The sequence below is a fragment of the Pleurodeles waltl genome, chromosome 1_1 (assembly GCF_031143425.1).
Source record: "Pleurodeles waltl isolate 20211129_DDA chromosome 1_1, aPleWal1.hap1.20221129, whole genome shotgun sequence".
In the NCBI taxonomy this organism is placed as follows: domain Eukaryota; kingdom Metazoa; phylum Chordata; class Amphibia; order Caudata; family Salamandridae; genus Pleurodeles; species Pleurodeles waltl.
The window spans coordinates 659704777-660281492 of record NC_090436.1 but is presented as its reverse complement, the minus strand read 5'-3'; the positions used below and the strand labels follow the sequence as shown (position 1 = coordinate 660281492).

Here is a 576716-nt window from a genome sequence, read left to right as displayed (position 1 = left end):
TGTCCAAGTAGGGACCATAATTATAGTCAGGGTAAGTCAGATACACAACCTAAATTAACCTGTGCTCGCCCTCTGGTAGCTTTGCACAGAGCAGGCAAGCTTAACTTGGAAGGCAATGTGTAAAGTATTTGTGCAACATTTAATTACAATAACACAGTGAAAGACACCAGAAAAAGACTCCCCACCAGGTTACAATAATAGACAATATTTATCTAATTAAAACACAACCAAAATGACAAAAATCCAATCAGTAGAAGTTGAAATATTAATTTTTAAAGATTAAATGTGAAGACAGTGCTTAGAGGTCTATAGTGGTAAAAATCTATGCCTACTGAGATGGAGGGTAGGCCGACTACAGAAACCACGCAGGGTCCACTGAACAGTACCTTTGTTGGAGCACTGCGTCAATGGCGAAGACATGATGTGTCAATATTTCTGCTGCAGTCTGGGAGATGCATTGCTTTTTGAAGTTTGTAGCTGCAGAACCCACTTCTGAGGCCCAGGACTGGGGGGGGGCACTTCAGGCAAGGGTAACACTCACAGATGGCAGATGCCAACAGTACCAGGGAAGTTGCAAGCAGTCTTTGATGTCCCTGAGACTGCAGAAGAGCAAGGGCAAGCCAGTAAGCCCTTGAAGACTCCTGGGTTCAACAATGTAGAGGGAAAGTACAGTCCCTCTCACTGCAGGACAGAAGCAGAAGCCAGCAGGCCAACACAGCAGAGCAAACAGCAAGGTGGCCATCCCTCCTACAGCACAGCACACAGCAGCAGTAGGCCAACACAGCAATGCAGTTGCAAAGTGGCAGTCCCTCCTGGCAGCAAAGCAGCCCTTTCTCATGGCAGAGTGTCCTTGGTTCCAGTAGAGATCTGATTTGGTGGGGATTGGGTCCGGTATTTATACTTTGGTGCCCTGGTTCTGGAATGTGGGAGAAACTTCCAGGCCTTCCTTTGAAGACCACAAGGTCTCTGTCCTGCCCTTCCTGGCTTCAGACACTCTGCAGGGAGTTATACAGCCCTTTGTGTGAGGAAAGGCACAGCCCTATTCATGAGTAGGTGAGGCAGTGCTAAGCTCTGCCCCGTCTTCCCCTCATCAAGCCAGTTAATGGCCCATCAGCCTGGTGATGGGCAATCAGGATGCAAATGTCACACCCAACCTCCCTTTGTGTGTGACTGTCTAGCAGAAAAGCACAAAGCCCAGCTGTCAACAACTGGGGACGTGTATTTAGAAACAGGCAGAGACACAGTATTGTTAATGTAAGAAAATGCCAACTTTCTAAAAGTGGCATTTTCAGACTTACAATTTAAAATCCAACTTCCCCATAAGTTGTGATTTTAAATTGTGAGTCCAGGAACACCAAACACCACATTTCCATTTTTTCTCAATTGGAAATTACACTTAAAATGTGTTTTAAAGTAATCTCAATGTTATCCTATTAGAGAGATAGGCCTTGCAATAGTGAAAAAACAAATTATGGAGTTTTTCACTATCTGGACATGTTAAACTTAAAAGTACATGCCCAACTTTTTGAATATACTGCACCCTTCCCGTGGGGCAAACCAGGGCCTACCTAAGGAGTGAGTTGCACGTAATAAAAAGGAAGGTTTGGGCGTGTCAAGTGGGTACACTTGGCAGGTTGAAATGGCAGTTTAAAACAAACTGCACACTTAGGCTCTGTAATGGCAAGTCTGAAACATGTTTGAAAGGCTACTTTAGATGGTGGCACAGTCAGTGCTACAGGCCCACTAGCTACATTTAATTTGCTGGCCCTGGCCACAAATAGAGCACTTTAATAGGGACCTACAATTAAATTTAATATGCCAATTGTGGAGAAGCCAGTGTTACCATGTGTAGAGTACAAGGCACCTGCACTTTAGCACTGGTCAGCAGTGGTAAAATGCCCACAATCCTAAAAGTCAGCAAAAATGAATCAGAAAAACAAGGATGAGGAAAGTAAAACCTCTGGAAAGGACACTGCAGAAAAGTCCATTGCCAACATTGTGCCTCTACATCACTTAAACGGCCTGACGCCCTTCCTTCAATGCTCATGAGTTCCCGAAGTACCCCATGTAAAAGGACTTGATTATCACCACCCAAAGTGTTGATGAGAAGAGCTGTGTTCATACCCTCTGTCTCAGCAGCTGTCCTTGTGAATATCACAGATGACATGGCTCTTGAGTACTGATGGTCTGATGTGGTGCGTTCTATCTCCAATCCAGTCAACATCTCTACTGCAGTAGTCCAAGAATCCCTAGGACATGATTTGATCCCTGGTGAGTGGATCCACATCAAGAAACACGTTCACATGTTCTGCCTGGATGAACACTGATATAGACCCTACCAGGTGATCCTAATTACAAACACTGCTGTCAAGTGTGGTGGTCCTTCAAATTGAGTACACACCTCCCACACCAAGAGGGCAAGATACAAAGGGGACAAAGCAGAGCAAATATCTGGCAGTTCCTCGAATTGCCCTAGGTTAGAGATATCCAAGGCTTTGGAGGAGGACGAGGAGGATCGGGCTGGAGATCCCTCATCTCTGTCAAATAAACAGCTTGCAAAACCAGAGAGTGATGGGGATGCTGTTATTCTATCAGCCACTGTTATACCGACAATGGGATTGAGGATATCTATTCACCAGGACAGTGAGAATTCAAGGAAAGCGGAGACTAATCTACCACAGCAATTTTCCAGAGGAATGGAAGCTGAACTGGGAGGCTCCACCTCAGGGAGTGAATTGGCCCCATCAGAGCCAGAAATCCTGAGCACTTCTAAGGAATGTTGGCCAAGAACAACTACTCCTAGCAAACGACTGTTGACACCTACGACGAGACCAGAGATAATTAGGTAAGATAGTGTATAACTAGAAGATCAGGAGTAATTGGATCAGATTGACATTCGTGATCTTAACTTGGAGTCAACCAATACTAAGTGACCTAAGAAGGAAAGAAAGGTGAATCCATACTACTAGGGTCCAGACTGGACATACCTCACCAAAATCAAGTTTGAGACAGATGACTGTCTGCGAGACTCAGATGAACCTCCTTGAGACTAAAAGATTTATGACGACAAAGATCCTGCACGCCAACAACTAACAAAACTTCAAAAAGATGAATAGGGAGCAAGGGTAATGGTTAGAGGACGACAACTCTGTAGGCCTCCAGCTGACGCAGAATAAAAAAATCCTGGTAAATTTCAAGATAGGGTAAAGACAATAGGATAGCAACTAGAGGACTAAGGCCCTTATTTATACTTTTTTAGCGCCGCATTTGCGCCGCTTTTTGACGCAAAAACGGCGCAAACTTACAAAATACAATTGTATTTTGTAAGTTTGCGCCGCTTTTGCATCAAAAAGCGGCGCAAATGCAGCACAAAAAAAAGTATAAATATGGGCCTAATTCTTTATCAAAGGTTCCATGATCTGATTGAAGGTGAATATGGTGCAGTCACACTGCAAAAATTATATTTGTACGTTTGGCAGTTGTCACTTCAGTTTCTTTGTTTGGGTGGCTGTTGGATGTTAATTTGCTCTACCAAATATTTTCTGTTCCAAATATATTGCCCCTATAACCAGACCTCCTTTGCCCAAGAGTAAGGTTCAACATCTCCCACAGCATGAGAATGTATATAGCTATAATATGTATTATCAGATGTTGTCTGAGTATGTAAAGGTCATGGAGGTTGAGGATTGCTTCATTTGTTCCTATCTTTCTACTTCGGGGGCTAAGGAAGCAGTTTACTTTTACCTACAGCTGCCATACTCTTTTTCTTGTTTTGTTGCCTTTAACCTCTTTCACCACCAGAATACAATTAAACTGTTTTATTCTGATTTTGATTATTCTGTAGAGAATGTACCTGTTTGTCAGTGGAGAAGTGTGTTTCTATGGGCTTTTAAACACATTTCTCGCTCTCACAAGGGTCAAAATCAAGGCATCAGCTTGAGTTTATGATGAAATACTTTACCCCGTGCATAACATGAGCACTACTAAAAGAGAGCTTGCAGGATGTAACCTTCAAGATGAGAGGATATTTGTGCATGAATTGTATGAAAGGATAAGAATAGATGAAGAAAGAGGAGAAGGAAAGATGAGCAGAGCACAATATTAGGAAAGGTAAGGAGATCTTAAAGGAACCGCCCACTAGACTAAGGATTGAAGTCACTAAGAAAAGAGCACTGTAAATGACACAACAGTCAGAGAGAAATGAGACAGTTAAGAGGTTGGGATGGAGTGAGTGTGAACAGAATTATTTATTGAAAGAGAACAGTCTTTCTAATCTAGCTGTCAGCATTAAGTGTATGTGTTAAACCAGTTTATTTCCAACTACCACACAATTGGGTGGGCAACTGCTATTCCGCATCAGTTTTCCCCCAGATCTATCATACTAATGAGTTTGATTTTCCTCTTGAGAAATATATTAGGTGAAGTAAGCAAAGTTTTAAGCAGATTCTTAGTGATATTTTCAGAGCACTTATGTCCTCTATCGGAGTAGCACTAAATGATGTAAAGATTACAAAACTGTCTACTTTAGTTGATTGACTTACAACTAATTCCATAGGTAATTAAGGATTGCTTACAATGAGAACTATGATTATGCAAAATCACTTTGCTCTGGATTTACTCCTTGCGAAGGAAGGCAAAGTCATTCATGCTTGCGAATGCTGTGTATACATTCCTCTCATAGATAAGCAGATTGGCAGCTATATTACTAACATTACAAAAAAGTATGAATCAACTAAACTGGAAGAAACCGATACCTGGGAAGGAGAAGAATGGGGAGGGGATTTGTTAAGAAAGGAAAGTGGCTGGGGGGGCGTGGCCTGCTGAGCAGCGTGATGGTCGCTCTTTGAGTGTGCTCCGCCGGCCGGATTGAAATCCTTTAATGATCCTTAACATTGGGGCGAGCCCAAACTGCCAAAACCTGTATTAATGTGTGGAGGATGATGCGATGCAGATGGCGACATGTGTATTGTTTTATTTTATTGCCTGCGTGGACTTGGGGGATAGTGCGGCCTGAAAGCGGAACCGGCGGCGTCGTCTGACGGAACTTCTGGTGGAGGAGCCTGGGCTTGGGCTGGGAGCGTGTGCCGGCGGCGGGACCAGAGCGGTGGCGAAGCAGGGGCGCGGAAGGTCCCGGCATTGTCGGGCTGCCCGGGGATCTCGCCGGAGCTGTGGAGCTGGAGCGGCCCCGGGCTGCCTGGGAGGTAGGCTTGCGGAGCCGCGCTGCTGGCGATGGCTCTAGGCGCGGGACGCGCTAGAGAGTGCAGACGACGCCTTCAAGATTAAGGACCCCAGATGGCGGCAAGAAGGGTGAAATTTGGACTGCGCTCCGACGAGCGGAGACGCTGGGCCTGCGGAGGGGGTCGATGAGGTGGACATTAGAGGTGGCGACTGCCATTTTGGGGCCAAAAGTGCTGAAAACAGAATGAGGTGGCGCGGGGACTGGAGAGGAGCTGAGCACCGGCACGGAATCCCATAAATGCCGAGGGCGCCCGGTGGAGGAGTTGGGAGCGTTTGAAAAGGTGGAAGTGTTTGATCTACCCTGAGCCATGAATAGAGCGCTCCGAAGATGCAGAGGTGAGGCGCCTGGGGGCATGTGAGCAGACACAACTGGGCAAAAGTGGAAAGTTGTTAGAAGGGACAGGGGCTGCGAGGACCTGTCCGATTGCCTCGTGTGTGCGGTGGTGCGAACGTGGGGTCCCCATTCCGTCGACCTGCACTGGTGAACGGCATAATGGACATTGGCTTGCACCCTGGCAACAGTTTGGGTTAGTTGCGGAGAGTCAATTTAAAGGAGCCCAGCGTAGGTACAAGCGGCGACACAGTGACTTGTTAAAACAAAATCGGTCAGCGCGGGCGCGGCGAAGGAGGCAGGAGTGCCTAACTGTGGCTACGAGGGAACGGAGGTGGCTGTGAGACTCAGCTAAAAACTAGTGGCAGTATTGGGTGGATCTCTCGCTGCCATGGGAAAGCACGATGCTAAACAGCCGAAGCTGAACTTTGATCATAAGCGCTCCACGCGCCAGGGAGAGTTGGAGCAGGGGCCCCAGGCGGCAGGGGAGCGCGACCTGGCCGCAGACGACCAGGGCGAAGATTTGCGCACGTTGATGCTTGAGATGCGCTCCAGCCTCCGTAATATAGATACTAAACTAGACAATCTCGCCAGTCAGTTAGACTCTGTAAAAACCCAGGTGGCCACACACGAGACGAGGTTGGACACGCTGGAGACCCGCCAGTCAGAATGTCATGAGTTTCAAGTAGAAACAAGGGACCAGCTCCTGCACATGGACAAATTATTAGGAATAATCCATGCAAAGAATGAGGACTTGGAGGCACGGTCCCGGCGCAATAATCTACGCATCATAGGAATTCCGGAGACCACTGCCATAAATAAAATGGAGACATATACCACTGAACTCCTACGCGAACTGTTTGAACCCAGCCTCTCGGCTGTGTTTGCAGTGGAGAGGGCACATAGGTCGTTGGGTCAGAAGCCCCCCGTGGGTGCGCCGCCCCGACCCATAATTGCGAGAATCCTGAACTACCAAGACAGAGATTTGATCCTTAAGATGGCAAGAGAGAGAGGATCCATCACACACAAAGGAAATAACATCTCCTTCTACCCTGACTTCACCCCAGCGGTCCAGGCTGCCCGCCGAGAGTTTCTGCCTGCAAAGCGGCTTCTTCTGCAGGCGCAGGTCCCGTACTCTCTCCTCTACCCGGCTAAATTGAAAGTGTCCTTGGAGGGGTCTGCCCACATATTCACTGATGCAAAGGAGGCGTTGAAATTCGCTAAACATGTGGGGCGCAAATCCGCACAACGCTCCAGGGACACTGTGAGGTCAGAGGACAGCAGGCTCTGCGACAATGAGTAAACGTCGATCCTACTTAATATCCCCTGTGGGGAACTGCTCCTAGTTAAAAGTGGCTTCTACCCGCTAGAGATGGAGACGCACTTGTGTTGCTTGTTGTTCAATTTTGTCATCTGCTATTCTAGATAGATTTGATTACTAGGTTTTGTGCGGGGAGGATCCCCTGCAGATCTTCCCGCCACCCCGTTTCATACGGGGGAGAAGCCGGCATTGCCACACCCCCTCGGGAATGTTCCCTTGCTTATTAAAATGTCTCTTTGGGGATAGGAATGGGAAGGTTAATCTACGACCCGGTTGGGGGGTTGGAGTGGGTGGGGGGAGGCTGGTTGGGGCTGTTAGCTTGTTGTTTATTGCCAATATCTATTATATGCTACCTGTGCGGTGTCCTGAACGTACAGCCTGGTTATTGTCAACATGTCTTACTAAACTTTACAAGATGTTTGTGAGAAATGCCAAGAACGGATAAAACCCTGAACTGTCTCACCTGGAATGTTAGGGGGCTCAACGACCACAGGAAGACTAGGTTGGTACATGCATATTTGGTGCGGCATAAGGTGGATGTCTGCCTGTTGCAGGAAACGCACTTGAACACCGCCCCTGCCCAAAGACTGCGTCACACTAGATGGGGTCATGTTTATTCAGCTATTTACTCCAACTATGCCCGAGGGGTGGCGATACTCATAAGACGCGGGCTGGACTGGCGTGAGGGTGCAGTTCAATGTGACCCAGAGGGGAGATATGTTTGGGTTCAGGGTATTGTGTGCGGTGTTTCGGTTGTATTTGTGGCTGTGTATGGGCCTAACGCAGATTCTCCAGGGTTCTTCCATAAGCTCTGGGGCAGGTGAAAACCACTGGATGCGATACAATTGTATGGGGAGGTGATTTCAATGCCGTACTTGATGACAATGTAGATAGAAAGGAGGCAGCTCGCACATTGAATCCGTTGGCGGGTTCCGCCCTACGAGAGATAATGCTGATGGCGCGCTGGTTGATGTATGGCGAGGTAGACACGGGGACCTGAGGGAGGGCACCTGTATATCGTCCTATAGAGGCGCGTGGTCCCGTCTTGACTTCTGGCTTGTGTCGCGAGATGTTGCACTGTGGACGTCGCAGGTAGAGCACATGCCTCGTACGCTGTCTGACCATGCGCCCTGTATGTTGAGGTTGCTGCTCCCCGGGGGTCCTTCCCCGGCATTCTCTTGGCGACTCCCACCCCAGGCACTACTTGATGTCGCATTCAGGGAGGAGATACGGACCGACATTGCGGACTACTTTGAGCGTAATGCGGGGTCAGTGGACACGGAGGCGACTCTGTGGGAGGCCTTCAAGGTCGTTATTAGAGGCCAATGTATAGCCCGGCAGGCGGTGGTATTGAAGGCAATACGGAGCACTCTGGTAGCACTTGAAGCCGATATAAAACGACTCGAACGCACTTTCTTGGAGGATGGGGAGTCAGAGGCGGCGGGGCTGTTGAAAACTAAATTACTGGAATATGAAGAGGAGGCATTGAGGGAGGTCAAGTTTCTGGGGAAATATGCCGAGGCGAGGCGATACGGCGAAGGAGGGAGACCGGGGAAGGTACTAGCAAATATGGTTAGACCGCCGCGTCACGCGACATATATTCATGAGCTGCACACAACTGATGGCGAACTGTTTCATGACAAGGAGAACATTGTAGGAGCATTCTCCAAGTTCTATTCTCGTTTATACACTAACACTCAAGATGAATGTCCGGAAGGGCTTATATCCTATCTAGATTCCATTGCATTGGTATGGCTCAATAATAACCACAGAGAATATATGGACCTTCCAATAGACGCCGGTGATGTGGCACAAGTTATCAGGAGCCTGCCGCCTGATAAGGCGCCGGGACCTGATGGGCTTACAACAGCCTTTTATAAGGCATACATAGATGAGCTGTCTCCCTGGTTGCTGGCTGTGTACGAGGAGGCCCTGGAGAGAGGGGTGTTACCTGCCACTATGCGCGAAGCAATGATTATCACGCTGTTGAAGCCGGATAAACCTGCTGACGATCTAAACTCATATAGGCCCTTATCTCTGATTAATGTAGATGTGAAAATCTTGCCCAAACTACTTGCGAATCGAGTGCAGCCAATGCTGTCGATCGTCGCACTCCCAGACCAATCCGGTTTTATACCAGGAAGGGCGACCTCCCACAACCTGCGAACAATCTTCGCTACATTACATTACCTGCACCCCGAAGTTAAAGCTGCCGCGGTATTTTTAGATGCAACTAAGGCCTTTGACACTATTGAATGGCCATATTTATTCCATATACTAAAAAGGATGGGTTTCAGTGCGCTGCTGCTTAGAACAATTTGCCTGCTTTACACTTTACCTACAGCCAGAGTGCGGGTGAATGGTCTGGTATGTGCACCGTTCCCTGTCTTGCGTGGTACTAGGCAGGGTTGTCCTCTCTCCCCGCTGCTATTTGCCATAGCTATGGAGCCGCTGGCAGCGAGGATTAGGCAACATCATACTGCAAGAGGTATAGGATTCAGCTCTAGAAACCTTCTAATATCACTATACGCGGATGATGTGACCCTCTATCTTACAAATCCTGCGGACAACTTGGATCCCATCCTGCGGGAATTTGTTCGCTTTGAGGGGTTCGCGGGCATCTCCATCAACTGGTCTAAATCGGCAATCTTTCCCCTCACGGACGGCACTGCGGAGGTGCGCACTGAATACCCCCTGCGCTGGGAGGCGGAAAAAGTCAAATATCTGGGGATTTGGATAAGCCGGGACCTTCAGGAGATTTGGGGCCTCAACTTTGGCAGGGCTATGGTGTGGCTGAGCGAGAAAGTGAAATCATGGGCCTCCCTGCCCCTATCACTAACTGGGCGGATCGCGTTGACAAAGATGATAGTGTTACCCAAATTCCTTTATCTGTTCGTAAATATACCTATACCGCTTACAGCACACTTCTTTGCCACTCTGAGGTCATACCTGGTTGAGCTGGTGTGGGCGGGTGGACAGGCCAGGGTAGCGTGGGACACGTTGGCGCTGCCACTGCGGCAGGGAGGTTTGGGGGCCCCAGATATAAAACTGTATGCCCTCTGTGCTCAGGCTCAGTTCCTACATTTTTGGACCCACCCTGTCCCTTTCCAGCCTCACGTGGCGGTGGAGCATGATATGGTGGTGCCCATTCCACTTGGAGTGGCGATATGCGCTAAAGCAAGGCGCCCTAGAGAAGATGTAGATACGGCTAGGATGCTGCAGTGGGTATGGGAGGAGTTGCGTAGGAGGGCCGGAGTCCCGCTGTTGTATGCTCCATCGCTGCCTCTGCTGCATAACCCGATGCTGCCTTGTGTGGCTGATGGAACAGCTGGCCACCTGATTGACAAGATGAATCTCCGCACCTTTGCTGACCTTTTTCCCAATGGCAAGTTTATGCCCCCCGCGCCGGAGGACGGGGGTGAGGTGCCCTTTTCCAAATTATTCCTGTACCATAAACTACGTGCGGCGTGCCGGACACTGTGCGAGGGGTTCCCTGACTCGCCGCCGATCTTTACAGCTTTGGAGGCGGTGGTGGGTTCCCCTTCTCCCCGTAAACTAGTAACTCGAATTTATCGCCATATGCAAAACATGACACCAGAGGTAGCGCCTAAATCTATGCTGTACTGGAACGAGGAGCTGCAGCCTGAGATTTCTGGGGAGCAGTGGGAGTTCTGCTGTGGGCAGCTTGCTGAGCTTTCGCCAAATTACAAGCTGCATTTAATACATTTTAAATACCTACATAGGTTCTACAGAACCCCCATCAGCCTGAAAAGGATGAGGCTTAGAGAGACGGATGAATGCTGGCGATGTGGGTCGGCCTTGGCCTCTTTTTTACATATAGCGTGGTCCTGCCCGAGGTTGAAGGATTATTGGTCTCAGGTTTTTGTATCGGTAAACCAGATAGTGGGCCGCTCGGATGTCCCTTCCCCTCTGCTTGGGCTACTAGGATATGTCAGAGACACTCCGCCAGAAATGCGCAGGCTGCATGCATTACTTTTGCTGTTTGCTAAGAGACGGGTGGCGATTCATTGGGGTAGGCCGAGGGTGCCCGCGGTGAGGGATTGGCTGGCGGATGTAACTTACGGGCATACACAGCTAACCACATTCTGGGAGTTAATGCCAGCTGCATCTAGACCCCGCGACATCTGGGATCCGTTTGTGAGCTGGGCCCGGGAAAAACAGAGCCAGGAATAAGAAGGAGATACCATGAGCGAATGTTCCCTGGGAGGGGGGTGTCGATGGGGCTATATCACACTCCTCGCTTATCACATCATGGAGGAAATGACTTTAACACTTGCATGACCCTAACCGATACCCCTGTTTTATTTTGCAGCCTCCCTCTTTAGGCACTAAGGTAGAATGGTATGACCCTTTTGAGCCCCTGTGCCCAGTTTAGGTGCTTACAATCTCAATTGATATGACATGTTGACTATGGTAATATGTTTCTTTTTATAGGACACCTAATTGCATATTATATGTAACACACTAACGATGATAACTGGCAAGTTTGTTTGTTGTATTTACTATAATGTAAAATGCTTAATAAAAAAATAAAAATAAAAAAAAAGAAAGGAAAGTGGCTGGGTAGTGTAGGGAGGGGGCTTTTGAAGTTGCTATTAACCCATCTTTTGATCATACTAATGAGAATTGCATGCATGCTCATCTTCTTGAAATTTTGCAAAGGAATTTCATCAATGAAGGGAATGAATTGTGCATATAAGAAGCTGTCAGCAACGAGAGGAAGAAAGCAGAAGAGACTCGATATCAAGGTTGAAGAAATGAAAAGCGAGTTTTACACCCAGAAGGATCCAGGAGAGACTAAGCAGAAGAATCCAAAGTTGATGAATGATGTGCTGTAATGATTCCATTTCTAAATACACTTGTCTAGTTTTCACTTGAGTAAGAAGAAAATGTTCTCATAGTACTTTCAAATTGTACTGAATCAGGGATGGTTCTTTCTGTCCCAGGCCATGTTAACAATGTATTAGCTTATCTGTACATCTAAGACTGTGAAAATGGTTGAATCTCAATGAACCATGTTGAGGAAATCTTCAAATGTTTTTTGTAGTAAAATGCTTCTTCTAGGATGTTTCCTATTGGTCCAATCCCTGAGAATCATGTATTCCCACAGGACATATGAACTTCTTTGTCTAAGGCTCCATATAAGACTGTGGATTTTGCAAGCAAGAGAGACCCCTTACTCCCTATCTAAGAAGGCAAATCTATGCCAGAATCCATTTAGAACTGTACTGAGCTGAAGGCGAATCCATACCAGTTTTCACTTAGAACGATACTGAGTTCTTCGTATTTATGATGTATATGCGTTGCTGCTAATTTTGCTCATGGCACCTTTTCTTATTTTGACAATTAATACTTATATGAAGCCTTGAAAAGAGAACCTTTGCCTGTCATTCTCATGAGAATGTTTCTGCGTCATTGCACAAGTCCTTCCAATTAAAACAGATGGTTCCAGTCAGTGAGCACCAAAGTCCGTATCAGGACTACATTGCTCCTGGCAACACAAGTTAGACTTTGATACAGATTTCCGGGCTGATACATCCATATCAGCATCTTAATTAACATGTGAGGAAAGATTGTGATTCTAGTTACTACATGTTCTATCTTGTAGTTCTTTTCTTTCTTTTGTAATATCTTCTTATTTCAGAAAAGCATGATCCAGAAGGGATAATAGGAAAAACCATGAAATAAAAGTGAGACCAGAAGAATCTGATTTCATAGACCTGCAACAAGGATGTAATGTTAAAGATCTATGTGAGGAGAAAGTAGCAACTTGGACAAGTGACACAAGAAATGTCTCTCAGTTCGTATTTCTGCCTTTCTGTGATGAAGTAACAGTGCCCTACTGTGCTGATCATGCAAATGATCATATGATGTTTGTATTGGACACTTTTGAATGCCACTGTATTTGTGATATTGTGATGTTAATTTAATTTTCTTATGATTTAATTATGTTGCATTGTTTGTGGAAAATGTTATGTGGTTCTTCTGTAAAATGTCACTTTCAAAATATTACAATAACAGGCTATCACGGACTATTCATATATATATATATATATATATATATATATATATACATATATATATATATATATATACACACACGATTTCCTACTTTTTCATAGGCCTCTCAAAGACAGAGAACGGAAACCTTTCAGGGGTAGGATGGGGGGTGAAACCATTTGGAAGTTATTACAAGTAATCAGATGCATATACCCAGAGTAAATATGAGGAATGTGAAATAACTAGGATTGATTTATGGTTTTGTGGTATTATTTTGATTGATATTGATACATTAGTTTTGGGCTTCTAGGAACCACAAAATAATTTCTTGGTGCTGAGAAATGCCTGCCCACAACAACCGCCAAAGCGGAGCTCAAGAAATGACTAGCTCTTTGCACTACAACAGCGACCGTCCGCGACGCCTGACCTGCTGCTCATGCCCCTTGCCAAGCTTGTTCATGTTTCTTGCCCTGACCTGTGCCCTCAGGGCAGCTGTGGGTGTAGTGGACATTGGAATGTCAAATTTACTATTCTAACTCTAGTCCTGGAATATTCGGGGAAAGAGCAACCTTCCCCCAAATATTCCAGGAGGCTTAATATCAATTCTAACTCCAATCCTCGAATATTTTGGACAAAGGTATGAATTTCCCAAGTTTGTTTTAGGAAGGGTTGAAAAGAACTAATTTGGATAGCAGAAAGTGCTGCCCTGTGCGCACAGCTCAGGGCAAAAATCTAGGAAAAACCCCTAACAACGTGAATAGCAGCTCCTTGTGTGGTCTTGAGAAAGTGGACTAACATACTCACTCTATCTGACCCATGCTTCAAGACGGTTGGTCTGAACTTGTGACTTTTACCTGGTCCAGATTGACCAAATAACCACAATTGGCCCTCAGTGCTTTTTGACGCTGTTTTTCACTAAAACTTTAAAAACTCACATCTTTGGTTCCAATTACTAGATTTTTGTCATTTTGGTGTAATTTTGTTTTTTTACATGTTATACTATTTTTCTAATTTGGCTTGCATTCTGGCTTTATTACTATTTTGGTACTGCATAAGTAATTTACATATTGCCCTAAGTTAAGCCTGTCTGCTCTGTAAAGGGGCGTAGAGATCAGTTTTATTTAATGAGGGTTCACCCTGACAATGGTCATTATTTTTCCTTGAGGTGGGTAGTCACCCCCTCAAGTAATAATACAATGTTTTAGAGTGATCACCTGGAGACCTATTTATGGTTAGTTGGAATTATGAAATAATACAATGCTAAGACATGTTGCCTATTGGAAGTTGATGTATAGGATGTATGCACGATGCAAAAATGTTACTGTTAACTGTATGCTAACAATGTTCACATGTCTTCAATGTCCATACATCTGTTTATTTTGATAAAAACGAATAACGTTTTATTTACAAAAACAGAAGCAGGTTTCCTCAGCATCTGTTTATTTTGATAAAAACGAATAACGTTTTATTTACAAAAACAGAAGCAGGTTTCCTCAGCAGAGCCACAGATAAAATAAGGAGCTTAAACAATTAAAGAAGTGAGAACAAAAAGATAAAAGCCCTCATTAAATGCATATTATAAAAAATAGAAAGCCAAAATAAATATATATATATATATATATATATATATATATATATATATAGTTTAAATGCTGACCTTTACTTTGGAAATGTGACATAGGCACACGTTTGTGTTCTCATTATGAATAAACCAGTTTGTGGAGCAGGGATCCTGGAGGGGATGGGCTGTCCGGGGGGCCGGAGACTCAAGAAACAGAGGACCCCCTGTTCACATATGGTTACTGGGACAGCGAAACACTATTGATAGACATTAGAACCCTAGTCTACCTTATTATTTCAATATTTTAAGAACTTCCTATTTGTAAACATCTACGGCTCAGAGGATTTCAATTTATTGTTCCCTTATACTTTATTATTCAGTACAAAAATATTCATTCTTCATTACATCATATTTTTTTTCCATTCTTCGATATAACCCTACTCTTTTTGTCGCAGGTTACAATGAAAACAACATAACAGTTTGTCAGAACATACATCTCATCCATATTCATACGCGCTACATACATTTCTTTCATCTGATTCATTAATTAAACAGTTTAAAACAAATTCATTTCTGTAACTTCCCAGATCTTGATGATTTGCTAAAATATCTCTCATGTTATTTCCCATATCAGAAAACCCAACTGCATTTCTTTGTGCATTCATCAAATATGTTGTTACTTTCTTTACACATTATTCAATTCTGATCATGCATATCATTTATTGATTGTATTCAACAGCTGTGGCAAACATGTTATGTTTTCAACGTGTGTTTCAGGCGTGAGACACCTTCATCAGGATCACCACATTTCATCAAGACCCCAAAAACACGTTTCTAGAACCTGTGGAAACATAATGTTACATCCTACTGAGCCGTAAATTCAAAACTATAAACATAGACTACAACATAATACACTCAAACAGGAAAAACCACTGACTTAGTTAACACTCCACCTGAGGGGTGACACCTTATTACATTTCAAGGGCCACCACACCGAAAGACCACCACCAAAGTATTCACCATGTCTGAGCTATATATTTTTTTTACAGTGAGTCACATTTAACCAACACCAGGTACAGAAGCTCCCCCAAAGTGAGTCAAAAATAAATAATTATAATGTACCGGTTAACCCTTCTCAAAAAAGTATTTGAAGAGAGTCAATCTGTATAGCGATCCTAAAGAAGCTGGCGCCAAATTCGTTTTACCTAAAGAGCATGGAATGGGTTGAACAACATTGAAATGTGTAAAACTGAGTTGACTACCGAGCAAGTAGACAGCCTTGTGCATATTTGCTCTACCTGAAATGCTTGTTCGATTTGTCTGGGAGTGGAGGAATGTGCTTTCATAAGGCGTGTTAATACAATCTTGTCCTTTTGCAGTTAGTTACTTCCTTTAACAGAGGTTAATCCTGTTTCATTTTAAAGCTAAACTAATAAAATATATGAATTAATAGTTGATCTAAAATTCTCACTGCATTCCCAAGGTCTACCTGAATGGCAAGACGGTCCTATAGAGTCTCCAAACTATACCTGATGACAGAAACATAGCTCTACATGTTAAGCATCCTCCTGCACCTGACGTGTACGTTTAAGGACACTCACAGTATTGGTCCACAATTACACATCTACCAGTCCCCAGCCAAGGGAGGAAAGGGTCCTGCAAAGATGCCTGGGTCTGAATCGGTTTGACGCTGGGAGTTACACATCTAACACACCTTGAACAGGGTAAGGAACAAATTCTGTAAATTTAACTGATGCTGAATGAGGGCTCCCCATCTGTATTGACCCATTCACCTGGGGTTTGCGCCATCTGAATACACTTGGCACCAATAGTTAGGGGCACCAAAACCCTCCGTTCGGGTAAAAAGGCCAATTTACACAAATATCGACGGATCCCCCTTACCTTTCTGAATGCGGGAAGGCTCATGTACAGACCCTAATCTCAATCCTTGGGTTCGCACTGCGGTGACCTGAGCCTGCCATGGGTTGATGGGAGTGTTTGTAGCTCTCCCTATTGTGCAGGGTTGTGGTGGTGGGGGTCAGTTTCCGATTTCACAGACGTTCTGAGCCCCAGCAGCTCTATATTCAGTTCTGTAGCTAATGTTTCAGAGGCTGGAATTACTAGGACCCAGTAATTCCAGGTGTGGATCCCTTGAAGGATACGGCTCGAGGCCACTAGTAAAGGTGGCCTTAGGGAAACCCTCAAAACAATTGTAAAGCCAATTCACAACAAGAGAGAGTATGAGGGAGCGAGGGGAAAAGCAAAGGAAGAACACAACCGTACTCAGCTCCCAAAATCACTACAAAATCACAACAGAGAGTACGGGGTTCTTTAAATGTAACGAGGGATGAATCAATGGTGTATCAATTGCAACACCAGATCCCTTGTGATCCTCTATTAGAGGTGAGGTATCAGTTAATAAGGTGCTGTGGAGAGTCTGGGGGACACGGTGGGGAGTTTCTTTACGGACTAGGTGGTCTCACACACTATATAATGTCATGCTTCATCATATGACCACCTAGCCCCACCCAGGTAGGACAGTGCCACCTGGGCGGACTCAACCTCACTGCTAAAGGAACAGGAGGGAGTGTGTAAATTAATTCTGGTTCTGAAAATAGAGGGATCCAGCTAAACTAAGGAATAAAAACACCTAAACAGATACCTGTGTAATTATTTAATAAAGGTTCTGTTTGATGTGGTTAAAAAAGTGGAGATTGGGACACCTCTGTGAGAACAAGGACTCACAGGGTAACCTATCTAGGAGGAAGGAGCCGACATGTTTCTGCCCTCAGTAATGAGCTCAGGAAAGTCTCGGGGCATTCATCAGGGCAAAGGATCCCTGCTACTCATGCTCAGTGTATGAATAAGTGCTGTGAAATTTATAAAAATTTATATAGAGGGGGGCCTACCTTGCCCGGGAGCTACCTGGGAGGGGGCCTGATGAAGATAAAACAGACCGAGAATAACACTGTGACACAGCAATACACAGCAAACCACAGCTCACGTTAAGCAGAAAATCATGCAGTAGACAGAATTACTGGGTGCACAAGGCATACATCATATAATAAATGGGCAACAAATCACAACTAAGTGGAGGACAATAAAACGGGGATGGAAAGTAAGAACTTCTTACCCTGTCCCTAAAGGCTATTGCCCTCTGATGTCCTGGAGAGGGAGTGCCCCCTTATTTGTCAGACACTAAGGTTCAGGAGAGGGAGAGAGGGGGAAAAAACACAGGTGAGGATAACAATATACAGGAAAAAAGGAAGGAAGCGGCCTCTAGGAATGCAGAGGCAAGGCCCCTTGGTGAAAGGACACCTACTTGGATCCAAAACGCAGAAGGCGACTCACCCCGAGAGGAGAAGAAGACCAAGGGAAGATAGCTGGAAAAAGAAGAAGGAAGAAAAAGGGAAGTAAGAGCAGTGGAGAGAAGAGAATGGAAGAAAGAATAAGGAAAAAAGGGGAGAGGGAGGTACAGGGGAGACAAGGAAAATTACTAGGCTAAAGAAGAGAGAAAGAAGAAAAGGGGAGAAAAACAGAAGAGAAGTTAGAGAAAGAAAACACTGAACAGAGGTGTCCCAATCTCCACTTTTTTAACCACATCAAACAGAACCTTTATTAAATAATTACACAGGTATCTGTTTAGGTGTTTTTATTCCTTAGTTTAGCTGGATCCCTCTATTTCAGAACCAGAATTAATTTACATACTCCCTCCTGTTCCTTTAACAGTGAGGTCGAGTCCACCCAGGTGGCACTGTCCTACCTGGGTGGGGCTAGGTGGTCATATGATGAAGCATGACACTATATAGTGTGTGAGACCACCTAGTCCGTAAAGAAAACTCCCCACCGTGTCCCCCAGACTCTCCACAGCACCTTATTAACTGATACCTCACCTCTAATAGAGGATCACAAGGGATCTGGTGTTGCAATTGATACACCATTGATTCATCCCTCGTTCCATTTAAAGAACCCCGTACTCTCTGTTGTGATTTTGTAGTGATTTTGGGAGCTGAGTACGGTTGTGTTCTTCCTTTGCCTTTCCCCTCGCTCCCTCATACTCTCTTGTTGTGAATTGATAGTAGAGCAGCCTCTAGGCTGCGCGAGTCTCCTCTCCCTTTTTGAGCACTCCTGGCTCACCTCGCCCCTAGTACAGTACTAAGGTTCTACCGATCCAAGAAACCCAACCCCCCCTCCCCTTTCTCCTCCGCCCCACGCACATTTCCCGCAGCAAGATGGCTGAAGGCCTTTTCTTTAATGATGAGGAAGTATCAGCAATCCTCGCAGCCCCCTCTCTCCTTGGGGACACAGCTCTATCCAAGAGTCTGTCCCAATTGGGAGACTGGGACACTCTAGTGGAGTTAAAACGCTCACAGATCAAAACCATCCTACACGGAGCTGTCCTAACGGAATACCTCCGTAGTAACACGGCACTGAACGGGCTACTGGTTACCAATGAACCACGTATATTTCTAGACGACCTTGAGTTTAGGAAAAGATTGGGCCCTTATAGCGTGGAAATTTACACGCGATTGGCTTATACTAATCATAAAAACAGCCACTAGGTTATCCGAAGCGCTCTTGATTCAAATCAAAACCAGCGAAAATAATTTGAAGTCAGGTTTGAGCATCCTCTCCTTTAAAAAGAAACTGGAGGAGGTGAACAGGAATATGAACGAATACAAAGAATACCTGACCCAGCAAAAAATAGCAAAATTTCAAAAAGACCTGAACCGGTTCTCCTTAGAAAGAGTATACCCCTACACCAAACCCGATTACGTAGCGAAAACCTCCAATAACACGTCTGAGACATCCTAAGGCAGCAATACCAGCTCAGACAATGAGAGCGACTCCTCAGGGAACACACGGCAACGCCGCGGACGACGTGGGCAATGCCGGGGTAGATGAAACTACCCACCTATGCCACCCCCTTGCCCTCTGTATTTCAACCAGCGATGGGGCTGGCCTAACCAATATGGGCCTCCTACGCAATACCAAGCATCCTTCCTGCAGCACCCTGCCCAATGGTCCTTCCCTGACCCTCCGCCTCCTTTTTTAGACAGAGGCCACAGGAGGGGAAAAGGGAGAAGGAAAGAAGTGCAGTGGCGCCCAAAAGAGGACACCATGGAGAACCTGACGCACAGAGAAGCCACCCCAGGGACAAGCAAGACGCAATAAAAAAAAGATTCAGACAATAAGATCAACATCATAAATCTGAGCAACCGGATACTGAGTGAATCGGAAACCCGAGCATTAAGTAAAGGTCTCAATGTTGTACCTACCCCACAAATTGATCTGTTCAAAACCAGAACCGAATTAGCGGGTCTGTTCCATAAGATTCGCCTCAAAAACCTTCTTCCTTGGCAAAGAGTATGAGACCCCCGAACAGAACACAGGACTGCATCCTAAGTCTGTCTTTTGTCCAACAGCAGGACAAATGCCTCCTGAGGTCTTGGCATTCGAGAAATCAGTGTCCCTCAAGATTAATGGGCTCACAAAGACATCTAACAGAGTATTCCACAACATGAGTAAGAATGAACTCGAGGCCCTTACATATCTGACATCCGACCCCAGCATCATTATAAAACCAGCCGATAAAGGCGGAGCAACCGTGATTCTCCCACAAACGATGTACAGAGAGGAGTGTAAACGACTCTTGGGTAACACCAAACACTACAAACATCTTGCCCGTGACCCCACCCCTGATATCCAAGAAGAAATCTCCTTCTTGGTAGCTAAAGGTATGGAGAACAATTGGCTCACTGAACACGAGGGAGCCTTCCTAATACAGACTAACCCTAAGATCCCTTATTTCTACATGCTGCCAAAGGTACATAAAGAAAAGATTCCCCCACCTGGCAGACCTATAGTATCCAGGATAGGCTCAGCATTAGAGCCACTGTCGAAGTTTGTTGATTTCTTCTTGCAACCACTAGTGAGAAGAATCCCTACTTACCTCAAGGACACCACCGATGTCCTATTACTACTGGAATCCATATCTTTTTACAAAACTAAGGAACTCCTGATTACTCTAGACGTGGAATCTCTATATACTAACATCCCCCAGGAGGCCACACTGGGAGTAATCAGTAACCTGTTAGAAACAAGTATGGGTGAATCTAGAACCCCACCTGAATTCATACTGGACCTTGCGCACCTTGCACTTACGAGGAACTATTTCAAGTTTGAAGATAGCTTCTTCTTACAAACGCAAGGGACTTCAATGGGCAGTACCTCCCCCCCCCCAGTTTGGCATGCCTATACGTCGACAACTTCGAGAGACTTGTGGTCCTCCATGATGACAACCCTTACCGAGACCAGATAAAACTCTGGAAGCGGTATGTTGATGACGTCCTGATGGTGTGGACATGAAGTGAGGAAAAGGCCCTTGCTTTTGCTGTCTGGCTCAATGCGGCCAACCCCTTCCTCACTTTCACCATGACCATAGGTGGTAACAAACTACCTTTTCTTGACCTTCTCATCCATGAACATGAAGGTGGCTTGGCAACAGAAGTATACTATAAACCCATGGACCGCAAAAATCTGCTTCAATACCAGAGCTTTCATCCACGTGCTCTGAAGGATAACCTCCCCGTGGGACAGTTCCTATGACTGAGACGGAACTGCTCGTCTGTAGCTGATTACCGCAAACATGCTGACAAACTAGCCACCAAATTACAAACAAAGGACCATCCTACACACCTGGTCAATAGGGCGCGCAAAAGAGCACGCAACAACAACAGGGACCAGCTACTGCAGCCCCGGGCAGTTAAACCAGACCTTGAGAAGATTGTGTGTGTCACTACTTTTAGCCCCTTATCCAATAAGATTCAGAAGATTATTAAAGATGACTGGAAGATTCTCACATCAGGTGGCTTACCCTTCAACCCGCCTCTACATGCTTACAAGAGAGCAACTAACATACGTGACATAGTGGTCCACACTAGACCTAAAGAAAAGCCCCATTCCAGACAGACTACGCTCTGGCATATTCCTCCTACAGTAGGCCACTACCCCTGTGGTAATTGCAGTGTGTGTCGCCTAACCAGTAAGTCCACTACCATCAACCTCGACCTCAAAACCCCATGGGTACAAAAATCCCTTACGAACTGTAATAGCAAGAATGTGGTTTATCTAACCAAATGTCCCTGCCTACTCAAATACGTGGGGATGACCACCAGAAAGATCAGCACTAGGATCTGTGAACACAGAAGCACGATCCTGGTTCTCTCTCCAATATTAGACCATCCACTGGTAGTCTACCAAACCTAATCGGTCTTCCTGCCTCCCTTGCCTCCTCCCTCTGCTCTGACTTTCTGTGCCCTTCTGTGTCCCGCACCCATCCACCTCCCACGCACATTTCACCTCTTTCTCCTTGTCCTTTACTTCCCCCTCTACCCTCATTCTTTTCTTCCTCCTATCCCTCTTGTCTCCCTTGGAGTCCTCCCTCCTTCCTTCCCGCCTTCCTTCCCTCTTTCCCCTCTTTCTATCCCTTTTTTCTGCCTACAGCCCACTTTTCTTTTCCCTCCACCCTACCGTGCCTCCATTCCCTTTTCCCGCCTTTCTGTCATCTCTCTTTCTACTTTTAACCGCTCCCTCCCACCCTTCGTTCCTGTCTTCTTCTGTTTTTCTTTCTTTCCGCCTTTTTTTCTCTCCGTTTTTTCTCCCGTCCTTTCTTCCTTTTTTCTCTTTATTTCCTGATAACCCCTCCCTCCCCTTCCTACTTTTCTCCTCTTTGCAGCCCCCGCCGCCCCCCTTCGGCATCCCTTCTTTCCTCTCTTCTCTCTCTTTGACCTCTCAGCCCCTCTCCTCTAGGCTGCAGAAGGCCGGGCACACAGTCCTCCGGCCTTTCCCACCGACTGCCGGGGAACTACGTCTCCCGGCTGCCCCCGCGGCGACCGCATCACTCCCTGATGCCGTCCCCACACCAGGGCGGTTCCCACGAGCCGGCCAACCGGTGTGGTTTCTCCACTGACCTCCGCAACCTTTTCCGGGTCCCACGTCTCCCGGACATTGGGGCACGGGGAATACAACGAGTCGGAAGCCGCACTTCCGGGTTCTACACCCAATCCACGCCCGGACCTCGGGCAGCGGCGGTGATTGCCTCCACCTGATTGTAATTTTCTTAGGCAATTACCATTATATTAACCTGCCTCTCCCAGGCCACTCCATTCAAGCGATCCTGAGAGAGGACAATACAGGCGTACAGTGAGCACCCACCTTTGATGCAGTGAGTGATCCGCCCTCCTCTGGACAACACAGATAAGATGCCAAAAATGTTTCCTCTCCTCCCTTATTTTTTCCCTTTTTTCTTTCTCTAACTTCTCTTCTGTTTTTCTCCCCTTTTCTTCTTTCTCTCTTCTTTAGCCTAGTAATTTTCCTTGTCTCCCCTGTACCCCCCCCTTTTTTCCTTATTCTTTCTTCCATTCTCTTCTCTCCACTGCTCTTTCTTCCCTTTTTCTTCTTTCTTCTTTTTCCAGCTATCTTCCCTTGGTCTTCTTCTCCTCTCTGGGTGAGTCGCCTTCCGCGTTTCGGATCCAAGTAGGTGTCCTTTCACCAAGGGGCCTTGTCTCTGCATTCCTAGAGGCCGCTTCCTTCCTTTTTTCCTGTCTGTTGTTATCCTCACCTGTGTTTTTTTCCCCTCTCTCCCTTTTCTGAACCTTAGTGTCTGACAAATAAGGGAGCACTCCCTCTCCAGGACATCAGAGGCCAATAGCCTTTAGGGACAGGGTAAGAAGTTCTTACTTTCCGTCCCCGTTTTATTGTCCTCCACTTAGTTGTGATTTGTTGCCCATATATTATATGATGCATGCCTTGTGCACACAGTAATTCTGTCTACTGCATGATTTTCTGCTTCATGTGTGCTGTGTATTGCTGTGTCACAGTGTTATTCTCATTGTCGGTCTGTTTTATCTCCATCAGGCCCCCTCCCAGGTAGCTCCAGGGCAAGGTAGGCCCCCCTCTATATATATTTTTATACATTTCACAGCACTTATTCATACACTGAGCATGAGTAGCGGGGATCCTTCACCCTGATGAATGCCCGAGACTTTTCTGAGCTCATTACTGAGGGCAGAAACATGTAGGTTCCTTCCTCCTAGATAGGTGACCCTGTGAGTCCTTGTTCTCACAGAGGTGTCCCAATCTCCACTTTTTTAACCACATCAAACAGAACCTTTATTAAATAATTACACAGGTATCTGTTTAGGTGTTTTTATTCCTTAGTTTAGCTGGATCTCTCTATTTCCAAAACCAGAATTAATTTACGCACTCCCTCCTGTTCCTTTAACAGTGAGGTTGAGTCCGCCCAGGTGGCACTGTCCTACATGGGTGGGGCTAGGTGGTCATATGATGAAGCATGACACTATATAGTGTGTGAGACCACCTAGTCTGTAAAGGAAACTCCCCACCGTGTCCCCCAGACTCTCCACAGCACCTTATTAACTGATACCTCACCTCTAATAGAGGATCACAAGGGATCTGGTGTTGCAATTGATACACCATTGATTCATCCCTCGTTACATTTAAAGAACCCAGTACTCTCTGTTGTGATTTTGGGGGTGGTTTTGTGACTCGGGCCGGTTTTGCCGCAGTGCTGTGAACACCGCCCCCAAAACAGCAGCAACCTTGCGCTTGCACACCCCCTATGAGGTCTGTGCGTGTTACCTTTGCATGCACAGTTTTAAGACCACTGTGCGCACAAAGCTACTCCAAGGGGGTTGGTCAGAAAAAGTTGCCAGGCCTGCTTTGGGTTCCCAGTCTGGCCATGTGTTGGAAAATAGGTTATTGATAGGGCAGGTAGGTACCTACACCTAGCAACAAGCCACCAACCTCCACAAAAGTACAGTTAGGTCTCAGTAAATTAATCCCAGCTCTACCCTTGGTAGCTTAGCATCGAGCGTCAAGGCTTAACTTAGGAGACAAAGTGTAAAGCATTCAAATATCACACAACAGTAATTAAATAAAACACAGGAAACAGTTTAAAAATCCAAAACCAATTTATAAAAATAGCTTATATTTTTATCTTTAAAATGACACAAAAACGATTAAAATCGGTTCAGGGGAACCGGAGATATGAATTTTTAAAGTATTATTATTTTCTAGCGCTCAGAAACGAAAAGCGCCAATCGGGTCATCTGGTTGCACCAGGACCGGGGCAAAGTCAAACTTTCAGGCCGACCGCGATGGAGCCCTGCTCGGCTACAAGTCGCGGGAGGCCTCGGTCAAAAAGTTACCTTCTGACTTAGTCTCTTTTTCGATGTTTTTCTTCCCCGGGACGAACCTGCCAGTTGGATCCGACCTCCTGGAGCCCTTGTCCGGATACGCGAAGTCGGTTTCCTCGGTGGTGATTTTTACCTTCGGACTTAGTCGTTTTTTCGAGATGAAAATCCTTCGACCGGGGTAAACCTGGATCTTGATCCGACGTCCGTGGAGCCCTTCTCGGATACGATGGCTGGAAGGTCCCGGTCAACTTTTTACGTTCGGACTTAGTCTTTTTTTCGGATGTTTTTCTTGACCGGGACGAACCACGAAGTCAGGCCGGGTCGCGGTTGAGGCAAGCCGGCCAGAATTTCCGCGTCGAGTCGGTCACTTTATGGAGCTTTTTTCTAAAATTTCTCCAATCTTTTCCAAACTTCTGGGGCTTCACCCAGATGTTCTTTTAAGGTTCTTTTGGGGTCCACAGCTCACCCCAAGGGTCCAGAAGTTCTGTGATGGTCCTTGGGAAGTGCGGACTTCAACTCCCAGAGTGCACCTGGCGCAGACTCCTTTTTGGCCACTGGACAGTGGTCAGCTGGTCACTTTTTCAGGAGTTGGTGCAGGGGACTCTGGTTAGCAATTTTTCACCTGTAGCAAACAGGGAGTCCCTCCTTGAACCAGTGGAAGCCAGGCAAAGTCCTTCTTGTGGTGAAGCCCAAGTGTGCAGCTGGTGCAGTCTTTCTGAGTGCAGGGTCCAGGTGCAGGCCAGGGGTCCAGCAGGGCAGTCCTTCTTCTCCTTGTAGTTCTTTCTTCTTGAAATTTGGTGGGGATCTGAGGCGTGGGTGCAGGTCTGCCAGTTTTATCCTTGCTCCTGGGTGAAAAGCAGGGGGGCCCTGGTCCTCCAATCAGGGACAGGGTCGTCCCCCTGTGATGACCACTTCCTGGGAAGTGTGGCAAAAATCCATCCCAGAAGGCAATAGTCTCTAAAAATCCAAAATGGATGAATCTGATTTTTGGAGGAGAGATCTGGCTGAGCCCACCCACTGGTGTGGCTAAAAATCATAAACACACCCCTCTCCTGCCCTCTCCTAATCTAATCAAGGGGGCACCTAGCTGTCTGGGGTTGCAGGATGTGGGGGTGTTGCTGGGTGCTCCAGATGTCCTTCTCTGCCTTTGAAGACCAGTTTGGCAGCCCTCCCCCTTCCTGCTTCCCCATCTGCTGAGGGGAGATTCTCTCCCCCAAGCACATTCCTTTGTGTGAAGTCAGGCCACTTCACACCTCATTAAAGTAGCCTGGCAGAAGCTGCTGCAGGCTGGCCAATCAGAGCACAGCAGCAAAAACAATGCAGAGCTGAAATTGGCAACTTTTTAGGTAAAGTCTAAACTTTTTACCTGCACTAGTTATATTAAATCCAACAACTGGAAGTTGTGGGATTTATTATAACAATCAATTTGATACCAAATTCTTGGTATGTAACATTTAAGGAGACTTTAAAATTTAAAATAAAGTCTGCCCATTCTAGCCTATGAAGGCCATTTACTTCAATGAGGGAAAAACGAATTTGGCTGTTTTTACCTCACCAGGGCTTATAAATCTATTTTTATAAAGTCCCTGCTTATAGTTACATGGCACCCAGCCCTAGGGGCACATAGGGCCCACCTTAGGGGTGACTTATATGTAAAAATAAGGTAGTTTAAGACTTTGGAAGTACCTTTAATTCCAAAGTCGAATTTGCATATAACTTTAATTTAAAAGCAGCCAGCAAGGCAGGCTTGCTTTTAAAATGACACTGGGCACCTCAGCAATGCACCTAGGTGTGCACCACCTATGCTGTGGTCCCTAAACCTACATGCCCTACCATATACTAGGGACTTATAGGTAGGTTAACTTAGCCAATTATAATTAGCCTAATTTGCATATCCATTTTACACAGAGCACAGGCCCTGGGACTGGTTAGCAGTACCCAGGGCACCATCAGAGTCAGGAAAACACCAGCATAAAGTGGAAAATGGGGGCAAAAAGTTAGGGGGCCTCTGCAATCAGCCCCAGTTTCTCACACAACCCCCCCCCAGCCCACACGCCCAGGAGACTCAGCCCAACCCTGGGAGAGTCTTCCTGGCTTGTTAGGCGAGGAAGACAGTGAAGAAAACTGGCTGTCCCTTTGCAGGGCCTACTCTGCCTTATATCCTCCTGTCAGGGTCACTCCCTCTGGGTAGTGAAGCCATCCCAACAGTAAAAGGACCCAACCCAAACTGAAACTTCCCTCTAGGGGGGTCTTCCTCCTCTCTCTCTGCCAACTTGGGTAGTGAGGTGCCCACCTCCCCTACTCCTAACTTTGCTAGGGCAAGACCTAGCTTACCCAAAGAAGTCACCCAACACTTGAGCAGCCCCACCATGACCAATAGGGTCAGGGGGCCTACTTTGCTATTGGCCTTGGGGTCTGCCTCCCAGGCCAAGTACAGTGCTGCCAGGAAGGCTAGCACCCAGCAGAGGCCACTGACAGCTGTCAGTACCCAGAACCACACCCTAAGCTCTCCACTGACAGGTGGCTGAGCTGCTTTAGGGGCATCTTTGGGGTCCTGGCACCCCTCTTGCTGTCTAGAGTGGGGGGCTACCACCTCCTGTGGCAGACACCCTCCTTCCACTCTCCCTTCTGTCAGTGCAGGGGCAACACCTTGCATCTGGACAGCTGCCTGACTACTCAGGACTTCCTTGGGGTCAGGTGAGGCCTCACCAGTGCCAACTCTGGGCTCCCCCCCTACTGGGGCAGAAGGCCTTTGGCTCCCTGGAACTCTCTTTAAGAGTGGCCTACCCTTCCTTTTCTTCTTTCCTTTTCTTGGGGACCCCTGTCTCCTAACTGTAGGGACTGACTCCCCAGGACTTTGGGTTGGGGGGGCGCCCTGGGCGACCACCCCATCTGTGACCAGACTCACCTCTGGGAGGTCATTGCCCAGGATACAATCTAGGGGAAGGTCAGCACTGACTACCACCCTAATCCAGTCAAGGATACCCTCCCTCTCTAGGGGCACTATGGCTACAGGTTTGGAGGTGACCTCCCCTGTGGCTATCCTGACTTTCCTTGTCTTTCCTGGGACATACATGTCTGGGGTCACTAACCGGTCACTCACTACAGTGTGACTGGCACAGGTGTCTCTCAGGCCAGTGGTAGGGATCCCATTCACTTGAATGTGGTGGAAGTGCCTACTCCCACCCTCAGGGATCACCAGCTTACCATCTGGTCCTGTCTCCCAGCACAATGCTAGGAGGACTTCATCATCTGAGGAATCCTCCTCTATGGCTACACTGGACAGCCCAGTGCTAACCACTTTCTTTGGACAGGCTGCATCTCCTCTGAAGTGACCTGTCTGCTGACAGTCAAAGCAAGCCCTACTGTCCAAGAGCTTTTTTAACCCTGGGTCTCCCTGTCTCTGCATGTCAGATTGGGAGTGGGATTTACTCTCCTCCTTCTTAGGGTTCTGGGGTACAGAGGGAGTCTCTTTGGTGGGCTTACCACCTCCCTCCTTAGGTTTTTGGGGACCTGTCCCCCCCTTCTTGGAGTCTCCCCCCTGGGACTTGACAACCACCCTGGTTCTCAACCACTCATCAGCTGCCTCCCCTAGCTCTCTAGGGTTGGTCAGCTTAGAGTCCACTAGATGCTGGCGTAACCTTTCTTGGATACAATTGGTCAAGATGTGCTCTCTCATGATCAGATTGTATAACCCCTCATAAGTATTTACTTTGTTGCCAATAATCCAGCCCTCTAGTGCCTTTAGTGAGGTGTCCACAAAGTCAACCCAAGACTGGGTACTGACCTTCTGGGTGTCCCTGAACTTCATTCTATATTGCTCTGGGGTCAGACCAAACTTCTTGACTAAGCACCTCTTCATACTAGGGTATGAATCTGCCTCCTCCCCCCTTAAGGTCAGAAGCCTATCCCTCCCTGAGTTGGGGACCAACTCCCACAAAAGGGAACCCCAGTATTGAGGCCTAACCCTTCTCATTTGGAGTGCCCTCTCAAAGGCCCCTAGCCACTTATCTATGTCATCCCCCTCTACATAAGCAGGAACCACCCCCTTGGGTAATCTGGGGCAAACTCCCCCACCCATGGACACCTCAGCTTCTTTATCGCTGCTTCCATCTTTTTTTTCTTTGCTTGCCCACTTTTTCTTTTCTAGGGCAAGCTTATCTGCTTCCAAAGCTATGTAGGCTAGCTGGGCTTCCAGCTCTCTTTCCCTGATGGATGGGTTCTCTCCTCCTGAAAGGACCCTCTTCCTACCACTAGCTTTGGGTCTGCCCCTAGTGACTGTATCCAGTGAGGACCGTTCCTCCTCTTCCTCACTTGGGGTCTGATGCCTTCCCTCCCCTGAGTGGTTAGAGTTAGCATCTTCCTCTTTTTCTTCCTCCACTGGAGCTTCCTCTGTCTCTACCTCTTGGGCCTCAGCCCATGCTGTCAGGGATGTGATCAGGATTTGCTTCCTGAGATCAGTGGTTGCAGGCAACCCTCTTTCAATACACAACCCCCTAAGCTGGACTACGGTCAGTGTGGGTAGGCTAGCCAGATCAAGCTCCATGGTTCCCTAGTTTTGTGTCACCAAAAACTTTTTGCAAAAATTGGAAACAAGAATTTAGAAAAATTACAAAAATTCAATAATTGAAATTAATCCAAATTAATTTTTTTTAAAAATTAAAATTAAAAATTAAAAACAATTTTTGCACTAGGACAATTTAAAGGATTTTTAATTTGTTTTATCTAAAACTGTAACGTGATATTGAACACAAGTACAGGATCCCGTCGCTGCTTCCAATTATGTTGGAAAATAGGTTATTGATAGGGCAGGTAGGTACCTACACCTAGCAACAAGCCACCAACCTCCACAAAAGTACAGTTAGGTCTCAGTAAATTAATCCCAGCTCTACCCTTGGTAGCTTAGCATCGAGCGTCAAGGCTTAACTTAGGAGACAAAGTGTAAAGCATTCAAATATCACACAACAGTAATTAAATAAAACACAGGAAACAGTTTAAAAATCCAAAACCAATTTATAAAAATAGCTTATATTTTTATCTTTAAAATGACACAAAAACGATTAAAATCGGTTCAGGGGAACCGGAGATATGAATTTTTAAAGTATTATTATTTTCTAGCGCTCAGAAACGAAAAGCGCCAATCGGGTCATCTGGTTGCACCAGGACCGGGGCAAAGTCAAACTTTCAGGCCGACCGCGATGGAGCCCTGCTCGGCTACAAGTCGCGGGAGGCCTCGGTCAAAAAGTTACCTTCTGACTTAGTCTCTTTTTTGATGTTTTTCTTCCCCGGGACGAACCTGCCAGTTGGATCCGACCTCCTGGAGCCCTTGTCCGGATACGCGAAGTCGGTTTCCTCGGTGGTGATTTTTACCTTCGGACTTAGTCGTTTTTTCGAGATGAAAATCCTTCGACCGGGGTAAACCTGGATCTTGATCCGACGTCCGTGGAGCCCTTCTCGGATACGATGGCTGGAAGGTCCCGGTCAACTTTTTACGTTCGGACTTAGTCTTTTTTTCGGATGTTTTTCTTGACCGGGACGAACCACGAAGTCAGGCCGGGTCGCGGTTGAGGCAAGCCGGCTAGAATTTCCGCGTCGAGTCGGTCACTTTATGGAGCTTTTTTCTAAAATTTCTCCAATCTTTTCCAAACTTCTGGGGCTTCACCCAGATGTTCTTTTAAGGTTCTTTTGGGGTCCACAGCTCACCCCAAGGGTCCAGAAGTTCTGTGATGGTCCTTGGGAAGTGCGGACTTCAACTCCCAGAGTGCACCTGGCGCAGACTCCTTTTTGGCCACTGGACAGTGGTCAGCTGGTCACTTTTTCAGGAGTTGGTGCAGGGGACTCTGGTTAGCAATTTTTCACCTGTAGCAAACAGGGAGTCCCTCCTTGAACCAGTGGAAGCCAGGCAAAGTCCTTCTTGTGGTGAAGCCCAAGTGTGCAGCTGGTGCAGTCTTTCTGAGTGCAGGGTCCAGGTGCAGGCCAGGGGTCCAGCAGGGCAGTCCTTCTTCTCCTTGTAGTTCTTTCTTCTTGAAATTTGGTGGGGATCTGAGGCGTGGGTGCAGGTCTGCCAGTTTTATCCTTGCTCCTGGGTGAAAAGCAGGGGGGCCCTGGTCCTCCAATCAGGGACAGGGTCGTCCCCCTGTGATGACCACTTCCTGGGAAGTGTGGCAAAAATCCATCCCAGAAGGCAATAGTCTCTAAAAATCCAAAATGGATGAATCTGATTTTTGGAGGAGAGATCTGGCTGAGCCCACCCACTGGTGTGGCTAAAAATCATAAACACACCCCTCTCCTGCCCTCTCCTAATCTAATCAAGGGGGCACCTAGCTGTCTGGGGTTGCAGGATGTGGGGGTGTTGCTGGGTGCTCCAGATGTCCTTCTCTGCCTTTGAAGACCAGTTTGGCAGCCCTCCCCCTTCCTGCTTCCCCATCTGCTGAGGGGAGATTCTCTCCCCCAAGCACATTCCTTTGTGTGAAGTCAGGCCACTTCACACCTCATTAAAGTAGCCTGGCAGAAGCTGCTGCAGGCTGGCCAATCAGAGCACAGCAGCAAAAACAATGCAGAGCTGAAATTGGCAACTTTTTAGGTAAAGTCTAAACTTTTTACCTGCACTAGTTATATTAAATCCAACAACTGGAAGTTGTGGGATTTATTATAACAATCAATTTGATACCAAATTCTTGGTATGTAACATTTAAGGAGACTTTAAAATTTAAAATAAAGTCTGCCCATTCTAGCCTATGAAGGCCATTTACTTCAATGAGGGAAAAACGAATTTGGCTGTTTTTACCTCACCAGGGCTTATAAATCTATTTTTATAAAGTCCCTGCTTATAGTTACATGGCACCCAGCCCTAGGGGCACATAGGGCACACCTTAGGGGTGACTTATATGTAAAAATAAGGTAGTTTAAGACTTTGGAAGTACCTTTAATTCCAAAGTCGAATTTGCATATAACTTTAATTTAAAAGCAGCCAGCAAGGCAGGCTTGCTTTTAAAATGACACTGGGCACCTCAGCAATGCACCTAGGTGTGCACCACCTATGCTGTGGTCCCTAAACCTACATGCCCTACCATATACTAGGGACTTATAGGTAGGTTAACTTAGCCAATTATAATTAGCCTAATTTGCATATCCATTTTACACAGAGCACAGGCCCTGGGACTGGTTAGCAGTACCCAGGGCACCATCAGAGTCAGGAAAACACCAGCATAAAGTGGAAAATGGGGGCAAAAAGTTAGGGGGCCTCTGCAATCAGCCCCAGTTTCTCACACCATGCAGATCAAACAAAGCTAATGGTCATTAAATATTCAAAAACCTTTAAACTTGGAATCAAGACTAGGACTAAGTACTCCAATGAGTGTGAAAGAAATCCGGGGATGGGATCAAATGGTGAATATCTCAAATTTAATCATCCAGAAAGTTCTCAAATTAACAATTGACTGGTGTGAGGGAAACCGAAAAGATTTACTAATAGATTATTGGAAGGTGGTGGATCCAACATATAATCCCTTTGTAACCGGGAGAGTAGTTATCCAGTAAAAGCTGTAAATAAAACTGCAGGGTTGTAATCGCCGGTGACAAACCCATGTTATGACCTACTTCTTTTTTTCCATTCTGGCAAACCTGCTGTTTTCATGATCAGGTGACAGATGTCACTGACCCCAAGAAAGGTGCTGTACATTATATTGGTATGTTGTTCATAAATAGAGTGGTGACTCGATTACTTGGTAGGAGGCACCCAAAGGGCCACTCAGTATGGGTGGCTACCACCCCATGACACTCCTAATGTTTGGTGGCAGCTGTTTATTCAAGTGGGGTACATGCCTTTTTTCTGCATCCCACTGGGAGGATTGCCTACTGACCCTTCCTTGTAAATCTGTGATGTATGTAAATACCGGGCCCCACAGCTTGTTAGTTTGAGCCAGTGGTGATGGGCCTCACTGTTCCTTATTGTTTGGGGACCACATCACTTAAATATTGGTCCCTCCCAGTAGCCCCAATTATCGATGAGTAGCACTACTAATTATAGTTCTATTATTCAACTGGCTGCTTTAGTGACTGACATGAGGGCATTGCACTATACTTGTGGCACATTTAGAAACTGCAATCTAGTGATTAAAAAATGTAGCAGAATTCTCAAACTATAGGACCATGAATATATAATGTGACAATAACAGTACATGCTGGGCGTATTAAGTGCACTTGTGTCAGACACAACCAAAGTAGCACTTAGGTCATAAATTATGGAAGCACCAATTCATTTTCACCCTGCGCCACTGAAGGAGGTAAGCCATAACAGAGGCTCTTATTTATTTGTTTTACAAATTAGGCACTGCTGGGCCCCTGATTGTACGTAGTGTGCCTAGGAATGCTTGGATGCATGTGAGGTGAGATATTCCAGTGTTGGGGGCTTCACTGGATGTATGTACTCCCTAAGTATTATTTGTCTGGCTTTGAAGTCACATCCTCTGAATAGGAGAATGAAGGATCTTTTATGCTCACTGGACCTCAATCAGGCCAGCTCCAGGAGCAAAAACAGAGGTCTGACAAGTAAGAATGGACACCCTTTTCAGGGAGATTGGCTACCTGTCCCTCCACTACATCCTGTGTCTTGTGCTGCTGGGTAGAGAAAACCTTCACAGCAGCACCTGATGGGCTAGTAGGTAGTCTAGATAGCAATACATCTGGGTGTAATGGCTGTCCAGTGGTTATGTGCCACTTGATAGAAAAAAGCACTTGCTATGAATAGTTCCCTAATAAAGTTTGGGTTGACCTTGAACCTGAGTACACAGTTGGGTGTGGTCTAACTGCTCCTACACCTAATGTATGGTGGCCCCCTTAACTTATTCAGTGTTCACCTTATACGTCATGGATCTCTGCCCGCTGTTGTGTAGATGAATGCTTAGACCAGAGTCAGGATCTTGGCTACTTTGTTTTGATGGGTAAGCACTGTATCATTAATACTGGGGAAATACTTTACTGATGTTTCTGTCAGGCAGACCAGATCCTCAGGGTCTGCGCACGTTCCCAACATGTCCACCACTAGACAGCTCCAAAGCTCCAATAGATATATTACAGAGCCTGAGAGAGTCCAAGTGGGGAAAAAGGGGATTAGGTAGGGAACAGCTGGGAAGGAGACGTGTAGGAAGCAAGAGGTTAAACAACACAATGTCAAAATGTAATCACATTGACTTTCAATAGACTATGGTTCTAAGAGTTATTATACTGTAATCATGGATAACCTGAGAAATGACTATAACTAGACCTCAAGAAATCTAGGTACCTGGAAAAATCAAGAATGGGTTAATACAATGTTTCATATGAACTTATCAGGAAATATCACATACTGTCTAGAATACAAGAACCTTCTTCAATAACGTTTCAGAATAAACATTGCATTTTTACATGAGGACAAAGGCTATCTGAAACATTCCCTGGAAACAACAGGAACTGTATTAGGAACTTAATATGCACAAAGAGTGTTGCACTTTGAATTAAGCGTTTCAAAGAAATCCAAAAGCTCAGGATAAATGAGTGAACCTCAACAAACACACACACCAAAGTTTTCAATGTCATGAAATGATCGCGCACACTGCTGATCTAAAAGCCAAGCGTTTTATGCCAGGGTTGAATCGTGCACTCTGCCAAGTCAAACAAGAATATGCAAGAATATGCAAATGCCAAGAAATGATCATGCACACTGTTGCCGATCTGAATGCCAAGGTTTACATGTTAGAAATGAATCGCGCACTCTGCCGATTCGAACAAGAATATGCAAAAGCCATGAAATGATCGCGCACACTGTTGCCGATCTGAATGCCAAGGTTTACATTTTAGAAATGAATCGCGCTCTCTGCCAATTCCAACAAGAATATGCAAATGCCATGAAATAATCGCACACACTGTTGCCGATCTGAATGCAAAAGTTTACATGTTAGAAATGAATTGTGCGCTCTGCCGATTCGAACAAGAATATGCAAATGCCATTAAATGATCGCGCACACTGTTGCCGTTCTGAATGCCAAGGTTTACATGTTAGAAATGAATTGCGCACTCTACCGATTCGAACAAGAATATGCAAATGCCATGAAATCAGAAAGAGAGTTTCACAACTAGGCCCAAAACTCGAATGTCTTTGAGAACAGGGGTCGGGCCCAGCCCGACCTACGCCTTACCGCCCTGCTCAAGGATCTCCAATATAATGAGGGCAGGTCTGGAATATCAAGGTAGGTCTCCGGAATAGAAGCTCAGGAAGTTGCTGCTGCTCTGCACCGGGACCTCTGACCAGTAAGCACATGGAGCTGGGCTGGCTGCCTTATATAGAGTCAAGCCCAGCCCACAACCACACCCAGTCATGCTGCAGGGAAAGCTTCTAGAAGGTCCTAGAAAGGGACCACACCCTAACACACTCAGTAAGCCTGCAGCAATACCTTGCAAATGAACAGTTATTGCAAACATCATTAATAGTGCTTTTCAAGGTTAAACTCTGCAGTGCAAAAGGTTAACATACTGCATATAAACACAATGCAAGACTGGGGCCCATAGTTATACTTTTTTAATGCCGCAGTTGCGTCTTTTTTTGGCGCAAAAGCAGCACAAACTTACAAAATACAATTGTATTTTGTAAGTTTGCGCCGCTTTTGCATAAAAAAATGACGCAAATGCAGCGCTAAAAAAGTTTAAATATGGGCCTGGGTTTTTTCATTTTTGTCACCTGTAGAGCGCGCACTATCCTGATGTTGACAGTTTCACCTGAAGGAGAGGAGCAGGTAGAATGTACTGGAAGTAGGAAACTGGCCTTATTCAACCCGCATCCAAGTCCAGCAGAGCTGTGAAGAGGACTGAGCCTGTAGAGATCATAAGCCTGTAATCAGTGCCCAACACACCTAAGATTTCCTGTGACAAGTACCCTAATTGTACTGGGAGAGCTACTGTGCCTGATCCTCATCACTGCCTCTGTTGGACCTCTCTTCAATGTGCAACCATGTTCCCTCACCCCTGCCCTGCTGCGTGCAGCTCCTTTGTGTAATAATGCTTATCGGTGTGAGGCCTATGTGCCTGCACATCTACTTTACTGTATATGACTGTGGCTTCAGCAGGATCCTGTGGTGCTGGAACTGGTGATGCTGCAGGTGCACCCCCAGGTGACCTGAAAGGAGATCAACAGAACAATAAGTTATTGTACAATATATCTTTGCTGCAAGGGTCACAATTATCGAAAGAAGAAAAGTAACTGTTCCTACAAACTACAACTTATTTTGTCATTATGCAGATCGGTGTTTACACTTTTCTTTCTGTAAAGTAAGTGCGATTTTTAAAGTGATATTATTGACAATCATACTTTAGTTGAGGAAAGTTAGAAATGTCTTAGTTGAACTCTTGCTGTAGGCCAATCCTACAACAAGTTGCAACTGTCTGCCCAACCCTCCCGTCTCACAAGCACAACCTCACCGAAAACCCAAACAGTAGAAGGTGATTCCCTGCAGCCTTTAAACATGGACTCAGGAGTGCAACATCTCAGGGAAGTGATGGTTAAACTGAGATTACCCTTTTCTAACATGAGCAACAAGCCTCAGTTACACACAGGCAAAGAAGGAGATGCAGTAAAGTTTTCAATAGGTTTTATTAACAAAACTGAATTTCACCTGTAAAATTCATTGGCTGTATTGATTAGTATAATGAACAATGCAAGAAACAAAATTGTAAAAATGTGAGTTGTGAATATAAAGATTGCCACCATTTTGCAATAACAAAAGACGTAAAATAGGTCCTAATACCCTAGCATGGATAACCTAATCTCTAACCTAAAGAGAGCTAAGTGTGATAAACCTAATCTGCCACTAGCATGAGAAGAGCCCCTCAACCCCTGCTACCTTGGAATGAGGTCTATAGATCAGACTCCGTAGGGACACGAAGGCTGGGTCAGCATCCAGGCGACATGTAGCATAGATAGCGTTGATGGCATATGGTAGGAATCCCTCTGATCACCTTGTCTGTATGTGATGTATTTATACAGATCTTGTAGGACTCCTGATGCTGGTATGTTCCCAAACAATAGATAAGAAGGCATGCTTGGACCGGCAATTATATAAACAATTCTTTCCAAAGTATATTATGTTCCCGTCACACGTAAGTGGGAAAGGGATGTGATGTGAATACCTACATATCTCACTTGTCTTTGATGCTGATAGCGACGCCTTCAGACAGTGGCACTGATAACGTGAAATCAAAACATCTTCCTAATTCCATAGCATCCATTTTGGAAGAAATAATTAAATTAATGCACTAAAACCAAGCATGCTAAGTAGGTTAAAACTCTCTAGGTGACGTGGGCACAGGCCTGAAAGCCAGAAGGCTAAGCTATCTCCTGATTCCCAATAAAAACTAAATAGGATCCACTACAGAAAAGAGGGGTCTACAGATGTGTAGAAGAAGTAACCTATTAGACATTAAAAAATTATTTGCTATTTCACTTTCTAAATCAGTTACAAAAATTTGAAACTATTTGACCAGCATTGGAAGTACACAGGAGGTGTATTTCCTCTCCTGACAGAAGAACTCTAGTAGTGCCTTAGAACATTACAACAAATTGTCTTTACCTAGAAGTAAACAAGGCAAAGAAAACGTTTTAAATTTGATTGTGTTGTAGCATTAGAAGTTAACACTCTCCATTATTTTAATTTCACTGGCTAGCACTCCCACTCAGAAGATTATTCCAGCATCACAGTTCTGATGATTTTGTAAAGTCCCTGTGCCTGCACTTCTGAATGTGTGTGCCCCCTTCTGAAGCAGTGTTGATGTCAACATGCAGTCTTGGTACCTCCACTCCTACTGTTGCTGTTTGTGTTTTTGCAACATTGTTATCAGTGTGAAGCCTGTTAGTGCATCTGACCTTATTTGGTTAATTGACATTAATTTATAAGGGGGCGCGTTTGTAGGTCGATTAACCTTTTGACTGCACTTGGAGCTAGTTCCCACCACAAGACCTGATCATGAAACAAATCAATAGCAATACCAATCAATAACATCAATAATCTTGAGAGTCAATAATTTCCACACACCATAACCTCTTGGCCATGAATAACCACACCTTTATGTAAAAGTTAAAATGTTTATTCCCCTATATTAACAATGCTAATATCACATAACTTTGGAGGTCATTACAACATTGGCGGTAAAAGGCGCTTACCGCCGTGCAGAAGACCGCCAACACACTGCCGCAGCCGCGGAATTCCGCCACGGTCCTTATGACCCACAGGTTGGAATCTGCCAAAATTTAGACACCCACACAAGTCCGCCACACCAAAGGTCAGTGATAAACTGGCGAAACCAAAACCTCCACTGTCACACAAACAGGAATACGCCCACACTATCACGACCCATGAATCCACACGGCGGTCTTTCAACCGCGGTATTCCATTGGCAGTACACACTGCCGTGCTCAAAATACACACACTCTTACAAAACACATCCACATTGGACAATTCCAAATATATACACCTGATACACATACACACACCACTCGCACACACCCAATACAATATAAAACACACACCCACATTACCCACAAACCCCTCTGACAACTGCAACTGAAGGCCACAGAGTGACACCACCATCTACAAACGAGCATCCACAGGCACTCAACACCATCACCTACATAACATCCACGCACCTCACAAAACACACCACTAAATATCACCCCACACATCACAACACACACCAACCCACACATCACCCACGCCACCCAATGGCACGGCAAAGACACCCCAGGTTCTCTGAGGAGGAGCTCAGGGTCATGGTGGAGGAAATCATCCGGGTAGAGACACAGCTATTCGGATCACAGGTGCAGCACAACTCCATAGCTAGGAAGATGGAGCTATGGCGAAGAATCGTGGACAGGGTCAACGCAGTGGGACAGCACCCAAGAAATGGGGATGACATCAGGAAGAGGTGGAATGACCTACGGGGGAAGGTGCGTTCCGTGGTCTCAAGAAACCACATCGTGGTACAGAGGACTGACGGCGGACCCCCACCTCCTCCCAAACAACTAACAACATGGGAGGAGTAGGTCTTGGCTATTCTGCATCCTGAGGGCCTCGCAGGAGTAGCTGGAGGAATGGACTCTGGTAAGTCAAATCTTTACTATATCCCCCACCCTACCTGCATGCCATCACATACCCCCACCCTCGTCCTCACCCCCATCGCTCTTACTCCTCACAAATGTCCCAATATCACAAACCACCTATCCCAACACCAAGCCCTGCATGCAACACCAAAGCATGGACATCATCACCAAACCATGTCCACTACAGATACCCATAGACCCCCCCTAAACCATCATCACACAAGGTCCCACACAGGAATGCAAGCACTAGGGTACAAGGTCAACCACCCATTGCACACACAGATGCAATAATCATGCTTTTACATCCCTGCCGGACCCCTACCCAACGTCACCGGACAGAGGGTACAGACATGTTCACACAACCCACATAAGAGGCCCACAGTGATGACAGCAGCTCTGTCCAACTGGATATAAACGACCAGCCCGGCCCATCTGGGACCTCGGAACAGTCGGTTCCCCTCACACAGTCACAGGCCACCACAGAGCTTCCCCCATCTGGAAACACCAGCACAGCACCCACCCAGCGGGCCCATACCTCTGTCCCCAGGACACGTCAAGCAGCAGTGTGTCCACCACTACAGGGAACCCAGGCTAACCCACCACTCCAACAACAACAGGGACCTTGGGGAAGTGGCAGTGGGCACACCGTTCAGGGGACAGAGGCCCAGGAAAACAGGGGAACTGGGAGGGCTGCTGTGCGACAGGGGGAGGACAGGCCCAGGGAACCCACTCTCCATGAGGCCCTCTCCAACATCATGGGAGGCTACCATTATTCCCAGGAGACGATGGCAACGGTACTGGCCAAGTTTCAGGAGACCCAGCGGCTGCAGAGGAACAGTATTTGGGCTTCAGGGAGGATCTCAAATCCATCAATTCCACCCTGTGCACCATTGTAGGGGTGCTGAAGGAAGTCCTCAACACCAGGAGGGACACTGTGGCACAACAAGGGGCACCTGACACTAGCCTGGATGATGAACTGCCCACCACCTCCTCCGGTGCTAGTGGACAGGAGGCACCGCCACAGGACCACCACACCAGCACCCCACCCCCAGCAGAGGGAGAACCACCCCGCAAACGGTCCCTGAGATCCAGGACAAAGACAGAGAACGATGCCAAGACCCCCGCCAAGAAATAAGACCACCCTGATTGTCATCCCTTTGTCCCACCTTGTCACCCTGTCCATACTCAGACTGCCCCAGCTCCACTTCCTATGCCCCTTTGGACAATGCACCTGTGAGACTAATAGCTTGGACTCTGCCATGGACATTCCTCCACCATCACCCCTCACCATTTTACAACCCCCTCCAATATTGAGCACTTAAATAAACACCCTTAAAGCACAAAACAATCTGGAGTCTGTCTGTGATTTCGAATTAGTGTATTAGCAATTACAGTGACAAAATGCTCTTTCAAATGTAATGTCAACATACCTATGTCACACAGCTCTAGTCCAGGAGGAAACAAAGCAGATGTCACACAGTGGGACCCACATCTGTGAAATCGTAAGGGAAAGTGACAACTCAGTGACCATACACTGGGTGAAAAGGACAGACAGTAGAGAGGTAGTAGTTTTAAAGTACATGTAGCAGGCAGGTTTGTCTTCCTACCTGTGTCTCACTGGAAGTATTGCAGGATCACTGAGTTCCTGTTGTCGATGTCCTCTTCTTCTGCTTCCTCGTCTTCACTGTCCACAGGCTCCACAGCTGCCACATCACCTCCACCTGGACCATCCTCCAGCAGAAAAGGCACCTGTCGTCGCAAAGCCAAGTTGTGAAGCATACAGCAGGCCACGATGATCTGGCACACCTTCTTTGGTGAGTAGAATAGGGATCCACCTGTCATATGGAGGCACCGTAACCTGGCCTTCAGGAGGCCGAAGGTCCGCTCTATAACCCTCCTAGTTCGCCCATCGGCCTCATTGTAGCGTTCCTCTGCCCTTGTCCTGGGATTCCTCACTGGGGTCAGTAGCCATGACAGGCTGGGGTAACCAGAATCACCTGCAAATGGCGAGGCACTAACTCCTAGGGACATCCCCAGAACCAGACAACTATTCCCACTGATTTGGGTCCAGGTGCAACATGGGAGATGTACTGGTCTGCCAAACACACCATTTGCACATTCATCGAATGGTAACTCTTCCGGTTTCTGTACACCTGTTCACTCCTGCGGGGGGGCGGACCAAGGCCACATGTGTCCCATCAATGGCACCTATGATGCTAGGGATATGTACCAGGGCATAGAAGTCACCTTTCATTGTAGGCAAATCCTCCACCTGAAGTAAAACGATGTAGCTCCGCATGTGTTTCAGCAGGGCAGACAACACTCTGGACAACACGTTGGAAAACATAGGCTGGGACATCCCTGATGATATGGCCACTGTTGTTTTGAAAAGACCCACTTGCTAGGAAATGGATTACTGACAGCACCTGCACTTGAGGGGTGATTCCTGTGGGATGGCGGACAGCTGACATCAGGTCTGGCTCCAACTGGGCACACAGTTCCTGGATTGTGGCACGATCAAGCCTGTAGGGGATGATCACATGTTTTTCCTCCATTGTCGACAGGTCCACCAGCGGTCTGTACACCGGAGGATGCCGCCATTTCCTCACATGCCCCAACGGACGGTGCCTATGGAGGAGAACAGCGAGCACAGAGTCAACCAACTCTGAGGTACGTAAAGACAGCTTCCTCTGAAAACTATTCATAAACCGAATTTTGCCTGTATGAGTGTTTAGCCAAGGCCTAGGTATGTGTGACGCAGTCCAAAATAAAGCCATGTGGGCCCCTGAAATGGCGGCTGCCTGACCTGTAAAGTGGGACAATGGGATATGAGGTAACTGCGCTGGCGTTGTACACCGTCGCGGTAGGCGGTCGAAGACCGCTGCACAATTCTGCATTGGTTAACACTGGACCCTATGGGTCCCAGGAGCCAATGACTATGTACGCCGACGGTGACGGTACGCGCCGCCGCGGACGTGACTGCCATTTTCTCACTTTTCAATCACTCGATACCTGATCTTCAACAGGAGAGGACCTACACTGCAAGTGCTGCTTTGACCTCAGTCTGGAAGAGACAATGGCTCGTGCATCTGGGGAAAGGGCCCCTGCCTTCAGCACGGAGGAGTTGGAGAAACTCGTGGATGGGGTCCTCCCCAGTACACACTACTCTACGGTCCTCCAGAGAAACAGGTAAGTACACCGTTACCATGCTGTATGGGCAATGCCTGTGTGGAGTGGGGTGGATGAAAGATAGGGTGGGGAGAATGAGGCGTGCATGAAACGACGGTGAGTGCATGTGCCACATGGCAAGAGTAGGCATGCGGGCCAATGACTGTGATGGTGCAGTTGGTAATTACTTCTCTTTTTCCCCTGTACAATTCCTGTTGGTCAGCGCCCACCAGAAGAAGGATATTTGGTGTGCCATCGCCAAGGAACTCCATACACTGAGGGTCTACCACAGATGGAGCACCCACTGCCGGAGAAGATGGGAGGACATTTGCTGCTGGAGCAAGAAGACGGCGGAGGCCCAGCTGGGGATGGCCTCCCACCATGACCCCCCTGATATTCAGGATCCTGGTGGTGGCGTACCCGGAGTTGGATGGGCACTTGAGGGCATCACAGCAGCAACAAGGGGGTGAGTACACTCTCATTCAGCTGATTCAGCACGCATTGGAGGTGTCTGGGTAGGGGAGGTGGGCTATGGGTTCCACTAGGCCAGGGCGAGTTAGCTAGTTAAGTCCCCTTTTTCAGGCAGTCCATGTGGCACCCCACCCCACCTGGGTACAGTGCCAACTACACCTAGTCAGGCTCCTGTGACATCCATGTGTGCAGAAATCGGCCATAGCCTTGTAAGCCATGTCCCAGGGATTGAATAGTGGACCCCAAGTGCGCAGCGTAGTGCAGGGGGCTTCTGTGTCTGTCGTGTCCGCCAACGGTAGCGGTATTGCATGCACTCAACATGTCTTTCTTCTTTCTCCCCCCCCTTTTTGTGGTCTCCCTGTTGTTGTGTGCATTAGCATCATCAGGCGCAGGAGCAGTGGCACCGGAGCAGGAGGGAGCTGCATCCCACATGGCCCTGGAGGGTGACACTACAGACTCTGAATTCACCAGTGGAACGGAGGGCGAGGGGAGCTCCACGGCGGGGACAGGAGCTGACACCAGCGATACAGACTCCTCCTCTGATGGGAGCTCCCTTCCGGTGGTGGCCCCATCTGTGCCCCCTGCATCTACAGGTACAGCCGCCACCTGCCCCTACCAGCACCGCCCTCCCAGCAGCCCCTCAGCCTTTGCCCTGTGCCCGCTCACCCAGGAGGGTGGGCATCACCTTTGCCCCAGGCACCTCAGCCCCTGCCCCTGTCACCCCTGCTGCCCTCAGTGAGGAGGCCATTGACCTACTCAGGTCCCTCACTGTTGGGCAGTCTACCATTTTGAATGCCATCCAGGGTGTAGAGAGGCAGTTGCAACAAACCAAGGCATTCCTGGAGGGCATTCATTCTGGTGAGGCAGCCCTTCAGCGAGCTTTTCAGACTCTGGCCTCAGCACTGATGGCAGCCATTGTTCCTGTCTCTAGCCTCCCCCCTCCAACTTCCTCCACCCAGACCCACACCCCTGTACCTCAGCCTATCCCAAGCACACCATCAGACCAGCATGCACACACCTCAACACACAAAGGAAGCTCTGGCAAACATAAGCACCACACATCCCACAGGCACTCACGCAAGCATCATACACATGCAGACACACCAACATCCACTGCCTCCACTGTGTCCCCCTCCTCCTCGTCTCCCTCCTCCCTCCCTGTCTCATCTCCACTCACACCTGCATGCACTGCATCTTCAGCCACTACGTCCATCACCAGCACACCCACCACCTCGCTCACGTGCAGTCACCACCCCCCACTACCATTCACACATCCCCTGTGTCCTCTCCCAGTGTGTCTGTGAAGCCACCTCCCCAGGTACACAAACGCAGCCACACACCCACCCAACAGTCATCCACCTCACGACAGCCTCCAGCCCATGCACCTTCACCCAAAGTCAGCAAACGTACACCTCCTTCGACCACAACCTCTTCCTCCACTCCTAAACCCCCTCCAGCTACCCGTCCCAGTGTTCCTAAGAAACTTTTCCTGTCAAACCTTGACCTCTTTCTCTCACCACCCCCAGCCCATCAGTCTCCTAGGGTCCGACTCTCCAGCTCCCAACCTGGCACCTCAGCCACAACATCGGCGGGACCAGTGGTGCCAGTAGTCACCGGATTATGGAGTGCGCCAGGCAGCAGGGCAGGTAGTGTTGCAAGGAGCCACAGCACAGACAGTCCCCCACCTGTCAAGCATCAAAAGTTGGCCAGTGCCCGGCGGGAGAGGGGAAAGACACCAGCCACCAAAGCCGTCCCAGGGGTACAGTTGAGATTGTGGAGACAGCTGCAACATCATCCAAGGTGGGGAAGGGACACAAGAAAACCGGCAAGTCTGCAGCACAGCGGACAAGACCGCCATCAGCCCGCTGCTCAGGAGGCGACCGCCAGCAGCCACACTGCCCCAGACAGGACTGCCAGCAGCTGCCCCGCTGCTCAGGAGGCGACCGCCAGCAGCCACACTGCCCCAGACAGGACCGCCAGCAGCAGCCCCGCTGCCCAGGAGGTGACCGCCAGCAGCCCCACTGCCGCAGACAGGACCCCCAGCATCTGAACTGCTGCCAAGGACACCGCCGCCACAAGCACCGCTGCCAAGGACACTGCCGCCACAAGCACCGCAGGCCCATGAGTGCAAAAAGCTCTGACGCTACTGAGGCCGCCACGAGCAGGTTGAAGCACTCTGGGCACAATGCCCCCTCCAGAACCAGTGGAGTTTGTCATCCACTACCTCAGTCCTTGGCAGGATGAAGCACTCTGGGCACAAGGCCTCCTCCACAACCAGTGGAGAGATACATCCACTACCTCAGTCCTTGGCAGGATGAAGCACTCTAGACACAAGGCGCCCTCCAGAACCAGTGGAGGTTGTCATCCAGTACCTCAGTCCTTGGCAGGATGAAGCACTCTGGGCACAAGGCCTCCTCCAGAACCAGTGGAGATTGACATCCACTTGAGAGACTGTGGCTTTGCACTCCCCAGGATTGAACAGTGGGCAACCCACACACTGTAGAGACTTGAGAGACTGTGGCTTTGTACTCCCCAGGATTGAACAGTGGGCAAACCACCTACTGTAGAGACTATGGGGGTTATTCTAACTTTGGAGGAGGTGTTAATCCGTCCCAAAAGTGACGGAAAAGTGACGGATTTACCACCAGCCGTATTACGAGTCCATTATATCCTATGGAACTCGTAATACGGCTGGTGGTATATCCGTCACTTTACCGTCACTTTTGGGACGGATTAACACTCCTCCAAAGTTAGAATAACCCCCTATGGCTTTGCACTCCCCATGATATAGCAGTGGGCAAACCACCCACTGTAGAGACTTGAGAGACTGTGGCTTTGCACTCCCCAGGATTGAACAGTGGGCAACCCACCCACTGGAGAGACTGTGGCTTTGCACTCCCCAGGATATAGCAGTGGGCAAACCACCCACTGTAGAGACTTGAGAGACTGTGGCTTTGAACTCCCCAGGATTGAACAGTGGGCATGGGGACCCCTCGTGGATTTGGCGTTGTGCACTCAACCGGCTGAGGTGCCCCCCTCTTCCCTTCCCCCTGAGGTGCCTGTTTTACTTCTATCTGATGCCCCTGCAGTGTTCTCTCCGTCTTGTTCGGGTATCTTGTGTGGGCCTCGCCCATGCCTTTTGGGCCCAGTGAGCCATGGACTATAATGGTGGACTCCCTTGGACTTGTGTTCTTGGTGTATATAATTGTATATAGTATAAATGTATATATTTGTAAATATTGTTGATGTATGTAATTGAATATATCACAATTTTTCGACTCTTTTCCTTTTGTCCTTGCATTCTTCGAGGGGGGGTTGAGGGGTGTAACTGTGATGTATCAATATGTATTAGCATGTGTGTTGTAGTGGGTGAGGGTGGGGGTGTTGCATGTTTTGTGTGTGTGTCACTCTCTTTTCCCTCCACCCTCCCCTGTGTCGTAGGTGCAGTACTCACCGTTGTCTTTGCCGCCGGCGTTCGTGCTCCTGGTAGAGGAGCAGGAAGATAAAGGCTGGCAGAATCTGGAGCTCGGGTTCCATGGCGTCCTGGTTCCTTGTGGGGTGTGTAGAGGTGAGCGTTTTCCCTTCGAAGTCCTGTTTCCGCTGTGGTTTTGTTCGCTGTGAATCCGCCCCGGAAAAGGTGGCGGATTGGTGGGTTGTAATACTGTGGGCGGTACATTGTCTCCCGCCAGTCTGTTGGCGGTTACCGCCGCAGTGTTTGTTTGTACCGCCGTGGCGGTCGGAGTGTTAAAGTGGCTGTCTATGTTGGCGGTTTCCGCCACGGTCGTAATTCCATTTTTTTTTACCACAGGCATGTTGGCGGTCTTACCGCCGCTTTAACACCGACCGCCACGGTTGTAATGACCACATTAGTCTCAAAATCAAATGGTAAGAATACAGAAACAATACTGTCTGCCCAAATCGCCTAAGGAATCGCAGTTTAATCAAGGCTTGGACCACTACGCATTCTAACATTACAGTATAAATCAATAACAAGAATAGCTGGGCAAACAAAATGTTATACATTTAGATTCAGCAAAGAAAATACAACAACTGTTGTTAATATTTAGCGAGCATCATCAGTGAGTTTCCTAACTAACCTTCAGATTAGAATAGCATGTTTGGGCTTCATGAAAAACAATTTAGTCAACACAAATTTGGAAAACATCTAACTTTGGTTCTGTCAAAATTAGCAGTTGGTACCTAGGGACAAAAGCAAATAGACATAATCAAGAACATCATCTTATACATTGCCTCAGTATGGTTCAGCAAGCTATGACAGTCTACGTCAACTGGACATCACTTAAGTCTGCAAGGCATCAGCATTCAGCATTAAAGCTCAGGAAAGCAAAGTCTTCTTGCAGTTCGGAAAGAATAATATCTGAACACTCAAAAGAAAATGGCGTATCTCCTCTCGGGGCAGTCTGGCTAAGTTAGATTTCCTAAAACTACTTCCCACATTGCTATTGGTCAAAGTATTGTACGTTTACGTTTAGTCCAATGTAAGTAGAACCTTAAATCTAAGAATTTACTAGGCCACTGTTCACATATCGATGATTGGCTCCTCTTCTTGTGTTCCTGTTGTTGGGCTCGTCAGGTAACGAATTTGTAGCAGCTTATACTCCAGTCAGTGCATCCACTGTCTGCTCCTGGGAAGGTCATCTTTACACACACTAAGGCCCATATTTCTACTTTTTTAGCGCTGCATTTGCGCCACTTTTTGACGCAAACACGGCGCAAACTTACAAAATACAATTGTATTTTGCAAGTTTGCACCACTTTTGTGTTAAAACATGCTGCAAATGTGGAGCTAAAAAAGTATAAATATGGGGGTAAGTTATACAATGTATCCCTAGCTAGTTCAGCATATTCTAGCAAGCAGTTCTCATGGGAAAGAATTCTAGCTACTAACACTCTGCCCATAGAATGGAAAATTACAATTTAATTCTCTAAGCAGCCATTTTATCAGTTGTCTAAGCAATACATCTTGACATGAGGCTGTACAACTAGGCCCAAGACCTCGCTAAATTAAGGCCTACAATTAATGAAGCAACTACATAATACATAACCATTAATATGACATACTACAACATAATCTAAACATGAGCTCAACATTTTACATTAATAAGCTGTTAATAAGCACACTTTGTGATTATTGGTGGTCACTCAAATAGGCAAATTTTCAAATGTGTGTATTATTTTTCTATGTTAACTCATTTTCTCGGCAGATTCAATACGCAGAATACATGAATATACATTCATAGAAATTCAGCGTTAACAATCCCTCCTCTGATGACTAAATATGTGATAACATCTACACCTTACCACACAAATTTTTGGCTTCAGCTACAATTTGTCATCTCTATCCCTTTTAATCTTTGTTCCTTCTTTGAATTTTCCCTAAACAAATTTATCCTTTTCATTTCTTCCCTCCTCTGATAATTTTTCAATTTCCTTGATTTAATCACATGAGACAGTTTACATATGCCTCATGCTCCAATTAGGCAAATCACAATAATCAATATCCCTTGTATTATTTTCATTACTATCCCTTTCCCAAGGCCAATTTCCCATTGAAACAAATCCCTTGCCAACTGCTTCCCAAACACCTGGTTCTTTCAATTCTTTCAAATCAGTACTATCGTTAGTGAGATTAGTACGTAAACTTCTAATTTCTTTGCTATTATCAGGAATATATGAGCAGTAATGCTTCGAATTAAGCATTTTGCTAACTCTGACATGTTTTGCTAAAAGAATGTCTAAAGCAAGGTGGTTCTGAAGAGTCATAGATCTTAGCGCAGGCATTTCTGTATCATTAGGATCATGGCTCCTAAAAAATGTATCAGCATGTTATCCACAACAGTAGACAACTTTTGAATCTTTATAGTATAGAAGTCAGAACACCTACCACCTAAGGAATCATTGCTCCAAATATATCTCCGACTATACCAGAAGGAGACTCTCTCTTTTGTTTAATGCGATGTAATTCAGTCATTTTCAGTAATCTTTTCAAGTCCTCAAGTTGGAATATCTTTGGGAAAACTATCCCCAAGTAACATATGCCATACCATCCTCTTGGAAGATACTAATAAGCATTTGGCCCACAGATGTAATATATACCAGGAATCGCTGGATCCTGTCCATTCAACATAAATTTCCATTTAGTCTGAAACAAAAACATGTCTACATTCACTTGTTCCCACAAACAACGTATCAGTACCAGATTTAGGCCTATATATACAAAGCTTTTCTATGTGTTGCGCATCTAACGCTAACTTCCCTTGTGTTTTTATTTTCTATAAGCATAATCATTTCTAAAAGTCCTTTTCTAATTTTCCTTTAATGCCTCTCTCTTGTCATCTGTCTAATCGAAGAAGCTCTTTTCTAGTGGTGTAAGCAAGCATGTCAGGTTATTCTTGTGAGTATATGATGTGCCAGAAGTTAATGTAGGCTCAAAAAATCCTCTCACTAATTCTATATTGTTCTGCTTAGCTACTGTACTCAAGTACTTATTTATGGGGACAAATGAAAACACAACATTGAGGTTAGAACAGAAATACTGAAAGTATTCCTGGTTATAGAATCTTGTTAGTAACAGACTACAACTTATCCGATAGGTGAGGGGCAAACTATGATAGGTAACTCCTTCTTCGATTGATGAAGGAATCTGTGTGCACACATAATCTCTCACATCCACAGTTTCAACATACTCACTCAATAAGAGATAGAAGACATTAGCAGAAAGTTCCCCTTGTGCATTGTCTCCGTGAAGATACTTCTCATCTAACCTGAACTCTCTTTCTGTTAATGCAGTAGTCGTCGCTAAAGCTGGAGTATGGTTGGCTTTTCTCTTGTAAAGAATAGTCATTCCCACAATCAATATCAAGCACAATCCCACACACACAATTGCCAAACCAATACTCATTTACAGCATCTATTCTTCCTACTCTGCTGGCTAAGGCTACTCATTATCTGTAAAGAATCAGAAAGTAGAAGAGATAAATAGTAATTATGCAGCAAAAAATCAAAAACAAAATCTTCAATCTTCTTTCAGCTATTATATACAGCTTTCAGTCTCACTTCCAGGACCCTTTGTCAAAATCGGTAAGATTGTCAAAAAATTGGTTTAGCAGCTTGTCAAATCAGGTTATCTGTCAAATCAAGTTTACAAAAGTCTTTTCCACTTACTTTCAATAGTCTCTTTTCTTTGTATCTTTCTCAATTTCTATTTTTAACAGTTCAGTTTATTAATTTCCTTCAGGTGCCAAAATATTGAGCTGGAATGTCTTGATCAAAACAAAAAGACAAAAATTCTGTTTGCCATTCACTTGATGTTACATACGCCCTTTCAGGACCCGCTTGCGTATTCTCTTTCTTTTCAACTTTCGATCTCCATTCAGTTCCCCTTCACTCAGATCTTCTCTTCTTGTCGTGTCTACTTCTTTCTCAATTGTTGTCACGCCAGTTACTTCCTTTCTCTTTGCTCGTGACTCTGGCCATGTACCACTTTTTAGTGGCCCCTTGGTTAATTTTCTTTTCTGTGTTTTGACCTTGAAACTTCTTCTTGCTCTGCAGGAGTTTCTCTCGACAGACCTGCAACTAGTTCAGGAGTCCGACCACATTGGCTTTGATCCGCCTCAACTCCTTCCCCCTCAGGATCTTCAGTTTGCTGTACTTGTCGCTCAAAATCGTCTACTTCTGGTAGAGCCCTCCTCGGACTAGACTCTCCTGCTCCCACCATTGAGATGGGCTCACTGTCACTCTCCTGTAGGGCTTCTCTTTCGTCTCTCACAGGAGTGACTGAACCGTTCTCAATGTGCTCAGATCAAGTCTCAGTTCCTCTTTTTTCTCATCCTGGCTCTGAGGTTGGTCTGGTCATTGTTGGTACTCTCAGCAACTCCTTTTCATTGTCCAGGGGACGCGCATGGCTTACATGGATCCAGTTTGGAACTCCAGCGCACTTCACAGCTCTGGTAGTGATCAAGGGCCTTTCCACTGAGGCTCCAAACACGTCTTCCCCACGTGTTCTCTGATCACAAGCCATCACAACCAAGTCACCAGCTCTCAAGTTGTGTCCTTCACCTTGAGACAATTGCAGTGTGGTGGCTTCCACCTGATGAGAGAAAGAGCAAACCACATCAGCCAGACCCTTGCAGTAGTCCAACACCATATCATCTGTTATGTTCACAAGAGCATTTTCAGGAACTGCTGGCAACCTCATTGCTCTACCCATGGTGATCTCATGCGGTGACAATCCTGTCTTCCTGTTCGGTGTGTTTCTCATTGTCATCAGAACTAACGGTAGTGCGTCGGGCCATTTCAGATTCGTGGACTCCCACATTTTCGCTATTCTTGATTTCAAGGTACCATTCATCTGTTCCACAAGTCCTAATGCTTCAGGGCGGTAACTTCAATGCAACTTCTGCTCAATGTTAAAGGCTGCACATAGTAATTTAACTACTTCATTGTTGAAGTGACTTTTTCTATCTGATTCTAAAGAGATCGGAAACCCAAAACCTGGTATCAATTCCCTAAGCAGTAATTTCGCTACTGTGAGGCTGTCATTTCTTCATGTAGGTTAAGCTTCAATTCAGTGATTAAAGATGCAGACAATAACCAAGACATATATCAATCCTCCACACACAGGCTTCTCAATAAACTCCATGTGCATTCTACTGAATGGACCTATTGCTCTCCCAATGTGGCTTAAATTGACCACTGTCCTTTTACCCACGTTCATTTGTTGAAAAATGACGCAACGTTGGCAAACTGCTTCAGCAACCTGTCTAAGTTTCGTATTGAACCAATTCTGTTTGAACAGTCGAATCATGGCATCCCTCCCAACATGCGCTTGACCATGATAATACGTAGCAATTTGAGTCAACAAACTGTTCGGTAAAACCAATTGACCCTCTTCTGAAACCCATAGTTCATCCTGTCGCTGTACACATTTTATTTTGACCCGTGAGCGTTTTTCCTTCCTGTCGACATTATTTTGCAATGTTCTCAGCTCTTCCAACGTATCTAAAACATGTAAGTCATAAATTGGACATGTCTTATCTTCGTCAGGTAACAATTCCCACTTATCCTTAAATGATATACAGTTCAATGTGCAAAGTCTTGTGACTTGATCTGCATATCCATTTCCCATTGACACAAAATCTTGCAATTTCAGATCTGCATTACATTTCCCACAGCAATCTTTTCAGGCATTTCGATAGCTTGCAACAACTCTTGAGTTCTCTCACCATTTCTTACTGGTGAACCAGAAGAGGTCAGGAAACCACTCTGTGACCACAACTGGCCAAAATCGTGCACTATTCCTAATCCATACCGGCTCTCCGTATCAATGTTAACTTTAAGCTGAGCCGAAACATGACATGCTCTAATAAGGGCTACCAGTTACGCCACTTGTGCAGAGTATACTCCTCGAAGCCAAGATGCTTCAAGTATACCAGACATGGTGCACACAGCATATTCTGCTCTCAGTATTCCTGTATTGTCCCTTAGGCAGGAACCATCAACAAAGACAATTTGGTCATTTTCTTCCAAGCGGGTACCTCTAATATCAGGTCTCGGTTTTGTGCATAGATCAGTTACTTCAAGACAATCTTGCTCAATATCCTCAATTGTTAAATTTCAACATTTTCATTTTCATTTGGAAGTAATGTTGCCGGGTTAAGCACTGTACATCTTTTCAATGACACATTAGGTGACCCTAAGATGCTTGTCTCATAGCGAGTCAATCTGGCACCTGTCAGGTATTGCGTTTTAGTTCTTGTAAGTAAAACTTCAATGGAGTGAGGGACCATAATAGTCAGGGTACGTCCAATCACAATGCCTTCACACTGTGCGAGGCTCTGTCCAAATGCTGCAACTGCACGCAAACAGCCTGGTAAAGCTGCTGCAACTGTGTCCAAATTAGCTGAAAAATATGCTACTAGGGGGTTTACACCTCCATGGACCCGAGTCAAGACAGACAAAGAACATCCATCACGCTCATGCCAAAACAACGTGAAGGGCTTAGTGTAGTCAGGCATTCCCAAAGCCGCAGCTTTTCACAAACCCTCTATCAATTCAGAAAATGCTTTTATACAAACCTGGTCTAACACTAGAGAATCAGTGACTTCTTTCTGAGTCAGCTTCTGCAATGGCTTTAAAATGACTGAATCATTTGGAATCCATTGTCGCCAGTAGCCTACCGTCCCTAAAAACATCCTGACATCTCTCTGTGTGGCTAGGGGATTCAGCTGCAATATGGCTGTGACCCTTTCTCTGGATATTTTTCTGGTTGCCTTCTCAATCTTGTGACCCAAGTTCTTTCTGACAGTATTGCAGTTTAAGTGGGGACACTTTATGACCATTTTTCCCCAAATGGTTCAGTATTTGCACTCTTTCCTTGTCTTGGATGCAATCAACAAATCATTAATGTACTGTACCAATGTCGAATGGAACGGCACTCCCAATTACTCCAGGTTCTTTTTTAAAAGATCTGATTAAATATGGAATGTGATTCTGAAAACCCTTGAGGAATTTTACACCAACAGTAAACTCGGTCTAAACCTCATGAAGAGCTACAGAAAAGAAGGTTTGTGACAAGTCTATGACAGTGAACCATTCAGCATCACATGGAATCTGAAACAAAATCACGGCTGGATTTGGTACTATGGGACAACATTTGATCACAATGTCATTTATTTTTCTTAGATCCTGAACAATCCGAACCTTCCCACAGGGCTTTCGAAATCCCATTATCGGTGAGTAACATGGGCTGCTCAGCACTTCCTTCACGACCCCTTGATTTACAAATTCTGCAGTTATGGGCGCAACCTTCTCAATCATGTCCTGTGGCATGTGGTACTGGGGAATCTTGGAAAAAATTGCATTCGGCTTTTCCGGAACTTTAACTGGCTCAACTCCCTTTATCAAGCCAATGTCTTTCCCTGTCAAATCCCACACTCTCTCTTTAACTGTTCCGTGCAAGTCAGAAGGAAGATCCTTTACTGTAAAAACTGGAAAGAAACTAATCAGAGGGTACTCCTCATGTATTACTTCATACTCTGTATCTAGAGCTGGGTCATTCTCATCATCACTTTTCGTCCGTATCTTGATTCCATCATTTGAGCAAGTAATCGAGCATCTCGATTTACACAGCAAGTCTCTTCAAATAGGGATACTGGACTTGAATCACAGACTACGAATTTGTGTAATCTCTTAAAGTTGCCTGAACCGGTTCTGTGATTCGATTGGTCAAATACTGATTAGCTACTTAGGAGTAGGCAATCTGGGCTGTTTTTCCTAAAAGGGGCAGGTTTGGAACTTCTGCAGTTCTCACTGTAGAGCGTGTCGCTCCTGTGTCATCTAAGAAGGAAACTTCATGACCCATTACTTTTCCCTGTCACATATGGACAAATTCCTCTTCATCCGAACTCTTGCTCAACCAAGCATCATTTATTGCATTCTCACTGTGTAACGGGAATTGGTGTACTGTGTTATTACTCTGGTTAAACTTCTAACCTGTGACCTGTTGAGGAAGCATCCCCTGCTGCTGTTCCATTGGGGTTTGAGGTATTTGGATTTGCTCTCTAGGTACCATTTGAACCTGCTGTTGCACTGGCTGCAACTGTATCATCTGCACGTGGCGTTTGCACCTGCTGCATGGGTTGTAAATTTTGCATCTGATTCACATTATTATGAAAATTTGGATTAAGACCTCTCATTCTCGGTCCTTTCACATTTTTGAACAAATTGATGTCACTTGTTTGCTGAACAACACCTTCCTGCACCATTATCAGACACTCCCACTTTCAATGTCCACTTGCTCAGCAAGCGTGACAACGCAACAATCTGTTCATTCCCTGCACATCATTCTGGACCACTACAGTACCCAAATCAGGACTATGGTTTCCATTTCCCATTCCTCCGCGACCTCTACCTCTTGACTGATTTTGAAATACCACATTTCCCTGCTGTTGCTGCTGTTCTGGAAAATTTCCCTGCATCCCTTTTTGTGCTGCTCTAATCTGCATCACCATCGTCTTTCCTTTCAGCTTCCTCTATTTCAACTCAATCTTGTCACTACAATACTTTGCATACTGCAATACCTCATCAATTGGCTTTGCTTGCCAGCAAATCAAATGCCTCTTAAACATCTGGTTAATTTTGGGTCTCAATCCTTCCATAAATCTAAACACAAAATGAACCATGTCTTTTGGCTCTATCGTTTCTGTACCACTGTAATGCTTAAATGCCTGCAACAATCTTTCATAGTACGCATGTATAAATTCTTTCGCTTCCTGGGCTGTCCTATCTATTCTCTGCCAGTCAATGTTTCTGGGCGAAATTCTTGTTTTCAAGAATTCAGTCACTTTGTAGCAATATTTACCTTGGGAGATGGTGCACCTTTGGTCGGATCTCTCTCTGGTTCTTTTGCCGGCGAATCTATACTCCTTTTACACTCCATCCATAAATCAGCTGGAACAACTATCTCTAATAGAGTCTTCCAATCTTCTCACAGGCATTTTGTAAGTTTCACAAACCTGTCTGTTTGCTAGTGCCATTCTACTGGTTTCTCTCTCAACCTGGGATAATCTTTTTTAAAGGATAGAATGTCACTTCTACTCTAAGGGACATGAACAAAATTCCCTCCTGGAATCGCCCTCATTGGTAAAGTTTTTACCAGCTCCTCACCCTGCTGCACATTTGCAGTAAGATTTGCGTAATCCCTCTTCCTTTTATCTCTCTTCTTTACCCATCTGCCTTCCCACTTGTCTAATGCTCCCCATGTATGGACACTTTGGAGTAACTCCCTAAGGTGTGCCTTCATTCCTGCAGATCTCATGTGTTCAAAATCTTTTGTGTCACAATCTAAGCTGTGACTCTTCTTCAAGTGTTTTGTCTTCTCTATTTCTGCTAGCTTTTGATGCACATTGCTCACTTCCTTCATCATTTTCGGGCACATATAACTCAATTCTGCTTCAGTGTAAGATTTGAGTCTGTTAACACCCATAGTTCCTTCAATGAGCTCACCCGCTTCCATCACTAGTCTTGTATAGTTCAAGTATTCTTCAGGGTATTCAGCTTATCTAACCACTCAGTCAATTGTTTGGCAGTCAAACCTTGCAACAAAATGATGTTGGGCTAAGTATTAGGCAATGGTTGCACAACTACATTTGGAGACTGCGGTGTCAGTAATTTCAGGCTGTGACTGAGGTTCAACCCCATTTTTCGGAGGAACTCCGAATGGACTAAGGTCTAGCAATGATCTAGTTCTATCAAAGGGCTGTCCCACAGGAGAGACTATTTAAGTATTCTCATTGAGTCCTCCCCATATTGAATTCTGACTCAGGACTCCCTGTCCACTGGTACTGTTATTCTCCTGTGCAAACAACGGTATGACTGGACCAATGGTGACAGGCACAGATACAGTATCTGGGCTTGGTCTAATATTTGGGTTATGTGGGTGCCTAATTCCCGTACTCTGACTTATCAATACGGACATGTCTGTCTGTGTCCCTGTCGTAGGAGTGCACTTTGGCATTACTTGTGGCTGCACTTGAGGCAGTAAGAGTGGAGTTGGCTCTGTCTGAACCAATGTCGGTTTCGGGAAAACCTGTCCTGTTGGCACTATTAGGTTTGTGGCAGTTTCCACAATGGCTACATCAGGGTAAATCCTCAAGACATTTGGCTGTGGCATCTGATTTTGCACTACCGATGTAGTAGGCAAATTAAGACTGCTCTGCATTGGGCTCTGAGTCATGCTAGGATTAATATGTACAGGACTCGCCATTGTGTTAAGCGGTGTCAGTGCTGAAGGGTTTACACTGGTGTTCGGGCTGCTTTCTCGTGCTTCATATGGTGGGGGACAATTTCTCAATAACTGTAAAATAAACTCATCGTCATCTGACTCTTCCTCCAGTGTAAAATATCTCCTAGACTCCTTTGATCTCCGCTTCCTACTCTCGGACGGGCTTCTGTTGGTCTTCTTAGTACCTTTCCTTCCTTCTCTCTCGCTATCCTGAGTAATTGCAGGAAACAATTTAATCCCCTGTAAAGTCTCAGTTCTCCAAAATTTCTTATCTCTGTCCCATCTAGTCTCCGCTAGTGTGTTTTCTACCTTTCTCACCCTCCTATTAAATTTCTGTTGCTGTTGATGTCTGGCTACTAATTCCCAAATTGCTAATGCCTCGAACTGTGCTGGTCTCGGAGGAGGTTTCGAGTCATAAAGTACTCTCCTCAAATTCTTTAAGCTCCTCAAATGAAATGTTCCAGTGGCAGGAAATGCTACGCTCCCATCTTTCTCAGTCACTTTGCACCACTGTTTCAGCCAAAGACATGTCGCAGCACCCTTTTATTCTATCACAATGTAAGTTGGCGTACCTTCTGGCGGTGCAATATCCCCTATACCTGTTGTAATACAAGTATCTATCCTTAAAGCACTCTTTAAAGCTTTGAAAAAGTTATTTTCTGAAACCTTTATTGTATTCTAAATCATATCAGGAAGTGACACTTAATTCCAGAATCCTCTTTACCCACCTTCTCAACCAACTGCGCTTCGCGGTTGTCCGACAATCTGTGCGCGACCCTTATCATTAACCAACCTATCCCAGCGCGGCTTCAATTAAGTCACACTCACACGTACTGTGGCTGACAATGTCTTGCGGCTTGTCCTCCTAACTTCAGATTCACACTAGACTAATGCAAAATTATTATGAGCAATAAACAAAATCAAAATCCAATTTATCCATTTGCTACAGGTAGGATAACACAATCCCTTCAGGAACCTTATGGATTTTTCACTGACGGTGTTTCACTCTAGCAGCTACTCCTTCTTTCTCAGTTTCCCTAATTCGCAAGCAAAATTCGACCTGCAAATTTCACTCTCATCTATCAGTCTGTCCAAAGCACACTTTGTAATTGTTAGTGGTCACTCAGATAGAAAAATAATACACACATTTGAAAATGTGCCTATGTTAACTCATTTTCTATGTAGATTCAATACTCAGAATACATGAATATTCATTAATACAAATTCAGCATTAACAAGCCCAACAGACACACTTCAGTTCTGCTGCTTTGAATACTACAGTCCAGAATTGTCAAGAGGCCACCACCATGTAGGAGTCACCATTCCCTATCAGATGCTACTGAACTTCAAGTTCCCTCGAGCTGTGAATTACACTTCTTGCACACAGATGGAGGTTAACAGACTACACTTACTTCCCAAGAGAATATTTACCGAGCACTTTGGTAATTCAATGTGGTACACAAGAAGCTGTGTGCATAACACAGAGAACTCAGGACCTGATTTATATTTTGAAGGATGGCTGTCATTCTGCCAAGGGAACTGAATAAATTACTCCGTCGCCATGGCACCACTATCTAGGGGCTCTCTGCTTGGGGTTACCCTTTCGGGTTGATCCCTCCAGAAGAGTGATCACGGGCAGGGATCCATCCAATAAACACCTGAGGGGGGGAGAGACTCCCCCCCAATGCCAACGCCAGAGAATAAATGAAAAAAAGAAGGGCTGGGGCGAGGGTGGTCCACCGAGGCATAGAGTTGTATGTGTGTATATAGCATTTCTATAGTGCAAACCTAAACAAAAGGCAATGCAGCACTGTAGAACAATTATAGTCAATGAGGGATAGAACACATAGCTGGATTGTGCCCCACACAAAACCAGCCCCAGTAGTCTTTCTTCCCCCAGGGGGCATAAAGGTCTCTAGCCCACCAGGATTTCTATTAAAATCTGGAGTGGAGTGGAGTGGGGTGGCCTGCCCAGGCATTGGTCCAGCAATTTTGTCTGCACCCTGAGGGGCAGACTGGAAAGGTATTTCTCCAATCTGCTGCTGAAGGCCAGAAAACTCACTAGACACCAGGGAAACGTTTTAAATAAAAGAGAGAGTTGGATTGCCTGGCCAGGCATCAGGCCTTGGTCCCATCTCATAATGGTTTCTGCAGGCTTCTCAGCTCCCAACAGAGACAGACTGGGGAGGGAGTTACACCTGGTCCTGGGAAGCAGGGGGTTCAGAAAACCTATTAGACACTAAGGATACAATATAATACAAATAAAGAGGTAGGGACAACCTGCCCAAGCATCAGATTGTGTTGCCACCCCTAAATGCCCCACGGTCTTTCTGCCTTCTCCACCCAGGCATGCTTCAAAAACGAACAATGGGCTGGGGGCCAGCCCATCTGGACATCACATCGCCCTCCCACCTCTAAAGTCCCAACAGTCTTTCAGCCCTGGTCCCAGAGAATCCCCATCCCTATCGCAAGCAAGAGGAAATCTGGATTATTTTGGGCTGTTGTTTTTTGGGCGAGGAAGGGTTAAATATCAATTTCCTCTCACTATAGTGAATAACCACACTTTTAGCTAAGGTTTCAAGTCTGTAGGGCATTCCGGGCAAGAAAACGTAGTAGGATCCACACAAGTCACACCATCCTGGACTCCTCTGGTGCCTAATTTTCAGAAAAGTTTGGCTTTAGGAGGTTTCACAGAGTGGCAGCCAGGCGCTCAATGCCCATTGAGCTAAAAGGGCTTCAGCCACCTTCCCCACCCACACCATTGTGTGTCTTAGCCTGGGCTGCCGCAACTTTCAGGATATACAGAATTTTTTAACTGATGTGTGGTGGACTGTTTGGAGATGGAGCCTCAACGAGAACCTCTTACAGGGCGTTTTGAGGTTCATCCAGAGATTGAAGTGCATAATAAAAAAGTATGTAACAGTGATCTTGAGTGCAATGGGGGCAGTTTGGGGGGTTTGGGAGGAGCCCGAAAGTGGCTAAAAAGAACAAAATGTTCAGAAACTTTTTTGTTGGCCTTTCACCTTGAGGTTAACACATAAAAAACCTAACACACACATCTTAAATGCCAGTGATAATAATAAAGTTTAATTGTTTAATGCAATTACTGCAAATGAATGTGTCCGTGTGTAGCCAGAGTCACAAGTGTAGCCAGAGCCACTAAACTGAATCCTGGTTAGCGCACTGGGGAATACACAGTGGCGTGTGGATTTATACTGCAACTGAAAGCACTGTAAATATGCAAGCCATTATTTTCAAATGTTATCAAAAGCATATACTACAAGACATGCTGCAGCAAAATGTTCAAAGTTTGAGTTTGGTGGACGGAGTCGTGTCCGTTGGGATGTTTAGGACATTACCATTCTGAGGGTACTCTCCCTGCCAAATTTATAGATGACCTTTAGCTTGGCGGTCATCTCTATATGTTAAAAGAACCCTCCATCATAACGGTTCCTCCCGTTGTACTAGAGGTTTGGTGTACTGTTTCTGTCCTGTCAGTTTCACAGCCGTGCACCAAACTATTGATGTTTTTTTGTTTTTCAAAAACAAACTTATAAAGTGAGTTTGTGTTTTTTTTTTTTTAATGAATGACCCCCAACCCGTGGGAGCGTTTTCCCATCGCGTGGAGGTCATTATTGTTTTTAACAGTCCTTGTCCTGTGACAAAATATGGTGCACAGAGTAATGTTCTTTCTCCAATGGCCCCTACTCCATCAGGCCATTCCCGGAAATATTCCATCAACAGAGCTAAAAGGGACTCTCTAAATGACAAGGATGGACCGAGTGTTTAGCGATATCAATAGATTTACCGTTCCCAATAGATCACTTCACCAAATAGACATAATAGGTCATTTATTGTTTTTATTGCTTTTAATTCCCCTGGTGTCCCACTCTCTCTGCCAAATCAGCCCACATGCAAGGGTCCCATAAAGACATGGAGCCCAGCTAGGAACCGTGAGAAGTGGAATTCCTTTGTGGAATTCCATCCTGTGCAATCATACGATGCTTGGTATTCCAGCACGCGGACTTACGGAGTATGGAAACAACACTTCCGATTTTACTGGCTGGACAATCTAGCAGATAAAATCTTTACGGGGAAAATGTTGGCTGCAGTCTAGACCCCTTCTATAACCCCTTCCCAAACCTCAGACAAAGCATGGCGGAGAATTAGATGCTATCTCTTGTTAGACAACATTCTCCGCTCCGTTCAGTGCAGGGGGAAATATCTGCACTAAGTCCCACAGAAAATGGAATATCCTGCTGTATACTGCTTGGTATAACTGGCACTGTACAGTAATTCTGCATTCTATGGTGTTTAACAAGTAGTATTTGCATGGTGTTGGCGGGTTATTACCGTTTGGTAATTTCTAGGGTGGAATTTGAACCCTGCCAGTACTATGAAGCTTGTAATTCGTTCATGGTGGGCTATCTAAAGTGCCCAGGGATAGATCAACACATATGAAAGACCCAGTCATTAGTTCCCACCACATATACAAATACACAGCAGGGCTACTTCACCACAATTTAACTTCAGCAAAAGACAGAGCATAACTTCAACAAAAGCATTCCATCAGAACTTTATAGCGAGAGATGACAGTATTGTATTTTTTTAAAATCATTTTTGTAGTGCTGTCCCAATCCTTGAGAGACCCAAAACGCAGATGTAGCATAACATTGTTTTGTTTTATTATCTTAATGCTTTGAAACCATTAGTTCCATCAGGAACTATTTAAACGGAAACTGAACGAAAAATTGATACATTCTTTCATCAGGTTCTAACATGTTCTATCAATGATTCAACATAATGCCCTAGCCTCCAAAGCCTGCCTGCTTTCCTGATCCCAGGTAATTGCTGCCTTAAGCAAAGTTTATTGTGGGTGATGAAGGCCTGTTGTACTGTTAAGTTCATATGGGTTTTTCCTTTCACAGAGACTGTTCTGTGGTAGGTTGGATGAACTCTTGGGCCTTGTATTGCCTGAATCATCAAGTTTGCATCTCCCAGAGGTAGCTACTTTCTTTTTTGTGCACTTTCTGAGTCATGCCTGAGCTGTATACACACTCCATAGATTACAGGTTTTGGCTTGTGCATCCATGGCTACCTTTACATGCCTATCCTACACGCAAGAGTAAACGCTTGTTAATCACACAGTTTCAGCAATATCCACACACCAAAACACTTCAAACATAGTCCAGACTTCACTCACACACTTCTGTCATTCAATTTGAATTTAATGCTTAAGCAACTTACCTCTTACTCATTTTGTCTACAAATTCACACAGGGGCATGGAAACAAAACTTATTGCAAGCATACTCTGGTCCTGATGCGTGACATCAAAAAACTAACCATATAGGCCACACGACAAACATGGCACTTCACAGAGTAGCACCAACTTAGCTAACTTAGAATGATTGAGAAAATACACTCTCAAAGTAGGAGTTTGTTTTCTCAGAACGAAACACAGATATCCTGACATGCAGGAAACCTTATCCCTGCATTCGGGGTGAGGGTTGAGAGGGGGCAATTCCACATTTTTCCCATCTGCATTCACCATGCCATGGCTCAGTTATGTTCTCTCTCTTGTGTTGCTTTCTCTATGTAAAATTCATCCCATCTTACGCAAAATAGAGGAAGGCTGTTAAAATTCATCAATTTTACTATCTTCATATCTTTTCTGATGTTGTATGTTCAGCACATGGATTTCCTTGTTTCACTTTTTAAGTAACTATTTAACTCAACTGAACTCATATCATGCATGTATAGATTTTCAATATATTTAGTGTGTGCCCTCAGGCACTAACATCTAGGCAAGTGACAATTTTAGAAGAAATTGAACACAAATAATTGTCTGTTGCTCTTGTCTTTTGGTGAGGGAGTACTGTCATCTAAAGAATAGCTGAGGTGCATGATCCCTTAGTAACAGGCATAGAGAGTGCGGGAGGATGGGAAGAGCGCATATCACTCTATGCAGACGACATCCTGCTGTATGCTACCAGGCCACGCACCACGACAGACAGATTACTGCATGTCTTCCAGATTTTTTATTCCTATTCAGGGTATGCCATTAGTTGGGAAACATCTCTGATCTTTCCTCTGGCAGGGACAGGCCCTCCCCTTCCAGCAAGGAGTAAAGCCCAGATCGTACACCAGGGCTTCAAGTATTTGGGTATATACATTACCAGAGCAGTTGATTTTTTTTTGCGGGAAAATCTACACCACCAGCTGGAGCGCCTACGAACCAATGTGGAGCATTGGTGGAGACTTCCAGTGTCCCTAATGGGCCAGGTGATCCTCTTTAAGCTGTTGACCCTCCTGCGCCTACTGTATGTCCCGCAAAATACCCCCTATCTGGTGCCACCAGAATTATTCAGACAAGTAAATGGGGAGCTCCGTCTGCTCCTGCGGGATGGTGGGTGTACCCGTATCTCCTTGCCTAAGCTCCAGCGTGGAGTGTATGAAGGGGGATTAGCTGTACCAGACATGCAGTTATATTATTGGGCAGCTCACTTAAGTATAATAAACAAATGAGTCTTCGCAGAATGAGATGACCTGCCATATCAGGTGGATAGAGAGACCATGGGGAGTGGAGGGTACCTGTCTCTCCTTTATGGGGCAGGGGGAGGGAGCGGAGACCACAACACACTCAAACAGTGGTCCGAGTTTAAAGAGAGGCTAGCGAGCTTCTTGGCAGGGAAAACAAGCTGACCAACTGTACTCCCCTGTGGAACAGCACTGCACTGCGCGAGGTGGGGAAGTTATCGGGCTTTAGGCAATGGAGACTAATTGGAATCGAGTATCTGGGAGAAGTATGGAGAGGGAGAGTTATGGTGTCTTTTACAGACCTGGAGGGGGAGTGTGAACTATTTAACTCGGAACAGTTCTGATATATGCAACTGAAACATGCCCTGAGGAGTCATGTCCTGGAGGGGGAGCAGCTCCCAGAGTCAACACCCTTGGAGGATAGATTTTTACTGGACCCAATGCCAAGTAAAGCCATCTCATTAATTTATGTGAAATTATTTAATAATTCACCCGATATCCTACAGCACCTCCGTTCAGTATGGGAGCTTAACATAGGCCTGTTAGAGGATGATGAGTGGACAGAGACCATTCGGAGCCCCAGGGAGATTGATATTAGGGCTTGATTCAGGTTGATACAGTTGAGAGTCCTTCACAGGGCGTACTACTCAAGGACACTCTTCCATAAGCTGGAGTGGCGTGCAAACGACCTCTGTGTTAGGGGCTCGGGTATGACTGGGGACTTTTTCCATATTATATGGGAGTGTCCACGGTTGCAGGAGTTCTGGAGGGGGATTATACAAATTATGCCAAAGGTGACAGATATACGAATCCTGCTAGAACCCAGATGGGTTCTGCTGCATATCTGAGGAGAAGAAACAAGGCCTAAACACATGAAAATCTGGTTGAATGTGGTGACGCGAGTGGCAAAACGGAACATAGCGAGATTGTGGGGGGCGGTCGAGGCACCTAGGGTTCTTAAGTGGCAGAGAGATCTGGACTGGTGCCAAAGGGCCAAGAAGGTGGTCTATCAGAGTCAGGGCTGTCCCAGGAAATATGAGAAAGTATGGGCATGATGGTCGTCATTTAGAGAATCTGAGAAGTAAAAAGAGGTGGAAGGGCCCAAGGTGGGTGGAGGGGGAGAGAGGGAGTGGGGGCAGCAAACAGTTGGGAAGATGTCTGAACTGTCTTATGCAATTCTGTAGTTCATATGGTGCTAAGTGCTGAAAATAAGTATTATGGCAGAGTCCGATGTATGCATTGTGCTTTGAGCTTTGTTTCAATAAAAAGAGTTTATAAAAAAAATAGCTCAGGTGACTTAAGCCTAACTTGTGGGTAGACCGAGAAATAGATCAGCTATGTGAAGCCTGAACCTATAATTTATGTCTAACCAGAGGCTTACCTATGTTGCCTAGAGCAGACACGTATAGTAGCAGTTTCTCAAAGTGCATTATGAGACAGATGAAGCATTTGCTTTTATGTATGCCTTGGGATGTGTTTCTCCATGATGGTGTCCATGCAAAGGAAGTACACCAGCAATCCCCTTTTTTAAGCATTGCATCGGAGTGTCCAGCCTCGTCAAACTAGTGTGGTTTGGCAGCAAAATGGTTATGAAACTTTATTCTGCTGTCAAACCAAGCCTGTGCCTCTCAAAAGCAGCATAATTCTGATACTGGGTATAATGTGTTTTCATTGAAAAGCATTGCACAATGAAAACTCTACTATGTGTACTATGTGTTACAATGACAAAGTGGTAACCATGTTGTTTGCTGGGTATCTTAATTGTGCTTCATTCAAGGTTAGTTCATGTTTTGACCCAGGCCACAGTTTAGAGTATCCATTGTAGAGAATAGTCTTTCTTTTGAAAGAAATGTTTTGGAGACATTTCAAATGTTGAACTTTCATAATGCACGTTGCCCCTGCGCAATTTAACATTGATATTTTAGGGGATATGACAACTTATCTGCTGGGGGGTTTCAGATCAGAATTGAAACCATGGATGTAGTAATTATAACATATGCTATTAAGAGGCACAGTATCTGTTACTGCTGAAGTCACCTTTTGCAGGACATTGTCCATCAGCCACACATTCTATGTGTTCTGGAGTTTAGAGAAAAACGTGACATGTTAGAACACCATTTGCTGCAAAGTCATTTCAAGGCAACTACTTTTTTTGCCAGTTCTCTAGGCCGAAGGATACTTCAGAAGAGAGACCTCATTAACAAAGGTGTTAAAGTCACTAGGTTGTGTAAGAAAAGATATGTGTTCCCTAGATGATTGGCACAGATTAGATATGGGTCGGCTTTGTTAAGGGCCGTGGTATCCGTGTATTCTACCGTCTTCCTCCAGAAGGCCTCCTGTGCATCACAAACAACCCTTGTCAATGTATATTGGTGTATGCCACCAACCTAGCAAAGTGGGAATCTTTAAAAGCATTGCTTATATTGCATATATGTGGCAGTCACCCGTATGTAGCTATTGTTTGGTCGGACTTTCCATAGCAAGAGTGTTTTTTGGTTACTAATTTTGTCACAGTTTGAGAAAGTTTGACAAAACTTTCCAGAAAAAAAGTTCTTCCAGCTCAGCTACATCCTGGAAACCTTTGGGGTGACTTGGTGTAACTACATTAAGTTTTTATTTGTTGAGAAATTAAGGTTCAACGGTTAGTGATATCTTGATATCACAAGGTCAGATATTGTCTGATAGGCCATTTTAAATGGGACTAGTCATTTCTGATTGGTTGGCCACAACCTGAACAATATCTTGTAGCAGCCATTTACAGGACTCAGGGACAGGGTCCCTGTGTCCTAAAAGTTAACAAAAAAATATATTATGGGCAGGGTGAGCACACCCTGACCCCCAAAGGCCATGTGGGCAGCCTTAAAGGGACCCGCCCTTGATTGGGTGTCCACAACACTGACAGCATATTGTGTCAGCCATTACAGGACTCTTGGACATAGCCCCCATTGAAATGCGTTGCAGTGATTTTGAGGGTCACAAAAATGAGCACATATAAATGGTGGTAACAGATTTTAGTCCCAATATAAATCATTTATTGGTGGTACCATACTATTTTTAGGAATTGTACTGTATTATAAGGTTATTTTACCTTGTTTAAAATGCTGATCTTCTGCTGTGATTTGATGAACCATGTTTGAAAGAAAACTGTTTTCTTCCATGATTTTCTCATGCAGGTTATGGAAGGTGCTCCGGAAGCTAAAGCGAGAGAATATTTTCTGTAATTCACACTTCCTCAGCCATTTGAGAATAAATTCTGACATACTGAGTAAAACATGTACTCCCAACAGCAGCAGCGCTGTTTGCACTTACAATATTGCTAGTAGTTTAACCATGCGCCATAAAAATGTTACCATACTGAATTAGAATTTTCTTCCGGATGTACATCATTTATATTTAATGGATTTATACATGTATATACAGTCAGTGTGTGCTGTAATTGTTTGTGAGCCCTGTACTAATTACCTTCTTTTCTAAATCGATGGAGCAGTTTATATAGTAATTTGAGGAGCAGTGGTTGATGTCATCAGTGATGTCATCTATTACAGTATATCATGAGATGTTATCAGTGAGGTCATCAAAGATATAAGTTTACATGTAGTGTGGTGTAATGTTCGATTTAATATGTGTTGTAATAAGGAGTGCATGAGGGGTGCAAATTAGTGTCCTCACTGAACTATAACTAAAATAATTTTTAAGTATTAGCTACCACGATTTCAATATCTAACTATACTTTAACCTTTAAGTTTTTTCAGTCACAATATACATATAAATTGTGTGTGTGTGTGTTTGTGTGTGTGTGTGTGTGTGTGTGTGTACACCAAAAGTAGTTGTTCTGAATGAAAGCACACTCATAACAGGTCATTATGGAATGTAGCAAAGTCAGCAACTTATAGAGAATTCTTTAGCATTTGTATTATTTCTGGCCTTATGTTTTCAAGCATCTCTGGACACGTGTTTCTGGGTGCATCTCTTCATCAGCAGAGAACAAACATTTCCTTCCTTTTTCAAAGGCCAAATGCCTGGCTGCTCAGCAGATTTATTTGCAGGCACTCGATATCAACTGAATACCAATTCTGTCTCAATGGACCTCAAGTGAGCTGCAAAGTACATCCTGGTGAGGGTAGTCCTGCACATTTTAAAATTATATTCCAAGTGGGCTGCTGAAGCCAACAAAATAATAAAACACAGTTCATTATACCAGTGGGCAAATTCAAAGTAAGAAAATCGGTTTTGCTGCCAGTGTTCCAACCTGCTGCTCTGAAAGTGACCATCCATAAAGTCACACACAGATCTGCTCCTTCATGCAGTGGTGCTGCATTCACGGCATAATGACCTTTCGTTCAGGACAACTCTTTTTGGTAAATATATATAAATATTTATATATATATATACATACATATATACATATATATTTTTTCCTTTCCTTCAACACACACACACCCATATATATATATATATACACATATATATATACACACACATATATATATCAAAAACGAAGTTGTCCTCATGTGAAAGCGCACTCCCAACAGGTTATATATATATATATATAAAAACAGAAAAAAACAGGTGGCGGCTCAGGTTATATAAGCATTAATGATGATTATTGTAATATTCGGGGATGCCCTACGTTCAATGTAAGCACCTAACTACCCTTTTGTAAAAGTAATTAGGATGTCTTGTAGAGGCTAGCACCAACACGGACAACATCCACGGGGAGGGTGCCTCCAAGATCGAATGCCATGGTTAGACTGACATTTTCAATGCCAACGTAGCTCTGAACTAGTGTCTGCCATTCCTAGATAGCAACTTCAGCAAACACTTTTAATGTTCCCAGAAAGTTAGCAAACTAACATTAAATGTTCTCCTTTCTAAAGAGCTGTTTAATCGCTTCTCAGTGGTAAGTACATGAAGCACCACTTGAAGCATGCCTCCTGAAAACAAGATGTATCAGTTTGGTTGTAGTCACAACATTGAGGAGATGGCTCCAGAGGGATACATGCATTGCATTCGCCGAGACAATTATTTCTCTTGCTGAGTGTGAATAGGCTCTGTGTACTGTTTACATGTCAGCAAGACCTGTGAACATTCTTTGTACACATAAAACAAGAACATTGTGCAGCCCTCATAAGAAATAGATAACAAACATTTATTTTTATGATCACCATAGCTGAAAACTCTGTTGTACTAGAGGTGGGAGAGCCAGCAAGTTAACATGGAGAGCTGAGTCAGAGCTAACCAAAGGTCCTGGCCCAGGCACGCAGCAGGCCTTGAAAATATCTGGCATGTAAATCATTCAACAAACATAATGTAAAAATATGATGAAGGCTATTCAAAATCCAAAAAAGTGAATTTATTTAACACACAGAAGCATTTCACTTTAGTACATCACATTATATTACCACGTTCAGAGGGTTTTATTTAAGGTGATGGTTTTTAAACAAAGTTAGAACCATTCCTTCCCCGCCATGAAGACAATGCCATTAGTAGTATAAGAGACAAATCAGTTTGTATGCATCCTCTAATTGCATCCTAGATTTTTACTATGCATGGAGCAACATTTTAGTCTATTAAATCAGACCAGAAACAATAGGTGTATATACAGTACACCTGATGAACAGATGTATATGAAGGTGCTCTCATATGTGAAGGAGGTTTTGTGAAATAAAATATTTGCTAAGGATCACACCTTTTGCAAGTAGGGCAACAAGGAATGATCACAGATTTTCTTGTTTCATATTTTGCAGTTCAGCCCTTAGCTCATCTTCTTCTGTCTCCCATTTTACATCAAGGCTTAATGCTTTGTTTCCGATTTTTGGCACATGAGGTTAGAACATGGTGGCAGGCAGAAGCAACATGAAAGCTTTGCCTGTTTTGAGGTTTCAAGAAGACCTTGAGCTGATCCAGAGACAGGCTTTGTGCTGGAGCACGGCTTAAGCTTTCAGTGCCTCGCTTGCCTCTATGTAGCACTAAAACAATAGTTGGTTCTCTTTCTTGGGTGATGAAGTGAAGGAAAGAGAGAGAGAGGGAGACAGACTCACAAGAGTCAAAGTGCTATATGGGTCATCATGAACTTCCCCTTTTACAGAAATAGTAATAAGCAGAATATTCATTTTCGAGTATCTGTATATATGGTTTATGCCATGCTGTTTTTTCAAGATACATAGGAATGGATGTACAAAGCATTTTAACAGTCTCAAACACTTTGATTTGGAGTTTGTAACTTCAAAAATGCTATTTATAATGAACAGATCACATTTCAAGAATCTGTAAAGTTTTACTGACTCCTAAAATAGGAGTACGGTCCCATACTGATTCAGTATTTGGAACAAACATGTTGTAGGCATCACATCAAGTGTCAGATCAGTATGGCATGTATAATTGTTTTTGCAGCCGTAATCAGGTTGCAAAACATTGAAAAGCTACATAGTCCAGAGTTGGGTTTTTATCTCACAAAACAAAATTCCCCCTTGTGAATGTAAAATGAATGCTTGTCCAGGAGATCATTGCCAACTCTCAGCCAAACGTTTGAATCAAATAAAAAGTTTCAATTAAGGAAAACAGGCTACATTAAAAAAAGTTTATGTTATTTGAAGGTAATTAAAGACATGATGGTCTGCTAACCTTAAAAGGCCACTATCCCTGTATCTCTGTGATGGCCACCAATAGGAATGAGTCCCAGTTTGCTAACTTTCTCATGAATAATGATGTGGGTCACTCCAGTTTTTATTTTGGGAACAGATCTATTGGTACATAAGTTGCTTATTATAATCCTGTTTCATAGGCCCATAATGGGAAGTGTGTTAATCTAGGGTATGATTTATGTCAGAAGACTCAGAAGATACAATGCTACTATGGTATGCACATTTTGGGGCTGTTAACTTGAAAAAGCTATTTACTTCAATATTCCTTTTTTTATTTTTTTATTTTTTTTTATTATCCCAGCCTCCCCCACTACCCTTCCCCTTACACCCAGTTTGTGGAAAGTATGGGACCCCACTGTCCCTAGTGATGGAAGCGTGACTGCTCCAACCGTCCCGCCTTTGTTCATTTATACTTCATATATTAGGCCTCACAGATCCCATTATGATCACCTTAGCCCCTATATATTATTCCACGTGCCTTATTGCCCATCTCATTAGCCAGGTTCCCCCATCAAGAACCCAATCCACCCAAGAAGTCCCTTGCTTTAGCCTCGGACGTAAAATACTGGGTCTTACTGTCCATTATCACCTTTAATTTAGCAGGGTTTAACAAAATAAACCTGTGCACCCTTATTTTGAAGAGGCTGAATTAATTGGCGGAGCCTCCATCTTTTTCCAACTGTCGTATGACAAAAATCTGGCCTCACAAAAAACTCACACCCCTTGGCCTTACATCTAGAATTGGGTCGGGCACGGCCATAGACAGCCTGTCTCGCCTGAAAATTAAGAAGAGAAATTAGCATTGCCCTTGGCCTGCCACTTCCTTCTGTTGAAGATAACCCTGCCCTATTAAAGGGGAACCGGTAAGCTCTTTGAATCTCTCTGTCCCAGTCCCATTGATGCAAATCTGGAAAGGCCTCTTTAATCAGTGCCACCATAAATCCATGTGGATCAGATCCTTCAGCTCCCTCTGATATGCCTAGTACTCGCAGATTATTGCGCCTCAGTCCATCCTCTAAATCCGTCAATTTCCACTGAGTATCTTCAAGTTGCTTCTCCATAGCTTCCCGAGTCATTTTCTGGGATCCAAAGTCATCCTCTAAACGAGAAATACGGGTGTCTGCCTCCTCCATACGCGCAGTAAACTCTGAGCATGTTTTGGCTACCGGTGGATTTGAGTTTGCATCTTACGGCAAGCTAGTTGGGTTCTACGACTCAATCTTTGACTCCTCTCGGTGCTCCAAAATACTTTGATATATAGTCTCTAATGAGACAGGGTTACATTGTTTTTCAATATTATCATATAGAGTCAGATCTCCCTTAGAATAGTCCCATTGAAGACCCTTAGTATCCTGAGGTTTAGGCTAGATGTTTAATGGAACCTGAATGTTCGCTCCTCTTCCTCTGTTTCTTCCTTACCGTAGCACTCTTACCGCTCTCGTGTAGTTCTTTATCGACATTAAAGAGGACGTTTCAGAATTGGGTTCAGAGGAAATTTTATCTACTGCAAAGTCCAATTGCTCATTGCTTGACCAGCTCGAATGATCCGATAATGAAACAAATGTATCACTTTGCATCATCTCCTTATCTCGGGGTATGGTTAGCCGCACCATTTCCATTTTGCCATTATTTATTAAACTCTCATTAGCCAGGTTTACCAAATCCTCTGTTGGACTGCCGCTGTTACTGGCTTCATTGCGACCGGGGGATCGTTGTTGTTGTCGTACAGCTTCTAAATGTGTTGGTGTCATATCAGTTTGGGAATTATTCATCAGGTCCACCTGATTACCTGTGGCATAATTCTTTAATTGTGATACATCTAAATTGTGGTCTTCTGACCCCCCCGTCACTTCCTGCGAGGGTAGTCCTGCCTCAGACCCAGTCTCAATAGGCACCGATTGCTCTAACACAACCAATGAAGACATCATACCTGTTTCCTCCGGTGCTCTCTCCCTGCTTTTCTCAAAAAACCTGTCCAGCGAGGTGTTTTTAGCTTTAACACTCGTCTTTTCCCCCGAGCCATGTTTTACCTCTGTTGTTGCACCCTGCCGGGTAGTCGTACTGATCCTCATCGGCTTCCCTCATCCTGTGGAGAACGCCGCTTTCGCTCCTTTAGGAAGCATTAGTATCCCGTTGATCCTCCAACAAGCAAATACGCCGCTACAATGTATCCAGTGAGCCAGGCGCCAAAAGAAACAAAGTATCCTCGCGGTTTTGTAAGTCCGCGCCTGGTAGATTCCCACTTTGTCAAAATCAGCACACATTCCTCAAGGCAGACTCATGAAGGAAACACAGGAGGGCCGTTGCACTCAAACGGGAACAGGTCAGAGCACATTCCTCAAGGCAGACTCGCGAGGGGAACAGCGGATACGTCCTGTAGAGAACGCCACTTTCACTCCTTAGGCGGCATTAGTATCCCGTTAATTCTTCAAGAAGCAATACGCCGCTACTATGTATCCAGTCAGATGCCAACAGAAACAAAGTATCCTCGCGGTTTTAAAAGTCCGCACCTGATAGATTCCCACTTTGTCAAAATCAGCGCACATTCCTCGAGGCAGACCCACGCGAGGAACACCAGACACAGGAGAACCGCTGCACTCAGACAGGAGAAGGTCAGAGCAAACACTCACGGCCGATTCACTCGGCCGCCATCTTGCTTTCCGCCTCCCTTACTTCAATATTCCGCTGACAATGGACACTTAGTTGAATTTGAATGTTTGCCGTACCTTTCATGAATAAACTGCGGAAGAAAAATTTGAAGTCTTTATATACAACTGCATTTTGTGCAGTAGAAGCACGAGTGTGAGTGCGTGTGCGGCAGCCAAAGGCTGGAATGGTTTGTAATTGTCACCCGAACCCTGAATTGGCAATATAAAGCCATTTCACAAATGCTACCCATTATGTATTTTTATATTGAATGCTTATTTTAGGGTGCCGATCAGTTGTTTTTTGTTTTTTTACCAGGGAAATGTTTATTGGAAATAAGTGAAATGCTAAACTATACCTTTAGAATGTCTGCAGTACAAAAATAACAATTTAATTCTGCAGTTAAGGTATAACTTTAGAAAAAAATGTATCTGTAAAAAGACAGGAGTTTTTAAGCTGTTCTCTTCAAGGTGCAGAACAAATGGCACTGACTGAAACTAGAATGTTTCCTTATTGTTTACTCTTCATGAACAGATTGTTGATAAAACAATGGCCAATGGTCAGCAGCAGTGGAATTACTTGATTCTATGGCTGAGATCACTTAGCTATGGATTTACCACAATTGGCATCATTTTCAGATTAATGTGCAGATTTAAAATGTTTCTGTTCTAGCTCAGATCAAATAATAGCGCAAGAGAATGCAGCACAATTTGTTTTTTTCTTCTTACATAATATAGAAAACTCTGCAGCTTAATTTGGTGGTTCGGTGACTATCAAAAGGTTAAGAAATCCTAATGCCACAGAGACCCATGAAATGTACTCCATGTTTTAGGGGTCCCCACTAAATATTTGTTTTATAACACTTCATTATGCTATTAAAAAAAAAACACCCAAATGTGGAATTGTTGCCGCAAACCATGACTCATGTCACTTAATTGTGCTGCATATAATATGACACAGTATATCACTGATGACATTGAACGTGACGTTGATGATATAAATGACATCACCACTAATCTCACTGATGATATCACACATTTTAGATTAAGAGGTAGTGTTTAAGTTTTCCATGAAATCTTAGTTTATAGCTTGTGTTTTGTGTGCCTTTTTTAGATTTGCTAGTTTTCTATTATTACAAATGTCTTTCCTATTTTGTGCAAGTATCAGAATGCTTCTTGGAGTTTTATATATATCTTGTGAACTGTCCAATTATTAAATTTTCCATTTTTGTGTAGGGGGAATAATATAACTCTGTTGTTGACGATTTTACCCTGTTTTTTTTATAGTCTGAATCTGCAATATTTTGGTTGACAATTTATTCAGTGAGTCTATTTTTTTTTTTATTATATACGTAATATCTAAATTGTGCCCTAAAAAATTATAGCTTGCACCTTCACCATCCACTGTTAATTACTTCCAATATTACATTACTCATGACATGTTCAGTGACATCATTGATAATATCACTGCAACATCTGAAATTACATCATTTATTACAACACTGTGCATGGCGGGGCACAAGTTATAGTTACTTGAGACAAATTTAATGGGTGAATTTCAGTGGCTTCATTCATTTTCACTTAAAATGGTATGTTTTAGTTTACATTTTAACCTAACTCTAACATCCCGGACATCCCTGACATTTGTAACATCGCTGAATTTCTAAGCGTTTTTTAATGCACAGTAACATATCACAATTCCTAACTATAACATCACTTCAACTTTTTTTTTCAGTGAATATATATATTGAAAAAGATTGCTGCCCTTGTTACAAGAACTGGGGAAAGCCTCTGAAAAAGGTAGAGTACAAGATTTTAAAGTGGAGATAGAAAAGCAATTGGATATGAGGAAGACATACAGAAACGGAAAAAATGGAAGTTCCAAAGAGATAAAAATGACTACAATGGCAGGATTTTAATTTTCTCAAAAAACTTTGATCGATTGATAGACATGGAACAGAGGAATTACAACAGATGAAGACAGGATATAGTGATAACCGATTGCAGCTCAGAATTGAACCCAGATGCCAATTTAGGAGAAAACATTTGAGAACCATCAGGAAGAATTTTTTTAACAAATATCGAGTGCTGAAGATAGGAACAATGAGCACCTGTATGCAAAAAAGGAAAAGATGTAGAAGGAGAAACACAGGATGACAAAAAAAGTAAGAAACTCCATCAGAACCAACATCAAAATAAAAGGACTTAGACCAAAGAAATGACAGTGCCAGGAGACAATGATCAGGTGACTGATAGTGTAGCTGTGCAAAACATATCAAATAACAATTAACATCTGAAGAAGAGAAAAAACGCAGTCTAGGATTATCCTCTTGCCCCTCTGTGAACTTTATTTACACCCAGGCATGCATAGCTTTCCTCCAATTTGTATGGAAACTTAAACAAGTGTATGTACACACGTTGGCCCAGGCTAATCCTTCAACAAATCCTTCAACACTTAGCAGTATTGAGGGATTGTGCACTGCCTATGACCTGAGTGCAGAGAATGGCACATTACAAGAATATTGATTTAGTGGATGTGAGGAAGGAGGAGCAATTAACTGATTTATTCACTAAAATGAGTTTAGAAACCAATATACAGAGTAGGAGTGGATTAAAACTTAAGTCCAGAGCCACGCTTTTTTAAACATATGACTCCAAAGGTGTATACCACGAGTTCACACTAAAAGAATTGAAGAGATGGCGTAGACAAACCTTCTATGGAGGAAAAAAGAACGTAACTTGGTCTAAAGTGAATTGGAGCAGAATGCAGGTCATTCAAAACGATTGGTAAGTCCTAGGGAAGAGCTCACGCCAGATAGCCAGATAAGTCAACGAGAAGGCACTGAAAAGGCAAGGATGCAAAAGACTCCATTGTCTTCAAAACCCTGATAGCTCCACAACAAAACTCTCAATAAGTCCTCTGGATCTTCAGAATGGCAGCCAAGGGGCCCAAGCACCTTCCGCATACTGGAACTGTAAAACAAGCACTGGCTCATACAATCTGGAATAGCCTCCCTCTTGGCAAACTATTTATGGTAGGAAACAGTGTTGATTATACATTTTCAAGTAGTCTGCCTAGAAGCCTACTCGATGACTGTGGAGACAGCCCTAAGCTTTCCAACACTAGGAGTCCATCCCTGACACCGATACACATCCTCTCAAGTAAGAGAGCTGAGAAAGGAGGAGCTCAGAGGAGACACAACCACAGGAGGGATTCCCTCTATAGTAGACAACAACTTGGAATGACTGAGATGGGGGAAGAGACAATCAACAGATCCCCCGACCATGGGCATGTCAAATCATCCACCCCAATACTCCTCTTGCAGGAACCTAGAGCAGGACATCAGAGATAAGGCGGTGTACCAACTCCTGAACCAGTCCACCACCAGCATGCTAAGCCTGCCTTTTACCTTTCTGAACATTACATTGGAAAGACAGGAGTCCTAGGAGGACAAGAACAATTGGCATATTGAGTTTACCTATAGGTTTTGCTGACATTAACTACTGAATGCAACAATAGGTGCATCTCTGCCCAGATCAAGAGCCCCGCACTTTGTGGGCCCCTGGCAGTTCACATAGGCCTCCATGGTGATGTTGTCCAGCTGCAGAACCACTGCCCTACACAGGACACTCTCTACCAAAGCCTCAAAAGATGCAAGAACTGTGGAGAACTCTTTCCAATTAGATGAAAGTTTCTACTCCTGCTCTGCCCAGAGGTACTGAGCAGAGAGCAGTGACTCTGGGCAGAGTAGCCACCAACATCCTTGGTCAACACCATCGGCTGTGGAGCATGGAGAGAAAACCCCCTCTGTAAATGGACATGCACCAACTGCCACTCCAGTCTAGTCCTTTTTCAATCAGAAACCCTGCTGTTGTGCTCTTCGGATGTCATTTCCTACTAGCAGATACATGTGGAGCAGATTTCAGGCAACAACACTTACAAGTGAGGTCTCTAGAAGGAGACAGATAGGAAAGACCTCATACGAAACCCACAGATGGAGACCACTAACCAAAAAGAGAGAGCCACTCATCAGATTCTGCTTCACATACATCCAGATCAAGGAATATGCGGACTGCTCAGTTCAGGAGCAGAGATACTTTCCTAAATCTGTTGGCAATAAACTGCAGATTCTGGGTTCTGCATCAGCAGTGACTTTGCAGCATTTCCCGGTGTAAGAAATTGGGTTATTAGTTGATTGGTTTGAGCCCTACTCAAATTATAAGCACAATCCTTGTGAAGACGAAGCACAAAAGTTGCTAAATTAGCTTGTGCTTTTCTTTCTGGTAGCTTGGCCCAGTAAGGGTGGACATCATGTACAGTTGTTGCTGTAGTGCAGAGTGACTTGTTGCTGGGCATGCGTGTTGGTATTCATTGAGCTCAGTCACTGTCGGTGTCAAAAGCATGTTCCACTGGAGCTTCACATTGGCCGTCATTGCAAGCTATTGATTCTCGGCACAAAGAGGTTACTTTGCGGTCATAAGGAGCCCAAAACCTCCATATCTTCACTTTTTCTTCAAGGGGAATAACCACTGATGACAGCCAGGGGTTCAGAATCTGGCTGGCACCTCTTGGGGGTCAGGACTCACTCTAGCCGCAGGGCCCAGGAAGATCCAGTCAGGTCCAGTTGGTTCTGGTCAGTTGGACAGTCGCAGGGAGGCTGTGTCCCTGTGGCTCAAACAGGAGGTCAGCCAGCTGACTCTTGGAGTCCCTTCTGGAGAGCACGGGTTCAAGGCAAGTAGGCCCAATCTTCCTTCTTCAGACAGCAGGGTAGTTCCTCTTCTGAATCTTTCAGAGGTCCAGGAGTATTCTGATGAGAGGTCCTGAACGTGGCACTTTCATCCTTAGTGCCAGCTTATGGGTAGGGTGCGCCTCCTTTGTTGAACCTCCCCCCTTTCCTGGTTTTGGCTTCAAACTGTCTAGGGTAACAAAAGACAGGAAAGCCTAGGTATGCGCTACCCTGTGAAGGTCAGGAAAGCTGAGTGCAACCCTCAGGACATCATGTTCTGGAGGTAAACACTCTGCCCCACACCCAAGGCCCTTTTGTCTCCATGTCTAGCAGGAATATCTAAAACCTGACACTGGCAGAAAGCCACATTTGTTTTAGGCAGAAAATGCCAACTTACTAAAATTGGTATTTTCAGAATAGTGACTTAAAATCTAACTTCACCATTAAAGAGGATTTTAAATTACAATTCATTTGGGTGTAAACAGTATTCCTCTATTTGACCTCAAAATTAAGTTAGCACTTATTACGTGTAGTAAAATGACCAAGTGTTAGTCTAGTGGAGAGATAGCTTTACAGCAGTGAAAAACATCAGGCGTTTTCACTGCCAGAACATGTAAAACCCAGATGTCCTACTTTTTTTTTCAAATAACATGCACCCTGGCATGTGAGCTTATAGGGTCTACCTTAGGGGTCACTTCAAAGTACTAAAACGTAAGGATTAAGCCTGGCAAAAGTTTATTATGCCAGGTCAAAATCGCATTTTCAAAACTGCACTACGGGCAGACATGTTTTAAAAGGATACTCTAACAGGTGGCACAGTGAGTGGCCAGATATACTATGTTTTAGGGTGATAGTACAAGCACTTTACCACTGTTTAGCAAAAATAAAATGCACAGAGTCCTAATGCCAACAAAAACAAGTTCAGCCATACAGGGGAGCGAAGTCAAAAAGTCTGGGAGAAAACAAGCCAAGGATGTCAGGTTTAACATGTGCCTCTCCTGCTCCCCCCGAGCAGAAAGCAGGGAGAACTACCCACCCTTTTGGGATTTCTCATTACTAAGGCGGAAATACCTGGAAAGTCCATCAGCACTGGAGTGATCACTCCTGGAGTGATGACTCACTGTAAAGTCCATTCCCTCTAGGAAGAGTGACCACCTCAACAGTTTGGGATTCTTACCCTTCCATCTGCATTAGACATCTGATGGGTCTGTGGTCTGTCTGAGCCCAGACGTGAGTCCCAAACAAGTATGGTCTCAACTTCACCAGTGCCCAGAGCATTGCCAAGACTTCCCTTTGTATTGCACTCCACCTCTGTTTCCTGGGAATAGCCTCCTTTAGATGAAGGCTACAGGTTCGTCCAAGCCCTCATCATGCAGCTGTGAGAGGAGAGAAGAGCCCTGTCAGAACATCATTCAGAGAGTCTCTTGGCACGCAGGAGTTACTGGGCCCAACCGAAGGAGCTAATGCCTTTTACTCCTGATGTCCTGGGGGCCCATCCACTGTGTAACAAAGGCCCCCGCTACCCCTGAGGTGTGGGAGGGCCCTGAACTCCAGAGTGAGTCGGGGGGGGCTCCATGTACTGTGTAGGGGGCCCCCTCAAGTTTTGCTCCTCCACAGGCCCCATCTTACTATTGATCCTGCCTAACTGGGTCAAGCACCCCCTTATGTGCCTGAATCTCAGTTGAATAGCATAGCTCGAGCAGTCAAAACTCCTTCAGGGGAAGCTAAGATACAGATCAGTGAACACAACTCATAACGTGCAAGCAGTGCAATCAATAAATCCATGTCCAGTCAAATACTTGTTTTTATATAAAAATAAATATTTTAATTCTAACTCTACGCATGCAAAGTTAAACAACATAGAAAAAGCAATAACACAGTCCCCTTGAGATTGGGGCTCTAGTACTGGTCAGGCTACTCCCTGTCCTCTCCCTCTAGTGCAACATGTTTAGCATTATTACCCATTCACTGATGGTCGCATCCAGGGAATGTAAAAGAGTAGTCTGTACTCAGGAGTTCTTCCCTGTGACTCTGCTAACAAGATCAGTCACCAAAAGTTGTATAACCCCCAAGACCCCAAAGGCCCAGTTCTTGGCTTACCCGCTCGGTCAGTAAGGAACCCTTCAGCGGTGCAACGTGGTCCTGTTATGGATCGCCAAAGTCAGGCTGCGCACGATCACACATGCCAACACCTGACAGGTGCCAGTTCTCTCCCTCGAGCCATGCTACCTGCGGATTCAGACAGTCTGTGTTGTCTTGCTCCAGCCGTCACATGGTAAGTCACTTTTCCCTTGGCAGGTATGGGGGATGTCCCCTTTCTCCAACAAAGCTCCAGTGTAGTCCTGTTGATCCTCGGGTCTTCCGCTTTGCAGTCCACAGAAAACAGTTTGGTTCCACCTTGGTCACAGCAGTTTCTCGGGCGATGGCCCGGCCCCCTCCTGGCATACGGAGGCACCACTTTGGTTCTCACACATCTGATCACACTGGCTTGATGTTGGTGCCCATAGTGGCCCCACCTGGCATACAGGGCTGCCAAGGCAATCCAGCACATGAATGGGCTTTTCCCACTGTTCTTCCAAGTTCCGTTCCTGACAGCCCTTCCTGGCATTCAAGGCACCAGCTCAGTCCAGAACACACACTACAGTGCAATCGGTGCAGGGAGTGGGTTTCTCCCACCACACTCCTCAGTTCAATTTGCAGCACCCCTCTTGGCATATGGAGTCACCGATTCAGTTCAGCACATGGGCTATGGCCCAATCAGTGCGGGGATAGATTACTCACATCTTGTACAGGGAGTCCTCAGGTCAGGACTTCCTTCTAGACCTTGCTCCCTTCAATGCTCTCCTCTTCACCACAGACACACTGGTCTTGGTGAGCAGGCTGATGCTGGTGCTCCAGGGTAGGAAATCTTGGCTTCCCTGGGGGTGATGTCCCCTCACCCAGCAAGGAGAATAGCAGGCTTGAGCCCCTAGTCTTGGTCACAGGCAGAAGTCTTGCACAGCTTCCCCTCCTCACACAGCCCATCTAACTGTTCAGTAGATGACAATGTTTGGGGTCTCAGACTCCCGTACTTATAGTCTTTTTCTAGACACAAGATGTGAGTCAGTGTCTAGTCCTTTACAGTTTTTATGTTTGGGTTCTTCTTCTTTGAAATTGACGTCTCTCCCCTTTTTTCTTCCTCCTGAAGGATGTCTGTCACAGCAGGCAGGACTCTGCAGCTGATTAACCAGCAACAAAATTAATGGGAGTGACCAGAGTTCACACCTGGATGTCAGCCACATGTGTGCATCAAAAAGTTAATCCTGGGCCCTCAGCCTTTCTCTTTGATTCCCTTATCAGCCCCATCTCCCTCTTCAGGAGATCTGTTCAGGCCACTTCCCTGTGAACTGTGACTGAATCAAAGAGCCATTTGTAATGCAGAGGTACAGCCTGGCTCCCCTGTCATCCAGTGCTTGCCCCACCCACCTTAAAGGAATATAGCAATACATAAGTCTATCTGGGGGATTCCTCTACTCCTAATGTTTTCACCAGGCAGACCTGGGCTTCCCAAAATAGAACCCAAGGTCATCCATGTAATATACTACTTCAGGCACTTCTGCACTCAGTATACATCCACTGCATACTCACTGCCTTACACTGTCATCTTCATGTATTATGGAACCACCGGCATATCCACATGCAGCACACACTCAGTCTATGCACACTATTCAATACTGCAATCTCTCTGTACTGTACCAGTGTGTGTTATTTTAAAAACACACACTGCCAGCACACACATTTACAATCACTGTATCACACTTCACCCTTTTGTGTAGTGTATTTCATGCGAGCACACATGCACTCAGCACGTTTCCACCACTCATGCACTTCCACATTAACCTGATGTAGGCCAGGGGTGAGTTAAGCATACAGCAGCAGAAGTTTTAAAAAGGTGAGGGAGTGTGTAGATCTCACTCTGGTGACACAGGGATAAAAAAAAGGACCTGTTCACTACTACTGATCACTACATGGTATGCTGCCACCATCACGCTTGTGCTGCTTAACTCCTGGAGATCTGTGTTCACCTATGACAAAAAATCTGCATTAGGCATCCAGACAACATAGTTGGGCACCCAGGGCACGGGTACACATCTCTTACCATGCAGAGGACATTTCCATCCCAACAAGCCCCAATACCAAGAAATGATACATCTGCACAATGAACTCTTTGGAGAAGTCAGGTGCTTTGAGCACTGTTGCTATATACATGGCCTCCTTCAAGGTGTCAAATGTTTTCTGGCACACCTGTGTTCATATAAAAGCTTCTTGAGCTGCTTATTAGAAGTAATTTCTGTCAAGGGGGCAACAATGGCTTATTCCTTGAGAATCTCCTGTAATACCTGCCCTATCAGGCACTTACTGGCCATGATAGTCAGGCCCCCCCTTTGCAAAGGCTGAAGCACTTCCCGGGCATGGTCCAGGTGGTCATCGTAACCAGAGCTAAAGACTACAATATTGTCAAAGTAGGTGGCACTGAAGTCCTACAAAACTAGTTAGAACCCGACTGACCTACATCTGGAAGATGGCAGGTGCATTCTTTAACCCAAATTGGGTGAAGAATGAATACCTCTCTTTGCCCCCTTGGTTAAAGCAATCTGCCAGTACCCTTATGTCAAGGCAGATCTACTCAGCAACTGGTGGCATTGTCTCTCTTGTTGGAGAATCAGTGAGGGGGAGAGATTCATAACCTCTTCTGAACCATCTTGCTCTGTAGACGAGAGGAGATCTGGGAATGGTTCACCTTCTTCCTCCTCACCCCATCTGTCACAAAGAGCAAGGTGACCTCGGATCTCTCAAAGTGGGGTTTGAGGTGGTTAACATGCAGGATCCACAAAAGGTTCCTAAGGGGTCTTGAGATCCACCAGATAAATGATCTCCTCCTTGTGCTCCTTGAACTCATGGGGCCTGGTCCACTGTTCCTGCAAGGCCCGGGGTTCCACTTGCTCCATTACCCAAACCTTCTGGACAGGTTAGAATTCTATCAGAGTGGCTTTCTGGTCATGCCAGAGTTTCATAACTTTCCTGTAGGCTTCCAGGTTCTCACTGGCCTTTTACCAAAAGCACTTCATCTGAGTCTTTAGAACCAACATGCAGCTCTGGGGAGGTTTCCTGGGAGCTTGCTCCCATTCCTGCTTCACAAGGCTGAGAGGCCCACTGATGGGGTGGATATACAGAAGTTGAAAGAGACTAGTTCCTATTACCTTCTGAGGCATCTCCCTGTAAGCATGTAAGCAAACATCCAACTTGCAAGAAGACATCCAACTTGAGCCTCAAGGGCTCAGACAGGTGTAGAGAATTTATGTTACATTTGTCCCACATTGACTTAATGTACGCTGACAAGAAGTGAGTAAACCCATGCAGACAAATATCCCAATCAGTGCCTTGCCACTGTAGGTGGAGTCACTGTGCTAAGAGATATTGCCTCTGGGTACCTGCTGTCTAGGGCTGTCTTGAGGTCCAGAGGCTCCACAATATTGATGCCCACCCTTTCAAAGATGGTTCCTATGACAGGAAGAGGAATTAAGGGAGCTTTATGCTTTACACCTGACTTACCACTGGCCTGGTAGGTTGGACTGGACCAGCAAAATTAATCTAAGGTCATTCTTAACTGGAACCAATAAAAGTGATTGGACAAAACCTTGCAACAGTTTTGGCCTACCCCACATGTCCTGCCAGAGGTACAACACAACACCCCACCCTGTTTGTTGCAGTACCACAAGGTGGTGGTGTTGTCCGTAAGCACCTGTAACTGTGATTGATGGCAAGAAGGCTTTCAGTGCCAAGTGGATGACCCTCAACTCCATAAGTTTGATGTAGAACCAGGACTCCACTGATGAGAGGCCTCTGATCTCCACCTCTGTCAGATGCCCATCCCAACCCAGAAGTGATTCATTGGTCACCATTGGTCAGCTCTGGGTTGAGAAGGAGAGGGGTCTGTCACTGATCCATTTGTGGCTCAGCCATCACCACTGCAGATCTTTTACAGTCTGCTCTGAAATCTGATCATGGTCCAATAGATCCCCTTGATGGAGCAGGCACCCTCTTGATGGCCCCTTTGGACAAAAGATCTTGCACTTCCTGCAGTACAGCGGAACGATAGTCCTTCATCAGATGTTGGGGAGGGACAGTGGAAGGTGTGGAGGTGTTGAATGGAAGAGTAGGGCACAACCCTTCCGAACAATTTGCAGGACCAACCTGGTAAGAATCACTGTATTTTGCCTCTCACCAGGTGGCTGTGTTCCACTAAGTGAAAGCTAAAAGGGTTTGGCAGGTGTGGCTGCAGGAGGGGTAGTGAACTGGGCAGGCTGTTGACCGTGACAAAGAGGGGCTGGTGGGCACCACAACAGCAAACATTCTGGGTGCCATTCTGGTATTCAATTCAATTCAATTTGCTTTTTTACAGCACGCTACTCACCCATAGGGTCTCAAGACGCTGTGGGGGAGGTCCTCAAGATTCAGTTGAAGAGCCAGGCTTTAAAGTCCTTCCTGGATTGAGGTAGCGATGGCGACTGCCTGAGGTGGAGAGGCAAGGTGTTCTAGCATTTTTCAACAAGGTAGGTGAAAGATCTCCCTCCAACTGAGGACTTCCTTATGCGGGGTGCGGTGGCGCGTGACTGCTGGGAGGAGCGGAGAGGTCTGGCAGGGGAGTAAAAGGTGATGCATGGTTGAGGTAGCTGGGTCCAAGGTTCTGGAGGGCCTTGTAAGCGTGTACAAGGAGCTTGAAGTTGATGTTCTTCTCGACGGGGAGCCAGTGGAGATCTTTCAGGTGTCCTATGATGTGTTCTCGGCGGGGGATGTTCAGGATGAGTCTGGTGGAGGCGTTCTGGAATTGCTGTTGCTTGCTCAGGTTCTTCTTGGTGGTTCTGGCATAGAGGGTGTTGCCTTAGTCAAGTCTGCTTGTGATCAGGGTGTACAGTCTTACAGCAGTCACTTGGGATCCATCTGAAGATCTTCCAGAGGAGTTAGAGGGTGTGGAAACAGGTAGAGGTGATGGAGTTAACCTGTCTTGTCATGGTGAGCACTGAATCGAGGATGATGTCAAGGTTGCATGTGTAATCTGTAGTGGTGGGGGCTGCCAAGTATGGAGGGCCACCAGGAGTCATCCCATGCTGAGGAGGAGGATCCAAGGATGAGGATCTCAGTCTTGTCAGAGTTTAGCTTAAGGCAGGTCTCCTTCATCCAGGCAGCGACTGCTTCCATCCCATCTTGGAAGTTCTTTTTGGCCGTTGTGGGGATTTTAGTCAGGGAGATGATCAGCTTTGTGTCATCGGTGTAGGCAACGATTTTCAAACTGTAGTTTCTCATGATTGGGGCCATGTAGACATTGAAAAGTGTGGGATTTAACAAGGATCCTTGGGGTACTCCACAGATGGTCTCTAGGTCCTGATAAGTGTGGTGGGAGTCTGACTATCTGCGTTCAGCCTGTCTCGAAGGAGTGTATTGGCCAAAGGGCCGTGCCACTTATGCCTGCTGCGTGGAGTCTAGTGCATAGGGTGCGCTGGGACACTGTGTCGAAGGCGGCCAATAGGTCCAGTAGGATGAGTGCTGCTGTTTAGCTGCAGTCCAGGAGAGAGCGGATGTCATCTGTGGTGGCCAAAAGGGCGGCCTCGGTGCTGTGGCTAGTTCTGAATCCTGACTGGGAGAGGTCCAGGGTGTTTCTGTCCTCAATGTGTTGGCAAAGCTGAGCGCTGATTGAGTTTTCGGCGACCTTGGCTGGAAAAAGCAGCAGCAAGATGGAGCAGAAATTCTTGAGATCCATGGGGTCGGCCATGGGTTTCTTCAGGTGTGGGCAGATTTCGGCGTGCTTCCAGTCCTTGGGGAAAGTGGCCGACTCTAGGGAGCAGTTATGATCTTGCAGAGCCTGGGTGCGATAGAGGCACTGGCTTTGTTGAAGATGTAGGGGGAGGCAAGGATAAGTGAGGGCTCCGGAGTGGATGCTGCTCATGATGGAGCGAGTCTCGTTCGTCGTGAGGGGGTCCAGGCATGGAGGAACTGTGGGGCTTCAGTGGATCTGAGTTGGGGTGTGTTGGTGAGTTCGGAGAGTCTTGGGGTCCAAAGCTGCCATAGATATCCTTGATTTTCTGATGGAAGAAGGCGGCTTGTCTGTCACAGAGACCTTGGCATGGAGGGATGTTAGTGGCCTCAGCTTGTGGTTTGGCGAATTCCTTGATGACAGCAAAAATGTATTTTGTGTTGTGAGTGGTGGAGTTGATAACGGTCCTGCAGGGCAGTTTTTCTGGTGGCTCTGATGAGGCCATGGTGGGATCTTGTGGCAGATTTGAAGGCTACAAGGTCCTCCAGGGACTTGCTGTTCCTCCACCTTTTTCTCCAGTCTCCTGCAGGTGTGCCTAGAATCCTGGAGTGCGGGGTGAACCAGCTGGATTTCTTGGTGATGTGTTTCCCTGTGGTGGTTCAGAGTGGAGCTAGGGTGTTGGCGCAGTCAGCGATCAATTGGCGGAGGTTGCGTGCTGGCATCTGTTTTTTCGGGGTGGTGAGTTCCTGAGGGTGTTGATGAGTTGTCCCTCTGCGGTCTGGGTCCATTTCCTGTGGGGAGGACAGGCGGTGTAGGTGTGGTGATTCAGAAATGGATGGAGTGGTGGTCAGTCCAGTATAGTGGTGTTAAGACGTCAATGGTGACATTGCTGCTGGTGAAAAAGATGGAATCGAGTGTGTGTCTGGCGATGTCTGTTGGCGAGGTGACCAATCGCTTGAGATCAATTGTGTCAAGGTTCTCGAGTAGTGAGGAGGTGTTGTGGTCATTGATGTGGAAGTTGAGGTCTCTGAGGAGTATGTATTTGGTGGAGGAGAGCCCATGGGGACTATGAAGTCGACAATGGAGTTGATAAAGGCTGGGTGGGGTCGGGTGGTCTGAAGATGAGGGTGCCATGGATGGTGGCCTTAAGGCTGATGCGGACTTGGAAGTGGAGGTGCTCTTTGAGGGTGAGTGTTCCTATTTGTTGATTGATAGGCGGAGGGTGGTCTTGTGGGCGATGGCTCGTCTGCCACCTGGTCTGGAAGGTCGGTCTTTGAGGAGGAATTTGTACTCACTGGGGATGGAGATGGTGATTTCTGGTTCTGATGCTGTGGTTGTCCATGTCTTGGTGAGGAAGGAGATGTGTTGGTGGGTGGAGTCTATCAGGCCTCAAAGTTTCATGGCATGCTTGTGAAGGGAGTAGATGTTGAGGAGGATGCACTTGAAGCAAACTGGATGTGTGCGAAGGTTCAGCGACTAGGAGGGTCTGGCGTTTTGAGTGCAGAGGAGACATGCTGGCAGTTGAGGCAGGCAAAAGGTCAGTGGGTGCCTCTAGGGGAGGCGGGGTGGCAGGGGGGTCAAACGTCCTTGGTTCAGTGCACTCAGATTTTCAGCGTTGTATCACTGGATGTTGCAGGAACCACGGTCTGTGGCGCTGGGTAAAAACAGGAAAAATAGGATAGACAGAAAAACAGACAGCCATAGATGGTCACTAGGCCACCAGGGATGAGGCGCAGGCAGGTGCAGCCAGCAGGCTCTGTCAGGCACATACAAGTGGCAGCAGCAGCAGTGACCAGAAAGGTCAGTGGAGTCGCCCATCACTGCGCTGCGGCCACCCTTAAGAAGGGGAGGTCTGCTGGGAGGGTGGGAGATCAATTTGAGGGTGGGGCTGCGGGGCAGCAACAGCAGGGATGGAAGCACGAGAGCGGCAAAGGGGTAGAGCACCAAAAGCAGGGACGAGTGAAAAAGTGCAAAAAGAGAGAGAAACAGAAAAAAGGAGGAAAACAGGTAAACCAGGAAAAAGGGGAAAGATAAAAAAACAGATACAGATAGCCACCAGGCCACCATGCATGTGGCGCAGGCAGGTGCCGGTGGGCCTCGAACACAGAGCCAGCAGGTTCTGTCAGGCACACACAAGCAGCAGTGGCCATGCAGGAGGGAGCAACAGATGCTGGCCAGAAATGTCAGTGGAGTCGCCCCTCACTGCACAGCGGCCACCCTCACGAAGGGGAGGGATGGGGAAGGATTGGTCAGCTGGGAGGCAGGAGGGCAGGAAAGTGCTTCAAGGGTGGGGGGTGGGGCTGTGGGGGCAGCAGCGGCAGGGAGGGAATTGTGGTAGAGGCAAAGGGGCTGAGCGCCAAAAGCAGGAACAAGTGAAAAAGTGCAAAAAGGAGGAAAGAAAGAAAAACAGACAGACACAGATGGCCACTCGGCCACCAGGGAAGAGGCGCAGGCTGACTGTATGGGGTACCTCAAAGTGGGGCAGCTAAGCCTAGGAGTGTGCAGTAGCCCTGCTCTCCTTGAACCACTGGGGGGCGGAGTTTGCCCTGTCCTCAAATAGATGAGTCCCGTTGAACGGCATGTTCATGAGGGACGACTGGACCGCTTCTAAAAACCAGTGGACTACAGCCAAGTGTAATGAAAAATTGCAAAACTGGTACCAGTGGCCCTCCTGATGGAATCTGTGGTATCCAAATGACAACAAGTTGTAAACTTGGCAGCATTACATGCTGAAGGGTCTTGGTAATGACCGGTCAGAGATCATCAAGGACAACTAGGAGGACTTGACCTACCGAGTTCCAAAGGACATGAGAATAGCACCTCAGCAGGCAGCTGACATTTACCAACTTTGTGGATGAAAAGACTCTCCTCTGGAATGTCTCCACCCATTTCGACTCCCTTTCAGGGGGAGTATTCTGAAAGGTGTTAGGATTGGTTTTCCTTTCAGACACCTACACCACCAAGCTTGCACGTGAGGTGTACTGAGATAAATTGCAGGGTTGTCTGGAGCAGGGCAGTGAAGTCATGCAATTTAGCCATTGACCACCGGGCCAGAGCAATATTTGGTCCATGCCCCCAACAAGGTGTCCGTAAGAGCCTCACTAAATGGCGAGAGGGGCTCAATAAATGTGTGCCCCTGCTGAAGAACCTGCATAAGTATATTGGTCTTGACCAAGATGCAGAGCTGGAGGTCAAGGACTTTGCCCTAAACATAACCAGAGGCAGGGCCTAGAGGTGAAATGAGTCCGGTCTCATAGGAGGTATCAAGGCTACTAGTTTCCTGCAGGTTGTCATACCAATTCTTCTTGTGATAAGGTTGGTCAATCTCATCACCAGCATCACAGTCATTATTTGAACCCAGGCCGAACAGGGAATGAAGGGTGTGCTTTTGTCATTGTAAAGGCAGATCAAGTGGAGAAAATAGGGCTTCACAGCAGCTGTGCAGAACTTTGGCCAAGGTTCAATCGGTGCTGACTCAACATCAGAGAAGACAATTAGGGACTTGTCTTCCGGAGTAAGCATCAATATGCTGGAAACCAGTGTGGACTGTGGTACCAGAGGTGGAGTCAAGAATGTTGGCGGTGGCAGCCTTTTTTAAAGACTCAGAGGATCCAACTGATGCCAAGGGCAATACTCCATTAGTAACTTACATGGAGAACCTCTCAACCCCATAGGGCCTGCAGACGCACAATAGATAGTCAGCAAGCATACAAAGAATTGGCGCATGGCCCCGCAGAACTCTTTGATCTGCTTAGCAGTAATGAACAGTCTCAGAAACTCAAGTTGTGCTAAAACAAGTTATCTCTGAAGGCAAGCGACTTTGGGGGTGAGATCAAGATGTATGGTGCCACCTTGCACATTCTCAGGAGAGTATAAGATTTGGGATGGGGCAGAGTCCTGTATACATTTCTAATGTTTTTTTCTTCAACTTACCCAATTTCTAATGTTTTTTTCTTTGACTTACCCAACGATTAGGATTGCGAGGTAGTCCAAACTCTGGAATGACCCTGGCAACTTCTGGGTGTCGAACGAGACTGAACTTTTGATTTGGCCCAGTCTCATCAGAGAGTCTTCCACTACATGGCAATGTAGACTTTTGCCTCATAGTCTTGTAGGGCCTTTGGCTTCATCGATGCACAGTCATTGCAAATCTTAGATTCATGGCAAGACCCCAGGCCCCACAGGTAAATTCGGTGAGGATATATCACAGACATTTGTTTTCAACAGTCGTTACAGGGCTTAAAATCTGTTGTTTTGGGAGGTGCCATGTCCCTATCACAGTATAAAACAATTTTTCAATTAAGGTAAGGACCTCAAAGAGACAAAAGGTAGTTCTGGAACCATGTCTGGAGGCATGGGAAGAAAGGAACCCACGTCAGCACCTGGGAGTGGTGCCTTTACAAGACACGCATATTATTTCTGGAGCAGAACAGTATCAGTGCAGAGCTGCATGACAACACCTACTGGCGCATAGAGGTACTGCTAAAATGTTTACAGATCCAGTTTGATGCCTGAGAAAAAGGTAACAAATGTGCAGCTATAATTCTCTATCAGAAAAGTACTTACCATCCCCACAAATCAGCCAACCCCACACCTCCTAAGAAACAATTTACTTTAAAAAAAAAAGTAATCCCTTAACCCCTTGGGTCTGCAGGATGGCTTGAAGCCATCTGTGCACATGGTGGGTGTGTGTGGAGGACAGTCCCATGCTGTTCTCGCACACACCCATTACGGAAGTGTAGGTGATAGCCCCGTGCGCTGCTCTTAATATGGCCCCCCAGGGGTGGCAGCAGAAGCGCTTCTGCTGCCACCCCTAAACCCTTCCCCCCCAGCAATCTGATGGCATCGCCATGCACGCCACGCACCGACGTCATCAAAGCAGGCCGGGATGTGCTGGAAGCTATTTGAGAAACTGAGTCACCCGGGAATAAGGTTATGTATATGCTGGAGGCTCAGTCTATGGGGGTAAGGTTTACTTCCATCTTGTGGTGCCTTTTTTACTTTTGTTACGCCTCCTTTTGGGGGAATATCAGTGTCTTCTGATTGATATTTTGTTATCAGTCGTATTCGTGTTGTAATTTTCTTTTCTTTTTTATTGTAGAGCCAATGTTGGAGAATCCTATTTGTGGGTGCAGATTAGGTAGATCTGTATTTTGTGGAGTTGTGGTTAGTAACCAACTCATTTTGTAATCTTTTCATCTATGTATCCTTGGTCTGTTTGTATCATTTGTTTTTGACTGCTGTACTAATGTTAGAATCTTTACCTTTTTGTGTGATTGTCTTTCAAAGTAACATTGATGTGTGCAAGTTCTTTACTGCCTTGTGATATATGCAGTGTTTTTTTCTCACTCCTTCCAATGCGTGGTCTTGCGCTTGGCTGGCGGTGCGCGTGGACTGGTGCTTGGCTGGCGGTGTGCATTGACTGGCATTTGGCTGGGGGGGGTGTATGGCTGGTGGCGTGTGTGGACTAGTGATTAGCTGTAAGTGTGTGTAGACTGGCACTTGGCTGGCGATGTGGCATGTTTTGTGTGGATCCCACAAAGTTTATCTACCCAGAAGCCCTTGTAAATTTGATTCATTGACAAAAACTTTTTTTTCTCTCACATTTCTGTGTGGGTCAGTAGTGGGATAATTGGGCCTGCTCAAATTTCCTACCACACAGAGCTCACCTAGGTTTCCTGATTAAATGCTACCTTACTTGTGTGGGTGGGCCAAATGCTTCTTACAGGGAAGGCTCAAAATGTATTGTGGACACATCAAAACTATCTATTACAAAACGACCTGGTTTTGCAAGGAGGCACCTACATTTTTGGTCCTGGGTCCAAGGAAATCCACAAACCCTGGGTACCTTTGAAATCCCCAAGATATTGGAAAAAGGGACTCAATTTTGGCATGCATAGCTTATGTGGACAAAACGTTATGGAGGCCTAAACATGAACTACCCCAAAAAGGCAAAAAAAGGCTTTGTACAGAGGTGAGGGGGGAAACCCAGCAGCGAAGGAGTTAACCTAAAATGAATTTAAGAAAATTAAAACCATATATCCATATATTAAATCAAATATTAAAATTAAATCGTAAATAAAATATAAGTATTCTCTTAAATTAAATTAATAATGAAACTAATTTATCTTATAAATTAGTTAAATAATACATTTAGAATTTGATTACAAAATAAAGACTGTGCGTACACATACGCACATATATTTAATGTATACAAGTACATACACATATATAAATGTGCGTATTTGTATATAAACAGACATATATATACATATATATATATATATATATATATATATATATATATATATATATATATATATATATATAAAATCACACACACACACATTTAAAATACTAAAGGTAACTGATTTTAAAAAATGAACTTAAGTAGGGCGTTTGACCTGTAAAAACTCATTGTGGCTGAGCTCCGACCATCAAGTTCTCGCCGGACTGTTCAATGGCTGAGTTTGCGGGAATGAACAACATGCTGCAGGTGGAATGAAACCCTAGAAGACTGGTGACATGCAGTGAAGCCTGCAGAGAACAATGGAACATGGAACAGCTGAAAACACTGAAGTTAGGAACAACCCATACAACCATTCTCCAGATAGCCGCTGTCCCCCAAACTATGCACTGATAGAACTGGGGATTTGCAAACACATTTTCAAAAGAAAGGGGACCCTGGAGAGAACATGCACCTCCTACCGCAAGGCATTACTATAGCACAAGGTAGGAGGTGCTGATTCCCCCAGATACCTACACGAAGCCCTCCGGCTGCAAAGCACACCAGGCAAAAAGGCTGTGAATTACAAGGGACCTGCACCACTATAAGCAAAGTTACAAGGCCTAGAATCACCTATTGTTTTCACTGTGAGACAGCAGGCAAGCCCAATTGGAAGCGCATGGTTGCCAGGTCCCCGGGACAATGGCAATTTAATTTGCTCTACTTACATCACTCCAGGTGAAGAGGTTATGACCTGCAAGGGGACCGCACCGCTATAAGCCTGTGGCAAGTGGCAGAAAGCAGCAAGGCTCAGGATCCCCTATTGTGCTCAGCGAGAAAACAGCCAAGCCCAATTGCAATCACAGGCCCTAGAAGGATGCAGATGTAATTTGCTCTACATACACCAGCTACCTACTCGCCAAATCCTGAGACTGCCATTCTGGTGAGTGGGAAGCCAGACTGCAGGGAAGAAGAGGACACCTAGAAACAGAGAGCCGCTATAACGCTGTGAGAGCACCTACTATAACTGTCATTGACGACAACTGAATTGGTTGGGACAATTATTTCAAATTTGACTCTGCTGAGCATCTGGGATGGTTTTTGGACACCCCTGGCACCTACCCCCGCTCCCGAGTCCTTCACACACTTTAAACATGGCTACCAAGAAAGCAGCCAAGGCAACCCCCATTAACAAGACGCTGCACCCTCAGCGTTCAGACACATCCAGATAATTCTGTGCTATCAAAGCTTGCTGATATGACCAATCCTGCCTTATAGGGTCCAGAAATGAAAGGAGATATTCAAGCGCTATTGTTGGAATTCCTTAAAAGGTCACATCTTCACGCCAACACATCAACAAGATTGGAATGGAAACAAAACTACCACGTTGAAAATCTTCATTAGAATCATCCTTGACAGGGGAGTAACAACGGCCCTGATCCTCCACGATCTCTCGGCAGCGTCCGACACCGTATCCCACCAGATCCTTATCAAAAAGTTTCATCACATTGGAATCCAAGGAAACGCTCTCAAATGGAACATCTACTTCCACACCGGAAGAACCCAGATTATCCGCCTACCATGTTTCACCTCAGAACCCAAGAACATAATCTGCGGCATTGCTCAAGGTTCATCCATCTGCCATGCAATATTCACACCTACATCACCCCCTTTTCAATATCATCAGAACCCATGGAATGAACATCATATCCTATGTAAACAACACCCAGTCCAACCTCTCGCTGTCAGAAGACCCCTCCGCCAGGATGGCTATGTTACGCAGGTGCATGACGAGTGTCGCCGACTGGATGAAGGACAACTGGCTAAAACTCAACACAGACAAAACAGAAGTACTAATTTTCAGAAACAACACTTCCCCGTAGAATGACTCCTGGTGGCCCTCCAAACTAGTTCCCTCACCCACTCAGACAGACCACACCCACAACCTTGGTGTTTTCCTGGAAAGCAAGCTCACCATGAAGAGACAGATCTCTCACTCTTTGTACGCTCTATAAAATCTTCAAATGGCTCCCTGTCAACATCAGACAAACCATCACACAAGCCCTAGTCACCATCCGGCTAGATTACGGAAACGCTCTCTATGTAGGAATCACCATGCACCTCCTGAAAAGACTGCAGACCATATGGAACTCAGCGGTCAGACTCATCCATGACCTCCCCAAACTGACCCACATCACCCCCACTTCAAGAAGCTCCACTGGCTCTCGCTTCAAAGAGCTGCCAATTCAAGATGCAGATCAACACTTACACAGCCCTCCACAATCAAGGACCAGAATACATCAACCACTGCATGAACTTCCACCAACACTCCAGAAACCTATGCTTTGTCTCCCTCGCACACACCCCCATCTGCCTCACCTCAGGACCCCATCCTCCCTTCTGGAATTCAGGAAAGGACTCAAGGCCTTGCTCATTCCCCCAGACACCTGCACGAGGCTCCCCCCCTACAAGCTGCAAGATTCTCAGCACCTGGATACCCTCACCGGTCATTATCTGCACTTTATAAATCTTTTTTCATTTGATTCTTGCAACTACCTCCTATAAACAGGACATAGAGGTTGACTGCTCTGGATTCACACCATATAGAGCTGGCTGACAAAATGGATGACACTGGGAATCGTTCAAACAAGAACAACATCGGTATCAGATGCATAGCCAAAGATGTCCCTAATAGGAATCTCAAACAAATAGGGGCAAGCATTCTACAAATGGGTGCTATAGGAATTGTTTCCTGATGACATACACGTGGACCGAATAGTCTCTGCATGTCAACAAAAAATAAACTTGGCTCCAGATGTCTTAACAAGGGCTCACATTTTAAAAGACAAAGAAGCAATCTTGGCAGCGACTCAGCTGACAATTTTTAGGGGTGCAACATTACCTACGAGGTAAGTCTCTTCACTTACACTGACAAAACAAAAATACTTTAAGGACCTCACCACCTTCCTGAGACAGAAGAGTATTCCCTACAGATGGAGGTCTCTTTCACTTCATGTACAAGACTCACAGCATGGGGTTAAAGAGGTGACTGAGACAAGGGACATCTTGGGCCTAGTAGATAACAATGAAATCCTGTTTAAATGTGCATCAGTCACAAAGAGAGACGTTCAAGGAAATTACTGCACTCTCAGATTGAACAAAGCTTGCAAAGAGAGTAGGTGACTACACTGGCTGCAGGACAGAGAAGAGCGAATGGCATCAACAAAGGAGAACTAGATGTTTCTTGCCCCTTATTTGAAAGTGGCAACTGAAAAGCCCTCTTTCTGTCTCGGATGACAGTGTGTTTTTGCCTCCTTTCACCTGAACATTCTTGTCTTACCCCATACAATAGAGACACAAGTCATTTTCCCATGACCATAGGCCCAACTCAAGCTTCAATGTTGCCAGTGGCAGCTTGGTGTCACACACCGGAGCCTGACCCTCACTTATTTCAGGGTCTATAGGAAGCGGATGATCTTGGAACTAGTGGCATGTTATAATGGAAATGTTTGTTCAACTAATTAAAGTTTCATGACATTACTGTTAGTTTTCTTTTGGTTATGATGACCTATTTTCACTGTATACCAACATAACCTATAGCATGTACTGCAGATGTATGTATATTGGGGGATGCTCATTTGAGATTGAGTTGAGTAAGGCTGTTGTTGGCCCTACCGGAGGTAAAGTAGGCAGAAGTAAGTTTGAGCTTGAGAGGGAATTAGCTGAGTGCCAATAATGAAGTGACATGTAGGCTTTATCAATAATCACCATTAATGTTCAGAGCTGTGATTCATCAAGCCTTTTCATAGCAGCTAAAGATAAAAAAGGTGGACATAGCTCTACTACAAGATACTCACCTGTTGAGTTAAGGATGTACAGCATCTCCAGTCTTATTGGTTCCCATCCCAATTTCAAGCCACAAATAATACTAGTGCAAAAGGGGTGCCAATACTAATGATTCTGGATGACTTTTAAGCTAGACTTTATATGTTTGGACAAAGATGGTAGATATGTGGGACTTTGCATATAGGAAGGCATCTTTTCCTCACCATATTCTCTGTATATGCACCTAATGGAGAGAAGGAAATATTTTATGCTAACCTTCGACCTAGGGAGGCCCCCTTCTCAAAAGGGCATATGATTGTAAGCAGTGATTTCAGTGTTATTCTCTGAACTATGAAAGATAAATCTCTAAGAAACGCCCAACCGCCCCTAGTCCCTTGCTGCAAAGTATCAGAGACCTGTGTTGGTGCATGTATGGAGGCAATAACAACTTAGAAACAAAGTTCACACGTTTTACTCAGAGATACACATAGCTTATACCTTCATCAACCTTCTCCTGGTTTCCAGAAACCTGCTGCCATTGATTTTGTCAACGGAAATGGATTTCAAACTGTTGTTACACCACGCAACAACAATGTGGTTGGTCTTGGATCTGGTCATTCAGCAGATGCCCAACTTGAAGGTCGTGGTTAATGAATTAGCTAATTCTGAGATTGGCGAGAGAAAATAATCAGGGAGGCCACAGAACACTACTTTGAGGAGAATAACATGGATGTGCAGCAAAATCCATAATAAGGGGTGAGCTTATTTCCCATACATCGGTATTCGAGTGAATGGGGAAACAGAGGAAGCAAGAACTAAAGGCTGAATTGAAATGGTCAGAGGCTTTGCATAAACATAATAATTTACAAATAACATACAGAGGTAAGGTGAGGTGTGAGCTAGAACAACTTGCGGTGTGCAATGCGGTCAAAACTTCCTATATGTAAAACAACCATACTATGAAAAGGGTGATAAACCAGATAGGCTGTTGGGCTATAAGTTTAATCAGATATGAAGAAGGAATCAAATCCTATTTTACCTACCAGAGTAATGCTCACTTTACTGCTAAAGCCCAAGAAGGACCCTGTGGCCTGCTCCATTTGAATACCAATGTAAAAATACTCATGTCAATATTAATATCATGTTTCCACACTATAAGCCCCAAGCTGATTTCCCTGCTTCAATCTAGGTTCATCAGAGACTGATGTGCTAGAGATAACGTCAGAATGGCAGTTACCCGTATGGAGAGAGCAGAAAAAACAAAACATGTGATGGTCCTTCTCTCTCTAGATGCGGAGTAGGCCTTCACGCGGTTAACTGGTCCTTTATTAACACAATATTTGCCCTAAAATGAAAAGCTTAATTTTAGTAAGCTGTAAGGGGAAACATAACTTACATTGCGGTGAATGGAACGAAATGCATTTACTATGATGCATTTACAACGCATATGCGTTTACAACGCATGACTTTACCACACATGCCTTTACCATGAATATACCTTTACCACGCATGCCTTTACAACGAATTTCATTGTAAAGGCATGAATGGTAAAGGTATATGCGTGGTAAAGGTTTTAAAGGTAAGTACAGGTAATTAGTAAGTGGGTTGAATGATATATATATATATATATATATATATAATAATATGGGCATTTTTAGATTTTAGGGTGGGCATGGGTTTTGGGGTGATAAGGGCATTTTTAGGTTTTAGGATGGGCATGGGTTTTGGGGTGGTAAGGGATGTTTAGGTTTTAGGGTGGGTATGGGTTTTGGGGTGGTAAGGGGTGTTTAGGTTTTAGGGTGGGTATGGGTTTTGGGGTGGTAAGGGCATTTTTAGGTTTTGGGTGGTAAGGGGTGTTTAGTTTTTAGGGTGGGTATGGATTTTGGGGTGATAAGGGCACTTTTGGATTTTGGGGTGGGTAAGGGTTTTAGGGTGGTAAGAGCATTTTTAGGTTTTAGGGTGGGTTTGGGTTTTGGGGTGGTAAGGGCTTTTTTAGGTTTTAGGATGGGCATGGGTTTTGGGGTGGTAAGGGTATTTTTAGGTTTTAGGGTGGGTATGGTGTGGTAAGGGGAGTTTAGGTTTTAGGGTGGGTATGAGTTTTGGGATGGTAAGGGCATTTTTAGGTTTTAGGGTGGTTATGGGTTTTGGGATGGTAAGGGGTGTTTAGTTTTTAAGGTGGGTATGGGTTTTGGGTGGTAAGGGCATTTGTAGGTTTTAGGGTGGGTATGGGTTTTGGGGTGGTAAGGGTATTTTTAGGTTTTAGGTTGGATTTGAGTTTTGGGGTGGTAAGGGCATTTTTAGGTTTTAGGGTGGGTATGGGTTTTGTGGTGGTAATTTCATTTTTAGGTTTTAGGGTGGGTATGGGTTTTGCGATTGTAAGGGCATTTTTAGGTTTTAGGGTGGGTATGGGTTTTGGAGTGGTAAGGGTATTTTTAGGTTTTGGGGTGGTAAGGGGTGTTTAGTTTTTAGGGTGGGTATGGGGTTTGGGGTCGTAAGGGGTGTTTAGGTTTTAGGGTGGGTATGGGTCTTGGGATGGTAAGGTAATTTTTAGGGTTTAAGGTAGGTAGGGTTTTTGGGTGGAAAGGTGTATGTATGTGTGTGTATATATATATATATTTATATATATATAAAATGTATGTTATACTTACCTCTAGTTTTTACCGTGCATATGCCTTTACCAACTATGCCTTTGCTACAAAATTTTCATGCTAAAAGCATATGCATTGTAAAAACATTTTGTAGTACGTGCATGCGTGGTAGTGACCATGCATTGTTCTTACCGCGTTGTAAAGGCATACATTGTAAGTTCATGTGTTGTTCCATCATACAACCGCTGTAAGAGACCATAGACCAAAATCAAGGTGAATGGAGGTCATTCGTCTAGTATCCCCATTTCAAGAGGAGCACGCCAGGGATATCCCTTATCCCCTTTAATGTTCGCCCTCTAAACGGAGCCTCTTATTCATAAAGTCCAGGACAACCAGTCTATAAGTGGGATGTCAACAGTTAATCAAGAACCTAAATAGGCCCTATATGTGCACAATGCCATCTGCTTTGTAATTGATCCCATCTAACCCACTGTGAAAGAACAAACTGTCCAGTTTTGCTGTAGCCTCTGAATTTAAAATACATCTTAAACAATCATGTGGAATGGGGTTGCTGTAAACTGTGAATAAGTCTATGAGGTGTCAAGGAACCATGGTTTTTCTGCAAGCAATGGCCCATTAGATATGTATGCATACACTAACCACATAACACATCAGGTAAGTTTCTGAGCAACACCCCACTCTTGCTACAGGTTGTCTTCCTATGTAGATGGGGAAAAACATGAGAATCCCTAGTTCGGGCAGATAACATGCATCAAGGTAAATTTTGTGCCCAGTCTACTCCGCTCACCACTTCTCTCAGATTATTATTGGAATATTTGCATCAAATAACGTCCAATGTAGACTTCACCACATTACTGTCACCCACAACACCAATTACGCATAATCCAAATTTCCCATCAGGCATTAAAGATCTTAGATTTAGAGCTAGGAACAACAACAATCTGCCTTCACTGAAAGACCTCTTTTTTGATAGGGAAATCATAACAAGGTTAGAGATCAAAGCCGATTGGGGATTATGCAGAAATGAGACCTTCCGAATCACCCAACCTTTACACTGGGCATGATCCCAAGGGGTTTCCAAACTAACGAGCATGGAAAGATCACATGAAAAATGTGTTTCCAAATAAACAGACTCACAAAAATAAAATGTGGCTTCATTCAGTATTGACCTAGCTGCTAAGGACAGATACAGATATTCTGATACAAGAGAGATATAGGAGAAGATATATCTGAGGAGACTTGGAGGAGAAAATGTAAGAGAGGAGTTAAGGCATCAATTTGCGCTATTCATAAAGAAAATGCATTTAAGCTGTTAACACAATTGCCCCTTTCTCCTACATGACACGTTTGAAAGTTCTGATCTATGTTGAAAAATTTGTGGGTATGTTTAGACATGCTGGAAGAAAATTCTTTCCTACCTTAGACAAATAGTGGGAATTACAGTACTGCTAAAACCACTACTGGTTCTTTTAGGGGACCCACTGGAGAACATTATATTCCCATTAACTACCCCAACAGGCAAGCTAAGGTCACATCTCTGGTTCCCAGCCCAAGTAGATTCGCAATGTCATAGGTCTGGAAAGCAGCAGATTGTCCCTTCCCACCACTTGTGGTGGAGCAAGGGGTGGAATATGTAGGCCATGGAACATCTTTAGGCTATCCTTAATGCAGATCACATAAATTCTATGTGGTGTAGCTACTATTGGAAACTCTTGTGAAGAGAAACCGAAGGGTAGAACCAAGCTTAATTGCTGTCTCAGTATGCAAGGCAAGAGTAAACGTGATATCAGCATCATCGTCTAATGCATCTATTAAAGAAATACAACAATTCTTTACAGAGGCATCAACCAATGCTTCGCTCTTATGGGTGATTGGGGGGTGGGGGGGTGGATGGCTGGCTCAAGTGAATGTACGTAAGATAGCCGCTCATAACAGTGAGTGTAATCTGAAATTTATTGCGTACCAGAGTGCATTGACAAAAAAATAAAGATTTAAAAATAAATGTACTTGATAAGTAAAAACCTGCTAAGTAAAAGACTTTAAACCTACCCGCGATGCAGAGACCCTGATATAACTACTCCGATGTAATGACTCCTAATATAGGTCCTGTGAATAGATTGTAACATACCTTACAGATACCTCACACTTTTGGGTACTGGAAGATAAGATGTCCTGATCCGTCGTTAGTGCTGTTGGGTCTGGACACGGGGCATGTATCTCGGCATATGACAAAATGGTGAATGAATGTGTCTAATTCTAAACCAACTGAAAAGAAGAAATTATTGCGATAGATTACACATACATATATAGAAAGGAAATATTCATACGGCTTCTTCGAGCTTCTCCGTGGTATCGATTTGTGACTGGTTTCAAGAGTCAGCTGTACAAAAATCTAAATACCAGCTTCGGGTGGCTGGGGAAATAAATAACTATTTTTTTCTAGCTACTGCAACTGTCCTGGGAAACATTTTAAAAAGATGCACCTAGTTGAAAGATAATTCTTTTCGTTTTCAACTGTAAAACAATTATTAAATAGTAGGCACATTAGTGTTTCAAGAGTCAGATGTACAAACCACTAAATTCCACCTTGTGGGGAAAACTTTTATCTAGCTACTGCAACTATTCTGGGAAACACTTGATGCACCATGCTGGAAGGCACATTTTTTTATTTTCAATTGTAAAACAACTTTTAATTGACAGACACGACGCACCCATTAGGATATCAGCATACAATTACGGTGGAATGGTCACGGTTCTGCTAACATGCTTTATCAGAAAGATGTTTTGGCAAGAAATTCAGTACATACCTTTGGACTGGAAATGAAAGAACATTTGCTTTTCCTCACACTGAAGAGTTTGTTGGAAAGCCGATCTGGAACGATGAATCATGTTATACCCGACTTTCCCAGTTTATGCTTGGAAATATGAAACAACTGGTTCCCCGTTTCTAAGAATCTTACTTTGACTCTCATTATCTTCACCAGTAGTTGGAAACAATCTGTGAAAAACATTATACGTTTATAGACACAATTGTTATCAGAGAAGTCTAAGAACATATAGTTAATAAGCAACTGCCCTCAACTCAGCAAGACTAACCTGGATCTTTTTAATGACATCATTAAAATGTAGTGTATACATGTATTGGACCCCAATACTGATGAAGTGTCTTAATTTATTGGCAACAATAAGTAATATCTTATTTGGCCACCATCTAAAAGAGTGGAATTACTGGGAAATGTTAGGGGCCCTCTCTGCTATCAGCAGTGTTACAAGGTTTCACAGATCATTCAAATTTGTAACTAGAAGAAAAAAAATACATTTCAAGAGCTCTTATTACAGATAGTAAAGCTATTCTGCAGCCACGAAGACACAATTGTCCCCAAAACCAAGAATGGACTATAGATTTAACAATGATCTTTAAAAAGTAATGTGAGGAAATAATGTTCTTTATTAATATTCGAGTGTCTACGGAGAGGAGTTCAACAAGTTATATCAATAAGTGTATGTCCTTTTGCTGTATTGTGATGTGGTTTTTGTCACTTAATTTTCTTTTCGTTTTTCTCCCTTCCTTGGTGTATGTATGTGCAGGTCTTCACAGAACCAGGAAACTCATTTTGATAATTAGAGGAGGAAATTTAATTTCACCATGTTAATTTGTCCTCAGTGTTAGAATCTGTTGTAGCACAATGTTATTTGTAATACTCTCCTAATAAAATTTACCAAGGAGGGACCAAACAAGACAGTTTCTTATCATCTCTGCTTTTTGTTTACTCCCCCTAGATCATTCAGAGGTAAAGATCGAACAACCTTCACTAAATTTGCAAAATGCATTATGTTAACATGATCTGACCCCACATGATCTATCTGGAGCTCAGTGTCTCTTGGTCTTTTCTGGATAAAAAGAGAACCAGAGAGCTAATAGCCCAATCCATGACGAGAATAAACATTCAAAGTATATATTCATGTTGACTCCCATTATCTTTGGAAATGTTGCCCCTATCAGTGCTCCAGAATCTTCTAGTAGACATTGATAAAGTGTTATTTTTCTATTTTGCTGGAATTAAGTGAAGGCTCCTGACTTCACACAGCTTAGATCTAAGGTGGTCTTTGCATGCAAAGATGGAACTGTACTATAATGCTCACTAGTGATGGCAACTATTTCACCCTTGTCTCCGCACTCAAAGTCCAGACCTGTCACATTTTTTATCACTAAACATATGCTTGAGAATTGCTAAGGAAAGGACAAACATCTAATCAAGGATTCTCCATTCGTTCTCTTAAGTGCTACTTATGTTCAGTGAAAATCATCTTGAGCTACTTAAGAGCTGTAATTGTGACCACGTCAGGCAAGATTACATTAGTGACCACCATTGTAGTGAATCCTAGTTTGTTTTAATGGGATAATAGGAGTTAGCTTAGCCTTCGGCTTGCAGACTTGTGCCCCCATTACCTAGTGACTTTTAACCTACTTAGCTTGCTCTGTCGTAGCCCATGTAATTAATTAATTCATCTAAGATGGCTGCCTTGTTAATAGTTAGGCCACTTGTTATGCTTTGCATTATCAGTGCCACCGCGCTAAGGCGTCAAGATCAAGTGACAAAGACAAACAAACCGTAGGTGTTCACACTTAGGGACTTTCCCTCTCTATACTTTCAAGGGATTTGTTTATAATATTTTCCGCCCCAAGCATGTCTGTTATCTATTGTTTGGGAACACACCTACGTCAGGGGTCCTGGTAGATATGTATAAATACATTGCACTTTAGTCAGATAATCAGAGGGATTCCGACCAGAGGGCATCGCCACCATAGCTGATATCGATGCTGCAGTCATCTTGACGCTGACCCAGTCTACGTGTCCCTGCGGAGTCTGAGATAGAGACCTCATTCCAAGGTAACGAGGGTTGGGGGCTCCTCTCATGGACATGGCATTGGCAGATTAGGTTTAGCAAACCCAGCTCTCCTTTAGGTTGGTTAGGCCTATCATATTAGGGTATTAGGACATATTACACATCTTATGTCTTTAATATGCTATTGCAAGAAGGTGGGGGTCTTTGTAATAATGACTCCTGTCTTCACAATTCTGCTTCTTTCACTGTTCATTATCCTAATCATTGCAGCCCATGCAACATATCGCAGATTGCAGTTGTGTTAAATAAAAACTATTGAAACTTTACTGCATCTTCGTTATTGCCTGTGTTTGGTTGAGACATGATGTATCTGTGAGAAAGGGGTAATCTCCGTTTAACCGCGACACTCCCTGAGATATCTTATTCTTGAGTCCATGCCTAAAGGCTGCCACAAATCACCTTTTACTGTTTGTGTTTTTGGTGAGGTGCTGCTAGTGAGCCGGAAGGGTTGGATGACAGCTGCCACTTGTTGTAGGATAGGCATAGTCGCCTACAAACAAAAGTACTGTCAGCCTTAAACCAGCAGTCTTGCCCAGAGCAAGAGTCCAAACTACGACATGGCGCCACCAACGATGGTGCTTAGGCACTAATTTACGGATACCCTGACTATCACTGTCTCACAGACAACAGGTACCCTAAGTATCATTATATGGAGACGTCCGTGGTCTTTGGGAATATTCTCCTCAGCTGAAAAGGTACCACCTGATTAAGCTATAGGTTGTTCAAGCTTGAACTCATGAAAGGAATTTACTCCCCATTTGGTGTTCCGTTTTTTCTAAACAAATATGGCTAACGCCATTAACATTCCTGAAAATGCTAGACCAGCTCTAACACAACATTTAGTAGCGCTTGGCCTTGCAGAGGATGGCGGGGGTGTTACTCTTATAATAGAAGCTAATGAAGCATACCAAACAGAAACATTTTATTGTTTTGTCACCTTTCCTGAGGTAGACCAAAGAACACATATCTCTCACATAGCAAGAGCATCAGAACTGATTTGAAGGCGCCCTACCACACATATTACAAAGAGTGAGGCTAGGTCCTTTAAGTAATGACGGACCGACGTGGCCTATGTTAGCCACATACACACCTCACCCAGACATTCTAAATATGCCAATAGCAGACCTGCAAGATTTATATAATGAATTAGTGACATTATATAGACAACTGGTTCAGTTCGTAATGCGAACATTGAACACCGCACCAGCGCGTCCAGCACCGCCAGCACCTGGTGGATACCAATTGGCTACTGGGATTAATCCACAAACTATACATACTACTATGGGTAAGGAACCCAAGAACGGGAAAAAATACTGTTCTGGATTGCCCAGAAAACTAATTAGCTGGAAGCTGTGTTTCCCCATACTGGACCACAGGAAAAACACAGACTGCTCACTATGTGCTTGCCTTTGGGATGGTTCTCTCTGTGGATGACTGCGCCACATGGGGTACAGTCTTCGCTGCTATTTACACTACCACACATGGTACCCCGACACTTGCCAGTTTACCAGAGGTGTTAAAACAAATACAGAATGAGCACGGGGCTGCACCAGCCTTGGATTTGGGGATGAAGTTAATGCGTAACTTTGACGCATTTTCCTCAATAATACTCAGTAATATTAAAGGTGAAGCGGTAGCACTGGCAATACGCCAGCGTCTCTGGGAAACTCCACACTTGGAACAAGAGAGACAGCTACCAAAAATAATTTCCGACACCTATACTTGTATAGAGCGGGATAGTTTGGGAGCCAAACCAATGAAATTGGAGTTACAAGGTACCACCCTTAAGGAAGGTACAAAGCAGGCACAAGAGGGCTCTAAGAAGCGCTGGGAAAAACAAAAAGAGTTTAAAGATAGAAGAAATAAGAGAGCTGATTCTCCACACCCGGAGAACTCTGAAAGGAGATACAATCTCAGACAGATATACTGATTCACATCCCTCTCGGTTCCTTTCAGGATGCACCGGATAGACGTAGTGAGAGAGGGGCCGTCCTGATTGACGTCCTGAATACGTAAAGCAGCAGAGGTCACAATATGTCACCAGAGTCTGAAAGATCATGTGGATGCTACAGCAACTAGCGATTTTATTGCAGGTGAAACTGCGGACGGCCACGTTCTCCCACCCGACAGGGTTTATGATTTAAAAATTCAGATAGAGGGAGACGTGGAGCGCACCATTGGTGTGATATTTTGGGATGAACTTACTAGTGACATCCTATTGGCCGAAAGAGACTGGCCACCTGAACACATCCGTAAGCTCATGCATGGGGAAGATGTAATTTTGCCTTCTTTCTCTGATCTTGTTCCGGAAGCAGAAAAAGCAGTCTATGCTGCGGAATGGGCTTTAGAGCAGGCACCTTCGTTGTACCGCAATCATGTAGGTTGGGACAAGGAGTTTCCATGTCATGTTATTCCCGTTAGGTCTACACCCTAACCAGAGCCACAATATCCTATGGAACATGAAGCAAAAGCTCCGGTGAGGGAGATCCTCACCCACCTTGAGTACCAGGGAGTAATTGAGCCATGTACATCTGCAATGAACAACCCTTTATTCCCCGTTGCAAAGCCAGACCATTCCTACAGAATAATCATTGATTATAGACATTTAAATAGTCATACAAGCACATACGCTATACAAAACTCACATAGCACGCCACTAATAAACAATATAGTACGTAAAAAATATAAAACATTAGACACATCTAATAGCTTTTTCTGCCAGAACTTAGCACATGAAGGTAGGGACCTGAGTGCATTCTCATTTGGCTCTCAGAAACGCTTTTGTCGTTTACCCCAAGGCTATAAAAACAGCCCAGGGCTATTCTCAGCCCGTGTAACATCAATATTACATGATATTAATTCCGAGGTGTAATCCTACGTGGATGACATATCTCACAGAGGACGACCTCGACATTCATCTTGTAAGGGTCAATCGGATCATTTTGAGATTTGCAGACCTCGGTTACAAATTCAGCTTTAAGAAAAGTAAGATTGCCTTTCTCAGTGTATTGTTCCTGGGATATGAGCTATCAAACGAGGGGAAGAGCCTGGCCCCACACTTTCTAGAGAAATGTGCCCAGCTGCACCCTCCTAACAACCTTAAGAAACTACAGTCATTACTGGGTTTCTTTAACTTAGGCAGAACATACATTCCAGACTATGCACAACGTATCAAGCCACTTTATGTCTTGGTTCAGCCCCATTTTTCTAGCAGACACTGGACAGTTGAACACACACGCATCCTTATGGAAATGCAACAGGACATGCTAGAAGCTAAACACTTGCACACACGTGACAATAAAACAAATTTGGTCATCAGAATAATTGCTGGTGCCATTGGATTTACTTACGTCACCTTCAACGAAAGTGACACGGTACCCATAGCATATAAATCACATTTAAGCTCTAATGCAGAACTGCGTTTTGCACCTACAGAAAAGATTCTGACGGCAGTTCAGATGGTCTTAGAGGCCGTCACCAAAGCATGCGTTCCTAACGCTAAGGCATTACATCCACGTTGGATACAATGGGCAACGTCTCTGACTGCCACTGATGTTGATTACATTTTTGATCCAAAACTTCAGACACAAGAGTTTCTCCAGTACGAACAGGAGTACCCCGCTCCTCTAAATATCTTGCCACTGGACAGATACCATACTGTCATATACACTGATTGTTCAGCACAACCGGCTGTAGGTACTAAACATCAATACTCAGCCGCTTGCGCAGCCGTAAGCAGAGTGATGGAAGATGAAGTCTTCCACCCTCATAATACCTACACGCAGACCCTAGGGGACTGCACAGCTCAGCTGGCTGAAGTTGGAGCTCTTATACTAGCACTAGAACACACAGATCCAGGATGCCAGACTTCAATAGTCTGCGACTCATACTACTGCCTCCAATCATACAATGATTATCTTAGAGATTCAAAAGGGAACACCATTAAACACAAGACATTGTGGGGGAGGGTGGCTGATCTTAAGGATATTAGGTAGGTAGGAAGGTAGTACATACATTGGGCCATCAACGTGTAAGAGTACACGTTTCCGGCAACACATTGGCTGATGAAGCAGCCAAATCAGCAGTAGCTACAGCTTCTGTGGCTGCAGTGACTCGTTCACAAGTGAGATTGGATAATGAAATACTGACTGCCATGAAAGCTTCGGCTGCAGACAAGCCCCTTCCAAAGGGATACCCTACAAACTATTCTTACCAGATCAGAGCACAGAATGTTGCCTACACAACAATTCCTAGGGTTGGAGATCGAGTGATCCCCAACGAAGACCAGAGATTAGATCTAGTAAAAGCAGCGCATGAGGGTGTCGCTTCTGCACATGTTGGTATCTCGGCACAATAACACTTCTACAGAAATGCTTCTGGTGGCCTGGTCTATGCAGACGGACAAAGAAATATGTCCTTTGCTGTGACATTTGCCAGCAGATAAAGGGCTCTAATATCAAACGCCCACCGCAGACATCCCTCTTAGTGTCCAGCAGGCCATTACAGTGTGTGTACCTGGACCACTGCGGTCCACTACAGCCTGATGGTGCATACAAATATATTCTAGTCGCTGTAGATTCTTGTTCTAGATTCCTGTGGGTATGGCTGCAGCGGTCGGCTGACGCTCGAACAGTTATAAAAGACTTGGGGATCTTTATCAGTACACATGCAGTTGCAGCATTCCATTCGGACCAGGGCGCTGCTTTTGCCTCTAAGGCATTCAGGGACACAATGGGGACGAAGGGTGTTGAACTCCATTACTCCTCACCATACCTTCCAGAGGGAAATTCGGTTGTGGAGAGGCGGAACCGTGATCTAAAGCAGTCCTTAACGTCTGAAGTATTAGGTTCAGGCAGCAGTTGGCTTCATCACCTATATGGGGTCCAGAGAGCACTGAATAATCTGCCATGACGGTCCTTGGGGGGACGCACTCCTTATGAGGATCTACGTATGTCCCCGATTTTGATGTCTCTGGTTTGGTGGCAGAAGAAACACCATTTGACATAAAAAAAAGTATCACTGTCTTACAGGAGCTTCAGCAATTTCGTGATGTAAATCATCTACCAGTGCTGCCACTTTAGGAATAAGGGATTTAGCAAAAACTTTGACTGGCTGGATTCCTAAAGTTGGGGATCTGGTTCGTGAGAAGATCACTGTGAAGAAGGAATTTGGTCCATCATATAGAGCACCTCTACCGGTCTTGGGAATTCAAGGTACCAGGACTGTCATCTTACCACCACTGTCTGGTTCTCGAATGATCATATTAATTTCCATTGATGACATCAAATTACACCATATGGCCGATCCTTCACAGTAGACCAAAAGGTCCCTTGGGTGGGTCCCGATCCCCTCTCACTACCCAACTGGACATACATCTACATAGTAGGATGAACAACACTACTATGGACTATGCAACAATGTCCAACGCTGTTCCAGACACCTCCTTGACCATGGGGAGGGCGGAAAGCAAACTTCTGCTAGTTCCAGTCACCACTTCAATGACAACTTCCGTCCAAGATTTGGCTGTTTTTTACAGGAACACTTCATAGACTGATGACTACCAAGAACTTCCACATGAAGTGGACCAAAGTACAAGTAATGTATCGGCTCCTGTTTTTGCAGAGACTGGCTCTGGCTATTTCATAGATATTGATGACTTTTCTTCAGATTCATCCACTACTGTGATTGACAATGTTTCAACAAGAAGTAAGCTGTATCAGTGGCTTAAAACGAACTATTTGATCTACCCATGGAACTATTTATGGTTCTGTTTGACATTTTCAGCATTATTTTTTTGGGTTGGTTTTGTGACTGTTTTCTTTTTGCTCATAAATGGTCACTATATTCCTGAACGCTCCTCTGTTGAGCTTGTGGATGAAGTCTTAACTCCATATCATTCCTTGCATAAGGTCCGAAGAGACTTGTCCCTTGTAAATATTACAGCAATACCGATTTCTGTTGAGATTGTATGGGACAATGTTCCCTTTGATATATACGGGCCTACAGAGGTTATTCAAATACCATACATGTTCAAAATATCTATGACAGATGCAATTACACCTGATGTTGTATCTGATGATTGGGATGTCCTAACAGTTGATTCCATGCTAACTGAAATGAAGGACTATTCCGTATTTGAAAGTGATGATGTATATGAACATACAATGAATTATGAAGAAATGTTCTGTTATAACAATTGGGGACATTACTACCTACACCGTGCCACTAGACACAGGCCAGTATTAAACTATACACAGTGGGAACACTGTTCAACATCACCAGTGGGGAGCCCAAAACACTATACAGATAAATTTACGTACTTATCTGGGCATGACTCAAAAAATGTGGAGTCGTATTATTTTAAATTACCTCCAACACAAATTAGGCAAATTTTGCTAACAAACACAAAACAGATCCCTTTGTTTCCTGGCTCACAGTTGAAGGTTACGAATACTGAAGCACTATTGATTTGAAAAGTGTATGGGGAACACAAGATTGGCAGATACAGGGTAGGGAGGCTTTATTTCGAGCATGCCTGATTCCTGTGCAAATAATTTTCTTAAATGACACTATTCAGCAGACATCCTGTCTGGGCTTAGCAAAAATTATAGACATGAACACGCCCCGTATCCCCACTCCGGCAAGGTTTAAAGATTGGCAATATTTCCTTAATATCACCGGGGAAAGACTAGATGCAATAGATAAGGCTGGTACCTATAATTCTTCACTTTCCAGTCCCGGCAGGTGGTTAATATGGCCAACTGACACTAATGATTGTAAAGCATGTTTTTTTAACTCTTCAGGGTTTTTTTCAATTAACAGGCCGGACCCTCGCTTTGTATCGGGTCAACATACAGGTATAATTACACCATACAGTGTGGGTAAACTGTGCCAACAATGGGTACAGACTAACACGTTAGCCGCAGTTAAGAAACATCTGAGCACTCTTTCTGAGGATGTAGACTTGCAGGATTTTCTGCTAGGTCCTAGGAAACAGCGCTCGAAAAGTTTCCTATATGCTATGTATAATGAGATCTGGAAACTTTCACAGATAGAAGCTGCTGTGCGTTTGAGGCAATTAGATAAGGAAAACTTAGAGAAGGCTTTAGCAGTTGTCGACAACGGCATGAACACTCTGTCCAACAGGATTTATTCACTATCAAATATAGTGTTGTCTGCTATTGATATCACTCAGACAGACTTGTCCCGGTTATATCATGGACAAACACAGCTACGTTCCATTATGCAGCTGGATTGGACATTACAGATGCTGAAAAATGGCCGCATTCCATGGAAATATATTAATGGGAGTGAATTATTCACTGCTTTTAAGCTTTCCGTGGAACAACAGACAATGGCTAAAAGGGAAGCTAGTTTCACCATGCTTCATGTAGAGAAGTTAGACAAGTTGCCCTTCACGGTAGCAGAGAGTCCTTCAACTATTTTGCTCTTACATGGCATAATTAATTTACCCATTTCGACCTTTACATTTCTCAAGCTGCCTGAAACATCTTGCAGCGGGAAGGTACGAGCAACTAGGCGATAGCTATATTAAGGAAGAGTGGTAGCTGCCCTTTGATTATAAATGTCTGAACGGTGAAACAGAGGTCTTTCTTAGCGGAAGCGAATGTGAGACTACTGTTAGTCATTCAATGATATGTAAGCAGGTGTCCCTTTGCAATGCGGGGGTCGCAAACTTGACCTGTTTTCTGAAGGGTACTCCCGTCCCTTTGATTCACCCGGTATTTCATGTACTTTCCAATGGATGTTATGTGGTACTAAACGATCAAAGTTGTTGAGGCATGCGACCAGGAATTGCCTACGCAATCTCGGTCTCGAAGGTTGTTACGTGTTGCGGACATGTTTTATTCCTCCCCACACGGGAGATAAAAGTATCTGACATGTGGCCCCACATAGATACTATTAATGTGAACTATGACCAGCTGAGCATGCTAAAGGTACTATTGTTTCAAAAACAGGTCGCCTTGACATCCGCTAGACGTATGCTCTCCAGATAGCGAGATCATCGGCTGAGATGCAATCCTTATTAAATACCAACTTCCCCAAGCACTTTGGAGAACTGGTATCCAGAATATTCAATGCTTCAAGCACTACTGGAATTGTCCATTTCTTTAAGGCTGTCGGGTCTGGTTTCGTGTCCATCTTCCCGACTGTCTTCAGAGTCATCCCATCAGCCATCCATTCGCTCTTTTCAAGTGTGTTTGGTGGCTTTCCGATCATTTTGGCTTTGATTGGTGGACTACTACAGCTATTTCTTCTGATTCGCAGTGGTTGTTTCTTTCCAGCTACGCAGAGCAATGGAGCCGCTCCCGCCAACTCCGCTGTGCCGTGAACGCATGGTTCGGATCTTTGGTGCACACTTGCTGGTGGAATTGAAGCATGATTGGTCGTTGTCTTTTCGGCCCCTTCTCTGGTGCGTACAACCAGTTTTCTGCTGCGTGTGGTGCCTCTTCGAACATCTGCCTATGGTCTGTCTTGCTGTTGCACCGACATCTCCTGTGGACCAAGAACTGCTGATGTCCCCGATGAGGGTTCATACACGGTCATGCCCCTTGAGACTAAGGTTGCTCCGCGAGGCCACCTATGAGCCTTCCGTTCTAATGTCTACCATGGATGATGGCACTGCAGCGGATGACTTTACACTAGAGACTGATGCTCACTACTGCTCTGTGGATCCGTTTGCCCGCCCGGCGCTCGATTTAACATCAGATGATGTAGACTCATTTTTGAGGTCCTTGGTTGGTGACTTCGATGACACTCTTTGAGATCATGATTACAGCAAATGATTTGATGAATTGGCTTGCCATTTCCCAATTAAAATAATGCATTCAAATTGACTTTGCTTTGGCACTCTGTGCTTGTCATGGTTAACATTAACATCTCTGTATGTGTTTTAGCTTAACTGTTTTTACTCAGTTTTTAACGCATTTTAAAGAGTTTTTTAGCTAGTTTTTATGCTTTTAGCTTTTTAGTTCGGTGCAATTTTAGCGTTTGGATTCCTGTACCTTCGTCATACCTGTTATGGCAATGGGGAGGGTGTAGGGAATCCTAGTTTGTTTTAATGGGATAACAGGAGTTAGCTTAGCCTTTGGCTTGCAGCTCGTGCCCCCGTCACCTAGTGACTTTTAACCTACTTAGCTTGCTCTGTCTTAGCCCATTTAATTATTTAATTCATCTAAGATGGCTGCCTTGTTTATAGTTAGGCCACTTGTTATGCTTTGCATTATCAGTGCCACCACGCTAAGACGTCAAGATCAAATGACAAAGAAAAACAAACAGTAGGTGTTCACACTTAGGGACTTTCCCTCTCTATACTTTCGAGGGATTTGTTTATAATAATTGCCACCCCAAGCATGTCTGTTATCTATTGTTTGGGAACACATCTACGTCAGGGGTCCTGGTAGATCTGTATAAATACATCGCACTTTAGACAGATAATCAGAGGGATTCCGTCTGCCACCATCGCTGATATCAATGCTGCACGTCATCTTGACGCTGACCCAGTCTTCGTGTCCCTGCGGAGTCTGAGATAGAGACCTCATTCCAAGGTAACAAGGGTTGGGGGCTCCTCTCATGGACATGGCATTGGCAGATTAGGTTTAGCAAACCTAGCTCTCCTTTAGGTAGGAGGTTAGGCCTATCATATTAGGGTATTAGGACATATTACACATCTTATGTCGTTTATATGCTATTGCAAGATGGTGGGGGTCTTTGTAATAATGACTCTTGTCTTTACAATTCTGTTTCTTGCACTGTTCATTATCCTAATCATTGCAGCCCATACAACATATCGCAGACAGCAGTTGTGTTAAATAAAAACTATTGAAACTTTACTGCATCTTCATTATTGCCTGGGTTGAGACATGATATATCTGTGAGAAAGGGGTAATCTCCGTTTAACCACAACACTCCCTGAGATATGTTATTCTCGAGTCCATGCGTAAAGGCTGCCACAAATCACCTTTTACTGTTTGTGTTTTTGGTGAGGTGCTGCTAGTGAGCCGGAAGGGTTGGGACGACAGCTGCGACTTGTTGTAGGATAGGCATAGTCGCCTACAAACACAAATACTGTCATCCTTAAACCAGCAGTCTTCCCCAGAGCAAGAGTCCAAGCTACGACACGATATGCAAGATTAACAGCAGTGATCACCTCATTTCATTAGGTATGGTTTCCAGCAGTAATGTAAAAAAAAAAAAAAAAGGCTTTGGCAACGTGAAATGTCTCTACATGGGTAATACTTAACAGCCATAACTGCACTTCTTCTTGTACCAAGGTAATAATATTAGTAATAAGTGCACCCAACATTGCATGATTTATCACTCAAATATTAGCTTTGAATATATTTTGGAAATCCAACATTTTTTTCTCCAAACACCAGCTTATACAAATTCTGAAAATGAATTATCTCAAATATATGCTTTTTAGTTTTGTTATACATATATTAATTGAACTAAGCAAAAGCTTATAATTTAATAAGGAGAGCTACACCTGGGATGGCTACTTATAGGCAGCTGCAGAGCTACCAGTAGCTTATGAACTATTCATTGGAAAAGCATGATTTAATCCAATCATCCATTCAATTTAAACAACTGGCCTCATTAATCATATAAAATTGCACTTTTGCACCTTTGGCAAATTCAAGAAATGTGGCTTCCAGCTAGTGGGTAAGGCTATACATTGGTCTCAGTGGTCCTCCAACCATATTCTCACACTGCAGAAAATCCTTCATCATGACTATTTAAAGTCCTTCTACATGCTGAAATCTGATGTTTACTTGTAGGTTTCACAGTGCTGGAGCTATGTTCACCTACTACGTATAGTGAAAGAAACACTGTTCTCAACTGGCACACATTAACATCTAGAGACTTATCCAGCTTTTCACTCATTGTAATGGAGATGTAAATCCCAAAACTGATTTAATGCACACCCTTTGGTCTAATCTCAATCCAGTTTCCTTCTGGTATGAAATATGGAACAGCATGAGGGAGACAGGCCACTTCATTTTTCTGACATCACCAAAATTTGGTATCATACAACATGTTGGACAATGGCAATAGCACAATACATGGGATGAGATGCATCATATCATTACTAGTGGGAGCAAACTCTGAATACGGTGAAAGTGAAGATCAGCTGAATGTCCAAAACACAGTGAATGGTCTTCTGAGCTAATGTAGATGGCTTTGTATGAAAGGATTATTTAAAAGCTGCATGATCAATTACAAGTTTTACCATTTCTTGGGATTGCTACTCTGTGCCCCCGCCCATAGCAAAGTGTGATGCATAAATCTTGTACCTTTTTCAAGGACTGCCTGTTGATGTTGACAGGGATTTCTTCTCCATCGCCCGTTCTGGAATTACAAAATTCATTTGGCAAAACCGCTGAGCTTAATTATCAGACAAGCTACTGACTTTATCCAAGACAACAGAGATACTAGCCTTCCTAAAACTCACCCTTGATTATAAAGCCTTAGGTCATATCGGAATGATCACTTAAGGAGTCCGACAAACACTGGCTCCACATGGATAGAGGGGTGGTGGGATGAACAATATGGGATGTTCTGTGGAAACCCAAACATGACCCCCTGCAACGCCTACGTGAGCACCCTGACTAATACCACTTTGAAGTTTGTACGGTGGCCTAGGACCACCCAGGGGTGCATTTCGTCCCTATACTCGCTTTTGACTTCCACTACACATGTACATACCCCACCTCACACATTACACTTGGAACAAGCATTAGGGATGTCGTTCATGGATAAACAATGGCATACACTTTGGAGAGACATTCCCAGGTTTACCTGCTCAATTGGCCTGCGGGACGCCCACTATAAAATACTTTATGATTGGTACTTATACCCAGTAAAACTTCAAAAAATAATCCCTAAACACATCTGATCGCTGCTGGAGGGGATGTGGTCTTTGAGGCGACTTTAAACATATATGGTGGGATTGTCCAATAAAACCCCATTGGGCCAAAGTTCTGGAGCCGATAAAAGACATTCTAATCTACCCTATTACCACCGCCCCTCAATTTATTCTACTTGGAATACGAGATTAAATATCAAACACTGGGAGACCAGTCTATTCTATATCTTTGTCTAGGAGCAGCCAAAATGGCCCTAATGTCAGCTTGGAAGAAACCTACAGTTCCCTTGATGTCACAATGGCATGCACATCTCTGGCAAGCTCTTATAATGCAGCGTATGTCTGACAGCCTCATGGACACCAGGAAAGGTTTTGACTTCATGTGGGGACCCTTAGAGTGATTTCTCTCTTTGGGTCTTCCGCTCTTCTCCTGCCCACATGCACAAGAGCACTCCATCTTGTTCACACCTGAGACCTCTGACCTCAGCATCAATGACAGCTCCCCACGACACACTGTGTTTCCACCCCCTCTCCGATCGCCTAGACGGAGATTCCCTCCCGACAACAGGTAATCTTGCTACTCCACTCACGCAAACTAGTTATTCTTTGTTTTTTCTTTACATGAAGATGTTTCAGAGATCTAGCCATACCAGGTATTTTGAAATATTTGAATGTTCTTCATTTGAATGACAGTGTGGAAATGTGTTCAGTGTTATACAACTGTTTCTTGAGATGTAATGCAATGTAACCAGTTCACTGAGAAACTATCTTATTAGCTCCATGCCTGTACAGATGGTCCTCAATAACTGTAACATAATGCATTTTTCTACCTTTTAAAAACACAATAAAGAAAGTTTGAGAAAAAAAAGTATGATGCAAAGATACTGGAAGTCTTCCACACGACTAATGAGAACTGGTGTAATTACCTGACCCTGAATCAGTAGTCTTTATTTATGTTTTCTATACACTTTTGAATGCTATTTGGAACTGCCTGTTAAGAGGTGTACTGGGTGTGACCAGAGCATAACAAGCGTCAACATTGTGTCTCTTTAACCAACTCATCCTTCGCCACACTGTTCATGACCTTGCCTTGCATCAGCAGGGAAGGACTTGTGCCAAGGTAAATTGGCAGTATTACAATATTACGTTTCCCTTATGACTTCTCTTTGGGATTTCACGCTTTCCTTATGACTTATGCTCATATGTTGAAAAAGCTCAAAGAAGCATTGTTTAAGAAAAACTCAGCACTGTTTTAGAAGTGTACATAGAGTCAACAGTTTGGTCACCAGTTCACAGAAATCTTTCCATGCAGATTGTCAGTCATTTTATATTATTACTGATCAACTATTTGAAGGCAGCAGGACTGCCTGCTGAATGAAAGCAGAGGTAAAGTTTGAAAGTGATGTGGTTTAAAAAATGAAAGGCTGTGTTAAGTTGCACTGTCCAGATCACTTGAACTGCTAGTGAAACCCCTCTGTCTTTTAACCCATCTGCTTGGGAAAATGTGCTGTAAAAGACACCCTCTGGTCTCAATTGCCTAGCTGTTTTTTTTTTTAAGGAAAAGCACCCCCTAAATGCCTTAATAGTGATGTGGCCAGATAGTTATGCCGACCTACTTAAAGATTACAGCAGCAACTAACTACAATTAACCTTTCAACGGCTAAGAAACCTTTCTCATACAAAGAAGAATTATACTTTTGTTACTAAACAATCTATCAAAGGAAGCAAAAAGGGACCAAGTGACAGTAAGGACGGGTGTTTCAACTTTGAGCCCCATGTCTCCTACTGTCTTGGTGGTGGAACTAGACCTATAGCAGGTACCTGTTGATACTCATGACAGCGAAACATATCTCTGAATCAGTGAACATCTTGGCTTAGAGGAGATGATGGCATGTCTCAGAAGAAGAACTTGGGTTTCTTAGCCTGTTAATCTACTTCTGACCCTTGTCCTAGAAGACGCCCTTTGCTTTTAAATTTCATAGTGTGCTTCACTATATGAACAAAATTTGGATCCCCATGTTCCCGGGAGCAGGTCATCTTATCTCTTAACCATAACATGAATGGCGCTACTCCAACAGTTTTCACAACTACATGGTAGCTGTTGAGGGTCTGAAAAGCAAATGTCCTAAAAGGCCATGGAATCAAATGCTTGGCGACAATGGTAGGCCCACCACCTAACTTAGAAAACTTTATTTTGCTTACATGGGCAAAATTAGTTTGGTATTGTAGGCTCAAAATATGAAACATAGCAACCAATTATAGCCTTCCCAAAATGTAGCAATATTGGTCCCTCCAGCATCGTCAAGAGTAACAGTTCTTCCTGGACAAACCACAGGGTCTGTGCCCAACTGAGAGTTTTTGAGCAGTGATCATCAACTCAGGAGACTGGTGAAATCTAGCCAGAGTTTCAGAATATCCTTTATGAATATGTCTGAGATAGGTTCAGCCTTTATTTTACAGTTCTACTTTAAGCTATTATTAATTAGTGTGTATTTGGAGGTGGGGCCCACATTTATTATTGCAGAACTGTAGTAGACAGCAGTATATAAACGTTTAAGAGATTTTACTTTCTGTTATTCTGTGTGCAACATACAAGAAGGCCTTTCAGCATTATGTACCAATGTTTTGTATTTTGCAATTACGTCAGTCCACACAGCAACTCCTACTTGGTAGGGAACCAGCTTCAGCTCTATAAGAACACTACTTAGTACTTTATACCTCATGAAGGTACTGACAGTTACAGCTGGTGAAATTATTGTATACACAGGGTGCCTCACATCGCCCCCCATTTGTATTAGGAGGGGCATGTGGCAGGGATGCCCTTTATCTCCCCTGATTTTTGATCTTGCAGTGGAGCCGCTGGCGGCTGCACTCCGCAGGGCGGGAAACTCCTGGGGAATACCACAGGGAGATGGGAATCATGTGGTTTATTTATATGCGGATGACCTTCTAGTGTATATTAGAGATCTAGCGGATTTTTCCAGGGATATAATACCATTACTCAACGCCCATACGAAGGTCTCTGGCTTGCGAGTTAACTGGGCCAAGTTCTGTGTTTTCCCGTTGTCACCTATTGTGTCTGATCCAGGCCTCATATCTACAAGCCCCTGGCCTAGCGTGGCAATCCAGCGCATTTAGATACCTTGGCATACAGGTATATCAAGCAGAGTCTGAGCTGTTTGATGGGAATCTGACGTGTGCTGGGTCAAGCCTGCACTGTGAGATGGCATTCTGGATGACATTGCCACTGATTGTCATGGGCAGGGTAGCCCTTGTTAAGATGATAGTTTTACCTCGACTACTACGTTATTTTGTGCATCTGCCTCTATACATCCCAGCTCTCTTCTTCCGGTCCATAGAGTGGGATGTCTGTAATTTAATTAGGAATACCTCCCGCTGTAAAGTAGCCCTCTCTAGACTTTATCGCCCACTGAATCTGGGGGGCTTGTCACTGCCAATTTTGAGCACTGCTATCTGGCTGCTCAGCTACAATGGGTGGCCCATTGGTTCTCTTCGAGACAGTTGGCAGACAAGGCCACTGATCTTCCAGCGTGATCATGTCGTAAACTGAGTCATTTATTTCACCCATGTGCTAAATCCACTGGCGCCCATGTTGCTGAACCTAGCGTATCACTGCTACTGTAGATGCTGTTACCTAACAATGGGCACTAAACTCTATGCACTGTCCATTCCGCTATTAGGGACACCATGTGACACATGTATCACATCGGCTACAGAGCTAGCTGCTTGGCATGAAGTTGAAATATACACCCTAGGGGATCTCTACACGGATGGCACTCTCCATACCCCTGGCACACTGATGGAAGCCACTAGGCTGCATTCAGGTACCTTTCTTTTGTATGGCTCCCTCAAGCATGCCTTACAACGTGCATGGGGTGACCTCACAGCAGAACCCCAGGTACACTACACACTGCAGTTTCTACATGCATTTGGGGAAGGGAGACATTTAATACACTGGATAGTGGACTCTCTGCGTCTCCATACTTCTGGCCCACTTGCGGCCCTCCAAGGGCGATGGGATGGGGACGGGGGACTTTTCACAGACAAGAAATGGGCTACTATACTGGAAACCCCCAGGTATGTTCCACGCAACATGCAATTTTGACTCATTCAATATTATGTTACTCAAAGAGCCTATCTCACACCTGAAAAAATTAACATATTTTATCCGTGCAGACACAGCTTATCCACGCTGTCAGGGCTTAGGGGCAAAGTTTCTGCACATGATATGGTCGTGCCTCACTCTGAGTTACTACTGGTCTTTGATCGTAACGCACTTAATGCGTTGTGTAGACCTGTCCTTACTACGGACATGGGAGACATGCTTCCTAGGATTGTTTCCTAGGGGTAAAAAGTTGAAGGCTACATCCCGCTTTCTGGATCTAGGGTTCTTGGTGGCCAAACTCCTTATAAACCGTAAATGGTGGTCTCCTGAGCCACCGGCATACGAAGCATGGGTACGATCACTGTCTGTCTAGGCGAGAGCGAAGTGCACGGCTCTTCAGCGCAAAGACATACTGAGACTACGCAAGTATCCCCTCGCGTCACAATGGGAGCTAATGTTAATGGACCTCTGCACTCCACTGGCGCCTGCTCAACTTTGATTCCCCTGTTGTAATCGATGGATGTTTGTGACATTATGTATTCAATTCAGCATGTTGCATACCTGTATACATGAACAGATCAGATAGGCACTCCCTCCAGACTACAGGTTACTGCGCAAGATGAAAGCCATGTAGAATGGATGTGTGGGGACAACTTGCTGAGCATTTGTGAATTGTATAACAATCTTACTAATTCTGCAATGTAGGCAACATGGATATGTTTTGCCTGCGCCTTCCTCCCCACATGTTTATTGTTGTGAATTGAAGTTAACTGCAAACATGTGAGTCACATGTGCCTTAATTCTGCTATAAGCCATTTTTGAAATATAAACGTACTAAAGAAATATATATATTTTTTTTTAATGAAGGTACTGACAGTTGTTCTGAAACCGGGCAAAGAACTGTCTCCGAGTGTCTTGTAAAAGCAGATATCACTATTGAACTCAGATGCCAAATGGTTTACAGAAGTAAGGTGGCACGGCTCAAGCATCTGACAGCAGAAATAGTGTATCTTGGCCAAGATGGCTTTATTCAACAAAGGCAAAGTGGGGACATCAACAAAAAAGATTTAACTTAGTGGAGAATGCCTGCTTTACTCCTAAGAATGTCTTTGGATGCAGAAGAAAACATTCCCCAGGGTTAAATTCTGGTATCTGAAACATACCATATGCTCTCTGGGCATAGGCGCTCATTTCAGAAACTTGATTATCCCAGGTTAGCAACACCCTAAAGCTCAGAGAACACTCTCTAGGAAGGCCTTTATATATGGAGAAGAATGAGCCCGAATGGTCCCCGGCCACCGTCCTCTGTTGTGGTGCTAAGGACCAATATAGAGGGAACCCTTTCCAACAAAGAAACAGAGGAATTGGAACTAATTTCCTAATCATTTAACAGAACCACAGTAGACTTTGAAACAAGCTGGCACAAAAAAGGGACTTTTCCATCTCTCTGAACCTGTTCCCACATTTACTATTCTCGAATTATAACCCAGGGGTTTCAGAAGACAGCGTACAGAGTGTGGAAAGGATGTTTAATGGTGCGGTTAATGATTCAAAAGGGGTAGATCAAATCATCTGAAGGGATTAAAAGAGAATACAAACTACGCAAAACTGACAGGTTTTGTTACATGCAAATGAGATTGGGTCCTCATGCAGCCATAAGAGCTGCAGCTTCATGTGGACCAAGAATGTTTGAGATTTGGATCCTTGGAGTGGATTCACAGCAGACACTTGAATAAATATATCATAACAAAGCACCCAGATAAGTCAGAGCTTGATCTAGACTCTGGGGGGTGGAATTTACTCCATCAGCGCGACGGAGTAAAGTACTCCATCACCCAGGGGGAGTACCCACCTGCCAAATTTAGAGATGCTCATTGGCCCAGCATCACGGAAATTCCTGTCAATGCACTGAAAGTTTGATTGACAGCTTGGTCAACAAGACGGAGCTGTACAGCAAACTTTCTTTATTTATTTTTTAAAAAACACAAACTCCCAAACCATGATTTTGTTTTTGAAAATAAAAAAATAAAAAATTACTTCCTCAACATGGGAGTTTTCTTCCATGATGTGGGGGTAATTTTGCAGTTTTTGAGTAAGTTACCTGCAACATGTTGTGTTAGTGTGCTTCTGCTACACCCAAATGAAATCTGTTTGACAGGTGTAACCCTTTATTAATAAACACTCACATCTGAAGACTAACTTTAAATGTTGCATACAAAACAAAAATAACACAGTCGTACGTATAGGTTGAGTGCAAATATCTTTTGGTTTACTTGTAAAAGAAAATCAAAAACAAGAAGGTTTGAAAATCAATTCATTATAAAAGTTTTGCATTATGGGGTGCAGCTTCCTTCCAGCTTCATAAACCTCTGAAGTGCGAAGTGTACATTTTATAGGGCATCATAGGTTTTTACCTCCTTTTGAGGAAAAGCTAAAGAATAAATAACATTCAATTTGTGTGTCTACCGCACAATATACTGCATCTCAAACAGAAAATAACATTCGCATATTTTTTAGAACACTGCTAAATTATTTGATTTGGCATGGTGTTATAATACACTGCTGTTGACTCATCACATTAAAGGCGATGGCTTTTACAGCACTTGCATTTTACAATATGGAGCAATATTTGTCCTTAATTGGAGAACATAACTAGTGCTGAGGTAAGATTAACCAAATCTTGATTTAACACTGGAATACTGATTAATAATCTCCGCGTAAAAAACCCTGGAATGTCCTAGAGTGAAAAAAGAATAAAAGGATAATATAAAATGTATCAGAAACATGTTCTTCTAGTTTTAAGTGTAACAAATATAAAATATAGCATCGTACTAGCACATTTTTCCAGCAAAATGACCACTTTATAGGTTATAAATAGATTTATAAACAAGACTGTATGATTTATTTTTTTATATTATCTGACTTTTAATTTAATTTATTTTTCAGAATGTGAATCTCTGTTTATAGAGCCATATTTTCAATTTCATCCACTGCAACCGCTCTGTCATTAAGCAAAACACTCAAATACAATCTTGAATATTTCCATTCGAAAGGGACACCAACAAAGCGGTGGAATAAGAAGGTCAACATTTTTTTCTGAAGAATCTATTTCGAGAATTGTATCATTTTTGCAAGGTCACTCGTGCTTTCCCAAATCAGGAGTGTTCATGTACACAAATGTAATCAAAGGCAGTCTGTGTGCCTAAATGTTGTCCTCATCAAGCATTTTGTTCACACCCTCGCTGATTCTCTGCAGATGGGGCTTATAAGGTCCAAAGGGGTTGTACAAGGCCGCTAAGAACTCACAATCTGAAAAGTGGTCGAATACATGATCCACGCGACCATGTGATTTTGCAGTCAGATGGCGCTGGATGATTTGATGCAGCATGTCCCGGCACTCGTTCAACAGTTTGGACAAAACATTTCGGTCAAAGGTGTAGTCCACCTGATGAAAACTCACTACCGTCATCGCCAGCTGGTGAACTTTCCTCTTGAATAACTCCAACTGGGCAAGCTCATCCTGGTTGAACTGGTTGTTTCTGTGGAGAACTGCTAACTTGATGATGACTTTGATGAGGTCCTTTGTGATCTTCTCTGCCTCCTTTTTGCTCTGAGTGAATTCCTTGGTCACTCGGTAGAGCTCATCCAGAACATAACTGCTCGTATCGTCGATCAAGGTGGTTGCTATCGACTTGGAAGCCATTTTACCAAGTATCTTCTTCTGGACCTGCATTGCCAAATATTTTGAGTTGAAGACATCTGTGGCCACTGGAAGGGAATGTAGTAACATGGTGAGTATATTTCAGATAGTGTGATTAAATCATATCACTAAAAAGTCCCCCCCCCCCCCAAAAATAAATCGTAACGCCCACAATAAAGCTTATAACGTGAAGCATAATTATTGTAAGCAGACATCATTTTACATCCACAACAGAATGCTCTAAAAGTGTGGCAATGTTCAGTGTCATAATCTGCCCAAACTCATGGCCACATTTCTGGAACTTTAAACCCTCTGTGTACCTAAGCACAAGCATACACTGTGAATAAGGTAGGGCACAGTAAGACGTAGCGCTACAGCTGGAAGATTGATAGGGGACCATGGCTCAGAGGCCTATATATGGAACAGTGCACTAACAGCAGTAGCACGATGGTGTGTTGCACCTCCAACGCACGTTGAAGGTGGCAATGCCTCATATCCCCCCTGACCATACAGCTCAAGACCGAAGTGAAGCAGGGTTGTAGCAGATACCCTACCCAACATCATCAATTACTAGATATTCTATCTCAAGCCTGTGCACTGCTGTTCAAAATACCACGTGACCGCTCCAAGCCATCACAGAATTGCCCTGCACGTTTCTTTTATCAGTGAGGGGTAATGTTGTGCTACTGTGCTGGCGGCCTGTCTCTCTGCAGTCAAGCTGAGGATTTGGAAGTGTGTATAGTGTACATTTCTTATGTTATTATGTGTGTATAAAGGGTTTGCCCCCTTCTTTGCCTTTAATTAAAATATGATATACAAACCTGTCCACAGAACCAAATAATGTACCCTGCTGTTCCTTTAGAGAGTATCCTAACACTAAGAGCTGTTCATTTACTTGCACTCAGCTCTGCAATCACTACCAGCAGTGCAAACTAAGATACACATGATTTGCCACATATATATATATATATATATATGTATATATATATATATATATATATATTATTTTTTTTAACTCAATCCAAACCATTGGTACTGGCTGCATTTTCTGGGAACATAGCCAATGACATGTCCTTCATGCAGGTCTCAGCCTAGTCCAGTGAGAATGAAAGGCCACCTGAGCCTAAATGCAGTCTTTAATCTATGAAAATAGAAATGTGGCCCTCCTATGGCCAGTTCCTGACTATTAACAGATACAGATATTTTCATTACTATTATCTATTTATTTAGCGCACACTCATCACAGCATCTTGGCAACAGAAACTAACAAGCATTTGCAATGCAATAGGTCTCCATTTTCTTGAGTTCGAGCTATTGGCATTGTAAATTCAGAACTGGACTTTTCTTGCCACATAAATTAGTCAAACCTGCCTCATAATGTTGGCTTTTCCTGCCATGTTTTGGTGGTCACTGGCAGCTACTGACATCAGAAATCACAAGCCCTTGAGGAGAGACAAGGAGATGACTGCACTAACTCGAGTTGTGTAAACGTCTGAACAGAAATTGGGAAAAAAAAGGCTGGAAAAGTATTTTCTTTTTATGTTAACAGAATGATAAGTATTGCAAGCTTGCCTCGCATTTCAACAAAGCTTTAAGTTAACAATAGCAGAACAGCCTGAGAAGATTTATGGCCCTCGTAAAGGAGATAAGCAATGCCCTCTATGCAGATGTCAGTGAGGGGACCTGGAGAGAGACACTCCAATTTCAAGTTTCACATCATTGCTTCTAGGTTTAGCTATATTCTACAAGAAAGGGCATATTGTGGCTTTTATGAGCAGTAAACTAAATGTTTAGGCACCAGCTGATTCTTTTGTAAAATAAGATTATTTTAATGTGACATAAACATGCACAAAAATAAGCTTACTTCAAAATTAAATCAACGCACGTACGCTGGGCTGTACTGAAAGAACATTAGTTAACAGACGCTGGGCAGTGGTAAAATTACTTTTAATAAACAAAGCCTAGGAGCTACCTTTTGTTAAAGATTAAATGGTGGTGCAAATGTTCCAGGAGCCAGAGGTAAACGAGGACAGCACTGGAATAAATCCAAAACAATTGTCAGCGACATGGGAAGGAATGGAATGCTGCAATAACACGCAGGCAGCTACCAGTCTAAAACACCCATAGTCAAAAGGCAGCAACAAAGAAATAACAAAAGTAGTCCGTCAACGCAACAGATAAAGAAACCAAAGTGGATTAATACATTAGTTGGTCACTGCTCTGAAACAGAAAAAGGAGGGAGAAAAAAGGGAGAACTGCCCACTAGCAAGCAACACTTTTTAAAGGACACTGCAACCAACAAATGAAATCCCGTTAAGCCATAAGAAGTATACTAAAAGTATACACGAGGTCAAACGCTTACGCTCAACCTAAAAAGGAGCGCAAAAACACAACAGTGGAACACCCTCAAATAAAGTGAGACCTACCTAGCTCAATAGGTACAATATCTATGCACGTTTGAAGCTGTGGAAGTTTACAATATTGTGAAGACTAAATGGGAGTTAGTTCAATAGTTTAGGGCCGAGCACTCGAAAGGTTCTGACCTCCAGTTCTGACATGACCGACCCGAGGGACTTCCATTAACAGTAAACAGCAGGAACGCTAAGTCCTTCATTGTTTGTCCAGGGTGAATATGTGATGGTCCTGTCTTGTAGAAAGCCCTATGCGCCAAGCACAGTATTTTCAGCCTAATTCTATGCTTCACTGGCACCATTCTTAACTTCTCTGTGGCTTGAGACACATGGTTGCTTTTCCAGAGACCACATTCAACTGATGGCCATATTCTGATGTCAGTGCAGCTTAGTTAACTCTGGGAGTCCTATAGATACTGCAGTGCAGTAGTCAGTGTGGGCAAGCACACATGCTCCTACCAAGTTCCCATGTTGGTTTAAGGGTAATAAAGGCTTTCTAATCAATTTCAGCTGAAAGAAACCAGACGTCCAGACCTTTTCATTCTGTTGTGTAAAAATATGTTGGTTGAAAAGCACCCCCACATTTTCCACCCCTGTCGCCAGGACTGGAGGGAAGCTCAAGTCGCAGGGCCACAGGTCTTGTGTCCTGCAACCAGACTGATCTCCAATTAGTGGGATTTCACCCTCACCCCTGTTCAATTTTGTGAAGTTGGTAACCATTCCTTGTCACTAAGCAGACAGTCTCATAAATGCACTACAGAGTTAGAGGTGTACTGGTCGAATTTCAACAAGAGTTAAGTGTTATCCACACAGGACAGAGAATTAAAGCTGAACGATTGACTGAAACCACAGAGGGGCTGGATGAAAGGTTTAACTAACACTGACACGAGAGAGGAGCGCTGCAGGACTGCACAGGTCATAGAAACTTCCACAGATCGAAAAGGCAGAAGAGATATTGCTTGCTTCCTGTTTATAAGAAAAGAGGCAAAGCAGAACCGGGGGGAGCCTATCAGCTGAAAACTACCAAAACTGGATCTCAGTACTCTTTCTCACCAACTCTATCTGTGAACTTAAAAATTAATGAAGTAGGTTCTGACACTACAGCATATGATTTAACTGCTGAGTTGGCCAGAGGCTGTGTTTTCACTGAGAACCAAACTTTTCTTATTGATACCATTACAAGTAGGGCAACCTGAGTTGGCAAATTAGTACATCACCGACAGGGCTCAGGCAGCCTGAAGCTTAGGGGTAGATTAACTGAATTTGAATTGTCCTTGTAGACAGGTATGCATCTTGTGAATGTTGGTCCTAACAACAAAACAATAGTATGTGATGGGGGTTTGCCACAGGTAGCTCAAACACAGGGAAACAGAAGGGAAGGGGAGATACAGCATCAATGCTGTATTCATAGACTGAAGAGGGGAACAGTCTTGGATTGAGGCTTACAGAGAGTGTCAGGAGGTAGGGAAGTGGAAGAGCTCAGATTAGAAGGCATGGGGCTGGCGTGAAAACTCTTCATGATGCCGTCTGGTAGCTGGGTGATTATCTCTGAAAAGATTTTCCCTGACAAGATGGCTTTTCAGCTACAAGCAGAAAAGAGGCAGAGCCTAGCACATTTGGAACTGAATGGTGTGTCAGATCTTAGCAGCGATACAAGAGAACACATGGCAGCTTATCTTTTCTGCATTTTCCTGAATGTTATTGTGGTGATGCTACAGCTGCATGCTATTTGTGTTCCACAAGAGATCTTAAGCTTGGTAACTAGGTAGGGTGCCAGAGTTTTCTATCGTATAAACAGTACCAAAGATACTAAATGTGATGTGGGAGTGCAGCTGGTGCCAAAGGAATTCTCAGAAGTACTGTGTGATCCAAAAATACTTGCAGATACCTCTGAGGAGGCCTGCTGCTGCATGGAGAGGGCACTTCAGTGGAATCAGCTGGATCAAAGGGGCACCGAGAGCAGTTGTCTCCACCAAGACGGGAGAGCACAAGAGCCCACTCTGCAGAGCACAGTCATTCAAATACAGACATGATTTTGTACGTGCACAGTACACACACACACACACATATAAAAACTGAAACTGGTGCCAATGTAGAACCCTTGGACTTAACACTGTCAATGAAACAAGGAATGATCCATGAAGAGTACGCTTGATTGAACTGTAGTTTGCTGCAATCTCTGGTGATGATCATACATTCTGTTTTGGTGGGGTTCGCTTTAAGGTGGTCCTTAAACAACCAGTCATGGATTACACAAAGATTGTTCTTCAGCCAAGTAATGTCACACCCAGATGAGAATTTCTGAAAGAAATATGTATCATCTGTGGTGGAGTCCACAGTCCTCATTAGCCAGTAGGACACATAGTGCACCATATCCAGTCTGAAGCTCCACAGTGAGAGGATGGAACCTTGAGAGATGCCGCAAGAGATTGGGAGAGACTTGGATCAGGAGGAACCCATTTGGACCAGCAGCACTTGGTGCTCCAAGAAGTACTTCAAAGACTGCAAACTGCTTAAGTCAAAGTCCATCTAGACTATAAATGTGTTAGTTAAGGCTTGATAGTGGATTGTGTTTAAGGCTACAGAGAGGTCGACCAGAAAAATGAGGCAGGCATCATGGTCATAGATCACTATAACATCATCGACCACTTGGATGGCTGCTGTCTCCATACTGCAGTAGGATCTGAAACCAGCCTGGACTTGCAGAAAAGTGTTAAACTGAATTGAAGTTGCATTTATATAGCGCTTACAACCACTGAAGAGGGGTGTTGCTTAATGACATTGTGAAACAATGTCCTTTTCAGTGATCGTCACAGGAATGGCCAATGTGGTTAGCTGCCAATTTGTAAGGTCATCAGAACTGCAGGTTGAGTTTTTTCAGGAAGGGAGGATTTGTAATACCTGCATCTAGGAAGTAATGTTGGCTAGAAACATTTATGTGATGTTAGGTAAAAGCATCATGGTTTCACTGGAGATTTCCTTCCCAGGATTGTTGGATGACATTGTTTTCTGGGGCTGGAGGACAAATTAGTGGAGAACAGATTAAAGACTGCCCATATGGGTACAATGCTGGGTGGGACCTTTGTAGCTAAGGTGGTGTGAGTACACTGTAAATGGGGTATTGCCTTATATTTTTTTTCAGTGAAGAGAATGGTGATTGCTTTGCAGGCCTCGAAAAAAAAATCTACTCGCACACTCACAATAGCAAGTCACATTTTATCAGGTCGAGCTATTTTTAGGACCTACTCGCCCCTTCTGGTGAGTTGACAAAGAGCAGGCGTTTTGTTCAGTCAGAACTGAAGGAGCAAACAAGACGCTTTAAATCTTATTCTTATCTTGTCACATTTGTTCTATGTTCAGAGACAGAGGTCAAAAGTCAGCTTGTCTTCCTACAATTACTTTTCTGTCTTAATGCAGAGTTCCAGGAGTTTGTAAGGTGAACTGTTTCACCTGCTGTACAAAGAGTGCAAAATGAAAGGCTGTGGGGTGTCAGCTTTATCCTAATGCACAACATTTAAACAACCAATTTCAGTAGTTGTGAAAGCCCATTTTTTGTACCTTTATGTGACAAAACAATATATATTTTGATAGGATCAAAACAAATCAGAACACTTTACTTGATGATGTGCACATGACATATGTTTTCTGAACCCCGATTTTCACTGATTATTGTTAATACGCTATAAAGTTTTATCAGTAAAGCTGTTTTTGGACATTTATTGGAAAGCCTAAGTGCCTGTAAATGACAATGAGCTACCACATCATTCGTTGGTAATGTATTTATTCAAAGTGATTGTTTAAACAAACCGAGAAACACTCAAACTAAGAGGCAAATCCTGGATCATGTATACCCTATAGGTGGGCTAGATCCTTATTATACATGGAGCAAACGTTTACTCCATGTAATCAAACATAAGAAGTTTTTTGTATAGCAGAAATGCTGAATTCAAACATTTGAAGGTGAGCTCATATGAGAGAAGGCGACTTTGTAAAATAAAATATTTGCCTAGGTACACAAAATTTGAGACCAGTTTACAGGTCAAGTACATTCCAGCTAGGTTGAGTAGATTATGCAAGTTACTTGACCTGCAGGTCTATTAACATTTTTATGATTTTTCAAGGCCTGCTATGCACTTCTTGAGTGTTTGAGTAGAGTGATCTGGCGCTAGGTTAAGAACACCCTGAAAAATGCCATGTTGGATTTCTCGCAAACTAGTCTGGTAGTAGGTATGTTTGGCTTCTGTAATGCAATGTCTGCATGTGGCATTGATGGCTTTCAAGGCCATCAAGTTGTCTTGTACCTGTGTTCCTTACCACTTCTTCCCCAGGCTCCATATCGTGAATAAAGTTTGATCTTTATGCAGCGGATTCTTGACTGGGGGGGGGGGGAAGGCATATCCTGGCATACGGAGGTCATGTATGAATTTCAGTATTAGGGTCTTGACAATGTTAGTGCGAGTCATGGCTGCTTGAAACACCAGAGTTTGTGAACAGCATGCAGGTAAGTGCCTCATCATTATCTTTATTAGATTTAGCTTAACTCTGTGGGTGGGAAATGTTGACCGTTACATTGGGAAATATGCCGTACACATAAGAGGTAAGCCTTGACCACAGGAAATTTCAGAAGGGGCTGACATTCCCTCAGACCTTCACCTTCCTTTCATATATTGCCTCAGGAAATTATGAATACAGCACTCAATCTTCAAATACGTACCCCCAAAATGAAATGCCTGGTTTGCCATGGAGACGAAAGCAGGAGCCTGATTCTCTACAACACAGGATTTTTGAACCAACACTCCCTTCCCAATGTATGCCATGATTTAATGGTTAAACACAGGATTGAACTTTCTGTAACCCCAACAGGCTTATGTAGCAAGGCAAGATTTGAATGTCAAAACTATTGCTGCAGGAGGTCTATGCTCCAGACCCTGTTACTAGCTGATGCTACACTAAACACTACCATTAGATGTAAAGAGAGTATACTACTGTACGACGGGAACAGTGAGTCTGTGAAAAGGCTTCCGTAGCTCTTACGCAGGGGCGGTGCGATATTTTTCGTGAGTATACTCAGCTTTTTGAGGTTCAATCCCATTCCTTTACAATGGCATTGCGTCAGTGAATACCCTGTAAGGCTTCCATCGCAGAATCTGCAGTTGATTAGCAACTACTGTTACTCATCAAAAAATAGGGCTTCTCAGTTCTGCAGCAGTGTGGCTGGTTTGCCTACACTTCACTATTACTCTGCCAAAGTTGTACTCCCACTGGCTGCTGTAAACAGCCGCTGGCACAGATATTCAATGATAGGTTTAAAATGGTTTGCTTCCGTCAAATCATTATAGCTCCTACAGAATCCGTCGAAACTTACACACACTCCTGTTTGAAAAGTGTCATGTTCATTCTAGTTTTACTTCGGACTGCATTTAGCAAGTCACATGAGATTTGGACCTGGTGTAGTGGGGTTATAATAAAGTGATACAGACAATCTGGTTTGAGGACACAACATAATTAATCAAGTAAATGTGATGCATGGTGTCTGTTCACGTATTTGTTTTATTTGAAGCGCTTGGAGAATACAATACATTAATAATTGGTATGGTGAGCCTTGCCATTCTGAACATGCATCCATTTGCTGGTTTTAAAGGCAGATACTTCATTTCACTAAAAAAAAATATTTTTTCTTCATAAACCAAAGAATCAATTTTCTATTTGTAGTTTATGGTGTTGAGATAAGCTCGCTCCTAACTCCCCTATCAAATATCATGCATGATTCTGCTTCTCAGATAGAGACAATTTAAGTGTTCATGGCACGGTGAAGCATGCTGAAGGATATTTCCAGGACTCAAACTCAAAGAGGGGAGGCGTCAGACCTCACACTATTACCTACAGAAGATCAATGAGCCACAAGCAGGTCCTAACTCACCCTCATGTAGAGGCTTGTGACCTCTTTTCACTTCAATGATCCCTAAAATTGCAACATTGCACCATCGACTTCAATACAGTTACCCTCCCTGCAAACGTGCACCACTAACAGTTTCTCATTCACTTCCATGGTATCACCCTCTTAAATATCGGATTCAGACGCTAACAGGTTGAATGACATATGGGTTCCAGGGCTTTGCCCAACCGAAATGAAGGAATGTAAAGGCTGCAGTGGCAGGCAGTGTGCATGTGCTGGGCAAGGCACTGGCACTGCTGACATCAATGAGCTTTTGGTGTCCTGTGCAAAGAAAAGGGGAGCGTCGACACTCGCAAAACAACGAGCGCTTGGTGATTCTTTTTCTGGAAGCGTGATAATCAACGCCACAGAGCACAGGGACACTCAAACCACTGGGAATCCACTCAAACGAACATTCTAGAAGCACGCTTTTACAGTAAAACATTTTAAATTGGTTTTAGTCCAAAATATTTGGGTCTTTTTGTCTTGTGGGAAATATGTACATGACCAACTAGATATTTATCAAGTTAGACCTCAGCATTGTGTGTGAGAATTTAAGACGGGGGTTTCTGTGCCAGGATTAGCAAACACTGTGTTTCAATCATCACTGCTTCAAAATGGTGCAGCAACAAAAGACGTTTCCTATAACTACTGGCCACCCCACTAGTACACGATGCTATCCGAATACTGGGGTGGCTTGGACACCCCCCCCCCCCTTTTCACACTATTAGGTCTCTGTAGCTAAATATAATACCAAAAGGCATGTTCTGTTTTCAGCATTCTATGTTCTGTTATCGGCATATATGTATCGCACTTCATATTTCTGTGGCAATTAGGCCCAGAGTCTCTGGGTTCTCACGATACAGACATGAAAATGAACACAAAACCTCAGAACCATTGCCACGTACTAACTTCGCATCTCACTACTATTGATTAACCGCATGGATGCCGTCGCACCTCGCCTGAAGTACAGCCAACTGACATCAGTGTTTCGATATGCATATAGAACAAAGGTCTCTTTCCCGGAACGAATGGTGTGACTTTTTTTTGGTAATGAGTAACATATCAACGAAGTAACTAACAGGGTTATAACACCATTACTGCAGCATCATAGCAGTACTTCTCATTTTGGGTATGACAAACAGTTTGATACTTGTTTGTTGTGCAAGACACAGCCACTAAGATACATATCACCTCATTCACAACTTACTGCATGCCACGGCAACCTGCCATAGTTGATGAGAGAGGGACTTTTCGCAGATGGTGTGCCTCCTAGGCAATGACGTCTGCAGAGGTATTCATGAATAAGTCAATAAGAGCGCATTCATAACTCAAATACACATCAATATATAATCTACTTATACAATAAACTGCATGATACACTTGGGTAAGAGGACTAACAAACGGCACGGACTACTGCATAATAAACAGCAAGCCAAACCGTCTATTATACGCAACCTAATTACTAACGCACATAACTGTATTTATATAGCGCTTAATAACCCTAGTGAGGCGTTGACTCGCTCTACGGGGAGTAGCATGCTACCCCAAACCGGAAGTTATCATCAGAGCGGCATGTGAGGTTATGCAAGTGGTTGATGGAAGAAATAGACAGGCCTGAGGAAGTTCAGTATTGTTGGGTAGCATGGATATTGGTACAAGGACAGGCTATGATCGATGAATTAGGTGTAGCCAAATTGCCGAGATATAATAAAAGATTAAGACAAACAGGCAGGCGGTTTAGAGTGGACCATATTCGGAAAGAGGCGGCATATCGAGAATGGAAGGCAAAGCGAGGGCTATCCGAATGAGAGAATTAAATCGAGGTTAATTCTGGTGCCACAGAGTTTTGTGCTGCCCATCTGCAAAGCATCTCAGTGCCTCATAAGGAACAGTAGGTGCTATATAAATACCGACCATCTCTACATAAACTTAAAGTTGCTCCTTTAGCACCAACACCCGTCAGTGGTCACCACTTCCTCGTCTTCAGCCGTTAGCGCACAGACCTGCCCACAGACATACCGCCATCACCCATTCAGCCTGCAGGGCCTCAGACTCTCCTTCCAGCTTGCAGCCGGGAACTCCTGCCTTTATTAATATGGGCGAGCGCGGAGGCATCCACAGAGGTGTCCTAGATACGGCAATAATGTTAATAACTTGTTCTCTGCAGTACATAATGTTGTAGTGTTTGCTCTATGCAAGCACGGTCAATACAAGGTGGTACTCATGGTGTCCACCTTCAAAGGATGGAAGGTTCAACTGGCCTGGCCGAATAGGAACATGTGACCTGTTTTTTCGGTCTCGCCTGTGACAGCGCGTGTGTTCTCGCTCCTGAGAGAAGTTGTATTCAACAAGTGCCCCGCAGACCCCACATTGCTTAACTTCATTGTCACTCTTATTTGCTGCCTTCTAATGTACCAGCGCATGTTGGCTTCCCTTACTTTTCTTTTGGCTGGAGCACAGGACCAGTAAGCACTGCTTCAGCTTTCCTTCCGCTGATAGAGTTGTGACTGAGGTACGACTTTTATTTTTTATTTTTCCCTCATGCGGTTGTTGAACATTTTGCCATTTGTAGCTATGCCGCCCACAACTCAAAGAAGCCCTTTTCTGCTTTATAATGGGTGTTTATTATGGCAATAGAGGTTCTCTGCTTTTATCGTGACAACAGATGTTACCCGTTTCCAAATGTATTTTCATTAAGACATGGAGACTGGGCACCATTGTTTCTTCACATGATAAGATTTTTTGTCAAGTGTTATTTTTTTTTTTTTTTTCACACCTGGGGAAATTAATTGAATAACATGGGTGTTGTGCCAAGACCTAACAAGCGCTGGCAAAGCCTAGAGGTCTCACCTTTGAACATTTTGGCTCTACGATTGCCTTATGTTCATATTGTATATAATGGGAATTGCTGACTTTAGCAATGATTTGTAGTCAAGCTGTATAGCAGTGTGGCTAAAATTAATAACAAAAAAGGACTATTGTTGGACCGGACCCTTTCTACTGAGCCATTCCCCAGACTTTTTGCCTTCCTCCTAATTTTTCTGTCCCTTTTTGCTGACATCATGACTCTGGTCACTTTATCACTGCTGATCAGTGCTAAAGTGCATGTGCTCTCCCTTCTAAACTTGGTATGATTGGCTTATACCCTACTGGCACTTTTAATTTACATGTAAGTCCCCTTTACAGTGGTATCCCTATAGCCAGGGCCTGCAAAATTAAATGCTACTAGTGGGCCAGTAGCACTGCTTGTGCCACCCACAGAAGTAGCCTTTCAAACCTGTGCAGGGCCTGCATATTGAATTGTCTTACTGGGCTGAGAGAAGAGGATGCGGGGAACACCTGCATTTGTAAAGGCTATACCCTGGCCTCACGTAACGGGCTTGTTTACCCCCAACAGATGTCCGGAGCCTGTCCTGGAGGAGAGAGGAGACACTCCTGGAACCAGTTGTAAATGGTTGGAACCTCTTCTCCCCCTTATTGAAATTGCTTTGCAAAACTGAGTAGAAGTACGGGGGCTTTCCCCCATAATTTTAGGCATTAATGGACTACTGAATTGGACACAGAATGCCGCTGGAGGGACTCACTAGGAACTGCCTTGGACTGCTGCTGCTGACTTGTGACCTGCTGGGTCATTAGAAGGAACTGCCACTGTCTGCAACTCTTGTGCTGGCGTGTTTGATGGGCATTGCAGCCCTGTGCTTCCTCTTTCTGTCTCCAGGGGCTGGGTGCTGTGGCCCGTCTCCTGCATCTGCTTGCTTCTCAGCAAAGGAGCATTTTGCCCTGGATTTCTATAAGGGCCAAGAAGAGCGCTTTACTTTTTTTTTAGCAAGCACCTTGAGAGCACTTTCCTTACTTTTTTGGCCATAGCTCTTTGAGAGTGCTTCTCAGGCCAGAGGGAGCCTCACCGCCGTGATCCCAGGGGGGTTAAGAAAATCCAGAGCGCGAGGAGGAGCCAAGATGGCGGCCGGGACGGTCGCTTGATCCCAGCGCTCCGTTCCCGGCCACTTCAAGATATCCTAACAGGCGCCCCCCCAGCGGCCTGGCAGAGACGGCCGGGACGGCGGCGAGGCTGGGGAAGACCGGGGCACTCAACGCGCGCTACGAGCGCTCACCGGACCTTGTGAGGCGAGTCTGGGACTCGTCGGTCCGTGTCGGGAGCAGCGCGAGGCGAGGGGAGCTGTGGCTGCAGCCCCGGTTGATTTCACCGGGCGCGGGCGCTGTTTACCTCCCCGCCTACCCGCGACTGGGAGAGCAGGGGAGGCGCAGCTGGAGGAGGCTGGTGCATTGTAGTTCTGCTGGGCGCTCCGGGACACAGATTTGAAGAGCTCGGCGCCATTTTGGATATCGGCGGCCGGCAGGAACGAAAGCGGCGTAGGAACAGCGAGGAGGCCCGGTGGGGCAGACGTGAGGCGGCGGCGGCTCATCAGGAAGCGGGGATTCCAGGGGGGGGAAAAATAAATTTAAAAAAATAAAAAAAAAGAAAAGGGGTGAAATAAAGAAGAGGATAAATTAAAGACTGCGGTGAGGAGAGTGCCTACGAGGAGGGGAGCACCAACCTATACAGAGGAGGTAAACCTAGGGGGCGGCAATCGGCTCCCCCCCCCCCTTTTTCACTCCACCGCTCCATCCAACCTACTGGGCAAGACAGAAGCGCATTACGTGCTCCTGGGAACACAGCTTATGCACCAGAGGCAAAATGGATGGCTGGGCCAGACTGTGGATGAGTGGACTGCCCTGGACTTGCTAGCGGAGGGTCTCTGCCGCAAGTGTTCCTAGCTGCTCAAGATATATTTGCAGCACCTCGCAAGCGCCTCAACCCGGGATCTTTCCCGCGCCTCGGCGCCTCACCCGGCCGCCCAGCAACTCTACCCTCTATCTGAGGGAAACCCCTGGCATCAAGCCCTACCGCCACACAAGAAGAAGCTAGTGTTCTCCCCCAATGACAGTATCCTCTACATACCTCAACATGCCCGGTGGACAGCTCCACGGAAACGCAGAGTTAGAACATTGAACTCAACAATGACTGCAGTATTTCTCACTGAACACACAGGCCATAATTAACCAAATTGGGACTGGATGCTTCTTTGCTTTGCTGCCTAATCGCAAGCCCATCAGTGCGTAATCCCTGTGGATAGGGAGGCAATCTCATAACAGTCAAAATGGCCGGTAGAGCCAAGTCAGCCAAGAACCCAGATCGAACTACGCAAGCGATAACGCCTACGGATCAACAACTTGGACCATCCTTACAATCTCTAGAAAACACACTCCTAGCGCATTCAGCCCAGTTTGAGAAAGTATTGCAGGCAATACTGGACACTAAGACATCACTGGAGGGCAGAATTGATGCAGTTGTGCAAGACCTGAACCTCCTACGAGTGGATCATCGTAGCCTAGCCGAAAAAGTAAAAACAACTGAAGCTGAGATAGCGGAATTAACCCCAGTGGTGCAAGGGAATCAAAAACAGAATCAGCGCATGGATGAAGAGCTGAAGATACTCTGGAGAAGATCCGAGGAAATGGAGAGCAGGGCGCGCCGAAATAACGTGAGATTCCTGGGATTTCCGGAAAGTATGCGCCAACCGGAATCAGAAATTTCCCTAGAGCAGTGGCTAATTAAAGAGGTGTTAAGTGGGGCTCCATCCAAGTTTTTCTCAGTTGAAAGGGCTTACAGAGTTCCGGGCAGGCCCCCGGCCCCTGGTCAGTCCCCCAGACCACTGATCGCCAGGTTCTTAAATTACAGAGATCGGGACGCAATTTTGCAACTGTTCCGCAATAAGGGCCCGTTCAAGTATGAAGATTCGAACATCAATGCCTACCCTGACTTCACGCAGGAGGTGCAGAATCGGCGTAACTCTTTTGTTAAAATCAAGCAATGCTTACGAGAACAGAACATAAAATATGCCCTGCTCTTCCCAGCCAAGCTAAGAGTAGTGATGGAAGACCGTACCCATATATTTACCAGCACTGAGGACGCCTGGACATGGCTCCATGCCAAGGGCCTTGCACACCCCCGGGAAGACGCAGAGGAGGACGAGAAATGGGGGAGATCCACTGCAGGGACGAGATCCAAACGGCGTACCAGAGGCCAGCCAAATGTCAGGCAGGCAGCAGAGGAAAGAGCAAAAGTGCTTAAAGAGACGCCGATACACATGCAAAGCAGAAACATAACTCCCGGTGGGCGTGTGGAGCTGGAATTGGATTCAGACACAGCCAGCTCCGCATCCACGGTAACAGGAGAACTAGGTGGGCCGAAGGTCACCCCAAGATCTGCTGATGAACTATAATCTAGTGGATCAGATCCAGAGTGAACACAAGGGATGGCGATTGCAACAGGAAAATCTGCAGAGACTCCACGACACTGCCGTGCTGCGGGGATGGAGTGCTTCCAACAATATACATCTCTGATATAAACACTAAGCGAAGTGACTTGGGGCACAATCAGATGGCAAGTGGCGGGCGGGTGGGGCTAGAGGGAACGGAAACATGCCAAGGGGGGGCGCCTGAAGACATTGACAGACTTGGTCTGTGGCATGATGTGAGCCCCTTATAAGAGCCACATCTGTAAGATATGAGAATCCCACCAAGTAAATCCAACTGGATAAAAGTTATGTTACACTTTTTTAAGTTTTGTAGTCCCACTGTAGTTGTAAGTAGCATAGGGGGTTTAATTAGGGGGGTGGGGATTAGTAGTTTAGTAGAAATGCAGCGATCGGAATCACTTAATGCATTAAAGATGGATTTGCACCCGCTATATCTAAATATTAGCAGCAGAAAGGCAGAGACCAGGTGGGCCAACATTAAAACCCAGGCCCACGACATAGCAACATATCTCCTGCACCCTACAAGATGTCTTCTAGAAGTAACATGGGGAACCAGTATATTATATTAACATGGAATGTCAGGGGCCTTGGGACGCCGAACAAACGGGCTAGAGTGCATGCTCGACTTAAGAGACTAGGAGTGCATATTGCTATTTTGCAAGAGACACATATGCTTGAGGGGGATCTACGAGACATGCGCGTGAAGTGGGGGGGCCAGCTGATAGGCACAACATATTCGACCTTTGCGAGAGGGGTGCTGATTTGGATAGCAGCGGGAGTTCCATTCCTCATGTCAACACACAAGATAGACCAGGGAGGGAGGTACGTAGTAATGGAGGGCAGATTAGATGGTAGACAAATGGCTGTGGTCGGGGTATACGCCCCCAATAGTGGCATCATAGGCTTTCTCACCACTCTCACCCCAACGCTGCTGACCCACCCCATGCCCCTTGTCATTTGGGGTGGTGATTTTAATAGCACCCCAGTGGCAGCATTAGATAGAACTAGCGCCCATCAGAATGCATCAATTAACAGGAAGCTCGTAAGTCCTCTGCAAGAATGGGCAAATGTTATGGGCTTATATGATGTATGGCGGTTAGGTCATCCAGAGCAAAAAGAATATTCATTTTATTCGGTCCCACGCAATACCCACACTAGAATTGATATAATATGGGGCACCCGCGAAATGGGGGCGCTGATAACTGAATCTGAATACTTGGCAAAGACAGTCTCGGACCATGCGCCTCTGCGGGTCACCCTGAACTGGGGTAGGGCACGTCAGGTAATTCCCACTTGGAGATTCCAGGCGGAGGCTCTACAAGACCAAGCATTCGCTGCAACACTGGGGGAATCTATAGGCCAATATTGGGAAATAAATGCTATGCCTGCAACAACCCGGGCGATAGAATGGGATGCCCACAAAGTAGTGGCCCGTGGAGTATGTATGTCTACTAAGTGGGGAGTGAGACACTCCTTACAGACGGAAATTAGCAAACTCGAGAAGGAGCTGAGGATTGCGGAAAAAGCGGTAGCACGGGGGGAAATTACCAGTACTGTCCTTAAAGAAAAGCGCTTAAAATACAATGAGGCAGATAGCAGGCTCCGTTGCCACGACTATAAATATTACTTAACCAGGTTGCAAACGGAAGGAGATAGATCAAGCAGAATGCTAGCGTGGCTACTCTGCGAGGATAGACTGCAGGCTCCGATAGGGGCCATCCGGGTGAGCGCGCAAGAAATGGCTACTACACAAGCAGAAATAAACGAGGTCTTTAGGAATTACTACTCTAAGCTATACACTAAACGTACCTCGTGCACGGCTACACAACTAGAGGCCTTTCTGGCGGACTCCTTCCTTCCCCAACTACCACAACCAGACAGAGATGGAATTGAAACCCCTATAACAATAGCAGAAATAGAACTAGCCCTTGCACAGCTGCCCAGGAATAAAGCACCTGGCACTGATGGCCTCCCCTCGGAGTATTATAAAGCCTATTTACCCAGTCTGAAATCCCATCTGCTAGGCGTGTTCCAGGAGGCGTGGACTACAGAAAGCTTACCCACATCTCAAAGGGAAGCTATGATAGTGGTACTCCCTAAACAGGGTCGAGATCTCACAGATGTGAAATCCTACAGACCACTATCACTGTTAAATACAGACTGCAAAATATTAGGCAAAATATTGGCCAACAGGTTAGCCCCCCTCATGCAATTACTGATACACGCAGATCAGAGTGGCTTCATTCCCAAGCGCAACACCTTTCTGAATATTCGAAGATTGCTGGGCATAATGGGAGACACCCCCAAGAATGCGCAGGAGGAAATGTTGCTCTCACTAGACATAGAAAAGGCCTTTGATACGCTCGAGTGGGACTTTCTGTTGGCCACGATGGCCCGTATGGGAATAGGCCCTAATTATATCCGCTGGGTTCGGACATTGTACTCTAGCCCGAACGCGAGGGTGAAATCAGGCGGGGCGATCTCTGATAGTTTTCCGATTTTTAGGGGGACACGGCAGGGATGCCCCCTATCCCCGCTACTGTTTGCCATAGCAATGGAACCGTTAGCGGCAAAAGTTCGCCTCATGGAGCACGAATGGGGAATTATTAGGAATGGGTTACATCACACGATTTCACTATATGCAGATGATGCGTTGATATATATCAGGAACGGCTGTGCAGCTATCTCACCTGTAATATCTTTATTGGCGGAATTTGGAGGCCTTTCAGGCCTTGTGGTAAACTGGGAGAAGTCGTGTGTCTTTCCCCTGGTAAAAAGGGCTCCCAACAATCACGATCCCCCAGAGACAGGACATCTTAAGTGGTGCCCTACAACATTTAAATACCTAGGGATAAACATATACCATGCCACGGAAGACTTAAGAGACGGGAATCTGGGGAAGGCGCTAACATCTATAAAAGGCTCCTTACAATTCTGGAATAAGCTCCCTCTCTCGCCACCCGGCAAGGTGGCGATTGCTAATATGTTGATTCTACCTAGGCTTTTATATTACTTTGCGGCCCTACCGATAATTATTCCCAAAAGCTTCTTCAGCAATCTAAACACAGCACTGCTGCAGCTCATCTGGGGAGGCGGCAGAGCGCGAGTGGCGCTACCCACACTACAATGCCCGCTGGATAATGGTGGCCTAGGAACTCCGAATTTTGAAAAATACTATGCAGCCGCACAACTTCAATGGGTCCAATATTGGATCCACAGACCAGAGCAAGCGGAACCTATGAGCCTAGAGCCTCTGCGGAACGGGACTCCCCTTTTGAATTGGCTGTCGACGAAGCCCCCCAAAGGGGCACTGGTCAACCCATTGCTTGCAGCTGCGTACGCGTGCTGGGCCAGATATGTGCAAAAAAGAGCGGACAAGCTCCCATACTCTCCACACGTACCGCTAAACTATTTATTGGTTGGAAACGCAGCCAGAATGCAAGCTGTAAAGCTATGGAACGAAGCAGGAATACTGACCGTAGGGGATTGCTATGAAGACGGTAAATTAATGACGTTCGAGGCCCTTCAGGCCCTCACGGAGATTAATCCGGGACAGTTCCTGACATACCATGCCGTATGTCACGAAATCAGGAAAATTTGGGGAATGGGCACCTTGGAACCAGAGATCTCCCCTGTGCTTCACCAGCTTCTACAACATAGCGATCAAACAAAAACAATATCCAACCTCTATAGAATCCTCAACAAGCCCCCTGATTCACAGACAGGGAAAGCATGGGACAGATGGAATGCAGCACTCCCCACCCCGATCCCACTGGAAGACTGGCCCAAGGCCCTGTCCCACATCAGAGGTGTGTCAAGGAATCGTAGATTTAGATATACCCAATTCAATTACACGCATCAAACATATCTTTCCCCAGCTAGAATAAAGCGCATGTTCCCCGATGCAGGATCAATGTGCCCCAGATGCAGATTGCCGTCAGCACCCTTTTTCCACATGGTATGGGATTGCCCGAATATACAAACGGCCTGGGTGGAGGTGGTAGAGGAGGTATCTGGACTTACGGGACTGGCACTGATAGCAGACCCTGGGTCCTGCCTGCTGGGACTTAGGAAAAGACCAAAAAAACAAAGACATTTACATAAATTTATAGATCTGGCCTTTTTAATGTATAAAAGGTTAATAGCAATGCATTGGAAAGCCTCTATGGCTCCCGATCTGAAATCCTGGCACTCTCTAATAACACGCTGGGCGTGCACTGAATATCAAGTACTAAAAAGAATGGTGCGCGAAGGGCGACAACATACAGGATGCTCTACATGGGAGGATATGGTAACAAAGCTGGAGGCTAAAAACGATGAAAAGCCTCCTTGAATTGGGGTGCGCGTACTCGCAACAACCACAGCATACATTCCCTGCACCCCCCATCACGGAAACAGAATTTATAAGACACCCAGACAACACAGTGCACATACATCATCTCCTCCCATCTCTCTAGTAATAATCGTCTACTTAAATTATGTCACCACAGTGTTGGCGCGGCGCGGGGTGCAGTAAACCAGGGGAGCTACCCGTATACACTAATCTAGTTGATGCCCCCCCCTCAGACATTTAGGGAACCCATGCACGTAAAGTAAGGTTCACACTGGTCTCAAACGAATGCCTATATAAAATAAACAGTGGAGGATAAACCTATGGAGGGTGTAGCCAGGAATGATACTGCAAGATTAGAAGTGTTCCGTGAAGTGCATATTGGGGGGGGGGGTGTATTTGTTTCATGACTTAGATAATTAGCCATTGTTTTGATTTTTCCTGTGGCTGCAACTGAACAATTTGTATCATTTCTTGAAGAATAAAACCAATAAATATATTTAAAAAAAATAATAATAATCCAGAGCGCACAGGGCACGCTCGTGGGTTCGTAACCCAGGGGCACAGGAGCGCTGGAAGAGAGCTTCCGGGGCACCAGCAGGAACTATTCTGTGTTAAAATCACTGCTGCTGCCTGGGGAAACTGAATGGAGGGGCCTGGAAGCCCAGGAGGGCTCGGCACACGCCCCTCTGGGAGAAGGAGTCCCCACAACAGGTCAGAGCCGCTACACAGCTGCGCTGACGGCAGCAGCTCCCGGACACCGGCTGGAGCAACCCAAAAGCAATCAGGGGGGCTCTGGGTGTTCTCCCTGGAGAACCGGAGGTTGCTGGGCTGTCAAGGTTGAGGGTGTAATCCCTCTCCTTACCTGTGTCCACAGAATCCCTTGGCTCGCGAGGCAGGGAGGACATCTCAACGGAGGTCCCGTCTCGGTCAAGCCCCCTTCTTTCATTTCCCGTATTGATGAGAATAGGAGCTCCTGCGCTTTATAATGGAGACAGAAGCATATCCAACTGTGTTGTTGGCACCTCAGGAAAGATGCTGTTGGTGATATTTTAGCTGTTCTGATAATATGCGTTCCCTGAGATGTGCATTTTTGGTACTAACTACAACCCGACTATCACATGTGTTGCAGAATAATCAGGAACCCAGATGTTTACCTGACCTCTGGGTTTTTATTGTGACTGCTGCTTACTTTTGCAGAGTACTAGTAACCGGTGTAAATGTTCTGAGAATTGCTTGGGTAGCAGAGTATGACAGACATGTTATGTTTGGTCTAATGATGTTGTGTACAATACAGTTTATTTTCATATAACTTGGTGTTGTGTTTCTTTTGTGGTCTGTGTAGTGTGTCAAGTGTGTTGTGTGAAATCGCTTTACACATTGACTCCCGGTTAGGCCTGACTGCTCGTGCCAAGCTTCCAAGGGGGTGAGCAGGGGTTGTCCTAGGTGTGTCATGCCCTCGCCCTGACTAGAGTGGGTGGATTCTGCCTGGCTTAGGTGCATATGCTAGTCAACCAGAAACCCCATTTCTAACAACTATGATGCATCCAGCGCTCATGCACTTTATATAAAAAATAATTTTAGCTAAATTGCAAAGCCCCCGTGCTGCATTGCAGCATGGCTTCAAAATATTCCCAATAGCTCTCACAGACGAGACCTGTTGTCACTGCCAATATCTGATTCTGCCAATTCTTGCTTCTTTTTAGTTACCGATTCAATTCGGATTGGTACCTAAACAGGAAAAAAAGTGCCTGCGTCATTTTGTAGGCACAGAATACATGGTGCGCACACATACAAAATGACAGGAGCTGCTGTGTCAAGGATATTCTTTTTTTATCCTTTATCTGTGCTGTAAAGTATTAGGGACGCTGTTTAGCATAGCTAAAAACCATTGGCAAAGCCAATAGGCAATAAAGGCAAGAACTATTGGCTTTACCAATCCTTGTTTATACCAATGGCACGCACTCCCCATTAGGCCTCTGCTCCTACAACCTCTTAACAATGATGCACAAGTCTGATACAAATATGAGGCCCACACACAGCATCAAGCTGTATGTCCTTGATAAATGTGACCTTCTTTCGGTCATGGAGGCAAAGTGGAAATGGTGGCCTGCGTATGTACAATCAATTTTGTTTTCTATTGATGTGACATGCAAATAACACGCTCTTTCAAGTGACACTTTCTGAGAATGTGGTTTCAGAAATCTTTGTTTTAGACAGGATGGACCATATTAACAAAGCTGATACTGTGACTATTGTGCCTTATTGCAGATGTAGGCATACTTTACACATGGATTTCCATAAGAAAACCTGCGTTATCACAGACCTAATTTGCAAAGCATTCTTCTCTAAGTAAGCAAGCGTTAATCATTTAATCTAAACCTGGCCTCCCCAGACACCATTACTTTCTCCGAATATCACAACTGCATAACAACAGGCCTAGGCATAGGGGTTGGGATGCACTCCTTGACAGGCCCATAACCCAACAGTACGATTTAAAACATTTCTATATTAGCTGTTGAACTGATCTATACTTTCTTTTCCTGCTAAGGATAGTGAATACTTTCATTACAGTTCACTGTTTAGAGTGGCTACAACCACAGATCATGAGAATTCCACAAGTTCCCTGCAGGCCATATCTCATACCCTTATCCAAAAGAAGTTCTGGTCCCTGGAGTGGGGCTAGCTCACCATACATGGCATACGGTTGCTATGGCATTACTGTTAAAAAATACCACAAAACATTTTTATCCCCACCACTCATTCTTCATATCTGAACGTCTGCTAAGTGTGTTATCTCTAACCATGAACAACACATTCTTTCTGACTATAATGTACCCTGCCCCCATCTCTGAACCAACTTTGTTGATCACATTTCTGAATATTTGTCTCGCAATGTAGTGATGACAGCAAAAAAGGATATTTCAGTTATTGAGGTCATATGAAACGCAAATCTTATCATGGTTGAGAACAGTGTTGGCTCCTCCATATGGGCGGAGGAATATCGCCCATTGCCAGCAGTGGCAGCTGCAAAACCTTTTAAAGAAAACGATAATAAACCGCGTTTATTATCGTTTTCTTTAAAAGGGGCGGGCCACGGGGGTGAGTGCATGTGTGTTTGGCGGGCCGGCCAAACACACATGCGCAGTATGCTGTAGTTGCCGGGCTGGAGAGAGCCAGCACAGGCTCCCAGTCTGCCTGGGGCGCTCCCAGCCAACCCTGACACTGCTTTGGGCAGCGTCAGGACTGGCCGCAGGGCAGGCTGGGAACCTGTGCCTGCAGCAGTGATGAGGGACGGAGGAGCGTGGCGCGGCACCATGCTGAAAAGGTGTTTTTTTTTTTTATTTTTTTTTTATTTTTTAATTTAATTTAATTTTTCTGACGCTCAAGACCCTGAGCGCCTCCTCCCCTCCCCACCCCTTTTGTGCCTGAGAGCCGCTACTGGTTGATAACTCACTCATCTTTCACAATCTACATTATCACTGTGCCTAAACAACAAATTAAGGCTGACCTCCTTGCTGAGTAAAAAACAGACAACTGCCTCACTCCACTCAAAACGGAATTGTCCCCAGGGCAGCAGCAGAAAGCTCTGGGGAAACTGACAGCTCCACAGTGTTTCCTGACGCTTATAAATACCGACTGGGCTAGAACATTCTTACCTCCTCCATCAAACACTCTGGGCAACTCATTAACAACTATGCCCACAATAGCCTATGTGCGCTGAAATAAAGATGTCAGATCTTAGTTAGTGATGCAACTGAAATCAACAAAAAGTGAGACCAATTGATCAAGGTGTTATTAGAAAGGAATTGTGTTTAGAAGTCTTCTGTATGTATAGTGACCTTCGATCTACCTTAAACTGAGCAACAGGGCATCCTAAGCCTTTAAGGTCAACACAGAATATAAGCGCACCAGAGGACATGCCTTCTTGTACACGTGGGGACTGGTGGTTCATAGACATGCACATACTGAAGTACTTCAGACAGTCTGCACAGGTGAATTTTTCTCTTCGGGAATGAAGGGCTCTTGAAAATGGATGTGGATAATCTTTTGATTGACATACACCATGCAATCTCTAAACTTGTGTAATTACCCATTCCTGTACACCCATCCAACTCATCAACTAACACACTCCACAGATTTTACTCTTTCTTCTTTTTGTGGATTCACTGTTTCGCATTTAAAGCACCATGGTGTGGACCATGGATGGCATTCAGCAACACATAAAAGAAATTCCATACTGCTTTGATATATTTGCTTTATTGTCTAGACATGTTTTCATGTGCTAGACTTATGTGCGCAGTACAAACAGTGACCTTTTTATGCTTCTTGGTAATCTTCTAATTGCAATGATATTACAACAAGGTTCAGAGATATCTGGTGCTAAATGTTTGGTTATGTGGCCATCTGTACGACATGAAGGGTCGTGCCACGGGGCTTGCGGCACAGTGATGCAAGTTGGAAGGTCCATGGTGGGCTAAGGTCAAGGTGGTGGTGGGAGTGGGGCAACACAGTTTGTCACGCTGGAGTTGGGATGAGGGGAAGAGAGGCGGGTAGTAGTCATTCCTCTAATGGGAACTTTATTAAAAAAAAATTAAGATGGTGTGTGAAGTAACCGGAGCAACTCATGGGTTCTCCCATGATGGAGAAGAGCTGGGTAAAGGGAACAAAGGGGGTATTCTTTATTTGAGGGAAGCACCTCTGGCATGCGGAAACACGGAGACAGCGGATACCCTGGCTGGCTTATTTAGCATGAGTAGAGCTGAGAAGCAAAGAGGTTAGAGGGATGGACAAGGCCTGTGGTGAAGAGTAAAATCACAGTCATCTGGAAAACACCAGCGCGATAGGGAAAGTCTGCTCTAGCGCGAGGTAAGTGTTCAAAGAGTGTTATGAAGCCAAAGCGGGGAGCGCGCCTTCACAAGACTGTATTCATGTGAACAGTAAAGGCACACTAGTTATTATGTGGTTAGTGCACTGAGGCTGAGTGAAACAGAAAGCTTAAGTGCAGCATGATGCAGACTTCCTGCATGGCTTTCGGAGTCTCGCTATAAATCATTTCAACAGATTGCCTTTGAAAAACACAATCTTGGGTTTCTCTCGAGTAAAAGGGATTAAGAAAGACTAAGTTTACCGCCGACAAGCAGCATCGAGCATTTGCAGTGCAATGGGTCTCGCATGTCTCAAACAAGTTTACCTCAAACAAGCTGTCATCTTTTGACATCAGCGTCCACAAGCAAAAAAAAAAAAAAATTAGTGGAAACTGAGAAAAGATGACTTAACAAAATAAAATAAAGTTAGCCTTAAAAATAAAAGTTTGCAATTTTGTTTGTCCAGAAGGGCACGTTTTTGCCACTCACAAGCTTTCTGTTTGGGGGCACTGGAAGTTAAAATGCATAAAATAGTCCCTCGATCACGTCGGGAGCAGCGGACGGGCACTGATTAAGTTTAAATCAATTAGTGCTTGAAACCTGCTCCACACACACAAACAGAAATGATGCCAGACATGCCTTGACGAATTACAAGGCTGAGAAGAGTGCCACACAAACCAACAAATGGTGAGCGACAGCTGGGCTCCAAGACCTTTACTGAACCCAACAGTGTTTCACATGCGCTAGCACATGGACTCGCAGGCTCAACCCTAAAAAACAAGCAGCAGCAATGCCCACTGTGGTTCGTGCATGTTGACAATGTTTGCAAGCTTCTGCAACACAAAGAGTCTACATGTAGGAGTGCGAGCTTTGTTCTCCACACGCTGACCATCTTAAACCCTGGGAAGCATTCACTCCTGCACCGCTTCCATACCTGGTGTTCATAGGATGGAAGCTTGCACAGCTGCTGCCCATCCTGTACTTGTATTGCATGGGAGTGTAGTTTGGTGTACAACCTTTCACTCCTCAAAAGCATAAGCCGTTAGCACAGCTAAGGGAGCGAGGAAGCGCCTGGGGTAACAGGTGCAGCTCACGGTGTCAGCGTCCTTTGTTCTCACTAACCGGATACAGTAATACATGCCACACACAAATGTATTTCCACATGTTCATCACTAGTGCAAGGGAGACACACAAACACAGTTACCCAATACTGCAATTTTAATATTCACTTCCCTGATTGCACATTCCTACACACCAAAGTTGACACCGGCCAGTGTTCGAAATCTCAGAATGGCCTGCAAAGTCACCACACTAATGGCAGATTGTGCACTACACAAATGTCAAATAATCGTAACAGCCTCACTCACAGTAAATAAATGTAATGTGAACCCGGTGTGCAAAATATTCCATAAATTCCAGCGGTACACCAAAACGACATATTCCAATACAGTGTTTACTTTCGGCTCCTGCGGGTGCTGAGGGTCCATTTAAAGTCATAGCCACATTGCTGTTTTTTCTCCTTGAATGTAGCATATAATACTTGATTGGGCAGAACACATTCACTTTGTGTTGGTTCTTCACTCAGGAAGGAATATGGCCTTTCGAGGACGATGCCACTGGCACCACAAGACATGGAAGCAGAGGAAGGTGGAAGAGCACCAGTTCAATCGCAATCACTCCACGGTGACAATTCACCTGTGCTACTCGCACTTCCAACTCCCTGACTAACATTTGTGTGGCAATAATGGAAATGCAACAGCAGAGTGTAAGCACCATAGGAAGTCAAGCACAGTACCATATCAAGTACAGTAAAGCTGGGGCTAGAGTCCTATATCTGCCACTGGGCAGGGGTGTAATGCAGGTCCCTGCAGCGAAGGGGAGTCCCCAACCCTTCAAGGGGCCCCAAACATTCAGGATGCCCCCATTCAGCCAAAGGCCGAGTTATATCGGTGAGATAAGGGATACATGGGGGCCACTTTTCATTTTTTGTATGGGCCCCCCATAATTTTGTGTTACACTACACCCCACTGAGGGAGGAGGCATGGGCACCATGAGGTAGTAGAGCAGAGGATTGAGAAGGTAACAATCATTACTCCACAGACCAAATGCATCCTTGTCTGCATGCACTCCTAACCCCTTCCACCGTATTATAGTAAAAAAGCTGGACAAGAGATTTGAAGGTGAAAAAAATCATAAAGGGAATGAATGACAACAAAGGACTTTTGCAAGTTAAGTGGACACAGCTAAATGAAGTGGCGAGAGGAAAATAAGATCGAAGGCTACTGCAAAAGTGAGAGTATCATCTGGAGACATAGGAGCTAAACTTACCTTCCAGTTCCTATCCAAAGGGAAATTGCTGAAAAACAGCTAAAAAGACAGGTAACACTAATACACCTACATGTAGCCATTGCCCAGGAAGCCAGCCCTCACATAAATGCACTCATCCCAAGAAGACTCTCAAAGTCCGCATCACAAGAGGTACCTATCAATTTATTTCTCGGCGTAAAAGTATCTGCGCCAATATCTCCAATGTTGAAACTCCTGGGTAGCCCTCATACATGAAGCAACTAGATTACACACAGGACAGCAGGCATGATTCGGTTTTATCAAGTGCTCATTGAAAGCTCATATACTGACCCCATTGCACAATTTGATTTTATGGTCCTGACTGTCATATTGGTGGTTACGAGGGATACATGAACATTATTTACAGAGATACCCCTGTGTTGTTTGCTTAGCCGGTTCCAGGATTGTGGAAGATATTTTGGGTACAACTGACCCCATTGCGGACAAACAAAAAGCGTACTGCCCTTGGATTTGTGGGTTATGTTGGGGGGATTTGAATGAGAAATACAGACCTACCATAAGAGGGGAATTGGAAAACTCCCTGGGTACAGATGGATTATCCTTTATCAAGGAGCTAAGTGTAGTATGGCCCTTGATGTATGCAGAGATGTTCTAATGGTGTTGGGAGACTATATGATTGTCCTGAGGAAGGTGGTGAGAAAATTGTGAAGATCAGCGAAATGTGTTGATGCAATAGGAAGACTGGATCCGATGGGACTCGCTAATAATAGACTCGGAATCCATCGTATCAGTCATCTGGCATGTTGATACCATTCATGGGACAGTGACAGATGACAGACTCAGGAGGTTGTCTTTTGTTTTTATCTCCCTGTGATTTCTGTGACCCCTGTGTTATTTATTGTGGGATATCCATGTGAGGGCCACTTTTTGGCTCAGTGGGGTATTTTATTATTTTATTGTTCTATTTTACCATATAACTGTGTTCATTACTGTCTTTGGGATATCTATTTAATAAATGTGTATTTTATATATTCCTTTATTATCACTAATCATGTTAGATGAATGAATGTAGGGTGGATTGATTGTTGAAGTGAGGGGATTTCGAGAGTGTGGGTTTCCCAAGGGGAAATATATGTTTTGACAATGCTGATTTTACTCACAAAGCTGCCTCCCCAATTCAAGCACGGAGCACTTCCAACAGGAGGGATCGCCATCATAAAAAGTGTAATGCAAGCATCCATCTGCGTAAGCAAATAATGATAACTAACATGTGAGCTCTGACAACTGAACGGAGCTCATCAAATCTTTCGAAAATGGACTTTTGAAACACCAATACATTGCCTTCACATATGCTAAATCGACTACTGCAAAACTCCACAGCAAAGCAGAGAGAGAGCGACCCTCAGTCTAAAAAAAGTACAAACTTGATCCTGTCCTTGGTAGAATTCCATTGGTTTCCAGAGGAACGAAGAGGGCAATTCAGGGCCACGTAAGCAACAAGGAAGGCCATGCAGGGTTAAGGTTGTAAATATTTTTTAAAATATGACACTACACTCCTGTTAGAAATCAACATTCTGGCAAATCTAACTGAACATTCTGAGGTAGTTCAAGAACAAGTGAGAGTAGGATACAATGCGACAGGCAATGTGCTTTAGAACAAACTAGATTGCTCAATAAAGTCATATGAAAGCCATTGGCTACTTAGATGTGACTAAAGGCCTGATTAATAATTTGGCGGAGGGTGTTACTTTGTCACAAATGTGACGGATATCCCATCCCCTGTATTACAATCCAATTACAGACTATGGAGGTTGTAATACGGCAGTGGGGATATCCATCACGTTTGTAATGGAGTAACCTGTCCGCCAAATGCTAAATCAGGCCCTAAATATGTTTTTAGGTAATGGAATCTCAACAGATTCCAACATTTGTAACTGAGGGACTGGGCCCTGCTACAGCACTACCTATTGTTTTTACTGAAACTTATGATCAACAGAAACCTGGTGAAAGATCTTAGCATGCTGAAACAATCATGAAAGTGCATACTGTTGAAAAAAGTGCGCACAAATAATTTACATATAGCAGGCATGCTTATACTGACATTTATTTTGGAAATTGTTCAGAGGTGATAATTATTTAGGAAATGGCTTGACAAATTGTGCTAATAAAATAAAAACACAGGCAGGATACGTACTAAATAGATTTATCAGTTAGAAATCTAATGTAAGACTGTGAAAGATGGAAGCAGTAATTTACTGCAATGATTTACACAAACCGAAGCAAGAAAAAAGTAATATTCAAAGTTGTTCAAACAATCCCAACTGTAGTACCTGTATCCTGCTCTTGACAGATTACCCAAAAGATGAGAGAAGAAATTCCCCAAATCTTTTTTAAATCTATAAATACTTTCCTTCCAAACTTACTGTGGAAGGCTAAGAAAGTAACAAAATCATTGTCTGAGTTGAAAAAAGGTTTGGACAACAAGTTAGAGTTAAGTTTCCTCCCACATTATTCACATTATCAACCTAGATTTTTAATAGCAGAGTCAACTCCCATAGCTCTCTCCTCAGTTACCATACAAGAGAGCAATATTACCCAACCCCCAAGGCCGGGCTGGCTGGACCGGGCATCAGGTGCTTCTGTGGGAGGCTGAGAGGGGGAGGGGGCGCTTTTGGTCCAGGGGGGAAGGGGGTCTGTGTCGTAGCAGTGCAGCAGTTTTAAAAGCCCTGCATAGTTCCTTGTGTAGCCAAAAGATTTCAGGCAACAATAAAAGACCCAGGATAAATCTGGTGAATAATGTACCTGGTGGAGAGAGATCAGAGTATTGTCCACTGGAAGTTTTGACTCATCTAAGGTAGCGCATAAGGGCAATTTATGTCTGCTGCAAAGAACATATACCATGCAGATCACGGCACAGTATTATGTGCATAGCTCATTGGGAACAGATATTGTTTTGCTACTGTGCAGTTCAAAAGTTACAATCATGAGTTAGCACAATGAGCTATGAACTGCAGTCAAGAGCTGCATGCAAGCTGCAAGGTACAGGTTAGAAAGTTATGTTTTTTTTCCCTCAGTCTTTGATTATCCTAATTTTGCTAACAATGGTTTATTTGGGTAAAAATACTTTGTTATTAATAAAGTCAACCAAACCACGGTCCCCAGACCGAGCACATGCCCGTTGCAAGCAGGTATCAAAGTGGTACTCAGGGCGTTAAGTTTTCTTTTATAAGTCAAATCACATATAATTAAACAATGATGTCCAGAACAAGGATCAAACTGCTTCATTCTCGAAGTATTTCCGTACAAACCTCTCGCCAATATCTGGATATTTCAGCTATGCTCAGAATACACTTCAAAAGTACTTGGATGTGGTATCTCACTGGAATCCTTGGGCTCGCTTTGCCCTGCCCTCCTTTCTTGGCTATAAAACATGTTTGTCTTTCAAGGAAAGAGCATCTGATAACTTTTTAAAGGCCCAGACTTTCAGCCAACAAAATGATGCAAAAGCACACGGTGTTTTGTTGCTTTGTATTAGCAACTAACTCCAACTTGCTGTACAAGTGAACCACAATGTTCCCAACTTCTAGGCCTGGCAAGGTAAGTAATTTCTTACCCCATAGAACATCGACAACTTGAACATCGTAGATACCAGGAAAGGCACATAGATGGGCTGGGCCTTGACATCACCAAAACTGAAGATAATGAAAGATGGTCAGCCTGCAGGATTTTAAAAGGCCTTTCCCCCCCTTCATGTAATCATCACCTAACACGCGTGAAGTCTTTCTGGCGTTTGGAACCGAGTTTTTGCTTTGCTTCTCAGTAATGTCACTTACCAGTATTCAGTTGCCAGTATTTCATCCAGCCATTTTGACAACCAAGCTGTTTATATTGAATAAGTTTCTAGGTGTTTCTGACCAAGCTAATGCCAACTGTGACACACAATAACTTTAGCCCTATTCTTTATTTTTACGGTGATGCAGCTGATAGAAACCTATACAAGACAAAACAGGCGTCTTTCATCTTAGAAAAGAGAATGTGGAAATAGTGGGCCCATCTTTTATGGAAAATCGACATCTTAACCAAGACTACTAAAGAGGACAGCATTGTTGCCACTTTCCATCAAAAGAGGGTCAGTAGGAGGTCTGTTTGCAGGACACCAGCATGTGAGGGTACAGACTGCATTTCCAATACACGTTATTTATAGTAAACTTACTGTCTCCTACTTCACTGCATTAGATGATGCAACACCTGCAGTGCGGGGGGCACCTACCCTTCAGCCCCCCCAGATCAGTCTAAAGGCCTCTGGATATCTGCGATAATGGGTGTTTCAGAGGACCATGGCCACATTCTGCAGAAGGACTCCGATATTTTGTATTACGTCACAGGGTCGATCAAGTGCGAGACAGGGGCATGCAGAGAGGGGAAAAAGTCTCCCGCAATGTGACTGTCTGGCGGAACCACCTCCACTGTACCTTCCTCACAATTAACTGTGGTTCACAAGGATCAAACATTGTGCACTGCCTGCGCTGCCATTGGACATATGCTCGTTCCCGCCCATTCTTTCCCAACATTGCTATGTCACTGCCTGCCAACCTCCTGTCTATGTGCAAGCATTCCTTCCTTTCTGTGGGCCACAACACCCGATAACCGCCTGAGAGTGCTGCTTCAGCTCTTTCAGCATTCACACCACAGGTAGCTGCTCCCAGTCTTGCTGGAGGAGCCCTGCACTAACCCTCTCTCTGCTTCCTCAGGGAAACAAACCCACCTTCTGTGTCACTGCTACATACTGTTTTCAGACTCAGCTTTCAGCTAAATCCCTGCATTGTACTACTTAAAAAGCTATGCACAAAAGTGGTCTACAGTGAAAAAAATATATAAATATATCTCCTGCCAAAGCCTAAGAGAATATAAACATTTCATCCTAATCATGATAATCCAGCAACAACCAGTGTTTGAGCAACAGATTGCCATTAACTTGCAGCTGTTGGCTGATAAGGGCCTAGACAAGTCTCTTTAGGCGCTCGGTTAGTGCCGCTTTCACCCACTAAAATCTATAACAGTTGCTGAAAGACTGAATCACTATAAACGGCACACCAAGTGTCAAAAGTATGAGAAAATGGTGTAGCTTATGACCAGCACTTTCCTCAGAAGAAATTAGAAAAACAAGAGATCTGGTCAGGGGTACACTTCACAGTGCATATTTTCGACGAAAAATGTTGCAAAAACCTGTTCTGTCAGATGGGTCTCTTCAGTGACTGTCCATCCTTAGACCTGAGTAAAGAAATCGGCCGACGTTTCCAGATAGTCATGAAATGAAAGCCGAAAATGACAATAAATTATCCGGTCGTTCGAAGGGAGGTTTCTCAGAACTACTTACAGCCATTTCCCAGCCACAGTTGATCTAAACATCCCTTTCTGGAAGAAGAGTTTCTTCTCATTAACTTTGGGTCGAGCCCGTCCTCGAGGGGCTTGTGAAAGGTCTGGACACTCGTTTGCTCTACAATAATAAACTGCTCCTGGGCAACACTGCTTGGCTCCAGCACCGACGCACTGCGGCCTCCTGTGTAAAAGTTCTGTAAAACCCCTCAGCGGTCACCCAGGAGTTTACAATCAATTTCTCAGATTCCTTACAAAGCAAAGCGCTAGAAACCAGCTGTCACAGCGCATCTTCAACTACAAAGCAAACAAATAAAATCCCTCGTGTTCGGGCAGGCCTTAGGACTGGTATGGAGAGAGTGAGAAAGGCCATGTAGGCAATTTTTGATTTGTCAGCGGCTTTAGAGACTGTCGACTGTCTATTTCCGGAGAAACGTTTGAAAGAACCTGGAAATCAAGTTGCTGCCTAAGAGAAATATTCATTCCTGACTCACTAGTTGCATACTCATCTGGGCACGATTTACAAAAGGCAGGCAGATACGATAGTTATCTTCTCCCATGTGGTTATTCCTAGGTTTGAGACAACTTTCTGACTTTTCAGGGATTCACTAAAATTCTTTGAGTAGTCCTGCAAATCTAGGTAAATCATACATTTCTCGGAGCACTGACGAATAGTTTTGCCGCATGCAGAAATTCCACTTGTTGGAAGTTTCCACATCTTCCCACTGTAAAGGAAACCCAACGTCTACACCTAAATTTAACTAGGGGGTGATTGCTACCCATTCTTACTTTGCAATTGCACTTAACCTGACCTTGAAAAAAGAAATCTGAATGGCTTTCCAGGGCAGAAATCTACTGATAAGGTCTGTGTGAATACACAAAAAACATTATTTTGCGGGCGTGAACCTATTTTTGCGGTAGGACTTATAATGGGGATGTTCATAAACCCAGCCCTACCACTACTGACAACATTTTCTTACTTGCAAACCCAATTTTTGTCCCACAAACTGATATATTTGCACAATAGTTTTGTAAATTATGCCCAGTCACTCTTCACCTCGGTTTGTGAAAATGGGGATAACCCAATGTTCAACTACTATTTGAGAACTCTGATTATTGTATTGCACAGGTATGGTGTGAGATGCCTCATGTATGGTGGTGACACCCAACTTGGACCTAAGTCTTAAAAACAAGGTAAGAAGCTGCAACAATGAGAAACACCATAACCACTGTTTAGTGAGATCCTAAGGTGGATTCCTAAACACTGTTTAAAGCATGGGTACTTGCAAACATTTTCCCAGGGGCCAAAAAGTTTGGTCTGTGACGTGGCCGCATTGATGCCAGGGCAGTGGAGGCCGGGTGGGGTGACTAGGGGGATTGGTGGCGAGGTAGGTGTAGGGGAAGCAAAGGATATACGTCTAGTGGGTGAAATAAACAATGGGACACCAGAAAACCTGGAATGAATCCCGGCTTACCCACTTTTCCAAATTTTGTGATCCTAGGCAATTGTTTAGTATCACTTTCCCTCCTTTTTCTGCATTATCACATTTAAGATGACCTCGAAATACATGTTTTATGGTGTGCGCTGCACAAAACCTCCTTCTATGTTTGATTTAATAAACTATAATGTTGTTTATGTATGATAGGAACCCAGTCCCCCCATAAAGGGCACATACCAACCAAGTGACTTGCCTCTTTAATTTACTATTGGTGGTGTTCTCAGGGAAAGGGAAATAATTAATGTTTCCAAATTTATGTTTGAAAACTGTCACTTTAAAATGAATATATCTCAATGCACTGATAAAATAAATTGTACTAAGGCGAAAAGGTTCTGCATGTTAACTAAATACCCTTAATTAATTTGGAAGAGACTGTCTTAGTTTTACACTTATGCTGAAGATATCTTTAAAAATGAAGGCGTTTCTAAAGTTAAGTGCAGGAGTCTCTAGTTACTTCCTTTCATTAACACCAATTAAGTTTGAAATAAATGATTGTGTGTGTATTTAATATTTTTGTTAGTGCAAGTCAAGCAAACAGCTGCCCAGTGCTCCTGTTGCCCCAGGGGCCGCATGTAAAGGTCAAAGGGGCCGCATGAGGCCCGCGGGCCGTAGTTTGAGTATCCCTGGTTTAAAGCTTAGTTCCATCATGTGGGAAATCATGCTAAAACTAAATTGATGCCCCTACTGGGACACCTTTTTCTCACCATTATCAATGGAGCCATTTACAACTCATTTTAGAGTGAGCCATAATGTATGGGTTTTGGTTAATGAACACCTTCCATGAACCAGTAAATAAATGCAGTGCTGAATGTATATTTTTCCATCTTAAGCATGTGAAACACATCTTTCCTGCCCTGCCCTCCACTCATGGAGTTAAACGGATTCATGAGTTGTGTCTGCTCACCTAAATTATGGCAGTGCAATTTATCTGACTCTCAAAACTGTACAGCCAAGGTCTTGCTGAACCTTTGCAAAGTAGGACATGCTTTGGCAGGCCTCGTTCCTTGAAATGGTTAGCAGTTCAGACATACTGAAAATAAATGTCTTTGTATTGCCTATAGTGAAGATTATAATCATGGCCTGCCACTTATCAATAACACATTTGTCAGCCACATCCCTTTCATCTACTTGGCCTTCTCCCTGAAGCCTGGTATACAAATCTCCAATTCAGCTGTGCTAGGATTGATGCTAGATATGTTGTTGTGGAGGCCATACAACTACAGAATTGCCTGCACAATTCCCTTTGATTTGAACATAATCATTGTAAGTTGTTAAATGTTGGAAAATCAGCTCTTGTTAGACTGACAGCCTTAGGGTGTCTTTCCCCCAAATTTGAACCTGCCTCTCTTAATTTTCCTGATCTCAGTTTTGCTGCTTTTAAGACTCTGCACATTTGATCACTGCAGTCCAGTGCTTAAGTGTTTGTGCTCGCTTTCCTCAACATGGTAACATTGGTTCATACTCAATTGGAATATTTAATTTACCTATAAGTCCCTAGTAAAGTGCACTACATGTGCCCAGGGCCTGTAAATTAAATGCTACTAGTGGGCCTGCAGCACTGATTGCATACTTTTGCAACCTAGAGACCCAATTTCTAACAGCTTTTTTCCCAGTAGTTTCTGTCAAGCTTGCACTTTCCTGTGCTCAGGTCTATAGTGTCAATAAACCACCAGGGTGAGTTTGTGTGCTCTACATACACCCCATAACGTGTATGCACTGCAGAGCCTCAAAAGTTGTGACTGGGTAACGCTCAAAGACACATTGTTCCGTTAGCACAATAAGATTATTCCATACACCTACCAACAGACACAAAATGAACGAGCTCACTTTTCTTGGACTTTATTACTCCACTCAGGCCTCAACACAGATCTTCATCTCTTTCCCTAACTATTTCTTAAAAACAAATTGATTTCCGTTGTATTGCAGTTAAATCACAAAATATCCTAATGTTCTACCATCTGTGTTTGTATTCGCCACTCTCCATACCAAAGGCATTTTAACACTCTATAGCATTAAAACATTTAAAAAAGATGACTTGTGCTACCACCGATCAAGAACTGTCTACTGAGAAACTGCAAAAATATATTTGCCTGGAGTCTTTCAACCTGCACCGTCATCAATGAGGCTTCATCCACTTACACTTCGATTTTATTGATGCTTCTTGTTCAAACTACTGGGTCCTAATAATAGGTAAACTGCACAACTATGGATTTTAAGTGCACTAGTTTAAGCCGAGCCCCTTCAGTCTCTACTACTACTCCATTAACTCACTGTTAGTGTGCCTGTGTCAGCATGAATGGTAAGTATCCCTGGGCACAACGAGAGCTCAGAAAAAGACACCCCATCCCCACTGCATGTGTTCACCATTAAAATCCGTTCCATCTGAAAGTATGTTGGGAGTATTACAAAATACAATATTTGACGCTGTTCCCGGAGAGGACTCCAGAGAGATCACTATAGTGACTAGAATGGCGACTTATTCTGGATGTGAGGGTCCTTCTGGGATCATAGTTAATTATTGATGCTGAAGTACTCCCACAATCGTGTAGCATACCCTAGCATGTTTTTCCTTCTCAATACAGGGTAGGATAATTTAGTTCCTGCATATTTCCCCCAAAGATTATCAAGTTTTCGAAAAAATTAAACTACAGATCTCTGATCTTACATTAAGTTTTGAATTGAGGAATGATAATTAGAAGGATTCTCGGTAAAATGTTGGAGCCATCTGAAGATTCGAAGAGGCGAGGGTGGTAGAGATTTGTCCTAGAGTGTCAAACAAGAAAACATACACATTCTCACCAACACAGCGTAATGTGGGGTGAGCTACATGACCCGATCATTCTACCCAGATGCGATGTACAAGGAGCGCAAACAACTGCTCTGGTTCTAGGTGAAACTGGAAGTATTAGTCAAATAAAACTCCAATCCAGGTACCGCCTCTATCTGGCAAAATAAATAAGCAATGGCAGTGGAGGTTCTCTCCATGAACCCTGTGAAGATGAAACCAAGGACGGTCGAGCGTGAAGGTTTATGGCCCCAGCCAAGAGGCTGCATTTAGACGCAATCAGTGCTCTACATAGAGACCAAAAGGTAACAGGTATGTGGAATATTAAAACCTCAAATAAATGGTTAATAATAAATAGGGAATGGGATGGAAGTCATACAAACAAAAGAATACTTTGTGTGTATCCCCCCCATTGTGCTGTGTGACAATATTTCAGTTTTAACCGGAAAAGCAGGTTAACATTCCTCTTATGGCCTAAAGAAATCTCAACCAGCGGGGAATTCGAAGCATTTGGGGAATCCAAGAATTGCAGAAAACACATTTCGATGCAGAACATGTGCACAATTGAACCACTGAGAGCATAGTTCACGAAGAAGATCTCACCATCCCCAGCAAACCATCTTCGAATGACCTGTGGGTGAAGGCAGGGGGGGTTGTTTTTAAATGAGCACGCAAGACCAATGAATGAGGTCTTCAAGGTGTCAGTGTCGAGTGCTGACTTCAGTCCTCTTGTCAACCCATGTGGCTAAGATCATACAGGCGTCCTTCCAGTATGCACCGCCTTCCCAGGTTAATACAGTCCACAGACAGGCTTTGTCGTATGTGGCGTTTATGCAAACCAGGAAGATGTTTATGCAGTAAGGTACCCTCTCCCACATTTAATACAGATATTGCGTGTCACAGAAGAGTTACACGATCGCATGGAAGAAATAGAAGGTTCTCCAACTTTATAAGGTCGTTGTATTTCTAAGTGTGGCAATATCCTTTTAACATACAGCAGATAGCATTGTATTTCTTATAACAAGCGGCCACACCATGACCCTTCCCTTAAAAAGCCTAAATCCTCGGTCTCTTACTTTTTTTATATGGAATATATTGTATAGTTGCTAATATGTAGAGTTCATTCAGAATCAGTAATGCAAAAATCTACAGTACACTATGCAATTAGTAATATGTTGCAAAAACATAAGCAGTTTAATTTAAATCACTTTAAAACACTACTTTAATTGAGAATATGTGGTAACATGCAGCTAGATCTGCGTTTTTAAATAGTGAGCCCCATTAGGTCAATAAATACAAACCTTTCCCCAATGTTAATAACTGTCCATTTTCAGGGAAAACAGTTCGGAAGCGCTGGAAAGCTAAGACTCCCTTCCATTGCTTAAGCAGCGTTTGTACATCTGAAGTGGGACCGTTTTATCTCACTGTCTGCAGCTGGGACTGTAAAAACAATGCAGCTGTAATAGACTAATATAGGAGTGCAGCTAGGTAAGCAGTGGTGACTTCAATAAGAAAATGAGAGCCCGGTTTTTATACATAAAGTGCGCATTTCCATGCGTTAGATCACCTTTCCACAGGAATGGAGCTGCCTCCGGGTTCCCCTGCGAGTAGAGGATCGGCACTGACAAAGGACTGCCGTCCTTCCAAGAAGTGGATTGGGGGAGGGGGGTGGTCGTTCTTAAATCAATTATTTATATTTCATTGTTTGGGGATATATTACTTTTTATCAATAGAGTGATTGCTGCCACTATGATTTAAATTGCGATTATGGGGCTCTTATGAATTTTGAGTCTTTTTTGATGTGTACGTTTTATATCATGCTAAGGCTTGTTGCGGATACAATTTAATAAAATTGAATAGAACACTAATGGAGCTAGATCTACGCGTAGTTAATGACAGTTTTTAAAAGAAAAGTGTGTTGACTCCAGGTTTAGAAAGTGGGGTCGAACCTCAGCTACACATGCTGAAGATGGAAAACTGCACCCAAACATTAGCTAAAGTCAGTGACTCTAACACACTAAAAGCTACACATACATGCCCATCTGCGGCCTGGCTGGCTCGTGACATATTACACCCCTTCATAGTTATACACTGCGCCTCCTGCTCCGCGCGTATTTGAACAATCGCAACACTTTCAATGTATTATTTCACTCTCAGATGTGAGAAACTATGCAACTCAAGTTTCTGGTAATCGCCTTTTGTCGCTTTAGTGACCATGCAGCTGTCGGGAATCCCAGATATGCACTGCACATCTCATACATTTCAGCTGTCAGCCATGAGGCCAAGTTCCACACTCACACCGAGAGCTATTTCTCAACTACTTCCTGCCCCCACGGAAATCTGTTTCTTTGCACCCTCCCTTTGACCCAGAAATGCATGCACTCATCAGCAACGGACTTTTTCGTTACATTTCCTGAAACGCCTTTATCATTCATATCGGATGTGGAACCACCTTCATTGCTGCAAAGCGTGCTGCAGTCCTGAAACACAGTTACTCGGCTACCGACTAGACTAGGGACTTGTGCGGCATGGGGACCTACTTTTTTATTCTTTTGTATGCAGATTTGATGACCAGTGAAACTCGCTTCTACCAACAGTAAACAGAAAACAAACATTTGCAATTCAATAGGTCTCGCATTTGAGAGAGTTGGAGCTATTGTCGTTGTAAATGCACAATTGGACTTTTCTTGCCACATAAATTGGTCAACCCTGATTTATAATTTGGTCCTTTCCTAACACATGATTCCACTGCATATAACTAAAGCACTTCCATTTACCATCTTCCTCCATCTGCAGCAAAAAATGAAACTGTTGTCATTAGGTTGCTCATTTAACTATAATTTAGGCAACATCTGTTTTCGCAGCTTGACATTTGAGTTATCAGTAACTGATCAATGAGTAGTGACCTCAATTTTCGTACATTCCATTGCAACTGGCAATTAGAATGTTATGCCTCTTTCACATCCCTTCTTAATTGATATTAGAAATGGTTCACAAAACGCATTTTGCAATTAAGAAAGGCCTTTCTGACTCACAAAACGGGGTTAGTAAATTAAAAATAAATGCATCACATCGTAGGGTTTGCGATTGCAAAATAGTTTTCTACGGAAGGTCCAGAGTTATGCATTGGTAAGCCTAAGTCTTTAAGCACTTTAGCAGAATCTGTATAGAAAAACTTTAGGCCAAGACATATTCTCTTACAATAGAACATATTTGGGTCCACAATCACGGAGTGTATTTATCTCTGTATGGTTGATTTATGATCACATACCCATGTTCAAGATTTACGTATTATCCAGCTGGGGTTGGTAACTTCACTTGATTTACAGGTTGGTGGACAATTGCTTCGTCACTAACACTTTATCACAAGTGCATTATTAGTAGGATATCATGCATATGGATAGAGCACACTTGTAAAAAGACAGATGGTGTGATCTGCCTACCCATCCGTAATCAGGCAGAGAGTGACTAAAGCTTCCACTTCAGGACTCTTTCCCTGGTATAATTGTCAAAAGTAAGCATCCACTGAGTTTTCATCCTCCTGAGATCGATAAAATCTGCATCACTGGGAACTATAAACAATTTTTCACTGCTGCGATACTATTTGGAATTAACATGCGCTATACAAATACCCACAAAATGGTACATTTTTTAAACATGACTATCCTTATCTACTGCTGACGGACAGCCACTGCTACCCCCGCTCTCCCTTTCAGAGGCCGCCACCAGCAGTGACGTCAGCAGTGATTGGCAGCTCTGCCCTTGCCGGTTCCTTAGCAGCAGCAGCAAGGAGGGGCGGGAACGATCCCTCGCCAGAGCAGTGTTCGAGGAGGAGGCAGCTCTGCTGAGACTTGGTGTTTGCTGCTGTGGCAGACAGGCCACCTTCAACCTCCAACACCGCTTGCTGCCTCTCCAGCAAGCTCTTCCTTGGGCTCCCCTCAGAGCTGGCCTGCCTGGCTGTAGGTGCCAATGCAAAACTACCTGGCACGGTGCATACAGTGCATGCAAGAAAAGTTGTGCATGCCAACAGAAAACTACCTGTTGCAGTGCATGCAAGCAGTTCTTGAAATGGGAAAACAGAAGTGCAGGCACTCTGCATCAGAGTACCTGCTTGTTCCTGAGAAGTGCTGGTACTCTCCAATGAAAGGTATTACATTTTTCTTGAGAAGTGCAGGTATTCTCCCTCTCAAAATATAAAAAGTGCTGGGACTCAGTACTGGACAGTACCGGCCCATTTAAAGCACTGCATGCAAGGAAAAATGTGCGTGCTAACGCAAAACTACCTGGCAAGATGCATGCAACACATACAAATAAAGATTTACAAGCCTTTGCATTCATGAAGCAGTACAGAAAACGTACAAATGGAGATTCCAGAGTCAGTGTAAAATTACTAGGGCACAGCAGATATGGCACACACAAGGAAAGATGTGCAAGCCAACGTCAAACTACCTGGGGAAAAATATTTTATGCTTAATAGGAAGATGAGCATGCTGAAAATGATCGGGCTAATGTAAAACGATCTGGGAAGTAAAACTATGTGGACGCAGCACATATGGCTGGTAGGGCGCATCACCCAGCAATAGTGAGAGTATAGTCCATACAGCGCTTACCAGGAAAACACGTACGTACATAGAACCGAAAACTGCTAGAATGACAAACAAAAGCTCCTGCAATGTAAAAAACCTTACAGTTCCAGTACAAAACTGACTGCCGGGTCTACATTTCCAGTTAATAAGAACCCAAACTGGCCACAGCGGCAGTTGGGAAGCGTGCAGGTCTGCTGGACGGTGTTCATATCTGAACTTCTTGTCTCCTGAGGTCCCCAGCACAGCCCTGGACATGGAGATGAGGTGCCTTACCTCGGAACTGCAGTCCACCTCCCTCCTGTTCTCCTGGCAGTCATTCCAGCCTCAGAGCACAAAGTGAGATGGGTGATGGGGACCAGCAGACACGAATAGGAAACTCAGGGACAGGCGGGAGGTGCTGGGGGATGGCAGAGCAAACTGTGTCAAAAGAAAAAAGTAGTGTGCTTGAAACCAATTAAATGGACAGAAGTGAACTAATCCATGTAACAGGGTCAGACTGCACGGCGTAACAAAACAGCCCCAAGGCGGGACCAAACGTAAAGTGATGGGCGTAAACTGGGTGTGGTAAAGCACACAGAACAGATTACAACAGGTCAAAAAGCAGCGCTTGCACACTGCTATGCTCAACCTAAAAAGGCACAACTTGAACTAACAGCTTTGAGCAGTAGTAGTTTATTCATGATTGATTACTTAAAATCCTTACATACAAACATCCAAGCTCAGCACTTTATGAGTGCCATAAAAAGGTTTACATTTAGATAAAAAAGATATGTCCAATAAAAGTTCATTAAAAGGACAGTGATAACATTAGAAAACTGAAATCCTGAAGGAAGCAAAATTCTAGTGTTTCAGTGCACCAGGTCTGCAGTGCCGGGCCTATTTTGCTCATGTCCCATTTAACGTTTGGTAAGCTACACCGGGGGCCCAAGAAACAAAGAGAGAGGTGCTGTAGACTCAGTGTGGCAGAGCACTCCAGATTGAAGTGTTGGATAAAAACAAGCCAAACAAAGTTTTGGGATGTCCCGGGCCTGGCAGGGTCCAAAAAGAGTTGGTGGTTAGCCACTAGGCCCTGACTATGCTGCAATGACTGGGCATGTCTCACCCAGTTTGTGGATTAAAAAGTGTGGATCGTATCTTATCTGCTAGTTTCCCCAACCTGGCAAGGGATTGTGGTGAGTGAGTGGTAAAGGACAGGCCTGAGACGTCTCTGCAATGTCTGATGACATTGGCCCAGCATAGATGAAATAAGAGATGGTGACGATCACTGGTGAGTTTAGGGCACCAGCACCGCAGCAGTACAACATGGCTTTGAGCAGTTTTGGGTAATTTGTTTGGTTCTTACCTGATGAATGAAGTCTTGCAAAAACCACACAAACAATGAGAATTGCCTAGTTTGAGGGCAGATCTGGTGTTCCTCCTTGGACCCACTGTGCCTGGGAAAACCACGAGAAAAGCTGAAAATGCAATAACTTCCTGTTTCTCAGTTTGCAAGCGGAGCAAATTTGGAGGTTTTTGTAGCCCCACTTTTTTATGACAAACTAATAAAACAGGGCGATTTCCCATGTTCTGTGAAATAGTTTTCCCCACTCCTATGAGCCATCTCACTCCTTGTTGTACCGTACAGTTTGCCGAGTCAAACTAGAGGTTCAGTTGTTGGTCTCTGCTGCAGTAAAAGCAGCCAGTTAGCTTCACAATAAACTTGATATGAATACTAAGGTTCCATTACAATAGACCTTTTTTTTATTTTGGTGTAAGTAACTTCCATAGTTTAGAGTTATAAAAGAAAAAAAGCTAATTCTGCAAATTACCAACGTGTACCACTAAGCTTGTAAACTGGGATGCGAGTTTGAGGTGCATAAGTATTTTAAATTAAGACAAGTAGGAACAAAGTGATCACAGATTATCGCCTCACAATCACATGAGGTAGGTACACAAGTAACTTCAAGCTGGTTCACAAACCCTGTCATTTTTATAGTAATTACTATCACTTGCAGTTCACAACCAGAAGTTATGATTCAAGAACCAACACCCTCTATGAAGTAACCATGAACAGTAGAGGTTCGCCAGTTTCCAAACTTTAAAAAAATTGACAAAGATATAGTTGCAAAACCACAATAATTTATATACAGGGAGTGCAGAATTATTAGGCAAATGAGTATTTTGACCACATCATCCTCTTTATGCATGTTGTCTTACTCCAAGCTGTATAGGCTCGAAAGCCTACTACCAATTAAGCATATTAGGTGATGTGCATCTCTGTAATGAGAAGGGGTGTGGTCTAATGACATCAACACCCTATATCAGGTGTGCATAATTATTAGGCAACTTCCTTTCCTTTGGCAAAATGGGTCAAAAGAAGGACTTGACAGGCTCAGAAAAGTCAAAAATAGTGAGATATCTTGCAGAGGGATGCAGCACTCTTAAAATTGCAAAGCTTCTGAAGCGTGATCATCGAACAATCAAGCGTTTCATTCAAAATAGTCAACAGGGTCGCAAGAAGCGTGTGGAAAAACCAAGGCGCAAAATAACTGCCCATGAACTGAGAAAAGTCAAGCGTGCAGCTGCCACGATGCCACTTGCCACCAGTTTGGCCATATTTCAGAGCTGCAACATCACTGGAGTGCCCAAAAGCACAAGGTGTGCAATACTCAGAGACATGGCCAAGGTAAGAAAGGCTGAAAGACGACCACCACTGAACAAGACACACAAGCTGAAACGTCAAGACTGGGCCAAGAAATATCTCAAGACTGATTTTTCTAAGGTTTTATGGACTGATGAAATGAGAGTGAGTCTTGATGGGCCAGATGGATGGGCCCGTGGCTGGATTGGTAAAGGGCAGAGAGCTCCAGTCCGACTCAGACGCCAGCAAGGTGGAGGTGGAGTACTGGTTTGGGCTGGTATCATCAAAGATGAGCTTGTGGGGCCTTTTCGGGTTGAGGATGGAGTCAAGCTCAACTCCCAGTCCTACTGCCAGTTCCTGGAAGACACCTTCTTCAAGCAGTGGTACAGGAAGAAGTCTGCATCCTTCAAGAAAAACATGATTCTCATGCAGGACAATGCTCCATCACACGCGTCCAAGTACTCCACAGCGTGGCTGGCAAGAAAGGGTATAAAAGAAGGAGATCTTATGACATGGCCTCCTTGTTCACCTGATCTGAACCCCATTGAGAACCTGTGGTCCATCATCAAATGTGAGATTTACAAGGAGGGAAAACAGTACACCTCTCTGAACAGTGTCTGGGAGGCTGTGGTTGCTGCTGCACGCAATGTTGATGGTGAACAGATCAAAACACTGACAGAATCCATGGATGGTAGGCTTTTGAGTGTCCTTGCAAAGAAAGGTGGCTATATTGGTCACTGATTTGTTTTTGTTTTGTTTTTCAATGTCAGAAATGTATATTTGTGAATGTTGAGATGTTATATTGGTTTCACTGGTAATAATAAATAATTGAAATGGGTATATATTTGTTTTTTGTTAAGTTGCCTAATAATTATGCACAGTAATAGTCACCTGCACACACAGATATCCCCCTAACATAGCTAAAACTAAAAACAAACTAAAAACTACTTCCAAAAATATTCAGCTTTGATATTAATAAGTTTTTTGGGTTCATTGAGAACATGGTTGTTGTTCAATAATAAAATTAATCCTCAAAAATACAACTTGCCTAATAATTCTGCACTCCCTGTAGACGGGGAATAAAAACATTTAAAAACTTAAGTGGCTAACTGTGCTGTGCGTGTATGTACATTTCAGTAAATTTATTTTGGGGTATGTTAATGTAGAGATGATGCCAATAACCATAACTGCCCAAATTCTGTGTTTTTCCCTTTTTATGATGCCCCTTAGTTCAGGAGACATATATGTATAACATCTATGGAGACACGCAGAGTGTGATATACTAGTACAAGCTACTCATCTGCATATAAATGGTGTGCGTCATGCTGTTTTAGTGTAGTAAAGGTAAACAAATATATTTATCCAGAATACAAGGAGTCAATTCCATGCATTGAGAGACAGTCACAATGGGTAAGCCTTGTGTTGAGCCTTGAAAACATGTTTTGCCTAAGACAGTAAGCAGTGTTTTATTCATGTCAGCCACACCTGTGTAAAAGAGATGGAATTTGACCTTCACACCATAGTAATAACTATGTGAATGTACATTTATGGTATACTTGCTCTAAATACCGTTTTGGGTCACATTCATTTTCACTAGCACAGCATCAATATTGGTAGATAGACAACAAAACATTTTTTCAGGGATATTATGTTTTTCACCCTCATTGCAAAATAACGTGCCAGAAACACTAGCTCAATGACGATGTGATGAGATATTACCAGTGATGTCATCAACAAAATCTACAATGTCATCAGTGATATTGCATGAGGTCATGAACAGTGCACAGGGTTTGCAATTTTGCTTAAAAAGCTCACCTTAACTAGTTTTAGACTGTAACCATAACATCACATTAATGGACAGATTTTGTGGGGAAATTTAAGTAAGCAACCATTACTTCTCTTTCACAAGGTTTGGAGTGAAGTTATTTGCTTCTGCTACAATATACATCAGCTATGCCCTGTGCCACCCTCCCTGAATCCACAACCACTAAGCATGGCTGATTAACTGAGGGGACAACAGCTGCCATATGCACTGACTGATGGTGGAGGATGATCCTTGAGCAAGGCTAGGGACCAGATAAGGAGCACTGGTGGCTCCACTATAAGGGATCCCCCTGACCTGGACATGGCCAGTTACCTGACAATGGAGATGACAGGCTTGCATTTGGGTTTGATACCTTACCCTCTGGAAAGGCTATGCAGCACAAATGGATGGGGAGTTAGCAAGTTGAGTTTTGCTCCTGAGCCAGGCCACGAAGCAAGCTAATAACGCCCCCCTTCTCTGTTTCAGTGTTCAGCAGTCTAAGAGGTAGTAAATATTTTTCACCTTTTTCCAGTCATTATTCCATGACCAGACAAGGGCAGGGTCGATGCAGGCTCTGGTTGCAGAGATTTTCTGATTTGGCAAACTCTAAGCCAGAAGAGAGTCTATAAGAAATGGGATTATTTAGGGTTGGTGATTACCCACCTCAAGGAATAATCACACCCCTTGTTAGTGTGATCCCTCAAACTATCTAAATTGACCTGAGCTCAACCCCTTGTGTATCTATGCCACAGAGCAGACACACTTAACTTAGAGAAATGAGTAAAGTATTTATGCAGTAGTAAAACAGTAATAAAATCAAAATGTCAAACAAGAAAAAGTCCTAGACTGAATTAGAAAAATAGAGTAAAATGTTTTAAACAAAATGACACCAAAATGACAAAAATGTGGAACTGGAGATAATAGTTTTTAAAGATTTAAGGGAAAGCAGTGTCAAAAACACAAAGTGTCAATGATAGTTTATGGTCATAGTAGACCGGGATCTAGGTGCAATTTCAGGCAACCAGAGTGCAATATACACTAACCAACTTTGTCCTGGTCAAAGATTTTACTTCTGACTTAGGTCCTCATTACAACTCGTCCCGCCACCTGCCTGCCTGTGCGGGCAGAACACTGCCGGCCCTATTACAATTTCAGCGCAGGGCCAGCGGGTAGAAACAGGGTTTGCGCCCGGCGGTAAACAGGGCCTTCACATTGCAGCTGGCTCGTAATCGAGCCAGAGCAAACGTGGCGGTGCGGCGGGTGAAGCAGCACCCATCGCACATTCCACTGCCCGTAATTCTGGCAGTGGAAGGTGCGACGGGGCTGTGCATGGAGGCCCCTGCACTGCCCATGCCCCACCCCCAACATCCCCATTCCACCAGCCTTTCCATGGCAGCAGCCTGGCGGTGTCAGTGGTCCAACCGCGACGGCTCCGCTACGGTCGTAATATGGCGTTCCTCACCGCCAGCCCGAGTCTGGCGGGCAGTAGACCGCCAGACATGTAATGGGGGCCTTAGTCTTTTAAATTCCAATCCACCACAGGAAAAAAAACCAACTTCAAAAGCCCCTCAGGGCATCAGGAGAGGCACTTGGAGACTCACAAGGTGTCAGAAGCCAACAGCAAGGCCCAGTCCAGATACCTCTGGTCAGCTGGCTACTTCCAGGGAAGGTCTCTTGTATCCTTTTAGCCACAAATGAGGTCTGTCAACTGAACTCTGGAATCCACATTTTTTCTTTTACACAAGAGTGAGCATGTCCACTCTTTAGGGCACATGACAAGTCACAGACAGCAGGCCAGTCCTCTTCTGATCTCCCACAGGAACATGGAAGAGTTATGAAGTGGGTGTCTGGAGGTGCCACATTTATGCCTGGAACCAGCAAGGGGGATGGGTTGAATCCTGAGCACAGCTTAATCTATAGGGTTAAAGTTCCCGGGCCAACCGTACCCACTTTTTAGTAGTTCCTCTTTGCTTTACTACAAACAAGCTCACAATGCAATGTGTCTGGACACTTTCAAGATGGCAAAAGTCTTTGACCAAAGTAAGCTTGGGCTCTGAGGCTGGGATGTGTGTGGAGAGTGTCCTACAGTAATCCTTGTGTCCTCCCACATCTAACACTAAAATCCAGTTTGAGGCAGGCACTGTATTTAGAACTAAGCCACAGACTGACATCTGGTAGGACAAAAGCAGGGTCCCACAGTAACCAGATAGTGTTGATGAATTCCTTACCACCACACTTCAGACTTTCATACAACCTGTCTAATTGTGTTCAATTGTCTGGGAAATAGTACCAATCCATGATATATGTAGGAGTCTTGATACTTTTGCACCTTGTTACAGTTAAATTGCTTGTTTTTCTTTTAGTACATGCACAACTCTTGAAAAATAAGTACCTTTTCTTGTACACCTATTTTGTTTGTGTTACGTTGCACTACATTGTTTTGTTTTATTTATGTCAGGTCCTTTTAATAATTTTTTTAGATTTCCTCTACATGTTCATTCATTTAAGATATGCAAATAATATAAGTAAACAATTGTAGAAAATACTTTGTAAGTGACACCTTTGTTGGTCACTTACACTAGTATATACTGTACCCAAGCTCATAGGGAATTACTGGGTTGCCCTTCCTCTGTTGGCAGTCTACCAGTGGCATTTAACTTGCTGGTCCTGGGTACATTTTGAACCGTATATTAGGTACTTATATACAAGTTAAATATACCAGTTAGTATTCCAATTCAACCATGGTTAAAGGAGGAGCACAGGTACTCTACTACTGGTTAGTAGGAGTGACATGCACAGTGTTCTTAAGGGTGGAAAAAATATAGGGTCCAGCAAAACGCAAAAATTGGGGTGATCTCACAGAAAAGGTAGCCCCTAACAATTTTGCTAAAAAAGGAGCCTTTTTTCTACCACTCAAGCGTCAATTCACCAGAGTAGTGATTCTTTTCGCACCTCAAGTTTGGCAGGTAGGAAAATATTTGCATACTGTACTTTTCTTTTCCAAGGTTCGTGAATCTTGCATCATTTTTTTTATTATTTTGGGGAGTAGTTATTTTAAACCGCTCTTGAGAATGCTCGTGCTCCCAAATGGAGATCGCCGCCCCCTATGGCCCTGCTGTAGGCCAAATGTTTCTTAACAGCACAGGTTTGTGTTTTTTCTTCGTGTTTTTAGCTTCCGATATACTGGGCTGCAAATCTTAATTCACTAGCAAGCTAAGGAATGTGCTAGAATGGTTTACTTTGCAGCGTATTTATACAGCACAATCATCTTGTTTTGCTGTGGTGAGATTTATCGTAGTCACAAGCTATGGCACACCAAGCTTTATTCACTCAAATAATCCTCTTTTAGTCTGTCTTGGTATATGGAACGTATAGTCCTGCATTTGTAGCACACAAACCTGAACTCCAAGTACTACAATGATATTACTGAAGACAGGACTGGATAAGCGGCTCAGGCCTGACAGAGAACAATAATTATATCCTGCAGCTCTTAACCTTGCAGCAGTCAGGTGAGCCCATGTCATGAGTGACACCCGCAGCCAGTACTTGCTTGTCAGCCCTACTCACCTGGCATGCTGACTGTTCGGATTCCGTAGTTTTAAGCCACCAGAGTACGTCTCACAAAATGCAAAGTCTTGCCTTATACTTAAGGTGTGGTTGAGGTGTCACATGTGAAAGGACCATGGTTTAGAGAACACATTCAGGAACTTGTGGGATTATAGCATCAGTGATGCTCCATCACCTGTGATATAATTTGAGACTTTTTCTTTATTTTTACTTTTTTTTTTACTGAGGTTGCAGACTTCCTTAGTCAGCCCTTTAAGCCTCCTTTTTTAACTTGTTATACTTTTCTGCAATTTTGCACACCACCCAACTAAGGAAGACTTAAATATTTTGTTTTCAAATATGACAAAAAAAACACACCTTCCATTTTTGCCTGAGCATGGACGTGGAGCATGGTTGGATTCATTAAACAAGCATTTGCTCGAGTTAGAGCTCTTAGCATTTTAAATTCCTAACTGAACTTTTCTTGGCACATAAATTGAAAATGAAAAGCTGATTCAAAATGCCATGGCTGCCATGGGCATGAGCGCGAAGGAGACACACAAAAGAAAAAAGAAATGTGCTTGCAGTCAAACGTATTGGGAAAGTGTAATTATCTATGTAACAGGATCCATGGCTCAGGCGGTAACAAAACTGCCCCAAGGAGGGACAAACGTAAAACATTTACCAATGATAACAAAGGATTTTTAAAAGGCAAGCCCATGAATGAGTGATAGTGATGGACGTGCGGTGGGAGTGGTTAAAAGCCCACAGACATAACACAACACATCAGAGCGATTGCGTGCTCAACCTAAAAACCGGAACAAGGAGACTGTGGCTGATTAAATCCTGTTATCTTGGGCAAATTAATTTGTCCCCAGATATCAGCTCTCAAAAGATACAAAAGTGTAATTTGTACTATATCATTCGTAATGAGGTAATGCAGACTTTATGATTCTTCCCGACTGCGATGCCATCAGTCTCCAGCACGGCGACCTCATTTGTAGTATTTACCACTCGCTGGGCGTTCTAAATGTGCCAGTTTCATAAAACTTGTGCAATTCACCTCAATGTTCATTTGCAGCATTAAGAGTCACATAAACAACATTAGATACTATGGCTTTGCTTGCATCCTGAAGCATATAAGCATACAACACAAAGATTTACCCACAATAATACTTAAGGGCAAGGATAATTTTCAAAATCATATGTGATGGTAAGAAATCTTTGGGGCCCACAAATCGTTTACTTTGGTTAAGTAAAAGTTATCCAGATTGAACTTCTGACCATGGTCTATGAAGAAAGTGTACCAAGAGCCTAAAATTGTACTTCCCAGATAACTCATCAAGGCCTGGCATTCCAGCAGTTGCACCACTAATTGTGTCAACATCTGACAGGGAGGCACAGAATTATCAAAACTAGAGAACCAACCCATTATAGAGGTAAGTGAGATAACATATTTCACATACCCCAAGGTCGACTCAATGCTGGCGTTCAGGCAATGAACACGCTTATCATCACCCAGTAGTTATCAGTTTCCCAACTGTCACTGAATTGTGACCAGTCTTACAAGCACAACACATATAAGTTTCTATTTGTATTTAACCTAAATGTGTACAAGTAACTTGACATCTGAGTTTCCTCCTTTTAGCAGAGTTCCTCTAATATCTGTCTGACTACCACTTAGCACAAAATCTTCATTTCAGGAGATGTAATATAGGCACTAATGAGAACTTTTTTGTCAAGGTTATATCCAGAGTTGTGCTATATCCAGAAATAAAGAGTAAGAGAAATTCCAATTACGCATGGTATGCATGCCACTAAGCTCTTCTGGGCTGTAAATGTACTCCTGGACATACATTTTTTCCAGACAGGATTGTTGCCTTATCTAGGCGGACAACAACCAGATGGTGATTTGCAGCAATTGTACCTGTTTTCAGTTGCGGCTTGCGTGATGCTGAAGGGGCGGGCGGTGCGCAGGGGAGGGATTAAATAAAAAATTAAAACACTTGCCTGTGCCGCCACATTCACAACAGCGCTGCTCCTCTCCTCTTCTCTGCGTGCAGGCACAGGCTCCCACCCTGTTCTGCGCCAATCCAGACGCTGCTCAGAACAGCGTCAGGATTGTCTAGGAGCATCCAGCCAGGGAGCTCCTAGGCAGACTGGGAGCCTACTGTGTTGCTGGGCTGGAAAGAGCCCTGTGCGCTTGTGTGTTTGGCCGGCCTGAGACAGCCGGCCAAACATACATCCGCTCTGCACTCCCCTCATTGCTCGCCAACCCCTTGGCCCCGCTCCTTTTCCCCAAAAACAATAATAAACAAAGTGTTTTAATGGTTTTTGTGTAAAAGATTTGCAGCTGCCACTGCTGGCAGGGGGCAACGCTACTCCGCACATATGGAGGAGCCGCCCCTGCCTGGTTTGTTTGGTGATGCCTTCTATTTCCATTTGGCACATGGCCTGGTACAAGTGATCTATACAACCAAAAAAAATGAAAACATTGAGAGGAGCATCACAATAATTTCCTAAGCTAGACATACTGTAGTCAGTTTGACGAGTATAAACTTTAAATGATATGACGATTTTCAATGTATTTCCTGCAAACAGGTAAACAAAAACGGATGAAGTAGCGTGATGCATTTCAACAGAAACGATCATCTCAACTTTCTTTGGAGAAGACAACCAGGAGTTACTGCAGATAATTTGTTATAGTAAAAATATGCATTTAACAATTATTGGCCCAAAGTCTGCCAGATTTCCTCGACTTCACATTGATTTATAACCTAAACCTATTCTGAAGGTTCTCACTTGTGAACGGGTATTAGCCAATTTCTGTGCATTCTGTACAGATTGTAAACTACTCCTACCATGGTCCCAATTTCTGAACACTGAAAATATTAGGAGTTGTACAGATTGTCAAAAACATTCAGAAAAAGTAGACAGTTTCTCAGTGAACAGTGTCCAAAAGGAATCCTTAAAGGAGTCTGATTTAGATTTGTATTATTGTACACACTGGGAGAGTAGAGAAGAAAACCAGAAGAGCACTTACAGTAACAAGAAAAGCAGACAGACAGCCTGGGAATAATTAATGTGATACACGTTTAGCTGACTCCGCCACAGTGTGGCATTGTGGAATATGCGTGCTTATCATAGCAAACAAGGGGGCCGGATGCTGGACCACAGCAAGGGATACAGGACTGGGGAGGAGGTACTTTCATTTCTGAAAAAAACTCCATTGCACAGATATGGCTCTAAGTTCTCTTATGTAGCTAAACCCCCCCCACCTCCTCCGTTACAGAGAGTGGGATGTGACACCGAAAACAGATTGTGATTATCTTGAAAATGATGCCACGGAACCATCTCTAAATTTATTTTTCTGGTGCAGAAAAAAGATTCCACAGTACAAAACACACTGCTTCACCATCATATAATATTAAAAGCGAGTCTATTCATTTGTAATCACCGTAACATTCTATTTCCTACATCATCCTGAAATAGAACTCAAATACTTGGTTAATTCTCCCAGATAACCGTTCTACATGTACCTTAGAAAGGCAGATATGCGACTCTCTGTGGTCGCTCATCAAACAGAAAATGATCCAAGTAACATTCGTCCATTGTGTCAATATGGACCCCAGTGTTAGGTCATGTGCTTGAGACAATGAATGGACATGTTAATGAGCTAATGCTTCTCAACAATAATATTTTGAGGTTTTGTACGCATTGTAGATTGTGTTCCCTTATTAGCATTCCTGCATTGTTTACGTACCTCAAATAAAATAGTGGTCACTGAGAGCACCTGCAAAACCCAACAGTTTGAAGCTATCGATCATCAGAATAACCCGAAGGTCCGACAACAGAAATGCTTATGTTTGGCTTGTGGCACATGGTTGAACAAGGGAGTACAGAAGCCAGCAGGGATGCATTGAGAAAGGCTTTGATGGGGTGGTTAAATATTACACTCTTAACTTTCCCTTGCATTGCGGTGCCACACACTGCATGAAAGGCTTACATGCTGTTGGTTTGAGATGTCCGCAGGTGCTGTGTTTTGCAGTGTGGAATGGAAATATATATATATATATTGACATGGAAAAATACTGGATCTTCTTACAAATCAAAATAAGATTGCAGCATCCGTTTTTATGTTAGGACCCTTAAATCAAAGGCACTGGGAGGACAAGCCCTTAAATCACTGTCCTATTTCACTGCCTCTATAAACTCCAAAGACACCAGTCCTAACACACTGAACCCATTCCCACCGAGTGATACCACAGGACCACCCGATCAGCCCTGAATGTTCTAGATTGTTCTCTGACCTTTCTGCTGGAAATCTATTCTTAACCCACATATCAGATTCTTACCACCACATTGTCAAAATATTGTTTTCCTTAACATGCATCTATTCAACAAAATACACTTCGCTTATATTTTCTCTCTTACTCCATGCCCCTGCTAAGACATATTATTTTCTGTACTCCTAATGCTGATGGGATCTTTTGAGAAGCGCGCTGGCACCACGTGCTTCAGCTTAGTCCGTGATTTAGAAAACTTCAAAATAAAGAAATAATGAACTGGACCGTCTATAGAATGGTCAGGGTCACCACATGACTCACTGTCATTAGGACACCACTTTGCCAGTATTGGCGTTTCCTTAAAAAAAAAAAAAAAACAACAGTTTATAGGTGTGTTAGTCCTAATGACTGAAAGGAGCTAGGCCAAGACTACAGCTCCCAGAAAGCAGATGTGTTAGGTAAAAGCAAAGGCCAGTCACTGTGACATTGAGCCATCTGTAAAACCTACGAATTGTCAAAATAATTAAGTAATCCAACAGTATAGCCAGGTGATATATTTTTTACTCGTTCAAGAATTTGCCAAACTACGCTCTTTTAAGGTGTCTCGAATAAGTGAAAAAAAACAAAAAAAAACAGACGGATCTAAAATTGTGACGGCCTTCAAAACTTATAAGTAATGATTATAATCCTGTTTCTTTAAGGAGGTAATGGTTAACGGCCATGATTCAGTCACTCATGGCTACTTTATAGAAAGCAACATAATAATTGAATTCCTGGCAAGATTAATGAGTAATTGATTAAAAGCAGAAATTAAAGTTATTTAATCATTTCAAAGAATATCAAGAATAGCAACGTGGCCATTAACATTTCATGGGAAAAAAAAGCAAAATGTGTTTGCAAATTTAAAAAAAACGTTTTTTAACGTTTGAAAATGTGGAGAATTTTTAGAATAAATAAAAATTATGAAAGTTGTAAGTTCGCTCTCTGGCAGCTAACCACTTCGATGGAAACATCTGGTTTCTTGACTCCAGATCTTGACCCTGTTTAGCATTTCCCTTTTTGGGACTAATCAATTTATCGTCTTTGGGCCTACCCTAGCAGGGTATACATGAAAAAAAATAATGAGAAGATTTTGCAACCAATTACCTACTGGCAACAGTGTGGAACAATGAAAATTAAATACTACGCAAACATGCTCATTTTAAGGGGATGCAGACATCTAGATGACTCATTCTTAGAATAACACTGTGGTCTGATTGTTTGTTGCGGTATAATCCAAACCAAGTAATGTTCTTTCCAAACTGAAAAAGGATGGTGATTAATTAGATGGATTAAATCACTAATACGACAAAAAAACAAGGCTGTACCGTTTCTCACTGCTTGAAGAGCAGAACAGTCATACCGGTACAAAAACAATATCCTACACTTTTTGGCATTTTATAATTGTATATGTCCTGTAGTGTGTGCGATACAATATTGGACAATGTGGTAATATGTTTGCCTGCTGTGTACGCAGTGTTTTGTACTTAGAGCACAGTTTTTTCACAGCAAAGGCATAACTCGCTGCAGTGCAGAGAGATCTCTCCTAGGTAATGTGGTACAAATACAATGTTTGATTAATATTCTACTACATCTTGCTGGGGGAGGTAGGGAACTAACCCTAAAACCCCTCACGGCTTACTCACTTATTTGGCACAATGCAAAGTCGGAATTACAACATTTACGAAGGGTGATTTAGATTATCAGACCAGTCCTAGGTATAATGTAAGCCATTCCGTTGCTTTTCATTTGTCGTGTGTGAGTGCTCCAAGAGTCACAAGCATACAAAAGGAAATGCGTGAAGGGACACAGCCTGTGGGAACAGGACACAGAGAGACTGGAGAAGACAGTCCTGCAAAGGAGACAGAGACCTTGGCATAAGAAGACACAAAACGTCTGATGCATGATTTATGCATGGGAGTTGCTTTATAAATATTTAAGAATGATGAAAAATAATTTCAATCAGCGCCGTCTGGTATTTGTTGGGGTGTTTTTGAGTGTTTCAGGTAACATCATTTTAAACAATACTACTGGTTAAGGGATTATTTTAGTGACTCAAGGCAGGTGTGAATAGCGCATAAATGAACTAACTACAAAATCACAGGAAACTGAAAAAATTAAAATTAACTTACAAAAGCTTTAAAATAATACTAAGTTACTGTAAGTATCAATGCAACAATGGTTTCAGTTTACGTGAATAGCAAAGGAGGAAATCACAGAAAATAGTCAAATCCCATGGGACTTCGACAGAATCAAGGGCTAAGGGGCTGGGGCTTGTGGTGTGTGTCCATGTGACTATGGCGAGTGCTTTGGTCTGGGTAAAGTTTTGCATTCACATTTAGGCTTCTCAATGGAGCAAAAATTAATTAGCTCACTGTGGCTAGGCTGAATATGCCAGAGATCCACATCTTTAGGTGGACCAAGCAGGAGACCTCGGAGAAGAAATGAAACCTGAAAACAAACGTTACAGAAAGGAGATAGTACCTTCCAACAGCTAATTAAAGATGCAAGGTATCTAGATGCTGCTGTCATATTTCCTCTATCAGGTTTTTTATTTGGTTGTTTTTAGCATCAATGTCAACTAGCTGAGTCTCAACAGGGCTCCTTGGGCCTACACTGCTCTCACAGGAGCTTTCACTGAATAGGTTTGCAGACTTAAGCATTCAAAGGGATAAGTCAGTTTTACAATCTAAGGACGTTGCAGAATTCTCGAATAGATGCTGCCTGTTGGGTCTACCAGTGCTCCAATTATCCTTTTCAAATGTTTGTCATGCTCTAGTGAGAAAATTCTTGGTTGGTGGTAGACGGGCTATAGTAAAGTAATAATTCAATAATTTTCAAGAAGTCTCCAGGACTCTGTCCAAGAAGGTCTACCTGGACACAGCTTTTGGTAGATCCCAAAAGACTATGAAATTGTTACAGAATCCCTTCCAAACCTACACAAGGTGAGAACTGCAAGGACTTACCAGTGTATCTTGCCGGCATTAGTGCCTCAAGACCAGTAGCTTTGGACGCTGGCTTACATCAACAGGCTGCTGGCACGACAACAAAGGTACAGAATCAAATATGCCTCGGATTTAAACCAGGGGGGTGTATTACCCAGCTCGGTATCACAGCAGACAAGCTCTTTATAATGTTTACTTTTCGTTAGGGCTTGCCCCCCACGTAAATAGTTCCAGCATAGCATTTTAAAACTTTCTATACAATGGTTTCTAGAAATCAATTCTAATGGGTTACCGATATGCCCTATACCCTTTTCCACTACAGGGGAACATCAGTAAAAGTTGAGTGTTGACTAGCGGACAAATACACTTTAATTTGCTATTTCCTCCCTCAGCCAAAATGTCAGACAGAAAAACATCCATGCAGTCACAACAGAAACCCCTAAAAATTCAAAGGCCTTCCTGGCATCCAAGGACAGAAAATCTCAAGACTAAGTGGAGCCAAAGAGTCCATGAGTGAACCAAGTAGGCAAAATGAAAGTGCTAGGCAAAAATGTACACATCTTTCCAGAAGAGCAAGGAACATCCACTCTTATTCATCTCCTGCAGCGAGGACACAACGAAGGTCATGGACGCACGTGTCCCACAGGAGTACATTGGAATCTCTTAAATTAGTTCTCACTATTGATAATGCTGCAATATTTAATGGTTATTAGCTAACAGAGCTTGTATAAAACAATTCACTTCTAAAAACTATTCTATCATTTGAGAAATTCCACTTTCACATTTAAACCTCATACCTAAATATATAATAATTCAATATATAAGATCTGTGACATCCACCTTTCGAAACAGAGAAAAAATTAGAAATATCAATTTAGCACGTGTTGCTCTAAAGCTGGTAGTCTGGTAAAGCAACCCAGCCGTTGTGAAGCAATTGAAGAAATGTCACATGGCACCTATCTTGAGAACACGTATACAGGTAGGGACAAACAGGGTTGGCCCTGGACATTCAACTAGTGCCCTGATGTCACGCTAATCCCATGTTAACAAGGGTTGCAGTACAGAACACTGGGAAGTCGTTTTAAAATAAGAATACCAACTCTATGGCATTTTCAGCAGAGATGATTGCACATTTCAAAGGTTGAAAATGAAAATAAAATCTAAGGGAATCATAAGTGAAGACGAGCTTTCCTACAGCCAGCTGCCATCACTGTATTCACTGAGCCTCTCCTCGAGGACGCTCTACTGGTGCCTCTTCATTCCCTTTTAAATTTACAGAACTTATAAATCTTAAGGTGGAATTCCTTCCACAATCAATACAAAAAAGTTATGGATGGAATCCTTGAATTAATATCACCATTGGTGATTAGATTACTTGGGCCACATTCCAGTCCATCGTTTTTTTGTCTCCTCGTGCCATCTCAGACCTAGTCATCTAAAAACCAGTCCTGGTCCTGCTTCAATAGGAATAGTCCAGACCGAACTGTAAGGCCAGGTCCTCTCCAAAACACATGACAAGCAACCTAAGACCAGTTTCAACCGACTTAGGACTCTTGCTGAGCACAACTTGGTTATAGTGGCACAGTGTGCACGAGGCCCATGTCTGGGCATAACTTAGAGCATTACATTAAGCACACAAAAGTTGATGAGAGTAATGCTTGCAAACAGTCTAGCCATTACTCTCTGTAGCATTCCCACCCAACGTTTTTGCCCACCACATCCTGAGCTAATTGTGCCACTGGCTGAAGAGGCCCAAATAGGCCACAACAAGTGTTGGGTCTCTTGTGTTGTGGCTCGGAAAAGAACCTAACTTGGCAAATTGGGCTTGACTATTCCAACTGGAACAGAGCCAAGATGGATTTGCATATGGCTGGATCTATTGTGAGGTAGTTTGTGGGCAAAAAAATGATGGACTGGGATGCAGCCCTGAGTAATTACTACTGACTGAGATTGGTTCAAGCATTCCACCCTTCACTTATTTGACTTAGTAAATTTCTGCCACATAACTATTTTGCTCTTATGAATCTTTATTGCATTTTTAACTCTGCTTATCTCTATATTTTTGTCTTCTTCCGTTTCTTTACAGTGAATCAATATTTTAGAATTCTCTTTTTCATTTTCAGTATGATATTAAGAGACCATCCAGTGTCTAGAAAATAAATGTTTCCTCTACTTAGTCCTGAGTTGCTAACAGTCATTAGCAACAGACACTATAGAACGTACGTTTCTTCAATGAGGTTTTAACATCTGTTGTGACATAATTCTCCGGATGGCCTCTTTAAAGCTGTTTCAACTCCTATTAACACAATTTATTTTCATAAAAGGGGCTCCCTTTTCCACTTCAACTTACACTGCTACTGCCAAAGACCATTAGAAAACTGAATTATAATGCTTTCTCCTTATTTTAATTAATACATCCTGCCTGAAATGAATGTAATATTCAACTATTATTGCTCTGTCGCTGAGGTTTACTTCACTGTTTATACACCCTCCTCTGGTCACAAAGCCTCACCTGAGGCTCATCATTTTAAGGAAGGGGCGCAGAATGCCAAGAATAGCCCTTGGAAATTGGGTGTCGTGCTAGATTCATTTACAGCTAACATTACTGGAATGTGTTCCGCACTTTACTCAAAGCATATTTAGGCACCTGGATTGTAGGGGGCTGATGGACAGCAGGTGAAATAGCAGTGGCTCGTCTTAGGGGGGTTGGATACCAACAGTTAAGTCTAATGGCTTTTCTGAGTAAAGTGGGGGATGTTTTACCCGTGAGTACTCGTGGGGCTGACTTCCTCATTGCGGGCCTGCGATGCACGAGTCTTCCTCTCATTAAGGATTCTAAAGTGAATATTCAGAAAACCTAAACGATGATCTAGCTGTTGTTTTGACAAGATATAAATGACAAGCTAAAAGTCTGCCCTCCCGATAGGATGCAGCACTGAAGATTCACAGCAGAAATGTGACTGCTGAAACAAATTACAGGGCAAAGTTCTGGGGGCACAGCTTTCTGAATGTTATATGAACATAGCTTCCCCTCTGATCATTCATGAACTATATCCTTGCCGTTGACCCTGTATATTTCCCTGTTGCCTTTTGGCCGAGGTCATACTATACAATTAGAGCATACCACATGCATACAGACATGAGATCAAGTTTCTTAAAAGCATTCTTGGAGTGCCAGAGACGTTAAGCAAGGTAATTATTCATTCGGAACTGGGCTAAATTTCTTGAATGATGATACACAATTGAAACCTGGGTGTACGGCTGGATTAAGCAGGAGCCATTTGATTAATTATTGACGAGGACAAGCCAACAAGGGGATTGAAAATACCTTGGTTTAGTGAAATCAAACATCTTTCTACCCTCGGTCTTGACATCTAGTATAGGAAGCCTTAGCACCTTCCATCTGACACAAGTAAAATATTAAAAGAAGTGTATACAACCTATATATTCTCGAGAACTGGGCGCACAGTCATGCAACAATTCCACGATACAGAGATATATTCCCTACGTGCCACCGCGGGGAGAGAGACACATTTAACAATAATCCCACCACTGAAAATAGTTTTCTGACTGCTAGGCTAAGATTAAAACAACCACCATTGACATGCAGCCAAAAAAGACACGGAGAAGGGAAAATGCACTCATGCCACATGCCCTTGCTTTCTTGCAAAGGTAAGGCGATATTAGTAGATCTCTTCCTTTAATGCTTATGCTAGAGAGAATTTGGGAGCGATTTGACAAGCCCTTCAATAAAAAAAGGTAATAAAAGAATGCCAATTTCTTCAAGGTTGTTCCAAAATTGAGTCTGATCAATAATGGTGTTGGCTAGAACTTAGATCCTGCATGGTTTGCATTTAAGCCACGTGGATACTAACATAAAATTGAGGTATCCCTGGAACTGCTTGAAACTTTCTATAGTTATAGAGGAATTACAAGCTGTTCTACGGGTGGTGTTACGAATGTACTCTGTTGGGAACTGTAAAGTAACAAGGTTTTGTAATCATTGTTTCTCTAAAATGTAGATTAACTCGTAATGCTTCATTGCTCTTGGTTTATCCTCACATATGTGCAAAGCCCAATTCTGTTACAGCCTTGATTTACTGTTCATCTGCTACTACAATCAACTATAGGTGAAGAGTATTTATCATTCACATGCCACATATATTTCATGCATGCTAATCAACAGTATGGTCAGCATATCTTAATTTTCAGACATCCCACCCATGGCTAATGTTTTTTCAATCATACCATTTAGCTCGGTGCTTTTAAAGATATATTTTAAACGTTTTTTCGTTTGTTAAAATTCTGTAGGTAAAAAAAACAACTTTAACATATTGATCATTGCCTTTAGATTGGGTGGTAGCAACACGTTAGTGTCTAGTATGACAAACCCCAAATACTCAAAAGCATGCAGTATTTAAACAAGCTAATAAATACAGGGAGTGCAGAATTATTAGGCAAATGAGTATTTTGACCACATCATCCTCTTTATGCATGTTGTCTTACTCCAAGCTGTATAGGCTCGAAAGCCTACTACCAATTAAGCATATTAGGTGATGTGCATCTCTGTAATGAGAAGGGGTGTGGTCTAATGACATCAACACCCTATATCAGGTGTGCATAATTATTAGGCAACTTCCTTTCCTTTGGCAAAATGGGTCAAAAGAAGGACTTGACAGGCTCAGAAAAGTCAAAAATAGTGAGATATCTTGCAGAGGGATGCAGCACTCTTAAAATTGCAAAGCTTCTGAAGCGTGATCATCGAACAATCAAGCGTTTCATTCAAAATAGTCAACAGGGTCGCAAGAAGCGTGTGGAAAAACCAAGGCGCAAAATAACTGCCCATGAACTGAGAAAAGTCAAGCGTGCAGCTGCCACGATGCCACTTGCCACCAGTTTGGCCATATTTCAGAGCTGCAACATCACTGGAGTGCCCAAAAGCACAAGGTGTGCAATACTCAGAGACATGGCCAAGGTAAGAAAGGCTGAAAGACGACCACCACTGAACAAGACACACAAGCTGAAACGTCAAGACTGGGCCAAGAAATATCTCAAGACTGATTTTTCTAAGGTTTTATGGACTGATGAAATGAGAGTGAGTCTTGATGGGCCAGATGGATGGGCCCGTGGCTGGATTGGTAAAGGGCAGAGAGCTCCAGTCCGACTCAGACGCCAGCAAGGTGGAGGTGGAGTACTGGTTTGGGCTGGTATCATCAAAGATGAGCTTGTGGGGCCTTTTCGGGTTGAGGATGGAGTCAAGCTCAACTCCCAGTCCTACTGCCAGTTCCTGGAAGACACCTTCTTCAAGCAGTGGTACAGGAAGAAGTCTGCATCCTTCAACAAAAACATGATTTTCATGCAGGACAATGCTCCATCACACGCGTCCAAGTACTCCACAGCGTGGCTGGCAAGAAAGGGTATAAAAGAAGGAAATCTAATGACATGGCCTCCTTGTTCACCTGATCTGAACCCCATTGAGAACCTGTGGTCCATCATCAAATGTGAGATTTACAAGGAGGGAAAACAGTACACCTCTCTGAACAGTGTCTGGGAGGCTGTGGTTGCTGCTGCACGCAATGTTGATGGTGAACAGATCAAAACACTGACAGAATCCATGGATGGCAGGCTTTTGAGTGTCCTTGCAAAGAAAGGTGGCTATATTGGTCACTGATTTGTTTTTGTTTTGTTTTTGAATGTCAGAAATGTATATTTGTGAATGTTTAGATGTTATATTGGTTTCACTGGTAATAATAAATAATTGAAATGGGTATATATTTTTTTTTGTTAAGTTGCCTAATAATTATGCACAGTAATAGTCACCTGCACACACAGATATCCCCCTAACATAGCTAAAACTAAAAACAAACTAAAAACTACTTCCAAAAATATTCAGCTTTGATATTAATGAGTTTTTTGGGTTCATTGAGAACATGGTTGTTGTTCAATAATAAAATTAATCCTCAAAAATACAACTTGCCTAATAATTCTGCACTCCCTGTAGAACATTTTCAAATACATTTAGGTTGCTCATCTTGCCGATGTTGATTCCAAAATCAAAACAAAAATGTAGTTGGCACTATATGTGCTGTAGGTGCATTCTGCTTGTCCGGTAATCTAAATTGCTTGCCACCGCTGATGGCATTCAGTGGGCAGTCTGTGACCAGCATTTGGTTGAACATGCACACCATAGCAAAGTCAACTGATTATTAGTGCTTTATGGCATTATAGGTCATCACGGTTTGAAGAAATTGACAGAGAATAGATTTGCCACATATTAACATCAAAGTAAACAATCTTCTTTAAATCAGTGGCATAGCGCAAAATGATAGACTACACCCCCCCCCCCCCTGCAGAATGTGACGAGGGACCACAAAGCCTCCCCTAGCTCACATATAACCCATCGACTGTAGGGTCAACGGGGGCCCCTGTAATGGTTGGGGACTCCCTGGAGGTGTGGGGGCATCCCGGCATGGCAGGGGCCTGTGCTGCGCCCCTACTGTAGACGAGAGAGAGTAGGTACGGATTGATATCTCCTACCATGCTTTGAGGATTTTTTTCTTTACCATATTACCTCACCCATCAATCTCCACTGCTGCAGGCAGAGTATGTTTGATTGGAGGCATTATGTTTATGTTAAGTGCTACTTGGGGGCATCAACAAACACCTTATTGTGTAGTCCATATAGTCCCGAACTGGCAACAAATGCAAGCGATTGGGCCTCTCGAAAATCAACATGTCTTAACAGAACTTCAGGTAACACACACTAGTTATGTTTGAGAGTTTACACAGAGTTTTTACACTCCTGTAATATATATGCTCCAATTTACTTGTTTGCATGACGTTCTATACAAGGTATGTATATCTGGGAAAACTTTGGTGGAATGACCCAAAAGGGTTAGAACATAGTCAAAGGGGTCCCACTGGTCAGCTAATCTCTTATCAAATCGTACTTCCCAAATTCTCGTCGTTTTTGTGGTAGCCTGCTCTAATTTCTTCAATCATCTGTAACTAGGGCTAATGTTCGCCTGAGGGACTACTGAGTGACATGTGATGTAAGCCTTCTGCAACTACCGTGTCCACTTGCACTAGCTTTGAACTCAAAATGTTATTACAAAAAAGAATATCATGATGGGGAATTGGCTTTTGAAAACACGCGGGAAAATATATATATTTTTTTTAATTGAACTTTTTTGGGGGTTCTGTTTTAGAACTCAGAATAGACTCAATACAATCCATAAACAAGCATTTGCAATGCAATGGGTCTCGCATTTGCTTGAGTTAGAGCTATTGGCACTGTAAATGCATAACTGGACTTTTCTTGCCACATAAATGGTCAACCCTGCAGCATAATTTGGTCCTCTCTGCCACATAATTCCAGTGGCCCTGCATATAACTAAAGCACTTACAGTTACTGCAGACAGTTTTGCCCTGATGACCTTGAACATTTCTTAAACTGTTTCTAGTACTGTTTTCTTGTAATTATTTTTTATAAATGTGGGTGATGTGTGAGGGCTTGTTACTGACATTTTCTGAGAAATGTGTTTGTTTCATGCAGCATCCATAAAAAAAGGTTCTTTAAGACCAAAACAGGACCATAAATATGAGAAATGGGAGGGTGTCACAGAGATTATTTGCAGTAATAATAGTGAGCTGCTGCTGTGCTACAAGTATTGAAACCACACATCACTATCCCCGAATATCAGATGTAAACACATTAAGCATTGTCGGTGTCTTGGCCAAAGAGGGCGAGAAAGAGCTGGAACTGGGTCATAAATTCAAGTCTGTTATGAACAGGGGCCCCCTAAATATGTTTGGCCCAAGGCCCCCAAAATCCTTAAGATGCTCCAGGGGAGAACAAGGGCAAAAGTATAATAAATGTGGTTGCACAACTAGGGAAGTGGATTAGGCTGCAGTTGCCAGTAGCTGGGAGAATACATTTTATTAAGATGGTTCTTCTTCTGAAAAGCGTTTGTTAAAGAGTGTACGACAGACGTGGAGCTTTACATGTGGCAAAACTGAGTCATGATGGCTGAAATCTCCTCGCTGCAGTTACTAAGAAGAAGTTGGAACTAGATGGGCAGCTTTTAATCAACGTGACAAGTGCTAATCTGTGTAAATGCACTTTTTCATTCCACGCTTTCAGTGGCTGAAACATACTATTATATGGTAAGCAGGGTGCACAGAGGGGCTTAAGGGGCAGCAGAAAGATAGGAATGCGGATTTTTAGGTGTTGTAAGTGGGATAATGCACATTACTTTGTGAAATGACTGACATTTTTGAAGTCTTTACAAACAGAGTGTGTGGACATGTTTTTGCTTGTGTGTACAAGTTCCTGGTAAAAATCCTTCAGACACTTCACCATGCCCGACTGAAAGCACCTTTCCATGCCACAAAGGATGACATGGTATATATTTTAAAGCGACTTGAAGCATCTATGTGAATTCTTGGTGCTGGATGACTTCAAATCTTCCCCAAAATCACTGTGGTTATTTTGCAGTTTTATATAGCTCAAACTTGACCAGCAGGCATCAAAGCGCTTCACAGGAGCACCAATTATAATACACAAGTGCAGATTAATTTTTTTTGGGGGAGGGGGGCAGGAGCGATTAAGTGAGTTGCCTAGATTCACAGGATGTTGAACCGATGCCAATACTCAATCCTTGCTCCCCAGTTACAAAGGGAGCAGCTTTGGCACTACAACACATTTGAGACATCTGTTGACGGAGAGCGTTAATCAGAGTGGTAACGCTTTGGATAGCATGGACCAAAAGCAACAAGATTAACTAAAGCATCTGAAATGTAATCAGGAAGAACATTAATGCTTTTACACTTATAATACACTGGCTAAAAAACCTGCAACATTTATCGTTCTAAAGTGCACGAAGCAGGGAAAGGGTGCAGTACCACAGACTGTCCCTAGGTGTCGCTTGGAACCTCTTTTGGTCACATAAGGTACTACATCCTGCAATCTTGAATTCCATAACATCCCCAGTGACTTTCAGGCACTGTGCTGAAAAATGAAGAGCGGCGCCCGTTATGTAAAAAGTTTTACGCTGTGCATTCAGGTTATGAGGGAGGGGAAACAAGAGTAATATGCTGTTTGAACATAAACATAAGTATGAGGTTGGGGAATGATGAAAAGTAATTTCACGTAGTGATGTAAAGCACTTTTCCGATCGAGTTTGCGCTATGAAACTCCACTTCCTCATGTAAAGCGCTCAGACACCACAAAGAAACAGTGGCATGCCCAAAACAAGGAAGAAACAGCATACAGCCATGAAGCGTGAAGCAAAAGAAAAAAGTAGTATGCCACACTAAGCTATAAGGCCAATCGTGCAATCATCCATGTAACAGGGTCAGTCTGCAAGGCGGTAACAAAGCAGCCTCAAGGCGGGACAAACTTAAAGCATTCACCTACAAAATCAAGGGAATTTCGAAAGACAAGCCATGGAACGAATTACAGTGATGGGCATGAGATCGGCGTGGTTCAAGCCAACAGATGTAGATTACAACATGTCGAGAGACAGCGCTTGCACGCTGCCTAGGCTCAACCTAAAAAAAGGAAAATACACCACATGGTATTACAGTCCATTCCTCAATCACCAAATGAAAGCACAGTGGTAAGAAGGAACAAAATGAGACTATGAGCAAGGTAACTCGAAATTTACCAAATCACAGATTTAATGTGAACAAGTCAGGTATCTAAGAGGGTCACCTTAAGAGATGGCCTCAAGGGAAACCTGGAAGTACCGGAAGGGCTGGGCTAACAGGTCAGTATGTGGACCATATTTTTCGCCGTTTGTGGGCCTGTTTTAAGGTGTACTAGGCAGATGTTATGGTCTGGTGGGCTGAAATTTAATATAGATTTCTCTGATATTACTGTAATCATTGCCTGCAGTAAGCACAAATGCATGTAGTCGTCCGTACCTTGCAAAACATTTATGCAGCGAGCCCCTTCTGCATCGACCTGCAATCACGGGCCACCTTTTAGGTCACACATGAGCACTCTGGCCTGTTAAGATCTATTTGTAGGCTTTTAACTACACCCACCACAAGCCCAGCACTATCACTGGTTCATGGGCTTGCCTTTCAAAAATCCTTTGTCATCATTGGTAAATGCTTTACGTTTATCCCTCCTTCGAGCGGTTTTGTTTCTGCCTTGGCCATTGACCCTGTTACGTGGATAATTGCACGTTTGCCAATACGTTTGTCTGCAAGTGATATTCTTTTTCCAGTGTGTCTCTCCTTCACCCTCAGGGCAGCCGTGGCCTTTGAATCAGCTTGTTTATGTCAACTGTTTTACTTTTCAATTTATGTGGCAACAAATGTCCAGTTAGGAATTTACAACGCTAATAGCTCCAACTCGAGCAATCGAGAGACCCATTGCATTGCAAATGCTTGTTTCATTATCTGATTCCCTAAAGGAGGCTAATTTTATTTTGCTGCCTAGACCTACGTTCTGCCCACATCCGACTCCATTCTCCATTCTTGTTCTGGTGTCCGTGCATTTCATCAGGTGCGGCAGAAATCTGATTAAAAGCCTTAAAATTCATGTTATCAGTCCAATCAAAACTTGAACAAATGGTTTGCAGAGAACAAGCACAGGGTGCCAACGGAAATAAAATGTGCCTGCCTTCAGGTTTATTTCCAGATCTTCGTCATACCGAGCAAGGCCCTGTTGGCAACAGACGTGTTCTGTTAAAACTGACAGGTTCTTCCGGTTATTTCAGAAAGGACTTTAGTCTCCAATGTATTGAAATTCACCAGCAGTATAGTTTTAAGAGAATCTCCTCCGATTAAACCCGTGGCATACAGTGGCTGCTGCCCTCATATGAACCCAGAACTCGAACTTCTGAAAAGTGATCGCAAGCAGGGAAATTCCATAATATTCTAAATGTGGGACCTACAAGTAAAAAACGCAATTAAAACAAAATCTTAAAATATTTTTACAATGGGGTTATGAAGAAATAGGATTACTGCCGCACACAGATATACCTCGTCTCCTACGTACCTACGGAGAGCAGTGGTCTTCAATATTAGGTCAAAACCGGTTTCAAATGTACATTAATTGTCATACAAACCCACACATCCAAAATGTTAGAATTAAAGCTCAGTCCTTCTAAAAAAGTAACTTCTCAATGTCGACACTAAAGTGTAATTACGTTTACCTCTAAAATTCTAAGTCTATCAACCATTCATCTGTTGCTGTTGTGAGATAGGCTGGGACCCAGGGAGCAGTGTTGTAAGGGTGTGCCTGGGGTGGGGGAACGCTGGAAGGCAGTGAGCTAATGGCTGCGGTCAATTTACCTATCCTGTGCTTAATTTGTAAATAACAACGTGCTGGTGCCCAAAGCCCTCCCCTTCAACACACGGCTGCTGAACGTAAGTGTGTGAACATCGAATACTGAGGCAGCGTAAACCTAAAGCCATCTCGGGCCTCTTCAATCCAGTTAAAGCCGCTCCCAGCCCCTTCAGCTCACTCTTGCAGCTTTCTGCTTTCTCCCATTGTGACTTTTTTCGTTTTTCTCTCCCTCCGTCTTCTCAATATGTATCTTTTGCTCGCAGTAAATGCTTGAGGCACAAAAATAAGTGCCGGTTCCCCGCACCGGAAACGACAAGCACAAATTAAGCACTCTACTTATCACTGTAGTACTACAAGGTGTTAGGTGGAGTAGAACCAGAACTTCAACATTTACATTTCGCCTAAAACTATATAACTACACTATCTTATCATCAGCTGTTACAGGGCTCTGCTGTGACGCACTATAGCGATTCTATGTAATAATGGAGTGCAGTGTTCACAAGTGAGGTAATCTTCGAAAAGTATCTCCAAAGTGCCCTTCCTTTGCGATTTGACTGGCAAGGCTCTTTGTGGAAGAAATAATTCAAGCGTTCTGGGCTGGTAATTTAACAATATACACCAAGTAGGAACTAGCTTGCTGTGGGGTTCCCGAAAATCATGCGTGCCTGTATTTACTGACAGACAAGGAAGTTCATGGTCAGAAGTGTTACATGACCACCGAGATAGCCAACAACACGCGAAGGCTCGTTGCAATTACTCGATACATTTGTACTAAATCTGTCATCTCCCACAAGAAAGTGAAGCTTTCACATTTATTCTTAGTTGCTCAAAATACTAATATGCTTAAACTGCTTCCCAAGGAACTATTTTACCCATGTTTATCCACTCAGTACAAAGGCAAGGTCTCCGACTCGAAATCAGGCCTCATACAGCATGTTTGTATCACTATTGCAACACATTAAGGAGCAAGATGAAAACAGACAGAGGACAGACACTTCTTTCCAGGGACATACTAACAATTTATTAAAATCTGTCCCTATGATGTCGAGTCAGCCGAGTGAAAAGGAGGAATTCTTCATGTTGATCAAGAATCACAAGAGATACGGGACCATGCTTGTTCTACAAGACTTATTACCACAGAATGAATGACGAATCATGGCAAATATGTCAATATTGTATATATACCTGAAGCTAAGAGGTAGCTGCCTAGTATGCTGATGTTTTGTGAATACTTTATGGTGCACAGTACTGGGATGTCTGTTTGCCCTTGCAGTTAATGCTTTTCATAATACAGCTAATGTAAAACCTTTCGGTCATCATTATAACCTATTTTTGTTAGTAACTCCATGTAATTCACCCATCACCCTATGTTCACAGATCAAAACTCAGCCTAATGGATGATACCTACACAAAAACAAGCATTAATAAAGCCAACAGCTCTCGATTTTAGGGCCTATTTGCTTAGCAAATAGTGTTAGTCACGCTATGCAGTATGGTTTAAAAAGAAAAAAAAAACAGCTTATGTGCCGGGCCACATCATTTTGTAGCCGCACACCTCCAAAATGAGGCACATGCTTTTTTTTTCTTTTTGTTTGCTGAGCTGAGTGGGATTGATTACAAAAAAGTAGCACTGGTGGGAGGAAGAAACATGGCTGGGACGTGGATTCACAGACATCTGGGGAAGCAGAGGGATGCGGGTTGGTGGAAGCAACACAGAGGGCATGACTGGAGGAAAGGAACACAAAGAGCACGGATAGGCGAAGCAAACAGAGAAAGCAACAATGGAGAGAGCAAAAATTTGAACTGGTGCGAAAAAGCACTTGAGCAAAAAAAGGAATGTGGAGGGGATAACCACATAAGGGAATCATGGAGGGGCAGGGGAGATGTATACAGGCATTGAAAGGCAACACAAGTGAGTGTGATAGAAGGGGAGAATTACACCAGACAGACGGCTGGAAAACATGCACATTGTCAGATACTGCTTAAAGAAAAAAAAGAAAAAAATAGTGCATGAAAAGCGAGCAGTGGAAAGTCACATGTAATAAATTTGTACTCCAGGGAAGGAACAAACACAAGAGGAGGAAGGAAATCACACACACAGCAATGAATAGGAAGCAGCAAATGACAATGAAGCCAACCAGTGAGAAGCAATGAGCGGGCTCTAGTTTCAAGTTTATTATTTATTATGTTATGGAACTCCACTGGAGGTCCACATAAGATGATACATATTTATGAAGAACCATAGAAAAACTAAAAGGATTAAACTTTCCTAGACAGTTGGTTAAATTAATACAATGTTAAAAAAAACACTTAAAATAATTAAAACTCTAACACAAAACATTTCATTTGGCGGAATAAGGGGGGCCTGTAGTAACTCAGAAGTGGTACTAAAGAAAAAAGTGAAACAAATAAGGCGCAGCCACCTGCGGCGATGAAGCAATAAGGCCAGACAAATTGATACAACATGTTTCAAATCTTGGGCGCCGTTATGGCAAAGATTACAAATAGCAGAGGAACCAAACTTTTTAGCCTGTAAGGTATTAAGGGGAAGCAGCTCCTGTCGCATCAGGAGCCAGAATATTCTCACCTAATGGGGCATGTTCCAGATGAGGTAGGGCTGTGTAACCCTCAGCCTTAAAGTATCAGATATAATGTGAACACCCTGCCTGTGTACGCAAGCCTGGTGGTCCTGGCGGAAACTCGCCGCCCAAGCTGCATTCCAGATTGTGGATATGAGCAATGCTGGAGAGAAAGTGAAAATTAAAGAAGAATCTAATTGCAGAAGCTCTATGGCATACAGAAAATTCCTGCAGATGGTATATTTTGCTCTATGGCCGGCTAATATTTCTTTTTTTAGCAGTGACCGCAAGGAGTCATCACTGCACGTCATCAGGCTAACCATCCAGCGAATTACCGCGGCCAGACCCTGAATGAAGGAACTGCGCAAGCCCAACTCAATTCTTAATGTTGGTGCTGAGAAGGCAGAGTTTACAGATAAGAGATTCCTCAAGACACGTCCCTTGAGTTTATCGAGCTCTACGCCCACTGTAAGGTAACAATATATCTTCCAACAGGTTACGCATGCACTGTCTAGTACGTAATACCTAATAAAAATGGGCAAGTGAGGAGACATTTCCAGACCCAAACACTAGAAGGTGAGATAATGCACAGCATGTGAATCCAGAAAAGATGCATGCTGCAAGACAGGATGCTATTCAATTCTCTGAATAATTAAAAATATAAGGAAAGGTCTCACATCAGTCTAGTTGCTCAGGAACTGAAATAAATGAAATTCATATATGAATAGTGGCAAATCTACTAAAATTGGCACACTAAAACAAGAATATCTGTTCAAATTTGAATCACAATAGTAAAATACTCAATTGATAATGCTTGCCCCTAAGCATACACCAGAAGATCTTTGCGGACTTCTCACTATGGTGAAAATATGCAATTTTCAGGTTATTGATGGAAAATCCGCCTCTTGGCTCAATGATCCAAACAAGAAGCTCACTTTTGTGAGCTGTTCTCTTCAGATAAGCCTTTTTGTAGAGGTTCCCTAGATTACAATACACTTCTTCGGATCTTCAAGAATATAGGGTGATTCTACTGCACCTCTGAAACAAGACTCCCTGACCTAGAGTCAAAGCTTTTGGCACTATATATTTTGGACTGATAAAAAAAAGTAGATGGCGAATTTGATATCTTGATGCTCAAGCTGTTGACCCAGCAAAAAATCTTTGCCATCAACGGGCATTGAGGCCTTTTGGCAGAAACGGCAGAATCGCTTTGCTGAAGTGTGAAGGAGAGACCAGGTCTTAGAATGAGTTTTTGACTTTACATCATGCACATTAAAATTGTAACAGAGGAATTCGATTTTCTGTGGGAAAGGAGAATATGAAATTGTTATTTTAGGTTTAAAGTTTATCTTATATTTAAGGAGAGTCTACTTAAAACAAAAATCTGTAACCAGAGGCAAAAGATCTTGCATGGGCTCATTATCTGATGAGTACTCTTTTGTGGAAATAAGTCACTGTTTCTTTTTCCTAGCACGACTTACACAAACTTGTCTTATTTGTAGAAAATTTCTATGCAGCACACATAGGTGTAAAATTGTAACACTGAGTGAGCACGTGGATTTGTCTTCGCTGTTTGACCCCAGCACTTTCTTTTTGTGCTTCAGACAAAACGGGTTTACTTTAGGATCAGAAAAATATAATCAAAGAAAAATCGAACGAAGTGTGAAACAGTAATTTACAAAAGATGAAAAGGCAACATACCCCGCGGCAAGCAAATACAAAAGAACAAAAACACTTTAACATCCAGAAAAAAAACAAATACACCGAAAGAAAACAGCAATGGGTCCAATGAGAAGTGCATCTCGTCAAGATAGAACAAAACACCAAGCTCCCGAAACCTGAATTTGACAATAAGAAAAGCTCCAATGAGGGCAGAGGATTGTCCATTTGTTTTAGCCACTGTGAAAAACAAACATTGGCAAAGCCAACAGGTTAACTACATCGAAGTCCTGAGTAAAACATTATAAAGCTTACTGCAGCATAAAAGCAAAAAAAAAATGATTGTTTTGTGTACACAACACATCTATGAGATAAAAAAATTAAACTGTGGTTATTGAGAGTACTTTCGGAAGATGAAATAGTCCCTCACAATTTTCAGTACTTCATCAAAGGAGGTAGAACAATACACCCAACAGCGAATAGCATGAGTTGAGAGAGATACTGTAGTTGGAGTCAAAGCTCACTTTATGATATTTAAAAAAAAAAAAAAATGGTAGAATAGATCTTCAAACAGCTGAGCTGTTAAACCAGACATAAAACAGAATGTCCATACAAAGACTGTGATTGGGCTACAAAATGTTATTGCTGCAACTTTTCCAACACTTTTTTGGGGATCTAACTCTTGACACATTGGAATAATCACATGTGGCCCTATAATCCATAATATGACAGAAATAAATTGTCTTTAGAAAAACAAACTTGTGTTGAACTATATAGACTAAAACTAGTAATGTATATACTTTTTAACCAAAATACTCATAAGTACCAGCGTATAGATCTGCCATTTTAGCATACTTCAGTAAAAGCAGAGATGCCCAGCCTAGATCGATAGGGGTCATATCTATGCCATATTTTCAGGACCATCAATATCTATGTAAATAAATTCCATTAACATTTGCTGGACGCAAATATATTTTGTGTCGGTATCTTTAAAGTCTGGTATGGAATTTTCCCTCGGCGACCTAAACTGGACAACCCTGAAGCTAAGCATTAACTCTTAGGTAATCCACTGGAATGATTCAGCTGGTATCAAACAAAGGCATTACAGGAAGAGATTGCATATATTAGAATTGCACAGTGAGACGTCAATCTGTGCAGGTCCAATATTAACCTTCAACAGTACACCTCACACAGACCCCTTTGCAGCAGTGTAGCAAGGATACCATGAGTCTTGGTGCAAAGCAAAGAAATTGCCCAATTGACTGCTGGTGGGGTAGTAAAGCTCATCGTAGCTCAGTGGGCACCAGCGCCACTGCATCAATGCGCGCTTTGCGTCTACACACGTGATATTCACCCAAAATTCACATTCCAATTTTTAACTTTAATGCAGCAAACATTCGTTGGTGTCTCCATATACACACAACGCCACTGTCTCATAGCAGCAATTATGCACATACCAGGTGTTCCCACTGCTTCCTCATCAGCAGTTAAAGGCAAACGCAGTGAGTGGTGAGCACTCAACATGTAAATTCTTTAGCATATTTCTAAGCACGTTAGGTTGGAAGTTGTGAATGTCTACAGTTATACAGGAATTAAGGGGGTTATTACAACTTTGGAGGAGGTGTTAATCCGTCCCAAAAGTGACGGTAAAGTGACAGATATACCACCAGCCATATTACGAGTTCCATAGGATATAATGGACTCGTAATAAGGCTGGTGGTATTTCCGTCACTTTACCGTCACTTTTGGGACGGATTAACACCTCCTCTAAAGTTGTAATAACCCCCTAAGTGTCCAAACTACCTGTCTGCAGTGGCACAGCGAGCAGCAAAATGATGGAACGGAATACCGTCCAGGCCAATTAATCAGTGGTTTAAACTGATTTAAGTTTTGCTTTTTGAATAAAAACGCGGTACACCTTTTAGCAAACTGTTAACTATAAAACAGAGAACCACATCATGCTAATAAAGTAGTTTTTAACCAAACCAAATGTAAATCACCAAATCGGTATGCTCAAATACAAGAGGTTTAGCTCCCAGATACCACTCTGGGAGCCAGAGAAAACACGCACTTCTGATAATTAACAACACCACTTTTCGAAACGGGGTGGAAAACAATCGCTAGTTAATTTTGGGAGGTGTTTTGCAAAATGCAGTTGGTGTTTTTTTTTTTTTTTTTGCGGGGGTGGGGGGGTGATATCACAACATAGTAACCAACTCTGCTGCCCCTCAACCATGACATGTTCACCATCTGGACTTCTATAGACTTCTGCCGAATCCTGACCAACATGTGGAACAGCAGATTTGAAGTACAGGGACCCCAATATCACTGGAGTACATGGGCTGGCACTGGACACCAATGCCAAGGGGCACATGGCTCGCGGATTACCTATCTCACACACTAAGCAACCCTGTTCAACACAAGACTAAAAAAAAAAAACACACACACACACCTGAAAAAATATTCATCCGAAATGACAAGTCGTCACAGTGGATACACTCGTTAGTAGTTTCTCAGGAATACTTCACCTTGTGTTCCTGTAAGCAGTTTTAAGTGCCTTGGAAGCAGCAGCGTTTCCAAACATTAACACTAGTCATTACTTAGTTAACATTCAATCACGTCTCCACATTCGAATAATTCTCTTCAACTGACATTTTCCTACACCTCCTCTCGACCCTATTGCCTGAATACAGCATGTTCAGATCGTCCAAGAACGTACTAAAGTCTTTGTTTCTGAATTTACTTTAAGGTAAGACCCAAAAAGGACAACTTCACTGGATCATTTTGAAGTGTACGTCTCATAAAAGTTTACACTCCTAGTCCTGGCACTTACAAATACAGAATTATGGTCAAAGTTTCCTCCAGGGTGGACGTTTTACAACTGTTTTTGACGATTCAATGATGCAGTGAACTGGTTTAAAGGCTTGGAAGAAGATTACAGTGGAACAGTCTGAACTCCTATGTGCTTCCGTCCAGTTAACTCGAATAAAGCTGCTACAAAGAAGTCACGCTGACTCTCCTTATCCAAGTCCAAATTGTTGACTCCAGATGCCAAGAGCAAGTAAGTTCTGGAACCTCAAAAACATGGCTCGGCTGAGAGGATTTAAACTGCGACACGCATTCAAGCCAGAAATAACGTTCATATTTTAGAGAATGGTGCATTATGTCGGAGTAGCGCAGCTTTGGGTGATTCTGAATGCAAACTCATATTTTTTGTTATCCACTGCCTAAGCAAATATCATACATTTATATTAAACACATCAAAGAAGATGTCAGACATAATCCTGCATAGTTTATTTTAAAGCCTAGATCTTTTAGGTTCTTTGTGAATGTATTATCAGGTTGTATCTGCCGTGCAGAGAAGTAAATAATTTGCTAGTTGAATTGTGTTTGCTAAGAAATATTGATTAATCGATGCATTCTCCAACCAAAAACTGCAGTGAAAATGTGCAGATTTTAACAACCGCTTTACATATTCGAGAAGGAAATAATTAGACCTCATACCGTTGACGAACGCGCAGTGGCGATACTGCTGCTCCACGACTGTCTATATCCCTTAGTGGGAGGCATAGGTTAATTTTTTTAAGTACATTAACCAAATGCACTATACGTCTGTCAGGTTGTTTCGGTATGGACTGCGCCCCGCAGCGGAGTGCACGACGTGTGGGGAACAAGAGGTGGGTTTCCTTCACATGGCATGGCGGTGTCCTGGGATGCAGACATCTTGGGCCTCTCTGCTCGGGGAGCTGAGACATAGTGGGAGTGCAACTAGAGGTTACACCATTGCTGGTCCTTCTGGGTTAAGACAGAGAGGTGGACAAAGACGTTCGTAGCTTAGTAGCCTGGGCCTTTTACTGGCAAAGCGTAGGGTGGCCATGCGGTGGGACCGAGGCCCGTTTACCACCTTGAAAGAATGGCATGCAGATATGCTTTACTGTAACACCCAAGCAGACACTTACAACCAATTACTTCCACACAGTTTCATCCCAAAATTTACTGGGGTCCGTACCAGGCTTACTTAATCAACAAGGAAACGGGTGAACCTAACAGGGCACGTTAGGGCATCCCACCTCCTCTTATAGCCCCAATGTTGATGTGTTGCCTTATATCAAGTGACTCGTATTACCTATAATGCATCAGGAAACAGCCCGGGGATATGGTACACTGATCCATGCCTGTATCAACTATATATGCTGCGCTCTGTTCAGTTTGCTTAAGTACCAGTCACCAGAATGTAACTATGTTTTATCGTATTACATAATTATGTATGTGTGCCCGATATTTGCATGAGCTGGTATATTCACTGTCGCTTGGTTTGGACTCTAATTTATAGAAAATCATAAATAAAAAGTTTAAAAAAAATATACATCATGCGAAAAAGGTGACCAGAAGCAAACAAAATAAAGTTAGCTATTACACGATATTCACAGCAAAATCCAAAAATGTAACACATTCATTATCCACACTACTAGAAGTTGCAAGGAATTCAACTGAAGATAACTTTTCCACAAGCAAACCAATCTTTCAATTCTCTTCAAAGGACACGGAGTCACCCCCTCGAAACCAATCCACGACAATTTATACTGAGTTTAGCCAGAAAGAAATATAACAGGCTGTGGCATAGATGTGACAGTACTGAACACCAATGCCAAGTTATCATAGCTCCAAAACACATCTGTGCTGGAGGCAGTTACTAAATGGATGATCTCATGGCAGAACCACGGGCAGAAGAGTGGGAGTCCACACTTCCACAGAGCTTAATGAGCCAGGATGGAGCGGCCATAGTTAATTTGATCCCGACAACACAACCTACTGCCCCCATTTAAAAGGTCTTGGTCTTCTTGTCTTTGTGTCCACTGGGACCTTCTACAGGCCACCTTCCTCCTTCCTAACCTGTGATGCTATCAGCACTGCGCATCTATAGCCATTGTGCCACCCGTTATACGGTGTATAGTTGCAGCGTTGGCTTTGCCATCACCTATAGCCAGAGCACCAAAGGGAGGTGGAAATGTATGGCCTGGCTCGCTGTGGCCTAAAAGCCTTTAGGGGTGTGCGGAGTATCCAGTGTCTAAGACAAAGAGATCTTGTAGGGCTTGTTGTGTATCTAGCTGGAGCCCTCTGGGATGTGGCACAACCTCTGTGCTGCCAAGACCAGAGGCAATCTCCTAGCCATCACCTTCAACTGCAGCCTTTCCTTGCTGCTGTGGTCCCCAGAATTCAGCACCCCTTTATCCCCCTCCCACTGCGCTGCCTGCCTAGCGATTCCACACGTCACAGACAACAGGATGACAGGGTCAGCAAGGTATGAAATATAGCACTTTAATCTCGATCTGTGCCAAAAGCAGTGAGCTGCAGGACAGTACGCTTTGATGTTTCTATCTGTTGAATTCGGTTTCCTCTTTCAGAGATTAGAAGTTAATACCTTTTATACTGTTGCAGCATTGCCTTGAAATTCACAACCTCTATTACTTTACTCACGGTGAGCATTTTAATTTAATTCCCCCTCTTTATTTTCACAAGACTTCTTTTGATATTTAATTTTGAGCTAGTGCTCTCACCGTTGCGTTCGTCATCATTTTCGAAAATAATTATTTCTGCTAAAACACTATTATTTAAAGCACTATATAAATGTAATAGAATATACAAATAAACAAGCTGATATATTTTACTCCGTTTTCATCAACTTACTGTGGAGCGAACTGATGTATCCTGGATTATCCCTGGAGTATGTTAAAGATGAGCTAACATGCCAAAGATGCAACAGCCGTAGCCAGGGCCGGACGGGGCATTCTGTCACTGGCATTTCTTGGATGGCAGCTTTCGGTGCAGGATGGACTGGTGTAACACATGTGCCCGGTCTAGCTGTGGCCTTCTGCCGCACTCGGTATGATCTAACATTTTTGCCGGGGCTGATTTTGGTTTCGAGTCCGGCCAGGTTACATCAAGATTTTCTCTTCAGGGCAAAAGTGAGTGATTGAGGAGGAAGGTTATGGTGGGACCCTGAGATGCTCCACGGTCTGTCTTCTCAAGAGCAATCGTCCTGAAGCTGGTTCTTGCTCTTGTGGAGGAGACCAAGAGCACACTAAAGTCACAATGCACCTGAAGTAGCGCCGCATGCAGCGTATTTGGAGATGTCTACCCGCAAATAGGAATCATATGTTCTCTAGCTTAGTTTCATTATGCACTCCAAATCGGAAACGTGTCTCAAAGAATTTCCCGTTTTGCTTCTACGCAAACAGGTAGAGACTATTCTCAATAAGGGCTTTACAATTTTTAAGTCTTGAGAATTGCCATAAAAAAAATAGAGGCGAGGCTACTTTACAGTGACATGCAAAATATGGGCGGCCACTGAGGGCGCCAACTACACTGGGGCACCAGATTGCCACTGGAAGTTTGCAAGCTAGAAAAAATATTTTGCCTAGGATTCCAGACATCCTTTAGGAATTTGGTAGTAAAACTGGTCACCTGCGTCCTGACTTCTGAGCAGCTTTCTCAAAGCACACTGATGAGGAAGAAAAACGTAATTCCTCCTTCTCCATTCTACTGAGCGTGACCAGGCCTTTGACGTGGGGGTTACTGATGCTGGCTGCTGTGTGCACAACCCCAGCTCCGGAGCTTGTTAATGTGCGGCACTGTTCTGTAGAGCAGTGGTTCCCGACCTGGGGTCCACGAAGCCTCCTCAGGGGGTCCACGACTGCTCGGCAAATTAAATATTATTAACATTTCAGGTCCCCAGCTTTCAGTAATGACTCAGTGGGGGGTCCCCGGATTCCAAAAATGATTCAATGGGGGTCCCCGGAATCTAAATATGATTCAATGGGGGTCCCCTTGTTCCACTAATGATAAAGTGGGGGTCCACAGAAGTCAAAAGGTTGGGATCTACTGCTTTTGAGCACACACTCCAAACCTCTCTGGATAACAGTGAGTGAATTCAATATCTTTAACAAGGTGCCCCATTTAGCAACGTATATTGGAAAACAACTGTATTACAGTTTCGAATTAACAAATGTCCATGACAGACCAAAGCACTGGTGACGGATTGAGTAGCCGTCGGATCAGTGGCGTAGCCAGTGAGCCATGGGTACTAACTGAAGGAATTAAATGGGCCCTTGACTGCTGCTTGAGCTCTACAATACATTAACATTCGGGGGTTCAGTGGGCCCCTCGGGCCTCTGTGACACGGTGCCACTGCTCCTGCTGCACCAATGGAAGCCACGCCCGTTCGGGACAGCTGCTCTTCAGCGTGTGACGTGGTGTACAAATATCCACCATAACGTGTGTCAGACCCCCACCGGGGCGGGGCCGCCTGTGCCGCTTCCTACTGTACCGCCTGGAATGCGGGTTGCCATAGGAATGCAAGGCCCGTGTCCAAACAGCCGCAGAGGCACGGCCAGTTTTTCAGGAATATGCACCACTCTGTTCCTCACCCCCTCCACCTCTCTACCTCTCTGTGCATGTGCTTGCAAGGGGCATGGGCACGCATGCAGACCTCCCCCCGGACAGCCGGGGCGCAAGGCCCCGGTGCAGCCGCTCATCTGGTACGCATTTGCAGGGTCTGAAGTAAACCTTCATTAAGTGGCAGAAGCACACTGCTTCTGATTCATTCACCAGCGCAGGAAAACGCTCGGTTTTCTTTCACAGAATCCCCAGGGAGAGCTAAAAAGCACCACGTTCAGAGTGAAAAGTGATTCTAACGACGCGTCTGGCTCCCAAATATAAACTCCCTTCACTTCTCTCCCCTCAGACGCTCACGTGCCTGACTCGGGTTCCCCTGCATTCTCCGACGTCTTCCTTGAACTTGCCGAATTTACTCAAAAGGTCATGAAAGGAACATTTTGTTTCTCCGCCCCCACTTATTTTATAGGCCCAAATTAAGCCCGCGCCCTCACCTCTGCTCTCGTTGACTGTATGGGAACACTGTAAATAAAATGAAGAAATGAAAAAAAAAAATCACACCCAGCTGCTGAGGAACAAGTGTGTATTTATTGGAGTTAGTCCAGCGCCTCCAGACAGAGCAAAGGAACCTTCATTGCTCTGTAGAAGCCCCCCCCCCCCCCCCAACCACTACACGACCCCCCCTTATTTTCAGAGGGGCTCGGTTGGCGAAAAAACAAACAGGCGGCAGCAGTGAACTCAATACCAAAATAATTACATCTGGCTTCTGGCCGCCTGCAAGCAACGGCTTCCTCTTTCATCATATCGAGAAGGATTTTCTGTTTCACCCCAGGCCTCGCCTCTACAAAAGTTAAAAAGGCAGATAAAGTCGCAGCGCTAATTGAAGGCAGCGACCTTCTTCTCCCGAACCGCCCAGCTACTGCAGGCAGCAAGCCTCCTCTTCATTAAGTTGTTACAGGCAGCAAGCTTCTTCAGCCACCAGGCTACTGCAGGCAGAAAGCCTCGTTATTAGTTACAGGAAACACGTTTCTTCAGCCATCAATTAGAGGTTGTTACAGGCAACAAGCTTCTTCGGCCACCAGGCTACTGCCTCCTCAGGTGTTGGGTTGTTATAGGCAACAAGTATCTTTAGCTACAAGACTATTAAATGTAGCAATCAACTTCGGTCATTAGGCTGCCACAGGCAACAGGGTTCTTCAAACACCAGGCAACTAAAGTTAGCAAGCCTAAATAGTTACCGATTGTTAGAAGGAACGAAGCTTCTGCAGTCACCACCCAATATTCTCTGACTAGGAAGGTAAAGTGGGAAAGCTACTTCAGGCAGAATGATTCAATAAACACCAGGATATAGCAGGCCATAGGTTTAGACTTGTGAAGCTGTTTCAAGTAGTAATCATCGCCAGGTCACCCGGCTCGACAGGTAGCATGAGCATAGCGTCACAAGCCATAAACATCTACAGTCACAAGGCATTAGCAAGCTTACAAAGTGCCCAGGTCACTGCAGCCAGAAGGTTTCTGCGACTAGCAGGATATGTAAGTACTACGGAGGCCTGTAGCTACCAGGCTCCTGCAGGCAGAAGGCTGTTACAGGCACAGTCATCGGTGTATCCCTGGCCCTGAGGTTCTTCAGCTAAGAGGATGTTACAGACTGCAGTCATAGGACCGCTGGAGGCATCAGTGATCCATAATCACCGGCCTGTTGCTGGTCTCCAGCTTTATCCGACAGCAAGCTATTACAGGCCGCATATGTGTACATTATTTGGCGACTACAGGCACCAAGCTTACTGTCAACACACTACTACGAGCAGCGGGCAACATGCGGCTCTTGCAGGCAGCAGGCGACTAAGATCACGGGCTAAAACGGGCATTCATCTACGATCACAAGGAGATTGCCGGCTACTAGCCACCGGGAGTGAATAAACTTCTACAGGCGTCAAGCGTTAAAGGTGAGACTCTATAGGCGCAAAGGGAGCCTATGGCCCGGGCTCGCTCTTTCGTGCCATGTGGCTGCATCAACAGCAGAACCCTGAGCTCTATAGAGACACAAGCAGCGCTGTCAATGCGAGAGGCTGTCCCAGTGCCAAAAGAAAACCAAAGCTCAGCTCCAGCCCTCTCTGCCAGAGACCGTTTTTTTCTTTTTTCCTCTGAATGGTTACTCTGTAAAACGAGCTCACATCGTGCAGACATCTCTCGCCAAGCCAGGAAAGTAGAACGAAGGATGGAGATGACTCTGCTGCAACCGGAGATCACAGCCTCACCACCTACAGGAAGAAAGTTTCCACAATCCTACCTTCTTTGGATTCATCCGCCTCGGAACCCATGGTGTCAAAGCGAGCCACTGGAGACCGGAGCACAGCAGGCTTGCACTCGGAGAAGCGAGTCCGTCTGTCAGCCGGAAAGGGGAAGAGGGCTGGCCCAGAGAGAAGAAAGTTCTGCAAAAACTCCGCCGACGGCGCCGCCTGCCTGCGCCGACCCCGCCCCCCGGAGCCGCATCTGAGCTCCCGTCTGCAGAGCGGAGACCAGTCACCTCCACAGACAGCGGCCCCGCTCGCCGCGCCTGCAGCGCGCGCTACCACCGCGCGCGCAAAGCGGGGTTTTATTCACGCCACACACTTCCACTCAGAAGGGTGGAGCTTATAGGCTTATGTATGCTGCCCCGTGCATTTTATAGCTCGTGAGGTGAAAAAAAAAACATTCTATACTTTTCAGCAGCACACAGTCATTTGGTTTCCGCTCCCTATTCTACTTGGCAGAAGTCTGACATTGTTTGATAATAGTCGAGCCTTGTGTGGGTATAACAGACTAATTACATGACATTTGTATTTGCGCAACAAACACCACAAGTGGTAGCGAAAGGGCTTCACTATGATGCTCAGTGCTACCACTGGGAGGGGGGGTGGGTCCTTGTGTCACGGGAGGGTAGACCACATAATCAAATATATACAAATACAGATACCTCGAGCGATATAATTACTAATATAAGATCAAAAGGGAGCTAACTCAGTTGACCATCAGATTATTAACTGATTCATAGACAATTTTACATTAAACTTTCTATATTTTTTATTACTGAGCTTATACACAAAAAAACAGGTTGTACTTCTACGTTTTTGTGGTTGGGAACACCTTGTAGCATGCTCTGTGTTTTCACCAAGTTTTGCCTTGGGCTAGGATCCCTCCAAACATCAGTTTCTACGCCCAACAACCATAGCTGGCAAATTTCCGAAGTCCATACATGTGACTAGCTAGCCCAGTCCGGGTTTTTCTTCAAATTCAGGGTCAAGTAGAATGCTGGGAGTGGTAGTCCTGGTTTCATACTGGGATAAATAAGACTACAAAGTCTCAAAATTCTAAGAAAAACCCAGACTGGCCAAACTAGTCACAAATGGACCCAGGAAACTTAGCAGCGGTGAACATACACACATACCGACGCAGCATATCTTCAGTCTCCTTACTACATGTGGGGATCCCTGATATCAAGGGAACCTTTCCAGCAGTCGTATGAGCTACAGAGAAATAAACACAAGAAAACAGAAAGGCATTTCAACTCCCACCATGGACTGCCCAGAAGTCTGAGGGTACTTTCTAAAATACATAGCTGTCAGAACCACTTACAGAGGGCCACCGGACACGCACGGGTTACTAGGCCCAATCGTTGAGGCCTTTTGCTCCTGGTGTACCGGGCCCGACCTACTATGGATCATGAGCAACTAGGCCAAGTACCCCTTGTGCATTCGACTCTCAGTGGTAACTGTGGACGAGCAGTCAAAGGATCCCTCAGGGGAGTCTAGATACAGGTAAGTGAACACAATTCATAACTCAAAGTGCAAACAGTACAAACAATAAATCAATGTCCAGTCAAATACTTGCTTTTATAACAAAAGCAAGTATTTTATTTCTAATTCTACACAGGCAAAGGAATAACGATATGCACACACAATAACATAGGCAAATTCTTTTTTCAGCTCCCAACTAAAGCCGGGCGAGGGTGCGGTGTCCTTGGGGGTCAGTCAGAAACAGTTCTCTCGAGGTGCAGCCTCGACACACCAAACTCAGCCTCAGCCAACTGCCCAAACGTCTTGATAACATAGGTACTGGCAGCCCCTTGTGGCATACAGAACTCCTGAGGTATTTGGTAATTTGATTGCAGGCTCCTCCGGTGCAAAAGCCTCCACCATGGCCATTGCGAGTCTCAGGGCTCCTTCAACAGAAACCTTACTGGTGGCCTATCCCAGCATACGGGGTAACTGCAGTGCAGCAATACAGGCTTAGGAGCAAGACCTGCACATTGCTTAACACACAGCTAAGTCCACGGCGGCCCTCTCCTGTCATTCAGGGATTGCCAAACCAACACTGCACTCGAGCAGCAACCCAATCACAGCACAGCCATTCTCTCACACCTCGCTCAGGGAATACTATTGTCAGGGCTCCCCACTGGACCTCATTCTCTCCAACATTCTCTTCTTCCTCACAGGGCACACTGGTCTTTCAAGCAGGCAGGCGCTGGTGCTCCAGTGCAGGTGGTCTTGGCTTTCCTGGGTGATGCCCCTCGCCCAGCAGGGAGACTAGCAGGTCCTTGCCCCAAGTCCTGGTCAAAGGCAGAAGTCTTGCTGAGCATCACCTTCTCACACAGCTTGTCTGGCTACTTGGCAGATGAAAAAGTTTGGGGTCTCATTCTCCTCTTCTTATAGTACATTTCCAAACACCAAAGTGTGATTTAGAGTCTGAGTCTTCTAAGTTTTATGTTGGGGTTCTGCTTCTTTTGAAGTGTACACTTCTATTTTCGTCTTTCTCCTTGAAAGTATGTCTATCAAAGCAGACTAGACTCAGAAGTGGAGTCTTGCCTGCTGTGACAGGGGTCATGCGGGTGATCAGAGTTCACACTGAATGTCAGCCACAGTGATATGTGCTCCCAGCCCTATTCTTTATGACTCCCTTATCAAACCCATCTACATTTCTAAGTTGCGTTCAGGCCCCTTCCTTATGATCTATCACTGAATTAAAGATCGACTGTTTGAAATGTAAAGGGAATGTCCCTTCCTCCCGTGTCCCAGTCAGCTCCCAGGAATGCAGTAATACACACATCTGTTGGGGGGGGAGGGGAATAATTCCTCTTCTCATATTTTCACCATGCAAGCCTTGGAGTCCCAAAATGGAACCCAGAACCCAGGGTCCTTCATGTAATCTACCAATGCAGGCACACTTACTCAGTGTACATTCACAGCACACTTACCGTCCAGCACTGTTAGCCCCTTGCACTGTACCAATACAAGTATACATACATTCAGTCTGCATACGCAGTTCAGCATACAAGCTTTTCTATAATGTACCAGCACACACACTTACCATGTGCACGCTGCACAACACTTCACCCTTCATGTATTGTACTTCATTCAAGTGCACAAACCCCCAGCATGTTTCCATTGCGGACAGCCTTCACAGCACTACACTAGTCATGTCATATGTTCTTACCAAGCATACATACACTGAGTGCATGTACTAATCCCACATGTACTACACAGTACTGCTTTATCCATGTACTGTACCCTTCCTAGCCACACACACATCCAGCACAAAGTAACAACTTATGCGCCGCACATCACTCCACATCTACCGGTTGCAGGCCAAGGGTGAGGTAAGCACACAGAAGCAGAACTTTTAAAAAGGTGAGTGAGCCAGTAGGCCCCAGTCCAGTGATTCAGGGTAAAAAGGTCCTGTTCATTACTACTGATCACTACACAGTATGCTGTCACCACCGCACTCGTGCTGCTTAAACCTTGGTGAAGGCAATAGTGCTTTGGGTGCTCCTCCTGGTTCAACAAGACTGCAATCCATGAGACACACCTATGCCATGGTACACACACATGATCCATGTGACCTATGACACAGAAATCTTCATTAGGATTCCAGAAACAGTACAGTCGGACACTTGGGTAAAGGGGTACACATTGTTAACCATGCAGAGGACTCTTCTATCCCAACAATAGCCAATCATGTGGGATGATTAGCATGCTTTGGTGGCCCTCATCACAACCTACTAGGCATTTACAAAGTTGGCACTTTAGTATCCAAATGAAGCTAGGGCTGGCTCCCACCTCTCTTAGGAGGCTGTCTTTCCCTTCGCTAGAAGTTAAGGACTAGCAGTGTAGGGTTCTTACTTTAAGGTGGCCAAACCAGGGAATGCTTCCTCACACACTAATCATGAGAGACAACTAGCCTGGGCAGGGAGGCATGGCTGACCAACAGACTGAGGGCTAGCACCCAACTCTCTAACTAGATAAGGAACAGTCTAGCTCCATCCCACCCACAAAGTTGTTCTCCTAAGGTGACACAAACAAGCAATACCACTCTCCGAGATTGCGTAGTTCTAGGGTCTCCATGCTTCTACAACACCACCGTCACTGTGCTCTGGAATGGTGGCAACTAGACCATTTTACAGAAAAAAGGTGTGTTGCCTACCTGTTCAGCCTGTAAGGCCCCTCCAACATGAGACCCATCATGGTGGAGGGAGCACCTCTCATTCTGCCCCACTCATCCAAAGAAAAACATACCATGTTGGTAGTGAAGCCAAGCAAAGACTTGTTGCATCTCTTCCTTCACCTGAATTCCATCTCTCACACAGAAAATCGATGCTCACCCGTTTCACTGTCAACTGTCCATGTGCAGAAAACTAACCCATCAAACATTTACTGACACTCAGGCCCTGTCCAAGCATAGTTTGGATATTTCCTTCTCTCAAGGGCTAACTACAGTTTCAGCTCCTGATATGAGCACACAGCTACATCTGTGCTTCATCAACACAATGAGACCAATCACTAACGCTATTATTCCTACCTTAACTGGCATCTATAAGCCCGTCTTTATCTTTGCTACAATGCCTTCTACTTGGAAGTACTCATTAATCCGCACTGGCAAAGCAAATAAATATGGGATTAGAGTTAGCAGCATCAGCTCATTAGAACGAGACAAACAGTAGGGACCTGACAGGAGTGAAAAGAGAGCTGTGGTTGTAAAATAGTCCCTCTTGCAGTTCAATGCAAGCACCCAATTGGCGGCAGAAGGATATACTCAAACAGCCAACAGCAATAGGTAAGTAGTGAATACTCCACTGGGATGACCCAATACACAATAGTCAAAATCTCAACCCAACTGCTTAAATAGGCTGAATGAAGAAATCCAGTGGCTTTAAGGGGCAGGTCCAAAGCCTACTCTATGTATATTGTTTCTAAAACCTGTTTGGCAGCAGTGCTGTAAGAAGGCAGACTTAAAGACCTCTGCTAACCCTTCTAATCACAATCTATCACCCCATTTCTTTGCTGTTTTTCATTGCCAAGTTTATTGAGAGTGCAAGTAACAAGAAAGTCTGTCAGCTCCTGGAACATAACAATTAATTTTACCCTGCCCAAGAGAGATTCCACCCAGTTCATGGGACAGAATCAGTGTAGTCACTTCCACTGATGATCTACGCTTGACACTGGGTTTTAAGGGTAAAGCTGCCCTCATCCTCTCTCTTCAGCTTTCAACACTGTCTCTATGTCCACTACGCTGATGGTGAGGGGCAGTGCACTAGCCTGGCTCAAATCCTTTCTTTATTAACGTACCCAGGTGGTCTTGATTCTTTCTTGCCCTTTCTTGTGGTGTCCCACAGGGCTCACCTTTGATCTCTAGGCTTTTGAGGATATAGGTAGCCCGTAGTCAACAATAATTGGATCCTTTGACTTCCACTTGTTTTGTTATGCTAATGATAGTCACATTATCTTCCAACTTCACAAAAAAGTATCCACCCTAAAGTAATTTTCAAGTTTAATACAGGTAGACGCAGGGATGATTCTTAACTCACAGAGAAGATGGGGGTGATGCTGCCCTCCGTTCTGACACCGTTTCTCCAGGCAGTATGACTCCCTTAAAAATGGTAGCCAACATGATATCATTTTTGACATTGAACGTTCACTCAAAACTGAGGTGAATAGATATTCTACCACTTTTTTCAATGCACGAAGAACCTGTCAAAGATTCTTCTACTCTTCTATATTTTCCTTAAAGCTCTGATCTAAGCAGCCATCACTTCTTGATGGGATTACAGTAATTCTGTATACTTGGGCTTTCCTAAATATCTAACCACCCAGTTGTGGATCATACAAAAAGAATCGGCAAAATCCACTCTGGTCCTCTGTGAAAGAGATTGAGTCTCCAAACAAATAGCTGCATTGTATTGGATATCAGTCTCTAAAAGAAATCACATTCAAATGCCTCTGAATTTGTCATTCATGCAGCCATCCCACTGTCCCTCTTTTATTTTTTTTCAGCCCCCCCCCCTTAGACCTTTTCACAACCATTATTCAGCCTTTGTCCATCTGCTGAAAATACCCAATATAAATTTCCTGTTTTACATTTAAGACTTGGAAAACCCCCGACTCTTCATGTCCAGTTAACGAGCAGGTCTTTGGCCGACTTCAAGACTTGTTTTTTTGCACATCTAAAATCCTCAAGTACCTGGGTTAGCTTCTTGGAATTTGCAATGGTTGCATTTTTAGAAGTGCACTACTTACATTGTAATCACCTAATCCACTTACCAGACGAAAATGGATAACCCAGTTCGTCAAAATTCTTTAACTTGGGAAGTTGCTGCATCTGGAGGTTGCTAGCCTTTTGTTTTTTTGGTTCCTGCTATCATGATTGCAGTCTCAAGACTTTATCGGAGCTTGAGGTCACACATTTGACAGGTACTGGTGTTATAAGGTTTTGAAGGGCTTTGTTAGTCAAAAAGACTTACTCAGTTCTTAGAGTGGACTGCAGATTCTTTGGGTGGTGGTGTTATGGAAAGCCAAAGGTGGTGGGTTGAGTGGGACAGGTTCTGAAAGTTTAGGCCATTCCACACAAGCCATGTTGTATGTCTTCCTATATAATCATATTTGTTTTCGATAAATAGTTCTCTCCTATCCTGCTTTCTGGTTTAGGATTATGTCTGTGGTATACTCTGCTCTCCTGTTAATCCCCTTGTTTGGCATACTGCTCTTGGTTGGGGTACAGGGATCAATGAGGCGCAGGAAAGGAAGAGAATAGTAATCTCTGATTCAACATATTTTAATTTAGGTCTCCGACACACCCTGCAGCATTTGAAACCCTTATGCCAGATTTCTCTCAAAGTGTGATTATTTCATGCAGCACACCCCGATTCCACTTGGAGTTATATATTCTATTTCATACACTGGGTCATGCTTAGCTACTTGTCTAACCATTCTTTCATTTTGACTATGTTACAGTTTTATAAGATTTAGTGGAAGCTATGAGGCATTCAGCATGCATGACCAGAGGCTCCGGTAAATCACTAATCTGGGTGAACAACTGTCAATCACAGAGAGCATCCTGATGCCCTCTTATCTTATGGTCCATTGTGACTGAGGGCCTAAAAACAGGAGCCGTCGGTTCCACGTTGAAATTCATTGAAGCCTTCAAACATGGCACAGTTAGGCTGTTACAAGAATATAGACAGCAAATCTTAGAGTAGCAAATCATACAGTTTAACCCAGACTTCGTTACACAAGCTCTATGACTACTTTGTCAACTGAATCTGAGCTGAACATAAGTCACATTGGCATTGATCTCCTGTTTCCTTGCAAGAAGATGTCTTTAAATCCTGACTGAAGCCATGGCAACTTTATTAATAAACATGTCCAATTTAAGTGATTGGTAAGGCAACCAGTGATGATATTGATTATATTATTTGTGATGTCTACTGTGACATCATGTGCAAGTTCATTTGTTATAGTTTAGTAGCGAACCAAAATTGGTGAATTTCAGTGTTTTTAGAGTGAGTCATAAATATAACTTGTCTTCAACTTAAGGTCCTTAAGGAAATTTGTATTTAAAAAAATCATTTCTAAGTACTAAACCACAACTCTCCTTTAACAAAGATTTTTTGAGCGAATATTACACAATTGTCATAACAAATGTTGCACGCAAGGGAAACTGGATTTCTGAGCAGCTTTTTTTCGGTGGCTCATCCCAAAATAACTTCTTATGGGAGATAAAGTCGAGAACTCACATTCTGAGACCTCTGCTGAGGCCTTCCCCCTTTGCCTAGTTGCATGAAACTTGAAAGAATTCCTTGTAACAATCAGTAGCATTACAGACCCTTCTCAATATACAAAACTGTAGTGAGATACCATGTAACAATAAGAGATAATGTAGTATAGTACATCCATGGCATGTCATTTATAATGGAACAGTACTGATTTTATGTATGAGTTAGTGGAATATCATGTGATGTGGCCAGTGACGGCATAGATGTGATGCATGATAGCGTGTGTGAGATTCCAGTAAGGGAATTTACTCAGCTACGTCTCTAAGCTTTCCAATGATTATTTCCATACGCTGTGGCGATTGAAAAAACAATCTTCTCTCTACCTACTACCTGTAGGAAGAGATCACTCAATCTCTTGTTATGTCTCGGATGAACTATGGCAACAAAGTGAACTTTTGTGTATTTAGACTACTGCGTTTGTGAACCATTTGCAGATAGCAACGCACACAAATGAACATGGAAAACACTGGCTGTTCCAAGAGCATTTCGGTGCCCCAGCCTTTTTGTACTGTTGCATGACAGTCGTGGACATCATTTCGAATACAATCTTGCCATGGGAGCAAGGTGGGGTCCTCCCCAGGGAGAGATGGGATGATCCCCCAGAAGGGGAAAATACCCCTTTTCTTTCTGATTTCAAAACAATCTGTGGGAAACAATGTTTTTTTCTGTGTAAACCAAGACATTATTGTAGCACTGTAGGGGTTCCAGGGCTTTGCACTGGTAGCAGTATGCACTGCACACAGGGCCATGCCCTCTCACCATCACGTATTGGTTTCATGTTGGCAGTTTCCGCAGCCATAGCACAGTGTGTCAGGACACTCCTTGGAGTAACAGCGCGCTATATAAGTGCCCTTTCACTTATTGGAAAACATTTTTTAAGTTGTTTATGACTCCCCCCTTGTATGTCAAATCTGCATACAGATATTCAAAAACAAAAATGTGCATTTAAGTGTGATTTTGGAAAATCGTTTGTAAATTAATCAAGGGAGGAAAAAGTTGTAATGTGGTCGGAGCTGGCCGCATTTTTAATTTTTGTAGAGAATGGATTATCATGGAGGATGCAAAAATGGTGAGGGCTATCTATGTTCAGTGGATACTGGGGGCAATGGAATGACTGCATGCTGTGGTTGAAGTAAACGTCATGTAACCGAAGGCTGTTCCCAGCAAGCAGTAGTGACAGGGAGCTGAAAGACACATCACGTGCCCAGTCCACACTGATCACAGTGAAAACACTGTCCAATGTGTAGGGTTACTGGTGCCCAGGAGGCACCAGGGACTGCACACTAGGCCCAGTAACTATTGTGGCAGCGCTTAAGGCCCGAGTTTGACAGAAGGACATGCTCTATGCCACTACATGCTTGCCTCAGACAAATTACATACTTGCTATGGTGGGGCAAGTGAATGCACGGTTTGCCAAAGTGGTGGAGAGCTGTGTAGGGTGGTCACAGATCATGAGCTGTGCTCTCAGCCCAATGGATTTGGCTGAAAGCCAGTATTTGTTGCCTTTGAGGGCAGGCATACTGGGCATCAGGTATGGTAGCAGGCCACGTCCTGTGGCTTCTGTAGAAGGCAGCCAAGCGAACATTTGCCCAAAAACGTACAACTTGCAAACCTACCCCTCTGACATGCATTCATTACTCTGACGCCCTGTGGTGGGGGATAGTATTCAGAGCACTGTGCCTTGGCCATGTGCATCATCATCTCGGAGCAAGGACAGTGGATGGAGGGCACGGCCTGCATGGTACATTTAAAGGTCATGCTCTGCTCTCAGAGCCAGTTGTGCTCGGGCAGTGCAGTGACCTCTCAGACAAGAGCACTGGGTTCAGACATAGACTAAAGCATAAGATCTGCTGAAGGGGCAATCTGGAATGAAGAGCTGCTGGCTGGATTCAGATTTCAATCATCTAAGATATTACTGGTGCTGTCACCAGTGGGGCTATTTTGACTAATATTTTCCGACTAAATATGTCTATGTAGAAACATTCATTTTCACAACTTACATTAAAAAATGATCTAGTTAAAAGAGGTAGATAAATAACCGCGAAACTGAACAGTTATCAGCATCACTTCCACCATAATGCCCCCAGCCCATACTCATGCTTCTCTGCGTTTGCTAGTGTAGACACACCTTTACAGTGTTTTCACATATTTTTTTATTCTTATCTCAAAACCATTCCTTAATTTAAGTAATCTGTAAATGTAGGGGCTTTGCAATTATATACGTATGTAAACCTACAGGAAGGACTGCATGCCCTATTACTGAGTTCAGTAAATGAAAACTTCCAGCTCTGAGCTCCCCTTGACGACAACCTTTATTTAAAACCTGGAGGATTAGTGTTCATTTCTCGAAATCAGCTCGACTTTTAATACACTATTGTGCCATCGGATTACCTGTGATTTCTACCTAGACTTTTACACATTTTATATTTAAAGATACAGCCAAACACTTAACAGAATTACAACAAATGTACAAAGAAAAGGTAGAAGACAACGGCCGGTCTTTCTGGATGAAGTTTGTTGGCACTTCATTTGTTCTCGAGTTGGCTCTTTCTAAATATTCAAGATGGGAATTGTGTTTGACAAATCTGCGTGGATTTTCTAAATCCAAATAAAATTGAAATACCATTTTCTTGAACTTTAGTACAGATTGATCACAACAAAACATTTTTAGCAAAGTAAATAAACGACTTGTCACCAGTAAAATAGTTACAACTAGAGTTTCAGAGTAACGACTGTGGCTTTGTTTTATACACTATTATGGGAGATGCATTTTTTGAATGTGGGAGGGGTCTATATCTCAAGAGAGGCAAGGCCTCTAGTATTTCAGGGTGGCCCTTCTCCTCCCTCAATTATAGTATTAAATAGCACACCTTTACCGCGGTTCTGCATATATGGCTACTACCGTTCAGTTTTTTTTCATGTGCAGAAATTAAGAAAGTAACATATATAGCACGAGCACAAGATGTTAAATCCAGCCAGTGAGACAGAATCTCTTAAATAGGTGTTGTGAGTAAGGACTCATTTTTTTCCTATGTAAACAAATTGAAACATGGATCTGTAAGTCAGTAAGTACTGAAGTTCCATGTTAGTATGTACTATGGTAAAAATACGGAATTTGACACTGCACTATAGAAATAAGTCTGAGTATACTCGGTTTAAATTACACGTTTTATTGGGCACATACATTTGCAGTGATATGGGATGAACTATATGTTTATAGATTTATGTCTCGGACTGTCTCCCAGAATCTATACTAGTCAGATAAATTACAGCTCAGATTATCATGATCACTACATCTTCCTTTGTAGAACTCAGACAGAGCTCATCATTCAAGCACTTGGTGAGTCTGGCCACAGAAACAACTAAAGAGACAGAATGGTGTCTTTTCAACGATCCTTGAATGGACATTGCAATAGTCCATGGAAGAAGCTGGCGCGCTACAGTAGAACTGAGAGCAAGAGCAAGAGCAAGGAGAGGCATCAAATTCTGCGATGCCCTATAAATGCCTGTGCAAAGGAGGAAGCAGAACCAAACTGAAATCGCACTTTCTGTTCTGCTTTTGTAGTAAACAGTCTCTTGAAGTGAAAAAGCCCCATAGACAGACATCATGATTTGCAATTTATAGTGTGAATGGCAAAGGGCAACCGGATGCCTTGTTTTTAACTCCTCTTTCCTTAAAATGTAGGTTACTCAGCCATCAGATGTCACTAATGCACAACTCACTATATAAGTGCCATACTTCCCTGACTGATTGATTGAGACGGTGATCTCAAGTATGAGGCCTTCAAAGAGGCTTGCTCCGTGAGAAGAATATTCCTTTACAGTCAGAACTTCAATGAGGGAACCCGTCACCTTGTCCCCTTAATTATGTGCTGTCTTGATAGGCCATTTTCAGATGAAGGAACAGTTTACAGGTAACCATTCAGGTTTCAAAGCAATAAGGCGATCTTGGCCATGAGTACTCTTTGGGATGGAGAAGCCATGGTTAAGCTTTTGGGTCCCTCTTTCATTGGCAGTTCAGTTACATAAATCTGTTAATATTTTGTAAAGCTTTGCTTCCAAATGTTCTCATAACCTGCCTCTTGCACAGCCTTCAAGTATAATGCAAACTACACATTTCTAACACAACCTGTCTTCACATTTTGGAGGTATTGGGAACTTGCAGGGCGCTTTTGAACCTCATTTAAACATAGTATCTTAACTCTAACTCTCGCCCAATGTAGGAGCAAGTTAGGAGTTTGGCGTCCTTGTCACCAAGGACGTGCCCCCAACAAAGATTTCCCAGCAACTTCCTTAAAAATTAATCCGTGCCAATGCCACTTTGCAACAGATGGTTTAAAAGTGCAGACGCGTTATTGGAATGACAGAGCTGGAACTTAGCTCCACTAAAGGAGCTCCAACTAGTCAATCCCTCGAAGGCTGACAGGGAGCTAAGTTGTCCCTTCCCAGAGTCAAGGATACTACTACCTCTGCCTGTGACGCAACACGTCTTGCTGAGCCAAGCAGTGTGACGCCGCAATGTGAACAGTGCTCATGTTTACATGTTAAGCTATGTTTTATTACAGCATTACACTTCGTTTAATTAAACAGGTTAGCTGCCAACTGCAGGGTTATAATTTGAAGATCCTTTCTACTGCACTTTTAAATGCAACAACCAGTAACCTCTAACAGCACTGTAATTCAACATGGGCACGAGGAAAGCGAAAAATACGTATTTGCAGGTTTCATCAGTTTTTATCAACTCCTCCTACTGTATTACACCTCTGCTGATCAAAGCTGAAGAAAATGACCGTGTTGGCCTTTAGCAAACCAAGTGCAGGAAAGGAAGACATCATCACGGATGCAGAAGCACTGAGTCTCAGGGGATGTGAGGGGTCCACTGCACTCCAATTGAGCATATGTTTTACTACACTACTAGCCAGTGACTTAACACATAATGATGGGGTCTCCCTGCACAATGTGGCGATGGGCTCCGGTAGATGTACGTAATGTATGCTAAAGTATGTAGCAGTCTCTCATATGTCACATATATTCATAGGCCGTGGGCTGCAAGGGGGTCCTCTGAATGGTGTTGGTGCCATAGGTTCTGCGTCACATTCCTACTGCCAGCGGGCCTTGCTTGCATTAGGGCTCCAGTGAACCGTCACTGCAGGGCATGACGACGAAATCGAGTTTAAACACAGTTTGTGTCAAACTGAGAAGTGGTTTCCTTGCTAAAGGAGGGGGAAATATATTTTCTTTATCTAGCGACTTCTTGTCAAGTATACTTTAAATGATGTTATGTATGACTGGAATGTACCAATCGACACAGGATACGTCAGCAGCTGCGACCTCAAGATATCAAGAACTATGTTCGGAATTTCGATTATAAAAATGGCTCGTGGTGAACATGGCTAAAATAAGAGTTTATTACATTGTCGTTACATGTATCCTGTCTCACATCTACAGGTGTTTTTAAATGGCGATATTGCAAATAAGTAGGTATTTAAGAAGGAAGATGAGATGGGGTTTGAAGCTATGATTATATGTGTGTAAAATAGAAGGAACAACGGGGGAGGGAACTGCACCGAATTCCTTACAAGCAGGATAGAAGCTTAAAGGGATATCACTCGTATGAGACCACAGAAAGCGGACCGTGGGACGATGTGGCGATGGCAGGTGTATAATGCTCGACACACATAAGGTGCCCACTGAACGCTCCCAGGTGGAGATTGTGATGATTCTGTGAAGAATGACCCCACGAAGTATTAACACTGGAGCACGCAGGGACGGGCGGGTACAGCTGCATTTGAAAGCGCTGCAGGGACGTTATAAACCGTGAAGGAAAAAAGCCGTAAAAGTGCAGACGCATTACTGCACGCTTTAGCATACATTACGTACATCTGCAAACAGTACACACATTATTATCATACATTATAATGCATCTTGTGAAAATATACACAACGTCACCAGAGTGTCGGTAAAAATGTGTCGCCTCACTAACAGTCTACTTTGTTTTTGGCAGCATATTACTGTATGTGACTTTGGTGTCTGTTGGTTTTACAGAGGGTAGCAAGTGTTTACCGCCTGCTTTCCCAGGGTGGTTTTATTAAGTGATACATTAGTTTTTTGGGGTAGTTGGACAGCTTTAGACTTGTCAAACTTACCATATAGGTTATATTTATGGGTATACTAGGATATTCCGTGGGATAGTAGTAGAACTGTGGAAAACGAGATGCGGTAATTTCTGGTGGTAACTCGCAAATCTTGAATCACCATTGCACTGTAAAAGAAGGTCACGGGGGTGGGGTTAAGCCCCTTTTATTGCTCATATTTTCTTCCATGCTTAAAGCACCAAGGACCCTTTAATGCCACGCGCTTACAAGAGAGCCGGATGTGAGCGCGTCATTCCACGGCGCATTCTTATCGGACGTAACGTGAATTGTGGAGGGGAGGTCAGCAATGCGCAAGGCTGCGGGTTCATCTGAAGGATAGTCATCTGACGTGCACACTGGGCCACCCTTCGCGGGGCACAAAGCCACACATTCACTCACTCGGCTGGAAATACAGACTGCCTCAGCTTCTATCAGTAATAGGCCTGGCCCGCGAATGCCCTTACGTTTCACTAACAGGACACCACTTGCTAATCCTGTTTCTACAGATATACCCATCTAGTCACAGGCTTCAAGATTCCCAGTTCCAAGCGCGAGTAGTTCATCCAGTCTTTTTTTTTTATTGCATTGTTTGATATACTGTCCTTTCCATTCGGTTATACAATCATAACTACAAGGTTCCAAACACCAGGAAATTCATGGAGAAAACTGGACTGGATTAGTTACTATGTGCAGAGCTTTAAATGGGCCGGTACTGAGTACCGGCACTTTTTTATTTTAAGAGAAAGAGTACCGGCACATCTCAAGAAAAACGTAATACTTTCAATTGGAGAGTACCGGCACTTCTCAGAAACAAGCAGCTACCAACACTTTAATTTTTCCATTTCAGGCACTGACTATGGGGAAACTTGAGAACTCTGTTGCTGCCACGGGGTGTCCTATCAGTCCCCAACCCACCTCTGGCCTCGGCGTGGACTCAGCCTCGGAATGCATGCGCCTTCAGGGGGTCCGGGAAGTCAGAACAGCCCACATGATGGCCAGCTCATGTCAATCCTAGATATGCACAATCCTCTGAAATCAACCCCCACACTATAAAATAAATAAAAAAAACAACACATTTTTTCTCTTTGTAATTTTAAATAGCACGAACTTGGCCTCAGGGTATCAGAGAAACAAACGTTACACAGTTTTAAGCACACGGATAATCCCGATAATCACATGATGGTGATCTTGAGGCTGGGATTCCAATCTAGTTCCCCAGTTCCTATGTTGGCAGCTCTGGCCACTTGGCCACATCTCCTCCTCAAATACTTAAAGGGCACTGCTAACTATCTGCGAGGGAGGCCCCGACGGGCATGGAGGGGGCAGTCAGCATGGAATGGATTCGGCCTCATGTCAAGCATTTGGGAATGCCAGAGGGGCTTAGAATACTGTCTAGTACAATATCCCAGATTGCTAAATTTCCCACCTCAGAGCAAGGCTGAGACGATGCGGGGTCTGTCCCCAGACTCCAGGGGAAAGGCCATGTGAGTCAGCATTGTTCCAGATCGCGCACTGGGGTTCGAAGCACCTACGCCTGCAAGTACCTCCAGAAATGGGAAGCAGCCTTTATTACAAGGCTAAACAATGGGAGGCCTTCACAACCAAGGCTTTATAACAAAAATGTAATTACAATGGATGCTTTTTACAACAAAAAAAGTGGTCAGTGTAAGTATAATACAGTTAAGTAGAAAGACACACATATATATACACTGAAAACAAAGGTTACATGGATGTTATAGTTAGGAATCTGAATTTGAAAAAATTTAGAAATTCACTTAATAACATTATAGTTAGGCTCACATTTTAAATGTACAAAACAATAGAAATTCACCTGTTAGAGTTATCTCAAGTAACTATAACTCGTGCCCTTAGGTAACTATAACTTGCGCCCCTGCCACGCAGTTTTTTTGTCAAAAATGTTACTGCAAATATTACACTGATATTAATGATGTTATTAAAGATGTCATGAGTGCCGTAATTTGTGGGATAATTAGCAGTGCATGGCAAGGGCGCAAGTTATAGTTACCTTAGGTCACAAGTTATAGTTACTTGAGATAACTCTAGCTATTACAGGTGAAGTTCGATGGTTTTGTACATTTAAAATGTGAGTCTAATTCAACGACCCTGTAATCTTTGTTTTTTTTTATGGGGTGGAGGAACTGGTGTTCTTCAGTTGCTGGCCTGAGGACCCCAAGGGCTGCTGCTGCTGCCTCTGTAGGTGAGGCCCATCAGTTCAACCAGTTTTCCAATTCCGTTGCAGTATTCTCAGAGGGTGAGCCCTGAGTCAGTGCACTTTGAGGTGTCTGCACACCCTAGTCTACTAGAACCTGGGGCCTGCCACATTCACCAAACATCGGTGCTCTTCTGCACACACCATTATCTCTGCATATGCATCATTGTACCGATGCTGAAGCATCAAACCAAGACCACAAATGTTCATCTAATTTGACCTGTGAAGCGGTATGAAAGATGAAGAGCATTTTTTTACTAGAAGGAAACCCATTAATCAGTTTTGCTTCCCAAAATACTCGTTTTCGTAGAGATTCGGGTAATCAATTTTTTCCATTTATGCCCAGGCAAATTTGAGCTTCTCAGCTGCAGTACCCCCTGGAAGCACACCCACAACACCACCAAGCATACACCAAAGAGCTTATAACTCAGGAAAGGGAAAACTACGTAGAATTTCAATTGCGGATTGTAAATAGTTGCCTAATCATTATAATAGCTGCTGAATATCTGTCGGCCTCTTCTCCCTGTGGTAGTGAGATATTTTGACTTAACCCACCAGGATAGAGAATCCTATCCTGGCCCTTGTCAGACTGACCTATACCGTGCTCCGGGTGCAATCCCTTATAGGGCCCTTTATTTTGACATAGGAGGATTCAGGACAAGGGCTCCTATTTGACGAAGCATCTTGATCGAGTTAGGCCCACTGCCAGACATGACAAGCATGAAGAAGTTACTCTCCATGATTTTTAATCTCCACAGATGCTATTCCATGAGTCTTTTCCATAAGAATGACAGCTCATTTAGGGCCTGAGGGCAAATCCCAGCGAGTCCCACACCCTACTGGGCTTGTTCATAGTACCACTGTCACACCCACACCTAAGCTGCAAAGAAATGCAGAAGCAGCTAAATGCCAGTGGGCATGGTGGGTGGGGTGGCCGTCTCTTCACGTAATTAATGCATTAAGTGAGAACCAGAGTTGCAAGGATGAATGGTGCAACTTTCGATCAGTGCAGTTACTCAATATTCTGACTATTGGTGACTCAATGAATCAACTTTGGCGTCATGTTTCCAAAGTGAAAAAAAGACACGGAAAGTGTCAATGTGCCACCCCCTCGGGCGGGCTCAGTTTCCGTTGTCCTCGCTTGCACTTACTGCTAGTCCTTCCTGAGGAATTACTGTTTCACTCAGCCTGCCAGCTGCACTAGGACAGGAGATATGCTGAAAAGACATGACAAATGCTGGAATGACACTAATCTTTATTGACGACTTCTTGGGTTCTTACAATTCTGTGCTCCATGATTCCATTAATCTCACCTATGTGGCCACTTGCCTACGATTTTAAGAAATGGTGCAGCACCAATTTAATTCTAACAGTCTGTCCGGAGACTCGGATAACTTTACCAGAGAAACAGTATCTTAAGCTTACTTATATGGTCCTCACCACCACTAGGGTAACCTGGTCTTCGTGTGTGGGTGTTCTGGATTCTGATATATTGGTTGTTGGAGGAGCATATTTTTTTAGATGTTTTCTCAAGGTTAATAGGGCTATATAAAAAGGGAAAACCTGGACCAAAGAAAATTCTTAGACATTTTTCTTTGGATCAAGCATAGAACTTCCACCAGATGTTCGTTAAGGTTTAGGTCCTAGAAAGAGAATGATAATTATTAGAGTTCATTTTTTTACCCAGGTTCCAACTATATTTATCGGGGAGTGCTGGTAGGCAGATCAACGAAAGCACGAGTATCAAGCTGAAGCAATCAGTACTTGGCCATGCTCCATCTGAAAGAAGAGGAAGTAAAGCCAGCAGGTGCTCACCAATTGAAAGGCAGCAAATAAGGGTGACAATGAAGCCAACACATATTAAGCAATGGGCAGGCTGCAAGCCCCTTGTTGTATATAATATCTCTTGCAAGCGAGAGCTCATGCAGCATGTGTGCTGTGGCACGCGAGGCCTAAAATGAGTAGACTTAAACTTGGCAGCATTAGTAGCTCTGAAATATCATATTAGCGACTCAACTCAAAACTTTGGAAGTATCCAAACAGAAAATGTTAAGAGAATACATTCTATTCCTATCGGTCTAAAAACTGGTGCAGGTTGCACATTCTTGTATATTCCAGTCAACTGTGACCTACTTGTCTTCAACAGAATTGATAGCATTATCAATTTGAATTGCTTTAGCCACAAACCAGATTAGAGATACATCTGAAAGAAAGCCAATACAAGTGTGTCCATTATAACAGGACAGCATATTTCCAACCCTGTCCACAAAATAAACCCCGAGGTAATAGATGAATGCACCAGAATATTTCTGCTCAAGGCTTAGTTTTACAAATGCAACAAAGCTTGCAAAACACCAACAGTGAGTGAAATGTCATGAAAATATTTTTTGGGGTTGTTTTTAACAACAAGTCTCATTTGTGTTAATTTCTTTTACCCCTATTTTAATAATTATGTCAACTTTAACTTTCTGAAGTAGGCTATTTTTCCATAAATGTCACAACAGCAAGTTGTGCAGATCCCAAGCATAAAAATGCTCACAGATTTCAATTTATTTGTATTCATTTATTTGTTTGTGTTTCGTAAAGCGCCGCATCACAGGCAACTTCGGAGTGCTGGAAGTGCAAGACAAACTTAAGAAAGTTCCTTGACTTGAGAAGTGCAGTTTAAGTCCGAATCTAAAATGAGCCCTAGGTTTCAGACCTGCCAGCATGATGGGAATTCTAAACTGGTGAGCCATTTAAAAGGAAACTGCTCTGAGAATAGTTCTCCCTCGAGAAGCAATAAGTACTATTATTTTCCATTTGTTCAAAGAGATGTAACTTTTCTTAATCCAGAACTAGATATGGACTAGGCATTCTGCAACGGCTGGGTGCTCATCACTAAATTCATTTGCATATAGATACCCTCTGCATTAATCTGGAATTTTACCTGATTTTAGTGAAATACTTGCACCAAAGTAAGCAGGCAGATATTGAAGAGGAGCAGGGAGAAGGTTAATTCTTGTTACATTCTGCATTGCAGTTTACAAGAGGATTAGGAAGAAGACCCTATTCATAGTAGTTGACTTGGGTTATTAAGAAACAAGTGAATTCAACTAAGGGCAATCAAGTGTAGATACAAACTCTGCTCAATAGTATGGTGAAACTGACCATGCCAAATGCTGCTAATAAATCAAGGACCTCTTGCTATTTCTGAACTTTTCCAGACATGATAACGCTAAAGTGTGAACACAGATAATGTTCGTAAAAAGTAGAATCAGTTGTCTGATGTGTTGAAGCGTGCCTTCAACACATAAACAGGACTTGCAGCAAGGGCCTGGAGTCCCGCAATAACAAACTAACACCAGGAGTGCAAAACTGTGGACATTATATTTTGAGGTGTGTTATCATGGTGTGTTAGAGAAGGTGATCCTCTGTTGCCTTCTTCTGTGATCATATGGTGTGGTTCTTTCGCAAATTCATAGTGTTGTATCAGTGAAGGACACCAAGGGAATTGTAGAGCAGTTGTTCAGTACTTGAGAATCATATGCTGCAAGTTTCTAGTCAGCAGAGTACACCAGGATGTTTATGTAGTGACAAGACTTGCGATCCCTGTTGATCAATATTTTGTTTCTAGGTGAAGATAGGGTACTAACTGGCAAGTTGCGATGAGTAGAAGCTAAACTACAAGCGTCCAGTTTAGCACAGAGTATGTACCAGGACAGATATATGTACATGCATATGTTATTTCTAGATCACTGTCACTTAGCACTGAGAGCAGGAAGCCAAAGATGAAAGTGAATGTGAAGTTGCATACACATAGAGAGCTACAACTAATAGTATTAAAGACAAAGAGGAAGCAATGGTGTTCGAGCTCTTATACATTTCTGAAATGGAAAGTGAAGCATGTTTAAAGATTAAAAAGTACATAGAAGATGGTTGACCAGGAATAAAAAAAAATAGGTGTCGATCTACTATCCTTGAATAATGTTCTGGAAAAGGCAGCAACAGAGAATAATGGCATATGGATGCAAGGTGAAAAATGATTTATTCAATTGGGTTATAGTGAAGGGCAGTCCAAATATAAATTAAATTGTGGCATTTCAGAAACAAAGAGGAGGTACTGTTTGACTTGCATGTAACATGATAGTAAAGGGGTTCCAATTGAAGTAACTAAAAGGAAGGCTAAGAGATTCAAGAAAGAAAAAAGGAAAATGGAAAGCAAAAGGAAAAAAGCGTGCAATGGTGGATATTAATGTACGTCGTAGAATCCACACTGCAAGATCAGTAGTTTCTGGTAAAGGTAAAATGAATTGGTAAAATCCATTGAAGGTGATTGAGGAGTTGTGTAGCATTGTAAGAATGAAGCGTGGAAGGGTATGGAATTTCAGTAATGGTTTAATAACTAGAGGGGTAACTGAGAAAAGCATGTGAACAGCAATGCACTCACGGTTCTAGAAGAACAGGATGAACAAAAGTAAAGACATTAGGAAAAGAAGGATGACAGGATTTAGAATAGTGACATCATAGCAAGACCAATGAGGAGAGAAGAGTTGCAAGGTAGTTTGATGGAAACACCTTCAACAATGGGACTGTAGGGAGATGATTCAGAAGACAATGGGCCTGATTACGACCTAGGCAGATGGGATACTGCGTCACAAACGTGACGGATATCCTGCCCACTGTTTTACAAGTTCCACAGGATATAATGGAACTTGTAATACAGCGGGCGGGATATTCGTAGCATTTCTGATGGAGTATCCCATCCACTAAGGTCATAATCAGGCCCAATGTGTTCTGGCTAGAGCGACTACATAGGGAATTACTAGCAGTGAAGTTCTTTTAGCTTCTTAGTGGAAAAGGTTAATGTATAATTTGTAGTCGATTCTGAATAATGATCAGCTGATTAGATGTTTTGGTTGTGCCATTTGTGTGTGTGTGTGGTGAAGGTAGATATCTTAGAGTATAGGATGAGAAATGGTGCGTGTGAGTCTTTTGCAAAAATAACTAGAAGAAATAAAATATGTAGTCACCTGAACATAGCTGTCAGATGCTTACAATAAAAAATAAATTAAAAACATTCACTGATGTGGCCATTTTACTAGTGATATTTTTAAATAACAAGCATTGCATTTGTATCATACATTTTATTATTATTTGTGTATTTAACAAGAATAAATTCCTACCTAACCAAGTACGCAAATTGGACTCTGCCTTAAAGTTAAACACTCCATGACAGCATTTTTAAAAGGAGACAGAAAATAAATCATCATTTACCTGGCACTCCAAATGCAGGAAAAGTAGCTAGCATGTGACGTTAATTTATAAGATAAAACACACTTTGAAGCTGAAGATAAAGAAACTATTTTTTAATACATGTAAACAATGCGCTCAGACTTTGTGCATTCACGATAGTCAAGGGAGCCAATTAGCAAAGAGGGATGACCCAACCCTGTATGCTGTAGTGGGCAGAAGCAAAATGTGAATGACACTTTACAAGACCGATGGATGAAGGACACTAAGGGGGTCATTAGGACCCCGACAGTCGGTGGTAAGTACTGCCAACAGGCTGGCGGTACTTACCGCCATATTATGGCATTGTACCACTCCGACCACCACGGCGATAACAGCCGCCGGGCTGGAGATATTCATCTCCAGCCCGTGGTCGTCACTGTTCCGCCTGCGGGATTATGACCCCCCTATCGCCATAGTTTTCGTGGCTTCCTTAACGCCACAAAAACCATGGAGGTAAGCACTATCAGTGACAGGGAATTCCTTCTCTGTCACTGATAGGGGTCTTCCCCCTCCAGTTAGCCCCCCCAGCTCCCCACCCCTCCACGCCCCCCAGCTCCCCACCCCTCAATACCCCCCTACATTAACCCCCCTTCTCAGACACACACATGCATACACACACCCATTCCCACATACATCCATGCATGCATACATCCATCCACACACACACATCCCCACACACTTTCAAACATACACCCAGACACACATTCACATCACACAACATACACACACTCACACCTCCATAAATGCACACATGCATTCAACACGCAACACACACCTGCATTCACGGAACACACACACACACAACACCCCCCACATCCCTCCCATGTCAGAGACCTGACTTACCTGGATCCAGGAGGTCTTCCAGCAGGAGACGGGACGCTGCTGTAGAACACCGCCAGGCCGTATTATTTTTCATAATATGGCTGGCGGCAGTCTACTGGCGTGGCGCTGCTGCTGGCAGCGGCACCACCTTACCGCCATCTTCCGGCATGGCCACAGACGGATTTCCACCATTCTTGTGGTGGAAATCCATCTGTAGTCATAACATGGCGGATGGCTGGTAGCCACGGCAACAGTCATTTGGCGGCCGTCGCCGCGGCGGTATGCGTTTTGTACCGCCAATGTCATAATGAGGGCCTAAGAGTTACTCACTGTATGTATGTTAGGTATTTTTTGTTGATGGTGGGGAAAGAATAGTCTGATATGAAAACTAAACTAGCCTCAAAGGCCAATCCAATAAAAATATACATATATATATATACATATACATATATATATATATATATATATATATATATATATATATATTTATTAATTACCTAATGGCGATTGCCACTAGGTAGCTATAGTTGGACCATGTGTCCATAGAAAAAGCTTTTTTTGACTTGCCTATAGCTTTGGCGTCATTTGATGGATCTTCACAAAATTTTCCCAAAAAAGTGTGCTGGTGATTCTTGTTGCATATTGGGAGGTTTGGGGTGCTCTGTCACAGAGGGGCCGAGGAAAAGAGGGATTGGGTAAAAAAAAAGTGCATTTCCCATGTTAATTCCCATAGGACTACAGCCCAAACCACTGCACGTAAATACACCAAATTTGGCAAAAAGCTAGCTGTGAGTACGCAGATTGTGCTTTTAATTATTTGAAGTACATTCGTGAGTAGTTTTTGAGATATTAAAGGGAAAATAAATTAGTATATCTGAAGTTGCGACGTTTTTGCGACGATCGCGACTTATTTGCAAATGCATGTGCCAACAGGAATGCTGTGATTGGCTGAACATAACCTGAGTAGAAAGTTGCAGCCCCCATTTTAAGGAATGGGACAAGGTCCCCAGGGCTGAAAATTGAAATGAAGTGTCATAAGGTGTCAGGGTGGAGTTAGCCTGACCCCTGGCCTGTAATACATGTCATTGTAGGTCAAATTAGGACAATGTTTTTATTCAATTCCATGCAATAATTGTGAATATGCTGTGACGCGCAGCGCAATCCCCTGTGCAACATTGCGTCAAATTCATGAATACTGGTGCCAAAAAAAAAATATATTGAAAAAGTTATTAATACTCAAATTCGTTCATTCATAGATGCAGGCAGGACTCTTGCACCCATTCACTCACCCAGTCAGAGTCTCACAGACCCACTGTAACCCTCTCGCGCCCATTCCCAGACCCACTCAGACACTGATGCACCCACTCTCAGAGCCTCATACACCCACTCAGATACTAATGCACTCAGTCACAGACCAACTCAGAATGTCATGCACCCACTCACAGACTGAGTCTGAAGTTGACACACCCACTCATAGACCCACTCAGATTCTGATGCAACCAATAACAGACCCACTCAGAGCCTCATGCGCCCACTTACAGACCCAGTCAGACAATGATTTGACCACTTCCACTTCTGTCTTTGACATATGTTGGAATATACTAAGACAGTGTGATGGAAAAGTGTCATCATTTGTGCAAAGTATTCTTCACTAGGATTTCCAGTCAGTGTGCCCAGGTCATTACCACCACAGTGCACAATCATGAGATCAGGGAGTTGGTCATTTCTAATGCTTTAAACCAAAGGGAGCAAGTAAAAGCACCTTAACCCTCTCTGGCCAATCCAATTAATGCCCACATCGGCAAACCTAAGTTCCTATAAATACCACTCTGTCTAGCAGCCTCCCTACCCCAAAAAACACAGCTGTGTCAAAGAGTCCACACTCTAACCATTTTGAAGAGAAGCAGCAGTAGCAGACAGAAGAAGGCCGGGGTGAATAAGGTAGTATTTGAAATGGAAGGCAGTTAACATGGAGGTGTGCTTCAGGTTGAAAAAGAGTTTTTGATTGGATGTTGTGAATGTGGTAGTGAATAAAATTAGGTAGTCACTTGAAAGGATTACTAAATTGGTCTATGATTGGGTCTCGTAAAAATAAATTGTAATACAGTCTTGAATATGCTTTTGAATCTGTGCAGTAAACCACACCTTCTACAGCTCATTTTGTAACCAGTATGCCCCTTCTAAAGTGTTCTGTGAACTTGTGACCGACTAGTTGTAGTGAGTTGCTTTGAAGACTCTGCTAAGAGTCTATTAGGGGAAGGGTGTTAAAGAGAGACTTCTGTCGTTCTAAAAATGAAGTGTTTGTGCTTATTATTATTTAATAAGGGTTTAATTTCCTAGAGAGGGTTTGCTAATAAAGTGTGCTATACTCTCAACGTCATAAAACTACCAAGTTAAATATGTTTTTGGACATCCGTTTTTTTTCTGCAAATAAGTTGTGATAATTGCGAGCAACTTGCGATTATGGATAAAAAGACTTCCATAACGGGCTTCTTTAGGAAAGTGCATGGAAGGATTAAGGCATACTAACCATTCAGAAGTGGGCTTAGAAACATAAAATATGAAAGGTATGTTTTTTTGTCACATCTGCAGTATCACACAGTGCAAAGTTGGATAGTTTGCCATTTATGGTTGCTAATTGTAAGGGTGCTGACATATTCTTATGCTTAGTATTCACAATTCCTGAGATTACGGAATCTATCTAATAACAGCAAATAGAGTATTTGACCAACAAATTAAATTTTTAGGTATGCAAATTACATTTAATGAGCAACAAATATTTGAAAGATATATTTCGACGTAAGATTGTTCAAACAGACTCCGAAATATACAGTACCACATTCAAAGTAGCTGAGATGACCTATGAGAGGTAGTGTGAGTGGTTTTATAAATTTAGTAACAGGTAAGTAACACACACTTTTTCTAAGGTGCAGAATAGATGTGTATGAAGTTGGTTTACAATATGTTGTCAAGGAACTGTACATTTTAAACGTGCTGTTTTACTGCATGCTCTAATTGGTAGAAAAAAGGTGCACGCTAAGTCTTAAATTTAAACTGCACAATATATTACCAGATATGACAGCTTTACATATGTATATACAATGTGCTGCTCAGAAAGAATGTATTTCTAAGAATTGTGGGTCATGTAGTCCTATTTTTTCCATTTTAAAATAGGACTACAATACTCAGAATTGAAAGGGAATTCACTACAGGTATAAGTGCAGCATTAAATGTATAAGTTGACAGGTGTGTGTTAGACATCTGTTAGGGTAGGTATCGATAAATTATAAGGTAGTTTTCTATCGGCTTAGATGATTGGATGTTCTTTAAAGTAGTACTGAGTGCGATGTGTAGTACGATTGTTAGCTTTAGTTAAACATGCAGTCTGTAAACATAGCTCAGGTCTGCTAGTGCAGATGGTGTTTATGGTCTTACACTGCCAGCTTGTCATGTCATGCACAACCTATTTGTGAGGTATCAAATATATGTTTTAGTAGGTATTACTCATTTGAGATATACTGTAAATATCATATAAAGTATGGTGCTTTGTGCTAAAAACATGAGAGATCTGTTTTTTAGATGAATACGGTATTCATATATGTGCAGGCCCCTATGCCAAGTACTGTTTGAAGTATGCCACCCAGAAAGTAAGTGAGATATAAGCTGATAAAAAAAGATACAGCGTTAATGAGACTTAGTCCAACGGCTACAGCAAGATTAATACATTCAGGCATGAACTCAAAAACTCCTTATTTATGCAGCACTATGAAAGGCAATTGCAGATACACTGGCATACCTCTGTATTATGTAACTGAGGTACTGAAGTTTTTGTTTACCCACTTACATACTCAGTTACAGAGCCACACAGTTACTAAAACAGGCAGTCTCATACTGGCACATGTACTAACACATCTCACGTGACTACTTAAGGGGGACCGCTGCATTCACTCACATATATAGGCAAGTGCTGACACAATCTTGTCATGTATACAAATACTGCTTTAATCATGGATGAGGCCCACAAGTGCAGAGCTTGTGTGGGCTCTGTGACTTGTCACTGATATTGGTCTTTAAAACCTCTTTGTCAAGTCTCAAACTCATGTATTAGTGCAAATATCTTACTTGTGTGATATCCTGTTGCTATGTCATGAAGCATATTGCACTGTGCGTAAGTTATGAAGACATGTACTCTTCAGTTTTAAAAAGTTACTAATGCAGTCACAGACCATTCAGCCTAGCACTATAGAGAGTATTCTACTCACCAAGGAACTGTCATTCATGTTTCCAAAGAATGTATCCTCTGTCTAAGCCACTGACAGAGAGACAGGGAGACTTGTACATTCACTCACATACTCAGAAAGTACTTATATGTGCAGCACTATAAAAGGTAATTGCAGACGTACTCACATACCCCTGTATTCCCTAACACAGGCACTGAGGTATTTGTTCAGCCACTTACACATATATTTACAGAGTTATACAGGTATTAAAACAGGCAGTCACATACCAGCAGAAGTACTAAAACATCTGATATCGCTACTACAGGTAGACATGTACATTCACTCATATATGCATATATGTGTGTGTGTGTGTGTGTGTGTATATATATATATGCATATATACTGTATATATATATACACACACACACGCGCGCTGACACAATATTTTACGGTATCCAGACAAATACTGCTTTAATCAGGAGTGAGGCCTGCTAGTGCAGAGATTGGGTGTGCTCTGTCACTGGCTACTGAAACGGACCTGAAAAAACAGTTTGTCAAGTCTTAAACCCACGTTTATTAGAAATACCCCACCTCTGAGATATGGTGTAGCTATGCCTGCTTTGTGCTTAATTGATTGAAAGATCTCATTTGCAGTTTTAGAAACGTACTCATGCACTTGCAGACCCATAAACCAAGCACTAAATATAGCATTCTGCTCACCAAGTAACTGACATTTATGTTTCCAAAAAATGGATCCTATGTCTCACCAGTCACAGAGTGACATCAAGACTTTTACATTCACTCACATACTCAGAAAATAGTTATTTATGCAGCACTATCAAAGGCAATTGCAGACACACTCACATCCCCGTATTCCCTAACACAGGCACTAAAGTATTTGTTCAGTCACTTATGTACACATATACAGAGCCATACAGGTACTAAAAGAGGCGCTCATATACAAGCAGACGTACAGAAACGTGTCTGGACACTACTACAGGTGGACACCTATATTCACTGAGACATATAAGCAAGTACTGACAAATATTTTCGTGTGCTTAGACAAATGCTGCTCGAATCAATCATGGACTTGCTCTGTCACTGTCTAACTAAAGTTGTCCTGTAAAATCCCTTAGTCAAGTCTTGAACTCACGTTATAGTACAAATGCCTCACCTCTGTGATATGCCCTTGGTATGCCATCAACCATAGTGCATTCTACTTAAGTGGTTAAGAAATCCATTTTTCAGTTTTAGAAACTTACTCATGCGCTTGCAGACCCCTAAGTCACGCACTACATATAGCATACCACTCACCAAGCAACTGGCATTCATGCTTCCAAAGCATCAATCTTGTGTCTCAGACAGTGACAGAGAGATTTCTACATTCACTCACAAACTGAGAAAGTGCTTATATATGTAGCACCATCAAAGGCAATTGCAGACACTCACATGCCGTCAAGCGACTGACATTTATGTTTTCAAAGCATGGATCCTGTGTTTCAGCCAGTCACCGAGAGACCAAGACTTCACTCGCATTCTGAAAACGTACTTTTATATGCAGAACTATCAAAGGCGATTGCAGACACAATCACATAACCCTGTATTCCCTAACACAGGCACTAAGGTATTTGTTCAGCCAGTTATGTACACATTTACAGGCATACAGGTACTAAAACAGACACTCTTATATAGGAAGATGTAATGAAACGTCTCTGGGAATTACTAAAGGTAGACACCCACATTCACTAAGATATGTAGGCAAGTACTGCACTAAAACTGGCACTCACATAATGACAGATTTACTGAAACATCTTATAGCACTATTAAACAGCTACATTCACTGAGCTATACTGGCAAGTGTTGCCAGAATCTTTCGTGTACAGCCACAAATACTTCTTTACTCATGGGTGAGGTGTAGTAGTGGGGAGACTGTGTGAACTTTGTCACTGCCTATTTGAAACAGGCCTCCAAAACTGCCTTGTCAAGATAAACAGCCATTAATATAAACTTTATAATTAATAAAACTATGGTATTAATATTCTAATAATACAACTGTTTATATTGACATTAAGTAACTAAAATGTTTAGAGTAAAAGTATATCATTAAAACAAAAATCTACTGTTTGCTTGTTTTCAGATATTAGTTTCATCTCAACTACGCATACTTACAATACTGTTAAAAAGTCAGAGAAGAAAGACACAGAGACAACAATACTATCTCCTCACAACTGAGAAACAAAATGGGCAAACTGCAGAAAAAGCAGGGAGGGAAAAAAGAACTGCTGGTAAGAGAGTACACACTTCTTAAAAAAGTATATAGGCAACTTGAAAGACAGCAAAATGGAGTACACAAGAAACAAAGTATGACATCAACTAAGAAAGGAGTAAACGTACATGATAAGAAAAATAAAAACATCCTACAATGAAACACAGGCGTTTACCTTGAACGCAGCACTAGTTCTAGGAAATTACAGTTAGAATGTTTCGTAGCAGAGTAATTCAGAACCTAATGAGACATATGAAGAAGTAAGTATAAAAGAAGGAGAGAAACTGTTGCACAAAAGGAACATGTTGAGGAAGTGGCTGGTAAGGCCTTTACTCTGAAAATGAAGCTGTTTATTCCGATTCTAAACAGAATCAAAGGAGAAAAAGTCAAAAGATTGGTGAACAGAACTTACATTTGCAAAGTTTTCAGTAATGAATGGAGACGTAGTTCTAATACTTAGCCTTTCATTAATGAAGAGAGCTACTTATAAGCGAACACATTGGTGCATGCAGTTGATGAATCTGGACGATGTGGTTCTCCTATTGAAAAAGAGGTAGTGGTACCTAGAAATGTAGAGGAAGTCATAGCTGAAGAGGCAGAGGGAAGGCGTAGAGAAGCCCCTGTATATAAGTGGAGCTGTACCATTATTTGTAGTGTTCAACAGCAATTAATTGACGTTCTGAGGAACTGTCTACGTATCTTTCCATGCAAAAGTCCTAGGAAAATGTTTTTAATTTTGCAATGATTAGATACATGCAAAGTAAGAAAAAATACAAACCTACAGGGACATTCACTAGCATGTCTATCAAGGAAAGTGTGCCAATCATTTTAGAATGTTAGCAGTACAACCACTCTCAAATGCGAACTTTAGTGTGGAGGCTTTACCATGTGAAGACTCCTGCACTATTTATAGAACAAATGATAGAGCTTTCTCTTTTGCACAGTACAGTGGTTGTGGTAGAAAAGTTTTGTGATGATGTACAGATACGTTTCTTTGCTCCTTGTAGGAGGCTAGCCCTCTATGTAGTGTGCAAAGCTAGGCACACTGTGCAGTGTGTCCAGGCAACCAGATGTTGATTTACAGAGGTAAAAACTAGACCACCTAATGCTCTAATTTTTATGTTAGCTTGGTCGAGCAGTTATATATATCTTGGAGCATTTGTTCTACTCACAGTATCAATAAATGAGAACACAAACTCAAAAGAGTAACTCGAGACCAATTTACAAAAATACTTCAGATTTTTATAAAAACTTTAGGACTAAGACCATTAAAATTGGGTAAGTACTTTTTAAATCATGAATTTCTAAAGTTTTAATAAAAATAGTATTTTGTGCGTAATTACGCACCATAGGAATCAATGGGCAAAATACTTTGAAAATGCATTAAAAAAAATCAGGCAATGCATTTACCAATGTCTCCTTTTGCAGGTGTGTCGAGGTCGTTGGTAGGCACTACATACCAGCTGGAGAAGTTTGTGCAGCTTCCGGTTTTGGCTGTAACAGCTGTAGAAAGTCACTGGAGTTGGTGCCAGGTGACTGCAGAGTACCACTTGGAAAAGCGCTGCATAGGTGGACTTAAGGGTACGTCCACAGGGTCCGCTTGAAGTGCTGAGGTCGCAAGGGGTAGAGGACTTTTAAGGCACAGTTGGATCTTTGGTGCAGGGCACAGGGTGGCCAGGTGTAGTGTGAACCGGTGAGCCAGGAGCTGTGCGCAAAGGTACCCTTGGAAGAAGGAGGTAGCTCTCTTCGAGGGTTGCTTGCAGGTCAGCACTCTGGTGGAAGGTCCTGGTGGTTTCTAAAGTCCCTCGACTGGGGCTTCCCCCTGGTCCTTTTACAGTCCGGAATGGACTGTCCTCCTTGGTATCCGATGTGAGGTGACCAGTACCTAGGGCTATTACATGGTTTGGCCACTGGAGGGCGAAGTGCCACCAAATCAGGCAGACTTGCAGGATTTGTCCTCATGGTCTGTTGGGTGGAGTTTGATCTGGCTGTAGCATCCAGGTCATTGGTCAGTACCCGGTCAGTGAAGTGGCCTTCACTGGGTCTTTGGTTCCTTTTTGCAGTAAACTGATACCTTTATTCTGTAGTGAGAGCTTTCATGACTTTTGAAGAGAGGAGGTCTTCTGAGGTTAGTAGAGACTGTCAAATGTCCAAGCAACCTCTCAGAGGCGACTGTTGAGTCCTGGGTGCAGCAGGCAGTATTTGGCACCTTTTCTTGGTGCACCAGGACTTTAGTTCTCCAGCCTTGGGTCTTCTTTGTTGCTGGTGTTCTTATGCCCTTGGAAACTGATTTCTTGGTCTAGAGATGCCCACTAAATATTGCATTTAGTAGGTGTTTTAGGGGGTACCTAGTAGTGACCAATGGGTCATCTACCTTAGGGTGGCTACACCAACTAAGTGATTACTTATTGTGGGCAGAGGTCACTTCCCTACACCTGATTGGCTATTTTATCTCCATGCAAGATGGAGGAAAATGAAATGGAGGGGTCACCTTGCATGCAACACCTTAAGGGTGGTGCAAGCTGGGGATGACCACTCCTTGTGTCCTTTGTGCGGTTTCCTGCCGTTGCTCCCGCCAAAAGTGGGGTTTGCAATGGGGCAGCCATATGTTGCTAGCAGCAGGCTTGGGAGTCGAGTTTCAAGGGCGGGAAGCCATTTACAGCTCACTAGCAGGGCAGTGCAAATTTCTGAGAGAGGGGATGTTGCACCTCCACCCAGGTAGGTCTTTGATCTGGGACCCAGAGAGCAGAATCTCTCATTGCAGGGTTCCAGAACCTTGTCTGGTGGTGGCAGGCTGGTTGTGCCCGGCAGGGTGGTTAGCTTTTGTAGTGGGGGCATTTTGTAATAAATCCAATACTGGTACCAGTTTGAGTTTAACTGACTGTTTGATACCAAACAACCTAGGTTTCAGAGTAGCCATCATGTAGCTGTGAAACTCATACTGACCAGTGCTCAGCACATGTATTGAATGGCTGCTCTGTTCACCTACTATGTCCCAGGTTTGGCAAGGACCACAGTAGGGGCATATTACTCATGCATCTATGCCCACACATACAATATAGTGTACCGTGCCTTAGGGCTTGAAGGCCTGCAGAGGGGTGACCTATTTATAGTGCATGCAGTGGGTAGGGGACAGGGCACACAGGCTATGTGCCATGTCAAGTTTGTCTTTCAGGATTGCATCAGAACACTCAGCCAACAACAGCATTGCTGGGTGCTTCTGGACGCATGGCCCTATAGCGTGGCACAATATGTGCAGCTGCTTCAGGGGCCTACCCAGAGTACCCCATGCCCTGAGTACCTAAGTACCATTTACTAGGGACTTATAGTGGCAGCAAAAGGTGTTACCAATTATGCCAAATACATCACAACAGTTTTAGGAGAAAAGATCTGGCCCAGGGGACCTGATTAGCAGGGGCCCTGGGCACTAACAACTTTGAGATTACATCAAATATCAGGCAAAAAGTGGGTCTAACAATGACTAAAGAGGCCTTTTCTTACACTGACACAGCCTGTCACTTATGTATACAATGACTCATTCTCACTGAGCCACCCATACAGTCACTCACTCACTGATACAGTCACTAACACACCCACTCACCCACACACCCACTCACTCACCTGTACAGCCACTCATCAATGCAGACACTAACACACCCACTGACTTACTAATACGGCTACTCACACATCCACTCACTGTCCCATTAAGTTATTGACACATGCACTCACTTCTGCATAAAGCCACTGATACATCCACTCACTCACCCATACACTCAGACTTACCTACTCACTTATTAATCTAGTCACAAACACACTCCACCACTCACCCATACAATTACTCACACACCGACTCACAGGTAGAGCCATCCACATATCCACATACCCACTCACTCAACCAATACAGTGACTCACAAACACATTCACCTATACAGATACTTACACATCCACTCACTCACCCACAGACCCACTGACACACCCACGTACACATTCATACAACCACTTACACTCACTGGAAGATGTCATCAGTGATGCCGTTTGAGATGTCATCAGTGATGTCACTGACCATGTCATGAGTGATGTAACATGTGGGGTCATAAGCAATGCATTACGGGAAAGCAAGTTATAGTTAGCGGAGGTAACTAGAACTGCTTAATTTCACTGGTTTTGTATGTGTAAAAATTCAGCCTAACCATTACGTCCCTGTACCTTTGTTTGTTTTTCAGTGAATATATAACAGTAGCAAAGAGAAGAGATTGGTAAACCCACATAGTCACAGGGCGGTGGCAACAGTGTTTTTCAGGTATGAACATAACATGTTGCTGCTCTTTAAACACTGAATTGCTAGTGGTACCCTTATGTGCAGGAAGGAACAACATTTCTGTTGTACTCCAAAGGTTTTGCTAATTTAACCTTTCTTTGGTTTATGCTGCTCGCATCTAAAACTGTTTTGTGGAACAGATGTGCAATGAATCTTCACTGAACCAAAAGTGAAAGGCGAAGTCTTTTCTGTGGCTATTAAAACTGACAAAGCCCCATTAACGCTCAAGCACAGTTGGCACGATAGTTCTTCCAGGACAGCTTCAGCTGCCGACTTCTTTGTGACACCTGCTGGCCACAAGTTTTAATCTCCGCGGGATCACACCGTGCGTTATTCTTCAGAGACTTCAAAATCCAGTACCATGCAAGCAGCTTATAGAAACACCGCTGATCTACAATGCTTCGAAAATGAAAAAATGATATGGCAAGAGTTATACGAAGCATTATTTATTATCAAAACCTGTCACTAGCACCATTTTGCAGGTTAATTAAATACAATTCAGTGAGAATTGCTGTGTAAATGCCAATTTTATTTAATTAAAATAAAAGTGTATCAAGTAAACAGAAACATCAGTTGCACCATCTGATCAAAACTATTTTAGTGCATTAATAATCCGCACAATTCACATAACACTCATGTAAACGTTAATGAGGGGACAGAAGGCTTTCAGTGAGTAAATAACTATTCTGAGGGTCCATCACTAAGAGTACATCCGGTACATAAATAATTAACTTTCTTCATTTGCTGGGTTTCCTATGGGGGCAGGTTAGAAGAAGGGTGGCACGGGGGGCGAACTATCAAAGTCTTCTGGTAAAAGAATATTGAGTTTCAGGACATCACCAACTGTGTTTGCAATTGAAAGAGTATTTAATTCAGGTTCAGTGACTGAGAAATCCTGTTGATAGCACAGGCGCTAGCTGACATAGAATAGGAGACCTAATTTTGTTTTCTGCTAGCAAGTGACATTTGAAAAGGAAGGGCTAGAAAACCCAGACAGTACTGGGCCAGCCCCAGAGGGCAACCCCAAGTGAGGAATGAAAGTAATGGGTGTATTATCTTAAGGTATCTTCCTTTATTGTTCCCTTTAGTTGGGTATTCTTTTTTCTAATCTTAGTAGTCAGAAAGAAACGGTTGAGAAAAGGAAAAATAAAGACAAGGGGGGGAAGGAAAAAAATAAATAAAATCTCAGGAATTCCTTTCGCATCCTTGAGTCTTTCCAAAGTTCTATGTTCATGTTCTCGGTTATGTCTCTTCCTGGGTTCTCCTAATTCTTCTTCTGTGTTTTACTGTATCCTTTTTTCTCTTCTTTTTCTTTTAATAGTCTTACTTTTTTCTTTTCAGGCGCGTCTGGGACCTCTTGGATGTCACTCCGGCACGTGGAAGAAAACACAAGACATGGCAAAGAAGGTAAGTGGGGCGGGAAAGTTCTTGATCTGTACTTCTTAGCATAAAGGGAAAAAGGTGAGGGGATAAGTGAAAAAATTGTGCACTCTAGTTTCCCCTTATTTATTTTCAGTTTCCAAGTGGCTTAGTGTGAGGGTGGAAGAAAAAGCCAAACAAAAGAAGGAGAAGTGAAAATAAATAGTTTTATCGTTTTTTTTCTTTTTTAATGCTTTTAGGCACTTGTGAGATAAGTCATTACAGATATTCTCCTTGTTGAATATATTGTATATTTTGTATCCCTTTGTTTCATTTCTTTGTCTGCTTTTAGGTCCCCAGCTGCCTCGTTTAATTCTGCCCAGTAAGTGCTTATAGCCCGTATACGGGCACGTACCTGCTCCAGCCAGGTCCCTCCAGGGACGTGGCAGGCTGACAAGTTCTCCTCTTCCCGTCGTTTGGTGCTTCCTTCAACCTCCTTTTCCGGCTGGAGGCCTCCGTCTCCCGCCGTACTGCTCTCCTCTCACCCTGTTCCCGCTTCGCTCTCTGATACGGCACTGCTCTGGCCGCTCTCGTCCTTTCCTGCGTCGCTCACCGGGGTAGCGCTGTTCTCTCTGACCACGTCCTCTCCTTCCGCATTACTCTCCCTGATGACAGTGCTTTGCGTGACGTCTTCCAGCATCTTTTCTACGTGTCGTAACAATGCAACACTTAGAGAAGTACCCCCGGGGCACTCCTCCGTAGTCCCAGATCGCGCAGAAGGTGTGCAGAGTGTTGTCGCCCTTTTACAGACTCTTTGGTCCATTACAGCCGGAATCCCAATGATTTCTCCGTGAGTTACAACGTCATCATTTCTGAAGTTCAGTTCTGTGTGAATCTACCAGTCCTGGAGTTTAGCAACGGAGCCTCTAGTGAAGGCTACTTCTTGCGTCAATCCTTATTTGCTTAAGGACACCTTTGTTTCAAGACTTTCTAATTTTGGCAGAAGATGTGGGAGGCAGAGCACTTATCACACTTCCCAGCCTGGAGAGTTCCTCTGGGGTGGGTACAGAAATGTACTTTGTTGCAAAAGCTGAGGCAGAAGAACTAAAAGAAATGATTGCGGGTGGGCAACTCCATGCAGCTCAATCACACATGTGAGATGACCGGAGAAGAATATATTTTAAGCACAAGAACCAATCAATGCAAAGACTCTAGCAGTATGAACCTATACTAGTACAGGCCCAATATCCTAAGCAGAAACCAAATGGCAATAATAATGAAACACAGTGGTTCACTGTAGACTTATTTTGATATCAGCATATCAGTTCAGGAATTCATAATCCGTCCAAAAATTTAAAAATCAAGATATAACCAACCAAACAAAATTAAGTACTAAATTCATGTGTTTGTACAAAATATCATACTACAATACAGAAAAGTGCTCTAAATAGGGAGCACTGTGCAGAAACGGTGAGATAGATAGATAGATAGATAGATAGATAGATAGATAGATAGATAGATAGATAGATAGATAGATAGATAAGATTCTGGACTACTGGAGATTTATTTGCCATAGAGGGTCAACAAGTATATATACTCTCTATAGCGGATGATGTTTTGACCTCAAGGGCTACTTTGAGGTTATCATTGGGATAAGGAGTCAGTGTAGAGTACTATGGTTGAGCCCAAAGGGCCCCTTCGAGGAAGCCTGGGATGCAGGCCGAATTATTACATGGGACCTCAGTAGATGACAATTTGGTCAATCTTATGTGGAAGGGTGTTGTGAAATAGCACCCAACAGGTAAGGGTTCTCTTAGTCTTGTGCCCGATGGCAGGCAGGGGAAGACATAGAGGGATTAAATGAACTAATCATGGATAGCTGTACAGAAAGTTAGGGGGGGTCCAGCCAAATATGTTCTAGGTGGTGCTGCAAATGAATAGCAGTATAGATTGTTCAGCATTCTGTCCCTCATCTGTTCTTTTTGCTTTTGTTGCCCTAAGTGGGAATGATCCTGTGCTCACTGCACCACTGGATTCAAGCTAGCCTGGCTGATGAAAGGTGAACACCTGCAACTGATGCTTGTTTCTGGTCCAGGGAGGACCTGGCTTGGCAGTTATGGCTGGACAGTTCCCCCTGAGGAACAGGGTCAAGACTGATTTGTATTTGGCTGGGTCCAAACTGGGGTGGGTGGTGGGCAAAAAAGGTGTATTAAACCCAGATCTTTGTGACTGGGGGTGAATGTATGCATTGTTCAACATTCCGTCTATCATCTGTTCTTTTTTGCAAATGAGTAGCAGGGCACCAGGTACACTGAGTTGACTAGTACTTTAGAGCCAAGCCAATCCAAAAACAAACTACAGGAAAGCTGGGAATGAAACTCCATCTGCCCACAAACAAGAATCAGGCCAAGAGTGCTGCATTTCACCCGCTGTAACAGTTCATATTAGAAAAAGTTAAATACTTCCCAACAAGCAGACTGGTAGCACCCACCAGCTGAAGCACAAGCACAGTCCTTGGACATCCTCATCCTTGAGCTCTCCCTTGGTGAGTTCATCTAAGAACAGCATTTCTGTCATCACACAACCGAACAACATCTAGGTCACGATTTTAAGATCCTGAGGGGACGAAATCAGAAACTAACCGCACTTATCAAGAGAACACATGCAGGTGTCCACCGGACTCCAAAATTACAAGACTTGATTTGATCATAACAAGAGAGTTGGCAAGTACGTCTGGGGTCAAAGGGCTCTAATTGTGGCCATAAAGAACCATAAAACTAACCAAGATGAGCTGGGGCTGAACATCGTGCAGTGGGGCGCCTTTAGAGCGCAGAGGTACGTGCAGGAGTTCTGTGTATCCCCACTCGTAGACAAGGCGGAAAGCACTGTGCTTCATGTGCTGGTGACCAACCAAATGTAGGAAGCACTGACTGAACTAAGATGGCACTTCAGACTGCTACAGCGGGGGTGAGGGTAGGGGGGGTCAGTGAGGGGCACATTACAAACAAAACGCAGTCACAAACTGTTCATTTTTGCCAATGCAGTTCGCTTCTTGCTGTAGCTGTTGTTGCGACTACACGAAGAAATGTGAAATGGTGCCTTTGTTATCTGAAGCGAATCCTAGTTTCACTGAAGTTTTATAGGAGGTGAAACAAGACATGCATTGTTTTAATGTTTTCACATTATACTTGGCAAACAAAATAATATAACTTCAAAAATCAGGAAGCAAAACAACCTAAGAGGAACAAATAGTAGTAAACGAACAGCCCCATTTCGTGTTACTTGGGTAAGAATGATGCCCACGCCACAGTACACTACTCATTTTTCAACAGCCTCAAATATGTTTTGCCGTCATGAAATTGTGGTGATTGGGGAGGGCGTTGTGGAAGTGAAGAGTTGGATCACTGTTGTGACTGTGGACTTGTACGACATTTATCTTGTTTGGATTTACAGAAGCTGAACTGTTGCCCAATTCCACCCTGGGCGATGTTTCTCCTGCAAAAAACTTTTTTACGAAAAACAAATCCTCAAAAAGTTGACTTCAGAATTTTTTTTTTTCAGTAAAGTGAAAAAAGTTTCACTTATTTCCATGAAAATAATGTTTCCAGTGACCCAATATTTTTGCGGTTTTAGGAGTTCCCCATAAAATGTTGCAGAGTGTGCAAGTGCCCATCCGCAACTTCACACGCTCTGGCACTTCTACTGTAACCAGTTCCAACCCCCTCTGTTTGCACTCGCCTGTATGAAGGACTGTGCCTGAGGCTTAGATGCAGATTTCACAAGGAAACTGAACTCACTGATCGAACACACTGTTAAAAGAAAATTATCTAAAGGGAGTTAAAAATTAAAAGGCAATGTTCAGCTGCTGCTACAAAGCAGGAATTCCACATGAACCTAGATGTGGGCGAGGCAACTTAACAGGGAGAGGGAGCCAGAACACAGCCACTTATGTACCTTCAAGCCCAAAAGGAGCTGCTATTTTTTGTGGCTTCTGCCTGTCACCAACGCCCTACCAAGATGTGCTAAGAATTTAAAAAGCATTTTCAATGCAATGGATCTCGCGTTTGCCCAAGTTAGAGCTATTAGCGCTGTAAATTCCTAATTGCACTTTTCTTGCCACCAATTGAAAATTAAAAGTAAAACAGTTGACATGTGAGATGATTCAAAGCTCCACGGTTGCCATGAACGCGAGAGGCACAAATGGAAAAAGAAGTTCACTCACTCTCAAAAGTATTGGCAATCGTGCAATTATCTATGTAACAGGGTTGGTGCCCAAGGCGGTAACAAAACTGCCGCAAGGTGGGATAAACATAAAGCACTTACCAATGATAAAGGATTTTTGAAAGGTAAGCCCATCAATGAGTGATAGTGTTGGGCATGCGGTGGGTGTGGTTAAACGCCCACAGACAGATTACAACAGGTCAGAGCGCTTGTGCGCTCAACATAAAAAACAAGCATTTGCAATGCAATGGGTCTCACGTTTGGTTGAGTTAGCGCTATTGGTGTTGTAAATTCCTAACTGGACTTTTTTTGCCACACAAATCAAAAATGAAAAGTAAAACAGTTGGCATAAACAAACCAATTCAAAGCACCACAGCAACCATGAGCATAAGTGCGAAGGAGAGACATAAAAAGAAAAAGAAGTTTGCTTGCAGTCAAATGTGTCGGCAAACGTGCAATTATCCATGTAACAGTGTTGGTGTCCAAGGCGGTAACAAAACCGCCCAATGGAGGGACAAATGTAAAGCATTTACCGATGATGATAAAGGATTTTTGAAAGGTAAGCCCACAAATGAGTTAAAGTGATGGGCTTGCGATGGGGATGGTTAAAAGCCCAGAATACTTACAACAGGTCAAAGCACTTGTGCGCTCGTCCTAAAAACACATAGTAAGCCTTTGGTGTGAAAGAGGAGAGAAAAAGATAGCCATAAAAGCCATTTAGTGGGTGAATTGCACAATGTGAAAAAAGACAGTCTGGGACCAATCCTGGCTTCCCTATTTGCCAAAACGGTGTGATCCTTGGTAAATACAATATTTAACAAAGGCTCCTTTTGCTTTGTTATCACATGCAAGAGCACTTTCAATACTGAGCTCAGGTTTTGTGATGTACAAAATAATCTGATGTATTAAGGTGAAAAGCTTCTGCATGTTTTTTTCCATTTGATAGAAGCTATCATATTTTTACGCAATGTTTGTTGCATGATTTAGATACCAAGTATTTCCAGGGCTCGGCTCGGCTCGGCTCGTGCATGGGTCTTAGAACCCATCTAGACCAGTTGCCTCGCCCACCTCTACATGAACCCACACATTTGAACCAAGCTCCCTTTAAGTGTGTATGGTAAACACACAACAGGGAGTTGTAACAGTAGTTCACAGACTAACAATGCCCTCTAGAACTGTTTGCTCGGAATCGTTGGATCCATCTGTACTGCGGGCACACTCCTTTATGAACAAAATGGAGATTTACTGTGGTGCGCCTCGATTCCTGCCCATTACTCGCCCATTAGAGCTGGTGGTCTACACTAATGTTCAAAGCCCACGTGATTTGAAATGTCCGTTTCCCATTTGCCTTAGACAAAGAAGTGTTTTGGTTCAGACAGAAGCATGTTCTCCCTATTTTAAGCGTAGCTATTTCTGGTTAGGACAGAAGCTGCAGTCAATATCGATAAAACGGAAATAAGCTAATTTAATAACTGAAACGAAGTGTACTCGGCATATTTATAACAGCAAGTTTGAAGAACATGGAAAAAACGGTATCAGTGCAGGCAAAGGGGTGTTTGCCTCTAGGCAAGGCTAGCCCTGTTCATGCATGGTGTTTTATGAGAGATGGGAATAGTACATTTCCTTCAGATGCAGAGGTGGACTTGAGTACCACTATTTTGTGAGCACCTCACAAAAACCACAGTAAAGCAAACTGTGCACTTGTGCACTGTACTGTATTATGGCACGTCATTTTAAATACAATGTCTGCATTGAATACGTATTTTCTGTGGTATCACAATTAGCAGCCTTATGTGATGGTAGGGGTTTACGCTATAAAATGAAATAAATAAAATGTGAGATACTAGTACTCTGTTTTCTAAGCATGATTTCACTAATCTGCATATACTCCTACCTTCGTGCAAGTCAATAGCCACGGTCTACAACTGGCAAACCACATACACCATCAACTGGACGAGCCACCTTGCTAGACTCAGCTTGACCATCCCAGAATCTTGTTTGTTTAGGGCAGAGGGCCTCTCACACGTCTACATTCGACTATACAATTGTATATCATATTCCGTATATAGTATAACATGTTAGTCAACTAATCAGAATAACACATCTTAAGTGAGGGGCAGTTAAAAATTTCAGTCTACTACATGCACTAGGAAAGTGGAGCACACAAGGTAGCACATCACCAACCCGCACTCTCAGCCGCCACAAACTGGCCTGGTGCTCTACAACAGAAGCTGCTAGTACTGTACTTCCAAAAGATAAATCCAGTATAATCCAGGAACCGCAAAAAGAGCACTCTAGGCTCCTGAGATCACATTTAAGGCACATTGGCAATGTTTCTGGAACCTGTCATTTTCAGATCAGTTACTCCAACACACCATAGTGATTAGTCGCATGTACTACATGAGGTACTTACTGGGGGAAAGGTTTGATGACAGATTTGTGCGTAGCTGCTAGAAGTAGCAAAATGGCATAGTTTGCTCAAAAGGAAAGTAAATGAAGTTAACAAAGATAATGATCTGGCAAGCACTGGCAAAGTCACTAGGTACTGCTGATATGATTTTTAGTGACTTTGTTGGAGAGGAGTGGAATGGAGTGGCATTGTGCAGCATGAAATGGCACTGTGTGGCAAGGAATCGAATTGCACTACGTGGCATGGATTGGAGTGACACTGTGTGGAGTGGAGTGGCACTGTGTGTCAAGGATTGGAGTGAAGTGGTATTGTGAGAAATTGAGGGGCAATGTGCGGCCTGGAATGAAGTGGTATTGTGTGGAGTGGCATTGTGTGGGTGGAGTGGAGTGGCGCTGTGTTGTGCAGAGTCACTGTTTGGAGAAGCAGTGTGTGGAATAGCATTGTGTAGAGTGGAGTGGCATTGTGTGGCACTGCATGAAGTGGAGTGGCATTGAGTGGAATAGCATGGTGTGGAGTGAGGTGGCACTGTGTGGTGTGAAGTGGTACTGTGTGATCTGGAGTGGCACTGTGTGACATGAAGTGGCATTATGTGGCATGAAGTGAAGTGGCATTGTGTGAAGGGGCATTGCACAGTGGTCAGTGGCATTGTGTGGAGTGGTGCTGCATTGTGTGAAGTGGAACTGTGTGGTGTGGAGAAGAGTGAAGGAACATTGTGTGGAGTAAGGAACAGAGTTGAGTAGCATTGTGTGGTATGGAATGGCATTGTGTGGAACAGAGAGGCATTGTGTAGCATGGAGTCGAATGGCATTGTGTAGAATGAAGTGGCACTGTGTTGAGTGGCATTGTGTGGTATGGAAAGTTGCCCAAGTTGCCAATGAATTGCCCTGTAGAGCTTCAAAGCCTGGTGTTATGTAAATGCAACTATAGTCCACTATCTTACAAATTACATTGGCCTACAATCTATGTAAACATCTGATGCCTTTGATCTGATGCAGGAGCTTATCAGTATGTACGACGCTTCTGCAGGAAATGGTTTGTAAACAAACAAATGCATTTTAAAGTGGGAAGGGCTAGTGTGCAAGGAAGCAATATATATATATATCATACCAGTTGGGGGTAAAGGAATAGGAGCCAGGTGGAGTCAGTGTTGTCGACCTATAAATATTAAAATGCTTCTCTAAACAGGAGTAGCGGTAGGCGACAATCACCTTGTTATGAGAAGAGGTGAACAGGATAGACTGTTAGAGGTAGGGATGGAGGGTTTTAGGGGACGAAGCAACACGGAGAAGGGGAGGGGAAGAAACAACATAGATAAGGGGAGGGGAAGAAACAACATAGATAAGGGGAGGGGAAGAAACAACAGAGAAGGGGAGGGGAAAAAGCAACACGGAGAAGCGGAGGGTGGGAGCGGAAGAAGCAACACGGAGAAGGAGAGGGTAGGAGGGAAGAAGCAACACGGAGAAGGGGAGGGTGGGAGGGGAAGAAGCAACACGGAGAAGGGGAGGGTGGGAGGGGAAGAAGCAACACAGAGAAGGGGAGGGTGGGAGGGGAAGAAGCAACACGGAGAAGGGGAGGGTGGGAGGGGAAGAAGAAAAAGGGAGAAGGGGAAGGTGGAGAAGCACCACGGAGAAGGGGATGGTGGGAGAGGAATAAGCAACACGGAGAAGGGGAGGGTGGAAGGGGAAGAAGCAACACGGGGAGGGTGGGAGCAGAAGAAGCAACACAGGGAGGGTGGGAGCGGAAGAAGCAACACAGGGAGGGTGGGAGGGGAAGAAACAACGGTGGGATGGGAGGGGAAGAAGCAACAAGGGGAAGGGGAGGGTGGGAGGGGAAGAAGCAACAAGGGGAAGGGGAGGGTGGGAGGGGAAGAAGCAACACGGGGAAGGGGAGGGTGGGAGGGGAAGGCGAAATAGTACCTCAATCAAAACACAAACAGCAGATGGACACAAACTAAAATGAATCTATGCTTGGTCCATGCTCCACCAAAAGAAAAGGAAGTGATGTCTGGCACACACTGACCAATTAGGAGGCAATAAAGAAGAGTGCAAATGATGCCAATGAATGGGAAGCAATGGGTGGACTCCAAGCTCTTTATAGTAAACAATACCCTTTGCAGCGACTGCACATGTGCTGTCGGCAGACAAGATCTAAACAGCGGTCCTAAAAAAATTCTCCCACAAGGGAAGTGTCTTAATGCCTGGCTCAAGAGTTGGAAAAAATCTGGTGGCTCAGGGAATTAGCAAGTCTTTCAACATTCACCAGACCAGGTTGCAGTTCTGGCATGCAAGTATATTTATTTACTGGGCAAAATGTTGCAAAAGCATTTATACGCAAGGCTATGTTGGATGTGTCATATAGAAAGTGAACCAATCAAAGAAATAAACATACCTCATAAGAGAAGTCTAGCCCACACAAAAGCTTATGTGGCCTTGGATAGATAGATGAAAGGTATCTGTTTCCCTATAAGTTGCCCACCTTCTCCCTTTCCCATTTGCCACTGTCTTTGAGAGAATTTAGAGGGTGTATATGCACTCAGGCTGAATCTGTTGATTCTTCAGAAGATGGCAACACGTTTAAAAAGTGTATTAGAGATGTGTACCAAGGAACCGAAGCAAGTGTAATGTTTTCCTGTCTAGGAACCTAGAAAATGAAATCTATCAAAAGTGTGAAATTGTGGAGGGTTCATGGGAAAAACATTTTGTCATAAAATTCACAGAAGTGAGTTGGATTGTGTTACTAAAGACAACCTCAGATCACAGTACAATTAACAAGCATTTGTAATTTAATAGGCCTTAAATTTGTTTGTAAATACATAACTGGACTTTTCTTGCCACATACATTGGTCAACCCTTCTTCATAGTTTTGTCTTTTCCTGCCATATAATTCCAGTGGCCCAGCATTTAACTAAAGCACTTCCATTTACATTCTTCCTCTATCTTAAAACATATACACTTATCATAAAAACCTGTATCAGAAATAAACTTTTGGCTTTAGAGTGTAATGCTCAAAACACCATAATAAACATATAATTTAGGACGGATTGGAGGGTGAATAACGGTGTCATGGGCCCTTGAGTAAGAAAGGAAAATGGTTGACTGGAATTTTGGTAGGAAAGCAGCAGTAGTTAGAGTTTAGTGAGGTCTGTAGGTCTCTGGGCCCCAGTGCCACTGCACCTGTTGCTCCATTGTTAACTAGGCCTCAGGAGAGAAAGCAAATGGGGCAGAAAATGAGAAGTGAAAGGAATACAACAGAGAAAAGGATGAAAGAGAAGGGGTCTCAAAAAAATAAAGAAAGAAGGGAAAGAAAGAACGAGACAATGAAAGCACAACTAAGAGAAGAAATTGAGCAAATGTGTGAGACAAACGAAAAAAGGGAAGGAAGCTAGCGAAGATAAAGAGGAAAAAATAATGAAAGAAGTGTGAATAGAAAGAGAAAAATTAACATTAGATAAAAAAAAGAGATGGTGAGAGTAACAAGCAGCAAGAGAACCAGGGCATGTTTGTACTGACGCATTCCCCAGAGACACAGATTGGGAAAATCACTTTGACAAGTAACTTGTGGCTTTCTCATATGGACAGGAAAAATAGGGATTGATAGTAAAACGTGAATTGACAGATAAAGATAAGAAAAACACCAGAGAAAGGAAGGAAGGAAGATCAAAAAAAAAGTGAAAGGACGCATACAGAGTCAAAGGAAAGAGCAAATAAAAAAGACAAAGAAATAATGAAGGAGAGAAAAAGTAGTGAAAGGAGGAACACCTGATGAAGAAAACAGAGAAGAATGGAACAAGGAAAGAAATAACTAGATTTTTGCGAGTTTGAAAGAGGAGGTAGCAAAAGGAAGAGGGAAACAAAAAAAGGGAGAGCAGTAGAAATAAACAGTTCAAAGAAAGAGCTAAAATGTTAACATGGATTTTAGCTGGAAATAGAAGTGGGGGAGAAAGAAAACATTGAGAATAAACAGTAAAGGAAAGAACTCAGTGGGATAGGTGAAACAGATCATCCCAAATAAAGATGGCAGCTAAGAATAGTTTTAATTGGCTTCCCCACATCCTCAAACAGAAGTCAGAATGTGGAACAGCAGGGGGCACTGCAGTAGAGCAGGAGGTGCATTAGCAGAGTTGTATGTGAGCCCCAATACAGCAATAATGGGACACTTCAGATATGGATTGGGGGTACAGACAGTGCTGGAATAACAGAAAGGCAGCAGGTGAGGAAGGAAAAACTGAGCGTCATGTAATTCCTGATATTGGAATAACGGGACGCTGCAGTTTAGGGTTGAGGTGCATGACAGAGTCGTATGCGGGCTGCACTACTGGAATAGTAACGGGCACACAAGGTCAGAAGTGAGGTATGTTAATGGAGCTATGTGTGGAACCTATTATTGGCGTGCCAGTGCTGCCGAATGTTAGACTAGAGGTGCCCTGGTGAAGCTGCGAATGGGGCCCAGCATGGGAATGGCATTGCCTCTGAACCAAAGAAGTGAGAAGTCTGGAAGAGCATGTGTGTGTGTGAACCTTAGTACTGAGAAAAAATGTGCACTGAATGTTAGAATTGATGAATTCTGGTGGAGCTGTGGTGGTTCCCCCATCAATAGTGACGTTGGATGTTAGACTTGTGGTGCAGTGGCTCAGCTGTGTTTTGCTCTTTTGCGTCCAGTATTGGCTTGGCAGCGGGATGAATATTACAATTGAGCTGCTGTCACGGAACTGTATGTGAACGGGGTCCCAGTGTAGGAAAGGAAGTGGCCTCGCCTTGGTAGAACTGAGGTGCACTGATGGAGCTGTGTCCGAAGTCCCAGTACTGGAGCAGCAGAGTGTACGGACTGTAAGAACTGAGGTGCCCTGGCAGACAGCATGTGTGGGGTTCCTGGCACTTGCGCGGCAGAGGGCTTGGAGTGTGTGAACTGAGGTGCACTGATGGAGCTACGCCCGAGGTTCCAGTACTGGAGCAGCAAAGTGTACTGACTGCAATAACTGAGGTGCTCTGGCAGACAGTGTGTGTGGGGTTCCTGGCATGGCACGGCAGAGGGCTTGGAGTGTGTGAATTGAGGTGCACTGATGGAGCTGTGAGTAGGATCCCAGTATGAAGCAAAAGTGGGCATTGCCTCTAAGGATTGCGGAGCTCTGGTAGAGTTGGTATAGAAAATTCAAGCCAAGGAAGGGCAGAGCCAGGCAGCTGAGAGAGGGTGCAGAGAGCCCACGTGACCAAATGTGACCAAGATAACATCCTGATTTATTGCCTAGTTTACAGCTAAACTCAGAGCAAGAATGCTCTGCAAATGAAAAGAGAAGCTTCCCTGGAAAGGAGCAGTAAATAAAGTTTTTAAAAAAAGTCCCCTACAGACTAGATAAACAAGACAAGGCTTAATTATACAGTATTTGGTCCCTACTCCCACAAAGAAGTAGGGACATTTTGCATGACTGACCACTAGCAAGTAAAGATTTTTAAATTACACTTAAACTAACAAATGAAATAGTTGGAAGTCCACAGAAGAAGTATACTTAAAAGTATACAAGAGGCCGTACGCTCAACCTAAAAATGTCTGGCGTCTGAATGAGCTAATCTTCACTGAGCTTTCCGGGTGGTGCATTGCAGGGGTGAATAAGAACAGCCGTGCCGACTTTGGGGAGGGGATAGATCATGAGTGCTAAAGTTGTATTGGGGGAGGAGGGTCACAAAAAACATTCTCACCCTGCCCACCACTAACACACAAACCATTAAATGGAAAATTACCACATCAGGCAAGAGTCAAGTTACACTGAATTACATGTTTTCTTTTTAACTGTGCAAATCTGCTCATTGGTTTTGAGAACATGCTCTAACTTCAACATGTATGTACCTCCACATGCCGAGCACGGTCACAGCCTGTGCCCTGTATTTATCATCCACTTGGAGCAGTCATTTGTAGCAGACAACACACTGTGCTGGGGTAGGGGGAGTCTGCAACTCCCATGATTTCGGCATAATGACAACAGTGTCAGAGACAGTAATATGTAAGAATGAATATGCACATATTCCGTAACATGCCTTAATAAATACTCACTGAATAAAATATAAAAGGCAGAATGAGGGACAATGTTAGGAAACAAGTATCTGAGAAGCCAAGCACGAAACAGCTAATCTCCTTGCAACAGGGAGGGAACAGCCACATAAAAGCGACTCTTTATTTTCACTAGTCAGGGAAGAAATGGGTTAACTTCATGTTGGATGTGCTCTTTCAATGGGCTTATTGATAGACAGTGATCCCAAATAGCTTTTTCAAAGTCAGTGATTTCATCTAAAAGAAAACAACTGCCCTCACAAACCAAGAAACATCATCGAGTTTCAATCACATCGAGCTAGGTGCTGCTGCAAATGAGAGATCCCTCGCTGCTGAGCTCGTCCCCATGACACTTGGTGAACCTTCCCACCAAGTGGTGGATTTTAATTGATAAATAACCACCAAAGCGCATTTAAGTTTAGTTGAAGGCGAGTTCAGTGCTACAGCCAAGCTACAAACAGTGCATTATGCTTAAAACAGACCAACACCTTTGTTTAGATATGGTGGGTAAATTGTTAAAAAGGTGGCGTTTTGTTTTGTGGTAGATGGGTCAAAGCCTTCGGTTTCCCTATTTGTCGCCCACCTTCTCCCTTCCTCTTTCCGCACTCTCTTTGAGAGAATTTAGAAGGTATATAAGCACTCAGGCAGTTAGGAAAGAAAGAACCTGTTGATTCTTCAGAAGATGTCAACAAGCTTAAAAGGTGTGTGCCAAGAAACCTAGAAAACGACTGAAATAGACAAAAATCTCAACATAGGAGAGTTTTTGATTAAATGTAGCAAAGGTGTAAAATTGTGGGGGGTTTGTGGGAAAAACGTAAGGTCATAAGATTCACAGAGTGAGTCCGACAGCGTGATCCTTTGTAGACTGTATTCCTTTCCCATTTGGTGCTGCCACAGGACCTGTTATACGTTCTTCCCAATATGCCCTGCCTTCCTCCCACCTACATCCTCACCAAATTACTCAAGAGATGTAGCACTCCCATCGGCTGGCTCTTGCTGTGGCAACACAAGCCTCCTTTCACACCTGCTTTTAGTGCTTCTGTCGTTTTTTATTGCCCCGGCCTCCAAATAACAGTCGGAGAGTTTAAGGGTGACTTCAAAGTTTGGGCCAACTAGGGCCTAAGAAGGTAGTAGGGCCAGAACCAGCCATTTCTTATCTCCATCCCATAATCCCTCCCCATTTGAAAGCCATATCTTACTTTGGTGGCTGAGCAATAAATGAGTTGTGCTTCTGTTACTCCTCTTTTGCTCCTAGGTAGTACTCCTGTTTTAAAAGAGCTTCCAATGGGTTGTGGGTCTATTCCAACCAACCTTGTCGCTCGTAGGTAGAACTCATAACTCTCCTCGGAGGTTTAATAGTGTCCCCAGAAGATTGTTCATCTGTCACTGATCAGCTTAGAATTTATACATTACTCTTTGGTGGTTTAATATTTTCTCCAAATGGTTACTTCTGTTGATCCCCTTCTATCGGTCCTAGGTAGAATCCATATAATACTCATTGGTGGTTTAATAGTGCCTCCAATGTGTTGGCCGTCTTGCCCCCGAGGTGACAACATGTAATACCTTTGTGGTTTAACAGTGCTTTCAGCAGTTTTGTTCCTCTGATGCTACTGCTTGAACTCTGTAAACCATAAAGGACCACTTTGATACACAACAGTATTGTTTTTTCTGGGTGTTACTGCCCTTCATATAAGATAGTAGGTACTTGCATGTGCAGTTGTGTCTGTTCTTGCACTCTCTCCAACAACCATGGTTTTGTTTGGTGACATTCAGCACATTGTGCACCCGCCATCTAGTCAAAACTCAACAACATGTCCATGCAGGCCACACCACAGACAATACCGTTTCAGCTTTGCACTGTGAAGTGTGCTCCGAAACTTGATGTTAACAGACGCACACAGCGATTTCACTAGGTAATGAATCTTTAGATAAGCAATTAAACTTGGCCACCAGAAAAGCAATGCAGGACTCGCCATGGGTATGGAAATCGATATGGAATAAATAATCAATACAATGCAATACCCATTTGTAATTCCCTTCACCTGGCCTGAGATAAGGGTGCAGGCTTCTACGTTCAACAGAAATAAACTCATTTTCTCTACTCGTTTTTTAAGCCGAGTGTCTGTAGCACAGCTGGGCAATTCAAGGTTATATTGATCCAGGCTATATTTACATAACCTTCCCTATCCTAATGATGTGTGTATGGCACCAATGTGCCATAATTAATCACGGGGGTGTCACAACGTGGTTCAGAGCGGACACCCCCTCAGAGGAGAAATCCCGAAAGTATCGTTAATGTACACTGTAGGAAAGTTAAAGGGTATTTACAAAGTGGCTTTCCTGCAAATATAATGTTTACATTTAATTTGCAATGTGGTGCAAACAGATCAGCAGTAACATCTCTTGCTATCGCCAAGAGACAGTTAGGATCGCTGTGTGTCCTATGCACGCGATTATTGTTTTCAATGTTATTAATAAATAAGAATGCAGAACTTCTGTGTATAACCTGCAAGTTCACTTTTATTTACGATCCCAAGAACCTCATAATATTTAGACATGCATGTTTAATACAAGTCGTGTTTATTAGTTTGCAATATCTTTACACTGAACATATGAAAAAACATTTAAAAATACACAATTTATAACTCCTTATTTGAATGAAACAGAAGTAATAAGAAAATAAATTACACCTGACAATCCTGTAGGAAAACGGAAGGCGGGTAGCTAGTTGCAGAAATGCAAAAGAACGGGAAGAATATAAATGGAGAATAGTAGTAATCTCTAGATTTCACGCAAGCCAATGTGATGCCTTTGAAAAAATCGAGATATGTATCCTGAACAAAGCTAAAGCCGCAAAATTCAAAAGTAATCTAAGATAATGCAGATCAGAAGAGCGAATATCTAAAGACAGAATCCAAACAATCTAGCCCAGCAAACTTAAAAGCCTGGGCCAACCATGATGAGATGAGATGACTAAAACAATGGTTTTCTTTCAGCCAAGGTACTTAAGTAGTACGCCACTTTTGAAACTATAGGGGGAAATCCTTTAGCCACGAAATGACATCACAGTAAATGTGGCAGGTGACGTCAATCTTTCAATTTAATTCACATCCCTAACAGATGCTCTGAGAGACATAGTCCTTGTGTACCATGGTCCTTGTGCATCATGGCACACTCATAATTTACACCCTTCCGTAAAACATTATTCCCGTTTGATGACCACATTCTTAGGGCAGTTCACTCTCCACTGTGACACCGCCATTTTGTAGGACTTTCAAGGTGTTTGCGAAGTATGTGAGAGTGTTATTTATGACAGGATACTTAAACCCAAACATCTTTGGCGGTCATGTCACACTGGATGACCTCCACAGTGGGCCAGAGGTGTGGCCCCAGTCTGGACAGTGGATAAAACACGTTATCTTCCCAATTACCAAGTACCTTAGACCAATATTTAAGAAAGTTAGGAGGTTTAAGACACTTGCCTCTGCTCCACAGAGATTGCTTTAATTTTAGTGCACTTACTGAAGCAAGCACCTAAAATGCACTTGGATATTCTCCACGGTCCATTTCTTCAGGCAATGCCATGTAAGAGCAGAGTTATGCTATTGCTTCCAGAGCACAAGAGAGTGGCATGCAAATTATTCTACTGAAAACATCCTAGCCATCCCGCCCTGACATCACAGAATGAAGAAGGATCCACTCAATAGGGTGATTCAGATATTGCCCTGTACATCTCCATGTGCTCGTTTGCGAATGTGCTCACTTATTCCAGTCTACAATTGCACCACTTGGCTTAGGCCTTGCTCACATATGGCATCAACCTAGTATGAACTTTGGGGAATTCAGAAACATTAGTGGACTATTTAAACAAATATTTCCAAAGAAACAACATCCACTGCATTTCCACAAAGCCTAAGAGCAACACCTGCTTGAGAAATGTTTGGATCATTCTTAGCATCAGTTATGAGAAAAATAAAGAGCCATTGATACGAACCAGGAATTTCAAAATGCTCCAGCCTGTTAATCCCAATAAGTACTCTTCAAGGGCTCTGTATAAAATGCAGTGGGCACTTAGTGTAAACTTTGAGACACTAACAAACTTTAAAAAACAGTTTTAAACATCCCTTCTGTGCAACTTACTAATTTAACAAAAATATGTTGCGAAGTTTCTTTTTAAAATACAGACAAATAGAGTGATGCAATAACGCCATTACTTAAGTGCAGCAGGTGTATATAAAATAGGACACAGTTGGCCTGCAGACAGAGGATTTGATGCTTTATTTGGGGCATTTTGCAGAAGTCTGTGTTCGTGTAGTTTCTGTTTATTAGTGTTTATTGAGATTTATGTGTGCCTTTACTGTGACCACGTGGTACTATGTTAGAGATTACTAATTGAATCTGCCAGTTTTAGGGAGACGTTTAGTAAGGCTACAGTTCTCAAACGGGAGGGAATTCCAAATAACACAACTTTTTTAAACGTGACTCCTGTAAAATATTGTATGATCGGGTTTTATCGAGGGCTCAGACTTTGTGTTGTCTTCTATTGGAGATTCCTTAAAATCTTTGTTGCCAACACTTGATCTGTAGGTCCTGGAGGAGAGTATGTATTTTTTTTATTAAAAGTGCTGCCTGTCAGGATCTCCGGCCACTAACAAACTGGGCATGTCCCACATCTATAGCTTGTTAAACATTATTTTTTGATCTGTTATGGGCACGATATTCAATGTCGACAAAATGGCATTTTAATGCCTGGTTCAGAATATATATAGATCAGATGAACATGAATTTTAAAGCAGTTGCACTACAAATCAATATTGTTTAGTTGCAGATGAGTGTACACACCTGCTGGAGAAGAGTCACACATTTCCTGTGAAAGGAGTAGGATGCATTAATTCTTCATGGTATTTATGTTTATCCATCGATTAAAGAAAACCTGGCCTCAGAGGTCCTGAACAGATGTGGTTAGCAGCCATTTCTCGGATGCAGCTTTTGATGTGGAACATTGGTAGAAAGAGTCTAGCAGTGTTCTTTCCGTACATAAAAGATTCATCTCCAGCCAGGTGACCTGAAAGCGTATGACCTTCAGAATGTGATCACTGAAATGAGTGTGGGAAGCCATGTGCAAACAAGCACTGCAATGGGAAATGTTGGGAGTTACGTCCCGTTAATCACCATAATCTGTTAGATCACTGTGTTACAGACAGGAAGGGCAAAGGAAGAGAAATTAAGAGATTATTCATCTTTTTTCTTGTGATTGAAGAAGGATAAGAACTTAGATCCTCTAAGGAAATTCATTAATTAAAGGAAGGAGGTAGGAAAAGGGGGCAGAGGGCTCACATTCCTCTTAAGGTAACTGGACTGTGATAACCTGTGTAAGGTTGAATGCTCGTTCTTGTAATACTAAAGAATTAGAGTGAAATGTTAATGAGGAAAGGAATGCATCATTGTAGGAAAGTACCCTCTTTTTGCCATGTTACCCCAAATTTCTGCCTGATGTCAGTGTGTTTGACTGTGTCACTGGAGTCCTGCTAACCAGGACCCCAGTGCTTATGCTCTCTCTCCTCTCAAATTTGTCACTACATACTGGTAACCCAGTATTTCATCCCAAATTGGCATACTGGTGCCCCCTTACAAGTCCCTAGTATATGGTACTAAGGTACCCAGGGCATTGGGGTTCCAGGAGATCCCTATTGGCTGAATCATTACTTTTGCCACCCATAGGAAGCCCATGCAAAGGCTTCTGCAGGACTGCCATTGCAACCTGTGTGAAATTCACAGCCATTTACACTGCACCAGGTCTCTTATAAGTCACCTATATGCCAGGCCTTCCGAGCTTGAAGGCTAGGTGCAAAGTACCTGTGTGTGAGGATCCCACGTCATCCAGGACCATTTTCCCGGACTTCGTGAGTGCGGAGACACCATTTTACGTGTGCACTGGACATAGGTCAATACCTATGTCCAGCTTCACAATGTTAACTCCAAATATGGCCATGTAAGGTGTCTAACATCGGGGAATTGTACCCCAATGCTGATTCTAGTATTGGTTTTACAACTCTTTGCACTTTGGGGGCTCCACAGTGGACCCCTAGTACTGCCATACAAGCCTTCTGAGGTTTTCCAGGGAGCCCCAGCTGCTTCCACCTCACAGACAGGTTTCGGCCCTCCTGTTGCTTGAGCAGCTCAAGCACAGGAAGGCAGAACAAAGCATTTCCTTTGAAAGAGGGGTATTACACCCTCTCCCTTTGGAAATAGGTGTTACAGGCAAGGGAGGGGTGGCTTCCCAGAGCCTCTGGAAATGCTTTGAAGGGCACAGATGGTGCCATCCGTGTATAATCCAAGCTCTGGCGCGAAAGTGGACAAAGGAAAGGCGAGTGACCCCTCCCCTGTCCATCACCACCCCAGAGGTGGTGCCCAGAATACCTCCAGAGTGTTCCTGGGTTTTGCCATCTTGGACTCCAAGGTGGTAGGGCACTCTGGGAGCATCTGAGTGGCCAGTGCCAGCAGGTGACATCAGAGCCCTCCCCTAATAAGTGCTTCCCTGTGAAGCTGACCAATCCCCCTTTCAGCGCTATTTAGGATCTCTCCTGTGGGTGTTTCCTCAGATTCAGATTGCAAGACTCCAGTAGGAATTTTCTGCATCCTTTACTTCACCTTATTACCGACGGAACTGCACCTGGACCCTCCAGGAACTCTACAAACTGCAACAAAGAAGCAAAGACGACTTCTGCAACCTTGTAACTTCAGGTCCTGCCAGCAACTGTAACTGTTTCCAGGTCGTTCAGCCTCCGAGGACTGCCTGTCTTCAGCCTGCACCAGAAGAACGAAGGAATATCCCTTGAAGTGAGGGTGTCACTTCCCTGCTTCACCGTCCTCTACAACGACGACGCATAGCGTGGGTCCCCTCTCCTGATGAAGTGCATGGATCCAGCAACACGGGTGGTGGACTGAAGTTGTCCTGACGGTCCTAAGGTCCAGCTGTCCAACTTTGGTGGAGGTACGAGCTTGCCTCCCCACGCAAGACAGTACCCCTGTGCACCACATGATTTGCAGTTGCCAAAGCTTGTGTGTGACCTTCCACGAAGTTCTTTGTGCACAGGTCCTGCCCTAGCACTCCTTCCTGCAATGCACAGCTCCGAGTGGTTCTCCGGCAGCATGGGATCCCTTTGTGTCGTGCTGCATGGGTCTCCATTTGCAACTTCTTTGTCCCGTGCTGTCGGATTCCTGTGTACGCTGCCTGGTCTTCTGAAGGCTCTCCGAGTTGCTGAGAGCTCTCGCTGTCTCATCCTCTTGGGTAAAGGCCACCAGGTCTCTCCTGGTCCCAGGCAGCGCCATTTTCCACTAACCGCGAGCTTTGGGGGAGCCAAGGCTTGTTGGTGGAAACCAGCAACGCAAACCAGACTGCAATCATCCATCTGGCATGGGGCATCTTCTGCACCAACCAGGAACCCGCATTTGTCTTCTTGGGTGCATAACTGACTTTGTATTCTCACTGGTGGTTCTTCTTTTGCACCTTCATCCGGGTTAGCAGGGGCTCCTGTTCTCCCTGAACTCTTCAGTGCCTCTTGGAATTGGTCCCTTTCTTCCACAGGTCTTCAGGTCGAGGAATCCATTGTTGGTGTCTTGCAGTCTCTTCTGGTTCTTGCATAATCCTCTATCATGATTTCTTCTTGTGTGTTCTAGGAAACTTACTGTGATTTACTCCTGTTTTCCTGGGCTCTGGGGTGGGTTCTATTACTTACCTTTGGTGTTTTCGGACATTCCCAGTGCTCCTCTACTCACTACACTTGCCTAGGTGGAAAACCGACTTTCGCATTCCACTATTTTAGTATGTGGTTTGTGTTCCCCCTAGGCCCATTGCAACCTATTGTGATTTTCACTATTTGCACTGTTTTTACATATATTACTGCATTCTAGTGTATATACTGTGTATATTACTTACCTCCTAAGGGAGTATAGTCTCTAAGGTATTTTTGGTATTGTCACTAAAAATAAAGAATCTTTATTTTTTTTTAACACTGAGTATTTCCTATCAGGGTGTGAGTACTGTGTGACTACAGTGGTATTGCAAGAGCTTTGCATGTCTCCTAGGTAAGCCTTGGCTGCTCAGCTACAGCTACCCCTAGAGAGCCTGGCTTCTAGACACTGACTACATTTCACAAATAAGGGATAATTGGGCCTGGTATAAGGTGTAAGTACCTTAGGCACCCACTACAAACCAGGCTGGCCTCCTACAATCATCATCAAAATAGCAATAATAATAATACTAATAATAATAATGTAACTTGTTGTTTACATATCACTTTACACAACACTTCTGCAGTTACTAAGCCCAGTAAATAACAGAGGTTACTATTACACACTCATAATACTCAATTTACCATTCTTGAGGTGGATGGAGGATGGAAGGCTGGCTTAACCTTGCTGGGATTCAAACTTGTGGCCTATCAATCATTGCTTTGTTCCAGTGGTGAATACTCAGCTCACTAAGCTATACTTCTGGATATATGTCTTCAACTTATGACAGCTTTTTTGGCTTCCTGTAAAATTGACTCGAGACTGGTTTGACTCTAACATCAAAAATATTAGTGTGTCATGTTTCCCCACTCTACACAGCCGTACTGTACACAAACTAAATACAGGGGCAATATTGGCAGTTTGAGTTTGGGCTTGGTCAAAAGTCAAATAGACAGGACGGGGGCAGACTCCTTTACAAAATGACATAATTGGGTGGGGGATGGGCGACATCAACTATCATTATCAAAATTTGAAGTATAGTCTAAAAGTGGTATCTGAAAAAGGCATTCAAAGGGACATGATTAGGAGGCAACATGGCTTAATTTGTAAAATAATGAGTGCCAGGTCCCAAGACTTTTCCCAGAAGCCCCTTGCCAGCGTTGACCAATGTAGGGGCTGCCAAATGCCTCTTCTGTCTAGCCTTGATTCCACCTAGTGTCACTTTCATCAACCTTCTTACACCCCCGACATTTTATCTCACTCTTGCAGGTTATTTTTCATCCCTACTTTTCAGTCACTCCTTTCCTCCTTCTGTCCCCCTTTTCTGCCTTTCTCCCTTGTTCTGGCTCAAAGGCTGATGTGAAACACATAAATACTGGCCCCCATAAATGAGTGCCAGTAAACCCCACAGGCTTAAATTGAACACTGGAGGGGCAGGCTATCAATCATCTGGATGGATATGTTCAGGGAAGGTGGAATCTCTGTCAGGCAATGGTCTTTAAACCTGGAAAAGCATGACAACCGCTATATTTTAGTCTAATCTTCATGTCTATCTACTTTTATTACTACGGAGGATAAACCTTAATATCAAATCGGAGGTCATACAAAAAGACTTAAATGCTTAATTATCCTATCCACAGTATAGACAAAAACAATTGACAACGAAACTTGACTTTAAAATGGTAGCCAACAAGGATATTTTATGATCTTGAGAAAAGTCATACAAGAGGCCAGTAAGAGCAAATTTATACGTAAATTAGATAGAATATTACTTGATTTCTAGATCAAGCATTCTGCAATGTATTGGAAAACAAATACTCCCCCATTAGAAGAAAACGGTAAGATGAAAATCCCTATTAATGTGTAATTAAAATGTCTTGTACAATTAATGGACTAGGCTCATGGCCCCTCATTAACCAATCAAAGCACAATACAGTCTGATGTGCTATTTGGCTCCTGCCACCTCATCTTGGCCAGCCCTGCTGGCCTTGTTTTTAGCTATCACAGACTCGTCTACCATTTGCACTCAGTGGGTCATGTTTTGAAACCCATCAGTCAAAGAGCACATTTTTCGTGCTCAGCCATTCTATTCCTCTGAGGTCAGATGTCTAAGACTTCCAGGCCAAGTATATGCCAAACCAACCTGCCATCCAGTTGTCATCCATCTCCACCTAGTTGGAGACGCTAGTCATTCCAATGGCTGATGTCTACTTTTTCCAGGGCAAGTGCTTGGCACACTAGACACATGTCCAAGGCTACCCAGTTATATTATTGGATTATTAAGTCCACTGTCAGCCACGTTTCACTCAACCCCCCCTCCACCCCCACCTAGCTGGTCACACAGCTAGCCAACCAGTGAACTTCATTGCCAGCTATCCCCTTGCTCTAAGCTAGCCACTCAAATACTACTCCCATCTGCCTTGCGCCCTTTCCGAGCCAACTGCTCAGCTGCTCAAAATCACCAGCCGGTCTAAATTCTGTCTCTTAAGACTAGATCAACTTCTGCCCCACCATTTTGACCCATTAGTTCAGACATGTATGGCCACCACGCAGCATGACAGTTGATTCCGCCCACACCCACCACCCCAAATGGTATTTCTTCCAAACTCACTCCTTTTTAGTCAGATGTCTAAATCAGACAGACAGCCTACTGACTATTTTGCCATCACACCCTAAGGCTTAATTCCCCCAAAAAAACATTCCATCATCACTTCATCCCCTGAGACTGAATTCTCAAAGTTGTTCAGGAAGCCGGTGCAAATCAAAAACCTGAGGAGAAATAGACATTCACTTGGGCAAGTCTAAAATAAGCCACATTTTGTACTGCTTGGAGCTTCTTAATCCATTTTTCTGTTAGGCCAAGTATAAGATTTCCACTTAGACCAGAGTCTGGTGGTTGGGTATCAATGCACACACAACAGTCTTACAAGCCACTTTGGAAGCCACTTTGGAAGATGATCAAGGAACTTTCTGATCAAGGGGAGAAGGCAAAGCAGGTCACAGCCACTAACAGAATCTGGGGTTAAAAAAAGAGTTTATCTAGCCTAACTCCAAGATTTGTAGTGATTGATGTGGGTGATGGAGGGGGCAGGAGGTTCTTAAGCCAGCAGATGCTTAGTTAGTGCTCTCTTACGTGTCCAAACACCAAAATCTCTATTTTCTCTGTATTGCACTATATATGCCAGTCAGGACATCCATCAGACAAGACTGATTTGAAGGTGGCAAATGTGTCTGAGGAAGAAGGTGTGGACCAACTGTATAGTCGGCATATATAACGGCCACCAAGCCATGAGATTTAATGAGGGTAGCTAACGGGGGGTACACATATGTTGAATAATTTTAGGTTAAAGGAGGAGCCCCGTGGCAACCCAATAGCTAACCACTTAGTGGAAGAGGAGTATGGAGCAAGTTAGATTTCTTGCTCTCTCCCTTCAAGTAAGGATTTTAGCAAGCACCAGGCGGGGCCTTCAGACCCCACTCAGTCATACACTGTAGTAAGATGGACTGTCAAATGGTATTAAACACTGCCAACAGACCCAACAGGATCAAGCACTTTTACCTTCCTCCTGGATAGTCACAATCACTTCCATAACCTCCAGGATGGCTAGCTCTGTACTCTGCTGAGGGCAGAAGCCGAAGTGAGTGCAATGAAAAAGACATTGCACTAAGTCACAATTGATGATTCTGTAATATTTGTCATTTTCAAATACAGTGGCTAAAAAGCTCCTGAAGGATTTGAAATAGGATCCAAGTTTCTGTACATAAACTGGTGAACCCAGAACAAACTCATGCCAAGTGAGGAATAGAGGACTCATCAAAAGACAAGGAAAAGCCCATAATATGTCTTTGAAACTTACAAACCATGCATGAGGATACCTTACATGATCCGTATAAATGGAATGTTGGAAGGAACCAGTGAAAAACAACAGACAGCTTGAATAATAAGATTGTCGGAGGATTGCATGTCAAGTCCACAATGCTCCAGTCCTAGGTTTTTATTCGACTAGACTAAACTACCAGATTCAAAGGAAAGGTGGGGCCTTAAATATTGTTTTCTTTTTTAAAGAGTCATAAGGTAACCTTAATAATAGGGGAGGCAATCAAGCAAATAATTTCCCAAAAAAAGATGACAGGATTATTAGAGTTGATTTTGATATGGGAGAAACATTCAACATGGTGAAAATATAGTGAAATAGTTTTCCCTGCATGTTATACAAGCGTTTGAGTCTTCGACTGTGTCCTAAATAGTGGCAAAGACTGCCTGTGTGGGCCAAGAAAATATGGGGTTCCACCACAACTCGAGTTCCCTTAGAGGCTGTGGAGTTGAGATCTGTAATGACTAAGATCCTTCCGAGATGAAGGATTTTAACTTTCTAAAGACTAGTCGACAGAGGCTAATGGTTGACCCAGTATTCCAACAAATCTGTCTATGGAAAGTGAAGCCTTTTGTGGAACCGATCTTGCTAACAGTTCTCTTCATCTTGAGATATGCAAATATGTAGGGACCGCAGTAGTTCCCACCAAGCCTACCATGAATCTGAGGAATACTTTTATCCATAATGGTGTTATTCATTTTTTGTAGTTCATTGTAAAAGCATAAGGCGATGTGTTATTCCGATTGAATGTTATAGAGTGACATGGACTGGTTTTGAGAGCAAATACAATTATTGTTAAAGTTTGTGAAACCCGAAGGCATAGAAGAAAGCTGGATACGTAGCCATTTCCTCCAACCCTTAAATGATATTAAACACTGTGGATGGGGAGTCCAAAAAATTGGTACTGAATGAAAACATCCCTCAGTGAGAAAGTAAACTATCATAGAATTATGCAAGCGTTTGATTACTGGACAAATCCATTTGTTTCTTTTCTGAAAAAAGTTGAATTTGATTTCCTTGGGACATCATGTCTTAATGCTTTTCAATGTCAGCCAAACAGGTGACTCAGTCACTCCATAGAGACCCCTGAGGAGAAGAGAACTTGTCACCCCTCTCCCCTCCCTGCGGACTGTTATACCAAGTATAGAAGTGGCTCCTTTCTCTTTAGTCGAAATACCAAGGGCACCTTCATCTGGGAGACTGAGGAAAAGGGCATGTGAAGCACGTGCAATTCCTGATTTGTCCTTTTAAAACTTTAAGCCAGACTCTCTACTCCACTTGATCCAGACTTCACACTACTCCCCTAACAGGGTGTACTATGTGTTTATGCGATATACTGCCTGCGCTAAGCACCATCCTGATGACCTCACATACCAGAAGTGCCATAAGGACTGCAAACCTCAAAATTCCATCACAATCCCACAAATCTACATCCATAAGAAACACAGCGGATGGTATTGTAGATAAATGGGATAATAATCACCACACACAATCACAACACCCTTTTCTCACTAGAATCTGGTTACCTGCTACCTCTAATCTCACCCCCAAAGTGCAATACCCAGCACAATGATTGTCTTATTTATGCAGGCTGCAGAGACCAGCTACACCTTCCCCTTAATTTCTACTACCTCATATTCCAAGAATCCACCAGCTAATTCAACATCTTTTGCTGCAATTTCCACCTCCCAGCAGATGAGACCACCAAATGCATGACAGAAATACACCTTCACCATCAACAAACTGTCAGCATCAGTGCTGTGTCTTACTGCTGGAACACTGCAAATGTGGTGTTCCACTGATGATGCTCAGTTGTCATGAGAGCAGTTAGAACTGTAAGAGATGATTTGTGGACTGCTGATGAAGGAATAAGAAGTTGTATCGCTGTTGGTGGAATAAACATCTTAAACCACATCATGCCTGTTGTGGTGACTTAACATTGGCGACGAGTTGACCTGTGAGGGGCTGGAAGCTGCCACCCTCACCCCACTTCTGGTTAGGTCTAACAACATATCACACTCCCAAAACACATCAAATATAACATCTTGGAACTATTCTGCCCACTCATGACGACCTTCAGATAGCACACCATCTTCCCCATTATCGCCCTGTATATAGGACTTTCTCATTAGAGACAGTCAAAGCCCATCTAATGATAACTGTGATCCTTCAGGGACTTCCTTGTTGATACCCTCCAGAGAGCTCTGAATATCATGACAGCTTCCTCTCATCCACAGACTGGAAGCAAATAGATGAACGCCCTCAACTGCACGTTTGATGTAACAAATCAAACCAAGCACCACAGAAACTGAAAATCAGATCATATAAATCCAGGCCTCCAGCCACTTGGTACTCTTGAGAGCTTTCAGACAACAAATTAACTATTAGTAGACAAGGAGAAAAAATATTCTCATAGCTACAAGACTAAAACACTGATTTTATGAAAGTAACTCGTCGTTGAAGTCTATGTGTTCTTTTACACCAATATCATATATGCAGCCCACAATAGAAGCAGAGTTATCTTCAAGGCCGTCAAACAATGATAAGCCCCCTCCCCATTGGGACATCCTATTGCACACTTCATAGAAAAGTGCACTCCTATTAATAATTCTTTAAGGACAAACTTAAAAAATATTAGAAAGCTTATAAATGGTACAGATATTACAGCCACCACCATTTTTATCCTTGAAGTAAACACGCGTAGTGAACACACCAATACCCTGGCCATCATAATATCTTAAAACTCCGCACACCCTTACAGGTCACATCACATCAAAATATCATCCCATTATCAATTGTGAAGGTAATCAATGTGTAGGCCTCACCACTCCACTCAACATTGTCAATTCATCCCACTTATGACTTTTTCTGTAACTCTGTCAAAACCACACCTATTCTGCTGCACATTTAGAAGGAAGCTCTTGACCCTCGTAATATTGACACCAGTCACTGCTGAGAAAGATCATGAAGAAGGCTGCTATTTATACTGGGCTGTATGACAAAAGACCAGCATTCTCCCTCAGTTTAACCAATTAGGTTTTCAGTTACAATGAAGCACACAGACAGTGAACATCCAGCTTGTTGATGCTGTGCTCCAGGTCATCAGCAATTCTTGTGTTCTGGTCCTTCTTCCAGTGAAACTTACGTGTGACACAACTAGACAATATGGTCTGCTCAGCATCCTTTCTGCATTAACAGACTTCAATGGCACAGCCCTTCAATGTTTTGTTTTCCAGCTGTTGACATGGGCAAGATCTGAGCATATCACTGGAACCTGAAATGCTCAATCCCATTTCCGGTGATGCCACGACAATAGAACTCTTTAGAGTACTCCTGGTAAACAATTAGATCAAGCTATGTCAATATTGATACCCAGCTGTACCAGAACCTCTCATCCGGCATCAACATCAATAGTAATGTCTGTCCACTTTTCGAAGTTGGAAGTTGAAAGCACATTACAACCGATCAATAAAAATACTTCATAAATAAATACAATGTATTAATCCCCAAGGAAAGAAAAGAAGCACAAGTTCAAGAATGAGCTTTGTCAGTGAACCTGTAATGATTCAGCCCCATCTATCGGAGAGTGGCAAGTCAGTTGGCGTCTACATGAACAACAATCTACACTCCAAAACACACAACACAAAGATGACATGTAAGGCATGGCATCAGTTATCTCTGTGCTCCATGGAGTATTCCTCTGGGAACAGGACTTCAGAAAAGCAACCAGGCCCCAGTTCTTGGATACACAACAACCTCTGCTCACCAGTGCCCCAGCCTCTCACCTGATTCCCTTGAAGATCATCCTTCAAGGAGAAGTTTGGCTCAAGGGGCAAATAAAATATGGCTAGGCAACCCAGACACTCAAAAATCTTAATTTTCTGCATCTGCCTGTCTGCTTCACGTTTACGGTCTCCTACTTCACATTCTAAGTGGTAAACTGCAGCATCCTAATGTGTCTGATATGTATGATGGCTTACATAATAACATTAGCAGGAACATGGCCAGGCCTGAGACAAACAAATGCAAGGAAGACTAGAAAACAGCAATCTCCTACTATGCACTCAGGATGTGCAATTACATCTGAATGTTGTCCAACAAGTGCCTTATCTCCTCTTAAAGTAAATCCTTAAGGAAAATCTCACCTAAACGTAAGCAGAGCAACTGCACCTGTCCCATATGGTGGATGAAGAAACACTCACATTCTGTGCTTGAGCTGAACTTGCTGGCATTATTGCAACCCTTTGCCTACTCAGCAGACGGGAGGGCTACATTTTGTCTAGCAAATGGGTATAGTTATAGATGTACACTGGCATACATTTATTAGCTGGGCGAGTTGAAAATTGAATACCAATACTTACGGATGCACAGTTATGCATGATGTAGGAAAGTCCTTTCTGACATGGTTACCCCCACCTTTTGTCTGTTGTCAGATTGCTTAGACTGTTTTCACTGGGATCCTGCTAACCAGGACCATGGTGATTGTAATCTCTCCTCTAAATGTGGTTGTCTTGGTACCTTTTACATCCCACAATTGGCATACTGGTATACCCCTGTAAGTCTCTAGTATATAGTATTTAGGTACCCAGGGCACTGGTACACCAGGGGTCCCCCATTAGCTGCAGCATGTATTATGCCACCCATGGGAGCCCTGCAAACTGTCTGCGGTCCTGCCTTTTGCAGCCTGCATGCACCCTTTCACTCCTGGTCACGACACCAGGTCACTGTAAGTCGCCCCTATGGTAGGCCCTCCCAGCCCTAAGAGCAGGGTTCAGGTCCTTGTGTGTGTGTGTGGGGGGGGGGGGGGGTGAACCCCTACAGGAGCAGAGGTGCCCCTACAAACTCCAGTTCCAATTCCCTGAACTTCGTAAATGTGGAGAAGCCATTTTAGCTATGTAAAGGCCATATGTCACTACCTATGGTCCAGCTACATAATGGTAACTCTGAACCTAGGCATGTTTTGTATCAAACATGTTGGAATCATACTCCAAGACTGACACCAGTATTGGTGGCAGGATTACATGCACTTTGGGGGTTCCTTATAGGACCCCCCTCAGTAATGTTCCAGTCCTCCAGGGTCTGCGAGCAGCCCACGCTGCTGCAGCCCCTTGGCCAGGATTATGCCCTCCTGCGGCTTTACCAGCTCAAGCAGGGGCAGGCAGAACAAAGGATTTCCTGTGGGAGAGGGGTGCAACCTCCTCTCCCTTGGAAATAGGTGTTACAAGGCTTGGAAGGGGTAGACTCCCCATGCCACTGGTTTGCTTTAAAGGGCACGTTTGTTGCCCTTCTTTCATAATCTGGTTCACAACAGTCCAGGGAACCCGAGTCCCTGCTGTGGCGCAAGACTGCACAAATGAAAAGGGAGTGACCACTCCCCTGTCCATCACCACCCCAGGGGTGGTGCCCAGAGATCCTCCAGTTGGTTACTTGATTCTGCCATCTTGAAAACAAGATGGGGTGAGGCCCCAGGGAGCATCTTACTGGTCAGGGTAGGCAGATGACTTCAGTGACACCCCTATGATAGGTGGTCCCCTTGCTAAGTGACCAAGCTCCTTTTTGGGCTATTTAGGGACTCCCTTGCGGGTGGGTCTCCAGATTCGGTGGGCAAGACTCCACCAGGACTCCTCTGCAATGACCTCTTCTGCTCCTGGCCACCGGAACCGCTGCTGGACTTCAGAGGAACCTAACAAGACTGCAACACGAAACAACCTCTCCTTGCAACATTGTTTCTGCAGCTCCTGTCAGCAACTTGCAACATTTCCACAGCTGTGCATCCTCTAGGGTCAACAAGACTTCAGCTGCACCAAAGAAGCAAGAAGGAATCTCCCTATGAGTGAAGGAATCTCTCCCCTACATCTGCAGGCACCTAAGGCAAGGACGTCTGGCTGCTGGGATCTGCTGTACTCTGGACCTGCAAAGATTCTCCAACATAGGTGGTGGTTCTGAGGGGTCCTCTGGGACTTCTCTGCCTTCTGTCCAACTTGGGAGACGGTGAGTCCTTGCCTCTTCCTTCAAGACAGAAACCCTTTGCACCTCGACTGTTGGAGCAACCAAGGTTTGTTGACTCCTGCTCCAAGGGATCTTCAGGCTCCAAGGAGCCCTGGCCCCCAGCACCCTACCTCTGCAAGGACCGTCTCCTCTCTGCTGCTCCAGCGACATGGGACTCCTCTTCGGGTGGGCTGCCTGGGCCTAACTGCAACTTACTGTTCCTGCTCCCAGTGGGTTGCTTGTGGGGGCTCTGACTGCTTCTGCTGGCTCTCCTGCCTTCTTTAGATTGGCCTGGACTCCCCTCCAAGGGTCGAGTCACCAGGACCTAGCTGGTCCTCTTCAGCTCTGCAAACCCCCAACAGCTTCAGCTGCATTTGCTTGTGCTTGTTGGTGGTCCTCCTGACGACTGACCCATCTGCAATATGGCGACTGGAGAGGGGCAGCTCCTAGGTGACTTCAGAGAGTCCTCTGCAGCTCATGGACTCCGCAGCTGGACTTCACCACCGTCAACCCGGATCTTCACCCACAGAAGGGTGCGCATTGCCTCCTTCCCCACCTGGACACTCCTGCGTGGACTGGACTCTGTGCCCTTCTTCTGCAGGTCTTCTTACTCCAGAATCCATCATTGGGTTCCACAAGCCTGGTCCTGTTCTTGCAATATTCCATTTACGAGTCCCTATGGGACGACCAGGTAACTTACCTCTGCTCTCCTGGTCACTGGGAGTCTTCTAGATACTTACCTCTTGGGGTTCCACTCTCTCCCAGCCCTTGGCTAACTACACCATAGCTTCTGGTGGGGGATCCATTCTTGCATTCCATTTTTTAGTATATGGTTTGGTCCCTGTAGGGCCCTTGATATTTTGTGCTATTTCCTAATACTTTTGTGTGTATATTTGGTGTGTACTTACCTTCAGAGGGGGGGTTTGCTTATAGTAATATAGTTTGGTGTTCCTGTAATAAAGTACCTTTATTTTTGCAACACTGTGTGGCTCCTCTCGCGTGTAATAAGTTACTGTGTGACTACTGAGGTATTCTAAGTGATTCACACTCCTTATAGATAAGTCTTGGCTGCTTACCACAGCTACCACTAGACAGCCCTGGCTACCTAGACACTGCAACACTATCTAATAAGGGTTGCCTGGTCCCAGTATACGGTGTAACACCACAAGTATCCACCACACACTGGGCCAGCCTCCTACAAATGACTAATTTGGAAAGACGTTAATGACACTAGCAGCTAAATTGATTGACGAATAAATGTTTATTGGAACGTAATTTATTGTTCTTTAAAAAAAATTAGCACTGCCCGCTTTGTGCTTCATCGTTCCAGGGCTAAACTGAGTGCCAGGAGATCTTGACATTCATTTACCCGACATTAGAGAAGGAAGAGAGGGAACATCTCTTGTAGGATGTTGGCAGGATGTTAAAACTCAGGTTTACACAGCGAGAAAGGTAAGCTCCTATGCAAGCCCAAGTGGACACCATTCTGCTTGAGCAACCTTCTTGAGTCTCTAGAAGGTTCATAGTACCTGCTTTTACTCTCCCAAGAGGAGCCGTCAGGGTGGTGTAGCAAATGTAAGTAGCTTCTTTGTGGTGCACAGTCAGCACACCCATGTCTACACATGCTCACTTTTGATAATATACCCACAGATAAACCAGTTTCTGCTTCAGATCAACAGTTATAATGTGGTGCTATGGCCCACCACTTACTGGGCCTCTTAAACTTTAATTTTGTCAGCAGAGCCTTGCAGCTCAGCACCTGCCACCAAGAACTCATTCCTGACTGTAAAACGTCAACCGCGCAAGATTAACTTTCCTGTCTAGTCCTCACAAACACACAGACTGACCAAAATTACTGCAATCAGTCAACCAGAAACCTGCTGTTTAGCTGGACCTTAATCACTGAACATTAAGGCTACATGTAGTGTGAGGACCATATACTGCATTGCTCTTATTTCAAGACCAACAGTGTATCACGCTATTGTAAGCTTAAGCCCAGTAGATGAACGCCTGCCACCCAGTTCTCATTCTCAGTAACTAAACTTCCTCTGCACCAGCTCAATTATCCAGGCTAATACTGTAAATTGATGCAAGAACTGACTGAAATCATTCATATCAAAGTTGTGAATACTGGGCAGTCAAAAAGAGACTAAATGCTAAAGTGGACCTGAGTAAGCGATCCCTTTCGGTGTGACAATAATGCCTACTTGACGGGTAACAAAAGCCTACATTAGAGGGTAACGTCTAATGGCCATAATATCACTGTCAAAATGTCTGTACAAGCAGGCTACAATCGTTGAGTTGAAACAAAGGTTTTTAATAATGTTAATAACATCCTTCAATAAACCAGTACTAAAAAAACTGGGGTTTGTTGATGCCGATCAAGAAAATGACAGACCTGTCTCCAATGGTCTCTTTCTGGGTAAACTTATCAAAAATGCATCTTTGTGCCAGATCTAATCCATTGTCAATCAACAAAGACTATCTGATAGACAGAAGGGTTTCAGACCTGGATGAAGTAGAGAAGCAGCACTAATCTTCATCTGGGGATGACCTCAAAACTACAGGGACATCAATAGTGTTGCTGATCTAGGCCTACTTAACCTATCATCATAATGTACCACAGTAGACCACCAACTATTAGCCCACAGTCTTTATGACATGGTTACCCAGGGCACTTTGTCTAGATGGATAAAAACCTTGACATGAAGGATAAATCCTGAATTGCATCCTTTTAACTCCTCACTTACCCTGTCAAGTCCCACAGAGGTCATCTACAAAAATCTGTATTTGTTAATGACTAACTGGCCCCTCATCCTGAGCTTCTGAACTACATTAACTTCACACGCTACAACTAAGCTGACAATCTCAGATCTTAAAACTTGAACAACCATCCTCAGTCATGACTTCCAGTCACTATCATTGCCTAATGGCCTTGGTACTTTGGAGGCTAGAGAAATATCTAAACTTCTCATAAACAGACATCTTGACCTGTGGATGCTAGGAAAATCATAACGCTATATTCTCATGGCTTCTAGAAATGGGACAACCTCAGACAACGCCGAGTAAAGTAATAAACCATGGCGATGTCATACACTTACACCTCTCACTTAAGTTGCAAAATGTGCTCCAGGACCAAAGTGTGACCAGAAACTTGTTCAATATGATGATAATCTTTTGAAGTATCTTCATCAACCTAGGCCCCTTAGACAGGATATAGGCGTCACCGGCCCTAGAGATATCCAAGCTAGACTATGCAAATTGGCTCTATATTGGGCTTTCTAGACCAATATTTGCCAATACACAGAGTATCTAAAGCACAGCAGCCAGACAAGTCTTCAACCGAAACAGACAAGACCACATTACTCCGACTCTCAAAGTTCTTCACTGGTTAACAGTGAAAAGAAGAAAAACATTCAAAGGCCTTATCATTGCAGGATGATCCTTGAAAATGGAACAACTTTCTTAATTTCAAACTCAGATTATACAACAAAAGGAGAAACATCTGATCAAGAATGGTTCAGGGACTGATAAGGCATTCAAAGTATTCAACTAGGTGGACATTTGTTTTTTAGTAAAGATATGTGCATTTTGGAATATTCTCCAAAAAGGATAATGACAATCAAGAAACACTGAGAATTTAATAGAGAAATAAAGACTGAATACACGACCCACAAGGACTGCTTCTGGCAATACTAAACTCACATTCCATTGCTTAAACCACATGCATAAGACATGTATAGAAGTCACCGCACCAGACTGATGTACATTTTCCAGTCCTTACACACAATACCGGATCTCAACACTGATAAACGTAACTTCAACCAACATCCTTCCCCCATCCATGCACTAGTCAAGTAGTGCCTCCTCAGCGGACTGCCTGAAAAGGATTTCGGGACCAATCAAGCAGTATAAAAATGCTAATGAAATGCTACACTGCAATACAGCAGTTGAGCATGCAATAGGAACACTAAAATCCTGACCTGACTAATATTAAATAAAGGAAGAGAAGATGCTAGACATTTTGGATAGTTGTTTGTTTCAAATCACTGATAGGTGCCGCCAATCTAGGCCTGAGGGTACAGAGATGAGCACCTACAGATATTAGCAGATGGTGCCCCTCCCCACAAGAGCTCGTAGGCGGCACTTCAATGCTGCACAGTGAACAAGTGCTCTAGACTGCACCAGCGCCGACCAGCACCTGCAAGCGTAGCATCTGTCCGCATGGCCTGGCCATCCCTTATCAGACAAGTCCCGCTCATGAACCAGGGTCTACAAGCTCAGAAAATGCGGACACACATTTGCATGTTTTGTCCTAGTATATGTATGGCTGCATATTTTGTGAATCCGACCCAAAAAGTGTACCTTATGGAAGTGAAAGCTTTCCGTTTGCCCTGTATTTTACACTACTAGTTACATATGTGAAATATACCAGTTCCAGAAAAAATGTTTGTAAATTGGGCGACTCAACAGATGGGGAGCCTCCTATCTGACGCCCCCCCCCCCTCATTCTGGAACAGCTTCACCATTTAAATCTAGAGGTAAAGTCGGAATGCATCTCCCTTAAGTTACTTAACAGTCTACTATTGTTCTTACCTTCAAACTTGCAGAATCTCTGGAGCTTGTTCTTTACAGTAAGAACTTGAATTTGCAAGACTTGCAGGGGCACGCCCCCTCTCCTCTCCTCCTTGTATGTTTTCACAATGTGTCTATAGGATGTGGTTAGAGCTATTTTTGACCCTTCCTCAGCAGTCCATCTGTTCTCCTTTTACTATCCCAGTCATAAATTCGTAATGAATATTTACACATGTGCTGTTTTCCCACCTTTTTAACGACCGGGCACAGAAAATTGGAGAATGTTCTGTAAACCTGTTGCAATTATTCTGAAACAATTTCCGCACTTTAAGAAGATATGTTTTTTCCTTAAGTAATCGTGTGTTTCGAAGTGTCAAATTGCGCTCTTTTTCTGCAAACTCACCTTGGGATCTGTGGGTTCAAAAATCCCACCATCCCCGGAGCAGAACGTACTTGAGCAGGCTAAAGTCCACACACAGCTGCCATCCACGCACAATGATAACTGTGAAGTTCAATAAGTATTAATGAATTTTTAAAACCGGTTTCATCCATTTCTAAGAGGTTTTTTTGCATTAAGTGTGCTTGCAGGGGGCTCTCGGGTAAACTACAATTTATTTGTAGGTTATGATCAATAAGCAGCTACAAATTAAAAAAAAATAGCTGTTGTAAAAAAAGAACAGAGAATTGTGTGCCACTGGCGAGCTAAGAGGAAGTGGCTGATGTTGAAACCATGATTAGAAAATCTACCAGAAGGGAGGAAGCACAGATGCAATGAAAAAAATATTTTGTGCTGCATTTGGAGAAACTCAAGGTTTTGTTTTTCAAAGCATGCGTAGAAAACACAGCATATATAGTCCATCTTGCCAGCAGTCCAACATTAAACCTATCTTAGACTCCTTTAAAAAAATAAAAATGTTTTGAATTGTTTTCCTATAATCATAGCACACCAACGAGACCAAAGAGGGAGACCAATGTAAATAGTTTCCACATAGCCAACTACATATACCTTTCAAAGCAAAACTAGATAACACCTCGCAAAGTTGTTGTAACCATTAACGCCCTCCTTCTTTCAAATGAAAACATACATGTGCCCTGTGCTGCCTTTGTCCGTAGGATGGACAGCGGTGGGCAGAGATGTATGTTTCCACTGCCAAGGTCTCTGCTTACCTCAGATGCCTCTTACTGTCTCCTGATGCAAAAATCTTGATTCTCACACACACTATTTCTATGTTTCTATGCCATTGTCTCTGTTTCTTCATATCTGTCCTCAGTTCTACCCGGATTCTTCCGATACCAGGATCTCTGATGCACTAACATGCATCATGTTAGAGTCACAGCATCCTCATATTGCAAGTGTGCGAGATCTCCTTAAAGACATCTCTTCTTAAACTCCCACCCCTTCCTTTTTAGGTCAAGCATAGCAGCGCGCAAGTGCTGCTTTTACGACATGTTGGTATCTATGTGAGCTTTTAGCCACGCCCACCTCACGCCCATCACTTTCACTTGTTGGGCTTGCCTTTCAAATCCTTTGATGACATTTGTAAATGCTTTACGTTTGTCCCGCCTTGGGGCGCTTTTGTTATTGTCTTGGGGACCGACCCTGTTACATGGATAATTGCAGGTTTGCCAATATGTTTGATTGCGAGTGAACTTCTTTTTCCTTTTGTGTCTCTCCTTCGCGCTCAGGCTCATGGTGCCGTGAAAAGCTTTGAATTGAGGTCAACTGTTTTACTTTACATTTTCAATTTATGTGGCAAGAAAGGCCAAGTTTGGAATTTACAACGCTAATAGTTCTAACTCAAGCAAACGCGAGACCCATTACATTGCAAATGCCTGTTTAGCTTGCAGCCTACTAGACAGCGCAGCTGTCTGGTTTGCTAAAGGCATTTTGGGGACTTTTGGAAAGTTGCCCTAAGAATGCATTCCGTCCGTTGATTACCATTGTCTTTGTGGTTTGTAACCCATATTGTCTGGCTTTTTATTTGCTGGCTTTATTTACTTTAGGCTCTCCAGGTTCAGTTCATCCCTCCCATTGCCTAAACTGTGTTTACTGTATTCTTCCACAAACTCCCTTTCTGTAAGCAGGCCTTTAAATCTTGTTCTTAGCTTGTCACATTTGCTGTGCATTCAAAGAACAAGGTCAAATATCAGGTGCTGTCTTCCAAGGCTGCTTGCTTACGTTTCTTTCTATGACTTCAAAGTGAGAGGATTTATGTGACAATCTTGCTGGATACTGGAGGTAGGAAAGAGTTTTTTCTAGCACATAATAACATTTAATTGAACTTTGCAAGTATTTTAGAATATCAGAATTAGGAACAAAAATGAAGCACATTTTTGTTATCTTTCAAGTGTGTTGGAAAAAAATACTTTAATATAATCAGAACAAATCATTACACTAGGTGACTGTTAGAAATTGGGTCTCTAGTAGGCAGAGGTATACACCCTTGTCCAAGTAGGGACCACAATCCTAGTCAGGGTAAGTCACAACACATTCCAAATTTTCCTGTGCCTACCCTCTGGTAGCTTGGCACTGAGCAGTCAGGCTTAACTTAGAAGGCGATGTGTAAAGTATTTGTGCAGAACTCATACCATAACACTGTGGAAACACCACAAAAAGACACCACACAGGTTTATAAAAAATAGAGAGTATTTATCTGAATAAAATACTGTTGAAACGAGAAAGATCTAATGTACACAAGCAAAGTTATGAATTTTTAAAGATTCAATCCAACTAAAGTGCCAAGGAACACAATAGCTCCGACTGGGGCTATCACAGAGTCATTCTCAACAATCCAATACCACCGGAGTTTAAGGCTTGGCAAGTACATTTAAATGCCAAGTCGAAGTGGCAGTGAAACTGCACACACAGGCCTTGCAATGGCAGGCCTGAGACACGGTTAAGGAGCTACTGATGTGGGTTGCACAATCAGTGTTGCAGGCCCACTAGTAGCATTTAATTCACAGGCCCTAGGCACATGTAGTGCACTTTACTCGGGACTTATAAGTAAATCAAATATGCCAATTGGGTGATGACCCTATGTTAACATGTTTAAGGAGAGAGCATATGAACTATACTACTGGTTAGCAGTGGCAAAGTATGCAGAGTCCTAAAACCAACAAAAGTAGTGTCAGAAAGGAGAAGGGAGGCAGGCAAAATGTTGGGGGATGACCACCCTAAGGCTGTTGGGTCTAACAGTGATGCAATGTCCACACATTTTCGTTTGTGGCCTGTATACTTTTATTAGTAAAACTATATGTCTGTGTAAATGTAATGGTCATTTCAATTGAAAGTGTTTTGTCTGTAATGGCAGAGCGCTACCATGCCATGCACCCTCTGATCTACACTAGTCCACTCTAGTCTGCACCACTACACACCACTAAACCCTACTCTGCACCACTCACCTTTACACCACTCCACACCACTGCACTCTGCACCACTTCAATCTATGCCACTTTAAGCAATGCCTCTCTACTCAATGCTGAATCATTCTAATTTATGCCAAAGTACATTTTGCCACTCTACTCTACAACTCTACTCCACTCTACGCCACTGTACTCTATGCCAATCTGCAACACTGCACTCTACAATACTGCAATCTATGCCAACACACTCAACACTGATGCACTTTACTCTTTAACACTCAGCTGTATGCCCTTGCACTCTATGCCAATCTACTCTATGGCACTCTAATTTACTCTGCACCACTAAACTATGCCACTGCACTGTACACCACGTTAGCCTATACCATTACACTCTATGCAACTGCACTCCACCCTACACCCTTCATGCTACACCACTTCACTCTACTCTGAAATAATCTGCTATAAGCTTCTGCACTGTACGCCACTCCACTCTAGGCCACTGGACTCTACTCTTAACCAATTCACCCTACACCAATGCATTCTACGCAACTGCACTCTATCCCACTGCACTCTAATCTGCATTACTGTAGTCTTTGACACTGCTCTATATGCCACTCTACACCACCCCACTCAGACACACTATTCTGCAATACTACGCTCTCCACTACTGAACTCTGCACCACTCTACTTTGAACTAGTCCACCCTACTGCAATCTACGCCACTGTACTCTATGGCACTATTCTCTTCTCTGCATCACTCTATGCTATTCTACTCTATCACTCTACGCCACCCAACTCTATGCCACTCGACTCTATTCTGTGCCACTGCCCTCTACATCATTCAACTCTTCGCCACTCCACTCTACTATGCACCACTCTTATCTATGCCACTGTATTCTACAAAGCTGCACTGCATGCCTTTGGATTCAATTCCACTGCACTCAATTCCACTACACTCTAAGCCACTATACTATGAAACACTCTACGCCAATGCACTCTACACTAGTCCACTCTACGCCACTCCAGTGTATGCCACCGTACATGACTCCAGACTATGCCACTCCAATACACAACACTCTCTGCCACTCTACCTCCCTCTTTGCCATTACACTCTACAACACTCTACACAACTCTCCTCTATGCCACTAACTTTTAGCCATGCTGACCAGCGGCCACAATAGTGTACAGCATGGCTAAAATACATTGGCAAAGCTGATAGCTCTTGCATAGCAAGCCCTATTGGCTTTACCAATACTTGTTGTTGGTTGTTACTCTTTGGAGCATGGAGCTCCGTAGGGTATTCTCCCCTTTCTAAGTTTCAGCTGTATAAGCAGGTGACAATGGACAAGTACAAACAGAAAACCATTTGAGCGGACATTAAAGTCACTGCTTCTAGCCCATACTAATAACCGATCCTCTACATCTCTGGCTCCTGAGGCTGCACCAAAAATAATTGTCCAAAATTCCCAAAAAAGGCATTAACAGAGGAAATGTTTGTTTTAACAATCTGGGGGGATTTCAAGAAACCGGTTACAATAAATAATTATTGGAAAATCTGCAGAAAACATTCTCTAATTACAGAGGGTGTAAATCCTCAGCACCTTGGGATGAGCATTTGCCTCTTTAAATGTTGTGATCCTATCTATTTATTTTCTTACCTATTTATCTGGGTGGACTTACAAACCACTGACTAAATACTGCAGAATGTAAAAAGTACAATATGCCAAGTATTCCTGTCTGCCTTAAATGAAGACTACAGTTTCCTCTCTAGTTCTAGGCCACCACCTTTTCAGAAAATCCATGCATTACAAAGTGGTGCTAGATTTTTCACCATTACAAAGTTGTGCTAGATTTTCCACCATACACAATCTTGTCCACATGCAATAGTTCCGTAGGGTATGTGGTCTCATGCTTTTTGCTCTCAGTAGATCAATAACAAAGGATAGCAGTTGTTTGGTGTAAACACAGGCAGATCCTCAGGCTCATAACTTGTTCTTATTGCATTACACACCTATGTTCATCGGGGAATTCAGATTTCAGACATTAAAAGGTAGGTCCTTAAAAGCAGGTCTACCTAACGGATGTCTAATAATCTAACATGTTGACAAAACCAACGTCTGGAGCTATCCTCCACGTCACTTTCCAGTCTATTTTTTGTGCTCAATGTGCTACTGAAGACGGGACCAGCCTACTGCAAATCTGAAATGCTCCTGCTCCAAAAGGAACAGTCGAGCCCAAAATGCCAGCCCACAAACCTTCTGCAGAGGAACTGTTTCTAGTTGTGGCATTTTCTTTAGCAAACCTCTGCTTTCTAATTCTTTACAATTTCCATTGAAGTGATTCAAGACTACACTTTCCAGGCATCATCCAGTTGTAAAATAAAAGATGGAGGCAGGAAAAATGGTATGACTTCTACATGGCATCATACGTGAATCCTAAAGATGGACAACAAACCAACTTGCTTCTGAATAGAATAATTTTCCATCAAAATGTGCACAAAAACAAAAATACATATTTTCAATAAATATGTCAAATTTTACTGTGTTTAATTTTCTAATTTTCTGAAATGAGTGTCGAGGATTGAAATCTACAAGTTGCAGTGTTTTAAGTTCAGAATGTGACTGTAGCCTCTTATTTGCATACCCAGTCACTTTTACCCTGAAACTGCACGGACATTTTTTCTGTCCTGTAACTGTGCAGGAGAACTATGATGTGACTCCAGAACAGTGCTTTGCATCTGTTAACCCCTTCGCTGCCAGGCCTTTTCCCCCTCCTGTGCCGAGCCTTTTTTTGGCTATTTGGAGCAGTTCGCGCTTAGGCCCTCATAACTTTTTGTTCACGTAAGCTACCCACGCCAAATTTGCGTCCTTTTTTTCCAACATCCTAGGGATTCTAGAGGTACCCAGACTTTGTGGGTTCCCCAGAAGGAGGCCAAGAAATTAGCCAAAAACAGTGAAAATTTAGTTTTTTAAAAAAAAATTGGAAAAATGGGCTGCAGAAGAAGGCTTGTGGTTTTTTCCCTGAAAAGGGCATCAACAAAGGGTTTGCGGTGATAAAATCACCAGCTTCCCAGCTTTCAGGAACAGGAAGACTTGAATCAGAAAACCCAATTTTTCAACACAATTTTGGCATTTTACTGGGACATACCCCATTTTTACGATTTTTTGTGCTTTCAGCCTCCTTCCAGTCAGTGACAGAAATGGGCATGAAACCAATGCTGGATCCCAGAAACCGCAACATTTCTGAAAAGTAGACAAAATTCTGAATTCAGCAAGGGGTAATTTGTGTAGATCCTACAAGGGTTTCCTACAGAAAATAACAACTGAAAAAGAAAAATATTGAAATTGAGGTGAAAAAAACATCCATTTTTCTCTAAGTTTTACTCTGTAATTTTTTCCTGCAATGTCAGATTTTCGAAAGCAATATACCGTTACGTCTGCTGGACTCTTCTGGTTGCGGGGATATATAGGGCTTGTAGGTTCATCAAGAACTCTAGGTACCCAGAGCCAATAAATGACCTGCACCCTGCAGTGGGTTTTCATTCTATGCCGGGTATACAGCAATTAATTTGCTGAAATATAAAGAGTAAAAAATAGCTATCAAGAAAACCTTTGTATTTCCAAAATGGGCACAAGATAAGGTGTTGAGAAGCAGTGGTTATTTGCACATCTCTGAATTCCAGGGTGCCCACACTAGCATGTGAATTACAGGGCATTTCTCAAATAGATGTCTTTTTTACACACTGTCTTACATTTGGAAGGGAAAAATGTAGAGAAAGACAAGGGGCAATAACACTTGTTTTGCTATTCTATGTTCCCCCAAGTCTCCCGATAAAAATGATACCTCACTTGTGTGGGTAGGCCTAGCGCCCGCGACAGGATACGCCCCAAAACACAACGTGGACACATCACAGAAAACAGACCTGTTTTTAGCAAAGTGCCTACCTGTAGATTTTGGCCTTTAGCTCAGCCGCCACCTAGGGAAACCTACCAAACCTGTGCATTTCTGAAAACTAGAGACCTAGGGGAATCCAAGATGGGGTGACTTGTGTGGCTGGGACCAGGTTCTGTTACCCAGAATCCTTTGCAAACCTCAAAATTTGGCTAAAAAAACACATGTTCCTCACATTTCTATGGCAGAAAGTTCTGGAATCTGAGAGGAGCCACACATTTCCTTCCACCCAGCGTTCCCCCACGTCTCCCGATAAAAATGATACCTCACTTGTGTGGGTAGGCCTAGCGCCCGCGACAGGAAACGCCCCAAAGCGCAACGTGGACACATCACAGAAAACAGACCTGTTTTTAGCAAAGTGCCTACCTGTGGATTTTGGCCTGTAGCTCAGCCGCCACCTAGGGAAACCTACCAAACCTGTGCATTTCTGAAAACTAGAGACCTAGGGGAATCCAAGATGGGGTGACTTGTGTGGCTGGGACCAGGTTCTGTTACCCAGAATCCTTTGCAAACCTCAAAATGTGGCTAAAAAAACACATGTTCCTCACATTTCTGTGGCAGAAAGTTCTGGAATCTGAGAGGAGCCACAAATTTCCTTCCACCCAGCGTTCCCCCACGTCTCCCGATAAAAATGATACCTCACTTGTGTGGGTAGGCCTAGCGCCCGCGACAGGAAACGCCCCAAAGCGCAACGTGGACACATCACAGAAAATAGACCTGTTTTTAGCAAAGTGCCTACCTGTGGATTTTGGCCTGTAGCTCAGCCGCCACCTAGGGAAACCTACCAAACCTGTGCATTTCTGAAAACTAGAGACCTAGGGGAATCCAAAATGGGGTGACTTGTGTGGCTGGGACCAGGTTCTGTTACCCAGAATCCTTTGCAAACCTCAAAATTTGGCTAAAAAAACACATGTTCCTCACATTTCTGTGGCAGAAAGTTCTGGAATCTGAGAGGAGCCACAAATTTCCTTCCACCCAGCGTTCCCCCCACGTCTCCCGATAAAAATGATACCTCACTTGTGTGGGTAGGCCTAGCGCCCACGACAGGAAACGCCCCAAAGCGCAATGTGGACACAACCAAATTTTTGAAGGAAAACAGAGGTGTTTTTTGCAAAGTGCCTACCTGTAGATTTTGGCCTGTAGCTCAGCCGCCACCTAGGGAAACCTACCAAACCTGTGCATTTCTGAAAACTAGAGACCTGGGGGAATCCAAGATGGGGTGACTTGTGTGGCTGGGACCAGGTTCTGTTACCCAGAATCCTTTGCAAACCTCAAAATTTGGCTAAAAAAACACATGTTCCTCACATTTCTGTGGCAGAAAGTTCTGGAATCTGAGAGGACCCACAAATTTCCTTCCACCCAGCGTTCCCCCACGTCTCCCGAGAAAAATGATACCTCACTTGTGTGGGTAGGCCTAGCGCCCGCGACAGGAAACGCCCCAAAGCGCAACGTGGACACATCACAGAAAACAGACCTGTTTTTAGCAAAGTGCCTACCTGTGGATTTTGGCCTGTAGCTCAGCCGCCACCTAGGGAAACCTACCAAACCTGTGCATTTCTGAAAACTAGAGACCTAGGGGAATCCAAGATGGGGTGACTTGTGTGGCTGGGACCAGGTTCTGTTACCCAGAATCCTTTGCAAACCTCAAAATTTGGCTAAAAAAACACATGTTCCTCACATTTCTGTGGCAGAAAGTTCTGGAATCTGAGAGGACCCACAAATTTCCTTCCACCCAGCGTTCCCCCACGTCTCCCGATAAAAGTGATACCTCACTTGTGTGGGTAGGCCTAGCGCTCGCGACAGGAAATGGCCCAAAACACAACGTGGACACATCACATTTTTTCATAGAAAACAGTGCCTACGTGTGGATTTTGGCCTCTAGCTCAGCCGGCACCTGGGGAAACCTAGCAAACCAGCGCATTTTTGAAAACTAGAGACCTAGGGGAATCCAAGATTGGGTGATTTGTGGGGCTCTGACCAGCTTCTGTTACCCAGAATCCTTTGCAAACCTCAAAATCTGGCCAAAAAACACTTTTTCCTCTCATTTCGGTGACAGAAAGTTCTGGAATCTGAGAGGAGCCACAAATTTCCTTCCACCCAGCGTTCCCCTAAGTCTCTCCATAAAAATGGTACCTCACTTGTGTGGGTAGGCCTAGCGCCCACGAAAGGAAATGGCCCAAAACACAACATGGACACAACATATTTTTTCACAGAAAACAGAGGTGTTTTTTGCAAAGTGCCTACATGTGGATTTTGGCCTCTAGCTCAGCCGACCCCAGGGGGGGGGGGAAATGCCCTAAAATAAATTTGACCCCCCACCCCCCCAAACCCCCCCTGCCCAGGTGCGACCCTTGCCTACGGGGTCGCTCCCCCTGCGTGACATTGGCGCCAAAAAACAAATCCCGGTGCCTAGTGGTTTCTGCCCCCTTGGGGCAGATTGACCTAAAATCGACCAATCTGCCCCCAAGGGGGGCAGAAATGGTCTAAACACAGTTTGCCCCCCAGGGGAGCGACCCTTGTCTGATGGGTCGCTCCCCATCTCTAAAAAAACAAACAAACTAAAAAAAAAACACTAAAAAAAATTTGCCCTGGCAACAAGAGGTTTCTGCCCCCCCTGGGGGCAGATCGGCCTAATAATAGGCCGATCTGCCCCCAGGGGGGGCAGAAATGGCCTAAAATAAATTTGCCCCCCGAACACCCCCTCCGTTCCCCCCCCCCCCCGGAGCGACCCTTGCCTACGGGGTCGCTCCCCCTGCGTGACATTGGCGCCAAAAAACAAATCCCGGTGCCTAGTGGTTTCTGCCCCCTTGGGGCAGATTGACCTAAAATCGACCAATCTGCCCCCAAGGGGGGCAGAAATGGTCTAAACACAGTTTGCCCCCCAGGGGAGCGACCCTTGTCTGATGGGTCGCTCCCCATCTCTAAAAAAACAAACAAACTAAAAAAAAAACACTAAAAAAAATTTGCCCTGGCAACAAGAGGTTTCTGCCCCCCCTGGGGGCAGATCGGCCTAATAATAGGCCGATCTGCCCCCAGGGGGGGCAGAAATGGCCTAAAATAAATTTGCCCCCCGAACACCCCCTCCGTTCCCCCCCCCCCCCGGAGCGACCCTTGCCTACGGGGTCGCTCCCCCTGCGTGACATTGGCGCCAAAAAACAAATCCCGGTGCCTAGTGGTTTCTGCCCCCTTGGGGCAGATTGACCTAAAATCGACCAATCTGCCCCCAAGGGGGGCAGAAATGGTCTAAACACAGTTTGCCCCCCAGGGGAGCGACCCTTGTCTGATGGGTCGCTCCCCATCTCTAAAAAAACAAACAAACAAAAAAAAAAAATTGCCCTGGCGCCTACAGGTTTCTGCCCCCCCTGGGGGCAGATCGGCCTAATAATAGGCCGATCTGCCCCCAGGGGGGGCAGAAATGGCCTAAAATAAATGTGCCCCCGAACACCCACCCCCCACCCCCCGGAGCGACCCTTGCCTACGGGGTCGCTCCCCTTGCGTGACATTGGCGCCAAAAAACAAATCCCCGGTGCCTAGTGGTTTCTGCCCCCTTGGGGCAGATTGACCTAAAATCGACCAATCTGCCCCCAAGGGGGGCAGAAATGGTCTAAATACAATTTGCCCCCCAGGGGAGAGACCCTTGCCTGATGGGTCGCTGACCATCTCTAAAAAAAATTAAAAAAAATAAAAACACTAAAAAAAAATTGCCCTGGCGCCTAGAGGTTTCTGCCCCCCCTGGGGGTAGATCGGCCTAATACCAATAGGGCGATCTGCCCCCAGGGGGGGCAGAGATGGCCTAAAATAATTTTGCCCCCCCAACCCCCCACCCCCCCGGGGAGCGACCCTTGACTACAAGGTCGCTCCCCTTGTGTGACGGCGCAAACAAAAGATCCCTGGTGCCTAGTGGTTTCTGCCCCCCTTGGGGGCAGACTGACCTAAAATCGGCCGATCTGCCCCCAAAGCGGGCAGAAATGGCCTAAATACATTTTGCCCCTCCAGGGGAGCGACCCTTGTCCAAGGGGGTCGCTCCCCATCTGTAAAACAGAAAAACAAAAAAATCCCTGGTGCCTAGTGGTTTCTGCCCCCCTTGGGGGCAGATCAGCCGAATCAAAATAGGCTGATCTACCCCCCCCCAGGGGGGCAGAAATGGCCTAAAATAATCCTCCCCCCCCCCCCCCCCCAGGGAGCGACCCTTGCCTAAGGGGTCGCTCCCCTTACGTGAAATTCACGCAAAAAAAAACTCCCTGGTGTCTAATGGTTTCTGCCCCCCTTGGGAGCAGATTGGCCTCATCAAAATAGGCCAATCTGCCCCCAAGGGGGGCAGAAATGGCCTAAATATAATTTGCCCCCTAGGGGAGCGACCCTTGCCTAAGGGGTCGCTCCCCACCTAAAAAAAAAAGAAAACATAACAAAAAGAAAAAAACAAAAAAAGATCCCTGGTGCCTAGAGGTTTCTGCCCCCCCTGGGGGCAGATCGGCCTAATAATAGGCCGATCTGTCCCCAGGGGGGGCAGAAAAGGCCTTCCCAAAAAAATGCCCCCCCTGGGAGCGACCCTTGCCAAAGGGGTCGCTCCCGTTGCGTGAAATTCGCGCGCAAAAACAAACTCCCTGGTGTCTAATGGTTTCTGGCCCCCTTGGGGGCAGATTGGCCTCATCAAAATAGGCCAATCTGCCCCCAAGGGGGGCAGAAATGGCCTAAATATATATTGCCCCGTAGGGGAGAGACCCTTGCCTAAGGGATCGCTCCCCACCTAAAAAAAAAAAAGAAATCATCACAAAAAAAAAAAAAAAAAAAAAAGGTCCCTGGTGCCTAGAGGTTTCTGCCCCCCCCCCGGGGCAGATCGGCCTAATAATAGGCCAATCTGCCCCCAGGGGGGGCAGAAAAGGCCTTCCTAAAAAAATGCCACCCCGGGAGCGACCCTTGCCCAAGGGGTCGCTCCCTTTTGCCAATTTCACTGAAAAAAAATAAATCCCTGGTGTCTAGTGGGGTTTCAAAAGCCGGATTGGAAGCAATCCGGCTTTTGAAACCTGTGAGAGACTTCAAAGGGAAGGAAATACATTTCCTTCCCTTTGAAGCCTCTCGGGGCCTCCCCCATGGGATTGAAAAAGAAATGCAAAAGCATTTCTTTTTCAATCGCGCTGGAAGCTCTGCTTCCAGCGCGATGGGGGAGACCCTGTGACTAATCAGCGCGCGCTCGAGCGCTGACGTCACAGGGGGGGTTGGGGGGGTCGGGGTGGAAGGGGAAGGGCTTCCCCTTCCATCCCTGACTTGGGGGGTGGGGGGGAACCCCACAGAGGGAGCGCTAGCGCTCCCTCTGGGCTCTGTGCACAGGACGTAATGGTTACGTCCTGGGCACAGCAGCACTGTGCCTCAGGACGTAACCATTACGTCCTGGGCACAGAAGGGGTTAATGCAGAAGTTTTAATGAAATTAATAATGATTGTTCATGTATTTAGAGTGTTGAATTTGTATAGAAAATGTAATAACGTAGGGAAAAATAAAGCACGCATTTGAAGGTGCGCCCACCTGTGGGCATGAAGTGTACTTTTTAATGGCTTATTACTATGAAATGAGCTTATGTTTGATTAATGTAGTAATATGTCACATTAAGGGTTATGCGTTATGTATTAGCTTTATTAATCATAAGGTCTTAACTTAGCGAGGTCTTAGCCTAGTTGCACGGCCTCATGTCAAGCTGCACTGCTTAGGCATTTTATAAAATGGATGCTTAGAGAATTAGATTGTGATTTTCCACTGTGCTGACCAAATGCTAGTAGCTAAAAGTCTTTCTCATGAGAATTGCCTGCTAGGAGATGATGTACTAGCTAATGCAACAATGTTTAATGTAATGTGTGTAGGACTGACTTTCTTGGGAGAGAACAATGAACATACTGACTGGAGTATAAGCTGCAACAATATTGTTACCCGATGAGCGCAATGACGAGAATGGAAGAGATGAGAACCAATCATTGACATGTGAACCATGTACTATGAAAATTGTAGATTTTAAGTTTTACTTTCATTGGACTGAATGCAAACATGCAATTTTTGAAACAATTAGGATGTGGAAAGTAGTTTTAGGAAATCTAACTTAGCCAGGCTGCACTGAGAAGAAAACACCATTTGCCCATTTTCTATCCTGCCGAAAGGCCATTATTTTCTTGACCATCTTGAGAAGAGGCATGCTTATCTCTATTGCTTAAAGAGACTTTTGCCTTTTCTGAACTTTGATGCTGAATCCTAATGACTAGCTAACCGAGCTGATGTCCTGAGGACAAAGACTGTCACAGCTTGCTGATACAAACTGTGGATAGGTATATAGACTATGATTTTGTTAGCCATGCCTATTCGCTTTTTTTTCTAGGTACCAACCGCTAATTTGACAGAGCCACAGTTGAACGTATTTCCAGATTTATGTTGACTAAATTGTTTTGCATGAAGCCCAAACATGCTATTCTAATCTGATCTGATGTTAGTTAGGGTCCTCACAAATGAAGTTCAATACATGCAATAACATTTGATGCATTTACTTTGCTGAATCTAAATGTATGTAATATTGTTTGCTCAGTTATTAATTTGTACTGTAACCTTAGAATGTGTAGCAGCTAAAGCTTTGATTAGATTGCGAGTCTTTCGCCGCTTTGGTCAGCCAGATAAACGCTCTAACTTTTACCTAAAGGTGTGGTTATTCATGACTGCAAGGTCATGGTGAGTGCAAATTACTGACTCCCATTGATTACTAATGTTGTTGATTGTTATTGATCTGAATGTACGTGATATATGGTGGGAAAACCTCGAAGCGAGACAAAAGGTTAATCGACCTATTTGCGTCTCCTTGTAAGTTGACTTATTAAGATCTGACGCACTAACAGATGCACACCACCCTTTGCCTCAGACTGTCCACTTGCGGGCTGGAAAAAGATACGATGATAAAGTACCTTTTACTCCTCACCAGATGTCGAGCATGTCAGGCTGCACGACTGCTCCCTGTAGATGAACCTTTAACGCACTTCATCCAGCCTGTGCACCTATAGCAGGTTGTCTATGTTCTCTTGCAGGCCAGGGTTACCTTTAAGTATAGTTACTTAGGAAAGGATAGGCATTGCAACTGCAACATTTAACTTGCTCACTAGGATCTATCCCACTGATGCAATGCTGCAATTTCAAGGCCCTCACAGTGACACTGGGAGACTGACCACTTGAGATGCTCGAACTCGATTTACAAACATCTAAGGCGTGAATTGTCATGGGTTCAGTGTCTTCCTTATAGTCCTCAGATAAGCAAATTATTTTAAAAATCATTAGTTGATAGTTTTCAATTCATAACTTGTAGTTTCTCAAACTCCTTGAGATCCACCAATATCCACTTCATGAGAAGGAAGCTTAACTCTCCAAATGTCAGACTGTAGCCACCCCAATCAACACTGCAAGCGTTTTTCTTCTCATTTTATCGATACGTCTGCAAGAGATAACTGTTATTATGTCACAATCCAACTTCCCAGTCATAAGCAGAAAGTGAACATGAAACTCAAGGACGTGGAGGTAGGGTACAGAGTTTACTATGGTCGCACCACAGAAGGATTTCTAAATAAAGACTGCACATTGATATTTCATAAACCTACATCCATCTAAACACTAGTGCACGTCATAGTAGTAAATTGTGGTCGTGTGGCAAGAAAGGAATCCAGAATCAAAAACTCACACTTTTGTCATTCTCTACACACACACACACACACAGACAGGAGGTATGCGAGCACAAACTTCAAAGCTGTACTTGATTTGAATCTTCCAGCAAATTCTGGTGGCACAAAAACCTTTATTTCACACGCAAGGGAAGTTATTTTACTGATACCTGTCATATATTTATTTCACCCAATGGATCATGTGCACGCAGTTTGACTTCCTTCCTTCCACTAATTAGTATGTAAGCATGACAGTGAATTTAAATGAAAGCCCCAAATACTGTACAGAGCTTCACCATTGTCCATCGTCTATTAAGTAGGAGCCTCTTTATGAAAGCTAAGCAAAACCTGGCCTTTGTGATTTGCAATCAGGGCCCACTGTTAGCTGATCACTGCAATCTTTGACCGTAACCACTGTCCATCCTTCACCAGCATTCGATTTATGAAAGCTGTACATTCTAAGTGCAGCAGGGGCCTATTGTTGGTTGTACATTGCTGGCAGTGGCTTCAAAAGCCTGACGCCTGCAGAGAGAATGGGATGCGTAACAAAGAAAGGGATGCTTTCTCTCAAAAACACTATAATCCTAATAACTGCATTGTTAAAAGCCCTTCCGTCTTTTCTACATTCACACTGTATAGACCAGTATTTAACATACTGTTTTCAATAAACATTTCCGGGTTTGATACAAAAGCACTGCTTTCATGAAAATTGAAACCAGTGCCTCCAAAGAAACATCCAAAAGAAATATTCAGTATAGAAATATGTAAGGGCTAACATACATTAGAAGAAATTATATGTGAAAAAGTGAAATAGAAAGAATGTCAGTATTTGCAGCAACGATGGGACGTTGCGATGTGGCTATTTCAGCAGTTACTGCTGTGGTAGATGTGATCGTCACAAGCACGGCCGCGGATCCTGGGAGATTAGTACTTTTAGAACCTGTAATCCAGATTTACGAATTCGAAATACCCTCCGTCATTGGACTCTGAAATCCTGCAAAAATCGGCCTTTCAGGCTGGATTTTAGAAGAAAGTCCTACCGGTCCCGAGCTTTATGCTTGGCTGGGCCTTCGCATTCATCCACCCATCCATGGCAAAGACTAGGGGCTGGGGGCCTGGAGTCTGACAATTAACACAGCGCTAAAATCCCTGGCCCTGGGCCAGCTGGCTGCTCCCACGACTACAAAAATGCCCTATCAATGAATCTACGAACTAAACGGATGGAAAGCTACTAACAATTTATCATATGAAAAGTAAACAGTCAGTAATTCAACTAAAGAAACGTTAACAGCAAAGCAAGGAACATTGATGTCTAATCCCACAATCTGCACAGAGTGTGCAAGTTTAACCAGATACTGTTAACTCTTTCGGGAACAGTCATGGCACTTTCATTCCCATACAAGTGCTCGGTTCAGTAACTTAAAAATGTCACCTGTTTCTGAGTAATCACCAGTGGTAAAAAAAATAAAAAAAAGTGTAAAGCTCTGCTATTCTCCCAATTTTACTGTACTCTGCTTTTGTCAGTTTGGGCCATTTGTGGGTTTCTAACTCCGGGCCGTAGCGTGCCACCTGGCACTTACCTGATGATGCACACGCACTCCTGCACCCTGGCAGCAGGTGTGGCTTTAGGATGCATTCCAGGTCACCTAAGAGAATGAGTTCAGATGACACACAACTCCTACAGTGCGCATGGTTCTCTCTCCTTGTGCTGCTGCGCCGACACACCACACTTGCGACCAGTGCTTAATTTGTAAATAAAAAGGTGCCGGTGCCCAAAGCCCTCCTCTGAAACACGCGGCTGCTGCAATTAAGTGTGTGAACAGGGAATATTGAGGCGGCATAATCCTGAAGCCATCCTGGGCCTCTTCAATCTATTTAAAGGCACCCCCTGCTCTTCAGCTCACTCTTGCAGCTTTCTACTTTCTCCCTTTATGACGCTTTTTCGTTTTTCCCTTCCTCCGTCTTTCCCATATGTATCTCCTGCTTGTAGCAAATGCTTGAGGCAGAAGAATAAGCCCCGCCCCTAAAAGTAAGTTCCGGTGCTCAGCACCGGAAACAATAAGCACATATTAAGCACTGCTTGCGACAAAGCAGCTCCAAAGGTAGCGCAGCTCGCGCCCCCGCCTCTTCAGCGGCACATGTGAGGATCCATCACGTACACGTCACGTCGGGTCCCACAGTGATTGGAACGCCCTTGACAGAGACCCTACATCAACGTGAAGGCAGAGCACGCCCGACCGGCCACGAGGCCCAGCAGGAGCCTATAGTAAAGTGCACTCATCGCATGAACATGCTCCGGCCGCAGGCTCCAGCACCAGGCTCCAGCACCATACTGTGCTTTACATTTGGGCCCATAACCTGGGCCCCATGCAGCAGTGGGGCAAAGAGCCCTGGCGGCGCCCGGGGCGACGATCTTATTTGACGCCCACCGCCAATGACCTCCTCTGTGGATTCCCCCACTACTACCCTACAACAGTGCCCTTCATCTCTCCAAAACCCCTTGCTCACATGCATTACATTTGTTTTATAGTGCTACTCATACAAGTGTAGGGTGTCAGAGCACTTTACATCTCTCTCACAAACACACAGGTAATGAGTCAAATACGCGTGTAACTCATGTTCCAGGATATATTACATAAAACAACGAGGACTACAAGGTGCGGGTATCATATATCATCCATTGTATATTTAAAAAGTGTTTTGTCTAGAGAAGCACAAATTTAGGATTTAAAACTTGCCATAGTAGTTGGAGTAGGCTTTACTAATAAGAATGTATTCCTACGCAATCAAACCCTTCTAAGCAGCATTAGTATGATGAAAAGAATGGGGAAAAAACAGAACTTTGTTACTTATACCTTGCAGTTCGCATGCGCCTCTTTATTGAAATTCCATAGGTCACTGTACTATAATAAGATTGTAATTTATGAACTGCAGGTGACAAACGGATCTCTGTGCCAAAACCAGAAACCCACTGAGCTATCCGCACGAAATCCAGTTCTGTGATATGCAAGCTACACGTTCTTTGCAGCAGGAACATTAACCCTCTGCTTCACTTTATGATTAATTAAAACTCCTATACAAAACTCCTGTCTTTGCAGCAAGAAAATTAATCCCCAGAGTTCTCTTGACATTTTTATTATTGCCTGAAAACTGTTGGACACATAAGGAACGCTGCAGCAGATGCTTTTAAATCCATAAGCTATTTCTAAATACAGCTCCCCCTCCATCCCCGAGCTCAGCGCCAGGTGAGGCTGCACCAGGTACATTGCCCTAAAGCCGGCCCTAAGCATGTGCGTGTGAAACTCAGCCCCTGCCCTGCCCTACCAGTACCTGCCAACTCCAAAGCACCAAGTAAGAGTGGAAGTGACATACACAGAAATGCCACTAATTAACCTCAAAGTACGAAGCCCCCATAACTTCTTTCTCCATTGCAACAGGTGGCTCTGTACATGCGAATAATATCAAGGAGCCAAAAAACCTGAAACCAACACTTGTTCAATGCCAGACAACGATCACGAAGGTCCAGGTAACAGCCCCACTCCCAGAGGGTGCCCACGTGCAGAGCTTGACATAATAGCCGGGCGTCCACTGGATAGGCATGCAGTTCTGATTGGTGCACCATGTGCGGCTGGTGATGCCAACCTGCTTACTTCATTCAGCTTGTGCAGTGATCCAGAGCAGGTACCGCTAGCAGGCATAGGTGTGTGAACAACTAATTTAAAGCAATAAAGGTTACCAGCAGAGAAGTTTAAAGGCCCCTGCTACTATAGTACATGGGTGACGAGATCTTCAGTCTATTCCACAACCTTGTGCTGAACATGAGTATGAAAAGACGGTCATAGCACTGAATGCACACTTCTATACTCAATTGAACCCAGATTTTTAATGCTTTCAAATGCCACAGGCCTGGCAAAAGGTAGGTAAATGAGTCAAAGTCTTATATGCAAGACTTCTAGAAATAGTGAGCCCTTGCGCTGAATATGGCTCGAATAAAGAAGTGCGGATTAAATCATCCATGGCTGCTGGTCACCACTCAAATATTTGTCTCTCATGGCCTATCTCGCAGGCACATTTTGTGCAGAAGCTAATCTTGGCACAACCATCTGTCCAGCAAAGTTTTTCATAACAACTAAATGATCAGACCCACTGCTCAGCTGCACGACAACTGAGGACTTGGAACTAAAGCAGACTTTAATCATTTGTTCCAAGGCTTAGGTTGTCTATAAGCCTTCCCTGTTAAACTATAGACAGATCCCTAGATCAAGTAAACAACCCTCATTTACAGTTGCCAGTTATTACTAGCTGACGCAAAAAAAAAAAAAAGAGTGTCTGTACATAATGGCATTCTCAACCCACGTTAGCCTACCCTGTAACAGGAGGCTCAACTTTGGCATCTCATCTCCAGTTGAAGTTTTTTAGAAGGCCATGAAGTAGATTCAGGCCCTCATTACGGATTTGGTGGTCTTTTTTGTAGGCCGCCGAAGCCGCTGCAGCCAGGATAGGCTGGCGGTATGCTGGCCATCCTATTAGGAGCGTTTCCGCCCACTGGCCCAGCAGAAAACTCACCACAACATCGTAATCGAGCTGGTGGCAATGTTGTGGTGCGTTGGGTGCAACAGCACCCATCGCGCATTTCACTGCCCGTAATTCGGGCAGTGAAATGCGCAACAGGGCTGTCCATGGGGGCCTTTACACTGCCCATGCCAAGTGCATGGAAAGTGCAGGCCCCCTCCCCCCCGGCCACCCCTCCGGCATCCCCTTTCTGCCAGCCTTTGCATGGCAGTGAGACCCCCATGCAAAGCCTGGCAGAAAGGGGACTCGTAATTCCCAGGGTAGCACTGCTTGCAGCACTGTCCTGGCGGATTGTGACCGCCAACACTGCCAGGCTGTCAACAGACAGCAACCCGGCGGTGCCGGCGGTCTGTCCATGGCCCATCTGCTACGGACATAATAGAGCGGTCGGATCGCCCTGTCTACAGCGGTCCGACCGCCATCGCGAGTGTAGCAGTCTTGAGACCGCCACATTCGTAATGAGGGCCTCAATATCAGTGATGACATTCTAATCTATGCAAGTACCATCTGTGAACACCACAAGAGGTTGAGGACAATCTTGCACAATATGAGGATTTTGGAAAGCCCTACACGGACAGAACACAAATTCCCAAAAACCTAAAAAAACTTAAGCACCATTTTATGGCTTTATCATCTCCAGTGTGGGGGTGTCCAAGAAGACCCTTATAAGGTGTTGGACATCAGATAAGCCAGCACACTCCAATCTGAGGTGCTTGTTGGGGAAGATGACTTACTGTGGAAGGTTAATCACCAACTTGGCAACATTTTCAGAACTGTTGAGACTTCTGACAAATGTGAAAGTAGCATGGGGACAAGGCACACCAGGCATTTCAGACTAGCAAAGATTCCATCCTACACATCACAACAAAGAGCTGCTTCAATCCATCCAAGGAACCAAGACTCACTATGACAGCCCAGTAAGGTTAGGAGCTGTCCTCATTCAAGACCAGAAAAGGGATGACTAGAAGCCAATTGTATTTGCCAGCGTGTCCTCACATGGACAGAGCAGAGATGCTCGCAGATTGAAAAAGAGGCACTGGCAATTAAATGGGGTTGCACCCATTTTCACTTCTATCTGTATGGATGTCACATCAAGACAGTCACCAGCCACAAATCCCTCTTACCCCTCGTTACTGGAAAAAGCATCACCCAAACCATCTGGACTGAAACAGACATTTCAATAACAGAAGTAACATTTTTCTTTGACAAACAGACCGGGGTGCAGCAACAAAGTCAACCATTTATCACAACATCTGGACCATGGCATCTCACACGAAAGTGAGCATACAATGTGCGCAGAAAATCACATCATCAATATTGCGCATATGGCATTCCCAAAACCACTATCACTGAGAGCCACTGAACAAAGCACAGACCAAGACAAGAGCTTACTTGATTCATTTAGCACACCAAGGGCACTAAGAAATAACAGAGGGAAAAAGTTGTGGTTCAAGGCATGTATACCAACGTGGATGAAGTAGCCAGAGAATGCCACAAAGCGTCTAGCTCCCAAGATCACAGAGGATGGGTGCACAAAGCCATGGTATCTGATCAGTGCAGACATCAAAAGCTAGAAAAGGTGCTATAAACCTTTGGGCTCAGATTACATGAGACCCCCAAGAGTGCATCCTTTTGTCTTTCCTTCCGCCGCAATGTCAACACACTACACTGATCAAAACACATTTTTTGAGATAACAAGGCTCTACAATATATTTAACCCCTTAGCTGCTGGGCCTCAAGGCCAGGGCTGAGCCCTTTTTTGGCCATTTGGGGTAGTTCGCACTTAGGCCTTCATAACTTGTTGTCCACTTAACCTATCCATGCCAAATGTGCATCTTTTTTTTCCAACATCCTAGGGATTCTAAAGGTACCCAGAGTTTGTGGGTTCCCCTGAAGGAGACCAAGAAATTAGCCAAAATACAAGTACAGATATTTTTTCAGAAAAATGGGAAAAAGGGCTGCAGAAGAAAGCATGTGTTTTTTTCCCTGAAAATGGCATCAACAAAGGGTTTGTGGTACTAAAAACACCATCTTCCCAGCTTTCAGGAACAGGCAGACTTGAATCAGAAAACCACATTTTTAACACAATTTTGGCATTTTACTGGGACATACCCCATTTTTACTATTTTTGTGCTTTCTGCCTCCTTCCAGTTAGTGACAGAAATGGGTGTGAAACCAATGCTGGATCCCGGACAGCTAAACACTTCTGAAAAGTAGACTAAATTCTGAATTCAGCAAGGGGTCATTTGTGTAGATCCTGCAAGGTTTTCCTACAGAAAATAACAGCTGAAATAAAAAAATATTGAAATTGAGGTGAAAAAAACCCAGCCATTTTACTACACGTTTTACTCTGTAACTTCTTCCTGCGATGTCATATTTTCAAAAGTAATATACTGTTACGTCTGCTGGACTCTTCTGGTTGCAGGGATATATAGGGCTTGTAGGTTCATCAAGATCCCTAGGTACCCAGAGCCAATAAATGAGCTGCACCTTGCAATGGGTTTTCATTATATGCCGAGTATACAGCAATTCATTTGCTGAAATGTAAAGAGTGAAAAATAGGTATCAAGAAAACCTTTGTATTTCCAAAATGGGCACAAGATGAGGTGTTGAGGAGCAGTGGTTATTTGCACATCTCTGAATTCTGGGGTGCCCATAATAGCATGTGAATTACAGGGCATTTCTCAAATAGACGACTTTTTTACTCACTGTCTTACATTTGGAAGGAAAAAATGTGGAGAAAGACTAGGGGCAATAAAACTAGTTCTGCTATTCTGTGTTCCCCCAAGTCTCCCGATAAAAATGGTCTCTCACTTGTGTGGGTAGGCCTAATGCCCGCAACAGGAAACACAACGTGGACACATCACATTTTTACATTGAAATCGGACGTGTTTTTGGGAAAGTGTGTAGCTGTGGTTTGGGCCTCTAGCTCAGCCGGCACCTAGGGAAAACTACCAAACTTGTGCATGTTTGAAAACTAGACATCTGGGGGAATCCAGGATGGGGTAACTTGTGAGTCACTCACCGGGTTCTGTTACCCTGAATCCTTTGCAAACCTCAACATTTGGCAAAACAAACACTTTTCCCTCAGATTTCGGTGCTGCAAAGTTCTGGAATCTGAGAAGAGGCACAGACTTCCTTCCACCCAGCATTCCCTCAAGTCTCCCAATAAAAATGGTGCCTCAATTGTGTGGGTAGGCCTAGTGCGACAGGAAATGCCCCAAAACACAACATGGACACATCAAATGTTATTGAAAACTGACGTGTTTTTTGCGAAGTGCCTAGCTGTGGAATTTGTTCTCTAGTTCAGTCTGTACTTAGGAAAACCTACCAAACCTGTGCACTTTTGAAAAACAGACACCTAGGAGAACCCAGGATGGGGTAACTTGTGGCACTCTCACCCGGTTCTGTTTCCCAGAATCCTTTGCAAACCTCAATATTTGGCAAAAAAAAACAAAAAACTTTTCCTCACATTTCGGTGATAGAAAGTTCTGGAATCTGAGAGGAAATTTCCTTCCACCCAGCATTCCCCCAGGTCTCCCAATACAAATGGTAGCTCACTTGTGTGGGTAGGCCTAGTGCCCGTGTCAGGAATAGATCACACAATGGTCAATGTTGGTCCTTACTTAAGGGCAACTGTTGACCCTGGGGTGATCCATTCCTGATGCAGGCTCTAGGTACAGGCACTCAAGTGGGGTAGCGTTTTTATCAGGACAGGTGGGGAAACACTGGGTGGTAGGAATTTTGTCGATGTCAGCATATTCCTGTAGTTTGTATGACAGAAATGATAGAAAAAATTGAGTTTTTATTCAATATTTCACCTTTGCATGGTATTCTGGGTAAGAAAACTTTGGGGAATCCACACAATTCACACCTCAGTGGATTCCCCCGGATTTCTAGTTTCCGAAATGTCTGTGTTTGGTAGGTTTCCCTATCTGGTCACCGAGCCCGGGACCAAAAACGCAGGTGCCTGCCTTACAAAACCAGGTTGTTTTGCGATAGATAATTTTGATGTCTCCGCAATACGATTTGGGCTGTGGAATTTGGGGCTGAACTAAATTGGGGAGCTCCCAAGACAGCACTCTCTTGCCGCCGCATGCACCTGCTCTCTGGGTTGGGCTAACCAGCTATTGTCCCGCTGCACAGACTGTGCTTGTGAAGGGACAGCAGGACTGTCCTCATCACCTCCCTCATAATCAGTGGAAGAGAAGTTATCGAATGGGACTCCTCCGACTAAAAAAATCACTCCCAGAGTCTGCGGCATTGTCCTATCCCTCAGATGCTGTCTCAGTATCTGCTGTCTCAGTCTCTGATCCTACGTCAGAGCTGTCCTCTATAACCCAATTGAGGGCTTCAGCAGCAGTCATCCAACGAGAAGCCATCTCTGCTACTGGCTAAACTGTCACTCTAAAACGCTAACCTACGTTGACAGTCACAAAATTGCTGGTGGGTGTGTGTGTGATACGTACTACAGTAGAGGTCACCTTAACTTTGCTTCTTCCCTCAATCAGCATGTCTCTCTAGACACTCAAAAAAAGACACACTATTACTTCACCTTGTCACATACCAATCGTCGCAGTCTTTAGCGCTTCTAGCGCCCAGTCCAACAATCAATATTGGTGCTCCCATGACCTCCTCCTCCAATTCCCTCACTACCACCAAGCAAAAGTGCCCTTCATCCCTCCATAGCCACCCTTGCACATTCATTTTATTTATATTATAGCGCAGGTAATGGGTGGCTTTACTAATCTACTCAGCTATTTACATAAAATACAGATTTGATCTTTGCAGTAGGCATATAAACCTTCTGCGCTACTTTATGGCATCAAAACTGCCACTAGACAAAAGTCAGATTCTTTTGTAGCAGAAACAGAATCACAAGACTTATATGACTTTTTTTATTGCTGCCTAAAAGCTACAGTTGAAACGCGACATATAGTTACATATATAGATCTATAAATAGACATCTATATATATATCTACATAGATATGTATATATAGATATATCTACATAGATATGTATATACAGATATATCTACATAGATATGGCATAGATATGTATATATATCTATATATAGATATGTGTGTGTGTATATATATATATATATATATATATATATATATATATATATAGATGTCTATATAAAATCAATATATAGATTTATATAACAATATGACACATTTCAACTGTAGCTTTTATATAGATATATCTACATAGATATATATATCTATGTAGACATATCTATATATATATACATATCTATGTAGAAATATATATCTATATATAGATATATCTATATATAGATATGTACGTATGTATATATATAATAATATATATATATATATTATATTATATATATATAAAACGATATGACGCGTTTCAACTGTAGCTTTTAGGCAGCAATAAAAAAAGTCTTGTTACTATTTTTATATATATATATATATATATATATATATATATATATATATATATATATATATATATATATATATATATAGTGGCCCCCCAGGGAAACCACAGAACTATTAAAAAAAGTATTGCCCCCACTGGGGGTCGCCCTGCTCACAGGCAACCCCCTGTCAATTTCATTTTTTTAAACCTACCTTTTTTTTTAATGCCCCCGAGGGGGGTGGCCTGTTTTCCGAGGGGCCCGACCCCTCCAAGTGAAATCCCTGGTGTCTAGTGGGGTTTGCTGTTGCGATCGAGGGCCAGGAAACCAGTTCAGGAAGAACTTGTTTGAAAGGGGAGAATCTCCCCTTTCAAACGAGGCCTTCCCGAACATCAGGGAGGCCCGTTTAGGCCTACTTTCCAAACTGGGGCAGGAAGCGGGCGCTTCCTGCCCCAGTGGGGAAAACAGATAGTGACATCAGTGCATCTCACGGCGTGCTGACGTCACAAAGGGGTGGGCGGAGACACAGAAGATCTTCGGTGTCTCCCGTTTTTTTTTCTTTTAAACCCCCTCCCTGGTGTCGGCCACTGGTCGTGACCCGCATCCAAGAGGTTTATAAGAAAAGCATATCAACAAGAAACGGGATGCATATAGACAGGAGAATTCAGGAAGGCATGCAAACCTGACCTACAAAATGTTAGAAAAGGAGTAGTGCCAGCCCACCAGAAAGTCGCATAAAGCTTGGTTTATCTTGCACGATTCCACTGTAAACATGAAGCAGGCATGCATATTTTGTAGGGTCCTTGCCTGCGTTACATAATGGTCTTGATGTCTGTTGGATGTAGGGGAGTTAAAAGTACTATTTCTTGGTTTGTAAACTGTGCCAGTTTCAGCAGCAAGGCCACTATCCTGGTGCAGGTGCTGATGAGTCTGCACCCTGCCCACCAGCTGAGATGCGTTGGTGGTCCCAGCCAATGCAGTCTATTGACAAAAAGCGGCAGAAACATGGAAGAACTTCTGGGAATGTCTCAGTTGAAGAGCTCAGGGCATGTAGCCGCAGAGGTGACCTAGATGTGCACAAACGGAGTGTGGGTTGGTGTGGATGTGTGGGAGTCTGGAAGTAGAGATTGTCTGTAGGAATTAGAAAAAAATCTGTATGGGCTGAAAAACATTCAGTAAAATTATTTTTGCGATTCACGTTCTGACAATTAATGCAATATTGTTCTAGTGTTTCGGGCAAAACATACCAGTGTGTGTGTCGCAGTGATAGTGGAACTGCTGTTCGCTAGTTCTGTAACAACCCTGCTTAGAACTGATGGATATTCAATGATATGTGAAGTGATCCTAATGTCTGCACACATTTCTTTATTGAGCCTATTCCATTTTTCTGAACCTGGTACATAATGTTTAATTGCCCTGACCATCGGTTTACTATGAAGTGATACGGAGGGCAGGCGTAGAGCACCGTATGCCAAACATTACATATTAAGGCTGCAATCCTAATGCGCCATTTTAATTGGGAAGCATTTCTGAGTACACACTGATAATGAACCGAAGGAGCTACCGTAAACAGTCCTAGATTACATATAGAACCATTCCAGCTTCTAGGGGACTGAAGAGGAATGCTAAAATTGTGGGTCTCCCATGTCTACAATGGCTGTGAAATTTTGATAAGAAACATTTCTAATGTTTCATAGAGATGAAAGATGTAAAATAGTATCAGAATCAAATTTTACAGTAGAATTGCTCCTGTGGTTTCACACTGAAAATTGAATTAGTAGTTTTAAGATTATGTGTATGTAATAATACCTGCTTTCATCCACTGAACTAGTGTGGTGATACATTTAAAGGACAAACATCAGAACAGTGCGTGTCCTGCACGATACAATTTACAGATTGTGCTGTACTAAGTTAGTACTAAGAGCCGAGTCTTGATCTTCCTTAAGCTCAGCAATGTAAATAGTGGCTCCCTCACCTGGTGAGTGTAGGGGAGTCACATACTAAGGGGCGACTGCACTACCACCACCAGGAAGCGTGCCACACCACAATGCCACAAACGCAGATCGAGCAGTACTGGTTCCACACGGCCAGCACACCAAAGGGAAGATAGGCCGAACGTTTCTCAATGGGACCAAGTGAATCCGAGCTTAGGCCTGTTTCCCTCCCCCCCTGCTACTCTCACCAGACTCCAAATCTGTTTCACCCTCAATAAACCTGGTGCACTCTAAATCCACTATGTACCATCCCCTGCCCATCCATCCCAGCCAATACTTCATTTCCCCCACACAGCTTTCACTAAGCACCACCGCTTCTTCCAATGGAGACTTCTGCCAGCTGTAGCCAAGCTTGGAAGATGCCCTGAATGCAGAAGGGAGCAGCAGCAAGGTCCCCTCCAAGAGGTCTTCCTTCATGCACCAGTATACAAGCACATGCAATGGTGTCCAGCAGACTAGTCAGTTCATCAAGCGGACACAACAGTAGCTGGGCAGGTCCTTGAAGAAGAAGAGGGCGGTTAAGCTGCCAAACCCTTGTTAGCACCTTGCCTACAGAAGATCCCCTACACCCAGGAAAATGTAGGAGCTGTTTTGGAATGGCAATTGCTATCCACTGTATGCCAGAGAGCCTCTTTTTGTGACCTTCATCTACTGCAGAGGAAAACAGTTTCTGTGTGCAAGGAGGAGCAGCAGATTCATTGACTGTTACAGGATATGGGATCTTTTAAACAGCACACAAACACATTACATTACATCTGTATACTATATACATTTGTATACCATATGCATTTGTAGTAAGGATTATCAATGCTGAGCTCTAGAAAATGCCTGCCATAATCACAGGAAGAACTGAGGGCAGCATTTGTGCAAAGAGAGGGCAATGTTAAGCTCTCTCAACAATGCAAACTCATAATGAAAACATATAACTGTGAAAATAAACTCTTACAGCCGTTTCCTGCATTCCCTCGTAGTTTCTTTATTTGCACTTAACAGACAGCATGAGATCAGCTAAAGATATCTTTAGCCATACCTAAAGAGTACACGGCTTTTTCAATGACAGCAAAGTTCACATAATAGTGGTTTGCACAGAACTACAGAGAGAAACACCAAAGCAGGTGTCAAAGTACCAGTAAATCACATAAAGCACCAGGTGGGAAACATTTAAAGGCCCAGACACTACACCAGAGACACACATGAAATATACCCAGAACTTCAAGTCACACTTCACAAAGGATGGCTTTGTATATCATGGAATACGCAGGCAAAGAAGATGTCCCCTGCGCACGGCTTCTGGAAGCAGGTACTAGCTGGATTGTAGCATTCTCCAGCAAAACAAACTAATAATACATGCACTCTCGTAACTGCTACTACATCATCCCGAGATGCGGACACTGGAACTTTGGACACACACCATTAAACAAAAAGAGAAATCTAAGTTCAAGATCCCTCAAGCCACGAAAAGTAGCAGCCCCCATATTCCCCGAAGTGAACTTCACAAACGGTTCACATCAAGCACACTACAACAGTAGTGCTGCTGTGAAGCATTCAGCAAACACACTGAAGAAAAACATCTTTGTGTTGCTTGAAGGATTCTCTTTTTTTTGTTTAATGTTTCTGAGACGCAAGAGGAAAGCTTTGACCGAGTCCCAGCAATATTTTTTTCAATCACTGTGATGGGCCGCGCACTGACATCACATTGACTGAAAGTGATACCTGTTGGCACGATTAGGTGCCGACTGGTTTCACTTCGATTAGTGCTCAGGAAGCATAACTGCCCCCAAAACACAGATCTAAGCAGGAGAGGTACTGCTGGAAAAGGTACTACGACTCCCCTCCAGCGGTACCTCAGTGGATCCATGCTTAGGATCACTCCAGGAATTCACTATTGGTGGGGAATGATCCCATCCCCCAGGCATATACCAGTTCCCCCCCCCCCCCCAAATAAATTAAAAGCAAAACAGAGACCACGAGAAGACCATATTGACTGACTTCATATCCTAGTTTTCATCCATTCCCATCGTGGGCCATAGGCTATTTCACACAAGTGGGATGCCGTTTTATCTGGAGAAGTGTGGAAAGTCAGAATAGTAAAGCATTTGTTATTATCATATTAATTCATCGCCCTTTTGGTATTTAAGTGTATGCCAGTGTGCAAGAAACAACACATTTTCCATAATGCCCTCTGAATCACAAATGGGTAGGATAGCCGCAGGGTAGCCTCAAATTAAGAGTTGTACAATGAAAAACTATTAAACTCAGAATCTTGGGCACATTACCAAAACAAAAACATTTTCCTTTGTCCCCTTTTTTTTTTACTCATTAGATTTCACCATACAAATTGCTACATGTTTGTTACACAATGAACTATCATTAGAAGCTTCAGCTCTGCTGTTTGCTCTGGGTCTCACATGTTCGTTGACAATCAACAAACAAAATGTATCCCTGCGAACAGAAGGGGCTGATGGCCATAATGGTATATTACTTTGTAAATCGGCCGTCGGGGCAACCAAATTACAGATGTTAATTTTGTCACCTGTTGCTATTATTTCCTACTTATTTTCCTTATTTTTGGATTGCAACAATTCATTTTTTGGGAAAACCATGAGCGATTCACATATGTCTACTGTTCAGTAATGTCACTGGTCAGTTTCACACCTGTTCCCACCACAAACTGCAAGTAAATCGAAACCACAAAAATAGGAATAATCGACTCCAATTTAGTAAAATGCTAAATCTATGGTTCATTTTTTTATTTTTTACAATTCTGCTTGTTCCTGAAAGCTGGGAAGATGGGGATCATAGTACAGCAAACCTTTTGTTGACGCTATTTTAGGGAGTAAACAGCATATTTTCCTGTACAGGTGCTTCGTTCCCACTTTGAAAAAATAAAATATTGTAAACTGCCCATTTTCTCAGTTCTCTCTAGGAAATCTACAATACCGTGCCATTTTCAGAATCCCCAGCATGTGGTGAAAAAAAGAATATGCAATTTTGGCATGGATGCCTTTTTTTGGGAAAAAAGTTATGAAGGCTTAAACATGAAATGCCCCAAGCATTAAAATATGGCTCTGCAAGGAGGCAGGAAAAGCCCTAGCAGATAAGAGGTTAATAAATGCAAGTTACATATTTTTGTTTTCAAATGGTGGAAGAGAGTAATTCACCGGAGCTCAGCCCACAGTACCAGATTATCAATGGTGTGGATAAAAGTTGCCATGCGATGCAGTGCAGGGTTGTGTCAGTAGGACACAGCGTAGTGTGGTGTGCAGTACAGAGGGGTAGCGCAGTGTTGTGTAGTGTTGAGGGATGAAATGTGGTGGGGGTATTTCTCATGGGATGCAGAAGAATGTTGCATAGTGTCCATAAGGTGCAGAGCAGTGGTTTAATGCCCCGGGTGTGCAATCACAGGAGCATGTGTCCTTACTATGCAAAACACTGATGCAATTTAGACAGGCTTATGAGTAGTGAGGTGGCTTGGTATGCTTAGGAACAGAAATGTGCTATAGGTTAGTGTTCTGGACACACAGAGCCTGTGGGGGGTGCTCTGTAAGGTCCCAGGTTAGCCACTGTACAATGCTGTTCATTGTTGCTAGGATACAGTGCAGTAAGATGGGTTACTGTCCTCAAGCTGCAGTGCAGTTTGGGTAATATTCCTAAAATGTGGTGCTATGGATTAAAATTCACTGGAGGCAGTAGAGCGTGATTTATTTTCGTTCCTAACGTCAAGAACACTGCACTAATAAGATAAAGTGGACTCTGCAGGGTGGGTATAGGTGTCCATAGGATGCAGTGTGGTGTTAAACGAACTAAAATAAAACGTAGAGGGGCAGTGCCCATAGTATGCAGAGAAGCCTTACGTGTCCGTGTTCATAGGATGAAGTTCAAAGAATGGTAGTTAAGTGTCCCTTTGTGGTATGTTAGTGCCTCTCTCAGGTAGTGCAGATTCTTGGGCAAGTACTCAGAGTACAGAGTGGCGACTTGAAGTCCCTTTGGATGCACTGCAGTGCGGCAGGATGGTGTCCCTGGGGTTCAGTGAAAAATTATTTCTTAGTGCAAGCTGATGGTGGGTTAGTTACTCTGGTATGCAGCACAGTAGGTTAGAGCACCTAGGATGCAACGCAGGGTCGTAGGTTGTTAACCCGATGCAGCAGTGCACTGCGACTGGTTGCTGCACTTAGAATACGCTGCTGCGTTTTGTGGTGGATTAGTGCCGCTATGATGCACTGCAGCGTGATGGGTGAAGCACTCTGGGATACAACACAACGTGGTGATCCATAAGATGCAGAGCATTGCGGCGGGCTTGTTTCCATAGAATGCAATATATGTGGTTATTCTGCAAGACAAAGTACACTCGCACACAGCATGTACACAGAGTAATGCATAGATGACAATTGCGGAACATTCAAACCTGTGTAAGTCCGTACATTTGCAAGTCAATAACAAATACCAATTCGACTCAAAGTAGTTAACATGCAGTCATGTTCATATGCATTTTCGGAGGACCAATTCTGCAGAATATACACTCCACTAACAATAAGAGGTGAAGCTTTTTTTAGCCAATTAGCTGTAACATTTTCTATATATAGATACAACAAGACCCACCCTTCGCGTTTGCATGTCAGCAAGAAGCTGAAAGCCCTCTTCACGAAGAAACAACTTTACTGCAAGTGAACAATACCCACTGCATCACAGACTCCTAGGAGATGGATCGCTTTATCTGCCCTGCTCCTGTTTATAGCTGATCCCCTTCCCTGGCGGAGGGATCGGTTGCTTTACAGTTACCTGCACTCCATTCATTTCCATGTATTCGAACAGACTGTGCATGCATACCAGATAGGTTCAAAATAACACTGCAGACCACACCAGCCAACAGGCCACACAACTTTCTCATATTTAGAAAGGATTTGCTGCAGTGTTTTAGCGATTTGTTGAGTTAGGTCATCAGATAGTCAGTACTATTCATGCCCCATTAAATAGGTTTGAAGAGCCCTTTCAGTGACAGTCATAGAAATATCACATGTATGTATGTAATTGGTATTTCTACAGCACCAACCTAGTCAAAAAAGACAGCAGAGCACTGCAGTATCAAAGACGAGCAAAAGTCAATAAGTGATACAAGATTTTGCCTGTTTGTGAATATTAATGCATTGTAATGTAACTTTCTTTAAAGTGGTGGGTTTTCAAATCTTTTCTAAATTGGAACAGAATTGGGGTGGTCCTGATTGATAAAGTGGTGTGGTTTCAGGTCCGAGGCATATAAATGGAAAAGGCCTGCTGCCTTGTTTAATTTTTTACACTTCTTAGTAGTAGCTGCCTTGTTTTGCCTTGTTTTCTGAGTGCTCATGTGTGACATTTAATTGGATCCAGGGCATGTATGTGTGATATTCTACTGCCAAATGTGAGACACTTCAAGAAACATTTTCTCATGTGTGTGACGCAGGGCAGGCTACAGCCTTTATCCTTTTGGATCAATCCGCAGCCTTTCTTATCATTTTTCCTACCATGCTTGTGGGTCGGCTGTAGGAACAGGGGGTCACAGGCTCAGCACTGAAGCTCTCATCTTCTTTTTTGAATGAAAGGTCACAACGGTAATTACGGATCGGAGTCCATCACCCTGCCATGTGGGGCTCCTACCTGAGCCCCACATTATTTAATTTGTATGTCTTCCCATTGGCAAAGACTATATGGTTGTTTAGGTTCCAGGCTCTGTCTTATGCTGATGACACACAAATAATGTTGTCAATCACTAAAGACATGGAAGCAAATGCCACCAACTTTGAAACCTGCATGCAGATAGTAACCATCTGGATGGGTAAACACTACCAAACTCCATTTGGACCAATTGGTGATGGCCAGATATGCTGGGTACCTTACCTGCTCCAACAGATTCTGTAAAGAACTTTGGAGTACTGGCCGACAATAACCTGTCATTTGACCTTCGGTCAATCAAACGTTTTCGACCTGTTTCTGGAAGACCAGGATTCTTAGGAAGGTTTTCCCTACATTGCCCTCCTGGCGCACAAGCAAGTGGCTCTGGCACTCATTTAATCTATGTTGGACCACTGCAATACGCTGTACCTGGATATTTAGCAAGACTGCAAATAGCATAAATGTGAACCAATCTAGGCAGGAATTCAGAAGCTCCATTGGCTACCTTTGAACAAATGCATTGGTTTTAAAGCTCTTTGTATTGTTCACAAGGCTTTGCGTAACCTTGGGCCTGAAGGAATTAAAGCCCTGTTTCAATTGTATATTCCCTCTAGGTGGGTTTGATCTTCAAGCCAAAATCTTTTATTTGTCCCCAAATACCAAAAGGCAAGGTTGGGAGGCACAGCCTTTTTGGTGGTGGCATCCAAGCTATGGAACTCCCTCCCTTATTCCATCTCCAGTCTAAGTCTTATACCCCTTCCCGTAAAGCTTTAAACACCTTTCTTTTTAGTCTTTTACAGATGTTCTGGGTACTGCGATCAGGTTATGTTTTCTTCCGCCTTCTTCCCCCTCAGTAGGGCTAACTAGCGCCCGGACGCCTTCGGGCATTTGTTGGTGCTCTATACACTTCTTCATTCCAACTAAGGAATATATTTTCCTCTATCACATTGTACTGCATGATAGTTGGTGGGTTACACATTATACACCCGATTTCCGCAAACACAATTTATGACACTGAGGCCAACCGTCATTGTGTTGCCTTGCAAGATCGCTTATTAGATAATTTATTTACAACTAAAGAACATATTAATATTAGTGACATAACTGTGCCATATTAACATTTTATTTACAAAAATGTAAACTATAGTTGCTGGCGTCTGTTTGTACTTATCACGGTTTAGAACAACGTTCCCAGAAGCACGCTCTAATATAACATTGAGTGTTTCAGTCACTACAACCTCCAATCAGAGGCATGAGCGCTCCTGGCCGATTTCTTATAAAGGGCACTTTCTTGAATGGGGCAGCAGACTGGACGCACAGAAATACATTTCAAGTATCTGATTGAGTCGCAGGACGCAAACATGTTACCATATGATGATTTCTTAAGCGTGTGCATTCCTGATTGCACACGTGCCACTCGAGAGCAGACGTCAGGGAATGCACAAGCTTCAAGGCCCAAAGCAGAGAACTGCATAACTCCTTATCTTCATGGCTTCCTATTTCCACAGGGCGAAGGAATCTGGCATTGTGGGTGTTATGAGGTCACTTATTTCAGCCCTAAAACCATACAATCGTGCCCACAAAGAGGGAGAGTATTAAGAGGCTTCAATTCCAAGCAGATTACAAAAACACGCGTTTTCATACCTGTTCTAGTGCACTCGGAAAGCAGGTTGGCAGCTAAAAAAACAAAACAGGACTGTTAACATGCCATAAACATCGCATCAGTCCTGATTCACACATTTTACAAAAGTCACACAAACTGCAATCCTTCTCTAATTGTTATAATCCAATCGCTTACACTGCAAATCAACAAAATATAGGTTCTCCTTTCTCAGTGCGAAAATAACATCTCTTAGCATAGTGATTCAGGTCAAATTTGTACCTGGGTTTCAACATAAAATGAGCACGAAAATATTCTTCCCTCTTTATCTGTGAGTTATATGTGGCTCCATAATAGGGTTTCCATTTTAAAAGTAATTGGCCCCATGTTGTCCTCACGTGTCCAGGAAGTTAATGGTGCCAGCTTTCTAAGCACAAGCCAGACTCACAGGGGGTGGCTGTCCTGTTCAGTTCCTCGGTAAGTCAAACAGGGACTGTCTTCGTCTTGACCCTCACCATACACCTTCATCCTGCAAGATGTCCATGGGAACCCACGGAGGAGAATGGTGACAGCTGATCCCGGCGACCCTGAGGTCGAAAACCAACTGCGCCAGAACCACCCAGTTCACTGGAGGAGAGAGTGAGATGGCTCTTCTGTGGCAACTCCGTGTCTGCCCGACGCTGCTCTTTTATTTTTTTTACTGCAGCCTGACTGCTGTGAGAAATAGAAAGGAGGGTCTGAAGAAAAAACACAGGCGAAATGTGGACACAGGTGTCTGTGTTTAACACACTTTTCTTTGCAGTCAAGTCAGAAGGAGCCTGCCGCAGGCGCCCCTGTGCCCTTTCAAGGTCGCGCCCTTGGTGTCAGTCCAGCTCTCCCACTCTGACTGGCCCTGATGTCGCCCCTTCATATTCCTCAATTTTTCAACTACTTCCTTCCCTTCCCGTCATACCGCCTCGGGGGTATATCTCACAACTCTTGTTCATCCTCTTCTGAAGTTTCTCAGGCTCTCCTTGGCGTAACTAATGCCACTTACAGGTTTCCTTCACTTGTGAAAAGTGTACACACAACTGAAAAAGACAAAATAATGTTTTCCTTCTGCAGAGTGTTTAATTACATGCAATTTCTTCCAGAGGTCATCTAGCAATGAGATACCTCTCCTGGATCTGGGACTGGCTCATTCTTGCCTGGGGCGATGGCCGATGTTAAGTAGACCACACAGAGCTGCCTGCAGCACCTATGGCCTTTGCTAGGAGCTACTAATGTGTGACAGTGATGTTGACCCCCAGCATTAAAATGTGTTAGTCTAAATGCTCATGTGTGGTACTTGACAAGGCCTGCTTAATCTGCAGTCTGATTATGTTCCTGGCTGCAGGTGCACCGAGAACCACAACAGACAGTGGGAGCCTGTCTGCAAGATGAGTAGGGTCCTGGTCGTAATGGCGCTGTAAACAATGCATCGAGTTTTGAAGATGGTGCATACCAAGGGGCAAGGTGAGCTAATGGACTTCCACCAGCATGGTGTTGATGTGACCGTACTTCTCCAGGCCCTGGATGAGACTTGCAGCTGTACGATGCCCTTAGGGAGTGCAAGTGTGAAATCTGGGAGGGCAGTGAGCAGGGTGTTACCAACGTCCAGATGCAACAGTACAAGGGTTTGAACAGCAGTTCTGAAATTGTTTCTGTAACAAACTGTTCCACTTTCTTTAGAAAGGAGATATTGTTCTAGAATGTCCTTGTTGTTTTACAATATGCTCCTTAAGGATGAGGTTGGTGTCTAGGGTAAATCAAAGTGACTTAGCATTCAGTGAAAATGTGAAAACTGGGATTCAAAGCCATCAAAATTCATACCACTGGCCCAGGTTTGTACTGTTTCTTGTTTGTTGTTCTTGAGGAATAAGAGGAATTCTGTCTTGGTTGGGCTGAGCTTCAAGTAGGCACTGGACATCCAGGTTTGGGTGAAGTGCAGGCAGTGTTTGAGGCGTTGTATGTCTGAATCAGAGGAGACTTTCAAGTAAAGCGATATATCATTGACATACTGGTGAATCTTGATGCAATTCGTGAGTAGAACAACAAGTGATGCCACAATGAGGCTGAAGATAAAAGGGGACAGTATGAAAGACTGGAAAACTCCACTTGTGACTTCTATCTTTTGGGACCTGGAGGTGCCCATGTGAACAAACTGGTACTGGCTGGAAAGGTAGCAGGAGAACCAGTGATTGACATTGTTGCTGAAATACATTCTAGACTTCAGCGTGAGTACAAGGATGGGATAGCAGACTGTGTCGAAGGCAGCTGAAAGGTCAAGCAATATCAGGAGGCGGAAGCCATTTTAATCTGCGGTCAAGAGAGCACAGTCTATGAAGTGCAAAGTAGGCATCTCTGTGCTGAGTGATCTGAAGCCAGACTGCTAGTCATGCAGGAAATGGTTAGCATTAATGTGACCTTGGAGCTGAACAAAAACGGCTTTTTAGTGATCTTCCCAATGAATGGTGGTGAGAAGACCTGGTAACTGACAAGGTCATCAGGGTCAAGCGAAGGTGTTTTCAGAAGTGGGAGGATTTGACATTACTTGAGAGCTTCTGGGAATATGTCTTAAGCAAGGGTGGCATTAACAATGGTGAGAAGGGGTGAGGAAGTATTCCTAGAGTGAGTTGACGAAGTGCATGGGAATTAAATCATCCCCATAAGAAGTGTGTGGTATTCTAAGAATGTTACAACTCAGGTCCACTAGCTACTAGGGACTTGAAATGTTACCTTAGGTCAGCAACTGGAGGATGGATCAGCTTGAGGTTCATGGTGGATAGGGTCCTTTGGATAGGATCTTTTATTAAACACCTTTGGATCATCTTTTAGTGTCTTTATATATTTTAATCCTACAAAGTGGTTTGAGGATGTTGGGTATGTCAGCTAGATCTTAGATCTGCAAGGTGTAGGGCCTTAAATGATGATCATTGCAGGATTCTACAGCAAGAGGTGGGAGTAAGAGATGAAGCAGGCTCAGTGTTGTTGATGTGCTGTTGGATCTTCAGAACGTTTTCACCAAAGAAATTGTTGATGCCATTGCATATTTCTGTAGAGTGAGTGTAGGAGGCTGGACTGGCTTGTAGTGAGTACCAAGGGGTACTTGCACCTTGCACCAGGCCCAGTTATCCCTTATTAGTGTATAGGGTGTCTAGCAGCTTAGGCTGATAGATAATGGTAGCTTAGCAGAGCAGCTTAGGCTGAACTAGGAGACGTGTGAAGCTACTACAGTACCACCTAGTGTCATATGCACAATATCATAAGAAAACACAATACACAGTTATACTAAAAATAAAGGTACTTTATTTTTATGACAATATGCCAAAGTATCTTAGAGTGTACCCTCAGTGAGAGGATAGGAAATATACACAAGATATATATACACAATACCACAAATATGCAGTATAGTCTTAGAAAACAGTGCAAACAATGTATAGTTACAATAGGATGCAATGGGGACACATAGGGATAGGGGCAACACAAACCATATACTCCAAAAGTGGAATGCGAACCACGAATGGACCCCAAACCTATGTGACCTTGTAGAGGGTCGCTGGGACTATTAGAAAATAGTGAGAGTTAGAAAAATAACCCTCCCCAAGACCCTGAAAAGTGAGTGCAAAGTGCACTAAAGTTCCCCTAAGGACAAAAGAGTCGTGTTAGAGGAATAATGCAGGAAAGACACAAACCAGCAATGCAACAACTGTGGATTTCCAATCTAGGGTACCTGTGGAACAAGGGGACCAAGTCCAAAAGTCACAAGCAAGTCGGAGATGGGCAGATGCCCAGGAAATGCCAGCTGCGGGTGCAAAGAAGCTTTGACTGGACAGAAGAAGCTGAGGTTTCTGCAGGAACGAAAAGGGCTAGAGACTTCCCCTTTGGTGGACGGATCCCACTCGCCTTGGAGAGTCGTGCAGAAGGGTTTTCCCGCCGGAAGGACGCCAACAAGCCTTGCTACACGCAAATCGTGCGTTTGGCGTTTTTGGACGCTGCTGGGGCCCAGGAGGGACCAGGAGGTCGCAAATTAGACCTGCAGAGAGAGGGGACGTCGATCAAGACAAAGAGCCCTCACTGAAGCAGGTAGCACCCGGAGACGTGCCAGAAACAGGCACTACAAGGATGCGTGAAACGGTGCTCGCCGAAGTTGCACAAAGGAGTCCCACGTCGCCGGAGACCAACTTAGAAAGTCGTGCAATGCAGGTTAGAGTGCCGTGGACCCAGGCTTGGCTGTGCACAAAGGATTTCCGCCGGAAGTGCACAGGGGCCGGAGTAGCTGCAAAGTCGTGGTTCCCAGCAATGCAGCCCAGCGAGGTGAGGCAAGGACTTACCTCCACCAAACTTGGGCTGAAGAGTCACTGGACTATGGGGGTCACTTGGACAGCGTCGCTGGATTCGAGGGACCTCGCTCGTCGTGCTGAGAGGAGACCCAAGGGACCGGTAATGCAGCTTTTTGGTGCCTGCGGTTGCAGGGGGAAGATTCCGTCGACCCACGGGAGATTTCTTCGGAGCTTCTGGTGCAGAGAGGAGGCAGACTACCCCCACAGCATGCACAAGCAGGAAAACAGTCGAGAAGGCGGCAGGATCAGCGTTACAGAGTTGCAGTAGTCGTCTTTGCTACTATGTTGCAGGTTTGCAGGCTTCCAGCGCGGTCAGCGGTCGATTCCTTATCAGAAGGTGAAGAGGGAGATGCAGAGGAACTCGGCTGAGCTCATGCATTCGTTATCTAAAGTTTCCCCAGAGACAGAGACCCTAAATAGCCAGAAAAGAGGGTTTGGCTACCTAGGAGAGAGGAAAGGCTACTAACACCTGAAGGAGCCTATCAGCAGGAGTCTCTGACGTCACCTGGTGGCACTGGCCACTCAGAGCAGTCCAGTGTGCCAGCAGCACCTCTGTTTCCAAGATGGCAGAGGTCTGGAGCACACTGGAGGAGCTCTGGACACCTCCCCAGGGGAGGTGCAGGTCAGGGGAGTGGTCACTCCCCTTTCCTTTGTCCAGTTTCGCGCCAGAGCAGGGGCTAAGGGGTCCCTGAACCGGTGTAGACTGGCTTATGCAGAATTGGGCACATCTGTGCCCAACAAAGCATTTCTAGAGGCTGGGGGAGGCTACTCCTCCCCTGCCTTCACACCATTTTCCAAAGGGAGAGGGTGTCACACCCTCTCTCAGAGGAAGTTCTTTGTTCTGCCATCCTGGGCCAGGCCTGGCTGGACCCCAGGAGGGCAGCTGCCTGTCTGAGGGGTTGGCAGCAGCAGCAGCTGCAGTGAAACCCCAGGAAGGGCAGTTTGGCAGTACCCGGGTCTGTGCTACAGACCACTGGGATCATGGGATTGTGCCAACTATGCCAGGATGGTATAGAGGGGGCAATTCCATGATCATAGACATGTTACATGGCCATATTCGGAGTTACCATGGTGAAGCTACATATAGGTAGTGACCTATATGTAGTGCACGCGTGTAATGGTGTCCCCGTACTCACAAAGTTCAGGGAATTGGCTCTGAACAATGTGGGGGCACCTTGGCTAGTGCCAGGATGCCCTCACACTAAGTAACTTTGCACCTAACCTTTACCAGGTAAAGGTTAGACATATAGGTGACTTATAAGTTACTTAAGTGCAGTGTAAAATGGCTGTGAAATAACGTGGACGTTATTTCACTCAGGCTGCAGTGGCAGGCCTGTGTAAGAATTGTCAGAGCTCCCTATGGGTGGCAAAAGAAATGCTGCAGCCCATAGGGATCTCCTGGAACCCCAATACCCTGGGTACCTCAGTACCATATACTAGGGAATTATAAGGGTGTTCCAGTAAGCCAATGTAAATTGGTAAAATTGGTCACTAGCCTGTTAGTGACAATTTGAAAGTAATGAGAGAGCATAACCACTGAGGTTCTGGTTAGCAGAGCCTCAGTGAGACAGTTAGGCACCACACAGGGAACATATACATGCACACCTATGAGCACTGGGGCCCTGTGTGACAGGGTCCCAGTGACACATACATATAGGCCACAAACCTATGAGCACTGGGGTCCTGACCAGCAGGATCCCAGTGACACATAACAAACATACTGAAAACATAGTGTTTTCACTATGAGCACTGAGGCCTGGCTATCAGGATCCCAGTGAGACAGTGAAAACAGTGACAAACATCCTGACATACACTCACAAACAGGCCAAAAGTGGGGGTAACAAGGCTAGAAAGAGGCTACTTTCTCACACAACCCCCCCCCAAACGAAGGACAATAAGGCTAACCTTGGCCAGTTGAGACTTTATTGTCTAAGTGGTGATAAGTAGAGAGTAGCTCTGCAATAGACTGGTTACTCCCTTTATCATCCACTATATGGTTACTTCCCTGTGGGGATGTAAACCACCCTGTTTGAAGTTTTTTAGCTAAGCAACAATGTGAAGATGTATTTTCAGAGTTTCTATCAGTAAGTTTTAGTTTAGAGCAGTGAGAATTGTCCACTGAACCTATTTGTAGTGATGGAAATGCCAGACAGGGATGCTGTCTCAGAAAAGCCATAGCTGGGCAAAAACTTTGTCCATCTGGCTGGAAGAGAGAACAGGGATGCTGTTTCTCTTGAGTTGGAGCAGGGCAGGGATGCTGTCCTATGAGCTCCACACTAGGGCAGGGATGCTGTCCTAAGTGTTGTGAGGTAGTGCAGGGTTTCTGCACTAAAGTTTCTCTGGGAGGGTTGGAGGGATGCTCCATGTTAACTAAAATGGTGCTCTTTTTCTCACCAATGTTAGTTATCCCACAGAGAGGTACTTCCACCTCAGGGAGTCCAGCTTTGCCAGCTGATGATTCCCTTGGAACAGGTGTCACCCCAGGAGAGGTTTCTCCCACCACAGGAATGCTATCCTGAATGGTAGGGTGGTTAGGGGATACTGTGATACCCTTTTTACCTGTTGATGGAGAGGGATCCTGAGTTTTCAGGCCTTCTCTCCTTTGCTTTTTCATTTCACTTGAAATGAGAGGGAACAATTCCTCAGGGATGCCCAGCATGGCTGCATGGGCATAAAACTCTACATCAGCCCAACCTGAGGCCTCTAGGTCATTACCTAAGAGACAGTCTACAGGTAAGCTAGGTGATACCACCACCTGCTTAGGGCCAGTAACTCCACCCCAACTAAACTGAATTATAGCTAAGGGAAGAAACTTAGTGGAGTTATGGACATCAATAATCTTATACTGTTGTCCAATGATGTGTTGTTCAGGAGGCACTAGGTTTTCAGTCACCAAAGTGAAACTGGCACCTGTGTCCCTGTAGGCCAAGGCCTCAACACCATTTATTGAAACTGTCTGCCTGTACTTATCCATTGTAAGGGGACAAGCAGCCAGTGTGGCAAGGCCAGTGCCACTAGGTGCGACAGAAACTGTCTTGGGACTGATTACATCAGTTTCCACTATGGACCCATAAGTGAACCCAACTACACCCTTTGCTTGACTGTTGCCAGCAGTCCCACCACTAGTACCACTACTGCTAGGGGCACTAGAGCTTGATGTATTAGTGGTGGTAGGCTCAGGGGGTTTACCTGGACAGGACTTATCCCCTGGCCTATGGCCTCTATTTTTACACACAAAGCACCAAGGCTTTTTAATGTGTGCAGGTTGGGAAGAAGAGGAAGAATTTGTTTTATCCCCACCCTCTGAAGAGTGTTTAAGATTTGAAGTGGGATCTTTGGTTTTACCCTTATCCCCATGCTTATCTTGAGATTTTTCACCATCTTTCTTCTTATTGCCATCTTTGTCACCCCCTGTATGAACTTTTCTGTTCACCCTTGTTCTGACCCATTTGTCTGCCTTCTTTCCCAATTCTTGGGGAGAGGTCAGATCAGAGTCTACCAGGTACTGGTGCAACAAATCAGACACACAATTATTAAGTATATGCTCTCTCAGGATTGTGTTATACAGGCTTTCATAATCAGTAACTTTACTGCCATGTAACCACCCCTCCAAGGCCTTCACTGAATGGTCAATGAAATCAACCCAGACTTGTGAAGACTCCTTTTTGGTCTCTCTGAACTTTATCCTGTACTGTTCAGTGGTTAAGCCATAACCATCCAGGAGTGCATTCTTAAGAACTGTAAAATTATTGGCATCACTTTCTTTCACAGTAAGGAGCCTATCCCTACCTTTTCCACTAAATGATAGCCATAGGATAGCAGCCCACTGCCTTTGAGGGACATCCTGTACAACACAGGCCCTCTCAAGTGCAGCAAACCACTTGTTAATGTCATCCCCCTCCTTATAAGGGGGAACTATCTTGTGCAGATTCCTGGAATCATGCTCTTTTGCAGGATGATTATGGGGAATACTGCTGCTGCCACCATGGGTATCTAAACCCAACTTCTGTCTTTCCTTCTCTAATTCTAAAGACTGTCTATCCAAATCCAGCTGTTGCTTCTTGAGCTTCAGTCTGGTTTGTTCCACTCTCAATCTATTGAGCTCCCTTTCTAACAATCTGTCATCAGGGTGGGTGGGAGGGACATTTCTAGATACAGAGGTATGATGGGAATGAACAGAAGGAGACCTGTCCCTTACAGAGGGCACCCTAACAGCTTGGCTACCAGTATAATGTGAGAGCACACCATCAGTATGGTGTGATTCAACCTCTGTACCAACTATGCTAGACTGTCTAGTAATGGGCAGGCTGAGAAGTTTCTTTCCTGAACCTTTTCCTGGGGGAGTCCCTGGATCAGATTGAGAACCATTAGCTACTTTTTCACCAGATTTGGCACTCATGGCCTTATCCTGTACTCTAAGCATATTAATTAACAGTTCTAAGGAAGGATTCTTCCCTACACTCAAACCTCTCTCTATGCAGAGACTCCTTGCTCCTTTCCAGCTAAGGTGATCATATGCAAGTTTGGACAGTTCAACATTTTTTCCTGTGCCAGACATTTTTTTGAGAGAGTTAAAGTGATAGAACAAGAGAAAAAAGTTTTCAGAACTTTTTGGAAAGACAGAAAAAACTTTTTAAACTTTTAAGAACTTTTTGAAAGTTTAGAAGTACTTTTCAGCACTTAGAAAAGAGTGAAAAGAGGAAATGCAAAACTTTTTGGCTATGTGTATATACACTGACCTTGTTTTGTATATTTTTCTCTTATGAAAAGTACAATGACAAGAGTGGTAAGTAGTCTCAAGCACTTATCCCACCACTGCACAACCAATGTAGGAGGCTGGACTGGCTTGTAGTGAGTACCAAGGGGTACTTGCACCTTGCACCAGGCCCAGTTATCCCTTATTAGTGTATAGGGTGTCTAGCAGCTTAGGCTGATAGATAATGGTAGCTTAGCAGAGCAGCTTAGGCTGAACTAGGAGACGTGTGAAGCTACTACAGTACCACCTAGTGTCATATGCACAATATCATAAGAAAACACAATACACAGTTATACTAAAAATAAAGGTACTTTATTTTTATGACAATATGCCAAAGTATCTTAGAGTGTACCCTCAGTGAGAGGATAGGAAATATACACAAGATATATATACACAATACCACAAATATGCAGTATAGTCTTAGAAAACAGTGCAAACAATGTATAGTTACAATAGGATGCAATGGGGACACATAGGGATAGGGGCAACACAAACCATATACTCCAAAAGTGGAATGCGAACCACGAATGGACCCCAAACCTATGTGACCTTGTAGAGGGTCGCTGGGACTATTAGAAAATAGTGAGAGTTAGAAAAATAACCCTCCCCAAGACCCTGAAAAGTGAGTGCAAAGTGCACTAAAGTTCCCCTAAGGACAAAAGAGTCGTCTTAGAGGAATAATGCAGGAAAGACACAAACCAGCAATGCAACAACTGTGGATTTCCAATCTAGGGTACCTGTGGAACAAGGGGACCAAGTCCAAAAGTCACAAGCAAGTCGGAGATGGGCAGATGCCCAGGAAATGCCAGCTGCGGGTGCAAAGAAGCTTTGACTGGACAGAAGAAGCTGAGGTTTCTGCAGGAACGAAAAGGGCTAGAGACTTCCCCTTTGGTGGACGGATCCCACTCGCCTTGGAGAGTCGTGCAGAAGGGTTTTCCCGCCGGAAGGACGCCAACAAGCCTTGCTACACGCAAATCGTGCGTTTGGCGTTTTTGGACGCTGCTGGGGCCCAGGAGGGACCAGGAGGTCGCAAATTAGACCTGCAGAGAGAGGGGACGTCGATCAAGACAAAGAGCCCTCACTGAAGCAGGTAGCACCCGGAGAAGTGCCAGAAACAGGCACTACAAGGATGCGTGAAACGGTGCTCGCCGAAGTTGCACAAAGGAGTCCCACGTCGCCGGAGACCAACTTAGAAAGTCGTGCAATGCAGGTTAGAGTGCCGTGGACCCAGGCTTGGCTGTGCACAAAGGATTTCCGCCGGAAGTGCACAGGGGCCGGAGTAGCTGCAAAGTCGTGGTTCCCAGCAATGCAGCCCAGCGAGGTGAGGCAAGGACTTACCTCCACCAAACTTGGGCTGAAGAGTCACTGGACTATGGGGGTCACTTGGACAGCGTCGCTGGATTCGAGGGACCTCGCTCGTCGTGCTGAGAGGAGACCCAAGGGACCGGTAATGCAGCTTTTTGGTGCCTGCGGTTGCAGGGGGAAGATTCCGTCGACCCACGGGAGATTTCTTCGGAGCTTCTGGTGCAGAGAGGAGGCAGACTACCCCCACAGCATGCACAAGCAGGAAAACAGTGGAGAAGGCGGCAGGATCAGCGTTACAGAGTTGCAGTAGTCGTCTTTGCTACTATGTTGCAGGTTTGCAGGCTTCCAGCGCGGTCAGCGGTCGATTCCTTATCAGAAGGTGAAGAGGGAGATGCAGAGGAACTCGGCTGAGCTCATGCATTCGTTATCTAAAGTTTCCCCAGAGACAGAGACCCTAAATAGCCAGAAAAGAGGGTTTGGCTACCTAGGAGAGAGGAAAGGCTACTAACACCTGAAGGAGCCTATCAGCAGGAGTCTCTGACGTCACCTGGTGGCACTGGCCACTCAGAGCAGTCCAGTGTGCCAGCAGCACCTCTGTTTCCAAGATGGCAGAGGTCTGGAGCACACTGGAGGAGCTCTGGACACCTCCCCAGGGGAGGTGCAGGTCAGGGGAGTGGTCACTCCCCTTTCCTTTGTCCAGTTTCGCACCAGAGCAGGGGCTAAGGGGTCCCTGAACCGGTGTAGACTGGCTTATGCAGAATTGGGCACATCTGTGCCCAACAAAGCATTTCCAGAGGCTGGGGGAGGCTACTCCTCCCCTGCCTTCACACCATTTTCCAAAGGGAGAGGGTGTCACACCCTCTCTCAGAGGAAGTTCTTTGTTCTGCCATCCTGGGCCAGGCCTGGCTGGACCCCAGGAGGGCAGCTGCCTGTCTGAGGGGTTGGCAGCAGCAGCAGCTGCAGTGAAACTCCAGGAAGGGCAGTTTGGCAGTACCCGGGTCTGTGCTACAGACCACTGGGATCATGGGATTGTGCCAACTATGCCAGGATGGTATAGAGGGGGCAATTCCATGATCATAGACATGTTACATGGCCATATTCGGAGTTACCATGGTGAAGCTACATATAGGTAGTGACCTATATGTAGTGCACGCGTGTAATGGTGTACCCGTACTCACAAAGTTCAGGGAATTGGCTCTGAACAATGTGGGGGCACCTTGGCTAGTGCCAGGGTGCCCTCACACTAAGTAACTTTGCACCTAACCTTTACCAGGTAAAGGTTAGACATATAGGTGACTTATAAGTTACTTAAGTGCAGTGTAAAATGGCTGTGAAATAACGTGGACGTTATTTCACTCAGGCTGCAGTGGCAGGCCTGTGTAAGAATTGTCAGAGCTCCCTATGGGTGGCAAAAGAAATGCTGCAGCCCATAGGGATCTCCTGGAACCCCCAATACCCTGGGTACCTCAGTACCATATACTAGGGAATTATAAGGGTGTTCCAGTAAGCCAATGTAAATTGGTAAAATTGGTCACTAGCCTGTTAGTGACAATTTGAAAGTAATGAGAGAGCATAACCACTGAGGTTCTGGTTAGCAGAGCCTCAGTGAGACAGTTAGGCACCACACAGGGAACATATACATGCACACCTATGAGCACTGGGGCCCTGTGTGACAGGGTCCCAGTGACACATACATATAGGCCACAAACCTATGAGCACTGGGGTCCTGACCAGCAGGATCCCAGTGACACATAACAAACATACTGAAAACATAGTGTTTTCACTATGAGCACTGAGGCCTGGCTATCAGGATCCCAGTGAGACAGTGAAAACAGTGACAAACATCCTGACATACACTCACAAACAGGCCAAAAGTGGGGGTAACAAGGCTAGAAAGAGGCTACTTTCTCACAGTGAGGAATAGGTGGGTCCAGCAAGGGGCTGATACAGTGCTTGATTGTCTTGAAAAGGGTTCTGCTTCTTTTGGCGACTTCATTGATGCTGCTAGTATAGTACTTTGCTTTAACTAATGTGATAAGCTGTCTGTGTGCTTCACAGAGGGATTTTAGCATTATGAGGTCATCTGGACTTTTGTTCCCTTTTTTCTTGTATGCAGATGGACAATTTAATGTTGTTGTGGTCTTTAGACTACCACAGTGCTAAAGACTTTGGCTTGCACTTAAGGTGTTTAAATTGGGGCATGGATTATCACATCATTTTCTAAAAATGTGTTTAAGTTGTTTGGAGGAGTGCTGGGATCAGTCATGGAACTGATAAAGTAAGGGATGAGTTAAATATTAGGTTGTCTACAGAGAAGTGTTTGAAGGATCTAAAAGTTTGGTCTCCTCTTTTGGATTGACCACAGTATGCTGGTAGAAGACTGTGCATGGAGATAGGGCGGGTAAAGTGGTCTGTCCAGTTCAGGGGAATGAATGGTTTGCATTGGATTCTTGGTGATGTTGAGAAGACAAGATTGAGAATATGGCCTTTGAAGTGTGTTAGTTGTATGACATGCAGCATCAAGTTGTGTCAATTAGGTTAAGGAAGGAGTCTCTTGATTTGTTTTTAAGTTTATGTTGTCCAGAGGCTGTAGTCACCCAACTGGGTGGTGTGGACACGTTGAGTGGATAAGATGGTAAGGAGATCTGAGAATTTATTAATGAAGTTCTTGTTCTGCCCAGGCGGTCTGTAGATGAGATGGAAGGAGGTGATCGGAGTTGCAGAGAGTATGAAATGTGAGCAGCTGCATGGAGTTCAGTGTTACATGCTTGCCGATGTTGCGAGACTAGGAGGCATAGATGAAAGCAAAGCCTCCTCCCTTCTTATGTGCACGGTCCACACGATGAATGCTGTTGCCTATGGGAAGACGGACATCTAGCATGTGTGTCCTCATGAGCGTGAACCATGTTTCTGTGATGAAGAGGGCATTATGCTTTTGATAGGTGATGAGGTCTGCAATGGCTGGTCCATGAAGTGCTGAAGAGCGAGCTTTAATAAGCATGAGTTGGTATGGTTGTTTTGTAGGTCGAAGATGTGCGGTAGTTAGCGGGATGTGTACAAGGTTCAGTCTAAGTGTTGTGCAAATACTATGCAAGTGTTTGGATCATTGTGGTCTGGGTGTGATTGTGGAAACTGGCTGCATGGGGTGCTGGGTGAGGTACTTAATTATATTCAGAGAAACAGAGATCCTGGTCTTAACTGGACCAAACAAATGATGCCCTTGTCTGTCTTCATCTGTAACAAGCCCAAACAGGCAATGCCACTGCCTGGGTCTGTCCTTACCTCGAGAAGCCACCGGATGGAATATCCTTAAGAGCTGAGTGAGGTAGGGAGAAGATACGAAGTGGAGGCACTTCCTGTGGAAATGCATGATAGAAACGTATGTCCTCTTCTCTGGTTTCTTCATTTAAAGATGGTTTTGGAGGCAAACCAATGATGTCACTTTCTATGCAGAGAAACGGTGGAAAATGCAGTGATGCCACTTCCTGAGCACATAACGGGAAATACAGTGCTTTTGAACAGCCTCTTCTTCAAAAGATGGTTTTGGTTGGAAATAAGTGACAGCACTTCCTGTGCAGATGGAAGATGAGTTGCTGATACTCATCCCAAAAATCCTATAAATTATCGTCTCTTGTTCCTGGAAGAAACTGACAGAGATGTTACCAGAAGCCAGGGTAGGATTTGGTAGCAACCCTATTTCTAAACTGATACCACACACCGGAAGACATGCACTACTTGAACATCATTTGCCCAAAAGGTCTGGTGGCCAAAAAGTCTGGAGCAAAAAAGGCTGCTTAGCCAAATTTTTACTTGGAAGAGAGGTGGTGGTTCATATTTTAGTCATGCTAATGAAGCATTCTGGCATGGTTTTCCCTCAGCTGAGTGAAAGTGGGAGGGGCTGTGATCATATGCTGGAATTTAGCCCTAAGTAAGAATAGAGTTTGCTCTGAAGCCTGTGATACATCTGGCCAGCTGATACAGTCCTAAGTTGTAAGTGGACAGGCTGCTGGAGTCCTGCTTTTACATGTCTTGCCTACCAGACTCTGTAAGCTGATTGGTGGTCACACAAGCACGAGCCTGGGTGATGAGGCATGCGCATGCATACTTCATCCACGGATGCACTCAGTGGTGCTGGAACAATTTTTAGAGTGGGGGTGCTGTCATTAATATTATATCACTGAGGTCATAGGAAATTTGAAAATCCAAGTGTCATACAAAAAAGACAGTGTAGCAAATGTGTCATGGACATTCAGCGGAATAGTGGCGTGGATGAAGTATGTAGTTGGTGCTGCTTTCTGGAGCACTAGTGTTGCACATGGTTATTTACAGAAAGCACATTATCTGTTGAAATGGCCACTAAATTTGTACAGACATGCAGTTTTACTGATAAAACTAGACAGCACAAAAACGATAATGTGTGGAAATTGTGTTTCAATGAATATTTAGCGTTTGCACATCACCAAGAGTCCTGATCCTTATAAAATCTTTGCTTCATCACACTTCAGAATTACAAGAGGGTGCTTAATTTGTGCTTTCCAAATTGCTAACACGTTGAAATATGTATATAGTTTATTTCCTAATATTCCAGTGTCATGTGTAGAAAAAAAAAGTGACATACACAGCCAGTCCTTTTGTTTCCTGTACGCCAGCAGGAATTCAACCTAGATCGCTTATACAAAATGCTCTTACTTTCCATCCAGAGAAATACAAGTACACTCCTATTTCCAAATAAACAGAAATTTGTCAGAAGAGGTAGTGTGATAAGTGACTTATCTTGGAAAGCCCAGTCCATGTCAAAAGAAAAACACAAAATGCAAAGCATCTTTGTTGCTCATTTGTCTTCTGAATTCCACTATGATTATGTTTGGGCGCTGCAGCACCCCTACTTCCAGCGCCAACATGCACACGCACACATCAAAGAAACGATCGTCAATGAGCCACGTCACTGAGCCTTCTTTTATGTTTTTTCATTTTGGCCGGCGGTGCGCGCCCTTGGCAGTTTTTTTTCTAATGCTGCAAAGTATCAGAAAATAGCATTAGCAAAACAAATTGGTCAGAAAGGAAAGACCGATTGGCTTCAGCGACCCTTGTTAATTTTCAGCACTCCACACTCTTCACCTGTTTTTCAACCCATACTTTTCTGAGAAGGTTCGCACAATCACCAAAAATCGTATTTTTTTTGTTCGATGAAGATCAACACCACCTAGAGCTTTTTAAACACATCCCTGCCCCGTTTACAATTCCTGATGGAAGTCGTTCTCCACGTTATCCACTGACCCGCTGAATGTCACACCGGAAGAGCATTACCCACGGTTCTAGACACCATAGCGCATGGACGTGAAACAGAAGACTAGGCCGTTTACAAAAGTTTTGGAATATTAATCTGAAAAGTCGGGAAGTTCAACACTAGTGTATCTGTCCAGATGTCGCACACGAGGCATGTTTTCTCCAACTGCACAGATGTACTTTTGGAACAGTCTCCTCTTCAACGTTCAGAATAAATGGCCCATGGCCGGTAAGCAGCTCTTGTTTTGGTGTTCCACACACATCGACTACCAACAGTTCAAGCCAGCGAAGAATATTTAATGCACAGGCACCTCTAGCCGCTGGCACGACCGGGCGCTTTAACAAAAGGCCTGCTACGCAAATTGGTATAATTCCGCTGAATGCAAGTTTTAGGGGAAAACACATAAACAAAGGAAACTGCGCCATTGAGGTACCCAAAAGCGCCCGGGAACATTAGCCGTTCGAAGTGCCTAAACAAAATAACAATATCCATAAATTATACTGCCAGATAAAATGCATTGTACCCTATGGTGAAATATACTGTGTTTACAAGTTCTTTCTGATAAACCACTGTTTGGACAACTGGTGTATTTCTCATCTTCATTTTAATGGGGAAAATTGTCAAAATTACATCCTGTTAGAGACTCTCTTGTCGACAATGACAAATGGGCTCGGGATTTCACAGAGGCCCTTGCCATGAAGCCAAAAGAGATCAAAGACCCACGTGACAGGTGACAGATTAGGCCTCATTAGCCAGCATTGGCTTCTGGAGTTTCGGGCTTTGGAACAGTGTTGCCTTGGGTTCATGGGAGAGTTCCTGTGTGCCCTGGACAAGGCCTGGAGGCAGCCACACCAGTGCTCCGACTGGTTCTGTCAAGCAACAGAAGTGGAAAGGAAGGATCGAGCTGAAAAGTACCTATAAATCTCCTGCTGCTGTTTTAAGGAGGCGGCTATATACATATGTATGAAAAACCAACTGGGGTCGCCAGTAAGTACTTATAGTTAGCACCATGTTTCCATTGAAAAGGTGTTTTTTGACTTGCCTACATATTTGGCACCGTTTGAGAAATCTTCACAAAATGTTCCAAAAAAAGTGTGCCTGTTATTCGTTTCGCGCATGGAAAGTTTTGGGGTAAATCGATCAAGTGGGAGCCAAGAAAAGGGGGGTATGTAGGGGGGGAGGAAAACAGTTGTTTCCCATGTTAATTCACATAGGACCTTTAGACACGACTACAGATGGATGGAATTACACCAAATTTGGCATAAAGCTAGCTTACAGTACGCAGATTGTACTTTCACTTATGTGGTGAAAATCTGTCCAGCAGTCGTGGAGATATTAAAGGGAAAACAGATTTGCAAATCTCTGGCCGCAAATAAATTGCAACTATTTGTGAATTTTCACAAATGTGCGCGTGAATAGAAGCGCTGTAATTGGCTGGCCGCAACCTCACTAGAAAGTTGTGGCTACCATTTTATGTTATCAGAGAGGGTCTCCTGGGCTGAAAATAGAAATGATAAGTGGTATAAGGGGCCAGGGTGGGGGTACCCTGACCCCAGGGATGCGATATAGGAGTGTTTTAGGGTCAAATTATGGGTTTTAAATTATTTTTCTTCATCATGTGCAATATTCTCCAATATCCTCAAATATTTGAGGGTATTCTCAAATATTTGGGGATATTCGAGGCTATGCAAAAAAAAAAAGTTTTTAAAAAAACACTCACGGGCTCATTCATACTCTAATTCATACCCTCATATATGCACTCAGAGATTCATGCCCCCACTCACGCACCCACTCAGACACTCATGCACCCAACTCACAGACTCACTCACCCACTTTCAGACTCACTCAGACACTCACATACCCACTCACAGATCCACTGACAGAGGCCCTGTGGCCAACCCCTGCTGCGCATGGCCAAAGGCTGTGCGTAGCCAGGGCTGAGTGGTTGTAAGGGCTTGGCTGCAGGCCTTGTGGCCAACTCCCACTGTGCACGGCCAAAGCCCATGCACGGACGGCGGTGGATAAACTAACGTATATAAATTACAATTACTTTACGGTAAAACACCATAGAAATTCACAAAACCAAACCAAATCTTTACTCCTACAAAACTATAGAAATTCAGCAGTTAGAGTTACAGTAACTATAACTTTTGCCCTAAGATTTCCATAACTCGCACCTTCCCCACGCACAGCTAATTACTCCACATATTATATCATTGATGATGTCTTCTAAGTAATTTTTGATATTTTTACTGCAAAATTTGCAATAAAGTTATTGATAAGAAAACTGTGCCTGGCAAGGGCACAAGTTATAGTTATTTGAAATAACTAACTATAACTGTTGAATTTCTATGGTTTTGTATGAGTAAATTCAGACTCTGTAACCTTTGTTTTTTTCAGTACATCTATTTATATTGGACTAACAGCAATCAACGAATCTTATAGGCAGGAATAGCAATATAAATAAAGCTCCTATAGTCCAAAAGTGAGGAAGATGGTGTAACTGTGGGTAAAGTGGGACCTCAGGGTCCCCCCTTTGGAGTCTTCATCACACACCTCCTCAGTGTGTGACTACAGGGGCATGACCCACCCCCCTCATCCAATGCAGTTCTCTAGTTGGGTAATTCCTAATTAAGAGTAACACATTCAACAGCGTGATGTAATGCATCTTTCACAGGAACCCAGGTTTGCTGTGCAATGCTGTATCACACTGTTTACTCACAACACACCCGGTCTTTGGCCATGTCCTCTATAGAGCTATCAGAGTGAAATTCCACAGCATGACGCATGCTGTATTTTGACCTGAGTTGTGTTTGTTCAACAAAGTGTTATGCAACTACAGTACCACAAGAGTCCTACATGTTTAGGTGATATATGTTGAAAGTATCACTTCTGCTACCATTAATAAGACTGATGTTTTTGTACTTCCCATATAGGAACCAAAACTTATTCAAAGCAACCTAGGCAAGTAAACCATGTCGATGCTTGCATGAGTATGTTGCATGTTGTGTGTCTTTTCCATGGACATCGATTAACCAAAATACCAAGGGTAGTAGAGGTGACATCAAGTGGCCTTTTACCCTAGTGACTTTGCAGGAAGTGACATTATTTGACTTTTGACCCTGGTGATACGACAGAAAGGGATGTTACTCAATCATTGAACCTGGTGTCATTAACAAAGTGACATAACTTAAATTGATAAAATAGAACCTACAGTATGTAATACTGAAAAACAACAAAAGTATATGAAAGTAGATAAAACTGCTTTAGTTATCAGCCATATTCACAATGCTGTTATGATTTTCCAGGGGCTCAACCACAAAAAGCCAGCAGCATAGACTAGGAGAACATCTGTGATAAACCAGGATATCAGTCATCATAGACCAGCTACAACCATCATTCTCTTAAAGATAGCTTCAAATGCTCAGGCACAGGCTCATACCCCAGGTCAGCCATCATATGTCGAACATAATTTGCCTATGCAAACCATAACAAGAATAAACATAGCCTCAAATACTAAAATGCTGCCTCAAAAGCCCAGGCAGAATACCCATACGTCATGCAAAACCAGTAGATGCCAGCAAAACCCAATATGCCTGTGCTGACTTATAATAACATAACTACTAGTCAAAGGCTGAGCCTGGTTGGTACATATGTGGAAGCTCTCCATGAAAGAGCAGATCTGCACACAGAATGCACCTGAGCCCCAAAAGCAAACCTACACACCAAAAATCATAGTAACTCTGCTCTCACACAATTTCAAATCCTTTGTTTTTTCTCCATTCAAATCTGACTGTGTGCAAAGGTAATTTGTGTGCCTATTCTTCTAGCTGAATCACTTATTTGTGTAGAATATACCTTTCTTTGAATACTAAAAACTATTTTTTTTAAATAAATTCATGTTTTCACGTAATTACTTTATCTTATGTAGATATTTAAAAAATCTAGCAGGGATCAAGACTTCTTGGACCTGCTATGGACACCCATTACATACATGAATTATATTAGCCTTATAAAAAGTTGATGTCTCAAACTTAATTGTCTCTTCAAACTTTTTTTATTTTGTGGTACCAAACAGTACACATTTTTTAAAATATGTCACCGCCATGTGTGCATGTATGCATGTCTTGCTTGAATACAGCTACTGCTCTAGCACCTTTCTTCATTAAGTCACATCCCACCTGCATGCATTTTCTGTTCTGTGTGGGCACAGGACCCTCTTACCTGTGTGCACCTAGACGTAGCTCCCCTTTGTACACCTTGCCCCCTTTACCTGTATGCAAACATTCATGTCACCTGCACCCACATAGTATCCATTATCTGTGTGCAGTCCGGAGCCTCTCATTTTTGTGTGCAGGTATCACTTTTAGCTGTGTGCACCATGCCTCTCAACAGAACCGCCCCAGCTACATGCTCAGTCTTAAACTGGACGGCATGACATTTCTGAGGTAACCTGTATGTCTGTAGAACCCTTTCATCTCTTGGGACATAACCCCCTCTCATATATGGGATTTTACCCATTCTTACCTGTGTGCATTTAACCTTGTATATTGTGTATGGATCAACCTTTCTCAGACCAATTTTCACCTACTCCTTCAGCATATACCCCCTCATCTGTTTGCATATAAGGTCGCTAACTAGGTGCCCGTAGCCCCCTCTCACATGCAGGCACACAGGCCCCCAGTCACAATTATGCACCTATCGCTCATTAATAGGTGGATATAAAACATCCTCTGATCTGTGCCCTGCAAACATTTCCCAACTTTCGGCACTCTGCCCCCAGGCCTGGACCTTGTTTGTGTGTCTCACTGAATGATATATTTGTTGAACTGCGAGGGTGTAAATTAGTGTTTTTTCAAAATGTGTGCTTTGCTGTGTGTTTAAGGAATGTATGTGTATGTGTTTCAAGAATGCATGGAAGATTACGTGGGTCAAGAATATGTGTATGATTGTGACCATGTTAGATATGAGTGCCTAACAAGGTCTCTGTTATTCACATATTCTCAATACAGACAACCAGACACACATTCCCAAAACACATATAGACACAAAGCCAGCGCTGATCTTCTCGACATGTTGCAATCTATTCTGTTGGTTTTAACCACGCACATCTCATGTCCATCACGTTCATTGGTACCTGGGACTGCCTTTCAAAAATCCCTTGATGTTGTTAGTATATGCTTTACGTTTGTCTCGCCTTGAGGCTGGTTTGTTACACCTTAGAAACTGACCCTGTTACATGGATTATTGCATGACTGGTCATGTAACTTAATGTGCCATACTATTTTTAGGGTCGAGCCTGCGTTGCATGCGCTCGCGCATGTGTATCGCAGCGAGACGCTATTGTATTTAGAAAAGGGCTCGGAGCCCGGTCAACTTCACGTCAGTGTTTTTTATTGGTTCGTGGGCTTGCCTAATAAAATCTGCTTGCTTTCATTAGTCGAAGGCAAGCATACGTTATTCCCTTTCCGGTGGCTAACCCTCCTCGAGCGCAGCGACCAAGTACAGAAAACATGCGAGGCTCGCTGTTTTCCATCAGGCTCGTGGACTTCTTTTTCTCTAATTTACGAGCGCGATCTCGCTTGGCAGAAGTCGGGCGCTTTACATAGTTAATTTCACTTTTTTCGGGTTGTGTACATAAATGCACTTTTGCCCGATAGGTGAAAAGTCGGGTTAGGAGTTTACAACGCGATCAGCTCTAACATGACCAAACGTGAGACCCGTTGCATTGTAAATGCTTGTTTCTTTTGCCTCGTGGTTTTGCACTGTGTGGCCATTTGTTGTTTCTTCTTCTTCCTTGTTTTCGGGCATCTTGCTGATTCTTTGCGATGTCCTTTTTATTTTTTGTTTTGCAGTTTTATGTAGCGCGAACTGGACACAAAGGTATTGGATCAGGTTCTTTTGGACACTGGTTACATTACACAAGAAAACATTCATTTTTGGTAGAAAGGGGAGATTAGGTAATTTGTCCAGAATCACAGGATGTTGAGCCAGCACTGAGACTCGAACCTTGTTCCTCAGCTCCAAAGACAGCAGCTCTGGCCCTTAGCCCTTACGCCACATCCTCTTCCCTAGGGTTCTTTGTCTGGTGCATGTTGGGGCAGTCTGGGAACAACTTTTTTTTAATATGGCACTTGGTAATACAGGTTATGCCATTTCATAGAGCTGCAAAGCACGTGCCATTCTTAACAAAATCACTATAACTCATTTGCATTGACCTTGCAGGGATGAAGAAATAAAAAGCTAAGTCAGGATTATAGTCTGTGACACTCTTGTTCTGTCAAGACCTCTGCAGTGGGTGCATTAACCAACTGACTTAAGTAGAGCTTAACACTAGGCGATAGCACGGGCTCTTGATAACCTCCGGAGGGTCACCAACCAAGCACATAGGTTAGTTCTAGGCAAGTATATAGCAAAAGGTGTTGTCTCCATAATGGTGGGAAAGAAGACTTGACTCCAGTCCCAATCACTTCATGGCCTCAAGCTTGATAGCAAAATACATCTAGCCTTTGTATGTAAATTGGGCCTCTTCGAATAGAGTTCAGTTGGTAGAGGCAACCATTTTCCTAACCCTGCAACGCAAAGAAGCTAATACAAGGGTGCTACAGTGAGAGGAGCAGTGTATCATAGGGTACAAAAGTGGATCAAACTCCATAATTTCCTCCTCTCACAATTCACTAGTGTCATGGCTTTGACATTCCTCTCACAGCTATTGCGACCATGCAGATGCCACTTCCAGAAGCCCTACTTTCTGTTTCAAGAGGCCCCACCTTGAATACCCCCCACAGTTGTGTCACAGGTGCAGAGCGCTTCCCCATCACCCTCCTGACTCCTGTGTATAACACAGCCAGTCTACAGGAATGAGGCAAAAATGCTCCCAAGATGGCGGCCTTGTCTTGTCCTCTCTCCTGCAGCGACAGGCCTAGGAGGGTTGCTGTGGCACCTGGCATGCATCCACTACACTCCAAACTAAACACATAGGCAAAAGACATTGTCATTTACAAAGCCAACAGCTCTAACACTCACAAATGCATGACCTTTTGTGTTGCAAATTCTTGTTGGATCTTTGTAACTCATAGTTAGCACGTCTCCTTTTCCTGCCTCACCTCTGCAGCGTCTGCCACTCTTCGCTACAGCCACAGAGTACCAATGTGTATGGTGTACCACTGTGAGTGGGCGCATTATTTATATCTCTTTGCCTAATTTATTGTAAAGAAGTTCTAAGTATTGTTTGTCTTTCTCGTAAATGGAGTACATTACAAACTACATTTGTGAATGCTTTACTGGTTTTGTTATGTCTTGGGGTTTAGGCTCCATCCTGAGCCTGGAGAATGTGGCCAGGCAGGAGTTAGCACAGCATTGGTCCGGTGAGCCAGTCTCCATGGCCCTGGAGGAACCAGATGAGTAGGTAGGCCTATGGAAAGAAGGCCCAAATGTCTGGCAGAATAGAGTTTGGGAGAGTATGTAACCATGTGGTACTCAAAAGGAACATAAAAGACGCTCTTTAGTATAGTGCCATTCAGCAATGTTGAAGATAGGCATTGGCTCAGAACCTTCCTGGAGAAATTCTTTAACTCGGTTTTCATTTTTTTCTAAAATATTAACTGCACCTCACAAGCAAAACAAGAGTCTCTGTAAAAAAACTACAAAAAATTGCTAAACCACAAACAAGTCCCTCAGCCTTCCAAATCAAAATACAATGTAAAGTCCCTTTTCCTGGAGGCATGGGGAAAGGGTGACAAAGTGGCGTAATGCAAAATGATGAGGCCACATCAATGCACAATGTGGTGAGAATTCCCCCCAAATGTCATGTAGTGTGGGCTCCCTTATACAAAGCCTCTAGACCAGGGGGTCTTCAAACTGGGGGGCCTCAAGTGATCCCAGGGGGGCGCCAGGCTCTGGCCAAAAGAGGCATTACACCGATAACAGTGTTTTGTTTTAAGCAGAAACATGTTATTGCATTTTAAAAAGGTAACAGTACTTAACTGTGATGTTTAAATACATCTAGACATATTTAAACATTGCCATCTTTATAAAATATTTGCGATAAAAATTCTGGGGGGCAATGATTTGTATTTTTCAACTGGGGGGGGGGGGGTGCAGCATTAAAGAGTTTGGAGACCAATGCAGACAGAAGGCCTCCCAAGAGATGGGCCTCTGTCACTTATATTACAGACGCAAATACTGATATCATGTGCATTAAACAAGTCAGCTTAAGTAAGGACATGTAAATTTTGCTCTCACAAGATGTGATGCAAGCACGTTTGTGAGATCATAAATACATGCCTTCTTACAAGGAGCTTTCGGGTGAGAAAGCTAGGCATCTTCTTCAATGTCCTTCTATACTGTGGTTATTATACGCGACAATAGCACTGCAGTGTCTTTGTACATGGCACAATTAACATAGGACATCCAAACCAAAATGAAGAATCCAAAAAATTGCCATACATGGTACACCTCAAATTCTGCACAGGATCGTAATGTAGACTCCAGTGGCGGGGCGGGCCGACCCTTCAATAATTACTCCTTAGCCGAAGACCCAAATTTCATGGCCCTCTGAGCATTTTAGCACTTGGCAACTGGTCTTGCCACTCTACAGAAAGTACTTGCTCAAAAAAAGGAAAAGATATTGTGCTGTCATCACATTTTGTAACGTGTTGATTTTCAAAGGAGGTTTTGAACTTCGCGGGATACTGAAGTTAGTTCCAGTAGTCTTGCTTCTCCTTTTACTATACCGGAGAAGCACAGAGATGAATGACACACCAGTTATTTAGAGCGCTACAAAGAGAAAACAAGGCCTGCAAGCACTTCTTGGAAATAATACATTCCCATCTCTTGTTCAGCGGCACAACACAGCAGTCAGCTGTGCACGCGAACGTGTCTGACAGTGTGACGCAAGCATACGTTACAACCTGTGACGCAGCAAGGACGCCATGGACCTAAGCGCAAGCCAGTAACACAGGCCACTGCTGGCTTGTTAGTAAAATAGCGCTATGATTGGCTGGCAGTTGACCACTCGTGACCCGGTACCACTGCACCTGCTGCATCACTATTAGTCACGCTCCTAATTACGACAGTGTCTTGTGAGGCATGCAAATGGCGTTAAGCAAGACGTCACGCATCCATGGGCCATATATCACCGGTGCCCAGGAGGGTGTTCACTCCCTGGACTTAAAAGGCACCAAAGCTATCTGACGTCATCGTGGTGTCTCTAAGAGACAGCACGAGGTCACTCTCTCACAGCATATGAACGGGCCAATGCAGCCAGACACAGACTCCGAAGGGATGCCATCTCGAATGCCCACGATTCCTGGCACTAGGTGAGTAAATGTCAACAGCGGTACGGGGAGGGCGGTGCTACTGCCTGTGAGCCCCGCTATTGGTCATCACAAGAAAAAAAACTATTACAAACGGTCACTATTGTGTCCACGACTTAGCACAGGACAACAGAATCCAAATCATTTCCAAATACCACGATTGCCACTAAATTCACGGAGGCAGATCAGCGAGGTGAAGGAGCCTGCCAACAACGCCAGGCCACGCGGCAGGGTGACCCCGCGGATTATCTCCGATGGGCACACCCCAAATAATAACACATCTTGCTGAAAGCACTAATACCGGGCACACCGTGGCAGGACTTCAAAGGAGTGTCGGGACAGGAGAGGTTCCACTTACTTGCCCTCAGCATGGGTGCGGCTGTGGCGGGCCGGGCCGTGTGGCGGGGCTTGGGCAGGCGGTGAAGCGTGGCCGGAGAGCTGGACGGTGTCCCCGGTGCCTCTGCTGACACCCGGCCTTGGAATCAAGTCTGCACTGTCTACGTCCCTACGCGAACCGGCTCAGCGCAACACGCGTGTAGCAAAGATTACTGACAGCAGAAGGGCAACCGAGCTGGAAGCTAACAGCAAACTGTAAATGTGTGTTTAGTAAACAGAGGCCCGGAGCTGCCTTCCTCGTTATTCTGGGGGTTTGTGTCAGAATATGCTGCCGCACTCCAAGATAGGAGAGGCCCAACCAGAGTGTACAGGGTGCAGGCGGGTTAATGTGCAGCTTTAACATACATCATGTCCAATCAGGAGGCAAACTTAGCAGCCTTCATGGAAGACCCCTGCCAATGAGATGCAGCAGAGATGTAACTCAGCCCGTGGGCAACCTGGGAGGTCAAAGCGTCAAAAAAGGAAGTCACTGATGGGAAAAAAACAGCACAGCCTCTCGCACTTTATACAAATACACCCCCACCCCCACCCCTTGAGATGGACCTTGGGATCCAATCTTTGTATTTGATTGTGGGCTGTAAAATAAAACCAACTCGCGCACGATATTATTTCATTACTAAACCTACATAATTCTATATTGTGCAAACATGTGAGAGTGAATGAACAACATACAGTGTGCATTCATATCTAAATATCCTGTAACTTCAATCTTTGTTTTGGAGTTCAAAACCTACACAACAAATGTAAAGATCAGCACCGTGTGAAAGAAAAGGACTAAGGCGCATTGACTATTCTTGCTGAACTGATGGCCACTGAGAGAACCGACTGCTGAGTGGAAAATTCGGGACGCCCAAGAAGGTTAAAAACATGTAAGTATTTCTTCCAGCACAGCAGAGTAGCGCTGGGCTTCCAGTGTGGTTGAGGCTCTAAAATGGAAGGATATTTTAGCATCCTCGCCCTCTAGGGATTGTAGAAGAACATACACATTACTGCCTGCGTACAGGACACACTGTGTGGACTGCTCCACTCCAGATCACGGGTGGATCCTTAGTTAAGCAGAATCAACAACTCATTAATATAAAATGCATGTGCTCTCTCGCTCACACCTTTCCCTCCCATGACATGCATAGGTAATGCAAACTAAGGCAAGAGCACCACTCTGCCAGTCACGCGCAACGCCAAAACTCTTCCCACTTACACTTTCCTGCAACTTTAACTTTACTGCAGGCAAGCTCTTCCTGCTGAGTGACATGCGGTCTGTCCCCTAATGCGCTTCGGTGCTTCATCAGGGGTACGAGGCACCAGATAAGTGCACCTACAATACAATAAAACCACCGAAACGTCTCAAAATGGCGCCGTCCATGACAGATATCTCCTACTGAAAGAATTCGGGTAAATCATGACAGGAGCACCAAACTTCCGCGGAAGCTGCACCATAGATAGTACTGAATAAACTATGTCACAAACAGGATAACTGGATTGCTGCATTCCCCCCTCTGCCTATCGAACTGCTAACTCCTATCATTTTCTTGAAGATCTTACAGAATCTTTTCCAGTAAGTCTGAATTTGCATTTAAAGCATCTGTTCAGAGACGTTGCCGATACAGCCTAATGAATACATGTTCAATAAATGTAGAAAACATTATGACACATTACATTAACTGGTTTTTAAACTGTCCTACCAAAAAGGGGAAATGTAGTCATAATATCCAATAGAGTACAAAAACATTAACAACATCTGTAGGATCAATGTTCAACGCTGCCGCCGCCAACCCAAACCAGTGTTAGCATTAATCGTAAAAAAAGACCAAAGGCGTCTTCGTCATTTGTGTTCCGTTTCAGATGGGTCAGAGCCTGGCAGGTCAGACATGACTGCTCCTACTGGAGCACGACCAAGACTGATGTGCAAACGGCTTGTCCCAATCTGGCTGCGAGCATAAAACCCTGGAAAGTACTGAGTCCTAAGAAGTTGTCCATGGTTGACATTTTTGAAAGCACTCCACTCATCACATTTCATTAGTCTAATAAACACACTTCAATTGCTGCTCATTTTCTGGAAATGAACTGTGGGAGTGTAATGTTTAATACAGCATTTCCAACCTGCATAAGGCTGAGCAGAACCCTCCCTAAAACACTTGTAGCAGCCTACGTTTTTCACAGTCCAGTTTTCACTAGGTAGGTACAAGCAAGACACTTTCACAATTCTTTCTGGCCACAAGTGCAAAGAGCATTGTCAGGCCCAGAGCTGGCTTAGGACAGCATGACAGGTGCAGCCGCACCTGGTGCGGACTTTGAGGGGTGCTGTGTTTAAAAATCACTTATGGGTTTGAAAGCACATACTGCAGAGTTCTTTGTGCGTCCAGCAATTTTCAGGCAACAATAAAAGTGTCAAGATCTCTCTGGTGGTTCTTGTTCTTGTTGGTGAGACAGAGTTTAGTCTAGCGGCAATTTTGACTCATCATAAAGTAGCACATAGGGTAATGTGCCTGCTGCAAAAACGTGTACCACGCAGATCACAAATTTCTGTGTAAGTGAACTATGAGTACCGCTATAAATAATGGCATGTCTGTCAGAGAGAGGCTATTGAGAGATGAGGGGCACTGTTGGAGGATGGCAGTGAGGGAATCCATGGAGAAGGAGTCATGGGGGGGGTGCAAAAAAAGACTGTCGCACCTGGCGCCACCAGTGTTAGGGCTGGCCCCGGTCGAGCCACTACAATTGTGAAGGTTTGCAACAGAAATGCAAGAACCACTCCATCTGTCGAAGCCAAAACAGGGCCAAAACGTAAACCAAAATCAGAGGTAGCACCACTGTTTCCAGCAGTCTCACACTGCAGGAGCCCTCAATTAAAATGTGGCCATGCTTGGGTCCTGGCAGCCCATCATGCTCTGAAAGCAGTCACCGAGTCTCCTGTCCAACAGGAAAATGTCAGATGGCCCTGGGTCAAATGTATGACTAAATACAGAGAAGGACCAAAATATTTTTGCACTTCGAAATTCTAAATGATATTTCATAGCTGGTGATTTTACATAAAGTACTAAGTTTGGGAGCGATCAGATAATGTTATTCTTAGCTGACGTATAGAAAAAGATCCTGTACAGGCCAACAGACAGGCAGATCTTAGTCTATGGGGAAAATAACCCCCCCCCCCCACCCCCGATTTTTCTATGTCCCTCTTTCCTGTTTCGAAATGTTGGCAGTATGAAATTCTGAAGGAAGACTGTAGTTCGCCCATAGTCCTGCTGCAGCAAAGGGCTGTCTAGGGCCAAGGTACTTTTTCTGTGGTACCCCTGCCTTAGGGTGCTTGTCTGAAGTACCCTTGCATTGGAGGAAAAGATATCAGGAAAGAAAGCCATTGTCTTTCACACAATCAGCCATGCTGTATTGGTTATCAAGAAGTCTTGCATTAGGAAACAATTCAATATCTTATTCACTATGTGTTCTCTCTGTCTTTCAGAGAGCAGACATTAAGACTTCCTAAAGTTTCCGGAACAATAGTTCAGGTCGTGCGCAGTGACTAGCCCCATCCTATGTCGTATGACGTCAAGGGCGAGAGGGACGTTTGGGGCACGATCGGCAGACTGCCATGTAGTCATGCAGAGTAGTCTTTATTGTGGCGATTTGACTGTTTGCCCAACTCAGTAACAGATTACCATTCCCTGATCATGAACATGGGTTAATAACTATAAACACACTGTTTGTTAATGCTCCCCTGCAGGCCAAGGAGCAACAGTTAATGTGCACGCTTGGAAAAGAGCAGAGCTGTATAGAGCTGTATTCAGTCTTCAACCCCACAGGCCGTTACCAGGCACGGCTTTACCACGCAGGTAGGTACCATGCAGGTCTCCTTTACTATCTGTCCACGCACGGCTTTACCACGCAGGTAAGTAACATGCAGGTCTCCTTTACTATCTGTCCACGCACGGCTGTACCACGCAGGTAAGTACCATGCAGGTCTCCTTTACTATCTGTCCACGCACGGCTGTACCAGGCAGGTAGGTACATTGCAGGTCTCCTTTACTATCTGTCCACGCACGGCTGTACCACGCAGGTAGGTACATTGCAGGTCTCCTCTACTATCTGTCCACGCATGGCTGTACCACGCAGGTAGGTACCATGCAGGTCTCCTTTACTATCTGTCCAGGCATGGCTGTACCACGCAGTTAGGTACATTGCAGGTCTCCTCTACTATCTGTCCACGCATGGCTGTACCACGCAGTTAGGTACATGCAGGTCTCCTCTACTATCTGTCCACGCATGGCTGTACCACGCAGGTAGGTACCATGCAGGTCTCCTTTACTATCTGTCCACCATGGCTTTACCATGCAGGTAGGTACCACGCAGGCCTCCTTTACTATCTGTCCACGCACAGCTGTACCACGCAGGTAGGTACCATGCAGGTCTCTTTTACTATCTGTCCACGCATGGCTGTACCACACAGGTAGGTACCACGCGGGTCTCCTTTACTATCTGTCCACGCATGGCTGTACCACGCAGGTAAGTACCACGCAGGGCTCCTTTACTATCTGTCCACGCAGGTAGGAACCACGCAGGGCTCCTTTACTATCTGTCCAGGCATGGCTGTACCACGCAGGTAGGTACCACGCAGGTCTCCTTTACTATCTGTCCATGCATGGCTGTACCACGCAGGTAGTACCATGCACGTCTCCTTTACTATCTGTCCATGCATGGCTGTACCACGCAGGTAGGTATCATGCAGGTCTCCTTTACTATCTGTCCATGCATGGCTTTACCACGCAGGTAAGTACCATGCAGGTCTCCTTTACTATCTGTCCATGCATGGCTGTACCACGCAGGTAGGTACCATGCAGGTTTCCTCTACTATCTGTCCACGCATGGCTTTACCACGCAGGTCTCCTTTACTATCTGTCCACGCATGGCTTTACCACGCAGGTAGGTACCATGCAGGTCTCCTTTACTATCTGTCCATGCATGGCTGTACCACGCAGGTAGGTACCATGCATGTCTTCTTTACTATCTGTCCATGCACGGCTGTACTACGCAGGTAGGTACCATGCAGGTCTCCTCTACTATCTGTCCACGCATGGCTTTACCACGCAGGTAGGTACCATGCAGGTATCCTCTACTATCTGTCCAGGCTCGGCTGTACCACGCAGGTAGGTACCATGCAGGCCTCCTTTACTATCTGTCCAGGCATGGCTGTGCCACGCAGGTAGGTACCATGCAGGTCTTCTTTACTATCTGTCCACGCACGGCTGTACCACGCAGGTAGGTACCATGCAGGCCTCCTTTACTATCTGTCCAGGCATGGCTGTACCACGCAGGTAGGTACCATGCAGGTCTCCTCTACTATCTGTCCAGGCACGGCTGTACCACGCAGGTAGGTACCATGCAGGTCTCCTTTACTATCTGTCCAGGCACGGCTGTACCACGCAAGTAGGTACCATGCAGGTCTCCTTTACTATCTGTCCACGCACGGCTTTACCACGCAGGTAGGTACCATGCAGGTCTCCTTTACTATCTGTCCACGCATGGCTGCACCACGCAGCTATTTTTTTATGACAATAATTTTGTTTTTACAAATAAATTTTTATCGTTATGGTATGAGTAAGGTTTCAATGAGGTAAATGTTTTACAGGGTTTTTTAAGGTTCAGGGGTGGGTAAGGGTACGGACAGGACTTTACGAGGAATTAAAAAAGTGGGTCTCTCTAAAGAGAAGGGAGCCAATGTCATTAAAAGATGGTGTAAACATGTAAAGGAAATTTATGTGATTTCTGTCTAGTGCGACTAGACCCACATTTTGGCTCCTCCCTGCACTTTGTTGGTGCATCCAGACATAAAACACAACTAATATACACCTGAAACCAACCAGGAAAATTGGCTTTGTCAATGGTTGTTAGTTGTTTAAGATGGATGAGAAACAACACAGATTTTATAGTGAATAATACTTGAAAATGTTTCAGTTCTGAAAATGAGGCTGTTAATTTACCAGTACTGAGGCCTGTGGAAGGGGTAGTGGTCCTCATAATGTCTTGATCACGTATGCTATTTTCGCCATATTTAAGACATGTACGTCTTTTTTTTCTCCACATCTCGGCCATCAGCTTACCTTACACCTCATCTCTTTCCTCTTTTGTACTCTATGTTCACTCTCTGCTGAATGCAGTTCCACACATCTCCTTCACCTGACCACACCCTAAACACACAAGGCACGCACTTACCTGTACACATTGCATTTTCTTCTACTTTCGCCTTCTCAATAATCTCAACAACTTTGTAACTTTTTTTGAACGCAGCAGGGGGGGGTTGGCTGCAGGGCCTGACTTGCGACCAGGTTCTGAGGCCAACTCCCATCATGCATCCAGCCCCAAAATGCACACAGCCTTTGGCCATGCATGCTGTCAACCCCACACCGTGTGCGGCAGGGTGTACGCCACTGGGGCCCGTGCACGCTATACTACCATATTCAAGCTAGCCTGGTTGATGAGGGGTGATACCCCAAAGCCAGTTCCAGTATGCTTGTTTCCGGTCCAGGCAGGACCTGGCCTGCCAGTTCGGGCTGGGCTGGACTGTTGCCATGGGATGTTGGGTCAAGACTGATTTACATATGGCTGGGTCCAAACTGGAATGGCATTGCAAACATAAAAATGATAGATTGATGCCCAGATTTAGGCCCAGATTTGTGACTGGGGTGAATGTTTGGCATTGTTCAGTATTTCGCCTGTCATCTGTTCTTTTTGAACTTTTTAAAGTTATTGGCAAAACAAACAAGAATTTGCAGTACAATAGGCCTTGCATTTGTGAGAGTAAGAGCTATCGGTGTTGTAAATGCCTCAATGGAATTTTCTTGCACAAAAATTGGTCAACCCTGCCTTATATTTTTGGGCCTGTCCTGCTACATAATTCTAGTGGCCCTGCAAATAACTAAAGCACTTCCATTTACATTCTACCTCTATCTGTTCGACCTAAAAATGACTAAATAATGAAGTAATACGGTCTCAAAATGTATTGCATAATGATGCATAAGTTGCCTTTTCTTTCTGCATAATTTGCTCAACCCTGCTGCATAACTCCAATGGCCCTGACCATAAGTTTAGAGAGAAAAAACACTAAGTTGTGTGCACTTGTATGGCTGTGACATCTTCCTCTTTATGAATGCTATTTTTGGGTTGGTTGGAGTTTCGCTGTGTTAGCTGCAGTCGAAAACAATTAGAGTTAGCTTAAATCTTTTTGTTGGGTTTGAGGCTTTTTGGTAAAGAGAAAACATATGAAGGTTTGGCTGGTGGGACTGAGCGCCATGAGACCCTCACGGGTGAGTAGTGCGCATTACAAATGTCTTGATTGATTGATTGATTGAATGCTGTGGGCTACTGACGGGGTCTACTGTGGTGATGTGTTGGTTGAACTGCTTCTTAGAACAGCTGTTCTAATTTTCTGCATTTTGTCTGCAAAACAAAAGGCCAAATTAAATGCAAGCAAAGTCCCTTGGGTTTGGGTTATGTGGCAAATGCTCCTGCAAGAGGGTCAAATGAGCAATTCTGCTAGAAAAATTATCAGGGATTGTTAAAGGTTTCTCTTTCCATTCTTAAAGTTTTTAGTCAACATGTGTGACCCTGATGTGACCTTTGGCAGGCAGAAAGAGTGACTCTGTGGATGCATTATTAAGTATAGATGCTACCCACATTAAAACAAACATACACATTACTTGCATCTACATTTAAATGTCTATTAAAGTGACATTTTCCACTCAGCCTATATATGCGCTGAAAGGGCTCCAGCAGAATGCTTTCCCACTATGCACTTATTGATCTTAACCGATTTTGCTGCATGGAACATGTTGGTTGCAGACTTTACCACCAGTTTAATGTTGATATTTTTCTAGCGCGGAAACAGGGGCAGTCATGCCGAAAATAAATACTGGAAGATATGCTGAGAGGCCCGGTTTACCAGACAAAGTCAGTGAAAAGCCAGTGGAGCCGTGGGAGAGTCAGTAACGTTAGCCGTACGGGCAAGAACTGCTTCCTTGGAGAGGTGTGTACTTCCACCTCATGAGGGGCATCTTGATGCTCACTCTTCCTTGCGTAATACTTTGTTTATCCATATGTTACTGCTCTACTATGACTCTATTGTAAAGAACGTGCAGCCGCCATATGTACAATTAAAGTGAGGCGTGCTGCGCTACAACAATTAAAGGAACTGGAATGCCTCAGAACAAAAGAAAGGTGCGGCCGCCATATATAAACAAAGCGCGGCGTGCTGCAATAATTAAAGGAACTGGAATGCCTCAGAATGAAATAAAGGCGCGGCGTCATATGTAAACATAAAGCGCGCCGTGCAGTGCTGCAACAATTAAAGGAACTGGAATGCCTCATGCTCCACGGAAACCTGGTAGAACAGGGAGAAGGTGTGGCACAACGATTAGAGCTGCTGACGTTGGAACTGAGGACCTGGGTTTGAGTCACAGCATTACTTAATGTCCCTGTGCCTACAAAAATTGAATATGTAAAGCCTTCAATACCTTCGGGTCAAGTTTGGGCTACCTTAGCATTGCAAAGTGAAAACAAGTAATTAAATAAACAAGGGGGCCTGCAAATGAAAAGGGACGCTTCGCTGAACACAAGCAGGAAACAAAGAAAAAAAAGTCCCCTAATGAAAAGATAAACAGGAAAAAGCGTATTATACAGTAGTTAGTCCCTGCTCCCAAAGTGAAAAAGGAGGGACAAAGAGGCATGACTGACCACTAGCAAGGAAGGCTTTCTAAGGGACAATGAAACAAGCAAATTAAATGGCTTTAAGCCCACAGAAGAAGTTTACTTAAAAGTATTCAAGAGGCCATACGCTTACGCTCAACCTAAAAAAGCTTTGTCTATGGGAATTAGGTCCTATCTATACCTACTATCACCATTGCATAATGCAAACACATATTATTATGTATATATAGCCACATATATATATATATATATATATATATATATATATATATGCACACACACACATATATATATATATATATGAATAATTATATGAAGGAGGGGGGTTAGGATTCTCCCAAATATATATCTATATATATATATATATATATATATATATATATTTTACAAGAATACAGTGACGTAGTAGTTAGGAATTCTAATACATTATGTTACATTAAAAAAAAACTCTCAGAAATTCACAGAAAAAAAAAACAAACGTTAAAGGGACACTACAGTTAGGTGAAAATTTCACTTGAAACATACCATTTTAAATTAATAAAACCACTAAAATTCACCCGTTATAGCATTTCAAGCAACTAGAACTCAAGCCCTAAATTAACTATAACTTGCTCCCTCTTCATGTTATGTTTTAATTGACATTTTCACCCAACTATAATGGCAATGTAACCTTTGTTTTGTAAATGAATTCCTATGGTTTTTTTTTGGTTTTTTTTTAACATAAAGCAAGATGTCCATCGCAGTGTTCGGCTTGGAGTTGGCCACAGGGCTGGCTTGTGGCCATGAACTGCTGACTATGTCATGTAACAATATACAGGGTGTCATTTTAAGTAAAGCAGACTTACTGACTTTGTCAAAGGGTCAAAATATAAAAAGTGCTGGGCCTGTTGGCTTTATCAAAGAGTCAGCACATCAACATATATAACACAGACCTACTGACTTTGTCAAAAAGTCACTAAAATTATAATTGTATATAGCGCTTACTACCCCTGACATGGCGTCAAAAAGCTTTTTGGCGAGTAGCATGCTACTCCAGAACCCAAAAAGGAGTAGTGGTGGATTAGTATAGGGAAATAGGAGCGGCGTCTGTTAGTTAGATTGATTTGGATAATGAAGGAATAACAGAGGGAAAGGTCTAGAAAGTGCTATTTGGGAGACCATGGTAGTAAGATGAGGTTTCGGATGAGTAAAAGGAGAGATGGAGGAGGGAAGACTGTAGAAATGGATTAAGGAGATCATACTAGTAAAATGAGGTTTGGAATGAACCAAAGGAGGGATACACGAGGGAAGAATTTTGAAAGGGTTGTTTGGGATATCATAGTATTAAAATGAGACATAGGGAGATATTAAGAGGGATAGAGGAGAGAAAAGTCTAGGAAGGTTTATTTTAGAGATCACAGTAGTAGAATGAGGTTTGGGATGAGTCATCATCCCAAGACTGGAGGCAGAAGATATCTTGAGAGAGAGATAGGATGAGACATGGAGTAGTGCATTGGATAGAGTTAAAGGTTTTTCTTCCTTCTATAGTAGGAGTAAAGTAATAAATATATAGATACATAAGTACATAGAAAGGGTATACATGTTTAAGGAAGATATATATATATATATATATATATATATATATATAGTCTTCAAGATTTAAAGTAGTATTTTATAACCTCAGACTTTCAAGGGTTGCTGTACTTTAAGCTAATTTATTTGTGAATTTATACAACTAATATTTAATTTTTTAAATATTTTCTTAGTGATGCACTTGTAGAAAAAATAGTTTTTATACTATTTACGTATTGAGATAGATAAATAATCCAGAGACCCTTAAGCATTTAGTCAAATAACACACATAAAAACTATACAGTGACCTATATATATTTTAAGCACAGAATAATATATTTTGTGCTTAAAATGTTCCTGCGCTCGTTTAAAAAAAATCCCCTGATTGGGCAAGGTCCCGGGGGCACTCTTTTCTTTTTATAACGGGGGTGGCGGGAGTACTGCCCCTCCAACAGCCCTGGGGACCACTACCTCCCTGGGGGGAATAATAAAAAATGAGTGAGGTGGCTGGGCGGCCCGACCTCCTCTCAGGGACCACCACCCCCCAGGGGCAAAAATGCTTTTCAAATGTGGAGGAAGCCCAAAGGCCTCCCCCACAGCCCAGGGACCACCACTCCCGTGGAGCTATGATGCATTATGAGCAGGGGGCTGTGCAGCCCCCGTGCCCCGGGGATCACTACCTCCCTAGGGCACATATTAAATAATGCTATGGGGGTCAGTTTCAGCCCCCCATTTGCTCCAGGATCACCACCTCGCCCGGGCTTTGTGCACATTGGATGGGGCCACATGGCCCCCTCAAGGAGTCACTAATGGCCCTGGGGACCACCATCCCCCAGGGCTGTCTCCTGCTATGTCCCGGGGTATCCACTCCAGAGATACAGCTGTTTGCTGTGGCTTGGCTGCAGGTTTAAAGTTGCAGCCAGCTACATCAAACATTCCACTTTTTGACAGAAGGACCTGTAAAGCAGGTCCCACTGTCAAACAGTGTAGCTTTCATCTCTGTCCCCTGCACACGTGCAGGGAACAGGGAATAAATGCTTCGGCAAGCAGGGAGCTGCTGTTAAAAGCAGCTCTTTGCTTGCTGAAGCAATGGCACAATGAGGGAAGCCTTGAGGCTTATCCCACAGTGCCAGCTAGCCCATAAACAGCATTTAGCAAAATAATAATAAATACATCAATATGTTGAGACCACAGGGAAGCCCATAAGGGCTCCCTTGCAGTCCCACATAGCCCATAAAGGGCTGAAAAAAAAGAAAGAGAAAGCAATAGCTTAGTCCTGCTGGACTCGCCGACCTCTTTTTTTTTTTTTAAATTACAAATAGTTTTAATTATTAAAAATGACAGATTAATTTATTTTAAATTGTACAGCAATATATCATTCTAAGTATATCATACATGAAAGCCGAAAACAAGCTCTCTCTCTCCCTCTTTCTGTGTCTCTCTTTCAATCAATTTCTTCCCCTCACAAACCCACTCAGACAGACACTCACACACCCACTCAGACCCCGGGCACACACTGATAGTTATGTCCCCCCTCACAGACCCATTCAGATTCACACACACACACACACACACACACACCCAGAGACCCACTGACAGATTCATGCCCCACTCACAGAGCTGCGCGCACATTGATGCACCCACTAAAACACTGCGTGTGTGTGTGTGTGTATATATATATATATATATATATATATATATATATATATATATATATAAACCATAAGTAATATATACATTTGTCAAACAGTCCTAAATAGGTTCTATAAACAATTATACATATTTGTACAAAGAAATAGACATATCTAGATACATATATATATAATAAAATTATAAATGTTTATATACACAGAGATATGCTGTACATTAATGTTTGAGTATGATGGTTATGTAGGAAAGAGCCAACTCTTGAGTAATCTTCTGAAGATAAGATAGCTATCCGTGGATCTTATGTTTTGGGGTAATGAGTTCCACAGTTTGGCTGCTTGGACAGAGAAGGATGTGCCACTTATGTTTTTTTTAATTGTATGGTGGGATTTTGAGGCGAGGTGCCAATCTGGAGCTGAGGTTCCTTTGTTGAATGTATTTGTTGATTTTAATCCTGATGAAAAGTGGTCCTGTTCCAAGTATTGCTTTGTGGGTGATCTAAAGAAGCTTGAAGGTCGTTTTTCTGGCACCCGGTAATCAATGAAGGACCCTCAAGGCAGGGGAGATGTGAGCTTGTGGCTTTACATGTAGGAGTAGTCTGGCAGCAGAGTTCTGAATCTGTTGTGGTCTTTTCATAGTTGATAAAGATGATCTGTGGTAGAGGCTACTGGCGTCATCTAGCTTAGACAGTACAAAAGAGATAGTAGCCGGGACCTAGTGCGTAAATCCCAAGTGGGGGAAGATGCATTGCAAAGTAATGAAGCTTGATCTTGCTAATTTGTCCACAGGGGCATTCAATGATAACTTGGAGTCCATGGTCATTCCAAGGTTTCTTACTTCCTTAGATACTTTAGGAGGTCATTCCAGATCATCAGGCCAAGAGCAGAATAGCTCATAAATGTTCCAATCACCATGTTAGCATTTCAGTTTTGGAAGCATTCCATTTGAGATGGCTCCATGTCATCCACTGATCAACGGTTCTGGGGCAACTGAAGATTTTTGAGTGTCCAATGTCTTTGGGGCTTTCCAGTTTAAGGAGTATTTGTGTGTCATCTGCATAGTTATAGCATGTGAGCTGAACTTCATTGATCATTGCCAGTAATGACTTCATGTAGATGCTGAAAAGCATGGGTGGCATGATACAGCCTTGAGAGGCCCTTGCTTTTTTGATGTGTGGTTTGGGTGAGAAAGGGGGAGTACAGATGACATTTGTTCTGTTTTGAAGGTAGGATGTGATCCATTCAAGACAGTCAACTGTATGACAGCTTTGCAGCATCTTTATATTAGAGTGTCATGGTCAACTGTGTCGAAGGCAGCTGAGAGGTACAAGAGAAGTAGTGCAGTGATCCCGTGGTGGTCAACTTTGATTTTAAGGTCATCCCAGATGGCAATGAAGGTAGATTTTTGTGCCTCTTCCTGGGTGGAATCCTGTCTGGTAGTCTGAAAGTATTTAGTTATATTCAATGAATTGTGAAATCTGGGCGAATGCTGCTCTTTTTATCAGTTTGCCCAGGAAAGGCCCATTTATAATCGGTCTGTAGTTGTTGGGGTCATGCGGGTCCAGGTTTGTTTTCTTTAATAATGGGCATATGTATGCCTTTTTTACGACTTCAGGAAAGATTCCTGTAGTTAAAGAATTACTGATGATTCTTCTCACTGGTATAGTAGCAGAGGAAGTTAAAAGAATGTTATTGAAGATTTGTGGTGGACAAGGGTCATAAGGGCGGGTGGCTAGCCAGCTTGCATTGACCAGATCCATAAATTCACTTTGTGATATTTGTTTGAAGAAATGCAGAGGCTTGGTTAGCCTACTCTTGGACTGCTTTGGTTGTGGAATGATTTGCCAGTTTGTCTGACTTCTTGAGTAAGGTGAGGAGTTCTTTCTGTGAATTCACGTTCACGAAATTTAGCGAGAATTTTATAAAATCCTTTATTTTCACATTTAGCATTTTGAATTCTATCTGAATAGTACCTTCCTTTAGCTTTTTTGACTGTTGACTTGTATATTCTGTGACGCTTCTATAGGTGAAGTTTGTCTTGATTGCTGTTTGTTCGAAGGCAGGTGCGCTGCAGCTTTCTAATTTGTTTTATCTCTTTCAGTTCTGTATTTCTCCAAGGTGCTAGTTTTCTTTTTCTGCCTTGTTGTTCGTACTGGTATTAGGATAGCAAAAGATTCCTGTAGCCACTCAAAGTTTTTGAATGGAATTTATAGTGTCTAGATCTATGCTGGATGTTAGTTGTGTTTCTAAGTATTCAAAATTAATTTTGATCCATGGTTGATAAGTCATTAGTGCTGGTATTAGATGTGTGAGGATAGCAATAGTTTTGTTTTTCTATGATATTCCTCACCCAACAAGCTTAGAAGGCACTTTGAAGAGCCTGCCTGTGTAGGTGGTGGAGATCGTGGTTGAGAGTGAATTGGTGAGCTATGCTGTTTTTGTAGAGTAGCCTTGCATGTACGGTGGTCTTAGGTGTGTTGATCTGTGGTGTTTTTTGTTGGAAAGCTAGCAAATGGTGGTCTGACAATGTGACTGGAGTAACCTTTAAAAAGGTAACTAGTTCTGGATTAGCAAAAAGGATATCTAGGATGTATCCAGTGATGTGTGTGGGTTTGAGTATGATCCAATGTAGGTTCATTGTGAATAGGCCGGCGATAATGGGTTTTGAATGGGGCATATTGGATTTGTCAAACCAAATGTTTAGCCCGCCGAAAACGCATATGTTGGAGTGTAGCATTGTAAGGTTGAAACGGTGTCAGGGAATGTCCCGTTACTAGGTGGTGGTCCGTGAAGGAAAAGGAAGTTACAGGAGGAAGTTTGTGTCCGGTTGCATCTGGTGATGACATCCTGAAAACCTTGCGTGGAAACATTGTCAGCTTTGGTGAGATTTATTGTTTGTTTGAACGTAACAGCTAGTCCACCTCCTCTTTTGCCTAAACAATTTTGTGTGATATTTTGTGGAAACGGCTTCATGCAATACTGGAGCCATGTCATCTCCCAATCATGATTCAGGTATGAACTGTAAGTCAGGTTGGGTGTCAGTGAGTAGGTCGTAGATGTGGTGCTTGTTTCTATAGAGTGATCGAGCATTTATTCGTAGGCAGTTTGGCGATTGTATTTTGGTGGTGGTGTGACTTTGTTTTGTAGCAGAGTGAGCACTATTGCTTGAACGTGTAGCAGGTGTGTCATTAGTGCTGGTATTAGCTGTATGAGGATTGTTATTCTATATCATATTCCTCATCCAGCAGGCTCTGACGGAACTTTGAAGTGTTTGTCTGTGTAGGTGGTGGAGATGGTGGTTGAGAGTGAGGTGGTAAGCTGTGCTGTTTTTCTTGAGTAGCCTTGCTGTTCAACAGACTAGGGGATGCAAAGTTGTGAAGAGTGGCATATTTATTTTGTTTGAGTCTGTTTAGGGTGGAAGGTGTATGGGTTAAGGATGGTGGTGGAGCATGTGGGTCCTGTTTAAAGGCTCTAAATTGTGCAATAGATGAGAGCCAGGTGAATAAGAATTTATGTGTTAGCATATTTGTGTTAGGTGTTTGTGAAGAGAGATAATTTGGGAGTAAAGATTGTTTAGGATGTGTCTTGTGTAGTCAAGAGGGTGGCAGTTGGTGTATGTTTCTAATTTGTGATGGAATGTATTATGAACCTGTGTGTGTGTGAGACTGCTGTGTTGGTGTGTGTGTTATGTTTTGTGTTTGTGGTGCAGTGAGAGGAGATATTGATGTAGTGGCTTTCTGAGAAGCTTTTGCTTGTAAATTTCTGTTGGTGAATGGACGTTGAATGGTAAAGGGGGTGATTTTGTTTCAGAGAAGAGTGCATGTGGTGCGTGTGAGAGGGGGTGAATGAGTTATGAGTGTGTTTGATTTGATAGCTGGAAGAGGTAGTAAGTGTGGTGGATTGGAATGTAAGGGTTGTTTGGTCATATGTGTTTGGTATAAAGGGGAGGAGGTTGTTGGTGGATGAAATGATGGAAGGCTGAGTACAGGTTTGGTGGTGACAGAAAGGGGTCTGTTAGGAGCAAGACAAGGGTAGAGTTGGTGTTCTGTATGAACAGGGAGTGTGTGTCTGAATGTATTAAATTTATGTATGATGTTGCTTTGTGTTGTGTTGGTGATGTGTGGATTTGTTACTGGTATAGAACAGAGTGGTGTTTTGTGTAAGAGCGAAGGTGCCATTGTGTTGTAGATGGGGTAGAAGGTTATACAGTTGTGGTTTGTGGGGTTTTGCAGTGGTTGTTGAGACTTTGAAATGTGGATAGGGTTTGGTTGTTTGTAGGAAATCAGAAGCTTGCATTTGTTGAGAGTGTGTTATTCATTTTTAGGGTCTTGGGGTAAGGAGGGGGCTGGTGAATGGTAAAAAAGGAAGTATTTCTAGCCATAGGCCCGAAAAGGCCCAAACAGGCAGCTGCCCTTGTCCTCTCTATGCTTAGCCTCGACGTCTGGGCTGAGACTCCATGAGGTTAAATAACCCTAGGTCAGGTGACCCCTTAGTCCAATGGGAACCCAGCACTAACTTTAACCAATCAGAGTGCTTGCCCTAGGACCAATGGGAGACCTGGCCCTTTTAACCAATCACAGCTCTAGCCCTACCAACATGTCCAAAGCTAAATCTTAAGCCCTATAGCCAACTGAAACCCTAGCCCTGGGAACCAATCAGAACCCCAGACCTTCCATCCAATTAGAACTTTAACCCTAAGCCCTAACTCCAAAAGAAACCCTAGCCCTAGGAACCAATCAGAGCACAGATGCAACAACCAGTAAGGAACTTGCATAAAGGGCATGTGACCTTAAGCCGAGGCTGGTGGGCAGAGGGCAAGTAGTTGCTCTTCAAGTCAGAATCCCCTTGGATACAGGCAGACTCAATCGCACTTTGCATGTCCAGGTCAACCTTGCAGGTAAGGCCCAAATCTGAAGCCACTACAAATACTGCTTTTCACGCACTTAAACAAAACCCTTTTTCTTGCCAAAAACTAGAGCTACATACACTTTCCAAACACAGATTAAACCATAAAGCAGATTAAACAGTCTCTTAAGCACACTGTATACCCTCTGAGATTTAGTTTGTCTTTTTACCATTTAAAAACAGACTGTAACAGCCTTGGCACAATACAGGGGAAAACTAGAAGAGAGATTTAAACAGAAATAACACTTTAAAAGTACAAATTGCACAGAAACTAATCAATTTTAACAGCCACAGGTTGAGGAAAAAACAGTTTTAAAGTTTCAAGAATACTCAGCAAAAAGCCTCTGTTCTTACCACCTTCTTTGTCTTTTTGCTCACTGGGCAGTTTAGGGCACAGAGAAGATGGGCCTACAAAATGGCACCACGCATGAAAGTTCACATACATGCATTTTTAGATTTCAATATTTTTTACTGCATCAATCAAATACTGCCTGAGGGCTGATAAACATCAGTACACTAAACCCCATATAAATCACACTGCTAGCATTCATCCAACTCTTTACATTCCTGAGTCTCCACATCGCTGTCCACTGATGAACTGCCATTTCTCCCTATATTAGATTTAACAGGTTAACACATCCTCGTGTCTGTTGCCCTTGGTGTCAGCTGGAGGATGGTGGTGAAGGGGCACGTTCAGACACTGGGATGCTGCTTGTAAGGAAATCCCTCTTTTTGTATGCTCACGGCCAACATTTTGCACTGATGCTGCTGGTTTTTCGAATCTGAGTGCACAGAGGCCTGCCACCTAGATCCCAGAGACAGCACACTAATCCCCTGCAAAAAGTCTGTTGAATTGGCTACCCCCAAGTAGGTCTCTAGTTGACAGCAGTTTACACCCTAAGTAAACCCTCACTCTAATCAGGGTAGGGGAGCCACACAGCTAAGCTAACTCCTGCTCATCCCCTTGTAGCTTGCCTCAAGCAGTTAGGCTTACCTGAGAGGCAATGTGTAAAGTATTTGTACATACACACACAAGGTACCATAATGAAAACACCACAAAAGGGCTCCACACCAGGTCAGAACAATAGCAAATATCTATCTGAGCAAAACAGGATCAAAACAACAAAAATCCAACAACCGGACCCTATTAGATGCATAAAACCACAGACGGTGGCCATTACTCAACCTTGGTCACATTGAAACGTCAATGCACTAAATAGCCGTGTAAAAGAAAAAGATTGAATATGGGATACATTAATCAATCTTTTGAATTAAAAAGTTTCGAAATCATGTTTTTACAAAAATATAATACGGTTTTCAATACTTTTAGTCGTGAATCCACTCACTTTGCATTGTGAGTGAATATTAAAGCTTTTTTGATTATACTGAAAGTGTGTCCGTATTACAACGGAATGCAGACCTAATGCAGCTTTAGATCTCCTCAGACCCAAGATGTCACTCTAATGTTAGGAGCATACGCTGTGGCTACCGGAATGTGATCGCATACAACATACATTTTATCAACACACATTTCCTTCTTTATTTTCTTAATATAGCAAATGTGTTGAATAAAAAAATACTACTAGATGTAGTGCTTGCGTTTGATATAGTTTTGGTCGCTGGGTAAGAAGTACTTTTCCTGCAGACAAGAAAAGTCACTCTCCGACTTCCGAAGACGTTTTATGATCTATGTTCTACTTTAAGGATTGCTAATGTCCTTCATTCATACAGTCGACACTCAACCTAGCTCTTTAACAGTCACAAACGGTTCTATTACCTTCCGTCCCCCATTCCCATTTCATATTTTGGCTTTTGGTGACCATCAGTGCGTCACTGTGCGCCCAGGCCTCAACCACTCGCAATGCCACCCTAAAAAATACAGGGTGAAATGGCCCTCATAATGGCAGGATAGTAACCTGCCTAACTATTCCCCTGGTGACAGCACTAGAAGACCATTTGCTCATGTGGTGATTCCCCTCTCTTCTCATCTTTCTCCCAACAGCATGCAACTTAACGTTTCTCAAACACTTTAAGAGTACCCAAAATGTGTTCACTTAGTCCTTTTTGTGAATATTTACCCTGAAGTCAGACTCTGAACCCCTTGACCAAGAACCTTAGTAACTGAAACAAAAATTGGCAGAGCCAATAGGTCTCAACGTTAGTGCGCTGAGAGGTTTGTCTGTAAAGTATTGCTTAAAACAAAAAATCAAAATCCTGGAGGAAAAGCAAACATATCTTACATCTTACAGTCTCTCCCAACTATACATTGATATTCAATGGTTTCTATCTTTATGAGTGGCATTGTTTATTTGTGGAATGCTTTTCACTGACAGTCTTTGCAGAATTTAAAAAGAATAAGGAAATGTTATAACAGTGATTCTTAATTTTTTGACTTATGGGGACTTACACTGAATGACTACAGAAAGCTGGGGAGCCCATCCCAAGCCATTTCTATGATTTTAAACTCACAATAATACAAAAGAAGCATTGGCAAAGCCAATAAATAGGTATTACCTATACTAGACCTATTGGCTTCGTTTTGCCATGTTGTACACCAATGTGGTTCCTGATCAGCATGGCTAAAGGTCAGTGGCATGGAGTGTCAGTGTGGAGTGGGCGAGAAGACCGTTGTAAAGTGGATATGTCTGAATGTTGTAGAGTGGAGTAGGAGGATAAAAGCGCCGTAGAGTTGAGTAGAAAAAAGTAGGATTCAGTGGCAGAGAGTGTTGTGGAGTGGGGTGGGGTGGAATAGGGTGGAGTGGGTTAAAGTGGACTGAGGTAGTGGGGAGGACTGGACTGTAGTAGAATGGGGTGGATTGGATTGGGGTGACAAGTGGAGGTGGATGGACTGATGTGGGGTGGATTGGACTGAAGTGGGGTGGGGTGGATTGAAAAGGAGTGAAGTGGATGGGATTGGGGTGGATTGGAGTGAGGTGGATTCGATTGGGTGGGTGGATTGGAGTGGGGTGGATTAGATTATGATGGGCTATATTAGATTGTGTGGATTGGACTGCAGTGGATTGAACTGGGGTGGATTGGAGTCTGGTGGATTTTTTTTTTTTCCTCATACACCTCTGGCATTCAAACAACCCCATATCGCCCTAGTAATGTTTACCATACATGGAAATAATTGCTGCCAGGGAAAACAGAGCTCTCTCATTCAGACTTCGACCGCAGTCAATGTCAATAGCACAAGAGTAACTGAGTTTGTCATCATAGGACAAGAGTTATTGATACATATACATAGTACACTATACCAAAGTGTCCTTCCACTCCCATAAGGGTGACCACATCTTTATTTTCTTCTCCTTATTCGATTTACTCGCTCCCTCATCCAATTTTGAGGTTGCCATCAAGGCATTAAGCCAGTCTATATACGAAGGGGGGAAGGCAGCCATCCATTTCCTAAAAATTTCCCTCTTAGCCAAAAGTATTGCATAGAAAAGTATTGTTCTAATATCTCTGTTGATTATTTCGTCCTCTTCCTGCACCATAAAAATAACTAAAGATAGTGTTGGATAGATATTTTGCTGAATGATACCCGAAAGAGATATACATACTTTACGCCAGAAGCAAAACACCCCTAGACAATCCAAAAACATGTCGATATCAGAAGCACCTGACAGGCCACATTTTGCACAAAGCACTTCCTCACCTCCCCTCATCTTGGAAAGCCTGTTAGGGGAGAAAAAAGCCCTAAGCAACGTATAAGGATGGTTCCTCCTCAATGAAACCGGTTTAACAATTTTAAACACCCTTCGCATTGATAACTCCCACCATTTCTGCACCTGCCCGAGAAGAAACTCCCCAAATGGCGGCTGGTAATCTAAAATCACCCTCTAGGACATCCAACATTCCCCAGTACCATTTTGAAACTTTTTGTATTTGTGCATGATTCCTTATCAAGCTGTCTTCTAATTGATTCGCAGGCCCAAAAGTAATTGCAGGCTCACAGGTCCAATTCCTTAATTGAACATATTTTAGTCTTGATAGGGATCCCTCTATTATTTCCATAAGCTTGTCCTAAGATAACAAGGACCCTCCATTAATCAGATCCCCCCAAACTTCAATTTCCTGCCCTCTTAAGAGGCCGAGCCAGTACATCCGTTAAACATTCAGGGGTACCTGGAGAGTCCCAAACCGGAGCCCCCAAACTATAGTATTCTATTTTTGGAGTATGGTGGATTGGAGTGGGGTGGATTGCATGGAGGTAGGGTGGTGAGTGGGGTGGACTGAACTTTGATAGGGTGGATTGGATTGGGCTGGTGTGGATTGTTTTGGAGTGGGTGGATTGGAGTGGGTAGGCTGGATGTTGGACTAGAGTACGGTGGACTGAACTGGGATAGGGCTGGCTGGATTCTGGTAGAGTGTGGTGGGAGTGGGGTGAGGTGGATTGAAATGGGGTAAGGAGGATTGGGGTGGACTGGAGGAGGTGGATTGGATTGGGGTGGGTGGACTGGACTGGGGTGGGTTGCGATTGAGATGAGGTAGACTGGATTGGCATGGTGAGGGGTGGACTGCAGTGGGGTGGACTGGAGTGGGGTGTATCAGAGTGGAGTGAGGTGGATTGGACTGACGGGGTGGATTAGGGTTTGAGGGGTGGATTGGATAGAGTTTGGTGGATTGGGGAAGATAGGATAGGGGTGGACTGGACTGTGGTAGATCGGAGAGTGATGGATTGGCTTGAAGTGAGGTGGACTGGATTGTAGTGGGGTGGGGTTGAATGGATTGGAAAGTGGTGTACTAGACTGAAGTGGGGAAGATTAAGGTGGTTTGGAGTGGGGTGGATCTGACTAGAGTAGCAGGGATTATATGGACTAGATTGGACTGAGTGGGGGGATTAAAGTGGATTTTATTGGAGTGGGTGGACTGTATTGGAGTGAGGTGGAGTGGGTAGAGGTGGACTTGGAGTGAGGTGGGTTGGATTGTAATGGGGTGGGATGAATGGAGTGGGGTAGGATTATTGGAGTGGGCTAGGGTGGGCTGGATTGGAGTAAGGTGGATTTGGCTGCAGTGGGGTGGGTTGGGGTGGACTGGACTGGGGTGAGATGTATTGGATTGGAGTGGGGTGGACTGGGCTGGATTGGTGTGGGGTGGATTGGATTGGAGTGGGCTAAATTGGGATAGATCGGGCTGGGTTGGGGTGAAGTGGATTCGACTGGAGTAGGGAAGATTGTTTTAGATTAGAGTGGGTTGTTTGGCATTATAGTGGGGCAATTTGGAGTGGGGCAGGTTGTTTTTAATTAAAGTGGGACAGATTGGAATGGGGCGTGTTGAAATGGATTGGAGTGAGGCAGTTCGTTTTGGATTAAAGTGGGGCAGATTGAAGTGGGGCAGATTATTTTGGATGTGAGTGGGGTAGACTGAAGTGGGGCAGATTGTTTTGGACTGGAGTGGGACAGATTGGAGTGGGGCAGAATGTTTCAGATTCGAGTAGGGCAGATTGTTTTGGATTGGAGTGGGACAGATTGGAGTGGGGCAGAATGTTTCAGACTCGAGTAGGGCAGATTGGAGTCGGGCGGATTGTTTTGAATTGGAATGGGGCACATTGGAATGGGCTGGATTGCAGTACGACAGATTGTTTTGGATTTTAGTGGGCAGACTGTTTTGGATTGAAGTGGGGCAGATTGTATTAGGGTGGGTTGGTGTGGGGTTGATTGGATGGGGTGGGGCGGATTACAGTGAAGCAAATTCGGATGGAGTGGACTGGCTTAGGGTGAGGTGGATTAGTTTGGAGTGGGGCATATTGTTTTGGATTGGAGTGGAGCAGATTGGAGTGGGAGGGGACTGTTTGATTGGAGTGAGGTAGACTGGAGTGGTGCAGATTAGAGTGGGGCAGGTTCAAGTGGGGCAGATTTGAGTGGGCAAATTCTTTTGGATTGCAGTGGGGCAGATTGTTTTGTATTGGAGTGCAGCAGATTGCAGTGGAGCAGATTGTTTTGTATTAGGGCAGATTGTTGTGGCGGGCCTATTGATTTGAATTGGAGTGGGACATATTGTTTTGTCAGGTCAGATTAGAGTGGGGCAGATTGGCGTGGGGAAGATTGTTTTTTAATAGAGGGAGCGAATTGGAGTGGGGCAGATTAGATTGAGGTGGGTTTGAAGAATTGAAATGGGGTGGGCTGGAGAGGACTGGATTCGGTTGGGGTCGATTGGTGTGGGGTAAAGTGGGTTGGATTGGAGTAGATAGTAGTAGGGCGGATTTGAGTGGTGTGGATTGGGGTGTACTGCATGATTATGTGTTAAAGCATCATTTCAGAGATAACACACAATAAAGAAGCACTGTCACATTGCAATATTTCGAACTAATTGTCATCTTTTGAGAACAGCACCCACAAACAAAAACAAAAGAAAACAAGAGTGGAAAATGAGAAAAAACGACTTGGCAAAATAAATTAAAGCTACCTTAAAAAAATACAACTTTGCAATGTTGTTTTCCTGCTGGGCACGTTTTTTGCCAGTCACAAGCCTTCTGTAAAAAATAACAAAATAGTACCTCGATCACATCGGGAGCAGCAGACGGGCACTAATTAATTTCAATCAAATGGTGCCTGATTCCTGCTCCACACAGAGGAACAGAAATTATGCCAGAGATGCATTGAAGAATTACAAGGCTGTAAAGAAGAGTGCCACGCAAGCCAATAAATGGTGAGCGACAGGTGGGATCCAATCCCTGTATGGAACACAACAGTTCGCAAGCGAGACCATGTCCTAGCGCATACACTTGCAGGCTCAACCCAAAAAATGCAGAAACAAGTATAGATTGAACAGATACAAAATTATGAATTCTCTTCAAGTTACACAAAAAAATCTAAACATCAAAATTTTAATAGGAAATTAGGAGCTTTTCAAAAATCTGGTTTTATTTCTAAAAGATGAAGCGATATGCTTGGCTCTCACATATCACTTTGTCTTTTTTGCGCTTAAGGTAAGGTCTCTTTTAGTCCAAGCATATATTAAATTTTGTAAGCAATCGTAGATCCATGAATACATGTTCTAGACCCTCAAGTGTCCAAGTTGAGAAGCACTCGTGCTAGCCATGGCCTAATTTACCTTTCAAAGGATTCAGTCATTCGGCCCTCTGTAGTGGTCCAATAAGTACATTTATGGGCCTCCAGGGGAATTGTCATGTTAAGCCCACCTTTTCCCTCAGATGCCTTGTCGGTGAGTGCAGCAGATGGCCCTTCCTACAGCGCCATAAGAACTATTTTGTGCCAAACCTTGTGCCTTCATACACTACTTGGAATACAGGAGAGAAGACAAAACAACCCTTAAAATCTTCTCTTCGGTCATACCCCAGCAAATGATCTGTGTTGCTGTGCTTTTAGAGACAAGCTAGGAGATGTGAGGAGTAAAACAGTGCAGGGTATTTGAGGTGGGAAGCAGCACATGAGTGAGAGAGCAAGAAAACACAAACACACTCATAAAGTGTTGAATGAAAAAGTAAAAAGTAGTTTCCTAAATGCGAGCAGTGAAAAGATACAACTCATCCAATCAAAAGGGTCGTGAAGAGGGTGTGCATCAGGCAAGCGACAAACATAATAAAAGGAAAGCAAGTCAATGAATACAAAAGAAAGCAAGTGAGAGGGATAATACAGTAAACCAATAGGCAGTGAATCCATTTTAAGTTCACAGTAGGTCTTTTGCCAACATATCACGTGCACAGTCTGATAGGCAAGACCTAAAATTAAGGCCCCCATATAAGTAAGTATGCTGCATTTAACAGGCATGACTTCTTCCAAGCCCTCTAAATACCAGAAGTAAAGAAGAATATGTGGGGGTCAGCTCAAATAGGGCATGCATTGTAAAGTCCCCCTGTATTTGTCCTGCTTACCTAAAAGGTGACCTGTGATACAATTAATTAGTTCCCTTCAAGCATGTCTAACTGCAAAACAGTCCTGTAGCAGGATGATGTTGCCTGGGAATGAGAAATCATAATTTCCTTTTCATGCTTTAGAATCTTCTCAATAATTATCAGCATACGCTCAGAAATTTGGCTTCCTTAAACAGCCTTCGAGCTGTATGTGATCTTTCCAATTTTACTTTTACCAGATCAGGACTTCCCAGAATCACCTGAAATAACTTCTACAAGTATCCTTCCAAGCCTTGCGTCTCAATGCCCTTCATGGACATTTCAAAATCATAGGATGTCTGCGTGTCACTACTTTTATTTTTTAGGTCATCACTCTTGCTGTACAATATATTTACATGATGCTCCAAATGACCATGTTATCAAAGTTATTCGGGTCTGGATTGAGACCTTCCATCACCTATATATTAATCACAGTCTCTCTTGATCCTAATGTCTTATATGTTCTTCTTAGGTTCCACCAGGAAGTGGTGCAGCTCCATTTAAACACTGCAGACATTAAATCAAGATCATGAACCTGTCCTGGCACCGCATCACAACTTTATCCACAATTTCACTGTGAGGATGGTACTTCTGGGATGCTGCCACAACATTGGGCTACTTCGGTGAGTAAAGTCCCTTTATTGAGCCTTCTTTCTTAGTCTGTTCTATCACTGAGTACTTCCTGGTTGCAGTTGCACTTCTTTGTTCTAACTCATGGGTCCTTACTGTCTATAAAAGCGAAGACTTTCATGAAATGCCCTAACCTCCCTTTGCAAAACGATTTTTTATTTATTTAACAGTGTCATGAAGTGCTCCTTCACCAATAACATGGTAGGGCACTTAATTCGGCTTAAACATGGTTACTCTGTATCTGGCCTCTAAGAAACAATTGTACAGAAATATTGAGTTGTAATAGAGGAAAATAGGAAAAGTTAGTAATGTTTTGTACATGTTTGTAGTTTTTTGGGGATTGGTAAGAATAAAGTCATCAAATTGCAATAAATATTTGTTTTTAGGTAATTCCAAAAGGCCTAAAAGATGGGTTCTCTTCTAAGGCTGAGAGGTAAGGAGTTCTAAGCATTTGATTCTGGCACAGCTGAAGAACTGCCATTGGGAGGAAGGTGTTCTGAATCTAGTGACCTAAATGGTAAAGAGTTACAGCTTCCAAGGATTTTGGTCCACTAAAGGCAGCTAGTAGTGCGGACACAGAGAACTGTTTCGGTAAATGGTATTCTATTCGAAGCAGTATTGTTTGAATACAATCCCCTGGGCGAATGCCTCCATTTGCTTCCTCCTTGGGCAGAAATTCAACTTCTAGAATACAGTTGAGACCCCCGCCTGCCATTAGTGTGCTTATTTACAGATTGTTCTGATCGCTAAGCTAATCGCAATGCAGTGATATAATCTGATGAATTAAAGCAAAATTGCTCTGCATGTTAAATAAGCACACTTTTTAGGTCTCACCTACCAGACTGCCTAAGATGTCGGGTTGCAAAAGACCTATTTTGAACAAAGGCACCAGGGTCCAGAGGCTTGAGGGGCCCAGTGAACCCTGATTATTGCTGTATTTCACAGCTGAAGAGCAAACAGTGGGGACATTTCCTTCCTTACACTTGGGCCCATGATAAACTGGCCCCTGCAATGATGGTGAATTTACAGTGCACCCATTGGTTACCACTGGTTGGATTTACTGTCACATGCATTTGCTTGCTTCTTATTTAATGGCATAATTTCCTCTTCTTGGGTTTGTCCCTCCCCTGAAGCATAGCCTCTTTACGATCATTTGAATTGACTGACTTGTACTCTTCCACTGCACACAATGTGCTCCACAGGAGTGCATGTGTTTTATAGCTCTCTCCCTTGTGTGCTGCCCCCCCCCCTCAAGTACTCCCTTCCCCTAACCATTATGTGTTGATCCCTACATCTCTCAGTTGGGGTATGGCTGAAGAACAGACTTTAAGGGCTATTTTAATCAATTGCTGTATAAATATTGTATGAATTCACAAGCGTTGGCAACAAAAAGGCTTTTATGGCAGTTGGGAAAGGGACGATCATTTGTTGCACTCACTAAGCAGCTGATTGAGGCAGAAGATGTGCTTGGCATGGATGTGCCTGGCACGCACTTCTCCTGAGGCCCATAGTGGCGGCTCCTCCACCAGATTTTCCAAAATGGAAAACTAAAATGATAGTAATGTACGCTACGTTATAATCACTTTATTTCTCCATGTAGTAAGGGGCGAGGCTGGGCTGGAGGGAGGGGGACAAAGAAGGGCTATGCACCACAATAAATGTGCACGTCTGCTTGGCTGGCCGTGTTGGGCTGGCCAAACAGACATGCACACTTTGCATGTTCTCTACCCGGCTAAACGGCACAGCAGAGTGGAGTGGAGAACATGCCCAGGCCCCCATTCTCAGTCTGAGCGGCAAAGCAGGCCGCTCAGACCAATCACAACGCTGCTGTTATGCTGGTGACCGCAGAGTTGTGAGTGGCTGGGAGCCTGTGCAGTCAGGAAGCGGAAGAGGATGAAAAGTCCCCTAATCCCATCGCACCCTGTCCTCCCCCCACCCCGCCAGCTGCAAAACCTTTCAAAGAAAAGGATAATAAACTGTGTTTATTATCCTTTTCTTTGAAAGGGGCTGGGCCACGGAGTGACGTGCACAGAGGGGAGTGCTGTGCACTCCCCCTCACAGCGCATGTGTTTGTCCAGCCGTGTCAGAGTGGCCAAACACACATGCGCAGGTGGCGGTCTCCAGCCCGGCACTGTGTTGCCGGGCTGAAGAGAGCCTGCACAGGCTCCCAGTCTGCCTTATTTAATTTTTATCCGACTACCCTCACCCCACCAACGTCACCCCCCCCGTGCCGCACCACCGGATCTATGAAGCGAGAGCCACAACTGGATAATTTACAGATCGCGTGTGCCTCCCACACACACTTGGGTGCTGTCTTTCACATCTGGTAGGCTTAGAAAATATCAACGCTTTTACTTGTAAAAATCAATCGGAGAGGAGAACCGCTTGTAAAATAGAAAGTAAAAGTTAATACGTAACACCAGAACACCCTCGACTTTGAAAAACGTGAGGTGATTCTGTTCTGCTACAAAGCAGAAACAGCCAACAGCAGTTCAAGTGGACACAAGTCCAAGCAATGTTTATTTTGTAGACAGAAAAGTGATACTAGGGTATGAAACAAAACACTGAAGGTCACTGTTTGACAATGATACTACCCTAATCTGCCTAATGACACAAGTACAGATAACACTACCATCATTCTCAATACAAACAAACAGCAACCTCTGTTTAGCCATCAACATTCTTCTGCGTTTACCATATAACATTATGTTATATGTGCCTAGGAATATATTTACTAAAATGTGGGGCGTGTTGTTATGTGCAGAGAAATGAGCAGAAGTAGATAAACGTTATGAGAAAAAAAAGTAAGGAAGCGTTCTTGAAAAAACATTCTTGGAAATCAGGTCTGGCAATCTGAAATTAAATAGAATTGTAGCTCCTGATTCAAATTTGATTAATTGACTGTTTTTATAGGCAGTGTTTTGTACAGCACGCACATATTGGTGGGTTAGAATTTGTTAGTCTAAAGACGATCAGTAAATAAGAGGAAATTGTCAGTAGAAAGCTTATAAACCATGCACCACAGGTGTACAGGTGTGTGTGTGTGTGTGTGTGTGCGCGTGCGTGTGTGCAGGTGGCAGAGTCAGGAGGGCTGATGTAAATCACTAAAATCCCTGCTTGTGCACATCCTCATGACAGCCAGTGGAGCCTGATCAGTGTCACTTACTGCAGTTGCAGCGTTTTCAAGGGGGAGGTTTAATAGCTTTCTGAACAGCAGGGTATTTGACACTGCCTTTACTTGGAAACGAGTACCTCATATTTTCAACAATTTCGGACTACTATACATTTGGATCCGAAAAAAAATCATGCGTACGTTAAGGTTTGGATTTCATATATCTACATCTAAATTTACATATGCAAAACGAAAACAAAGAAAAATATTTTACATTACAATATTTTAAAAACTAAATATGTAAGAATGCTAGATAGATAAGTATATAACTAGAGTGTTATGGTTAGGGCTGTATATATTTATTCTCCGACCTTAGAGAACCAAGAACTGATAATCGGTGCTTTACAAACCACACATACAATATACAAATAAGTGATGGATGTGATGCATGAGTTAATCTTAGCCACTGGTAATTACTCAGGGCCTCCTCCCAGTTCATCGTTCTTTTGCCCACCATGCCGCCTCAGTTTGGAGTCAGCCATACTGAAATGAGTCTTGCTCCTGCTCCAATAGGAACAGTCCAGCGCGAACAGCCAAGGTAGGTTCTGCTTGAACCAGAACACAGGCAACCTAGGGCCTAGTTAACAGAGCACACAACAACACAGATCAGACTTATTCCCAGTACCAACCTAGTTGCGAAAGGTGTTAAAGAATCTGAAAATATATGTAATTCACTGATATAGGGTAAAAGCGTGTCCACAGACCTAACTGTTGACTTTGTGATGCAATGAACACCTAACCCTGACCTTAAACCTAACCCTAACCTTATCCATACATCTGAACCCTAATCCTCATCACTTTATTTTTTTTCATCATTTTTTTCATGGTTTGCTGTACATGAATTTCTGTGGAATGCTTTCTGCGCTTTAAGTCTTTAAATTTGGTGCAGCAAAATATAAATTACTTTGCATCATGACATGTAATGTTTATGTTGTACGGGGTTTAAATTGATAAACTGTGACATTTTACAACAAACCTTCATATTAACCACAGAGACATACCTTCAAACCACAAGTGCAGTTCTGCATGCAGCATGGGAAAATGAACTTCTCGTTGGTAATGTCATCACTACTCATATCAACATAGGTGATCAACATAGCCCTTACTCCACATGGGTTCGGCTACTAGACCACAATCATGGTGAGTGGTGTTGCTGGCATCTGATGTCCAGGGGTCCATTCTACTATGGCTCTGTAAACTGGGCCAAGTAAACCCCTACTGCACTTAACTTTCAGGCAGCAAGAGCAAGCAGTACAAGGTATCTCAGGGTGGTATGGTACTGGCAAACAGTAGACAGTAAAAAAAAGAAAAGTGAATGTCCAGCCCAATGTTTTTTTCTTAAGAAAAGGAGGAGTATTTTAATGGCATCACAGTTTAATATTATACATAAGGAATACGCAGCACTACATGGAAGGTATTCTCTGGATGCTACGGGGGTGACTACACAAACAGAAGTTTTAATTTAATCAAAGACATATACTCGGGATTTCCAAGCATGAGTGCGCAGTCTTCAACCACATGGTGTGAGGAGCTGTGGTTGTAAGTGCTTGTTCTGCGTCTTATTGGTACCTGCCTGATGAATGCTACCGTGACATAGATGAAGACTCTGGTCAGGTAGGTCTGGATGGGGAATTGCTTCCCTTGGCCAGTATTGCACAGTTATGGTCCTCATGAAGTTAGTAAGACAGTCAGCACAAATCATATTGTTTTCATTTATGGTGGTTGTGGAAACAGGTGAGCTGGAGGATTATGCTGGCTAATATTGGGCATGCCAAGAGACCATTGGGAATACTTTGGTCAATTCCGGGAACACTCCCACACCAGCCTGTTCTGCTGAGCTGCTTCTCTCTCCAGGCCCTGCAGCTGGGCATTTCCTCCTCAAGCATACCACTCCTGTGGGACAAGTGGCTTTTTCTCCCCTCTCAGCAGGAAGATAGCCTCCAAGGTCTCAGGCAGATCCACATCTCTCCAGTACAACGTGCAGGCTTGAGATGATGTATCTTCTGCTCCACAAAACAGACTATCGGTGAAATCAGTCCTGGATCACAGCAGCCCTTTATTATGCTGCAGTAAAAAAACAAAAACGTCCTTGGTCAAAGAAGATGCTTGGAACTGGAACAAAGAGAGAAAGTTTGGGTCCCACTTTTATTCACAATTTCCAGACAGGGTATGTTGCTCCACTTTATACAGTCCTATAACCCTTTTGATGTAGTTGCTTTTCGCATTTAAATTTCTGGCTGCATTGGAGACACAGGGTATTGGCAAACAGTGATGAGGCTGGCTCCAAGTAGGATTTCCCGTAACATCAACGCAATAAATGTTTGGTCCTGAACCTGGCTATCATAAGCCTTCCTGAATGGACCACTCTGTGACTCAGACTGTTCTGCATTCTCCATCTGGTACCATGTCAAACCAAGGGCAAACAAATATGGATCCCACTGGCTTCATAATTCACACACTTGCCCACAACATGGAGTGTCTTGCTACCATTCACCATGCATTTATATTTGCACTCAACTAACACATAAGGATGTCGCTGCACCTTCAGGGTCTGAGCAACTTTACAAGAGGGGGCCAGTAGGCATCACTCTCTCACATTAAATGGGTAAAAGAGACCTGTCTAATGCTGTGGGTTAAAAACAGTACACTGTTACTACCATTCACAGTACATGTCCTAAATGAGAGTGATAGTAGTCGTGTCTCTGCTGGAGAGGATGGTCTTCCTGACCTCAGAGCCTGGATATGGGACTTGTGGTCAGTTTCGGGCTTAGGTTTCTGGATGCATGTTGTATTTCATTCATGCTGGGGCCAAAAAACACATCAGGATACCAAGGGGGCAAGGGCATGGTGGAGGCACAGAGAGACGTGTGTCTCTTCTGACCAGATCTGCAGGTAGCACTCCTGTCAATGACTGTTAGGAGATCACCCACAGGCTGTGAATTGGGGAGCTATTTCCCCTCAGGGCCCAACTCTCTTGTCAATGCCAACCGTATGGCCTTGCAGAGAGACAGCAGTCTGACTTCCTGAGGGCTCTTGATCATATGGGTGAATACTGGTTAGCGGTGTGATCGGAGGAACAGACGGGAGGTTGGCAGCATACTTGCTGGCGGTGGGGTGGATGATCCAAGATGCACTGTACTGAGCGGAGGACAGCCACAGCTATCAGGGCCGGGCTCTGCTGGGGAAAGTGGTATAGAGCAGGTCACAGCAAAGCGTCAGGGATCCAAAGTGCACATCTTGTGAGTGCTGTGGCCAGCAGAAAAGAGACAGTGGCTCTCCTGGGGGCCTGTGAGGTGGGGAAGTAGCTCCTCCCCATGGGCCCAAGCTAACGAATTAGTGCTTGCTCCATGGTGCATACAGAGCCAGCGGTCCCACTTCTCAGAAGGCCTTTAATAGCAGATAAACACAATGGCAATGCTGGAGGCATGACCAGCAGGAAGCAGAGGGCTGCCCTTGTGTGCTGGCGCAATGCCCGCAGGGGTGAACCCCCAGTGCAGTATTACAAATGGAGTCCGGACTCTAGCAGTGAACACGATAAAGTGCAGATAGCAAGCAAGGAGGCAGAGGCCTGAAACACACAATGTGCGAGAACCGCGATGGGCGGCAGGAAACCAGCGACCCCCCGTGAGGGGACAAGAGAACAGGGCTAGACAACAGAGAAATAAAAGCTCTCTACCATATGCTGGGTGTAACTGTGACATAAGTACAACGGACACTAATATGGCTGGCTTATCTCAATAAGTGAGGAGGCTTGTCGGGTCCTGATGGTGGGAGCTCAGCACTGTAGAATGAAGCAGGGCAAGCCACATGATGTATATTACTGGGCTGAGTGGCCCCAAGTACAAGGTGGGATGCAGCCAGGGCAGGCTTGAGGTCCAAATGATAGTGACATAGCTCGTGGATTCCCCCTATGGAGGATGACAGGGTGCCCCTTTGTCATGGGACTGGCTGGGCCTTGTTCGAGTAGTGATGCCTGAGGCTTTTGGGGAGCGCTGAAAAAGTGGGCTTCCTGCATCCTCATAGTCAAGTCTGCACGCCATCTTAATTAGGCAAAGGCCTCATAACCCGTCATAATCTGAGCAAGGATCTTGTAAGTCGTGCCTCCTGTAATACGCTCCTTCATGGAGGAGCTATGCTAAGGATTTTGAGATGACATGCCTCGGTTGAGGGATAATCTCTCAAAGGACAACACAACATCAAGCAAGATTTGATGGCTCTATGCACAGAGTGGAATCCTTGGTAGAGAGTCGACGCCAACATATAAGAGTTAATGGCTTGCCGTGAGAACTTGCTGCCAAGCTGCAAATCTGCATTATCAAGTGATAAAAACACAAATTATTATTATGGTGTACACCTACTTAAGTTAAGAGCTTAGTGAGGGGCACTCCAAAGAGCCTATCGGCGTGAGTCACAAGCCTGAGTTTGAGTTTCTTTCCCAAATTCCGGTAGGCCTTTATGGATACAATAATTGTTAGGTAGAGTCACTGTGTGAGAGATCAGAAGGGATTTAGGAATTGTGCTGCTTTATGTGTGGCTTTAAAGTCTCAAACATGATGTCATAAGGCTATACAAAAGTACTAGAACTGTAAACACTCCAGGTGTTTACAGTCAACAAAGCTTATCTTTGTTTCAATATTTTAACAAAGCAATCCAAAACCGCTTTGCTGCCATGTGGTAGACATAACGGTGATTCATTATCATCGCTGCACAAATACGTCTTCAACATAGCAGGAGATATTTACAATTAAAAACTTTACAATGACCTATGCCGAGATGTAGAAAGAATAGTCGAACGTGTTAAAATTAAACCCAAATAAAATGTTTGACAGAAAAATCGACGTTACTGAGAGCTACCGGTAAAGAGGCATGGATGAGAGGAGCTATGAATTAACAGGAGGAGCTATGAATAACAACAGGATGCCGTGAATCCAGTGCCTGAAGGGTCGAGGCATTCTTTTAAGGCAACAAGGAGCCCGGCTCCTTCTCACTGCTCGCATTATTTCTAGGTTTCCATCTAGTTTCCCACGCATACTAAATTGTTGGGAAAGTACAATGCTTGGTACCTACTCTGGCATTTGAAAACTGCTTGAGGAGATACTTTTAGACAGCAAAGAAACATTGTTTCCATCTGCAAGTATGACAAAAAAGAGCAGTGGCATATGGCATAAAGAAAGGCTCTGAAGGGAGAGGCACAGATGCTGCAGAAACTAAAAATGTGGGAAATAATTAGTTAAAAGAAGTGGAATTAACACAGAAAGCTGCTTTTCAAATAAAAAATGTCAAATTACTTTTGCAACTTCAGCATTCTTCCACATACAAAAGTGATGTTAGGAATTATTGTGGTTGTGCTTATAAGAAACAATTACAGTGCTACTCGTAATCTGATACTTGGAGAAACAAATTAGGTGAGGTTGTAGAAGCTCCTATGATGTGCAATTTTGGGTGTCAAATTATGGTGTGGATTAGTAGTTTAAATAACTAATGCTGTTGCAGTTGAAACAACTTGATTATTTTGTTTAGAGGTGTGATTATTAATCGAGTATAGTCATGACAAATGTTTGTGGGTAGACACCATCAGCTCATCTTGCTCCTGTCATGGTCCCACTCCCAATCAGTGACAAGCTGCAAGCCTTCTGTCCTCAGTTTCCACTGAGCACAGAGTGCTTTGACACAAAAGAGTGATAGTATTTGAAAGTGTGTATTGTGAATGAAACTTTCCATTGTGTACGTGATTATCAATTAAAGGATTTCCGCTGGAAGTTCCAATGCAGCAATACAGAACAACATAATTCTATGAGATACTGTTTTGAAAACATTTCATATTATTTTGTACAGGAGTGCAGTCGCTGAGGAAGCAAGCAGAAGATTTCTCTTACCTTAAGAAATGGGTTAGTGTTCAGAAACTTTAATAATTATGTGGTTGCTCTTGATTTGCCAGCGCAATCTAACCAAGACCCTAGCATGCTGAGTTAGCACTTTTGTTATCTGTTGTGCAAAAATTGTGTATAAAAACTCCTTGTTTTTAAGGTTTGGAGGTGACGTCTCATTTTCCTCCTGAGACTCTGACCAGTTATTTAGAAAAGTTCTTTTAGTCCTTAAAGATGCTTTTAGTACCCTTTCTGAGTTTTACACTTAGAAACTAGAGAGATTTAATTGCATGAATAGGGATTTTTATTATGATTTATGATTCTGTGTTCTAATCTGAGCCTTCATGACAAATTATGCATTCCTCTGTATTGTTTTTAAAGAAAATTCTGTAATAAACCTTTTCATTTCTATTTTGATCTAGAAATCAGTTATTCAATAGTCCCAGTTTCTATTCTAACGTTTACTCTGCAGAATTAATGTTTCATTGATGAAGAGGATAGTTTCTTACTGCTACATCAAAGAAATATGGTGGAGATGAACAGCCCAAGGTAAAAATCAGGGTGCATAAAATATTGGGATTCAGGAAATTTTGGGGGTTTGGCTCCCAAAGCACCACTAAGTTGAACTGTGTAGCACTGGAAAAGGCACTTGATGCTGGCAAAGTAAAAGTGTGACACTAGCAGTAGCATTATTGACTAATCACAGAGCTAAATTTATAATGAGATATCATACTTTATTTACAGCTGTCGCTACTTGATATCAGCAAGCACTAACTGGTGGCTAAAATCAGGGTTACCAAAGTTATTTTAGGTGGATGTAAGCACTTCCCAAGAATCCCTGATTTTCTCCACTCTGACTCTACTTTATCAAACAAAAGACCAGTTGACCATAAGCTTGCACAAACTCAATGAATACTTCAATTACTTGTCAGTCATCCCATTGCTCCAATTCTCCATCCTTTTTCCAGTTCTTACTTCATGAGGTGTGCCCACCCCCTAGACACAGATATCACACTGCCTACTCAGTCAACTACCAATGCGCTCCAGCAGATACTGATCAAATACAGGCCCACATTTGTAGGGAATGGGACAAGCCAGTATAATTGGAGTAATGGGATTATCAGTAAGTAATCAAAAATGTACATCCTCATTGCTTCCTTATCACAGTCCAGTCCAAAGAAGGTAGGACCGGCCGTAAACAAACACTCTGCCACACAAAAACACAGGGCTCATTGGCCCGAGCAAAGTACTAAAAGTAAGCCAAAGGGGAAGCAAGATACATGGCCAAAAGTTGACAACAAAGCAGCAGATCAGTATCCAACACACAAAAGGAGAAGATGAAGCAGAGAGGAAGAGGCAAACAGGGATTTTGAATTCCTATAGCCCATCACCAAGGACATATTGTTTGGGGTCAAGGACCACACTTTTCATTTTTATTTTGTCCTTGGGACAAGTAGGCCCAACACCCTGCAGCACAAATCCAGTTTACAGTACCACATTATGAATCAGGAAGGGCATTGTTTGTAGTTAAGGTAATATTTGTGCCCATTTATTAATGCTAATCAAACTTGGATTTATGGTCCATTAACGCAAAGGCATTATTATTAAGGTGAGCACTCTTAAAATGTTGTAAACTTGGACTTCTCTACTGAAAGAGGCTCCAGCATAACAATGTGCATCCAAGTTTGCAAAGGCCACCACTATGAGACTATGTATGATGCTCCCAGAATGCTCTCTGATAAGATGCAAATATCTGTAGAAGTCTGAAAGCGAGGTTGATGATTCTGTGCTTTCAAAATAACATGTTCACAAAAATGCGGCTAGGGAGAAAAAAAATACTAAACAAACCCCAGTGAAATTTTAGATGCCATTTCTAGTAAAATGTGTTAATGCATGCTAGTATTTCCCAAAAATATTGATAATGGAAAATCAGCGTAATCAGTGCCAACAAGATTATGGGAAACATGAAAATAAACAAGCACTGGCAAAGCCAATAGGTCTGATATTGGTGGTCAGTCTTTTGTTTTTGTCAGTGTGTATCATGGATTTTGCAAAACATTGTTCTGGGAGCTAATGGGCCCTCACCATTAGAACAAACATTTGCAAAAAGCAAAAATATTTTGGGACTTAAAAAGCACACATTGCCACAGTAGTCCCTGGCACTGAACAAAACTGCTTTGTGAGCTGATATACTCCTTGTGAAACAACAGAATGCTGTCACTCACAATGAAGCCAGCCAACGTATAGACAGAATGTAATAAAAAAAAAGGTCTTGGTTAACACCAGACCTAATTAGGGACCACATTCTTAAAGAAAGTCACAAAAGTGCACCTATGGATTATGTCTTTGCGTTAGTGCAAACTGGCAGCTTTCATGGATTCACAAGAATTTACAGAAGTAGGCCAAGAAATCATATTCCTTGAAAATATTTGTGGACTGCATTTTAGTATAAGCAAATATGCATGTGTACATTTGCTCATGTGAAAATCTGTTGAGCGTTTACAAGTTTACTTTTCCTCCAACCACTTTTTTCCCCAACCCTGGAAGAAGTTTTACTTCTTCAGTTTTCAGGAGTAGGCTTCCAACCTTTCTCAGTATGGGAAAAGATTATACAGAGCTGGTGAAAACCCATAAACCATGCAAGTTAATAGGTTTGCACAGACTCAAAAGGGCATTCCAACTCTGGAACTATTGCTTACTGCTATTCCAGTCTCAGTATGTAGAACTGCAGAAAGGTGGCAAAGTATGGGAATTGCTAGTATTCAAACCAGACTATATTAGCTCTGGCATAATCAAAGAGGCTATTATACTATTAGAGCTATCATATAATATGATTGCTGCCATAATTTGGCACCATTCTACATGGAAACAAAGGGACAAGTGGATTCTTGTTTTACAGGACAAGCAGATATGTAAAGCAACCTGTCCGATTGACAAGTAGCTATTTAATTAAATTCCACACCTCTGGGCAAATCGGGGAAAACCCAAGAAGGCCCCATGGTAAGTACACCATAGGCAAAGGCCAAGAACTAGCAAGCCATTGAAGGAGCCAAACCTACAACATACATTAAATCACCACACTCCAAAGTGTGCCTATACCATTAAAAAAGGCAAAGCCCTTGGACCTTATGGCTTTCCTATTGAATTTTACCTGCATTTTTCTACAACCCTCCTTCCCGAACTACTCCAACTGTTTACTTTCTTTGCAACTTCCAAACCCACTACAGGTACCGTTCAGGATGCCTTAACATGTCTTATTGCTAAAGAAAACAAAGACTCTAAGTTATTTAAAAAGTATAAGCCAATTTCCCTTGTCAATTTGGATTACAACATTTTTGCTAAGATACTCGCCTCACACCTGAACCCTCTCTTTCCAAATTAAATTGCCAGAGAACAAACTGGATTCGTTAAAGGTAGACATCTCGTCAATAATACTAGTCTCTTCTTTGATATTTTGAGCAAATACAAAATATATCAATATCCTGTAGCTGCTATTTCCTTAGACGCTGAGAAAGCTTTTGGCCAATGCATTGTAGTTTTTTCAGATTTGCTATTCTTTCTTGGTTTGGGAAAAAATTAATTAATCTTATTTCCCTTCTATATTTACCCCCTAAAGTGTCAATCTTAGCCAACAGCCTAACTTCTTCCTCTTTCCCTTTATACAGAGGAGTATGCCAAGGTTGTCCCCTATCCCTTCTTTTTATTCTTGCACTCGAACCCATCTTATCTAAAATTTGACTAAACAATGCTTTTGTCTCAATGCCTAGTTTTAGCAGACACCAATGCCAAGACTCCTTCGGGCATTCATGCGCTATATAAAATTTTCAAATTAAAAAAATCTCCTGTTTTTAATAAATATATACTATCTTGACTGCTTTTTTATGGAACAGTAATACAAACTCACGTCTCTCACTGGATTACAGGGTAATAAGTACTAAGGGGGAGTCAACTTTACAAATTTTTAATCTTACCATACAGCTTTCTTTTTGAAACATTCAATATTTTACCAGGACAACCACAACAAAGTTCATTACCCCTTATGGGCAGAATTAGGGTTATTTTTTATTCAACATTTTTCTTCTTCAGAATTCTTGTTAGTCTCCCAGCATCCTTCATCCATGTTGCTTCCTATCCTTAAAAATGCTTGTATATTATTGCATCCGATTCATATTTCGCCTCTTTTGGTCACTGATCAATTCCTTTAGTCCTCTATCTGGTACAATAAACAATTTAAGGTCAATAATAAAACTATCTTGTGGAAATCCTGGAGAAAAATAGGTTTATTATGGACTCAGCAATTAATTCAAAATCACTTGCTTATTTCTTTTTCACAAACTCAATGTTCCTTCATGTCAGCTTACCTAAAACACATGTGGAATGAGTGTGGGGTGACTTACAAATTCACCACACCATACCATCCACACTTTCCTTTTCAGATAACAACTAATTTCAGTCCCTAATATTGTCAATTTCCACAATCTACTCTTCCTTTCGTCTACTCGCTACTTCCCTGTCCTTCACATTCCTTATACAATCGGTGTTGTTAACCTTACTTACAGCTTCCTGTATGTATACATACCTCATTTCTCCTCCTGATAAACAGAAAAACACACTGGAGCTGCAATGGGAAACTGACTTACACACTTCTTTCCCCTCTTCTCTACGGTATAAAATAAGCCTCAAAATCTGCAAAACTTTTTGTGCTGCTAACACAACTCTAACTTTATTTTTCATTTACAACCGACTTATGATTACTCCAGCTTCCTTACACAAGTTTAATCCCTCTGTCCCATATTCTTGTTGGTTTTGTAGCATCTCTGTCTCAGATACTAAACATATTTTATTTGAATATGCCACCAATTATCAATTTTGATTAACGGTTTGGACACAAATCAATTCTATTTTTCTTACATACATACCTTCCTCCTTTACAAACTTGTTTTTAGGTAGCCCTTCAGAAGATTGGTAGGGCTATACTTTTAATGTGCACATTGTCAATTTATTTATAAATTGCTGTTGCATTCCAATAAATCACAAAAAATGGGAACATGCTCTTAAAATATCTGTTCAAGCATGGTGGTATGATCTTTGTTATTATCATAGACTGGACAAAGCATATTTTACCCCAATATCTCTTACTATCAAATGAAGCATTCTTTGGTCACCAGTAACAATTTTCCTAGACCCCTGTGCTCTTACCACTCTAACGTACATCAACCCTTAACTGAAGAAGTTTCTAAACCTCCTTGATTTCCATCCTTATTTAATTAAATTTTTATACGAATTATAATGTATTATTTAGTTTTTTACTCATCAAATATGCATCACTGTTGTGATCCTGACTTTTTTTTAAAGAAAAATCTCTTCTATGCATAACGTGCTCTTGTTTTTGTTTATTTCATCTTTCTCCTTTCTTTATTTAATCTTTCTCCTTTCTTTCCTTTCTTTTTTTGATACGTATGTATAGATATTATACTGTACTACTAATTATTTTTGTTAATGAATTTATTATATTGTCTCATTATATTGTAAAATATTTTTGGTTATTTCTCTTTCACTGCTTAGTAAACTTTTATCTTTAAACTAAAAAAACAAAATGAGAGTCCTAAGCAAAGACTGCGACTAGACCACACACCAACAATATAAGGACAGAGAGCAGTGAGGCCTAACTAGAAAGCACACAATAGTAGGCAAAGCAGATCCAGCGTAAGTTAATAAGGAGCACAGGGAGAGAAACCACCAGAATCCAGAGCAAACACATCTAACTAGAAACTTAAAGGGCGCCACACATCTTAAGCTTGAACGCCCAACTTGTTGCAAGGGCCATAAAACCAGAGAGGGGCCACCATAGACCAAAAAATGAGGCCCTCATCAGAACAATCGTAGAGGAACAGCAGAGACAGCCACCCCGTGCTGCAAGACCAAACAGGCATCACTGACCTGAAAGGACATGACTTTCAAAGAAGGCAACACCACCACAACCCTAGCATGCTTTAGGAGCAGACTGTGGCACACAAAGGGCACAAAACTTAGACAAATTGCAAGTGAGACAAATACATGTCTTTCAAAAGCCTCCAAAACACAAGATGCCGGGGTTCTGTAGGAGTAAGAAGATAAAGTCCACATCATCCCACCATCCCACACACTCAGAGGCAACCAGCATTGGAAGAAAGAGCAAGGCGACCAGAAAGTGAAAACCATCTAGGGCACACAAAGTGCCAAAGACTCAAACAAGAGTACAATGCACGAGGGAAGAAAGCATCCAACATACAAAGGATGCAAATTCCCAGGAATTAGGACACCCATCTGCACGCCTGCAGAGAGCAAGAAGAGAGATCAAGCACAAACCCTACAACAGAAACTCACTAAGGCAGTGAGGATCATACAAGGGAGCAGCAATACCCCAAGCGTGGCATCAAAGCAGGGAATAGCCCACAACAAAAATCTGTCATGAGGAACACAAGGCAAGTCAGCCCACCAGAGAGTGAGGGGAGCACCTCCACTCCAACAGCACAAAATCTCCCCAATCCCTAGTAAGTTAAAACCACAATAGGAAACAGAAGGCAAACAAGCAGGAAGGGGCACATTTCACTAAAAAAAGCTCCACTGGAAGAAGCAGAAATAAAGTGGGGAGGACACAGCACTCCCTAGAATAAAAAATATATAAAACCTGGGTAGAGCGGCAGGAAGCTGCACAGAGGGAACATGGTTAGTAGCCCCAATTTCCTGATCCAAGAGGGAGCAAGAGGAGAACGTTCAAAAGAAACGAAGAAGGCACAAGGCTGCCCAAACAAAACAAGTCAGAGGTCCAAGCCAACCATGGAGAATTGGTTTGAGCACAAGACCAGCCTGCACCCAAGCAACAAAAAAGGGTAGAAGAATATATCTGTACACTACCCATGGAGCTCCATCACCTTTAAACTTAGCAGGCATACTCCCGCCAAAAGCCCATTGGGAAGCATGTGACTGGCAGGGTAAATATCAGAATTAGCATCACACGCTTCCAAAAAGCTCAGCAATGGGGAAGAGAGTTAGATAGCCAAGGGACAGGGAGGCAAGGCACATGTCGCACACATCCCAAGCACAGCAGCAAGTACAGAAGTAATTCCACATCTGACCCACATCCAAGGACAAAGGGGCACTCACCCATCCATCAGTGTAGAGGACTTAGTGCTGCACACAGCATAGGGACAGCCCAATCCCAAGCCCAACAGGGAGCATAGGTTCGACGGTCAATGCCCCCAGTCCAGCGGGGAACAGATAGCCATCCAGATGCACACAGCATCACGAGGCAAAATTAAGCCAACAACAATCCCAAAGGCCATTAGGGATCAGTGAAGAGCAGTCCAAACATACAAGCTACTTTAAGTCTACAACAAGCTGAAGTGGCTTAGCTCCACTACCTTAGGTGAGGTGCGGACTTCACTTTTAACAGTGGCAGCTCAAAGTACCATTATGGAGCAAGGGAAAATCAGGTTTAACACCAGGGAATTTCCACACAGCCCTAGACAAGGTTAGCCGGGAGCTAGAGGCACACCAGAGCTGAACAAAAGACAAGAAGACAAGACAACAGCCCACAAGACCCAAGCCCAGCAGAGTGTGTAGCAAGAAGCTCATGCCCAGCATGCACCCCACGAAAAGAAGGGCTGGGGACTTATCTGTATTCAGCAATGGGGACTCAAGTACTGCATAGCCAAAAGGCACACCTCAGACCCATGCCCAGCAGGAAGCACACACAAGTAAAGAACCACACCCATCCCCCCCTTATAACAGTGGAGGGCTAATTTGCATTATTCAAGGGAGGTCAGAACATCCCGAAGAGCAACCACATTCTCAGCCCAAACTGGGTGGGCTGGTGGGGATAGCAGGCATAGCAGGTGAGGTGAGACGGGGTCTGGAGTTTGTGTGTGGGGGGAGGGGTGCAAGGGCAGAGTGGTAGTGAGCAAGGTGGGGGATGTGGTCTGAGACTAACCTGGAGCGGGGTTGCTGTGCTGTGGTGAGCATATTGGTAGTGTCTCTGGGCTGCAGGTGGTTAGTGACTGAGATGAGGCAGGGGTATAGCAGTCATGCAGATAGTGATGGGCGGGGTTAGATGGTAGTAAGGGGTGCACAGTTACAGGTTGTAAAGGCATAGTGGCTAAGGTGGGAGTAGAGGTGTGCGAGGGGAGAGGGTACTGAATGAGGTGGCGGCAGAAGTATGGTGCTGGTGGTACTATGTGGGGGCTGTCAGGTAGGTAGTGAGGGGAGAGACAGGGGTCTTTGTGCAATAAGGTGGGTAGTGATTGAGGTGAGGGCCGTGAGGGAGTAGAGGCAAGGTGGGGTGGCCAAAATGAGGGAACACGTCTAGGATTGCTTGTGTTCCCGTTCAGAGAGGACCTTGCCTGGCAGCTTGGGCTTCACCCTTCCTACTGGAGCAGGAATATCACTGATTTGCACATGGCTGGTTCCTGTCTGAGATGGACTGGGACACAGATCCCAGTAATTACCTGTGGTTGAGATTAATTCAATCATCATTCCCATCACTTTTTGCTTTCCTCACTTTTTTTTGTATTTGTAAAATTGGTCTAGGGCAGTGGTTCCCAACCGTTTGACTTCTGTGGACCCCCAATTTATCATTACTGGTACCCAGGGACCCCCACTGAATCATTATTGGAATCCAGGGACCCCCCTACTGAGTCATTACTGAAAGCTGGGACCTAATATGTTAATAATATTTAATTTTCTAAGCAGTCGCGGACCCCCTGAGGAGCCTTCGCGGACCCCCAGGGGTCCCCGGACCACAGGTTGGGAACCACTGGTCTAGGGTATAGGTGATGGGGGGCAATGCATGAGAAAGGTAGCAAAAGCTTAGGGAAGTGGGTAGTGACTGGATTATGGAAAGGCAAGCATCTCTCATTGTCTCACTCATTCAGTGCTATATGTTGGTGTCTCCACCCATGTGTGCTTGATTAAATGTTTGTGTGTGTGTGGTAAAGAGATTGTGCCTATCCTTTTCCACAACACAGTGTCTTCTATTAGTGAACCATAGCAGCTTCAGCCAGGCACTAGGTATTCTGAGACAATCTCTGGCTTGTCTCGCCTGATGAGTAGCAGTTCTTGTCATATTGTGTGAATTATGACATGATGGTACATGCCCCTGGCATAATAATGGTAATCCATGGCATACTGTAATGATTCATCACACTTTAGTGCCAACCTGATGTAGTACTTATCACTGCATAATAGCTGAATTTTATGGCATTTTGCGTGCATTATGGGTATTTGTCACAGTGGTGCCAACTTCTGACAGAATGCAGCCTCTAGCAAAATAGTTGAAATCTTTGGCACATTGGGGGATCCAGTTCATGATTGTGTCCAATGTACACAAAATGCTGCCAGTGGAATGATAATATTAGATTTTGGCTTATTAGGTGATATATTAGATAATGATACCCAAACTAGCATAAAGCTTGTCTGGGAATAATGGTGGTAATCCTGGTCTATATTCGAAATCCATAACATTTTGATATACACTTTCGGCCACCGGGTATGAAGAAAGATTTCAGCCGTCTTCTGGCTGAACGTATCACCCCTTAGTTACTGTCCTCTAGTAATTTGCATTTGCTAGGCGACTTTAATTTTCATGGGGATGATGTTTCTAATCCAGAGGTTTCCCACGTTTTGGAGGACTTGGAGATGCTGGGCCTTTGCCAGATTGTTGTGAGTCCTACACATGTGGCAGGACATACCTTGGATATGATTTTCACCAACCCTACATTTCTAAAGATTGAAGATCCTCTTCCTCCCACTTGGAGCAACCACTATCTGATTAAGTTTCAGACTAATAGGCTGGACGTCATGCATCAGCCAGCTAATACTGGTCTGAAGGCCTACAGAGCGACTGAGACCTCGTTAGATGGATTTTCCAAAGTATTCAGCCTGGGAGCCGTGAATCCCAACTCCGATATTAACGAAGCGCGTTCTAGGTATCATGGTGCTCCTAGTTAAGCCTTTGATAAAACAGCCCCTTTTAAACAATCCAGGCACACATAGTTTTCTATGGATTTGAACACCCTGAAAGCTGGGTGCGAAAGGCTGGAAAGACAATGATGCCAAACTAAAACCTCTGCAGGTAGAGCTGCTTATAAACAAGCATTATTCCAATAACATGCCCAGATCAGGATTTTTCAGGAGTAGGTAGTTATCAGACAGAATCGAGAAGGTGCAAGAGAGCTTTATAAAACGCTCAACGAGTTCACCAAGCCCTGTGCCTGTATTTTAGATATCCCTGCCTTGCAACAATTATGTGACTCCTTGGCAGACCTCTTTGAGCACAAGATTGAAGTTATATACAAGAAGTTTCCATCTAGCCATACTCTTATCAATGTATCCTTTTTAAGTTGGTCTCCCAAGGTTGGTTGGTACTTTGCACCTTGATAGATTCCAGCCTTGCACCTTGGACCAAATTCAGGAGTTACTGGCAAAGACCAAATCAGACTCCCCTTCAGACCTTTGTCCCGCTAGGGTCTCTGCGAATCTGCCTACTTTGGATAGCCCCTTCCATCCTCTCACTCTTTAATCTCTCTCGGAATAGGCCAATATCCCTCTACCTTGGAAGGCAACTCTGATTTCCCCTATATTGGAAAAAACAAACGCCGATCCCAGCTCCCTGTCCAACTATCGCCCCATATCTCTACTACTTTTATTGGCGAAAATGTTAGAAGGCTGTGTCAATAAACAGATTATGGCATTCATAAAGGCCCATAAGATCCTGGATACCTCCCAATCGGAGTTCAGAGCTGCTCACAGTACAGAGGCTGCGTTGGTGGCAGTTACAAACTCCTTACTTTGGATGCTGCTTTCCCTGCCATGGTTGTGCTGCTAGATCTTTCTGCAGCCTTGGACACGGTCTCCCATTCAGTATTCATTAGCAGGCTGCAGGAGCTCGGTGTAGGGGGCAACATTCTTTTGTGGTCTGCAAACCTTTTAGAAAACCACACTTAAAAACGATCATGGTGGGCTCTTTCTAATCATGCAGTATTTCCATCAATAAGGGGGTGCCTCAGGGCTTATGTCTAAGCCTAACTTTGTTTAACATCCATGTGGCCCCAATGGCCTAGACAGTGACATTCTGTGGGTCTGATGAAATTCCTACGCTGATGACATGCAGTTGATCATTTCACTGGGACAGGGCATTGATAATGCAAAACATTGTTTCCAAGATCGTCTAAGGAAAATCTAGGCCTGGATGACCACCAACTGTCTCCAGTTGAACTGTGAAAAAACTGAGATCTTACTGTTCGGAAAAGCTCAATACCTCTCGACTCCCAACTGGTGGCCTCCAGAGCTGGGTGAAGCTCCTTCTCCATGTCATGCCGTAAAAGATCTGGGTGTTAAATTGAACCAGGAACTTTCCATGAAGAATCACACTGTTGCTACTTGTGGCACCTGTTTTGTGACTGAGACTTCTAAGGATGGCCTTTCCTTGGCTACGATCCTCTGCTGGGAAAACACTGGTCTAGACCTTAGTTATAAGCCACCGCCTGGACTACAGTAATGCGCTGTTCATGGCAGTCAACAACACACCCGATTGTCTAAGCTCCAGGTGGTGCAAAATATGGCTGCCCTTCTAGTCTGTAATCTCCTGTCAGGCTCCTCTTTGGCTATTATTCTGAGAGATCTTCAATGGCTCCCTTTCAGAAACCGCATCCTGTTTAAGATCTGTTGTCTCACCCACAAGTTCTTGATGGGCAATGTCCCTCTCTGCCTAAAGTATAAATTGTACAGCTATCTGCCTTCCCGCACCTTAAGATCTAGCCAGTGCTTGAAATGGAAAAAGGTAAGTGCAGGTGCCATAGTGCCGGCTTGTTTCCGAGAAGTGACGGTACTGTCCAATTAAAAGTATTACGTTTTTCTTGAGATGTGTCGGTACTCTCCCTCTCAAAATAGAAAAGTGCCGGTACTCAGTACCAGACAGTACCGGCCCATTTAAAGCACTGGATCTAGCGATAAGGAGTTCCTGATTGTTCCCCGTGTTCGTACTGTGAGATACGGTAGTAGGGCTTTTTTCTTCATGGCCCCCACCGCCTGGAATAAACTGGAATAAATCGCTGTTGTGCTGATTTCACCAGATTCAGGAAAATGCTGAAAACCTGGCTGTTCTAATCATTGTTATTTGTCTGCGCTGGCCGAGCGCCGAGGTATGCCTTAGGGTATGATCTGTTGCGCTTTATCAAATGAAAATAATATAACAATGTTGGCCATGCACAGTGCTTGAAATGGAAAAATTAAAGTGCAGGTACTCTGGCACAGAGTACCTGCTTGTTTCCGAGAAGTGCCGGTACTCTCCAATTAAAAGTATCACGTTTTTCTTGAGATATGCCGGTACTCTCCCTCTCAAAATAAAAAAAGTGCCGGTACTCAGTACCGGACAGTACCGGCCCATTTAAAGCACTGGTGCATGCATAATGATGGTAGTTCTTTTCAAATTGTGGACATCCACACCACGTGCCACTGTCCTGCTGACTTGTGGGTGAATGCATGCTGTAGGATAGTGGTAGTAATTCATGGCATACTGTGAGCATCCGTCATGTGATGGCACCCCATACTGGTATAAGAACTATTTGTCATGTAATAGAGACACTTCATCAACTATATGGATGAAGCTTTTAATGACATTGCGAATGGTAAGTTTTTAATGACACTGCGAATTGCTACAGCTGTTATTGAGTCCAGAGTCGATATGATTTGCAACTGGACATCTGCTATAATACTTTTAAAATCTATCGAACTCTGTCTGTAGCCCGACACTGAGTGTGCATAACACTTAATTTTCCACAGTCTCTGACGATTAGATTGTTATCAAAATGTACGAGGGAAAAGACAGAGTGAAAAAAATGGAAGGAACGTAGAAATGAAGAAATGCTCTATATAATGTAAAAAACGAATCCGCCCTTAAAATCACACGGTCATTTTTTGTAACTTCCTCTAATGCATTGTCTGTTCAGACATTTCTTGGTGGACGTCTGCTGAACATGCACTGTAATGCACTATACGTGTTGTCATGGTCAAACAGCCCTGGGGAGGGTCAGACTTGCTTAGCGAACAATGAAGTTCAGCTTTGACTACATCACGAATTCCCCTTCAGAAACTATGTTTTTTTTTTTTTTTAATACATTTACAGGTGTAAATTCCAGCACCCACGGAGCAATTACAACTCGGTTGCTTCGCTCGCTGTCTGTAATTTTTACCAGGTATTTACACCGCCCCTATTTTAGACTTCTACATCTTCTGCTGCCCTTTATGTCACCCCATTTTGAAATTTCATGAACCAGGATCAGCCATGGCAGCCCTCCAAGACAATATGGTCCAATAGGGGGCACAATCGTGACTCTGCTACGATTCAGTTTCACTGTATTGCCTTCGCAGTTGTGACTGGGCCGGAGAAGCTTGGAAGTGCCAAGAAACCCTTCATTCTCAATTGCTCAATTCCTATAATTTAGAATAATCTCCTCTCAGTCTTGAATATGTTGCTGCCACCCCTTCTCCCTCGAGGTTTTATAAATAAATGTATTTACATAAAACATACCTGTTCTTCCAAACTCCAGAGAGTCAGTGACAGGCGCAGGCTGGATATATTTCACGCACTAAACTCACTCCCCGACTCTCTCTAAACACAGTACTTAAGGACGGCTTACTTTGCACCAACATGTTGTAAACACAGCACAGACTCGGCTTCAAGAGCTGTTCTGAGCGTGTGACCTCACAGCTCCCTCACTTGTCCGGTCCTCCTCGTGTGGAATTTTATGGTCCTCGGACTGTCATAACTATTACAGAAATACTGGAGTCAATTATAGGCCGGGGGAGTCACATAAACAGGGAATGGCATATATTGTACACATACTTTACAACGAGGGGCCTTTTTAAGTGGGCTGTGATCATTTATGTAATGAAAGATGTGCTAAATTCATTTTAAGAGAATAAGCGGTGAATTACTGAAACAGTTTGGGGCAAGGTCTGCCACATTTTGCCGAAGCAGTATAGACAACGGGGCATAAAGGCAAGCAATAAAGGTGGTCTCCTAGAGTGTCTGACTCACAGAGCTGTGTAAGCAGGGCCACTGGAATTATGCGATTCTGCGGCCGAGCCTTAAGCATTGGACACATAATCTGCAGATTAAAAAAAAAAAGGTTTCTAGCTGAAACGAATAAAAAGTAGAAGGTTCGTTGCAGTAGAAGGACCGTTGCAAAGGTCAACTGGTCATCCTTCAGTTCCTAAATTCTGTATTTGGTTGTTAAAATGATACATATTAGGTCAAAAATTTGCCTGGACAGTATTACCATGTGTAACAAGCATTTGCAATGCAATAGGGTCTCGCATTTCTCCGAGTTACAGCTATTAGCAGTTGTAAACTCCCAACTGGATTTTTCTTGCCACATTGAACGGAAAAAAACAGCGCGATCGTGCTGCTACAGTTCACTCGTAGTGAAACCTATCCGCAAAAGTGAAATTATCTACGTAATCGGCAAAAGTGCAATTAACTATTTAACAGGGTCGATGTTATGTAAAGCGCTCGACTTCTGCCAAGTGAGATCGCGCTGTGAACAAAAGACAAAAAGTAGTCCACAAACCTGACGGGAAACAGCGAGCCTCGCATGTTTTCAGTATTTGCCCGCTGCGCTTGAGGTGGGCTAATCAACCGGAAAAGACAAGACGTATGCGTGCCTTCCACTAATGAAAGCAACCAGATTTTAACAGGCAAGCCCACAAACCAATGAAAGACACTGACGTGACATGGACGGGGCTCCGAGCCCTTTTCTAACTCCTAAATCGTCTCGCATGCGACGCAGGTTCGACCCTAAAAATGGCAAAATAATGAATGCTATAAAAATGGACACTAACAGCCGGTAAATTCAGTTAGCCTGCTGCTTTCTGGCTGTTATTTTGAAGAAAGGAGCACTGGTGACCGGTAATTTCAAGAGGGAAGGAGGGGGGGGGCGGGACACACAGATACACATGAATACTCACTCAGACTCATTCATTCACACAGGCGCACACACACACACATCCATTCACAAAACCATTATCAAATATTCAAACATACACACACGCACCACACATTCATTAAAAAGAAGAACAAATACACACACACACACAAACTTACCTTCAGCTCTGCCTCGGAGGACCCAGAAGGGTTGGGACTGCTGTCTTCCCTCACTGGCTAACCTAAGGTTAGCTAATGAGGGAAAGCAGCAGTCCCAACTCATCTGCAAGTGCTGACCCCACCCCACTCTGTGACAAGGTGTTACTGATTGACACTTGGCCCTGGGCGCTTTAGGGCTTAAAACTAAAGCCCCCAGGTCCAAAGCAATCAGTGACATTCCCCCTCATCATGAGGGGGGGTGCCCCAAGGCACCTTTGCTAGGCTGAAGAGGTCACGCCTACAGGGCTGTGAATTCTTCAGCCCAGCAAAGTTCAGCTCAGGCAGCCAGGAGCCTGCGTAAATAGCACAAGTCTAGCTCCTGGCTGCCTAACCTGACAACGAAGAGTGTCTGTCAGGCTGACCTTTGCTCAGGCCTCACAGACACTCTTCTTGAGGGGCAAAAGGTGGGTCGGGCCTGGCCCCTCAGCCCCAAAGGCGGGCCGCGGCTGAAAAAAAGTAAACAGAGGGGGCGTTCACAGGATTTCTATCCATTCCTGCAGACTTCTGTTCAATATCACATGGGCAACCGCATCCTACATAGCTAAGAGGTCAGGAAGTTGTAATGCTCCATGTATACACTTAGCAGGATGAAAAAGTTGTCCCTAATTCTGGATACAACTGTTTCTGTGCCCTTTACCAATCCAAAGTCTGATTGGTGATCATGAAGTAGAATGAGCCATTCTACCTGACCCGTTGGGTCATCTAAATTTTCAAGATCTATTTCACATATGAGAGAAGATAAAAAACATTAAATAAACTCAGTCAGTCACAAAATTCCCAAATGCAATAAAACTTCAACATATCAAAGTGAATAGGAGGAGATGATAATAGAGGGAAACATTAATGAGTATGCCACAACAAACATGACAAACACATATAACAAAATATAACTTGGATATTAGACGAGGTGACAGTACAGAGGATAACACAAATGATACAATCAGGTTTGGAGCAAAGGTAGCAGCCCTCTAACGTTCCTCAACAGGTCCATGCAGTGGGATGTTTCCTATTGGCCCGTACTGGTTAAAGACATTCATATTTGCATTTTCAGGGCAGAGCCTAACAGACAGCGCAGCTATCTGGTTTGCAAATGACATATTGTAGATGTTTAAAAAGCTTCCATGGGAGTGCATTCGGCCCATTGTTTACCATTGTCTTTATGGGTTGTAACTAACATTTGCTTACTTTCTTTTTTGCTGGTTTTATATGTTTTAGGCTGTCCAACTTCATTTCATCCCTTCCTTTGCCCAAACCCTACTCACTGTGTTCCTCTATCAGTACTGAATTCCTGTAAACAGGCCTTTAAATCTTGTTCTTATCTTGTCACATTTGCTGTGCGATCAAAGACAGAGGTCAAATGTCAGGCTCTGTCTTCCAGGGAGCTTGGTGTTTACTCTTCTTCCTCTGACTTCAAAGAGAGAGGGTTTATGTGACAATCATGCTTGCTACTCGCGGTGTGCTATACAATGTTATTGTTTTCCAAATTTAAATGTCTAAATGAACTGTGCAGATATCTCAGAATATAGAAAGCACAGATGAAGCACACTTTCTTTTTAGTAATTGTGAAGTGTGGTGAAAACAAATATTTTAATACAATCACAACAAATACAGTAGGTGGTGATATTTCCACGTTGTACGTTTATCAGCAAAACTATATGCCTGTGCAAATGTAATGGTCATTCCAACTGAAGATGTTTTGTCTGTAATGGCAGTGCGCTACCACACCATGCATACACCCCTTTATCCTGCTCCACTCTACTCTGCACCACTTCACACCACTGCACTCTGCTCTGCACCACTCCACATTACACTATTCCATGCCACTCCACACTGCGTCACTGCACTCTACTCTGCACCTCACCACTCTACTCAATGCCTCTCTTCTCTGCCACTCTACTCTGTCAATGCACTTAACTCCACACTACTTACTCTACTAATCACCACTGCACTCTATGCCAATCCACTCTAAGTGACCCTAATTTACTCGGCACCACTGCACTCTACGACACTGCATCACTGCAGTCTCTGCCACTTCACTCTACTGTGAAACAATCCACTCTGTCTCAATGCACTCTAGTCCACTGTACTCCATGCCAATATACTCTATTAAACTCTTATCTGCAAGACTGCACTCTCCGCGCTGAACTCATCTCCACTTTACTCTACATCACTGCACTCTACATCCCTCAACTCTACACCACTGTAATTTATCCACTTCATTCCTGTCCACTCTATGACTCTCTACTCCATTAAACTCTACTCCACTCTGTGACACTCCACTCTATGCCATTCCTCTCTCCTGTACTATTCCAGTCTATGGCAATCTACTCTGCCCCATGCCACTCTACTCTACAACACTCTAAGCAAAAAAAACCTACACCATTCCATTCTGCTCCACGACACTCTATGCCACTCCACAAAACTCTACTCTGACACTACTCCGTGCTATGCCACTCAACTTTGCACCCTCCCACTCTACAACATTCTGCTCCCTCAATGACACCTCCAAAATAATCTACACCACTTCACCCTGAGCCATTCCATGACACTCCACTTCATTCCATGACACTCAATTCTACACAACTCTGTGCCACTTTACGACTCTATGCCACTCCATAACACTCCACTGTACTCTACTTCATGACACTCCACTCCCCTTTACCCCTACTAACTTTAAGCCAGGCTGAACAGCAGCCATGCTGGTGTACAACTTGGCTAAAACACATAAGCAGAGCCAATAGCTCTTGCATAGGCAAGTCCTCTTAGCTTTGCCGATGCTTGTTTTCACTAGAGGTGATGACACTTTGCTCTTGATTAGGATAGTTCAACTGCGGGGTAAAGCCTTTTAAATGAACACCTGGCATTATAAATAGTTTAATTTTGTGGACAAGTTTAGCAACTTCTCACTCTTTCATGGGCTGCAGACATTCTAATGATGACTGTAAAGATACCAGGGGGTGAGATCAGCGTGTTTGTTGAGAGTGTTAATTAGTTGTTCATTTCTTTCCTTTTTTCCCAAAAAATATGCAAAAAAGTATATACTGTCTCAGTGCTGATGTGTTGGATACAGGATGTTTGTAAAGCATCTGGGAATTCAGTTTACAAAATATGTTAAATATATCTCTTGACTAATTAGTTGCCTTGTTGAAGCAATTTGAGTGAAATGTTTGTTTTGCTACCTTGAGTGTTTTCTAATATCCTATTTTGTTTCTAAGACACTGGATCAAAGACTCCTAAGAGATTGAAACTTGAAACTGTGATTCCTAGTTGAACATATTTGCAGCTCCTGATTTTATCGCAGTTACGCCAAATGTCTGACCGCCCAGGTTTAATCTGAGATTTCTGTTGGTAAATTGGTAAGATTTACAACGTAAACCAAATATTGAACTAACATCACGGCTCCACCAATTTCAAATTCTGACATCAAAATCCCTGCTGCCAGAGCCAGCAGTGGAGGTGAAAAGCAGATCAGGTCACGGAGCATAACTGAAGTAGCTGTTTAAAGCAACAAAAACATAACATTGCTTTTCTTTCTTCTGCTTTATGTTAATAACTTACAATGACAAATGGAGAAAAATTGTTTATTTTTTGCACTCCTTAGACGGAGAAACAATCTTTGTGCATGTTTCTACACATTTTGAGCTACTGCAGCTTTTTTTTTATAAAACCTGACTTGTATAGAACTGTTTCTAATATCTGTTTGCAACAATTGTCTAACATGTTTTTCGTGTGTTTAATTTTGTATAAGAGGTTTTATTTTTATTCTGAATGTTTTCAAATTTGCTCACTCTTTCATATGAAAGGGCTATGCACCAAGGTTTTAAATGATTTGTGGGAAAGGTGATGATGTAACATGTATTATACAGGATAAAGTACCCCCTGGCATACATGATAAGGATACTGCAAGTCACCTCGGAGTTGCATAACCTTATAAAAGAATTCTGCCTTTGGCCTCGTTCTTCTATATGGTTATGGAGCTCCTCTGCGATTTGCAATATGCTTTTAATGTACAACAGGAAATACTTTATCCCTTATATTGAACTACTGCTTTTGAAACACATTCTCTATGATGTGTAGAAATGCATTTTTTCTGATATGTGTTAACTAGGCTTCAATTTAGGAATAAATGCCATCTTATTCAAGATGGAAGGCATCCCTGTCACTCATATCTTACTCCATGTCCATGTCTCTCTTTGTAGTATCTACAGCACAGTCACGCTGAGATAGACTGGTTTATTTCCAATGTTAGTTATGCTTCTCTCGAACTTTCCTCCACTTGGCCACAAACTACAACAATAACACCAAGGTCCTTCCGTTCACTGTGCTCTATTGATTCATTTAACATTCTTTTGTTCATGTATTTTGTTTTGTTCTAGCATCTCTGAATGACATTTCATAAGAAGGGAGCTGAATGATTATTCATGTAGTGGGGGACTACTTAGCTGTTAAGGCAATATAATGATTATTTTTCATCTGCTCTGCTTTGCTGATGACATGACACATTTTCCCACACCACAGTGATTCTGCAGTTCTGTCCATTTAATGTGTGAAAATAATTTATAAAGAACTCGATTTTTGGGGGGAGCCAGAACGTGTTCCTGTTCTTTAGGGATACTGCACGTTATCTTCTCAATTTTTCTCTTCATTGCCTTATTCATTGAAAGCCTTAAGGGCACTTACTATCTACTGATTTACTTTTGAAATTTGTACTAAAACCCTTTAATTTTCTATTGATCTAAACGTTGGTTACCGAGTGGGCCCATTTACTAACACTGATTGTTTCCTGACATTTCGATGCATTGGGAGGTGCCTTAATGCAGGAATACATTGCCTCACGAAACTGAAGTTTAGTACAGTCTCCAATCCAGTAAATGTGGAGGTGAAATTTTGGAGTGTTTAGAATTTTGTGGTAACCCACACCCACAAATTAAGAAACTATTTGTTTATTTTTATTTAGGTAGGAACTCCCTGGGATCTCATGTGTTTTATAGCACTCCAACATTGATGTCTGACATCCTGGAACTGCAAATTGAAGCTAAAAAAAACTGAGCACATTTGTGGAGATGCTGGAGCCACCGCACGCATGCACAACGAAACCTATAAGCTTGTTTTTTGTAAATCTTTTTAGTTAACACTGCGTGGCATACAATACATATAAACAACTGAAATTTGACATGATAGTTTGTGAACGGGTGTGACGGAGTGCAGAGTCTTTCCAGGACCTTTTGCCCACGGATCCCTTCTAGCATGCTTCTATCTTTCCTCCTCCCGCCAAGAGTGAAAAATCCAATCTCTACCTCCCTTACAGCCACCTCCCCTTTTCCGGTGCCCTCCTCCTGCTCACATTCCCTGAGTTGCATTCCACTGTCCCTATATCTTGTCCCATTTTGCTGAGCACCCCCTGCTTTTGTAGACCATTTATCTGACCCCCAGCAACAGTCCATATCTGCCACCCAGTCCGCCCCCCTCGGTAGATGGGGAGCACCCCAAACTCTGGCTACATTCCTCTTAGCCGCTCCTGCTGCCAACCTCAGCCATACCACTTGTTTTTTTTTCCACACCGCTTCTCCTGGGATCGACAAGGGCAACCACCTGGGTCCACTGGGACCAGGCCTCCCACCACCCGTGACATCTCGTCCACCACTTCCCTCCAAAACAAATGTATTCAAGGGCAGGACCATAGTATGTGATAGAATGTCCCCAGCATCTCAGACCCTCTCACACAGAGATCTGACTGGGTGTGCCCCATCCGTTGCAGTTGCACCCTGGACAGATAGGACCTGTGCAGTATCTGAAGCTGCACTAATCTAAAGCGGGTCCGAATTGCAAGTTCTATAGCGCTTTTCAAAACGTCGGCCCATTCATCCTCATCCATGGGACCTAAGTCCTCCTCCCACGCCACCCGCAGTCGTTTGTTTGGATTGGGAGGAGTTGTTGGACAGTATCCTATACATTATTGAAATTGCCTGTTCCAGCAGCGGTTCTGTAAAGATCCAGTCTTCAAGTAGCGTCGTGTCTTGGAATTTTTCCCCCATGTGTATGTGGCTATGCATTGCATGAAGAAGTCGCAAGTATCTATAGTTTTCCGCCTCCTGTAAGTCAAACTCAGTCTGTAGGTCCTCAAAAGATATCATAGCATTGTTCCTCCACACGTCTCTCAGGTCTTCTATCCCAATCAATGCCCATCCAGAGAACCCCTGTATCGCATTCACTTCCTCCAGGAAGTCAGTCGCCAGTTCAGAGTGGGGCACGAGCCAACAGCACCCCCACTCCCCTAGGTAGTGGACTTGCCTCCTCCATGCTCGCACCACAGTTAGGTAGGTCCTGGGTCTTCTGCCAGCAGTATAGGACTCTCTCATAGCCCTAGGCACCCATTGCTGCTTTATCGACCCTATAGGCTGGCTCCTCGGGTCCTGTGAAAGACCATTCATTGATCACCACTAGCTGGGTCACCCAGTAGTACATCCTGGCATCAGGAATGGCCAGCCCTCCCTCATAGACCCCACTCTTAAGCTTCCTCAGTGTTATATGGGGGGATCCCCCCCCACAACAGCGATCTAAGGGCCTGATTGATTTTTTGAAAGAGCCCCTTGAGGATCGCCACCGAGGTGTTCTGAAACACCTATAGCAGTCGGGGGAGTGTCATCATCTTCTACAAGGCTGCCCTACCCATTAGTGTCAATGGTAGTTGTCGCCAATGTTCTACATCCCTCTCTAGCCTGTCCACCTCTGGGTTCAAGTTCGCTTGGAGGAATTCTTGCGGGTCTCTGGTAATGTATAACCCCAAGTATTTGAAACCATCAGGTGCCACAGGGATGTCTGTTCAGGGGGAGCATCGGAGAGGTCTCCCTCACCAGGGGGTACAGCAGGGATTTGTCCCAGTTAATGTTATACCTGGAGTAATCTCCGAAGATGAAGAAGATTTGTAGTAGCCTGTCAATGGAGCGATCCGTGACGTATAGTTATATGTCATCTGTGTATAGAGAAATACGCTCCTCCTACCCCTCCCCACCCGGGATTCCCCGGACCAAAGGGTCCTGCCGGATCCAGGCTGCAAGTGCAAAGAGCATAGGAGAAAGCAGGCATCCCTGCCTCGTACGCCTCTGCTGTTCAAAAGTATGGGAATTCACGCCGTTTACTCTCCCCCTCGCCAGCGGTTTCTGGTAAAGCACCGTACTCGCGGGCCCAGTCCCAGCCTACGAAGTGTGGCGCACATTTAACCCCACTCTAGACTGTTGACTGCTTTCCTGGCGTCTAGGGCCAACAATGCTGCCCGGGTGCCACCCAGCGACTGTGTCATGTGGAGCACTCCGTACAGTCGACAGATGATAAGCCGGGTGCTTCTCTGAGGCATAAACCCCGACTGATCAGGATGTACAATGGAGGTGATCACCGTTTTGAGCCGGGGATCCAGCACCTTGGCCAGTACCTTCGCCTCCACGTTCAGGAGGGATATGGGCCTATATGACACGCATTGTGTTGCCAGCTTCCCCTCCTTAGGAATGACCACTATAGTTGCTGTCCTTTGTTCTTCCAGCAGTTGCTGCGCATTTAACGCCTCATGATATATTTTTGTTAGATGTGGGGCCACCCTGCTTTTCAGCCCCTTGTAGAGCTCCACTGGGAGCCCATTTGGACCTGCTGCCTTTCCCACCTGTAGGGCTCCAATTGCCTGTCCTATCTCCTCAGCTGTCAGCTCTCCCTTCAGTGATTCTCTTTCTACCTCAGTGAGGTCAGCTCTCCCTTCAGTGATTCCCTTTCTACCTCAGTGAGGGACACCAGGGCCACGTCTTTGAGCAAGTCGCCACAGTCGTCGTCTATCATTCGGGTCTTTGTGGAGTACAGCTTCTCATAATAGCAGGCGAAAACCTCAGCTATTTCTGGGCTCGATCATTTGGACCCACCCGATACGTCCACTATTTCACATACCCCTTTTGGTTTTTTGGCCTCTGTGGTCCAGCCATGCTAGCAGTTGGCTTGCCTTATCCCCAATATCATCTAACCTCCTCTGTGTTGCCTGGGCATATTTCCTGGCATCGTCCTCCACCAGCTCACATAATTCAGTTTGCTTTGATATTAAACGCCGGCAGAGCTCATCTGATCTATTACCTGTCAACTGGGCCTCTAGTGCTCCTATTTCCCTCTCCAGAGGTTTAATCTGTAACTTGTTCTCCTTTTTCTTTCCCCCTACCAGCGACTGGGCTTGTCCGTGAAGGACTGCCTTAAATGCTTCCCATAACACGCACACAGAGGACACCAACCCCACAATTTCTTTAAAGTAGGGTTCCATCCCCTCCCGTAGCTGTTCCCCAATTACCAGGTCCCTCAAGTACCATGGATCTATTCTGGGTATGGGGGCATAGACACGTTTCTGTCCCTTTAGTGTTATCACCACTGTCAAGTGGTCCAAGATTCCTTGGGCCCCATGCCTGGCCTCCCCAAAGTGACCTATGTGTCGGCTATGGGTGTATATGTGGTCTATCCTGGAAAACTGCAGTATGGGGCGGAGTAGTATGTGTATGCCCTTTCCTGTGGGTGCAGCATCCTCCAGATGTCCACCAGTCCCACAGCCTCTACAAACGTTTTCAGTGGTCCTCCCTCACAGGGGGTTGGAGATCTAGTCTGTCTCTGCACCTCTGTCTGTCACCGCATTCATGTCCCCCCCCATGATGAGGATCCCAGCTGGCAGCTTCCGCATCTGACTTCCAATGTCCGGCAACTTCACCCCGTGCAGGCGCGGTGGGATGTATACTGAGCATATATTTAACATGAGCCCCTCCCATTGTCCTGTGATTGCGGCAAATCGGCCCATGGGATCTGCCCAGGAGCGCACTAGTGTGAATGGAAATGTCTTCCTAAGCAGAATGCCCACCCCCCTGGCATCCGAGGAGTGTCCTGCGTGTACTATCAGAGTGTATCCGGATCTGTTTAGTGCCTTGTAGTTATTCCCTCTAAGGTGGGTCTCCTTCAAAAAGACTACGTCTGGAGCCTGAGGTGTTCTAGAACTATCATCCTCATAATTTTACTCCCCAGCCCATTAACATTCCAGGACAAGATGCTTAGTCCATTATAGGAACCACTCACCATTGTATGCAGTTGGGTTGGTCGCTATATCAAGCCCTCCCCAATCATAGGCTCTCTGCGGTTGGGTGCCCTCTGGGAGCTCCGTCTCCCCGATTCTCAACTTTTGTATGCACACTCCGAACATTTAAACTTGTATGCTGCCCCCGTTAAACTCTCCCCCCCAAAAGCTCCCCTCCCTTCCTCCTGCCCTGCCCCACGGGACCCCAAAACCCGCTTCACAACTTGGCAGAGCCCCTGTCTTTCCAAACCCTTAAAACCAATTTGTGGGTGCGGTCTGTGAGCCATTGCAGACGGCCAGCCATAAGTCCCTGGCTCCTAGCTGACCCTGTTCATTAATTGCTGTATAACCAGGCTATCGGCAGGGTTCGACACTTGGTTTCGCCTTGAGGTCCCAGGCCGATGCCCTCACTGCCGCCTCAGGCGCAACCCAACTCTCTTCCTGTTGCTTGGCTCACGTCCAGACCCCCCTGGTCTAATGCACCCTCCGGGCTAGGCGTGGATCGGTCCCCCAGTCCTTCTCGTGCATTTGGACTGCCTTGATGTTCTGTTCCGGACCGGATGGGACTTGTCTGGGCGCATCTCAGAATCCCTATCTCTCTTGATCTCTTTCGCCGCTCACGGGCCCCAGGGCCATCCCGTTCCGTCTTGCACCAGCCCTCCAGCCAGTCCCATGTTTCCTCCGGAGACTGGAAGAACCAGGACCAGCCATCTTGCACTATCTTTAGTTTGGCCGGGAAGCTCGTCATGTATTTGATGTCCTTGGCCCAAAGGGCCCGTTTGACCTCCTCAAAATAGCGTCTCTGCCTCTGGACCTGAAAGGTGAAGGCCGGAAAGAAACGGATCAATTAGTTTTCCTGTTTCAGATCACCCGCCTGCTCTGGCTGTCTGGAGAATTGTGTCGCGGTCTCCGAAGTTGAACACTCTAGCGATTATTGTTCGGAGGGGGTGCCCGCCAGAGTTGGTCATGCCGGCACTCTATGTGCTCTTTCGATTGTGAAGTAGTTAGACAGGCGTTTGGGACCCAATTTGTTCAAGATAAAGTCTTCTACAAACAGTTCTGTACAGTGCCCTTCTGCCCCTTCTGGGACCCCAGTCATCCTGATATTGCACCGGGCCCTACCCTCTCGGCCCTCCAACTTCGCCTCCATCTCAGTCTGTTTCTTTTTCAGGTCTTGTACTTGCTTTTCTAGTTGTTGGTTTACAGCCTGGAGCCCGTTGATCTGACCCTCCGCTGCGGTGACCTTATCCGTGACCTTGCGAAGGTCCGCACGCAATAAAATAACATCCAGCGCCACCACATCGATTTTCAGCTCGATGTTGTTCCTGAGAGTTTGTATAGCATCCATGATTTCCCGCAGCGAAGGGTCTCCACTTCCTGGGCTTCCCCCTGTAGGATCTGGTACAGTCCTCACCGATCCAGTTGTTGCAAGCTGAACTGTGTACTTATCCAAACCATTTGTTTGTGTTGCCTGTGGGCCTCTATTGCACCTCATTTTATCAGGCCCCTTGCGGAGGGAGCTCTTTTGGTTCATTTGTGGAGAATTGTTACACTGGTCAACGTGGGTCAAGTCCTCGGAGGCCCCTCGCCCCCCGGAGTGCTGAAACTGCCTCCCCTCTTTCAAGCCACCTCACGGCCCACTCTAGGCATCAACCGGTGCCCTCAGCCCAGAGCGATCGCACTTAGTGGTCTATGGTCTACCCCAGGGTCTCTGGTTGTCTCCAACGGGGTGCTTACTGTGGGGGGCGCTGATCCTTCCCTTCATAGTGGTGCCTTCCAATCCATACTGTCGTTGGTGTCACAGGCTTCATCCCCCTGGGCCTCTCTTGTATCCACTGGGGGCTGCCGTGCTTCTATAATGTTCTTAGGTCTGTATTGTTCCTCTTGGCAGCCCCCAGGTTGGACGACTTCACCCACAGTTCTCTCTTTGTGCTGGTCTCCCCTCTACTGACGTCTCCCACTGGCCACTGTGGGTATTCAGGCCCACCAGGGGCGTGGCTCGGGTTCACCTTCTCGTCCCGTTTACTTGGTGCCCTCTGTGCCCTGCAGCGCTTCTATGTGTTTTCCACTCCGTCACGCAGGCCACGCGGAGGCGTCAGGGCCACATCCCAACACTTCGGACCGTTCCTAGGTCCAGGACGCCCCCTCCAGTGCTCACTTGGCTTTCCCTGCTGCTGGTTTTAATCGGGAGGGAGACCACGCACCTCAAAGGCTCTGCTCCCGGCATTGTTTGTTTTTTCTGCCTGCCATTTTGTTTCCTTCCGGCTGCCGGTTGCTCTGTCTTCCCGGCCCTGGGTCGCCATCTGATGTGTCCCGTTTTTCTTTGTTTTGGGCCTCAGGGGCTCTCAACTCCCACGGATCCTTTCCCCTGCCTCTGGCCTGGATGAGTGGGACGGATTTTAACAGGCCAGTTAGGTGCCGCTACAGAGCTGCTCGACTATGCAGCCATCTTGCCCAGACCACGCCCCCCAAAACCTATAAGCTTATCATGCTTTTTATTTTATGTTTTGTGCTGGTGGTGTTCAGTATCAGCAATAACTCTTTTTCTATTTTTTTTTTGTCAGAGCCAATAGGTCTGGCATAGGGAAAAAAGTCTGGGGAGGGGGCAATCAGATTTTTTTCATATCTACCCTGAGGGGAAAAAAACGGTCTGTCTGCTGTATCCTAAGCTGCAATATACAAGCTATTTTTTTAATACTGAAAAAACTCCCTCTAATGAAGGTGAGAGATTGCCAATAAAAAGTGGTATGCTGTTCTTGAGTGGAATTATCTGTGAGGCTTTGAACTGCCAAGAATAGATCTGCAGGGGACATTTCCTGGATTCACTTTTGGTTTTCACTCTGACAGAAAAGATGATATAGGAGTAAATAAAAGAGACCACAAGATGAGCAGGCTAAACCGTGCCTCCACCCACTCGTGCCCACCTACTGCAAAAAGTCTGCAACTCACTGGCATGTGCAAGTTTACACAATGCAATGAACAGGCTAACAGTAGCACTTAAAGTTATGACAAAACGAAGACAGATCTAACACCTTGGTAAGTTATTTTGCATACTCCCTGAAAAGAGAAATGTGAGGTCAGTCTTTGCCGCATACTGCCTATGCACAACTGGAGGTCTTATGTTATCTTCTTTGAGATGAACTATGTTCTTGAATGGCTCAGTCAGAATCCCCGGCAAATCATATATGTTAAAAACTCTTGTCAACCCAATTACAAGGCAAGGATATGAATGAAAACCATCCCTCAGAAATACATGAAGATCAGCACCATCCTAAGCTGCAAAAGGGAAGGGGGATAATCGGAAGATGCACTTTCTCCTCAAGAAACATCTTATGAAATGGAGTAAATCTGGGAATTTATAGTTATTTTTCTCCAGTACTTTGCCTAAAAGCCATAGGTTTTTAGAGCGGAGAAGGAGAGCACAAGAAATAAAAATAATATAACGGCCATACAGTGTCCTAAATGACAGGTTTTGGTGGAAAAAGAACTAGACACAGTTTGGTATGTTATGCATAGTGGTCAAAAACACCAAACGACTATCCAAGAGCAGAAAAAGCAGAAGTTCTATAGTGTCCGAGCAAACTTTACAAACAATGCATTTCTGGGCCAACATCCCATCACAATACCTGCTACAAAAACAAAAGATCATTAAAATTGCTGCCACTGTGTGTGTAGGTGCTACAATTGTATGTCGTGGTGATGCAAATAAGATAGGTGCACTACTTTCATATGCCAGCGATGTTCATTTTCTCAGCTGTGACCTCTCGAGCACCTGGTCACTTAGATGGGACCATATATGCACCAGAGGAGAAACAGAATGCAGTTACTGAGCCGTAATGGAGCACAGGGGTTTCTGAGGCCAACAAGGCAGGGATCCTTTACATTTTTGCTTTTTGGCAGACTTTATGGGGCCTCAAGAATCTCTGAATTTACTTCTTCAATTTGCCCAAGGTGACAACATATCATCATCTTCCGGCCACTTGAATGAACAATATCGAAGCAGGTAACCCTCAAAGCTTCACTATTGCTCTTCCATCCACTCCCATATATGATCATGACCTTTAGGCTGTCCTACTACAACTATGTTGATGACACTCTAATCATCACCAGACTAGAAAAAACAGCTAACAGAACCGTGCATGCTTAGCCCTTGCTAAAAGCTGTCAAAGACGAGATGAAGATCAACAGTTTCAAACTCAATGCAGTGAAATCAGAAATCCACACATGTTGGTGAAAAATCCTTCATATGTCCTATGGCCTAAGGATCTTCGTGTGTCACCTTCGAGACCATCTAGGTCAAGAAGTTGAATTATCAAGGACAGGGAGCCCTCATACTCACAAGAAAAACAACTAATCAATGCTCCAAGCCTACCAACCTAGGAGAGCCTAAACTCAAATATAGCACCTCAAATCGAAATTTTTAAATACCAAAACAGTTGCATGAGTGGAGACTATTACTCAGCAGAGAGCGCAAGCTTTGGAAAACCCCTTTTCACTGATATGTCCATTTCTGGTTATTTGTTTATATTGTACAGCCTTTGCTTACAAAATGTATTTTAAATAAATTAAAAGTCTTCGAAAAAGCTTTGAAAAACCTTGCTAGCCTCCACCCACCTTCCACCCTGGAAAACATGTCTTTTGCTGGCCAATTTGAAACCCATAACATATCATCAATTACTAAACAGGGAAGTCAACAGGGTTCACAAAGAAATCTATTAAAATGCATGTACTGTTCCTTATTTCTTCCTAAACCACCATGGTAATTTGCAGTTTCCCATATTCAATAATACTACACATGCCAGTTGTTTTACATCTGCAGCAACACGTTTCAAAGATTCAAAGGTTAAAAAAACAATACATCTCTCCAATTTTTCAAAATGAAATACTCAATATTCATGCACTATGTCAATTAACAGTGCCAGCCTATGAGGCAAAGCAGAGTTAAAAGTTAACAAGACTAGCAATGGCAAGTCACATTCTCGAAACACTACTGCAACTTTTCATGGCAACCTCAAGAACCTCATACATCACTCCAACTCTTCTCAAAGAGGACCAACACCACTCATGCACTTTTCCACTCACACATACAAACCTTGACCTACAACAAATGGGCTAGCCTAGACAACACAACAGGGCCAGACTAGTGAAAACAATGTTCTATTCAAACAGCCATATTAAATGGATTTTGGACAACCGGGATAACTGGCAAAAATAAGAAGGTTAGAACTGGAGAGAACATGAGACTGATGAGGTAAGCGAAACTGTAATTAAGAGATTGGTGTGCCATTAGGTTCTCAAATAGATGTTCTCAACTAAGCACCCGAACATGTCCTAATTTAAGGGTATCCCGGCAGGAGTCGAAAAAAAGTGAATCTTCCTACAGTGCCTCCAGCTAGCAGTAGATGAATTCAACCATCTGAATATTCAGACTGAGAGCCTGATAAATGTCACACACAAAGGAGCAGCTCGTTTTCCCAGCAGGCTAAATCATGTGCAACATAACTACTGTTGGAAATCCAGAGCAAACTCCACCACAGTGAAGAGTGAAGTTCCACAAATGAAGAGTTATGTGGCAAAAAAGACATATCCTCTCCGATTTCTGCCAGCTAGCCATATAAATACACAAGAAGCCATCTCGGAAGAGGTGACGTTGTCTGCAATCCAGGGAAGTAACCTCAACTGGAAAGAAACAGAAGTTCACCACATGGCTCCAAGTCCTCAGTGACAGAATTTTGCCGCCTTCGCATTTCCTTTACGCATCTCGTGTATTCTTGGACTTATAGTATTGGCTCAATTGAACTTAACCAGACTGGTACCTGGTGTTCCTGGTGACCGGGAGCTAGCTCGCATTAATGAAAAACGTTTGGGGAAGCATCGCAGGTCTCTTGGAGGCAGGCAAGGCAGCTGCTATGGTAACAATGCCTCTGGCTCGCGGGGCCCCTGCTGACTAGTAAGGAAAGGGGTTTAGGAAATGATGTGAAAATACGGTAATAATATTAACACTCACCCTGTATCGAAATTGCTCCTTGGCCTCAATGAAGAAGCTCCAGGGAAAAGAGGTGGGCGTTGCTGAATAAATCCTAACAGGTTACTGACAGCGATATCCACATAACTCTTTGGGCGCTCCCTCGTCACACATTTAGGGGAGAGAGAATATACTGGTTGAACCTATCTGTGGAGCATTCCATGTGCACTCCTAGATAATTTAATAAATCAACGAATAAATCAAGATGCAGGCAGCCAGCAAAATATTTTCTTTTGGTTGCAGATCATGACAATTTAATTTGAATAGTTATTTGAACCAATTTAAAAATTAAGCAATGATTTCATTGCGAATACAATGACTTCCTGGCTGGTCTGTGAATTATTTTAGCAGTCCCAGAAGCCTGAGCTATGCTCGTGTGGGACATCGTTCACTAGTTAATTGGTGCCTCTTGCAGAGGTTATTTTGTGCCAAGAGCTATTACTCTATGTGAATAAAAAAAAAAAAAAAGTTTCCACAGCGTTCCCAGGTAGAACGAGCTACACAGGTCAATATGACAAATATTTCCTGGGTCGAAGAACCGCACGTGAGACAATAAACCACGTGTCAGATTTTTTTTTTCCTGGACGAACCAAAATAATTTAATTTCTAGCCTAAGTCTTAGACCTTCTATTTTTGCTCGCCGGTACCTCCCCTACACTTCTGCGGATCCCATACCAGCAGCATGGGGCGAAAGTAGTAATTTTTACAAATAGTGTGGCATGAAACTACATAAACAGAATAGGATCTAGTCATCACGTCTGAATACTTGAAGGAGTATTTTTACAACTGAGATACGTTGAAAAAAAGAGAGCCAAATAGTATATTTTATACCACAATGTGCACATAATTAGCTTAAAATCCAGAGGTTCTGAAAAAAACGATTCCAGTACATTTGTGATTCCGTCATCTTTACCCTCACCGAGGGTTCGGGGACTCACTCCTTCATAATAATACTTTGAAAGAATAAAAAAATAGCAGGTTGTCACCAACGATGTTATGTGCTGATAAAACCATCTTTCTCAATGACAACTTAGGGGACTTGCAAGACTCGATGGTTGCTCTGTAGATGAGGAATAAGTCCCTTCACATTAACGGCCACAAAACTGATGTTCTCTGATTTGGTGGTCTCTTCTCTGCTGGATTCTGGAGCTGAGCACAACTCCTATTCCATCGAAAGTTGACAGAACTCTGGGCCTTGTCAGTGACAAATCACATTCCTTCTATAAGCACAGTATTTCTTTTACTTGCTTCTGCCATTTTTACATTAAGATGCTTCATATTTTTGTACCACTTCTTTCTTTGAACTCCTAGAAGACTAGTTTAAGCAATCATTCTTTTACGCATTGACTAAGGCAATTCATTGTAATTAGGCTTTCGTGAACATCTTTTACATCAAATTAAAGTTATCCAAAGTTTTGCTGCAAGCCTTTTTCTTTGGACACCCTCCTAAATGTTATGTTGCTGGACACCTCAAACATCTTCATTGGATTCCCAAGGCCACACAGCCCATTATCAAACTTTGTGCATTTGTTGCCAGCCTCTTCAACTGAAGGGACCTTCTTTTATATGGACTCAGCTATGTGCCTGGCAGGAACACCCCGTCTACATTTGCGCATTTAAAGTTTCACTCATCAATAGGTCTCGTCTACGAACCTGAGCTTTTTCCTTTTTAGTGGCTATCCACAGCAACACCCCCTCCATCTGTATCTTCTGCCAGCTTCTGGGCATCCTCAATGCCAGGACACCCCATTCATGAGGAGTAGTGCGTTCCATAGTGGTACTCATTCATTCTTCACTTCATTTTCCATCCTGACTCTTCAATGTAGAACTTTTCAAACATTTGTTGAAGTTTACTTTAGAAAACAAATAACAGTCATAAAACGATTGTGTTGACGGAGTCAAATAAGGAGGACTGTATGCATAAATGTGTGTACTACTGTGAGCTAAAGTCGAGGCCCAAAGCAAGAACTCCTCACATTTTCCAAATTATAGTCTTTCCATCCGCCTACCATTTAGGGCCTTTAAGGACTATATGCTAAGAAAAACTGTTGCTATAAAGATGATCAACTTCTGAGGGCAACGTAAGTCGCCAAATATTTACGATCATGTTAGGACTCGGTTTCAACTTAAATGTAGCAGAGTTTACGAATAAATTCAAAAGCCACAATCACATCACAATAACACCAGATCTAGACAATCACTACAGGTTCAAACAACAGTGCCACTCCTCGATGAAAGAGCTTACAGAAACAGGCAGGTTATACCAACTGCTCAGTCTTCAGACAACAGTAGAAATAATAACTTAACAAGTTTAACGTTTACCAATATAAATGCTGAAATGCCTCCATGCACACCACAAAATGACAGCCATAGCACTAAGTGCCCTCTGGCAACAAGCAACCAAAATCCGCAAATAAGCCTCCCAAACTCAGCATGAACTCTAAACCACGAGGGGGATTCATACTTCATAAATGCAGGAATACTGGTGAAATATAAGATCGCCAGTTTAAAAAATATATATATTTTACCTTGAAATAAAGAATTTCAGTTTTGCATAAATAAGCTCAAACCCTTTCCAAAACTGAAAGGTGATTTTAACATGGAAAACTGTACTTTTCTCCCAAAATACCAGATTTTAATGTTTATGTGAATACAGGTTTGGATGATTAACAACAATATGCCATTTTCAACAATAAATAGCAAATATTAAAATATTCGTATTTTTAGTATTGTTACTCTTTTTATTAGTTTTATTAATAGTAAACAATACAAATGAATAATAATATATTTTATATACCCCTCTTCTTATCACACTTCTATCATTTTTAAGACCTGTAAATAAAATATGTTACTGCTACGCAATATATAGATAATCAATTAGCTGTCTGACTGAAGGCTGAGTCAGCCTTGCTGGGGTTCAGACTGCTGACCAGTGGATTACATCAAGTTTCCTGCTCCATCCGTCAGCTTCTGAGTCAATCTCCTGGCTGTACTCTCATGCAGGCTGCTCATAACTGCTGCCACACATGGAAATAATCTGTCTTCCATGGCCATTTATTTCCATCATCAAATAGTAGGGATACCCATCAGTGTCATGGCTTTTCACTTCTATTATGCTATTAGCTGGACTGGCCACAGTTATGTCACACACAGCCATAATCACACCAAAATGGGGAGAAAGTGAGTGAGGAAGAGGTGGAGGGACGGAAGGAGGGATTGATTCTGGAAGTAGCTGGAGAGATGGATGAAATGTTAGACACCTTCACTTAGTCCAGGAGAATAAAGGCAAGAGCAGGCAGGGGGTGTATCAAGTAGTGGTGTCGTGTTTGTGTAAGTAAGAGCTACAGTAATGTATTTCCTATAGAATGATGAGTAATGCAAAGCACTGATTACCAGCAGGAGCCCCAGTGAAAAGAGCACCAATTTAACTCAAAAAAGGCCAAAAAGAGGAGTTTATGCTGCTGTAGCAGGGAGAGTTCCATCATTACCCCTAAACCGAAAAATACATTTAATTAGACTCTTCCCAATTATTTCAAGCTTGGATGTTTCTTTCCTTTGCTTTTCACCTCAGTAGATCATTATTTTTTACATTCTTCTCAACTCTCTCCCAGCCTGCATCTAAACAGATTACCTAATCCACCATTTTCGTATAAAGCTACCCATCAAAAATACCACATCCGGCCAACCTGCAATCTCAGGTGGCCAATGAGGTCTCGGGATTAAGAACATTTGCTATTTGCACTCACTGACATTCAGAACCCTCTATGCTCTAATAGCCAGATGGAACCCTCTACCTGTCCACTTAAGGAACCAACCCACGCTTCTCTCATTTTGGAAAATTCTTTGAAAAACTCCTCTTTTGCGACCGGCCCTTAAGTTTGGAGTTCTAATGTTCCTTAACAAATCTTCATGACTTTGCTTGGACGCCGTTTTTCACCGAGGTTCTGTGTAGTAAACAGGAGCCCTCTGCTGTTATCCAATTCTGTGTTTTATGTAAAACCAACATTACGGAAGTTGCACCATACATATCCATAAAAAATAGGTAAATAGTAGTGACAGCTGGAGACCACAACGGCTGACGTTACTGTAAGCAGGGAATGAGCACGTTAAATGTATATGGGCATACTCATCGTCATTCAGGATCCGCAAGTGAGGCATAACTGGCGTCAGTGTGGTTTCTATACTTTAGGCTATATTGAGCAAATAGGACCACGTGCCACTATATAAAAGGAAGGCATGCCAACTCTCACAAACTCTGCATATGTAATGTTAAACTATTGTCAATTCAGTGGTGTAATTACGGGCCATTCTTTAGCACTATGGTTATCGTAAACAGTCCAGGAGCCAGAGGTCATTAAGTGACATCAAATTTGATTCCCTGCACTCCACCACCAATTCAAATGTAAATATATTCAGGTGCAGTCAGTGACGCAGCGCGCGCACGAGGCGTAAGCGCAGTGAATAAATGTAACTACGTAGCGTAACCTGAACTAAAACGGAAAAGCACTCTTTACAAACTGGGCGCTTTCAGTTCATTCACTTGCGGCCGTTTGAATGCATGATACTGTCCCGGACACGAAATACTTCTAAGGAAACAACAATGCACGGGACGTCACCCACGTACCGTACACCGGAGACGGCGCTTGTGGGCAGTTCTAGTTATGTGGAGGACAACCTGCACCCCAAGCTCCCTTGAACCCTTCACAGTTAACCGTTTAAGGACCGGACCGCATGAACCAGGGCTCAGCCGCAGGGCCAAGTCCTGGGGAAAATAAAGGGAGGTTCACACTGTGTCCTGAAAGCTCGAGGAACGGAATTAGCTTTTTACTGAGTTTTAGGCTGTTTTCTCCACTGAATGTGGTGCGCGCCATCTTACAATGTGCCCGTTGCCTTTTAGGTTGCCAGAATAAGCCAGGGTTGGTTAGTGAAAGTGTCAGAAACCGGTGCCATGGAAGGAAACGTCTGAGGCATTAGCCCTGCCAAGTGCCGTGCATTTCCGGTTACATTGTTTTTACCACACCACACAAAGGTCCGGGGTTGTCATGCAATCCGATCTTATAAATTGGTTGCCAACAGTCTCTGTGTACCTCTGGTTCGTTTCTAAGGGATGGGCCGGGTCCATCCACACAAGGGCCCTGGCCCACCCAAGGGCGCTCAGAACTTCAAAACGACCTTTTTTTTCTTGTTTTCCCTGTTTCCCAGGGGACCCAGCTCCCCAGGCTCGGCCTAATAGCTTAATTATAATTAACAGCACCATTAACTTGGACTATTTCAGGCTTGAGGACAGGTTTGAAGTCAGCGGAGATGGTAACTATACCAGGCAGGAGCGAACAGGTTTCCTGAACACTTTCACCATAACAAAATAGGCTGCAGGTCCCAATCCAAAGTACTTAGGAGTCATAATCAGCTATGACAGAACTGATCAGAAAATGATATTGCCTTTCCTAAAACTTGCTGTGAGACTATTCCTGAGTTGCAGCACTCGCAGTGACAGAATGCTACTTTGCGGGGGGAACTTTGTGTACCCAACCCGCAGGAGACTTGTTTGATTCTCAGCAGGCTCATCTCAGGATTTGATCATTCTGAGGCAGATAAAATTGGTGTCACTTGGTCAACGGATAGGAACATTTGTTGGTTGCAGTGCTACAAAATGGCACATTATGCAGCAACAGGTTCTACATTAAAACAAGCACTGATAAAGCCAATACGTTTTGCCTATGTTGTGTTGTTCAGCAGTGTGACTGCGCAGCATGGCTAATGGTTAGAAAAAAAATACTGAGCAGCATGGCTGTGCAGCATGGCTAAAAATTGTAGCATCACTGCATTTTTTCCCCCCTAACATTTACCTATGTTGCACAGCCACTCTACTATACAACATGGCTAAAAGACATTGTCAAAGCCAAAAGCTCTTGCATAGGTTAGGCCCATTGGCTCTGTCAATGCTTGTTGCTCCAATAGTGCTATTGAGGGGGCCTGCGGTGGAAAACAAGAAAATGCCATGTTATACGAAACTGTCATGGATGGTCTGGAGGGGAGTTTGGCTCTTCCGAGAAATATTCACCTTGTTTGTCGGCTGGAGCAGTTATGGTGCCAAGTGTGGAGTTGGTTGGCCTTCCCTCCTCTGAAGGGTAGTGTCAGTCAACTGTCAGTCTGCAGGATGGAATTTCCCACTTGGTCTGTCTACTTCTTGTTTCTCACCACTACTGGTACTTCCAGGTGAACAGTCATAAAAGGTTTCTACCGGATCCATTAATGGGTATTTTTATACTTAAGCGATACTTGTTTTGGAATCAAGCTCACAAGGATGGTAGTTTGAGTTGGCCCACTGAGATTCGTACACAGACTTCAGATTAACTAGATGTAGGAAGTAGGTACACTTACCTACCTTCGCATGGTTCTAAGGGCCAGTCTGTAGCGATGTCTTTAAAGGAAGAGTTTTGTATACTCTGCTCTACGTACTAACAAACATATTTGACTTTGACATTTTTATTATGATCCTGGGGCAGATGTGAGCAGAAAAACTGGAGCCCTTTTCCTCTATAGTGTGTAAAATAGGCTAGCTGGTGAAATGCCTGCTGCAGCAATCTTTGTAAACATGCACCAATTCTCAGGCTCAAACACTAGTCAGGCAAATGTTCATCCTTGTGAAACAGATAAAACGAGATGCTTTGAACTGGATAGCTACACTAATGTCTCATTCACAATCATTCATGTTTTATTATGCCCTGTACATAGAGACAGCTTTCTACGGTAGATGAATCCTTGCAGCACCCACAATTGCACATGAAAAAAAAAATGGTTACGTGGTTGGAGTCATTCAGCCTGAAATCTAACCAACTCTAGGCCTCTCACCGAAGACTTCCAAAACAAATAGCAATTTCTACCAGTTGTGATTGTTTGAAGGAACCGTATGGCAGGAATTAAATAATGGTGCAAGCAAACACTGTGCAGCATGAAAGGTGGGGCAATATGGACAACGAGAGGGAGGGTGACAGAAAGAGGCAACATGGACAACAAGAAGAAGAAGCGACACAGCCAACAAGAGGGTGGGAGGGAAGACGCACCATGGGAAGAAGCATCATGGAGGAAGAAGCAAGAAGCAACATAGGGAAAGAAAAAATAAAATGAGAGGAGGGAGGGAGGGAAGAAGCAACACAGATAACAGGTGGGTGGGAGGGAAGAAGCAACAGGGACAACTTAAGGGTTGGAGGTGGGCAGGAGGACGCAACATGGGAAAAAACGAGAGAAATAGTTCTTAGTTCATGCACCAAATAAAAGGAGAGGAAGTGTAGTAAGAATGCACCAGACAATTAGAAGGCAGCAAATAAGAGTGGCAATGAAGCCAGCGGATGTAAGTAATGGGCTGGCTCCATCCCCTTTTAGTAAATAAAATGTCTTGCAAGCGAGAACAGAGCATGTGCTGTCTCAGGCGAGACTTAAAAACAAGTAAATATATAATTATTTCATATTAAAAAACAGAGGTTTCAATAGATGTTGATGTTACAAATGCAGAAGGCTGCAACACACAAGGACGAAAATCTAAAAACTACCGAAACACATCAGTTGACTTAAAAAATACATTATACACTATACAAAATAGCTTAAACATTCCTAAATTGTGTTGGAAGGTGTATACTGGTATGGTAATAATAATTCACAATCTGATAAATATTTTGTATAGAATTTTTTTTTTTTTTAAATCTGTTTATTAAACGCAAACTGCACACAACAATACAATAGCTGTTGATAATTTGCGATCCATTAGCACACTTATATAAATTTACACAGCATTATTTACACAATAAGGTGTCAAAAAAAAAAAAAAAAAAAAAAAAAAAAGAAATTAGAAAACTAATAATAATAAGGGACGGGGAAAACAAGTATAAAGCAACATAAAAAGTGCAAATCCAAGAAGAGCTAAGGAGGAAGGGGGAGCAGCATTCGACATGGAGGCTATGAGTGAACTGGTTGCAGATCTAGGACACAGGTGGTCACTATCAGTGTCACTACTAGTTTAAGTGATCCCTCACGTTGCGAGGGGAAAGAGAAAAGAGGGAGCGCGGCTAGTATGTGTGAGTAAGATGGTCACCACAGAGCTGTAGTATATGTCTATGGGAATGACAGGATACAAGGCAGGTATCACCGCACGTGATCTGGGTATAAGCTACATACGTGTGTTATCCCCTAGAGCGTGTCTAATCGTGGTGCAGAAATACCTTGCGGGGGGGTGAGGTTGTTAGTAATGGTTACAGTTGAGGGTGGTTGAGTTTGGGACAGTATAGTTGAAGTGTTGACGATGTTTAGGCAGTGTTGTAGTAGGTATGTATAGTATCCTGCTTACGGGGGGTATATATCGTCTCTGGCTTCAATGGCCACCACAAAAGTGTCCCAGACCTCGGGGTCGTCCTGGATGGGACCCTTTTGTCGCAGTAAGTGGAGTGTCTGGGCTTCTGCCTGCGCACGGCTATGTAGCTCACGCAGCCAGGACAAATGGGAGGGGACGTGGGGCTTTCCAGTGCGTTGCTATTAATCGTTTGTGAACCACGAATGCCAGGTCTATAAATTTGTGTGTTTGTTTATCCGTTCTGGTTCGGTGGCGTATGCCAAGTAAACAAGAGTCGGGCATAGGCACCAGGGTATGGGTTGAGATATCTGCAGTGGTCTCTGTCACACGCTGCCAGGCCGAATTTATTGAGTGGCAACTCCAAACCATATGAAAGAAGTCAGCCGCCGGTGTGGCACATCTGGGACATGTCGGTGATGTGCTCGGATATATTCTTTGGATGCGGGCTGGTGACAAATATGAGTGGTGAAGATAATTGAATTGGGTATAACGCAGACGAGAGTTGCGGGATACTGTTTTAACCATTGCGAAAGCGGCGGCCCACGATTTTTGCGTTAATGGTGATGGGAGGACGGAGTCCCATCGTGCCTTCGCTTGTGCCAGGGTGGTGCATATCGGCTCAAGCAATACTTTACATAGTTTAGTTATAGTGCCCTTTGTGCTACCTATGGTAAGGATGATAGTAAGTAATGGAGATTCCAGGGGCTCCGCGTCATTGGTGCCCCAGAGATTATTGAGTAGTCGTTTTATGGCGCTATATGTTAAAAAGGCCCCATTATGCATCATTCCAGCGGATACCATTTCCACAAAGGTATGCATCACAGACCCAGAATATAAATCTCCCAGTTGCAATGTGTTTATTCCACGTGTGTTATGGTACATTGAGAGGACTTGAGTGCCTGGTAGTTGGAACAGTGGTAGCAAGGGTGAGTAGGGGAGAGAAGAGGCTTTATTCTGGAAGTATCTACGCCAGCAAAACCGAGCAGCTTCTAACAATATTAGTCTAGGAAGTGTGGTGGGAGGGGTGGTTAACATTTTGAGCAGCAGTCCCTGCGGCGCTATATGTGTTTGCAGCATTATGCCTTCAACAGAGGGAGTTTCTTGAAGCCATGCGGTTACCCATGATAGTTGGGCAGCTGCATAGTATCTTTTAAAGTTAGGCATACCCAGCCCACCCGACTCTTGCGGATGTTGTGTTATGGCCAGCGCCACTCTCCGTCTGTCTTTGCCCCAGAGTAAGTCAGTTCGCATTGATTGCAATTTGTTAAAGAACGAGCGTGGCAGGCACAGCGGTAGGGCAGTAAAATAATATAAGAACCTTGGGAGGATAAGCATCTTAGCTATCGCCACGCGACCCATGGGAGACAAGGGGAGTGAGCTCCAGAAAGGTATTGAGCCACGAGTGGAGCCGAGCACCCTATCAATGTTGCCTTCTTTTAAGTCTGTGATTGAGTGATAAATCTGCACTCCGAGGTATTTAAACGTTGTATGTGACCAAGGTAGTTTATATTGTGGCAGCGCCTCATAATGGTCAGCTGGGATAGAAGCGAGGGGGAAAATGCTTGATTTGGACCAGTTAACATGCAAACCAGAGGCAAGGGCGAAGGAGTCCAGCAACTGCCGTACCTCTGCCATATGGGATGAGTGATTGCGCAGGTATATTAGGGCATCGTCTGCATACAAGGATATAATGTGATAGGTATTGGATTCCGGGATGCCCCATATGTGTGCGTAGCTGCGTAGTTTAATTGCTAATGGTTCCATGGCAATAGCGAATAGTAATGGGGATAGTGGGCAGCCCTGTCTGGTACCTCTGCCTATAGGGAATGCTTCGGAGATAACTGGGCCATTTTTAACACGGGCTGTGGGCTTAGAGTAGAGCGTTTTGATCCAATTAAGAAAACCGGGGCCAAAACCGAATGCCTTAAGTGTGCACAGGAGATAATTCCAACTGAGCGTGTCAAACGCTTTTTCAATATCTAGGGAAAGGGCCACCGCTTCCGAGTTTGTGTTGCTGTGCATTATATGCAGGAGTCTTCTGATATTTAAAAAAGTGCTCCTGCCAGGGATAAAGCCGGATTGATCATGGTGTATTAAACCCGGTAAGTAGGGGAAGAGCCTATTTGCGAGTACTTTCCCTAGTAGTTTGCAGTCTGTGTTGAGTAAGGAGAGCGGCCTGTATGATTTGACATCGAGAGGGTCGCGTCCTGTTTTTGGGAGGACGACTATCAATGCCTCGCGCATAGAATCCGGCAATTGTAGGTTATGGTGTGCTTCGTTAAGTACTTCTATGAGAGGGTGCAGTAAGTGGGTAGCATGGGAGTTAAAATATTCTACCGGTAGACCGTCGGACCCAGGGGTTTTGCTACGTGCCATTTGTGATAGAGCTAAGCGTAGCTTATCTATAGTAATAGGGCCATCTAGTATGTCGACATTGTCAAGGATAAGTTGGTTTTGAGAGACCAGGTGTAGTGTGTCAGTAAGGTGCTGCTCTGAGGGATGGGGGGGCGTGTAAAGGGCGCAGTAAAACGCAGAGAAGGCATCATTTATGCCTGCTTGGGTGTTAACAATGACATCAGGGTTTAAGCGTATAGCGGCAATAGGAGTTGATTGTGATGGCTGTCGCGTCAGCCAAGCTAATAGCCTGCCCGACCTGTCTCCCTCAGCATGTTGTCTTGTCATGTAGTGTCTATAGTCGTGTTTGCTTAATCTGTTGTCCGCTTCCTTGTGAGCAGCTCTGATCAAGTGCAGTGTTGTTAGTGAGGGTTCACCGTTGTCAGTCACATTTTCTGCCCTGCGGAGCTTCACTTCTAAGTCTTGTAGTTCTTTAGTAAGTGCTTTTCTAACCCCTACCGTGGCCTCGAGGCAGTGTCCGCGTATTACCACCTTATAGGCATCCCACTCTATAGCGCGGGATGAGGTTGTGTTTTTATTTGATAGAAAATAATCGGCTAAACTTTTGGCCATATCTGCTTGAAAGGAGGAATCTATGAGGGCTTCTGGCTGTAGTCGCCATGTTGGTATCCGAGTATGCGTGTGTCCCCAAGCCATTGTTATGCATAGAGGGTTGTGATCCAATATCGTGCGTGCTATGTATTCAGATAAGCATATTTTATGAATGACACCTGCAGATACAAATAACATATCTATTCTGGTATGTAACTTATGCACTGGAGCGTAGAAAGAGTATTCGCGGTGAGTGGGGTGGTTCACCCTCCATATATCACTCAGACCGTTATTTGATGCCCAGTGCGCCAAAGCCCGTGAGGCACGATTAGAAGGGGCTGTGACGAGTGGAGGGAATGAACGGTCTATTTGAGTGTCCAGGACACTATTGAAGTCGCCCCCCCATATACACTCCAAACTAGGATCACTTAGGTTGCTGGTAGAGAGCGTGGATAAGAAGTCGCGCTGGTTTGCATTTGGGGAGTATAGTGCGACCAGAGCCAAGGGGGAGCCATCTAGGGTGCCTTCCAGTATCACATGTCTGCCATCTGGGTCACACTGTGTGCGAGTCAAAACAAACGGGACCCCCGGTGCAATCCAGATGGCGACTCCGCGGGCGAAGGAGGAGGAGGTAGTGCCATGCAGTTGGCCTTTCCATTTTGAGCGTGCATTTTGAAGCGTGGACTTAGCAAAATATGTCTCTTGTAATAACGCTATGTGTACTTGGTGTCTTTTAAGGAAAGCGTAAACCCTTTGGCGTTTCCGTGGGGTTGCCATGCCTCTGACGTTCCATGTGAGTATCTTATATTTTAAGATCACTTGGTGTGTGTGGGTGGCCATAATGTTTTTGTGGCTATTATGGGACCAGGGGGGTAGTTGTCTTTCAGCCTCATTGTGGCATTATTGTGACGTTCAGCCGCTATAATAGATCGGCCAGTAGTTACTGAGCTATAAGCTGCGATCCTGTTGCTATAGTGGACATATCCTATGTGTTTGCTGCTCCTTTTACAATTAACTTGCACTTGAAAAAACCAATCACCTAAGATGAAGGTGCACACTAAAACTACATACAACAACAATTGAATTACTAACAAATAAAGAACAATACCGGTGGATCCCGGCGTAAGAGAATGGTCCATATGAAGCAGGGGGGTGCCAGTGGACATTGGTGCAGAGATATGGGCTTACCCTGCCCTGGTATCTTATGGTTAAAAAAAAAAAAAAAAAAGTGCGCCAGCCGGAGGGCACCCACGGACCGCATGCAGCCGCGAAGGAACAGTGAGAAAAAGAGAAAGAGAAAAAAAAAAAAAAAAACGTGGTGACGTTCGGTAATCGATGAACAACCAAAGCAAGGAGGAGACATCAAATGGCAGCCAGTCAACAGCAGCAGGCAGAGTTTAGCTACTCATCAGGTATCATCCGCTGTGCGTGGTGTGAGAGGAGGACCCCTTGAGGACTCGGCAGAGTCTGAATTTATATCCTGTTCCAGTTCAATATCTGTTTGCATACATAGAGTAGTAGGCGAGGTGTTGACGAATCTGGATGTTGTCTGTAGGAGCCGAGAGCGTTCAGACTGTGCCTGTTCAGGTGAGGGTTTAGTACCTTGTTTTTTGCGTTGCCTGCGTCCTTGCGTGTAGGAAAGTTTATTGTCATCCTGTGTACTTGCGTCTAGCGAGTCGGCTAGGCCCTTGGCATGCAGCCAAGTCCAGGCATCCTCCGGAGTAGTGAAAAAAAAGGAGCGAGTGTCGTCTTGCACCCGGAGTCTGGCTGGGAACATCAGAGCATACTTGATGTCATGTTTGCGGAGGCAAATTTTTACCCGGTAAAAGGAGTTGCGCTTTTTCTGCACTTCTGCTGTGAAGTCTGGATAAGCCGCAATCACAGAATTTTCATAGCTTATTGGGCCAGATTTGCGGAATAACTGCAGGATAAGATCTCTATCTCGGTAGTTAAGAAATCTTACTATGAGAGGGCGTGGATGCGAACCAGGTGATGGGGGTCTGCCTGGAATCCTATGTGCTCTTTCAACGGAGAAGAACTTCGGGATATTGTCTTTAAGTATTGTGCCTATGAGCCATTGTTCAATAAATAGTTCAGCGCTTAGGCCCTCTGTGCGTTCAGGGAACCCGACCAATCGTATGTTGTTGCGGCGGGACCTGCTTTCTGCATCTTCCGCTCTGCGTTTTAGGGAATCCACTTCTGTTGATAAATGCGTTAGTTGCAGTTGGAGGTTCTTCATAGAGCGGGGGAGAGTCGTCGCGTCCTTTTCAAGCTCAGACACCCTTTCGGCCAGTGCGTGTTGATCGGTGCGAAGTATATTGAGATCTTCCGCTACCGAGCCAATTTTAGTTTCCAGGGTGGTCTTGGTATCCAGAATGGCTTGCAGTATTTTTTCGAATTGTGACGTGTGTGATTGTAAGGTGAGTTCCAGCTTCTGTAGTGTTGTTTCTGTGGTGGCGTGGTCTTCTGGGAGAGGTAAGGTAGGGTGATCCATTTTTTACGGGGGCGCCCGTGCTGTCTTTGGGTTAACCATTTGGTAGGTGCAACGATGCTTGTGCGTTAGCACTGCGCAAGAACACACAACGGAGGTTACGGTCCTGACAAGTATCTCGGAGATCTGAGAGGTGACTACAAAACAAATAACTTAGGAATTGGCGGTCCAGTACAATGACTATTTACTTGCGAGGCCAGCAATTTATGATGCCAATGGGGGTTTTGTAGTGCTGATGAGGTGTGGAAGTTAGACGAGGATTATAGATGTTCTGGGTGTATGGAATGTCAAGAGAGTAACTAACACAGTAGCAAACTGCGACCCGATAAGTGTCGCCGGGAAGCTCACCTTGTGAAGTTGATTGTGTCCAGTTAACCCTTTTCGTCCGACCATTGGATGTGCTCCTGCTGCGTTGTCCTTCCTGTGGTGGGGCGAGGTTCAATGCAGGAGAAGAGAAGGGTGTGCTCCTGCTGGGTTGCCCTTCCCTGTGGTGAGGCGAGGTTCAATGCAGAAGAAAAAAAAAGGGGGAGAGAAACCAGCGCAGTTTGAGCTCTCTCGCCGGTGGGGTTAGCCCTCCAGGGCCTAGTGGCTGCAGTCTGATAGCAGGCAGCTCTCCAAAATGGCGGCGTCGGCCTGTGAGGCCACCCAGCAGTGTAGTGTGTGCGGCCCGATAGCGCCGGCAGTTGCTCCCCCCAAAAGGTGTAGCACCGGCAAGTTCGCACCAGAAAAGTCCAGTTAAAGAGGGACGGTGCCACCGCAGGAAAACCCTGGCCGGCGCCGCCTCACAGGACAACTCTCCCTGGGTCTCGCCGGGTCTGCGCGTAGCCCCCGGTAGAGTCAGCAGTCTCCCCAGCAATATTCAATGCCGCTCCAGCGGCATTAGGAGGGAGCTGATCCACCAATGATCGCCGCAGGCGCCCACCTCCTAAGACAGCTCCGGCCAGCCTGCTCCAGCAGGGCCCGGTCAAGGATGGGAGGCGTCGCCGCAGGAAGGACTCGGCCGGTGCCGCCCCTCAAAACATTGCTCCCCGGGTCCGCTCCTCCGGCAAGGTCAGCGGTCTCTTTACTTTTCAGCTCCAGCCGGCTCGGGCATATGCTCCGGGCCAGCAGGCATCTGGCGAAGCGCCCACCGAGCGTGCAGGTCCCGAAACGGGAGCGGGCCTCGGTCGGACGAACTCACGCCGATCATCAATGCTGCAGCAGCTCCGACTACGCAGCTTCGGGCCCAAGTGCGGCCCCCCGGCGGCTTTTCAAGCGGCGTCTGACCTCCCCAGAGGGGGAGCCAGGGCCGCTCTAAGCAGGATAATTATTTGGGCCAGGGATCGGAGCTGCAGTTTAGGCTGCCGCTCCGGTCGCCATCTTGGCCACGCCCCCTTCCAGAACCACCTTAACAGATGTATTTCAGTACAGTTATTATGTATGTTTTACAGGTGCTAGTGTACACCCATTGTACCCTTATGTACTGTTGAAATCTGTATTTTAAATGAACGGCTAAGCAGAGCTACGAAGCACACAGTATGGTGTCCATGTTTGTTTAATACAGGCCACTGCAATATTGTTTTCTGAAATTAATAATGCATCTTTTATGCAGAGTTCAGTTGGTAAAAGTTAATATTCATTTACACAATACAAAACCAAATTCAGATTGTGAAACACCCATACATCTAAATATTAGAAATTAAAGCATTCTGTTACTTCTTGCATTAAGGGTCTTATGGGAAAGCTAGAAGTGCCACCTCAAGAAGTAAAGTTATTAGAGGCTAGAATGGCCAAAACACAATATTGCTGATATTTACCACTTTAATGGTCAACACAAAAAAATGGATGGCATCAAACCAGACAGAGAAAGACCTGGGACATGGGCCCAACAGAAATGGTTTATGATAGGAATCATATACAAACATCCCAAGAGTCACAAGCAAGTTATGGATTCTGCTTGGTTCAATTGAAAATTTTCCATACAGTGTACTACATAAGGGTTCAGTTGTGGGTACTTGGATGAACTAATAACGAAATGTGTTTATGAGGCTGTGCCCAGGAGAGTGCTTTTTTCCACACGCTGTGGAGTTGCCACGTCATAGGGAAATACTGGGAGTAAGTTGGTAGGAAGCTGGAGGCAATACTGGGGTTACCTACCAAAGAGAGATATAGCACTATGATGGGGCAGCCCATTAACACTAGACACTGAGGAATGGACCCACAATAAGGACGGTGTAAGGAAGAGGACACTGTGTAATGTAAAGAGAGGGGCGGTCTGAAAATATTTATAGAAAACTCGGAGGAGCTAAGAGTAACTTAATGGACTTGGTTAAATGAGGACAGCAAGCCAAGGAGAACATGCAGTAATGTTCTATAAATCTGCTAGCAAAGTGATTTCTCATTACAAGAACTCGACAACTACCCTATCACAAATATTATGTATATGAAACAGCTTAGAAGCGTACCAGTGGATTGCTATAACATTTTGCCTGCATTACTAATGTATTTGCTCATAACTGTAATATGTACATCTTGCAGACTTTACATTTCCTTTCGCAAAAAGTTATTAATTATTTAAATGAACATAAACATAAAAAACTCAATAACATATATTTTGAAAAAAATCTCTTTATCCTATAATCTATAAATTCCTTAGTCGTAATTCACTTAATTTCATTTGTGTAACACCATGTTCATCCTAAAATGGTATCGAAAATTTGGTAAACTTTATTCAAATATTCCAAAAAGGTCAGCAAAATATGGAGTTTGAATCCCCCCCCCCATATTCACTGAAAAAAGGAACCAAGTTATATTCATGCTCAAAAGCAGGGCATCTCTGATATTTACCAGATATGGTTAACACTACCACAACACATATAACTTGTGCTATTCTCCAGGTTGTTCTCTTGATAGTGTTTTGTCTTTATTCTGTTGGCACATCGGTGTTTAGACCATGGCATGTGATGAGATTTGCACGCTGAACTCCTGCCTTTTTAAAGTTTTGGCAAGAAGCAGCCCTTCCCTTCACCAAAGCCAGAATCCCTTATGTAGGATTTTTTTCAACAGGGAAAGTGAAGTATGTTGCGCATTCTGTGGTGGCTATTGTGTTATAAATGTCAGCATTCAGCACCTAAAATAATAGATGACCAAAACTTTTTTTGTATTTTTTAGCCACTGCCATTCACCTTCATGACCCACGCATGCTTCCTCCTTGTCCTCCTAGGTCAAATATCCTGGAGCCCGGACAGGTGTGCCTTGTGGATGTGCCAACCGTCTCCAGACAGTGATAGGTTGCTCAATGCAGCCCGCAGCCAATTATCAAGAATTGGAGACAGTGCTTTTGGCATCACTGTAAACAATGAATGTCATGAAGCTCCTCTCTGGGCTGCAGATTCTCTCGCTATTGCCCAAATGGGGGGCTGGACTTCCCCCTCATAGCCTTCTCTATGACCAGGTATCCACTCACCCCATCACCACCAGACTAATCTCTATAGTCAGCTGTTAACATAACTGCTGCCGCCCCCAGCCGTTGTAAACTGGGTAAAAGTAACACCTCTTGCGACACAGACACTAGAACATCCACGTCTATGTTCCTCTTTCAACCTATCAGTCCAAAGCTGGTAGACAGGGCGGGCTTTAGCGTTGGTGCCGTCCTGTGCGACAGTCTTTTTAAGCGTCCCACCCCATGGCCACCTCCTCTGATTCCACAACAACCAGTCGGCAAATGTGCTCCTCATCTTTCTACAGCCCTCCTTTCACATACATTCATTTGTTTTAAAGAGCTTGCAAAGGCCGGTTTCTACTCAGCTATCCACATAAAATATAGTTCTGTTCTTTGCAGCAGGCATAATAACCCTCTATGCTACTTTATGGCGAGTCAACGCTGCCAACAGACAAAACTCCCAGCTCTCCCCCTGACAGGAACATTTAATCACAAGAGGTATCTTGACATTTTATTTGCTTCCTGAAGGATGGACGCACAAGAAACGTTTCAGGACGTGCTTTTAAATCACAAGTTTCTAAATTATTGCTAAACAGAGCGCCCCCCCGAGGTCATCACCCCAACACCCCCCCAAACTAGGTGAGCACCAGGTGTGGCCGCACCGCTTGCACCGGCCTAAAACCAGACACTTGCTCATAATACCGTATACATTTGCCACTGCAGTAGAAGTCCTTCCTTTCGCCCTCCTTTTGCAACTGCTTGGCATGGAGCACCCGTCAACCTCCATGCTTTAGTGGAGGGATATCCAGCGTAGACTCAGGTAGGGCGGAACCAATACAAAATTTTAGAATGTCCACAAGATGCATTTACGCAAAGTGATTCGAAATAGAAACAATTTACATAGTCGGTGGTTTTCCTGAAAACTTGACGTGATATTCCCTGTTTTATTGTGGTTATCCTTGCACGGATCAATAATTGAAAGAGATTAGTACTTTTTTTTGGAGTGGCTAGGGTGCACTCAAATTAGGTTGCAATAGCTAATCTGGCTGCTAAAAGTAACCCCCCAGAAGAGAAGTGAGGAGAGTACTGACTGCCATAATCCATCCAGGGTACCAGGGCAGACATCAGTGAGGGTGTCCCCCACCTTTCCTTCCCCTGTAGTTTAGTAGGGATGCTCGGAGCAGGGCCTCTGGATACCCTTCATGAAATGAGCAATATTGCCAAAAGTACCAATGGCCTGCTTCTGTCAATTCACACATTATGGGTGTAATCATCACACTGCTTTGTGAATGGGCCGGTGCAGATGCTGGAGGAACCGGGCACCTGTGAGAAATGTTCCGATCAGTGTTTATCAATGAATTGAAGGGCTGGATGAGGGAGGATTGGAGTTGCTTAGAAGTTTAAATTCAAAGACAATACAACAAGAATTAATGTTCTATTTTTGGCCTTTAACCCCAAGGAACACGTTATTACGTCCCTGGGTAATGGATGCTCAACTATAAACTGGGGTGCTTGGAAGCTGTTAGGTGCATTAGGCACTAGAAAATTACACCCCAGAGGACGGATCATTTGTCTGCAGCCTATCACCATAGTTGGCATCTAACAAAAGGTAAACGATAAACCATAAAACAATATTTGAACTACAATGGGCCAAATTACTCCAACAAAAACAGTCGCGACACAAGACCATTGACAGGAAGGCGGATGCCTGAAGTCTCCAAGGACCACCTGAAGTATCGTTTCCAGTCTGCCTTCGTTTTGTTTTTCTTTAACATTAGACACTAGCCCATAATTTATTGGCAGTATCCTGGAGGGTGTGTCCATGAAATGTTTGCTGCGAGCTGGGGCCTTTTATGCAGATACTGTCTGCGCCATTAATGCCTTGTACAGGCTACTGCCATCGATGCATGTGCAGTCTGTGCTCTGTCCGCGTTCCAGGTCTATGTAGCTGGGGTCGTTGCAGGGAGGGAACAGGACTATATGTCAACTTTAGTGGAGGCCTCCGCATAGAACTCTGGAGTCGCACTTCTCCATTTTCTATGGTGAAGTCTCAGTAGGGACTTTCAGGGGTCGCCACCGGTGGCGTTTAATGTGCCATAGGACCGGGCACAATTGGCTATAAACATTTAGCTCAGCGTGACTGGTGTGTTGCGTGTCACTCAAAATGTCACACAGCCAGTATGTGGTTCCACACATAAGCACACCCCTCAAGCAAGAAAATGACACACAAAAGTTAACTGAAAACGTGGCAGCCCTGCACCAGTTGTTACACTTTTAACACGAGAGGAGATCAGTCGCTAATGTGCCACAGATTGCAGCCGAAAGACACCGCGCATCACAGGAAATCTAAATAACTTTGGCTTTCTGCAAACAGATAAAACAACTGGCTTAAAAAATATTGCTGGGCTGTCAGAAAGGCTTCTTCCGAAATTGTTTTCATTTGATGAGGACTAGAACGCAGTCTGTACAGCATTTCCGGCATCCTGGATGAGGCCAACAGCTAGCAGAGGACAACTGGGTATTGCACAATGCTAAGCCCTTGAAAGAGTATTTTCGTTTAGTGATAAAGTAGTGTGCTGATATATGTATACATACACTGCCATCTACTGGAGAGTTTTGGAACTGAATTAAACACTTGGATTTAGCAGAAAGTCGACTACAGATTTACTAGGACCTGAACGCTCTGAAATTAATTTGAGTTTGTTCTGCTCCAGGAAATATGTATTATCAGACTGACAGAGCATTACTGAAGTAAAGGTGTGCGATTCTGCACTATCATTTCTCGTAAAAGTTGTGCGATATTGTACTGCAAGTCGCCGTATGAAATGCCATCATCCTCAAAAATCAGCCGCTCATATTTCTATGCTGTGTTACGACTGATTTCTATTTCCCTTTAAAAAAAAAAAAAATCCCGACTATCTTTCCTTTACTTTCTGTCATCCAGGAGAATATATGAATACCTCACTATTGCTCAGCTTTGTTGGTATGGTGGAAACTCAAATCAGTCAACTGTTGTAAATCCCGCGTCTCGGTGCTCCTAGTTATCATTCATATATTATCCCATAATTTATAGTCGCATTACGATTTCTATAAACTGCATCCATTACAGTCCCTTGGCCATAGCGTTGCTTATATTTTTATTTTTATTTTATCTTCATTGTTATTGTTCCTTGTATTAACAGGATAATAAGTTCCAAACATAGAAAATGAATCTATAGTTCACTAGCTAAGAGTTGACAAAAGTCTCCGTAAAACTCTGCATTGCCGCAAAACACGCAGCTATGTAATACATGAGGAATTCATGGCGGGTGGCAGGCGAGCCTAACCTAGTAAAGGTACCCACAAGTGACGCGGCTCTTCGTAGGGTTCCTGTGGCTCCCGCAATGAAGTCCCTGCTCCGGCAGAATGCGAAATGATACGCTGCTAGAGACATTAAGTAATTCGATCTGTGAACAGTCGAAGCATGGTGTACAAGGTCTCGAAAAACAGCAGTTTCTGTAAATGCGATGGTGAAAGTTTTGAAATCTGGATAACCAGAAGGCGCTACTTTTGTTAGATGAGAGCATGAAAGAAAGAGTCGAAGGGAGGAATCAAAAAAGAGACGGACACGACTTTCTGCAAACAAACAGGTTCGGTCACCAAAGTCGATCCCAAACTTGCAAGAATGTATGTCGGTGGGGTGGGGTAGGCTGGGCTGGACTGGACATGAAAATCAGCCCAACCAAAAAGGATGAAACCGGCCACTTCTGCAGAAGTCTGCAATCAGATTGGGGTTTGATGATTTCCATGTTTGAATCATGGTGTGAATCCAGCACCCTGGGCGAATGCCGAGCTGCAGAATGGCCAATCCATCGCCGGGCGACCTTACCTCACAGTAGTTCTTTCTAGCAGTGGCAAGTATTACCAACAGCAGTCGATCCTTGGCAGAAGTTGAAGAAAGAGATGCAGAGCAACTCTGGTGAGCTCTTGCATTCATTATCTGAAGAGAAACCCACAGGAGAGACCATAAGTAGCCCTCAGATGAGGATTGGCCACCTAATCCAGGTAAGCACATTTCAGGAAGGGTCTCTGACGTCACATGCTGGCACTGGGCACTCAGAGACCTCCATTGTGCCCGCACACCTCTGCATTCAAGATGGCAGAGGTCTGGGACACACTGGAGGAGCTCTGGGCACCACCCTGGGATGGTGATGGATAGGGGAGTGGTCACTCCCCTTTCCTTTGTCCAGTTTCGCACAGGGGCTGGGGGATCCCTGAACCAGTGTAGACTTGCTTTTGCAAGGAGGGCACCATCTGTGCCCTTCAAAGCATTTCCAGAAGCTGGGGGAGGCTACTCCTCCCCAGCCCTTAACACCTATTTCCAAAGGGAGAGGGTGTAACACCCTCTCACAGAGGAAATCCTTTGTTCTGCATCCTGGGACTGGGCTGCCCAGACCCTAGGAGGGCAGAAGCCTGTCTGTGGGTTGGCAGCAGCGGTAGCTGCAGTGAAAACCCCAGAGAGCTAGTTTGGTAGTACCCGGGGTCCACGCTGGAGCCCCGGGGATGCATGGGAGTGGCACCCCAATACCAGATTTGACATGGGGGACAATTCCATGATCTTAGACATGTTACATGGCCATATTCGGAGCTACCATTGTGAAGCTACATATAGGTATTGACCTATATGTAGTGCACGCGTGTAATGGTGTTCCCGCACTCACAAAGTGTGTGGAAATTGCCCTGAACAATGTGGGGGCACCTTGGCTAGTGCCAGGGTACCCTCACACTTAGTAACTTTGCACCTAACCTTCAGCAAGTGAGGGTTAGACATATAGGTGACTTATAAGTTACTTATGTGCAGTGTAAAATGGCTGTGAAATAACGTGGACGTTATTTCACTCAGGCTGCAGTGGCAGCCCTCTGTAAGAATTGTCTGAGCTCCCTATGGGTGGCAAAATAAATGCTGCAGCCCATAGGGATCTCCTGGAACCCCAATACCCTGGGTACCTAGGTACCATATATTAGGTAGTTATAAGGGTGTTCCAGTGTGCCAATCAGAATTGGTAAAAATGGTCACTAGCCTGCAGTGACAATTTTAAAATCAGAGAGAGCATAAGCGCTGAGATTCTGGTTAGCAGAGTCTCAGTGACACAGTTAGGCAACATACAGGGAACACATTTAGGCCACAAACTATGAGCACTGGGGTCCTGGCTAGCAGGATCCCAGTGAGACAGGCAAAAACAAACTGACACACAAGTAAAAATGGGGGTAACATGCCAGGCAAGATGGTACTTTCCTACAGTAGTGCGCAAGCGCGGCATTTCAGATGTGTTGGTATCTTTGTGGGCTTTTAACCACACCCATCACTTTCACTCATTTGTGCGCTTGCCTTTTAAAAAAAATTGAGGACATTGGTAAATGCTTTAAGTTTGTCCCTCTTTGGGGCGATTTTGTTACCACTTTGGGGACCGACCCTGTTGCATGAATAATTGCACGCTTGCCAGTATGTATGACTCTGAGCGAACTTCTTTTTCCTTTTATCTTTCCTTCACACTCACGCTCATGGATGCCGTGGTGCTTTGAATTGACCTTGCCTATGTCAACTGTTTTACTTTTCATCTTCAATGTATGTGGCAAGAAAAGTCCAGATAGCAATTTGCAACGCTAAAAGCTCTAACTACAGCAAACGCCAGACTCACTGCATTGCAAATGCTTGTTTATTTTAAGAAGTGACAGATGCAGTAGTAGCAGCAAGTAAGCTAAAACCACTGCACATGGAAGATTACCACCTCAAGACGGAGAAGCCATGTGCATTACTTGGATTGTGAATGAGTAAATTACTTACTAATTTCCTGCTGACAACCAGACCTGCTGAAACTCCTCTGTCTTTGCAGATGAACTGGGGTATTCTGCAAAATTGTTGTTTTCTAGAAAGTGCATCTAAAGATGTGGAGTGCAGTACCAGAGCAAGGATGCCATAGGCCCTGGTGCAAGCAAGGAAAATGGCCTCTATGACTGTTGTTGGGGTAGTAATGTGTAGCAATTATCAGGGTCCATTGGGAGGCTCTGGGCCCCAGTACCAGTGCACCTGCTGCACCAATGGTAGGCTATGCCTCCGTGCGAGGGGGAAATATTCTCGTAACAGCCTTCAATGACAAAGCAATCAAAATGTATTTTAGTCGTTTAGGGCTCTAAATGTGTATGTTTTTCAGCAGTCATAGCTGGCGAAACAGTTTCCATCAGTGGCCAAGGAGTGACTATAAAAACACAGGTAGTCCAAAGGCTTTTATGAAAGTTCATGACCTGTAAAGCTCCTGCGAATGCGATTAACAGTCTGAAAACCCGGAAGAATGGATGAGAATGAGTGGAATAAAATATAATAGATGAATTATCTAAAATCTTAATTTACAGTCCATGTCACCCATGTAAAAGCCCAACCAACCTCCCAATCCCTCATTTCCAACCACATGTCACCTTTGGGATCCCTACTTTCTAAATGCGACTGCACAAATGCGCTGTACAAGAAAACGAAGCTTCCTGCACGCTGCACCCCGCAGTGGTTACCTGTGACAGATGAAGAGTCTTCCACCACTTACCACCCACCTTCAGATATATCCCAAGCACCACAACCACCTACATTTTAGAAGGAAACCGCCCTAACTGGTCTGCCTCCTCATCCAGACACACTGACAGTGCCTGGCCATATCATCCCTTTCAGAGAATGGGTCCAGTTCCGCGGGGTCCTTGCCCATGGTCGGGTGAGCTTGGGGCCTGCAGCTTCAGACGAATGGGAGCATTCACATTCTATTTGGTTGTCCTCCTCAGGGGCTCACACTGTGCGAGTAATGGTTTGTTGAGCTTGTGTTTGGCATTATTGACTTGTTTTAATGATGTTATATATTTTCATCTGTTTTTGCATAGCACATGTGTGCTACTGTAATGTTGCCCAGGTGCACTGGGGGACAGGGATTATGCTTTGATCTAAAATGCCCCCCCTTTTAGTTTTAGGCAGCCCTAGAAAGCACTTGTGCCACCTGTGCTCCCTCCAACTCCGAGCATGTCCAGACGGACTCTTCGCAGTATACGGCCCTAGAATCACTATTCTTGCATTTATATATTTACAAAGCCCCATCCTCAGAGTTTTTCTGAAAAAGTGGGACTTCCGAAGCCACAGAAATGTCCTTCCCTGTGCTGAAATGACCCTCTTGCCACCCATACTTGTTTGTGAATTGCACTTTGGATATGATTAAGACTCCCTCTTTTCCATTTTTACTGATTTTTACAGATAAATACAAACAGAAAACCATTTATTTTCCTGGCTGTATTTGTTTTTAAATATGGATAAAAACGGAAATCAGGATCTCTTCAGAGGAATTCTAAATACTGTTAGTCACAACTGTCTATGTAATAGCTGCGCGGACTGATAGTTAAGAGGGTAAAAAAAAAAAGACATTTTAATAAGGATGCTTGATGAGCAGTCAATATGAAAAAGACTGATACTAAATGTTTCATTTTTTTTTTTTTAATGTATTGCTTTATTATCTACAGGCCTTAATAGCACTGGAACCTGGTGGACATTCAAATAAGAATGTGCATTTTTTGGTTAAATATGGAAATACACTAGTTTAAGCCTTTTTTTTTTTTTTTTTACAAAACCTAAAATAAATACAGATAAATTTAGCAAAAAATAAATACGAATAAACACAGATGGAAATATCAAAAAATAAATACCTTTAAATCAGGCAACCTACTCAAAAGACCACTTTGTTATAGTTGGCACTGTGAATACATGATAGTTTATTTTCTCACTATTTTACCTATCTGTTCTAATTGCTTCCATTTTTTGAAAACATTGTTTGCGAGGTTAATGCAGAATCTGTAGGCATGCACATGCAGGCTGAGTAAAGAGCCTATACTGAAAGAGTCTGACACATCCACCTAACATCCCAATGAAAACGGTAGGGATCAGTGGCTCTGGCTTTTACAGAACATTCTCTTTTGTGGGAGGAATCGCCCTATGAGCATGACATCATTTTCTGACAAAGCAGCGGGCAGCTCTCGTGTCCCTTACACCACATAATATCAGTGAGTTGTTTTTTCCCCTGTGTGCAGTAAGCAGCTGACCTCGGGTCACACAAAGGCAACAGTTTACATTCTGATCAGAGAGCTTGCAAAATCCCAACAGGGACAACTGTGCTGACAGTAAAACAAACTGTTAGACATATAAATCGAAAAACAAAATCACGCCAAAAGTGCCCAGAACGTAGTTTCTGTTGACATTTCCTAAAAGAAAGCCATTGATCATCAAACAAATTATTTCAGCAATGTGAGAAAACGGGCACTATCGTATTTTTCAGGGGACAGGATCTGAGACCACAGGGCCTGGGCTGAAATAACAAAGCCCGCATTTGGAAATACTTTACCCTGAACTTCAGCCAACAAAGACCAGGGGCACAGATACAGGCAGCCCCCACCAGTGATGCCAAGCACCATCTGCCGTGTGCTGAAGTAACACATGCCTTTTCTCCCCAAGAGAATAACAGCCATTATGTGGCTACTAGAAAACAGATTTGTAAAAATGTATCTATAAAACTGTGGATTTATGACATGTAATCCATATTAATCCTATAGAGGTTGCCTAAGCACCGCCATCCACAGGTATCCCTCCGAAGATGCACTGAGGGACACAACTTTCCGATCACCTTTACTGAAGAACAAATCATAAATGTACAATTTGATTAGCTGAAGACATGCAAGTTCAAGGGACCTACTAATAAGGAAAATTGGATTAAATCAGTGAAACATACGCCACGAACGTCCCAGAATATATTAGTATATTTGCAAAAAAAGTTTAAATGGATGTAAGATCACAGAACAAAACATTAAACTATAACTATCTATACAAATGTAACATCCGTGCACTACTGATGACCACTCACTGCATGACAGATGACATCATGCTGGACATAAATAACATCACTGATGTCAACATACAACATCAGGGAGAAAGAAACCGGTCTTAGATATTCTTTCCCCACACCGCTCCTTACTGACTCTTGCAGATGCACATGGTAGCTTAAAAAAACACACACAGCGTAGGTTTGCCCCCGTCACTTGCAGAGATTTCGGCATCTTTGTGGAACTCATCAAAACTCACAAAAGTAGGATAAAAATCTATGCAACCTGTACATTTCCATGCTTTTGAGTTTTACACTTCGTACTCGTATGGGAAGCCCAATGGGAGTAATGTTTCCCCACCTAAAGATTATTCGGGGTGCTTCCAAGTTTTGTGCGAACCTTGGAACAGACAGGCTGGTGGCCGTATTATTTCCTAAACAAAACTCCCACAGAAAATCTACTGTTTTAATGTTTAATTCTGAGAATGCGAGTAGGGGGGATACCATTCTTCAAAGCCATATTCAAATATAGGAGTGTCTGTTGGGAGGGCTGCATAATTCGACCATATTTTCGGAGTTAGACCCAGCCGCCTAGGAACCCTGACAAGGAAGGGGTACACCTCACCTTCCCCTCCAGAGAACGGAAACTCACAATAAATACCCACTCACAACAGAAGGGACAATGGAGTAGCTACCTTTATTATAAGTGAGTAAACAAGAAGGGGAGTAGGAAAGGGTCCCTTCGGAGTCAAATAACGTCCCTACATGTAAATGTCACGTGGAGGACGTGGCGGGCACGCAAAAGAGAAAGTGACTGCTTCATAACGGTTATCAACTCCCTCAATCATCCATGTTCCTCAAAACTAAATCACTTGCTCCCATCCTGCGATATTCCACCACTAAAAGAACACAAACTGATGTGACAGGAAGTGAGGGCAGGGAAATGAAATGCACAGGAAATAACGTAGTTACATGGCCCACCCATCAAACTCGATTTTGACAATGCAGTGTTCAGGTGGCGGGAGGTGACTGTGCGGGAGGAATGGAGAGCTACTGACAGCGCTACTCGGGCCCTCACTATCCACCCTAGCGCTTCATAAAATGCGCAGGAAGTGATGCCAGAGGAAGAAACGACATAGGAAGTATATACAGTGCTTTTGGCACACACAGCCTTAGTCGAAGTCAGAAGTGACACTCAGACAACTATTGCCACAACAGACACTGAGCAGCAGGGCAGGATACACCTCGGCCGCTGAGGTACAACGCTTCATCGGGGTTTGAAGACTTCCTACCATGGGCTCTGGTGAACAGCCGAGGTGATATTCCGTTTTATACACAACTCGCTGGTAATGCTGTCTTCACTGGCGCCAGGGCTGCTCTGATATGACTGACGGACGTGGCAGGTAATCGAACTCTGTCTATGAAGGCATTTGGAAGGGCTGATTCTCATGTCCTCTCTGATACCAAGGGACAAGCCAGACAAATAAAATACCCACTTGCTTTACACCATGGCTAAGATGTCTCTGAGCTGATGGGCGGGGCATGCAGCTATGGCACTGGTCCAGGAGCGCTCCTCCTGGGGGAATCTGGCATTCTTTTGTTTCTCTTCTTCCTTACATCTTTCTTATAGGATTTGTTTCCTTCCTTCCGTTCACCTTTAGCTTTCATTCTTTCTCCTTCCTTTCTGTGCCTTTCCGGCTCTCCACTCATCCGTACACCTTCCCTGTCTTTCGTCTTTTCTATCCATCCATTCTTTCTCTTCATCTTTATTTCACTCGACCTTCCTGATCTCCACCCGTCGTTTTTCTTCCTTTTTCATCTATTCTTCCATCTCACCATTGCTCTACTATCCCTCTCACATTCATTGTTCCTTTCTTTCCACATGCCACTATATTTTCACCCCAACCTTCTCTCCCTCCACCCCCCTCTCCATTTCTGGATCCATCATCCTCTCGCCACCCACGCCTCCCTTGCCTCTTGGACTGGATGAGGTCGCTATGACCTTCTTGGAGCCGCAATCTCACATCACAGTTAAAGAAGCCACAAAAAAGTAAACGTTTTATTGCGCACAGAATTTACCCCGACGCCCATCCCTTGCCGGAGCTGCTGACGTGGGGGGTTAATAATGCATCTGGCCGGAACCACAAACCCTAGTGCAAGCTTCGCGCGTTTGAAATGAACCGACTCTAACGAGGGACATGCTCATTTCTGAACATGAATAATGGCACATAACTCATTTATGGTACCAGGTTAGACAAACTACACAGAAATGGCATTCAGCCAAGGAGTGCTGCAGAGCGATACCTTCATGAGGCTAACAACATCATTTGCTGGAGGGTTTTAGTAACAGCCCGATCGCCTAATTGGATGAGGTGGGGGCTTGTATTTTGTTTAAACTCAGAAGTTTCTAACCAAGAAAGAAGACTCCCTTGCAACCAGTGTTTAATTTATAAGAAAATAAGTGCTGGGGTCCACATTTTTCTAGGAAACCCCACGGTCGCCACTGCAAAATGTTGGGGTTGCCGAACACCAAGACTGTGCGGCCTTTATTTCACGTAATTGCTCCTTCATTTACCAGGATAGTCTCCCTGGTCTTATATCGCACTTCTGAAGATTTCTTCTCGTCCCGTTTTCTTCCTTTGACACAGTTTTCCAGTCTTTATCTTCCTCCTTCTTTCCCCCTTTACTGCGTTCTCTTTCTTGTTCTGGGTCAAAGTCTAATGATTAAAAATAAGCCCCACAAGCAAACACCGGCTCAAATTAAGCACTGCTCATATCCAGTGACTGTGTGCTACTCAGTGAATTGTGGGGGCTGACACACCTCAGAGTATTTTCATGGCTTGACATTACTTTACAGTCTATGGTTCCTCCTTCATCCATACAACACACATACACTTTTTTTTACACCACTGGTGATGTCAATTCATTAAACCATTATCCTTTGTAAACAGACATTTACCACTGAATATGGATGTATTAATGCCTCTGGGTTATCAAGAAAATCACACTTTAAAAGGATAGAGGAATTTACTAGTGCATAACTGTGTGTCACAACTACATCCACTCTACGCACCCCTAAATCCCACACAAAGGGGCAGAAGTGGGCAGATCAGACGTGGTTTTCCTTGGGAGTTTGTAAATGTCCACAATACAATAAGATCTTCCTCTCGAGCCCTAATCAATAAAAGGTTGGGGTGAACGCCTTTCAAAGGTTGAAGGGAGAACATAACTCTTTGACTTGGTGTGGGGTGTTTCTACATAGGAAAAAAAGTTTTAGTTTGGTTAAAATAATACATTCCAGAGAAGGGCTGCGGTTTCCCTAGTGTAGAACTGTCTCCAAGCCGGCATGCACGAACAGCAATGTGAAGAAACCTCACAAGCCAATTTTAGTAGTACACATGGATACCCGGGGCCAGTTCCTGGGAGTACCGCGAGTGCCAGGTTATTGCTGTTTTGTGAATCTGGGCCTATATCTGTGCGTATGACGTGCATCGTTACAGCTACGGTTACAGCCAATAATCCTTTTTCAATAGCAAAAAGCAACAGAGAGAACCGGAAGTGACAAGTCAACGGGGGCGTCTTTTACCATCAACGGTTCTTGCCGGTGCTGCTCAAAACAGAATGAAGTTACCGAACTGAAAACCGATAAACATGCAAGACGGTGGTAGCTATTTAAAGTGACTTTAAATATTGAGACAGGTGTACCTCTCTGACATTTCATCAGTATAATATTTTGTAGCTGCAGTCGTAAATGCTTGTTTAAAACACTGGTTTTATTTGCGTTGTTAAGGACTTAAACTCAACGATGCAGAACGCCCACCAGATTATATGAATATCGTGCGTGTCTAGAACTATCAAATAGTTAAGTTTTACGTTAAAATTCACAAAGTATACACCAGTTGACATTGTTTTGTAATGTGTTACAAATGCCTAACAACCCCATTTGCAGTGGGATCCAAGGTACCGGTGACGTTGGCAGAACAATCTATGCGGGTTGCAAGGTGGAACCTCACCGGCTATTTACAAGGCTGATCAGAAATGTACAGATACATTCTAACACCTAGACAAATATTTTAGCACAGAACAACGAAGAAAGCCATTTGTTGCTCCTAAATTGAAGTTAACAATAATATATAAGAGATAGAGTACCATGTGCCGTACATTATAAGGATATTGCAACTTACAGAGGAATTCCATGACCACATAAAGAATCGAGGTGGGACGCAGAGTTCCTTTAAAAGGTTATGGAAAACCGAGGTCACACCATCATTTTTTCCACAAACCACTCAAATCCTTGATGTGTAGCTCTTTTGCTTGAAAGCAAGAGCAGTCAGCAAACATGAAAACAAAAAATGGAAACTCTACTGCAAAATCAAACATCAAAATGCTGTAGATATTGGTGTAAAAAATATTAATTGATTTAATACAAGTCAGTTTTTTAAAGAAAAGCACATTAGCAGATTCTAACATTTCAATAATTACTTAAGGAGTGCAAAAATGCGTTGTCAGAAATATCTCCTTTCTGCTTGTCACTGTACAGCTAGGAAAACAGAGCAGAATAAATAAAAGATATGTTCTTTAAACAGCTGCTTGTATTATGCTCCATGACTGGAAATGCCTTTCCCCTCGGCTGCTGGTTCTGGCAGCAGGCATTGGGATATCAGAACTCAGCAGTAATATCATATTACTGTTGAGTGGCTAATTCATTTCTCTATAATAGGCAACCAGGTGTGCCATAGGTCGCCTAATATAAAGAAATTAAAGAAAGGCTTTTAATATAGTGTTTGCAGAATCACATTTATTATAACATATTAATATAATACATGGGATTCTGTAATCCCTGCATAACTGGGAGTTTTTATTTTATTTTATATTCTGTGTTGGAGATTGGCCTTTATGCAGGGTTATTCCCAAACATTTTGCCTCTGGCCTTCTGATTTTGACTATGTGCTGCATTTCCTTTTTGCTGGCTTTAGGACACTGGGCACTTTACCGCAGCTGGCCAGTGCTAAAATGCAAGTGCTCTCTGTCTAAATGGTACTGATAATCAGAGGCGTAGCGTCTAACAAATGTATCTTTTGATAAACAGTTGGGTACAGGGACTTTTAGTTGAGTATGGTGAGGCATCTGTCGGATTTCACCAGGAATTTTACACACACTCTCTCCCTCACTCTGGGAATACTTAAAAAATGTAATTTCATAAAATAATGTGCTTTCTCTCAGTGCCCCTGCCAATCTGCATTCCTCTCATTTTACGCTGCCCTTAAGCCCTTCTTGTGCACCATATTTGTCATATAATGTATTGCAACATTATGTGCCAGCGTGATTTTTGGGAAATCTGAGACTCACCTCCCCCCTCCCAAACTTACTGACCAAGCTACGTCCCTGCTGATGATTGTTTGCTGGAATATTTTATTTACTAGTGCTTCCCTAGTACAATGCACCAGATGTGCCCAGAGCCTGTAAATTAAATCTACTAGTGGGCCTACAGCACGGATTGTGCCACCTACAGGAGTAGCCATATAAACATGTCTCAGACCCGGCACTGTAGTATCTGTGTGTGTAGTTTTGAACTGCCAGTTCAACACTGGCAAGTGCACCTTCTTGCCAAGCCCCAACCTTCCCTTTTACTACATGTAAGCCACCCGTAAGGTAGACCCAAGGCAGCCCCATGGGCAGGGTGCAGTCTATTTAAAAGGTAGGACATGTACTAGTGTGTTTTACATGCCCTGATAGTGAAATACTGCTGAATTAGATTTTCACTATTGCAAGGATGCAAGGACTATCTCGCCTATAGGGTAACATGGGGATTGCCTTGAAATATCTTTTAAGTGTCATTTCCAATTGGGAGCAGAAAGAGATCTGGAGTTTGGGATCTCTGAACTCAAAATTTAAAAATACAACTTTTGGTGAAGTTGGTTTTGGAACTGTAAGCTTGAAAATGCCACTTTTAGAAGGTTCACATTTTCTTGCTTTCTGTGCCTCTGCTTGTCTGTGGAATACACATCTAGGTCAGGATATTGTTTGTGAATCCAATCTAGATAGTCATACAAGCTGATATGTGTTCTGCATATTCTGATGGGTCTTCCTGAGCTAGTGTGGTGGGAGGAGCTGACAATGGCCCCTGAATAGGGCTGTGCCTGTCCTTACACAAAGCAGTCTCCAACTCCCTGGAGTGTGTCTGGAGCCAAGGGAAGGGAAAGACAGGGTCTTGTGCACTACAAAGAGTCCTCTTTGATGTTAACCTACTTCAAAGACAGAAATGGGTAAAAGTACTGGACCTCTGACCTCACAAAGTTAGAACACTTCTGGACTGAGAACATCCTGCCAGGAAGAAAAGCTGGATGCCAAACGAGGGACTGCCACTCTGCCTGTTGCTTTGTTGTGCTGGCCTTCTGCTTCCTGCTTCTGACCTGGGAGTGAAAGGACTGGACTGTGCTTTCTACATCCTGCTTTCCAAGGTTCTCCAAGGGCTTGAATTTAGCTTGTCTCCTGTTAAGAAGCCTCAGGGACATCAAATGCTTCATCTGCCAGTTCCTGGGCTCTTCTGCTGTGAGCCCTGACTTGCCAAGTGGTGCCAACTCCAGTCCCTGGGCCCTTGCAAATATAAGCTAGTGATGTGAAGAAAATCCACACACTGATGCAGTGCAGCAGAAACATCAACTCAACACCTGCCCGCAGCTGACGAATAAATGAGGCACCTGACTCGCAGCAGCAGAATCAACACAGCGCCTGTTTTCACTTTGGCACCATCATCACAGCTTGTCTGGATTTTCCACGTATTATCCCTGGCCATCAATTTCTCATCGACCCCGCACCACAGTAAGGAACTGAGGCTGCATGTCCATAAATCAATGCATCGCCTTTCGTCTGAGGAAAGAATCAATGCATCACTCCCCTGCCAGTAGGGAACGGACGCATCACCTCTCCTGCAAGGAAAGAATTGACCCATCACCTCCCCTGCGCTTTAAGGAACCAACATATTGCTTTGCTTTGATGTCTCACCTCCCCTGCGGCTGCATCATCTTTGTTTTTGACACTTCCCAGGTACTTAATGCTCAAAAGATAAAATTATTGATTCCTATGGATTAATACTCATTTCCACTTTTTAAAAGTGATATCTTTACTTGGGTATGTTGGAGTTTTGTCATTTTGGTCGTGTTTAATTCAATTAAATACTGGCTATTTTGATAAACTGGTGTGTAGTACTTTTGTGATGTTTTCACTGTGTTACTGTGTGAGTGTACATATACTTTACAGATTGCCTCTGTGATAAGCCTGACTGCTCGTGCCAAGCTACCAAGGGGGTTAAGCAGGTGTTATCTTAGCGGTGTGACTCCCTTGCCATGATTAGAGTGAGGGTCCCTAATTGAACAGGGCCAAACTGCCAAATAGATACCCCATTTCTAACAATCAGCGACATGTGATGCACATAATTGTCGATTTATAAAGAAAATACATCAGAACTTGACAATTATAAGTTATTACAGCCAAATTCGGACATTACAATGCCTGCTGGCAGCAGCCAAGGTGAAAGGCAGGTCAGACCATGGAACATCATTTAAACAGTTTTTAATGCAATGAAAATAGAACTTTGCTTTTCTTTTTTTCTGCTCTATTTTAATAGCTTACAATGATGAGCAGAGAGAATATGTTTATTTTATGTACTCCTTGGACAGAGAATAGGTAGAATTTTTCGGCAAGTTTCTACACGCCGAGCTACAGCATTTTTTAAAAACTGATTTGTATTGAACTGTTTCTAATATCTGTTTGCAATAAATGTCTAACAGATTTTTGATGTGTTTAGTTTTGAACTAGTGGTTTCATTTTCACTCCATGTTTGTAAGTAGGTTCGCTCTTTCATGTGCAACAGCTATGCACTAAAGTTTTAAGTGGTTTGTGGGAAACGATGATGGTGTAACCATGTATTATAAGGGCTAAGGTAACCCTCACCCTTTAATGCTATGTTGATTTGTTTATTGCAAAGGACCTCAAGAGTGAAATGCTCCTTGCCACATCAATTGTTGGCTCCATTGATTTCTGTTATCCTACATAGGTGGCCCATAAGCACGGACTACCGTATTACATGTTGCTATATTGGTTTTCCTTTCAATTCTCTTGGAAACATGCCCTGTACACAGGTTGTGCCACACTGAAGTTATCACACTGTACTGGTTATATCTTTGAAAAAAAAAAGTCAGTAAAAATTATTTTTAAAAATGGGATAAAGTACCCCCTGGTGTATACAATAAGGATATTGCTAGTCGCCTCAGAGTTCCATAACCCTTTAAAAGGACCTAAGCCTTCATTATGGCTCTTCTATATTGTTATAGCAGTCCTCAGCGACTTGCAATATGCTTATGTCAGCAGGGGGGTACCCTATTCTGTATATGTTACTTGGTTTGTAACACAATTGCTTGTTACGGATTTCCATTTCACAAGAAGGCTCTCCTCTGTAGGGCTCCTCCTCCGGACAAAAGGCACACTCCTTTCTCTAATTAGTACAACGGAAGTCCTCAAAGAAACTGAGACCCAGGCTCTGTGGGTAGGAAGCCAGGTTAGAAGCCTGATAATAGCAGTAGATCCTGGCCCTGGAACAGAGAATCTCCTCGATTGTAGTGGTGCACAGCCCAGTCCTTGGTCTTGAGGGAATTCTGGTTTGGTTTGTACGTAAGAGTTCTGCCCTATAAATACATCATATATCAGGCAACTACCCTCAACTAACCTCAACTTCAACATCCAAAAATGGGCATGTTTTTGTCAGCTTACCCTTCCTCTATAATTATTTGTAGTAACAGCCATATTCTAGGAACTGAGATCCTTTCTTATTCCAGCAAATATTTTCAGCAAGAAATAACTTACCATCTTATTTATCCTCATTCTCTTCAGTGCTTTAAATTTGTCTAGCCTGCTGCTTTCTTAAAGATCTTCCATGTCCACAGAGGGGACAGACTTGGTTCACAAGTTTTCTACATCAGTGGATTTTAACCTGTGGTCCGGGGACCACTGGAGGTCTGCAAAGCCTACACAGAAGGTCTGTGATTGCTTAGACAATTAAATAATATTAACAGATTAATAAAGTAAATATAAATAAAGAAGTAAAAAGTAAAACTGAAAAATGTAAAACGTTCTGTAAATATAAAGGAATTTGAAATTCAATGCTAAAAATCTCGTTAACATCATCAGGTTCATTTGTGGTAACAGAAAAAGTGCATCAAACAGAATATTGTGTGGATGATGAGTGGCCTCATTGAATTTATAAAAGCTTTAACCTTCCTATTAGAATACAAATGTTGATTTTCTTCTTTTTTTGGGAGTTGAATAAAATATTTAATCATTTGAGTATTTGTTTGACAAATGCTTATTTCTGTATTTGTTGTGCATTGTTTTGTGGTTCAAATTATGGAAAATTATTAGGCCAGCGTCTCCGGCTTCCCGTAATGACTCCGAGGCAGTTTTTGCATTCCAATAATGATTCAGTTGGGTTTCCTGTAATGATTAAGTGGGGGTCAACAGAAGTCCACTGTTCTACAGTGCTCAAACCCACACGTTCTGCACTTCCTTACCCCCGCTGGTGTAGGCCATATGGGGGCCACATTCCCTCAGAAAAGTGCCCTGTCTTATTGGTGGTGTGCATCTACTTTCCCAACAGTTGTTCTGGTCTGGTTGCCTCTTTTTCCAGCTATTGCACCCCAGATTACAATTGTGCCAGGAAAAAATATGATTTAATGTCCTGTATTAAACTGACCATTATCTCTGTGACATTTTATTGCTTTGGTGCTAACCTACACATAAAAGCACCCCATGTTATTTACGTACTATTATATCAAGCGTGTTAAATAATTTAAATCCCAGATAAAATGATGTGCCTCCCACTAGGGCTCGTATGCTCAGTCTAAATCTAACTCAATTAATAGTTGTGCTCCAGCTCTTGAAGAGGTTCAAAAGCTGTCAACCAAAATCACAACAAGCTATCCTGGGAATGGTTAATACCTTTAACATAAAGCTCCATCCTATGGCTGGAGTGAGTAGTTCATAGGTTCTGGTGCTTCCACCTTCTGGTACCAGTCGCTGGTGTTCTTTCATTATAAATACAGGACTGCAACCACACAAGACTCTGCTCTAAAACAGAAAGAGGGCTAGCACCACAGCAGCATTTGCTGGTAGCGGAAACAATCCACCTTTTGTTGCCCTTCTTTTATGACTATGTGAGTAATTCCTCATGCACGGTAGTTTGACTACATAAGAAAAGTGCACGCGCCCCTTGCTTCTATGTGGTGACCTTAGCAAATAAAGTCAGCCAAAGCTCTGCAGTTTTAAAATGCTGTTTCCTGGAGAACAAGACATCCAATTGGTTTAAAAATCTATGAATCTGCTTTAAGATAATAAGTCTGTCACTGAGCACAGAGGGTATTTCAAAGCTTTGTATATTCGGTCTAACTCTGTCAATTATACAGGAAATGATAACAGAAAATCGGGAAATTAGGTCTGTTTCAGGTGGGACAATATAACGATGCTGAAGCCAGAGAGACAAATGGAATAAGGGGCATTCGATGTATACTAGATTGATTTTTATTATTTCTTTAGGGGTTTTCACCTTCCTCCTAGCTTACCTAGCACAGTAGAACTATCTAATTTGAGAATACCATTAAATACAATAGACAAAGGATACTGGCCTTATAATAAAATAGTGATAGCTTTGGTATACTTGATAAATGACTCAAAGTACATCACCTATTTATGGAGTATTTGGGAGCCCCATTTGAAACAGACCAATGCACTTTTTAGATGCACTGATCAATCACATTTCAAAACATGTTTTTCAAAAGAGTGTGACCTACTGGAATCTGGAACTTCACTGGTGCTCTCAATATCCCCGAATCCATCAGGACAGCCCCAACAATGCTCCAATTTAGGAAAGAGTTGAAGACTCACTTCTTTAAAGAACACTACATCCCAATGCATTAAGAGTCCACAAACCAGCTTCCTTTTCTATTATTCGTTAACTTCATGCTTGTATTTGACTATGTGCAGTGCTCCACTGCCTTATGGTTAGCTTTGTACTAAACAAATACCATATACATGCAAACATACATCCTAAAGATGAGAAAGGGTAAAATAATAAGATATTTCTTATCCTACTGGGCTCCCAAATCCCGAAAACCATCTTGCACTTCTTCAAATTTGGCCTGTGCATTCACAACTTTCATGAAAGCGGACAAAACCTTTCCCTTCCCATGCCTTTCTCTCATCAGTCTCTTCCGCCTAACCCTTGCCTGGAAATGGGCCAATTTAAATGCCTAATAGTACTTCTGCAACCTGCAAGTCTTGGCACAAAGTCTCTGTCAAGACATCAAAAAATCTACTTGCCCACTCGCTATGCGAGGCAGATTTTATCTCGGCGAGCACTTTTTAGGTTCTACTGGCCTGTTCTTGAGAGCTGGCAGAGAACAGGTGTTCTGTTCATTCAGAAAGTGAACAAGCAATAAAGATGCCTTTAAATCTTGTTTTTATCTTATCACCTTTGTTGTGTGTTGAAAGAGAGGTCAAATGTCAGCTTATGTCTTCTTACAAACTGCAGCTTATTTTATCCTGGAGATTGGTGTTTACTTTTCTTTCTCTAACTGTAAAGTTAGAGGATTTTGTAAATGGAAATGTATGACTATAGTCGTGAAACAAAAGCCTGTTGGATGTTAGCAAGTAGCTTGTAAATTAACAGTTCAACTATTTAAAAAGATTTTATATAGGATCAAAACAAATCAGATCAGTTTAATCGGTGATATGTAAATTTCATGTATTTGTAGAAATCTAAACTCCAAACATTATAATTCGTAAATTGTATAGTTTTATCAATAAAACTGCATGTTAGTCAGAACTTTTGTGACCATTTCAATGGAAAATGTGCGGACTGTAAATGACTGTGTGCTACCACATCATGCTTTGTGATATATTTATTATAAGTGAGAGTTTTTAAACATGAACTTAGAAACAATCTTGCCCGGCGTGATGACAATTCTGTTAGTGAATTATGTGTGTACCCTATATGGGGTTTTTATTTGCATTGTACAAGAAACAAATGTTTAGCCTATTTAAAAAAAACACTGTTGTTTTGAATTGCAGACATATTTGTAGGTGCTTTCATTTGTGATAGTGAAGAAAAAGGTGTCTCTGTGAAATAAAATATCTGCCAAGGACCACACAATTTGAGACCAGTTTATGGGTCAAGAATATCACAATTAGGTTGTGTAGATTATTCCTGACTCTAGACCTGCAGGTCTGGTAACAGTATTATGATGTTTCGAGGTCTGCTGTCAAATATAAAGTGTTCTGCTGACCGGTTAGCATTATATAAATAGTACAAACAAAAATTAATAACTATAAGAATACATACCTAAACAGTACTGTTTTGGGGAACTCATGTTTGTTGAATGTGGTTGCAATGGCGAGTTAGTGTGTGACAGACCCAGAAAGAGGGGGTGTGTTGCAAGAGCTTGTGTAAACACCAAAGGAAACTGTGGTTTATGAAGATAAAGTATCTCCAAATAGAATTTGTGATGGGGCCTCTGCATCTTTCATACACAGACGTAAAGGGTATACGCGATGATAACTTCTAAGCTATTCCGATCAGGCTTGTGGTAACCATATCTATAATAAGAATCCAATTAACTGCATATTTGCTGCTCTCCCCAGTGTTCATGTACCACGGAGCCGACGTGTCCGATATTGACACAAGACACAAACTTAATTCTATGATCTATGTAGATTTATTCTTCTTGAGGTATACAATCTAATGGAAGTATAGATAACACTCCACACACATCACAGACTCCCAAACATATATCTTGCTCAGCTCGCACTTTTTCTGTGAGTTTTTCATCTGGTGGATAAACTTTGTCCACAGTGGAAATAATGCACTGAAGCATGCACAGCGAAAATGTTCAAACGCACTTTTTTCTTTAAATTATTTTTTCACACGGAGAAAATTTTTCCTTTTAGAGAAAACCTGTCACCCAGACCATCAAAGTATGAGGGTGACATTTCCTTTTCTACCCTAAGAGTGTATTTTTTCCAGAAATTATATCGGTTCCCAACCCGGCCCATCTAACATTGACAAACCATTTCAGGGCATGTACATATACACCCGACATTCTTGTGCACCTTGCTAAACATCAGGACATATACAACTTACTTAAACACATCAACATAAGTACAGCACCATGCCAACATGCACAGTTGAACACGATATGGAATAACTACTAAAACTGTGTGGGTTAAAAGAAAATTAAGAGGGTGTTTAGGGACAGGCATGCTAATACAAAAGAACACACCCACAAAAGAGTAAGATCATTGCCATTCACAAATTTAACTTTAAAATGTACTACAGCCCTGATAGTGTCAAAATATGAATGAATATACTCGAGCACAGCTTTGGAGTAAGTCAAGCATCACACATGGTGCACAGCTGGTACTGAAACACAACACCATAAAAAAACAATGGAGGCAGGGAATTCAACTAAACTTCATATGAATAAATGTTAAATTAATTAAATTCTAATTAAATTCTGAATTGAGATTTTATATATACTTCATGTGATTTTGCTTCTTCTCATCATGGACATTGGAGACTTCTAAGCATACAGTAATGCGGTTAGGTTTAAACTCACTGACCGGGGCCATGAAACAAAACATGCTTTTGCGAAAAAGAAACTTTGCTGGAGCAGTCACCAACTAGTGGTGAATTATAGTTAGGACCTCTGGAATCTTGCAGTTCTGCAGCTGCAGCATTTTCCACATAATTATGGATGATCAGCAATTGCCATATATTCAATCATTTGCTGCAAAATGAGAACATTTTAAATAAATAAATTGTTTCAAGCTCAAACAGATCAAAAATTACTAAAACACTGCCATGCCTGTGGCCACGGTGTGGCAAGAATTTTGCAAAGATTAACTGGTCATCTTTCAATTGATGGTTGCTTTATTTAAGTGTAAACTAACGCAATGGCTTTGAAAACGCAGCATTAACATATTTAAAAACAACAAAATATAGAACTAATGCCGAACAAATACGCTGATTTATGCCTCATTACTGGCCTTGTCTTGCCCCATAAATTAGTCAATTTTGATGCATAATTTGTTCACTTCCACATAATTCCTGTGGCCCAGATTATATTATCAGAAATTTGTCCAACTGCGGAGAGATTTCGGTCATTGGCAAAAAAGTTACATTTAAAATATTAGTGCCTGCTTTTAAGACTCTTGCATTCTTCAGAGCTTTCACTTGTAGCAACTGAAGGTAAAACACAAACGCTTCTCTCCGGAGAGCAGCAAAACAGACACCTTTTTTGTATACAAATTCCAATTTGTGTAGTAGACGTTACAGCCTAAATGAGTTTAAAACTCTGTAGGGGTACAAATGGTGCCATAAACATAGCTCACACAGCTTCAGCTGGTTTCACAAAAGAGGCCAACCAATCAAATGACCAACTATATATAAATTTCCATTTGGTGATGGTGAATCATTAAACAAGCACTGGGAAAAACAAGAGGTCTGAGTGATACGTGTGGGGACGCAAACAGCATCACTGGAACAGCTGCAGACTGCTAAAAGAGTAGACAGATTGTAGGATATGTTTTATATACAGTTTAGTACACTGTCCTTTTGCACTTCCATAAAGCTCCTTTTAGATTTAGAGTGATGGTTGACTATTTGTACCCACCATCTTAAGAGATGATGATTATGCTTCTCAACGGGAAGGACAGCTTGCTGTGCCGCAAACTTTGCCACAGGCACTGGCGAGTGGAGGATCAGATGGGCTTGCTGGTGGGTTATGTTCCCTGGATAGATCACGTAATATGTGCTTGTCACCATGAATGCCACTTCAAAGGCCTGCAAGTCACTTTTTGAAGATGGAATTCCTATAGCACTACTATGTCTGACGGAAGTGGCACATATAATGATTTCTTTGCATCCTGGTTCTTCTGTTCTTCTCCAATTTTAAATTCACGAGTAAAAGCACCAGAATTCAAATAAAACAACAGATCTTGATAATTAATAGGGACAGCCCCCACACCCAAATATCTTTAAATACAAACAAAAGAAAAGAGAAATATCCTGCTATGGTTATAACAAAATATGAAGAGATAAACCAGTTGCCCTTGTGATCTGTTCTTAGCCACGCTTGACCTTGATAAATGGCTGCTCGTGAGCTTTAGCACATTTCTGTCCAACACTTGCTATGCACAATTTGTTCAGAGTGACTAGGAAACACACAGTTGTAATCTTCCCACCTGAAATTCATGTTGTGTATCAGACAACTATGGAACAAGGCATGGCAATGCCAATCGGTCGAGCTCATCACAGCACTGTCAAGCCAGACCTAAAAATCAATGTACGTTAATTAATTGCCCTCCTCCCATCTGTGCTGCTGCCAGAGAAAAACACCATAAATGTTCTGGTTAACGAAGACACGTTAATAGCTTCCAATGGCTTGTGGGTGCAGCTGAAAGTTCAAGCTCAGGCAGCAGGGCTCTGTGGTGGGCAAGCACCTTTTTTGGTGGGAGCACACATTTTCAGAATCAACACATGTACTCCTAGCTCCCAACCTGTGAGTGGAGCCAAAGACCCACTTGTGGTGATTCTAATATAAATGTCTGGCGACAGCTGCGCTGTCAGGCCAGACCATTAAACGGCTTCCCCTTCTGGGTTGCAAAACAAGCAGCACGTTACTATTACCTCACAGAAACAATTAGAAAAGCAGATACCATTAAAAAATAATACTTTACTTAAAAGGTTAGCAGCCGGTCCTTTGATGGAGGAAACCTTAGAGAGAAACATCACGAGTAAAACAAGAGAAGCAGCTAGTCACAGTTCCCCTACAGAAACATTCAGAAGTGAAAAGTATTTCCACTTTCAAGAGCTAGTGGTGAGTTACCGGATAGGCGCTTTGTCAGACAGCCTGATCGCCCCCCCTTGAAGCTGTTTGGGACGGTCTGAGATGGAAGAACAATAACAGCAAAATATACAAGAAAGGCACCAAGGGCCGCACACTACAGCTGCGAAAACATCACAAATGTTGACAGCTAACTTTAATAACATTTACATTGCTTATAAATGAATCCACCAAACTCCATCTTTTGTGTGGAAATAGTGAGACTGCGCCAGTTAATAAAATTTAGCATTTTGAGCCCCATTCTCAAAGGTTATGGTGTAATTGCAGGATACCATAGGACGCTCTGCGCTTGCTGCTGGAAGGGGTTATGTTTTTGGAGGATGTGCACATTGAGCACCAGCAGTATGTCATCACTCACAGGGAGTAGAGACGAGGGCTGAAGGGGGCTGACCCACTTCCCCGTGCTCTGTGCTGTGGTGGGGGTAGCAAACTGTGAATGGCAAATTAACAGACACGTGGGCAAAAACTGCAAACCCACACCCTCCATCCCAGTATGTAGTCGAGACTTAAAAACATGTTTTGCTATAGCAGGTATGGGGCAAGCGCTTCCTAGTTACACAACTTTTCTTACAAGAAATGTTCAGTCGTTATGGCATTGTTTGGCAATACCTCAACTGTGTTCTAGAAAACACGCTTTTCCAGTCATAAGCCAACTCCTTTTACCTGGAGGAGTACATAACCAAGACCAACCTTTAAGTTTTGCATCACAAGCTTGTCTACGTAATAAGTAAGAGATGATGGATTTATGTGTGGAATACTTATTTTGGTCATTCAACACACTGGACAATACAGCTATTCGGTACAAACCATCTTAGAATATTCAACACAAATCTCAAATCTAAGAACAGAAAGGTACATCAGAAAAAATGTCAAAACTAAATGAAAGTCTGTGCGTTTTCACTGACTTAGGTTCACGAAGTTTGCCCAGAATAAAATGTGTCATTGAGTCAGTGATGATATACCAATCCAAGGAGTGTTACAGCTACTATATAGGGCTAGATACACCACCAAATGCAGTTTATTGCACTGGACATGACATTCAACTTTTTAGGAACCTTTATGCTTAAAATTCTATTGTATATTAAACATTTCACTACGGAATAACATTCGAAGCAAAACAAAAGCTTTGAAGATGGACAATAACCACATATAAACAAACGTAGGTCAAACCTCATGAGATCTACCAAATAGCTATCCTGAACAAATGCAGCTCATTAAGAAATGTATTTGATAAAATACATTTAACCTAACTGCTACTACAGAACTCCTAATGACAGCCCATAAAGCACCCTGAATATTTCATATTTCCCTTGAGCATCTTTGCAAAAGAAGTGTAAGAACTTTGTTCATACTGGGTCATGGACCGATGTAAGAGAGTCTTTTCTAGTTTCCTTCACCTTACTGTATAAAATGCCCAGATTTCCTGCAGGGTTGAAATATAAACTGTTAATAAATAATGAAACACATTTTGTCACACGATTTGCTATCTCATGTCCAACATTCAAATGATTATTCTAATTGTAAGAAACACCATTAACAATCATTCATTTTCTGTCTATTTACAGGTCAAATTCTCGGTCAGCAATTTTGCCCCTTGAGAAAGTAAAACGCTTACAGATCTATGAATTACCTAGAAGCTGGGCATTTTAATATTTACTTTCTAGAAATATAAAGGAATTCTGGCAAAGCCACCATTTTAATGTATAAGACCACATAGCAACACACTTCATTTTGTCACCTGTCAATTTCCAGAATGGTATTACCAATAAAACGACTAAGATTCAGAAGTAAATTATGTAAATCCAAAAGGATCTGCATCAGCTGTGTTCGACACTCCCCCCTTCTTCCAGAACAGGTTCTGAAGCACAGAGAATAGATACAAGGCTTCACTTGCCCAATTTACCTTGTAGCCAGAAGATCTTTCAGTGGCATTATCTGAGAACCCAAGGCCTGGCAAAGAGCTATGTGGATTATTAACTATCAGAGTTAGTCCACAAGTACACACTGAAAATAAATTACATTTCCAGGCACTCTTCCATGATCCCCTTCCTAAAAAGCTAATTCCTAATGACAAAAGGTTACATGTTCTATGGCAACAATGTAAACAGAGCTGGGGGGATGGGTAGTCTTGCACAGTCAATTTGGAAGTGTTAACTCGATATGAAAATCACATCAGGAGTCTGAATTATGTTTGAATTGTTCGAGTATAAAACCCACACCAAGCCCTGGGACCTCTAATCACAGGTAAGGTGTGCAGTGTAACCCTTGGTAGCTCCAACGCTAGCTCTCCCAATGCCTTCTCTGCAGCAATGTTTCATACACCACATGACTAAATTCCCTCCCTGGTAATGTTAAATATACTCTTTTTAAGCAAAGCATTTTATTAATCCCCATATTTCTTTTAGACTTTTATTATATTCACTGAGCAGTAAGATAAGTCATGACATGGAGAAAACCGACGTCTTTAGTTGGCTTTTTGATGATAAATACAGAGGGCTTTGCCATAGTAGAGAGAACATTTGTCTTGAATGCCCATGCTGTACACATCCAGAACTGCTTCATGCTGGTATGTCTCAAAACGTTTGCAAAAAATGAATTGTAAATCCTTCTTGTCCTGGTGATCTGCCAAAATTGGTAGAGTCAATATTTAGGATAATGTCCAAATCCTGGTAACAGAACAGTTTTGAAGTAAATACCTTTTTGGTGAATTAATTTCCTGGGTATGTTTGTTTCTTAATATAAAGAATAAGGACTCTGCAGTTCATGGCGTCCTCAGTGTTCTTTTTCAGTGGTCCGCTGTCATTTTTGAATCTCAATTTGTTTTTGCATAATTTCAGTTAACTTACTAAAAAAAAAAAGCTCCACTTTATCGAAACAGGCACTAGGCAAGGCTGCCCCCGCTTCTTTTTGCGCTAGTAGTCGGGCATGTGTCAGAACGGATCCGCTGCAATGCCTAATTCTCTGGTATCTAATGGAGCTCCCCACTTTAAGACTGAGTCTCGCTCTATGCAGATTACTTTCCGGTCTATATGCAGAGACCAGAACATTCTGTCCCCAGACTGCTGGCAAAGCTTCCAGGCTGTGAGTAAACTATGGCAAATTGCAATATGTATCTGTACCAGGACTTTGCCCCACTGCAAGGGCGACCTGGCCGCTTCCAACAATGGTAGGACCCTTCAGATACTTAGGAATACACGTTGCCACAAATTGACAACAATCCTGGAACCTTAGCATTACCCTCTTACTCCTTATCATGCACAGGGAACTCACAGCATGGGACAAACTCCCCATTTCAATCATGAGCCGAAGTGACTCGTTTAACATGGTGGAACTACTTCATATTTTGTACATCCTCCAAAATGTCCCTTCTACCACACCCCTGTCCCTTTTTATTTACATTAATACATTCCTCACTAAGTTTCTATAGGTTGGGGTGTGATCACTGGTCTCTCTTGCCAAATGTATGCAAGCTCCATTTGGTGAGGGACTGGGGACCCCAGGCATGTGTTTATACTACTGGGCATCACAACTAGTGGTAATCAACAACTAGATATTTGAAGACCGAGATGACCCTACCTACCGCCTAGAGTGTGCCCACCTACAGACCTGGGGCCAGAAGGAGAGCCTCTATGGCTACTCAGTACCCAAGGGGTAGCCAGAGCACACTTGGGTCCCCCTGGTCTACTGGCATAATGCCATTAAGAATATTAAATGGCATAAGACATTACCAGCGAGGGCACCCTGATCCTGGTTCCCCCAAGTCTCTGAGATGTGGGGATTCGGGAGTTAGGACCACATATGCATCTCTAAAATAGAAGACATATGGTCCAATAATCACATCAAGTCTTTCAAAGAATTATTATTAGAATTCCAATTACATAAAAAAAATTCTTGTCATCTACCTGTATCTTGTGTTATACGGTTCCTATGAGTTTAGTAGGACTGTGTATATGTCAACAAGAACTCCACAATACAGAGACTTGGTCTACATATATCATCATTAAATGTTGGTTTGTTTTGTTATGCTAGCTCACAGTACCACATCTGAACCCCTAACCTGACATTGGTAACCTCGAACATGACCGCTCCAATTCATAAGGAATTCGTAGAAGGAGATCTAACCCTTTTGTTTGTTACTTTTGCATTCCAGCGGTACACACAAGAATGATATGAAAATGTATTTTCAAAACATTTATTGAAATGATGGCATTCTTGCAAAGAATATGTGAGTTGTGATTATTAGACTGATATGACATTACTGTATTCAGCAGTATTAGAATTGTGAAAAATACAAAATTCAACCATGTTAACTGTTACTAATGTTACTCTACTCCTATCTGTCTCTAGCACCTATACTAAACAGAGCATAGCAGGAGTACACTCTGCCAGATCATCTGGGGTACTCTAACCCCCAAAACTTGGTCTTATGTGTCAGGAAGTTGGTCCAAGTGTGCAGGCTATCTTCCTTTGCAGGATGAAAGTCAGAGTCCGCAGGACTGCAAATCATTCACAGTGGTTCCATGTTAATCCTGGTATGAAGTGCTCCTCTCCCTGAGCGTAGCATGGGTGCTGTTTGTATAATAAAACGCTTTACTTATTGCACTGTGAAAGAGGTGCAGAACAGATACTTTAGTTTGCCTAGCATAAACAGGTTGTTTCCTGATAAGCACAGAAAATAAAAAAAGGGCATTATGTTTAGATCGAACGACCCTGAACTAAATGTGCACACTACAGGGCAACAATGCCTACCAACGATAAATGTGTATGCAGCACTTGCTTGTGTTAGTGGAAAATATGTAAAAAGTCACAATTGTAAAAAGATGTCAAGCTAAAACGGAAAACCTCAAATGAAGTCTAAGTGCGGGCCAATTAGATTATAGTATTTCATGGTCTTTTGCAATTTTGCATAAATGTCTAGATGCTCCCACCAACAGCTTACAATATTGCATGCAATAGACATGCACACTGTCCACACTCCAGCGTACTACACATGCATGCTATGATTTCAAAAGGCAAGCGGTCAAAAAAATAGACCTCAGAAATACAGCTTTCCCATTTTTCTATACAAATTTGCCCTCTCCTTTGCCCAAAATCCCCTTTGTGCTGCCAGCATGAGAATTTTTTTGAGGAAAGGAAGAACGAGTTTGTTGCATATATAAAGGAGCTGGAATGTGGTATATTGTTCAACTTTACAAATATTGTATCTGCAGGAAAACCTAGCATAGGAGATGATGTACGCTATTAATCAACTCTCATTTTAAGTAACCATAACTGGGATTGCACTCTCACACACTGGAATCCAGACACAGGGATGTTCGTATTAGAAGAGCAAGCAAAGACCTTGGACACTCACCAATTTCAAAGTAATAGAAATTCACTGAGAACAAATACTTATTTGACAAATGAGAGATGGATTTCGGTCCTCTCTTTCCTCTCTAGACCCACACAATGTATCCGAATTGCTGTATTCAGCACAGGAAGTGGTTTGAACGTTTATGGTAACCAGCATAAAGCCAACTTGGGACCCGCAGAGTAAATTGCAGCAGCCAGGTAAATTAACCAGTGTGTGCTCTATCTCCTAATCCTCCTCCACCATCACAATGCTTAGAGCGGCAACCCAAACGATGATGCAAACACCACTCTGCTCACACACGCAACACTAAAATGCATCCCAATAAGATCCACAGCAAGTACAACAACCAAGAGACCAAGCAATCTCCACAGATCTTCTACCTGCCCGATAATGTGCCTTGTCGTGTCACAATAGCAATTGTAGGGTTATGCAAAGCCAATTACAATGCAAGATCATCTTAAAAACCTGAGTGTTAAAATGAAGTTCTTGTGTCTGTTAACTAACTTGTGCCCCACTACTTCCTGTCCGACAGTTGACTTCTGCGTTTAGCGGATTACCTGGAAGCTGGGGCATAGTTGAAGCTGTGGTATGGCACAGCCTGTTCTGTGTTTGGCACTAATGGCAACAGACAGGTATGTCCCTTGTCAGAAAGATGGATAACGTATTTAGGTCATCTGAAATGTATCAAGCTGTGAGGAGAGTTTAAAATTAGAGACCCCACAGCAGCTCCCGGGGTTGAGGGCGAGGGAGGCCATCTCGCTGCTAAAAAGGGGGCTTAAATGTACCTCACTTTTTAAGGACCTACCGTCGCAGAAGGAATAGGGGATTCGATTCAAGCATCTCCCATGCATGTATAACTCAAGCGCAAATGTATGTAGCCAGGAGCACATTTCTTCTCATATTTAAAAAGTGCTACGTTGCTACAAGTTTCTAAGTTATGTTATTTGTAGTTACTTGGGACATGAACATGGTATGATGTATATAGATGTTATTTTCTAATAAAGACAGTAGCCCAATTGCCTACAATTTCTACAAACATGTATACCTGTTTTTTCAATAATATCTATTAAACCGCTCTCTGGCAAGACATTTCTGGGTGAGCAGGGCCTTGTGTTGCAAGCTTCCTTCAAACACCACCCAAAGTTATCAGTCTTGCAGCGGCTGAGTAGGTAACAAAATCTGTAACCGTTCACAGGACAGATGTTTCTCCGTTGCATTAAAATCAATTAAACTCAATTAAATCAAAGGACCCTGTACTGTGCTTTATTTCTGTGTATAGGGAACGATCCGCACTGGGTGAGGTATGTGGGCAAATTCCCACAGTTCTTCCAGGCTACTCATAATAATAATAATAAATCCAACTTTGCTGCTTGTTTGCAAAGCGTCACTTACATACTTAAGGGTGCCAATGCTTCCCTTGGATGCCAATCGAGGTGTGGCAGATGCAAACCCTTGCTTGTCCTGGTATCCCTGGCATACCCTTGAGTTTCCTGGTCTTGAGAGTCATGGATGCAGTGACAGAATGAGAAAGCGGACAGGTATAAGATCTATGGTGGCATTCTGCTGTTCTTGTACTTCACCACCAGGCCATCAGGCACAAACAAAGAGCTGCTCAGGGGCTATGGGTCGGTGTAGTTCTCTTATATAAATGATGACCTCAATAGGTAGAACTCCTTCAGGCAGGAGTACTTCATTATAGCAACACAAAAGGATGATGGACGGAGTGCTCAACAATGCAAACACTCACCCCCAGTCACAGATCTGGGTTTAATCCATCGTTCTTTTGCTCACCATGCCATCCCAGTTTGGACCCAGCCGTATGCAAATCAATTTCGATCCTGTTCCTCTTGGGAGCAGTCCAGCCCGAATTGGCAAGCCAGGTCCTCACTGGACCAGAAACAAGCATCCTGGGACTGGTTTCAGGGTATCACCCGTCATCAGCCAGGCTAGCTTGAATCAAGTGGCACAGTGAACACGGGACCCACATCTGGGCATACCCTTCCCATTTAGGGCAACTTCATTATAGCCTTAGAGGCCGCTGCAGCAGGCTGCACTGGCCATTAAAGGCCTGCTCAAGTGGTAAAGGCCTGAATCGAAGGCCTTTAACAAGGGAGCGGGCCTTTAATGGCTTGTATAGCCCAGCTACGAAGGGTGATAAGGCTATTGGAACATTCCGCCACTAGATAATAAATAAAACAAAGGTCTCACGGAGGCTGAGGGGAACTGTTGTTGTGAACAAAGAACATTGGAATGTTGAGGCTTCAGGTTTTTACCAGCCATTAGAACATTGGAATGCTGGGGGCTCCATTGAAAACAATGGAGTGCTGCGGGCTTTTACTGGCCGGTAAAAGCCCGCAGCGCCAACATTCCAATGTTCGCTTTGTTCACAGCAACAGCTGTGAACAAAGCCTCACGGAGCCCGAGGGGATTTTAATCCCCTCGGGCTCCGTGAATTTTTTTTTTTTTAATAGAACATTCTGCCCTGAGTGGCAGAATGTTCTAATAGCCTTAGAACCCGCCGTAGCGGGCTCTACGGGCTATTAAAGTCCCTCTCCCTTGTTAAATGCCCTCGCCTTCGGCTTGGGCATTTAACGCGGGGAGTGGGCCTTTAATAGCCGGTAGAGCCCGCTACGGCGGGTTCTAAGGCTATATAAGAAGCCGGGAGCACTCCATTGTATTCAACTGAGCTCCCAACATTCCAATGTTCTAATTCTTCTTCATGACCTCATAGTGTGGATACCCCATGCTCTCACTTGCATGTTCTGGGTGTATGGGTTACAGCCTCTCTGTGACTTCTCGAAGTGTGCATACCTATCCCACAGTGATCAGGTTACGTCTTCTTACCCATGTTTCCTTTCTTAGGGCTGCTATGTTTAGTCAGGTGAGCAAACCTACTGGCTCTTTAGAAAAGAGAAGTTTCCACCAGCACTCATCCTACATCTCCTACCCTTTCCCTCCATTCTGTCTTCAAAATAAGTGATGTCAAACCACTTGTGGATAGGTATAAGGCATAAGTAAGCACTTTCCCCAAATCCTCACTTGCCTGCACAAAAGTGGCACGCATCAGCACTCGTTCTGTCATCCTGCACCCCCTTCCAGATTGATGCGGCTCAGCTTTGACACTGATGGGCCTGCGCATCCCTCTCGGTCTACCTCTCGTCTCCCCACGGGTTATTTTAGAAAATGGTTCCTCCCTATATATGCATTCTTGCCGTGTTAAGCTGCTGAACAATTTGCACTATTGCTTGAACTTCACCACTCATGTGATCACTTCTTCAGACCTGAACAGTTCATTGCCTTTTCTTCGTGAAAAGCGGATCTGCGACACAGTCAAACCCAAAATTATAAAAGCCTTTAAACCTACTGCGTCTTTATTCTTCATAGTGCATTAAAAACAAAAGAATACATCGGCGTAGCCCCAGTTTATCCTCTTGTACAAAATCAAAGTTCCCGTGTAGTACCTTCCACCCACCCTTTTTTCTACTTAGTTGTTGTGTGCCTCACTTTAATTCTCCAGACGTCTGGAGGTTTAGGACATCGAGTACAGCCATCATCGTATCACTTGTAAATTCCATTTCCTTTCACTTCTTGCCAGTATGAGCCCTAGCAGGCAGCCAGTCAGCCCCTGAGTCGGGTCTGAGGCAGTAACCAAATGACTGTCCAACACATCCATAAAGGGACACGCCACTTGTAATGGCATGCAGCCTATCACAGACAATGTCAATGTTTGCGAGTGGCTCAGCTTTCCTCGTGTGGCTAAACCCACGGCCGCTGGAATTATAAACTTTTGCAACCGTGGCCTTTTCCAAATATATATGGATTTGCTGCATTTGCCACATAATTGTGTGCCATCATAAACTGAATAATTTTTAACAAAAAATGGTCTCTCTCTTAAACGGATCAAAAGTTACTAAAAGCAGAGCAAAACATAATGCAGGGCAGTGGAAGACCTTGGCAAAGATTGACTGGTCAGTCGAGGTGAAACAGTTGCCAAGACTATTAACATGTGTAACAATAAAGAAGTTTTGCTATAATGAAATATGCCACATTACGCAGTCTAATTTGCCTTTTCTTGCCACATAATGTAATCAACCCAGCCGCACAATTTCACCTTCCCCTGTCATAATTCCAGTGGTCCTGGTTATACTCCTATGCCCTAACCAGCAGTGCAGTGATGCTTTAACCAGGTATGTCCCCCCCAGAAGAGCAATTTTTGCACATCCCTAAACATGTGAGGACAGGAATTCAGACATAGAACCGTAGCATATTACTGCAGCTAAGGAACGGGCACCGGGGACTGATCACTCGTGTACCCTGGCTGTCAGGGTAGCTGAGCAGGTCACCAACGCCATCCTTATGCAGGAAAAGTGGAAGGAAATGCTCCTGCTGACCTCTTGGAGGGGCTCCTCAAGTGTGCGGCTTACACCATACGTCAAAGTGCCGACATGAACCTGTTGTCCTATTTATGTCCCACATCTGCACTATCTAGCCAACAAACCTGCAGGTTAATTAACACATGCTCAAGCCATAGCCTGTTCTGGCGTTTATGTCTGCAGAACTTGTTTCTTGATATGTGCTGCCTTAGGGTGGGGTTTGGTTTTCCATGGTATTTTCCTCTGAGGGTGGGACACAGTCATGTGAGGTTCCTCTGCTTTCTGTTGGTGGAGCTGGTCTCGCATGACCACGAAATGATTACCTCTGTATTTATGTGTTTCTAGATTATTTGTTTTGAAGCATGTGTTCCTTTTCTATTTCCAGGTCTTATTATGCTGGTTGTTGTGCTATGATTTTTATAAGTGTTACAATGTTTTAAGTATCGCTTGGCTATCACAACCTCAGACAGTTTGGCGCTTCAAAGTAACTATTTGTGTGCACACCCACTCAATGTTTCATCAATATCAACTGGCATATGGTTTTCTGCTGGCAGTGTTTACTTCATGGCTTATGCAAATACCATCAATCACCCTGGTTATAATACTCTCCATCACGTGTTCATGAAAGGAAACGCGTCCCGGGGGACTAATGCTTTGTCCAGTACTGATGTCCCGCTTACAGCCACACACAGGTCTGTGGATTCACTTGTGCCTAGGAAGGCGGTCATTTATTGTAATATCAAGTAGGTTGTACACATACCAGTTGCTCAATCATCTTGTTAGGGGCAAGCGCAAAGCGCTCCATACCCTGCCAATCTCTCTTTGGGCTTCTAACCACGCCCATGTCACATCAGTCACTTTCATTAGTTCGTGGGCTTGCCTTTTAAAATCCGCTTGCTTTCATTTGCAAAAGGCATGCATACCTCATGCCTTTTCCGGTATTTAGCCCACTTACACAGCATCGGTAAACTACTGAAAACATACAAGGTTCGATGTTTTCAGCATGGTCTCTGGACTACTTTATCTTTTTAAGCGCGATTGCTCTGAGGTTTTGGGCTCAGTTTTTCTGTTTTCAATTTCAGCATGATGTGGCTGTGTTTTTTTCTTTTAATGTGTGTAGCAAGAAAAGTCCGGTTAGGAGTTTACAACGCTAATAGCTCTAACCTGAGCAAATGCGAGAACCGTTGCATTGCAAATGCTTGTTATTCTTAAGCGAACCACCACCCACCTCTCAGAGTAGGACTGTTGTGCAACCTCGACCTAATTTGTAAATGTAGCTCCAGGCTAATCGCAAACTTTATCTAAGGTACAAATAGTTCCTTCCTGCTGGAGCTTTACCAGAAGCGTGCCTCATATAAACATAACAATTAGTACAGATTTATAAGCACTGCACACATCATTTAACAACTGGATCAAAAGAAAACGCATCACATTTTTAAAAAGAGTAAAAAAGAAAGGAAAAGCTTGAGATAAAACAGTAAAGATGTGGATGCAGCAGTGTATCCAATCCCCTCTCTTCAGATTTAGCCCTCCCACTTCAGTCAATTAAAGAATACCCCGGTGTAATAGACTTTGATGCATGCAAACCGCAATTGCCCTACAAGTCGTAAGATGTAATCAGGGCCACTGGAATTATGCGGCTAATTGAGCCAAATTATGCGGCAGGTTTGAGTAAATTATGCCCCAAGAAATGTCAAATTATGCAGCGTACTGTAGCATGTATTACTTCATTATTTTGTACTTTTTATACATAGTGTGGGCATAGGGTGCACCTTTTTAGTATCAGACAAAAATAGCAATAAGGAACAGAAAGGTGACCAGCCAACCTTTGCAAAGGACCTTCCACTGTGGAGCGATGCATTTTAGTAACTTTTGAACTGCTTGAGCTAGAAATAATAATTTTTTTTTAACATCTGCAGATTATGCAGCAGGTGATGGATTATGAGGGAAATGCTGCAAATTTATAATTATGCAAAACTCGCTGCAGCTGCACATTCACATAATTCCAGTGTTCCTGGATACACATATCTAACCACTGGATTTGTGCATTTATTTTTTCACTTTTCAAATAAGAGTAAATGTTCACATTGACCAACATCCCTCTTACATTTTTGGTCATTTCAATCTGGGCCTAAGGAACGACTTGCTATCATCCCTATTTACCTGTTTATTCCACAAAACAAATTCAAGTACTTCCTTTCCTTAACCAACTCTCTATAGTCCTACTCTAAACAGCCTGTCTAAATCATTATCTTCTTCCTCTCCCCACATTACACTTCACTCTCCTCCCTCTGATTTTGCCTCATATTTCTCTTCTAAAGTTTTAAACAGCTGCAATACCTTCAACGCACCACTATCAAACCCATTCCCTGCCCCAATTTCCTTTGGGTAACGCAAAATAATTCCAGTAGGATGTATGCATTACAGTCGATGTCTTAAGCTGAATTGATCCCACCCCCCCCTCGAATTCTGAAATCCGCCAGCTACTCTCTCAACTCTAGTAACTACACTCATGCTTTGTCAGGTGCGGTATCACCTCTACAACCCAAAACAAATCCATCTAATTATTTCGCCATTTCCCAGCTTCCTTTCTACTCCAAAGTCCTGAGACGTCTTGTCTACAGCCGTTTGACTTAATTTGTCACTTCCCATGAGCAATTATTAGACCCCTCATTGATCAGGTTTCAAAGAGCTCAACTCTACTGAATTTGCCCTTGCGCATGCTGTTTAGTTCAGTGTTTTTTAACCTGTGGTCCATGGAACATAGTTGTGGTGGCCACGGACCTATAAGACTTCTATTTTCTGTCAATAATATTAATGACCATTTTGAGCTGCATAATTATATAAAGGTGGCTCCTCCTACCAGGATAATACTTGTATCAAGTATCAATAACATTTACTTGGAGTCATCTGTCTTGCTTCTCCAGCATATTTATATCAGTAATAATAACATGAAGAAAGATATGTTTCAAAAAATCTGAAGCTTTTTAAAAACATTCTAGTCAGGAGCTGATGGCAGTTATGGATGGAGCATATGTGAATGTGCTCAGTTACAATCCTCCTTGAACGCCTCACCATTGACTCCGACTTCATATTCCTTCGCAACCTCAATTTCCACCTAGACGATCACAGTGCCACCAACACTGCCAACCTCGTCAAATACATAAATAACATAGGAGTCATCCAACTAATTAACAAACCCACTCACACCACAGGACACATGGTGGAACCCATTTTCATCTCCAGCAACCACGTCAAGTACAGCCGTGTCACCGAACTCACCTGGACCTACCACTACATGATCCATTTAAAGACCACCAGCCCACGCAACATCGTCCGCCCTCAGCAGAATGACTCCCACCACTGCTGGCACAAAATATCCAAGATCTAATGGACCAATTCCTTCAAGAGCTCCAATCTTGAGACCATCACAACTCTCAACCAGAGTGTCAGTAATTTCAACACCTGGATCATAAAATGCACGGACAACATTGCTCCCATCAAAGACCGCAACCACAGGAGATCCACAAAAGCAACCAGCTGGTACACCAAAGAACTAAAAATTAGCAAAATGCATCTGCAAACAACAGGAAAGAATATGGTGCACTGTCAAGGGCACCACCAACAGAACCTCCTTCAAGACCTCCCTAAAAATCCACCACCGGCTACTGAGGAAGAAGGGAGAAGCCCTAGCTGCTTGCATCGACTCCAGCTCCCACTAGAGCAAGGAACTCTTCAAAATCATAAGGGAATTCTCCAACCCTGCAGTCACAAATAAAAGCATTATGCCTTCCCAGGAGTTCTGTGACAAACTCGCCAATTTCTTCAACAACAAGATCTCCACCATCTACACAAATTTCGAACCCCAGCCTAAGCCTACAGAGTTCCTCATCCTACACACCCACCCGTAACCAGAACAGATCATCAGCTGATCACATAGAACCTGCTCACCTTATAGGAAAATGCCGCCATCGTAAACTCAATCCACTCATGGGCCCAAAAGGACCCTTGCTCACACCACATTCTCAACCTAGGAAGCGACAGAATCAGGCACAAACTCACCTCGCTGCTCAACACCTCGATAACCACGGAAACACGTCGAGGTAAAAACCCTACTCAAGAAGTGGTCAGGTGACCCAAGAAAACTCAAGAATTTCTGACCCATCTCCTTATTCCCTTTTCCAGCCAAGGTCCTAGAAAAAGCCATCAACAAAACAACTCACCAAACATCTCAGAACATCCCAGTCCGGATTCCGCAGCAACCACAGCACCAAGACCACCCTGATTGCAATCACCGACGACATCAGAGCCCTCCTCGATCAAGGAGAGATGGCGGCCCTGATCCTCCCCAATCTCTCAGCAGCATTCAACACTGTACCCCACCACATGCTGTTCCCCTAGGCTACAGAGCATCAGCATAAAAGAGGACGCTCTCAGATGTATCACCTCATTTCTTACTGGAAGAACACAGAAAGTCCATTTACCACCTTTCACCTCCAAACCCAAGGAAATCATCTGCGATGTCCCTCAGGACTCATCACTAAGCCCCACCTTCTTCAACACCTACATGACACCTTTGGCCATTATCGTCAGATCCCACAGACAACATTGTATCATACACAGGTGACACTCAACTCATCATCTTCCTCTCTAAGGGCTGCACCACCTACAGAACCATCATCCACAGGTGCGTGACAAGTGTCGCCAACTGAACAACTGCATGCATCTCAACACTGATAACACAGAAGTACTAATCTTACACAACAACGCTTCCTGGTGGTCCACTAAACTAGGACCAGCACCTTCCCTGCTGGGCCGTACCAGAAACCTTGGCATCATCCTTCACAGCAAACTTACCATAAAGTCCCAGATGACTGCAATCTCCTCCGCCTCCTTCTTTATGCTGCGTATGCTACAAAAGACCTTCAAGTGACTCCCCCTGAAGACTAGACGCACCATCACACAAGTCCCCATTACTAGCAGACTAGACTACGGCAACACTCTCTACTCTGGGGTCACTGCACACCTCATACAGAGACTATAGACCTTTCAAAAGGCCACAGCCTGACTTGTCTTCAACCTCCAATGATGGACCAACACCATCCATCGCCTCAAGGAAGCCCACTGGCTACAGAACAGAAAATATGCCAGTTCAAGCTGCTGACCCATGTATATAAGGGCCTACACAGGGGAGTAGCTTGGCCATTTAGATTGGCTGGGATATGAGCTTCAGATTTCCCATCAGTCAGACTAGGTATTTTGTTAAAATACATTATATGAGAAGCAGGACATGAGTGGAAAGAGAGGTGGGTGGGCTGTTAGGAGCTCTTAAAACACAATATTTTTTAAACTAAGCAACATTTTTTAAGACCTTCGAAACAGAGACGAGAGAGCGAGTGTGTGTTTTTGTTTGTCAGTTTGGGCATATAAAAATCCCAGGTGATACCAAACAGACACTTCCTCATACCTAAATGAAAGTCCTTGTACCCAACTGTTTACTACTGAATACATTTTTTAGGAGGGTGTAACATCTCAAACACCCCCACCCCCAAAGCTATGCCATGGGGCCTTACCAACCTAGGACGATCTACATCAACCACCACCTGAACTTCCATCAACCATCCAGACAACTACACTTCACATCCTCCTCACTCACCCACACTCCCACAACAACAGATACATGAGCAGAAGGCGCACCTTCTCCACCTTGCAGTGAAGACATGGAATGGCCTCCCATTGCAGCTCTGGACCTCCCCTTCTCTACCGGAATTACAAAAAGTGCTTAAGACCTGCCCATTTGACTGAGCCCCTCGGAGCTTGCAAGCGCCTGCATACCCTCTCGGGTGATTATCTGTGCTATACAAATCTATTGACTGATTGTTTCTTGACTATCATCTCTACTCAAATAATACCAACATTTTGCTCCCTTTTACAGACTTCAAGCAATGAAGCAATCTTCCACTCAAGGGCTCTCTATTCTCTCATGGTGAACACATATGAGACAGAAATTATCTATTTCTCTTTCAACACTACGCTTATATTTCTTACACAGCCTATACACCTTCCCTTCTAACTCATAACTACAGCCAGTGCTGCTAATACAAGCTACAGAACATCCAAAAAATCTGCCGCAACATCCCTTTCCAACTGGGAAATCACTGATCTCAGCACTATTTATTTATTAATTAGTATTTTTATATGCTGTGTAGAAGGGCCTGGAGCATCACAGCGTGATATACAGCAGAGTGAATACCATGATGCCATACAGAAAAGAAGTCATAATAAGAAAGGAAACTAATATATATATACAAAAATCAAACGTAGTAGTGACAAAAAAAATGGTCAGAGCAGCAAGACTGCTCAGGAGCTACTCAGTAGAGCCATGTCCCAAGGTTTATGAAATGGCTCGAGAAAAAACACTGATACAGTTTATTAAGAGTGGGGCTATAGTCAATCAATCAATCAATCAAAAACTACTTGTAAAGCACAACTACTAACCTGTTTGGGTCTCAAGGTGCGGGGGGGCTATCATATACCCATGAGGTGGTTATTATGAAAGCCATGTCTTCAGATCCTTCGTGAAGCTGAGAAGGGAGGTGGTTTGTCTGATATGGAGAGGAAGGGTGTTCCAGGAGGTGGCTGCGAGGTAGGAAATGGAGCGCCCTCCTGTTCTGGTCTTCCTGATGCAGGATACTTTTGCGAGAGAGAGCTGGGCTGAGCTTAGGGCCCTGTGGGGTACGTGGAGCTTGAGTTGCTGGTTCAGGTATGCTGGTCTGGAGTTGTGGAGGGCTTTGTGTGCGTGGGAGAGGATCTTGAAGGTGATTCTTTTTTCTATGGGAAGCCAGTGCAGTGTACGCAGGTGTTGCGAGATGTGGCAGCGTCTGGGTAGGTCGAGGATCAGTCTGGCGGCGGCTTTCTGTATGTTTTGTAGCTTTCAGATGAGTTTCTTGTTGATTCTGGCGTAGAGTGCGTTGACGTAGTCCAGTCTGCTAGTGATCAGGGCATGTGTGATGGTCTTTCTATGTTTAAGGGGGATCCACTTGAAGAACTGTCATAGGAGGCGGAGGGTGTGGAAGCAGGCGGAGGTTACTGAGTTGATTTGCTGGTTCATGTTGAGGTTGGAGTCCAGGATGATTCCAAGGTTGCGGGCTTGGCTGGTGGGGGTGGGCGGGTTTTCGAGGGTGGGTGGCCATCAGGAGTCGTTCCACGCATTGGGTTGAGGACCCATGATAAGTACTTGTGTCTTGTTAGTGTTGAGTTGAAGGCAGCTGTTCCTCATCCAGTTCGCAACTGCTTCCATGCCTTCGTGGAAGTTGTGTCTGGCTTTGTCAGGTTCGGTGGAGAGGCAGAGGATGAGTCGAGTGTCGTCGGCGTAGGAGATTATGCTGATTCCATAGCTTCTGACGAGGGTGGCTAGCGGGGCCATGTAGACGTTAAACAACATGGGGCTGAGGGAGGATCCCTGGGGCACTCCGCAGGTGGTGGGTGTGGGGTCTGCGAGGAAGGGGGCAAGTCTTATTCACTGAGTTCTACCGGTGAGGAAGGATTGGATCCAGTTGAGGGCCTTGTCTCTGATGCCGGCTTCGTGGATTCTTCTTATCAAGGTGTGATGGGAGACTGTGTCGAAGGCTGCCCAGAGGTCTAGAAGGATGAGTGCCGTTGTCTCTCCCTTGTCCAGCAGGGAGCGGATGTCGTCTGTTGCGGCCAGGAGGTCTGTTTCAGTGCTATGGTTTTTCCTGAATCTGGATTGGGAGATGTCAAGGATGTTTTGGTCTTCTATAAATGTGGCAAGTTGGCTGTTGACTGCTTTTTCAATGACTATCCCAGGAAATGGTAGTAGGGAGATGGGTCTGACGTTTTTGAGGTCGGTTGGGTCTGCCGAGGGTTTCTTGAGGATGGGGGTTGATCTTGGCATGTTTCCAGCCGTCGGGGAAGGTGGCTCTTGGCTGACATCAGAGAGGACTCTTTGTTTGCTACCTGAAGATTCCATCAAATTTGATGCAAATCGATGCAAAGCCTTGGTGCACAGCTGACAGCTTCATTGCAGCAGATGCCAAGTGACACAAAGTATTTCAGTGCCTCACCACACAGCTGAAAGCTTCCTAAGAACTGATGCCAAGGGATGCAAAGCCTTACAAAGCAACAACACACAGACCATGCACCAAGGGCATTAGGTACAATTCCCAACAGGCCAAACTTGGTCCAATGCTCTATAGTTGTTGGTCTGGACTTGTCAATTTGTCCCGGTCTATGGTGACGAGATAGCCTTAGTTGGCAATTAGCACTTTTAGGCACCATTTCTAGTCAAAACTTCAAAACTGAATCTCTCTGGTTCTACTGATTGGACTTATGTTGTTCTGGTACGACTATTTATTAAAATTGGCTTTATTTTTCTAAATTGGTTTTGAGAATTTTCTTGAATTGTGTTTTTACTTTATTACTGTTTGCGTGCTGCATATATACTTTACACTTAGCCTCTAAATTAACTCAGACAGCTCTGTGCCAAGCTACTATAGGATTATGCACAGGTTAATTTAGCAACTTTTGTGATTTACCCTGACAAGGATTATGGTTATTACCAGGATGGGGCTTCCACGCCACCCAATTAATACCCTGATTTATTAGGGTCTGTGGACTCTTTGAAAGCTTACTATAGCAAATAGCTAGTACACATGATTTACCATTTTAAAGACCATGTTCTGCTTGCTACAAAGTTATCTCAGCACTGGCTGTACATGTTAAATTTTCTTTTCCTTAGAGCACTCCTTGAAAAAACACCCCACCTTGCTTCAATGAGCTTCTAAGCAAGCAGTTTGGTTGAGTGAGAGAAGGAAGAACATTAATGAACCTCATTTTATGTACCACGCCAGAGAGCCATCATCCAGGAGTTTAGGAGTTCAATTAGCTGCACTATCTATTTAAACCAAACTTGTATGGTCTTTTTTGAAAGGTAGTGTTTTGCAACTTCCAAAGTAGCTCAGAAAATGTCTTTCACAACAGTCTTCTTGACACCACAACTCTCTTCCTAAAATGGTTAATTTGAATATTTGTATTGCAAGTGTCACTTGAATAAGTGTCTGGTTGCAATGGGAAAATGTGGAGTTATTTAATCCCTCAGCAGACAAGCCCTAACCATGAATTGCCTTTAATACCAAGGAGTCGGAGTTACTCCAATTCTTTCAACACCAAGGGGCCAGTGCAATAATTAACAAGGCTAGAACACATGGCCTTTTTCCTAAGGACTCAAAACAAAATAATGACTGCACTTAAGATGGTAAATCTCTCCAATAACTGCCTAGTAATACCCTCATTGCAATTGCAATAATCAAGTCTGGATATGAAATTGGGGAAACTGCCATATACCCACCGTTTAGAAACAGAAATGAAGGATGCCGCTGAAGTTTAGTGTCTTAGACACTTTTCTGCAAATCCTACTCAGCTTTTCATAGACATGTTTGTAGCATATGGTATCTTGTTTTTATATTTGTATTTGCCTGTGCTTGATTGTTTCTTACTTTGTTTCTACCTTTACTTACTTATTGTTTATATTCAAGTGAGTTAGTTCCATACCGTTGGGCAGGGTCGATCTTTGGGGTTCTGGATTCTTGGGTGGGATTGCTAGACTGACCTTCAGAAATGCTTAAAATGTCAGAAAATTGGTCATTTTCAAGTTGTTTGCAGGCAGCCTAACCGTACTTACAAACCTAGTGGCAATAGCATGAGAGTGAAAGTCAATAATGTGTACTCTAGAGGTGAACAGACGGATGACGGAGTAGACGACTGTGCGACTAACCTATCTAATGTTGTTCTAACAGGGGATGTTGCCACAGTTAGAAATATCAAGGGTCCCATATGTCAGGCAGTTATTGATTTAGTTGAAATTTCTGTCATGGCTGATTCTGGTTCACCTGTTACCATTATTGCAGATGTCACTTACCGCAGAGGCTGGCCTACTATGAAAGTATTGAATGATGCCGACATTAGTCCCAAAGCTTTTGGGGATCATGACACTGAACTCTTAGGGTATTTTTTGTCCACTTTATCTATGTTAGGTAGGAGCACAGTGACTAAGATATACGTGGCAGTGGATGGCAGGGATATCATAGGATGGAAAGATCTTGCGAAGCTGGGCATAGTATTACGTCCTGGATTTGACAATCCCATAGTCTTAGGAGAAATGCCTCTAGAAGTGTCAGAAATTAGTTTACCTATTACCAACATCTCAGAATCTTTCACAATGAAATACCCTGAGGTATTTGCCGATGTAATTGGAGTTGTTAAGGGTTTTGAACATTGTATCAGGCTTAAGGATGGAGCTGTTCCCGTTTCACATATGTTAAGACCCATTCCTATTTCTGTGAAAGGGCAACTCAAAGATCTCTTGGAGAAACTGGTCAAAGACGGCATCATAACCCCCACAGACTCTTCTGAGTGGGTTTCGCCCATTGTTCTCACTAAGAAGAGAAATGGGGATTTGAGGTTATGCGTGGATTTAAGATCATTGAATAAAAACATAATTATTGATTGTCATCCCCTTCCTCGTATACAAGAGATGATTGCTAGTTTGGGCACTTCAAAAATTGTCTCCACTATTGATTTACACTCTGCGTATCATCAGATTGCTCTTAGTTTAGATTCTCAGGAACTCACTACTTTTGTGACTCCTTTTGGGGCATATAAATACCTTAGACTTCCTTTTGGACTAGACTCTGCGGCGAGCGTTTTTCAGAAATTAATGGATTCCTTGTTTGGTGATTTTAAGAATGTATGTGCCTTTCAGGACGACATTTTGATTCACACTAAAGACATGGAGGAACATACTATTATTTTAGACAAAGTGTTTTCTATACTCAAAGATTGTGGTATCACGATTAAGAAGAAGTGTAAATTTTTGGTCCAGAGTGTAGAATACTTAGGTCACTCTATTTCTGCTGATGGCATTAAGCCTAAACAGGGAAACCTGGATGCTATCACAAATGTGCCTTGCCCACCGAACAAAGATGAGCTATGCTCATTTCTAGGTCTATGTGAATACTATTCAAGGTTCGTTGATGGTTATGCAGTGATAGTACAAACCCTTAGAAATCTGTTAAAGAAAGGCAGTAAGTTCGAATGGGGTAAGTGATGGGAGCATTTAACGCCATAAAAAGACTTGTATTAACGGCTCCGGCCTAGAAGCCGTTTATACCCTCAGCTAAATCCTTTGTAGCGGTGGATGCTAGTATGAAAGGCTTGGGAGCGGTATTTGGCCAATGGGTGGATGGACGAGAACACATTATCGCATTTGCGTCAAGATCCCTCTCAGATACTGAGATCAACTACAGCACCATTGAGAGAGAGGCCCTAGCCTGTGTCTGGGCAGTATGTAAGTTTAAGAACTATATTTGGGGTACGGCCTGTACTCTCTACACGGATCACAAGCCACTTGTATTCTTAATGGATGGGAATGGCTTAGGTAAAGCCCCTTCAAGACTAGTCAGATTGTTGTCCAAGTTGCAAGAGTTCAATTTAGATGTGAAATACCTTCCTGGAGGGAAAAATGTTAGGGCGGATTAATTGCCTTTCCAGGTTGCCTTTACCCCTGTCTGATACTGAGCATGAGGACACGGAGTGTGTGATTGGTGCTTTAGATGTAGTTTCTGCTTCTGAAGGTTTATTTTCGGAGCAGGATTGGATTTCTGCGATGTCAAGAGATTCTGTTTTGTCAGAAGTGATGTTTCATATTACTCATGGTTGGCCCAAAAATCAGAAATTCTGTGGGGAACTTAACACCTATTGCCAACTAGCTGCCGAATTATCGTGTGAGAACGGTGTTTGTATGAGAGGTCCTTTTTGCATTCCTCCTTGCGATTTGAGGCCTTTGCTTATAAAGGCTGCTCATGAGGGGCATTTAGGTATCTCAGCTACCTGTAGAAGGTTAAAGGAAAAGTACTGGTGGCCATGTCTTGATAAACAAGTGTCAAATTTTGTGGACCAGTGCACTTCTTGTGTGGTGTCTGATAAGCATTGGAAGTGCCATAATAAACCCTTGCACAATATCCCTTTCCCCAAAGGCGCTTGGGAAAGTATTGCTGTAGATTTTTCAGGCCCTTTTAACCTTCTGCCTAGAAATATGAGGCACATGATTGTTGCCCTTGATTATTTCTCAAAATGGATATATTACGCTTTTGTGGAACATGCCGACACAGAATCTGTAATTTCATTTTTATCATCTCTATTTTATTTGGAAGGCCCACCATCCAACATTGTTACTGACAATGGTGTACAATTCATCTCCAGTAAAATAGAAGACTTCTTGCTCAAATTCAACATAAAACATTCATGTGTGGCTTTGTACAGTCCAACTTCTAACGGACTGGTGGAGAGAGCTAATTGTATTCTTAAAGAGGGTATTCAAACAGCTATTGCTACCAACTGCAATGTGAAAGAATTTTAAAATGAGAAATTATGGGCATATTTGAATACACCGCATTCCACCACAGGTTTTTCGCCCTTTGTGTTGCTCAGAGGGAGGGAATCTAGATCTAAATTAACACCTTCATGGATGGCCTACCTTCACAAGGGTGTGAATGTAGATGTTAAAGAGTTGAAACAGAAAGTTTCTGAGAAACAGTTTGTCCAGAAGCGTGATTATGATTCCTCAGAAAAATGTGAGTGAGGTGATGGTTAGTGTGAATGACTGGGTATTGATTAAGAAACCATGCAGGGTACCCAAAGGAGCATCGAAATATTCATTACCTGTTAAAGTTTTAAGAGTTTCTAAATCTGCTGTGTTACTGGAAGAGCAAGGGGTGGTGGAATAAAAACTCTATTGTTCCGATTTCCTCTTCTGAAGCTGACATTTTCAAGCAGGTCTATGCTGGACGTGAAGAGGATACCAGTTCTAGTGCCGCATTTATCGACAGTCCTACTAATATTGAGGACATGATGTCCAATTACACACAAAATGATTCCAGTTGCCAAGCACGCAATTTTTGTCATAATCTGGAGAGAGAGGATGTTCCTGGTTCTTCTTCATCGTTTGGTCCAGCTGCAGAACCACTGTATGCGCGCAGTCATAGACCGGTTAAACTTCCTTCAAAATACAATGATTATATCTTAAATTGAGGTATAGGGTATCCTGTTTTTATATTTGTATTTGCCTGTTTTTATATTTTGTATTTGCCTGTGCTTCATTGTTTTCCTTTTGCTTTGTGAAGGGGGAAGATGATGTAGCATATGGTATCTTGTTTTTATATTTGTATTTGCCTGTGCTTGATTGTTTCTTACTTTGTTTCTACCTTTACTTACTTATTGTTTATATTCAAGTGAGTTAGTTCCATATCATTGGGCTAACAGAATCTATCTTTGGGGTTCTGGATTCTTGGGTGGGATTGCTAGACTGACCTTCAGCCTGATCCGTCATGTGTATGCTTTCCGTGGACCCTCAAATAAACTTCTAACTTGGATAATCTACTCGTCTTTTATGAAGAATTCATCTTTGTCTTCCTAATATACTCTACAATGTTGCCCTGTAATCATATTCACTGTTTTTTTCCACTAGCCTTAATGGTTGATTTGATTTACAGAAAAGTTTGGATTAGGTTAAAAAATGATAGGGAGGACCTCTGTTTCACAGCATTGAATATAATCAGCTCTTGCTTTTCAAGTTGCCTCGTTGGTGGAGGGGGGAAACCTGCTGCCAATAATTGGGACAGCCAAACATTGTGCCTGCAACTGATTCAACAAGAGGGAACAAATACATGTTCAAAAAATCACTTGGAAATACATGATCCGTTTGGAAATCACACAAGATGGAGCAGGAGAAGTCATGAAACCTTGGAACTGCAGACTGAAATCTGCAATCGGAAAACACCAAGGGAAGCTTTGTGCTAGTTCAGGCACATCTTTGCTGCATCTCATGGCATAAAACCAGACTGGGTCAGTGAAATAAGTAAGCGTCCAAGCGATCCTGGAGCTGACCAATCAGTATTTTCTCCAAGTAGAGGAGAATATTAATGTGACTATAATTAGATGGGACCATTGATCAAGATTATATACCATAAGTAATAGCTTGATCAACAAAGCTTACAGTGGTTGTGATCAGGCCTTACTTCTGTGAGGTTAACAGGAGAATGATGATGATGACCGTAGAGGGGGAAATTAGAACTAGGTCGTGCAAAATCTGGTGACCAAATATCTATAACTTGAGATCAAACACATTATAATTATCTTAAAAGATTATGGACTACTGACTTGGTCAGGTCATCTGCCCACAAACTGAAATATTCTAAAAGCAAGAACTCAGAAGCTGGCAGAGCGAAAAGACGGAAACTGATGCAATCAGTAACGTACACCTTCATTCTGTTAACAGTCAAACCTGCTAAACAAGCCAACTAAATAAAGTGTTAGTTGGCTAACAAATCATTCATAAACTTGCTCAAGATGCTATCCAATCCCTCAATGGTCTGTAGATATCTGTATTGGCATACCATCAGTCTATAAAAGTAAGATCTGATATGAAATCAGTCTGCCTACAAAATCAATGTGAGTTTTCTAAACCCTCCCTCCCTTACCAGTGCGATTTCCTGAGGACCTAGGTATGATATTTCAAATTATATAAAGATTTTTATGAGGACATAAATTAGAATGCGCAAAAACTAAAACAAATATGAGCATAAGTTTTGTGGATTTACAAAAGACAACTCCAGTGTGGTACTCCTGACCTACAGGAGTGAATTGACACTAAGGCCTGATTACGAGCTTGGCGAATGGGACACCCCGTCACAAATGTGACGGCTATCCCACCTGCCATTTTACAAGTTCCATAGGATGTAATGGAACTTGTAATACAGCTGGCGGGATATCCGTCACATTTGTGACGGAGTATCCGCCGCCAAGGTCGTAATCAGGCCCAAAATCTTTCCATTCATTCTACCCACAATATGGTTTTATGTCTCATCTTTCACTCAACCCTACCTGGGGTTGTGAACTTCTGCTTGGCCTCTCTTTCTCCGTCATTGTTAGAAAAGCCTCACATACATCTTGGAAAGCCCTCCCTACTGTTACTACACTTTCCAGGGTTATGACCTTATTTCAAACATTCTAAACATTGTCTACCCTCACAGAGGTGCCAACATTAACATAAAGGTACTTGAGGGATCAGAGAGTGAGATGTACTCAGTCAGCTTTTCCCTTTATTATATGACACCTTGTGGTGGGGCGGTACTATGCAGTACTGCAGAGCTTCTGTTGAAGAGAGCTTGAATAGTGACACAATTCAATCCCCTTTGATATTCTTGCATGGCATTATCTGAAAACCCCCCTAGCCGCAGAAGCTCTAGTGGGTTTCAAGCAACACTTCATATCTGCTCACAAGGTTTTCAGAAGATGCATGACCACATCCTGTCTTTTCTGGTTTGGCAGGATATTAACTTTATCTTATGCTATTTTAAACCTTATCTATATCGAAGGCAGCTCGAAATCTATTTTTAACTGTTCCATTAAGTTACTTTCCTCACAGCTTTCAAGAACTTACCCTTTTCCAGCCAAGTTCACCAGTCAAGGGTCAAACGATCAAATCCACAGCAATGACTTAATGGGAAAAAAATTAATGAACATCAAAGAACTCTATCTCCGATTAGCATCACCGAAAACATGCTCCTCTATGGAGGTTGGGGCCAGGTAAACCACGCCACTAGGCTTAGAAGGCTAGGCTTCAGCGCCCACCACCCTCTTCCAATCCTCCTGCCTCAGGTGACATAGTCCGGCTGAAGCTTTGTGGGTGCATGTCACGGGGGAACTTGGGCTGACAACGGTTCATTAAGTGACCGCCAGTACAAACGTTTTCTTTTCTCCAAGAGAGACACATTCAGCTTCTCTAGCTACTGAAAAGTATCTTCAGAGTAGGGTGGGGGAGGTTGCAGGTGAGTCACAACATCCGAGGACACAAATCCCATGGTGGGTTTTCCAATTCTATGTCAGGACCGGAAGTGATATTACGCTGTCTCTCTCCGCTTTTATTTTTAACCAGCAGTCTTTCAACAAATAAGACAAGCAGTTGCAATGCAATGGGTCTCGCATTTGCTTGTAACCGGCAAAAGTAGAATTATCCATCTAACTGGCAAAAGTAGAATTATCTATGTAACAGAGTCGATGTCATGCAAAGCGCTCAACTACTGCATAGCGGGATCGCGCTGTGCAGGAAATAAAAAGAAATAGTGTGGAAACCATTCAAAAAATACAGAGCCTTGTATGTTTTCAGTAGTTTACCGGCGCTGTAGAGGAGGGCTAAACACCAGAAAAGGCATGACTTATGCATGCCTTTCACTAATGAAATCAAGTGAATTTTAAAAGGCAAGCCTATGAACTAATCAAACTGATGGGCGTGGTTAAAAGCCCACATATAAGGCAGTTTCACAAGTTGTGGCGCCCTTGGGGAAGAAACTCCTTAGTCTACAACGGAAATCCCTAAAACCACTCTCTGGGAGAGAAGATACCTCTGGCCCATCACCTCCAGGGCAGTCCCAGGCTACCTCAGAGGTGGTGCACAAATACCCTTGTGAACCAGGCGTGGACCTCGATGCATTTTTGCGGCTCAAAAGAGCCTTCATGGAGTCTCACCCCTCCCCAAGATCTCCCTCTCCCCTTTTACCTCAAAGGACCTCCTCCAGTTTGGAGACGGTTCGAATTCCCCCTCAGCTACAGATGGGAGGGGGATTGGGAACTTTCCAGACACTGGCTCCCTTCGGCTACCACTTCTTCCGCCGGGTAAGACTAGAAAGCAGAGAAGGAACTATCCATTCCACCCACGGACATGCTGGACCCATTTGAACTCCTGCATCCACGATCTTCCCTCTGGTCGCCAACCCCAAAGGTCGCGACCTATGTAGCGGGGAGACTTCGGAAAGCCTTCAAAAAAGAAGTCCGGAGTTGCCTAAGGGTGGAATGCCCCGCTCCTCCTTGGAGGGTAAAGTCTCAAACTACCCCGGACATTGATCCCGAAATGGCCGATTTTGGGCTACATTTATTCGGGATCCCAAAAAAGTATTTGACCAATCCTGGCATTCCTGCCAGGACAAATTATTGAATGCCACAGGACCACTTACAAAGATTTTGGACATGGCAAATGATGCCAAGGCCTCCGGATCCCTTATCTCCCTGAGGCTTTGCCCGGCTGGGCCAAGCGGGCAATTATCTTCTTAGAGAATGCAAAATGTGCCATTTCCACGGAATGGTGACGCTACCCACTGATCAAAATCGACCCCAATCTGGGAGAGCTGGCATCCTCGGAGGCCGGCCCTGTGGCACAGGGTGGATTGTTTGGGGAAACCTTCATCTGGGAGCTAGGGAAGTTTGTTAATACTGTCACTTCCCTAGACAAAGCCCAGACGTCTTTAAAACCGGAGTTCACTCCCCTTGTTTTTGCCTCGGTCAGTCGTGGTAGGGGGCTCTCGATTGCCAGAGGCACCTTCCAAACCTCCATTCAAGGACCTTGTTGAGGACAATGGCAGGATCCTGCCCGCTTTGGGATCTTCTACCCCACCGGGGCTAACCCCACCAGCGAGGTACCAGGAGGGCTTCAAGAACGAAGCTTCAAACCACTCTACCCAAGGTGAGCATTCATGTCTTGGCGGGACTCAAGTTGGGGGCAGGTTGGCAAAATGTCCCCACAATTAAGAGCAACTGACATCTGATGCTTGGGGTTTACAGACAAAGGGTTCCACATAGAATTTTATGGCTCCCCAGTTCAAAGGTCACAACCACACCCCTTACTTTTTCTCCCCTCCAGGTGTCCTTGGTGGATACAGAAATAGCCTAACTTCTGAAGAAAGGGGCCAATGTCCAATCCTGTGCATTTCCCATTGGATTTCGCAATAATCTCTTTTCGGTAGAAAAAAGAGCTGGAGGACAACAGCGGTAAGAAGCCTAAAAGAATTAAATGAGTGGCTGGTTTTCCGCCACTTCAAAATGGAAGGGATCCACCTCCTCAGAGACCTCCTGCAAGTGAACGATCGGATGGCACGGCTCGATCTAAAGGACGCCTATCTCACAATCTCTATTTTCCCCCTTACAGGCAATTTTTCCAATTCCAATGGAGGGGAGAGTCCTTCGAATTCACCTCCCTTCCTTTTGGGTTATCCTCCACTCCATGGTGCTTCACCAAGGTCTTGGAGCCGGGGGTGGAACACCTCTGATCTCGGGGGATCAGGATGCTCGTCTATCTAGACGATATCCTTTTGCTAGATCAATGTCTCATGAGATTAGTGGACTACCTGCAACAGGCTGTGACCTTGAAGGAATCCCTAGGATTTGTGATCAACAAATCAAAATCAGCTCTTCACCCAATCCAGTCCATACAATTCTTGGGGTTTGCGGTACACTCAGTCTAGGTCGGCCTCAGCCTACCATCATGGAAACTGTCCAAGATGAAGCACCAGCTCAAGAGGATTCTGGCCAGGTCTCAGACATCACCAAGACAGATCGCTCAGCCTGTTGGGCTTCTCTCATCCTTGATACAGGCCATTTTCCCCAGCCCTCTTCACTATCGAGCCCTCCAGAGACTCAAGATATCTCATCTGAGGAAGGACATCACCTATTCTGAATCGGTGCCCCTGTCGGAGGAGGCCAAAGAGGAGAATAGATGGTGGATCTCCCATATGGAGGCATGGGATGGCCGGGCCATTTTCGGATCCCAACCAAACAGTCATAGAATCGGACGCCAGCGGCACAGGCTGGGGAGCCCTGTGCAGCGAGTACTCTACAGGAGGAAGCTGGTTGTCTGAAGAGAGAGGACTGCACATCAACTGCTTGGGCCTCATGGTGGGATCCTTTGCAGTGAGATGCTGGACCTAAGACAAAGCCCAGTGTTGTGTTCTGCTACAACGTTGTGACAGTCTGCTATATACACCACCTAAGGGGACCAAATTGGTGAATCTAGCAGACGACGTCTGGGCATACTGTCTAGACAACCAAATATCGGTGGTGGCGCAACACCTTCCGGGGATGTCAAATCAGGTGGCGGACTTGAATTCTCACCACTGGAAGGACGTTAGCCTGTGGAGGCTTCATCCACAGGTGTTTTGGGAGCTACAATCCCAATGGGGTTCATTTTCGATGGACCTGCTCAACTCGCGTCTGGACCACCAGCTTCCCAGATATTGCAGTTGGAAATCAGATCCATCGGTGACAGATGCCTTCCTACAGGACTGGAGTCAGGAGCAGGAATATGAGTTTCCCCCATTCACGATGATCATGAGACTCGTGCCTCAAGTTCGGAGGCAGTTGGCGGACTTAGTGGTGGTCAGGCCCTTGTGGAGGTCTCAAGTCTGGTTGCCATTTCTGATGGAGCTTTCTTGGGATTTTCCAATCCGTCTACCCCTGTTTCCGGATCTCTGTCTTGACCTACTAAGGAATCATAACCGCTTGGTGATGGAGGGTTGCCTCCATCTCATGGCTTGGAGAATTTCCGGGGAAGATGGAAAATCCCGGGCATTTCGGAGAGGCCGCAACCCTACTCACAAAGTCATGGGCAGACAGTACCAATAAAAGATACGGATCAGCCTGGACAAGATGGCTGGGTTGGTTTCATGTCCAACAGCTTGATCCCATGGGGCCGGACATTGTCGATATCCTGAACTTTTGGCATGTTTGGCATCAGAGGGTCTGGCCTACAGATCAATCAATACCTTCTGCCCAGCCATCTCGGCAGGCCATGCCCCAGTGGAGTGTCGACCAATTGGAGAACATACATTTGTCTGCAAACTCCTCAGAAGTGTCAGACTATCCCTTCTTCAGGGTACAAGGTATTCCACCCTTTGGGATGTAAACAAGATACTCCACCTATTTAAATCATGGCCGGCTAACAAGTCAAGAAAACAAATGCAGCAAAGCTGGTGACTTTGCTGTGTTTGATATCTTGCTGCCGGGTTTCCGACATCCGTGCATAAGATATTACGGGCAGAACCTTTACCCTGGATGGAGGGACATTTCACATCTCAAGACGGATGAAGTGCAATTTCAGAATCATTTCCTACCCTAGCTTTAACACAAATCTGAAATTATGCGTGGTTTGAACTTTGAAAGCTTATGAATCTATGATGGAGGAACTCAATCCCCACAGAGAATGGCAACCCCTGATAGCTCTGACTAAACCACACAGAGCGGTGTCTTCTCCTACCATTGCAAGATGGATCAGGTTGGTATTACAGGACGCTGGAATCATTACTTCCATTTTTGGAGCTCACTCTTGAGGGGGGACAATGGCCTCAAAAGCCTTCACATTAGGAGCCCGTCTGGAGGACATCCTCAATGTGGCGGACTGGTCCTCTGATCCCACCTTTAGGAGATTTTATTTTAAGTCGGTACAAAATTTGGCAACTTTGGTGATGGACAAGCTTTAAACCAATCTAATCTTTGCCTTCAGTCCTGACATAGAATTAAAAATTTCCTAGCTATCGTAACTGAAAGTTTCAATTCTATTAAGGACACGGAGGCGAGGATTAGATCCCTCCCAAACGTTTGACCCACCCAACAGAGGAGTGCGATTCTGAAAGGTTTTGAGTGATGTGTAAGTAATCTGATGCTGCTGGTTATTCTAGATAACTGCATGATGGTATTTCGTGATGTATTAAATTGACAATAGCAGAAAAGTAAAGACATTAGAAAGGTGATATAATTGTTGATAGACTATCAAATAACCATCTGAGTATTCCAAATGCGATCATGGTAACATTAAAAAAGGAAATAGAGACTTATTTTCAATTTCAGCAACAGAATCTGGAAAACAGGAATGAAGTAAGGAAGTTTGGCTGAGGTCGCAGGAAGAAGCAGGAAGAAAGAGGAAGAAGAGGTCGTCAGGAGAGGCTCTTGAAGTGGAAGTCTGGCATCGGATTGGTTGACCCGATTAGAGTGTCATGGGACTTGTAGTTTTATTGTTGAAGTTGTTTTTCTTATTTTTTTAAAGGATGCGGGTTAAAAATAAAAGCAGAGAGAGACAGCCTGATCATCGCCTGTTTGTCCTTAGAATAATTGAAACTTTCTGTTACAATAGCTAGGAAATGTTTCATTATATTTTAGTATTCACCACAGTTTTAAAAGAATGACCTGGTCTGCACGTTAGCACTGGGATGACAGAGCGAGCATAAGCACTTGAAAGGCAATCTCTGCCCTCTTCCCAAATTGACTTTATCTTTTGAGTGCCTCTAAGCTGATAAAGGCAGAAAATCACAAATTAACTTTTCTTTTTTAAATGGCTCTGCAGTGATTCAATCTCAGTCAGGCTGTTGAGCCCTTTATGCAAACAGCATTTTGCATCCAGTGTCTAATGGTTTTGCTTCTATTTTTCAATGTTTGTTTATTTTCAAAAAAGATCACCGGCTGGGCCCTATGTTGCATAACATACCCAGTTAAGAGGGTGTCATGTTAGGCCACAAGTCAAAATACAGAGTTACAACTTTATATTCTACAACAAAATATAATATAATGGAACATAATATATATATGGGATAAAGTACCACCTGCCATACATTATAAGGCTATTGCAGGTCATCGAAGAGGTCATTGACTAGCAGAGTAACGAAGCTCTATTCCTTCATTGCTACAAACTACTTAAATACTTGGTGTCCTGCTTGCTGGATTGCAGATTTGTATGCACTATAGCATGGTAGCTTACTAATATATAAAATAGTATATAGTAAAATAAAATAATGAAATTAAGTTAAAACAATTGTACCAGGTGGTGCCAGCGTGTGATTTGTACCTCAGTTTTGGGGATGTTAGCCCCCTCTGGCTCAATGCAGGACATCAACAAATGTACTTGGGTCAAGCAGTGTGATGGTGAAGAGAATGGAGGGGGGCTAAAAAACTTGGGGAGAATAGTAGAGTATGGCATGGGAGCTCAGGAGTAATCCATTTGAGAGCAGCATCAAGGTCTGTGTGCACACGACTGAATGAATGATAGAATGAATGAATGAGGACTTGTAAAGCACACATATACCCACCCAAAGACTGTCCTGGTGCTTTCGGAGAAAGCATACTGTGAACAAGCATTGGCAAAGGCAATAGGTCTCGCTTTGTTTTAAAGAAGCAATGCTGTTCACATGTTCTTGTACTTCAAAATCTGCTGTTAGCTCTTTCCCAATGAATGCTGCAGGCATGGGTGGTTAGGTATGTTAGATAGGTGTGGTATAGTAGATACGCAATGAATGTTAGCTAGATATGGTGGGTAGGTATAATTTGTAGGTAGGTATGTCTTGCTAGGCGTGACAAGTAAGGAACATAAATAGGTAAATTATGCTAATTATGGTACAGGAGACACGGGGTATGGTAAGTTAGCAGGTATGGTATGGTATGTTATATATGAAAGGTATGGAAGATATGGTAAGCTAGCACTGGTAGGAATGTTAGGCTGGGTAAAGTAGGTTAAGTATGGTACACATGAACCGTAGATATGATATGTTAGTTATGTACGTATAGTAGGTAGGTTTGACATGGTAGGGTAGGTATATAGGTAGGCATGGTTGGTTATGTATTATAGTACATATATTTGATAAATATGGTTTGCTAGGTATGGTAGGTGAGATAATGTAAACTTAATATTTTGTCTGATATTTAAATGTTTGCGCTATTAAATAATTTTCTAGACTTCCTGCTTACAAACTGCTGTCACTCTCACTTACGGGACATTCCCTATCGTCATACTCTTTAAGTCCTGTTTTCACTTACAATGCGGATAGAAACACCTGCAGTTGTCACCACAGCTCCTGCCTGAGGGAAACCACCTTTACAATGCAGGTACGATGTTATGCCTTTACTCCACATGATAATTATTAGTAAGATATATATATATATATATATATATATATATATATATATATATATATATATATATATATATTTTTTTTTTTTTTTTTTATTTTTTTTTTTTTTTTAATTAACTTATACTTACCATGCATTGAAATGCATGTGTGGTAAAGACATCTGTGTGGTAAAGGCACCCTTGCTGCTGCTGCCAATACCAAATACTGCTGCTATTTTCTGCAACTCCTGATCCTATTTTTGTAAGCCACTGCCTTCCACGTTGAGCACAGCTGTCACTAGATGTACGGCATGCCAGCATTGCTGCTACTTCTGCCCGTCATGCAGAATGCTGTCATCCGCTGCAGATCCAGGTGCCAGCCCCCCTCTGACGGCAACACACCGCGCTTGGTGTTAGAAGGAAAACCCCAAAGAGAGTTGATGCAAGTGTGAAACACAAAGCCGGTGAAAGCGACTCAACTTCAAGGGTACAAGAGGAGGGCTCCCTGCGGAAGCCTCAGTTAGGGCACGTGCTTTAATCCTAAGAGTATGGCTTGGTGGCACTACAAACAAAGGGGTGCATCAATCATGACCCACTCTGCACTCTAAGGCTGTGTGTTCTCGTCTATGCTGCTGTTACGTCCATCTTCCTGAGGGAGAGAGAGAGAGAGCACTGGGCATCTGTCAGCTGGAGCATAATGAGCTCTGCACTGACTTACGGTGCAGGCCATATTCACTGGCTGGAGCAACGGGAATTCAGTGATGGGGTGCAGCAGGTTTATGGGAATTTTCACACTTTTTCACATGCATGGTCTGTGCCCATGACTCAGTTTGGCTGGCCATCTTAATATATCTTAATATATCTTAATCTAATCCTGCAGCAGGATGTCGTGCTGTCGATGCTCACTCGAAGAGTACATTTTTCGTTTTATACAGATTCAACTCCTTCACAAACATGGCAGCCAACACCGTTCCCCATTCTGGTACAGCACACCTAAATTTAATCTCAGTGTGTTTGTCCAAACATCTTTCATTGAGAGGTAAACGAAATAATTCATGAATGCAAGTTTGGCCTAAGTATGCTTTTGTATCTTAAAACACAATTAGCCTTCAGCTCACAAAATGGAAACTGGCTTTTTTAGTTGTAATTTACAATACTGCTTCATTCCTCGCGTACCAGTGCATAGCCATTTCGAGAAAGTATTACAGTGGCAAAGGCTGATAAAAGATTCATAAACCCTTTGTACATTAACTCGGATGAAATTACTACAAAAGTTACTCCTCATTACTATTGATAAATCATTACATCTTCGAGAACAAACTTTGCTACATACATATTTTTTCACTTGAAATACATTTTGCGAACAAGCAATAGTGTAAAGTGCACACTTCAATCCCTAGTTATGAGTAATACCTACATACCAAAATAATGTACATTCAGGCTATTCTCTAGACAGCACAGGGAACATAGTATAATGCCCGTGGGAGAATGTGTATGGCACATTCGTTTTTTTTAATGTTTATTACCTTAGGAGAGATATGGTCTAGTGGCTAAGCTGTTGACTTGGGCACCTGGGTTCAGTATGGCACGACTGAAGACACTGCAGTACTTGCAAGTACAATCTTTGTGAATAAAATTGAAGTATAAACTGTAAATGTGTGCAGGTCAAATATTTACCCCCCACTTGATATATACAATCATATATTATCACCTCCAACCCCACACATAATGTTCAACGCTTCATTGTTTCTCAGCTATGTCCGCATTATATACATAACATGTATATATTTTTACATTATGAACAACTATACTGCTTATTACGCTCTGCGGATGCCCCGACCCTTGTGCTCTTAACACAATTATTTTGTGAACGCTAGTTAGAAGTCTCTGCAGTTTTTTTTATCCCCAGTGCATGCTCCACCCCTTTAATGGGGTTCATAAAAGTCTGCTTCTTGGTGCCCGTGGGAGAACTTTATTGTGATCATCCCCCTCACACACATCTTCTTGCTCCCAGAAAGCATTAGTGTATTATGTGGCATGTGATGTTTTTAGTAAGAAAAAAACACCTTTCCAAAAAGGATTCAGTGCTTTCCTTTCTGTGTATCATTCGAGCACACTTGGCACAGGACTCCCTCTGCACCAACTGTCTTGTAGCCATCCGATGCTTGCAGGTCTGGTGGATACTCTCTGAGCTACGGCGGTGTTCAGTGCTTTAGAGGCAAGCACTGACAAAGCCAACAGATCTGGCTTTAGTGTGCTAAACAATATAAATACTCCTGTGCAGCAATGGAATCTGCATGTGTTAACATATTAAGCCTAGACCTACACCAGAGCTGCCACTAAATAAAAAAAAAATCATACCATGTGAGAAGGGGCGGGGCCTCTTGATGATAAGCACGGAACAGACTACATATTTATAGTTCACACTTTGCTCCCTAATTATGAGTAGTACATACATACCAAAATGATGTACATTCAGGTTATTCTCTAGAAAGCACAGTCCGAGTTATGCCCCCAAACACTCTCAAGCCCCTTATTGGTCATCAGCAGTCCAAAGCCTCCAAAAACGAGCCAAAAATCCACAGTTTAAAGGGGTTTCAGCTTGTTTTCCCTTTCACCATGTGATATTTGCTCCTCACTAGCAGTCGCGGATAGCGCTAAGCAGAAGAGACGTGGAGGCACGTGCGCAGTAGGGGGGAGAAGAATTATTATTTTTATTAAACTTACCTTATCGCCGCCCCACTCCTCCTTCTCCTCGCTGCAGGCAGGCACAGGCTTCCAGCCTGCCCTGCGCCAATCCTGATGCTGCTTAGAGCAGAGTTAGGTTTGGCTGGGAGCTTCTGCAGGCTCTCACCAGCCCAGCAACTGGGTTGCCGGGCTGGAGAGAGCCCCGTTCACGTGTGCTTGGCCAGCCCGAGACGGCCGGCCAAACACACTTGCGCTCTGAGTGCTGTGCACTCTCCTGTATTGCTTGTAACCCCCGTGGCCCCACCCGTTTTCCCAAAAAACGTTCGTAAATACAGTTTATGATCGTGTTTTGGGAAAAGGTTTGCAGCTGCCACTGCTGGCAGAGGGGCCACCCCTGCTCACTAGGTGTAAGGAAATGCCTCCTTGGCATGGTTACCCCCTGACTTTTTGCCTTTGCTGATGCTAAGTCATGATCTGAAAGTGTGCTGGGACCCTGCTAACCAGGTCCCAGCTCCAGTGTTCTTTCTCTAAACTGTACCTTTGTCTCCACAATTGGCACAACCCTGGCACTCAGGTAAGTCCCTTGTAACTGGTACCCCTGGTACCAAGGGCCCTGATGCCAGGGATGGTCTCTAAGGGCTGCAGCATGTCTTATGCCACCCTAGGGGCCCTTCACTCAGCACATACACACTGCTTCACAGCTTGTGTGTGCTGCTGGGGAGAAAATGACTAAGTCGACATGGCACTCCCCTCAGAGTGCCATGCCAACCTCACACTGCCTGTGGCATAGGTAAATCACCCCTCTAGCAGGCCTTACAGCCCTAAGGCAGGGTGCGGGCATATGTGCATGAGCACTATGCCCCTACAGCAGAGGTCTCCAAACTTTTTAATGCTGCGCCCCCCCAGTTGAAAAATAAAAATAATTGGGCCCCCCCTCAGAATTTTTCACAATTATTTTATAAACATGGCAATGTTTAAATATGTCTAAACCTATTTAAACATTGCAGTTAAGTACTGTTACCTTTTTAAAACAGCAAAAACATGCTTCTGCTTAAAATAAAGGCCTGTTATCTGTATAATATTTATTTTGGCCAGAGTCTGGGGCCCCCCCTGGGATCACTTGAGGCCCCCCTAGGGGGGCCCGCCCCCCAGTTTGAAGACCTCTGCCCTACAGTGTCTAAGCAAAACCTTAGACATTGTAAGTGCAGGGTAGCCATAGGAGTATATGGTCTGAGATTCTATCACATACCTGACTTCCAGTGTGGGCTGACTAGTTTTTGCCAGTCTGCCACACACTAGACATGTTGCTGGCCACATGGGGAGAGTGCCTTTATCACTCTGTGGCCAGGAACAAAGCCTGTACTGGGTGGAGGTGCTTCTCACCTCCCCCTGCAGGAACTGTAACACCTGGTGGTGAGCCTCAAAGGTTCACCCCCTTTGTTACAGCGCCACAGGGAATCACAGCTAATGGAGATACCCACCCCTCCGGCCACTGCCCCCATTTTTGGGGGGAAGGCTGGAGGAGATAATTAGAAAAACAAGGAGGAGTCACCCACCAGTCAGGACAGCCCCTAAGGTGTCCTGAGCTGAGGTGACTCTTACTTTTAGAAATCCTCCATCTTGTAGAAGGAGGATTCCCCCAAAAGGATTAGGGATGTGGCCCCCTCCCCACAGGGAGGAGGCACAAAGAGGGTGTAACCACCCTCAAGGACAGTAGCCATTGGCTACTGCACTCACAGACCTAAACACCCCCCTGAATCCAGTATTTAGGGGCCCACAGAACCGAGGAAGATACATTCCTGCAACCTAAAGAAGAAGAAGGACTGCTGACCTGAAGCCCTGCAGTGAAGACTGAGACAACAACTGATTTGGCCCCAGCCCCACCGGCCTGTCTCCCTACTTCAACGAAAACTGCAACAGCAACGCATCCAACAGGGAACAGCGACCTCTGAAGCCTCAGAGGACTGCCCGGCATATAAAGGACCAAGAAGCTCCCAAGAACATCGGCCCTGTTCAACAAACTGCAACTTTCTGCAACAAAGAAGCAACTTTAAAGACTTCACGTTTCCCGCCGGAAGCGTGAGACTTTCCACTCTGCACCCAACGCCCCCGGCTCGACCTGCGGAAAACTAACACTTCAGGGAGGACTCCCCGGCGACTGCGAGCCCGTGAGTAGCTAGAGTTGACCCCCCTGAGCCCCCACAGCGACGCATGCAGGGGAAATCCAGAGGCTCCCCCCGACCGCGACTACCTGTAACAAGGGAGCCGACGCCTGGAACCAACATTGCACCCGCAGCCCCCAGGACCTGAAGGAACCAAACTCCAGTGCAGGAGCGACCCCCAGGTGACCCTCTGCCTAGCCCAGGTGGTGGCTACCCCGAGGAGCCCCCCCCTGTGCCTGCCTGCATCGTTGAAGAGACCCCCAGGTCTCCCCATTGATTTCAATTCAAAACTCGACGCCTGTTTGCACTCTGCACCTGGCCGCCCCTGTGCCGCTGAGGGTGTACTTTCTGTGCCTGCTTGTCCCCCCCCCCCCCAGTGCTCTACAAAACCACCCTGGTCTGCCCTCCAGAGGACGCAGGTACTTACCTGCTGGCAGACTGGAACCAGGGCACACCTGTTTCCATTGAAGCCTATGTGTTTTGGGCACCTCTTTGACCTCTGCACTTGGCCGGCCCTGAGCTGCTGGTGTGATAACTTTGGGGTTGCCTTGAACCCCCAACGGTGGGCTACCTTGGACCCAACTTTGAACCCTGTAAGTGTTTTACTTACTTGTGAACTTAACAATTACGTACCTCCCCCAGGAACTGTTGATTTTTGCACTGTGTCCACTTTTAAAATAGCATGTTGCCATTTTTGTCAAAACTGTACATGCTATTGTGATTATTCAAAGTTCCTAGACTACCTGGGTGAAATACCTTTCATTTGAAGTATTACTTGTAAATCTTGAACCTGTGGTTCTTAAAATAAACTAAGAAAATATATTTTTCCATATAAAAACCTATTGGCCTGGAGTAAGTCTTTGAGTGTGTGTTCCTCATTTATTGCCTGTGTGTGTACAACAAATGCTTAACACTACCCTCTGATAAGCCTAGTGCTCGACCACACTACCCCAAAATAGAGCATTAGAATTATCTCTTTTTGCCACTATCTTACCTCTAAGGTGAACCCTTGGACTCTGTGCACACTATTTCTTACTTTGAAATAGTATATACAGAGTCAACTTCCTACACTAGGTAACCGTGAAATGGGAGTTATATTGAGTGGCACCATGTGAATTAGCAAGTTTGCTATTGGAAACGAAAATGTGTGTTCTCAGACTGGCTCTCAGGTTGGTTCCACCAAAATGCATTGACCTCACATCCCCCAGGACCCCTCAAAGTTTGGTTGTAGTCGAGCCCCTGGACGGGGCTATGTTGACTAAAGGAACATAATGGTATCAAACAGGCTTGATTTAACAAGCAAGCGTGATGTAATTAATGAGCATGATTGAACACACTGGCGAGAAGCAACACGTTAACACGGTCTAACGAGAAAGCTAAAGAAGCACACACGACGTAACAAACAGGCCTTGTGCAAAAAACATGCTTTGATAAGGGAAGAATGTGGCTAGAGGGAGTTCAAACAAAGCACTACAAACATCATCTGAAATAAACACATTTGCACACGTGCGTCCGACATCTAAATGTGTTTTGTTTCTTTCCGCCTCTAGGCAACTTAGTTCTCTGGGATCACATGACCGACGCGCATTTTTGCAGTCGAGCAGTTCCGTCGACAGCACAAAAAAAGAGATCTATTCAGCAGTCGGGTGGCGAAGCAGGGTCGTTGCTACACGCCACCATGAAAAGCTTTTCACGGAGCAGCGCGGATAGACGCGGGAAACAGCAGAGCTGCAGCTGCCCCTTTTCCGCCCGAGCCGTCAGGCAGGCGTCTAAATAGATGCTAGCGTAATCGAGAGAGTTTACTTGGACAAGTTGTAGATAATTCACAAGTGCACAAATAGCCTTTTTGTTGTTTGTGATAAAAGCACTACGTTTTCCAGCGACTTCACAGCTGTTTATTTTTAGAATAGCTAAGCTCAAGGCTGACGAGAACCTACCTACCTATCTGCAGTGCTGAGCACCGGCACTTATTTTTGAGGGCCTGTGCTTAATCTTCTGCCTCAAGCATTTGCTGCGAGCAAAAGACATGGGAAAGAAGGAGGAAGGGAAAAACGAAAAAGCGTCACAAAAGGGAGAAAGTAGAAAGCTGCAAGGGTGACGACGGGCAGGGAGAGGCTGTAAATGGATTGAAGAGGCAGGAGATGGCTTCAGGATTACGCCGCCTCAGTATTCGTGTTCCCATATTTAATTGCAGCAGCCGCGTGTTTAAGAGGAGGGCTTTGGGCACGGCACGTTTTTATTTACAAATTAAGCACTAGGTAAAGGCAAATTAAGATAAGGCTGTGTTTTTTTTTTTAAACAATTATTTCTATTTGCCAGATGTGGTGGGGAATGGAAAGCTGCAATTAGTTAAAGGTCGCCTCTTGCCTCTTACAGCTTCGCATCTCTAGATGCTTCGCCTGACAAAGTGCCAGACATTAAAACGAAATGACTATTGGAGAAACATCATTCTGGAGAAAAGCTGCGTATCAAAATATATGTAGAGGGAAATAAAAACATCCCCTTCTTTCTAGCCCTCAGGAGATAAAACGAGTTGGCACACCTTCATTCTTAAAAACAAATGGACTTCCCTCCAGAGAATGGGAGGCCGTGATAATGCCCTCTAGTATTTAAGGAGAGGAGGCTGTGATTAAGTACTGTACATTTTTAAAAAACAAACATTATTAGCACATTCCCAGCCGCTCTTTATCGCCGGAGTCCTATGAGATTATCATCCAGTACTGCTTACCCAGTGCTTTGCTTACTTCCATGTAAATACCCTAGGTCAGCTGTTTTTAACCTGGGGTCGGCAAAACCTACTCAGTGGGTCTGCGACCATTTAAAAAAATAATAATAATAATAATGTTAGGTTGAAAAAGTATATACACATAAAAAAAAAATAATATAGAAAATGTTAAAATGTGCTGTAAATGCAAAGGAATTTATCTTGGTTTCTTTCTTTGGGGACAAAAATTGAGTTGGTATCCTTAACTTGATTTGTAACAGCAGGGCAACTACACCCAACAGAATCTAATATGCACGATTAGTATCTTAAACTGATGCACTGTTGAGCACCTACAAAAGCAGCTTGCATTAGGAGCAATAAGACAAAGTGATAAGCTAGAGTCTAACGTATACCATAGTCTTTTAGAAATAAAACCACATATCGAAAAGCTCCAATCTTCTTATTTGAATTAAAATATTTATTTTTGCATTATTCTTTGTGACAAATAAAATATTTAATAACGTGTATTTGTTTTATGCATAATTATTTCTGCACATTTGTGTATTGTTTTAATGTTAAATGTTTGATGTCGATATTAAAATCGTCTAAATTGCTTAATTGGGGGTACTAGGCTTCCAGCAAAGATCCAAAGAGGGTCCACGGAATTTAACATTTTATATAACCTATGCCCTAGATTAAATAACTAAAACAAGATACAACACTGGCGCTCATTAATCAGCAAAGGGGTGAAAACTCATGGTATCATTTGGTCTAATTTATATTTTTGCAAGCATATAATACATTGAATTCCACTGGAGTGCACAACTCGTATGGGGAACGGCTGCTATTTGAGTCCAAATGAAAGTTTCAAACAGCTTTATTAGACTCAAAGTTACATACTTGAGTCTCAAAACCATTATATACACATACAAAATCATCAATGTAAAATTAAAGCATTGAACAATATTAAATCCAATCAACATATAAACTACAAAGATTTCAATAGCAACAATGCAGCAAACCAGCAAAAGTATGTGATGTCTGGATTCTAAAATTAAGTTCTCTTGCCTAGCCACTGAATCTAGCTCCTAAACTATTCTAATACATAAAGAATATCCGGGAAAGGTTAGTGTTAGACCTGACAGCCTTAGGGTAGTCACCCCTAACTTTTTGCCTGCCTCCCTCCACTTTTTGGACACTGTTTGTGCTGGCTTTTAGACTCTGCGCACTTTACCACTGCTAACCAGTGCTAAAGTGCATATGCTCTCTCCATTAAAACATGGTAACCTTGAATCATACCTGATTGGACTATTAATTTACTTATAAGTCCCTAGTAATGTGCACTCTATGTGCATAGGGCCGGTAGATTAAATGCTACTAGTGGGCCTGCAGCACTAGTTGTGCCACCCACTTAAGTAGCCCCTTTTTCCTTGTCTTAGGCCTGCCATTGCAAGGCCTGTGTGTACAGTTTCACTGTCACCTCGACTTGGCATTTAAAAGTACTTGCCAAGCCTAAAACTCCCCTTTCTCCACATATAAGTCACCTCTAATGTGTGCCCTAGGTAACCCCTAGAGCAGGGTGCTGTGTGGGTGAAAGGCAGGACATGTACCTGTGTAGTTTACATGTCCTGGTAGTGTAAAACTCCTAAATTCGTTTTTGCACTACTGTGAGGCCTGCTCCCTTCATAGGTTAACATTGGGGCTGCCCTCATACAGTATTGAAGTGGTAGCTGCTGATCTGAAAGGAGTAGGAAGGTCATATTTAGTATGGCCAGAATGGTAATATAAAATCCTGCTGACTGGTGAAGTTGGATTTAATATTACTATTCTAGAAATGCCATTTTTAGAAAATGAGCATTTCTTTGCACTTAAATCTTTCTGTGCCTTACAATCCACGTCTGGCTGGGCTTGGTTGACAGCTCCTTGTGCATTCACTCAGACACACCCCAAACACAGGGTACTCAGCCTCACTTGCATACATCTGCATTTTGAATGGATCTTCCTGGGCTGGGAGGGTGGAGGGCCTGCTCTCACACAAAGGACTGCCACACCCCCTACTGGGACCCTGGCAGACAGGATTGAACTGAAAGGGGACCTGGTGCACTTCTTAGCCACTCTTTGAAGTCTCCCCCACTTCAAATGCACATTTGGGTATAAAACAGGGCCTCTGCCCTACCTCATCAGACACTTGCTGGAGAAGAAACCTGAACCAGAAACTACATCCTGCCAAGAAGAACTGCCTGGCTGCTCAAAGGACTCACCTGTCTGCTTTCTACAAAGGACTGGTGCCTTGCTGTTGGCCTGCTGCCTTGCTGAACTCTTGTCTGGCTGTGAAAGTGCTCTCCAAGGGCTTGGATAGAGCTTGCCTCCTGTTCCCTGAAGTCTCAGGACCAAAAAGACTTCTCTCTTTCACTTGGACGCTCCGTGCGCCGAAAATTTCGACGCACAGCTTGTTCCGCGGCGAGAAAAACGCCGCACACCGACGATGATCGACGCGACGCTCTTGGGACGACCGAAAATTCGACGCACGGCTTCGCAAGGACAACGCCGCCCGACCTCTAGAGGAGAAATCGACGCGACGCCTGCCGTGAGATCGTAATTTCGACGCGCAGCCCCGCAGAACGACGCGCAGCCGGAAAACAAGCAGGAAAATCCACGCACAGACCCGGGACATCTGGTAATCCCCGCGATCCACGAAAAGAGACTGTCCGCGCGCCGGAAAACGACGCACGACTTCCCCGCGTGGAAAATAACGACGCAAGTCCGTGTGTGCTGGGGAGAAATCGACGCACTCACCCTTTTTCCACGCACCTCTTCTTTTGTGGCCCTCTGAAGAGATTTTTCCACTCCAAACCAGGTACTTGTGCTTGAAAGAGACTTTGTTTAGATTCTAAAGACTTAAGACACTGTATATCACTTTTCAGTGATATCCCTACAATTTCCCATTGCAAACTTTATTCTTTTTTGACCTACAATTATCCAGATAAATATTATATATTTTTCTAAACACTGTGTGGTGTATTTTTGTGGTGCTATATGGTGGTATTGTATGATTTATTGCACAAATACTTTACACATTGCCTTCTAAGTTAAGCCTGACTGCTCGTGCCAAGCTACCAGAGGGTGGGCACAGGATAATCTTGGATTTTGTGTGACTTACCCTGACCAGAGTGAGGGCTTTTGCTTGGACAGGGGGTAACCTGACTGCCAACCAAAAACCCCATTTCTAACATTGGTGATCAGCGGTGAGGATAGGACTTGTATTTGTGCAGTGACATACAGTAGCTAAGTATTTCACTACCTACCCACAGTTGAAGGTCAACTTGGTTTTTATCTCTTTTTGCAAATCCGTTTTTTTCCTGACAATTTTCAAAAACGAAATCCTCACTCAACATGTCTCTGACTGGGTCTCAGACAGGGGACTTTGACCTAGTCCAGTTGGATACATATACGGTCAAACAACTAAGAGGATTCTGCTGGGCATTGAGGGTACCCACCCAAGGGGCCTCCAGAAAGGAGGACTTTCAAGTGGCGCTGAGGGCCTGGGCAGAAGCCCATTTAGAGGATGATGAGGAAGAGGAGCCAGAAAATGGCCCCTCAGAGGAATTTTCACTATCTGTGGATGGTGTTACCACTGCAATTGTGCCCCCTTCCAGACCAGGGAGCAGTGTCTCTGTGCAAAGCCTGACCGCAGAGGAAAGGAGTGAAGAAAGGGAGTTCCAATTGCAAATGGCAAAACTGAAAATTGAGGCTCAACAGGAGGAGAGAAGGGCAGAAAGAGAAGCCAAGCAAGCTGAGGCTGAAAGAGCAGCCAAACAAATTGAAGCCGAAAGAGAAACCAAACAGGTGGAGGCTGAGAGAGCTTTGGTTGAAAATAAACTATTGTTGGCTCATGAACTGAGTCTCAAGGAGCTGGAGATCAAGGCAAGACAGTCGGAATCCAGCAATAATGGTGGCAGCATACTGACAGGACCTGCTGGAGAAAAGAAGGTTCGTATACCCAAAAATGTGGTGCCCAGTTTTGTGGTGGGAGATGACATAGATAAATGGTTAGCTGCTTATGAAGTTGCACTTCGGGCTCATGAGGTTCCTGAAGGGCAATGGGGGGTAGCTATGTGGGGTTATGTACCGCCATTGGGGAGGGATACACTCCTCACATTGGATCAACCTGATCAAAACACATACCCACTTCAGAAAGCCACTTTACTTGCCAAGTTTGGGCTGACCCCTGAGGGATACCGTCAGAGGTTCAGGGACAGCACCAAACAAACCACACAAACATGGGTAGATTTCTTTGACTTCTCCAGTAAGGCACTGAATGGATGGGTGCGGGGCAACAAAGTAGCTGATTATAAAGGTTTATATGACTTGATTCTAAGAGAGCATATGCTTAATACTACTTATACAGAGTTGCGCCAGCACTTAGTTGATAGCAAGCTGACTGATCCCAGGAAGCTTGCTGAGGAGGCGGACCTCTGGGTTAGCACCAGAGTGTCCAAGAAGGTACCTGGGGGGGATTCCCACAAAGGTGGTCAGGGTTCCCAACAGAAGAAAGAGGGGGGAGATAAACTTGCAGATAAGGAACTCTCCAAAGGCCCCCAAAAGAATTCCCAGGGAGTGGGTGGCAACCCTTCCTTTTCCAAATTTGGGAAAAAGCCAGGGACATATGACAGGTCAGGGAAATCTAACCCCAAATGCATGGAGTGTTACCAGTATGGTCACTATAAAGGCGATCCACAGTGCCCCAAGAGGGCACCGTCCACTACCGGACAGGCACCTGGGTTGACTAGTGTAGCGCTCGGGGGGGAGATGGACCCAGATAGCTTTGGGGAACAGGTAGAGATTTCCCTAGTGTCCCTGGGAGAAGGAGAAATGGTGCCCAAGGTCCACATGCCCCAAAATACTTCCAAGTACCGGCAGTGGGTCACCATTGATGGGCAGAAGGTGGAGGCTCTGCGTGACACAGGAGCCAGTATGACTACTATCAAGAGTCAGCTGGTGTCAGCAGAGCAGATAGTACCTAATACATTCCACCAGGTCATAGTCGCTGACAATCGCGAGAGTCACCTACCGGTGGCTCTGGTTCCCTTTGAGTGGGGGTGGGGGGTCTCTGGTACTCTGAAAGTAGCTGTGAGTCCTGCCATGCCTGTAGATTGTCTGTTAGGCAATGATCTTGAGCATACTGCTTGGAAAGAAGTGGAGCTGAAGTCTCACCTGGAGATGTTAGGGTTACCTGAGTGGGTCTGCATGACCACACGGTCCATGGCTGACCGAGAGGGAAGTCAAGGGCGTCTGGAGCCTGGAACGATGTCCCAGAGAGCTGCCAAGAGGAGGGACAAGGGGCGCGGGAAACCGGCCCCAGAAGTTCCCGCAGTGGCTGACGGGGCTCCTGAGGAGGAGGCTCCCGAGCCAACTGGGGAAGACATTGCCACCCTAGGTGACTTACCTGAGCTTGCTGGCTGGCAAGTTGAGGGTGGACCCACCAGGGAGGAATTATGCAAGGCGCAGAAAGAATGTCCCACTCTGGAATGTCTGAGGAAACAAGCCTCAAACCAGGCAGCGGGTGACGCCTCTGGCGATCACCACCTATATTGGGAGAATGATCTCCTCTACAGTGAGCCTAAGGTTCCGGCCTTTGGGGCAGCACGTACGCTGGTGGTCCCCCAATGTTACCGAACCTTCCTACTGGGTCTGGCTCACGACATTCCCCTGGCAGGACATTTGGGGCAAGGCAAGACCTTTAACAGGCTTGTCACCCACTTTTATTGGCCCAAAATGAGGACACACTCAGATAAATTCTGCAGATCTTGTCCTACCTGCCAGGCCAGTGGTAAAGCAGGAAAAAGGGTTAAAACCCCCCTGATTCCACTTCCTGTCGTTGGCACCCCCTTTGAAGGGTGGGCATCGACATTGTTGGTCCCTTGGATCCCAAAACTGCCTTAGGCAACAGGTTCATCCTGGTTTTGGTGGACCATGCCACCCGTTACCCAGAGGCAATCCCTCTGAGGACCGTAACTGCACCGGTGGTGACCAGAACTCTGATGGGGATATTTACCCGTGTGGGATTCCCCAAGGAGATAGTATCTGACAGAGGCACTAACTTCATGTCTGCATACATGAAGTCTCTGTGGGATGCGTGTGGTGTAACCTACAAGTTCACCACACCCTATCACCCCCAGTCTAATGGTCTTGTGGAGAGATTCAACAAGACCCTGAAAGGCATGATTGGTGGCCTCCCTGAGGCCATGAGGCGTAAGTGGGACGTCCTCTTACCATGCCTTCTCTTTGCTTACAGAGAGGTCCCCCAGAGGGGGGTAGGGTTCAGTCCCTTTGAGCTTCTCTATGGGTACCCTGTCAGGGGACCCTTAAGCATTGTCAAGGAGGGATTGGAGAAATCTCCAAAGGCACCCCCTCAGGACGTGGTCAGCTACATGTTGGCCCTCCGCAACCAGATGACCCACTTCTGGAAAGAGGCCCAAAGTAACCTTGAGGCCAGCCAAGAGGTAATGAAACACTGGTATGACCAGAAGGCCACCCTGGTAGAGTTTCAACCTGGAGACAAAGTGTGGGTAATGGAGCCAGTAGAGCCCAGAGCTCTCCAGGACCGCTGGTCTGGCCCATTTGAAATAAAGGAGCGGAAAGGGGAGGCCACTTACCTAGTGGACCTCCAAACCCCTAGGAATCCCCTAAGGGTGCTCCATGTGAACCGACTAAAGGCTCATTTTGAGAGGTCGGAGATCAACATGCTTCTGGTCACAGATGAAGGAATGAAAGAGGAGAGTGAACCTCTCCCCGACCTCCTCTCTGCCCAAGGTGATGGGTCAGTAAGCGGGGTCATTCTTTCTGACTCCCTGACTCTAAACCAGAAAGGAGACTGCTATGAGCTGTTGGAGCAGTTCTCCCCCCTGTTCTCCCTTACTCCTGGACTGACCCACCTCTGTGTTCATGATATTGACACCGGTGACAGTCTCCCTGTGAAGAACAAAATTTACAGGTTGTCGGATAAGGTGAAGGCCAGCATCAAGGAGGAGGTCTCCAAGATGTTGACTCTAGGGGTCATCGAGAAATCCAGTAGTCCCTGGGCCATCCCAGTGGTGTTGGTCCCTAAGGCTACTGCCCCAGGTGCGAAGCCAGAACTCCGGTTCTGTGTGGACTACCGGGGTCTCAACTCAGTCACACGGACTGATGCTCACCCCATCCCCTGAGCGGATGAGCTCGTTGACAGGCTGGGCGCTGCCAAGTTCCTGAGTACGTTTGATCTTACTTCAGGGTACTGGCAGATCGCCCTGACTGAGGGGGCTAAGGAAAGATCCGCATTCTCAACCCCTGATGGCCATTACCAGTTCCGAGTGATGCCGTTTGGATTGAAAAATGCCCGCTACCTCCCAACGGTTGGTTAACGGGGTCCTAGCTGGCAAGGATGCCTTCTGTGCAGCCTACCTGGATGACATAGCGGTCTACAGTTCCAGCTGGGAGGAACACCTGCTTCACCTCAAGGAGGTGCTTCAGGCCCTGCAACAGGCAGGCCTGACCATCAAGGCTAGTAAGTGCCAGATTGGGCAGGGTTCCGTGGTGTACTTGGGACACCTAGTGGGTGGTGGCAAGGTGCAGCCACTCCAGGCCAAGATTGAAACTATCAAGGCCTGGCAACCACCTCGAACGCAGACTGAGATGAGAGCCTTTTTAGGCCTCACAGGATACTACCGCAGATTTGTCAAGGGCTATGGTACCATTGTGTCACCCTTGACAGAACTCACTTCCAAGAAACAACCTAGGTTGGTGAATTGGACAGAGGCTTGTCAGAAAGCCTTTGACGCCCTAAAGGAAGCCATGTGCACGGCCCCCGTGCTCAAGGCCCCTGACTACTCCCAGGAATTTATCGTGCAGACAGACGCTTCAGAGCATGGCATAGGGGCAGTTCTAGCACAGCTAAATGAGGAGGGCCTAGACCAACCGGTAGTCTTTATTAGCAGAAGGCTATTACCACGGGAACAGAGGTGGAGTGCTATTGAGAGAGAAGCTTTTGCTGTGGTCTGGGCACTGAAGAAGCTAAGACCCTACCTGTTTGGGGCTCACTTCCGGGTTCAGACAGACCACAGGCCCCTCAGATGGCTCATGCAGATGAGGGGTGAGAATCCAAAACTCTTGAGGTGGTCCATTTCCCTACAGGGGATGGACTTTACGGTGGAACATCGCCCAGGGGTTGACCACGCCAATGCTGATGGTCTCTTCAGATACTTCTGCCTTAGCGATGAGAGCTCCCAGGAGGTCGGGTAGCTCTCCCCACTTTCAGCTGGGGGGGACACATGTTAGACCTGACAGCCTTAGGGTAGTCACCCCTAACTTTTTGCCTGCCTCCCTCCATTTTTTGGACACTGTTTTTGCTGGCTTTTAGACTCTGAGCACTTTACCACTGCTAACCAGTGCTAAAGTGCATATGCTCTCTCCATTAAAACATGGTAACCTTGAATCATACCCGATTGGACTATTAATTTACGTATAAGTCCCTAGTAATGTGCACTCTATGTGCATAGGGCCGGTAGATTAAATGCTACTAGTGGGCCTGCAGCACTAGTTGTGCCACCCACTTAAGTAGCCCCTTTTTCCTTGTCTTAGGCCTGCCATTGCAAGGCCTGTGTGTACAGTTTCACTGTCACCTCGACTTGGCATTTAAAAGTACTTGCCAAGCCTAAAACTCCCCTTTCTCCACATATAAGTCACCTCTAATGTGTGCCCTAGGTAACCCCTAGAGCAGGGTGCTGTGTGGGTGAAAGGCAGGACATGTACCTGTGTAGTTTACATGTCCAGGTAGTGTAAAACTCCTAAATTCGTTTTTGCACTACTGTGAGGCCTGCTCCCTTCATAGGTTAACATTGGGGCTGCCCTCAAACAGTATTGAAGTGGTAGCTGCTGATCTGAAAGGAGTAGGAAGGTCATATTTAGTATGGCCAGAATGGTAATATAAAATCCTGCTGACTGGTGAAGTTGGATTTAATATTACTATTCTAGAAATGCCACTTTTAGAAAGTGAGCATTTCTTTGCACTTAAATCTTTCTGTGCCTTACAATCCACGTCTGGCTGGGCTTGGTTGACAGCTCCTTGTGCATTCACTCAGACACACCCCAAACACAGGGTACTCAGCCTCACTTCATACATCTGCATTTTGAATGGGTCTTCCTGGGCTGGGAGGGTGGAGGGCCTGCTCTCACACAAAGGACTGCCACACCCCCTACTGGGACCCTGGCAGACAGGATTGAACTGAAAGGGGACCTGGTGCACTTCTTAGCCACTCTTTGAAGTCTCCCCCACTTCAAAGGCACATTTGGGTATAAAACAGGGCCTCTGCCCTACCTCATCAGACACTTGCTGGAGAAGAAACCTGAACCAGAAACTACATCCTGCCAAGAAGAACTGCCTGGCTGCTCAAAGGACTCACCTGTCTGCTTTCTACAAAGGACTGGTGCCTTGCTGTTGGCCTGCTGCCTTGCTGAACTCTTGTCTGGCTGTGAAAGTGCTCTCCAAGGGCTTGGATAGAGCTTGCCTCCTGTTCCCTGAAATCTCAGGACCAAAAAGACTTCTCTCTTTCACTTGGACGCTCCGTGCGCCGAAAAGTTCGACGCACAGCTTGTTCCGCGGCGAGAAAAAGGCCGCACACCGACGCTGATCGACGTGACGCTCTTGGGACGACCGAAAATCCGACGCACAGCTTCGCAAGGACAACGCCGCCCGACCTCTAGGGAGAGAGAAATCGGCGCGACGCCTGCCGTGAGATCGTAATTTCGACGCGCAGCCCCGCAGAACGACGCGCAGCCCCGCAGAACGACGCGCAGCCGGAAAACAAGCAGGAAAATCCACGCACAGACCCAGGACATCTGGTAATCCCCGCGATCCACAAAAAGAGACTGTCCGCGCGCCGAAAAACGACGCACGACTTCCCGCGTGGAAAATAACGACGCAAGTCCGTGTGTGCTGGGGAGAAATCGACACACACACCCTTTTTCCACGCACCTCTTCTTTTGTGGCCCTCTGAAGAGATTTTTCCACTCCAAACCAGGTACTTGTGCTTGAAAGAGACTTTGTTTAGATTCTAAAGACTTAAGACACTGTATATCACTTTTCAGTGATATCCCTACAATTTCCCATTGCAAACTTTATTCTTTTTTGACCTACAATTATCCAGATAAATATTATATATTTTTCTAAACACTGTGTGGTGTATTTTTGTGGTGCTATATGGTGGTATTGTATGATTTATTGCACAAATACTTTACACATTGCCTTCTAAGTTAAGCCTGACTGCTCGTGCCAAGCTACCAGAGGGTGGGCACAGGATAATCTTGGATTGTGTGTGACTTACTCTGACTAGAGTGAGGGCTTTTGCTTGGACAGGGGGTAACCTGCCTGCCAACCAAAAACCCCATTTCTAACAGTTAGCAAACAGAACATCTGTAGAAGATTCTGTCCAAGAGAGGTATAGTAGCATAAAGCCACATAGAAATTAAAGTATGAGATCTATAACTCAGAAAGGTCCGCTCTGAGCAAGGGGCAAAGGGAACCTGTATTTCTCGTCAGCTAAACTACACTTAAATCTCGATTCTTTCAGGTGTGATGGCATCATAACCAAATCTCACATTTGAAAAACAAAACCGCAAACCAATTATAATTGACCCTTTGTCTTGCAGAGCCTTTGGCACTCGACCTTGGTACACCCTTGCATTTAAGAATTTCAGAAAGTCATAGCTGCCAATTCCAGGATACTCCTTCCATCAGGTGGCGCTTCTCTCAAGCTCTCTTATCGCTCATGTACAACACGCTCCTTGTTAACTTCAGCACCTGCGGGGCGTGGCCAAGATGGCAACCGGGGCGGACGCTCGATAGTGAGCTCCGCTCTCGGTCCTTAAACAATCCCCTATAATACTTTGCCGGCATCCTCCTGGTGCCTTTGAAGGGGTTCGCGGTGGATCACGAAGGATTGTGCAGTAAGCCGACGTGCACACGAATTGTAAAACGGCGGGGGCTCTGTGCGAGAGGTTGTGAGGCCTAACGGAGCGGCGCGGCCTTCGGAAGAGGAGCGCGGTATCCGGCAACCTGGGTCCTGAAGGAGATGAGCTCCCAAACTCAGGCGCGCTCAAGCATTGTGATCGGCTTTCCCGGTGACCCCGGGTAGGACCACAGAGGCCCTGAGGGGTACAGGGTGGTGCCGCTGAGTGAGCCGCCTGACCGTGCAGCTCGGCGGACAACGGCAGTAAGACGAACTGAAGACGGCGACCTCCCAGAGCAGGGCGCAGAGCGCGACGGCTCCGGTTGCCAGGACCGGGATGATAGAGATATCGCGCATTAGCTTGCGGTGAGCAGACAAACTAGTGCTGCGAGGTACCTCATGGGCGACACATTAATCATTGGCACAAGGAAATACAAACTGATTGCAATAGTACATTGTGTGGGCGTCACACCGGACCAGGGACCGATCGACGCTGACACAGTGCTGGAGAGCGGCGCTGGGGTGAGAACAGGCCAGAGCTGGTGTACACCCCGGGAAGGTGACACTACGCAATGAAAATATAAACACGCAAAGCGGTTCCCGCCGTGACTTGAAGTGGTCGACCTGCACAGATTACCGCCGGTAGGCCCATAAGGCACGCGCTGCTCACATCCTGGAAGTGTAGAACTTTAAACCTCTACCCCAGCACTGGTGCTAGAACTCATAACATTGGACAGAGCAACACGAGTGCAACCAGGCACAGGTGGACGGCGCAAGAAGGGGAAACAAACCATGGAAGACCCATACACGAGGGAGAAGAAGTGACCAGCAGCACGATCACTCGCCACAATGGTCAAGCCAAAGCAGGCACGACCATCAGCGACTGCTCCAGAGGATATTCTAATTACTAAACCTGCAACTGTCGATCAAACAGCATCCCTCCAGCAACAGAGCGAAACTCTGCGATCCTACTCCTCTCAATTTGACAAACTATTACAAGCTATAATGGATACTAAAACTACCCTGCAAGGCAAGATTGACTCGCTGGCGCTTGAGGTGAATCTCTTGAGAGCAGATCAACGCAAACTGGCAGACAGAGTATCAACCAATGAAACCTCAATTGCAACAGTCCGACCAGACGTTATTGCACTGCAAAGTCGACTGCTTAGCCTAGAAACAGAAGTGACAATACTGAAACGTAAAGCAGAGGATGCAAAGGGCAGGTCAAGGTTGAACAACATTCGCTTTGTAGGGTTTCCAGAACAAGCAGAATTACCCAATGCAGAAGAATTTCTGGAGCAGTGGCTGAAGGACAAGGTGATGACAAACCAAACATCGCCCTATTTGGTGGTCGAACGTGCCCACCGGATCCCGGGCAGACCGCCACGACCAGGGGCTCCAGCTCGCCCCCTGATTGCACGGTTCCTTAACTTTCGTAATCGGGACCAGATCCTCCAGAAGTTCAGATCGCAAGGCCCTTGGCAATTTGATAACACCACCATCACTGCATACCCTGATTACACCTTGGAGGTACAGCGGAGGTGGGCATTCTTCGCGAAGATTAGGTAACTTTTGCGGGAATGCAACATCAACCACTCACAATTATTCCCAGCACATCTCCGTGTAGTGGAAGGAGAGAAGACACACATCTTTCCTCCAACAGAAGATGCATGGACCTGGGTGCTTGCTAAAGGATTTTCCACACTAACAGATGCAACCACAACTAATGAATGGATCAAGCCTCAACCTCGGTGCAAGAAAAAAACCGGAAATACAGCACGACCATCCAGAGAGCGAGCAGCTGCGAGCCCGGCACAGGCCCTGAAGGAAGCTAACCAGTTCTACTCCAACCATTATACTCCTCTTTGGGAGGATACGTACACTGACTCAAACTCATCACAGGGCCGTTCCAGCGCATCTGCGTCCCTGTTGGCTTTTGGCCCTGAACTTACCCATTGTGTAAAAGACGACCTGTAGAGCTGATCGACATGTGTGCCCTTACGGGCCCTGCTGGGCTTGCCAAATCTGGATCGCCAACTTACAGGCTCCCTGGCCAAGACATTGCATGTACAGCAAGGAGACTGTACGAGGGACTGATGTGGAGGACGCGCTCTTCCGCCAACAGTAACTAAGCATCAACTTGCCCGTTGGTTCTCAGGAGGTCCACTGCCGAAACACAGGCACAACGATTAACTATATAGACAAGATGGAATAGGCGAACGGACTAGTGGAAGGGGCCACAGGCCCATACCATTCCTGCCCCTTTCACAAACGCCCCCCCACTACACCCTATGGGTTACCATAGAGACAAGATTGGCACTATTACCCTATGTTGCACCTGTTGTGCACACATTCTACATGCTAGGTGTCACCTGGTGAGTTTGTATCTAATTTGTTGTTTTTACATTAGCACATGCCACATGACATCATCACACTTACAGCAAGGAGGGAGGAATCACCACAAGATACGCACAACATTGCTTGTATATCTAACCACTATATTCACATCACATGAGTATTGACGCCTACAACATACTAACATGGAATGTGAGAGGCATGGCTACTCTCACTAAACGCCTTAGGATTTATAACTACTTGAAGTAATACAAAATACATATAGCAATATCACAAGAGACACACCTCACATTGTCGGACTTGCATGCTCTGGACACTAAATGGCACTGGCAATTACATGGTACAACCACGTCATCATATGCTAGAGGAGTACTGATATGGGTGGCACCAGTGGTCCCGTATGTGGTGGAGCACCGCAAGGTGGACACCAATGGTCAGTATGTATTGTTGGAGGGTACATTAGATGGTAAACCGCTCAACATAGCGCGGATATACGCCCCCAACATAAAACAAAGCAAATTCCTTCTGTCGATCCAGCCTACGCTATTTAAAGTCCCAACGTCCACCATCATATGGGGTGGAGACCTAAATTGCATACCAGACAGTGATATGGACAGGTCCCATCCACCATTAATGGGAGCTCCTAGCAGGCAAACCACTAAGGCACTTCAGCAGTGGATATCCGAGAGGTGGTTAGGGGAATGTGTGGGGTCTTACTCACCCCCTGGACAGGGAATATTCCTTCTATTCTCCGGTACACAGATTACACACCTGAATTGCTGCTTAGTTCGGCAGAGCTGGTTGGTGCTTTCAGGCTGACAGCCTATTTGGCTAAGTTCATTTCAGATCATTGTCCCCTAGTGGCCACCGTACAATGAGGCGGACTATGCACCCAATACCCACATGGCGGCTGCAGTCAGAACTGCTGCTGTACCTTCCCTTCCGCTCAGAAATGGGCGAGCATATATACACATATTTTGATTTAAACGGGGGAAAAACAGCAGAGCATGCAATAGAGTGGGATGCACACAAAGTTGTACTAAGAGGCTGTTGCTTGTCAGCAGCGGGAGGACTGCGTTGCGCGCTATAGAAGGAACTGACACAAGAAGAATTAGACTTACGTGGCGTGGAGTGTGTGGTGGCACAGGGGACTACGGCACCTGATGCCCTCCTTGAGCCACACAAATGCAGGAATGAAGCGGATATGCGCCTGAGGAAATTTGACTACTGCCACTCAGAGGGCGACCGACCGGGTAGACTACTAGCATGGTTAGTTAGAGGTGAGACACCACGCACTCCTATTGGGGCTATTCGACTCAACAACGGGAAAATAGTTAATGCACAGGCAGACATAAATTATGCTTTTAAACAATACTATGGCACACTATATGAGGCGAGACCAGACCCCCCGGATGCAAGGATAGGGACTTCTTTTGCTCACTCCCCCTCGCTCAGCTCTCTCCATTACAAATACAAGAACTGGAGAGACCCATTGATGCAGAGGAAATAAAATCAGCAATGCAAAAATGAGCTCATGATAAGGCAGCAGGTGGCGATGGCTTACTGGTGGAATACTATCAGACTTTTGCGACATAGTTGATCAAACCGTATCAAGAGATGCTCCAGGAAGCACATGTAAAGAGGCAACTCTCAGACTCCCAATGCAAAGCGTTAATAGTGGTCCTGCACAAGCCAGGCCGGAATCCGCTAGATGTACGATCTTACAGGCTCTGGTCACTACTGAACCTAGACTGTAAGATATTAGGCAAGATACTAGCGAACCAGCTATTGCTGTTCATGTCCCACCTGATACATAAAGACCAATCGGGATTCATCCAAGGTCGGAGCACCTTCTTGAATATCCGCAAGTTACTGCGGTTCACCTCGGAATCAGACTATGACAGGGCTGCAGTATCCTTAGAAATTGAAAAAGCATTTAATACTCTTGGTTGGTCATTCCTAAGAGCAGCCTTAAAGTCCATGGGATTCGGCCCAGTGTACATGAACTGGATTGATACCCTGTACTCCAATCCCACGGCTAGGATCAAAACGAGCAGGATTATTTCAGATAGCTTTCCCATAGGCCAAGGTACTAGGCGGGGATGCCCCTTATTGCTGCTCCTGTTCGCTATAGCTATAGAACCTCTAGCAGGTCAGGTCAGACTGCGGGCATGGCAGTGGGGTATCCCCGATGGAGCCAGACATCAGATAGTAACCCTTTATGCAGACGATGCACCAATATACCTACGTAAGTGTACAGCTTCGCTTCCGGGCTTACTACAATTACTGGAACATTTCGAAGACATATCAGGACTACATGTGAACTGGTCGAAATCCTATGTATTCCCGAAGACACCGATCCCAGAACACCTACAAACTAATTCCAGTGCATATGGAATACGCTGGTGCTACTCTACATTCAAATACCTTGTTATACATGTATACCATAACCTAGTTGATTTGAGGGAAGGCAATTTAGGACGTGCGATCAGGTCCATAAAAGGCTCATTAGCGTTCTGGAATTCATTACCATTGTCATCAATGGGCAGGGTGGCTATCACAAAGATGATAGTGCTCCCCAGATTACTAAACTACTTCACAGCTCTTCCACTAATCATCTCTCGATCTTTCTTTAAACTCGAGAACAGCCTATTGACGGATCTAATATGGAAAGGAGGTCGCAGCCATGTAGCTCTCACTACCACTTACATGTCGATCTCACGGGGTGGATTAGGTTCACCAAATTATGAGCTATATTATGCAGCCGCACAACTTAAATGCCCATTACTATGGATGCAGAACCTCTCCAATATAGAACTCATGTTGGTACGTGAGACACTGGGGCACACTAATGTATTGGGTTGGCTACAGGACAACACAAATTCTCCACGGCACACAAATATCTTGTTGACAGTGGCAAGATGGTGTTGACATTGCTACGTCCTTAAAGGGGGAACTATCTCTCCCTGCACACCCAGGATCCCATTACTGGCCATCCAGGGAATAAGGCAACTGAGCACACACCATGACCTGGAATCATGGACCACATTAGGCATACAAACAATAGGAGACCTCTTCAAGGATGGTAAACAAATGCCTTACTCTGAACTTGCACTCGCCTATGATGTAGGACCAGGGCGATTCTTAATTTATAATGTATTACAACAACTCACACGCAAGATATGGCATAATGGTGACAATGAACCAACAGTTCACCCACTACTACACACAGTGCTAGCGAGCATAGGACTTCGATATACCATCTCCCAGTTATATGGGGATTTGTTAGAGAACACTGCAGATGCACATGTTATCACGCGGGTTCGATGGGACCATGTTCTTGTGAAGCTGTTGTCACAGCCAGAATGGAACATGGCGCTTAACATGGTCAAGATGGTGTCACGAAATCCACGCTTCTGCTACACCCAATTTAATTATTTACATCAAACCTATTTATCCCCGCATAGGCTATCGCGCATGTTCCCCCATAATAGTCACGAATGCCCTAGATGTGGTGAGAAAAAAGCAAATTTTTACCACATGATATGGGAATGCCCACCAGTTTTCCGTTCCTAGCACACCATCACCTCTGACGGCTGAGCTGGTGGAACATCCACTGTCACCCACACCAGAATCTTGCCTTTTGGGAGTCTGCAAGAGGTCAGCTAAGGAAAAGCAATTACACTAGTGTATTGCCTTGGCGTCTGTGTTATTTAAGTGCCTCCTAGCGATGCAGTGGAAGGCCCCGAACACACCAGATACACAGCGCTGGTTAACTAACCTGTTAAAATGGGCTAAAACAGAGGCACAGGGTTTTCATGTGATGCAGGACAAGGAAGTACAGATAAAAGGAGTTGAAATATGGGACACATACATAGCCTCAATAGAAGCTAAAGATGACATCATCCTACCCAGTGAGTGATGGAGGCCACTAGGTCACGGCGCCCATGCAATGAGGGCACAGTACATGAATCACAGTTAACGTGCAAACAGTATGGCAATAGAGCTGCCCCCATCCCGTACTACCATAACCTACAATGTAAGGTAATAACATTACTAATTAATAGAAAAGCACAGTATAATGACCATAACCAACTAGGATCAGACTCCACGGAACTGAAAGGTATAAGCGTGTAACATGGGCACACCCTCAACAATACACCAATACAATGATAGCTTCACAATACATATACCGTGGAAGACTGAGCAATAGATACAGACAGAAATGGTTAATTATGTAAAAGTAAGCATAAATGTGTGTTTCTATCTCATCCCCCTCCTCCCTCATATACACTAAGTTGTACCATAAATGCCTTTTATTATGCATAATGATTCACCAACTGTATACATTAATGGACTGACCAGATGATCAAGGCATGTGTTGTTGTATGATATTTTCTTTTCATATGTTAAGTTATACAATAAACAGATTAAAAAACAAAAAACGTCAGCACCTGCTTTCACTTTGAAGATTAAAACACACAAAAGATTTCAGCATTCACTCCCACCAAACTAAGATGAACACAAATATACTTTCAGTTCAATAAGCTTTTAACCTTTTACATGTCAAATATAAAATGATTATAAAGAATAATATTTCTAAAATACTATAACATTCTTGCAAATGAGGATTAAATGTGGCATACATGAAACATTACTTTCATTGTGCACTTTTACTAATCTATTTCAGTGCGCTACAACTAACAATTTGTTTTACACATTACAAAAGAAAAATAATCACTCCCATTTTAAGAGGCATAATGGCACAGCCAGGTTATGCTCCTTCAACCCTCCCTCTGATGGCGTGTAACGTCATCACAAACCCACTTCATTCTTGAATGAGACTCTCTGAAACCTAGTTGTTTTGAACAGCTTTCGTCTGGATTCTTCCACAAGTTTCCTGTCATTGTAATATTTACACTAACTATCTTCCAACTCAACCTCTTCTCTCTTTCTAACTTGCTGAATCCTCATTCCCGGGAAAATCTTATAGCCAACTAACAGAACTATTCACACTGTTGAAATAATCAACAATGGTCTCAACACAAGACCAACAATTCCACTTCCTAAATTTACAAACCATCTACCTATATCAGAAAATACATCTCCAATCGCTTTCCATGCACCAGTTGCTTCCAACTCTTTCAAATCCTTTTTCACCCCAAAATATTCCAGATATACTTCTGCAAATCCTTAATTTTATCTAGAACAAAAGTACAACGTTGTTAGACCTTAAGCATCCGAAAGACTGCCCTCTTTTGTGAGTAACATGTCTAGTGCAAGTCGATTTTGTAAAACCATTGATCTGATCGCTATCATCTCAGAATATACAACCAGCAATGCTCCAGCAGTACTAGTGGCTAGTTTATCCACTATAGTAGACAACCCTCTAATCTTCAAATCATTCAAAATCACTCTCTTAAAGGGGATTAAAGTACCAAAGATGTCTCCTACAACGTCACCTGCACTCACACCTTGAGTCCAAAAAGGATCAGCAAAATGTTCTACATGTTAAATTTTGGTAAAGACAATCCCTTAATAACATGTAGCATACCATCCTTTTGGTAGTCTAAACTAAGCATGTTTTCCACAAACACAATAAACTCCAAGGATAACAGCATTCTCTCCATCCAAAATTCAACTTACGGTTCTATCGAACATCAAAAGTGTGTTCACATTCACTTTTTCCCATAAATACATTATCAGTCTCAGATTTTTCCATCCAAATATACAATCTTCCTATGTGTTCCCAGTCTAAAGCTAAGGCAGCTAAGTTTACAGCTAGCTGATATTCTATTACTTCCTTTTCTACATATTTTGACTCTGGAAATGCTCATTTAACTGGGAGCTAGTTTCCAATTCTCTTCTTCTGTCCTCAACTAAGTTTAAGAATTTCTTCTCAACATCTGATACTGTACAAGTTAAATTGAGTTGGTGTGCATAAACTTGCAATTATCTTTATTTCCAAAGGAGATGGATGTCTATTCAAATGATCAATTATAGGGACTTCAGAAAGAACTAAATCGTAGTTGAAAAATAATACTGATAATGTCCTCTATCATAAAACAAACTCAACAAAAGACTACATGAAATCCCATAAGTCACAGGAATATGATAAGTAATTCCTCCTGAAACAGAAGCAGTCAACTGAGTGCATACACAGCAATCCCTCGCCACCGTAAGTCTCTAGATATTCATATAATAAGCAGAAATATACATTTGAAGAATAATGTATATTTTCCTAGTAATTTATGAAGGAAAGTCTACATTTTATTAAAGACACGGAGGCGAGTATTATGCATTCTTTTCATGTTGTAATAATATAGCAGCAGTCAAGAAACTACACTTCCCAAGAGGCTTAGCAACATGCTAATCAATGGGAATAAAAAACGTAGGCACAAACAGCACCAATAGCACGACACCAAGGACCATAGAGTACCCTCTTGACTGCAAGCAGCCCTCTTTTCTTGAGTAAGCAGTACAGATAGAGTCATGAAACAAAGGAAAAATAGAGCCAATAATAGCAATTGCGACGATAAAGGATAACAAGTCTTGGCAACAGGAAACAATCCAGGCATAACTTGAGGAAATCCTAGGGTCGTGGAGGAAAGAATTCCGGGAGGCCAGTGGTCCAGAAAAGGGAGAAGTAAATGAAGAAAGTCTGAAATCATCCGGAGGCAGGAGGTAGTGCTGGATTGGCTGGGAGGAAAAAAGAAACCTATTAGTAGAGAGCGGTGGGATAATACTCGCCTCCGTGTCTTTAATAAAATTAAGACTTTCCTTCATAAATTACTAGGAAAATCTACATTTTATGTCAAGACCGGAGGCTGCTATTATGGTAGTTTAAAGCATATCAACCACCAAAGAAGTAGCAGATCTTACAGGTTTACAATAGAACGTTTTGAAAACATCATCATTAGACCAATCGGCTGACCTCAGAATGTCCTCTAAGATAGAGCCTCAAGCAAAGGCTTAGGAAGCCATGGCACCCCTGGAGGAATGGGCCCCAAAGATGGAAATATCAATACCCACTAGGGACATGACCCATTTCACCCAACAAGATAAGGTAGCTGAAGAAACTGGTTTGTGGGGTTTATGGAACGAGATCAGGAGCTGAGGGAGGGAGGACATTCTGAGGTTAAAAGTAAGTTTCTCATCTTCCTTTAAACAAAGTCCCACACAGAGTTTTGGTTTGCTAGGAAAGAAAGAATAAAATACTGTATGTAAGTTGTTTTTTGTGCACTTGGTAATGTGGAATAAGACACCTGTAGGCATAAATTGGCGCGAGGAAACCTCTAATGATTTCACATCAGACACAAGTTTAATGGAAGTGAGGCACAACAACATGGTCAATTTAGCAGAGGGCATTTTTAAAGATAGATCCGAGTTCTCGGGCCAAGAAAGGAACAAATTTAGAACTAATGAAATATCCCATAGGAAAGTGTATTTGGATGAAGGTGGTTTGGCAAGTTTAACTCCCTTTAGGAGACGTTAGATTAGGGGATGCTCTCCAACGGGCTTGCCATTGATATGTTGATGACGCATAGAGATAGCAGATCTATAGAGGTTTATAGTTCTATACGACTTACCCGCACTGGCTTCAGCCGCCAAGAAATTAATAATAAAATTTAGATATGTTGAAAAGGGATTGATACATTTTCCCACACACCGGCTTGCCCAAAGAGACCAAGCTGATTTATATGCTTTTCTTGTGCCGGGAGCCCAAGCGCTGTTGATGAATTCTGTAGCTTCTATCGAAATAGAAGTGGTTTGTTGGGACAGCCCGAGACCCTCCAAGCTGAGAGAGTTAGGGATTTGTTGAGAATTAGGTTGTGAGGAGATCCCAAAGGGTCTAGAAGAAGAGAAGGGAACGAAGGTAGAGGCAGAGGAAAATCTGTGGATAACTCAAGAAGGGGGGGAACCAGACCTGAGACTGCCAGAAGTAGGTGACAATGACTAAGGAGGCTTTCTGGCATCTAGCTTGAGTTAATACTCTGTTGATTAAAATGAAAGGAGGGAAAGTATAGTTGGTTGTCGGGGACCAATCTTGCAGAAACGCGTCTGTTCCCATCGCCAGTGGATCGGGACGCCAGCTGAAAAAGAGGCGTAATTGAGAAGTGAAGCAAAGAGATCGATATGGAAAGGTCCCCATTTGTTCAGAAGTATCTGAAATACCAAAGGATGGAGTTTCCAGTCGCTGTAATCCTCGAGTTGGTGGGAGTGCCAGTCTGCAATGGAATTCTGGGATCCTGGGACATATTCTGCTAGAAGAGAAAACTTGTGAACGAGGCCGAACTCCCAAAGACTTTTTGCTAGAAGAGCCAGAGGTTTTGATTTGGTTTCCCCAAGATGGTTTATGTATCGAACCGCCGAAACATTGTCCATGCGAAGGAGGGTTGAACACTGGACCTTGTCTTTTGTGAAACTTTTGATCGCAAAGGAGCCTGCAAGCATCTCCAAACTGTTTATGTGCAATTTGGACTCCTCTGCGGACCATGTACCGCCAGTCAATATTGGTCCAAAACGGGCGCACCAGCCCGTGAGACTTGCATCTGATTCTAATACAAGATCGGGCGCAGAGGGGAAGATAGTCCTGCCGTTTCAAGCGTCTGAATGGTGTATCCACCACTGAATCTCTAGACGAGATTCTGAATCCAGAGAAATAAGATCGGAGAAGGCGAAACCTTTGCGAAGATGAAGAATTTTTAAACTTTGAAGAGCTCAGTAATGAAGAGGTCCAGGGACTATCCCCTGAATGGAGGAAGAAAGAAGACCTACCACTCTTGCTAGGGATCTGAGAGAAATGCAGTCATTGTGGAGAGTGTGAATGAGTTCTCTTTTGATCAAAGCCACCTTTGAAGGGGGAAGGTGGAGAGTAGCTGTGGTTGAATTTATGAGGGAACCCAAGAACTCTATTTGTTGGGTGGGAATCACCACTGATTTTTCCAGGTTTATAATAAAACCAAGATCCGAAAAAAGAGAGCTTGTTAACTGAAGATGAGAGTGTAGAGAATGTACATTTTGGTGCATAAGTAGGATATCATCGAGATAGATTATCAGTCTGATACCTAGAGATCTGAGATGTGCAACAATTGGTTTCATTACCTTTGTGAAGCACCAGGGTGCTGAAGAAAGCCCGAACAGAAGAGAAGAAAAGAGAAAGGTTTTTGAGAGCCATTGAAATTGTAAAAATTTCCTGTAGGAAGGGTGGATAGGAATGGTAAGGTAAGCATCCTGAAGATCCAGCCTTACTAACCAATTGTTTTGAAGTAAAATATCCCTGAGATGAATAATAGTTTCCATTTTGAAATGGTGATAAGTCACGAATTGATTGAACAATTTGAGATTGATTACTGGTCTTAACTTTTTGTTTTTCTTTTGGACTAGGAATAAAGAATTTATGAATCCCGAAGGATCGGGAAGAGAAGGTTGGATAACGTTTTTCTGAATAAGAGACTATACTTCGGTTGTAATGAGAGCGGACATTTCTGCAGAAAACTTTGGAGAAGGAGGGAAAACGGTTTGAAAAGAAGGAGAATAAAACTCTATGAGATAACCCTGAATTCTGTTTAATACCCACGGGTCTGATGTAATTGAGAGCCACTTTGGAAGGAAAAATTGAAGCCAACCTCCCACAGGAAGGCCACAAGACTGGCTTACCTTGAGAATTGTTTGCTCTGGAGAATCTTTGTCCGCGGCCGCGGAAACCCCTGGGTCTCTGGGGGTAAAACTGAGGCTTGTAGTCTTGGTCGTTGTTGAAGGAGCCCTCTAGCACCTTGGTTGCGATAGGTGCGGCCGGTAAAGCAGCTCCTGCCTCTACCGGCCTGTGCAAAAACACGTTGGCTGAAGACCTTTTTTAGAGATTGTTGAGCTTTGTGGATCGAAGAGAACACTGTAACATATCTGCTGAGGTCTTTAATAAAGGAATCCCCAAAAAGTTTACCATCTGCTTGGATGCCAGGATCGAGAGTCGCGAGATTAGCAAGTTTGGGGCCCAGTTTGAGGAGTAAATCTTTTCTTCTCTTGTGTATGATAGCCGAATTGGCATTTCCTAAGAGACAAAAGGCTCTCTGTATCCAAAGAGAAAGGTCTGTAGGATCAATAGAAGTATCTTCTAATCTGCTGATTCAGCCAAGTCAAAAATACGGGCCAAAGGGACAACAACATCAAGAGGTTTGTCCTGGCATGTCTTCCAGGCTTTATCAACCCCTTTACGGGGGTCCTTGCCAAACTTAGTAAAAAAGGTAATAAGAAATTGAGCAATGGTAGGAGTAATAGTTATATTAGATGATAGAGCAGACCTGGGACATTCAGACTTGAGTTTTGCATGAGTTTGCTTATCTAACGGAAGACGTAGACGTGAAGTAATATAATCGCCAACGTGAGTGGAAGGAATCCATTAGGTGGAGTTTGAATGATGAATGAGGGAAGGGTCAAACATAGGGACTCCATCCGCATCCACAATGGTGGAGGCTGAATCAAAAGAGGAAAGTTTGCTCTTCTTAGGAGGAGGAGAAGAGGAGGAAAAATTATCACCAGTCAACTCATATTGAAATGAGTCATCCATGTCATCATCATCTTCATCATTATCAGTGTCCAATATATTAGATATTAGATATTAAAATCTGTTTTGGCGCAACCTTTGTATTTTTTGTTTTTGATTTACATTTAGAAGGCAAGGAATCAGTAAAAAATTTTTAGGAATTCCCCTCCTTACATGGAGGCCTGGGAGGAACTAAGTCCTCGGTCTGGTGTGAGGAAGATTGACTTATCATTTGTGCGCCAGAAGAAAGAGTTTTCTTTATAATTAAAGGAGTAAATTTCCTTTTTCTGCTTTCCCCCGCAGAATGGGCCAGTAAGGTATTGGACATCATGTTTTTAACAGAACTTTCGATATTTTTTGATATCGTAGCCATAGAAGCCTGTAAGGCTTGTTCAACAGATGACTGGGTGAAAACATTCAAACCCTGTTTAAAAGACCCCCCATCGTCATTGATGCAGGCATCAAAGAGGAGCTATCAGACTCCATGGTAGGAAATTAGGTAAATAATAGGAGCAGTGCTGAAAGGAAAACTGGTAGGAAACAGTTAAATTTGAGCACAAGAGAAAAATTGACACTCCCCTGAGGCATGTAAAAGGAAGTTCAGACGAAGTTGGGGGTGGAGACTGGAGCCGCGTCCCTTGGAAACCACAAAGCAGCAAGTCGTCGAAGCGGAAGCAGCTTTAATGGCGCGTCGGGTGAAAAAACGAAGAAGCCGTCCAAATAAGTGAGAGGAAACGCTTCTGGGAGAGACCATCGTCGCGCTCACAATGAGGTGAGAGGACGCGAGTAGGAACGACGGTTAGAATAACCGTTGCGGCGCTCGTGCGAGGAAGAAGCTGAGAAAAAAGGGGGTGGGGGAGACAGGTTGGAAGCCGTATATATGAAAAGGTTGAAAACCGAAAACGGAGCGAGTACTTATAATAACAACATCGACATATTAATAAAATATGATAAAACAGTAAAATATGAATGAAGCAACCAAAATATGAGTACTTATCTTGACTGCGAGCAGCAAGAAAAGAGGGCTGCTTGCAGTCAAGAGGGTACTCTATGGTCCTTGGTGCCATGCTATTGGTGCTGTATGTGCCTATGTTTTTTATTCCCATTGGTTAGCATGTTGCTAAGCCTCTTGGGAAGTGTAGTCTCTTGACTGCTGCTATATTATTAAAGCATGAAAAGAATGCATAATAGGAGCCTCTGGTCTTGACATAAAATCTCCCCTAGATGCATCGAAGTGTAGTGCTTTCTCATCTAACTTACTACTTTTCTTAGGATAAATAGAACAATTATCAGTATTACAAAAGAAATGAGCAATAAAGCACCTACTATGTATTTACATCTATTTTTCTCATTAGCCTTCATTACACCTTTAGAATCAGATATATTATTAAGCAAATATTGCAGCAGCAAAATATTTCTTTACTAATTTCACCCATGCAAAAGAAAGTTAAAAAGTTCATTTATCAACAATATATAATCTATGTGACACTTCCTAGCTTCCTCCATGTTCTTTTAAGTGAAAACCCTCTTTTACTGGGGCCTAAGAAATCTTTAAAATTCTTGATCCCAATCAATGCAGTTGTATCTAATGTGCATTCAAAGTAAACTCACTGATGACAATTAAAGTTCAAGTTATAATTCAATCACAGTGTTCAGTTCATGGAGGTTCAGCCGAACCTGCATGTTGACTCCAATACTCCCGGAATTCTTGATCTGCATAATTTGCAAAGTAGGTCCATTCAGGTGAAGAATACCTATGGCTAGTCACTCTGGTTCTTTTCGACATTGTAAATGCCACACCTTCATCTTCACTTTCGCTCAGATCAGAGTTCTCAATTTACTCAGGAATTGTCGGTGGCACATGCTCTTTAGGCAAACTCACTTTTCCTTGTCTTCTGGGCGACCGGTCTCCAGCTTGCACTTGCTTTCTTACAGCACTCATCCCTTCTCTTGGGTCCAATTCTGAATCTGACTCATTTGACACAGAAAAAGACTACTGTTTCCGCTTCAGAGTCAGTCGTGACTTCCTTAAGACCCTCTTCAACTTGATTGAGTTGTATTTACAGCTCTGCTCGGTCACCAACAGCTTGGCTGACCTGTCCCGGTTGTCTTTCTTGCACCAGTTGTTCCTTTGGGACAGGCGCTGTCAGATCAAGGGGACACGCAACTCTCCGAGCATGGGAAGTGTGGATCCAACTAGGGAGACCTCCACACTTCACAGCAGTCATGGTCACTAGGATCACCTGGTAAGGTCCACAGCACTGTGATTCCAGACACATTTTTCTCATGTGTTTCTTCACCAAGACCCAGTCGCTGGGACTAAGGTCATGGTACTGTTGTGCAGAGGCTGTAGTCGATCTGACCTGACGAAACAAATAATGCACAATCTCAGCTAGTTCTTTACAATAGTCTAGGACCATATCATCTGTTATATTCACAAGTGCATTCGCAGGAATCGCTGGCAGTCTTATTGCCCTCCCCATCAGGAGTTTGTGGGGGCTCAGTCCAGTCTTTCGATCAGGTACACTCCGAAGACTCATAATGCATCAGGCCATTTCAAAGATGTCGAAGCACACACCTTTCCAATCTCTATTTCAGAATGCCATTCACTTGCTCAACAAGACCCGAAGTCTCAGGTCTACAGCTGCAGGGCAATCTCTGTTCCATTTGCAATGCTATGCCCAACAATTTCAGGACCTAATTGTTGAAATGAGTTCCTCTATCTGATTCCAAAGAGGTCAGAAAGCCAAAGCTAGGTATGAGCTCCGTCAGCAGTAGTTTGGCTACAGTAAGACTACCATTTTGCCTAATTGAGTACGCTTCAACCCAATGGGAAAAGGTACACACAATAACCAAAACATTACCTCAATCCGTTGTACACAGGCATCTCAATGAAATGTAACTGCAGTTCTCTTTCCAACATCGTTCTGCTGGCACATAACACATGTGTGACACAATGCGTCAGCCATCAATCTGAATTTAGGATTGAATCTAGTCTGTCTGAACAATCCCACCATAGCATCCCTACCAATAAGAGCAGGACCGTGAAAATGTCGAGTTATAGGAGGCAACTTGGTGTTTGGCAACACTGGTCTTACATCCATTGAAACCCAAATGCCATCATATCTTTTGACATTACCTGCAGTGACCCAAATCTGCTGTTCATCTTCAAACACTTCCAGTTGATGCCTTTTCACCTCATCACAAGTATCAGCTGTTGTCAACAACAGATTAAAGTTAATCTCATCCAATCCCTAGTTTCCGAATTCACCATTAATGGTACAGACATTACGTGCACACTACCTCGCAACCTTCTCGGCATACCTATTAGCCAAAGGCACATGATCATCTCCAGAACGATGTACAGGGCACTTGACCACTACAATTTGTTCAAGCAATTGTAGTGCATCGAGGACGTTTCTCACTTGTTCGCTACTGCAGATCAAAGAGCTAGAGATGTCACGAAGCCTCGCTGAGAACACAATTATCCAAAGTCATGAACAACACCAAAGCCGTATTGACTATCAGTAAAGATTGTCACTTTCAATTGATCAGAGACACAGCATGCTCTAGTAAGAGCAATCAATTTGGCTACTTGAATATTCCTTGGAGCCAAGAAGCTTTGACAACTCAGACAGAGTACAAACAGCATAAGCTGCTCTCAAACTTCCTCCATTGTCTCTCAAGCATGAACCATCAACATAGAGGGCATAATCAGATTCACGTAATGGTTCATCTTGTATGTCTGATCTCAATTTGATACATAGTTCAGTAATATCAAGACAATCGTGGTCCTCTTCACAATCTTCATTAGTTCCCTGATACACTATTGGCAACAGAGTAGCACGATTCTCAAATCACACACAGTTTAAGCATCACATTCTCTGCAGCCAATATGATCTATTTGTACTTAGTAAGTTAACTACTTGTCAGACGTTGCGTTCAAGTTCTAGTCAGTAAAGGCTTGACTGAGTGAGGGACGTATGCGGTTAATGGATGGTACAAAACAATATTTTTGCACCTCTCAGTTCTAGTGCTAACTGCAGCTACTGATTTTAAACATCCATGGAATGCTGAAGCAACAGGATCTAATGTGGTGGAAAAATATGCCACAAGTCTCTTAGCATTTCTGTACATTTGAGTCAGCACTGAGAGAATACAGCCCTCCCTCTTATTGAATTAAAGTGCAAAAGATTTGTTGTAATTGGACATCCCTAGAGCTGGGGCATGACAGACATTCTCTCAGCTCCAAAAATGTACCGGATCAGACACATCCTTATGTGTCAGGCTTTGTAAAGGCTTAGCCAAGAAAGAAAAGTTGGGCATCCACTGTCTACAGTATCCCACCATTCACAAAAACATTCTGACTTCTCTGTGTGTAGTTGGCGGACCAATTTTCAGTACAGCTGAAATCCTCTTGTGACACTTTTCTCACTCCTTTCTCAATGAGATGTCCAAGGTATTGGACCTGTTCTTGACAATATTGCAACTTTCCTGGGGATACTTTATATCCATTCTCAGCCAGGTGGTTCAGTAAAGCAATGGTATCCTGTTTACAAGCTTCTTGAGTATTCAACGCCACCATAAGGTCATCAATATACTGAATCAGGACTGAATTGCATGGCACGAGCAAAGATTCCAACTTATTCTTTAAAATCTGATTTTAAATCAATGGTGACTTAGTATATCATTGTGGAACTCTGCACCATGCCAAAACCCTATTTCCGAGCCAGAATGTGAAGAGGCATTGACTATCCTCATGCAGCGGTATCGAAAAGAAGGCTCAACACAAATCAATGACAGTGAACCACTCAATCTCACATGGAATCTGAAACAATATTACAGCTGGGTTCGGTACCGCAAGACAACAAGGGACAACAATATTGTTTATTTTCCTAAGATCCTGTACAATTCATTCTTTTCCATTTGATTTCTGAAGACCCATGATGGGAGAGTTAGAAGGACTTCCCATTATCTCCTTTAGAATTCCTTGCTGTATCATGGACTCAATCACAGGAGTTATACAAAGCAATCGTTTCAAGGGTCAAATTACATTGTGTTTTTTTTTTTAGAAATTCAGCATTTGTTTAACAGTAATTCAGACAGGTTCTATGGCTTTTATCAGTCTAACAGCTTTTCCTGAGAAATCCCACACTTCAAGATTAACAGGTTCTCTCAAATTTGGGGGCAAATCATCAACTGTTAAAGTCATTAAGGTGCAATGCGTTTCACTTTTCATCAACTTACAGCATCCTCATTTTGGGTATGAACTTTTATTCCTGCTGGGGTACAATAGATGGCACAATTTAACTTTGATATTAAATCTCTTCCCAAGAGATTCACCGGACTGCAATCACATATTGTAAACTTATGGTTGTCTTCAAAATATCCTATTTTAACTGTGACTGTGGCAGTTTCTTGAGCTGTAATTTGTTTATTCTTCACACCAACAACTTGGAATGCTTTTCCCTAGAGGGTCGTTTTGGTATTTCTACTGTTCTCAGAATGGAACGGGTAACAGCAGTGTTAACCAAAAATGACACAGGACAGTCATCCACTTCACTATCTGCGAATGGTCTACTCTGGTCTACTTCTAAGGCTGCACCAGGTACGCAGTCTTCCTCCCCCTCTCAGGCACCGTCAGGCTGATTGATCTGAGCCATTTTTTTCACCTGTGTCAAGCAAAGGGGATTGTTGAAACAGATTATCACCGTGTACCCCATTTGCATTAATTCTCATGCCCTGATTTACATTCTGGCACAATCCAACAGCATTCTGTTGTGGCACCGGTGGTTAAGGGACTTGCATTATCGGGTCTCGGTGCATATTAAAATTTGGCTCCTGGGTCTTTGGACACCCAGGACTGTTATTATGAGAAGGCACAAATCCTACATTTTGTAATTAATTAGACAGATTTAAACAACATTCCCACTTTCAATGTCCCAGCTTCCTACAGAGGTGACAAGGAGTTGATTTTTTTTTTTAGACTATTTACATCCATTCCTGTACTAGGGTCTATTGGGACTCCTCTACCTTGTTTTGGATTCAGTGGTTGTTGATATACACTTTGCATTGTAAGAATATTGTTTACAGCTATGTGCATGTGGCTAGTTCTTTGAGCTGCTTTCATGTGGTCAAGAATGAATTTTTCCTTTAACATTTTCTGCTTCATCTCTATTTCATCATGGCAATAGTTCTCATAACACAAAAGTGCACCAATAGAATTATTCTTCAAACATATCAAATGCTACTAAAATCATCAGACTTATCTCTGGCCTCAACCTTGTTACGAACCTCGACACAAAATGTCCCATATCTTTTGCCTCTAAAGTCTCCATACCAATATACCGTTTGAATGCTTGTAACAGCCTTTCATATTAAGTATTGGTTCATGAGTTGTTCTATCAATCTCGACCCAATCAACATCTTGAGGTGGCACCTTCCCTTTCAGGAATGTCATGACCTCCTGATACTTCTTTATCCCCAACGGCGAAGGACCCTTAGTTACTATGTTCCTAGTCGGTCCTGTTGATCAGCTATTTTACACTCAGTCCACAAGTCACTTGGAACTACAATGTCAAACAACGTATTCAAATCAATCCACAACACCTGTGAAATTGTCACAAATCTTTCAACCTGTTGATACCATTCCACTGACTTCTCTCGCAACTTTGGTAAATCATTGGTAAATGATGCAAGATCATTTTGACTCCTTGGTACATGAGCATAACCGCCACCAGACACTTCTCTGAAGGGGAAGGTTGTAAAACCTTCCTCTGCTCGAATTGGAGGCTGTTCACCCAATGTTTTCCTCACCACTTTCTTTTTTACCTATTTGGTCTCCCACTTATCTAATTCATTTAATTTCCTAATGTTCTGAATCAATTCCCTAATCTGAGTTTTCAATCCCAGAGTTCTCATATCAGAAATGTCTTTTTCCCTACAACACACTCAATAGCTCCTTTGCAAAGCCTTGCTTTTATTTAAGTCTACCTCATATTTATGAGCCAATTCTGCTAATTTATCACAAACTTGGCCCACTCCCTCAGTAATGGTTCCCTACATGAATGCGAGCTTATTTTCTTGATAAGTCTCGAGCTGTACCAAGCCAAGATTTCCAATAATCATTGCATCCAAATCTATTGTCAACTTTGCCACGTCTAAAGTCCTCTCTCTCTCTCTCTCTCTCTCTCTCTCTCTCTCTCTCTCTCTCTCTCTGTGGTTGGAAGTGTTCCATGACTCACTTCTAAACTAATACTCTCTTTAAATGGGGTGTTTCCTTTAAAGTATTGTACCCAGTCATCTATTTCTTTCACACTATTGGACCGTGTCACCACCGGAATTTCAGGTGTGGAATCACTTCCCAGAGCACCATTTCCCAAATTCTAAGGGATTTCCCATGCAGAAGTAGTATGTGTGGATATCTTCTGATAAGTACCTATCGAAGTGCATCCTGATATATTCAAAGTCAAAACTGCACTCGCTCCACATGGAGTGCTAGTTTGTGTTGGAACTAAAGAAACAAATTCCCTAGCACATGATGTATTTAGAACTCTGCTCTGCCTTTCAGCATTACTGGGACAATCGTATTATATGTATTTCTTCCAAAGCCTTCTGTTTTATGCATAGGGACCTACCAGGCTTATAGTAACTGGGACTGTAAAAGAATAAACAGCACTCACTGTAGGATCAATTGGGGCACATTCTCTCAAATCTTCACTTCTTAACTCACAGGGTACGCTAGTGGAAGTAATTCCCACAGGACATGGGGTCATCTTAGTTTGAGCAGTCGCAACTGTAGTTGGACCACTACCACCAACAGTTTGATTTCCACTTCCATCCCAAACTTAATTATATGGAGGTTGACTTTTAGAAAGTAACATGTCCAAAAGACTATCTCCAGAGTTTTCATCACTGTCCATACTCATATCATCAGGTTCTTTGTGTTTTCTCTCTTTCCGAATTCAAGTCATTTTCTTTTCCTCTTCTTGCTCAACTGCATCTATTGTCAAAGCTGGATACAATCTAGCTCCTGCTATCATGTCGGTACTCCACCTTTTCTGTTCGGTATCCCATCTAACATCTGCATAAGTATGCACCACTTTCTTCACTCTGCTCCAATATTTTTGTTTCTCTCACATGAGCAGCACATTCTCAAGCATTCAGTGCTTCACACTGTGCAGGACTAGGAGGTGGCTTCATTTCATTTAGCACTCTCCTCAAATTTTTAAAAATCCTTAAGTTAAATGTGCCATATTGCGGGAATCTCAATGGACCATCCTTTTATGTGATCTTGTACCACTGACCAAGCCACACACATGTAGGGAGCCCTACATTAATCACCATATAATGACCTGGACTACCCACAGGAGGAGCCAGTTCTCCCTCTCTACTGGGAATATGAACATCTCATCTAAACATACATCGTATAACTTTTAAAGCATTTCATGTTTCAAAACGTTTCACAATATTCAAATTTGATTAAAAATAATGCTGTATCCAAAATCCTTTGCTCTAACACAACCACCAACTGCAGTGTGCCACCTTATGACATTGCCCACCAACAGCAGTGTGGTACCACAGCAACCAGCCTATACTAGCACGGCACACTGCAACACACATCTTGATCCTCGCAGTAGTTTCCCCTCCTTTACTCTGCATGTACACTTGCTTATAAATATCACACACATACAAAATACAATACAATAATCTTTGTCTGCTTCACTAAAGAATAAATAGTTTCAATCACACAAGAAAGTTTACAATCATTTGTGATGAGACGTCGATCTGTGGGGTAAAAATCTTATTTAGTACAGTTTCTCTCTGCGCATTCAGTTATTTTATCAATCAGTTATTTTAGAGTGCGCTACTCACCCATAGGGTTTCAAGGTGCTATGGGGTATGTACTTCGGGTTCAGTCGAAGAGCCAGGTTGTGAGGTCCTTCCTGAATTGAGGTAGCGATGGCTGAGGTGGAGTGGTAAGGTGTTCCAGTCTTTTGCCGCCAGGTAGGTGAACGATCTTCCTCCAGCCAAGGTCTTCTATATGCAGGGTACGGTTGCGAGTGACTGCTGGGAGGAGCAGAGGGGTCAGGAAAGGTTGTATCAGGTGATGTAGTGGTTGAGGTAGCTGGGTCCAATGTTGTGGAGGGCTGTCTAGATGTGTATGAGGAGTCTGAAGTTGATCCTCTTCTTGACAGAGAGTCAGTGGAGGTCTCTCAGGTGTCCTGCGACATGTTCTCAGCGCAGGATGTTCTGGACGAGTCTGGCGGTGACGTTATGGATTTGTTGCAGCTTGCTCAGGTTTTTCTTGGTGGTTCCGGTATAGAGTGTGTTGCCATAGTCCAGCCTGCTGGGTTTCAAGGCGTGTGTCAAAGTTTTTCAGCCAACGATTGGTATCCATCTGAAAATCTTCGGTAGCAGTCTAAGGGTGTGGAAGCAGGTGGATGTGAGGGAGTTGACCTGTTTGGGCATGGTGAGCACTGAGTCGAGGATGAAGCCGGGGTTTCATGCGTAGTCTGTGGGAGTGGGGAGTCTGTAGTGTGTTGAGGGCCAGCGGGAGTTGTCCCAGGCTGAGGAAGATGGTCCCAGGATGAGGATCTCAGTCTTGTCAGAGTTCAGCTTAAGGTAGCTTTCCTTCATCCAGGCGGCGACTGCTTCCATCCAGTCTTTGAAATTCTTTTTGGCTTTTTAGGTTTTTTAGGTCACAGAGATCAGCTGGGTGTCATCAGAGTAGGAGACGTTGTTCATACTGTAGTTCCTGACAACTGGGGCGAGCGAGATCATGTAAATGTTGAACAGTGTGCGGCTCAACGAGGATCCTTGTGGTATTCCACAGGTGATTACTGTAGGTTCCGACAGGAGTGGCAGGAGCCTGACTCTCTGTGTTCTGCCCATCAGGAAGGAGTGTATCCATCGAAGGACCTTGCCACATATGGCTGCTGTGGAGTCTGGCGCATAGGGTGCAGAGGGACACTGTGTCGAAGGCAGCTGAAAGATCTAGTAGGATGAGGGTTGCTGTTCGGCCACGACAGAGGAGGGAGTGGATGTCATTTCTGGTGGCAAGTAGGGCAGTCTGGGTGCTGTGGTTAGTGTTGAATCCTAATTGGGAGCTGTCCAGGATATTGTTGTCCACAGTGTGTTGGCGGAGCCGATCGCGGATTGCTTTTTCGGCAAACTTAGCTGGGAAAGGGAGCAGGAAAATGGGGTAGCAGTTCTTGAGTTCCATTGGGTCGACTGAGGTTTTCTTCAATAGCGGATGGATCTTGGTGTGCTTCCAGTCATCAGGGAAGGTTGTGGACACTAAGGAGCAGTTGATGATCTTGTGGAGCTCGGGTGTGATCTAGGCACTGGCCTTGTTGAAGATGTAGTGGGGGCAGAGGTCGGAAGGGGCTCCGGAACGGATGCTGCTCATGATGGAGTGAATCTCGTCTGTCATGAGGGGGACCAGGCGTGCAGGAGCCATGGGATTTCTGTGGATCCTGGTTGGGGCGTTATTGGTGACTTCAGAGAGTCTTGGGGTCTGAAGCTGTCATAGATGTCCTTGAGTCTCCGATGGAAGAAGGTTGCTAGTCTGTCACAGAGGTCCTGAGAAGGAGGGATGTTTGTGGTCTCAGCTTGTGGTTTGGCAAATTCTTTGATGACATTGATGAGTTCTTTTGTGTTGTGTGTGGTGGTGTTGATGCGGTCCTGCAGGGCTGTTTTCCTGGTGGATCTGATGAGGCCATGTTGGGATGTTGTGGCAAATTTGAAGGCTACAAGGTCTTCCGGGCATTTGATGTTGCTCCATTTCTTCTCAAGACTTCTGCAGGTGCGCTTTGATTCTTAGAGAGAGGGGGTGAACCAGCTGGCTTACTTGGTGGTATGTTTCCCTGTGGATGTTCGGAAAGGAGCTAGGGTGTTGGTGCAATCGGTGATCCGGTTGTGTGCCTAGGTGCTGGCATCTGTTGTGTCTGGGGGTGGCGAGTTCCTGAGGGTGTTGCCGAGTTGTTCCTCTGTGGTCTGGTTCCATTTCCTGTGGGGCGAGGGGTGATTGGTGTAGGTGTGTGTTCTGGGTGTGGAGATGGAAAAGTGGATGCAGTAGAGGTCAGTCCAGTGGAGTGGGGTTGAGTCATCAATGGTGGTGTTGATGCTGGAGGAGAAGATGGGGTCGAGAGTGTGGACATCGGTGTGCGTTGGTGAAGTGACCAGTTGCTTGTGCCTGATTACGGCCAGGTTCTCGAGTAGCGATGAGGTGTTGTGGTCGCCGAGATCATCAGTGTGGAGGTTGAGATCTCCGAGGAGTATGTAGTTGCTGGAGGCGAGTGCTTGGGGGGGCTAGGTCGACAATGGCGCTGCTGAAAGCTGGACGTGGTCCAGGTGGTCTGTAGATGAGTGCCATGGGTGGTAGTCTTGGGGTGGCGTGCACTTCAAAGTGGAGGTGCTCCTTGAGGGGGGAGAATTCCTGCGTGTTGATCGTTAGTCGGAGGGTGGTCTTGTGGGTGATGGCTATGCTGCCTCCTGGTCGGAAGGGTTGGTCCTTGTGGAGCAGCTTGTAGTCGCTCGGGATAGCGATGGAGACATCCGGGCCAGATGTTCTGTTTGTCCATGTCTCGGTGAGGACGGAGATGTCCGAAAGGGTGGCATCTATCAGGTCCCAATGCTCAATGACATGCTTGTACAGGGAGCAGACATTGAGGAGGAAACACTTGAGGAGATTTTGGTGGTTCTGTGGCTGGGAGGTCTGGCATAAGGCGTGTGAAGAAGATGAGGTGGCAGGGGCGGCAGGAAAAAGGTCCGTGGGTGTCCTTGGGGAAGGGTGGGGAGGCAGGTGATCTGATGTTCAGGGTTCAGCGTGTGGAGGGTTCCGGCGTTGTATCGGTGGATGGTGCGAGATCGAGAGTCTGTGGCGCTGGGCGCGGTCCGGGCGCTGATTGGCTTGCTTTTGCCACGTTTGGTGCGCGCAGCTGCACAATGCCACCCTTAAGAAGGGAAGGGAGGGGGGAACAGACAAAACTAGGACAATAGAAAAGAGACAGATAGCCACAAGGCATGAGGCACAGGTGAGTGCCTGCGTGCGGAGGCAGTCCTCGAACACAGAGCTGGCAGGCTATCAGCTGCAGCAGCAATGGCCACACAGGAGGGAGCGAAGGGCGCTGACCAGAAGGTCAGTGAAGTCGCCCCCCACTGCGCAGCGGTCACCCTTAAGAAGGGGAGGGAGAGGCGAGGGATTGGTCATCTAGGAGGTGGGAAGGCAGGAAGCACTACAATGGCACAGGGCAGGGCTGCGGGGGCAGCAGCAGCAGGGAGCGAGGAAACGCTGGAAGGCGCTCGTACAGAGAAGGCAAAACACAGATAAAGAGCTAAAAAGAGTATATAGGTATTAAGATCCACCATACCAATTGTCTCACACTCACGAAAAGTACGTTCCTATTTTAACTGTGCTGTTGACGATTACTCAGAACAAACACAACCACTTAGCAGACAATATAACATGGTGTCTTCTTCAGCCTTCAGACTATCCTGGGATCTTAAGCCAAGTCGGACCCCATAACCATTTCAATGTCTCTGTAAATCACCACACTCATACTACATTCAAATCATCTCCGTAAAACACCATTCAATTTCACAGTCATCGTAGGTTTAACGACTGCACTCTGCAAACCTATTAATACTAACTCTTCTGACACCAGTTCAACTCTCTTCCAATGTTCCACAACTTCGCTGATTCTCCCACTCTGGATATGGACACTAGAGTTTGGGCTCTGGGGACTGACTACTCTAGAGTATGGTTCCAGTCTCTCCACATGGATAAGAGAACCGTCCTCTGCTCCCATTTGATCCAGCAGGGGGCCTTATCTCTCTATATGGGGTCCGATGAATCTTTCTGCTCTGTTCCAAGAGAAGGGGGGATAGATATTTTTACCATATTATTCAAACCAATTACAGTGCAATTCAATAGTCACACGTTAAACCTCAGAGACCAAATTAACGTTTCAAAGGGCTTTATTACAGACTTGAAGCCAAAGTTACACAAGTGAGTTTCAAAACCATAATATAGATATATATCATCACCAATGGAGAAGTGTTGCACAATATTAAATCGAAGCAACATTTAAAATATCATTAGCAACAATGCAGAAAATCAGGAAAAGTATGTGATATCTCGATTCTAAAATTAAGTTCTCTTGCCGAACCATTGGATCTAAACTATTCTAATACACAGAGAATATCTGAGAAAGGTTAGCAAACAAAACTTCTATAGAAGACTCTGATCAAGAGAGGCACGGTGGCATAAATCCACACAAAAATGTAAGTATGAGGTCTATACCTCAGAAAAGTCTGCTCTAAGCAAAGGGAATCTAGATCTCTCGCAAACTACCCCGCACTTTAACCTCAATTCTTCCAAGTTTGATGACATTATAACCAAAACTCATTAAATGACACTTTTGTCTTCGTCACTCGACCTTGTTACACTCTTGCATTCAAGAATTTCAAAAAGCCATAGCTACCAATTCCAGGATACCCTTCTGTCTGGTGGCACTTCTCTCAGGCTCTCTTATCTCTCATGCACAACGAGCTGCTTGTTAACTTTAGTACCTGCAGCTTCAGAAAAGCAAGCTTTCACGTTGAAGATTAAAAAACATAAGAGGAATTCGGCTTTCACTCCGACCAAACTAAAATAAACACCAATATACCTTCAGTATAATAAACATTATACTTGGCGAATATAAAATGATTATGAAGAAAAACATCTAAAATACTATAGCATAAACATTCTTGCAAACCAGGATTAAATGTGGCATACCTGAAACATTAAATTCATTGCACACGTTTACTGATATATTTCAGTACACTACGATTAACAATTAGTTTTACACATTACAGAAGTAAAATAACCATCACTTCTTAAGAGGCATGACGACACAGCCAGGTTATGCTCCTTCAACTGTCTCTCCTAGATGTCTTTAATTAACTTTTTTTTTTTTTTACATTTTAATGGCAAGTTTGCCTATAAGGAATATGCCAGACCTTGGGCACAGCAAACATTCTACAAATACCCCGACGACAAACATACCACAAACGTCCTTCAATATGTAGGCAATACTTGTGGAAATAGTACAAGCTAAAATGTAAACTGAAGAAGGATTATTTGCATGGTTTAGCAAACTGTAGGAAGCTCGCTCTGTATATATACTATATAAAAATGAGATATAGGTGGTCATTCTAACCCTGGCGGTAAAAACCGCCAGGGCGAATGACCGCGGTAGCACCGCCAACAGGCTGGCGGTGCACCGCTGGGCATTCTGACCGTGGCGGTTCAGCCGCGGCCAGAAACGGAAAGTCGCGGTGTACCGCCGACTTTCCGCTGCCCTTGAGAATCCTCCATGGCGGCGGAGCGCACTCCGCCGCCATGGGGATTCTGACACCCCCTACCGCCATCCTGTTCCTGGCGGGTCTCCCGCCAGGAACAGGATGGCGGTAGGGGGTGCCGCGGGGCCCCTGGGGGCCCCACTATGTATTTCAGTGTCTGCTATGCAGACACTGAAATACGCGACGGGTGCCACTGCACCCGTCGCACCTTCCCACTCCGCCGGCTCCATTCGGAGCCGGCGTCCTCGTGGGAAGGCTGTTTCCCACTGGGCTGGCGGGCGGCCTTTTGGCGGTCGCCCGCCAGCCCAGTGGGAAACCCAGAATGACCGCCGCGGTCTTTCGACCGCGGTACGGTCTTCTGGCAGTTCCCGCTTGGCGGGCGGCTCCCGCCACCCGCCAACATCAGAATCAGGCCCATAGTGTGCACAGAGTCCAGGGGTTCCCCAAGAGGCTTGACAGAGGCAATAATAGATAACACTAATGCTCTATTTGTGGTAGTGTGGTCGAGAAGTTAGGCTTATCAGAGGGTAGTGTTAAGCATTTGTTGAACACACACAAGCACTAAGTGAAAACACACACTCAATGACTTAACGCCAGACCAATAGGTTTTTATATAGAAACATATTCTCTCTTATATTTATTTCAAGAATCACAGAATTCAATTAGCAGGTAAGAACATTAAATGAAAGGTACTTTGCATAGTAATACTTAGAACTTTGAATGGAATCAACAATGTACACAGTTTTCTTCAAGATGGCAAAAAGCTATTTTAAAAGTGAACACTGCAATTTTCAACAGTTCCTGGGGGAGGTAAGTAAAGTACAGTTGTTGAAGTAAGTAACAAACTTACGGGTTCAATCTCTGTGGTGTAGGTAGCCCACTGTTGGGGGTTCAAGATAACCCTAAACACAGCGCACCAACAACACAGGGCCGGTTAGGTGCAGAGGTCAAACAGGAGCCAAAATAACATGGGTGCCTATGGAGACAGGGTGTACTCCGGTTCCGGTCTGCTTGCAGGTAAGTACCTACGTTGTCGGAGGGCAGACCAGGAGTGTTTAGAGGAGCACTTGAGGGGCCCCAAGTAGGCACCAAACACACACCCTCAGCGGCACTGGGGCAGCAGGGTGCAAACAGGGTGTTGGGTTCCCAATGGAACTCAATAGGAGGACCCGGGGGTCACTTAGGCGCTGCAGGCAGGGGACAGGGGGGCTTCTCGGGCAAGACACCAACTGGTTAGGGAGGAGGGCCACCTGCTGGTCACTGGTGGACCAGGAGTCAGTTTCTCTTGAGTCTGGGGGCTTCGGGTGCAGTGCTTCTCCAGGCATCAGATATCTTCATCACGGGCAGTTGCGGTCAGGGGGATACTCAGGATTCCCTCTGCAGGTGTCATCATGGAGGGGTGGAGAGGTCAGCCCAGGGTGGACACTTAGTTGGAATCGCCTGGGAGTCCTCTCTGGCTGGTTGGTTCCTCTGGACATGGAACGGGGTTGGTTGCAGAGTAGTTTGGACTCACGCTTCTAGAGTGAGGTGGGAGTCCCTTTAAAGATGGTTTCTTTTTCCTCTTGTTGGACAGGTCCGCTATCCACAGGAGTTTCTTGGTCCTCGGTGATGCAGGCAGTCCCCGGGAGGCTTTCCAGGGGCCGCTGGTCCTGCAGAGCATGTTACTTCTTCTTTTGCAGCTTTTTGAAGCAGGAGATGGGCCGGTAGGGCAGGGCTGAGTCAGTTGTGGTCTCCTCTTCTGTGCGGGGTTTTCAGCTCAGCAGTCCTTCTTCTTTCCTGAGGTCATCAGGAATCTGAAGAGCTGGGTTCAGGGTCGCCACTAAATACTACTGTCCCTGAGGGTGGCTACACCCTTGTTGTGCCCAATCCCTCTCGGGGGGGACCACACCCTATCCCTATTGATCCTAATCCTCCAAAGCATGATGAAGGATTTCTCAAAGAGGGGGTCAGCTCAGCTCTGGACACCTTAGGGGTGGCCCTGGCTGAGAGGGTGACTCCTCCTTGTTTTTTTCATTATCCCTCTGGACTTGCTGCCAAAAGTGAGGGCTCGTCTGGGGGGGTGGGGGGGGGGGCATCTTCACTGGCTGGAGTGCCCTGGGGCACTGTACACCAGGCCTGAGCCTTTGAGGCTCACTGCCTGGTGTTACAGTTCCTGCAGGGAGAGGTGTGAAGCACCTCCACCCAGGACAGGCTTTGTTTCTGACCACAGAGTGCACAAAGGCACTTACCCCCATGTGGTCAGAAACTCGTCTGCAAGTGGCAGGCTGGCATAGACCGGTATAGACCAGTTAGCCGTACACTAGCAGTTGGGTTAACATACAGGGGAAATCGCTAAGATGCCATCTGTGTGCATTTTTCAATAAATCCCACACTGGCATCAGTGTGGGTTTATTGTGCTGAGAAGTTTGATACCAAACTTCCCAGTATTCAGTGTAGCCATTATGGTGCTGTGGAGTTTGTAATGGCAAATTCCCAGACCATATACTTAATATGGCTACACTGCACTTACAATGCCTAAGAATTTACTTAGACACAGTAGGGGCATGGTGCTCATTCAGCTATGCCTTCACCTGTGGTATAGTGCACCCTCCCTTAGGGCTGTAAGGCCTGAGAGGGGTGACTTACCTATGCCGCAGGCAGTGGTTTGTGGGCATGGCACTCTGAGGAGAGTGCCATGTCGACTTTGTCTTTTCTCCCCACCAGCACACATAAGCTGCAAGGCAGTGTGCATATACTGAGTGAGGGGTCCCTTAGGGAGGCATAAGACATGCTGCAGCTCTTGGAGACCTTCCCTGGCCACAGGGCCCTTAGTACCAAGGGTACCTTTCACAAGAGTCTTAACTGTGTGCCAGGGCTGTGCCAATTGTGGAAACAGAGGTACAGTTTGAGGGAAAGGACGCTGGTGGCTGGTGAGCAGGGTCCCAGCACACTTTAAATCAAAGTTGGCATCAACACTAGGCAAAAAGCAGGGGGTAACCATGCCAACAGTGGCATTTTCCTACACAAACCATTTTCGCATGGCAGAATAAAAAAAATTTAAAAACCACAAATACGCATTCAAGTATAACTGAAAAAAGTGACCTCTAATTCTTCAAGATCCCTCCCCCTCCAACCCTCAAACAACAGCTACCATATACTTATAACGCGCCCAAGTGTTTTCTTTTCTGAACTACGGCATCCTGAGCCATCTGAACATTTGAAACCAACTCGGAGACTCAAGTGAAAAAAAACAGCACGTCCTCCTTGATTAATGTTAAAAGATACAGTAGGCATGACAAGTCTTTTCCATTGCTGCATAAGAGTCTGCAAGGATAATTCAAAAACCAAGGACCTCAAGGGGAAACACCGATCAACACCTACACGCACATCCTGCCACTCTGGCAGCTGTTCACTGAAGAAAAAAAAAAAATCAGTGGAACGCAGTGGAAGAAAACTTACTGAGTGAATGTCTTTGGAGAAAGACAGAACAAACATCCAGTTCACTGCAAAAAACGATGGGGAAATCCACTAAGCTCTGAACAAAACCAGCGTCGAAGAAACAATGCTTTCATTAACTGACGGGGTGTTCATAAACTAGGTAAAATGGGGCCAATGTCGGAAGAAGACTCTAGACCATCTGTCATTTCAATGATTATGCTCCTCTACAGCGGATTTAAAAATTTGCAACGGAAAACTAATCATTAAAGTTCATCATTTATACAGCGCTAGATCACTAAACATGCCTCAACTTTCATAATAGTGTATTTATCACTCAACCGCTGTGCTCATTTGTCACTTCCAGGAGGATCACAGGCTGCTTAGCCATTTTTAAATTAAAGCTTGAGATGTGCTAGTTGCACCTAGCTGTATGCAGCAGGTACATTAGCTATTCAGGCTATTTTATGAGTGCCATCCCTTGTCTTTCTGATCCACTTTATATGTGGGTACACAACAACACGTGCCTGCTTAATCCATGCACCCCACACCATACAAAATAACCAAGGTACGCAGACATCATTAAGGCCTGGAGATGAAAAAGAAAGAAAGCTGATGAGCCATGGTTTTACGCTTTCATAGGAGTACAGAGGACTTGCAGAAGAGATGATCCGTTCATTAAGTTCAAACTCAAACACACCAAAAGTCTTCAACATCTTAAACATGTTTTTGAATGGTGGAGTATCTTGCCAGAGAACCCTGAGCAACAGTCTCAATAAGTGGCATACTTGATGCCAGAGTACGTGGAGTAATTATTATGTCAACAGTTATTACCACCTGATGCCAAAAGATGTTCAAAATATCAGAATAAGTGCCCACCCAACCCTGCATCAAGCATGGCCTTTGGCCGTGCGCACTAGGGGCTCTCCACAGGGCCCAGCCTGCCCCCAAATCCCTGTAACCACCTAACCACGCACGGCCTTTGGTTGTGTGCATTGGGGCTTACCACAGGGCTTGGCCTGCGGCCAACCCCTATTACCACCCAGCCCCGCAGGCATAAGTCTCTGAGTGGGTCTGTGAGTGTGTGCATGAATACCTCAGTGGGTCTGTCAGTGGGTGCATGGGTCTCTCAGCGGGTCTGCGAGTGGGTGCATGAGTCTTTGGGTGGGTCTGTCAGTGGGTACACGAGTGTCTTAGTGGGTATGTGAATGGGTGCATGAGGGTCTGTGAGTGGGTGCATGAGTGTGAGTTGTTCTGTGAGTGGCCGTGAGTCTCTGAGTAGGTGTGCGATTGGCTGAGTGTGTGTGTGAGTGGGTGTGAGTCATTGTGTAGATGTGAGTCTGAGTGGGTGTGAATCTCTGAGTGGGCGTGTGTGAGTGCATGAGTCTCAGAGTGCATCTATGAGTAAATTAATTAGTGTCTGAATGAGTCTGTGACTGTCTTTTTTTCCAATGTTTTTCGGTGTTATTCACAAATTCGTTGCAACATTACAGAGGCAGGGGCCGCATTGACAGTCACTGTGAATTCACAAATATCACACATTAGAAAAAAAAACATTTCTCAACATATTATACACCTCAGGGGTCCCTCAAAGACCCCTATATGCCAAACTAGGGTCAGGGTACCTCTAATCTGACCCCTTACACCACTATTGTTTTTTTCAGCCCCGGGACCGTGTCGGATTACCTTAAATGCAGCCACTACTTTCTGGTCATCGCAATAACTGCAAATTTGTTGCAAAAGATCTGCAGCCCTAGATATAAAAATGTATTTTCCCTTTAATATCTAAAAAACTACTGAACAAATGTATAGCAAATAACGAAAAGCACAATCTATGGAACAAAATCTAGGTTTCTGCCAAATTTGGTGTAATTCAGGCTATAGTTGTTTTCAAAACTCCTATGAGAATTAACACAGGAAACATACTTTTTTTGATCCTCCCTTTATCTCTGACCGCACTTGACTGATCACCCCCAAACTTTCCATGTGCAACAAGAATCACCCACACACTTTAAAAAAAAAAGTTTGTGAAGCTTTGTTGAATGACGCCAAAAATATAGGTAAATCAAAAAATGCTTTTCCTATGGAAACATGGTCGTAACCATAACAACTTACTGGCAACCGCCAGTAGGTAATAAAGTATATACATACATATATATCATCTAACAAATACAGTATAATTTTGGTGGCAGAGTAAAGTTAACAATTTAGTTTCACTGAATTGAAATTAGAGGAAACAACCGAACGCCGGTGGTGACCACCGACAATAACATGAGCAGAGAGTTGAGATTTGAACATACGGGATTCGCCTCCTCAATCAAGATGGGCTGGCAATGCAGAATTTGGCACCACCAGACCCAAGAAGACTTCAGAGGGTTGGGAGACGACACTGAGGGTTGTGGGGTGGGGGAGGTGAGGGTTGAATTGATGTCAGGGGCACCGTGATCTGGCCAAGCAAAGTTTTTAATAAGCACTTGGAAAGTGGGCTTCCAGGGCAGTAAGGACACACACACTGGTATGTTTCCGGGTGGGAGACCTCAGGCAGTCTATCCCCCATTTGCCTGGCCAGAGGATGTGTTCCGTGGATGTCCGGGTCAATCAAAACAACAACAAATCATGCCATCAAGAACTGCACAGCATTAATACATCCCTCTCCAACTTGGTTTGAATGTTCAAATGGTAAGGCGGCACACAAAATCCTTCACTCTCTGACTGGGTGGTGGATTGGGCTGGAGACTTTTTTTGCTGGTGATGGGATCGGCTTGCCCTCTCCTAGTCACAGGACAAGTGTCTGCTGAAGGTTCAGGCCTGCCCGATCTGTGCACTGATTGCCTAGCTGTCACGTCCCTGGGTTCCTGTTCATCTTATGTAGACTCCCAGTTATTGTACTTGAGATCTTGTGCCTTGCCTGGGGGTTCCACAAGTGTTGCTTTTTGGAACCAAGAAATGTTCTGGATCACCTTCTCACCTCTTTTCTGTATAGTCACCATGGTGCCGGCCACTCCAGAGACTGTCCACATCCCAGGCTTCGGTCTTTGATGATCACTGCAGCACCGATCTGTAGATGCCGCGCTGCCACACGTCTCCTCCTTCTTGCCCAATCATTCATCTCCCCCATCTTGCTTATGTCTCTTCAGGACAGTAGGGAGGTGGTTGCCACCCCAGATTAGTTGAGATGGTGTCCCCTCTCCCCCCCCCTTAGCATCAGCAACCACAGGGCTAGTAGCGTGGTACAGTGAGGTGTACTCCCTTAGAACACACTGAAGTCTGAGTTCAGGGTCCCCGGCTTCCACGGTGGTGATCCATAGGGCTTTGTTGAGCAGACGCATGAAGCGTGCACCCTTAATATTGGCCAGTGGCCACAAGGGCGTCATCCATCAGGGTTGGATGCCCAGACTCCTCATTAATTCTTGGAAGTCAGACCCTTGAAAAAGGGGGCCCATTGTTCGTTTTAATCTCTTCCGGGGGCGCAAACATTGCAAATATTTTCTCAGGTAGGGGAGCGACATTGCTGAATGCAGTGGAGTCAATGACTTCTACTATTGGATACTTTGAGTACCCATCCATTAGAACCGATGTGATCCTGCCATTGGGGGAGCTCCCAAAATCAAGGCTGCCTTTCAACCATGGCTTGGAGCATTGTTCCTCCATCATGACTGGTGCCAACACATCTGGGGTGCTCATTAATTGGAAACCATGCCTTTTATTGGGTAGAGGCTGTCTGCTTTGCCGGATTTAATGTTGGAATGCACGTGCTAAATAATATGAAATTAGCTTTCCTGGAGCTTGTGGTGAATGGATACTCATTGCTGGAATCAAGTCATCATAGACACCATGAAAATGTGAGAGGAGGTATGGGTTTTACTGGAGCTTGGGGCGAATGGATGTTCTGCTAGAATGACATCTGGAATTATGTCATTACAGATGCCACGTATTTTGATATATGTGATGCTCAAAATGTAATATGTGCCTGATGTTCTCTTGATGTTTTATATGTTTTTTTTGTTTTATGTTTTTATACTGATGTCTTTCCTGATTAAAAATATATATTAAAAAAGTGAGAGGAGATATAGGTTTCAGTAATCTGAGCACCTAAACCTCTGCAAGCAACAAACATCCATTACATATAATCTTCAGGCATAAGTAGCATATGTTTCACACATGGCTTAGCCTGTGGCCAGGGTCTGCACCCATCCCTCCACAAGCTGCCAACTCCATTATGTACAGAATCTGGATATACACAGTGGAGGATGCCTGCAAGGCCTGATTTCACACCAGACCCTGCATCCAACATGCAACAGGACTTGGGTGGTGGCAACTTCGGCAATGTGGAGCGAGGGGTTGGCCACAGGGCCTCGCCTGCAGCCAGGGCCCACACCCACCTCTCCATGATCACTTAACACCCTACCTGCTCAGCCTTTATCTCTTAACAGCAAAGCTTGACCAAATGGTCTATTGTTCAATGATGTTCAGCAGCCAGCACTACGCAAGAGACATATCCCCGCTGCACCCATCCTTTGGGCAAAATTAAGTACAGAGATAATGACATCCATCAAAAGTGCTCCACTTCTGAAATATTCAATTTCTTTTGCACCTTTCAAAAGCTTACAGACATGCTTATAAGAGTCAAACCGTGGGTTTAAGTAGTTGTGCTATTCCTTGTTCACAAAACCTTCAACACACTGTCAGAATCATTGGTCGATCTCATTAGCATTTTCAACAATGCTCTTCTTTAAATATAATCAGTGATGCCACCAATGATGTAATTTAACATGTCATGAGTGATTTAATATCTGAGGTCATAAGCAATGCATGACGGGGTGTAGGTTATAGTTAGTTGACTAAACTATAACTGACCGATTTCAGTGATTTTTAGAATTTTAACGTTAGCTCAAGTCTGATTCCAACACCTAATTACAACAATATCACCTCAACCGCGATAGATAGATGGACAGATAGAAGGATATTCTTGATGCAGAAGAGAGCGCCATACTGGTCTCCTGAACTGTTGACTGAGCTTCAAACAACATTTAATCCTCTGTTACAATGAAGAGTAGTAGTTGGTTGTGAGGCAGTAATGAAGACTCTCTGAAGGTCCCCAAGTGGACTGCCTTCTGTAACCATACACATTTCATAGGGCATCAGTTTATAAGCCTTTTCCATGATGTAAACAACCAAATCAATTTACCCAATTATTTAATATGATCAAGTGCACTATACTCCACTCAGACAAGTAGCAACTATCCCTAGATACAGATTTGAGCTGTTCACCTGCCTGAACACAAGTCCACAGAAACATAGCCACCCTAATACACATACAGCATTGTCAATGATTCAGCCCATTTTGCAGTGTTACCCAAGGAGCATCAATGGCAGTCCCTAGTCCCAGTCCAACTCACCCAATTATCACCACTTCCCCACACTTCCTATCCTCCACTCCATTACTTAATTTTTTATGCATTTGTTTATACATTTTCTAAGGGCAGTGTTTATGCTTACTCATGAATTAATACACCCCACAAAGGAGGAAGGAAGTGAAAGAGAAATCAAGGCTAGCAACCTGAGCAGAAACTACACAAGCTTTAAAAAGGACCAGATTCCACTAAATCCTCCCCTCATAGGCCGAAGGAAGCCAAAATTTGGAGGTGGGGTTCTCTCAAGCTTTCCAAAGGGGGCAAGCAGCAGTCGGGTCATGGCTTAGACTTCAGCCAGACTGGTACCTGCACATGCGAGGGTGAGAGAAGAAATGCTTGGTAGGTTGCCCTGACAATGCAAGAGCAAATCAACTTGCCTTGTGTTACCTTGCTGCTCTCCATGCAAGCCCAATACTCTTCGTGTATATTTCTAGCTTAATAACGTTAGACTTGTCCCCCTCTACAGGGTCATCCCCAAATGTTTTGCCTTCTCCCATCCTGTTTTGCTGAATTTGTTTTTATTGCCCTTGGGATTCTGCACACTTTATCACTGCTAACCAGTGCTGAAGTGTTTGTGCGCACTCTCTAAAACATCGTAAAATTGGCTCACACATGTTTGGCATATTAATTTACTTATAAGTCTCTAGTAAAGTGGTATACCATATACCCAAGGCCGCTAAATGAAATGCCTTAGGGGGTCTGCTGCACTTATTGTGCCACCCACTTATGTAGCCCCCTACAACATCTCAGGCCTACCACTGCAGTCTGTGTTCAGTTTAAAACTGCTAATTCGACTGGGCAAAACAAAGGCCTAATCTCCCCTGTTGTTTAATACATATGTCACCTCTAAGGTTGGCCCTAAATAGCTTATAGGGCAGGGTTCAAATCTTGGTAGTGAACAACTCACAAATTTGTTTTTTTCACTACTGGGAGACCTACTTCTCCCACAGGCTAACATTGGGTTACGTTGTTACAATTAATAAGTGCTATCATTTGTTTGGAAGCACATAGAAATGCTATGTTGGATGTCTAAGAAATTTTAATTCAAAATTCTCTTTAAATAGTAAAGTTAGATTTTAAGCCACAATTTTGAAAATGTTGTTTTAGAAAGTTGGCATTTCCTTGTCCTAACCATTTGGTGCCTGAAGCCTGTTTTCTGGGTCCTGGCTTGGTGTAGATGGCAGTTGCCTTTTGTGTATTCCTCCTAAACAGTGGGGGGACTGGGCGCTGTCAGGATGGGCAACCCTGGCAGGAGTTGAGGGGGTGGGCAGATCTATGAACAGCGCCAATTGCACTTCAAAGTGGCTGTCCCAGCCCACACAGAAAGAACTTCATACTAGCCTTTTGTGCCCCCAGACAACCTGGGACCAGGGCAGGGAGAAAGGAAATTCCAACACATCTGTGTGGGGAGGAGGGCGTGGGGTCAGTCGTGGGTAAACTCCACTTCAAAGCTGGCATCAGGCAAAAAAATAGAACCATCAAACCCACTCTTGAGTTCACTACTGGACCTGTGGAGAACTCTAAGGACTGCCCAGCTGCCTGTATCCTGATGTGTACTTCAAAGGACTGGCCTGCTGCCTTAGGCCTGCCCTGCGGCCTCAGAGGACTGCCCTACTGATTGAGACCTGCTCTTCTGCTGGAGCTCAGGACCATCAGAGTGATTCCATGGATGAGCTGGCTGGTCTCCTGATCAGAGCCTCAGGGACAGAAAAGACCCCAACTACCTTGAACCCACACCTGGATCCGGCCTGAGTGATTCCTGACTGTCCAAGAGGTGCTCCTCTAGTCCTGGACCCTTGAAAGTGGTGCTAAAGGTGCCCAGGCAGCCCATATCATAAACTTAGGACTTAAAAGAAACTAAGTCCAAAAGTAGAAATCTTCACTGCGACTTTGTCCAGTGGCTCCCCAATGTTGACACGTCCTCCTTGGACACCGCCAGCTGCCTTTCCCTACTGAACTTTACCTTCTCAGACATTTTTTCCTCAAAGATCCTTCTAGGTTCAAAAGGTAAGCAGGGACCAGGCCCAATCCACTTCGTGTATTCAAACGGCGCTCCTTCACAGCCATTACATTTGACTTTAGGCCGTTATCGTATGACTGGATGTCCGTGGTTGGTGCAATTTTTCACTTCAAACTTTAAAAATATTAACTTTGGTTCTACTGATTGGATTTTTGTCATTTTGGTGTCAAATAGTTTATTAAATTTTACTCTTTTGTTCTAAATTAATGTGGGATTGTCTTGCATTGTGTTTTCACTTTATTACGGTTTAAGTGCTGCATAAGTACATTACACATTGACTCGAAGATAAGCTGGTCTGCTTTTTTACAAAGTTATCAGAGGATTAAGCACATGTTAACTTAGTGTAGTTTTGCAGTTCATCCTGAAAAGGGTTGTGGTTGCTGCTTGAGACCTTGACACCTCCGTCAACCAACAACCCAATTCCTCCCACTTACATTGTCCTCACATTCTAGTATTTTCTCCCAGAAAAACTTTCACTTTCTTTATTAGTAGTAACTGATATTCAGAGTAAAACAGACATTATGATGAAAGGAGACTTAGTAGCCTTCTACAAAACCAGATTGCAGGATAGCCACCTAGAATTTGTGGCTACCACTTTGGAATGGTCTAGCTTTGCCAGTTGATATGATACATTTTACCAAGCTGTGGCAGAGGTATCAATGCCAGATACTGAGCAACGGTGGGTGGCAGCAGAATAGCAGGGAGATGGTCTTCCAGAAAAGGCTGTTTAGAAAAATCCATGTAATCGAACATGAAATACCAAGACTTTAAAGACAGCCCACCAAACCAATGGCAACCCATAAAAAATATTAACAGCCATTGGCTGAATTGAGCTGGCTCCAAACCCACTCAGTACTGTATGTATGCGTGGATGTATGTTATACAGAACGTCCCCTCAAATCCAGAAATTATCCAGTGCCTTCATATACATAAAAACATGCAATGATCCTGGGCATAATTGCATTTAATGTGACTTTAGAAACCTGTTGAGAAATTTGCAATACCCTACTTACAGCTGTTGCTCAAAAATATTGCTAATGAGCAGAAAGCTCTAGGCCTCCCTCGGAATAGTCAACAATCCTCATTCCCAAACCTGGCAACCGATGTTGCTAATATAAGATTACACCAGCATAGTCAATCTGCCACGCTGATTATATGAGCAAGCTTCTCAAGATGTAGACATTCCTCCGACAATATGAGGATTGTTTGTCAGGTCTGCGCACAGAGAGCAACATTGTTAACCCTGGGAAGTCTTTTGGCACTGAATGTACATAAGGCTTCTGGATGTGCGTCATGGACCTTTCTCTTTTGGGTCATGGGGACATTCGACTTTGAAGAGTGATTCCTGAGTAAAGTGAGGGTGCTATATAAAGATGTTTGTGGCCCATTCCTCATTTCTCTCAAAGGTGTAGTATCCCTATACTTCCAGCCTCGTAGAGGAAACATACATGTTTGCTCCAAACCCTAATTTTGTTTTCTGTACAGACAGAGGCCTCACCTAAACATCGGGGTATAGACAGGGTTGTGAAGAGATAACATTTCCAGTGTATGCTGGGGATCTATTCTTTTACCCATACCCATGCTACCATCTTGCCAGCAATCCTTCAGACCATCCAGTCATATTCAGAGATTTTGGCTACTTTTTTTTAACTGTCAAAAAACATTTCTTTATACTACCGTTTTCAAACCTGAAGAACTTGGACATACTGGTATTTGGCGAGCCAACAAACAGAACAAATACCTTGGGCATCTTCTTTTGCATGTAACTAGTACCGCAAAATATCGCTCATTTCCACTTCCAAAATGTTATAGAGATCCTAATAAAGGCCACTGAACACCTCTGGGCTTGAATTAGACTTTGGTGGGTGGGTTACTCAGTTACAAATTGTGACGGATATCCAGTCTGCCGTATTACAGGTGCCAAAGTATATAATGCATTTACAGCCATGCGGGCGGAAAATCTGTCACATTTGTGACAGTGAATCATCTGCCAAACTCTAAATCAGGACCCTTGCTTCTTACCATCAAGCCTTCTTTATCAGGAAAGGGGTAATGTTGATGGTGAACTATGGCTTCACAACATATCAAAACGGATGGACACATAAGGCAGTCCTCCAAGGACAGAATGGCCCACACAGTAGGAGACCAAAAGACCACAAATGACAAGAGATACTTAATGAGCATTACATTAAATACTGCTGCAGCAAGTCAGACACTGACTTGACATGGTTCTTAGGGAAAGACCTGTGCAGTGGACTCGAGAGATGAGAATACAAAATATCTGCTTTTGTGACAACCAAACTTCCAAGGAAGTGTTCACGCTATGTTGTGATCTGTCTGGGCAGTATTTCTTCTGCTACAATTTCATTTAGTTAACAGAGCCAGAAGAACCATACAAAACAAGGATTATGAGGTACTGCCTTTGCAAAACTGGGGACATCTATGCACATTATATGAAAGGCAAGCAGACACCAAGCAAATAGCTGAATTAATCTGAGCACCGTAAAAAAGGCAGGAAGGAGAGCTTCGATGCAGATAGTGTGTAGTGGGACAAGGCATGTGAACCCGACCTGAATACTGTTGGTTTCAGTCTTTAGGCCGAACTATTAAATGCTGCAAAAAGCCAGTATATTGGACAAAAAAGGTAGATGTTTATTTCAACTGTTGACACTATTATGAGTGCACGGGGACCTCACATCTATGACTGAAGACCCCAAAACAAAATCTTTCTAGTTGCCGCTGTGTGGGAACAACAGTGTCCATCCCATTCTCCCAACTTCCGCAAGAGATTATTCTGAAGGCTAAGCGAAGGAAGGCTTGCCTTACCTTATTGTGGAAGCCTTTAAACGTGCGTATTTTGACAGCAATAAAAGCTAATGCTATCAACTGGAAGATAGCAGGCCAAATTCAAAATTCATGAATGTTGAATATCGGGATCTTCATCAGGTGAGTGAGGTGGGGTCTTCAAGGCTAGGTAAAGGCTTCCGAACAAAAACAACCAAGGACGGATGGCACCAGAGGGAAGAAGTCTTGCTCACAAGACAGGAGACACAACAAGAAGGTTAAGTGATAGCAGCTCAGGGACTCTTATAATGTTCCACCAATGTATTCTCAATTGTTTCTTCCTTTGTTATTTCTGTAATCCGTAAAGAAGCCCTGGTGTAGCTTTGAAAGTAAAGATACAGTTTATCTGAGTAAACAGAGAGGCAGCACTGCTCAACACAAGCTTCATTATAAATAAGTTATCCTTTATCAAATTGTGACTTAGATCAATTGACTGGTATGTTGCCCCATGGTTATCTTTTCAAAGATTTTTCAATGTAAATAATGTTGTGCATATTTTTAAAAAAATATTTTTATTGGGTTTTAGAATCGTTAATGCGGCATAAAGGATGAGAAAAGATTGCATACCATATTGTGCAGTGAACAACATGGGTCAAGTAAAGTATAAGCAATCAACAATGTAAAAAACATGTATATACGGCCGGGTGTCTGTGTGTCGAGGCGTAATGTATTATTCAGTGGATGGAGGGCAATCTATCACAATGTTTGATGAATGCATAGCCGGAGGAAGGGTCACATGACCGGGAAGGGACAACGGTGGCATCGGCGGGGCAGCGGCATCAGGTATATCCGGGTTACTCAGAGACTCCGGGTATGGGGCGATATAGTGAATGAAGCAATAATGCAGCTCAAGGCAGATTGCTAGGCATGGGGGTGTAGCAGGTGTCTGGCAGGGGGAACGGTAGGGTGCTGGTACATGCAATGTACTGAGGGGAGCTATTTGTACGCGAGTCATGAGGATGCAGGGAGCAGAGTGAGGAATGCCAGTTCTTTCAAGGGGGCACATTGTTGCTACTCACTTTTTGTAATAATGTTTTGCATATAACTATGGTTTTAATTCCAAGTTATTAGGTCTTGTAAAGTGCATTTTTTGTGTAGTTCCTCCTGCTTTTTGAGTGGATTTGCCCTCATACTTTGACTGTGTTTGCTAAGAAACTGCTGAACTCCAATGCATGTGCTGACCTTTAAACAGTGAAAGACGGTCAAACTCCACTGGCATGCCTGGCCTCTAGGTAAGTCTACTCTAAGTTGCACTGGAGAAGACGACTGTGGAATAAAAGCCAAATGTTGGCCACACCGCAGCACTCGTACTCCTCGACCTCTTCGCAGCATTCGACACGGTCTCCCATAGCACTCTGCGCACCAGACTCCACGACATAGGAATCTGCGGAAGAGCCCTGGAATGGATCTACTCCTTCCTCTCTGGGCGGATGCAGGGGGTCAGACTCCCACCCTACACTTCCGGACCCACAGGAGTCAACTGTGGAGTCCCCCAAGCATCCTCACTCAGTCCCACACTGTTCAACTTATACATGGCCCCTCTTGCTGCCATTGTCAGAAGCCACAGTATGAACATCATGTCATATGCCGATGACACACAACTCATCATGTCCCTCACTGAAGGCCCAGACACAGCCAAAAGGAACTTTCACTCAGGAATGGAAGTCGTCGCCACCTGGATTAGAGAAAGCTGCCTCAAGCTCAACTCAGACAAGACGGAGCTCATCATCTTCGGAAATGCCACCTCAGCTTGGGATGACTCCTGGTGGCCCACATCCCTCAGCGCCCTCTCTGCACCGAACAAGCACGCCCACAACTTAGGAATCATCCTCGACTCCTCGATATCCATGATCCACCAGGTAAACTCTGTCGCCTCCTCCCAATGGGGACACACGCCACAAACTTGGGACGATCTTTGGGTGGATCCTAGCAGACTGTCGCAGGACAGTCACCCACGCCTTAGTCACTAGCAAGTTCGACTACAGCAACACCCTCTATGCTGGCACCTCAACTAGGAACATAAAAAAACTTCAACTCATCCAGAACGCTACCGCCAGACTCATTCTGGACCTCCCTCAACAAGAACAAATCTCCCAACACCCGAGGAACCTCCACTGGCTACCGGTCAAGAAGCAAATCACTTTCAAGCTTCTCACCCACACGTACAAGGCTATACACAATGCAGGAACAGCCTACCTGAACCACCGTATCTCCTTTCACACCCCCACCAGATCCCTCCGCTTCACCCACATGGCCCTGGCCACCATCCCTTGCATCTGCAAAACCACCGCCGGAGGACGATCTTTCACCTACACTGCAAAAAAGAGCTCGAACCACCTCCCCCTGCACCTCAGACAAAGCCCGTCTCTCACCATCTTCAGGAAGAACCTCAAGAAGTGGCTCTTCGGATAATCCTCCTCCCCCCTCCCCAATGCCTTGAGACCCTCACGGGTGAGTAGCCGTGCTTTACAAATATTTATTGATTGATTGGTTGGTAGTGTTGTTGTCTCAAGCAGCAGAACATGCCAGAATAAATTTGTATGGCATAATAAAAATGCACTTCTAACTTTAGTTAAGTTTAGTATGATTATATATCCCTTACAGGTTTCAAAGTCTATGTGCTAAATGTGACCAAATGAGTCAGGCTAAGTATACAACTTGCACGGTCAGTGCATTACCAGGATTCAAAAGTTACATTCACTGTATAGGCTGAAGTAGCCTGGCCTCTCTTGCAGGTATTCTCATTTATGCAATATGTTTTAGTATGTGTTTCCATCTCAGTCAAGGACCAGATAGAAACCACCTGGGTGCAGCATTTGTTGGTGCTACAAATCCAAATCATTGCTCAACATGGACTTTCCTATTTGAATATAGGAAAGATGATTTTTGTGACAGCTGCTCATTTCTACCTCAAACATGGCAGCTCCATCAATTGATACTGCTAACTAATCCCTGCTGCCAGGAGCTGGATTAAGTGTGGTGGGAAGGGGGAGAGTAGAGAATTTAAAGTGAGGGCAGAACAGTGGCATCAATCAATTATACCACACAGGAGCCGGAATTTTGGAAGAATCTCTGATCATACTAAACAGGGTTATGGTGAGTACCATCCTTTAATGTGATTCTAGCTTCAGTGCAGGTGGTTTCTATTATCCAGAAGAAGAGGAGGCAAGAGGGCACAGGACCAATTTACATAGACTTTCCACTGGTATACAGAGGGAGTTGCATAACATTAGACTAGTTTGGGACGGCGTGACAAAGCATCTGTAAAAGCAGCAGCCCTTTGCCATCTTCAAAATCCTGGTATTGTTTTTACTTTAAGTTGGGAGAACTGCTACAATGTTGGGGAGGGCTTTGGGCAGGAACTCTGCTGGCATACGCCGAGGGTCTCCATCAACCACTGCAGATGTATTAACTAGATACATCACTGGACTCCTAAATTCTGGTAGTCAGCATAACACTGGACTTGAACAAACAAGAGAAGGAGAGAACGTCTGCTTGATTCAATGGGACAGGACTAAGGTTTTGCCCTATTTCCCTTGTATCCAAACTCTGGAAGTGAGTTTCTAAGGGTCAGGGCACCTGTTGTCCTGGGGTCCACAGGGAAATACTGGACAAAAGAGGGCACCTTTTAGGAATAACATAGCAGACCAGTCAGACCAGACGTAGGCTGGTTCACTAAGTATGCAGGAAAAGAGAAGTCAATCTTCCCCTTGGCCTGTGGCTGGAGTCCCCTTGAAGAACTCCTACAATATACAGAGGATTTATATTATCTAGCATTAACTTTTTCCATAGCCTGGACAAAGTTGGAACTAAGCTTTTGTTTGTAGACTTCAAATCAGAGTAGTTGAGATGTTCATGTCCACTTGGAATCCATGACCTGAGTTTTCCCAGAACTTTGCAAGAGTTCAAGTGTAGCCACCTACAAGGTAACTGGCTCTGCCACAGCTCTTCTAACCATCAGGCCAAGCAGTCTGAAGATAACCAATTTTTGCTTTTGGTGCAAGGGTTTCACCAGCGGCTTTTTTGGTAACGCACACAGGACCATCATCGATGTTATGTTACACATTTTCTTCCATGGGAATATTTCAGCATTTCCACACACAAAAAACTATATTACTAAATTGCTTGGAGAGCTGTACTGTTTGGTTTTAATGTTTTGGTGCTACTAAAAATACTTTGCATGCTTTCTCTGAATAACGACTTTACCTACCTACTGATGTCCCTTTACCTACCAGGGCAATGCTCTGAATTCTGCACTGAAATCTAATATTACCTACAAAGCAATGCACTGCTGGCTTGGTGGGAGTTCAAATAATGCTCTCTCCAGTCACTAATCCAGCCCCCCAATAACGGTGAGTGTGTTTTTTATCTTGCCACGCTCTGACATATTTTGTAATTTGTCTAGATGTTATTATTCATACAAATATATTCTGAATAATTTTTTAACAGAACATACTCCCTATTTTTGCATCGTCCCACATGGTCCTGCAGGGTTTAAGCAATGAAAGGTGGATTTCCAGTCTGCATGTCTGGGACACAGGAGGGTACTACGAGCGGGAACACAAAATACTACATGTATAATTCACTGTAAAAGATTGCACCACAATGCATCTACTAACACCTTACATCCTAAATATGCAAGCATTTGGACCTTCTTCCTACAGGCATATCCACATCAATTTCACTTTCTATCATCTCTGTTCCCTTTCTCCACTTCCACACACAGTCGCACCACTATTATCCTCTCTCCTTTGTAATTTATTCTGTATTCAAGATCTGACCCCCACGTCCTCACTCCCTAAAAGATGACTTTGCACAGCGTTTACTCCTTTTTAGGTCGAGCATAGCAGCGCGCAAGCACTGCTTTTCCAACATGTTGGTATGTATCTGGCCTTTTAACCACACCCATGCACGCCCATCAATATCACTCGTTCATGGGCTTGCCTTTCAAAAATCCTTTGTTTTAATTGGTAACTGCTTTGCGTTTGTCGCTCTTTAGGGTGGATTTGTTACCGCCTTAGCCATTGACCCTGTTACATGGCTAATTGCACTTTTGCTGATAACTTTGACTGCGAGCGAACTTCTTTTTCCTTTAGTCTCTCTCTTTGCGCTCACAGTGTCGCTTTGAATCGTCTTGCTTATGTCGACTATTTTACTTTTTATTTTCAGTTTGTTTGGCAAGAAAAGATTGGTTAGGAATTTACAACGCTAATAGCTCTGCCCTGGGCAAATGCAAGACCAATTGCACTGCAAATGCTTGTTTCATTTTGCATGTACATGGGGACCTTTCTCAGCTTACATTGCCAAAACGGGCTTCGAAATTTGGTTCTCAGTAACCGATGAATATCGACCAGTTTATTGGCCAACTCCTCCAATAGTCTTTTATACATCCATGAAGTAATTAGTAGGATTTTCTTTATTGCGGTTTTCAATATGCGTGTATTTAATGTGACTATTTTTTTTTCTTTCTAATTCAGTCTATGCATTGCTTTTGATGTCTAATAAATACAGCAATGTGACGCCACTTGAGTCTGTTGCAAGTTAAACGAACTGTTAAATAAATTAATAAAGTTGTTTGATACCACAAAACAATACTAGACATCATGGCACATATGGAAATATCTGAAATCTCAAACTTATTATAATATACAAGCTCGTATGAAATAAAACACTTCAGGAGTCAACTCGAAGGTAGAGTATCCCAGAAGAAGCTCATCTCACACAAGGCATAATCAAGGAACTTTACTTGGTGGCTCATTGCTGACCAATTTAGAATGAGCCCAGTTTAGAATACACCCTTGGGTGGGCTTGCCCATGGCTCTTATTACAGGTCCCACTGAATGAGTATTAATTTGGATAAACAGAGATGTCTTATTCATACTGGAGACACTGATAAAAGACACCTTGAACCGAGAAGTAGTGGACAAGATGCACAACATCCGTAAGCACTTGCTAAAAATCAATTGTCTTAGTTCAGTTAATCGCCTTAACTTTGAAGTGGTTGCAATATTGAATTGATAAGTGGATTTAGAAAAGTGCAGCATGCTGTGTGCAGTAAACCAGGATGATGTACGACCTACATGAGGAATGTAAGTTCATCATGCAGACATGCTCAGCATATCTACTATTAGCTGTGCAAAACAGCCATGCATGAAAAGACAAACTTACTTGTGCACAACCTGCTAGATAGAACATCAGGACAATGCCGAAATAGGCAAATATTTCACCTTTTAGATTGTGTGCTCCAATCCGAGGTCACACTGGGTATAACTGGAAACTCAAAGCAAGTGTAAAAACAAAAAGCTTGCCTTTAAGGATCATATCAAAAGGACCATCTAGGAATACCTTGAGTTTAGTGAGTGAGCAATCGATTCTAGAATGTAAATGGGAGCATGTAATTGTGTTATTGTAGGAGAGGGCAAGGGCAAATGAACTAAACTAGACAGCTATTAGACCTTGAATAGGAGTTAATTAGTCATTGATACTGGAACAATTTTCATAGTGCGGGTGCTGCCATCAATATTTCATCACCGAGGCCATAGGGATGGTGACTAATACAAGTGTTTCACCAAAAACAAGTAAAGCCAGTGAGCCATGCCCAGTCAGAAGTAGAGAGGTAAAGGTGTCGTATGCATCCACTAGCACATGATGAAATACACTGTTGCAAATATATCACTAAAGCACGGTGTGGTAGAACACTAACTTACAGACAGCACCTTTTCCATTGCCACAAAATTGGCATTGGCATACACTTTTACTAATAAACTTATATAGCACAAATTATATTTTGGGAAAATCAGGTTTCTGCATATATTTATCATTTACACGTCATCAAGTAAGTACCTTGATTTGTTTTTATCCCAATAAAGTCTTTGGCCCCATAACACTTCACAATTACAAAACAAATTCCTTCATGTGTGCTTTGGCAACTGCTGATATATTTTGAAATATGTGTACAATTTAGTTAGAGGCATTTAAATGATGTGTGTTAGAAAAAAGTGACACCCTGTAGCCTTTCCTTTTACACTCCCTTTACCCCAGCAAGATTGTTAGATAGTTCACTTTGCAAACTACTCTAACTTTGCAGTCAGAGACAGAAAAATAAACACTAATCTTCATCTTAAAAGAACACGGCCTGGCATTTGCCCGCCATCTTTGAATGGACGGCAAATGTGTCAAGGTTACTACAAAATGTAAAAGCATCTTTATTCCTCATTGACCCTCTGAACCTCAGAATGGTTAGTTTGGGGGTGAGCAGCACCCCCATCACTTTTACTTCCAGCACCTTTGTTCTTCGTGATCTACTGACTGCTCAACCATATGATTGACAAACAGACCCTCAGCACTGCTTAAGGTACTGTACCTGAATAGTCCATACTCGCCCAATTAGATGCCCTGTCAAATGTGTCAAAGAAAGGTGCAAATCTGCCAGCAGAATGACCTCACACTGTGCCACTGCAACATTCATACATCAACGCCTGTACTCCCTTTCATACACGTCATAATTCATTATATAATTATTAGTTCTGTATCAGATCTCATTATTCTCACAATTTGGCGAATGTACAAACGTGAAAATAACGACGTTAATTCATTCAAAACGTTAAAGTGTTTTGACATTTGTTCATTTAAGTTCACAAATAAAATGTATAAATATTCAGCAATTCAGTTATCTCCTCATGTTATTGTCATTTGGCATTTTTAGCAACTGCATTGTGTGTCACTTCAAGGTGCCCCCTCCGTGGTATAGCAATTATTGGCTTTGTCCTTTAGGTCCAGTTGTATGGAAATGTATATTTTAAATCATGTTGGATGTTATAGTACTCATCAAATGGTTCTCATTATTAGTCATTGAACAGCCATTAAGATGATTTTTTTTCGACCTTCCAAACTTGAGAGACTCCAAGTCACGCAGTCAGTATGCATTCCACCAAATGTAATTAAACAGTCTTTGAGTCACAAGACTTAATCACGGCTCGTTAGTACGATGTCTGGGATATTAAATGATAATCTTTATGAAGTGAATCTAACCGAAAATCTTGCCTTCCGGAGTGTGTTGCATGTGTTAGTTTTAGGTTGCCAGTAATAGGAGAACCATACAAGTACCTGCAATGTTCTACATGAGCTGAGATTCAGCCTTGAAAAAACATTGTCTTTAAAGTGTCTAATGGATTCTAGTGGCATTGGCTGTTTGAAGTTCAGAATTAGATGCTTGGGCTCTCTCCAGTATTGATGCAGAATCTTTCTACCAATGAAACCAAATATGGACTTACTCCAGTAGAGATCCTGCGGCCCAATTTGCATTTCAAACATAAAATAACCTTCTACTCAATATTCCAGCAAGCAAACCCCATCATGTCTTTCCATCAGTTGTAAACAGCAAGCACCCTACATGTATTGTATATGGGATAAAGTACACCCTGCTTTACATTATAAGGAAATGGCAAGCAGTTCCGTGACAATATAGAGGATGATGCAGAAAGCAGAGTTCTTTTATAAGGTCATGATGGAATATCCTTATAATGTACGGAAGGAGGTACTTTATTGCTAAAAATACATGGGTATACCATCACCCTTCCCACACACTCCTAACTCCTTGGTGTGTTAATCTTTCATGTGAAAAGCATAGGATGTTTGTAAAAATGAAGGATAAAATTATAATCTCTAGCGCTAACTTAAATACAAGAAAAAGCGGTAAAATATTTGTTACAAAAAGAAATTAGAATCAGTTTAATACAAGTCGGATTGTCAGATTAAAAAAAAAAAAAAGCTGTGGGTCAGAATGTGTAGAAACATGCAGAGAGATTATATATTTCCTATGGCTACCTAAAGTGTGGAAAAATAAACATGCTGCCATAAATATCTCCTTTCTGCTTATCATAATTCATCCAGAAAAACAGCAGAAGGGGAAAAGCCACATGTGATTTTCGTTTCACAGTTCAACTGTAATACATTTATTACCACGGAATGGCGACATCATTTCTTTATTACAGCCAACTAGGTGAATCAAGTAATTTGTAATATGGGAATCAGAGACTGTTTTTTGATACAAGAATTGCAGGCTCTCATGTACTATATGACATTTCATGCTGAGCAACATTCAGTACCGTCAGCTGGTCATTGTGTATGGATTTGTCTTTGCTGCTGGGTTTGGACTATACAATAACTTGCTGGATAAAGATTGCACAAGCCAAACTGAGCTAACAAACATGGATAATACAAAGGGTAACTAGAGACGAAAGCCCTTTTCCAGAATGTTATTTGACTTAGTGATGAGGCCACTGTCATGCATAACTGAACAACAAGGAGAGAAGATGAAAAGAGTCAGACAGAATTATTTACCAATTTGTCTTGTTTAACTCTAACCACAACTGCAGGAGAATTGAGAAAGACTCGTGCTTAGAGTTCTCTCAGTTATTTATCAATAAAGAGGATATCTTCGTGTTTGGGAAACAAATGAATTAAATTACAATTTTTGAACTGGATGTGTGTGACGCTACCTTGGCTACTGTATTAACATTGAGAGACATGGCAGCTGTCCTTCAATGCCAGGTACATCCTTACATAGTGTGATTTCTCCCACAAGCGGTCTTGGTGCACTTCTAGTTAATGAAACGATATCTATCATTTTACTCATACTGGTGGACTAGCCATTATCCATGTGCCTACTGAGTGTCCTAAAAAAAACATGAGGTAAATTCGAACAACTGCAATAAACACTGAATATTTTCATTTTTATGTTTAAATAGTGTTTATTAACGTTTAAAAAGTTACATCAAACACACAATATCAACGTAAATGAATACTTCCCACCCCTCTAATTCGCTCCTCCTCTTTCACAAAAGTGGACTAACCAATTGTTGCGTTTTTAATGTCAAATGCGATTTTGTGTCTTCTCTGACCGTAGGTGAGAAGTACCTCAATGCTCCATTAGATCTTCCTTAGTCTCCAGAAATCTTCTGGCAGAATTTGCAGCGCATAGAATTTTGTCTACTGCCAGGGTGTGTAACAGTTTTTGATAGAATTCCGTGACTGAAGGGAGGCAAGTCTTTTGCCATCTGGACAGGTGTTTTTTTTAGCACTTAGAAGTATAGCAGTTATGAGTGCTCTGGTGCTCTTTAAACTATCAAGTTCAAGGCTAACAATGTCTGTTACCTAATATAGGGGTGAACGGAGCGGGATTACTTGGCAAGCCCTTAGGTTAGCTCGCCTCACCCCACCCCAGGTCTGTAATGTAGGGCTCATCGCAAATGACTAATGAAGTCTTTGTCTTCTAACCTTAGCCTCAATTCAGGGGAGCTCCAAAGGGAGCATAAATCTGGCACATCATCAACTGCACACCAGTGTGTCTTAGTTTCTACTCTGGTCCAGTCTCAAGAGATATGACGGCTGTGCTGCTCTGTAATAGGTTAGTATGTCCGGGATTCCCAGGCTGGTCTTATGTGTGGATTTGTACCCTTGTTGTTTGTGGCTCGTGAGCCTTTCCCCCTCCTACACGGCTGAGACACGCTTCTGCACTTGTGGTATGTACGTCTGAGGGACCGGAAGTGCCAGCAATGCAAGTGCTGTTCTCTGCAGGGTGGTCCTTTATAATGAGGCTATTCTGCCCGGCCACAATAGGTGTGTCCCCTGTCAGCGCTGCGACCCGTGCTCAGTGAGCTGCAGTTGGTCTGGGTAGTTAGCTCTCAACGAGTCGTTGCTATTGGATGTTAATTGAATCCCAAGGTACCCAACTGAATTTGACGCCCATTTAAATGGTAAATCTCGACTTAGGAGTCTGAATGACGCTTGCTGTGTATGTTCACTTTTCATTTTGGAGCATTTATTATCCACAACATGATTGAGATCTGAAGCCCCGACGTATATTCCGTGGTTTAAGACCTCTTGTTAACTGGCAAAAGTCGCATCTAAGTAAATGAGCTACAGTAAAAGTGCGTAAAGTATTTGATTTACTTTTGAGCAGCAAGATATTGACGCTGATGTACATGGAAGTGTAAATCAACAAGTGTGACTGCACCATAATAGTGAATACCAATGGACTGCCGTGGCTAAATGTTAGGAACTTTTGTCATCATACATACCTAAGAACGATGCCATATGTCACGATATTTAAACTAACAGCAATAAAACCTTTTTTCTTTAAGTAACTTATTCCCTCCCAGCATCTATGCTCGAAACACAGCAGTTCCCCGCCGCTGCGGCGGTTCTTCCTCTGACTGACACTAACATTTACTGGTGCTTGCAGTCCCGCCCAGACACCACAGGAAGGTTTCCTCATTATTCCGTTCACCATGCTATACTGCTTTTCATTCGGGTTTTCCACATCCAAAACTGAGGAGTGGACAATGGCAGGATCTTTATCCACGGTGCAACCGTGGTACCTCTCGGCCATTTCTGCAACAAAAGGGGGGCGAGCACATACCTCCATGAGGGAGGGACTAGCCGCCAGCTAGAGTTCAGGAAAGACAGGAACTCGGGGCAAACAAGGGAAATATGGATACCTAAAACTGCCCAAGAACACCAAACAAATACCCTTTCAGCAACTCACCAGAACTAGAGGACTGCTCATTTGTGGCAACATCACTAAGAAGTTGCTCTGTGGTGAGCTAGCAAAAGCATGCGGTGTCAATCGTTTCCTACCCCCAGATTTCCATGCTTGTTTTCTAGCCATCTTCTGCCGACTCCTTTCCACCCTGAGGGATCAAGCACTGCATTGCATCACTGGATGAACGGCTACACCCAGTCTACCTGCTAAATCAATCTATTAAGAGGCATCCGATTTACCTGATTTTTATGGGCAAAGAGGAGGAAGGTGACATGGATGAAAACGTGTACTTTCTTAGTAGCAAAATAAAACAAAACTAAGTCCTGAACACTCCATCTTCCAGTGGGTATGTTTCTGCTCTCTAGGTCAATTAGGAAGTAACTTTTCACGAGTATTTGTAATGCAAACAAACATGCCGCAGTCAAGGCTGAGGCATCACATGGATGCCTACGAATACAAGAAAAGCTCTACTTTTCTCCTTATCACGTTCAGGACTCCAGGTAGTTCTAGACCCCTATACTGTGAACAGCCCTGACGCAGCTGCCCTCCTCCTTTCATCTCTATTCCCAACTTTTCATTGTCCAGCAGCAACAGACTGTTCCAGAAATACACAGTACTTTAAAACCAATCCTACCTAGCGGAGTCCGCTCAGCGCCAGACAAACGGAAGGGGTCTTTAGCAAGACTCTTGATTATCCCGTAATAACGGGAGGCACAAACTCTGGAGTGTGGTGCAGAACTAGAGACGGCTCCTGGTCTTGTTGACAAAGATGTAAAAAAGTAATCAACAAGACAGGAAAGACATCAGAGACATTGTATGAAAGATGATCCAAGAGCCACTTGTGAAGAGCTGAGGACTGTGCAGAGAAACAAGATGGTTCCAAAACACTGCAAAGATGAAGGACGAGAGACAGGAAACCATCAGGTAAGAAACTGGTCCCAGCTTTGTCCAGAACACCAGAACTGGGATTGATGTGGAAGGTACAGAGCCTGTTTAAACCAGGTTTTTGTACTGTCCTACTGAGAGGTCTTAAAATAGAAGACGCAGAATGGGTGGTAGGACTGTCCGCGTGGCAAAGGAACATCAGAGCACAAGACTGGAGCACATAAATGTACATTTGTTTTTAAAGAGACACAAAAGCTAACTCTGTAAAGTATATGGTGGAAAGTCAATGGCAGTAAGAAGTCAAGAGATAAACATTCTCTCGATTAGTTATTTAGAAGAACATTGGTACAAAGGCTCAACCAGAAGCAGAGACATTATCCTAAGAATGCACGTAAACATGCAACAAGAAGCACCTGTGCAAAATTTCAGTGTTGCAAATTATCGTCTCACCCCATTACATGGCGCCAAGTAACCACTTCCTTCTGTGAAGACGGTAAATTTTCATTTTGACATTTCCTGCTGTGAACTGACGGTGACTTGACAAAATAATCGAGTTCCCCTTTTTAATAAAGGAATGCAGAGACCCTGAGCAGGTAGCACACAAGTGCTTCAACTTTTTTGCAGCTGAAAGACGATATCTTTATTTAGCAACCATTTGCAGTAAGTTGTGTGCAGAGACATTTTGGGTGACTAGTGCTAATAATTATTCCACAAAACACGGCCCTGGTGTAAGCTCTTCCTTTCTTATCCTTCCCAAGTACACCACAGCATGAAACATGTTCACACGATGTTCTGCGTAATGTGCAGAGAAGCAAGGAGTACATATGACCCAAGGACAAGACAAACACGACAGGCAACACACACCAATGCCATAAGGGTGATTTGGACAAAGTAACCTGGAGCAAGACAAGTCCACAACCGCCATTTTGATTTGTAGTACTGGTCTGGCCAGTCCTTCTCTGAGGGGAAAAAAACCACACACTACCAAGTGGCTTTACACACGATTCAGAAGATGGCAAAATAGATGTGCCAAGGCCTGATTTCCGATGCCGGGTAAAACCACTGCAGCAACACCACAAGCAGAGTTAACCATCTCGCAGGGCTTAGTTCTAAAGTGGTACAATACTATCTCATCTTTGCCAGTTTAGCCCCTCAGAAACCCAGAAAATGTTTTTTGTTCACAGATTTCTACAACTTTGGTCCTAATTCGAGAATTACAGTCTGCTTGCTACTCATTGGTGCAATCTCTGTGGAAGCCTTTGAAGATGCAGCTTTTCCTGAAAATTTAGAATTCCGCTCAATGCTGAATCTTGATTTCTGGAAAACTTGTAATGAGGATCCAAAAATACATAGTTGTATATATTAATTGGTAATTAACAGTTTGAATTGTATACCAAATTGTACTGTATTTCAAATAAGACAGGTATTAAAAAGTGGGTAATTATAAATACAACACTTTGTATATGCGAAAATATATTGAATTTATTGCATACAATAAAAAAACTCCCATAGGGTAGTTTCAAATGCCCAAAGAAGCCGGATTTTGTAACGGCATAAATTAGCCTCTTAAAAATAGCAAGTACTGAACATCGCAAATGGTAGCACGGGGGCAACAATTGCAAAAAATCTTCAACACGAGCCACTCCACAACAAACACGTTTTTTAAGCAGTATCGCATTGTAATGTTACTTTGTAAACCAGGCAGAAATGTATTTATTTTCAGTGATTGGCACAGCAACCATTGCAGAAATAAGAGCTTTGTGTCTAATAAAACATATCAAGTTGCATATTTTGGGCTCCAATGTTATCAATCTATCAATCAAAAATCTGTTGTGCTGCAGCATTTTGGGGTCCAAATTCAGAAGGGACGGAATACGCTGTAAAAACGGATTAACCCTGCGGTTGGAGCAAATTTCTGTATTTTATGAGGGTCACACAGACTCTCAGAACTAGGGAGATAAATTTAGTAAGATTGCAGGGTTCCACCATGTGGATACATTTGCTTGTAAGAATGTGAAGTAAAATAAATGTTATTGTTTCTCTATTATAGAACTCACTTTCCTCTGACTTTAGCGGAATACATTTGCATACTATGCCAGGGTGGCACCTAGGTGGCACCTACCTGCAAGACACGGATGATACTAGCAAACAAGTGAGTTTGCAGATTTTCTCCTGCTTTCAAAGGAAGACCCAGTTAGGAATTCTTACAAACATTCCAGACCCTAAATCTGTGATTCTGAAAGTCCATCATAATAATGGAATGTCTGTATTTGCAAATATGCGCTGAGGGCATAAAAACCTAACAATGCGGATTCTGCAACTCAGCATTGGAAATATACTATGACAAATGGTTTTTGTGCAGCTCAGTTCAACGTGTTTTGAAAACAGGACATGTGTTTGGTCCAATTGCCCTGAAGAAAACCTGGTCTTTCAGGAGAGCCCACAATTTATTGGTCCATTGATAGTTAATTATTGTTAAAAGAATAATCTTATGGCCAGCAACTTCCATCCATATAGTATAGCAAACTGGAACTGACTAAATATACCAGGTTGAGCCAGATGTCAGGGGATGACAACTAAATACACTAACCTGACTTGACTGATCACAGCTACAGTTAGGAGACTCCAGAAAATTAAAAGGCAGTTGATCAATTAATATGGCAGTGCATTAGGCATCATCTTCGACTCCTCCCTAACTATGACCAAACAGGTAAACTCAGTCACCTCCTCTTGCTGGCACACCCTCCGCAAACTCTGGAAAATTTTCAAATGGATCCCAGCAGACTGTCGCAGGACAGTCACCCACGCCTTAGTCACAAGCAAGCTTGACTACGGCAATGCGCTCTACACTGGTACCACGACGAGAAACATCAAAAAGCTGCAACTCATCCAGAATGCCGCCGCCAGACTTGTCCTTAACCTCCCACGCCAAGAATGTATCTCCCAGCACCTGAGGACCCTCCACTGGCTCCCGATAGAAAAACAAATCACCTTCAAGCAACTCACCCACAAGTACAAAGCCATACATAACGTCAGATCGACCTACCTGAATCACTGCATCTCCTTCCACACCCCGCCAGATCCCTCCACTCAACTTGTTCTGGCCACTATCCCTCGCATTTGGAAAACCATCGCCAGAGGACGGTACTTCACCTACATCGCAGCAAAGAGCTGGAACAACCTACCCCTATACCTCAGACAAAGCCCATCGCTCACCATCTTCTGGAAGAACCTCAAGACGTGGCTTTTCAGATGAGGCTCCACCCTTCCACCTGTGCCCCCCAGCGCCTCGAGACCCTTATGGGTGAGTATCCGCACTCTAAAAAAACGGATTGATTGAATGAACCACTAAAGACATTAAAGATTGCAGAGGAATGATTGTCAATTCGGATAGTGAAAGCAGATGGATGGGCTGTATGTCTGTACAAAGAGAAGATATTTGGTTGAGTTGTGTCGAAGTGGCACTATCTAGGAACACATTCTTGTAAAAGCACAATTCAAAGATATGTCAAAAAGCAAGCAATGGCGTGCACTCTCTTTGAGGGAAAATTACGCTGGAATCACAACTTTATGACATGAATAGCAGACTGTGGGCCTGGTTTATATCTCAGTGGTCACAACTGTGCCGGAGTTCCCTCCTCGTCATGACTATAGTCTACTTACACAACTGAAATTTGGCCATACTTTGACGATGGCAGAGACTACCTTATCTTTGCCATGGTCAAGCTTACCTGATGGCACAAAGGAGGAATGGCTGCAGAGGTTTGGCTCTTTGTCCAACCACCTAATTTAGATTGGTGGACATGTAGCTGTTTTTTTCAATGGCTGTCACCACTAGGAAAAACCTGGCAGTACCCCCCCCCCACCTCACAATTGGAGGAAACTCCCATGGTAAGAGGGATACCTTTTTGTTTTTATTTTCCAAAAGAAAGTCCTGCTTTGCAATTGGGTGATTGTACAGTTGTTTAGTAATACTAGCACTGACTGCAAACATCTTCTGTGACCTGTTGATCAAAAGGTATAATCCTAACACGGACCAAGTCACCACTTCGTTTTTTGGAGGTTGATACATCAAGTATCATCAAATTGATAAACAGTAAATACTACATCCCTACAAAATAGCAAGAATGCTGGTTTCAAGGGACACAAAAACAATTCATATTCAGGTAAAATATGCTGTACACCCTCTCCCCGGGCCAAATCAGACATTGCTGAAACAGTCTACCATACTTTTCCATCTAAAAATTGTCATTCATTCCAATAGTTCATCACATTTAACTTGAGCAAATAAAGCAAACTGTTTTATGTGCACTGGATCCTACCCAATGCTTCCATCATTGAAATTAAATACAACGTTTTTTTCTGTAATCTTCATTCTATGGTCTACCCTCATGGTAGCCACCTTCAGATTCTCCCATTTCCAGATTAATGGCCATACTTTTCAGTAGATCAAGGGGGTAACAGCCACCCACACTTGTAGTTAAGTAGCAAGACACAATGGGAGATGAAAAGGGCCTGCAGAAAAACGATCTGCAAATAAATTATTTAAAAAAAGTAAATCAAAGCACTGAACAGAAAAGTAAAGGGAATGCATTGGGAGCATACACAGAACACTATCAGGATTTACCAATGTCTGATTGCAAACTATGTCCTTCTGAGAAAGCTGGTGTTACTCTGCTAGTTCATGTGAGCAAGTCTCTTTTTCTAGACCCTACGGCACAAACAAGGATACAATATTCATTTGAAAGCAGGCTTTGCAAACGCAGTAGGACAGAACAGTGACTGATCACATGCCGGGATAAGACAAAGGAATATGTAGTGGTTGCTTCAGACTAAACAAGCTTCACTTTTGCCAAATTCGAACAGTACAGTCAGAAATTGCTTCTGTTGTGCCTATTCATGGGGAGTTATGTGACACCTCTCTTACTCCTGACCTTGTTCCCTCAAGGACAATGATTCGGCCTTTGATTCACAGAATTCCATATTTCACCCAACTAACAGTATTGAATCTATACTTTTAGCTATTCTCGATGGTTTTAGAGTTCTTGTGAGTTATGGTAGTTCTGTAGACTTGATCTTATTGCACCTCTTTATGACATCTGATATAGACTCTCACACCATTATGTACGATGTGTCTTGGGCATTGGCAACAAAGCTCTCGAATGAATTATATCCTATGTGGACAATCATCAGACCATTCAGCTACCGCTGTTCCAGTCTCATTTGAGGAAAGTCATCCCAGGAGTAACAGTGGGCTCATCCCTGAGCCTCTCGTTCCATAATGTCTATGTTTCTCCTCTCAACAAACTTATACTGTATTTTGTCTTACCAACAATGCAGCTAAAGCTCAAATAATGGTCCATATAGATGACCATTATTTGGGAAGCAAGGATTTATTTCGACAAAGTCTTACATATAATCAAGCTTTGATGAATATCAGCTCTCTCAACTAAATACAAAAAAAGACACTGATGTTGGCTTTAAGAGGAAATACAGCTGATTGGACTGCAGACTGGTGGCCACTTTCTTAGGAGATCCTACTATAAGGGCTCCTCATTACAGAACGTAAGATTCTACTTTTGATCAGTGACTTTTTTCCTATCCAAATTATCACAATTTCTTTGTCTTGCTCTTTGCACATTTATCTGCTTTGTAAGGTCTTGCCTTATCTTCCTTTTCAAGCTTGTAAACAGTAGTTCAAGTGGATTACTGCAGTTGTTTGTACCCTAGTCTACCTTTTTACCTCCTTGCAAGACGTCAGAGAAATCGGAATGCTGCAACTAGTCTGATCTATAGGCTATCCAGGAACATTCATATTACTTCCTAATTTGGACTGTTTGAACTGTCTACCAGGACACATACATATTATTAAGAGTATTTGAATTATGCATCAGTCCTTTCACAAAATTGAACCTCATTACCTTTAATCTCACTTCCATACTTACATTCCTAGTTTGGGTCGTAGATCCAGTTTTTGGACAGTTCCACGATTCAGAAGAAGCAGATCTGGGGGGCCTTTTTCTTTCCACTGGAATGCTCATCCACTAGCCATCTGCACCCTAGAGGATCACCTGGCCTTTCGGAAAGCGCGATAACCTTCCTTTTTCCTAGTGCTGAATTTCTGTACAGTAATTATGTTTGCTTGGCATTGTCAGTTCGCTCCTTTCCAGTGCCAGGATACTATTTTGGATGACAGCTCTGCTTACTAAATGCAAACTTCATTCATAATCATTCGTACTGAAGAACCCAACAGTCAACATCTGAGCAAAGAACTTGAATTTGGCAGATGTGGTAACAAGGCAGAAACAGAACATGCAAAGGAAAAGAATGGGAAAGGGTTTGACAATGATGGGTTTAAGATAGAGCACAGCCATATGAAACGGTTAAAGCAGAAACAGAATTGAATTGACATGAACAAGTGACTACTATTGCAGCAGAAGGCAGCGAGCAGAACATTTTGAATTGGGACAGAGAAAACTAAACTGAAGAATAAGAACAGGAGTGCTGCTGAAACAAGAGACGGGCAAACTAAGAATATTGTGCATTCCTTAAGAAACTATAGACTGCAATACTGAAAATGCCTCTAAATTAATTACTCAGGACACTGTAACTGAAGAACGGAAGGCACTTAGCACCAGTATGCAAAGGGCACGGAAGACTGGTGCATTAACAGTACAAAAAAATGAAGTACTTAAAAACATTATGGGCTGAATTACAAAAGCTACTAAGAACGGACATGCTAAGGACGCAGCGCCATAAAGTAGTAATTGCACAAATAACTAGACTCCTAAAAATACTTTGGTTACAATGAAGTGGATTACTAAAAGAACAGGGAACTAGGTCAATATATGAAACACGGAGAGAAGGTTAGAAAAGGATAACCACAACACACAAGGGGCAGCTCTTCTGGTGGTTTCTGTATGAGAAGAAGGGAATAGTGTGCAGCAGCAAGGTTGCTGCACCAGGCCCACTGATGACTACGAAACCAAAAAGAGCAATGAAGGTTCAGCAGCTTGGGGTATGAGCCAAGAAACACATCACAGAGAGGCTGCAGGGTCTTACGAGCAGACAAAAAATCCGAAACAACAACATGGCACTCTTGCACCCTTCTGCTGAAACACGCGTTACACCAGGAGTGCCGCTGGAGACAACAATCTCCCTCGCCCCTTTCCAAGTCTTGGAATGAGAAGTACATTTCCACCATAACTGGAGATTATTTTAATTCTGGTAATGATATAAGGCTTCGTCATGTTTCCAGACTGCTCGCAAGTGCACAGATAGAATTTAGTGCATTTGATTCAGTAGAGGACACTGACAGGCGTCTGAAGAGCTTGCAAAACTATGTAAATGCAATCAGAAAGTTTATCCCCAATTCTGGTGCAGAGTCCCCTTTAGGCCACAGATGGCACATCCTAGTGGCTAGCTGTCAGAGGAGCGACAGTGCTTCTATCTTCTAAGTGGAAGTGCTTTTGTTTGCTGTGTCCAGCGCTCATTGAAGCTTGGTATAGGGTACGGCTGTCAACTATCAATGAACGAATGAAAATGACAGGTACATCACAGACCTAAGACATTAAAGAAAGGCGGCAAGGACCACCTATGTCACTCAAAGGTATAGTACTTACAGGACTGAACATAATACTTGATGTGGAAAATGAAATAACATTGGCAATGTTTTTGGTGTGTTAAGTCACCATGTTTAAAAATTATATACAGCTGTTTAGGAAAAAAATATATATATTAATGCAAGCCAGTGAGACTGTGAGATCACCAAGAACTACAAAACCAATCATCTTTCTAGAGAAGACGTGCATCAGGTTTGCTGCATGTGGCCCAAGCCTCAATTATAATAGCCAGTTTACAAAACCTGAGCTTTTCTGAATCGTAGCCTCTCACTTGAAGCAGAGCTATGAGCTGTAGTAAAATCTATACGCACATGTCTCAAAGTGGTCTGTATTCAGTTCCCTGCAACAAAGCCTCCCACCAAGTTCAAAATGTCACTGACGCTCAATACCCTTATTCAGTGCCTGCACGGATACAGGTCTCCTTTCCAGCTTGTTGGTATTTACACAAGATAACCCAATGTCTGCTCTCTGAGATTTCAAGATCAAGTAATCTTCTAGTACCAAACATTTAAGTAATGTATTTCCAGACCTTTAACACCTGTCGGAGGACAATCCTCCAAATAAACTGGCCAAACTCCATCAGCAACAAGGACCTGTGGCAGCAAACTTTCCAACTCCCTGCTCATGAAGACATCATGAAAAGACGTGGGGCTGGATAGGTCACACCCTCCGCAAGCCTGCATCAAACACCACCATGCAGGGTTGAGTTGGTTCTGTTGGTCTTTCCCCACTTTCAACCATTATTTGTCAGGTTAGGTATTTAACCTGCTGTGTCAGTTTACTAAAATTACATTGACATTTTTTTTTAACCACAAACACAACTCTCTGAAGCATTATAGCATTAGCTGGACGAGAGGTTTCAATGAGTCTGGAGATCAGGGATTCTTAGGTGTTAAGTAGTAGCTTGGACATATAATTTGAAGTACTTTGAGGCAGCCTCCGCAGCATGCATCCCTAATTAACACCCTTCATAAATATAACCAGCAACATCCACACACAAGGACAATAACTAGTTGGCCACAAGGCCATCAATAATGTCTTCAGTCAATGGCTGGCCATCAATCATGAAGAAAGAAAAAAAAAGGGTGTACTCCTGAGTACAAAGAGCACATGACATGCAAGGAACATTATTAGTGAAGTTCTAATCAAAAGATTATGTACAGTAATCTGAATAGCATGGAGAGAACCTCTGAAAACGGTGGGCACACTAAGAGTGATCCAACTTCGTGGTGATACTATCAGTGATGCAAAATATATGGTCCCATCATATCACAGTATCACGTCCACTTACCTGGGACACTCCAAATCCAGCAATGTACTCGTCTTCTGGGAAGTAATAGCAAGGATAACATTTTGTAACAGTTTCATTCAATTCTGTACTTTGTGGCAGGATTAACCTTACATGGTAAGTAATTCAAGCCAATAAAAGGTTACACGCCAAGAAGAAATAATCTGAGAAGGTGAGCACAGCAACTTAAACAAGAACACCACAGTGTGCCAAAATTGAACGCGAAGGAAAATAGCCATACAGTTTCAGGACAAACAGCTTTCACTGTGATCTTCGCTCATCAAAGAGTCACGGACGTGCATAACTAAGGATGCTAGATTTGGTATTTATTGTTTACATTCTGTATTGGTGATGAACATAGCATTTCACAAGTAACGCTGTGTATAGGTCTAACCTGGACATGTGTCAAATAAGAATACAAGAATTGCAACAAAAATAAGTACATTTCGAAATGTGGTTCCTGCTCAAGTGGACGCTGAATACCCTGCCACTTGACACCAGAACTCCGTTAGGACATTGCCAACTTTGTGACGTTAGCTGTGGATTTGCCAAACACTTCCAAGAGTGTCCACCACTGTCGTAACTACTCACAGCCCTTGGAGGTGAGCTTCAAGGCCCATGTATAGCGCTGCATGTTAAAGGCATGGATAGATTAGCAGTACTTGTATTTCCGCAGGTGTACAGTGCTGCAGTAATACCGCATCACATCCAGGAGAAATCGTGGCAGGTCGCTGGCAACAAAAAGCTGGTGGCTACACCATGCAATACATGCAAAAAAATACACTGGGCTACCACAATGACTGCATGGATTTACTGCATCACACTGGGGCATTTGAAGGCTGCCTCTAGAGCCCCCTCCGAACTATGGTGCCCTAACAGCATGGAAGTGCAAGGTCCTTTCTGACCCCCTACTTGGCCAAGGAGCCTCTCTTATAAGATATATAAATGTACTTTGTGTGTTCAGAATGCTGGACGCATACAACTTCCATATATTGGGATCTCTACGGCAAGCAGTACCTACCGCCCGTGGGCCTATGACGCCGCTGGTCTCAGAAGGAGAGGAGTTGAATTCATGCACTGGGGAATCTGTCAGAGCACAGGCGTGGTAACAGAGTTAGGAAACAAAAAGTTATGTTTTATTATAAAAGTTAAACAAGGTTCAAATATCCTGTAAGTGACTTGAATACGGGACAGAGAGAGAGAGTGCTTCTAAACTCACGCCTGATGAGTGAGAGTTGAGTTGCGTATGCCTTTTCCTATCAAATAACAATAACGAAGCTGCTGCGCCTCGGGCACTGCCTGAAACACCTGAGTCCGTCTCACAGGTGATCCGCCGCCGAGGCGTCTGCAGCATCAGGACAACAAACCCAAACACTCGACCCAAAGGGACAAACTCCTGGAAGCACGTACAGCCCGCCCAGGGCGGAGGCAGGGCAAGCACAGGCAGGACAGGGAGATCGCACACACCAAAAAATAAGTCAGCAAAACACGATTCGACACATAACCGAGCTTCAGCGAAAAGTCCGCTTTCAAAAGAAAGGTGTATGCACCCACCTAGCCGGGACAGACACACAAGGAGCGGTTAAAGGTGGGACTGCAGGCTCAGCCCAGGCAGGGACACGTACAGGCAGAAATGGGGTGGGGGAAGAGGCATAAAGGCACAGAGGGGGCTGCAGACAGACACCACGGGGGCCTGCTTCACGGGAGAAGGGCAGGCAAAGAGGCGGCTTCTTCGGATGGTAAGGTAGTAATCAGACAGAAGCTAAAACACACGCACGTACAGACCATGCGGCTGAAGGCGGGCGCGTACTGTGTAAATATGCACCCTCGGCCCCTTGCACCTACTTTAGAGGGTCCCGGGGGCGCCGTGCAGTGTGGTGACTCGAGGCTGCGGGGGAGAGCTGAGCTGGCCCCGGTGAGCGCGCCGTTGCAGGATGAGAGTGAGTGGGAGCGGTGTGCTCCTCCTGAGCTGGGGGTGTGCGCTGGGAGGGGCCGGGCCTGCCTACCGCCCGTGAGCCGGGGTGCTGCTGTATCGTGCCTGCCTCAGCTCGCAGTACGTGGTTGACGCCCGGGAAGCCCCTCCGCTCGGCAGGGGACAGACGATGTGCTAGTGCTTTCTGTCTGGCCGCACTGGCTGGGCTGCCTTGATTGCTTACCTGCCAGAAAGAGAAAGTTCAAATAAGTGAGCTGTGAGGGCACCCCGACGCCCTAGCAGTGAGAAGTGTTATGTATGCAGGACGAGTTTAAGGATTCTCAAAATCTAAAGAAAAGGGATGGTCTGTGGACGACATTACATTTACGGGTCGCCCGGGGTCTTGCCCCTTGCGACCCCCTGGCACTGTCTTTGCGACCCTTGGCCTCCAAGGTGGCAAAACCAGTGCCAGAAATACAGTAGCAACTCGTCCTTATGGATACCGGTTAGTGCTCCGGTCTGTGTTCTCTCACCGTTTTATTACAATAGTGGTGAAAAATGTTTCATTATTCATTGTCAATGTATTAAAAATTGGAGTACAATTAGCAAGAATATAGCCTTCCTCATCAGCTGAGGTAAGTAAAAAGTGTGCTTTTAAATGTATGTTGTGTGCATGCTTGTGGGTGAGTGTGTGTTTATGTGACAGAGTATGCGTGTAAGTGTATGTGTGTATGTAAGAATCCGTGTGTATGTGAAATTGAAGGTCAGAGGTCATATGATGTCACTTCCGCCACCCCTTGCATTTTGGTGAATTGACGTTCACGGGAAGGTCTGCGTAAAGGAAAATTAATAAATTGCATTAGACTTTATTTTTAGGTTTGGGCTGAATGGCGTAACAGAAGAGCTTGGAGGCATTTTGCTGTTTACTCAGAAAACAACTGGCATCAACAAGACATCGACATTCCAAAGCCAGAAAGCAGGTCAAGTGTATACCTGGAGCGTCTCCACACCCGGAACCATCGTTCCATCGATCCATCAATCAAACCAGGAAGTACCACAGCCATTGTCCCATTTTGTTGAATCTTGACTCTGGTTGGAGCAACAATGTCCACCACCTGGTCTGAGGTGCCCTCCCCCTGTTTCTCCCCGTAAAATCTCCAATCCAGGCTAGCCGGGCCTGAAGGACAATGGACAGTCAAGCCAGTCCTCTCCATCCTACTAGGAGCAGCTTTATCCCACATCTCCAGCCACCTCCAAACCTCCTCCGGTTGATCGAAAAAGTGGGATTTCCCCCTGGATACCACCTTTTGACGTGCCGGGTATAGCAACACGTATTTGACGTTCATGTCACAGAGCGTGGCTTTCACCTCCATAAACCCCTTTCTAGAGGTCTAAACCTTGTTAGTCAGGATAAATGGAGATTTTACAATTCTCAGAAACCACTCTCTAAGATTCCTGGGCTGCCCTCAGGATACAGTACCTATCCTTATAATTCAGTAGTCGGGCAATAATAGCTCTCTGGGGCGTCCCGGGACGAGGTGGTGCCACAAGGGCTTTGTGAGCTCGCTCCACCACAAACACCCTGGACAATCCAACCGGTTGCAACACATCCTTTATCCAACTTTCCACAAAGCCTTCCACCTTTGCTCCGTCTGCAGGTTATGGGAACCCCAGCAAACATTATTCCGACGTGACCTGCCCTCAGCATCCTCCAATCTGGCTTCCAACCTCCCAACTGTGGAATTGATCTGCACCGTTTGTTTGCGCAGAGAGCCCACCTCGGTCTGCATCTCGACTATGGAACCCTCCGCTACCTTGACCTTCTCAGAGACCTTCCTGAGATCCACCCACAGGAGATTGACCTCCATCGCCACCGTCTCTATCCTCCCCTTGAGGGCCACCGTGGAGCCCTGTATAGCTGCAAGAAGTTCCGCTCGCAAAGGCTCACCAGCAGTCCCGGGTGCACAAGAGCATCCTCGGGTCCCACAGACCGTGTCTGGCACTGTGGCAACGTCACTGGTGCAGTGTATTGTTGAATGGTATTCCCCTGCGATGTCACGGACTGTCGGTGCTGTCCCACACCGCAGCCGGCAAGGGACCATGCAGCGTCCGCACCACAAGTAACCCAGATGGGGAGCAGAGGTGCATGACAAATACAGCCCCACTCGAAGTAGCAGGAGCAGTCTCTAGGCTGTGCACCACGCTAGCCACATGGTGGTGTTATCGTAGACAAGCCGCCCCAGGGTGAGTATATTCGTTCTTCCCCTGGAGTCCCTAGCAGCAAATTCCATACAACTTTACGAGACAGGCCCACAACTGGGCTATGAGCGCTTCACTGGCCAGCCAAGTCACTGCTCTAGAGTCACCAGCTCAACCATGCAGGCAGCACCACCATTTGTCCAAGCTGCTCCTTCACTGCTCCCACTCAGCCGATCCAGAGTTTGTTGTCAGGTTCCCGCTCCTCACCATGCACCAGGATTAACAGGTGGGCCCAAGCAGGGCCCTCTGCAAGTGCTCAAGCGCACAGGCCTACTCCAATGCCAAGCCGCAGCACCCGGCAACCAGCTCTGCCCATGCTGCAGCACCGTGATCTCACCAGGTCAGCCAAACCGGGATTCCTCCACTGGGGGGGGGGGGCGATCACCCCCGCCTATGCCGTTCCAAGCACGGCACGCCCAACGGGGCTGCCGCACACACATCTCCTTTTCACACGGCCTGCTCGGTCCAAGAGCTGTGGACCCTAGCCCTCAATCCAGGCACCGAGGGCATCCGCAAGGTCCGGGCCTTCCCCTGCCGTAGGGGGAACTTGCGATCACGGGTACCCTAGGATATTATGCAAGATTAGGCCAGGGAGCGGGAGCTCACCAAGAGTGCGTCCTGCCGGCCATCTTGCTTGGCCACGCCCCCCAAAAATCTTAGTAATTAATTTCCTTATTTCTCTAAATCAGTATGTCCCATTTCATTGAGAATAAGAGGAAACACAGATTGCCATACCTTTTGTGTGGACTAGGTTTATGTGTGAAGCATGCACAGTAGCTTGGAATAACCTCTCTTTTGTGTGATAAACAGTATTGTGCAGTGGATAAGTTTTGAGAGGAATTAGGGGCTGAATTTAGTTTTTGTGAGATCATTTTCTACGTGCTGTTCGTCAACTGCACAACAGTAGGGCTAGGGAAAACAATGACATAGGGCCTTGCTTAGGATGATGAGCTGCTTGCATCTATATTATCAGCTACACCACTCCTTGTGTGGACTAGACATTCAGATTTGCCTTGTTGCATCTGGCATACATCCTCTTCAGCTGAGTATTCCACATCAGGTCTTTCAAACATGTAGCTAAAACAGCAAAGAAGCAGAGTAATAGTCCAAACAAGGGCCAGATTCAGCATCTGAGTGAAAAATTCAAGTGAGCCTTGCCACATAATAAACATGCATCCATATTTCAGTCTACAGAAGACAGTGATGAACAGAAAGTGAGATGAAACATAAGAGTGATGTAACATTCCTTTTTGTTATTTTTCTTCCTAATGGTCGTTATAATTCGTTCCCCTATGTATCCCTACTGGTACCCCCTTGCTGATTTCCACTGCATCCCAAATATAGTAGCAGTAAAGATTCTATCAAGTCAGGTGAGGTGTTGAGAGCTGATATCGGTGATGGTCCAAATTACTAAATGAAGACCATGTTGCTCAGATAGGAAGTTTCTATGTGATTTCCCAGAGCATTAGGAACTTTTTCACTTTGGTGCTATCTCCACTAAAGTGAAGCACACTCACATGTCATGGGATACTGCAGAGCCGAGGGCTGCCTCAATACAGTGTTTTCATTCCGAGGTAGTGTCAACTCAGTATTTAGTAGTGAATAATGGAGATCAGTTTTTGTGATGGATCCTAGGCCTCCCGACAATAACAAAGACATTGGAATTATAATTTGTCCAGAACTGGACACAAATGTCATTCACTTACCCCTCTCCGAAGAGTACAGAGATAATGGTGACCCATTCCTGAGGTCAATCAATCTTATTGACAAAGGAGCACATGAGTGCATATGGGCATCCTCAAAAAGCAAGTCCCTGAAAGAGGTAAAGAGCGAGATAGCATAAAAAACCTAGAACACAAATGGGTGTACTAAAAAAAAAAAAAAAAATGTAAATGAGCCCAGCTGGACTCTAACCCTAAACCTTAAGTGAAGGTCTGCGGCATTCACACTGAGCTAAGGTTTTTTTATTTTATTTTTTTACTTTTAGCCCATCATGGGCTATCTGGGACCGCAAGGGGGCTCTCAAAGACTCCCCCATAGTCCCTGTATATTTTTTAATTTCTTTTTTTCATTGTCGAAAATGGCTCCCTGTGGCAGTTACCCCCCAGTTTTTGCCTGATATTGATGCTAACTTGACTAAGACGTGTACTGGGACCCTGCTAACCAGGCCCCAGCACCAGTGTTGTTTCACTAAAAATGTACCTTTGACTCCACAATTGGCACAGCCCTGGCACACAGATAAGTCCCTTGTAAGTGGTACCCCTGGTACCAAGGACCCTGTGGCCAGGGAAGGTCTCTAAGGGCTGCAGCATGTATTATGCCATCCTAGAACCCCTCACTCAGCACATGTGCACTGCCTCGCAGCTTGTGTGTGCTGGTGGGGAGTAAATGACTAAGTCGACATGGCACTCCCCTCAGAGTGCCACGCCCACAACCCACTGCCTGTGGCATAGGTAAGTCACCCCTCTGACAGGCCTTACAGCCCTAAGGCAGGGTGCACTATACCACAGGTGAGGGCATATTTGCATGAGCACTATGCCCCTACAGTGTCAAAGGCAAATCTTTGACATTGTAAGTGCAGGGTAGCCATAAAAAATATATGGTCTGGGAGTTTGTCAAACAAACTCCACAGTTCCATAATGGCTACACTGAATACTGAGAGGTTTGGTATCAAACTTCCCAGCACAATCAATACACACTGATGCCAGTGTGGGATTTATTGAGAAATGCACACAGAGGGCATCTTAGAGATGCCCCCGTATACCAGTCCAACTACTAGTGCTAGGCTGACCAGTTTCTACCAGCCTGCCACATCCAGAAGGGTTTCTGGCCACATATGGGGAGTTCCATTGTCACTTTGTGGCCAGGAACAAAGCCTGTACTGGGTGGAGGTGCTTCACACCTCCTCCTGCAGGAACTGTAACACCTGGCGGTGAGCCTCAAAGGCTCTAGCCTTTTATTACAGCACCCCAGGGCACTCCAGCTAGTGGACATGCCTGCCCCTCCGGACACAGCCCCCACTTTTGGCGGCTAGTCCAGAGGAGATAATGAGAAAAACAAGGAGTCACCCACCAGTTAGGACAGCCCCTAAGGTGCCCTGAGCTGAGGTGACCCCTGCCTTAGGAAATCCTCCATTTTGTTTTGGAGAATTCCCTCCCAATAGGATTAGGGATTTGTCCCTCTCCCCACAGGGAGGAGGCACAAAGAGGGTGTAGCCACCCTCAAGGACAGTAGCCATTGGATACTGCCCCCCACACCTAAACGCACCCCAAAATTGAGTATTTAGGGGCGACCCTGAACCCAGGGAATCAGATTCCTGCAACCTGAAACAAGAAGAAGGACTGCTGACCTGAAAGCCCTGCAGAGACGACAACTGACTTGGCCCAAGCCCTAGCTGCCTGTCTCCAGACTCAGAGAACCTGCACAGCGACGCATCCAGCGGCACCAGCGACCCCTGAGGACTCAAAGGACTGACCCGTACCTAAAGGACCAAGAAACTCCAGAGGACAGCGGCTCTGCCCAAAACTTCAACAATCCAAATAACTTTAAAGAGATTCCAGCCTCACTCCGGAAGCATGAGTCTTCACACCCTGCACCCAATGTCCCTGGCTTGTTTCTAGAAGAAACAACACCGCAGAGAGGACCCCTAGGTGACTCCAACGATGTGGACACCCTAAGTCATCCTCCCTGCACCCCCACAACAATGCCTGCAGAGAGGATCCAGAGGCTCCCCCTGACCGCGACTGCCCAGTAACAAAGGAGCCCGACGCCTGGAAGAAGCACTGCACCCGTAGCCCCCAGGACCGAGAGGAAACAACCACAGATGCAGGAGTGACCAGTAGGCAGCCCTCATCCTAGCCCAGTCGGTGGCTGGCCCGAGCAACCCCCCTGTGCCCTGTCTGAATCACCAGAGTGACCCCCGGGTCTCTCCACGGCCGCCCCTGTGCCGCTGAGGGTGTATTTTGTGTGCCTGTTTGGGACCCCCCCAGTGCTCTACAAATCCCCCTGGTCTGTTCCCTGAGGACGCAGGTACTTACCTACTAGCAGACTGGAACCAGAGCACCCCTGTTCTCCCATAGGCGCCTATGCTATTTGGGCCCTACTTTGACCTCTGCACCTGACCGGCCCTGTGTTGCTGATGCTGGGTGTTTGGGGTTGACTTGAACCTCCAATGGTGGGCTGCCTATGCCCAGGAGACTGAACTTGTAATTGCTTTACTTACCAGAGAAACTAACCAATACTTGCCTCCCCCAGGAACTGTTGATTTTTGCAGTGTCCACTTTTAAAATAGCTTATTGGCAGTTTTGTCAAAACTGTGTACATTACTGTTTTAATTCAAAGTTCCATACTTACCTGTGTGAAGTACCTTACAATTTATGTACTTACCTAAATTCTGAATCTTGTGTGTAGGAAAATGGTCCCCTGTTGCAGTTACCCCCCACTTTTTGCCTGATACTGATACTGATGCTGACTTGACTGAGAAGTGTGCTGGGACCCTGCTAACCAGGCCCCAGCACCAGTGTTCTTTCACCTAAAATGTACCATTGTTTCCACAATTGGCACACCCCTGGCACACAGGTAAGTCCCTTGTAAAAGGAACCAGTGGTACCAAGGGCCCTGTGACCAGGGAAAGTCTCTAAGGGCTGCAGCATATGTTGTGCCACCCTAAGGGACCCCTCACCTAACACATGCACACTACCATTGGAGATTGTGTGTGTTGGTGGGGAGAGAAAGGCAAAGTCAACATGGCATCCCCCTCAGGATGCCATGCCTACAAAATACTGCCTGTGGCATAGGTAAGTCACCCCTCTAGCAGGCCTTACAGCCTAAGGCAGGGTGCTCTATACCACAGGTGAGGGCATAGCTGCATGAGAAATATGCCCCCACAGTGTTTAAGTCGATTCTTAGACATTGTAAGTATAGTGTGGCCATATTAAGTATATGGTCTGGGAGTTTGTCAAAATGAACTCCACAGCTTCGTAATGGCTACACTGAATACTGGCAAGTTTGGTATCAAACTTCTCATGATAATAAACCCACACTGAAGCCAGTGTTGGATTTGTTAAAAAATGCACACAGAGGGCATCTTAGAGATGCCCCCTCTATTTTACCCAATCCTTCAATGCAAGACTGTCTGGCCTGTGCCAGCCTGCTGCCGAGAGCCGAGTTTCTGACCCCCTGGGGCGAGAGCCTTTGTGCTCTCTGAGACCAGAAACAAAGCCTTCACTGGGTGGAGATGCTTAACACCTCCCCCTGCAGGAACAGTAATACCTAGCAGTGAGCCTCAAAGGCTCAAGCTTCGTGTTACAATGCCCCAGGGCACTCCAGCTAGTGGAGATGCCTGCCCCCTGGACACAGCCCTGAATTTTGACGGAAAGTCCAGGGGAGATAATGAGAAAAACAAGGAGGAGTCACCCACCAGTCAGGACAGCCCCTAAGGTGTCCTGAGCTGGGGTGACCCCTGCCTTGAGAAATCCTCCATCTTGAGTTTGGAGGCTTCCCGCAATAGGATTAGGGATGTGCCCCCTCCCCACAGGGAGGAGGCACAAAGAGGGTGTAGCCACCCTCAAAGACAGTAGCCATTGGTACTGCCCTCCCAGACCTAAACACCCCCCCCTAAATTCAGTATTTAGTGGCTCCCCAGAACCTAGGAAACTAGATTCCTGCAACCTAACCTGAAGAAACAAGAAGGACTGCTGACCTACAAGCCTGCAGAGGAGGAGGAAGACGACAACTGCTTTGGCCCCAGCCCTCCCGGCCTGTCTCCAACTTCGAAAACCTGCAACCAGCGACGCATCCGACAGGGACCAGCGAACCTCTGAAGCCTCAGAGGACTGCCCTGGACTAAAGGACCAAGAAACTCCTGTAAACAGTGGCCCTGTTCAAAACCAGCTACTTCTTTGCAACAAAGAAGCAACTTCCAAAGACTGCGCATTTCCCGCCAGAAGCGTGAGTGTAAGAAAATGGCTCCCTGTTGCAGTTACCCCCACTTTTTGCCTGATACTGACTTGACTGAGAAGTGTGCTGGGACCCTGCTAACCAGGCCCCAGCACCAGTGTTTTTTACCTAAAATGTACCATTGTTTCCACAATTGGCACACCCCTGGCACACAGATAAGTCCCTTGTAAAAGGTACCATTGGTACCAAGGGCCCTGTGACCAGGGAAGGTCTCTAAGGGCTGCAGCATGTGTTGTGCCACCCTTAGGGACCCCTCACCTAACACGTGCACACTGCCACTGCAGATTATGTGTGTTGGTGGGGAGAAAAAGGCAAAGTCGACATGGCATCCTCCCCAGGATGCCATGCACACGAAATATTGCCTGTGGCATAAGTAAGTCACCCCTCTAGCAGGCCTTACAGCCCTAAGGCAGGGTGCAGTATACCACAGGTGAGGACATAGCTGCATGAGCAATATGCCCCTACAGTGTCTAAGTCTGTTCTTAGACATTGTAAGTACAGTGTGGCCATATTAAGTATATGGTCTGGGAGTTTGTCAAAAATGAACTCCACAGCTCCATAATTGCTACACTGAATACTGGGAAGTTTGGTATCAAACGTCGCAGAATAATAAACCCACACTGATGCCAGTGTTGGATTTATTAAAAAATGCACACAGAGGGCATCTGTCCCCTGTATTATACCCAATCCTTCAGTGCAGGACTGACTGGCCTGTGCCAGCCTGCTGCTGAGAGGCAAGTTTCTGAGCCCCCCACCCCCTGGGATGAGGGCCTTTGTGCTCTCTGAGGCCAGAAACAAAGCCTGCATTGGGTAGAGATGCTTAACACCTCCACCCTGCAGGAACTGTAACACCTAGTAGTTCGCCTCAAAGGCACAAGCTTCATGTTACAATGTCCCAGGGCACTCCAGCTAGTGGAGATACCCGCCCCCTGGACACAGTCCCCACTTTTGGCAGCAAGTCCAGGGGAGATAATGAGAAAAACAAGGAGGAGTCACCCACTAGTCAGGACAGCCCCTAAGATATCTTGAGCTGAGGTGACCCCTGCCTTTAGAAATCATCCATCTTGATTTTTGAGGATTCCCCCAATAGGAATAGGGAAGTGCCCCCCTCCCCTCAGGGAGGAGGCACAAAGAGGGTGTAGCCACCCTCCAGGACAATAGCCATTGGCTACTGCCCTCCCAGACCTAAACACACCCCTAAATTCAGTATTTAGGGTCGCCCCAGAACCTAGGTAACTAGATTCCTGCAACCTGAAGAAACAAGAAGGATTCCTGACCTACAAGCCTGCAGAGAGGGAGGAAGACGACAACTGCTTTGGCCCCAGCCCTACCGGCCTGTCTCCAACTTCGAAAAGCTGCTCCAGCGACGCAACCGACAGGGACCAGCGACCTCTGAAGCCTCAGAGGACTGCCCTGGACTAAAGGACCAAGAAACTCCAGTGAACAGCGGCCCTGTTCAAAACCAGCTACTTCTTTGCAACAAAGAAGCAACTTCCAAAGACTTGACGTTTCCCACCGGAAGCGTGAGACTTCCCACTCTGCACCCGATGCCCTCGGCTCGAGATCCAGAAAAAACACACCTCGGGGAGGACTCCCCGGCGACTGCGAGCCCGTGAGTAACCAGAGACGACCCCACTGAGCCCCCACAGCGACGCCTGCAGAAAGAATCCAGAGGCTCTCCTGACCACGGCTGCTTGTAACAAGGGAGCCGACGCCTGAAACCAACACTGCACCCGCAGACCCCAGGACCTGAAGGAATTGAACTTCAGTGCAGGAGTGACCCCCAGGCTACTCACTGCCTAGCCCAGGTGGTGGCTGTCCCAAGAAGCCCCCCCCCCTGTGCCTGCCTGCACCGCTAGAGTGACCCCCGGGTCCCACCATTGTTTTCTACCCAAAACCCGACACCTGCTTTGCACACTGCACCCGGCCGCCCCTGTGCTGCTGAGGGTGTGTTTTGTGTGCCTTCTTGTGTCCCCCCCCCCCATTGCTCTACAAAACCCTCCTGGTCTGCCCCCGAGGACGCAGGTACTTACCTGCTGGCAGACTGGAACTGGAGCACCCCTGTTCTCCATAGGCACCTATGTGTTTTGGGCACCTCCTTGACCTCTGCACCTGGCCGGCCCTGAGCTGCTGGTGTGGTAACTTTGGGGTTGCCTTGAACCCCCAACAGTGGGCTGCCTATACCCCAGACCTGAGACTTGTAAGTGTTTTACTTACCTCCTACTTAATCTAACCTTTACTTACCTCCCCCAGGAACTGTTGATTTGTGCACTGTGTCCACTTTGAAAATAGCTTATTGCCATTTTTACAAAGGCTGTACATGATATTGTTTCCATTCAAAGCTCCTAAAGTATCTAAGTGAAGTACCTTACATTTAAAGTGTTTAATGTAAATCTTGAACCTGTGGTTCTTATAATAAACTAAGAAAAGTTATTTTTCTATATACAAATCTATTGGCCTGGAGTAAGTCTTTGAGTGTGTTCTCATTTATTTCCTAGGTGTGTACAACAAATGCTTAACACTACACTCTGATAAGCCTACTGCTCGACCACACTACCACAAAATAGAGCAAATTCTCTACTTTTGCCACTATCTTACCTCTAAACGGAACCCTTGGACTCTGTGCACACTATTTCTTACTTTGAAATAGTATACACAGAGCCAACTTCCAACATTGGTGGATCAGCGGTAGGGTCTAAGACTTTGCATTTGCTGGACTACTCAGCCAATACCTGATCACACGACAAAATTCCAAAAATTGTCATTAGAAACTGATTTTTGAAATTTGAGCTATTTTTCTAAATTTTTAAAAGCCCTGCTAGGGCCTTGTCTAAGTCCCTGTTAGCATTTCTTTTGGAGTTTAAAAGTTTGGATTTAAGTTCTAGAGGTCGTTTTTAGATTCTTAAAAAGTAATCCCAACTTTTAGAGTGATAATGTCTAGCATAGATGAGATGGTGGTGGAACTCAACCTCACCCCTTACCTGCATCTAAAGATGTCAGAATTAAGGACTCTCTGTAAGCTAAAAAAGATAAAATAAAAACTGGGTCCAACCCTACCAAAGTACAGCTCCAGGAGCTTTTGGCAGAGTTAAAAAAGGGGCCACCCCTCTGTGGATAATCCTTCAGATGGGGAAATTAGTGAACAGGAGGATGAATTTGCCCCTCCTGTCCTAAATAGGGAGAACAGGGTCCCTCAAACCCTGACTCCTCAAATCATAGTCAGAGAGACTGGTTCTTCCACAGGGGAGACCAGTATCTCTGAAAGCATTGAGGGCAGCCTCAATGAAGAGGACCTCCTGTTAGCCAGGATGGCCAAAAGATTGGCTTTGGAGAAGCAGCTCCTAGCCATAGAAAGGGAAAGAAAAGAGATGGGTTTAGCTCCCATCAATGGTGGCAGCAACATAAATAGGGTCAGAGAGAATACTGACACCCTAAAAATCCCCAAAGGGATTGTAACAAAATATGAAGATGGTGATGACATCACCAAATGGTTCACAGCTTTTGAGAGGGCTTGTGCAACCAGAAAGGTAAACAGATCTCACTGGGGAGCTCACCTTTGGGAAATGTTCACTGGAAAGTGTAGGGATACACTCCTCACACTCTCTGGTAAAGATGTAAAATCTTATGACCTCATGAAGGCTACCCTGATTGAGGGATTTGGATTCTCCACTGAGGAGTAGAGGATTAGGTTCAGGGGAGCTCAAAAATCCTTTAGCCAGACCTGGGTTGATTTTGTAGACTACTCAGTGAAAACACTGGATGGTTGGGTAACTAGGAATGAAGTGCATGACTATGTTGGGCTTTATAATTTGTTTATGAAAGAACACATTTTAAGCAACTGCTTCAATGAAAAGTTGCATCAGTATCTGGTAGACCTAGGTCCAATTTCTCCCCAAGAGTTGGGAAAGAAGGCAGACCACTGGGTCAAGACTAGGGTAACCAAAACATCCAATGGGGGTGACCAAAAGAAAGGGGTTACGAAACCTCCCCAGGAGAAAGTGGGTGACACTAGACACAAAGAAAAAGAGTCCTCTGTAGGCCCCCAAAAACCAGACCAGGTGGGTGGGCCCCAAGACAACCCAAAACAAAGGTGGGTACCAGGGTAAGAACTGGGATGCCACTAAGGCAGGGTGCCAAAACTGTAAACAGACAGGGCACCACACCAAGGACACTTATTGTCCCAAAAAGAAACCCCCTAGCAAAGTCCCAGGGGTGACCAGCATAGCCATTGGGGATGACTCCGCAGATGAGGAGGTCTTCATAGCCTTCAACTGGAATATGGGCCCAACAGGTGTGTTGGAGATTCCAGAGGGAAGTAGACACTTCCACCACCTACTGGTGAATGGAATCCCAGCCACTGCCCTGAGAGACACTTGTGCCAGTCACACTGTTGTGCATGACAGGATGGTGTTCTCAAACCAGTACATCCCAGATGGGACTGCCAGAGTAAGAGGTAGCCCAGACAGTGTCAATGATAGGCCTGTGGCGTTTGTGCCCATAGAAGTGGGTGGGACTTTTAGCTGGAGAAGGGTGGTAGTCAGTACAGACCCCCTCCTTGATTGTCTCCTTGGAAATGACTGCCCAGAGGTTAGTCAGAGCCCAAGAGAGGAACTGGTCCAGTGACAGTCCTCTCCCAGGGATTCTGAAGGTGCTACCCCTGCAGTAACTGCAAGTAGGCCCCAGAAGAAAAAGAAAAGAAAACAGAGTAGGAAGGGTGGACAACCTTTAGCCAAGGTTCCAGCAAGCCAAGGAGATTCTGCTCCAGTAAGGGAGAGCTCCAAAAGTGGCACTGGCAAGGTCCAATCTGACCCACAAGAAGTCCTGGCTAGTCAGGCAACTGTTAAACCTGAGGAGGTGGCTCCTCAGTTAACAGAAGAAAGAGTGGAAAAAGGGTGTTTACTACAAGATGTAGTAACCCCCCCCCCCACTCTAACAAAGCAGACAGGCACCCTGTACCCAAAGAAGCCTGTAACTTATCTCCTTCCCTTGTAGGTGAAGAGCTAAAGGTGTGGTTCTGGGCAGTGACAGCTGTCAGTGACCTGTGCTGGGTGTTAGCGTTTATGGCTGCACTATCCTTAGCATGGTGGTATGACCCCATGCCAAATAGCAAGTTAGGCCCCCTGACCCTGTTGGTCATGGTGGGGTTACTCCAGCTATGGGTAACCTCTTTGGGTAAACTAGGGGTGACCCTGGCTAAAATAAGACTAGCAGAGGTGGATACCTCTAACCCCAAAATAGAGAAAATAGGGGAAGATATCAAAGACACAGACAAGAGGCAGTTCAGACTAGGTCCTATTACTGTGGAAGTAGGTCAGTTCCCCAAAGGGAATGACCTGAACAGGAGGATGTAAGGCAGAGTAGGCCCTGCAACAAACCAGCCTATTTTCCCTACTCTTCCTCGCCTGACAAACTAGGAAGACTCTCCCAGCTTTGGCTGAGTCTCCTGGCCTGTGGGCTGGGGGGCTTGTGTAAGGAAATGGCTCCCTGTTGCAGTTACCCCCCACTTTTTGCCTGATACTGATGCTGACTTGACTGAGAAGTGTGCTGGGACCCTGCTAACCAGGCCCCAGCACCAGTGTTTTTCACCTAAAATGTACCATTGTTTCCACAATTGGCACACCCCTCCCACACAGGTAAGTCCATTGTAAAAGGTACCATTGGTACCAAGGGCCCTGTGACCAGGGAAGGTCTCTAAGGGCTGCAGCATGTGTTGTGCCACCCTTAGGGACCCCTCACCTAACACATGCACACTGCCACTGCAGATTGTGTGTGTTGGTGGGGAGAAAAAGGCAAAGTCGACATGGCATCTCCCTCAGGATGCCATGCACACAAAATACTGCCTGTGGCATAGGTAAGTCACCCCTCTAGCAGGCCTTACAGCCCTAAGGCAGGGCGCTCTATACCACAGGTGAGGGCATAGCTGCATGAGAAATATGTCCCTACAGTGTCTAAGTCTATTCTTAGACATTGTAAGTACAGTGTGGCCATGTTAAGTATATGGTCTGGGAGTTTGTCAGAATGAACTCCACAGCTTCATAATGGCTACACTGAATGCTGGGAAGTTTGGTATCAAACGTCTCAGAATAATAAACCCACACTGATGCCAGTGTTGGATTTATTAAACAATGCACACAGAGAGCATCTGTCCCCTGTATTTTACCCAATCCTTCAGTGCAGGACTGACTGGTCTGTGCCAGCCTGCTGCTGAGAGACAAGTTTCCGACCCCCCCTGGGGTGAGGGCCTTTGTGCTCTCTGAGGCCAGAAACAAAGCCTGCATTGGGTAGAGATGCTTAACACCTCCACCCTGCAGGAACTGTAACACCTAGTAGTTAGCCTCAGAGGCACAAGCTTCGTGTTACAATGTCCCAGGGCACTCCAGCTAGTGGAGATAACCGCCCCTGGACACAGCCCCCACTTTTGGCAGCAAGTCCAGGGGAGATAATGAGAAAAACAAGGAGGAGTCACCCACAAGTCAGGACAGCCCGTAAGATATCCTGAGCTGAGGTGACCCCTGCCTTTAGAAATCCTCCATCTTGATTTTGGAGTATTCCCGCAATAGGAATAGGGAAGTGCCCCCCTTCCCTCAGGGAGGAGGCACAAAGAGGGTGTAGCCACCCTCCAGGACAGTAGCCATTGGCTACTGCCCTCCCAGACCTAAACACCCCCCTAAATTCAGTATTTAGGGGCTCCCCAGAACCTAGGAAACTAGATTCCTGCAACCTGAAGAAACAAGAAGGATTCCTGACCTACAAGCCTGCAGAGAGGGAGGAAGACAACAACTTCTTTGGCCCCAGCCCTACCGGCCTGTCTCCAACTTCGAAAAGTTGCTCCAGCGACGCATCCGACAGGGCCAGCGACTTCTGAAGCCTCAGAGGACTGCCCTGGACTAAAGGACCAAGAAACTCCTGTGAACAGCGGCCCTGTTCAAAACCAGCTACTTCTTTGCAACAAAGAAGCAACTTCCAAAGACTTCACGTTTCCCGCCGGAAGCGTGAGACTTCCCACTCTGCACCCGATGCCCCCGGCTCGAGATCTAGAAAACAAACATCTCGGGGAGGACTCCCTGGTGACTGCGAGCCCGTGAGTAACCAGAGACAACCACAGCGACGTCTGCAGAAAGAATCCAGAGGCTCTCCCTGACCGCGACTGCCTGTAACAAGGGACCCGACGCCTGAAACCAACACTGCACCCGCAGTCCCCAGGACCTGAAGGAACCGAACTTCAGTGCAGGACTGACCCCCAGGCGACCCACTGCCTAGCCCAGGTGGTGGCTGTCCTGAGAAGCCCCCCCCGTGCCTGCCTGCACCGCTAGAGTGACCCCCCGGGTCCATCTATTGTTTTCTACCCGAAACCCGACACCTGCTTTGCACACTGCACCCGGTCGCCCCTGTGCCACTGAGGGTGTGTTTTGCGTGCCTACTTGTGTCCCCCCCCAGTGCTCTACAAAACCCTCCTGGTCTGCCCCCGAGGACGCAGGTACTTACCTGCTGGCAGACTGGAACTGGAGCACCCCTGTTCTCCATAGGCACCTATGTGTTTTGGGCACCTCTTTAACCTCTGCACCTGGCCGGCCCTGAGCTGCTGGTGTGGTAACTTTGGGGTTGCCTTGAACCCCCAATTTGGACTTAGTGCCACTCCAATGAGCAAAAATAGGGTGGCTTACTCAAGCATTATATGGATTCAACAGATATACAAATTATAATTGGATGGTGATCAATGGGTGTATCTATTGATGTTATAAATTATTGTTCAATGCTGGGAGTAGATTGTCAGGGATTCTAATTTTAAGCTTTTTGATTGTATTGTGTATAGCTGAAGGGAATGGATGTTTGAAATGAATTAGTGGATATTTATTGATTGAAGGTTTTTGTGTTAAAGTCTGGGAATTTGTGTTGATTTATATTTAATCTAGATCTGTTTCATTCTGAGTTTATTGAAATTTTGTATTTTGGGAAAATAACAGTGTATGCTTATGTGACAAATATAATACATTTTTTAATCTTTATTTTTTTGCTCCAATACCCCTTTTCTAAAAATGTGTTCTCCTTTTTGATTATATGTCTATTGGTATGGTATAAGTAGAAGCGGTGTCTGTTGTAGTATAATCCGAGGGTGACTACTCCTAGCGTGTAATAATGAGTTCCCTCCAGTGGGTTTCCTGTACAGGGCAGTACATATTTTGTTCTCAGCATCAAAAACATTAAAATCTAGAAAGCTGACTGATTCAGTACTCGTATCCCTTGAAAAATAGAGGTTTACTTCATTGTTGGTCACCTTCTCTTTATATTCTGTAGCAGATTCCTTGGAGGCCCTCAAGACTATAAAGAGTTTGTGTATACTTTTCCATCTGATGATTCTCTAAACCCGTGATTTATTGGCTTCTGACCAGGCTACTGGCTTCTCCTACCAGCCTACGAATAGATTTGTGTAGCTGGGGGAGAAACAGGTACCCTTTGCCGTCCCATGCATTTGTCCATAATGTTGGCTCTGGAAAATGAAGATATTATTTATAAACAGAATCTTGTGAAATCAATCATCATCCTATTATGTTCAACAAATTTCAATGAATGACCTTTCAAGAAATAATCAATCGCTTTTAGACCATCTTTGTGAGAGATACTAGTATACAAGCTTGTTATATCCAGATCATCAAGTAATCTGATTACCACTTGATATTTTCAAAGTGCCTTAGAAAGTTCTTCAAGCCCCTGATGTATTATGAAAGGTCCTTTACAAGAGAAAAAAGAAAATGATCTATGTGCATAGACATATGTTCTGTGAGGCTGCATTGCGAGGAAATTGATTGGATGCCCAGGTGGATTTATACTGTCTGTATGTATTTTAGGTGGATGATAAAAAGTCGGTCTATGGATGAGGGCATCTCAGCAATTGATATTCCTTTGTGTCCAACATACCTCTACTATACTATACTGTACAAAGATGAGATCATGATATTCCTTAATACTTTGTATATATTCTTCCTTCTGCATAACATTCCACATCCAATACCTTTTGACCATAGTATTCCTTAGTTAGAAGAACAATATTACCCCCTTTATCTGAGGGTTTACAAACTATTTGTGTGTCCTTTTGCAATTTCATTAAAGCATCTCTGTTCCTGAGACTATCTTGTTGATTCCTAGACATTTGTGCTCACATCTTATATTATTAACATCAGTTGGTAATTGAGGTAGAAAGGTTGATGTGGGTTTAAAATTTCTACATGCACCTGTTTGTTGAATGCCTAATTGCTCCATCATATCCGCATCAATGTGAGTACAAATTTGTCGACATTCCAATTCTTCACCTTGATTACCCACGATCGCCAGTGTCTCTAAGTCAGTCTCCGTTAATATATCAGTGGCCTCACTTCTCCTTCTGTTTCTTTGTTTATTTATGTCACTCTTCAAACTGAAAAATGTATGCAACATAAGTTTTCAGGAGAATTTAAAAATATCAATAGGGGTTTGTGTTTATTCAAATCTTTCATTTGGAGAAAATGTAAGTCTAAGTTTTAGTACTGATACTTCTGATTCCATTAATGATCTCAGAGTAAGATTGACAATAGTAAGGTTGTCCGTATTTATCTGCGCTTGTTGCCTCATTTGCTCCATGTCACATGTCGAGCACTGTCGATTTTGCTACTTTGCCCCACCCCTTCTTGTTTATCTATGCCCCTCTAGTCGGGTTTTTTTTTCCTCCACGTTGCCATGACTCTTATCAGTCGATATTCCTCCTGAAAAGGGGTCTGTCCTTGTTTCAGTGATACTGTATTGCACCCTTCTTCTCCAGATTGCTCAGTACCTCTGCCTATATTTGATTCCGAGGTTACGTTGTTCTCGAGCATAGTCAGGTTTTTATTGCCATGAAGTTCCCTTCTTGGGATATCAAATTTCCTTGCGAGGGTTAGCACTCTACCTTGCTCATAGTCTCAGGCATCCCAATTAAAATTCCCTTGTTTCCGTTGTTTAATTTTCTCCTCGTAATCAATGTCTCTTTTTCATCAATTCCTTAAGTTCCTCTTGAGCACTTTTATCTTCCTCAGTCACAATCTCACTTTCCAATTTTGCTATTTCTTTGAGATCTTTATCTCTGTCACTCCAAGCAAATTTAATGAGTATTACTAACATCCCCTTTGATGATGCAGCAGTGTGTGCTACCCATTCTTCAAGTAAATGGGGGTCAGGGCTCTCGTATGTCGGCATGTGCAAACTTCGTGGTACTCTGTTAACATCTACATAATGTTGTAAAAAGATTGCTTCCCACCCCTTCTGAATGTTTCCCTCATACAGCCTTTCAAGCTTTTGAAATTTACTTCTCAAGCCCCACGTAGTGATATACTGGATTCACCCTTCATCCCAAGGGGATTTTCCTTTTATGAATATTATGAAACTTTCATTCCGTGTAGATCCTACAAGGGTTTCCTACAGAAAATAACAACTGAAAAAGAAAAATATTGAAATTGAGGTGAAAAAAACAGCAATTGTTCTCTACGTTTTACTCTGTAACTTTTTCCTGCAATGTCAGATTTCCGAAAGCAATATACCGTTACGTCTGCTGGACTCCTCTGGTTGCGGGGATATATAGGGCTTGTAGGTTCATCAAGAACTCTAGGTACCCAGAGCCAATAAATGAGCTCCACCCTGCAGTACGTTTTCATTCTGTACCGGGTATACAGCAATTCATTTGCTGAAATATAAAGAGTGAAAAATAGCTATCAAGAAAACCTTTGTATTTCCAAAATGGGCACAAGATAAGGTGTTGAGAAGCAGTGGTTATTTGCACATCTCTGAATTCCGGGGTGACCATACTAGCATGTGAATTACAGGGCATTTCTCAAATAGACGTCTTTTTTACACACTCTCTTATATTTGGAAGGAAAAAATGTAGGGAAAGACAAGGGGCAATAACACTTGTTTTGCTATCCCATGTTCCCCCAAGTCTCCCGATAAAAATGATACCTCACTTGTGTGGGTAGGCCTAGCGCCCGCGACAGGAAATGCCCCAAAACACAACGTGGACACATCACATTTTTTGACAGAAAACAGAGGTGTTTTTTGCAAAGTGCCTACCTGTAGATTTCGGCCTCTAGCTCAGCTGGCACCTAGGGAAACCTACCAAACCTGTGCATTTTTGAAAACTAGAGACCTAGGGGAATCCAAGATGGGGTGACTTGTGGGGCTCTGACCAAGTTCTGTTACCCAGAATCCTTTGCAAACCTCAAAATGTGGCTAAAAACACACATTTTGGTGACCGAAAGTTCTGGAATCTGAGAGCAGCCACAAATTTCCTCCCACCCAGCGTTCCCCCAAGTCTCCCGATAAAAATGATACCTCACTTGTGTGGGTAGGCCTAGCGCCTGCGACAGGAAATGCCCCTAAACACAACGTGGACACATCACAATTTTTGACAGAAAACAGAGGTGTTTTTTGCAAAGTGCCTACCTGTAGATGTTGGCCTCTAGCTCAGCTGGCACCTAGGGAAACCTACCAAACCTGTGCATTTTTGAAAACTAGAGACCTAGGGGAATCCAAGATGGGGTGACTTGTGGGGCTCTGACCAAGTTCTGTTACCCAGAATCCTTTGCAAACCTCAAAATGTGGCTAAAAACACACATTTTCCTCACATTTTGGTGTCCGAAAGTTCTGGAATCTGAGAGGAGCCACAAATGTCCTTCCACCCAGCATTCCCCCAGGTCTCCCGATAAAAATGATACCTCACTTGTGTGGGTATGCCTAGCGCCCGCGACAGGAAATGCCTCTAAACACAACGTGGACACATCACAATTTTTGACAGAAAACAATGCCTACCTATGGATTTTGGCCTCTAGCTCAGCCGGCACCTGGGGAAACCTAGCAAACCAGTGCATTTTTGAAAACTAGAAACCCAGGGGAATCCAAGATGGGGTGACTTGTGGGGCTCTGACCAGGTTCTGTTACCCAGAATCCTTTGCAAACATCAAAATTTGGCCAAAAAAAACACTTTTTCCTCTCATTTCGGTGACAGAAAGTTCTGGAATCTGAGAGGAGCCACAAATTTCCTTCCACCCAGCATTCCCCCAAGTCTCCCGATAAAAATGGTGCCTCACTTGTGTGGGTAGGCCTAGCGCCCACAAAAGGAAATGGCCCAAAACACAACGTGGACACATCACATTTTTTCACAGAAAACAGAGGTGTTTTTTGCAAAGTGCCTACCTGTGGATTTTGGCCTCTAGCTCAGCCGGCCCCGGGGGGGGCAGAAATGGCCTAAAAATACATTTTCCCCCCCACCCCCCAACCCCGCCCCGGGAGCGACCGTTGCCTACGGGGTCGCTCCCCTTGCGTGACATCGGCGCAAAAAAAATAATCCCCGGTGCCTAGTGGTTTCTGCCCCCTTAGGGGCAGATTGACCGAAAACCGGCCAATCTGCCCCCAAGGAGGGCCGAAATGGTGTAAATACAATTTGCCCCCCAGGGGAGCGACCCTTGCCTAATGGGTCGCTCCCCATCTCTAAAAAAACAAACAAACAAACAAAATAAAACACAAAAATAACATTTGTCCTTGTGCCTAGAGGTTTCTGCCCCCCCCGGAGCAGATCGGCCTAATAACAATAGCCACGGGGGGGCCAGAAATGGCCTAAAATAAATTTGCCCTCACCACCCCCCCCATTCCCCCGGGAGCGACCCTTGCCTACAGGGTCGCTCCCCCTGCATGACATTGGCGCCCAAAAAAAATCCCCGGTGCCTAGTGGTTGGGGGCAGAAATGGTCTAAATACAATTTGCCAACCCTTGCCTAATGGGTCGCTCCCCATCTCTAAAAAAACAAAACAAAAAAAAAAAACACAAAAAAAAAATTTGCCCTGGCGCCTAGGGGGGGCCCAGGGGGGGCCGATCTGCCCCAAATAAATTTGCTCCCTCACAACCCCCCCCCACCCAGAGCGAACGTTGCCTACGGGGTCGCTCCCCCTGCGTGACATTGGCGCCAAAAAGAAATCCCTGGTGCCTAGTGGTTTCTGCCCCCTTGGGGGCAGATTGACCTAAAATCGGTTGATCTGCCCCCAAGGGGGGCAGAACTGGTCTAAATACAATTTGCCCCCCAGGGGAGAGACCCTTGCTTAATGGATCACTCCCCATCTCTAAAAAAAAAAAAAAAAAACACAAAAAAAATATTTGCCCTGGCGTCTAGAGGTTTCCGCCCCCCCCGGGGGCAGATCGGCCTAATAATAGGCGCAAAAAAAAAATCCCCGGTGCCTAGTGGTTTCTGCCCCCCTTGGGGGCAAATTGGCGTAGCAAAAATCGGCCGATCTGCCCCCAAGGGGGGCAGAAATGGCCTAAATATAATTTGCCCCCCACCTCCAAAAAACAAAAAGAAAAAAGATCCCTGGTGCCTAGAGGTTTCTGCCCCCCCCGGGGGCAGAAAAGGCCTTCCAAAAATTGCCCCCCCCCCCCCCGGAGCGACCCTTGCCCAAGGGGTCGCTCCCTTATGTCCATTTCATAAAAATAAAAAAATCCCTGGTGTCTAGTGGGCGTTTCAAAAGCCGGATTGCAAGCAATCCGGCTTTTGAAACGCTCAGAGAGACTTCAAAGGGAAGGAAATTCCTTTCCTTACCTTTGAAGCCTCTCTGGGCCTCCCCCACGTGATCTAAAGAGAAATGCTTTGCATTTCTCTTTCGACGCGATGGGAGGAGGCCCTCTGTGATTTGTCAGCGCGCGATGCACGCTGACGTCACAGGGGAGGTGGGGGGGTGGGTGGATGAGCACAGGGGGGGGAGCGCTAGCGCTCCCCCCAGTTCCCGTGTGTAGGACGAGGTGACCTCGTCCAAAGCACCCGAGGGGTTAAAGGTCTTCCAGACTGCGAGTCCCGTATATGAAAAGCAAACAAACATACAAATAAAATAAAACACGTCAACAATGCTCCCCCTCAGCGTCCGTGTCATCCTCCTAACTCTCCACCACACTATCCCTCCTCCCACCAAGTCGCCGCCCTCTGAAATCTCTCAATCAAGCATTCTAGTCAAGGTTCAGGTCAATCTCAGGACTCTCAAATAAGCCGGGCATGTCATCTCTGTAAATTCTGCTTCCAATGGCTTCCATAATTCACTCAATTCACCCATCCGCTGCTGCGAGGCCAGTGTGAGTTTCTCCATGGCAAGGATAAACCAAATCTTCTGGAGCCACGCGTTATGCGTCGGGACCCTATCCGTACCCCACATAGCTAGGATCAACTGTAAGGCTGCGTTAAGTGCCAGGGCCAACTGTCTCCCTTTTAGCGACCTCACGGGAAACGTAAAGGGATTGGGCAGCCCCAGTAAGATATATGATGGAAATCTGGGGATCTTAGTGTGGAGCTCTATGTCAATCTCATCAATAATACCCTCCCAATAGCGATGAAGTTTGGGACAATGCCAAAGCAGATGCACAAGTGTACCCGCGCATCCGCACCCCCTCCAACAGAGGTCAGACTCAACAGGGTCCCATGCACGTATACTCGCCAGAGTGTAATACCAATAGGAAGCCACTTTGTATGACGTCTCCGTCCCTGCTGCGTTATAGGCTGTGTTATGTATTCTGTAGAAAATACTGTCCCATTCCTCATCCGAGAATTCCCTCTCCAACTCTCTCTCCCATCGCAACTGTCCTCTAGTCTTAGGCGGGCGCTGTTCCCCTGCAGAAGCCGATAAAGTTCTGAGATGACTCCTTTATCATCTTTCTTTAACAAGAGCAATTTCTCGAATGGCGTAAGAGGTCTGTCTATTAACGCTCTGTTCGCCGGCTGCAAAGCCCAGTGCCGTATCTGATAATACATCAGTCTATCTGCCTCCGTCAAACCATATGCTTCCCTCATCTGATCAAAAGACAAGACCCCTTGTTCATCAAAGAGACCTCCCACCCTTTTGCAGCCCCCCTCATACCAGCGTCTCAGACCTTCCAGACTAAGCCCTGGCTCGAAGTCAGGTATTGCGCATATGGGGGTCATCGGGGATGGAAAGGGCGTCAACC

The 576716-nt window shown here is 44.1% G+C and overlaps 1 protein-coding gene across 4 annotated transcripts; it reads right to left on the bottom strand.

Moving 5' to 3' along the window:
* Positions 1–120437: 120437 nt before the first annotated feature.
* On the bottom strand, positions 120438–553595 carry TNFAIP8 (TNF alpha induced protein 8). Of its 4 annotated transcripts, none has more exons than XM_069226875.1 (2): positions 553454–553595; positions 120438–121958 (listed from the first exon to the last, which is right to left on the bottom strand). In XM_069226875.1, coding segments are annotated over exons 1-2 (567 nt in total). In that variant the 5' UTR covers positions 553455–553595; the 3' UTR covers positions 120438–121392. The 4 variants fall into 4 exon arrangements, with proteins under 4 accessions (XP_069082976.1, XP_069082985.1, XP_069082968.1 ...); XM_069226884.1 differs by lacking the exon at positions 553454–553595 and adding an exon at positions 553163–553184; XM_069226867.1 differs by lacking the exon at positions 553454–553595 and adding an exon at positions 331617–331756.
* Positions 553596–576716: the final 23121 nt, after the last annotated feature.

Excerpts from the sequence above, each read along its gene's own strand:
- TNFAIP8 (XM_069226858.1), bottom strand. The coding sequence starts at position 202,806 with ATGGGTTCCGAGGCGGATGAATCCAAAGAAG. Across the intron at positions 121,959-202,775 it reads GGCGGATGAATCCAAAGAAG|TGGCCACAGATGTCTTCAAC; the intron begins GTAGGATTGTGG and ends ATTCCCTTCCAG.